Source organism: Equus caballus, chromosome 8 (genome assembly GCF_041296265.1).
Source record: "Equus caballus isolate H_3958 breed thoroughbred chromosome 8, TB-T2T, whole genome shotgun sequence".
Taxonomy (NCBI): Eukaryota; Metazoa; Chordata; class Mammalia; order Perissodactyla; family Equidae; genus Equus; species Equus caballus.
Window position 1 is genome coordinate 17,894,273 of NC_091691.1, and position 431,753 is coordinate 18,326,025.

At 47.8% G+C, this 431,753-nt stretch overlaps 1 protein-coding gene across 5 annotated transcripts; it reads left to right on the forward strand.

The window, feature by feature from the left end:
- Positions 1-18,793: 18,793 nt before the first annotated feature.
- KSR2 (kinase suppressor of ras 2) lies at positions 18,794-406,070 on the forward strand. Of its 5 annotated transcripts, none has more exons than XM_070275419.1 (20): positions 18,794-19,953; positions 94,348-94,488; positions 98,495-98,645; positions 168,509-169,022; positions 245,815-245,999; positions 307,534-307,603; positions 310,560-310,643; positions 325,876-325,943; positions 329,162-329,280; positions 339,884-340,052; positions 347,595-347,636; positions 348,286-348,358; positions 351,407-351,455; positions 353,206-353,573; positions 390,984-391,080; positions 392,107-392,240; positions 397,895-398,026; positions 401,999-402,128; positions 403,103-403,236; positions 405,379-406,070. In XM_070275419.1, exons 1-20 carry the CDS (start codon positions 19,774-19,776, stop codon positions 405,383-405,385), a joined length of 2,847 nt encoding a protein of 948 aa, XP_070131520.1. In that variant the 5' UTR covers positions 18,794-19,773; the 3' UTR covers positions 405,386-406,070. The 5 variants fall into 5 exon arrangements, with proteins under 5 accessions (XP_070131520.1, XP_070131518.1, XP_070131519.1 ...); XM_070275417.1 differs by having other exon boundaries at positions 325,876-325,942; positions 329,155-329,280; XM_070275421.1 differs by lacking the exon at positions 18,794-19,953 and adding an exon at positions 81,786-81,886.
- Positions 406,071-431,753: the final 25,683 nt, after the last annotated feature.

Sequence of the window (431,753 nt, forward strand, 5' to 3'; positions counted from 1 at the left end):
GACTCTTCCACTCACCAGCTGTTTGACCAAAGGCAAATGGCTTAACCTCTTTGGGCCTCAAGTTCCTCACCTGCAAAATATTGATTACGAAAATAGTAGCTACCTCAGAGGATTGTTGAGAGAAGTGAGATATTCATATCGAGCACTTAGCACAGTGCCTGGGACAGAGTAAGCTCTCAATACACAGGAGATATTGTTGCAAACAAATACAGGGGTCAAATTCAGTGTATCTGGTTGGTGCTATTCTTACCAGCTACTCTACAGCATCTTTTTGGTGGGGAGAATAATGGCCCCCCAAAGAAGTCCATATCCTGATCCTTGGGATCTGTGAATGTGTTACCTTACATGGCACAAGGGACTTCGCAGATGTGGTTAAATTAAGGATCTTGAGATACGATGCTGGTTTATCCACTGGGCCCAGTGTAATCGCAAAGGTCCTTGTAAGTGAAAGAGGGAGGCAGGGAAGAGTCAGAGAAAGATGTGACAGTGGAAGCAGAGGTCGGAATGATGTGATTACTGGCTGGGCATCACGAGTGAAGAATTGTGGGCAGCCTGCAGAAGGTGGACAAGGCAAAGAAGTGAACTCTCCCCTGGAGCCAACACCTAGGCTTCAGTCCAGCGGGACAATTTTGGACTTCCGACCTCCAGAGTTGTAAGATAATAAATGTGTGTTGTTTTAAGCTACTGTGTGTGTGCTAATTTGTTACAGCAACCATAGGAGACTCATACAGTCATGATGGACATGGAGACGGGCTGCCCAGACTCTAGTCAAGGAAGGACCTGCCGTCCAGCTGCTGGGAGCATGATCAGGAGACAGTGCTGTCAGCTCCTTCAGGGCGGGCCTCAGCTGCAAAGAGCTGCCTCACTCAAGGTCATGTCCTTCATGGGGCAGCTCATATCTAGTGACCGAGGCAGGCGGGATGGGGGATGGGATGGGATGGGGTGGGTTGGATATACACGGCTTGCTACTTTGGCCCGACTCAGACACCTCCAGCAGGCGAGCATTGGTGCAGAGCTTCCTGTCGGGTTGGCAGAGGCTTTGCTGGGCTTGCGTCAGAGTTGGACTTTTTCCTTTGCCCAATTCTGCTTTGTTTAGGCAAAACCCAGTTCTCCCTCTGTGTTTCTCCTTTATTGTCACACTCACAACACTTCTGACACCAGATGTGGGACGGTTTTTCCCCACACCAAGTAATTCTGTGACACCAGCTGGGTGCCCTACAATTTAACTCAACTCTGACACTATCTATCTGGTAGATCCCACATCAGATCCCACAGGTTAAGGGCTTAGCCCCACCAGACCGTCCCCACCCCCACTGCAGATGCCAATCATAAGTTCAGGTTGTCACCTGTACTTCTGACTGATGGGCTATAAATCAGAGGTTCCCAGGACCCTCTCTTCGGGTTCAATTAATTTGCTGGAGTGACTCACAGAACTCAGGAAAACACTTACTTACATTTACCACTTTATTGAAGGATATGATAAAGGATGCAGATGAAGAGACACACAGGGAGAGGTCTGGGAGGATCCTGAGTGCAGGAGCTTCTGTCCCTGTGGAGTTGAGGTGTGCTACCCTCCCAGTATGTGGATTATGTTCACCCACCTGGAAGCTATCCGAATGCCATACGACTGGGATTTTTCTGGAGGCTTTCTCATGTAAGCATGATCAATCATTAACTCCATTTCTAGCCCCTCTACCCTCTCTAGAGAATGGGGGGTGGGGCTGAAAATTCCAAACTTCTAATCACGCCTTGATCTTTCTGGTGACCAGCCCCCATTCTGGAACCATCCAGGAGCCCATCCAGAGTCACCTCACTAGAACAAAAGATGTTCCTAGTGCTCTTATCACTTAGGAATTTACAAGAGTTTCAGGAGCCCTGTGTCCAAAGCCAGGGAGAGAGAACAATATATATATTTTCTATTGTCTCACGTGCTTCTTCCCTCTTCCTTTCACAGGTCTTGAATCCTAACTCTTGTACTGCAAACTCTATCTCAGCATGCTTCCTCTGGAAAAACCCACCTCCAGCAGAAATCCATCTGAGAGGGAAGGACAGTGCTTCTGCGATTGTAGACAGCTATTTAAGTGTCCAAGTTTTTAAAGACTTTTAAATTTCTTTAAAAATAGAGAATACTAGTATTGCATCCCTAATCCTTTCACCAGTACCTTTCATCAGTCTTCTATCCTTTTCTTTAAAATAAAGTAAAATAGAAATAAAAGAAAGAATCTAATTGACGTGTGGGGATCACATATCCTGCCCATTTTTTAAAGCTTTTTCTGCAAATAGGAAAGCTGAGTCTAACTGCATCGGTAACTATATGTGAGCAGGAAGCAATTCACCTTGTTTAGGGATCAGCCAAGTTGAGCTAAGGAATAGAAAGCTCATAGGAGAGTATAAAGGTTGTCTTCTCAGACAAAGAGAAAAGAGGACACAAAAATGCATCCTTTGGAGAGCTCGCCATCTCTCTATTTGCGTGGATATTTGGTTACATGATTCAAGACATTTGAGTTTTGTTTAATAAATCCTTGTGGAATCTCTAATTAAAAATAGCACATTGGATCAACAACTACAGTAAAGTTGCGGGGTACAAAGTCAACTTACAAAAAGCAGTGGTATTTCTATACGCCAATAACAAATCAACAGAATGAGAACTCAAAAATACAATCCCATTTACAATATCAACAAAAAGAATAAAATATCTAGGAATAAATTTGTGAGGAAGTGAAAGACCCATACAGTGAAAACTATAAGACATTACTGAAAGAAATTGATAATGACATAAAGAAATGGAAAGACCTTCCATGCACATGGATTGGAAGAATAAACATAGTTAAGATGTCCATACTACCTAAAGCAATCTATAGATTCAATGCAATCCCAATCAGAATCCCAATGACATTCTTCATGGAAATAGAATGAAGACTCTTAAAATTCATATGGAGCAACAAAAGACCCCGAATAGCCAAAGCAATCCTGAGAAAGAAGAACAAAGCTGGTGGCATTGCAATCTCTGACTTCAAAATAGATTACAAAGCTATAGTAATCAAAACAGCATGGTACTGGTACAAAAACAGGCACACAGATCAATGGAACAGAACTGAAAGCCCAGAAATAAAATGACACATCTACAGACAGCTAATCTTCGACAAAGGAGCCAAGAACATACAATGGAGAAAGGAAAGTCTCTTCAATAAATGGTGCTGGGAAAACTGGTCAGCCACATGCAAAAGAATGAAAGTAGACCATTATCTTTCACCAAACGCAAAAATTAACTCAAAATGGATTAAAGACTTGAAGGTAAGACCTGAAACCATAAAACTTCTTGAGGAAAATATAGACAGTACACTCTTTGACATCAGACTTAAAAGGATCTTTTTGAATACCATGTCTACTCGGATAAGGGAAACAAAAGAAAAAATAAACAAGTGGGACTTCATCAGGCTAAACAGCTTCTGGAAGGCAAAGGAAGCCAGGATCAAAATGAAAAAACAACCCACCAACTGGGAGAAAATATTTGCAAATCATATATCTAACAAAGGGTTAATCTCCATAATATATAAAGAACTCACACAACTGAACTACAAAAAAACAAACAACCCAATCAAAAAGTGGGCAGAGGATATGAACGGACATTTTTCCAAAGAAGATATACAGATGGCCAACAGGCACATGAAAAGATGCTCAACATCACTAATCATCAGGGAAATGCAAATCAAAACTACACTTACATATCACCTTATGCCTATTAGAATGGCTACAATCACCAAGACAAAAAATAATAAATGTTGGAGAGGTTGTGGAAAAAAGGGAACCCTCATACACTGCTGGTGGGAATGCAAACCGGTGCAGCCACTATGGAAGACAGTATGGGGATTTCTCAAAAAATTAAAAATAGAAATACCACATGATCCAGCTATCCCACTACTAGGTATTTATCTAAAAAACTTGGAATCAACAATACAAAGAGACTTATGGACCCGTATGTTCACTGCAGCATTATTCACAATAGCCAAGATGTGGAAGCAACCCAAGTGCCCATCGACTGATGAACAAATAAAGAAGATGTGGTACGTATATACGATAGAATATTATGCAGCCATAAAAAAGGACAAAATTGTCCCATTCGCAACCACATGGATGGACCTTGAGGGTATTATGTTAAGTGAAATAAGACAGAGAAATACAAACACTGTATGATTTCACTCATATGTGGAATATAAACAATCTTATGGACAAAGAGAACAATTTAGTGGTTACCAGGGGGAAGGGGGGTGGGGGTGGGTACAAGGGTTGAAGGAGCACATTTATATGGTGTCTGGCAAATAATAATGTACAACTGAAATTTCACAATGTTATAAACTATTGTGACCACAATGAAAAAAAAATAGCACATTGGGAGACGCATTTATTTCCTCTTCCTCCCCAAATCTGGCTAAAAGCCAATAAAGGGATGAAAAAGTGTTAACTCGCAGCAGCAAAGAGGACAGGAGGAGAGCCAACAGTGGATGAGAGACTCCCACAAATACTGGGAGATGAAAGGCTTTTGGAGGGATTGCCCATGAAACATGGCAGACTAAATATCCTACATTTGTCTTTTCTTCTTCCAGAAACCCCACTAAAACAATATTAAGCAATAAAAAAGTTATGTGTTAGACACAGATGTGCCACACCCAAGGGGAGCACAGTCACCAGCTTTCCAACCTAGAAATCTATACCCAGCCAGAATACCACTGAAGTGTACGGTTAGAACAAAGACATCTTCAGGCAAGTAGAGATTTCAAAAAGAATTACCTCTCATTTATCTTCTTTTAGTATGCTTTTGGAAATGTGCTCCAATGAAATGAAAGAGTAAAGTAAGAAAGAGAAAGATTCAAAATGAGTGAGGCAAAGGGAATTTTGAGAACACCAGTAAAGAGATGATTCAAAATGACAGCTGGCCAGCAGCCCTACAGAGCAACTTGTCCCCAGACGGGAGCAAGAAAACAGAGACTCTGGGAGGAAGTCTCCAGGAAAAACATGAAGCTGATTCTTTGAATCTAGAGAAAATATTGATGAGCCCGCAGCAGAGATGTTGGAGCACTTGGAAAATTCTTAGAAAGAATACCTAGAAAACCAGAGAAATAAAAAGCAAGTCGGGGGCCGGCCCTGCAGCTGAGTAGTCAAGTTCGTGCACTCCGCTTTGGGAGCCCGGGGTTCGCTGGTTCGGATCCTGGGCGCAGACCTACACACCACTCATCAAGCCATGCTGTGGCAGCATCCCACACAGAGGAACTAGAAGGACTTACAACTAGGATATACAACTACGTACTGGGGATTTAGGGAGAAAAAAAAAAAGAGAGAGGAAGATTGGCAACATATGTTAGCTCAGGGCCAATCTTCCTCACCAAAAAGCATACCTTTGAAAAAAACACAAGTCAATTATTAACTCTAGGGAAAGCAAAGAGCTGTACAAGAAAGGAGGCAGAGCCATAGCACAGCTACTTGGTTTGGTAGTAAACAATATTTATAAGGTCATAATATAAATGAAATATAAACATTTCCCACTCCCAAATTGTGGTGTAATGATCTTGAAGATAGGAGGAGGGTAACTAAGGAGTGGTGTTAGTGTGGGAGAAATGAGCCAACAGACATTCTAAAATGGACCCATCAAGAAATTGCAGTGTAAGTGTCTTGTTTAGAAGGATGGTGACAAGCAGGAGGGGAAAAGGTAGAAGGTTTGAGGGTGGCTGCCCCCGGGGAATCGGACATGAAAGGTAAAATGGGGACGGGTAAGATAGAGTGGTCTTTTAAACCATGTGCTTTTCAACTATATTATTTTGAATAAATCATTTAATACTTTGAAGATATTAATTTATACTATAGTATATTTGACTATAGTAATAAGTAAGTAAATGATATTTTGAAATTTAAAAAATTAAACTTGCTTTAGTGTACTTTTAGGAAGCATTAGAATCTTCTCATGGAATTGAAGACAGTGTTCTCAGCACAGCCGTCAAGCACATAGACGTTGTAGTCTGATAGCCTGCTTTTTAGCCACAACTCTGCCATGTGCTCTGTGGCCTTGGACAAATCACTTAACTTCTCTGAACCTTGGTTTTTCTTGCCTATAGAATGGGACTATCAATATAATACCTATGTCACAGGAATGATCTGAGAATTGAATGAGACAAAAATAACAACAATGACAACTAGGGTACTGAGCTAAGCACTTTATACATATTATTTTATTGAATTTTCATAATCTATAAATTTTGTGAAGAGCATACTTATCACAATGTCTAATTGTCTATTTATCAACTGTTTAATAAATGTTAGCAGTTTTCCTTTAGCGTTTTTATGAGAATGAAGATGAATAGGAGAAACAGAGTGGAAAAAAGACAAACTCAGTAATGTTCTGCTTAGACCAGATTGGTGATATTCTCCGTTCTTCTATTACACGTAGTCTGGAAAATGAAATAAGAAGAAAAAGGTCCCCAGGGCACCAAACTTCTGTTCAAAAGAGAAATTTTTTGGCTTACCACTGCATTCTTTTTTTTCAGTTGTGGTAAAATATACTTAACATAAAGTTTCTCATTTTAACCATTTATAAGTGTATAGCTCAGTGGCATCAAGCACATTCACATTGTTGTGCAACCATCACCACCATCATCTCCAGAACTTTTCATCTTCCCAAACTGAAACTCTGTATCCATTAAACAATATCTCCTCATTGCCTCCTATCCCAGCCCCTGGCAGCCACAATTCTACTTTCTGCCTCTATGAATTTGATCATGCCAGTTATTGCATATAAGTGGTGTTTGTCCTCTTATGTTCGACTAAGTGAAATAAACTTAGCATAGTGTTTCAAGGCTCATCCATGTTGTAGCATGTGTCAGTACTTCATTCCTTTTCGTGGCTGCATAATATTCCATCATATGTATATGATACATTTTGTTTATGTATTCATCCATCGATAGACACTCTGGTTGTTTCCACCTCTTGGCTATTATGAACAATGCTGCTAAGAACATTCATGGACAGATATCTGTTAGAGTCCTTGCTTTCAATTCTTTTGGGTATACACCCCAAAGTGGAATTGCTGAATCATATGGTAATTCTGTTTAATTCTTTGAAGAACCACCATACTGTTTTTCACAGCGGCTGTACCATTTCACATTCCCACTAGCAATGCACAGGAGTTCCATCTTCTCCACATCCTCACCGACGCTTGTGGTTTAGCACATACAATCTTGTGCCTGTGTGGAGGAGATTCTGTTACATAGATTTTTAGAAAGGAGATTGCTGGGTCAAAGGGTATATGCCCTGCAGAAGGGTTGTACCAATTTTTAGTCCCACCATTAGTGTATGAAAGTGCTTATTGCCATATTCTCACCAACTTTAGATAATATTGCACTTTTTAATATTTGCTATGCTCATGGACAAAAAATATCTCATTGTGTAAATCTGTATTTTTTTATTACTATTGGGATATATTTTTGCTTTTATATTATATATATTGATTGATTATATATTTTATACTATATTGGTATATTCATTGGCTACCTAAGTAATTTTGCTATGGTTTAACCAGTTCTCTATTGGTGGGTATTTGGCTTCATTATCAGCCCACTGTGGACATGAAATGGCCAAATCAGAGGGGAAATAAGGGAAGCTGTTAGAAATGCACCCAATGACAATAAAATGACGCAGAGACATTCAAAATGATAACCCTGAGTCATCGAGCAGTTACACTGGATTTAGGAAGTAGCATAGTGTTTTACAAAGCGTTCTATCAAAAATGGTTAAAAACATGAAGTTTTAGTAATTTTTAAAAGCTACCATTTATTGAACATCAACCATGCGTCATCCTCTGCGTTAGGGCTTTTCACACACCATTTTATTTCATCTTGGCTTGAACAAGTATCATCTCATTTCACGTTGCAGAAAGGAACGATTCTGGAGGTGTGTCCAAGGTCACGAAGCATGGGCAGTGAGTGGGTGGCTGGATCTAATCCGGATCTGTCTGACACCCTCACCATCTGAGGCAAGTGCTGGAGACAGAAGTATGGACCACATGAACCAGGCTGACTAGTGTCTTTTCTCGTTTTTATTTTGTTCTTAATTTTTGCAAATCCAGAGTCAGTAAGCTTTCAGATGAAGACTTTGCTGCACTTTTGTGTACTTTGACTCACTGGGAAATGACTTTAGGTGGTACCTAGACCCAACCTTAAATGGCACTGAGTCACCCAGTGAGGAAGTCAGTCCCCTTTCAATTACTGCATCAAGGGAAAGTCTCCGTGTGGGGCTGGCAAGTCTGTCACTCCTCTCTAACACTTGCTCATTCTTCTTTTTCAACAAAGATCTTGCTGCAGATTCAGGGCCTCAGCAGGTAACAGTGTCCAGGTAGAATTTAACAAAACTATTTTTAAAAACTGTATTTACTTTTACAGTTATCCTCTAATTATGGCAAGATATCTATTTTCATTTGCACTAATGAAATAAATTTCCCTTTGAAAATAAATGTACTTTTGTAAAAATAGTAAGTCATTTTACAGAAAATGACAAGCGTACGCTGTGACAGATTATAAAATAATTGGACAAAATTGTGAATAAAGGTAATACTTGAATGAAGGTTTGAGGACACAACTGGATTTGTAAGAGCAGTATCTCAGCTCCACAGGCATCGCTATTTAACTCCATTCATATTTTCTAACTTTACCCAAGTAAAGTTAGGTGCTTGGTAAAAATGCAGATTCCCAGGACTTTTACCCCAGAGAGCCTCAGGAGGTCTGGGGTGGGACCCAAGATTTTGCAAAGCTACCCAGGTGGTTCTGATGCAACCGGTCGGCATATGGCACTCGCCGAAATTCTGAACTGGATCTTCCCATTTTAACCCAACATAGATTTTTTTAAATAGATTACTAAGAACGCTACACGTATGTAAATCCGTCACGCCACAGAAGCGTTTCTGCTTCTGTGTTACGACAGTGGGCTTTGCTTCCAAGGCCAGCAGCATTTGCATTTCATTTTCAGGTCGTGTTCTAAGAACTTTACACGTGTTGAGTCATTTAATCCTCAGGATGACCCTGGGAGGCAGATGCGATTATGACCCTGATTTTACAGGTGAGGAAAGCTGGGCACAGAGAGGTGAAGTCACTCGTCTAAGGTTGCACGGCCAGAAGGTGGCAGAGCCGGGATTTGAACCTGGCCATCTGGCTCAGAGCCAACACTCTTCCCTGCAGTGGTCCACCACCTCTCCTGGACTTCAACTCTGACGATGAAAGAGCATCACGCCCTCCACTTCTACATCTTCTTGTCATCCTATCAGGAAACCAGACTCTTTAGTTATCGTCGGAAATTAACTGATATCTGAACTGAATGAAAGAATGAATCAATGACTAGGTAAACATCCCAGGGTTGAGGACTACTGACCTAGCTTGCTTGAAACCCTGGACCAGGTCTGTCTTTAAAAACTGAAGGCCAACGTTTGTACTTCTCATGATGAAAATGCAAAGTGTTCTCAGTTTACCAAGAAAACTAAACTGGTACTGATTTATCTGATTCTGGGCACAAAAGCGCAAGACAGGGGAAAACCTGTGATCTGTCCTGCTCAGCATTTCTAATTTCCCCCCCGTTTCTTCAAAGAAAAGGAAACTCCAAAAATCGCAGAAGGGACTTGTAAAGGACCTTTTGTTCCATTTTTCAGACTCAAGTACAAAACAAGGCTGAAGACACGCAGGGTCTGTCTCTTTCAGACGGCAATCAAATTTTGGATGACGCGATGCTTATCCAGGATCATCCGGACAATTTCGTTCACTCACCACACGCATTCCTTTTTTCTTTTTCTTTTCTTTTTCTCCCCCAAGTCACAGATGGGTGCTGGAAGCCGAGCCAACACGGTGCCACAAGGCGAGATGCAGACAGCTGTGACGGGGTGTGAAGAGGAGGCGCATTCTGCTTTTACTGACCAGACAGATGGCCCACATGTGAGCTGGAGGGCAGGTGCGGGCTTCCTCTCCAGCCAGGCACTGCTGACTGCCGGAAAGGTCTGTACCAGGGCAGGTAGCGTGCCTCGAATATGTCCAGACGACCGAGCAGGTTTTGTTTTTCCTGCCAGCACACGCTTTTTTGTACCGCTGAAGAGGTCTGGTAGAAGAGAGCCCACAAGCAGGAGCACATGGAAGATGCATGTCAGGCCAGGATGTCAGTGCCTGCGTCACGTTGCTCTTTAGAAAGGCATGAGCACTCTGAACACACATTCACACGACAAACCATTAAGACTCCAGCTGGTTAAACAGCCCGCGTGCTTTATCACATCTCTTCCTTAGACTCGAGCGCACTACAGGCTAGAGCCTTCACACCGATTAAACAGAAGTGTTGTTAACTTTCAGATTTTATGAGGTGCTGTAGATGCTGTTTTTGATAATGAAGCAATGGACTCCCCTTCAAAAAAAAAAAGATTATTTATACGTTTCTTGTATCGTCAAGAGGACTGGTGGGCAGCTGGAGATAGTGTGTGTCTGTAGGGGTGGATACCGAGAACAACAAAAGATATTTCAATAAAAACGATAAAGATTATCAACTTGTGTGTAGTTTGATCTGTGACATCTGAAGGCAAAAAAGAGCAACTCTCTAAAAGGAAGCTGTAAAGCAGGAGTTCTCATCTCTGACTGCATATTAGAATCAGCTGGGGAGCTTTTAAAAGTCCCAGTGCCCTGGTCACACCCCAGACCAAATAAACCAGAATTTCTGGGGGTAGGACCCAGGCATCGACATTTTAAAAAGTTTCCCAGGTGATTCCCACGTGCAGCTCAGGTCATGAATCACTGACTTAAGGGGAAATTTCCTTATCTTTTTGACAGTCATATAACATTTTGGGGGAAACGATAATCCACTGACATCTCATTGACAAAGAAATGAAGACGGAAGTCACCATAGAGTTGGCCTGATTTCCATACTTTATTATTATCTGCCTGTCTTCTAATTGCTTTGTGCAAGGATTGGAAATCCTACACTTTAGTGCCTAAGAGGACCGGGCAGGTACAGCACACCAGGGAAAGATCCCAGGTGAGGGCTGGGGGACGGCCATAGCCCCAAAATAGAGCAGCCACTCCACACTCCTGCTGACCTTTCCAGGGGCAAATGCGGCTCCAGTGGGACCAGGGTTTTCCAAATAAATTGGTCATCAGAATTTTTTAATGTGAAATATCCCATTTTAGAAAAGTAAGTCACAAATTCAAATTCTTTTAAAACTCCATGCAGCCAAAGGAAACTCACTTGCAGGTCAAATGTGGCCCCGTCGGCTGTGTTTCAGTTCACCCAGTTGAACACCTTTTGGAAAGCACCATTCTTCTTCTTTTTTATTGTGGTAAAATACACTTAACATAAAATTTACCATTTTAACCATTTTAAAGGGTACCATGCAGTGGCATTAAGTACATTTATGGTGTTGTGCAACCATCACCTCTTTCTAGTTCTAGAACTTTCCATCACCTCAGACAGAAGGCTTACACCTGTCAAGCAGTCACTCCCCATTCTCCCCTCCCCCAGCCCCTGGCAGCCACCAATCGGCTTTCTCTCTCTATGGAGTTGCCTATCCTGGACATTTCTTTTCGAGGGAATCATGAAGTATGCGGCCTTTCATGTCTGGCTTCTTTCCCTTAGCGTCAGGTTTTCAAGTTCGTCCATGTTGTAGCACGCATCAGCGCCTCATTCCTTTTTATGGCTGAATAGAATCCCAGTGGATGGATAGGCCACATTTTGTTCATCCACTCAGTAGATAATGGTTAGTCGGGTTGTCTCCTCCTTTTGGCTGTTGTGAATAGTGCCGCCACGAACATTTGTGTGCAAGTTTTGTTTCTACACAGGGACCATTCTTACATGACAGTGTATGCCCCTGTAACACTTATCCCAACTCTAAGCACACCACAGGTGCTCATGAGTTGAGGCCTTAACTCTACGGTGACCAAATTGTCCTAGTCTGCCTTGTACTGTCCTGGTTTTAGCACTGAAGGCCCCACATCCCAGGAAACCCCTGGGACCCAGGTAACCCCAGATGGTTGGTCACCCTACAGAGGCGGCTTAAGTTAACCTGCAGAGGACAGACTGACAGTACCACACACCCTTCACCAGCAGGAGCCTTCCCAAGGCAAGGCCTAACGGTTTTAGTATTTCGATCGTGACTTTAAAAATCATTGTGACAAGTATACATTCCTTGCAGTTGTCTGTAATCACCAATGATTTCAGGTCTCTGTGGTTTGGCACAATCTGGTTCTTCTGTGTGTGCGTGAGGATTCCCAATATTTCTGAAGTCTCAGCTTCAGAATCACCACCTCAACAGAGCCTTCCCAGAGCGCTCGCCACCCCCGTCCCTTGCACAGAGCTGACGGACTCCTCTCCTTTATTCCCAGAGCATATCATCATTACAGAATTTGTTTGCGTGAGCCTCCCCCATTAGACCATGACTCCCTCAAGGATGGTGGAAGATTGCTGATGCTCTTGTCTGCCCAACATCCACCCACTCTTCTTCTGATAGCAGCATTCCCCTTTTCCTTTCGGGGACCAGCCCTCCCCTAATCTCATACCACATGGTTTGGGTAGAGTCAATGCCACTTCCCAGGCTCCAGGGTGGCCCCACAACCCAGGCCTGGCCCATCCACATGTTCCAGCCTCCTGGCCGACGTGACGGGCTCAGGAGAAGCTGGCCTAAACCAAGTTAGCATACAGTCAATCCTGCAACTTATGTTAGAACAAGCTGGAACTAAGTTGGAACTAGTTAGAACATAGTTGGAACTAAGAAGAAAGGGACTCTATTTCTGATGGGCTTGCTAAGTTCTCTATGGCCATCTTTGCCACATCCTAGGGAAAAGCCACCTAAAAACAAAGTCAACACAGCAGAAAGCAGAGCTGAGAAAAAAGGATGGTGCCAAGCAAACAATGGAATATTATGCAGCCATGAAAAGTGATGAAGTACTGATGCACACTAAAACATGAATGAACCTTGAAAACATTATGCTACGTGAAATAAGCCAGACACAAAAGGACAAATATTGTACGACTCCACTTATATGGAATATCCAGAATAGGTAAATCTATAGAGACAGAAAGCAGATTAGTGGTGGCCAGAGGTGAGGAGAAGGGAGGAATGTGGAGTGACTGCTAAACGCGTACAGGGTTTTCTTTTGAGATGATGAAAACGTTATGGAAGTAGATAGTAGTAATGGTTGCACAACATTGTGAATGTACTAAATGGCACTAGCGGTAAATTTTGTTACATATATTTTGCCACAATAAAAACAAAAGAACTGGGAACTTCATCAGGGCTGCCGCAAATGAATGCCAGGAAGGTTTTTTCCTTCATAAGGTGCCCAGACTCGGGGGCAAGTCTGAAATCCAGACTACACTCTGTCCCCCAGTTGTGCCCCCTGGCATCTTTGCAGAGCAGATGGCTTTTTCTGATTCATGCAAAGACACCATTTGGGATAATGCAGAACTTCATAGACAAGATGGCGGAAGACGTAAGCAAGTTTGGTGGATGGCATGACTTTATTGCAATTTGCAATGTCACTCCTTTGCTGCGCATCTCTAAGTACTTGGAGAGTGCCACAGTATGCATCCTCTCCCATCCTGAGGGTGCTATATCTGAAAATTCACAGTGCATCACTGAGTGCTTAATTTGTAAAGCCAGCATAAATCACTGGACTAAATTGTCCATTACCGTGAGCTCAAATTATCTCGCCATCAAGAGAACGATCTGGTTGTTTTGCTCGCACTGGAAAATTAGGAGACAAAGAGGCAAGAGGCCAAAAGGAGAACTCTAGAAAAAGTCAGTTTTCAGATGTTGGGAAAACTTCACAAGGTTAAAGATAAGAACATTCTGCCTGCACTCATCAAAGGTATTTTTAAAAAGCCATTTATGTTTTGGGGATCAATGAGTTAGAACAGCACAGTAATAATCCTCTAGCAGCGATGGAAGATTTGGTTGTATCTGGGGGCTAGCATTCTGAGATTTTTTCCGCCTCAAAGAATCAGTAGAAACAGGAAAAAAGAAAGAAATGCCCTGGGGAGGGCATTATGTTGAGCCCTTCAAGGGGAAGTCAATGTTAGTTTTGTTCAGTTTCAGAGGCATCAGCCACCCCTCTACCTCCTAGTCTGCCATTTCCCAACTTGGGTCCCTATTCACAATGCAACTTAGAAAATATTGGGGCCAGCTCATCACTAATATAACAGGATGTAGAATGAGACCTTTCCTGTTGACCCAGAACTTCAGCTAAAGCTTCAAAGGGGAGGGCTTTGGGTAACAATACTTCCTCCTTTTTTAAGAGGTGGCCAGACTGGTCCTTTGACCATCAATAACCATCAACCTCCAGCCCATATAAGACAAGGTCAAGATTTTATCTGACAGGTCTTTGTAGGGAGGTTTCCCTCTCCCTTTACAACCCCCAAGCCAAGAGAGGAGAGTTCAAAGAAGAATCGTTTTTGAGACTGGGAGCACCAAGGTGGGGTGGCTGGCACCTCCATGGTGGCTGAAGGCTGCCTGGGGCTGCCCGTGATGGCAGAGAGGAGAGAAGGCAGCAGGGCAAAGGTGCAGCATGTGTCCCGTGGGCCAGGGAGTATGTACTTAGGCTTGAGTCATCCTGAAAAGCCTCAGCCAAGAGGGCAGCCTGCCAGGCAAGGGGAGAAGAGAATATGGGGTGCATCCTGGGGTCTGAATGGAAAAGGGGTGTGCAAGGGGTCACCCAGGGTGTGCATTGAGTCCCCATGGGGGTCTCCAAAGATCCTCCAGTGCAACTCATGTAAAAGAGCCAGCATATGAGATAGAGCCAGGAGATAGAGGGGACATTTGACACCCAAGAGAGTACTATACCTTTACTCACCTGTTCTCAGCTGAGGGTCCCTTTTCCACTCATCCCTCTGCTCCAGGTGAGCTGGAGAGGAGGCAGGAAAGGACATACCTACCCTTGTCTCCAGTGCAGATTCCTGAGCCATCCGTGGGTCCAACCGGTGGGGGTGGGGAAGAAGGTATTAAACCTGATATGAGAATGAAGTTTTGATTGAACTGGACCGGACTTCTAACACCTGAATATGACAGTGCTCTTAGAGTTGAACTAAAAGCTATGGAGTCAATGAGATATTGCCAAGTTCAACTCATTCAGTAGCCCAGTGACAATAATTTATTTCTACTATTGATAAAGCCACGTGAGACATGCGTCATTCAGAGGCAGTATGGGAGGAAATACAACAACAATAACAACAACACAATTCTCATCAGTTAGCTCCAGTTCTCCACACTTGAAATTGGTGAGCTTCTTCCTGGTTTGAGGTGCAAACCACCTTAAGCCATACCAGGGGCAGCAAACACAAACGCGTCTGGGGGCCAGGCAGGACAGCTAAATAGTGAATCAAGGGGGCAGGTGCGGGGCGGGGGGAGGTGGTGAAGTGGAGAGCCCGGGTCCCATCTGAAAAGGACAGTTGCCTCATATCCAGCCAATTGTTGCCCAAGGTGGCCAGATCTTCCCGTTTTCCCAGAAAGGCCAGAAATCTTCATTTTTTTGTAGTATCTCCTGATTTTGGAATTATTGGCAAGATATTAGTCAGGGTTCTTTGTTGCAAACGACACAACCTATTCCTGGTGGTTTAAGCAGAAGTGCTTTAACAGGGCGGGACTATGGATGGAATCAAATTCATATGTTGAAGTCCTAACCCCCCATGTAGCCTTACAGTTTTTAGGAGGTAATTAAGGTTGGTTAAAGTCAAAGGGTGAGGCCCTTATCAAATAGGGCTGTGGTCTTACAAGAAGCCACGTGAGCCACATGTGAGGACATGGCAAGAAGGCGCCATCTGCAATCCTGGAAGAGAGCTCTCACCAGAACTTGAACATGCTGGCACCCTGACCTCAGACTTCCAGCCTCCAGAACTGTGAGAAATAAACTTCTGTTGTAAAGCCACCCATCTATGCTATTTTGTTATGGCAGCCTGAGCAGACTAAGGCAGATGGTTAGAAAGCCTATAGAATCTCCAGGAGGACAAAAGAGTTGGGCCCAGACTATGCGGCCAAGAATGATGTCGAAACCACTCCATGCGGCCACCCCTAAGAATACCATGCCATGCCTCTCAGGATGGACACCAAGCTTACACAGGGGCGGGACACCTGGAAGCAGGTGCATTGGCTGCTATGCTCACTATCAGATAGATTCCTCTGCTTTGTGGCCTACTTCCCAGTAGAAATCTCATGTGATGTGTCTAATGGTAGAGCTTAGATCTCATGACACCTGGTTGCAAGGAAGGTTCTGGATAGGTGCTTGGGTTTCTCTTATGGAGAGGTGGGACTTATAATGCGGGATATTTTCCAAAAGTAGGAAAGATATTCAAAGGAGACTGGGTGGATGCAAAGCATAACAAATGTCCACTACAGCAATCAACTGAAAAAAAGCAGAGGGGTCAAACAGATACATTTGGGTGCTGCTTACAGCCCTGTCAGCGGATGATTTCTGACCTATGGGCTACTTTCATTGTTTAAACTTCCACTTCCTCAGAAAAGAACTAGAAAAGTCAGATCAAATCATCATCATCATCATCTGCTTAATGACATTCAGAGAGCTGCTGAAGCAACCAGGACTGAAGGGGACACGATTCTGGAGAGAGAGGAACTCTGTTGAAGTGAGCTGACATTCTACAGCTACTTTTTCCCTGGGGACATTTGCAAATCTGGGCACATGGAGTCTAGATTTTTCCCAGGTGAAGGGGCTGCTGCTGGGGGACAGAGAAACCAGCAGAACTTTTGGCAGTCTCAGGGCTGGAGAGACAAAACTGGGGACTTGAGAGGCTGAGATTCCAGAGAGAAGGGAGGGGCAGAAAAGTGAGCTTGATAGATGGCAACTTTCCCTTAAGACATTTAGCAAATTCTGAAATAGTGCAGGCTGATAGGCTAAGAAGCTAAGCAGGAAGCCCCGGAAAAACAAAGGAGAGTTTTCAGCAGTCTTGCCATGATATGCAGACAAAGATTAGAGCTCAGGACAAGAGGGGAGGGGCCTCGGTGAACACCCAAAGTTCTCATCCTTTGAAAGTTTTGAAGTTGGCATCCCTGAAAGGCCAAGCCTTAGAAATGGGTGTCAGTTAGATGGTGTCTCATCAGAACTGTAACCCAGCCTCCACTCAACTCAGCCTCTGATTGAAGCCAGATTATCAGTCCCCATGCCATCTGTCTTGCAGAGAAAGGGTGAGCTCTCTCCACGGTTGGATCATCAGCTGGAGTCTCTCTATTTTTTTCATACACAATGTCTAGCATTCAACAAAAATTACAAGACCTGCCAAGAGACAGGACCACACCACTGAAAACAGAGAGAAAAACAGTTGATAGAAACAGACTCTGCAGGTGACCGAGGTATTGGAATTAGACAAGGCCTTTAAAACCACCATGATTAATATGTTCAAGAAAAACAAAGAAAAGATGGAGAAAATAAATGAAAAGAGAACTTCACCAGAGAATTGGAATCCATAAACTTCCTAGTCCAAAAGATGGAGAGCATAGAGAACTCTCTTGAGCTCCTCATGACAGAGAGATTTTGAAAATGCTGATTCGGCTCTGTCTGAGCTACAAAATCCCATAGCCCACAGTCTAAAAAAAGTTTGCCTTCACTGGCTGTCATTCTACCTCTCAAGTGGCTTCCTTTTAAGGGGCATATATTGTACCATATGTTCTGAGTCTACTCTGCCCCATAAGCCCAGTTCCCCGGTATGGGGCTCTGTTCACCAGGAGAAAGAGATGTCTCTTGCTAAAGACCCTAAATACATCCTTTGGGCAATGTGTGTTGGGAGTACTATTAGTTAAGCTGGTCAGGGAGATGAAGGCTCTCTGAGACGACATTTGAACTGACAGTGAGTGACAGGAGAGAGAGAATTAAAGAGAAACGGAGTCCAAGCAGAGGGGACACAGAATGCAAAGAACTCTGAGGCAAGGATATCTTTGGTGTTTTAATCAGGAGTTGGCAAACTTTTCTGTAATAGGCCAGACAGTAAATATTTTAGGCATCACAAGTCATACAGTATCTGTTGCAACTATTCAATTCTGCTGTTATAATGCAAAAGTAACCACAGACAATAAACAAACGGGTGGCACTGTTCCAATAAAACTTAATTTATGGACACTGAAATGTGAATTTCTTCTAATTTTCACATGTCAGAAAATATTCTTTTGATTTTTTTTTCCAATCATTTAAAAATGTAAAAACCATTTTGGGGCCATAGTTTGCTAACATAAGGTCGGTTAGGTAGGCTGGGATCGATCTTTCAGGACATGTAGGGCACAATAACAATCAGATTAAGGCAAAGCCCCTTTTCCCCTCCAAATGGTCAGCCACCGTCAGGGTAACTGCAGGCCAGGGTACCAATTCCGCCAGGCCCAGCTTCCTATAGCTCATGGAAGATCATCAGGTTTGTTTTATTTTCCCCCAGTAACAAGAAAGGACAAACGAGCGAAAAGCCAGGCACGCACACACATTTATCGAGCCAGAAAGCCAGAGAGGACGTGCCCAGGTTCACGCTGACGTTTCTCCCGCACGCACCGAGGGTTTTAAAGTTGGGCGCACACCTGCTCCCAGCCAGAGCGCACCTGCTGAGCCGTACTCCGGCCTCTTCTCGCGAGAGCGCCGCTGTAGTAGTGGCCCCCACCCCCTCCCCGCCACCGAGTCCCTCTCCCCGCCCCCTCGCCGGCCTCCGCGCTCTGGCACCCTCCCTGCCACCTCCACCGCCCCCGGGAGCAGCCTCGGCCCGCCGCGCGCGCGCTTCCCCCACGCCCCCGCCCGCCGGCCGCTCGCTCGCACGCACGCCCGGTAGTAATTTCACTTTGCCACGCGAGCTCCGCATCCCCTCGAAATCCCGCCCCCGGCTCCCCCTGTCCCCGCTGGGAGCCGTCCCCTGCCCCGGCCAGGTGCGCGAGCCTGCGCGCGCCTCCTCCGGCGGGTCCCTGGCGCGCCTGGGCCGGGGCCGGCTGGGGCGGATGCGCGCACGGCGCCTCTCCACCAACCCGCTCCCCTGCAGGTCCCTCGCTCGCTCGCCATCCCTCGCCGGCACTCCCTCGCTCCCCCCACCCCCCTTTGATTGACAGGCAAGATGTCGGTGTGGAGCGAGGCAGGAGCGAATGCAGCAGCCGTCACCCCCGGAGCCCGGCGGCGGCAGCAGCAGCAGCAGCAGCAGCAGCGCGAGGAGGAGACAGCAGCCAGCCGCAGTCGCCGCCGCAGCCGCGGGAGCAATGCAGACAGCATCTTGAGAACGCGCTAAAGCACCCCAAACGGTGGACAATGCCTTGTCACTGCAACTGGGAGGGGGGCAAACCAGATTTTTTTTGACATAAAAGCAAGCCAGCCAAAAATATATAATTTTGTCCTTCACGGAGCCGGTGTGTAAAGAGTGAGCGCTATTTTCCTTCTCCCCCTCCTCCCCCTCCTCCTCCTCCTTTTCCTCCTCCTCCTCCCCTCCCTAAGTGTACAGACAGCATCACATCACCTGGTTTGCTTCTGAGAAACAGCATCTCTCCTTTTCAGGGATCAGAGACTCAGAGAGAGAAGACATTCTAATGGAGTCGGCTTGATACCCCAAAATAAAATAATAAATTTTGGTTCTTGTCCCCTCCTCCCACCCCCACCCCCTCAACCCTGTGTGAGATGTTGGGTTTCTTCTTCATGAGACATTGTTGAGAAGTCGCAGTGGTTGGAGAGGCGGAGGGGGTAGACTACCTCCCCCCCCCCCCTTTTTTCTCTCTGGGAGGAGGAGGAGGGAAGGGGGCTTGCAGAGCAAGCGATGGATGAGGAAAACATGACGAAAAGCGAGGAGCAGCAGCCTCTGAGTTTGCAAAAAGCCTTACAGCAGTGCGAGTTGGTCCAAAACATGATAGACCTGAGCATCTCCAACCTGGAAGGGCTTAGGACCAAATGTGCTACCTCCAACGACCTCACACAAAAAGAAATCCGGACCCTGGAGGTAGGTGTTGCCTAGGGGGGAAAGCAATCCTTGCTTCCCTCCCCTTTCTCCCCACCGTCCCCTTTCCTTTGATTCTGTTTGGGGTGGGGGGAGTGGAGGGCAGCAAGGGGGGTGCGATGTGGTTTTCTGTGGATTCTTGCAAAGCCTGCACTGGGTGGCCCTTTACTGTACTGCTGTCGTCTTCGCTTGGCTGGGTGATGGTAGTAGTAGTCATTGGTATTCTTTATTATTATTCTTGCGGCTGTTAGTATCATTGGCTTCCTCTCTGAGGAGTGAGTTCTCTCTGTTTTCCGCTTGTGGATTTGTTTATATGCCAAGGGGGCTTGTGTGCCGGCTAAGACATTAAGACGCTGCAGAGAGCCCACGTGACCTTGCGCATTCTGCAGGTGGTCAAAGGTGCTTTTTGCTCGCAGAATGGGGCTGCCTATAAATACAGACCTTTTCTTCTCTCGGCCTCCTTCCCAGCGCCCCTTTTGCTCCTTGGATTTTGTTTTTTTTCCGGTGATGTACATGTCAGGAGGCAAGATGCATGGAAAAGAATTCCCCATTGAGCTACCCACTTCCAATCAAATCATTTTGATGCAGGGAGCTGTTGCAGGCCTAAAACGTGTAAAAAGATGAAAAAAAATAATAATTCCGGGAACAGCACACACAAGTGGTGCGGGAAAATACTCTTGAGTCTCGGTGGGACCATCAGGAAAGGGGTCCGGAGGAGGAGTTATCTTTGGGTTGTTGTAACATTCTCTCCAACAGAACTTAAGGGGGAGTTTGAAGCCGTTTTGCAGGGCTGGGATGGATGCAAAGTTACTCAGGAAGGAGGTGGCAGAAGTTATTTCTTCGAAAGGCCATTTGGTCAAAGGAGGAAGGTTTCAAGAGCCATAGAAAATGCCTGATGCCTGTGTCCATGTAATCAGTGGGCATGCACCTTGCTTGAAACGTCTGAAGGGTTCAGCTCACTTCCCTCCCTCAAACTGGCCCAGCTGTACACATGGCTTGATTAAATTTGGGGACTCCCATTTGCTGGCATTTGCTGAGGGTGTTGGCAGTGGGGCTGGGAGCAAAGAACAGGGGTTCTCCCTGTGGTGGAGTGGGCATGTGCAGTGCTGGGAGCTTCCCTCTGTTTCTAAGGCCTGAACTCTTCAATCTCTACTGAATCTTTTAGCCTCTGTTCTAGCCTGGATGAGCACCTCTCTCTGATTCACTTTCAAGTCTTTCTTTTTCCTCCGTGGTTTTAAATTTAGCCAGATGTCAGCCTGCAGGAAGGTCATCAGTTTGAAAGTGGAGTTGTGTGTGTGTTGAATATGCTGTTTGCTACCCTCCGGTGCATGTCTGTGTGCACCTGTCATCTGGGAAAATGATCCTCAGAAATGAAATAAGATGAATGTCAAGGGGTGTAAGAGGAGTGGAAATTCTGTTAGGAGGCACAGGTACTTTCTTTTTCAGAGCTTGGGGAGAGCAGTCTAGTCTAGGATTCTGCTGCTGGGAGAAAAAGTGTGGGATGCCCTGGCCCAGCCTTCTGTCTGTCTGAGCAGTGACCAAGATAATATTCTGTTCAGAACTGCATACAGTAAATAAATGAATAACCCCAGAGGGCGACCTGAGGTCTCTTCTGGTCCTCTGAGTCAGGAGTCCCAAATGCTAGTTTGTGTATTGCTGTGCAAGTTTCTCAAGTTTTCTTTTCCTCTTCAGCGTGCTCCATCCTCTGATAACTCCCTGGACAATGGTGATTGTCGCAGTGGGCCCTGGATTCTGTGGCTTCTTTTCTGCGTAGTGGTTTTCTTTTTAAACTGCTGATGGATGGAGTCATTGGTTTAGTGGGAGGTTGAAGTTATTGAGAATGCATCTGTTTGTTGGTTTCCTAGTCCCAGTATGCCACAGACCATGCCAACCATTTTGTCCGTATTGCCCAGGGAAGGGTCTCCAGCAATCATGCAAGTTTAGGCTTCCCAGGTCTGTAGGGCTAGAGTGGGACCGCTGAGGGAGGGGCTGGTGAGTTGGGGTCCAGTCAAGTCCTGCCAAACCTCACGTGGGCTTTGGATCCACAGGGGTTTTTTTTATCCCTAAGTTGTCAAATTTTGTATATCAAAACCACCTGGGGGAGCTTATTAAAAATGTACGTTCTCGGCCTCTAACCCCCAAGGTTCTAATTCAGTTGGGATTGGATGAGGCCCCGGGAATCTGCATTTAATAAATAGTCAAGGTTTCTGATGCGTATTTTCGTACTGATATTTTGAGAAATACTAATCTATTAGGAGATGGATGTCATGTTTCAGCTGTTGGTGATGACTCCTTGCTGACCAACACTAAAGAAACAGACCATCCCTGAACACCTTGATAATAAGCCAAATTTAGTATCGTGCATATACCCCTGTAGGAACAAGAATGTACAACATGGCCTTATCTTCAAGAAGCGTACTTCCTGGTTAGGGAGACAAGGCTACTGATAAATATATATATGTATATATATATATATATATATATATATGAAATAATGAGAAAGTCCAAACAGTGAATAATATGGGAGACAGCGTGTGGCTCCATTAGGAATGTGTTCAGCTGCATGAAATGGTCAGTCCTACCACAGTGGTTAAGCAAATAATGGTTTCTTTTTCTCATGTGGCAAGAAGGCTGGAGGTATTTAGCTGCTTGGGTTGGCTCAGTAAGTTAATAATATCAGGGCTGATGTCTTTGCAAATTCTCATGGCCTCTTCCTTATGGTTGCAAGATGGCTCCTGGAGCTGTCGACCTTACGGCCAGGTCAAGGCAGGCAGGAGGAGGACTGGGTGAGTGTGAAGGAATCAAGGGTTCCTATCTTTGTTTGGCTTCTCCTCCTCCTCCCTGCCCCACAGAAGATGTTTAGTTGTGTCTTCCTGGCCAGAACTGGGTCAAATGGCTCGTCCAAGCTGCAAGGCTGGGAGGTGGGGAAGGGGGAACACCGGCATGATTGGTTTAGATGGGTCGAGATCCATTGCCTGGGTTGACCTGTTGCCACTCTGTATAAAATCGGGGTTCTTCTGGCATGGAGGCAGGCATGCAGGGGTATGGGTGGACAGCCGCATGTTGGCCACAGGATGTTATCGGGAGATATTTTGGTGGAGAACAGAGATCATGAGGTTTGGAGATGCACCGATGTAGTTTTGAATTTGAGCTTTTCTACTTACTTTTTTTTGTTGTTGGTGAGGAATATTAGCCCTGAGCTAACGTCTGCTGCCAATCCTCCTCTTTTTTGGCTGAGGAAGACTGGCCCTGAGCTAATGTCCGTGCCCATCTTCCTCTATTTTATATGTGGGATGCCTGCCACAGCATGGCTTGATGAACGGTGTTTAGGTCCCGGCCCGGGATCTGAACCGTTCAATCCCGGGCCGCCAAAGCAGAGTGCACGAACTTAGCTACCATGTCACTGGGCCGGCCCCTCTACTTCCTTTATCTTGGGCTAGTGACTTAAATTTTCTGACCCACAGTTTAGCTTTTGGCAAAATGACAATGATAGAATAATATTATCTACTTCAGAGTGGTCGTGAAGATTAAAAGAGATGATGTTTTCAAGGGTCTAGTGTTATTTCTGGCACAGTGCCTGCAGGCGCTAAATAAATGATAGCTATGATGATGATGGTGATTAGCATTACCTGGTATGGAATAGCTGCCACGGAAGGGAACAGCTCAGATCAGAGCGAGAGAAGAAAGAGCTTGAACGGCATTTCCAAAGTATGTTCTGTGGAACCCTAGGTCTGTGGGATGTTAGCATTTCTCATTCTTTCAACAAATGCTGAAATTCAGGCACTGTACTAGATGCTGGTGGTCAATAAGTATTCCGTGGACAAAATGAATTCTATGGTTAATACATTTGGGAAAGGTTGAGTTAAGCAAAGGGAAACACATATTTACTGCAGGACTTCTCAGAGCCTTTAATATGCCATCTATGTGCATGGTGCCTCTAAGGGAGGGTAGAGGCTGCAATAATTCCTTTTTCCAAGGCTCTCTCTCGGGATTGATGTTCCACAGAATACACCCGGGGAAACATTTGGCAAAGCAGTTAGGGAAGCTTTCTTGGTTGGGGAACTGGGGACCCTGAGTGGAGTGAAGGGTGGGGAGGGTTTCGGTTGCAGCGGTTGGGGAGAGCTTGCTGGGCAGAAACAACAAGCCAGATGAAGGCATTTTCATGCTGTGTCACGGACTCCTGGGGTCTGCCTAAGGACAGGGGAGTCAGACCAACAAAGTTTCATCCCTTTGATGGAGGAGATAGAAATCTTCAAAGATTTTGGAGTGACTACAATAAAAAAGATGTTTAAAGGTTGGTCTGATGACAGCCTGCAGCAGAGGCCAGCAAACTTTTTCTGTAAAGCGACAGATAGCAAATCCTTGAGGCTTTGTGGGCCATACGGTTTCCATGGCAACCACTCACCTTGGCTGTTGTAGCACGCAGCGGCTACGGCCAATAGGTAAAGGAACATTTGCCAATAAGACTTCATTTATGGGCCTGAAATTCAAATTTGATAGAATTTTCACGTGTCGCGAAATATTATTTTCCTTTTGATTTTTTTTTTTTTTTTGACATTTAAAAATGTAAAACCTACTCTTAGGTTTTGGGCCTTACAAAAACAGGTGGTGGGGCAGAGTTGGCCCACGGGCTGTAGCTTGCTGACCCCTCATCTATAGGGTGGATGATCCACTTCTGCTGATCTTGCCCGGGTCGCTTATGTGGTGTGGTCATCTGGTGGCTCAACTGGGGCTGGATGGTCCAAGATGGCCTGGCTCACACGGCTGGTGGCATGCTGGTGGTTGGTTGGGGCACCTCTGTTCTCCTCCACGTGTCCTCTCCAGCAGGACAGCCCAGATTTCTTACATGGTGGCAGCAGCAGGGGTCCAGGAAGATAAGCCCCAGTGCACAGCCTCTCTTAAGCCTCTGCTTCCATAACCTTTGCTAATGTCCCATTGGCTAAAGCAAGTTACGTGGATAAGCCCAGAGTCAATGTGGAAGTTACTATCTAAAGGTATGAATTCCTGGGGGTGTGGTTCACTGGGGGCCGATGAACAATCTGATGTACCCAGTGTACCACAGCTATGAAAAAACCCCAAAATAAAACCAAAGAGCCTGGAAAGGAGAGAGAGGAGTATGGGTGATCAGCAAAAGCCCCCTTGAGGAGGTTTAACCGACTCGAGGAGGCTAGCCATGAAATATCTGGGGAATGCCATCAGACAGAGGAAACAGCAAATGCAAATTTCTTGGGTGAGAATGTGCTCGAATGTTATCAGAGCAGCAAGGAGACCACTGTGGTTGGAGTGGAGTGAGAGGGAAAAGGATGAGGGGCCCAGGGGGAGACAGAAAATAGACTGCAGGGGGTAAAGTTGGGAGCAGGCAGACAAGTTGGGGGGGTTCGTGTGGAAGTCAAAGCTGGGAAGAGTGTGCTTTGGACTAGTATGATGGTTGGGGGCATGGGGCAAGTGGCTGGATTCAAAAGGTAAGTGGATGGGAAGTGCTCATGAATCGGATGTAGGGAATAAAGGAAAATAAGGAATTAAGGATTGTTTCTAGGTGTTTGGCCTAAGAACTGAGTGAATGGTGGTGCCATTATTTGTTCTTTTTTTTTTTGAGGAAGATTAGCCCTGAGCTAACATCTGCTGCCAATCCTCCTCTTTTCGCTAAGGAAGACTGGCCCTGAGCTAACATCTGTGCCCATATTCCTCTGCTTTACATGTGGGACGCCTACCACAGTATGGCTTTTGCCAAGTGGTGCCATGTCCGCACTGGGATCCAAACCGGTGAACCCTGGGCCGCCGAAGCGGAAGGTGCCATAATTTGAAATGTAAGACTGAGAGCGGTATAGGTTGGACTCGACAGTCAAGTCCTGTTTGGACATGTTACATTTGTCAAGCAGACAGTTGGGGATGTGGGCCAGGAGCTCAGAGGAAGGAAATTCACTTAATATGTCAGGGACATCTTTTCATATTATTAAATATTATTTTTAATGGCTGCATAGTATTACATAGATGTACCATAATTTATTTAAAATTCTATTGTCAGATGTGTATGTTTATAATTCCATTATTATAAATAATACTGTAGTAGACATCCTCGTGGCTTGTAGTAATCCTTGTCTTCATTTCCTAGAGGTGGAATCGCTGTCTCCAGGGATATGCAAAGTTTCAGGACTTTTGAAAGGTTTTGCCAAATTGCCCTTCACTAGCAGTGGGAGAAGGGGCCCATTTTCCCATAACCTCAGTATGGGTTTATGTTTTATTTTATGTTTTGGTCGCCTGTGTTTGGACGACCGAGAGCTCAGGGTTAAGGAGGCAGTGGTCTCAGGTTGGAATCTCCTCTTTCCTGTTTCTAGTTGGAAGGATCTGGAACCTGCAGTCACAAGAGGAGCACTTGGTTTTCCACACACGTGGCCAGCCTGTGAAGACCTAGCCTCTTCCTTCTGACTTGCTCTCGTAATGTTATGGGTGGGAGATGGTCTCGCAATTTTGAGTCGATGGCAACAGTTATTTCTGGAGGGTTCACTACCCCCTCTAGGTTTTTGGAGTGGGTTCTACCTGGGAGCTTATGATCTCCCTTTCTCCAATGGGCAGAAAACTGGGGAGTTTTCCTCCTCTTCCAGAGAATGGGTCCTTTACTGGGCTCCTACCCACTGGGCCCCAACTGTTGGGACCTGACCTTCCTCCTCACCCCCAGTGTGCTTCCTGGAGCTGGGGAATGGGAAGGTGTTCCGAAGCTGAGGAAGACGAGGGCACATGGCAGCCGGGAGGGAGGACGGAGACGCCGAGGGATGGGAAGCGAAGAGGGACAGAAATGGGAGGAGAAAGTCCAAGCGTAGAATGATTTTCTTCAGCAGCGTTTCTGGGACCCTTGGAACAACTCTCCCGTGGGTAGTGACCACAACAGTGGTCGTTCCTGTTTTACAAGTGAGTTTACTGAGGTTTAGAGTCACTGATTTGACCCAAACTGCAAATCAAGGCAGCCACAGATCCGGGAAGAGCTTTATTGCTCTTCCGTGGATTCCCCAAAGGTGGCATGGCCTGGAAGAGAAGAAAGGAAGATGAGAGCAGAGAGAGAGCAAAGGGGAAGCGCAGACGATAATGGTGGATGAGAGGTCTCAGCGGCGGGATTAATGAGAGTCCTAAGGATGGCATCCTCTGTCACTCAGATGCTTTCACTGGTGACTGTTAGAGATGACAACTATTGAAGCGAAATACAGAACTGGGGGAGGCAAAGTAGGGCGTCCACGGAGACAAGGAGGATGAGACAAACAGAGGGAAACATTTAGACCTGAGAGGTCCAGTATGGTAGCTACTTGCCACATTGACTATTGACCAGATGAAATGTGGCGGGTTCTAATTGAAATGTGCTGTTAGTGTGAAATACGCACCAGACGCCGAACTCTTAGTATGAAGAAGAGAATGTAAGCTACCTCATTAGTAGTGTTTTTTACTGACAACATGTTGAAATGATGCTATTTTAGCTATATTGGGTTAAATGAAATATGTTAAAATTAATTTCACCTGAATCCTATTCCTTTTCCCCTGCAGCTACTAGAAAATTTTAAATTACGTAAGTGGCTCACTGTATATTTCAATTGGACAGTACTGCTTTTGAGCATTGAGGTGATGTCTCTGTTTTGCCTTAATAGAAATCTTGTTCTTGATAAAGACTGAAAATATGGGCCCCCTGGAGTTATGTGGCAGTCATTGATTATGGCTGCGTGGATGCGGTCCAAGGACCGATGCCTTCAGTTTCCCTGGACCAGTAGAACAGTGAGATGAAGACTCAGGAATAATAACTTAATTGAGCCCCTGGAAATTTGGGTGAGTGCTCAGAGCAGGATAGCCAAGTGGTTAGGAGGGCATGGGCTCCAAAGTCAGTCTGCTTGGGTTGCAGTCTGAGTCAATCCTGAGTTCAGGGTTTACTAGCTAAGTACCCTTGGGCAAATAAGCTCTCCTTTCTGAGCCTCAGTTTCCTTGCTTAGGAAATTGGGATAATTTTACAGAGGATTGTTATGCTAATTAAATGGAATAATGCCTTAAAGAACTGAGCAGAGTGCCCAGCACATGGCAAATGCTTAATAATTGTTAACTTTGGTGGTTTTGATCATACTCCCTATGGATTGGCAGGGGGAGGATGGGGTATTTCAGACGTCCGGGAAGGTGCCAACCTTGAGGGTATCATTCATTGATTCGGTGAATGTTAACTGGGTCCCCAGTGTGTGAGAGGCAGGGACTCATGTAGCAAGGCATGAGAAGAAGAAACCCATAGAAGCCTTCTATGGGATAATGGCACACCTGCTGGGCTGCAGGTGACATAAGTGAACAAGATTCTGATACCAGGTCTGGATCTTTGAATTCGCCCACAGATGACTCACTTCCCATCAGCGCCTGGCAGGCTTTAGTCTTTAAACCATGTGCGCATCACAACTCTGAGCTGGATAACAAAGTACCAGTTATGGGCTTGGGCCTTACAGCTCCTGCCCTTGTCTTAAGCTTATGTGGTGAAGAGAAAAGTCAAGCTGTGATATCCAAGTGCTTGAAAAGCATATCCTCTCAAGGTGGGAGGGCCCTTAAGAGGTTCTTTAGGCCCACCTCTTGCCCACTGTCCAGCTTTGGCCTGGTGATTTGTGGTGAGCACTACCTCACAAGGCAGCTTTTCAAAAAATTCATTTTTTGATTGTGGTGAAATATACATAACATAAAATTTACCATTTTAACCATTTTAAATGTACAATTCAGTGGCATTAAGTACATTTACAATGTTGTGCAACCATTACCTCTCTCTACCTGCAGGACTTTTTTGTCATCCCAGATGGAAATTCTGTACCCTTAAACCATAACTACCCCTGCCCCCAGCCGAATGGTATCCTGTATTCTATTTTCTGTCTGTATGAAATTGGCTGTTCTAGGTGTCTCATATAAGTTGAGACATATGCTATGTACCTTGTGTGACTGTCTTTTTTCATTTAGCGTAATGTTTCTAAGGTCTAGCCATGGTGTAGCATGTATCACTTCTTCATCCCTTTTTATGGCTGAATACTATTCCATTGTATGTATACACCACATTTTGTTTATCCGGGTGTCTGTTGATGGACACTTGAGTTATTTTCACCTTTTGGCTATTGTGAATAACGCTACTGTGAACACTGATGTACAAGTATCTGTTTGAATCCCTGCTTTGAATTCTTTTGGGTATATATCTAGGAGTGGAATTATTGGGTCATATGGTAATTCTATGTTTAATTTTTTGAGGAACCACCATACTGTTTTCCACAGGGGCTGGAAATTTTACATTTTCGCCAGCAATGCACTGGGCTTCCAATTTCTCTACATCCTTGCCAACAGCTCCTGTTTTCTGGGGTTTTTAAAATTATAGTCATCCTGGTTGGTATGAAGTGGTATCTCATTGTGGTTTTGATTTGCATATCCGTAATGACTAATGATGTGTGAGGCATGTTTTCATGTGCTTATTGGCCATTTGTATATCTTCTTTGAAGAAATGTCTATTCAGGTCCTTTCACAAGGCATCCTTTTGATTTGGGGTTTTATAATGGTTAGAATTCTCCTCCTCCTGTTGAGTTGGATCTGCCCTCTGATGACATGTATCCTTTGGTTCTGCTTACTGGAGAAGAGAGAATGAGGCCAGTCCTTCCTTTAGCTGAGAAAATAGTTTCAAGAAGAGTTTGCATCTAGATCTGGAATCCACCAGGTAGAGACAAGAGATGGCCATGCCCCCAGACTCCTGACAAGTATCTGACCCAAGTTTTGCAGGCACCATCTTCCTGCTCTGTCCTCTGTGAATTCTATTCCTATGGAATTCCAGAATTTGGGGTCATTGACAATGGTGAATTTCCCTTTGCCTGTGCACCTCTCCTACCCAGAGTATCATGCCAATCAGAAATAGTCATGAATGTTTCTCTGTGTGCCCATCCACAAAGGCATGGGATGATTCTTGGGCAGGGTTGGGTGGCCTAGACTGGAGTAATGAGTCAAATGGATATAAAAAAGAACCCATCAAGTGGGGCATCCAGTGGCTTTGTTTTTATTATTAGGAGCAGAGCAAGTGTAGATGCCACTTTTTGTGTTTTTATCCTTATCTGACTTGGAGAAAGTGTTTTGTGAGAAACCCAAAAAGCAGTATTATCCTTTTATTATGTTGCTATATTATTCTTTTAATATGTTGCTGGATTTGATGCATTAGTATTTTGTTGAGTATTTTCGTGTCTATGTTCATAAGGGATATTGTCTGTGGTTTCCTTTTTTGTACTGTCTTCATTTAGTTTCAGTATCAGAGTTATACTGGCCTCATAAAGTGAGTTGGGAACTGTTTCCTTCACTTCTATTTTCTGGAAGAGATTGTGTAAAACTGTTGTTATTTTATGTTTAAATGCTTTAAATTCTGGTAGAATTCACCAGTGAAACTATCTGGACCTAGAGATTTTTTGGGGGGAAGGTTTTTAACTACAAATTCAGTTTTTAAATTTATTCTTGGGTGAATTTTGATAGTTTGTGGCTTTGAAGGAATTGGTCCATTTTGTCTCAATTGTTGAATATACATACATAGAGATGCCGTAGTATTCCCTTTTTATCCTTTTAGTGTCTGTGGGATCCGTAGTGATGTCCCTCTTTCAAAGATTCCTGATGTTGGTAATGTGTGTTTTTTCTCTTTTATTCTTTGTCAGTCCGGCTAGAGGTTTATCCATTTTTACAAAGAAATAGGTTTTGGCTTCATTTATTTTCTCTTTTGTTTTTCTGTTTTCAGTTTTATTGATTTTTGTTCTTATTTCCTTTCTTCTCCTTGCTCAGGGTTTATTTTGCTTGTCTTTTTCTATTTTCTTGCGGTGGATGCTTAGATTGTTGACTTGAGACCATTCTCCTTTTCTAAGTATTTATTGCCGTAAATTTCCCTTGAAGGGCTACTTTAACTGCATCCCACAAATTTTGATATGTTATATTTTCATTTCTCTTTAGTTCACAGTATTTTCTAATTTCTTTTGAGGATTCCTCTTTACATGAGGATTCATGTATTCTTTAGAGGTGTGTTGTTTAATTTCCAAGTGTTGTGGATGTTTTCTGATATCTTTCTGTTACTGATTTCTACTTTAATTCAGTTATGGTCAATGAATGCATTTTGTATTCAGTTCTCTTAAAATGTTTAAGGTTTATTTTATGACCCAGGCTGTGTTCTGTCTTGGTGAATGTAACATGTGGACTTGGAAAGAATGTGTACCCTGGTGCTGATATTCAGTGTGATGTACATGTCAGTGAGATCCACTTGGTTGATGGTATTGTTTTAGATGCTCTATATCCTTGCTGATTTTCCCTCAAGTTGTTTTATTGATTATACAAAGAAGAGTGTTAATATCTCCTACTATAATTGTGGATTTGGCCATTTCCATCCGTTTTTGCTTTATTTATTTTGAGCTGTTTTGTTAAATATATACATATTTGGGATGGCTATTTTCTTGGTGACTTGACCCTTTATCATGATGTAAAGTTACTGTTTATCTCTGGTAATTTTCCTTGCCCTGAAAACTCTTTTCTCTGATATTACTGTGGCTGCCTCAGCTTTACACTTTTTAGATTTTTAAAAGTTGAGATAAAATTCACCATCTAAACTATTTTAAAGTATACAATTGAATGATTTTTGGTATGTGCTCAATGTTGTGCAACCATTGCCTGTATCTAATTCCAGAACATTTCCGTCACCACATGTACAAACAAAACCTTGTACCTGTTAGCAGTTAATCCCGATTTCCCTGCCCTCCATCCCCTGGCAACCATTAATCTATTTTCTGTTGTTATGGGTTTTCCTATTCTGGATATTTCATGTAAATGAAATCATACAATATGTGGTCTTTTGTGTCTGGTGCTTTTTACTTAGCATGATGTCTTCAAGGTTCACCCATGTTGTACGTGTATCAGTATTTCATTGCCCTTTATGAGGGAATAAAATTCCATTGTATGGATATATCCGTTGTGTTTATCCATCTATCATTGGACATTTGGGTTGTTTCTACCTTGTGGCTATTGTGAAAAATGCTGCTATGAACATTCGTTTGGCTAGGAGGATGGGGGCACTTTGGAAGAAAACTGTTTTTTCTCTGCCAAAAACTAAAGAAACGTCCTCAGGTCCAGCTGGTATGCAGCTGGGAACTCTAGAGTCAGAAGTTCCGTCCGTACCTTTTGTGGTTGTACGTGATGGTCTGTGTGACAATTTTCTGGAGCTCCTGCCAGGGCTTGGTTGGCTCTTCAGGTTGTATATGCCGGGTTATGAATTGTTTACACTGACTTCAGAAGTGGAAGCCACTAAATAAAATAGTCATTTTAAAGACGTTTGTAAACATTAAAGCAACACATTCACTACAGAAAAAATAGAATTTGTGTTTAATCAAAAAGAAGGGTGAACACACTTATAATCCCAGCACCCACAGATCATCATTGCTAACACCTTGTCATAGAGCCTTACCGGCTTTTCCTTGTGCAAACGTGTATTTTTGTGACTTTTAAGAATAACCATCTTTTGTATATTTCGTAGTCTCCTCTTTTTCTCTTAAAAATTGACTTAAGACATGATGTCTTTCCCTGCCAAACCTATTTTTTTATAGCATTTCAAATGACTGGTAACATTCCGGCATAAAGATATAGCCTAAGTGAGTTGACCAACCCCTTTTGGTGAGTTAGATTATTTCTGGTATTTTGCTCTCATAAACACAGTGTTAATGACTACTTTTAAAACGAAATCTTTGTAAAGCATTCTTATTAGTTTCCTTAGGAAATATACCTAGGAGTAGAATTACCGCATGCCCGTAAGGCTTTTTCTCATCTGTGGCCCAGTGGTCCTTTAGAAAGAGTAAGCTCATTTATAACCCTCTCAGAGTTTACGAGAGTAGAGTTTGTGGCTTTCTGTCTTCGGAAATGATGACTGTGAGAGGTAAATGTTTCCAATAAATCTGTGGTTTAATAAAAAATATGTAAAGTCACTGTACTACATCTGTGAATCAAAGAGTGATGAGCTGAGAAATTGGGGCAGTCTTGGTTTTAAAAGATGCACACTTTCAGTTGAAATAAATACAGAGTTTGAATCATGTCAATGACAAGGAAGCCTAATTTAAGATGAAATTTTTCTGAAATGACGTTAGAAAGGGATGTGAGTTTTACAGATGAGGCCGTCTGATTTCCAGGGATCACACAGTCAGTTGTTTTCTGGGTCCAGGCAGGAAACCCACAGAAGAAAAGAGGGCCTGGGATAGAATAGTTGGGAGGTCACGTAAGGGCCACCGTGAACTGGCGAGCCTATGTTCCGTCTACAGATGTCAGTGTTGCCAATGGATGAGCTTTGAGCCGAATTTTATCAGGTATTCCCATTTTCCAACAGGACCCAGAAATCGAAACTATAAATAAAAAGCAGACATTGACTCTATTATCTGATCTATGTATATGTTCAGACAATATTGAGTGAGGAAAAGGAAGGTATGCATAATCAATGCTACTGAAATAATTTGTGAACGCATTTTTTTTTTAATTTTTAAAAAAATTTTATTGCGGTCATAATAGTTTATAACATTGTGAAATTTAAGTTGTACATTATTGTTTGTCAGTCACCATATAAATGTGCGCCTTCACCCCTTGTGCCCACCCCCCACTCCCCTTCCCCTCTGGTAACCACTACACTGTTCTCTTTGTCCGTGTGTTAGTTTATCTTCCACATATGAGTGAAATCGTACGGTGTTTGAACACAAACTATTCTGAAATAATTTCTGAAGTGGTTTGATGAAATGGTTTGATGAATGCTGCTTCAGATTTTTTTTTCAGTCCTACCCATACATGGATTGAAAACATTAAGCTTACATTGTTTAGCCTGGAGAAGATGGGGTAACCAATTATTGTTGATTTTATGTTGTTTGCATATTGGGTGGCTAGTCTTAGACTCCGATGAGGGCAAAGTAGGAGATGTGACTGGGACCAGACAGTGACATACACACAGACACACACACACATTTCAAACCTGTACTACAGTAGGGAGAATGGCGTAATGGACCCCTATGTACCCATCACACAAATTCAACAATGATCAAATTATGGCCAGTCACTCTCCACCCGTCTCAACCTTCCCTAGATTATTTTAAACCAATTCCTAAAGCATCATAGCATTTCATTCTCAAATATTTCAGTATATATTTCTCTTTTTTTGAGATATCGTTGACATGTAACATGATATTAGTTTCAGATATACAACATAATGATCCAGTATTTGTCTATATTGTGAAATGATCACAACAGTAAGTTTAGTTAAATCCATCACCATACGTAGTTACAAAAATTTTTTTCTTGTGATGAGAACTTTTAAGATTTACTCTCTTAGCAGTTTCAATATGTATTTCTGATAAATAGTGAGTACTCTGTCTTAAGCATAATGAGATTACTATTATTACACTAACAATCCCTTAGATATTTCCCTAAACAACAAATCAAAACATTTATACGCAAACAAGAGCTTTACTTCTCAAAGTACAAACTTTACTTCCCAAAAGTTCCCCAAAGAGAACTTTATTTCCCGAAGCCACAGTGGAAGGCATCTGCCTTGCCCTAGCCCTGCTGGCATTACTTAAAACATTCTTGAAAACTGTCTACAGAGTCACTTTACAAGAAAAGAAGTCTCAATTTTTTCTTGACCTTAAATGGTAGCCTTCAAGATGGCCGCTTGACTGATCCCTGATGACTTTTGTCCATTTAAAATGTATAAATAGTCAGGTCCACTCTCAAAGAACAAGCCGTGTTGCCACTGAAGATGATCATGACGGTGTTCTGTGCACAGCGTCTGAAAGGAAACTCAAAGAGAAGCGTCATGGCTTTGGTGTTAGGATAAGTCTTTAGCTATTCCCAATGTCTACTCTGAAACGGGACCCGGTTGGTTAGCTTCAACATTCATCCACTCATCCACTCATCCACTCAACCACTCAACTACTCACTCACTCAACCACTCATCCACTCATCCACTCAACTACTCACTCACTCAACCACTCATCCACTCATCCACTCAACTACTCATTCACTCAACCACTCATCCACTCATTCCACTTTGTGTTAAATGCATTAGACGTATAAAGGTGTCTGGAACAAAGTCTTGCCCATATGGGGCTTAGGATGTTCAAATATATGGAGTGTGTCAGGCACTGTGCTAGGTACCAGGACACAGAATATGTCTGCTCGTGGATGTAGTGATGTGATGTTAAAGCTAGGACTTGAAGAATGATGAAGTTAACGAGAGATGAGGAAAGGCTGTTCCAGGCAGAAGGATGGGATGTGCAAAAGCCTAGAGGTAGGAAACAGCATGGAGGACGTCCAGCGTGGCTGGAGTATAGTGTTTCGGCCTCATTTGAAGGCAAGGAGATGGAGCAGGAATTTTTCCTTTTTTTAACTGGGTTCCTTTGCATCTTTTTCCTGTCTCATCTCCTCATTATAGAAAAATGAGGCAGTCCCATTTGCCAAATTGAATAAAACTCTCTAATCTATGATCTCCACTTCTCAAATACAATTTGAAAGCATAACATGGATTTATTGGTCCCCTAAGGTGGAGGCAGGTTCTTTAACACCACAACAAACACAAACCGTCGTAATAATAGATGGGCAAGACCTTGAGAAGGGTAGGGTGGGGGGAGGGGAAATAAAGCCAGGAGAAAAGAGGTGGCGAAATGGAAATACATTTTAAGTCCTGTGCTTTGTGGTTTATTATTAACAACAGTACAGAAAATGTCTGTAAGAGTTATGAAAAATTCATTAGGAGCATGCTACAGGTCTGCGAAGCTGGTCATTGTTTGATCAGATTAACGATAATGAGAGCAGTCTTAAATTAACTCAGATTAAGAGGAGGACTCCCGCCACCCCCCATTATTCAGTCATACATACATAATCACATTTCTTCACAGCCAGTCGCCCTGAGTTGTCTGCTAGGATGGGAATGAGGGTCTTTGCAAAGGCAGAGCCAGGACAGCAGAGGGTGGGCTGAGCCCAGATGCCACCTGGAAATGGGGTCCCATGGAGGAAGAGTCCCTGGACACTCTTCTGGGCTCTAGCTTTTTTCTAGTCTCCCTGACACTGCCCTTCTGTTTTTCAGACTGGTTTCCTTCTTTCTGGGTCTGCTTCATCCCAGCTCATGATTTCCCAGCGTTGAGCCATGCCATGTCCTAGGGGCTGGGGATACATCTGTGAGTGAAACAGGCAAAGAGCCCTGATGTTGTGCAGCTGATGTTCTAGTCAGGGAGACAGACAATAAACAAACAAACAGAGAGAGTAAGGAAATTGAAAGTATGATAGAAGGTGGTAAATATTATGGAAAAAAATGAGCAGATTTCATGGAAAATGTGGCATTTGAACAAAGACTTAAAGGAAGTGAGGGGGAGTGGTCCATGAGGTTATCTGGGGCACGGGGAAAAGCACTTAAAATGAGGCAACAGCTTGTGCAAAGGCCCTGAGGTCTTGGAGGAACAGCCAGGAATCTTGTGTGACTGGCGTGGAGGGTTGAGTATCAGGTCAGAACAGCAAAGTGGGATCAGATCAGTAGGGTCTTTTAGACCAGTATAAAGATTTTCACTACATGAAATGAAATGCATTGGAGGGTTGTGAGCAGAGGAGTTCATGATCTGACTTGAGTTTTAACAGCATCTTTTTAGCCAATGGTTGAGAATAGACTGTGGAGCATGAACAGAAGCAGATAAATGAGTTAGAAGACTATTGCAAGGGAGAGACGACGGTGAGCCATGGTTGGATTTTGGATATATTTAGAAATTACAGCAAACAGGATTTCCAGATATTTTTGACCTTGCCTGTTGATCGATGTAAAGAAAACAGTGGTGTTTGCCGATTGTATTAATCCGAGCTCTTTTACTGCAGGTTGACAGAAACATACCTCAAATTGCTTATGCAAAAAGGGGGAATTCTTTGGCTTACATAACTGAGAAGCTTATGGGTAGCACTAGCGTCAGCATGGCTGGATCCAGGTACTTAAAGCCTGGAGACAAGGACCTCTCTCTCCATCTCTCAGCTCCACTTTCTCTGTGTGTTGCTTTCATTCAGGCAGTCTTTCATTCTGGCAGGATGGCCAGTGGAAGCGCCATGCTTACATTCTGTCATCTTGGCTACTGTGAGGGAGGAGCATGGTTATTTCCCCATGGCTCCAATGAATGTCTGGGGTGGCCTGTTCACTGGTCAGGCTTGGTTCATTTCCCTACTCCTAGGGTCGGGAAGGCACAGCATTCTCAGGTCAATTCTGCAGCCAGGGAGGGAGGTCAGCTCTTCCCAAGCCCCATGGACTGAGCAGTGAGGTTCTCCAAATGAAAGCTGGGATGTTGTAACCGAAGGATGATAAGCTTTGCTGCAAGAAACAGTAGATTCTGTTGTCCCAACGTTGTCCCAATTCTTAATCCAGAAATCCAGCAAATGCAGAAAATTCTAAGTAGGGTATAAGGATCAAAAGGGCAGAGAGAGTGTTACTGGGAATGTCTGGATGTTTGGAGTTGGGTGTTTCAGAGCACTTTTAACTCAGCGTTCCCAGAGTCAGCTGGATTTACATAATGGCCTCCTTACTCCACTCGTCTATCTGGGACCAAGAAACCTTTGCTTCCAGTGTCTTCTCATGTCTGGCCTCCCTTTCAAGATGGGCCGTGTGTCTTTGTTGGGACAGTGAGTGGATGGAGAAATGGAACACAGTGCCCCAGTCCCAGCTCTGCCACCTTCTCACCACTGTCTAACTTGGGCAAGTTACGTAACTTGACTGAGCTGTAGAGGATCCTGGGAGGATCAAAGGAAAGAAGGTTATTAAAAGCACTTGGGACACTGTGGACCTACAAGACAGGGTCTGGCTGTATTGCTCCCAGGTAGGGAACACTTTATGATATTTGCCGAGGATAGAGTCGCCAGATGAAATAGAGGATGCTCAGTTAAACTTGAATTTTGGATAAACAACAAATAATTTTCCAGTATACGTATGCCCAAGTATTGCATGAGACGTACTTATGCTGAAAAATTATTCATTGTTTATCTAAAATTGAAATTTAACTGAATAACCTTTTATTTGCTAAATCAGGCAGTGCTAGGACACCATAACAAGGGAAATGCATTATTGTCACTGATCACTCATGCCTAACCCCCGATGGCCACTTCATGCTAGGACCAGGAACATTCTCCAAATTGTAGACATCACTAGTTTTCAGATTGGACACGAATGAACTTTTTGTTCTTATTTTTGACTATGAGTTTATGGCTAAGTTTGAATTCTTAAATTTGACTGTATACATATGGCAGCCCTATAATACCAGATTTTAAAATTCTCGTTTTAAGATAGGTTTAAGTTTTGGGTAACAGTGTTGCCTCTTCCAGGCGTGAGCCGTAACCCTGGTCTTAATCTTCTCTGGGTCTCAGTTTCCCCATCTGTAATAATAGGAAAATGACAGTATTAAACCTCATACTGTTTTTAGGAGGATTAGATAATATGTGCGAAGTGCTTAGCTCGGTGTCTGGCACACGACAAGCTCTCGATAAACGGGAGCTGCTGCAGCTATGGTAAACCTATAGAAATTAATCTGGCGGGTCTAAAATAATCTGTGTTTGGTTTTCCAAATTAACTTCTCGGCTCTATTTGGGAATTTTCTGGTTGAATTGTTCCTGTGATTTGGGCTTGGTGCCTAGCAGATCAAACCCTTGGAGCAGAATGACAGGGTGCAATCTTGAGCTTGACACGTATGGGCAGCTTCCAGCTCCCGAATGGGGAGAGGGAGGAAGGATGGGAAGGGGAACTTCTCACAGTGATCTGAACCGTTGTTCCTAGGTTTGGCAACCGTGATTTTGGCAGTCTTGACTCTAGATTTTGCCCCAAATCCAAGCAGGCATGCCCTGTCTAGCAAGAGGCATGGACACAGGCGCACGACTTGAATCTAAGCCATGGAGATGTGCTCCTTTTGGAGTCATTCTCTGCAGCCGTGGTCCTTATTTCTATGATTTCTACTATTTCCATCTATTCCTCACCTGCGGGCCCTGAGCAAATGCCAGGGGTAGGTACGAATGGACCCCTGGGTCATCAGAAATGCATGAGGGCTGCCCAGGAGCAGGGTGAGGGCACGGCTAGCCCGAGGTTTCCCGTATGTGTTATGCTTGCTTCTCTTTGCTTGAGATCATTTAAAATGGAAATATTTTTCCAGCTTGGTGTTTTTATCCATATGCTGCTTTGAGAGAAGTGTTTTTAGATGACTGTGGGAGACACTCACAGCCGCTGAAGTCTCTGCGCTGTAAGATTCTCGTAGCTTCTGTAAAAAGAGTGTGCTAGGGGCTTCTGAAACTTCAGAGGCAGATCGAAATGTGCTTCTTTCTTCTTGAAATGAGCATTTTTACCAGTGAAAGACAAAGTTATTTGAAAGTCTACATTACAAATTCAGTGTTAACCTTGTAACCGTAGCTAGCATTTACCTGGTGCTTGTTGTATCCTAGGGGCTCACCTGAGCTTCACGTACATGGCTACCCACAGTGTGGTCTGTGGATGGGTGGCATCGGCGCCACCTGGGAGCTGGTTAGAAATGCAGAGTCTCAGGCCCTGGCCCAGACTCACTAGATTGTGTTTTAATACAATCGGGTGATTTGTGTGCACATTAAAATTTGATAATCACCACTTTAATCCTCAGAACAACCCCAGTATTATTAATTCCGTTAAAAATTTTTATTGTGATAAAATATACATGATATTTATCATTTTAACCATTTATAAGCATACAATTCAGTGATATTAAGTACAGTGACAATCTGCTGTAGCCATCATCACTAGCTATATCCAAAACGTTTTCATCATCCCCAACAAAAACTGTACCCAGTTAACAATAATTCTCCTTTTCTCCCTCCCCCAGCTCCTGGTAACCACCATTCTACTTTCTGTCTCTATGAATGTTCCCATTATAGGGACCTGGTTTAATTGGAATCGCAGTATTTGTCCTTTTGCGTATGGCTTATTTGACTTAGCATAATGTTTTCAAGGGTCATCCATGTTGTAATGTGTGTCAGCACTTCATTCTTTTTTTATGGGTGAATAATATTCCACTGTATATATCCATTTTGTTTTATCCATTCATCTGTTGACGAACACTTGGGTTGGTTCCACCTTTTGGCTATTGTGAATAACGCTGCCATGAACATTGGTATGCAAGCGTCTGTTCAGTTCCTTGCTTTCAGTGCTTTTGGATGTATTCCTAGGAGTATTAACCCCATTTAGACATGTAGAAAATTGAGATGCAGAGGCGTGAAGGTGCTTATCTGAAGTCACACAGCTGCTTGGTGGTGGTGCTGGGTTTCTGGATTTATTTCGTCCCTTCCATTGACGCCAGCAGCCACAGGCATCCTTAAAGAGAAAGGCGAGTGTTTTCCTTCCTTTCTAGGGGCTGACAATATGGGCTAGTGGGAAATCTTGGTCTTTGGAGTCTGCCAGATCCCTGATCTCTATGAATCTGGAGTTTGCCAGATTCACATCCCTGCATTTGTCTTTGCTCAGTGTGGTGTCATGGACACACTACCCATCCAGCCTTAGGCTCCATTTTTCATCCATAAAATTGAGATAACAATGCCTACCCCAGGGGAATTGCTGTGAAGGTTAAATGAGAAAAAATAATTCAAGTGCCAGGTTTGTAAATATTCAACAAGTATTGTATACCATTAAAAATAAGGTTCCTTAAAAAATTAAACATAAAATTCCCATATGATGCAGCAATTCCTCTTCTGGGTATATACCCAAAAGAATTGAAAGCAGGGACTCAGATATTTGTACATGAACGTTCATAGCAGCATTGATCATAATAGCCAAGAGGTGGAAACTACCCAAGTGTCTATCAACAGATGAATGGCTAAACCAAATGTGGTCTATCCGTACAGTGGAATATTATTCAGCCATGAAAAGGGATGAAGTGCTGATACACGCTACAACATGGATGACCCTTGAAAACATTATGCTAAGCGAAATAAATCAGACATCAAGGGACAAGTACTGTATTACTCCACTTGAAGGAGATAGCTGGTATGGTCAAATTCATAAAGGCAGAAATAGACTTGTGGCTGCCAGGGGCCGAGGGAGGGAGCAATGGGGAGTTAGTGTTTAATGGGTACCGAATTTCAGTTTGGGAAGATGAAAAGATTCTGGAAATGGACGGTGGTGATGGTTGTACAACAATATGGATGTGCTAAACTGTACACTTAAAAATGATTAAAATGGCATATTTTACGTTATGTATATTTTACTACAATATAAAAAATAAGGAGGAAAAGGAAGGAAGAAATGACTTTTTCTGGTGCTAATTTTATCCTGGAATACATTATTACCTTGCTTTATACCAGCATTTGGTTGGTGCCTGGGAAAGGTGTGGTACTTTAAAAAAAAATAATGTACTGATGATAAAATCATTACCCATAAAGGATCAGTGTTGTTATTGGGTGCTGGCAGTGTGCCAGAGACCGAGTGAAGCACTTTCTGTGTGTCATCCTATTTTCATCCACACAACGACCCTGGGAGGTAGGTACCATCACATTTGACACATGACAAGACTGAGATATCAAATAACTTTCCCAAGGACACACAGCCAGTTATTGGTGGAGGCCAGATTAAGGGCCTCAGGATGTGCTGTCCTCCAGGCCATGCTGTGTCCCTCCCAGGATGTCCCAAAGGCAGCCCACCAAGGGCACTTTTAGATCTTAATTATGCCTCCACGTTGCAGGCAGAGGGTGGGTGGTGAAGGTCATTGGGCCACCTCTGCCAGGAGCAGAGCCGCCTGTGGCTTTTACTGCCTGTGGCTGCTGAGTGATTTTTCTCCCCTGGATGGGGACAAACATATGACAAGGAGAATGGATGTTCGGGGAAACTTCCTCAGGGCCGGAAAGAGCTCTTGGAAACAGTACCAGTAGAGTCCTTCCCAGGAGAGACCAACCGGTTTCCTCCGTCTAAAGCAGCCCTGATATATGCAAATCGAACTTGTAATTCACCTCCAAAGCTGCCGCTTCCAGATTCCTAATTGAGAGATGCTAATTAGGAATTATGGAGCCTTTGTCATCCTTGGGGGTGCTTTGCACATCATGTTCGGGCTCATAGCATCCTTGTCAACAAGTTATCAAGACTCCTGTTTTTGTAGCAGAAAATAAGATGGGCTGGTGAAGCTTCGCATGGTTGCTTAAGAAGGAAATCAAGGCTGGGATGGGGAGAGAGCTGGTTTTTCTTCTTTTCCCTGTTGTTTGATTCCAGATCTACATGAAAAAGATCCGTAGGCAGGCATAACTTTGTTTCTGAAAAGGCCACCCTGGGCAGTGTCCTATGGGAGGTAAGCACACACTTTTGGAATCAGTCCTGAGTTCAAATCCTGGCTTTGCTGTTTATTGACTGTGCGTCGTTGAGCAACTCTGTGTCTCGGTTTTTCCATCTGTAAAATACAGATAATAATAGGACCTACTTCCCAGGGGTAGGATTTAATGAGGCAATTCATGTAAATGCTTGGCCTTATATTAGGCGTGCAGGCTGTAATAATATCAATAAGCCACTGCTGTCATTACTATATAATTACTACCATGTAAAATACCACCATGTGTTAAAAACGATCAGCATAAACTATCTTCCCCTTTAAGAAGTGAGATCCGTAGGAGACTATTTTAACGTCTTCTTTTTTTTTCTTCTCCTTCTTCTTCTCCCCAAAGCCCCCCTGTACACAGCTGTATATTCTGGTTGCAGGTCCTTCGAGTTGTGCTATTAAAGTCGTTTTTAATGGAAAATTTTAACATAATAGAAAAAATAGTGTAATGAGCTTCCATGTACGTATCACCCGGATTGCACAATAATCAACGTTTCCTCAGTCTCGTTTCTTTTGTCTCCATCCTTCTGTGTGTGTGTATTTTAAAGCAAATCCCAAAGATGTAGACATTCACCTGTAAACATTCAGTGTGCATCCCAGCCAGGTAAGGCCTTCTAAAATAAGAGAGCCACAAAGCTGTTACCCTAGTTTACAAAATAGAAAACCGAGTTTCTTAATGTAATTTCATACACAGTCCATGGTCAGATCTCTCTGGATGTTTTTTAAATGTCTTTTTGCAGCTGATTTGTTTGAATCAGGATCCATACAAGGATCTCACGCTGCATGTGGTTTATATGTCTCTCAAGTTCTTAATCTTCATCGTTCTTGCTCCCTTTTTTCGTGTGACTTATTTGTTGACAAAACTGAATCATTTGTCCTGTAGAGTTTTCACGCTTCCTTAGGGTATGGTTTAACTTGTTCCTCTGTTCCCATATTTCCTGTCAAAGTATAGCTCAATCTAGAGATGTTTGATTAGTTTTAGGTTTATTTATTTGTTTATCTTTTGCGAGAATAATTCATAGGTGAGCCTGTGTATTTTGTTATAATTGCACCAGAGACCACACAATATCTGGACATCATGCTTTCAGTGATGCTAAGATTGACTGAACAGGACCAGGTGTTGTCAACCTGATCCACCCGTTAGAATGTGTCCCGACAGTCTTTCACCTCATGACTGGCAGCCTCCGATGACCATATCTAGATCCTTTATTCCGTTAGTGTTGCAATATGATGCTTTCCTGATTCATTCCTTCTGCATTTTAAGCTAGAATTCTTTTATAAATAACTTTTGCTTATCGTCTTTATGGTTTCCCTGAAATCTAGTTTATATGGAAAGGCAGGATAAATATTGGTTCTTTCCCTTTTTGTTGTTAGTGCCATCGAGTTGATTCTGACTTCTCGCAACCCTGCGGACAGCATAGGAGAACCCTGCCTGGTCTTTTTGCGCCATCCTCTCCCCTTCCAGTGCTGTATCAGACAATGCTCTGCTGCTATTCACAGGGTTTGCATGGCCAATTTTTTTGGAAGTGCACAGTGGCCGGGTCCTTCTTCCTAGTCTGTCTTAGTCTGGAAGCTCCTCTGAAACCTGTCCACCATGGGTGACCCTGCTGGTATTTGAAAAACCAGTGGCATAGCTTTCAGCATCACAGCAACACGCAGCCACCACAGTGTGACAACTGGCAGATGGGTGGTGTGGTTTCCTGACCAGGAAACGAACGTGGGTGGCAGCAGTGAGAGCGCAGAATCTTAACCACTAGACCACCAGGGCTGGCTCTTCCCCTTTACTCACCAGTTTCTCAAATAGAGAGTTGGTACCCTAGCAACATCCATAGATGGCTAGTGATTTTTAAGAATATTATTATGAACTCATGGGTTTAAAAAGATTTCCTTGATGTGCTTCGGTCCATTGCAGCCATTACTCTTTTTGGAGCTCAATGTCTCATCTTTGGTCAATGGAAGCCCCTTTAAGTTGCCTCCCACCTTCTTCAGACTTGGTCTTGGTTGTCTTGAACGGCTTCCATGCCTTCTGCCACAACAAGTTGTTCCAGGATTATTTTGGTCCCTACTCGTGGGATCAGCCATTTCTCAAAGGAGCCCTGATTCCTTTTAGAGAAAATGGTATTTAGAAACCACAGTTGGGCACTAGGGGTATGCATTGCTACTGGGTTAGCATTTCAGTGGACAGAATTTAGGAAAAAACATTTAGGATATGTCCTGCTCTATATATCCCCATGTTTTAAAGTCACATAAAATTTTCCTGTGTAGTTATGTCACCAACTTGATATACAGTTAAGTTCATTTGTTTCAATTAAAATTTTTTTCTCTTAGTTTTAACCTCCATTTAAAAGCAAATATATATGTATATACACATGTATGTACGTATATGACAAATATACATTAATAAATAAATATCACCCCCTTTCTTACACAAAAGGTAGACTATTATATACACCATATACCCTAAAATCTAAAGTAAAGCACCCCTCTTTAGTTCTGTTTCAGCTAAGTTGTTTGCTTTCTTGCGTTTATAGATTTTAATTTGTTGATTCTCGTTATTCACGGTAGTTATGTTCCACGAAGTCATCACTGAATTAATGAGTACGGAATCGTTGTCATGGGAGACACAGGCTTAGGTTCCTGTGAGCCTCTGGCTACGTTTTTGTTAACTGATCGACACATAACCTTGTTTTATATGTGTTTCTGTTTAAAGGTACCTTATTTGATATGTGTTAACATTGAACTCACGGCCAGCACTACTGTAACTCCTTCCTGAATGAAACTTAATCTAACACATGTGTTTTCTCCATAAGGCGCATCCCAGCCTTCTTGCGTTTGGAAACACTAAGCAGTGCTTCAGCAATATGCTTGGGGGCCATTTTAAACAGTGAAATCATCAAAAAAGAAAAAAAAAGCGCAAAAGTGTGGCTCTAAATAGACCACGAAAAGGACGCTTGTTTATAGAATGAGAGCTGAAACAAGAAGCTGGAGTGTCACTTTGTTCGACCTCAGCTGGCGGCGTCCAGGGGGCAACTCAAATTTTTCACTGCCCTGCATATGTTCCCAAGCAACTGTGAAAAGCATGAGTATCGATTTTGGAGTTACAAATGCATTCTAGTGAGTAGGAAAATCTGCAATAGGAAATCCGCAAATGATGAGGGTGGATTATATTTTGTTTGCCTATCTTTATTTTCTTTCTCCTTCATTCTCCACTAAGTTGTAAGCCCCACGAAGGGAAAGACCGTGCATATATGTGTCCTTTCCATGGTGGAAATTTAATAATGATGCATCCCTTCATCCATATGAATCCCCAAGTGAAAATGGATATTTTCTACTTTTGATCTTATAGCTCTAAATATTTGTGTGTAATTTGTTTTAGATGTGTTTCCATTCTTCTAAAGTAGTCGTTCTTTGTCAATAAGGCACTGGTCTGGCACTTCAGTCACCAAATCTATCAACTCTGCTGGTTTTGGGTCTTCAGAAATTACTTATGTGAAGTCAAGCTCATGTGAAATTTCCCAAGTGCTGGATTTGGGACTGTTGTCCACCCGACCATATGATCAACTCGGATTTTCTTTAAATAGGGAGCTCTGTTAATATGTGCAACCTGGGCTTTCATTTACCCCAGATTGATTGACATGTCTTCTTTCAGCCACACAGACTCTGACCCAGAGGCTCATTACATTGTCCTGATAGCTGATCTTAAGCCACGGACTAGAGCCTGTTAGGGAGAATTTCTCACAGAATTTCTCTGAGAAGAAGTTAGAGCATTTGCATGAGATTGGCTGATGAGGTTTTGTAGGATGTTGCTAATTTGAGCCTTGCTGGGTTTGCCCTGTCTTCAGATAGGTGGGAACGTTTCTGGGTGTGATTAGCAGCCTAAATATACCGCATCGCATCGTCATGCCTGCAGAGGAGCTGGGCTTCCAGAGAGCTTGAGAAGGAGCCCTGGCTGCTGTCTGGGGACCGCTGCGCTAGAGTCTTCATCACACTTTGTTTACATTGGGTGCATCAAATTCTAGGCAAATAAAAGTATACAGCCTCCATAAATAGCAGTCACACAAACACACATTTACTAAATTCTTTAGAGATTTGCATTTATATATGTAAGAAGAGCATCTGCTATTTCCCAATTACTTCTTTTTATTTTGAAAGGTTCAAACCACTTGACTAGCTATGCATCCTCTTGTGGATGCCATGATAACATTATTGGGGATGGAAAAGGAGGAGGATTAAGTGAGCCCAATGCAATGACTTAGTTGCTGATAATGATGACTGTCATTTAATGAGCATTTATTATGTGCTAGACCTGGTGCTAAGAGCTTTGTATTGATTAAGAGCTTTATATTGATTGGATTTTGTCCCCTTACAGCAGTTGTGAGGGGATGGTATCAACATCTGCATTTTACAGATAAGGACACTGAGGCTCAGAGAGGTGAAACGACCTACTCAGAGTCACACAGCCTGTTAGTGGCAGAGTCTAGGTTGGCCTGACTCCAAAGCCAGTGTGTTAACCACCTCGGTTAGAAGTGTCTCTGAAAGCCTCTTTATGATCAGGTCTCACTGTGGGGCGTCAAAGACAGCTGTATTCGACCTGGTGAATATTTACTGAACATTTATCATATGCCAGACACCACAGTTGGCATTTGTGGAATTAAGAAAACAGCAGCAGCCAGCACTTATATAGTATTTAATGTGCCCAGCACTGTTCTGAGGATTTTACATATATTGGCTCATGTAATCATATAATAACCATTTGAGGGATGTCTTATTATTACCCTCATGTTACAGATGAGGAAACTGAGGCCCAGAGAGGTTAAATAAGAAGTCAGAGTCACCTAGTGAGTCCACAGCAGCCAGGATTCACACCCAGGCACCAGGGTCCCTGAGTTGGACCCCTACACTGTTACCGCCTCTCCAAGATAAAGCAAACACTGGTAAGGGCCAAGGAACCGCTCCTCAGGTGCTGTAATGTGGAGGGAGGAGGGTTGCCATGTTTCCACCTACAGCGAGTCCACAGTTTCATGAGTTTGCCCCCAGGAGTTTGCCCTCCGTCTGCTGCAAACCCATTTTGAAGCCAAGTGCGCCCCGAATTCAGAAACTCTGCTTCTGCGTGTTCCCATACTGCCTCCCTCCGCCTTGTCCTGTGGTGCGGGGACCCTGCTGTCTCTACCCTGAGGACCGACAAGTTGGGAGACTGCAGTGTAGAATGTGATCTTAGGAAAGACTTTCACCTTCCTGAGTCGCCGTTTCTCTATTTAATAATCAGAAATCATCACTCTACCTCCTGCATGGGGCTCTCGTGAGGACTCAAGTGAATGCATGAGAAGTGGCTGGTTTAGTGCCTGGGCTATACCAAGTGCCCAATAAATGGCATCAGTGTATTCCTATATTTATCTGTTTTATTTTAGTCTTGGCAGTGGTCTTACTCCTCCTTTATTCCAGCTCAACGCCACCATCATAGGACCCACTTTATTTTTCTTTCATTTAAGTCATTAAAGAATTATTGATATAATGCATACTTGATTCTCCTGGTTAAAACTCAGAATATTTCAGATAGCATTAAAATGCCCTTGAGTACCCCTCCAATTCTGGGGCCTGTTCCCTGCTCCCCAGAGCTAACTATTGGTATCAGTTTGCTGTGTATCCTTCTGGACTGTTTTCTGTGTATTTGCATATACAGATGTGTGTTTGTAGGAAATATGTTTCATTGCTTTATTTGTATATATATGTTTTATAGCTTTACGATACACATCATTTTGTAGTTTTCTTTTTTCACTTAGTAATATGTTCTGTTATTAGTTCCTTCTTTTTCAAGTCTTCTCTGTTCTTGCTGATTCCGTCTAGTTCTTCCCTCATTTATTGAGAGTGGAGTATTAAAGTCTCCAACTCTTATTATTCAATTGTTTATTTCTCCCTTCACTTCTGTGAGTTTTTATTTCATGTATTTTGGGGCTTTGTTGTTAGGTGCATGTTGTTTACAGTTGTTAGTCTCCTCTTTTAAAATGTAGCATTATAGTCAATAGAATGTGTAGCAGTGAGCATGGGCTCGGATGTGCTGCAGTAACAAGCAACCCTCAATCTTCAGTAGCTTAACACAGCAGACGTCGTCTTTCCTTCATGCTACATGTGCCGTGCAGGTCTAGAGTCTCTCATGGGCCTAAGCTGATGGGGACTTCAACTTCACAATCACTAAGGCAGGAAAGGGTATGTGGAGACCACTACACTGGCTTGAGAAGGCTTCCATCTGAATGTGACACGTGTCACTTTTGCTCATGTTTCATTGGCCAGGGCAGGTCCCATGGCCATGCCTTGCTGTAAGGGATATGGGGAAGAGTAATCTTTTATGAGAAATGAACCAGGAATTAGTTCCATAGTTTAGCCATTTTCTTATTAAAGGTCGTTCAGAATATTTCTGATTCTTCTGTTCTTACAAACAATACTGCAACAAATATCCTTGTACATACCCACTTGAGGATTTACGTTCTGCCACGTTGTGTTTAAAGCTGATGATACTGCCGCTCATTCCTTGGAATGCTCCTCTTACCTATTATTCTGTTCAAGGCAGTTGACAGCTACAAAGAGATGCAAAGTCCTGCAAAGCAGTCCTGTGCTCAGGACCAAGGTAGGAATTTGGACTATGTCTTCATCGTTGGGTCTGAGCAGGCTGGGGCCCTGTGACTTTGCCAACAAACTACAGTTAAGCCACAGGAGTTGTTCAAAGCAGGGGAAAGATCATGCCTGGTTCGAAGGACCAGAAAAGTTTTCTAAGAGACAGTATTTGAAGTGGGTGTTGAAAGGATGTTAGGAGATGACAGGGGAGAAGGAACAGGGTGAGTGAGCAGGTGACAGGGCAAGGAAGTGCAGGGTTTGTAGCTAGAGTGTATGGAAGTTGGCTATCGAGATTGGGACCATATTGTCAAGAACTCTGAATGCTTAGTTTGTTGAGAGGTGGGAGCCAGTGAAAGTTCATGAGCAGGAGAGTTGCATGATGTGAGGTGTGTTTTAGGATGCTGCATGAGGCACCATGTAGGGCTTGGGTTTGCAAACTCAAATACTTAGAGGTGCCAAAGAGGCCATCACTATGAATGAGGCGGTGTCCCCCAAAATAAACATACAGCCTAATAACAGTAGCCTGCTTGCTTCATCAGGGCAGCTCAGGTCAATTGTCAGCCTCCTTTTTCAGTCAGCAAGCCGTCTCTAATGGAGTTGCCAGTGACTGGGTGTAAGATAATGAGTGAGGAGGTGGCGGGGAGATGGGGCCAACTGGAAAGTGGGGACAGTCACTACATTCCAGCTGAGGTTTCCTTGCAGGAATGTGGGCTTAGAATGTCTGCTTCTTTATGAGGAGAAGGCAAACATTCAGATTTTATGGGATTTCTCCTAATTTTCAAAGGTTGGCAACTAATGCACAATTGAAAGGACACTTTTGTGGGATGGATCTGGTTCATGAGTTGCCTGTTTTCATCCTCTGGTGCTGAGGAGAGAATGGAGCACAGAGCGACCATATACAGTAAGGATTCAGAGTATTGATTATATTCTAATATATCCACAGATATATCTTTCCATGGGTACTGGTACTGAGTCAGTTGTGGTTTCTCAAACTCAGAGAATATTCTTTTTATAAAGGAAAAAGTCTTTTAGATATGTTATGTAGACAATGATTTTATTTTGTTGTTACTTAAATCTCCACCAACACAAGACTAGTTCTTAACCAGGGGTGATTTTGCTTCCTCCCAGAGGTCATTTGGCAATGTCTGCAGACATTTTTGGCTGTCATGACTTTGGCAAGGATGGTGTGCTATTAGCATCTGGTGCAGAAGCCAGGATACTGATCAACTTCCTATAATCAACTTCCTATAGGACAGCCCCCACAACAAAGAATTGCCTGGCCCAAAATATCAGTAATGCCCAAATGGAGAACCACTGCACAGACCTAGGGATAAATGTCTTATGCTTATAGACGTTCAACAATTATGAAGACAAAACAAATTTGCAAAAATTAAATACAAACTATTTTGCAAACCCAGTGCATTCCAATGGATAACAGCAGTGGGGCAAATAATATGTTACCGAGAGTCAATTGCTCACTGAAACTTACAGGGGCTCCGGGTGCTCTTATGTAGCTTGTTTCGTCTGTGTGCAGCCTCAGGTGTGTGCCTGTGGTGGCCTAGTTCTCCTGTAGCATGAGGAGGGAAGGGTGGTGGGAGTGGCTTCATTTGGCCTTCACTAGGGCAGACCCGTTATCTTGTGTATTAAATTCACCTCAGTTCTCCTCTCATTAACCTGTGATAATTAAAGCAGAACAACGTGGCGCCAAAAAGTTCATAAATTTCAGGCACTGAAATTACCAGGCAGGACTGGGGTATGTGGTGGGCATCCAGAGGACCCAGCAGGTGGATATACCGTGTGCCATTTAAAAAAATTACCTTCGAAGTGAAAAGTCAAAATTTAAAAATTCCTGTATGGAACTTACAGACATTCGTCTGAGGACCCTTGAGGTTTCATGTATCCTAGGTGGAGGAGCACTAATGTGGATGATATCAGAGTGCGTTGGATTGGGAAGAAAAGCGAGAAATGGAAGTGGAATTGTTAGTTAATCTTTCATTTGGGAAAATGATAAATTGGCCATTTCTTCAAAGTGTGCTTAATGGTAGAGAAGGTTTTGTTAATTCTGGGTGTGGGGGAGATGGTGGGAGGGTGTGCCTGGTGTGCAGGTGAGAAATCTTGACTCTTCCTCAAGTCTTGGAGAAGGCTTCACGGAGGGATATATGAATCAGGTTTTGAAAAAAGGAGGAAAACTTTAGGATATATCTAGAGCCAAAACTTCTAAATTTGTCAGCATCCATAGCAGACACGCAGATAAGACAGTTTTCTTGGATTTCCCAGGGTCGGTTTAGTCTTTGGTCAGCCTGATGGCAGAGGCCACATCAGTGTTGCTCGTTACTATTTCCCCACTGCCTGGTATGTATGAGTATGTAGTTAAATTCCAGTCAAATAAGTGAATGCGTGGTCATCTTGGCAGAAAGTTCTCCACCCCGGGGTCTTCGTAAATGCACTGGGGCTTGTCAGATCTTGAATCTTGATTTTTGGATAGGAAAAAAGTCACTCCAGACACGGACTGTTGCTGGTACAATAATGGCTTTGGGTGACATTGTGTCCCAGCTGACATTTGGTGTCACTGACCTTCACTATACAGCTGGAATCCTGGGAACTCAAATGCGTCCTTTATTGGCCTCCTCTCTCTGAGATGCTATGCCAACCCCATCCACAGTTTCAGGTCCATAAATTCACACTGTATTTAGCTTATGCACATGAAAATGTATCACTCCCACTTTCGTCAAAGTATTGTCGAGCGCTTACTGTCGCCAGGCACCAAGACTGATGCAGGGAGGCAAAGGGCAAGAAATCAAGATCTTCTAATCTCTTTGTAATCTTACAAATCTGATTTGTAAGAAATCAGAGATCGATGCCCAATAAATGTTAGTTGAATCTGAATTCAACCCTCTGAGCTTCTGTTTTTTCATCTATACGACGGGCTTCATAATTTCTACTTTGTGTAGTTATGGTGAGAATCAAATCCCAAAGTGAATGTAGGTTAAAAACTGCAAAGTAGTAAATTTTTTGGAGTTTATTGTTTAGCAACTGCTAATTTTTCTACATAGTTCCAGGAACCCCAGAATCCTTCACTATTCTCTTAGCTCCACTTTTATCCAGTGCCGTGCAGATCAGCTTAGGAGGAAGTGCCAAGAAGAGGAGCCTGAGCAGCTGAGTGCAAGCGTCACTGATCGTGACATGCAGTCAGTGAGCGTTTCCCGAATGTTCGTGCTCCGCTGAAGTACTTGGCATGGGTTACTTCTTTGAGCCTCCTAATTACAGTCTATACCCAGCATATTCTTCTTCCCAGTTTTCAGATGGCAAATCCGATGCACTGAGAGTGAAGTAACATATATCCAGGGTCCCGCAGCCAGTGAGTGGCGGGACCCCCTTACAACCCTTTTGGAGCCACTTGCCCCATTTAGAGTGAAGAGAGGGGCAGAGAGGAAAAGCCACGGGAAGAGGGTGGTGTGGAGGGGCCGGATTCGAGAAGCCAGGATGGAGAACTCGGGGGAAGGCAGGTGTATGAGTTTCTGGGGCTGCTGAAACAAAATGCCACAAACCGAATGGCTTAATACAATAGGAATTCATTCTCTCACAGTTCTGGAGGCCAGAAACCCAAAGTTTACGTGTCAAAAGGGTCATGCTCCTTCCACAGCTGTAGGGGAGGGTCCTTTCTTGCCCCTTCATAGCTTCTGGTGGCTCCAGGTGTGCCTTGGCTTGTGGCAGCATCACTCCGATCTCTGCCTCCATCTTCACATGGCCGTCTCTCTGTGCCTCTCTCTGTGTCCTATTTCTGTCTCTTATAGGGACACTCTCATTGGATTTAGGGCCCACCCCAATTTAGCATGATCTTCTCTAACTCTTACCTTAATTACACCTGCCAAGACCCTATTTCCAAATAAGGTCACTTTCTGAGGTTCAAGGGGGACATAAGTTTTGGGGAGACGCTGTTCAACTCATTGCAGTAGAATGGACAGGTTTAAAGGGGAGAGGCGGGAGGGCAGACAGGCCAGCTGACCTTAACTGCTCCATGGCACTTGGCGTGGTGACTGCTGGTGGGGGACTTGTAAAGCTCACCCAACCCACTGACACACGAGCGGCTCACACTCGAAAGAAACCAGGTCCCTTTGTCCTGGTCTAGAAACTCACTGTATAAATCCCAGGATGTTTCTCCTTCTGGGCCACCCGGGGACCGGGCACTCTGCTTCTGAAGCCCACTCAGGGAGGGGAGAAGATATGCCGTTTGTTTCCTCCGTCTCCATTCCTGACTCCCCTGCCCTGGGTCGGGGCCTCTCACCTCGGAGCCTGTGGGAGACTGGCGTCAAAAGGTTAATTTGGAACAAACTGTTTCCAGAACTGCTGGAAACAGTGTCTGCCCTGAGGGGACTGGCAGCCGATGATTTTTTTTTAACTAGGTAAGCCTCCCTAGCTGGCATTTCACTATCTTCACTGGTCCCATTTGCTGTCCTCCTGAGATACACCCTCCGAGGAGCTGCGATCAGAGAAAGCTCGACCCTCTGAAGTTTAAGCTCAAAATCACTCTTCTTTAATCTGCGTGTTTCCATCTACTTTGTGTTTTTAAATCTGGCCCCTTATTGAACGTCTGAACAGTACACAGAAGTGTTAACAAGTACAAAACGGTTCCATAATGCCACCACCCAAAAGCATTTGCTGGAAGATTTTGTCTTTTTTTTCCTTTTATATATCGAAGTCATCTGCATATAGCACTTTGTATCCTGCTTTTCTTGCTTAACCTTATATTATTAGCATTTCTCTGTCACTTCAAAACTCTCAGACAACTTTAAACCCCAGGCAACTTTCAAAAATTCAGTTTTCCTTACAGGCATACATTATAACAGAATTCTCCTATCCTGGCAAGGTTTTGTTAATAAGTTTCCTGGGTTCCAAGTGGTCTTAAGGTCGCAGGTGTATTTTTTGTGTTTTTTAGGAGAATGTAACATACTAGCATTTGAATATTATTAACCTTTACTTTTGTATTAATAGGGAAGTCAAGATATCACATTAAGCAGAGTTAGGGTTCCAAATAGCTGAATACCAGTGAAGTAGCTTTTCCCACTTGACTTGGCTGCTTAATTTGGTCTTCGGAGACCTTCATTTTCATATTTAGTACATAATGGCATTGGACGGAGGAGATAACCTTTCATGCGTAGAAAGATGCATAGAAGCTCTTCAGGCGTGACTGATGCATGGAGGTGGAGAAACACGTGGTCTCTTAAAGGCAAAGTAGTGAATACTCAGACCACTTGCTCTAGCGGGTTCTACGTGCGAGAGCCTCTGGTAGTGAATTTCAGACGTGATCAGTCTGGGAGGCACTGAGGGCTCTGGGCTTTGTGAATGACATCCTTCCCTTTGCGAGTGACCAAGCAGCATGGATGAGCACACACATGCTCTTTCCTTAGGACCGCTGTACGGTACGCTTCATGCTAGACTCGTGTCTGCCTTCTAAACTGACATTCAAACAAAGAGTTCCCCAAAGCAACACGCTCCGGAACCGCTTTTCAAGAATCCCACGGTGCTGTGTACCACTGTGCACCATAGTAAGAGGATACAGGTGAGGGTCTGGCCCTGCCTGTGCCATTTCAAGCATTTCTCTAGTTGTCTCTAAGGATCTTCTGAAATCTTGAAGGTTTTTTTTGAAAAAAGTAAGTTTAAGGGTTTGGCCCAGTGGCGCAGCAGTTAAGTTCACATGCTCCGCTTTGGCAGCCTGGAGTGTACTGGTTAGCATACCAGATGTGGACCTACGCACCGCTTACTAAACCATGCTGTGGCAGGTATGCCACATATAAAGTAGAGGAAGAGGGACACAGATGTTAGCTCAGGGCCAATCTTCCTCAGCAAAAAAAGAAAAAACAGTAAGATTGGCAGCAGATGTTAGCTCGGAGCTAATCTTCCTCAAAAACAAAAAAGTAAGTATAAATTGTGATAACATATAAAAAATAATGTCATGGTTGGGGGCATGCCCCCTGAGGACAGGGGCATTCCTCAGCTCTGCTTTCCTGAGCCTTACACAGGAACAGGTGCAGAGCAAGTTGCCTTAGCCAACATGGACTCTTCTGTGTCAGGCTCTTTGCTGAGCACTTGTCGTGCAGGATCTAATTCGAACTCACGACCGTCCTACGAGGCATGTATTCCTGTTACAAATGAGGAAATAGAGGCTCTCTCTTGGTTAGAAGGAGGCGATGAGCAAGCACTGGGGGATTGTTAAAGATATGATAGCACTAAACTGAGGCTTTCTCGGTATAATCTTGATGTAATTGAAAAAGAATTGGAAAAAGTGAATAATGTTCACACGCTGTGACTCAGGGTTGTTTGATGCTGTGTACACGCTCCAGCTAAACTACTCCCTGATATTAACAGGCATACACATACCACACTCTGTAAATGGTATCTCAGAGAATTGTGCTGAGGGGAAAGTCAGTTGAAAGACACAGGAGCCGGCGTGGGCGCAGTGGAAGGAGAACTGGGAACGGACAGAGGCATTGTCTCCCACCTTACCACCATCCTTTTGGTGAACAATGTCAGGCAACTTAGACCTGGTAGTGACGGAACTAGCTTCAGAGTGAATTTGTTTTATAGGAGACAATAATAGGTAGTGAAGCGCCATCCAAATTTTGTTCAGGCTGTGGAGCCCCTTTGTCCAAGTGACATCTTACTGAAGACTCCAATATAAATAATAGGTAAAAGTAAAGCTACTAGATTGAAACAGTTGGGGTTATTGGAATCCTGCCTCCTAGACTCCAGCACAGAACCCTGAGGGTTCCGTGGAACCCAGTTTGGAAACCACTGGTCTAAGGCCATGCCTATCGGTCATGAGAGTCAGAACCAAGTTTAAGTCTTCGCGTTGGGACTAACTTGCTTCTTGGCTTTGCACTTTCTTGCCACCTCACTATGTTTTACTTTCCTTACCTACAAAATTGGGTTGGAGAAATGGTCCTCTTGAGCTCACTTTTGGTTTCAGTTTCTGTAGAGTGACAGGCTGCAGTGAATTAAAGACTGGAATTGAATGGGACATTTCGTCACCCAACTACCTCATTGCCTTAACAGTTCAAAAGACTATCCTGCAACTTGCTTTGGAAACTCAAGTGTGACTTATTCAAAGTACATAACTTTTCTCTGTATTGTGTTAGAATGTTTCTTTTTGTTTATTTGCAGTAGTATATGTCTTCATATGCTGTGCACCCCCATTCTTCTAAGAGTCACAGCACACGAGAGTCTCTTTGACCTCAGAGATGCTCTATTAACACGGAAGTCTATTTGACCTTTGACTTCTGTGGATTCTCTATCCAGATCCCACAGACTGACTATTGTCTTTATGTGTTTGTGTCTTAGAGATGCTTAAAGAGCTGAACTGTAGACATCCTCCAGGTAGTAGAAAGAGCCGCTTTCATGACTTGTGTTTCTGTTTACTGTTCCACTCCTAAGGCTGGTTGCTTAGGAATATTTTGCCCTGATGAAGTCTCTTAAAGGTGAAGGTGGGTGTGCATTTCCACATTTATTCAGATTTCAGAAGCCTTGTTTTTCTCACAGAGCAGTCTCACTCAGTAAACATGCCAGCGGATTCCAAAATGTAATTCAGGAGAAAACCAAACTCAATAAATAATTAGTCTTGCAAAAAAGCATAAACAAAGCCAAAGTTTATGGGTTTTCTGGTTATTTTTCCTAATGTTTCTTTGCAAATGTATGTAAATGGATATATGACAAGTTCATTTAAATATAGTCTATACTTTGCTTTTGCATATATGAATCATTTTCATTTCAACATGAAATATACATGGAAGATATTGATGCCACACCGTAAATTGATTGCTGTCAACCACTCTGTCTTACAAATACCTACCCCAAATGTGTTTTTTTTTCCTAATTACATTCTTCTTTCTTGGGAACTGATTATCACTTTACTTTTACCCAACCTGAATCTTCCGGGATCTCCCAGCTCTTGCTAGAAGCTTCCACTTGATTCTTTTCTCTCTAGAAGACAAGTAGCGTGATTATATTGAATACCTTTTCAGTAAGTGGGCAGCTCCGAAAGATGGGCCGTGAAAGGATTATTATGAAGCCAGTATTATATAGCTTTATAGAGAGAAAAAAAGGAAAAATTAAAAGAAAATTAAAGATGTGGCTACACTTCCACCTCCGGCTATTTCTGGAAAGCTAACACATTAATTTCTCTTCATTTGCATTTCATGACTAACCAGTGTGAGGTTAACTTACTTTAACCTCGTACTCTTACAGGTAGTTGGTTTGCCTGCAGATTTTTCCATTCACTTTTTCTGATATTCTCTCTCTCTCTCTCTGTTCTGTGCTCTCTTAATCTCTAAACAGGTCAGGGCAGGAGAGCAGTTTCCACTGGGGCTGACGTCAATCCAGCCCTCAGATTAGTTAGCACAGGGTGTCGGGAGAGGGGTGCAGCTGTTGTGTCTTCGCCTGGAGACCAGATCGCACCTGAGATACCTGCCGAGTGGCATCTTGAGCTCCCAGACCTGGTGTGTCCAGGTTCACAGGATAGAGGACTCGTTGCTCTGAGTCTGATAAATTCTGGCTGAAAGAACGTGCGCCTGCTGAGTCAGTGTGGCTGGACCCCATCCCCAGCAAAGACAGTTTATCACGATGCCAATCTCCTGGATGCGGTCGGCAGAAAGAACCAGGCGTGAATCTCGGAATTGTCACTTACTCACTGTGTTAATTTGAGCGAGTAATTGAATCTCTCTGAGTCGTAGTTTCCCCATCTGTCCAAAGAGGCAAATAGAAGTACTTACCTCATAGAATTGTTGAAAGGCAGTGGTTCCCAAAGTGGCGTCCCTGACCAGCAGCATGAATTAGCATGATCCGGGCACCTGTTAGGAAGACAGAGTTTCACATCCCACTCCAGACCTACCGAATCAGCCACTCTGTGAATGGGGCCTGGGATCTGAGTGTTAATAAGCCCCCAGGGGATTTGATACGTGCTGAACTTGGAGAACCACTTCTGTAAGGGGTTGTTGCGAGCATCATGGACACATGAAAAGCTTCCACCTTCCTGAACAGAAGCTGTGTGAAAGCAAGTGATGTTTTTTTTATTGTGGTCATAATAGTTTATAACATTGTGAAATTTCAGTTGTGCATTAATGTTTGTCAGATACTGTGTAAGTGCCCCCCTTCAGCCCTTGTGCCCACCCTCCACGCTCCTTCCCCCGGTAACCACTAAACTGTTCTCTTTGTCCGTAAGTTTGTTTATAGTCCGAATATGAGTGAAATTATATGGTGTTTGTCTTTGTCTGGCTTGTTTCACTTAAAATAATGCACTCACGGTCCATCCATGTGGTTGCCAATGGGACAGTTTGTCTTTTTTGATGGCTGAGTAGTATTCCACTGTGTACATATACCACATCTTTATCCATTCATCAGTCGATGGGCACTTAGGTTGCTTCCACATCTTGGCCATTGTGAACAATGCTGCAATGAACATAGGGGTGTGTAAGTCTCTTTGAATTGTTGATTTCAAGCTCTTTGGATAGATACCCAGTAGTGGGATAGCTGGGTCATAAGGTAGTTCTATTCTTAATTTTTTGAGAAATCTCCATACTGTTTTCCGTAGTGGCTGCACCAGTTTGCATTCCCACCAGCAGTATGAGGGTTCCCTTTTCTCCACACCCTCTCTAACATTTGTTTTTTTGTCTTGGAGATTATAGCCATTCTAATGGATGTAAGATGATATCTATGTGTAGTTTCGATTTGCATTTCCCTGACGATTAGTGATGTTGAGCATCTTTTCATGTGCCTCCTGGCCATCTGTTTATCTTCTTTGGAAAAATGTCTGTTCATATCCTCTGCCCACTTTTTGATTGAGTTGTTTGCTATTGTGTAGTTCATTTGTGTAAGTTCTTTATATATTATGGAGATTAACCCCTTATTGGACATATGATTTGCAAATATTTTCTCCCATTTGGTGGATTGTTTTTTCTTTTCTTTTCTTTTTTTTTGAGAAAGATTAGCCCTGAGCTAACTGCTGCCAATCCTCCTCTTTTTGCTGAGGAAGACTGGCCCTGAGCTAACATCCATGCCCATCTTCCTCTACTTTATATGTGGGATCCCTACCACAGCATGGCGTGCCAAGCGGTGCCATGTCCGCACCTGGGATCCGGACCAGCGAACCCCCGGCTGCTGAAGCGGGACGTGCGCACTTAACCACTGTGCCACTGGGCCGGCCCCTGTTTTTACATTTTGATCTTGGTTTCCTTTGCCTTCTGGAAGCTCTTTAGTCTGATGAAGTCCCACTTGTTTGTTTTTTGTTTCCCTTGTCTGAGTGGATATGGTATTTGAAAGGATCCTTTTAAGTCTGATGTCAAAGAATGTACTGCCTATATTTTCTTCCGGAAGTGTTATGGTTTCAGGTCTTACCTTCAAGTCCTTGGTCCATTTTGGGTCTGTTTTTGTGTATGGAGACAAATAACGGTCTACTTTCATTTTTTCACGTGCGGCTGTCCAGTTTTCCCAGCACCACTTATTGAAGAGGCTTTCCTTTCTCCACTGTGTGTTCTGAAAGCAAGCGATTTTTAAATGTGCATCCTCCTTGTGTCCCCAGCACCTGGGATAGTGCCAGGCACATAGTAGGTACTCAATAAATATTTGTGGAACGAACAAATGAATATTAACTCTTATCACAATCACCCTATAATTTTTATTACTAATTATTACATACTGTCTTGCTACTTGTGAAGTCATGGAATCAGATCAGGAAAAGGGGAACGTGGTGTCATCTACTCCAGATGTCTTCAGAAAGACAAGGATATATGATTCCTAGTTTGTGGTTATTTGACTTATTATTTTCCTCTTGTTACGGTTCAGTGTCTTATCCACAGATGGAAGGCAGAGCCGTGATTCCAACCCTTGTCACCCGCCTCTCAGTGCTATGCTTTTTCTGCTGGAGGTGCTGTCCCCATTGGGAAGAGAATACGCTCACCGCGGGTCTTAGTTCCGCGTGACTTTTCATTGCGTCTATTCCATAGCTGTGGTGTGGGGCCTCCACACAACACCAGCTTTTTCTCTTTGCTCCTCTGAACACCTGGCTCCCTTCGTTGCTTCCTTCAGTTCTAGACATCCGAGCATCCCAGACTGTGGTGTGCTGACCACTGACGGTACACCTGCGATTTCGGGCTGGGGTGTGGCATGTGGGCCAAACATTTTGCATTTTAATAGTTACATGCTTAATTTTATTTGTATTAGAAAATACATAACTAGCATATCAAAATTATGGGTTCCCGGATATTACTGTGTAGGACAGTGCTAACGTGAGTAGTGGTGGTAGGTCTGCATTTACTTGACTATAGATTTTAAAGAAGTAACAATTGCTGATTTTAAAGAAATAGCAGTGGCTGTGGCAAAGGTCAGAAAGGTGGCAGGGAGGTGACAAATTTGGCAAACACTGACCCGGGGACTAACAGCATCGTCTTTGGGACTAAACACAACTGGGTTTGAGTTCAAGATCTGCCACTTAACAGCTCTGTGAGCCTGGCTGAAAGGTTAAACATCCTTAAGCAACTGTTTGCTCATCTGTAAAATGGGAATCCTAATATTTCCTCCCCCACAGGGTGGTGGCGAGGATTAAGAGAGGAAATGTATATAAAACCCTGAGCAGAGTGCTGGCTGGTGTAGATGCTCCAGGTGTGGAAGCCCAACATGTCTAGTAGCGGAGGGGGTTATAATGCACTGGAACCTGGTTTCTTAGACACAGTCTGCATTTAAACAAAACGTTGATGTGGAAACCGTTAAGATGAATGGCAGAGACTGGACTTCTGAATTCTTTTGTGATTCCAGTCTCCTCCTAGTTGGTTGCGAACTGACAGTTCTGTGTGCTGGACACCCCTGATAACAGCATCTGTAGTATTTCAGTCTCATTGGGTGGGTTTAGATACTGAATGTGCCAGAATCACCTCCTGAAACTGGAGGGGTTCCCCGGTGAGGCTGCCGTCCTGTGACTCTAACCCCCAGGGCTCGATTAAGGGCCCTGATGGTCACAGCTCTCCTTTCTTTGTGTAGCATCAGGGACACTGTCAGATTCCTTGTAAGTGATTTTGCCTGACACGTGTCTCCTGCTCCTTCAGGGGCTACGTGTGAACCATTTTGACAAAGCATTTCAAAGTTGTTTTTTTTTCTTTTTTCTTTTTGGTGAGGAAGATTGTCCCTGAGCTAACATCTGTGCCAATCCTTCTCTATTTTGTATGTGAGATGCTGCCACAGCATGGCTTGATGAATGGTATATAGGTCTGTACCCGGGATCCGAAGCTGCGAACCCTGGGTCGCTGAAGCAGAGCACACAAACTTAACCACTAGCCACCTGGCTGGCTCCAAAGTTGTTTTTTTTTTAGTGTACACATTTCATGGGGGCCGGCCCTGTGGCCGAGTGGTTAAGTTTGTGTGCTCTGCTTCAGCAGCCCAGGGTTTTGCTGGTTCGGATCCTGGGCGTGGACATGGTACCACTCGTTGGGCCATGCTGAGGCGACGTCCCACATAACACAGCTAGGACCCACAACTAAAATATACAACTATGTACTGGGGGGATTTGAGGGAAAAAGCAGGAAAAAAAAGAGGAAGATTGGCAACAGTTATTAACTCAGGTGCCAATCTTAAAAAAAAATAATAATGTTGCCTCATCAAATAGAAAAAAGTAAGCAAAATGTAACCTTTGGGTCTTGTCCTGGTCATCACTAGCAATAGGGATTACATTCCTTCTCCGGCACTGATGTCGTAGGGGTATTTGATCTGTTTGCTCCTGTGTAGGGTTTGACAGATAAAATACAGGATGCACAATTAAATGTGAATGTTGGGTAAACACAGAATAATTTTTTAGTATAAATATGTCTCATGCAATATTTGGGGCATACTTATACTAAAAAACTATTCATTTATTTGAAATCCAAATTTAACTGGCTGTCCTCTATTTTTGTTTGCTAAATGTAGTAACTCTGCAGCCCTCCACTGTTTGCCACTGTACTCTTGGATACAAATCCACACTTTTCTACTCCTTAGCTATCCAACCCAGGGTCAGCTGTTGGCCAGGCCTCATTTATGACCCTGGATACTCATAAAGTGTAAGTCAGAGCCTTATTTTTAGACGTGCTTTATTTATAAATTGTAATTTTTCTTACCATGATTCTACCAAAACTGGTGAAAAGAAAATCAAAGGGGAATGTCTTTATAAGTATGTATTAACTATGGAAACCAAATTCTTGCCCATATTAACAGGCCTCACGTTTGTCTGGGGCTTGCTCTGTGCTAGGCTCTGTTCTGTGTGTTTTAAACGTATCAGTTGGTTGAATCCTCACAAAAACCCTATGAAGTAGAGATGATGGTGATCTTCCATTTTTCAGCTCAGAGAGGTTAAGGAATTTGCCCAAGGTCACACAGCTCATAGGCGGTACAGTCAGGATTTGAATCTGAGTAATCTGATTCCAGGGACTGTCATTGAGCTCTCTGCATTGGTGGTATATATTTGTGATGAATTCATAAATGAAATGTTTGGAACCTTTGGAGGAATTTTCCCATGGGGTCCGGCTTAGCAGAAACATCTTAAAATAGGAGACTGTTGACATTTGTACTGAAGATTCCCTGTTCCTTTCCTGGTAATTCACCTTTAGCGAGCACTGACATACTTTGTTGCATCCAGAATTTTCAAAGTTGCAAACTGAGTTCAAAGTTATATCCATCATGTTCAGCCGTTCAGTGCTTATGAAGGTGGAAGTTGTCGACTGCCAAATGCTGGCTGGCAGAAAGGTGGTTTTGACAGTTTCTCCTAATACCCAGCACAGCCATATTGGGGCAAGAGGGAAAAGGAAACGTGTGTGCCCCCAGATGCCCTTATCAAAACATCTTCCCATATTCTGAGCCAAGTGGGCAAGTTAGTAAAAACTCTACAATCAGAAAACATGACTATATGTCAAGGTCTGTGTTGTCTAGTCTGCCTGCATGCCACTGTCAACCCTCATAAACCTGCCTGGCGGGGGCATGATGACCTCATGGGTCTGGGACCATGAGCTGATGGGAAGTGACAATTCCTATTGCACAGCAATGCAGGGTCTTATTTATTTATTTATTTATTTTTGAGGAAGATTAGCCCTGAGCTAACATCTGCCGCCAATCCTTCTCTTTTTTTTGCTGAGGAAGACTGGCCTTGAGCTAACATCCATGCCCATCTTTCTCTACTTGATACGTGGGACGCCTACCACAGCATGGCTTGTCAGGCAGTGCCATGTCCACACCTGGGATCCGAACCGGCGAACCCTGGGCCGCCAAAGTGGAACGTGCGCACTTAACCACTGCACCACTGGGCCGGCTCCCACAGGGTCTGAAAATGAATGATCAACCACAGCCTGTCTTTTTTAAAAAGTTGAATATTTTGTTCATCATGAATTTTTTTGTGTTGATTTTGAAAAGTATATTGCATTAAAATATTGTACATTTTATTTATATTTTTGTATATATTTATTATATGGTATATTTAGTGTCTACTTTATTATTTATTTATTATATTCCTGAATATTTTGGCACCTTGCAAACTTTGCACCCAAGGTGTGTGCCTCGCTCGCCCCACCCTAGCCCTGGTCCCTCCACTTCAGAGCCACCCCCACCCCCACCCGCCCCTCCCTGCCCAAGGCTGTTTCATTCTTGAGCATTTGTCACAATGGTAGTCTCTTCACCAATGTCAAACTGACTTTTTTGGAAGAGCCCTTGGTGTTTATGAATTTATTATGCCAACAGGTTCTCTGCTGGGAAAGATGAACCATCTTTTGGCCTTCATGATTTGATGTCTTGCCATGCTGTTCTAAACTTTTCAAAGAGAAAAGATGCCTTTGCCAAAATCACTGTTGGTTCGGAGGCGTGTGAATTTTCTGTGTCAGCTGAGGCATCCATGCAATCCAGAGCTTGTCCACCTTACGTGCTGGCCCATGGCATCTGCTTGTCACAGCTAATAGTATGGTTGAATGCCACTGACCTTGTCAATGTTGGGTACGTTTTTAAATATGGGTTTTTGGTTGTACTGATATTCTTATGCTAGGAAAGATAATAAAAAGCGGTGGATTACAAGTTGTAAATTGGGTTTGCCTGTCTGTAATATCTCCAAAACCCAATTATAATAACCAACTCGTTATGCCTACTGTGAAGATGAAACAGAGAGAGTCCCTAGCACTGTGCCTGGCACATGCTGGATTTTCAATAAATGGTAGTCGTTATTTTGAATTTCGTGTCTATTTCCTGTTTTTCTCTCCTTTTCCTTGATGAATCTATGAAATGTCCTTTGAGTGCCCACTGTGTGCTCGAGACTGACTGTAGCACCTTCGGCTGCTGTCCAAGACTCTCTTTCATGTAGAGTCTGTTTTTGATGGGAATGTCTTTCTAGTATTATGTTTCTTGGCTGTGTTCGTAAAAATATACACCTGAATTTGTATATTGAGTAAGCGTCAATAGCCTCTGTATTGGATATTGAGTAAGAGTCAATAAACCCCTGAGTAAGTAGTTAAGGGCCTCTGTGTTGGTTTTATATTGCTGCATCCAAATGACCACCAACTTAGCGTCTTAAAACAATATGCATTTATTATCTCACAGTTTCCATGGGCCATCAGTCCAGGCATGGCTTAGCTGGGTCCTGTGCTCAGAGTCTTGCAGGGCGCTCAGAGAGTAGGGTGTTGGCTGGGCTCCGTTCTCATCTGAAGTCTTGACTGGAGAAGAATCTGCTTCTAAGCTCGTTCATGTTGTTGGCAGAATTATTGCCTTGCGGGTTTATGACAGAGGGCGCCAGCTTCTTGCTGACTGTTGCCTGGAGGCCACTCTCCTGTCCTCAAAGTTGCCCATATTTCCCTGATCGTATGACCATCCCTGTAGGCAATTCACAGCATGGCTGTTTGCTTCTTCAAGAGAAGTCTTTCTTTTCAGTCTGCTAAGAGGGAATTTCATATAATGAGTCCTCATTATGGGAATGACACCCCATCACCTTTGCCATTTTCTCTTGGTTAGAAGCAAGTCACGTGTTCTGTCCACACTCAAGGGCAAGAGTTGTACAAGGTGCAAGTGGATCATGGGGCCATCTTAGAACCTCTGCCTCCTTGGAGAAAACACTTGAAAGTCACTGCATGGGCTTTGTGAAGACTGTTTCACTTCTCACGGGACTTTATCTACAGTTTATTTTATGATTGTGTCCCAAAAGGGGGGAAGTTGCTGGAAGTGTGGCCTTGGGATAAGTAGAGATTTTTATGTTTTTATCACATGCTAATTGTCCGTGATAGACCAATCAAACATATAACTACTGAGATAATTATGCTTATAAGATGTTGGGATCCATAGTATCAAGCTCCTATGAAAGGGAGGGACTTTTAACAACCGTTTACATGGAAGAGCTAGAGGTCATCTGATCCTGCTTCCTGGCTCCAAGCGGGGCATTTACTTTAGATAGTCCTTACCCCCCCCCCCCCCAAAGGAAAACAATCCAGGAGACGAAAGAGCCCCATGAACACCTCCTACTGTTTTCTTAAAGAAAGAGAAACAAGAAAGCTTCCCTCACCTCTTCTCCAGCTGAAGGACTTCTCAAGTGTGGTCGCTGTGCTTGCCTTTGGCCCTGTACTGAGACAGTTGTTGTGGGGGGGAGGAGTTTGACCGTCAGAGTGTGTGTTCACAATCCTATTGCCCTTTTGAAGTGTGATTCAGTCTCCTCACCCTCGAGAAGGGGAACGAGTTTGCAGGAGGTTGATGTGGAGAAAGCAGGAGTCCTGAGGAAGCCACCTGGGAGAGGTGTTAAGTTGCTGAGTAGAGTGTAATATATAACTGTTTGCACGCCTGAGCACACACACAAACACACACACACACACACGCACACACACACGGTGTGCACAATAAACTGCCAACCCTTTTGTGTGGGTGGCTATACTCCCAAGCCAAATGAAACTTCTGTGGGGGTGTTTTCATAGGAGACTTCAAAATCAAACAATATTCCCAACAATTTGGGGACTGGAGCCCATGATATTTATAGGGCATCTGCTTGGTGTTTTCTGCTGCGTTAATGACTCGGCATCACCAGGTTTCTTTGCACTGCAAAAAGCTAGCACCCAAGTCACCTAGCTCACATTTGAAAAAAAAAAAATAGGAAAATTACCAACCCAGTGCTTATTTTTGTACCAAAGGGGATTTCCACGGGGGGAGAATTTTCCTCCCCTCTGAAGGCTGTTGCTACCTCAAAGACGTGTCTGTTGAGCCAGGTAATGGGGACAGCTCGAAGAGAGAAAGAAGCCAGAAGGCGGCCCCTTGCAAGGGAATCAGAGGAGACGCCAGCTCAGCTTTGATTGTATTTTTGGACCCTGCAAAGCTGATGTGGTTTCCTAGTCAACCTTTCATGCCTCCTGATAATGGAGGCTGCTGGGCAGACTGGAGTGCCTTTTTTTTCTCTCAAAAGAAGCTGAGATCTCAGACTTGCTAGGTCAGAGAAAGCAACCTTCTCACCTTTCTGCACAGCATGCCGAGCGCCAAAGCTATTCTTAGTTCACGTGTATTTCCTTGGCACCCTTTTCTTTTCCCCTCCAGATCATTTCTGCGGTGCGTAATATGGCTTCAAACTGGCGTCTGCCACAGCTTGGGAGATGGATGCTAATGAAGCAGTAATTCCTGATAACAAAAGTGTGGGTGCTGCCTGCCCCCCAAGCTGAGCGCCAGTCTCCCTGTTGACTTGAACAAAGAGGAACAGGGCAGAGGGGAAGAAGCCGCTCCCCTCCAACGCCTCCTGGCCAGCGGAGGAAGTGTCACAGCTCGGCTTGGCACAGTGCCTGCCCTGTCAAGCTCTCTCCATCTGAACTCTAGCGGAACCTTGACCCTGCTGGGACGGGGGTGGCTCCCAGCATACCCATTTTATAAAGATGAAGACTGTGTTCCTTGGCTACATGTTAGAATCATGTGGGGAGAACTTTTTTTTAATTAGAGATATAATTCACATACCATAAATCTCCCCTTTTAAAGTATACAGTTCAATGGTTTTTAGTCTATTTCAAGGTTGTGCAACCATCAGCATATCCAATTCCAGAACTTTTTCATCACCCCCGAAGAAACCTCATGCCCCTTAGCTGTCACTCCCCTATCTGCCTCCCCACAGCCCCTGGAAACCACTAATCTACTTTCTGTCTCTCTATGTTTGCCTGTTCTGGGCATTTCATGTAAGTGGACTCATACAGTATGTGGCCTTTTATGTTTGGCTTATTTCACTCAGAATAATATTATCAAGGTTCCTCCATGTTGTAGCATAGATCAGTACTTTATTCCTTTTTATGGCTGAATAATATTCCTTTGTATGGATGGACCACATTTTGTTTATCCATTCCTCAGTTGATGGACACTTCGGTTGTTTCCACTTTTTGGCTATTGTGAATAGTGCTGCTGTGTATATTCATGTACGAATTTTTGTATGAACATATCTTTTCAATTTGCTTGATATATACCTACTAGTGGAATTTCTGGATTATGTGGTAACTCTTTATCTGGCTTTGGAGGAACTGTCCCTGTTTCCCACGGTGGCTGCACCATTTTACATTCCCACCAGCGAGGTCTGAGGGTTCCAATTTCACCGCATCCTCACCAGCGCTTGTTAGTGTCTGTCTTTTTGAGTATAGACATTCTAGTGGGTGTGAGGTGGTCCAGAGACCTTTTTAAAAATACAAGATGCCCACACCACCCCTGCCTCTCTCCATTCTGATTAATTGGTTTGGGGATGGCGTGTAGGCATTGGTTTTATTATTATCGTACTTTTAATTCCCCTGACTGAGTCTGATGTACAACCAGGCTTGAGAACCACTGCGCTAGGAGAAGCTTCTTGTGCCTATCAGTAGATATTTAATAGGCCTCTCCCAGAGCTGGGAGTAGGGTGAGGCGAGAAAGGTGCCCCCCTTGGGTACAAAGTTTAAGGAGCAGGGGGCAAAGAAAGTCAGTAATCAAGATATATAATATTTTAATGCAATATTTATAAGTCAAAGTTTATGCAAAAAATTAATGATACACAAAATGTCAACATTTTATATAAAGACAGTCTACGACCCAGCATTTGCATGACTTCCCTCACCCTAATCCCAACACCATTCGATTTTGTCTTTATTTAAAGTTGTGAAATTTTGTTCTTCCTGGATTTTGGGGGGTATTAATTTTGATTTTTTAAAAAATATTCCATTAAAATATAGTTCATCTTGGTTACTGAGTTTTTGATGCCTCCGTAGATTTTGCGCCAGGGGTGAATGCCTTGCTCTCTTCACCCTTCTACCAGCCCTGCCTCGACCTGCCTCCAGATAGCGTGAAGATTAAGCACCTACTAGGTTTTGGGTGCTTTTAGGTGTGGTGTGTGAACTCATTTTATCACACTTTGTTCTCACAACAGACCATTTGAAGTAGGTGAAGAATCAGTTTACAGATGAAGATGCGAAATTCAGAGAGATAATGTGAGTGACCCAAATCACACAGCTAGTAAGTGGTGAGTCTGGATTTGGACCCAGATCTTTGTGCGCAGAGATGATGCTTTTTGCACAGCGCTGAGCTGCTGCCTCCTAGATTATAAGACACGTTCAAGTTCAAAAACCTCAACCAACCCTGCAAAGTTCAAAGGGTGGAAAGGGTTGGTCCCTCCTACAGATGAGAAAACTGAGCCTCCGACACTAATTCATTGGAGACTTTGTCACTTTTCTTGAAAAGGCTTTTTTAGTTTACATGGACTCTCATTCCACTTTCCCCTTAAATTTCATTGGCAATTCGTTCTCTTGGCTCAGCAAATGATTGAGTCCAGCTACGTGCCCTGTCTTTTGTTGACTATGGGACAGGGGACAAGACAGCCAAAGTCCTGCATCTGGACTGGTAGTACTATTTATAAAAATTCACTTGACAAGCAACTTCTCATGAAATTGATTTTTGTGTGTGTGTAGAGCAAGGGTCCACAAACTTTTCTATAAAGAGCCAGATAGTAAGTATTTTAATCTGTGCAGGGCACACGGACTCTGTTGCAACTACTCAACTCTGCAGTTGTAGCACAAGAGCAGCCGCGGACGATATGTGAACTAATGAGTGTGTCTGTGTTCCAATAAAACTTTATTTACAATAATAAGTTGAGGGCCGGATTTGGCCTTTGGGCAGTAGTTTGCTGTCTCTGGGTGTATAGGAAGGTGTATCTTTTACCAGAAGCCAGTATGGGAAAAACATTCTTGGAAAAGTCTGAAATTTGCCTAGAAGGACAGAATCTTGAAAAGCTGGAAAGAAAATGAGAAGAGTTCTAAAAGGAAGGAATGGACGCAGTGGAAATACGTGCTGTGAGAGTCCTCAGTCTGGGAGGCACGAGAGGGAAAGAGAGAGACCCCCCCCCCCCAGGAAAATAAAGAGATATGCCAATTTTTTTTTTTTGGATTTAGCTTTTAATTTATTCTTAAATTTTAAATAGAAAAATGAGAATGTAAGTTAGAACAGATATGTTTACAAGGACATATTGGCTGCTTTTTTCCCTTTGACTCTCATCTGTCTTTGTTTATTATTATTATTTTAAAATTGTGGTGAGTACATTTAACATGAGATCTGCCCTCTTAACAGATTTGAAGTGTGCAGCACAGTATTGTTAGAAATCTATAGGCACAATATCGTACGGTGGATCTCTAGAACTTTCTCGTCTTGCGTAGCTGAAATTTTATACTTGTTGGTTAGCAACTACCCATTTCCCCCTCCCCCAACCCATTAAAAAAAATCATTTTATATATAATGAGACATTTCTAATGAAGGACGTGAGCTCTCGTGATTGGAACTAGAGGGCTAAGAACTTAGGAACCTCAGTTTATTCTTTTCCTCCCCCTGCACACTTCTCCTGTGGCCTTGGAACGATTTGATTTTTCTAAAGTGAGGGACAAAGTGCTTAACCACGTAGCAAGGTGACCCAGTGGTAATTCCTCATCAACAAGGGACTCCAGGAGCCCTCTGAGGTAGGAGATGCGATGTTGCAATATTCCACTTAGAGACCTCCTTTTCCCATCTGCTGGAACCCAAGTCTCCTGGCTCCCGGTCCAACGTTATTTCCATTACACCATTCAAGTGTGATGCAAAGTTTGGCAGAGAAATGTCCCAGGATGGATCCAAGTGGAAAGAAAAAAACCTATGGTTTATGGATATATAAACAACTTCAAATGCAATAAAATGGATCTGAATGAAGCATGAGAAAGAGGTCCCCACATAAAGTAAATTGGGCATGAAACCATGGATAAAATGCTTCTTTTATAAAAAGTTTCTAGAACATGCAAAAGGCTTTCACACAGAGAGGCATAGTGATCTTATTTAAAAATAGTAGATTTATAGGCAGTGTTTCCAGGAGAAAATGATTGTGGAATTCTGAGGTTGGGCCCCTTGGTCTGAAACTTCTAAGTTCCATAGATAGAGGATAATCATGGTTGGAGAAAACGCACCAGAAGTAACATCCATGGGCTCCTAGGACACTTGGCTGCGCACTACATCCTTGGGGCACCCATAGAGGCTGGAGATTGGATGGATCTGGGTTTGAATTCTGGTTCTCTCCCTTAATAGGTTGAGTGACTTTGGGCAATGCTTGTCCCCCTTCTGAACCTTGTGTCTCCCATCCATAAGATAGAACAGTGCTGATGTGTTCAGACTGTTGTGGAGATGACGCAGGACAGTGCTTCCCACAGTATAGTCCCTGGACCAGCGGCATTAACACCACCTGGGAAGTTGTCAGAAAAGCAAAGTTGGTCCCCTCTGCAGACCTACGGAACCTCACCTCTGGGGGTGGGCTCAGACATCTATGTCTTAACAAGCCCCCAGGGAATTCTGACGCACGCTCAAGTTTGAGAACCATTAGCCTAGTCAGCGCTACTGATGTTGGGGGCTGGGTAATCCTTTGTGGCCGGGGCCGTCCTGTGCACTGTAGGATGCGGAGCAGCATCCATGGCTCCTATCCACCAGATGCCAGTTGCAACCCCTCTCTCCAAGTTGTGATAACCAAAAATGTGTCCAGATATTGCCAAAGGTGGACCAAAATCGCCCCTCATTGAGAACCCCTCGTTTAGGATAAAGCAAGTTCCTGGCCTGTGGTAGAGTCAAAGAATTAACTTTCTTCTGCAGTTTAGCCATTTGAATTGCAATAGGGAAAAAGAAAAAAGAAAAAGAGGCAAGATGGAAGCCTTTTTGACTTTACCAGTGTGCTGACATTGTGGCACGATGTCTCATTATTTAAAAATAGTCACACCCTTTAAACTTTCTAACAAAATTTTCCTTTGGGTTGAAGCTAAACATGGAAAATCTCAGCCCTGGGGACCTGTGTTAATTCTCCCCCGAGAGCTAAGTAGCTGCACGTGGGGATTTTGGTGGAAAGTTTTAGGTCGCCATGAGTGCAGAGCTTGTGGCCCAGATGCGCGGGCACATGGTCCCTCCACGTCACCTTGGGTTCCTCTCCCATGAGAGCCACACAGCTGGCCCCCTCTGCACCGCTGCCTCACCCTGCTAATCATAACCAGAAGAGATCTGTTTTCCTTTGCTGGGGAACCGTCTCTCCTGCCTGGATTTCCCTTCTACACACGACCTGAATTTGAAGAGGCACCTGAGGCTGGGAAAGGGGGCATCGTCCCCGTGTGATGCCATGGAGTTGGTGACCCGGGTTCTCATCCAACTCTGCCACTAACTTGCATAAGACATGCTGGGCAAGTCACTCAAGGCCTGATTAGGCTTCGACTTCCACATCTGTAAAATGGACCCTTAAGACCTGGGGCTCCTGTGGGAAGATACTTTTATTTTTTGTTATGGGAAAATATTATGTTATATATAATAGCGTTAAATTTACCATTTTAACCATTTTAAGTGTACACTTCAGTGGCATTAAGTACGTTCACATTGTTGTGCAACCCTTACTGTGATCCATCTCTAGAACTTTTCATCATCCCAGACAGAAACTCTGGACCCCATCAAACGGGAACTCCCTGTCAGCTCAGGCTGCCATAACAAAAATACCACAGACCAAGGGCTTAAGCAACAGAAATTTATTTTCTCACATTTCTGGAGACTGGAAGTCCAAGATCAGGGTGCTAGCATGGCCAGGTCCTGGGGTGAGCTCTTTCTGGCTTGCAGACAGCTGCCTTCTTACTGTGTCCTCACACGGCAGAGAGAGAGCGCTCTGGTCTCTGTGCCTCTTCCTGTACGAGTGCTCCTCCCATCACGGGGGCCCCACTCTCATGATGTCGTCTAAAGCTGGTCACCTCCCCGAGGCCACACCTCCAAATACCATCACAGTGGGGTTTAGGGCTTCAACTTAGCGATTTTGGGGAGACACAAATATTTAGTCCATAATGCTCCCTCCTCCCCTCCTCCTGCCGCCTCTACTCTGCTTTCTGCTCTGTGAGTTTCACTACTCTAGGTCCCTCATATAAGTGGAATCATACAATATTTGTCCTTTTGGAAAACATACGTTGATATGGTGGAAGCTTTTATTTAGCACTGACCCTCTTTGAGTTTTCCCAGAAGCCTTGTCCAGGGCTGAATCTGACTTCCGGTGGAAAGTTTGGAAGTGCCCTGGGGAAAAACCAAAAGTCAAACATCTAAATGAAAACTGAAAAATACTGATGGTTTTGCGGTTCTCCACAATAGGGGTTCAGGCCAGAAGTTATTTGGGGCTGGAAAAGAGGCTGCACTTGTTGGAAGTATTGTCCCAAGCACTCAGCCCTTCTTGAGGCAAGCACTGGGTGTGGCGGGCACTCTTGCTTGCCTATCCAAAGCCATCCACTTCCCTCCTTGCTTGCAGAATCTGACTCTGATCTTGTCCATGCTCATCTGAGTGGTACTCCTTTTGATGGATCCCTCATGATTGGTCTAAGCCAGTGACATCCTCCTTGCTGTGATTGGCAGATTCCAGCCATGTGACCACCTATCTTGGCCAATGGGATGTGGGAGAGGTCTAATGGAGGAGGGCTCCTGGAAAACGTTTGTCTCACTCATAGAAAGAGATGCTTGGAAAAAATGCTGTGCCCTTTGTTGATGCCTACGTGGAGCAGCTGCAGCCATTTTGTGCCCACTAAGAGAGAAATAATTATATATGGGTCCTTGATATTGTCGATGAGCCACTGAGTGAACCAGCCCAGGGAGCCACTGCAGTCTGGATTTCTTGCTCTGTAACTGCAAGATTCCTCTGTTGAGGCCAGTTAATAGGGTTTTTAGTTCCCTGAAACAGTGCATCCCACTGATAGGCTGGATTCTCAGGAATCGGTCAGGGGCTCTCTTACTCCATGCGGGTCCATCGAGGCCTGTGTACACTGGGCCTCCATGTAAATGTCACTGGGCGTCTCTTCCCCTGGCCTTGTTCTTAGAATCTTCATAAAAAAGAAGACAAGATATTTTTTCTCTTTCCCAGGGTATGACCCTATTTTTTTAATAACTCAGGTAATAGATACTTATGGCATAAAATATACATAGCAAGAACAAAAAAGGATATACATAACAATTACATATATACATCTATGTGTGGATACTATATATTATATATAATATATGCATATTATATGTACATTATAGATATATTATATATTATATGTATATGCACATATACATATATGATTATATACCTATTATATGTAGACTTCCAGCATTCATTTCCTTGCTCCACCTTTCCTGGCTGTGTGATCTTAGGCAAACTGCCTAACCTCTCTGTGTATCAGTTTCCTAATCTGTAAAATGTGATTAATAATAATACCTGCTTCATAGGGTTGTTGTGCAGATGGAATGATGTATGTGTGTAAAGAGTTTAGCATGACGCCCAGGATGTAGTATGCTGTCCATAAATAGGGGCAGTTGTGACTCCTATGACCTTCGTTGGAAAGATCTGGATTCTAGGTCCAGCTGTGCCACCTCTTAGCTGTGTAACCCTGGAAGTACCATTTTGCCTCTCTGAGCCTGGGTTTCACCATCTGCATCCAGCAGGGCTGTCGTGATTGTGCCCATCACAGTGGAAACCAAGGCCCAGGGAGGTGAAGTAATGTGGCCAAGGACCCCCAGCTAGGATCTGTCCTCCCTTCTCCCGGAAAGGGCATCCTTTGGCAGTACCTGGGCCTGTTGTATGTCGGGCAGGAAGACAGAAAGGCATCGGTTAGTTTTTCTACATGACAGATGCTATGGCTGCCTCTACCCGCATTTGTTGCTGATGAAGCTTAAGTAAAGAGAAGGACTAGAGTTGATGGTGGAGGAGATGGAGACAGAGAAGGTTGGCGATTCTCGTGCCTCATTCCCCAAATTGGGTTTTCCAGCGGTCTATTCAATGCGGTCTTTTTTTTTTTTTTTTTTCGGTGAGGAAGATTTGCCCTGAGCTAACATCCATTGGCAGTCTTCCTCATTTTTTACTTGAGGAAGATTGTCCCTGAGCTAACATCTGTGCCAGTCTTCCTCTATTTTATGTGGGATGCCACCACAGTGTGGCTTGATGAGTGGTTCTAGGTCCATGCCCAGGATCTGAACCTGCAAACCCTGGGCCACTGTAGCGGAGCATGTGAACTTAACCTCTACGCTGCTGAGCCGGCCCCTCATTGTCTTTTAGGATGAGAGTCAATCCTGGCCTTCCTGTGTTTTCATTATATAGTGCTGGGCAGGTACCATGATGAAATGCTTTTATGATGGATGGATGGATGATTGGATGGATGGTTGTGTGGACAGATGAATGGACAGATGGATGGATGGATGGATGGAAGAATGGTTAGTTTCTGGATCTCTGCAGTCCTAGGATCCCAGGGTTGAAAGGAACCCCAGGATTCACGCAGTTGACCCCCTCCCCATCCATACGTGACTCCCCTCTGCTCAGGTGGAAGCCAGTGTGGGTGTGTTTGTGTGTGCAGTTGAATAGTGATTTGGAACACAGGACATTACAAGTGTGAAAACCTGGCTTGGATGCCACCTCCTCCAGGGCATTTTCTCAGATCGTCCCTCCTAGAAGTCGCTTCTCTGCCCTTGGAGCACTTGGCTGTAGTGTCCACTGTCCCCTGCAGTGTGTTGAAGGGGCTGTGCACGTGTCCATTCACTATGCTCTGAGCTCCTTGAGAGCGGGGCCCTGTTGGGAGCTGTGAGGTGCTTTCCCCTCGAGGGGGTCTGGCCTGTGACAGCTGCCGTGGTGTCCCCTGTGGAGGCCTGTAGCTGCCTCCTGGATTTCAGGGAACTGCATGTTCTCTATAAATGTGCTCAGGATAGCCCAACATCCCCTTCGAGGGGCCTTGAATAGGACTGTGGTGCTGGGGGGGGGGCACCCTAAGCTCTTCAGTCTCCCGTTTCCTCTCTGTTCTCATGACCCTGAGTGATGCTCATTGCTGTAAGATGCCTGCTGGACCTGACTCCACAGCCTTGGTCTGGGCTCCATCTCTTCCCAACTCAGCTGGCCGCCGTGGCTTGTGGAGAACAGCGGTTGTGCAGCCAGACAGCCCTGGGGCAGCTCTGCCCCTGCCCAGCGAGCCTGGCACCAGGCAGGTCAGTTGACCCCGTTTGCCTCATTTGTCAAATGGGGACAGTGAGGCCAATCTCACAGGTTTGTAGCAAGGACTGCGAGAATGTCCCTAAAGAGCTCAAAGATGGGGACTACTGTTGCCATTTATTAGCTGTTGGGAGAAATGACACAGCAGGGGCTGTAGGGCAGCCGTGGCAGGCCAGTTACCTTTCCAAAGAGGGTCATGTGATCCAAAGACTCTCCCTCTCTCTCCCTTTCTCTCTGTCTGGAAAGAAGAGCATCACAGCCTCATCTCTGGTTAGCGGCAGATGGTCGGAGGGGCCAATCTGTTGTGTGTGTATCTCTTTGTCACCAAGCCCCCTGCAACCCCCAAAACAAACCAAAACAAACAAAGGAGCGCAGAGTTCGGGCTGGGAATCCGAGCCCAGGACCTACTAGGCCGCTGTGGGTTTTGTGCACGGAGAAGACCTTCCATTTGTTCCGTTTTGTACATCATTCATTCATTCGTGAATCCATTCTGTGGTTTTCATTACTTCCCCGGGAAGATCACTGTGTTCATTGTTGGGAGAAGGCAGAGATGGCAAAGACAACGCCCCCTGCGCTTAAGCTACTTAAAATCTGGTGGGAGAATTGAGACGGGAATATGAACGACCCTAAGAGAAGGGAATACATTTGAGCTGTTGAGCGTAAACATTGTGGTTTTGGCATTGACGGTGGTGGGTTATACTCCTGGGAGGGGAAGAAAGAAGGCTTCCAGGGAGAGTGAGCATTTGAGCTAGAACTTGAAGGATGAACAGGAGGTCAAAGGGTAGAGAGGTTGTTTCAGGAGCACAGAATGGCCTAGAACAGGAGCTCTCAAATTTGAACATGCGTCGTAATCACCTGGTGAAAAACACATGGCTGTGTCACCCTCAGAGTTTCAATCAGTGGTCTAGGGTGGGACCTGGGAATCTGCACGTCTAACAAGTTCCCAGGTGATGTTGATGGTCCTGGTCTGGGGACCCCACTTTGAGAATCTCTGGTGAAGGTGAAAGGGCAGAGGAAGAAAGTATAAGGAGTCACTCATTCATTCATCATCCAACAAATATTTATTAGGCACTGACTACATGTCAGGCAGTATGCTAGGTGCTAGAAATACAGAGGACAAAAGAGACTGGTGCCTGCCCTCATGGTGCTTACAGTCGAGTGGGAGAAAGAGGACGTGAAGCAAATAGACACCAGGGAAGTATGATTGAAAGCTGTGATAAGTGCTGTGAAGGAAAGAACATGATGTTAGGCTGACAATAACAGGAGAGGTCTCATATATCCTGTTTGGAATGGATGTGACATGGGAGTGGAGCTCTGCAGGATGAGAAGGAGCTGGCCAGATGTGTGAGGGGGTTGCTGGTGAAAGGGCCAGCGTGTGCAAAGGCCCTGGGGTTGGAGCGAGCTTGGCTTATTTGAGGAGTGGAAGAACCTTCTTGTGGATTTGGAGTAAAGGATCGTGGGGTTCTTGATGGGGAAGAAGTGGGCAGGGCCCTGCAGGCCAGGGTAAGGCATGTGGATGGTAATCAGCGTACACTGGGAATCCAGTGAATGCACATTTTGGGGAGAAGTGGAGAGAGTTTAGGCCGTAGGAAAGGAAGGTCTTGGATGACAGTCTCAGGACCTTGGGCCTTCATGCATGGCCACAGCAAGATGAGAGTGGAGACTGCCCTGAGCTCGGCTGGCCAGTACCACCCCACACCTCTGAAGGGACTGTCTCTCAGCAAACCCTCAACCCTCTGTAGTAATCCCTTTGTTCAACCCCTAAACATACGTGGAAAATAGTGAGGAGCAGGTATGGCTTTTTGCTGAGGGAAAGGAAAATGGGGAGAAGAAACACCGCTGGGGAAGGGTGATATGTGTGCGGTCCAAGATGGTAGCCACTGGTTGCACGTGGCTATTTAAAGCTATGTTAATCAATATTAAATAGAACAATGACTTCAGCTCCTCAGTCGCATGCAGTAGCTACGTTTCAAGTACTCCATAGGCAGACGTGACTAGTGGCTGCATCTTGGACAGCGCCATCATCACGGAAGTGCTTTGGACAGAGCTGCTTAAGGATTTGCTGAGTGAGGTTCTGTCAGCTTGTTCCGGGGAGAACCGGATGGGAAGCTTGTCTCCTGAACAACTCCCAGCCTGGGACTCTCTGCTCCATGCCTTCACTTAGCCGATCGATGGCAGCCATGGGTGCTGAAGTCTCCCTGCTCGGGGCTTTGCTTGCTTGCCTGCAACACCAGGAGGCTCAACCCTGAGCCCCACATGCCTGGCTAGACTTCTCTTCTGGACACTGACCCTGTTGCCGAGATCCCAGGTGCAGCACAAGGAGACACAAAAATGGTTTTCCTTGCCCAGCAAAGCCGATACTAGTGTGTAAACCTACAGAGGATGCTTTTGCCTGTCCTCCATCAGTGTCGCTTCTAAGAATAATCCTATAATTTTTGAACTTGGAGCCACTCTGGAGAGTATTTTTTCTAACCTCTCACTTAATGGATAGGAAAACGAGTCTGTGACAGGTCGTGTGGCTTGCCTGAGGTCCCATGGCTCCTTAATTGCAGGGCGGGGAGTTGAACGCCACGCTCCTGACTTTGATTTTAGTCTTTCTTCACCCCGACATTCAAGGAGCCTGGTGATCTTGTACCGTTCATCTTAGCTGGACCATTTTCTAACTTGAAAATTTCCAGCTGATTTTTGGGTCAGAATCCTTTAGCTTGTATGTGAAATTTACCGAATGGAAAACAAATCAGAATCCATTAAACCACTCCCTGATTTCCCATCCAAAGCTGCTCAGTATCCAGCGAGGGTCAGGGCAACAGTGATAGCAAGAATTTGGCAGAGGTCCATCATAAAATAAGTTGGAGAGGAGTTACCGGATGCGGTGATAGCTTCTGCGCTTGCTCCTGTGGGTCTTGATGGGCCCTCCCTGTTCTGGGGTAAATTTCACGGCCAGCATTCCTTGCGCTGTTCTCCACTTCTCCCACCCAGGTCTGCTCTGTACCTCTGGCTCATTTCCTTCAGAAGCCTGCCTTGTCCATTGGGACAATCCTGAAAATCTTGGAAAGAGTTATATTGTCTTATTTGGGGAAAAAAGGTTTCGGGGTGTTTGTTTCCTAAGAGGTCTGCTAAAGATTGGATATGCGATTTAGAGGAAACACCCATGAATGGTGGGCACGTTCTACATCTGTGCTGTTCAATGCAACAGCCACTGGCCACACGTGGCTATTGAGCACTTGAAATGTGGTTCGTGCAACTGAAGAACTGAATTTTCACTTTTATGTAATTATTTTTTGGTGTTAGATATTAATATTTAGTTTATTAAAGCAAAAGAAATCCATACCCTTATTCTCTTTATGCTTTTAGTTCAACTTACATGCAGTGTTATTCTATTCATGTAAGTCTAGCAGATTTTAGCAATCACATATGAAGGGATTTTGCATAATATTTCCTTCCATTGACAACCTTAGGGAATTGAACATCTTCAAGCAATTTAAACTGTATTTATAAGTCTGATATACAGGAATTTTTAAAAAGTACTCTAATTGTTGACAGATAAGCTTTGTCAACTACTTACATAACACATAGAAATACAAATATCAAATTGATAAATATACTGGGCTTGAAGCCACTTTCTAATGTTGTACGTAAATTGAATACAATTTCAGCTTAAAATGTACGTCTAAATCAGTTATTCAAATACACATTTTAAATTAGAGTTAAAAAGGTGAGGTCTTCCTCTAAGTGGCCAAATAATATAAAACATTAAGAGAATGTGAAATAATTACTCCAAATGCACAGACTTTAATTCCAATAGTAACATTATGGGTTTAATGATCTTCCGTATGTCTGTAATTCATCCTCGATTTTCCCAGAACTTAAAGATTCTAACCCATTCAGGAAACCAGTTATGTCACACAATTCTAAGCTTAAATTCTGATGCCATTTTTGGGGGGCTGAGTTCTCTGATTGTCTGGGGTCACGTAATGACCCGTAGGGATGCTGTCTGGATTCTTGTCTGCAGTGCCCGTAAGATGCCCTAACCGTTTGGTCACGATGTTGATTGTGTGTGTCATTTTGTTTCAGTTTAATGGCAGCCGCAGGTGCTGGCTGGGTGCTCTGCGAGGCAGGCAGCTTGAGATGGAACAGGCTTCCATGGCCCAAGTGGAGTGGTTGCCCAGAGGAGACCCACCTTCAGTGCATCCGTGTTTTGTGTTTTTTCTTAGATTCATCGGGTCTTATTTGATGCCTGGGATCTTCATTCCCTGTAGATCAGGCAGTGGATAATAAGGGAACCTATTGCTTAGGGCACACCCTTCACTAATGTTTCGGGCTGCTTCTTGGGTCTAGCTCTCCGTTCCCCCAGCTGCCCAGGGACCACAGGCATGGCGTCCCAGAACTTCTGCCCGTTCCTCCCCACCATCCCTCCTCTCGGGCAGTGACTGCCCACTAGCTTTTTTTTTTTTTTTTACCCCAACTCCATCTATCTTTGACACTTGCCAGAAGATCTCATGATTCAAAATGTAGGTACAAAGGGTGGGCCCCCATCCTACAAACTCATATTTGTCTGTACAGCTTGGTCTCTGGTGCATGATTAAGAGAGGGGCAGGGGGCTGGGCAATGGGAGGTCATTTAGACCGACTAGCTTTGCTCCCCCAAAACCAGCCGTGGACAAAAGTGTGCGTTATTATTTATTACTCTTCATGCGGGCCCCACCTTGTTCCAAAAAGGTCAGGAGTGGTTACAACTGTGACACAGCTAAGTGTGGCTGGGAGGACCCCGCCAGCGTATTTTTCCCCCTGCTTCTCCTCGTTTTCAGGATGATGGGTCCTACGCACATCACTGCCCTCTCCGGAATTTCAGCCCCAGGAGACTGATTCATTTAATCCGATCACTTAATTGGCAGCGCACTGGTAACAACTGAGAGAGACCTTGAAGGCGGGGGTTCTGGACTCTCTGCCTTTGTCAGAACTCTCTGGGGACCTTGTTTAAAAGAAATGAGAAGAGAAGCCCCCTGTCCCCAGGAGTATTTGACTCCGCATGCGTGGTTGGGGGAAACAGGGGCTTACCAGGCTACTCTTAACAAGCTCCCCTAGGGGCCTCTGCACGGGGAGTTCGACAGCTTTATTAGAGTGCGGTGTGGAAATAAGGCAGGCTTGGGGGCAGCCTCCGTCGCTGCGTGTTGTCCATGTGACCTTAGGCAAGTTACATTGTCACTCGGTGCCTCCATTTTCTCATCTCCACAACAGGAGTAATGGGGTTCTTAGCCCTTAGAGTGCATATGACAATCAAATAATATAAATGAAGCGCTGAGCACAGAGCCTGCTCAGCACAGCTTAGCTCTGATTATCATTATATTATTGCATAATAATGTTTTGATAAGAGCATCGTTATTAACATAACTAAAGCAGTAGGCACAGGGCTGGCATATAAAAAGTATCAACAAATGTCAGTTTTATTACCATAAATATATAATATATGCTATAAATATGCTATATATTTTTGAATTTCAAATTATATTATGTATTATATGTCTATGAATTCTTATCTATTTTATATCTACGAATATATCTATATATTATACAGTATATAGATACACCAGAAATATAGCATATGTATTGTTATAGCATAAATATTAAAATTATAATAATAATTATGTGAGGAAGTTACCAGTGGGCCTGGCATCTAGGAAGTGCTTAAATCTGTGAACTCTTTTTTTTCTCCCATGTTGTTTGTAATATTCATTAGCAGTTCTCAAAGAAAAGGAAAAGCCACCAGCAGCATCCAGGGGTTTAACCCGAAGCAGGGGGCAGTGGGCAGCTTCCGGCAGACGGAACCGGCCTGGTCCCAGCATCCCCGGGGCGCAGCCCCAGACTGGTGGGTCCGGTCTGCTTCGGCCTGAGGGATCCTGTTCTAACTGGGACCCGGGTGGGGAGAGGAGGAAGGGCGCGTCTCCCAGGCGGAGGATTTGCCTGCGGATGCAAATCGGCCGGTTACTTGAGACCTTAGCGAGTCAAATAATTCTCTCCCTGTCAGCTGGCCCCTCGAGCGGGGGATGTTATGACAATGGTCGCCCTGGCAACGCGGGAAGGCGTCGGGCCGCTGGCTGCGGCCGCTCCCCTCGCCCGCCGGCCCTGAGGACCCGAGAGAGAGCCGTGGCCGCGGAGCCGGGCCCCGGGGCTCAGCCTGCAGCGCCCAAGGGAGAGGAGTTGGGGTTTATGGGTAGAGGCCTGGCCTCCACCAGCAATGATGGTGGTTTATCGAACGACTAAGAAAAATGTCCTGAGCGCCGGCTGTATGTCAGGCACTGATCTGAACGCTCCAGGGAAAAGAGGCAAAAGCCCGTGCTCTTTTGAGCTGACATTCTGATGGGTGTGTGATGGGGGGGCGGGGAGGGGTGGCCGGGCGGGGGGGGGCGTAACCATGGAAACCAGTAAACAGGATAATTTGTGGGATAGCGATAAGAGCTCGCAGGAAAAAGCAGGTGGCATGATGGTGACATTGAAAGGTAATAGGGAAGGGGTGACACCTGAAGGATAGGAAAGTGCTGACAGCCCTGGGCAGTCGGAAGATGTGCCGAGAGGCTGGACCCTGTGGATTCAGGGCTTTGAGCTCCGCTGCTAGCCAGCGCCTGCGAAAGAGAAGGCAGCAATAATGGGGTGCTTGCTGACAGGCAGCCCTGAGGGGTACAGAGGGTTCCGGAGCCCGGCTAGAATCAGCCTAAAGTCATCCGTGTGATTTTAAGGGCAGTTTTGTCACATTCCTGAGCCCTCAGTGTCCTCGTGCATAAAATGGATGTGAGATGAGACCCTCCCCTTGGCGTTGCCATGAGGTTTATCTGAGAGACGATTAGTGAAAAGACCTCATACATAGAAGATCCTCAATCTGTACTGCACCCCCTTCCAGCTTTCACGAACTCTGCTTTAGTTTTTCAAAAAAAAAAATAGCACCTAAGAGTGATGGGTTTGGGCTCCAGCAAACCAGAGGCTTGCCCATGGGTCTCTGGGTTTATCCTGGTTTCGATTCTGAGTGAAAAGTTCCCCATGTCACATTAGAGATTTCAGACATGATTATTTATAGCTCTGTCACATGTCTTGACTTAAAACATTTTTTTTTGTTGTTTATGCTGCTAAATTTGCCATGGTGCTAATACCGAGTACAGTAATAAGTACTGAGGATGCTCAGATCCAGGAAGGTCTGAAAATTTTTCCATCTGCCGCGGAAGGTGCCAGGCTGCCCCCTGGTGTGGAGATGAAGAACTACATCTGTGGGTTCCTGCTGTCTCCGAGTCCTGTGACGCTTCAGAGCCCAGGCCCGGAGACCTTATTTTGCACCCCCGGGCAGGGCAGGGGCAGCTGGTGGACTCAGCTTGGGGGTGCTATTTCCGGGAGCCCTGTGCTGCGTCTTGGAGATGGTGCCTCTGGACTTTTTGCAGTTGAGCTCTGCATGCACTTGTATTGAGGGTGACCTAAAAATAAATGGGGACACCTGGCAGGGTGAGGCCCTACAAAAGGCGCTTTTCTAATTGTGCTTCTCAACCTTGACCTCTAGGTTTTTGGGACCCTCCGCTTCAGCAGAGAGCTATGGCGAAGAGGGCACGGGACGGGGAGTCAGATCCTGGGCTGGTGCTGCTTTAGTTGTGTGAGCTCGAGCCCTCCCCCGCCTCTGAGCCTCACTTTCCCCATCTGTAGACTGTTCCTAACAATCTGACACCCTCTTCAGCATCATCGAGATGCTCAAATAAAACCATAGCTTTGGAACCATCGAGGAAGGGAATTTATTTAGTGATGTGGGGGGATCCAGCTCGGTCCCTGACATTCTCTGAGGGCGGAGGTCAGGGCCTCCCACACCTTCTGTGGTGAAGGATCAGCGTTTTCTTTCCTGGTGCTTTGTAGCCAATGCTTTTGTAATATATGATAAGAATGATTTACTAGAAGAATGAAAGGGATAAAAAAAACCCCAATAAAATACAAGCCTCACTGGGAAAATATTAAACAGACATAAAATCTCTCTGTCAAATAGCTATCAAAGTGTCTCACTGCTCTCAATTTCTGTCCTTACCCGAAGGGGGCTGCCCGTCAGGGCCTCAGGACCCATGTCTTCAGGCCGCGCCTGGAGGAGCCCTGCCTTACGGCAGTGAGGGGGTGTACTTGATTTTGTATCCCTAGCTCTTTGTATTTAGAAAGCACCTAAAAAACAAAAATCAAACCAACAAAAATCCTTTAAATGAGTGAATGAGAGGCCTTGCTTCTCTTAGAACAAATATAGAGCGCCCGCCGTTATCATCCTGCGATCACGGCACAATGCTTTGTTCAAGGCTGTGCTGTGCCCTTGTGTCCTTTGGCTCCTGTCCTTTGGCCTCATGATTTGTGTTTGCGTGTCAGTCTTGTCTGTCCCACTGGGCGTCCCTTCAGGCCTGGACTGGCCCAACTGCTCTTGGATTTCCCGGTGCCTCAGTCAAGGTCTTGTCCCTGGACTGCTCGCTAAATGCCTGCCGTGCAAATGAGCCCGGGCATTTACTCGCCCTTGAGGGGTGCTGCTTGCCGAGGGCGCTGCTCCCCGGGCTCCCGGAACGGGTTTCTGCCCTGGTTTTATTGCCCAAGGACCCGGATGCTGAAGCTTGTCTGAGAAGCAGACTGCTTTCCTTACGTCATTCAGACAGGAGATGGGTCTTTCTATGCTGGCATGACCCTCAGACTCATTGGGGTGCTTGTGTTTTCACAGATTCCTGGGCCTTCCCCAGATTTACTGAATCAGAATTTCTAGAGGAGTGGCCTGGAAGGCTGGTTTTTAACAAACACCTTCAGATGATTTTTATGGTCAGGAAATTGGGGAAAGAGGGAAGCAGCCTGTAAAATTATCTAGAACCTTGGGAGAGCTGCTTAAGCTCTGTGGCCTTCAGCTTCCTCATCTGTAAAATGGGGGTATTCCTGGGGTCATTGAGAAGCTTACGTGAGAAACTTGTATGATGTGCTTAGCAGAATCCCTGGCATGTGTGTGTTATTTACATCCTATGGATATTTAAAACTTATTTAATGCAATGGCTGACATTGTGTACGTCCCGTGTGTATTTATTGTTGGCAGGTGTCTGATTTTCATGAGATTTGTAACTAATTATCACATAGGTAATTCAAGCTTATAGAAAGATTATAAGATATACACACACAGAAATGAACAAATAAATTTCACCTCTAATGACCCAGAGATGTAGCTGTTAACATTTTGGAGCATTTCCTTCTAGTCTGTGTGTACATATATATATATAAAATATATATTAAATGTATATATATCTTATGTTATGTATATATAACAATATATACATAAGATACATATATATCTAATGTATACTATTATATATTAACATGTACAAAATATTAAATATATATTTTATTATGCATATAGACATTTATAAAAATCATAATATATTATATATTATATAATATACACACACATTCATTTTATATTCAGAAAATAGGATTATACTCTGCCTGTTCTTTTGGTTATGTTATTTCACTTGACAGTAGATCATGACATTCTTTGTGTGTCAATATGTAAGAGTTTGTTAAACTTCGGTTCAAATTCTGATTCATCCGCTTAGTTGCTCTGTGACCTTGGGTAAGTTGTTTAACCTTTCTGGGCCTCAATTTTCTCGTTTGTAGAGTGGGGCAGTAATTGGATGTCCATCGCAATGCCGCTGTGAGGATTAAATAGATAATTCATAAAAGTGCTTATCACAGCATTGGGTTCAGAGAAGGCCCCTGTTAGCTGACAGCCTGGATTATTCTACGCCACCAGCCTTGGGTAACTGGTGGGGAGAGCTGCTGATCCCAGGGGCCCCACCTGGGAAGCGCTGCTCAGTCTCCGCCCAGTCCAGCTTCACACTCTGGTTGGTTTTCGGGGGTTTTCCCTGCTCAGACTAGCCATGCTTTTGTCCCCAGTGGTGACTCTTCTTTCCCTTGGCCTCAAGGGGAAGACCTGGGCCTGTGACTGCCCGCCTGTCTTCCCACTCTGCCTGCTTCCTAAGCCCATCTCTGTCCCCCGTGTTCCTCATTCATCATAGTGAGGCGGCCCCTGGCCTCTTACTCCTGGGCGGGTGCAGGTCCTGTCTCTGGGTGACCCTGGAAGCACCTCCCCAGCGTCCGTGCGTTCCTTCTACAAACAGGACAGGGTGCTTATGTGGGCGGAGGGCTCAGCCTGTCTTCTGCGTGGACATTGTCTCGTGTGATGCCGCAGCAGACCTGCGAGGGAAGGAGGTATATGCCCATTGTATAGATGAGAAAGTGGAGGCTCAGGGAGCTGAAGTGACTTGCCCAAGCCTCAGAACTGGAATTCAGAAACTCACTCGTCCCCTGCTTCCTGGAAGGCTTCCCGAGAGGAGTGAGACTCCCTCTGCCCTTGAGGGGCCCAAGCCCGACTTTTGGATTTCCCGTTCAGTGGGAAGGACCGCGAACACCTCATAGTGCAGCGTCCTGGTAGAGACAGAGAGCTTTGGGGTCGGACCCTGGCTCCCCGACTTAAACAGTCTGTGGATCTGAGCGAGTGGTTCCACCTCTGGGCGCCTGTTTTCTCGTTCACACAATGGGCTCAGAACAGCAGCCTCACAGCTAGTGTTGTTGCGTGGATTCAAAATGAACAAGCACGTTCAAAACACTCCCCCCGGCACCAGGCACACTGCAGGTGTTTGGTCAATGGTGGCTGCTGGCGCGGCAGTTATTCCTGAAAAGGCTTAATCGTAGCTGACAAAAATGCCCCCAGCAGACATCCCAGAACTGCTCGCATCGTGGACTTTTGACTGTGGTATCAAAGGAATTTGTCATGCAGAAGATGAGAAAGAATGAGGTGCATCTGTATGAACGAGCAGGAAAGATCCTCAAGACTTACCACTGAGTGAAAGTGTGAGCTGCAAAAAAAATGCATACTGCGTGATACAATTTACGTGAAAAAAACAACCCTACACGTAAAACCACGCTGCGGAGTTTCTGCACGCGTGTGCATATGTGTGAAAGGGCACAGGAAAAGGTCTGGATAGATGGACACCAGCCATTCTGAGCAGTTACCTGCATCACCTCCAGGAGAGGCGGGCCAGCGTTAGTGGGAATGGTCAAAGGGGGCTTTGGCCTTATCTGAAATGTTCTAACTTTTTCACAAAGGAAATATATGCATGTGTCTATTAAATAAAGTAAATTAAAATAAAGTTATCCTTTCTGCAATGTTGGGGCTTTGGAATCAACTTGGGTTTGAATCTTAGCTCTCCACTTACTGGTTGTATGATTGCGAACAAATAAGTTCTCTGTGCCTGATTTCTTCCTCTGTAAGATGTAGATCTTAATGGCATCTAGCTCTTGGGAATGTGAAGATATGTTGACATGATGCGTGTAAGACCTTCAGCATGGGCTGGGCACTTGGAAATGCTCAATAATGGTGCTTTCATTTTTATTATTAAATTTATTTCATTTACTCTTCCAAATATGGACAGGGCTCCTTAACCTTTAAGACAGCCAGTGTCTTCAACACTGGGTAACACAATTATTAGCCAATTAGAATGCAAGGAAAACTGTGATAAATCTTGTAATAGAGTCTGTACGAACAAAATGCCCAGGAAGAATTAATAAAGACTTCCCGGAGAAGGTGACATTTGAGATGAACTTTGGAGAAATCAGATTTCCGTGAGTTGACTGGGTGGCGTATCAATTATCTCTGAATCCCTATAATGCTGTGTAACAGGCAACTACAAAACCTTGGTTGCATACAACATAAACATTTATTGGCCATGCATCTGGGGTCAGCTGCACATTAGTGGCTGTCTTGCTCTTGGCTGAGTTCACTCAGAGCCAACAGCCAGACAGCAATTGGCTGTTGGCCCAGCTAGGATGGCTTTGGCTGGGATGTCTGGGAAAGCTTGACTTTGCCCTATGTAGTCTCTCATCCTTCAGCTGACTAGCTGACTAGCCTGGGCACATTCTCATGGAGATGGCAGAGATTCAAGAGAGGGAGTAGAAACACACCAGGCCTCTTTCTATTGGCTGAGGCAAGTCACATGGCCAACCTGATGGAAGCGGTGCAGGCGCAGACTCTGCCTCTTCAGTGAATTAACTGCAAAGTTACAATGCAAAGGGTGTGGAGGCAGGAGGGGTGCAGGATTCAGGTCATCTTTACAATCCACCACAGGTGGGTGTGGAGAGGAATTGCCTGGAAGTGAAAGAGGCAAGAAAGGAGAACTGGAATATAATTGAGCCCTGAATAATAGGCTAAGGAATTTGAACGTTATTCTATAGGACAGCATTTCCCAAACTCATCAGTTTGATACCCTCATCCTACTTTTTGCCCTATCTGTGTGTTTTCTTTAAACCAACTCAAATTAAAAAAAAACACACAAAAAAAACCATGTATTTAAAAATAAAACTGTACAACTGTTATAATGGAAAACTGGTATCACTCTTCATAAATGGAAGGCAATCAGGAAAAGAAATACAATGAAACAAAAGTATCCTTCAGTTGTGCTAAATATTGTTACCTGCCTCAGGCTGTGAGTCTGTGTTAAAGACACAGTGTCATTGAAGAGAGACTGTCTCTTTGATCTAAAGTCAGGTGGCTGGAGGGAGATCTGGACAGGGAAGCACGCTCTCGCTGTGTGACCCAGTGTTACTTAATGCCACGCCTGGGTACCACCTCGAGTTATCACGCGCTTGGGAAATGCTGCTATTCAAGATTGGGTGTCTGAGCAGGGTAGTGACGTAGTTCCATCTCTCCTGCCAGCCAGCATTTGGGCTTAGTCTAGTTTTTCAATCTTCTGTGACACTGAAGGCTTCTTTAAAGGTGTGACATGATGTCAATGGCTTCCAATTGACACTTGATTCCTTTCTTTCTTTCTTTGAGAAGTTGATACAGCATTGTTATTATTTATATGAAGAGACCAGATCCTTATTTCTTTTGCCATATTTGAAATCCAACACAGCCATATATAGGTATAGAATAATAAACAGTAAAAGCTTATTTATTCAGAAGAAAAGTCTGAGGAAGAGCACTTAGCCAAAAGCCCAGATTTATAGATGTTCATGAAGGGAGCACGTATTACTTTCAAGCAATTTCTGTAAGGTCAATGGATTCAAATCCTAGTAATTTCAAAGTCAGGATTTACATAAGGAATTAGGAAGACAATTTTTTATTCAAACTTTTAATTTTAGTCCTTTTAGTTCATTTAGTATGTTTAGTACTTTCTCTTACAGGATAACTTTTTTAAACTTTGGAGAAATGATACATTTTACCTTTAAAGAATATTATTTATTTTCAAACTGATTAGTTTTGATTTATTAGAAATACTTTTTTAGGCTTGCCCCATTGCCAAGTGGTTAGAGTTCTGTGCAGTCTGCTTTGGTGCCCAGGGTTCGCAGGTTCAGATGCCATGTGAGGACCTACTCCACTGACCAGCCACACTGTGGAGGCATCCCACATACAAAAAAATAGAGGAGGATTGGCACAGATGTTAGCTCAAGGCAAATCTTCCTCAGCAAAAAAAAAAAAAAAAAGAAAAGAAAAACTTTTTCTAAGGCTGATAGTCACTATATTTGGGACATACCCCCCATGCTAGTTGTGGAAGATGCTTGTGAATTCATGTAGTACAAAATCAGCACTATTGCGATGGTGTTCTGTGTGATTCTTCCATGCCACTTTGCATGAATAATTTCTTTTAAGCCTCACCACAATCCTAGGAAGTGGGACAATTTAATCCTCATTTTCCAGGTGAGAAAACTGAGGTTTAGAACAGTTTTGAAACTTGCTTGAGGCGGTTAAGCTACTGAGTAGTGCCTGGGGATGGGAGCCCAGGTTAGGCTGATTCTGGTGCCCAAGCTTCCGGCCTCTCCCTGAGGCTGCCTCTTATTCCAACACATGGACATGGAAAAAAAAGACAAGTAAACTAAAAAGTTCTCTTTCTCTGGTTTTATGCTGCGCTTTTCTCTTTCTTCAACTACTAGAGTCCTTAATTTAAATCAGTGCAAAGGAAGCAGGCTTTCTAGCCATACTTACTGCTGGTGCCAAGTGACATTGTCCCAGGGCTGAGAGACCGCCTGTGCTTTTGATCACTCTGGTTTCTTTTCCTCGTGGCGAGGAAAGTTGTAATCCTGAGCAGATCTCTTTGTCCCGAAACTTCCTAGGATAGATTCAGAGCGCTAACTGTTGGGTGCAGGTTTCATATCGAAATCTTCGTCTGAAATTCAGGACTGATTTTGGTTCTCTGTACCAAAAATATCAGAAAGAAGGTAAAACTTTGATTAATCATATTACTTATTGAATTCCCAGAGCCTAACACAGTGCCTGGCACACTGGCATATAGTTGGCGCTTAGTAAATATTGTTTGAGTCAATGAGTGAACCAAAGCTTAGATATATGCAAAGTGTGGACAGGATACCTAAACTCAGTCTTAAAATAAAAAAAATTCTTAGTGTTGAGAAAGCAAAGCAATATGAACTTATTATAAATAAGTTTATAAATTATATATATAAATTATATTTTATTTATGTAATAAATACAAATTATATATAAATATATGTAAATAAAAATATATACAAATAAAATATATAAATTACTATAAAAATTGAAAAAATAGTTGTGCAGGAAAAAGTGAATGCCCCTCTTTTCCCCATATCTGTTTTTACTATTATAGGTCGTTGTATTCTGCCAGGTATTTTTCTGTGTTCATAATCATATCATTAACACATATATAGTTTTAAAAATATAAATGCAATTATACAGTGTCTTTGCAGATTGCTTTATCACTGAAGATGAAAATCTTTTCTTAAATCAATATGTATTAATCTACTTTATTTATTTATTTTACTTTTTTTTTTGAGGAAGATTAGCCCTGAGCTAACTACTGCCAACCCTCCTCTTTTTGCCAAGGAGGACTGGCCCTGAGCTAACAACCGTGCCCATCTTCCTCTACTTTATACGTGGGACACCTGCCACAGCATGGCTTGCCAAGTGGTGCCATGTCTGCACCCGGGATCCAAACTGGCGAACCCCAGGCTGCCAAGAATCGGAACGTGTGAACTTAACTGCTGTGCCACTGGGCTGGCCCCTAATCTACTTTATTTTTGAAAGTTTATATAGTATTCAATTCTATGGATGTGCTGTAACTCATTCATATTTATCTTTTCTGTTAATGACCCTTTAAAAAAATTGTTTTCGTGTTTTTAAAATCGCAAACTGCTGCGATAGCCAGCCAGCCTCTCGCCCCATGTGCACATGTGCGTATTTCTGTAGGGTGGATTCCTAGACATCAGTTTCCTCGGTCACAGTGCATGGGTACTGAAATGCTGATACCACCAAATCAAGTTGCCCTCCCGTGGAATTCTCAAGGGTTTCTCACATTCTCACTGACACTGATAGCATCAGTGTTAAAATGTTGCCAAACGTATCCAAACATTTTTCCATTAATAAGCAGGTAATACATATACGTTGTATTTTCTAATATTACTATAAAGAAGCAAACGGGAAAAAAAATAGGTCACCCATAATCTTAGTCTCAGAGATAAATACTGCTAACACTGTGCTATGTACCCTCCCAGGGCTTTTTCGATGCATCTATACACATGTAGTTTTATAAATTTTCAATGCATTGCTTATACATTATAAATATTATGCATATTTTATACATCATTTCTATATGAATACATTGTAATTTATTTACATCATCCCCTATTGTTGAAGAGTTGGCTTATTTCCAATCCTTCATGGCTATTATCAACTTGGAGCAAAGCTTCATGAATATTCTTAATTATTTCTTTAGAATAAAACCCTACAGCAGCATTGTTTGTTAGAAATATAATGAGAGCAACAGATGTGAGAATGAGAGAATATATATAATGAGAGAAACAAATGTGTAATTTTAAATTTTCTAGTATCCACATTAACAAGAAACAGATGAAATTAACTTTAAGAATATATTTTATTTAACCCAGTTCATCCAAAATATTATCATGTAAACATGTAATCAGTGTAAAAATATTAATGAGACGTTTTACATTATTCTTTTCCTCTCAAGTCTTTGAAATTCAGTGTGTATTTTATACTTATAGCACATCTCAATTCAGATGCTAAAATTTTCAAGGTTAAGGTAAAATGTAGTTCTATCAAAACAATAAAATTATGTTTAACAGCAAAATACGTGGCTTCCGTTTTTGCATTTAAATTAAATAAAATTTAAAATTCCATTCCTTAGTTACACTAGCCACACCATGATCCGTTAGCCACACATGGCTGGTCGACTACCATTTTGGACATTTGACACACAGATTAAATCGATTTCGCTTCTCAGTTTGTGCAATGAAAGCAGATTTGGGGGGAGTGCCTGCATACAAGACTTGAGAATCCTCTGGAAAATGTCAAGATCTGAAAAAACAGTTTAAATCAGGATTGGAAATCTCAAGAATGAGGTGACAGAACTCAGGAAAGGATTGGAAATAAAAGGAAAATTTTATTCATTAAGATACGTAGATGAAAAGTAAGAAAACTTTTTGCAAATCAGACATATGAACATCTTCACAAGGCAGGCAGCAGAGCTAGGGTGAGAGGGCAGCCCCGCGGGGGTCAGGGCCCACAGGGGACATCCAAGCAGGGCAGTGGCCCAATTGAGGATGGGTCTGGACAGGGCAGGGGCCCAGTGGAGTTGGGATATTAGCGAAATTCAGCAGGTTAAGCAAATAATAAATAAACATATTAAGGAGTATTTTTCTCAGTGTCCGAGAAGAGTGATGCAAATGTGGGAAGGGAAAAAACTAGAATAAATCCTGTGGTGTTGGTTTGGGATTATTGGTTATCAACACATATAGATAAAAAAATAAATATAGGTGTAAACTTATGTATCTACATATATGCATTGCACATACGTACATATATTACCTAGGCTGCCCGCTGAGGGAACTGGAAACCAGGACACCTCAAGATCAGTAAGCACACCAACCATCCAAATCTTGGCTTCTAAATACCATCTTCCCCTCAGAGGAACCAGTGCTCTTTGGTGAAATGACTGATTCCAGAACAGGGGCAGGAAAAGAGCAAGATGAGCCTGGAAAATTTTGTTGTGCATGAAAGTAAAGAAGTGCTTGAAGAATGATGGGGAGGTGTCGAAGTATGTTTATTTCTTCTGAGTGGTTTTCTGTACCTGTGTATAGAAAATAGTTGAAACAAGTCCAAAAATAACACAAAAGACAGACGTGTGAGTTCTGTAGATGTCTTAGTTGAAAGCCCTACTCTGAAGTCTTAATAGGGCAGACTCTATTCCTTCAGAAATACATGGGAGAAAAAACATGTATTTTTTGGCATTTTTCTATTCTAAATTCTAAATTGAGATTCCAAATGAAAAGTGTTCCAGGTACATTCGCTTAACCAGTGATTTTTGTGCTTCTGTTGCAACGACACATAGGCTTACCAAGAAAGGCAACTTTCATCTTATTAGTAAGGTGAGAAAATTAGTGTGAACTTAAAAACTTAGTTCTCTGATTTCTTCCCCTGGGCTTCAGTCTCAGGGTGCTCTCTCCATGTCAGCAGGGATGGCCCTGACAGCTTCCGGCTTCTATGACGCCTCCCAGACACTCTAGTGGGAAGGGACGGCTGTTCCTGAGAGCTTGCGAAGAGTTGTGGGGAGGGCTCTGGTGGCCCAGCCTGGCTCACGTGTCATCCTGATCCAGATGCTGTGGCCAGGCTTAATTCCCAGGCCGCCTGCAGCCCAGGCAGGGTAGGCTCAGTGAAACAGCCATGCCTGAACCATGTGCACTGAGAGCCAAAGAAGGAGGTTTCCCCAAAAGAGAGTTGAAATACCCTTTTCAGCGAAAGGGGGAATGGAGACGGGCTGGACAGAACCAATAGATGCCCACTGCCATCATACCCTGCTCCAAATTCTGTGATCCTAAAATTCCAGGACCGTCTTCTTGATAAATGTTGGCTGACTGTGCTTTGAAATACCGGAGGCATTTATGTACCTAAGGATTTTATTTTTCTTTCATTTAGTTATCTTTATTAAGTATATTTTAAATTACAAAGATGATAATATGCTTTAGGTAACGATTGAAGCCAAGCAAAAATATATTAAGGAACATCGAACCTTTTTCTCACTCTGTCTGTGCCTCTCCCCATCCCAGTTATCAGCCTGGGGTGTGTCTTCCATACTCTTTCTCTGTTCCCGCACACATGTAGGGCCTGTCTTTTGTTAATGTTGCTAGTTTTTACATAACTAGCAATAAAACACTTTCCTTTCTCGCATCCTGGCATCCGTCCAGAAGCACGGGGCCAGGCCCATCTCATTTTAAAAGTCTTTGTTAATTTGTGACTACCTGCATGTGACTCAAGATTCAAATGGTACAAAAGTGTTTAAATAAAATGTTTCTCCCACCTCTGTTCCCCACCCGCCCTCCTCCCTTCCCTAGAGGATTGGGAATCCTTCCAGACAGTGTCTGCATTTATGAAGATATATACATGTCAACAGTTCCCACGTGAATGGGAGAGTATTTGTGTTTGTTTATCAACGTGTCTTGGAGACTGTTCCATATCAGACAAAGCACGCATCCTCATTTTATTTTATAGCTGCGTAGGGTTCCCTTGTGTGCGTGTGCCTCTTTTATGAGGCTCCTGCTGATGGACCCTCAGGATGTTTGCCATCTTTTGTCACTGCCAAGAGAACTGTAAGGAAGATGCTTTTACGCAGTCATTTTGCACAGGATGGAGTGTCTGTAGCATGAGTTCCTAGCAGTGGAATTGTAGGGTCCAGGGATATGTGCTGTGGAAATGGAGGAGGATGCAGCCCCAAGGCCCCCACTCAAGGGCCGACGTGTGTCTCCCTCATTGCACTTGAGCCAGTCTTTAAAATACAGAGTTGGGTGGGGTGGGGGCACGGAGTGGGCAGTAGGGAGATTCTTGCCTCTCCTTGTGGCGATGCCTCTGAGATGTGTCCTCTGTCCTCATCTGTCTCCACAGAGCAAGCTGGTGAAGTACTTCAGCCGGCAGCTGTCCTGCAAAAAGAAGGTGGCCCTGCAGGAGCGCAACGCCGAGCTGGATGGCTTCCCCCAGCTCCGCCACTGGTTCCGGATCGTCGACGTGCGCAAGGAAGTCCTGGAGGTGACCGGAGGCGCCCCGTGCCCCCTGCCCCTAACTGGCCAGCAGACAGCCCCTGCGGCAGTGGGTTTTTGGCTGTGCCTGGCACATAGTAGGCCTTCAATAAATATGTATGGGATGAAGGCACGGAGGATCTCTGAGGCTGTTGAATGGGGTCATTAAGAGTGTGGTTCTAGAGTTGGGATCTCTTTCAACTCTGCCACTCATGAATTCAGTCCCTTTGGCCAAATCGCTTAACCTCTTGGACCAGTGCTGTCCAGCAGAACTTTCTGCTACGATGAAAATATTTTATATTTGTGCTGTCCAATGCAGTTGCCACCAGTCACATGTAGCTGTTGAGCTACATGTGGTTAATGTGTGTGACTGTGGAACTGAATTTTTAATTGTCTTGAGGGTTAATTAGTGTGGCCAGCGGCCACCATATTGGACACCAGTCTTAGGGCATTAGTTTTCTTGTCTGTGAAATGGGATAATGATTGTCTCCTCTTCGTCAGTAGCTGGCATGATAAAATGAGGTGATCTATATAAAATGTTCAGTTCATAGTCTGGCACCTAATAGCACTCAGTAAATGTTGGCTTATTATATTGTTATTATTGCTGTTGAAAACTTCGGAAGTAACAGGTTTTCTAAGGGCAAAACAAAACCAGAACACATGCTGTCTTGTGTCCACCATCGAGGCGTGGCCCACATCCATAAGGTCTCAGGGACAGTGAGATGTCCTTTCCCCCTCAGATCCCAGGTCCCCAGTGTTCCCAGTGACCGGATCAGCCCTTCCTAATGAAACCAGCTCTCAGTTATTCAATCTTCGGTGCCAGCCATTGTACTGAGGGCTCTACACCCAGGACCCCAACTGTTGAGGCCGTTCAAACCCTCACAACGACCTTTTGAGGTGGGAAGGACTCTCATCACCAGTGTACAGAGCTAGAGACTGAGGCTTAGAGATGGAGCGACCTGTTCTGTTAGTGCGTGTGCGGGGCTAGCGGGAGAAACCCACTCCAATGGACTCTGGAGGGCGAGGTGGGAAGCACTGTGCTTTCCCCTCCTTTTCCTGGTGCCGGGGCCTCCCCGAGCCAGGCAGAAGAGGGGTGCCCCCTCTTGCTTGCGGGGCCAAGCGACATTTCTCCAAGTGCTCCCTGCTCCCTGCTTGAAGAGGCCCCCAAGATCCTCTTCCACCTTTTGTCTTTTTCAGACCTTGTCCCAGGATGTGATCTCACCTGAACCCACCATCTAACAATCTGAGCCAGACCCCTCCTCTCCTCCATCCCCCACCCCCCATGCCTCGCACGTGCGCACCAGAAGGGGTGTGATTCCGTGTTTTCTATTTCATTCCCAGGAGGGCGGTTTCGTGTGAATATCCTTAAAATGAAGGGTCTCGTATAAGTGCAGACAGTACATTCTATTCATGTGGCCCAGTCTGCTTTTCAGATGCTTTTGGGACCTTTATTTATCAAGCGGGGCGAATAAGACAGAGACAGCTCTTCTTGACCAGGCATTGAAAGCGGGTGGCCCTCAAGCTGTGTCTGATGCACAGACACTTTTTGTTTGGCTGATACGATGTTCGAAAATTTTTTTGAGCCAATATTTAAAGCTTGAAAGGCTTTGCATAAAAACTGAGATCTCTGGCTTCTCTTGTAAAATCGAAATTGCTGACCACACTGAAGTGAATTCTGCAGCCCCTTAGGGTCCCGGGGGCTCCAAGTTCACAGCTTTGCTCATTTACGTTTACCTGGCCTGCAGGTGTCCGAGCTCCGGTTCTTACCTTGGTCTGTGAGAACCTTGAGTCCAAGACCACCAACCAAGGGGTGTGGATGGAGCTGGGGTTCCACTCTCTGTCTGTAGCTCACACATGCAGCCACCAGAGGTCCCCTTTTGTTGGAGGAACCAGCAGTATGGAGAAAGCTCCAAAGTCGACCTGGGTTCAAACTTACTTGCTGTGTGACCTTGGGCAATTAGTCTAACCTCTCTGAATTTTATTGTCCTAGTTAGAGACTAGTGAGGATGATAAAAGTACTACTTTATGTGGTCTTTGTGACTTTAAAAGAAAATCCATGAAAAATGCTTCAAACAGTGCTCCATCCGTTTCAATTATTATTATTATTTTAATTAAAAAATCTTTTTTGCTGAGGAAGATTAGCCCTGTGGTAACATCTGTGCCAATCTTCCTCCAGTGTATATGTGGGTCACTGTCACAGCATTGATGAGTGGCATAGGTCCGCACCTGGGATGGGAACCTGCGAACCTGGGTCACTTTGAACTTAACCACTATGCCTCAGGGCCAGCCCCTACCTATTATTATTTTATTGAACAGAAGTGCATCTGCTTTTTCGGCCCGGGTCTGTTAAGGCTGTTTCCATTTTTGATGTCATTATTACTTTTGCGAGTTTTTTTGGTGAACCCTAAACTTCCATGTAAATTGAGTATTTTGGGGGGTAAATTATAGGATTAAAATGCACCAGTGAATCCTGCAGCAAAGAGGAGAACTCTTTTATGTCGTGAGTCCTCCCCTCTAAATGCGATGCATTTTGCACCTTCAGATCTGGGTCTGTCACCTTTCTTAAAGGGGGCTTACCTGCAGCGTGTCCCTGTTTGAGAAAGCCTCGAAGTGACTCAGGTACTGTCCTCTCTCTGCCCGCTGCCCAGTGAGTTGGAAGGGCATTGACCGGGCTCCGCTTTTTCTGGGCATCTTTGGATAGAATTTTGTGCTGATGCAGCGGAGGGGTGTCTGATCTTGTTGTAATACACAGGGATGGCCACAAGAGGGCAGAAGTATTCCACAATGTTGCCTTACAACCTCCATCCATAAAACTTTTATTTCAATAATAATATACGTAAAAACGATAGATGCCATTAAGTGCTATAAAATGAAGGCTCTCTTGGGGCTGGCCCCGTGGTCGAGTGGTTGAGTTTGCCCGCTCCGCTGCAGGCGGCCCAGTGTTTCGTTGGTTCGAATCCTGGGCGCGGACGTGGCACTGCTCATCAGACCACGCTGAGGCGGCATCCCACATGCCACAACTAGAAGGACCCACAACGAAGAATATACAACTATGTACTGGGGGGCTTTGGGGATAAAAAGGAAAAAATAAAATCTTTAAAAATAAAAATGAAGGCTCTCTTTTTATAGGCACATAAGTATAGAAGTCTGACAAATTTCAGGGTGTATCCATATTACGGTGTCTAGGGCCATGTGATTTTGGGGAGGGGAGGGTGGTTCCTGGTGGCAGTGAGGGGACATTTGTAGCCAAGGAGCCTACCTGTTCTGTTCCCAGCCCATCTCTCCAGAGGCACCCCCCCCCCGCCCCCCCACCACGCTATATTCCAGCCTTCCCACTTTGTCTGGGGATGCAAAGCCGTGCCCCACGGGGCTCAGACACAAATCCAGTTTCATTTCCAGCACTGAGCCACCGTCAGGGCTCCAGCCCCTTTCCCCGTAGAGTTCCTGAACCCCAGTGTGAATCCTAGGATGTGTGGCTGGAGGAGAGAGAAGCAGAGAGTGGGGGCAGCCATCGGGAGTCTTGGGCTGTCCAGTCTGCTCTGCTCTGCGTTCACCTTGGATTTACGAAAAGTCACTGCAGTCCAAGCTGAGCGGGAGACTCTGAGGGCCATCCAAAGACGAGGACAATGGAGCCCTTCCCATGCCGAGTTCAGAAGCTGCGTGGGGAGACAGATAATTAACATTCACCATTTATGGAGCATTGCCTATGTCTGAGCAGACGTGCTAACTTACCAAGTATGTGCGCTTAAGATTCCCATTTTACAGGTGAGTAAAGTGAGGCTCAGAGAGGTTAAGTGATTTGCTCTAGGTCACTAGCTAATGAGTGGCAAAGCTGAGATTCAAACCCAGGCTGGTCTGACCCCAGAGGCAGAGACCCAACCTGTAGCCAAGAGGCCATCCGCACAGGGCCGGGTGTCCCGCTGGGTACCACTAGGGGGCGGCGTGGAGGCTCACGGTGTTCCTCCCCTCCCGGTGCTCACGGTTTATTTACCATCCTCCTCTCTTCCTCCCGCTAGGAAATCACCCCTGGCCAGCTGAGTCTGGAGGACCTGTTGGAGATGACGGATGAGCAGGTGTGTGAGACCGTGGAGAAATACGGAGCCAACCGGGAGGAGTGTGCCCGCCTCAACGCCTCCCTCTCCTGCCTGCGGAAGGTCCACATGTCAGGTGAGCGGGCAGGGGGCTGGAGACTGGTCCCCAACCCGTCTGCCGCCTTCTTCCAGATTCCTGTGCCCGCAGCTGCAGGCCAGGACGAGACGGAGTCGCCTTTGGCTGGTAAATGCCGCTCATGAGCAGAGGGAGGAGGAGCCTGGAATCTGGATGTTGGAAGAAGTGGTCAGGGCAGCTCCTGAGAACTGGTGCCCGAGGGAGACCTTCTGAGGTTGTAGGGCGTTTGGTTCTGGATAATCAGGGTCCCGATACAGAAATACTGGGTGTGCGTAGGAGACCAGTGGCTTTTTACCGCAGATGTTCTGAAGTGCCTTTGTATTTTGGGTCAACATCTAACTTCTTATTTTTTACATAAACAATATATAGCCACTGTAAAATAAATCAGAAAATAGATTAGCAAAAATAAAATAATACCCTAAGCCCCATCCTCTAGGAGCCTGCTGTTGTCATTTTGGTATAACTTTTGGTATAATTCTTCTGGACAAATACGTATGTGTATACTTTCTTTAAAGAATAGAATTAGGATTATCCATACATATTATTTGGAGACTTTATTTTTTTTCCATCTCACAAAATAACCTCTGTGACTTGTTTTATCAGTTTGGGGTTCAAATATATTGTCATCTTTCTTTGCCCTTTCCCCTGAATTACTCAAACTCTCGTTTGCCTTTGTGAGCAGGACATCAAATATCATCTTCCTGAGTCTTCCTGCTTCTCTCTAGTCTCGTGATTTTTCCACAAATCCTGGGGCCTTCTCGGTCCTAAGGGATCAGTTCGGCAAACACCAACCAAAGAAAGGTGTTGGTCCACCTGCTCGGTTGTTTCAGTTCTCACCACAAGGTGTCACTGTTGGACGTCAGTCTGGCACAGTGTGCGGGAGGCTTGTCCGTACACGCCCTCGCTGGATTCACCGTGCAACACTCACCAAGTATTGATTGAGTGACTACGTGTCTGCTGTGCTGGGGTCCAGCAGCAAACAAAACAGAACTTATGTGAAACAGGCCATTGGCCCACGTTGCATGCCTCTCTCTTTATATTCTTTCTTGGCAGCAGACCCTAATCAAAGCTACAGTCCACGTCAAATGGGACTTTGAGTTGGGTCCTGTCCTGTCATTGGAGGATGCTTAGTAGCATCTCTGGCCTCCACCTACCAGTAGCCACCAATAACATCCCCCCCAAACGTGACAAACAGAAGTGTCTCTGGATATTTCCAAATGTTCCCTGTGGGGGCGGAATCACCTCTGATTGACTAGTTATAAAGGTCATGACATTCCTTACTCTAGTACAATGCTGTTGACTCACCTAACATTTGCGTGGCTAAGAGGGGCCTGTCCGTCACTCAGGACAGACAAAACCTCTTCAGGGAGATTCCTCTCTCTGCCCACAGTGAGAAGCCGCTGGCAGCTTCCCTCCTTTAAAAAATTGCACCGAGTCACAATGTTAAATCATAAACATCTTCCTTTGTCAATAAACGTGTTTTCCTCCTCATTTTGAATGCCTGAATACTGCAGCCATTTGTTCAACCAGTCTCCAATTTTTCAAAATTTAGGTTGTATCCATATTTTCCTGTTATAAGCAGTGAACAGCTTTGGGCATCTTGGGGAACATCCATGGTTATTCCGTTAGTGGGAATTCATAGATGTGCGGTTCCTGCAGCAAAGAGTTTACGTATTTTAAGACTTCAGTGAATGCTGCCATATCGCTTTCCAGAAAGTTCATATGGATTTATGCCTCTCCCCCTCCCCCACCTCTTGCAATGATGAGAGGGAGCAGTGGAGGTCTGGCTCTTCACTCCTTTTCTGGGTTCACAGCTTCCCATCAGAGTTGTGTTACTGAGTTTGGCGAAGTCCTTAAAAGTGGAGCTGGCCTCCCATTCCGCCTGAGAGAGGCGTTTATGTCACCCCTCCGTGGGCCGAGCAGTCATCCTTGGTGACATCCTGGGCTGGGTGAGACCTTGAGAGGGCCTCTCATCTGGAGTTTTTCAAACTGTTTTGATCAAGACTCACAGAGATACAATTTATCTTGCACCCCCCACACCTATTGCACACACACAGCTGCAATGAGTTTCATGAAACAATGCTCTTTCTTACCAGGCGTGATATTTTACATTCTTCTCTATCTTATTCTCAATAATTTACCAAGCGCCGCTGATCTCCACCTGGGCTCACCTCCAACTCTTTCCAGGCGGCTGTGATTCTGTCCACAGTGTCCTGCCTCCGATGCCAACCTTAGAGCCACCGGGTCCTTGAGAGCAGTGGCCGCGTGCTGCGCTTTGCCCGATTCCTCCAGCTCTTAGCGCCGAGGCCAGCGTGGAGAGAAGCTCAGCTCGGTGCAGGATTGTCCCCTCGGCACTGAGGTTTCTTAGTCTCATACTTCACTTCTGCTCTTCCCGTGGGTAGCTGTGCCACCTCTCCCATTTGAATTTTCGTTTTAACCTTTTATGGAGAGTGATTTATTTTTTATGGATGCCTCTTTCAACCAAGGAAAAATTCCCTACAATTCAAACAGCAGATATTTCTTTGGGCAGTTAGAATTGCAATTCAGAGGACACACATGCAGATAGAAACCCAAAACGTGTTCCGATTACAGGAGGGGGTCATAGGGTTTCTATGAGAAAAAGGAAGGATGAGGTGGTTGTATGAAAGAAGGGTTCTTTGGTGCTGGATGAGGTACGGCTGGCTTGTACTTCATGGATTGGCTTGAGATTCAGTCATCAGGCAAAAGGCTAGACTGTCCTTCATTGATTGGTTAGCGATTTGGTCATTAGCAAAGTCTAATTTCATCAGTCCTTCCACATAGGATATTCTTGTGCTTACTGATTTCTTGGGATGTTGGTGGTTTGGTCCAGCTTGGAAGATAAAGAAGATTTGCAAGATAATTCCTCTGAAATGGCTGCTCTGGCTCTATTTTAGTATGGCTCCACTCAGGTCATCTTTCACACCCCGCTCCCGCACCAGACCCTACACTGCAAGAGGGCAGGGGCGGCCCCTGGTTCTGCTCACCGTTCCGTTCCCAGCTCAGCATTGGCACATGGGAGTGACTCAAGAAATGTTTCTGAATCAGTCACCTCCCCCCAGCGTGGAGCCCGTGAAACTCACCAGGGGCTGAACATACATAGTCTCTCTCAGCGAATGCAAAGTGACTCAGGGTTTGGTTTCTATTTGGAACCTCATTGTTCACATCTCCCCCTCAAGCCCTAAATAGCAGATAAATCTACTAGTTACTTAGGGTTTCCTGGGCCAGGCGTGGATTTCACATCTTAGTATTCACCCCGCTGCCTGGCGTTCCCTTCCCCCTTTGTCCGCCTGGTGCATCCCAGCTCACCGCAGGCTCAGCTCCTGCCTCGAGGGCCCTGCATTTTGTTGAATGAATGAATGAATGAATGTATGCCTCTCTCACCAACTGGTAATGCCTTATAGTGATTGGCAGTTTCCCTGTCTCGCTCCCTCAATGGACTGTGACCTCTGGGAGGGCAGGCTCAGCATGCTGCCATGCGCTCCTCCCCCAGGTTATTGTTGAAGAAAGTGCTGGAGAGCGCGGGACGTGCTTGTGTCTGATCTCCACCAGGGGGAAGCAGTGAGCCATCCTTGGAGGATCCTTCTTGTTTTAAATTCTCTTCTTCCCTCCAAAATTATCATTGGTTCCTTGAAGCTTCTAAGTGTCTTGGGAGCTGGAATGGTTCCATCACTGCCTGCCGTTTGTCTTAACCAGAAATGTTATCCCAAAGTAGGGATCAAACTAGCCTTTCCCACTAGACTTTTGCTTCTTGAGGGTCATACGATATTTATTCACCTTGGTATCCCCAGCTCTCAGCTAGGAAGCTGGAGGCTCCCCCAGTGATGAAATCAGATATTTTAAATTCTAGTGTGTAGTGGGGAGGCAACGTGTGTTTGTTAAATGACTGAAGGAATATAAGTTGTGTTGAGAAATTCATGGAAACCAAGCATATGGAGTAAGGAAGCTTAATGCCTGGCCAAGAATCTGTGTAATCTCTGCCTCTCTGTCTCGCCCTCCGTCCCTCCCTCCATCTCTCTCTCTCTCTTTCTTAGAGGATAGGGGCAGCTTTATTTTCAAGTTGTGACTCTAATTAGTTCTCTCCTTGGATTTTGGGGATATCTCTATTTCCCAGTGCCCAAGGAACCCCAAAGAAAGGAAAGCTTAACCCTTTCTTCTCTTCTCACAGCTTGTTAGATCCGCCTTAGCCTGAAACCAAGGAACACTCAGTCATCCCTCAACAAGCCCAAGGGACCCCAAAGCCAGGATTTGGGCTGTGAAACCAAAAAACATTTGTTCACTCATTCAACAGAATTTATTGGATGTCTATTATATGTCAGGCACTGTTCTAGTCTCTGAAAATGCTTAGATGTCTGTCCTCGTAGAGTTTACATTCTAGTAGGAGACAGACGATAAATTATAATCAGAATCAGCATGTACATTTTATAGTGTGTTAGAATAAATGGGGTGGAAAAAAAAGTGGAGCAGGCTAAGGGGGGTCAGTTGTCATGTTAAACAGAGTGGTCAGGGCAAGCCTCCATCCTTTTCAGTTCTCCTGCCTTCTCCTTCTCAGTCCTTAATTGTTTGCTGAGAGTATGGAATCTGGAGTCAGACCAACTCAGGTTCAAGTTCTGGGTCTGCCACGTATTAGCTGTGCGATTTTGAGTAAGGTATCTCCTGATGCTGAGCTTAGTTTCCTAAGCAGTAGGGTGGAGATGATGATCATTTCCACCCTGTTGGTCTTTGGGAGGATTGCATGAGATGATGCAGGCCAAGCACACAACCTGGCCTGGATTGGGTACATGATAACTCTGTGTTACTATTATTGTCAGCAGCAGCAGCAGTACCATCCTTGCCTCCATCCTACAACCATCACCACCATTCCTACTCCAGTTTCTACCGTCACTACCACCATCATCACCATCATCACTACAATCACCATCACCGCTACCATCCCCATCGTCTCCATCACCACCATCACCACCACCACCATCATCATCACCACCACCGTTACCACCATCACCATCACCACTATCACCATCACCATCACCGCCATCATCATCATCACCACCACCATTACGACCATCACCATCACCACTATCACCATCACCATCACTGCCATCATCATCACGACCAGAACCATAATCACCATCACCACTATCACCATCCATACCAACATCACCACTGTCACCATCACCACCATCATCATCATGACCAGCACCATCATCACCATCACCACTATCACCATCATTACCAACATCACCACCATCACCATCACTACCACCACCATCATCATCACCACCACCATTACCATCACCACCACCACCATCATCATCATCACCACCACCATTACCATCATCACCACCACCGTTACCATCATCACCATCACCACCATCATCATCACGACCAGCACCATCATCACCATCACCACTATCACCATCATTACCAACATCACCACCGTCACCATCACGACCAGCACCATCATCACCATCACCACTATCACCATCATTACCAACATCACCACCATCACCATCACCACCAGCATCATCACCACTGTCACCATCAGCATCCCCTCATCACTACCATCACCACTATTGCCAGTGTCCTTGAGTCTTTCTCTGCCCCCAACTCACTTTCCTCTACCTCTTTCCATCCTCCTCTCTTTTTTTCTCCAAAGGACCCCTGACCTTCAGTTTTCTAATTCGGCTCTCTAATTCTTTGTTTCTCTTGATTTCCCTTCCCTCTGAGCTTCTGTCTCCCTCAACACTGCTGCTTCTTTAGAACCTATTTCCCCACTCTTTCTGGCTTGATTGTTCTCTAGAGGTGGCCCACTTTGCCCTGGCCAAAAAAATTAAAGCAGAAGCCCAAGCAATTTTTCCATGGCACACAGCCCCACCGTCCCACTGTGGTCACTACAGAGCTGAGGTCCTAGGGTGAAATGGATTTGGCTGCTGGAAGATCATGATCTTGCCATTCCTCCTACCTGAGACTGGAGACCTCTGCCTGAGACTGGAGACCTCAGGTTTGGAGACAACAGGTGCCCTTCCTGAACTTTCCTCTCCTTGGTCACAGCTGCCTTATCAGAGGAGAGCCTGGGGGCGCATGGCTCAGAAATCGGGGTGCTGTTGCTGTGGCTTTCTCTTTTCTCACGTTTCCTCTTTCCTTCTGCTCTTCTTCTTGGTCTTTTGCTTGTTTTCAGCCTAATGATGTGTGGTCACTGTCCCAAGGAAAAACCCAGGTTCCAGATAGTGGAAGACCTTGTTTCCTCCTTCCTTTCCTTCCCTTCTCTCCTCCCATATATATATATCATCGCTCACTACATCTCTGGCACTGTGCTGGGTTCCAGGGCTTTGGGGTGGAGCTGAGACCTAAAGCTGGAGGAGGAGTTCTCCGAATGCCTGGGAGGTGGTGGGAGCACTCAGTGACTCGGGAGGAGGGAGCACGCAGAGGTGCCTTGCAGCAGGAGGGAGCGTGGAGCATTTCAGGCACGGAGAGACCAGTGTGGCTGGCCTGCTGCGAAGGCTGGGGAGAGCTGTGGGAGCTGGGGTCAGACGGGTGGGCAGGGCCAGCCCCCGTGCCCGACCGTGGCCGGGAGGAGCCTGCAATGGATAAACACTTGCCCAGTGTTCAAATACCTGCGCTGGCTGCGGATTAGGCAGGGGGCTTACAGCGAGATGCCTGGAAGTGCAAGACTAGGCTCAGGGGGCCATCCAGTCGGAGAGAGGAGGCCGGGGTGCCGCTGGCAGACAGCTGCCCCTGCACCCCGCAGCCTCCGGGGGGCTTGCTCTGCTGGGCCCCCTCCAGCGCCTCCTCCTGAGTGTCCAGGGGAAACTGGCAGCCAAGAGACAAACAGGATGCAAAGTGGCCCTGAAATAGGACAGCCTCACATGCTCTCTGCTTCTTCCCAGTTGAGGCATGGAATGGAGCCCACCAGAACCCCGCCTTCCCCTGTAGCCTTCCTTTGACTAGAACAAAGAGGAGAGCGGGCTTGATTGCCCTATTGTTCCAGTTGCTTCTAACTTTGGGAGGGCCTGTGGCAGAGGAAGAGCCGCCCCTCCCAGAGCCCACAGTGTCTGGCGTGTACGTTCTCCAGCCTTCCTGTCCTGTGGGTCAGGAATCCCTTGCACAGATGTGGCACTGTGTTAGGACTCTCGGTTGCAAGTGACAGAAACCTAACACAACCACACTTGTGCACAAATGGCTCATTCATTCGCTCTGTGGATACTGACCGAACTTCCTCTGTTGTGGTCAATGTGGGGGACTAGGGACATAGTGGTGGGTTCCTGTCCTCATGGATCTTGTGTTGTAGACCTGTACTGACCAATAGGGCGGCCACTAGACTCCTGTGGCAAGTCAAACTTATATTCATAAAATGAAATAAAATGAAAAATGCACTTCTTCAGTTGCACTAGCCACATTTCCAGTGATCCGTGGCCATGTGCGTCTGGTGGCTGCCCTGTTGGGACGACACAGTTTTAGGACATTTCCATCATCACAGAAGGTTCCGTGGGACAGCGCCGCTCTAAAATATATTGAGAGGAACAATAAATGGAAAAAATATCAAATGGCGATCAGTTTTATGCAGAGAATTAGAATAGAGTGACGTGATGGTGACGAGGTGGCCAGCTCTGATGGACGGTCACAGTGGGTGTGTCAGTCAGGGTTCTCCCAGAGAAGCAGAATCAGGAGGGTAGATACAGTAAGAGATATATTATGAGAAATTGGCTCATGCAGTTGCGGAGGCTGGCTGGGCAGGTCTGGAGTCCGGGGGGCAGCCACCAGGAGGGGCGGGAGCTCTTGGGCGGAACTTCTCCTCCTCAGGGATGTCCCAGTTCTGCTCTGAAGGCCTTTCCAGGGACTGACTCAGGCCCACTCAGATGCTGGGGGACCATCTCCCTACTTAAAGACAACTCCTGATAGACGTAATTACATCTACAAACATCTTCACAGCAGCACCTGCATTAGGGTTTGGTTGAATAACTGGGGACTGTGGCTTAGCCAAGTTGACACATCAAAGCCATTGCCACAGCGGGCCTCTCTGGGGAGGTGACACATAGGTAGGACTTAAATGACAAGAAGCTACCAGACACGAGGAGAATGGGGGAAGAACATTTTGAGCAGAAAAAGTGGGTCCTGCAAATCTCTAAAGCACTTTGAAGAAGCAGAAAGAAGGCCCATGGGGCAGACCCAGGGGGTGTGTACTGGTGACCCGTCGCCATGTAACAGTCCACTCCAAAACTTAGCGGCTTGAAACGACACCTACTTGGCTGTCTCTCGTGATTCCCTGGGTTGGCTGGGCTCAGCTGGGTACTTTGGTTCCGTGTGTTTTGGCTTGACTGGGTAGGAACTTTCAAGATGGCGCAGCCCAAGGATGGCTGTTGGCGCTGGTTCTTGGGTGGGAGTTGAGGCTGGGCTGTGTCCTGGGGTGCCCACATGTTGCCTTTCCATGTGTCTTGGGCTTCTTACAGTGGGAGTGAGCATTCCAAGAGGGAGCAAAGGGAAGCTGCCAGTTGTCGGAGAAGCTGTTCTGGAACATGTATAATATTGCTTCTGCTGGTAACTGTTATCAGCAAAGGGTCAATTGGGGATTGGTACCACTGTGAGTGTAAGGGAGAAAAGAATTTATTATAGTAGGAGCTGGGGGAGTGGAAGTTCAGAGGGGAAACTGAGGCTTCAGAGAAAGATCCCTAACCTGCCCCGATATGGGTAAGCAGCCTGGGTTGCTGGGGACATCCGGAAGCCAGCATGTCCCGCTGTTGCAGGGGAACCATGAGGTGGCCCTGGCGTAGATGCCTGCGGAAGGTTATTGGTCCTTTGGAGTCATTGCTTCTGTGACTTTGCAGGGAGGGGTCTGGCGGTGGACCTGAGGTCACTGTCAGGCACCAGGGCCCACTGTCAGGAAGGAGAGTTGGCCATGGAGCGGGGAGGAAGGAAGAGAAACTAGACCCGTACCTCTGCACCTGTCTCGCCTTGCCCCAACCCATGTCGCCCTTCAAAGAGTGATGGCTGCCGCTTCACTTTTGTCTCCCAAATTTTGTACAAGTTCACTTTGGCCAGCTCTAACCTGGAACCGCAGGGAGAAAGGCATTCTGGAAACGTGGGTGCCACCATAGCCAAGCTGACGATGGGCTGGTGCCGCACAGGCAGCAGGTAGAACACGGGGGCGGAGACGCAGGCAGGGACCAGGGTGAGGAGCCTCGGAGCCAGGCCAGGAAGCTGGGGTGTCCTGGAAGCAGAACAGGAAGCTGTTGGAGGACTTTTAAGAAGGGAATCATCTTGATTCGATTTCACTGAACCCCTAAGGCAAGGATGGATGGATCTGGTTTCAGAAACAGTTCCATCCTTCCATCTCTCTCCCCTAGTTCTGCCTCCCTTGGGACTGGCCTCAACTTCCTTTGTCTATTGAACTCTGCCTTACTTTCCTCATCTGTAAAATGGGGACGTGGATAGTATCTTCCTCATGGAATCGTTGCAAGAAAAGAGATGAGTTCATATAAACAAACAGCCCGATGTCTGGCAAATTGAGTGCTTAACACACGTTTGCTAAGATTATCTTTATTATTTTTTTTAAGTCAGCTTCTCCTCTATCTGCTCCCTCCCCAGCTGAATCTGAAACAAGATATTCTTCCCACAAAGCCTCTGGCTGCTGGGGGGCGGGGGAGGGCCTTCTTCCCCAGCCTTGTCTCACAGCCACAGGAGCAGAGCCGCTCTTGAGACAGCTGGCCGCCACTTCCTCTTTCTTGCAGGTGCCCTGCCGCTTCCTGCAGTCAGCAGCGGCTTTTGTAGAAGGCCCCCCCATGAGAACTAAGAGAACCGGCTCCCGGCCGCTGTCACCTCTGACCTGCGCCGTGGTCACTCCCTCCCTTTATTCCTGGCACCCAGCAGGTGCTGAGCAGAACTGGGCACAGAACTGACGCTCAACTTGCACAGTTTGCATGGGCTGAACTGTTTGAAGATCGTGGGTCCCGTGTGCACTGTGCCAGCTGAGTTGAGTCAGACCCAAAGGGACCGTTACATCCTAGGATCAGATCCCAGCTCCTTCCCCCAGGCTCCTGATCGGGTCCCTGTCTGTCTCCTGATGTCTTCACTAGTTCATCACGTCTAGCTACACTGACCTTCTTGCTTTCCTTTGAAAGGCCTGCCTCAGGACCTTTGCACAGGTCATTCTTTCTGCCTGGAATGCACTGCCCCAGTCTTCCCCTGGGTGGTTCCTGGTCATTTTGGTCTTGGCTCAAATGCCACCTTCTTAGAGAGCCCCACTCTATCTCAGTCACTCACTCATTACTGTTTTCTTTGTGGTCCCTGTCACGTCTAAAATGATGTTGTTTACTTGTTTCTCTACCACTTCTCACCACAACAGTGGTTCTCAGACCTGACGGTGGGTCAGAATCCCCCGTGGGGCTCCACCCCCAGACTTCCTGTTTCACCTGGTCCGGGGCAGCACCCAGGGATCTGCATTTTTAACAAGTTCCCAGGTGATGCTGATGCTGCTGGTTTGGGGGCTGCACTTGAGAACCACTGCGCCAGAATTGTCCCAGAGCCTGGCTCAGAATTGGAGGGTAAAAAGCAGTCACTGAATGACCGAATGACCGACGGCTGTCCGCAATCATAGTGACAGCAGATGCTGATTGAGCTCTTCCTGGGCCCATCGCCGTGCTGGATAATTGACAAGCAGCGCTGGCTTATTTAATCCTTTCACAGCCTCATGAGGTCCATATGATTATTATTTCTATTTTCTGGCAAGGAAACTGGCTCAGAGAGGTAGGCTCCTTGCTCTGGGTCACACAGCAACCGAGTATCAGAGGCAGGATTTGAACCCAGGTCAGTGTGAGTCCTGTAAAGCCAAGGCTCTGTCGATCAGAGAGGGGTGGGGACGGCTTTTCCCTGCGCTCTGGGTGGCCCCTGTCTTCCCATTTGCTCAACTTGACTGGGCAGCCCATTGGGGGTTCGCTTAAACTAGAGCTGGGAGAGAAAGGAATTCTCTAAAGGCTGTGCGTAAAAGCCACGTGACGACAACACTGTGCCTTCTCGGAGCACCTCCCGTTTGAGGAAGCCGCTGCCAGCGGATGACCTCACTGGATCCTCCCAATCGTGCGAGGGGTGGGCAGGCCGGGGTGGGCAGGCCGGGGTGAGCGCCCATTTCACAGGCGGGAACACTGAGGCCAGGGCAAGGCCACGTTGACTTGCCCCGAGTCCCCCAGAGCTGGGGTTGGAACCGCAGCGTCCTGTTCCCACTCCTGGGGGCAGAGCCCTCTGTACCGTGGGGGTGGGGGGAGGTGGGGTGGCCACGTTTCGCCCCCGGGTTGAATCCAGAGCTGGAGAGCAGGCCCCGCCCTAAGGGGGTGTGGCTGGGAAAGGTCAGAGGTCCCTGGAGCCGCTTCCCTGGCGGGGTGGAGTCTGTGCCTTTCTCAGTCTCTGCGGGAGGGGAGGCGTCCTCGGGACCCTGAACCTGTCTGCAGATTCGGGGCCGTGTGCACAAGGCGGGCGGGAGGCCGGGAGGATGAGCACAGTGTCGTGATGGTGTTAATATTCGGACCCAAACTGGTTTTCCCTCCCGCTCGAATGTCCCCATGCTGTGACAGCACTGCTGGAAACCGGGAGACGTTCTGGTTCATCACAGTCCTGCTTTTCACTCCGGTGTCCTTTTGAGTTAATTATTTTCCTGATTTCCCACTTAGAGTCCGGAATGAGAAGTTCCCAGGCCCTGATTTGGGGAAGGGGGAACAAATAGACAGTGTTTTGACCGAATTTGCTTGTTACTTAGCTTTTTAAACATAGACATATAGAAAAAAAGCCTAGAAGGAAATACACTGGGATATTTCACATAGTTTGTGGGTTAGGGTGAGTATTAGTTCTCTTTTGCTTGTCTGCATTTTCCATCTTCTGGGCCAGAACCAAGTAGTTGTGTGACTTACATGAAAAGAATTTGAAGGAAAACTCCTCCTCGAACCCAGTCTATTTACGTTGTTCGGTACCCATTGTAATGTGTTCCTCCTGGCTGCTGGTGCCTGGTGGGGCTGGATGCTCAGACCTGCCATCGTTGGTGATATCCTCATTGATTAAACCCTCTTTGTAGCTGTTCAAAAGGGAATACCTCCTGGGCTGCATCTTCCGGAAGTAAACCTTCCCATGACTTAGATAGACAACTCCTGATGATGCCTCAAAAGGCAATTTAAATGCTACCCCTCCCAGGAAGCCTTCCTGGATTGCCCCCACTCCAATCTTGTGTTATTCATCTGGCAGTTATCTTGTAGTTGTTTCAATGTATAAATCTCTCGTATCAGATCATAAATTCCTAGATAGCAGGAGCCGTGGCTTAGTAACAACAAAAATAATAACAATAAATTATTAAAAGCCTACTGTCCTAAGCTGGTTTTAAGTATAATTTAGCTCAATCTTCAGAGCTTCCCCAGGAGGTAGGGACTGTTGGAGTCCCCAGTTTTCAGATAAGAGAACAGAACTGCAGGCAGGTGAACTTGGTGATTCAAGGTCACGTGGCCAGTAAATTGCAGGGCGCCCGGACTCCAGTTTGGGCTGAGCACGCGCTCTGGACGCAGTGCTTCTTTCGTTTCCTATGAAGCATGTAGCACAGTCCGCTGCAAAAGTCCCGCTGGCTGAATTAACGAATAAATGAACTGTCGTAATGTGATCCTGGGAATGATGCCCTTGGAGGGGAAGGTTGAAGCATTTTTAGATTTGCCGCAGGCGAGAGAAGCGAGAGGAAGACAGTTGCTGTCTGTAGACCGGTGCTGGGCTTGCGCGGCGGAGAAGACAAGCGGATAAGGAGAGAGAATTCTCCCTAAAACGGGGGGCGGCAGCCCCCAGCCCACCCGCCAGATTCGGCCCTCTGCCTCCTTTTGTCAATAAAGTTTTATTGGGACACCACCACGCCCCTTTCTTCATCTCGTCTACGGCTGTTTTCACAGAACAGCAGAACTGAGTGAAGCGACAGATCGTACGGCCCAGAAAGCCTCAAATATTTACTGTCTGGCTTTTTACAGAAAAAGTTTGCTAATTAACCCTTGTTGTAAAAGGCCAAGCAAGAAATAGAGTGTTAGCTAAAACAAACGCACACGTGCTCTAAACCAGGAGACATCTGTCTGATATAGCAAAGAACCTTCTTTGGGAGGAGGGACTTAAGTCCATGATGAGGTTGAGTGACGCTGTCGGTGGAGAACTCTGTGGTGAGGATGAATTACTGTTTGCACAGGGATACAGCATTTGCATGGAGCTGCCATTTATCCAGCGCTTACTATACAGAGTGCTCAGGGGAAGGAAGAAAGGGCAGGAAGGATGGATGTGCCCAGAGAGGTTAAGTAACTTGCCCAGGGTCACACAGCAAGTACATTGTTTAGCCTGCACTCAATCCTGCGCCATTGTCACCCAAACATCTGCTTTCATTATGTAGTGTCCTTCATGCCAACTTTTCTTGTCTGGTTCCCAGCAGACTGTGAGTTCTTTGGGGGTGGGGAACGCATCTCCTCATGTCTGGAGAGTGCCCTCGGAGAGTCACTCTCATTTCGGGGTCTGTGGTTCTCTTTGGGCGAACGTGTCCCACCATCCCAGTGGGGTTCTGGATGTGGGGGTGCCTCTTGCTCCAGGTGTCCCTACTGACCTCACCCCTCACTTGGAAAAGGACACTCAGCATGGCCTCTCCCCCAGTCGCAAAAGACCCACGGCAGTCCTGCCCTGGGCAACAGAGCTCCGTTTAGCTCCATCATCTGAACCTTTTCTTTCTTCAGCACTTTTGTTTTTCCCTGCTCCGCCTGGCACTTTGTGCAGGAGAAGTAAGGCAGGCCAGCTTTGTACTCGGATCCCGGGACGTCCTTGGCGACTGGGGCTGACGTTCTTCAAGCTCTGCCTTCTACAGACCTTCTGCCTTCCTCGTCAGGGAGCGCGGAGGGACGAGGAGCAGGGCCGTATTTTCGCTTTAACCCTGGGCTCCTTGCTCCAAAGAGTTAGGGTCACATAGCTGCTTGGCTGCAAACCCTTGGATGCTTTTTCCTCCCGGTATTTGTTGCCTTGGACACCATCCCACTGGCGCCCCTTCTTGATGCTTCTTGATGGCCGCCAGGAGGCGCTGCTTGATAATCTTCTTTTAGCTGAGAAGCCAAAAAATTTGCTTAAGGACCACGGAAAAAGATCTGCGTGAACGTGCCGACTGGAAGGAACCTCAGCTTAAGCATCTGAACTTTCAGATGAGGAAAAACTGAGTCGCAAAGAGGAGAAAGGCTTGACGCAGCTCTGGCAGGGAGCAAGTGTGGGCCCGATGCTGTGTTCTGGACCGAGCATTCCTGGCGGGCTGAAAACTGGGGGCGGGGGGACCTTTAGTCTCTCTTCCTGGCTGGCCTCCAGCAAGCTGCACAGCCTCGGAGCAGGACCACGCTTCCTGCCCGCCTCCAGTCTGCTCAGACCGCTCTCGCGGCCGCTAACCCTCCTGTGGCGCTCTCGCCTCGGTCCCCCTGCCACACTGCAAGACCAATTAAGAGAGGAAAATGAGCTGTGAAGAGGAAACCTTGAAACGCAGGCTCCAAACAATAACTAATGGAGATGCTTCGAAGGGACTACGGCTTCATTCCCTTGGGAGACCTCTGGAAAGAGCTTGGGGCTAGATTTGGGGTTCTGCCAGCCGTGCAGGAGCCCCCCTGGCAGCTGTCAGTAGAATGGCCGAGAAGAGAAGCAGTAGGGCTCGCCTCCACTGAAACATGTCTTAGCCTTTGTCACATGCCCGTCATTGGAGCATGTAGATAAAAAAAGACACGGGCCTCAGTGGGCAAGGGCCTGAGCTCCTGGATTCTTCCTCTGGCTGGCCTGGTCAGTTTGTGGCGTAGTCAGGAGAGCGTGTGGGTTCTGAGCCTGGCATGTGAGTCCTGGTGGCACCACTGGGCCATGGTGAACCTAGGCCAACCCCTTCCCCATCAGAGCCCCAGGCTTTGAAACAGGCATAAAAATACCTAACCATAGTGAGATAAACCCCTCCCTCTGGGGCTGCCTCCCCCGTTGGAGCAGGCCCTTCCTTTGGGTCCACTGGCTGGAGTGAGTTGGATAGCTCATGACCCAAATGATGGGCTGAGCCAAAGCTTTCTCTCTCTGTCCCCTGCTGCCCCCAGCCTGCTTCCAGAAGGCAGATTCCCTGGGAGCAGGATGGTCACGGGGCCCCAGAGCTGGTGAAGCCCGCTCCGTGATGGCTATGGGCAGCTGAGGGTTTTGCCAGGACTTTGGTCAAGTCTCTGGAGTGGACAGAGCTAATGGCCCATGCGTGGGGGACAGGGCAACCCTTTGAGTATTTTGGAGCAGAAAAAAGGTAACAACCAATCACAGTCTTCCTTTGACATCTTTGAGAAGTTGGAAAAGTTCCCATAGTCTTTTCTAGATCCAGACTATATTTCTAGACTGTATTTATTTCCCCAAAGTGAGCAAGCTTCGAGACTACAGGGCTTTTAGGCAGGGAGTCTGTACGTTTCCATGTGGTGCTTCCTCGCTGCAGGCTGTGTGAGGGCTGTGAGCCACGGGAGCCGTGCTGAAGATCAACTATCACTGTCTCTTAACGCCATCGGCGTCAGGTCACCAGATCTCAGGCCCTGGGTAGAGGGTTTTTTGGGGGTCTCCAATGACAGCATGTAAAGGGCTAGCTCAGGATTTCTCAGCATTGTTGACATTTGGGGTTGGATAATTCTTTGTGGTGGGGGCTGTGCCGTGCATTGTCGGGTGTTTAGCAGCATCCCTGGCCTCCTCCCACTGGGTACCAGTAGCATCCATCCCCTGCTCCCAGTCGTGAAATCAGAAATGCCTCCAGACATCATCAAATGTGCCTGGTTGAGAACCACTGCCTTGACTTAGCCGAAGCCCTGTGGGCTCCCTTAGCTGATGATGCCCTGGCTCGGAGGATGACAACTTAAGTAATTCTGAGGCCAGACGAAAGCCAGGAGATTTTGTGAAGACCGAGGTTCTGTAAAAGCACAGAAAACCGTAATTGAGTTGGACTTCGGCTTATCAAGCCCTGAGCGTGGTTCTCCCAGGGGTCTTTAGTCAAATTTACAGGAACCAGATGAAAGCTGGGAGGCTTGATGAGCCATCTTCCCTCCAAGCACACACGCACACACACACACGCTCATGCTCACACGCTCACACATGCTCACACGCTCACACATACTCACACTCACATGCATCCTCTCTCCCTCTATCCCCAGGGACCTTGTTAAAACTTCCACCGGTTTGGCAGGTGAAAAGTTCCACATCACCCTTTTCCAGGAGGAAGCGCTTCATGAAAGGGGGCATCATTGGGAGCGCTCACGGCTGGAGGCTGCGTGCTCGGGTCCCACCCTGCCCTGACTTCTCTGGCTGTGAGAGCCTGGACGAGCCACATGGCCTGGCTGAGCCTGGTGTCCTGGTCTGTCCAATGCCTGGGGACAGGAAGGCTGGTCAATAAGCCCTTCCCCAGTGATTCTGTGTCTCGGCTTTGACCTTCCCGCTGGCCCGTGAGCTGACAGCAGTCACCACGTCCCACCCTCATGGACGGCTCTGTGGTTCACATCGCAGCTCCCAGTTGTTATCGTTAATATTGCATTGATCCCACATCAACTCGGTGACACCTTTTTTGGACTCTTTGAATGTAAGAAGTTAGTTCCCATCTTTGCACTTGATGCTTCTTGTGCCTGCACCGCTCTTTCCGTGGGCTGCCTCCTTGTCATTATTCGCCTCGGCTCGGAAGCCTCACTATACAGTGTTAGTATGATTGTCTTCCCATCCTTGCTCCTCACAGACCGGAAGTCGGGAGCTGGGAGAGCCAGAGGGGGGACCAAATGCAGCCCAGCCGTTCAGGGGACGCTTTCTCCAGGGACGAGCAGCTACGCTGGGTTCCGAGGATGACTGGCTGCGTTTGGGCTTCTTGCTGCCTTCCTGGGTTGATTATTTTGTTTTATTGTTCACCAAATGCCAAGTCTCAAAGCTGCTCAGGATGGGGGTTTTTTCTTTCAAATTATCATAGGTCAAAAGTTCTTTTTTTTTTTTTTTGCAATATCTTTTTGGATCATTTTGTGTTGTAAAAGCTGCCTGCAGACTCTTAATGCTGAAGTCAGTAACATCCATGTTCTGGGAAAAGTATGCCTTTTTCTTTTTTGGGGGAAGGAAGGATGTAAGACGTGGAGAAAATGCCTGAGCCTTAGCCAATTGCATCCTCTTTCCTTTGAGCTTTGTCCCAAGGCCCAGGAGGTGAAAGAGGGACTTCAGTGAAATCCTCTTAACCCCTGCCCACCAGCTTATTCAACAAGGCCCTCAGCCTCCTGGGAGACGTCATTTCTATGACAAGACACTGGGATTTTGGCATCAGGGGAATTACGGCCTCAGGGGAGAGCCAAAAATGGTTGGGATGGAGGAATTTGGAGATTCTTTATGAATAGCTTGGTGTCCAGTGGATTTTTCCAAATATTCATGGTGCCAGTGAATGTGTAAACAGAGGATCTAAGCACCACGTGCTTCGTGCGTGTCTCTCTCTGCACAGATGTTTGTTGTTCCCCACTGTGTACCAGGCACTGCTCCACGTTTACCACGTGCTGGACGCCTTGTGTGCAAGGACTTTCCATGATGGTCCCCTTTTATCTTTATAACAACTTTGTAAGATCGAGGCTGCCCTGTGCCTTGTCAAAAGGGAGGAGGTGGGGTTCAGAGAGGTGGATGAATTTGGCCAAGGCTGCACAGCTTAGGCAAGTCACGAAGCCAGCATTGCACTTGGGAGTTTGGGTGTACCCGCTGCTTTATACCACACCTGGGGCCCTGAAGGAGAGCAAGGGGGGAGTCGCATTTATGGAGAACCAGGGGTTTTATAGACGTCACTCGGCCAGGGTCACCTGGGCCCCGTCGGTTCTGCTGAGAGCTCGTGGGCTTTGTGAGCTTTGACACGAGTTTTGAAGACCCCGAACCCACTGGGTGGCAGTGATGTGTTGGCCTGTGCCCGGGTCACGCTGGTGGGCGGTTTGATGCAGTAGGAGTAGATTGGACCAGAGCCACTGGCCTGGAGGAAGTGTAGGTGAGAGGGATGGACAGGTGAGGGGACATCTGGAGGGGTGGGGACAAGGCCAAGAGTCTAAAGGGGTGACCTGCTCTGTGATTTCAGGCAGCCGTTGGCCTGACTCTTTGGATCTCTTCAATAGGAACAGAATGATAGTACCTGTGTCTTCCTTAAGAGGCAGACTCGAGGATCCATATGCAAACTCGCAGCTCGGCACTGGTATACAGTCAGTGCTCAATAAATGGCAGGTGCTGCTTTCACTCTATTATAACTGGTCGTCCAGCTTAAACAGGTTTCTAGGGGGCGAGTGAGAGTGGCTGCTGCCTGGGGAAGTTTCTTTAAATGAGACATCAGGTGGGAGTCGATGTGATGAGCGGCGGGTCACGATTATCTGCTCGATGGCGACATTTTCCTTTGCTGGTGGGCTTAGTTCATTTTCAACCAGTTCTGAGGTCTGAAGGGCATTGCCCCTCAGTGCCAGCCTCCAGAGGGGACCCCAGGTGCGTGCTGAGAGTTGAGGGCGGGCTCCACTGGGCAGGAGAGAAAGAGGGAGGCAGCGGTGGAAACTTTCCCGCCAAATGGCCGTCACCCCGCTAAGCGCTGGCTTTGCTGTCACACGCTGCTGGTCCCAAATTCTGAGCTCCTGCCACTTACCTGCTGTGCCCTTGGCAAGTCGGTTTACTTCTCTGGGCTTCAGTGGCCCCATCTACACAGTGGGGAAGAGGCTGGGCATTTAGGATGAGGCCATGGAGGGGAGAAGCCTAAAGGGGCAGGCTGGGGACACGGGTCAGGGGGCTAGCTGGGGTGCCAGATCAAGGGGAGCAAGGACCAAGTTCAGCATCGATACCACTGGCTGTCTGCTCTGCATTTTGTGCCTGCATTGCCGTTTTCATGGCCTCTTGGACCACAAAATGTCCCTGGACTCTATAGCCACTGGCTGCTTCGCTCTGTGACCGACCAGCCTCCTCAGGACCTGGCTGTGGACTCAGTCGCCCACGGCAGGCAAACAGCTCAGAGCAGAGAGGCTGGGGTGGACCCCACACCCGCCGTGAATCCCTCTGCCCCACCTCCCGGGTCACCCAGGGAAGGCACATCACTCGAGCCTCAGTTTCTCTCTTTAAAGAAGAGAATCGAATTCTTGTTCTCTTTCCCGACCAGGGCCTTGGTGAGGATTGAAGTCCAGAAAGTGCTTTTTAGACTGTCAAGTACCTAGAGTTGGGGAGGGGAGAGCATCACTTTTACTGATGACAGCTGGGTCTGAATCGCCAGCTCTCTCTGGGGTCCTTAGCAAAGAAGGGGCGGGCTCTCTCTGTTGAAATAAATTCCCCGAGCTCCGGTTGCTTCCCCAAACGTGTGCAGGCAGACACGATGCAAACGTTATAGAAAAACACTCAACTGTCTCAGGGGCTTGCCCTTGAAAAGAGAACCAGGTGAGCCGTCTACAGAGGCTGTGACAGTCGAGAAGCAACAGTATTTTAGTGTGCGGTTCACTCGTGTATTCAGCTCTGATCAGCATTGATTGAATACCTACTGTTTTCCTGGTACTGTGTGAGCAGTACCGACTTTGTGGCCTTGGGTGTGTCATTTCCTGTCTCTGAGCCATCGTCCCCTGGTCTGAAAATCCTGATAATAATTGTCCCTACTTCTTGGGTTGTTGTGAGGATTAAATGAGATAAGATCTGCAAACCCATTGCCTGGCATGGAGTTAGCATGGGTGCTTCATAACTGGCACCTTGCTATTATTATTATTGGGCAATAATTACTGTTACTGTTAGGTTTCCTCATCTCTCTGATCTCATACAAGGCTTCTGGCAGCCCTGCAAGGATTATTTTTCTCTTTCAATGCCGCTTCGTTTTCCCATGCTGTCTTATGTATGAATTAAGTGCCTGGCGTTCGTGGCCCCAATTTATAGATGAAGAAAGAGGTATGGCTGCCCAAGAAACACAGTCCAGATCTCAGAGAGGCAGAGGAGAGGGCTCCTGGGCTGTCCCCCTCTGCTTCTGGCGAGATGGGCTGGGTTGATGTCTGCCAGTGTGATGCTCGCACAGAACTTCTCATCCGAGGCGAGAAATGGCTGAATGCTGGCAGAGAGACAGCATCAGCCAAAAAGTAGGACGGAAGCGAAGAGCTAAGAAATAACCCAAAGTTTCTTTTCAAAGGCATTTATTGGGAAGGGGAAAGAGAAATCAAAATGAAACAAGTTCTGCCTGAACGAACATGATTTAATGCGGCCAGCGCGTATTGATAATAATATCAAGGAGTTTCTTGCTCCGGGGGAAGTATTCAGATTTTTCATGCTCTGCCGGTTCCCTGGGAGCCAGGGGCATGGGAGGAAGTTGGATTTTGGGACATGTCACATCTCTTTTCTTTTACAGTCAAGAAATCTGTTTATTTAATTAAATTTCCTTTGAGTTTGGTTTTCCCCTTGAGCTAATTTTCTCTTCTGTTTTCTTTCTTTCCCGAGACGTCGGTCAGGGCAGAATTTATCAATAGAAATGCCAGTATTAGTAATAGTAACGATACTGATGCTCATAAAACCCAAAGAGCACCACAGCCTCTGCTAGCTTAAGTTTGTGACTAAAGCCACGTCGGTCTGTTTAGAGGAATCTGTCATTAACTTGTAGCTCACTTATTCTTCCCACGTCTGCCTCGGGGGGTTGAAGCTTGAGGGCTGGGAGAGTGTTCTGAGAAAATCCTTTTAATCATCCAGAAACTATCCAGCTTTCTTAGGAGATGGCACATCCTTTTTTCCTTCCTTCCTCCTTTCTTCTCTTTCCCTCCCTCCCTCCACCCCTCCCACCTTCCTTCCTCCCTCTCTCTCTCCCACCCTCCTTCCTTTTCTCCCTTCCTCCTTTCCTTCCTTCCTTCCTTCTCTTCTCTATTCCAGCCTGGCCAGCTGTCTTTAGGGGAAAACAGAAGATAGCTTGCTGAGAATGAGCCTATCTCCTCGACGCCACTTTGAGATGTATTAAATGGTCTAATCCAGGGTCGGCAAACTGGCCCGCAGGCCAAATCTGGCCAGCTGCCTGCTTTTTAAAATAAAATTTTATTGGAACCTAGCTACACCTATTCATTTATGTTCTGTCTGTGGCTGCTTTTGTATCACGATGGCAGAGTTGAGGAGTTGCAATAGAGGCCCTGTGGCTCGCAAGTTGAAATATTTACTGTCTTGTCCTTTACAGGAAAGTGTTTGCCAACCTCTTTTATAGTCCTTGACCGTGGTCCTCTCTTGCTCTCTGTCTGTTTTCTGCTGTGTATGCTTCTGAACTAGTAGACTCATTCGCTTATTCATTCATCAAACATTTAGGGAACACTATCTTGGTGCCAAGCCCCACGTTAGGTACAAGGAATGTTTCTTCAGGGAGTTATTGCAATGCAGTAAGGTAAAAACAGAGGGCTGTGGCAGTTGCAGTGGTGACATGAAGGAGGAAACAGGCAGTGTTTTGGGGGCTGAGTGCAAGAGCAAACCAGGGAAGCCTTCCCAGAGGAGGAGACATTTGAGGTGGGTATAAAAATGGAGTTACCAAAAGGCTGAGGGACCGTGACCTGCCAGGCGTGGGAATAGCCTGGAGGGAGGCACGTCATTGTGATAAAGTGTGCCCAGCTCAGGGAGGTGGAAGTCAACCTGGAGGAGGGTTTGGGAATGAGGGAAGGAGAGCAGGTTAGCGAGATAGGTGAGGGGCCTCGTGGGGAGCACTCTGAGGACAGGAATGGTGCCTTCTGTGTCTTCATTCCATTGTGTAGCTCCAAGCCACAAGCCCTTGCTGTGCTTAGGGGCAGTGTGTGGTTGACTGGGTTCATCAGACTTGGGGGGGGGCGGTACCCCAAGGCCACCCCGTCTGCTTTGGAGCTGGCTGATCTGGTTCAAGGCTGGCTTTGCATTTTTATACCCATCTCAAATGTCTGAAACGTCTCCCAGACCCTTCAGAACTACTTCCTCCTCTTGGGATCTACTCCCCTCGTTCAGAGGCCACTGGGAATGTTAGCACCAGAACTCTCCAAGGGCTGTTCCTGGTTCCACAGGGCTACGCATGGCAGTTGGGAGACTGGCCGTGGGGAGACGGACCTGCAGCCTGGTGCGTTCCACGGAGTCTCTGGGCCAGTCCCAGAGGGACAGCCATGTGGTCTGGAGTCTGGGTGTCCTTTGAGGGCCTGAGGTCAGGGCTGAGAGGTCTAGAATTGGCGAGATTGGGACCAGTTGGCCTTGGACGCCGGCCGCCCTTGTAACTCAGGAGAGCTTGGCCACAGGGCAGGTCCAGGGTTGGTACATTTGCTTTGATGGAGAGGTTCAGACTCTGTGCTTCCTCATCTGTGAGATGGGGCTAACTAGAGTGCTTACTTCTTAGGATTCTCGGAGAGTTTAATGAGTTGCAATCTGCAAAGCAATTGCCTGGTGCACAGTAAGCCCTCAGTACAGTGGGGGGGAAATGAAATTACCATCCAGGGCAGCGTTTGCTAAAGGATGTTGAGGGGTTTTGCTTAAAAACATCAGTTTTCTTTCCTGTAGGCCTTCTAAGTGTAGTAGTAACTTGCTGTGTGCTGTGATTTTACTCATAACATCAGGATGCCACCCGAACTTGGCTGTGGCTCCCTGCTTTCACTGAAAGTGCGATTCTCATATATTGAGACTTTCCAGGAGGTTGGAAAGATGGAAAGAGATACTGGCTTGGGTGGGGGTCAATAAGACGGAACTGTGGAAGGGTCCTGCTTAAGCATCATGTGGGAGCTAAGAGCATAGACCTGGAAGCAGTCAGCTGAGGTCAGAGAAGCAGCTCTGCCACCTACCAGCTCTGTGACCTTGTGCAAGTTCCTTAACCTCTCTGGGTCTCTCTCTCCTCCTCTACAAAATGAGGAGAGTACTACTACTACCTCCTAGGGTCGTTCTGAGAATTTAATGAGTTATAAGGCAGTGATGTGTACAAGTGCTTTCTAAGTATTAAATAAAAGAATCATCAGCAACAACAATCATAGTAACAGTCAACATTGATCAACTACTTACTCTGTGCCAGACCCTTTACGTGGATTGTCTCATTTATTCCTCACAGTGACCTTACTTGGTAATTATTATTATTATCCCTATTTAACAGATGAGAAAACCGAGACTTATAGTGAAGCCCCTGCCAAGGGTACCCAAGTGAGTGTTAAAGCCGGTTGACGGACTCCAGTGCCTGGGATGGTAGTTACTGACCCCTCCCTGTGTGGGTGAGGTTGTTCTGGAGGCAGGACGTGTCCAGCAGGTGGAGGTCAGCTCAGAGATGCGTATGGAGAGGGGTGCCCAGGCGCTGCCGAGGGGCCTGACCGCACCTGGTTTAGCCTTTCCAAGGATCCCTCGAGTCCAGTCTTCAGTCTCTTGGGGGTGGTGAGGTTTTCCCTTTTTCCCTTTCAAAAAGGCAGACTTGTTCTCTTTCTCCCTCCTCTCTCTAGCCTGGGTAACGGCTTTTTGAAGTCAGAAGTAGAGTTCAGGGCTCCTGAGAACAAATCCAGAAGAAATAGAACTTCTTTCCACAAGTGTTTAAAGAAAAAGTGTAGGAAAATGGGAGGCCTAATATTTTAATCATTTCTGTGTGTGTTTGTGTATTTTTAAAAAGATCTTGCCAGATGCTAATACCTGTCTCTGCTAATGTCAGAGAGTGCTTCTCAGAGGTCACCCTTCAGACTTCATGTGTCTCTCGCTTGTCATCTTCTGAATATTTTGAGAGTGGGGGGCTTGACCCCCTCCCTAAGAAGCAGTGTATTTTAAAAGGACTTTTTTGTTGTTTGTTTGCCTATTAAAGTGTTTTTTGTCTCCTTGTCTTTTGAAATCTCCTTTTTTTTCTTCTTCCCAGTGCCCAGCAGCCTGACCCTGCCTTGCTTATCTCAGACAATAAAACAGAAACAAGCTAACGTCACCCCCAGGGACAGGATGTTGCCGTGGCTCTGGCCGAGGCTGCAGAGCAGAATCGCCACAGCCTTTGCAAAGAGAGATTTGAAATCCTTGAGCATCTGGGAGGCTTGTGCATCTCCTCTGCGACCACTCTGGGCTCCGTCACCTGCTGGCTGAGCAGCAGCCGAGTGAGACTAAGTCAAGGGGGCAGTTGTCCTGAGTGTGGGTCAGAAGGGAATGAGGTATACTCATTCATTCATTCATCCATCCATCCATTCTTCCTCCCTCCCTCATGCCATCTTCCCTTTCTATCCTTCTCCCCTTTGCTCTAAACATCCATCCATCCATCCATCCATCCACCCACCCCTCCATCCACCCTTCTGTCTATCCACCCACCCATCTCTCCATCCATCCACCCATCTTCCATCAACCCACTCATCTCTGTCTATCCGCCTATCCATTCACCCACCCATCTATCTACCCATCCGTCTATTTTATAGGCACCAAGTCCCTTCCATGCACCAGGCACTCTGCTGAGTGCTGGAGACTTAAAAATGATGAACAAGGCCCTTGCCCTTGTGGACTAAGCCATCTAATGAGGGAGACAGGCAGTAAACCATTAAATAAAGCAATGAGATGCTTTGAGAATCTGATAAACACTTTGAAGGAAGTAGTGACAGAGCCAAGTTAGCTAGAGTAGTCAGAAAAGTTCTCTGAGGAAGTAACATTTGAACTGGAATCTGAAGAATGTGAAGGGGAGAGGAAGTGGCAGAAAGACTTCTCTAGACAAAGGGAATGGTTGTATGAAGGGAGAAGTAGTTCCTGCTTGAGGAACTAACCAGAGTTCTCTGTGGCTGGGCCACTACATCCATGCCCCTATCTGTGTACCCATCCATCCATGTGTGCCTCCATGCACCCATGCATCCATCTATGCACCCATCTATTCATCCATGTGCACGTCCATGCACCTGTGTATACATCCATGTATCTTTCCGTCTATCCATCTGTGTACCCATCTATCATCCACGTGCACATCCCGTGCAGACATCCATGCACCTATGCATCCATCCATGTACATATCCATTTATCAATACACGTATCCATCCATGCACCAATCCACCCATCCATGCACCTCTGCACGCATTTATGCACCCATCCATCCATCCATCCATCCATGCACCCATACACTCATCCATGCCCCCATCCATCCTCGCACACATCCACACTCTCATGCACCCATCCATGTACCCATCCTTCCATCTATGCATCCAACAGACATTCATTGACAGCCTATTATTTGTCAGACACATCTCTCATCTCTTACTTGATCTCTTCGCAGTGCGTACAACCACTGACCACTTTTTCCTTTGGAGGTGTTTTCTTCTCTGGGCTCTAGGAAAGCACACTCTCCTAGTCTTACTCCTCCCTTTCTGGCCCCTACAAGTCTGAAACTGAATTTACTCATCTTCCCCCAAAATGGCTCTTCCACTAGATTTTTTTCTTCTTAGTAAACGGCAGTACGATCTCTCCAGTTGTTTAAGTTGGAAATCTGGCAGTTGTTCTGATTCCAGCCTTATCCTCACTCTTTGCATGCTGTATGTCCGCAGGTCATGTTAATTCTGTCTCCAAAATGTATGTCAGTTCTGCCCACTTCTCACCACTACAACCCTAGTCTTTGGCGTGGATGATGGCAGCAGCCTCCCGTCTGGTTTCCCTGCTTTCATACTTGCTCTGCTCCACTGCCTTCTCCGCTTGGAGCTAGATTAGTCTCTTAAAATTCCAAGTCAAATCATGTGACTCCCCTGCTTAAAACCCTCCATCCACGAGGCATGGTCCCCCACTGCCTACCTCAGTGTCCTCATCTCCTTCTATTTTCTCTCTTATGCAACAGCATCCAGTCACAATGACCTTTTCTCCAGTTCCTTGTATGCTTTTCTCACCTCAGGACCTTTGCATATGCTGTACCCTCTCTCTGGAGCAATTTCTCCCTTCTTTTTCCCTAGCTGACTCCTATTAAACTTTCACATTCTGGCTTAAAACGTCTTCCTCTGGAGAGTCTTCCTGTCCCCCTAACTCAAAATAGCACCCCTCATTTTTCTCTTGGGATACCCTATTCTTTTTCTTTGTAGTACATGTCCCAGTTTTTAATTACGTATTTATTTTTATGCTTATTTGTTTAACATCTGGTCCAAGGCCCGTCTCTGTTTTGTTCTCCACTGTGTTTCTATCCCCTCTTCCAGAGCCTGGCTCTCAGTTAATATTTATTAAAATAAAATGAAAATGTTCCCCGGGAGCTTATACTGTACAGGGATATTGTCTGTCCACATAAAAAATATACTAGGTAGGAAGTTCTATAAAAATAGTTCAGACGGTAACAGTGTGTAGCATGGATTAATTACTCTGTGCTAGGCTTTGTGCTAAGTGCCTCATATCTATTATCTCATTTAATCCTCCCGACAGCACTATGAGGTAGGTGCTATTACTGTCCCTGTTTTACAGAGGCAGAGGCTGAGGCACAGAGCGGTTAAGTGACTGGTCCGAGGTCTCACCCACAGTTAGTGGCAGAGCTGGGGTTTGGACCCACGTCTGCGTGATTCTCAAGGTCTCGCCCCTTAGTCTCCGCTCTGTAGGACTTGAACACGTAACAGAAGCTCAATATGATGAGCTCGGTATGATGCTGGCTCTTCCGGTGGTCTTGGCTGAGAGCGTGAAAGTTCTTTCTCTTAAGGCTGGGAGGTAGACCAGATGAACCGCGCCTGAACCTCCAGCACGGCAATCTTTGAAAGGCCCCGAACCACAGGCTGCACCCAGGGCTTTCTTCACGCTTCCCCTGCTGCCCAGTTTTGTCGCAAATTTGAGGTCATTCTGCGGCCAGTGAAATCTGGGCTGGGGGCGAGGGCGGGGATGGCGCTGCTTTGCGTTCGGTGTGGGGTGGTCCTGGGCAGGAAGGTGACCTTGCCGTCTGCCCGAAGTGGTTCTGCTTCCTCCTATGCCTACTTCCCCTGGGATCTGGAGCAGGAGCCTGGTTTTCAAATTGCAAGATAACGATCTGGTTTAGTGATTTATCTGATTAGGCTTAAATGTATTTATTACATGCTTAAACATATTCCAGTGAGCTCTGAAAACGAACCGCAGGACTGTCCTGGGCTGAATTTCCGGGACCCACTGGAGCAAGTTCAAGAAAATCATAATCTACTTAGAAGAAAACAGAAGCAGGCCTAATGCAATCGCCGTCTGCCTGGGGCAGCGCGTTCCCCACCTCCTGCCCAAGCCTCAGGGGCCCAGCCCTGTCTGGAGGCTGGAGGGGGTCGCAGGGGGCAGGGGTCGGTCTTCAAGGGGCCAAGGGCACCTCGACTTGAATGCTTCTAATTCTCCTTCCCCGCAGAACTGGTGTGGGGAGAAGACTTGACATACGTTTTATTTATTGTTTGAAAGTAATATTTGTTTCTGTTCTTACACTAAAATCACTTTTATTTGTAAAAATTCTGGAAAATAAAGCAAAGCACACAGAAAAGAAAACCCAGATCACCCATAATTTTGCCCACATTCACGTTTTATGGTAGGTCCTTTGAATATTTAAAAATGCTTTCAAAACTACCCAAGTAACACAGGATCACATTTTCATTATAATTCCCAGGCTTTTTTCCTAAAACAGAAACAATATCAAATTATATAGATTGTCTTATATCATTTTGCTTCACTCAGTTGTTTTTCTTTTTTGTCCATGTCGTTAATTAGCTTTTGAAAACATCACTTCTATTAGCTACATCCTATTTCTTCCTGTGGATATGGTGAATTTGTGTAACTATTGGTTTTTGGTTATGTTGTTGTTTCTGGTTTTGCTGTTATTAACACTGCTGCCCTGAACATCCTCGTACCATCTGGTTTTCATATCATTTACTCTCATGCCACCTCTCTTAAAGATGGTATACATATATATATATATATATATATATATATATGTATTTTGGGGATGAGGAAGACTGGCCCTGAGCTAACATCTGTGGCCATCTTCCTCTGTTTTATATGTGGGACACCTGCCACAGCATGGCTTGATGAGTGATGTGTAGGTCTGCGCCCGGGATCCGAACCCACAAACCCCAGGCTGCTGAAGCAGAGCACGCAAACTTAACCACTATGCCACTGGGCTGGCCCCAAAGATGGTGTGTTTTTTAAGAGCTTTGTTGAGATATAATCAACATATAAGACACTGCATAGATGAAAGTATCCAATTTGATGAGTTTTGACATATATATACACACGTGGGAAACCGTCATCATGAATCAAGATAATGAACATGTCTGTCACCCCCAAACTGTCCTTGAGTGCCTCTTGTTCTCGTTGCACTTTAAGATGACCTCATGTGATTTAGGATGCTCTCAGAAACTCGATCCTCTTGTGGTGCCTAGGACACACCCTGGGGTGACACACCCTGGGACAACGCAACTCCTGCCCGGTGTAGCACCTACCCACCGTGAATGCCTTCAGTGACAGGGAGCTCACTCTCCCAAAAGTCAGCCCTTGTCCACAGTGGCTTGTTCTGCGTGCTCCACCCCTGAGCCATCTCAGACTGGCGTCCTAGCCCAGCTCCCGCTCTCTGGTTTTCCTTCCGCCAGTCTTCCCGGGCCGCGTTCCTCCTGCCTCCTTCCTGACGGTGCGTCTTTCCCTGTTCATTCATTCCCCGGGCCTGGTGCTGGATAGTTTGACCGCAGTGGTGAGTAGGACACACCCAGGCCCACTTCACAGAGCTCGTGGTTTGGTGGAGAAGGTAGACTTCAACCCCTCGTTATGGACCTAATGATTTAAGCCTGGGGTGAGCGATGCTCTGAAGAAGAGAGGCATCAGGAGCTGGGAGAGCTTAGAATGGGGAGCTGACCTCGGAGAGGGGAAGCCATGGTCATGGAAAACCTCCCTGGAAAGGGATGTTTAATGTGGCTTTCGCTTATTGGAAGAGAGCATCTTATGCTTCTTTTCCATTTTCTCTTCTCTGGACTAAACATTTTCGGTTCCTCTGGCCGTTTCTCACTGGGCAGTACTCTCAGACCCTCAAACCCTCGCCTTCTCTTTGCTGTCCTCGCGCCCTGTGACTCGGGAGCACTGAGACCCCCATCTTGGAGGACACGATTTGCCAAATCATGCACCGCTGGCTGCCTTAATTTTTCCTCCTCCAGTCACAGGAAATTTCCAGCGGGATCAAAGGCTGGCTTAGAAGCGACAATAACCACAACAAAACACCACCACCCAGGAACGTTTATCAAATGCGTCTCACGGGGCAGGCCCTGTGCTAAGGCCTTCCGTGCACTCACTCCCTTAAATCTCCCAGAGACAGCATGAGCTCATGACTCATTGCCAACCTGGACAGCACGGGCGATGTGAGGGCTCTGTTGTGAGTGGTTTATGCATCTTAGCCCGCTCAATTCTCACAGCAGCCTTAGGAGGTGGGGATTGTTATTATTTCCACATTATGGTTGAGGGCGTTGAGGCAGAGAGAGGTTAAGCAACTTGCCCCAGGCCACACAGCCAGGATCAAACCCTCAGAGTCAGTGGTTGGAGACTCCAGGCACTATACTGCCTCTGCTATGGTTCCTGTTTTCCAGGTGATGAAATTAAGCTTCAGTGGGGTAGGGAATCTTCCCAAGGCCAAACGGTGACCTTGAGATTTCGCCCCAGCATGTGACTCCAGAGGTCGCCGGTAACGCCCGTTCTGTCCTTGGAGGAATGTCTTGAGGGAAGGAGGTTGGGAGGGTGAGGTCCCAGCTTCTGTAGGGAGAAGGTGTCTTTCTTTATCCATTGTCACAGCACCGTGGGGTCTACGCCGGGTCTTGTAAGTAGTATCAGTGTGGCACACAAACGTGGAGGATTGGGAGAGGGCCCTTAACAAGAACTGTCCCTTAGATCCGGAAGGACGCCCTCTTTCTGTAAAGGGCGATGAGCCGACTGTGGGAAGGTAGCCCGTTAGGGGCCGAAATAATGTGTATGCATGATCTGGAATAAGTGTCGTGCCAACCTCTTCCCCTTTTTCTCTATTTATTGAGTCATTAATTAGAGCGATGTGATTTCCTGTGCTGCTTCGATTTGGGAATGTGGGGAGGGCCACTGAGAGAGCGAGAACTCAGATCATTATCTCTGATGCCGCACTCAGAGCCTAATGAAGTTTTGCTAGAATGGTTTAGAAATTCAGATGCGAACAGACAGCAGGTCTTAAGGGACTTCTCTTTGTCAGCAAACTTTCTTTTCCAGAGGAAGAGACTTACACACAGAGGCTCTGAAAGTCCTTAGATGTCTTATCAAAACTTTCACAGATAAGAGTGCAACTTGGTTGGAAGCTGAGTTCTGGGATTCCTGGCAGCAATTGGCAAAAGGGCATTCTCCCCGTGGCCCAGCCACCGCAGACGAAAACGTCTGCGTCTGGCCCATCGTCTTTTTGGTGGCTTCTTTTGTGCCACGTTGTGTAGTGGTTCAGAGGCTACGGAATCCGCCGGAACAGCTCTGGGTGGGAATTTCTGCTCTGCCACTATGAGGTGATAAGGCAAACTCACCTTACTTCTCTGAGCCTAATGCCTTCTCTGCAAAATGGGTGGTTAACCCTGTGTCACAGGGCACTTGTGTGGATTAATTAGAATAGTGCATCTTGAGCCCTCAGCTCAGTGCCCGCCCCCTCGTGAACCCTCACTGAAGGCAGCTGTTCCATTGGGCCAGATTCTGCGCTGGGCCTTGAGGGCACAAGGATGACTGCGATCGGGACCTTACTTTTAAGGAACACACAAGTTGCCAGAGGAGATAGATGTGTAAGCTAATACATAGAAGGAAGAGTTACACCGGCCACGGTGCAGGACTCACCCCCTCAAACATCAGGACCTTCTGGAGATTCATGGTGACTAAGAAAGACAAAGCCAGTTCGCAGACACTTGAAAAACGTTACCGTTCCAGTTATTACTGCTGCGTAGAGAAACCCCCCAAATTGAGTGGTGTTACACCGCACCCACTTATTATACTCATGAATTCTGAGGGTCGGGAACTGGGATGGGGCACAGTGGGGATGGCTGGCCTCTGCCCCATGATGCCTGCGGGCTGGAATCATCTGTAAGTTGGCCCCCACGCACATGGCTGGAGGTGATGCTAGCTGTTGCCTGGGTTCAGCTAGGGGTCTAGCTGCTCCTGCTTCCTCACAGCATGCCACAAATGCAGCTTTAAATTTTCTAGCAGCCACGTTAAAAAAGAAAAAAGAAACAGGTAACATTAATTTTTTCAGCTTTATTGACATATAATTGCCATATAACGTCGTGTAAGTTTAAGGTGTATGATGTGAGGATGTGGTACATGTATATATTGTGAAACGATTACCACCGTAAGGTCAGTTAACACATCCTTCACCTCGCGTTATTACCATTTTGTTGTTGTTGTTATGGCAAGAACATTACAGCTCTACACTCTTAGCAACTTTCAGGTATCGTTACTGTATCGTTAACTGTAGTCACCATGCTGTACATTAGATCCCCAGAATTTATTCATCCTATAACTGAAAGTTTGTGCTATTTGACCAACATCTCCCCGTTTCCCGCTTCCCCCAGCCCCTGGCAACCACTATTCTACTTCTGTCTCTGTGAGTTCGGTGTTTTTAGATTCTGCCTGTAAGTGAGATCGTACAGTATTTGTCTTTCTCTGTCTTGCATATTTCACTTAGCATAATGTCCTCAACGTCCGTTCATGTTGTTGCAAGTAGCAGGATTTCCTTCTTTTTCACGGCTGAATAATATACATCACATTTTCTTTATCCATCATCCATTGATGAACACTGAGGTTGTCTTGGCTGTTGTGAATAATGCTGCAGTGAACATGGGCGTGCAGACACCTCTTTGAGACGGTGATTTCATCTCCTTTGGATATATACCCAGAAGTGGCATGGCTGGATCATACGGTAGTTCTATTTTTAATTTTTTGAGGAACCTCCATACTGTTTTCCATAGTGGCTGCACTAATTTACATGCCCACCGGCAGTGCACCAGAGCTCCTTTTTCTCCACGGTCTTGCCATCATTTGTTATCTTCTGTCTTTTTTTGAGAATATCCATTCTAACAGGTGTGAGGTGGTATCTCATTGTGATTTTCATTTGCATTTCCCTGATGGTTAGTGATGTTGAGCCCCTTTTCATGTGCTTGTTGCTCCGTTGTGTATCTTCTTTGGAAAATCATCTATTCAAGTCCTCTGCCCATTTTTCAATCAGATTGTTTATTTTTTTGCTATTGAGTTTTATGAGTTTTGTCTATTTTGGATATTAACTCCTTATCTGATAGACAGTTTGCAAATATTTTCTCCCATTCTGTAGGTTGCTTTGCATTTTGTTGGTGGTTTCTTTTGCTGTGTAGAAGCTTTTTAGTTTGACATAGTCCCACTTATTGATTTTTATTTTTTGTTGTATGTGCTTTTGCTGTCATAACCAAAAAGTCATTGCTAAGAGTGATGTCAAAGGAGCTTTTCCCCCTGTGTTTTATTCTAGGAGTTTATGGCTTCAGGTCTTACATTTAAACCTTTAATCCTTTTTTTTTTTTTTTTGAGGAAGATCAGCCCTGAGCTAACATTTGCTGCCAATCCTCGTCTTTTTGCTGAGGAAGACTGGCCCCGAGCTAACATCTGTGCCCATCTTCCTCTGCTTTATATGTGGGACGCCTGCCACAGCATGGCTTGCCAAGTGGTGCCATGTCCGCACCCAGGATCTGAACTGGCAAACCCTGGGCCACTGAAGTGGAACATGCACACTTAACCACTGAGCCACTGGGCTGGCCCCCTTTAATCCATTTTGAGTTAATTTTTTGTGAGTGCTGTAAGGTAGGGGTCCAATTTCCTTCTTTTGCCTGTGAACATCCAGTTTCCCCAGTACCATTTATTGAAGAGACTATCCTTCACCAATTGAGTATTCTTGGCTCTCTTGTCAAACATTAGTTGATCATATATGCCTTTATTTATTTCTGGGCTCTCGATTCTGTTTCGTGGGTCTATGTGTCATTTTTATGCCAGTTTCATACTGTTTGATTACTATACTAGTTTGAAATCAGGAAGCATGATGCCTCCAGCTTTGTTCTTTCTCAAGTTTGCTTTGGCTGGGGTCTTTTGTGGCTCCCTATGAATTTGAGGATTGTTTTTTCTATTTCTGTGAATTTTGATAGGGATCACATTGAATCTATAGGCAGGTACCATTAATTTTGATGTGTTTTATTTAACCCAGTATGTCCAAGATATAATTATTGCAATATGTCATCAAGATTAAAAATTATTGGGACATTTTACATTCTTTTGTTTTGTGCTGGGTCTTCAAAACCTGGTGTATATGTTACACTTATAGCCCAATTCAACGGAACTAGCCACCTTTCAAGTGTCCAGCAGCCCGCTGTGGCTGGTGGCTCCCCCATTGGACAGGGCACCTCTAGAACTCGCAGAGGTGGGTAATTTATGAAAATGAACAAGAAACTTCTCCCACTGGGGGCTTTAACCTGTTCCGAGCAGAACCTGCCTGCCCCTGGAGCTCAGGGGTCCGACCCCTAGCAGGCACTTCTACTTGGCATTCTCAGCTGGCCAGAGAGTAACCATGTGCTTTCCCGAGTTCCAGGCAGGGCTCTGAAACTTCTCAGTGCTGCCCTGGAGATGCTTTGGGTCCCGCAAAGTCTCCAGAATGTCTCCCTTTCTGAGTAGGCAAATCTGAAAGACTTCAACCAAATTTAGGACCTGCCCTTCCTGGAGCCATCAAACCTTGGCCATAGGGAGCTCCCCCACCAGTCACTAGCACTACCTTTCACTGACCTCCTGACCGGGCACTGGGTACCGTGTTAGCCCCATCACATATGTTATCTCGCGGATTCCTCACAACCGCCCTGTGATATGGATACTTCTGATATCCCCATTATATGGAGGGGAAACTGAGGCAGAGGCAGGCTAAAGTAACTTGCTAAGATCTGTCTTAGTGTGGAAGAGTAGTTTTCAAGCTTCAGATGTATCACAATCCCTGGGAGGCCTTGTGGAAACACAGATTGCTGGCTTTCACTCAGAATGTCTGACTCCGTAGGTCTATGGTGGGGCCTGGGAATCTGCATTTTAACAAGTTCCCAGGGGATGCCGATGCTCCTGGTCCAGGGGCCACAGTTTGAGAAAGACCGTGCTAAAGTTACCTCTTCCCCCAAGTTGCTTCCCTTGCAGAATGGTTGAAGGAACTAAAGATATTCATCCTGAAGCAGAAGTGGGGAGGGACATAGCTACACCCAGTTGTCACATGTGAGAAGGCTGTCATGGGGCGGGGCGGGGGGGTGCTATGCTGTGTGGGCGCAGAGGGCAGAGCAGGGCCAGGAGGGCGGAAGTCAGCCTGACTGGAGTTGGGCTCCATAGAAAGGACTTTCTATCTGCCAGGCCTGCCCTCCCTGTAAGGGACTTCTGAACTGCCGTTGCTGAGACAGTTGGAGCTGGGACCCGACACTGGTCAGAGAACAGGAGAAAAATCCCTTCTTCATCCGAGGATTCTATGAAGACTCGTCAATTTATGAAGTCTGATACTCTTTTAAAAACATTGTAGAGGCTGGTGCTGTGACATAATGGTTAAGGTTAGCGTGCTCTGCTTTGGTGGCCCAGGGTTCGCAGGTTCAGATCCCGGGCATGGACTTACTCCACTCATCAGCCACGCTGTGGCAACATCCCACTTACAAAATAGAGGGAGATTGACACAGATCTTAGCTCATGGCAAATCTTCCTCACCAAAAAAAACCCCCAAAACACCAAAAAAAAAAACATTGCAGGGGCAGCCCCGTGGCCGAGTGGTTAAGTTCGTGCGCTCCACCTTGGTGGCCCAGGATTTCGTTGGTTTGGCTTCTGGGCACGGACATGGCACTGCTCATCAGGCCATGCTGAGGTGGCATCCCACACAGCACAACCAGAAGAACCTACTACTAGAATATACAGCTATGTACCTGGGCCTTTGGGGAGAAGGAAAAAAAAAAAAAGAAGAAGATTGGTAACAGATGTTAGCTCAGAGCAAATCTTCCTCACCAAAAAAAAAGAAAACAATGGCAGCACATTTTAATTTTGATTTAATGTTATTTTGTTTCACGTCATTCTCATTTATTCACATATTTTTAGCTTTGTTTTTATAAGCTCATTAACTTCACTCAGTTTTCTCATTTCTATTTTCCCTTTTCTAAAAGCCATCAAAAATAATTCCTCTAAAACAAAACAAAACAAACAGAGTACAAAGACTTGCTGAGGTTCTGGGATGGTTAAACGGTTTAACCATCTCCGTATTACAGTGGCCGTCTTTCATTTCTTGGGCTTGTTAGCTGGGAACGTAAAGTGAGGGCTAACACGTGACGGTTTAATTGCCAGTCAGCACCTTGAAAATTGAGACGGGATTCATTTAATATTAAACCGGCGTTTGACAGCCACAGTACGGAGTTGAGACTAAGGGAGTCATAGCTGGTGAATTATGTGGACTCTGTTATTTGACCGACTGCAGTGAGGCCAAAAAACAGATCAGCTTGTTAGCTTCCGCTGGCCGGCAGCTCAGTGGTCGTCAGTGCTCGAGGGGCGTGGCCTCGGCAAAGTCTCATTCTGGACCCTACTTCCTTCCAGCTGGGACCTGCTGTGGACAGAGTGACAGTGGCTGAAACTCATCAATGCCCCATGGCTTGCAGAATTGGTCTTTACCCTTTTTTCTCCTTCACTTGAAGTACCTTGTGCTTCCTGCATCACTGAGTTAGGTGGGGTCAAACCGTGCTGTCCTTCTCGTGAGTTCCAGCCCTCCCATCCCAGTCCGTGTCCATCGCTGGCATCCTTTTCACCTCTCATTCATTCAGCAAATATTTATTGAGCCCCTGCCAGGTACTGGGGGCTGGGCTAGGTGTGAGGGATAAAGGAGGGACCAAGAGGGGCAGGGCCCCTGCTCGTGTGGGACTTACATTTGATCAGGGGAGAGAGTCGGCAGACGGGGAAACTGATGAATAACGTAATTCCGGGGAGCGGTAAGTTTTACGAATAGCAGCCAATCAGCAGGGCGAGGGAATGCAGAGTGGCGGTGATGACGGGAGGGGATCATTTTAGGTTGGGTGGCTTGAGAAGTGCTTTCTGAGAGGGTGACAGTGTCTCAGCTGGGGTGATTCTGCCACTCCCTCCCCAGAGGGCATTTGGCGATCTCTGGGGGCGTTTTTGGTTGTCACAGCTGGGGGAAGGGAGAGCTCCTGGCATCTGGTGGGTATAGGCCTGGGGTGCTGCTCAATGCCCTGTAATGCACAAGACGTCCCCCGCTTTGCCCAGATGTCAACAGTGTTGTCGTTGAGAGACCCTGGTGTAGACGTATAAATAACACGAAGAAGGAAGACAGACAGAGTGAATGACAAGTATAACCCCTGAGGGGATGTGTTTGTTAAGGTAACGCTGGTTATTGTAGAGAGCAAAGCTCCCGCTCTCAGCAGTTAAATACAGTAGAAGTTTATTTCTAAGTCGCATAAAGTCCAAAATGGAGGCTCCTGTTTGGAGGTGGGTGGCGGCGCTGCTCCAGATGGTCGTTCAGGAGCCCAGGACCCAGGCTCCCCCATCTTCCAACTGCAGCTACCGGGTTGCCCTGGATGTTGACACCCAAGGGTAGATTGGGGGTGGGGTGGGAATATGGCACTGGAGGTTTTTAGGGACCAGGCCTAGGAGCGGTCTGCCTTGCTTCCACCCACGTTCCCCTGACCAGAACTCTAACCACGAGGCAGGCTGGGAAGTGTGAAGATGAGAGCCTGGGAGGAAAGAGAGATGCTTGGCCGGCCAGAGTGGGAACGAGCTGGGATTGTTGGAGGCCCAGCAAGGAGCCCACCAGGCCTGGAGTGGGTGGGAGAGAGGAGAGTGCAGGAGGTGAGGTTGGAGAGCTGGGCGGGGGCCTCAGTTCAAGATGCGATTAGACAGACAGGCTCCGTTTTTTAGAAATACTGGCCAGTGAGACCCAGCAGCGAGTGGGCCTCAGCTGTGTACCCGGCCCTGGGCTGAGCCTATTTCAGTGACAGGCTCATCGCTCCTCACGCCAGCTCTCTGAGGCGGTCACTAGTGTTGTGCCCATTTCAGAGGTGAGAAAACTGAGGTCTGGAGAGTTCCATCATTTGCCCATGGTCACAGAGCTAAGCAAAGTTGGACCTGGGACTTAAGCCCAGGCTCTGAGAGGCAACGGTGGAGACTCTAGGCGAGTGGTTCTCACACTTGAGTGTGCATCAGAATCTTCCAGAAAGCTTGCTAACACAGATTGCTGGGCCCTTCCTCTGCGGTTCTGCTTTGAGAGTCTGAGGGGCCCCAGGAGAGGGTTGTCACCTAGACTCATCGTACTCCCCGAGAGGGGCTTCGGGGGTGCGGTCTTTGGGCTTCACACAGCGGGGTCAGGAACGGGGCAGAAGCGGACTCCTTTCCTTTCTGGAAGGGGTTTACAAAGTGGCTGAGAAAGCAAGACATAAAACAGGGAACGTTAATGACCTGAGAGTTTATGAAAGTTCAGCATCATTATTTTTGGAGCTGCTGTGGGCAGGGCACAATCAATTACCTCCTGAATGGTGCAGACCATAAATGTTATAGGTGGTCCAAGAGGGAGACCTCACTCCTGATTGGAGTGGCCTGGGAAGGTTTTTTTTGGGTTTTTTTTTTTTTTTGGTGAGGAAGATTGGCCCTGAGCTAACCTCTGTTGCCAATCTTCCTCTTTTTTTTTTCTCTCCCCAAAGCCTCAGTACATAGTTGTATATTATAGTTGTAAGTCCTTCTAGTTCTTCTTTGTGGGATGCCACCACAGTATGGCTTGATAAGCCATGTGTAGGTCCATGCCCAGGATCCGAACCAGCGAACCATGGGCCACTGAAGCAGAGCGTGCAAACTTAACCACTACAGCGCTGGAGTGGCCCGTGGGAAGGTTTGAATGAAGAGATCTTTGAGGCAGGCACTGGGAGAGTAGAGTTCAGGTGCTATTATTCTTGTTTATTTATTTACTGGTTTATTATCTATTTCCACCTACTAGAGTGGAAGCTCTTTAGATGCAGGGGTCATAGCTCTGTTTTCCATATTCTCAGTCCCTTAAATTGTGCCTGGCAACATAGTAGGTTCTCAATAAACATTTGTTGAACAGCGAATTCAAAATATGTAAGGGACTTATAAGATGCATTTCTAAGTGAGGGTCCCCACACACTCAGAGAAATGTTTCCTTGATCAGATGCATTAAAGAAAATGAGTCTAGTTTTCTTTCTTGCAGGACTTGTCAGAGCCTTTAATTTGAGAACTTGGAGAATCTCTAAAAGGGGGAGCTGATATTCGGTGATACCCACAGGTATCAGAGTGTCGGGTCTCTTGTTCCCACAGCACCTGTTAACGCATCGTGGGGCAGTCTTGTTTGGTGGAGTCCAGTTTGGGGAATGTTCTAAAGGGATTGTGGTTTTCTTGTGCATCTTCTCTTCCTCTCTCCCTTTCTTATCCCCACACTTAGGACCCGTGTGGTTTTCAGGTGGCGGGGGGCATCCTGGGGGTCAGGTGGAACTTGGAGGTGGGTTCCTAAAATACAGTGCAGCCGTGCACTGGGTTTCCTGAGAGGCCCAGGAATCTCTGCCTCGTTTTCTCCTTGCTTTGTTTCTGGAGGGCGTAGGGAGAGTGACGCAGTCTCCTTCCTCAGCTGTCCTCCCTGTCGGGTTTCCTCAGGGTCCCGCGGCTTCCCTGAGGCCCTGCAGATTTCCCCACAGAAAGGAAGCGTCAGTCACAGCTGCTCCTGCAGAGCCTGAGTGGGGCTGAGCGGGACGGTTTCGTGGGACGTGCCCTCTGTACCCGCGTCCCTCTGAAATGGCTCCTGACAGGAGGCAGAGGACAGTCCCCTCTGGGCAGCGAGAGGCCTCTTCTCGAGACCCCGCTGATGTCTTTAAGCCTCCGCGGGGATTAAATTGAGTTTCGATTCACACAACACTGGAGTCTGAATGTACTTTAAAAAGAATGAAGTCCTGATAGACGCTACAGCATGGATGGACCTCGAAAACATTAGGCTCAGTGAAAGAAGCCAGACGCAAAAGGCCACATAGTGTACGAGCCCATTACTGTGAAGTTTCTAGAAGAGGTGAACCCACAGGGGCCGGAAGCTGATGGTGGTTGCCAGCGGCTGGGCGGGGCGGAATAGGGAGTGACTGCTTACCAGGTACCGGTCTCCGTCTGGGCTGGTAGTCTGGGCTGGTAGAAATGCTTTGGACGTAGGTGGAGGTGCTGGTTGCACAACACTGAGGATGTAAATACCACTGAAGTGCACTCATTAAAATGGTTGATTTTATGTTATGTGAATTTCACCTCGATTTTTTAAAATTTTAAGTCCTTCGTTGGACTCTGTCACTTAGAGAGAGGCACGGAGCCCTAGAGGAGTTTTGGGGTCTGGTCTAGACTGGAACAGCGTGTCACCCCAGCCTGCAGTTAGAATCACCCAGGGAGCTTTGAAATCGCTGGCTCCCTACCTGTCCTCCCCCAGAGCTGACTTAATTGGCCTGAGGTGGGGTCCAGGCAGCACCGAGTGGGGACGAGACAGGTGTCAGGTGCACAGCAAAGCCAGGGCACGAGCAGGTACCGCCTGAATCCCATGCTCCCGACCCGTGTGCCTTCTTTATACCCACGTCCCTCCTGAGTCTTAACTGTCACGAAGTGCCAGACACGGTGTGGCTCACTCTCTAATGTGCACAGGAATCATCGAGGGCTCCATGAGACAGTGGCAGTTCCGGTCCAGCAGGTCTGCGATGGGGCATGAGAATCTGCATTTCTAACCAGCTCCCGGGTGATGCCAATATTGTTGGGCCAGGGACCCCTCTTAGCCAGGGTCTAAAATGCAAATCAATCCACATGGTTAAATTCAGGTTCAGAGCTTTTTGGGAGTTTTTTTGGTGAGGAAGATTGGCCCTGAGCTAATATCTGTTGCCAATCTTCCTCTTTTTGCATGAGGAAGATTGTTGCTGAGCTAACATCCGGGCCTGTCTTCCTCTATTTTGTATGAGGGATGCTGCCACAGCATGCATGATGAGCGGTGTGTAGGGCCACACCTGGGATCCGAACCCACAAACCCCAGACCTCCAAAGTGGAATGCACGAACTTAACCACTACACCACTGGGCTGGCCCCCGGAGATTTTTTTTTTTTAAGCATAGCTTATCCAAGGCAGTTACTGAGTATCGAGCTCTGTTGTATGTCCTCTGGTCGTTTTAACTCATTTGATTCTGACATCAGTTCTAGGAAGCAAGTACTTCAATTGTTCCTGTTTTATAGATGAGGAAACTGAGGCTCAGAGGCAGGGAGTAACTTGCCCGCACTTGGACAACTAGCGAGTGGCAGAGCTGGGAGCCTGTACTCTCAACCTCTGCCCTTGGCTCCCTGGAGAGAAGTGACAGGGGAGGGCCAGATCTGTGTGTCTTGGCCCAAGATGGTTCAAAGATGGCCCCGGGAGTGTCCAGAGTCAGCACAGCCATGATAGTCCATGAAAAGGTGTGCGTGCCCCTTAGGATTCAGCAAGTAGGTCCCCCGATGATGAACTCTGTGGTTGACTTCAGAAGGGCTTCCTGTTCAGAGGGAGCAAATGCCAAATGTGTGTGGGCGAGGTGACCAGCTCATCCTGGTTTGCCTGGAACTTTCTTGGTTTTAGCATTGAAAGTCTCGTGTCCCTGGAAACCCCTGCAGTCCTTGGCAAGCTGGGATGAGTGGTCCCCCGCTTAGAGTTCGGGAGCTCCCTCACGGCTTCCAGGACGCTGCGTTGGCCGTGGCCAGTGGGGCGAGATGTCTGAGGATGCCCCGCCTCTGACGGGTCCCACCTGCGTCGTGTCTTGGTGAATAACGCTGACCTTTCTCAACGGTGTGCCTTTGGACGTCCCTGCAGTTGTTCTGTGATGGGGAGGAGAGCGGCTTACATTTCAGAAGAGCTCGTTGATAGATGCAATGGTGATTTAAATTCTCATTAAGAACCTAGAAACGTTGAAAGACTGAACATATTATTAACTATGCTGAAGGCTCTCATGACTCACTGCAGGAAGCACAATGCGTGTTATCCTGAAGGCTGGTTCCTTGATGGGGTGGTCGGGAAGATTTGTCTTTCTCAAGGAGATAGAGATGGTAAAAGCGGCAAGATAATAACAGTGATAATAAAACCACAATGGCAATAATAATGATAAGGTGATTTTGGCGACCATTTACCGAGCACGGGATCCAGGGCCTCAAATGGTCCGTAAACGTGCTGGCAGGTGGGACAGACCAAGCGGTCAGCAAACTTTTTCTTAAAGAGCCGGACAGTAAATACTTTAGCCTTTTGAAAGCCATATGGTCTCTGTCGCAGCTACTCAACTCCGCCATTGTAGGGTGAAATGAGCCATCAACAATCTGGAAAGCAACGAACATGGCTGTGTTCCAGTAACATCAAATGCACAAAAATAGGTAGCTGGCCCTCGGGCTGCAGTTTGCCGACTCCTGGTGTAGTGGACAAAGAGCTGTCATTGGGAGTCAGATTTAGGTTCCAGACCCAGCTCTGCCGCTTTCTAGCAGTGTGACCTTGGACGCGAGTAACCCTGACCTCTCTGAGCCCCAGTGTGCTCGTCTGTAAAGTGGGACAACGATGGGCCCAATCGCACAGGTTTGTAGTGAGGATTCAAGGCATGTCCAGGAGCCTGCTTCGTCGCTAGCGCTCAGGAAAGGTTTACGCTTTTGTGGAAGCTCCCCCGTGTGGGGCAGCAGTCAATAGGAGGCATCGTGGTCTCTCTTTCAGATACCGGGGCAGACGGGCGATGCCTGTTGACCACACTCTTCTCCATGGCCTGCAGACCTGCCCTCGGCTGGCTGGGCGCTCCCAGCCCCGCGGGGGAGCGGCCTGTTCCTTCCCCAGGTGTTCCTTGATGAAGGAGAGGCTGCCGTCCTCTCTCTTTGTTTTCATGCCCAATAAATCACTCTGACAAGGGCTCCTTGTTACTTAACTCCTTGCATTGTTTCTGCAGGGGCTGGTGGGAAAGGGGAGGGAGGGAGGCACCGTTTTGCCCAGAATTGCTTCGGGAATGGAAATATTTTTTTTGCAAATTAATATTCATCAAACAGATCAGGTAAACATCCAGTAATGACAACGCATGGGCAATTTATCAATTCCAGCTTCCGAATGCAATTACCAGTCAAATGGTACTGAGGCACCACGATGAAGCCTGCCTGAGGAATCCCATTACTCCCAGATCGGGGGGCGTGAAGAGCCATTTTTCACTCTTATATGAAGAATGATACCCTCTTGTCAGAGTGGAGGCTAGAAGTCAAGATGGGACTGCCAAACTTGGACACGGGCTTTGGCAAACCTTCTTTCCAAAGCGGCAACAGTTCTCCTGGGGTGTCTCTGGTCAAGAGTTGGGGCCGGAAAAAGAAGGGGATGCATCTCGACTGACACCCACCCCCGTTCTGTCCCAGGTGCTAAGAGATCATTTCACTCCTGCTGTCGTCCCCACACAAACGCAGGACATCAGTGTTGTTGTTATCATTATTATTATTTCCGTATTACAGATGGGAGAACTGAGGCTCAGAGAGGAGAAGCGACTTGCTTGCTGTGGTAGGCAGAACGAGGGACCCCAGAGGTGTTCGTGCCCCAATTCCCGGACCTGTGAATAAGCTACCCCACATGGCAGCAGGGACTTCACAGACGTGATTGAATTAAGGATCTTGAGACGGGGAGATTATCCTGGGCTGTCCAGCGGGCCCACTGTCATCACAAGGGTCCTTGTAAGAGAAGGAGGAGCAGGGCTGGCCCGGTGGCGCAGTGGTTAAGTTCGTGCACTCTGTTTCTATGGCCCGGGGTTCACCAGTTCAGATCCCGGGTGCGGACATGGCACTGCTCATCAAGCCACGCTGTGGCAAGCGTCCCACATAGAAAGTAGGGGAAGATAGGCATGGATGTTAGCTCAGGGCCAGGCTTCCTCAGCAAAAAGAGGAAGATTGGCAGCAGATGTTAGCTCAGAGCTAATCTTCCTCAAAAAAAAAATAAAATAAAATAAAGAGAAAGAGGAGGGCAAGAGGGTCAGACTCAGAGAGAGAGATTTGAAGATCTTCACTGCCGCCTTTGAGGGTGGAGGAAGGATCCAGGAGCCAAGGACTGTGGGTGGCCTTGAGAAGCCGGAAAAGGGAAGGCAACGGATTTTCCCCTAGGGCCTCCACTTGGTGACACCTTGATTGTGGCCCTGTAAGCCCCACTGGGGACTTCTGATGTCCGGAACTCTAAGATGATAAATGCAGGTTGCATGAGCCACTGAGTTTGTGTAATTTGTTACAGCAGTGATTGCAAACTCACACGCCTGCCTGAGGTGATGTGGCTAGCGAGTGGCTCTGCTCAACATCCCTTTTGCGAGCATATCCCACCCCGTCCTGTGACCTGCTTGGTCACCTTTTTTCGGGGACAAGTTTTCATGGTGAGAAACTTGGATCATGTCAAATTCTTTAGCCCGGGGCCACTCAGAAATCCTGGGCCAGCTGCCTGATGGCTTTTACTCGGGCCACAGGTCCCACCTGCTACCCAGACCCTTCCCACCCGCTTCTGCATCCCGTTGGAATCTGCTTTTCTCCAACTGAGTGGTCAGCCAGCCTCGGCTCCCCAGCTCCCCAGGGGACAAGCACCCAGGCCTCTGTGCCTCTTGGGGGCTTTCTGCTTTGGTATCAGCAAGAGCAGAGGAGGAGGTACCAATAGTGCTCCATTCTCAGAGCCTCCCGCCCCCCAGGGCCTGACACATGGTGAGAGCCCAGTAAGTGCCACCATAGAGCTTCTGCCCTCCCTTTTTATTCCTGACTCTGCCCTGAGGTGGGCTGTAGGCCCCCAAAGCAGTCTAATCAGAAGTTGTGCCTGGGGACATGTGAGTGCCTGAGGCTCTTCAGAAAGGCTGATGCTCAGATGTAGAAGATAGGCTCAGAGATGTCAAGTGACTTACCCAAGGTCACACAGCTTGGAAGTGGCTGCGCTGAGCTGCTAACACTGATCTTCTTGATTCCGGATACCAATCCTCTGACTTTTGCTTTTAGGAAGGATAAGGCCAATGACTGCCCATCATCTATGATTTTTAAAAATATTTGTTTCTTGTGGTAGAATATTTATAGTGTAAAATTACCATTTTAGCCATTTTTAAGTGTACAATTCAGTGGCATTTAATGACATTCACAATGTGGTGTGACCATCACCATTATCTATTTCCAAAAATTTTTCATCACCCCAAACAGAAACTCTGTCCCCATTAAGCAGTCTCTCCCCATCCCCTTCTGTCCCACCCCTTGGCTAATCTAATCCACTTTCTGCCTCTATGAATTCGCCTATTCTGGATATTTCATATCAGTGGGGTCAGACAACATTTGTCCTTTGTGTCTGGCTTCTTTCTCCGAGCATCATGTTTTCGAGCTTCATCTACGTTGTAGCGTGTGTCAGAGCTTCAGTTCTTTTTGCGGCTGAACACTATTCTGTTGTGTGGATATCCCACCATTTGTCTATCCATCCCTCCATTGATGGATGTGTGGTTGTTTCCACCTTGTGGCTGTTGTGAATAGTGCTGCAGTGCACGTTTGTATACAAGGAGTTGTCTGAACACCTGTGTTTAATTTTTGGAAAATATACCTAGGAGTGAGGTTGCTGGGCCATGTGGTAACTCTGTGTTTAACTTTTTTTTTTTTTTTGATTGAGGAAGATTCGCCCTGAGCTCACATCTGTGCCAGTCTTCCTCTATTTTGTATGTGGGTCGCTGCCACAGCATAGCCCCCAGTGAGTAGTGTGTAGGTCCGTGCTGGGGACCCGAACCCATGAACCCAGGCTGCCAAAGTGGAGTGCACTGAACTAAACCACTATGCCACCTGGCCGGCTGCTGTGTTCAACTTTTCGAGGAGCCATACTCCAGTCCTCGTGTGACGATTTCACTCCCTGTTACATGGCTGCCTCGGTTCTGTTGTTCGTTGTGTTCCCAGCCTCTGGTTCTGACCTTGACACACACTAGGCTCTTAGCGAGTACTTGTGAAGTGAGGGAGCGGTGGACACAGTGACTTTAGGCTCATCTCCCTGAGCAGCCTGACAGCCGGGCGCTTCGGAAGCTGAGCAGCGGGTCTGACTCGGGACGCCGTGGGCTCCGTCGGCAGATAGGCTGGATCAGAGATCTGCAGGGGGATCAAGTTGAGTCACAGTGTGTCTCGTCTTCCCTAAGCTGCTTTAAGGGGAAGTGGAGGGAGCTCCCATCTCCTGAGCCCTTACTGTGCTCCTGGCACGTGATGAGACACTCTCTCTGTTTATCCTCACACCTGCTCTGGGAACTAGGTATCATCAGCCCCATTTTACAGCTGCGGAGACCGAGGCTTGGGGCAATTAAGGGCACAGGCCTGGGAAGTGGCAGGGCTGGGGTTTGAACCCAGGCCCGTTTGACTCTGAAGGCCATGCTCTTTGCCCAACACGTCGGTGTTCTTCTGGGAATAGAGCTTCCCCAGCACACCCAGGAAAGTAACGCAGGTCTAGAGATTTACAAGGCACTTATATCCCTTCACATTTCATCAGAAGTGATGGACGCGATGATGATGGCGTTGAGGGGGAGGATGGTCCCTACTGTTTGCCGGGCACGGTGCTGAACGGTTTCCTTACATTATCTTGTGTAGTCCTCACCCGCCGTCTTACAGGGCGGATATTGTTCTCCCCAGTTTACAGACAAATAAACTGAGGCTCACACAATCCCTTGCTCACAAATGCCTAACTAGGACGAGACACAGCTTGTGCTCAAATGCAGCTTCCGACCCCGGCCTCCACTCATCCTAACACCCCTTCTCCTGCCAGCAAGCTGGTGTGACCTCGTTCCTGCTGCATCTTGGAGGTAAACATTGTTCTGGGTGAGAGTGGCGTCTGTGAAGATTCTGGATTCCTCTCTGAGAGTCTCCGTGTGCTGAGAAATCCAAACCTTGTTGTGCCTCCAGGGTTCCAGCCTCATCCAGCTGGCATGCTGAGCTCCATGTGAAAAGGTGGCATCGTTTTCCAGAATAAGTATCACGGGTGACATCGCTGGAAAGATGACACCTCTGACAAGTTGGGCCTCATCTATTTTCTAAAAAGCCTGGAGGTTTTTAAAACCTGGTGCCTAGTCCCTGGAGCGTACAGGGGAAAAGCAGACGGGCCCAGCAGTCAGGAGTGAATTTCCCCTCCCCAGCTTCCCTGGCTCTTTCAAAGGCAAGGGACGCATATCCAGCGGCTGAAGACCGATGAGTCGTGTTCCTTTGCCATGCAAATCAGGATGATATGTCTGGGGGCCATTTCTCTGCTAATGGAAAAAAGCTCGACACCCGCTTAGAAAAGGGGATGCTCTCCTGGCAAATGAAGGCCAGGGAGGTTGGCAAAGCTGGAAGTCAGTGACTTTGCTGTAGCTTGGGGAAGCTATTAGCCGGCGGTGTTCTCTGATCCTGTGGTTAGGAAGCCTCATTCTGTCCCCGTCCGGGCTGTCTCCTGACAAGAGCCCTGTAACAAAATGTCACCACCATCAACTCATCGTGAGAGTGATGCAGGAGGAGAGGACTTCCCCTCTTGGTTAAACTTGGTGTGTTTTCCTATCCCATTTAAAGTGACTGTTGTGCGTGTGTGCGCGCACGTGTGTGTGTGTGTTGATGTGAGTGTGTGCGTGCCTGACGCAACCCAACATTTGCCGTGGTGCCTTCACTTCCAAGACACTCGGTTATTTTTAGGGATGACGCACTCGACATCAAAATAACTGGTTATTTTTACGATTGGGAGCATCAATCACATTATGACATATCCCAGCTCTGGAGAAATAGCGGCCAACCAGCAGTCAAGACGTGGAAAAGGAGGAGAGTGAGTCAGACATGGGGACAAAGCCGGAGGACCAGGGGTCAGGGGCCCAGGAGAGGCTGCTGATCTGATCCAAGGGGCCGAGATTCCTAATAATAGCTCCCTTGGTTGGGGGCTTGCTCCGTGCCCGGTGTGGCGCTCTCCATGGTGGGTCCCGTTTACCCCGTGCAAGGATGCTCCGAGACTGGGGCTTCCATTGTCTCTGCTTTGCGGGTTAGGGCACGGGGCACAGCAGATAAGCAAGCTCCCAGGGTGCTGCAAGGAGCAGGACCAGCTCCATCCGGAGCATCTTATTCTCTTTGTGTCTTGTTGAGAGAATGTTGGGTCTTTCCCTTCTTATAAGCCCCACGTCTTTATAAAATGGCCATTTACTGTGGACACCGAGCTGTGCAAGTTATCTTTTGGAGGTGGAGAGAAGTGTCGAGAGAGGGATGGAAAAGACGTTTCCGGTTCTTAAATAGAGAACAGTTTAGTTAGGGAGACAAATGTTGGTGTCGGGCAGCAGAGTGGGAGGGACTGCAATGGGGCTTTGATCTTGGTTGCCTCCTTTCTCCAGCCTCTTCCACATCTCGTCATCACACGTCCTGTGCAAATGTCCTTTGAGTGATAGATGTCACTCGTCCCCCACGACACGGCTAGTCTGGCCGCCCTGGTCCCTCTGCTGGATTTTCTTGTCCGTCTCCACAGTGATCTTCCTGCTGTCAGGCCTGCCTTCCTGCCTGCTTCCACCAACAGCCAGAATGATCTTTCTAGAAAGTACCTCTGACCATGTCATTTGGCTGAAAATCATTCAGCTTTGTTCCCACAGACTGTGTGTTCTGGTCACATTGAGCTTTGGGGGGATTTGGGACCATTCACTCACTCACTCATTCAGTAAATATTTGAGGGCTTATTATGTGCCAAGCTCCGTTCTAGGGGAGAGAACAGTAAACAAGATAAAGTTGCTGCATTTATAGAGTTTACCTACCAGTTGGGAGAGACAGACAGTAAATGAATAAACCAGAAAATCTCAGAGGGTGACTCAGTGCTGTGAAGAAAATACAACTTCGATATAATAAGTAGTGACTGGGAGGAGAAGGGAGACCCCTTTGGGAAGGTGACGTGTAAGCTAATGACTTGTGTGACAAGGAGCCAGCTCTTGAAGGGTCTGAGGGAAGAACTTTCCAAATCAGGCATAGCAAGTGCAAAGGTCCTGAGGTGAGTTGGTGTGTTTGAAGGAAAGAAGGTAGGCCAGTGTGGCAGGAGATGAGGAGGGTACAAAGAGAGAGGAGGACGAGGAGGGAGAGATGTGGGCTGTGCCCTGATTAGGGAGAGGCTTGTAGGTACCACGAAGGAATTTGGATTCTAAGAGTCCTAGGGAGTCATTGAGGTTTACGTAAGGGAGCGAGAGTCTGTTATATGATTGTACAAGATTAGTTGTCATTGGAGAATGGGTCGGAGGAGCTGAGTGAGGGCAAGGAGACCAGCTGGGAGGCTACCGCAGTTGTCCAGATGAGATGCTGGCACGTTGGACCGGGCCGTGGCAGTGGTGGTGTTGGAGAATAGGCGGATTTGGGATGTGCACAGAGGCAGCATGGCTTGGCCTTGCTGTGAAGTGGGAGGGAAAGAGATGCATTAAGGGTGACCCCTAGGTTTTGGCCCCAAGCAGCTGAGTGAACAGCAGTGCCGTGTGTGAGCTGGGAAGTCGTGGGGAGTGGCAGAGGTCTGGGGGGACAGTGGAAGATCCACCCACGGCTCTGCTTGAGGAATGTGCCTTCCTCCAGCCAACTCAGCCTCCTGCTAAGATTCAAGACGCTCAGCTCCTCCCAGAAATCCTGTCTGAGCCGCCAGACGCACCCTGTGTCAGCATGTGGACGAGGCGCTGCATACTTTATGACAGTTGTCTGTCTATGGGACTTGGCTCTGACCTCAGCAGGGGTGGACACCTTGTCTGACTTGTTCTCTGCTGTGTCTCCAGCCTGATGCTTAGTAGCTCTTTGCAGAACTGAATGGAATGGATTACAGGAGGAATCAGTGGAGGGGGGGCTTCCCTCAAGAATATGTTCCCATATGGACCCTGTGTTCGTTGCTGCATGGTTCACAGTAGCCAAGACCTGGAAATGACCTACGTGCCCATCAGTGGATGAGTGGATAAAGGAGATGTGGTGTCTATATACAATGGAATACTACTCAGCCATGAAAAAGATGAAATCTTGCCGTTTGTGACAACACGGATGGAGCTTGAGGGTATTAAGCTAAGTGAAATAAGTCAGATGGAGAAAGACAAATACCACATGATTTCACTCATCTGTGGAAGATAAAACAACAACAACAAACAAACACATAGATACAGAGAATAGATTTGTGGTTACCAGCAGGGGAAGGGGTAAAGGGGAGCATGTGTGCAGTGATGGATGGAAACTAGACTTTGGGTGGTGAACACAGTGTAGGCTAAACAGAAGTTGACATATAGTGATGTACGCCTGAAATTTATATAATGTTATAAACCAATGTGACCTCAAAAAAAATATACTCCCAATCTAAAGATAGGCATTGGAGGATAGGAAAGAGGATGGCATGCCAGTTGGCAAGAAGAAAGTCACATAGTAGAAAGAGTTCGGATCATGGGCTCCAATGATCTGGGTCCAAATTCCAACTCTGCCTCTTTCTGCTGTGTGACCTTGGCCAACCCACTTTACCTCTCTGAGCCTCAGTTTCACCCTCAGTAAAAAGGGAATCATGGTAGTTGCCTGGCCAGGTTGCTGAAGGGGATAAATGAGACAGCGTGGGTGGAAGCACATATGTGGTTGAATTAGAACCTGAAAGATCTGAGTGGGGCTGGCGGTTATCAGCCCCTCTGGTAATGCCACCTGGGTTTTCTCTGGTCGCCATGACTGGCGGGGGACAGCTTTGCAGGCTGTATCTACATCATCAAGGGTCAGATTCCTCTTCTGCCTTACCTCCGGATCTCCCGTTTATGGCGTGAGAAGAAAAGGTCAGAATTGTAAGGGCGTGGAGACTGGCTCGCAGTGAGAGGAGGAAGTTTCCCCTCTTGAGGTTGGCTGAAACACTGAGCGGTCTTAATCTCACAGGCTGGACCAGCAGCATCACCAGCAACTGGGAACTTGTTGGAGACGCCAAATCTCGGACTTCACCCCAGAGCCGAAGCATCGGAACCTTGGGGGTGGGCCCCCCAGTCAGCGTTTAACAACCCTCTGGGGAATCAGATGTGTGCTCTCATTTGAGATCCGCTCACCTAGAGCTTCCAGCCTCCGACACTCCTTTCTTTTTAAAGGAGAGAGAATCAGAACATTCAAGTTGAGGTGTGAGTTATCTCCTAGCCCAGGTTATTTGAAATGTGTTCTGTAGAACATTCATTGCACCCACGTGTGCTGGAAGTTAGGCGTTTTGGATTCCGTGATCAAATGAGTTTGAGAAACGCTGAGTTTCATAGAGCTCAAGTCCTACTCTTCAGGACTTATCAGAGCCTTTAATATGCTAATGTGCTTTGTGACTCTCCAATAGAGGGGTATAACATGTAGTCTTCCTCAAATTTACCTTCAAGATTCATATTCCATGGCACACAGTTTGGGAAACATAGATTTAGTCCCATCTCCCATCCAATGAACAATCCTGTCTGTAAATTTCTGGTTATTCAGCCTTTCCTCCAAACCTTCTAGATCCAGGGAATTGTCAACTTTATGAGGTCACCCACTTCTTTTTTTGGAGGGGCTTGTAGTGACTATTAGCATTTGCCTCATGCTAAGCCAATTCTGCTTTCCTTTAATTTCCTCCTATTGGTTTTAGCTCTGAGACCTGAAACCGTCTTAGGACGAGTCCAATTCCTCTTCCACGTGACAGCACCAGAAAGACACCTGTCCGTCTGCCATCTCTCCCTGAGACTCCTCCATTGCGGTTCCCGTCCCAGAGCCGTGGTCTGACTTTAGCAGTTGGTGAAATATTGGGAAGTTGCGTCTTTAAAATGGCTGCTTCCCCATGTGCAGGTGATTACAAAGAACAGACACTTATCAGTGAGCTGACAGGTGTTTCAGGAATCTTCTGTTGCAGTTTATCCCCATTCCATCTGTCTGAGACGGAGGAGTCTAGCCCATCAATAAAGATCTGGGGATCACAGTCTTTCTCACTAGTCTGCTTTGGGGAAGGCCGACAGTTCTGCTCACCCGAAAGCTTCTTTTTATGCCTAATCACGTGGTTTACTTACCTTCCGTTCCTAAATTTCGTCTGCACTTCACTTTGACTAACCCACCAATCGACTGATTGGTTCCCTTACTTTCTCTCATTTGTCCATTTATTCATCCATTCCAACATCTTTGAGTGACCGCTCTGTGCCAGGCATCTCCTGAGAGCTACAGAGCCTGGGCTGAACAGGACCAGTTTGATCTGCAGAGACCTTACAATCCATAGAGAGAAGAGCAACGATAAAATGAAAAACCGCTGAAATACACTTTTTAAACTTGTGCTAAGTGGGAAGGCAGTGATGGAGAGTAACAAGCGGCAGGGACCAACCCAGATAAGCTGGTCAAGGAAGCATGCTTGATGTTTGAGCCGAAAGCTGATGTACATAATTAGAAACCACGCGTTTTGGTTTCTTAATTCCATTTGATTGTTTATATCCTTATAATCAGCCTTAGATTATAAGGACCCAGAGGGCGGGGACTAGGTTTTCATATTGTGCTTTGTATAAAGACGCAGGCATGGTGGTGGATGCTGAGGATGACCTGGAAGTCTCATATATGGTTGGAACAATTCTCTCCCCGTGGAAAAGCAATCCCCAAGCCGTAACCTTTCCTAAACGTCAGAGCAAGTAGAACGTTATCGTTTGTTAGGAGTCTGCTTTGGTCTGGGTTTTCTCTGTCCTTCTTTGCTTGTGGTTGTCTTGTGTATCCTTACATCAGTCAACATGGCGGTAGTTTTATGATACTTCCTGGACATTTGGAATATTTGTTATGAGATTCAACATCTCTTTTGGAGAAGGCTGATTTTTGTTTGTTCTGTTTTGCTTTTCTGAAGCAATCAGTCTGGTTAGGTTCAGGCTGTGAGCTCTGTCTTGCCTTCTGTGGCTGGCAGTTTAACACCGGATCGTTTCTCAAAGGTCTGGCTATGCTCCTTTGGGTCTGCCTGAGCGTGTGCGGTGTTACACACGACTTAGGGAGCCCCTTCTCCAAGGTATCTTCCACATTGTCTGGCTCCCAGGAGCTCCATTCTCCTTCTTCCGGCCAGAAAGATGGAGTTGTCTCAGAGTTTTAGCCTCCTGTCCGGTCGCACACTTCTGAGTGACTGCTCCTGTCCTTGGGCTGGAGCGATGAGAGAAGAGAGAGAGAAGAAAAACCCATGGATTCTCCCTCATGTTATTCACATAACACCGGCTCTTATTCCTGGTTTCTTTATCCAAAGGGATGGGTTTTCTCTTGGAGTCATAGATCCTGTGTTGTTTTTGTGTCATGTGAGTGACATATTGTGGCTGGGATGACCTGGGTGCAGAGCTGGGAGAGGAAAAAGAGAAAAGAAATGAAGATTTCCCCCACGTTTTCCAGCTCTCGGGACCCCCTTTCCTGGTCCTCTGGCCAGAAAGTGGGCTACTCTGGAATGTTGGCTCCCACACCCAGGGCCCCCAGGGCCCCCAGGGCCCCGCTCCTAGATTCTTCCAACCTTCAGGGCGAAGCTTGGAGATGAAGGAAACCACCACTGCCGCCTTGATCACTCTTCACGTTTTTATTTCCCTCCTCCCATTCGCCTGCCGTTCTGTGCTTGTTTGAGCCCTCGGGTAGTTGCTTTTTGCATTTTTCCCTGAGTTTTTGGCTGTAATCGTTGGGAAAGATAGCCTCCTAAGGCGGGCTTTCTCCGTCATGGACAGACCCAGAACTGGGATGGGTATTTTGTGCATGTTAACTTACTAGACACTCAAAACAAGCCCACGAGGTAGGTGGGACCATCCCCATTTACAGATGAGGAAACAGGCTCAGAGAGGCGAAGTCAGGGTCTAAACCCCACCCCCATCCTGACTGTCATCATCGTGCTGCCTGGTGTCTTGCCTAAAGCAACTATGTGGTGTTGAAGCTGCTTCCTGGCACTTTATGTCCCCCCTCCACTAGGGGGCCTTGGGGTCAGGGGCCACATCGTCCTCGTCCTTCATCTATAAAGTGGGGACAACATTAGTATCTACCTTGTAGCACCATTGTAAGGACTGGATTAGGTGATGTAAGTATTTAGAATAATGCCTGGTGCAGACTAAACTCTTAATGGAGGGTAACTGTGATCGTTGTCACTGTCCTTGTGTATTACTCTCCTTGTGTATTGCACACGGAACAGCCCAGCGTCTGGCGTATAGTAGGGTCAGTAAATATTTATTGAGTTCAGTCATTGGTGAATCCATTTTATCCATCGTGTTTCTTTCAAAAATGCATTAGCATTTCCCCCCATTATTCCTTTCACTCCTCAACTGCTGGCACTGCCTGTAGGATACCCGGAGGGAAACTGGCTGTCCTGTTCCCGTTCTCACCTACACCCTTTCTCAGTTTTCTTCCTTTTCTTGCTGAGTTGAACTTCTCCCACTTCTTCCTTATCAGCCACAAGTAAAACTTAGAGCTGCCCCCCCCTCCCCCCCCCCCCCCGCCCCCAGTCTCACCTGTTCCTTGCGAATAATAGTTTCCACCTCACGGTGTTGCTGCGAGAATTGAAATGAGATAGTACGGGCAGCATACCAGCACAGCTCCTGGTGCGTGGTGGGTCCTTTAAAAATGTTAGTTTCCTTATTAACCTTTGGTCCTAGGCCAGCCAGAAGTTCCTCCTGCAGTGTGAGAGGAGTTATTGCAGGTCTAAGACAGGAGTTATGGTCCGTTTACAGTTGGCAAGAAGCTAACCAAGGCTTCTAGCACCTCGCAAGCGCTCACTCCATAGTGAGTGCTCAGTAAATATTTGTGGGACGAATAAGCCACTGAACAACTCAAGCTCTTGCCTTATCCATCAGCATCAGACTGCCCTACGGGGTAGTAACTAGGGAGGGGGTGATGTTAATGGTGAGCATCTCCGTTGATAATATCTGGACACACTTAGTTTCATCTCTGTCTATGATTTTTATCAGTTTAAAAGGTTTAATTATTGTTTAGACCTGGGGCGGTACATTTAGTTTTGCATTTGTTCTTTATCTCTGGGCTTAGCAGCTTCTCCTTTCGGAAATATCCCGTGGAAGCACCATCAATGTGGTGTCTGGGCTCCTGTGGCAGGCTGGGTGCCCTGAGAGCTTAGCTGCGAGAGGGATGGCCCCAGTTGTGTTGGCCTCCTTCAGATCAAGCCAGCAGAGGTTTCTTGGTGCCAGTGTTGTGCCAGGGGCTGAGATGGAAAATGCCGGGACTTGGCCTCTGTCCTCCAGGAGTTCATATGCAGACATGGACAGCTCACGTCCCCAACTCAAATGCAGTGGCCTTGGTTCCTAAGGGAGCGGTCACCAGTGCCATGAGCTCCCAGATGGCACCATCCTCTGGTTGAATCCTCAGCTTCCCATTGTGGCCTGCAGGTCCCTGCCTGCCTTTCCCTGTCTCGGGTCCCCCCTCCCCTGCATCGTCTGTGCTCTGGCCCCAGTGGTCCCTTGCATTTCCTCCAGTGGGTCCCATCCTTGGACTTGCTGGTTCTGGTTGGGGCATGTGTGCCCCTTTCTTTTCCTAATTAACCATGGCTCACCCTCCAGATCCCAGCTCGAAGGTTACTCCTCAAAGAGCCTCTCCCCAGCCCTCAGCTCCCTCTGTTCTGTTGTAACTAGATAATTAAAGCGTGGTTCCATGTTTAATGCCGGCCTCCTCTTTTAGATCCGTGCTGGAGGTTATACGTCTGAGGGGAAGATAAAGCGAGCCATGTATGTAATTTAGAATCTTCTAGATGTCACATTAAAAAACATAAGAAGAAACAGGTGACAATTTTTTAATTGTGGTGACATGTACATAGCATTTACCATTTTAAGTGTACATTTCTGTGGCATTAAGTACATTTACGGTGTTGTGTAATCAGCGCCACTGTCCCTCCCAGGACTGTTTTCATCTTCCCAAACGGCAACTCTAACCATTCACCAACCGCAGCCCCTGGGGATCTCTATTCTGCTTTCTGGCTCTATGAAGTTGATAGTCTAGATCCCTCATTTGGGGGAAACATAATGATATTTGTCCTTTGTGACTGGCTTCTATTACTTGGTTATAATGTTTTCAAGGTCCATCCATGTTGTAGCACGTATGAGAATTTCATTCCTTTTTATGGCTAAAGAATATTCTACTGTACGGATAGACCACATTTGTTTATCCATTCATCCATTGATGGACACTTGGGTTGTTTCCACCTTTGGGTCATCGTGGATAATGCTGCTGTGAACACTGCTTTACGAGCATCTGTTTGAGCCCCTGATTTCAATTCTTTTCGGTATATGCCTAGGAGTGGAATTTCTGGATCACATGGTAATTCTGGGTTTAACCTTTTGAGGAATGACTTTAAATTTTACAATGTATTTTATTTAACCCAATATTTAAAAAAAAATTACCCTTTCAACATGTAGTCTATATAAAAATTATTAATGAGCTATCTTCATTTTTTTTCATGCTAAGTCTTCATCATCTGCTATGTAGGGCGTAAATTCTGTGTGGCTAGAGAAGCCATCCATCTTGGGGATTCCAGTGCCCTGTGCTTAGTAGGTGTCTAATCAAAAGATGCATGTACATAGCTGCCTGGGGAAGGGAACAGAATTACAGTTAACAATAATAGTAACAACTTTGGCCGACAGATTGCAACATCCTTTGTTTTCATGAATTCTCGAAACAATCCTGTGATAAGTGAATACTGTTATAATTCTCTTTTTGGATGTGCAAACTGCAGTTCAGATAGGTTAGGCAATTTACCCCAGGTCACACAGCTATTGAGTGGTAGAGCCAAGATTCAGACCCAGCTGGGTTCTGCCGTCCTGTGGCAAGGAGTTATCTCAGGAGGCACTAAATCCAGATGTCTTGGGAAAGCCCCCATGGAGATGTCTGCCTTGGAAGGAGGATAAAAAAAGTTAACCCAGCACCTTTTTCCTGGAAGCATCCTCGTTTCCCTCTGCCTCTGCATCAAGACTATGTGGGTAACCTGAACAAATTTACCTCCTGCCACACCAGGCTCCAAAGCCTTCGCAAGTGTTGTCCCCGTAGAGAGAAACTGGGGGAGAAATCAGGGCCGACGCCGGCCCCACCGAATCCACATGATGAGGGAAAAGACGGAAGGCTTGAGAAAACCCGCTCCCAAGTCAGTTGTCTGGAGATGAAAATAGGGTGCCTCGCAGCACATAAGGTCATCTAATGCTGCTTTCAGCCTTCCCGAATTTGCCAACGCAAGAGGTTATAAAACTAATATAACGCCTGTCACTCAAAAGGAGGCAGAGTGATGGAGCAGCAGAGGGTTCTGGAATTAGAAGAGGCTCGGAGGTCATCCATCTCTGATGTGGCTGCTCCCAGTGCGGACTCTCTCCTGCCGCATCCCTGGGAGCCGGTCTGAGCCGGATGGCCTCCCCAGCTTCGCACCTCCTCCCTCAGAGGCCCAGGGGGCAGCCCATCCTTCTACAGGCAGAGGCCCCGCTGTTTCTCAGAGGATGTAGAATCAGAGGGAGGCGGGATCAAGATAGAACCCCTCCTAGCCCCTTTCTCTGGTCACCAGGCCTTTGTTTCTCGAGACTTTCTCCATCCAGGGCAGCCCTGGGCATGAATGGAATTTTGGCAATGCAAGGCATTTCCCACCTCATTTCTTGCCTGAATTCAGGATGCGTGGTACAAATAATGTGATCAGTCCTGGCAGTTAGAACCTATGAGTGCTCAAGAATTGATTAATTCGACAAATATGTATTGAAGCAACACATAGTTTTTGTATCACGACAAAAATATCTATATTTATTAAAAATTTTTTCCAGCTTTATTGAGCTATAATTGACAAATAAGATTGTTTAAATTTAAGATGTACAATGTAATTTTTTTTTGAGGAAGATTAGCCCTGAGCTAACATCTGCCACCAATCCTCCTGTTTTTGCTGAGGAAGATGGGCCTTGAGTTAACATCCGTGCCCATCATCCTCTACTTTGTCCAAGCGGTGTGTAGGTCTGAGCTCGGAATCTGAACCGGTGAACCCCAGGCTGCCAAAGCAGAACGTGTACAATTAACCACTGAGTCACCAGGCCGGCCCCTCTGATGATTTGACATACACATATGTTGTGAAAAAAAATCTATATTTATTTGTTGCCAGGCACTGTGCTAGCTGCTGGGCGATATAGCGAGAAACTGAGCCCAGGCCTCTGCTTTAGAGCTCGTTTTCCCTGGGAGTTGGGGGTGGGGGGGAGGCAGAGGCAGATGATAAACAAATCAACTGATAAATGCAGTTGATACTCATCAGTTACGGATTCCATATTTGCGAACTCGCCTATTTGCTAGTATTCATCTGTAACCCCCAAACCAATACTTGCATGTTCAGGGTAGTGAAAACTGAGTTGCCTGATACACCTGTTTTCATTTGAGGTCAAACAAGGCCATGCTCTGCCTTCTGGTTTCTGCTGTCATGCTGTAAACAAGTGTCCTTTTTGCAGTCTTAAATTTAGTGCCATGTTTTCATATTTTTTGTGCTCTTTGTTGGTGATTTCACTGTTTAAAATGACCCCTGAGCATAGTGCTGAAGTGCTCACCAGTGCTTCCGAGCACAGAAGGCTGTGATGTGTCTTATGGAGGGAGTATGGGTATGAGATAAGCTTCGTTCAGGCATGAGGGACAGTGCTGTTGGCTGTGAGTTCAATGTTAATGAATTAACAATATACATATTAGGTAAAGTGTCTTTAAACGGAAACACACAGAAAACAAGATCATGTATGGATCAGTTGATGAAAATGTGCCCAGAGGCTCATAGGAACCTGACCATATGTTTCCACTAGGAGCAATAGTTCAGTATTCACTAATTCAGTCTTTGCAGAGACTTTATAGAACATAATGCGAATAATGAGAATTGATTATATAAGAAAATAATTCCACTGAGTGCTAAGGGCCACAAGGAGCATAAAACATGAGGAGAAGGAAAGAGAAGGTAGTAGGGTGGAGGTTGTGACTAGAGATGGGTGATGAGCACCCAGTGCTGTGGGAAGGGAGGGGGAGGGCTGCGTCCATGGCCTCGTGGGACCCAGGAATCCTGGCGTCCAGCGCACGGTGCCGTCCCCTCTGCCCTCCGTCCATATGAGGCTGTTCAGAGCTGCAGTGTGATGTGCTGTCACCGGGGTTCGGAACCGTGGTTCTGAGGAGACCATGGTTCCAGTGTTGGACCCAGTTACCACCAGCAACGTGGACGTGCTTGGGGTCCGTGTTGATGACAGTATCCTAAGTTTTGCCTCCATCCTTGAGCCCCCAGATCTGGACTCGTGTGAGCTTGGGCTTCAGTCGTTGCTTCCAGGGCTTGCTGCTCACTGCTCTATCAAACCTCAAGATGCCCTGGGAGATGTTTTATTGCCGTATTCCTTATGTAGACTCTAACCATGCTGTTAACTAGGTAGGGCTTTTTTTGGTTTAAAATGTCCAGCATAGTGGCAATTGCTCTCTTCCTTCCAGAGACTGGAAGCAGCTCAGTGACAATTATAATTGCACTTGACAATTAAAACACTAACCATTATAAAAGAATATTTACACAGTGGGGGAGAAAGCCCATGGGGTTTGGAGTTGGATGGACCTGGAGATTTCTAGATGGGTGGATCTGGGGAAAGTCCCTACTCATCTCTGAGGCTCAGTTTCTCCGTCTGAAAAATGGGGCTGATCATACGTACTCCCCTGGGTGGCTGTGAGGATTAATCCAGATGTGCCATTTGTCCCACAGCAGCCAAGAGAACATGCTCTGTGGTCAGACCACCAGGGTTTGGCTCTTGGCCTTGAGCAAGTGTTTCAGCTTTTCCAAAGCCTTACTTTCCTCACCAACCTCCTGGGGATGTCGTGAGAATTAAATGAAATAAGGCGTGAGGATGAGAGCGGGTGGTGCAGAATCTGGGCCCACAGTAAGCCCTCAACTAATGTTAGCTTTGGCCATTGTTAAAGTGCTTTCTGAGTCACTCATTAGGATGGCAAAATAATGAAACAGAAAAGTAACAAGAGTTGACAAGGATTTGTAGAAATCAGAGCCCTTGTATGTTGCTGGCAACATAAAATGGTGCAGCTGCTGTGGAGGATAGTTGGCGGTTTCTCGGAAGGTTAAACACAGAGTTGCCATATGACCCTCCTAGGTATACACCCCGAAGAACTGAAAGCAGTGTTCAAACCAATACTTGTTTTCATAATATCCAAAGGCAGAGAGAACCTAAATGTCCATCAAGCTGATGAATGGATAAACAATATGTAGTCTCTCCATACAGTGGAGTATCATTCAGCCGTAAAAAGGAATGAGATTCTGATTCATGCTACAACATGGGTGAACCTTAAAACATTACGCAAAGTGAAAGCAGCCAGTCACACAAGACAGCATATTATATGATTCCACGTATAAGAAATATCCAGAATAGGTAAATCCATACAGACAGAAAACAGACCAGTGGTTGCTGGAGGCTGGGAGAAGTGGGGAATGGGGAGTGACCGCTTAATGGTATGGGATTTTCTTTTGGGGTGATGAAAATTTCTTGGAATCAATAGAGACAACATTGTGAATGTACTAAATGTCACTGAATTCTACCCTTTAGAATGGTTCATGTGAATTTCACCTCAGTTTAAAAAAAAGAAAAGCTCCCCTAAAGTTGGTGACTGAAGGTTAATCTCGTCAGATCTCCCCCAGGGGGTGACAAAATCTCAGATGACCTGTAAAGCAGGACCTGGGAAGCTTACGGGGTCAGAGCCGAGCCCCCTGTCCCATCCCGTCTCCCGATGACCTGCACAGACTGAGGTCAGTACATTTGTTCGCTTCTACTTGGGGACGTCCTGGGGCCGGGACAATGCCCAGTGGGACCCACTGTCTGGCTGGATGCCAGGCTCATTAATGAGGTCTTAGATTAAGATTCTTGCCAATGTCGAATTGCTTTGGCAACTGTGTGTTTTCTATTTGTCCTTATTTGCTTCTTTTCGCAAGTGCTACAATCTAGGAACTCGAAAATTCTTCCTGGCTTTCAGGTTTCACTCTTTCAGGGATCGTGGCTAAAATGAGTGTCATGTTTGACTTTTGGAGGATCAGAAGTGCTGAGCCAAAAGGTCTGTGTAAAATGGTTCAGGCTTTCAAGGGCTTTCTGGATGGGTCTCTCATTTCCCGAGGGCGTTGAGAGGATCCTGGCAAAGGCTCGATGGTGAGCAGTACAGACCTGGGTTGGAAACCCCACTCAGGCACTTACTAGCTTTGTGACCTTGGGCAACTCAATCTCTCGGATAATCCTTCATTTCTTCTGCAGCAAAATGGACTCAATAGCAGAATTTTCTTCAGAGGGTCATGTGAGGATGTTGTGAAGTGATGCATATAAAATATTTAGAAGGCTATCTAGCACATAGTAACTGCTCAATAAATAGTAAATGTTCTTAGTGTTAACAGTAATTGTTTTTGTTACTATTTTACTTTTTGCTTTACCACTGACTCCAGTCAAATATTTTCAACCAGCATCTGAAAGTTATGAGGATTAAAGTAAAACCTAATTTTTGTTCCACCAATGACTTCAGTCTGATAGATTCAACCAGTGCCTAAAAGTTCTGTTTCCTTCCGCAAAGTTATGAAGATGAAACTAACAAGTGCTTTGAAAGAGTCAGAGAAGTTACAAGCAGGGGTGATTCTGGAATAGGAGACTCTGCCGGTTGTGCCCCTGAGGGGCTGAAGCATGTCTGTGTTCTGATGCTGGCTCGGAAATTCAGACAAATTCTAAGCCACACATTTGCCTGTTTATACAGTTTTAATGGGAAGGGACAAAGAAGTGAGACACTTGCCTAGACTTTCTGAAATCGTTTTCGCCTTTGAGAATGGCTTTTATTTCTCTTCGTCCCTTATCAGAGAATGTCACAAGAAAAAGCCCTACACCTTGAAATGTCTTTAATCAATCCTCAGACCTTTCATTTCTTAAAACCTATTCCCTTCTCCCCACCCATTTCAAGACTTGAAATAAAATGATTTTCCAGAAACGGATGACAAGATAGCAAGGGCTATGATTAATAACCCCCAGAGCACCTTGGTACCACGCCTTCCCTATTTAAAATGAAAAATTACCTTTTTCCCTCAGACTTTATTAAAAAGAGGATCAAAAGAGAGAGGGAAGAGTTGCCGTAAGACAGCCCGTCAGTGAAACACTTCTGAAGCTTCGGCAGAGAGAAGTCCAATCCCCGTCAACTGAGCAGTTGGCAGTTTGGATAATGAAATGAGACTTTTTGCTTCTTCATCCCCACACTTCTGATTGTGAAACATAGGGGTGGAGAGGAAGAGCATTGGATGGAGGAGGGAATTGGGGAGGGGGCAAAGCTTTCCTTCCTCTCTTTTCATCTCTCAGACTTTGAAACAACTTTAAAACAGGGGTTCTTGGGGCAGCTCAGTGCTTCCTGAACCCCGTGGAGGGCCGTGTGTGTGTGCGTGTGTGTGTGTGGAGGAGCCGTAGGCTATGGGGGCAGTGGGTTACAGCTCACCTGCGGGATGCTGTGTGATAAAGGCAGAAGAGTGAGGGTGTAGATTACTACCAACTGTGGAATGTTGGCCCAGTCCTGTCACTCATCCAGGACTCCTTTATGAAATGAATCAGTAACGCCCACCTTACTGGGCAGGTGAGATAGTGCTGGCTGCCTCGCTGGGTCTGGCAGGTACCCTCCAAGTGCTGACTGTGTCATAACTCCCCTGTCTGTCTTCAGCAAATGTCCTTGACTCCTGGCTAAGGGCTCTGTTACTCTCCAAGGGCTGCTGTGACAAAGCCACCACAAACTCGGTGGTTACAACAGCGGAAATGTATTTCCTCACAGTTCTGGGGGCTTGAAGTCTAAAATCAAGATGCGGGCAGGGCCATGTTTAGTCAGAGTCGAGAAGGCTTGAGGGGAGAGTCTCTTCCAGGCCTCTCTCTTGCTTCTGCAGGTGGCTGGCGATGCTCAGTGTTCCTTGGCTTGTGGCTGCATCACTCTAACGTCTGCCTCCATCTTCGCATGGCATTCTCCTCTGCGTGTGCTCTCCTCTTCTTATAAGGACACCAGCCATTGGATTTAGGGCCCACTCTAATCCAGTATGACCTCGTCTTAACTTGATTACATCTGCAAAGACCCTATTTATAAATAAGGTCACATTCACAGACACTGGGGGTGAGGACTTCGGCACATCTTTTTAGGGGACACAATTCAACCGCAATAGGACTCAGTGGCTTTTGATGCGATGGGTTTGCTTTCTGTAGGGGGATAGCACCTGGCAAGGTCAAGGTCAGGGATGTAGGCCCTGAACGCAAGCCAATTGCTTATTTTATTTAATCCTCACGGCACCACCTAACAGGAGGTTTTACTCCCATTTTACGTTAACATCGATGCGACACTGACTGTGTGCCAGAGATGACGCTAAACGCTTTACTTGCACGGCTTTATTTCATCCTCAGCACAATCCTAGGGGAAGCTCCGATGTTTCCCCCCTTTTACAGGTGGAGAAACTGAGTCACAGTGAGGAAAGGTAGGGACAAGTTAATTTCTAAGCATCACGGTTCAAAGTTCGGGTGTTCGGTGCGTCATAAAACCCCTACTTCCTTGCTTGATGTTTGCTCAGAATGAATTCTTGTCCTTTCAATTCAGAAAGAGGGTCTTCAAATGTGGAGGAGTCCCTCGTCGTTCCGAGGGAGCCGGGAGTGGGTATGTGCGTGTTACCCTCCCTCCTGACCTGAACTTGAAGGCCATGATGTCTGCTCTGGAGAGTCAGGGGTTAGAAGGGAGAGGAGACAGAAGGTCACCGTGATTAAAGCAGGTCATGCCTTTGTGAAAAAACAAACCTAAGATGAGCCTGATGCTCTCGGATAGATTCCGGAAGTTTTAATCTCCGACCAACAAGCTGGCTAGAAAAATAACTTCTTCCGAAGAGGAGTCCCAGGATTCCGGGGGAGAGGGAGGAGCAGCTGACATCCTCCTGCATCCCGGGCATCTCTGCCAGGATGTCCTGCAGGAACCTCAGGCTCAGCCTGTGTGGCCCAGCTCCCCACCTCCTCTACGCTGAGTTTCCCACCAGCCACCGTATGACCCCAGCAGGAAACCAGGACGTCAACCTTGGTTTAGCATCATGCTTTAGGGTGCAGACTCAAACCCCCGCTGTCCTTCTTTCCTGCTGCGTGGCCTTGAGCAAGTCACTTAACCTTTCTGTGCCTCAGTTTCCTCGTCTATAAAATAGAGTAATTTTTGTGTACTTCGTAGGATTGTTGTGTGGCTCTATAATTTGATACAAGTAAATTACTTGGCGCAATGGTGTCAGGTACATAGTAAGTTCTCAATAAACATTACCTATTTTTTCCTCCTGCCTTATATCTAGTCGATCCATTTCTGTCCATCTCTGCTACCACAACCCTGGATTGTGCTCCAACCCTCAGCCTGGGCTCCTGCTGCTGCCCTTGACCTGTCCCATCCTTTCTCCACGCTGTGTGTATCCTCAGATACATCTTTCTACAATGCCTGTCTGATTGTGTTGCTCCCCTACACACAGTGGGTCCTGTTGAGCAGCAAGAACAGATGTCCACACAGCCTATGTGCCAGGGTCTCTGGGACAACTTTAATCACAAGGGGACAGGAAGGGGAGCAGGTGGGCCTACTCTGGGCTGGCACCCTGGGGTCCAGTAGGACTTGGTGGCAAATGGACCCCACCCATGGTGCTATGTGGTTTTTAAGCCACATGATCAGGGATGCACCAGTCCCTCCACTGGTGTGATCAGGGGCTGGGATAGAACAGCGATATGATGGGCAGAACTTTGGTCTCCAGCCCCAAACCACTTCCCAATATTTGTCCATTGGGAGAGCCAGCCCCTGCCTTGGCATGGGGTCCAAGCCTTGTGGATATAGCGGTGTGGCCAGGCAGGAACTTGACTTCCATCCCATTGTCATCTGTGGTTGGGGGAGAGCCAGCCCCTGCCTTGGCATGACCACGGGGCTGGGGTCCAAGCCTTGAGTCTACAGGTGCGTGATGGGGCGGACCAGAGCTTCTACCTCACCTGTTATGGGGTCTGATGGCCGTGAGTCCTCGGCTGCCGTGGGTTTCCAGGAACTCTGCAGGAGGCCAGTCGCGGGGGATCCGTCATGTTGACCCCTGCCTCTCAGCATCCCCTTCGTCTTCAGACAGCAAATTACTGGATGGTCCTCCTTTCCCTTCTTTCCAGCCTTGGCTCGAATTTCTTCCTCCCTCAGAATAGCTCCAGCCACACTGAGCTACTTGCTGTTCTCCAAAGTCCCGGGAAGCTCCTTCATCCTCCAGGTTTGGGCTTCGGCGTCGCCTCCTCCAGGACGCCTCTCCCCACGCCTCCACGGAAAGCCGGTTCCCCTCCTCTGCTCTCACACACCTGCTCCTTCTCTGACATCGGATTCCCTGTTCTGTATCATGAGTACTTATTTGTTTATTTAATGGAGGTGAAACTCACAGAAGATACAGTTAACTATTTTAAAGTGAACATTTCCATGGCGTTCAGTGCATTCACTATGTTGTGCAAACACGCCTCTATCAACTTCCAAGACCTTTTTATCACCCCAAAAGGAAATCCTGTACCCATTAAGCAGTTGCTCCCATCCCCTCCTCCCCCTGGCCCCTGGCAACCACTAGTCTGCTTTCTGTTTCTATAGATTTCCTTATTCCAGGCACTTCATATAAATGGAATCATACACTATGTGACTTTTTGTGCCTGGATTTGTTGACATAGCATCATGTTTTTGAGGTTCATCCAAATTGTAGCATGTGTCAGCACTTCATCCCTTTTTATGGCTGAATAATATTCCATCGCGTGGACATACTGCATTTTGTTTCTCCATTTCTCAATCAAGGGATGTTTGGGTTGTTTCCGCCTTTTGGCTGTTGTGACTAGTGCTGCTACAAGCGTTCACGCACAAATTTAAGTGCCTGCTCTCATTTCCTTTGCGTCTCTGCCTGGGAGTGGAATTGCACTAAGTGCTTATTTCATTGTCAGTCTTCCCTCCAGACTGAGCACCTTGAGAGCAGGAGAAAGACAGACACCCAACCCCAGGGGCTGGCACAGCGAATGTCTGGGGAGCAAATTGGATGAGGCTCAGGCATCTAGAATTGATATCTTCGTCGTCCTCGATCACCTCCCCATTGTCTGCATCATTGTGGTGGCCCAGGCTCTGTGCTGACGGCTTGACTCAGTTGGTCTCATTAACTTGCTCCTTGCTTCACTCTGATATTTGCTCAGGTGACCACTGTCACCTCCTCATCCTTTTCTGACTGAAGTAGCCCCCAAGCACTCTTTTTTGGTACACATGCCCAGCTTTCTTTTCCTCCATGGCACTTATTATCACTGATACATCATAGATAAGAGACTATAGATGAAATTTCACCCGTAATATATTATATGTCATTTATGTGTTCTTCTGTTTTTCTTTCGTTTCCCCACTGAGAACATGAGCCCTCCAAGGACAGGGACCTTGGTCTCTTTTATTCATCGCTGTATCCCAGTGCCTAGAACAGTGCCTGGTGCATGAGAAGCGTTCAGATATTTGTGAAATACTTGGATGAGTGATTGAATGCATTCAGCCCTCATGGCACCCTCCAAGGAAGCCACGATCATTCTCATTTTACAAACTCCAACACTGAGGCTCAGAGAGGTCACGTAACTTGCCCAAGGTCACAGAGCTGGTCAGTGGTGGAACTGGAGTTCTAAGCCAGATCTCTCTGAGTCTCAATACCAGATTCTTTCCATTTCACTCAGGGAGGGCAAGAGCCATAGTGATAATGCCCAGAAGGCTTCTCTGTGGTCTTGGAGTGCAGTGTCTGATTAAGACGACTTAAAGAATAGATTTATGTTCTTAAGCATGTTTTACTTTGACAATGAGTTTGTATTCCCTCAGCAAATACATCAGTCCAGAGCTTGCTGGAGACGGAGAAGCTGATCTGGGCTTGACTCTCTGTCTGGCGCCGGCTCTCAGAGCTATTCAGCCTCTCTGGACATCAGCTTCCTAGAGGTACACAGAGTGATGATGGCATCTGCTGCGTGAACAGCTCTCAGCATAAGTCTACACTCTTTAAATGGAAGGTGGCGCCATATTACCATTCTGTTGAGAATTACAATAAGGGTAGCTAACATTTATGGAGCGCCCACTGTGTGCCAGGTACTGTGTTCAGCACATCACTGTGTTATTGCATTTGATCCTCATAATATTCCTCTGAGGTAGGTCCTATTATTGCCGCATTTCACAGGTGATAAAGCTAAGACTCAGAGAGGTTAGATGAGTGCCCAAGGTCACACAGCCAGTAAGCGGGGGAGCCAGAATAGAGCCAAGTCATCTGATTCCAGAGTTGGCTCTCTTAGTCACTGGGTTAATGTGTATGTGTAAGTATTTGAGAATAGACACCATAGGATGGTGACTTTGATAGAATGTTCTGGCAAAGTCTGGGAAAATGGAGACTCGTCAGAGATGAGCCCTTGCTCCGGCTTCTATTCCCATTTGGCTGACTATCATGGTCCAGGGTCTTCAGTGAATGCAGGTCCCAGCTCTCCATCACATTTGCCTCTGTGCCCTGGTGTTTAGGTGGCCGAGGTTCTAGGTTTGAATTCCAGCTGCCAGTTCCCATCTCTGTTGTGACCTTGGGCACGTTTTCATCTCTGCACATCCATTTCCTTCTCTGCAAAGTGGAGATCAAATGGCCCTTTGCACACAGAGTTACAAAGATTAAGAAAAATGTGAAAGAGTCCCAGTCTAACAAACGAAGAAAGCAGATGACAAGCCATTAAATAAGATCTTACGGCATTTCTTAAAGAAAAAATGCAGAGCAAACCATCTGGCAGCCCCACAGCCAAACGCTAATAGGGATGATGGCTACGCTATAGAACGACATTGCCTTTCCTTATCTGAATTTTCTAATTTTTCTATAATGGATATGTAATAACAAAATGAGTTGTTTTAATTAAAAATAGGGCACTGAGTCAGTGTTCATGAAAGCACTTTGTCAGCTGTCCAATGCTCTATAAATTAGCTCTCGTTATGGTCGTTATGGTAATTATTATTGTTATTGCTAGTCGGCCATGAGTTGGAATTTATTTCTGCCCCAAATCTCCTTCCTTGGCCCATGACAGGAGGGCCAACTCGGTCGCCTTCTGCCGGGTTCTGCTTTTTCATCCATTGACACCCTGCTGACTTCTCTCCATCTTTGCTGCCACCACCCAAGTGGGAGCCAGCATTGTCTCTTGTCTGGAGCCCTGCTCTCCTTGTCCCAGGGGCAGCCCCAGTGATGTTTGAGAAATGAACTTTAGATCAAAGCCCTCCAGGGCCAGCCCTGTGCTGACTGGTTAAGTTCACACGCTCCACTTTAGGTGCCTGGGTTTCACCGGTTTGGATCCTGGGTGCAGACCTACCACCGCTCATCAAGCCGTGCTTTGGAGACATCGCACACAGAAGAGCTAGAAGGACTTACATCTGGGATATACGACTACGTACAGGGGCATTGGGGGAAAAAACCCTTCAACGGCTTCACTATGAACTTGGTAGGAAACCTACACTGAACCTTGGACCGTGGGCCTGGAGGTCTGTCCCTCACCTGTCCTTTCAGCTTCTTCTTGAGCCACTCACCCCATTGGCACCATATACTGCCTTTGAGAAGGCACCCAGAAAAGGGACCTCGGACAGTGACTGCCCTAATTTAGCTGGTTTTGAAACCTGTACGTGCAGTGTGACTTGACCCTTACACTTTTACGTCTGTTAGCACGGAAGAAAGGCTGCACGCTGCGGCTTGGGAGTCTATTCGTGAAGACCAAATTCCAACCAGCATGTGAGTGAGAAACGGTAATGCACCGTTGGACTTTTTATTTTTATTTTTTGACTCAGCTTTGATCAGGGCTGAAAACCTCAACCTGCATTCATGACAGTGGGGATTTTGTCAATGTCTCCATTTTTTTCTAATAAACTGATGTGTGACTTCAAAAAAAAGCCCCTTCCTACCTCTGTGCGTGGTTCTTGAGTCCCCCTCCACTCTCCCCACACCTGCCACACTCTTTCTTTGGCTCTTGGCATGGCGAGCCCCTCCTTGTCCTCAGATGCCAGCTTGAATGTCACTTTCTTAGAGGGCTGACCGCTCTACCTAAGGAAGCCCCCTCCAACTCTTTCATTTGTAATTTTTTCAGTTCAGAGTTTTATTGGGCTCATTTCAGCCTCACATGCAGTTGTGAGAAGTAATACAGAGAGAGCCTGTCCTAGCCTGGGCCACTGGAACAAATCCCACAGGCTGGGCGGCTTAAACGACAGGCATTGATTTCTTACAGTTCTGGAGACTGGAAGTCCAAGATCAAGGTGCCAGCAGATTCGGTTCTTGTTGAGGGCCCTCCTCCTGGCTTGTAGACAGCCCCTTCGGGGCCTCACATGGCCGTCCCTTGGAGCTCTCGTGTCTCTTTATCTGCCTAGAAGGGCACTAGTCCCATTATGGGGGCCCCACACTCATGACCTCACCTCAACCTAATCACTTCCAGATGCCTCCTAATACCGTCAGCTGGGGTTAGGATTTCAACATAGGAATTTTGGGGAGACACAAACATTCAGCCCATAATGATCCCCTGTACAGTTTGCTCAGTTTCTCCCAATGGTAACTTTTTTTTTTTTTTTTTGGATGGGGAAAATTGGCCGTGAGTGAACATCTGTTGCCAATCTTCCTCTTTCTGCCTGAGCTAACATCTGTACCGATCTTCCTTTGTTTTGTATGTGGGTTGCCGCCACAGCATGGCTGACAAATGGTGTAGGTCCACACCTGGGACCTGAGCCTGGGTCACTGAAGCGGAGTGTGCTGAACTTAACCACTAGGCCACTGGGGCTGGCCCACAATTATAACTTTTTGCAGAAGTATGTGTTTTTCCAAATTTTTTTTTTTTGCAGAAAATAAGTTTTTTACAAAAAAGTAAGTTTTTGCAAAACTTATGTGTGTGTGTGTTTAGTTCTGTGCAGTTTTATCACCTGAGTGGGTTCACATGTCCACCCCCACAGTGAAGGCACTGGACGGTTCCAGCACTGTAAACATCTCTTGTGTTGTCCTTTTATAGCCACTCCCAACTCCCTCCTGCATCTGTCCTCCGTCCCTGACCCCTGGCAACCACCCAGCCATCCTCCTTTTCTAATATGTTGTCATTTCAAAAATGGTACGTAAATGGAGTCATACCTTAGCCTCTTGGGATTGGTTTTTTTGCTCAGCATAATTCTCTGCAGCGTCACCTGGTTGTTGCGCGCATCGGAGGTTGGTTCCTTTGGTGCCTGAGTAGCGTTCTGTGGTTGCACGTACCGCTGTTTATGCTCACCGTGGCCAGTACTCTTCTCTGTGCATTTCCCTCCCAGCACTGACAGCCCCCTGAAATCCTTTCATGAGTGAGATTTCTCATCTTTCCTGTCTCTCCTTCGGCAGAGCATAAGTCCAGGGGACCTGGGCCTGGCCTGTGTGTGGTCTCTTGCACGTTTTCCAAGCACAGAGCCCGGCACATTCAGAAAGTGCTTGTTGAATGAAGGCATGACCGAACACACAGTGATGGTCTATCCGGAAGAAATGTGCAGTGGCTGAATAAGCAGTCAGGGAATGACGGGGGGTGAGCTTGGCCTCCACAGAATTCATGTATCTCATATGGGGTTAGGTATTAAAATACTGTGTAAGGGAAAGTTTATCCTTGAGAATCCTGTCAATCACCTTGAAATTGCTGGAACTAGGAACCTTGGGAGCTCAAAAGGCAAGAATTAACTTTGCTTTTGGGGACATTTGGGTTGTGGGCTCCCTGATCCTGGGACAATGTTGAATGGGGGTTATGGTGAGAGGGTCAACAAAGGGATTTCATTCTCTTTTTGAAGTGGCCAAGTGGGTGTGGTTGGATTTATGTAAATGTGTATATGCTGTAACCTGCATACAGTGTAGTGTGTATATGGTGTAATGCGCATACGCCGTAACGTGCATGGTGTGGCATGTGTACAGTGTAATGCGCATATGTCATAATGTATGTATAGTGTAACTTGCCTGGCATTCTCATGGCTTATCCGTTGTCTCTCTGCTTCTTTGTTCCAACTCAGGAGGCAACCTCTCCAAACAAGACTGGACCATCCAGTGGCCCACCACAGAGACGGGGAAGGAGAACAATCCCGTGTGCCCCCCGGAGCCGACCCCGTGGATCCGCACCCACCTCTCCCAGAGCCCCAGGGTCCAGTCCAAGTGTGTCCAGCACTACTGTCACGCCAGCCCCACCCCCGGGGCCCCGGTGTACACGCACGTGGACAGGCTCACTGTGGACGCCTACCCGGGCCTGTGCCCACCACCGCCACTGGAGTCGGGCCACCGTTCCCTGCCCCCGTCGCCCAGGCAAAGGCATGCGGTCCGCACCCCACCGCGCACCCCCAATATCGTCACCACCGTGACCCCGCCAGGCACGCCGCCCATGAGGAGGAAGAACAAGCTGAAGCCTCCGGGGACCCCACCGCCCTCTTCCCGAAAGCTCATCCACTTGATCCCGGGTTTCACGGCCCTGCATCGGAGCAAGTCCCACGAGTTCCAGCTGGGTCACCGCATAGACGAGGCCCACACGCCCAAGTGAGTGTGGTTGGTGGGTGCCCTGGGGCAGCTGAGCCCAGGGCTGCCAGGGGCTGCCTTGATGCCCCGGGAGCCTCCAAGTCAGGGAGCCCTGAATCCACTTGTGTTTCCCGCCTCCAGTTGAATGGAAGGTGGTTTTTCCCTGAGGGCCTGTGAGAAAATGAATAGAATGGAATTTTCCAGAAATGATCCTTTTTTATAGTAACACTCTAAAGTAGGGGTCTGCAAACTCTAGCCTAGGGACAAATCTGAATTTATTGCAACACAGCCACGTTCCTTCCTGTATGTATTGTCTGTGGCTGTTTTCCTGCTGTGATGGCCGGGTTGAGTACGGCCCGCAAAACCAAAAATATTTACCCTCTGACCCTTTAAGGGAAAAATTTGCTAGCCCTACAGAGTCAAGCCTACTGCTGTCCCTAGAAATAGGCTGTGAGCTACATATGCAACCTTACGTTTTCTAGCAGCCACATTAAAAGAGTGAAAAGAAACAAGTGATGTTAATTTTCATAATATGTATCATTTAACCCAATATATCAAAATGTTATCATTTCAACCTAGAAGTAATGTAAAGTGTTATTATGGAAATATTTTGCATTCTAAGCGTTCCAAATGCAGTGTACATTTTATACCTACTGCTCATCTCAGTTTGGACTGGCCACGTTCCAAGAGTGGAATGGCTCCATGTGGCCGAGTGGCTATTGTACTGGAGAACGCCACTCTGGACCCACCCTGTGCATGGGACCTGCTCAGTGCTTGGAACGAAGAGGCGTGTCCAGGTCTGCTTGGGGTGGGAGGTGGCTCAGGGAGTGGAGAAATGGACTATCAGAGCAAAGGATGCCATAGAGAAGTTTAGGGGGACGGGGCACAGCCACCCAGGGGAGAAAATCATGAAGGTGGGTGCAGTGTGTGCCTGGCTCTGGTTGGAGGGATCTCACTGCCAGCAGAGGGTGACATAGTGTCTGTGGCCCCAGGTTGGCTATTGAGAGAGGTGGGGTAGCTCTCTGCAGGGCCCCTCAGAGGCTGACTGTGGCCTGGGTTCCTTGCATCCTTTTGAGGTTCTCAGTGTATTAAAAATGGAAGAAAGGCTAAACAGGGTCACAGAAGTGGGTAGCATGTTTTAAATTTTACATTTAACAAAATTGTGTTTAGGCATAGAAGATAAAATGACTATGTATGATCTGATTAGGAGATCCAGTAAAGAGTCTAAATTTGGGGCCCATGTGTGGGAGATGCTTGGACCCCTGTTCTGCAAGCCCTGCAGCTATGATGTGGGGAGCAGAGGGGAGAGTTCCGTTGCATGTTCAGTGTGTGAGGGCCCATCTGAGGGCTGAGGCCGGTCAGAGATCCCTCAGGGCGTCCTGGAGTGAGCCAAAGGCAGGCAGGGTGGCCCAGGCTTCTGTAGGAAACATGAAGTGCAGAGGCCCTGGCAGAACCTGGCCTTCACTGTGGCTTCTTGTGACCTTGCAAAGGCCTCAATAAAGGATGTCCAGAGCCCTGCCCCGAGCTGTGCCTGTTCGCCTTTGACTCGGGCATTTATCCAGGGCTGGCTCAGAGCCAGAGAGCCTGGGGGACTCCTGAGACCTCAAGGTAAGGACGTAGGGGAGGTCCACAGAAAGGCTAGGAACACGAGCTGCTGAGGTGGAAGGTGGGAGAGGCGTCTGGGGTCTGCTGGCTATGGTTTCCCCGTCCTGTGTGTCTCCCTCCTGCCTCCCTGTGCTGACCACACAGTGAGCTGGAACTTGACCAGAAGGCAGAGCCTGGGTCTAGGGACACGTAACCTTTAAACCTACAAGGTGGGGGCAAAGTGAGAGAGGCTGCCCTTGGTTTGTTTTTTCCAGCTTTGTTGAGATGTAATTGACATATAACAGTGTGTAAGTTTAAGGTGTAAATTGTGATGATTTAATACACATAGGTATTGCAAAATGATTACAATAAGGTTGGTTAACATATCCATCACCTCACATAATTACCTTTTTTTTTTTTTGTGGTGAGAGCATTTAAGATTTACTCTCTTAGCAACTTGCAAGTACACAATTCAGTATTGTTGCAGTCACTGTGTTGTACATTAGAGCTCCGAACTTACTCATCTTGTAACTGGAACTTTGTACCCCTTGACCAACGTCTCCCCATTTCCCCCACGCCCCCCCATCCCTGGCAGCCACCATTCTATTCTCTGTTTCTATGGGTTTGAGGTTTTTAGATTCCACATATAAGTGAGCCCATGTAGTACTTATTTTTCTTTGTCTGACGTTTCTCTTAGTATAATGCTCTCAAGGTCCATCCATGCTCTTGCAAATGGCAGGATTTCTTTATTTTTTGTGGCTGAATAATATTCCATTGTATGTATATGCCACATTTTCTTTATCCATTCATCCATTGATGGATATTTAGGTTGCTTCCATGTCTTGACTGTTGTGAATGATGCTACAATGAACATGGGGATGCACACACCTCTTCAACATGGCGATTTCATCTCCTTTGGATACACCCAGAAGAGGAATTGCTGGATCGTGTGGTAGTTCTATTTTTAATTTTTTGAGGAAACTCCGTACTGTTTTCTATAGTGGATTTTCCAGTTACATTCCCACCAACAGTATACAGGTGTTCCATTTTCTCCATATCCTTGCCAACAATTATCTCCTGTCTTTTTGATAATAGCCATTCTAATAGGTATGAGGTGATATTTCACTGTGGTTTTGATTTGCATTTCCCTCATGATTAGAGATATTGAGCATCTTCATATACCTGTTGGCCATTTTCATATCTTCCTTGGAAAAACATCTATTCAATCCCTCTGCCCGTTTTAAAATCAGATTGTTTACTTTTTTGCTATTGAATTATATGAGTTCCTTATATATTTTGAATATGAATTCCTTATCAGGTATATGGTTTGCAAATCTTTTCTCTCATTCTGTAGGTTGTTTTTCATCTTATTGCTTCTTTCTTTTGCTGCGCAGAAGCTTTCTAGTCTGATGTGGTTCCACTTGTTGATTTTGCTTTTATTGCTGGTGCTTTTGCTGTCATAACCAAAAAATTATTGCCAAGACTGATGTCAAAGAACTTTTCCCCTGTGTTTTCTTCTAGGAGTTTTACAGTTTCAGGTCTTACTTTTTTTTGGTAAGATTAGCCCTGAGCTAACTGCTGCCAATTCTCCTCTTTTTTTCTGAGGAAGACTGGCCCTGAGCTAACATCTGTGCCCATCTTCCTCTACTTTATATGTCTACCACAGCATGGCTTGCCAAGCAGTGCCATGTCCGCTCCTGGGATCCTAACCGGAACCCTGGGCCACCAAAGCAGAACGTGCGCACTTAACCCCTGCGCCACCGGGCCAGCCCCTCAGGTCTTACATTTAAGTCTTTAATTCATTTTGAGTTAATTTTTGTGAGTGCTGTAAGATAGGGGTCCAATTTCCTTCTTTTGCATGTGAATATCTAATTTTCCCAAAACCATTTATTGAAGAGACTGTCCTTTCTCCAATGAGTATTCTTGGCTCCCTTGCCAAATATTAGTTGACTGTATACGTGTGGGTTTATTTCTGGGCTCTCAATTCTGTTCCGTTGGTCTATGTGTCTGTTTTTTTTTTTTTTTTTTTTTTTTTACCAGTACCACACTTTAAATGTGAGTCTTTCCCCAAACCCCTGAGGTATTTATTTTGTCTGGATAGGGCTGACTCATCCACTTCCTCAGTCTTCTTAATTGATTCAACCACCTCCATTTTTTTTTTTTGGAAATTGTACACCAGGATCTGGGCCAAATTCAGCTTTGCCTGTTGGGGTTCTTCTGTCCAGTTGAGCAAGCTCAACTCTTCCTCAAGGAAGGTACTTTCCTGGCTCTCCTTAGGGGATGCTGGCAAGATTCATGGCAAGGAAGCAGTGGAGGACAGCCGCCAAGTGGTCACTTCTGTGATGTGGACGATGCAGTGTGACCGCTTGGCCTGGGACCATGCCAGCAGGTCCACAAGGACATTAGAGCATCTGACCTTTGTGTGTTAGAAAAAATCCAAGACAGAGACGATGGTACCCTGGGCTGTGTGGGCAGGGGGAAGAGGGGCAGAGGTGAATTCTAACCAGGGACATTAAGGAAGAGTTTATAGAGAGACATTCGCTGAATTGAGTTCCAGTAACAACAGCCAGCATTTACCTTGGTCTGAGCTCGTCCTGGTTCTGCCAGGAAATAGGCTTGCGACCTTGAATTTAACCTCTCCGAGTCTTAGCTTTCTCATCTGTACAGCAAAGGGGCTGGAGTACATTCATGTTTTTTAATCTGTGGTCATGACCCATTAGTGGACAGCGGTGTCATTTCCATGGACTGTGACCAGCATCAAAAAAGTGCAATAGTCTAGCCTAGACTGGGTTATATTGGAATACGTCGCATGTGGCGAGGCTGGGTATTAGTATTGTTTTGTGAACTTGTGTCAGATGTTTATACTTGTTTTTCTTACTCTGGGGGCTCTTCGCACTCTGGACAGCTTTGATTCCAGAATGAACCCCGTCAGGGAGTAGATGCGGAGGTTTGGGAAGCCAGCCCTTTATCCTGTGGAATGTAGCCAAAGGCACTTCCGGAATTACTCGGCTCATTGGGGTTTCACTTGTCTGTTTCATGTCTGGTTTCTTCTCTCCTTGTCCCCTGTCATCCTGCTCGGCATGGTTCTTTGTGGCCAATTTGTCAGTCTTAAGTCTACCTTTATTTCTTCTTAATGGGATGAAACAGAGGTTCAGAAGTCACAGGTCTTTCTGAACAGATCTGAATCTTTCAAAAGCGTTGGTTCCTGTGAGTTTTCAAGCACCCGCACCCTGGTGGGCCTTGGGTTGAAGGGAGGTTTCTCCTTGGTCTTCTCTGACATACCCACGGTGGTGTTGATCAGACCGTCTGTTTGGGTTTCAGTTCTGTTCCCAAGAGTATCTCATGGGCGTGACAAGAAAACAAGAAAATATTAGCTATAGCGCGCCTCATCTCTATCGGGAGCCTGGCGGTCTAGGTGGGTTGGAATATATCAGAGCAGCTGTGAATGGCCGTAGTCAAAACCATTTCTCCTGCTTTGCATTCATTCTCAAAGTCCTTTTTCCATTCTTCTTTCCTTTTTTTCATTTGAGTTTAAGTGTGTGGTTTTACTCCTATGGCATTACTAAAACACACACATACACATCCATATACATACACACACAGGAAAAAAAGGCTATTCTTTTTTCCCTAGTAAAAGTAATACTTGATTATTGTGGGACTTGAGACAATGCAGGAAATATGATGAAGAAAGTGGAAAGTATGTCCTGGCCCTTTGTTATATAAATATGTATATGTATACACATACACATAGAATATGAATTTTCAGCGGGGACACAATCACCCTCAAGGGGCAAAAATTGGGTCTCAGGGGAGGGAGGTCCTCCAGGGACCCACATACATAAACAGATATACAGCCTATCTGTGGTATTAAAATTTCACTGGGGTTTGGGGGTGATGATTAGAAAAAAATATCTAAAAAGGTTCCTAAAAGTATCCTAATGAAAAAAAGGTTCCTAAAAGTATCCTAATGAAAAAAAGGTTGAGAAACACTGACATAGATCTATGGATGTAATCCTACAGACGCAGTTAGGCGTAGACGTCGGGGGTTATCAAGAGTCTCTCCATTCTTGTCAGTCTGTCTTCTTCCCCTGGCTTTGTGGCCACACTTATAGGGGTAAGTCGGCACTGATTCCTTATAATCAGCTATGTGGAAAATTAGGGGGAGTGATCTCAGGGATTCTGATCCTCTTGAGCTTCAGTCCAGGGGTCCCACGTCCACGGTGCTGGAAAAAAAGAAAAACCTAACAACTCTTATGTGCAATGAGTTATATGTCTTTAGATTCCCCCGTTTGTCTGCCCGTGATACAAGTGACTTGCTCTCTCTTGTCAGAGCTTCTGAAAGGGTAAAAGTCATCCAGGGTCAAAGCCCCCTTCTACTGCCATAGAGAGCAGCTATAACTGCTCTCAGTACTTGGGTAGCAATCCTTGCATACATATACGGTGTTTGTATGTGCAGATATAGTATATCCACTTCCATTTTTTCGTAATTGGAACCATCCTGCATACCTTTACTAATGTCACTTGCCTTTGTTAGTTCTGCAAAAATATGACTATTCCTCTTATGACCTTCTCATCCTTTGTCCCTTTTAGAAATTCTTCTGCTTTCCCCAAAGCTCATCTAGAAGCTTCCTTTGTGTAAGTCAATGTGTTCAGACCTCTATTTTGTGTATGTGTGAACACATTTCACCTCTGCCCTTCTGGGGCTGTGCGTAAAAACCCCCAACTGGCCTGTGAGAAGGAGAACCAGGCTGGATGGGACCCACGCTCATTCTCTTCGTCCCAACTAATTCGGATGTCTCTGTCTGAAATCTGTATTGTTTCAGCTTGTATGAGAACAGGCTTTGTACAACAGATTCATTATGTAAATAGGGTTTCAAGAGGAATCTTTTTATTTTAAAAAACTACATGTGAGCATTCAAAACTCACTGATGCCCACCTACGGATCATTCTGGTAATTATTACAATGAACTCTAATGTATTTATAGGGGCAAGAGTGATTAGTTTGTATATAGTATAGTATATTCATTAAAATAAGGTTTCTGCTGTGCTTATGCAGGGGGTCCTTTTAGGTCTAACTAAGCATCCAGACATGAGATTAATGTAGGTACACGTGGCATCAGATTGCCCTAGGAGGATGGAGGGCAGCATCAGCATCTCTTCTGAGGGTCCTCGGGGGTTCCTCTCCCTTGCCCCCACCTCCAAGTGACAGTTCAGGTGCAAGGTGATGAGATCCGCATTAAGCAGGTGTGGGAGCCATCCTGGCTTCAGGGGCAGTAGCTGTTGTAACATCTCTATCAGTGTAGCTCCCAGCGTCCCTGCAGGGAACGTGACCAGTTAAAACGGTCAGGCTGTGGATTCCTCGTCGGATATTTCAAAGTCATCCTGAGAACTCCCAGCCCATATGCAATGTACCCCCAGAGGCAGTTCCACCACGAGCAGTGTGCGCCCACCAACGCAATCGACATTTCCCTTTAGTGGTGTTGGGAGGATCAGAGCTGGAAAGTCACCCCAAGGTCAAACTCCCATTTGCAGAAGATGAAAATGTTGTCTTTACCGTTTACCCACAGCTTCTCTTTAAAAATCTTACAATGTGGACCTGTTGCCAATTCACACTGAGTTTCTTATTTTGAATTAATGAGGTCTTTAACAAGGTCTTTTATAATTTATAGAATAATATTCAATAAATATATTATGTGTAATAGAATATATAATTATTTCTAGTAAAACGCATGCTTATCAGTTTTTTAAGTATTGTCCTTGTTTTGCATAAGAAAGTTCTAGTCACAGCTCCGTCTTCCCATTCAGCATCGAATGGGGGCAAGTCTGGGGCTGGAATAGGCTCTTACCCGCACCGAGACGTCGCTCTTTTCCCCAAGCTGCTGAATCTTGCAGTCCTGTGAGGAGTCCAGTGAGCCTCAGTTAAAATAAGTTTGGCTTTCTCAGTATCAAAGGGCCCATCTCTTTGTGTTTGCCCCAGAGGCTTATAAAAGCACCGCTGATGAATCGTCCGTTGCCATATTCCTGCTGACATAGCAGCTCTGAAGGTTCCACGATGAAAAATTAGCTCAACCATGTGCTTCTTTTATTATGGCTTCTTGTAGTGAGGTGTGCTGTGAGCTGGGTAACAGGATATTTTGTTTGACGTGCCTTGTTATTTACAAGGAATAACTCAAGATATCATTCCGGTGAGATTTGTTCCAATTATACGTACAGTCGTTTTGCTTACCCAGTGCCTGTCTGTCTTTTGTTCCCTCTTTTTAAAGAGTTGGAAGTTTCCTGGAAGACGTTTTAGAAGGAGCCAGGGTGAGGCCCATCTTAACTGCTAACTAGCCTTGTGACCGGAAGCAAATCGAGTAGAAATAGTTGCTTCCAAGAGAGGAGTCTGTGTCTGCCCACTTCCCAGGGCTGGTGAGGTCCTGCCCTACCCCTGGGCCCACGCTGGATTCACCTGCAGCTTCAGTGGGCAGATCCTGCGCACGCCGAGGTCCTACCTTCAGCACCGAGGTGATTTGTGGCCAGCAGAGTCTGTTCAATCTGAGTGCGGAGAAGGCTGGAAATGCCAGGGAGTTTATGCCCTCGGGAGCAAGCTTCGACAAGGGAGGGACAAGAGTTGGTGCCTAAATAGGCCCTCAGTGGGGCCATTCTGACATGGGTTCCATACACTCTCTTGCAGGGTCCTCAGAGGGGCCAAGCCCTACTTGACCACGGTGGGACAGACGCCCTGTAACACATCCTATATGGCTTTCCTTCCTTCCCTTCCTCACCTCTCTCTGCTTTATCATCACCTCCCAAGTATACTACTTATACTCCCAGACCTCTCTCAGAGCCTGATTTTGGGCAAACCCAAACTAAGACATGAATAAAGGTAATCATTAATGTAATTGCATTAAGCTCTATACACAGCTGTGTGGACAAATTTTCATTAAGTTAAAAACTTTGTTGATTTGAGTGATTATTATAATAATATGAATGATAGCTGTCACTTATTGTATTCTATTGCTTATTGTATGCTGGCATGTTACATGGTTTATTTTATTTAACCCTCAAACATTCCGTTTTACAGGCAAGGAAATTGGCTTTACAAGAGAACATGCCTTGTCCAAACTCATTCAGACTAGTTAAGTGCCGGAGTTGGGGTTCCTTCTCACCCAAAGTCTGGTGGCATTAGGGGATGGGGTGGCTAAGGGCGTGGACCCTGGAGCCAGGCAGCCTGGGTTTGCATCCTGATTTCACCACATCCTGGCTGTGTGACCCCAGGCAAGTTGATTACCCTCTCTGAGCCTTGGTTTTCTCAGCTATGTAATGGAGCTGATATGGTACCTAGTTCATAGCGTGTTGTTGGGAGTGTTAATATGTGTCACATGCTTAGAACAATGCCTGACACTTACTAGAGGCTACATAAGTCCTACTAATTGTTACTATTTAAAAAGTATCCTTCCTAGTGGCTATTCAGAATCCATGATAATAACCTTGGTTCTTAGTAGGCTTCCTGCAGGGGAGTAATCAGTTAATAACACTGTGGGGCTTAGAAGAAGGGGTCTGCTACAACCTCCACTGCTTTTAAGGAGCTTCGGTTCTAGTTTGAGAAGACAAGGCGTACTTGTATTGATAATGTTAGTTATTATTATTAATACTAATAATGCATCAACTATGCACATAGATTGCAAATAGAGAAAAAACTTACAAATTTGTTCCCCTAACCGCAGGCTCAGAGTGCTTCCACACAGGGTGGCTGTGAGTGGCCACCGAGCCATGAATTGCTTTTCCCTGTTCCTTCCCTTGGTGTAAGTCGAGTTAGAAAATCTCTCTGCTGGATCTCGGACCCTCCAAAAGCCAAGCACTAGGCTGGAACCGTGGAGAAGCTCATCTCAGGGTTTAGCTGTGCCCTCGCTTTCCTTTCCTTCCATGGGGTGGGGTATATCATGTGGCTGATAGTGTCCTATAAGTCAGCCAGCCCAGAGTCTGTAACCCACTTACAGTTGTGATGGGTCCTGGTACCCAGAACACATGGATACATGGGAAAATATCAGTGTCGGTTCAAGGAGGTAGGGAACTGACAAATATCGAATACATATGGGGGGCCTGACACTCCACATATGTTGGGGTTTGATTTTCACAGTGAACGGGAGAGGTCATTATTATTATCCCCATTTTACAGTTGAGAAAACTGAGATTCAGAGAGGTTGACCAGTGTCAAGCGGCTTTGGATGCAGCAGAGGCAGGATGGGAACCTAGCCTGGCAGCAGAGCTCTTTCCACTGTGCCATCCATGCTGGATGCAGCTGGTGCCAAGTAGATGGCACAGAGACCAAACACTATAGGAATCAGGTTCAAGAGGCAGCACATGGGGCTTGCTTGCTGGCTTGGGACAGTCAGAACCCTACAGATGGGGATGTGGGATTAAAGCGAGGGAGCAGAAAGTTCAAGCGATGCTCTTGGCACTTCCCAGGTCAGCATCCTGGTTTGTATCTAGAGGCCGTGTTGAAAGTAGCCAGGCAGCGGAGAATCTTCTGCTCGTCCCTCTCTCTCCTCCAGAATCGAAAGGACTCTACCGTGCATCTGAGATCCTTGCCACTTTAGAGCCCATTTGCCCATCAGTGACAGGAAAGCAGTATATCCTAAAGATTAAGGGCACAGGCAATAGAGCCGAATAGATTTGGGTTCGAATCCCAGCCATGTCAGCCGCTGGCCAAGATTCCCTGGAAAAATGGCTTAACTTGTCTGAGCAATAGTAATAGTTTCCTCCTCTGCAAAATGGAGACAGTTATAGTAATTATAGTATAGAGTTGTTGCTGAAGGTTTAATGCAATGAGTGTGCACTGTTTGTGTGTGCATGGAATGTTTAATGCAATGAGGGTGCACTATTGTGGGTGTATGCGTGGAATATTTAATGCAATGAGTGTGCACTATTGTGTGTGCATACATGGAATATATCCACACACATCCTTGTGTATATATACCAGCAGCATAGTTCATGTTCTGGGAGACCTGGCGTCGGGAAAGGAGCCCTTTGCTGCCTCTCTCCATTTGTCAGCTGGTTATTCTCATCTGTGGTCTTCCCTTTCCCCCTCTGGGAGCACGTCAAGCTGGCAGTGGAATGGGGATCCTAGCACAGATCCTGCCATTGCCATTTACAGAGATGGAGGGTGATCAGAATCCTAGTTAACGGGGATCAGGTGCATTTGCTTCCTCACCCGAGGTTCAGGGTACTGGGGACATCTGCCGGGGGCCTGAGCAATGTGCTTTATTGTTAGGCTTATTCGTGTGTTTAATTTTTCTGGACACATGGTGATTGGCTCGTTGCATTCGATGGGAGGGGCAGGCCCTTGACTTGGTGAAGCTGGAGGTTCAGACGCTCCTGGCAGGGCGTGGTCTAACTAGGCGATCAGTCCCTTTCAATCGCTCCCACAGGTCACTAAATAAGTGTTTTGGCCCCAGGAAAGTGCTCACCAGATGCAGCACACTTTGTAGACGTGAAGTAGGGATGTTTATCATCCACACCCGATCAAAGCTTTCGGCTGAGTTATTCCAGGATATCTGGGTTCCTTCATGACGTAACTGATTTTGCACACAGGGTGGCTTTTGTTAAGAGGAAAGGAGCTCTTAATGATGAGTCTTCTTTTTCTATTCCTGTCTAGTTTTTAAAGATTCATAGGGTTGGTTGAGCCTTCAAATGCTTGGGAGAGGAAAGTCTGAAATCTCCATCTCTTTAAAAAAATGTTTTTGAAATTATTTCAGGCTTGCAGAGAAGTTGCAAGAATAGTACAAAGAATTCCTTCCTAATTCCCTTCACCCAGATTCCCAGACACTAATATTTTGTTACACTTGCTGTCCCCTTTTATCTGCTGGTTCATCCATCCAGCCGTCCACCCATCCGTCCATATTTTTTCTGAACTGTTTGAGAATAAGTTGTGGACAAAATGCTCTCTTACTCCACAGTGTGTGTTTCCTAAAATCAAGAGCCTTTTCTTAAATAATCACAGTAAAGTTCTCAAAAGCAGAAAATTAACACTGATAAAATGCTGTTATCTAATCTCAGATTTGTTCAGATTTCAGTTGCCCTAATAATGCAAAAGAAGAATCCAGATCAGGCAATGAATCCAGTTATCACGACCCCTTAGTCTCCTAAATATGGAAGAGTCCCTGGGACATGCTTTATTTTGTAGACTGTCTCTCAGTTTGGGTTTCCGTATGATTCACTTCAGGTTACATGGTTTTAGCAGGCATGGCACAGAAGTGATGCGATGTTCTTCTCAGGGCATCAGAGCGGGAAACGCCTGTTGGTTTGACCTATTCCCGGTGATGCTAATTATGATCATTTGGTGAAGGTGGTGTCTGTTAGATTTCCCCACTGTAAAGTTACTATTTTACCCATTAAAGTAAATAAGTATTTTGTGGGAGATACTTTGAAACTGTGTAAATATTTTATTACTCCTCAAAATTTCACCACTGGTTTCACCATCCATCGATGATTCTTGCCTGAATCAATTATTATTATGATGTTTTCCAAATGGTCATTTTCTAATTCCATCGTTTCTCCCACGTTTACCGGTCAGCTTTCTACTGAAAGGAAGAGCTTTCCCTTCTGGCTGTTCATTTGTATCAGTGTGGTCTCATGGATTCTTATTTTATTCCGTAAGTTATCATCTTTTACTATCATTATTTATTTTGGTGCTCAAGTTGTCTCAGATTTGGCCAGTGGAAGCCCCTGCAGGCTGGTTCCTGCATCCTTTAGACAAGTTCTCATCTTTGTTTGAGCATTGCCTTATTATCTGGCACAAGAAGATATGGAATCTCTATCTGAAGGCAGATGGATTTTCTTTCATGTGGAAGATACTGTTTGTAAAGAGCTTAGCACTGTGCCTGGTGCAAAGTAAGTGTTAGCTCTTATTATTAATATCATCAACTGTTATTATGATATACTAGCTACTGACAGATGCTCGGACCTCCTGATCTTTTTCTGGGCAGGCACGCTCTCCCAGACACAGCAGCCTGTCACAAAAGCATGCCCAGGCTCTTATCTCACTGTGATACGGTCCTCAGGGGTTATCCCCTTAGGGGTGTAATTTTTTGACAAACCAAAAAGTAGATGGAAAAATACAACGACTAATAGAATGGACACTGAGGTTCCCAACTTCTCAGAACGAACGCGTATTAACATTTTGTGCTATTTGCTTTGCCACTTTTTTCCAGCAATAACAACGCAACAAAATTTCACGTAAAGTTGAAGATCCTTTTAGAAACAACCCCATTCCTGCTACGTCTTCCCAGAGGCAGCCACAATCTCATTTCTGCGTGTGTCCTTCCCGTGTGTGTGGGGATTGTTGTGTATACCTTAAACTTCTTATGTAAATGGAATATAAATATGTATATATCATTGTTACTTGCTTTTCTTTACTCCACGTTTTTGAGATCTACCCATGTTGATATATACATAGCTTCTAGTCATTTACTGTCAACTGCCGTATAATATTCCAGTGTATAATATACCATAGTTTACCGAGTCCCCTGTTGATTGACGTCTAGGTTGCTTCCAGTCTTTCCTATTGCAACCAGAGTTGCAGTAAAAATTCTTGTGCTTGTTTCCACTCAGAGGTGCAAGGTTTTCTCTAAGATGCGTCCCTCGAACTGGAATTGCTGGGCCAACGTTTTTCATTTAAATTGTATTTTAATGGGGAGGGAGGCTCTCTTTAAGATTGCAGTCCTTTCAAGGGTCAAGGGAAGGCTTGGGCACTGAGACTCATGATGGGAGACACATTTGGGTCCCAGGGGCTCTTTCTGGAGTCCATCAGGTCAAATTTCTTGTAAGGCTGGTGCTGCCACCTGTTTGCCTTTTGCCCCTGATCATCAGGTGAAGTTTAAGAGCCGGAGGGGGACAGAGATGAGGCAGCACTGGCCTCTCCTCATGACTTCCTCTTCATCCCAGATGGATGACAAGACTGGGGACTCTCCTAAGGGAGTTGCCCAAGAGGGCCCCAGACACGGCGGCTGAAGTCAAGCTTCCTGAGAGAGTGTTTGCACTGAGCTGGTATTCTTGTCTTTCTCATCCTTCTTTACCATTGTCATTATTATCAGTTGGCTGGAGTGTGTCAGGTTCTATTAAAAATAGTCATTTCCAAAATACATCAGTCTAACCATGTGCTTCGGCTTCTTCCTGGGACCATTCCCTGATTCTGCGCCCTGGGCAGGGTTAGGGGCTTAGGTTGGCTCCCAGTGTGGGAGCGTGGTGGCTCCCCGTGGCTCCTCACCTGGTCTCCCACTGCCCTTTACAGCTGTTTCCCATCTGTCTTCTTCCCTAGACTGTCTTTGCTACCACTCTTAGCTCCATGAGGACCCTGCCGGTCTTTCTCATCATTGGGTTCTTGGTGAGAACTCAGCAGACACTTTGTATGCATTTGTCGAATGAATGGATGTTGATAATAGTAACAGCATCAATGATTTATTGAGTGCCAACGATGTCTCAGGCATTTTCTTATTTAATCCCCACAGCACCTCTTATGAAGTGGGTACTGTCATCATCCCCATATTACAGATGAGGAAACTGAGGCTCAGAGAGCCAAGACAAATTGCTCAGGGCCACAGCTAGTAAGTGGGAGCCAGAGTTTAAATGCAGCCCTGACTCCAAGTCCCTTTCCCTTAGCTTCTGTACCTGACTGCCTCCCAGAAAGTGTGGACTTCTGCCTGAGATGGATGTGGGTTCGAATCCCCATTGGTCGGAGCCCTGTAGAAGGCACAGGTTTCCACCTTGCATCTGTGTGTTTGTGAAGCCATAGTTTAGGACAAGGATTTGGATGCTCTGGGACTCAAACCACTGTGCCAGACTGTAGGAGGCACCCAGGGCAACTTGAAACACTTAAAATTATGTTAATCTTTCAGTATTATTGGAAAAAAAAGTGTGGCTGACGCATCAGATCCAGGATTCGTTAGATGTCATTTGTTGCTTAAGATGAGGCTAAAGAAAGTCGATTTAAAGAAGCAGTAAGTAAATAAGGTCATCCTTCCATACGGCAGAACTTGAGAAAGTGGTTCAGAGAATGACTAGAGTGTGGAAAGTAAAGTCATAGTCTCACCACAAAAGATGGGATTGAATTTTCCAGAGTGGATGAAACACACTCAGGAGCTGAAGGAGGTAGACAGTTGTAGATGGAAGATTTGAGATGGCAGCCTGGGGAGGTGGGCAGTTTCTTCTGTGGTTCTCCGATTGGTTAATTGCCATGCTTCCCTCTGAGCTGCCGAGTCTGGTTCTCGGTGGGGAGAAGATTTCCCTGCTCTGGAATAAGTTCGTTGGAATGTCTCCTCTGGAAATGTATCTGTACTTATTAATTTTAAAAGTTCTTGGGATGCGACGAGGATGGGATGGAATTTGTTCCAATGGAACGTGAAGTCGGCAAATATTTCCTGGATCCCTACGGTGGACCAGGCACTGGGATAAGTATGGGTGGACCTGAGTGTGGAAGCAGATTCCCCCAGTCAGTGTCCCAAGTGCTGGAGTAGAGAAAGATGTAGAGTTGATAGATTTGATCACTTTACATTTTTGAACAGACAACGGAGGGTTTATTTTTCTCGAGAAGAAGGGAACAGTTCCAAGGAAAGCTGCAGTGAATAAATGACATTGGGTGACGTTTTAACAGGACTTTGTGGGATCTGTTTGGGTTGGCTGGGCACAAAGGATGGGGAGAAGTTTCAGCACCCGTTTTGACCTGATTCAACTATGGTCAAATGACCAAAGGTAGGGTTGGCATATCTGGTGTGTATAAGGCTGGCCATTCCCCCTCCAGTTCCAGAGGCAGGCATTTTTCACGGACGCTGGAAATGGTGTCCTTCCACTTCAGAATCCTTCTCAACACAACACTCTGGGAAAGTCACTATCAGTCAGTCAAAAATGGAATGTTCGATTAATCTGATTTCCATCTCTTCCCAAAGCCCTTCATTCTATTGGTTAGAACAAATGGTTCTTCTCTTGATGAGGATGTGACTTAGAAGATGAAATAAAGATGGGCAAGACAAAGCTGGAGGAAGGGTCTCATTCTTAAGCTGTTAAACATATTTCATAGTTACTAATATGTACAGGACACTCTGTGGTTTTATGGTGCTGTGATTGCTTTATAGTTGCGCTTTCCCCGAATCATCCAGAAACATCATCCTACAGACCCTTTGTTTATGCAAACCAAGGGCTGCTTAACCACAGGTGGAATGATGCGTTTTGCATGGCACTGGTAATTTGAATGCATAATTATAGTTATTGTTAATAAGATGATAAAAGGAAGAGCATTAGAATTAGACTCAGGATTAAGTTGCCTAGGAATAAAAGCCCGTCTCGTGTACAGGACACGGCAGGGTTTCCTGAGGGATTTCATTTGTGGAGTAGAATTTATGGTTCCTTTTTATCTTGCTTTGCGGTAATCCTGTTGAGTTTTTGCTTCTCCTCCTCCCATCTTTTCGCTCCGCCACGGGCAGGCGCCAGCCTTCTGGGAGGGAATGTCACTTGGTTGCCAAATTAAATGCCCCAGATCTATTCACTCTAGAGAGGGGTGCTGTTTCTGGAAAGACAAAGAGAAGACACTGCTCTCTCTTGATATTTGACCTACTTGATAGAATTTGAAATGAACCTTTTAGTGTGATAAATGGGGAGACGCCAAAATCTCTTCCAGGGCCAACTTTTCCACTGCGCTTGGCTCTTGGATGGCAACTTGAGTCACCGAGGGCAGCTGCCCAGCACTTTGATTTAAGATAATGGGGGCCAGGATGGGGGCGTGCTGTCAGCGTGGGATGGAGGAGTCCCACTGAGACAGGCGGTAAGTGGGGCCTTTGAAAGCCAAAGCGGGGGTTAGGAACAAGGCTGCGGACAGCTGAGACCCCAGAACTGCATCCAGAAACTGAAGGCCATGATGGAGAATCTGTTCAAAGCCAAATGTGAGGCCTCAGCATGCCAGATGTAAGGTAGCCGTGAAATAGTCATGACTGTCCTTGAATAGGGCACTTCTGTGTTCCTCACTGGGGCAGTGGATGGGCTAATGCCTGGGCCTTCCCTCTTCCCTCCATTCATCCCAGAGAAATAAGGCTGCTGTGCAGTCTCCTGACCAAGTCATCAACAGCCTGAGTTCGTTGTACTGTATTCAGTGGTATCATTGGGCTCTCCAGCACTGCATCAAGACACTCATTTGTTCTTTCTTTCATTCTGCAAACTTATTTTTTGGTGCTTATGATGTGCAGGTGCTTATGAAGCAGAGCTGCTGAAAACCAGCCTTCCTTTCAAGGAGCGCAGGGTTTAGAGGAGGCGGACTGGAAACCTCAATTGTAACTTAGTGGAGAAAGTTCTGGAGTAGAGAAAGTAAGACTAGAGCTGAGGGAGCCCAGATGAGGATCACCTAAAACGTTCAAGGGAGCCAAGGACAGCTTCCTGGAGGAACCATCATCTAAGACAGGGGTCAGAAAAGTTTTCCTGTAAAGGGTCAGGTAGTAAATATATCAGGCTCTGCAGCCCTGTGGTCTCTGTTGCATCCACTCAACTCTGCAGTTATAAGCAAAAGCAGCCATTGATGGTATGCAAATGAATGGGCACAGCTGTGTTCCAATAAAACTTTATTTATGAAAACAAGTGGTGGGCCGGATTTGGCCTTTGGGCTGTAGTTTGCCAATCCCTGACCTAAGATATGACCTGAAGGTTGAGAGGGAGTTGGCCAGGTGAAGAGAGAGGGAGAAGCGTCCAGGTAGGAGAATAGCAAGTGGAAAGGCCTAGAAGCAAGGGTTAGTTGGGGAATTGACAATAGCTGTGGGGCTAGACTTAGCATATGTGTGTGGGATGGTGCAGGGTGAGAAGGGAGGATTAAGGAGGAGCTGTTGGGCACTTTGAGTTAATCCCGAAGGCAGTCAGTAGGGAGCTTCTAGAAGGGCGCTCAATGTGGAGGGGCATGACTAGTCATGCATCATTTTAGCCCAGGCACGTTTTGGCTTCGAGGCCTCAGTCCAGTTGCTCCGAGCCCTTGTCTTCCTGTTTTCCATTAATTAATTCTTTCAGGTATGCAGCTTGCCTTCCAGGACGCAGGAAAGTGTGGCTCTGGTGACATGGCCGAGCAGAAGCCAATGGGAGGCTCTGCCATCTGCTCCTGGCGGCTGATGGCAGAGAAAGGGGCCCCTGACCCCCCTTCTAGTGCTGCTTACTTCCCCGCGTGCGTCACCTCCGATGGCCTCCTGGCCTGCAGCTCCCGAGGGGCCCTGTTGGGACTCTGTAATTTAAAATGAATGTGGCCAGGGGCTGTCTGGTCACTAGCAAATGAGCTCTCCACTCTTCCTCCTGCTCCCCTCAGGCTGGAGGTATTTATTAACTTGAATTAATAGAGGAAGAATAAAAATATTAACAACTCTCTAGGCCTCCAGCTGGGGCCCCCTTCCACCGTGGCTGGGCTCCCAGAAGCTACCAGGAGAGCAGGCGAGGTTAATTTTCTAGAGTGATGCTTAATGAATTTCAGGAAGCAGTCGCCGAGTCCTTCCTCAGCCCTGCTCGCGTTTTGGGATCATAATCCGTACACCAGAGAGATGGCCCTTCTGTGTCTGCTGGCTGAATCCGGCATGGGGTTAGCGGTTTCTCCTCGCTGACCTGGGTTTTAACCACTGAGTTGGGCGGGATGCGTCTCGGGGGGCGATGGAGCTGTGTCAGGATGTCCTCTGATGGATATCTGAGACACGTTCTTTGCCTGGGGGAGGTATAGATTCCTTTTCTTACATCCTCTGCTTTGTAGAAAGGCTGTGTGTGAGCACCTGAGAATTTTCCAGACTTCAGAGAGCTTTTTGGACAGCAGCTCTGCCCCGTGGGGAATTTAGGTGGGCTTTATCCTTGTTCTAACAAATAAATTTAGCGAGGCTCAGGGTCACACCCATGGCTATGGTTTCCCTCACATGGAACTGACTGTCCCCCCCTTTCTGCCTCTGCCTGCATACTTCTATTATGGCACTGTGGTGGAATTAATAAGAATAATAGAGATAGCTAACATTTATTGCATCCACCATGTTATGGGCACTGGGCTAAGTGCTTGACATGTAATAGCAGCTTATACCACCCCATGACGTAGGGATTACCATCGTCTCTCCGTTGTAGTACAGAAAATGAGGTATAGAGAGATTATATAACTCGCCGAGGATCACATCTTCTTGCTCAGGGGTTGGCAAACTACTGCCTGGGGCCAAATCCGGCCCACCGCCTGTTTTTATAAATAAAGTTTTATTGGAACACGGTCACACCCATTCGTCGACATATTGCCTATGGCTGCTTTCACGCTGCTGTGGCAGAGTTGAGAAATTGTGACAGAGGCTGTATGGTCTGCAGAGCTTAAAGTATTTGCTATGTGAAAATGCTTTCAGACTCCCATCCTTAGCTGACAAGTGGCAAATGTGATAGAAATCTGGCCCAGAGGCTGGACTTGTGATCATGCATATGCTAGGCTACCTCTGTAGTTGCTGTGTCCATGCCTGTCACTTATTTATTCAAGTGTTTTCCAGACTCCACTGTTTTCCAGACTCCTGGACCACGAGTTGTTTGAATAAGACCGCGTCTGATCTCTTTGACGTCTCTGCTTAGCACAGCCCTGGGTACATGGTTAAAGGCTCAGTCGATGTTTGTTGGAGGAATGAATGAGTGGGTAGATGGATGGATGGATGGATGGGTGGGTGGATGGATGGGTGGATGGGTGGACGAATGATTTTCCCAGCCCCCCAGCATTCAAAATCACCCCTCCTGACTCCCAGTCTAGTGCTCTCCCCATTACAGAGGGAACGTGGGGGGAGCTGCCCAAGGAGCACCTTGTCCGTTTATGCTTCTTTAAGGCAGGAATGGAGGTGAGGGATGTCCTTGCTGAAGACGCCTGTCCTAGTCCTGCCGGGCAGAGTAATGCAGAAGCACCTGGCTGGTGCCAGAGGAAGCGTTCTTTCCTGTTCTTTTTGACGAATCTCTCAGAGTTGTCCTTGCCTAGAATTCAGATTCAGAATGGTACTCACACACTATTGCGTTCAAGCCGTGTTTACCAATGTCTCCCCACGTGCATGGCAAGCACAGTCCTAAGTGTGAATTCGTGGGGCCCCTCTTCAGAGTTGCTGCCGTATGTCTGCAGACGGGGGTGCTCTCATGCTAAGTCAGCAGGGAATTCCAGGGGGAGGCGAGGCGGCCTCACCCACTTAGGGGCTGCTTAGGAGGCCAGATTCACCTGTGTGCATGGAAGTGTTTTGTCAAAGGCCAGCCTACAGCAGGGAACTTTTTTGAAAGCAAAGACTATAATTCGTGTGGAGTTTCCAGCCTAATGTCAAGGGTGCCGCTCACTGCATTTCATAAAAAGAAACCAGCATTTATTGAGCACTAGTTCGTTATATGGATGCATCTCGTACAGCCACTTGGCATTTCCCAATTTGTCAAACGAGGAAAGGATGGCATCAAGAGTCCAGGGAAGAAGCAGGCTCGCACTTGAACCCTGGACTATCTGGTGCCAAAGGTAAAGATTTTGGCCTCTCTGCCTGTTTGCACTGACCCCTGGCGTGGCTTGGCTGTGGCTGGGGGCAGCATAGAAGACTTCGGCCTCAGGCTTCTGCTCGTACCTGAGCCCTTCTGTGTCTGCAGCTCGCTCAGGCCCAGTCCCCAGCATCACATGAGAAGAGTGGGTGCCGCCTGGGTGGGGAGGGCTGCGTGGCCACTGTTCATGCTTGGAGCGTTTCACCGCACCGAGGGCCCTCACAGGCTGCTCACTAGGCACCGTGTTCCGAGTTTTTCTCAGTTATCCATTTAGGTTTTCAAGGATATTCGTGAAGTGTGCAGAGGCTGGGGGCTCTCTGGGAGCCAGAGGGGCCTCTCAGAAGTTAATGTTCCATTCCAGGTTATAATGAACAACAGCTGGGATGTCTGCTTGGCCCAATTTGCTGTGAGGCACTCTGCGAACTTGGCCTCCAGTGAAGAATTTGTGGGTTTACTTAACCATGGCGAGCACAGGTGTAACAAAGTGACAGAACTTGCTGGAGGTGGGGACAAAGTTGCTGGAATGTTCGCAGTTAATCTTTTTCTCATATGACCCCCTTGCCGTCTTCTCCTTTTTCCTTATCTGCCCCTTATCATTGTGAAAGGTCACATGCTTCCCAATTTTCCTTTATCTTCCTTTAGGCTCTTGATCTGCAGTTTTTAAAACTGAGTATTAATTTATATACAATGAGAAACCCAGATTTTAAGTTAAACGAGTTTCGATAAATGTATATCTCCAGGTACTTGCCACCCCAATCAAGATAGAGAACATGTCTCATCCATTCTGGAAAGTTCTCTCATGCCTCCTTTCCAATCGTCTCCCCCACCTTGAAAGCAGCCGCTGTTCTGATTTTTATCACATAGCTTGGATCTCTGAGAGAACAGCGTGTGATGTGAATCATGCATTATATACTCTTTCCTATCTGGCTTCTTTCAGTATGATTTTTTTGAGATTAATCCATGTTGTGTATATCAGTAGTTAGTTCTTTTGTATCACTTTATTACTATATAGCACTAATGCTTCATTGTGTGAATGTACCACAGTTTTATTTATTCCATTCTCACTGTATTCGTTTCCTCGGGCTGGTGTAACAAAGTACCACAAACTTCTTGGCTTAAAACAACAGAAATTTATTACCTCACAGTTCTGGAGGCTGGAAGTTCAAAATCAAGGTGTCGACCAGGCTTTGCTTCCTCTCAAGGATGGGGAGAAGAATCTTTCTTGCCTCTTCCAGCTTCTGGGGGCTCCCAGCAATCCTTGGTGTTGTTTGGCTTGTGGCCACATCGTTGCAGTCTCTGCTTCTGTCTACACGTGGCCTCCTTCCCTCTGTACGTTCTCTCTTCTTCTTATAAGAAGACCAGTTGCTAGATTTTGAGCCCATTCTAATCCAGTGTGACCTCATCTTAACTTGATTACATCTGCAAGGACCCTATTTCCAAATCAGGTCACATTCACAGGTCCTGGGGGTTAAGACTTCAACATATCCTTCTGAGGACACAGTTTAGCCCAGGACACTCACCTTGATGGACATTTGGAGTGTTTCCAGTTTGGGACTATTGAATATAAATCTGCTATGAACATTCTGTACAAGTTTTTTTTCGTTTGGTTGCTGTGTTTTCATCTCTCTTGAGTGAACACCTATGAGTAGAATTCCTAGGTCATAGTGTATGTATTTGTTTAACTTTATAAGAAACTGTCAAACGGTTTTCCAGAGGAGTTGTACATTTTACAGCCCACCAGCAATGCGTGGGAAATCTGTGGCTCTACGTCAGTGCTTCTCAGCATGGGGCAATTTTGTCCCCCAGAGGGCATTTGGCAATGTCTAGAGGCATTTTTGATTGTCATAAATTGGGGGAGAGGGTGACGCTAGCATCTATCACCGAAGCAGAGACCAAGGATGCTGATAAATATCCTACAACAGCCCACCCTTACTGCCCAGGAAAGAATTATCCAGCCTCTAATATCAATAGTGCCCAGGTTGTGAAACCCTGCTCTGGGTCCTTGCTACCACTTGAGATTGTCAGGCTTCTAATTTTATTCATTCTAATATGCATGAAGGGGTATCTCATTGTGTTTTAATTTGCATTAATTAATCAATTAATTTGCATTTCCCTGACTAAAGATGATGAACGTCTTTTTGTGGCTTTACCGGCCATTTTTTCTCTATGTGAATTATCTGTTCAAGTCTTTTGCTTATTTTTAAATTGGGTTGTTCATCTTTTTATCATTGTGTTGTAGGTCCTCTGTCAGAGTATAGATCGTGGATATTTTCTTTCAATCTGTAGCTCCACTCATCACTTTCTTACGGTTGTCTTTCAAAGAGTGAAAGTTTTCAATTTTAATGGAGTCCAATTTGTGACGTTTTTTCTTTTATGCTTGGTGCTTTTTATATCCCATCTGAGAAATCTTTGCAAACCCCAAAGATGCCAAGATGTTCTCTCCTGTTTTCTTCTGGAAGCTTTATAAGTTTAGCTTTTCTGATAGGTTTACGATCCACCTCACATTAATTTCTGCATACGGTGTGAGGTAAGGGTCAAGGCTCATTATTTTTCATACAAATACCCACCTGTTCCAGCATTGTTTCTTGAAAGACCATCCATTCCCCATTGAATTATCTGGCATCTTTGTTGACTATAAATTGGCTATGTGTATGTGGGTTTATTTCAGGATCCTCTGTTCTGTTCCATCCGGATGCTGGTACCACACTGCCTTAATTACCGTAGTCTCCCTTGCCTCTTGTCTTCTCAAATCCATCTCTTTTGTTTTTTCCTCTCTCAGCTCACCCTCTTTCACTGGGCAGTTGGGAGAGAAAAACTAAGCTATTTTTCCTTCCTCTTCTTCCATGCCTCTTTGCAGTCCATCTCTCTTGCCATCCTCTGTATGAGTGAAAATTGGTGGAACCAGGAGTAAAAAGCATTAGGTGTTTGCACCCAACATCCCTGTTCTTGTTAACCAGTTTTCTTGTTTTTCACTCAACGCCTTAGTTCTGTTGCCCCAAGAGCATCCTATCTAAACAGATTGGCCAAGCCTTCTTCCTCCCCTTGTCTTTGAGTCTGCTGACTGCTTGAAATCCCTCCACTGCCACCCCCAAGTCTTCCTGCAATCAATAGAGAAAGGTCATGTTTCTTCTTTCCTAATGAGTGACTCATCCAACCAGGGCTGAACACTCACAAACAGCCATCCCTACAAGGGATCCAAACTGGTCCTTGTCTCTGTTGATTCTCTCATTTATTCTTGGCATGTTCTTGTGCATCTGGGCTGATGCTGCTGATTATGTCCTGGCATTGCAGACCCCCTGCCTGTTTGACATGGATCATGGAGCACCAGCGGCCCCAGAACTGCATGGGGGTGGGGTGGGGAAGAAAGGTGGATAAGACTTTTTTTTATTAAGGTTATGATAGATTACAACATTGTGAAATTTCAGTTGTATGTTATTATTCATTAGTCACTTTATAGGTGCTCCCCTTCAGCCTTTGTGCCCACCCCCCTACCCCTCTACCCGCTGGTAAACACTAGTTTTCTTTGTCTGTGTGTTTGTTTATCTTCCATATAGGATTGGAATCATACAGTGTTTATCTTTCTCTATCTGGCTTATTTCACTTGACATAACACCCTCAAGGTCCATCCATGTTATTGTGAATGGCACAATTTGTCATTTTTTATGGCTGAGTAGTATTCCATTGTGTGTATATTACTATATCTCCTTTATCCAGTCATCAGTCCATGGGCACTTAGGTTGCTTCCACGTCTTGGCCATTGTGAACAATGCTGCAGTGAACATAGGGGTGCATAAGTCTCTTTGAATTGTTGATTTCAAGTTCTTTGGATAGATACGCAGTAGTGGGATAGCTGGGTCTTATGGTATTTCTATTTTTAGTTTTTTGAGAAGTCTCCATGCTGTTTTCCATAGTGGCTGAGCCAGTTTGCATCCCCACCAGCAGTGTATGAGGGTTTCCTCTTCTCCACATCCTCTCCAACATTTGTTAATTTTTGGACAAGACTATTTTTTGCCCATGATCCACAGAGACAATGCCTGTTGTGTAGCTGCCAGCAGCAAAGCCACCTGAAGCCTCATGACTCTTCAGGACTAAATGCAAAGGTCATATTGCCCATTGTATCACTGTTTATGAAAAGTTTAGTTTTCATATTTGCAAATGGTAGGTCAGAACTTGTACGGATTCCTTGGTACCCAAGGGACTTGGCTGCTTTTTTCCTGGTATAGTTGAAAGGATATAAATTAAATCCTCTCCCCCAAATATATTAGGTTTTAAAGAGTGAATTGAAGTAAATAGTAAGAGCAGGATTTAAAGACAGTATAAAATACTTATATAATAAAAATTTAGGATGTTCATGGTATCCTTAATTGACTTCCTTACTTAAAATGTATACTGGTACTTCCATGTCAGAAATACACAATACACACCATTTTGCACAACTTAAAAAAAAACCATCTTAGCTTAAAAAAAAAAAAGCTTTTTATCGTGAAATGATTTAAGACTCCCAAAAAGTTGTAATACAGAAGTTCCTGTGTTCCCTTCGCCCAGCTTACCCCGATGCCAGCATCTTACAAAACCACAGTTCATTGTCAAAACCAGGAAGTTGACATTGGTACAATACTGTTGACTCAGGTCCAGATTTAATTTGGATTTGACCAATTTTTATATGCATTATTACTTTTAAAAGATAATTACCTTATTGTCCAAAAGATGACCCAACAACATTAAAGAAAATTTTGGAGTGAAAAAGACCTGGGTTCAAATTCCAGCTTTGTCGTTTACCTGTTGGATGCTGGGGGGGTCTACTTAAACTCTCTGAGCCTCAGTTTCTTCCTCCGTAAAATGGGATGATAAGAGCTGCCTTAAAGGGTTATTGTGAGGCTTCAATTAAACAACTTATGTAAGCAGATAATACTTGGAAACTGGTCTAATAAGTTTGTTGAAAAGTTTAAACTCCTTGAAGTATAAACACAGAAGAAGCGGTTCATTTTTCCTCTAACTGAGATATTTGGACTGTCTCCTTTGCCGTCCTTAATGACAATTTGGGCAGTTTCATTCACTTTTCTTTGGCAGAACTTAAGCCAGACTAGGCTTCCCTGGTGATGCTCTGGTTCCATCTGATGCTCTGTTGTAAGTGGTTTCCGTGTAAATGGTGAGCATGGTTTTCTCTGGCCTGTCTTCAGGTTCATCCTGACAGCCTCCTCTGTCACTGAGAACTGCCATCCTCAGACGGTCCATTGGCCGCATCAATGGCAGCACCCTTGGCCCCTTCCCTGGTGGCCACCTGGATGTAGATAGATGCCGCCCATCCACTAACCTCCATGCTCCTCCCCCTGGAGCCATGGGAATGCTGGGGTCCGTTCTCATACTCTCTGACGGGGCAGAGATCTGGGATGGAGTGGGAAGTATCCCCATTTCCTCCCTAGGCTTACCACCTCAGTGTCCCCTCAGCCGGTTCAGCTATCTAGCAATCTCCCCACCAGGGAAATATCTAGACCTGTACTGTCCAGTATAGTAAGTCACTAGCCACGGGTGGCAATTATTTAAATTGAAATCAATTGAAACTAAATACAATTAAACTTTTGGTTCCTCAGTTGCACTAGCCATATTTCAAGTGCTTGATAACCCTTTGTGGCTGGTGGCCGCCATATTGGACGGCGCAGATGAAGAACATTTCCATTATCACAGAAAGTTCTTTCGGACATTGCTGCTGTAGACAATACATCCCCCATCTTAAAGGTGCCCATGTTAATCCTCCCAGTAACTGTCCCACCTGTCTCTGCTTGGATGGTGGCACCAGAGTCCGGCTGGATCTATATTTCAGTAGGCATCTACCTAGGAAAAGAGCTGCCAAGCTTCCCTTTCTTGCAGGCACCCTTGGGGAACAGGAATGCACTCTCTTTGTGAATCCTATACCTTCACAAGGTCAAACACCACAACCCAACCCATCCTCCCTCTTGTTTTGTAGACTAGGGAGGAGGTGACAGTGATAGGTGGGGCATGGGGCTGATTGCTCCCTCTTTCTTACCCTTGTGGGAAAGAGTCTGGTCCCAACTTTCATGCATCGGCAGCTCTCTTTAGAAAGTGGAGTTATTTACGTCCTTTATTTTTAGCTTTGGGCCTTAACCATAGCTCTGGGATAATAGAAGAAATCCCACTTGATACCCTATTATATTGTTATTATTATTAATAGTATCATTCTGACCATAGAACCTTCTAGACTTGTCTACAAATATAGAAGTATACCACCTTCCATTTCTTGTCTGCATTTATATATAGCTATTCCTTTATTGTAAGCATTTCCCCCAACTTCTACTTTGACCAGCTCCATTTTTAGATCGGCACAAGATATTGCATTGTGTTGTTGACTGTGGTTCCCTCGTAATTCCTCTTTTCACTGGAGATTTCCATTATTTCCAGAGCTTTGATGGTACAGATAGTGCTGCAGTGTGCATCTGGTGTATATAACTCCTTGCTTTTGATGATTTCTTTTCTTTGGAGAAATTTTCCCAGAAATGAGAAGTGGGATTGAATTTCTGAACCTCTTAACTCTCTGCAGAGCTTAAATTAGCCCCCTCCGCCCCCGCCATACACACAATGATTGTGGGTCTGATGGCTGAATGGGACCTCCAGAGGTTATCTAGTCCACACCTGGACGTGTCACCTCGATTACATGCACACATCTTTTCCCTCCAATTCCATCTCATGCCATGCTCCATTCCCTCCTGCCTCAGGGCCTTTGCCCATGCTCTTCACTCTGTCTGCATGCCTTTTCTCTGTGTTCCTTTCCTCCTTCAATTAATTCCTATTTATTCCTTAGATCTCAGCTCTAGGCTGAAACAGCATTTTTTTCTAGAAATCTTTCCTCACTCTACCACCTTTAAATATGTCTGACTCCCTCATCAAGAATGATGCCCCATTCTTTTCCATCATTGCACTCATTGTGACGTGTGATTAGATACTTATTTGTGTAATAAAAGGACTGATGTTTGAGTCCTTTGTTAGGACAAATGGTGGAGCTCACCCCTGCATGCCCAGTGAGCACCTGGCACATCGGCACTTCGAGTTTGTTGAATGAATAAATGCAGCTGACGCAAAGCGAGGAGGCTGCCAGTCACGATGCTGGGGCCTCTCTCAGTCTTGCGTCTCCCTCATCTCACTTTGAATAACTCCTTTTTGAGGATGGAAACAAATCAGGGATTAAAACAAAATCTGGAGTCTACGAATGGGCTGCAGGGTCTGTGAACACCCTGACATTGTGTATAGAAGTGTGGGGTAGACAGGTGCCTTTGGAGGGGAGGGCTGTGGGGGTGCGTAACTTCCATCAGCTCTTCAACACGGGTAATGAACCTTCAAAATGATAAGAACTATTGGCCTGCATGATAGCTACATTCTTTGGGACACTCAGTGACTAGCTCTCCTTCCCTCACTCTCTGACTCTGAATCAGTTGAGAAATATGACTGAAGAACAATGCAGATGGGGATCAAAATAGAACCTTTACTACCCAAAGAAATTGGAGAATGTGACTTTCATCTGTGGCCTTATTAGTACTTGCCCTGCAAATTGATCAGACCCGCCCAATTCCTGGCAGCGCCCCGTCAGGGCAGCCGCCCTCGGCAGGGGCGAGCCCTGAGCTTGCAGGACTGTGGGCCTGGAGGGGAGATCGGATTCCGTACTTTCTGCAGGCGATTTGCTCCTGGACTGAAGAAGAATGAGGAAGGAGAGGGGCCCAAGTGCCCAGTTCCTCTCCCAGACTTTAAGTGACTGAGTCACCCTCTCTCTGTGGAAGGAGAGATTGAGGGTGGAGGGGCCCCGAGTGGGATGCTGGTGGAGCTCCTTTCATGTGGAAAGAGACGTTAAGAGTGGGAGAAACACCTGCCCCCCTACTCTCACCCCCACTCCCCCCGACAACAGTGGCCTCAGAAAACCCTTACAGTTCTGGCCTTCTCTGCCCCTGCCTGTTCATAGAATCCTTTGAGTCCAAAGTTAGAAGGGACCTCAGAAGCATCATCTTCTTTCACCTCCTTGCTTGTGGGGTTTTTATCTAGACAATTCACTGTGCAATTAATCCATGTGCATTTTGCAGAGCTTGCAAACTCCAAAACTTAATAGGGCCAGGCAGGAGGAGACTCATACAGACAAAGAGGGACTGGTGTAAGATGATGAATGGCAACTGACATTCTGCTTCAGAGTCGAGGAGTCACAATAGGGAATGGTGGAGAGTGGGGCAAATTGGAGAGCCCACACCTCATCTACAGAGGGCAGCCCCTCCTCGTCTCCAACTGATTGTTGCCATGTGGAAAGCAGGCCCTGAATTGTTTCAACTCACCAAGAGAAGCCAGAAGTGTGGATTTTTTAATGTGAGATTTCTCTAATTAAAACAATATTGCCAATGAATCCAAATTTAAGGCTCATGTGAGCCTGATAAAATTTGTCTGCTGTCCAGATGTTACTCTACAGGCCACCACTTCGCGTGCTAAATTTAAAGCCATACAAGCCTGTTTAGTAAATGTTTTCCTTGAAGCTCACCAAAATAGAAAGCCCACTAGGACCATTGCAGGGTGGTTGGTGGGGAGGTTGCAAGTCCTCTCTTTTAGGGAGATGGAGACACTGTGTCATCACCTTGGACCTTGTCAGTGTCTCCAGGTTCAAGTTAGATATGGCAGAGGGGCCATAGTGGAGACAAGCACACAGCTGAAAGGCCACGTTGTGTCAGGGCTGCTGTTGCATATGTGTTTAAGCCCCACACAGGAGAGGCTAAGGATAGTCTCAGGGGTTTGGGTGATTGCTCTGTTATAACCACCTCCAGGCCTTTGACAGTTGTCACCTCATTAATCTTCATGGCAGGGAGCCTGGCTTGGAGGGCAAAGCTGGACTTCTGAAGTTCATAAACTTCAGTTCTGGCTGGGCACGTGTGACCTTCAGTTTCCCCAACCGCCCAAGAGCCAACCGCTCACCAGCTTCATGGGCTGGCCGACAAGGTGACCCGGGGACCAGGATTTTAGGGTAAAGGTGGAGGTTTCCTAGGTGGCATTCCAACAGGAGGTTTATCTCGGGTAACAAGAATAAAACCCTGAAGGCCACATTAATTTAAAGCCTCATTAATCCCGTTCTGAATTATTCCGACTGGAGTGACTTGTCTGAGGTTTAGTTTTGCTGAGCAGTGTTTTTCCTTCCGTGGACGGTGAACAATCGGGTTTCAGTAAAATGGTCCCAGTGAAAGTGCCCTTCTCGTGTGTTCTCAGTGTGTTCTCAGCGACTTTAGAAGAGGCTGTTTGTGTTTAATTCATAATCTAGTTATAAAAGATTCTCAGCAGCACCTCCAGACAACACTCTGTTAACCCAGATGGAATTGCTACATTAATTGAAAGTCAGAAAAGTAAGGTTCTTTTAAGATGCACCATACTTGATCTCTTTTTGCATTAAACAAGAGTCTTTTGATTGCAAGCAATTAAATTTCAAGTTAAACTGGCTTCTCCTGCAAAATGTGTTTGTTGGCTTTTGTGACCACAAAGCTCAGAGGATGTCTGGCTTCCGGTATAGTTGGATCTAGGTGCCTAAACAGTGTTGAAGGGACTCTGTCTGCTTTGATCCTTTTTAGTGATAGCTTTGCTTTCTTGTGGTGACTTGTTTCCCCCTACCCTATGTCTCAAATAGTTGCAGGCTTACAACCCCAGTGAGAAGAGCAATTCTTCTTTCTTGAAAGTTCCCACTAAAGTCCTTGGATTGGGTCTCGTTTCCATCCCTTGAAACCATCACTGTGTCCAGGGGGATGGAGTAAGCTGATTGGGACAGGTACCCACACACTTGTCTGCTCACACAGACCATATGGGTGGAGACCAGAGAAAGAGTGGGTCCTCAAAAGGGAAGTGGCTGTGCGTTTGTGGGTACCAGAGGAAATGGATGCTAGGCAGACTAAACCAACAGATGTCATCTACATCCTTAAATTCACTAAAACCTCAACCCCAGGTCAGCCTGAATTATACAGGGCTCTCTCAAAGGTACAGTTATAATACAAGAAGAGGTTGTCTGAATAATCAAGTTTTCCTTGGTGCTCTCATTTCTTGAAGGATCATCCATAGTGGGGTAGGAAATGGATCACACCCTGACTTTGGTGAACTCGAGGAATCTGACAGTGGGCTTGTCTTGCCAAACTCTTCAGTTTCTGAAATTCTGTCCCACAGGGAAGGGGCTGTGTCACCTGGGAGGAAGAACCAGCCTTGACTCCAGAAGTCAGACCATGAGGATCAGAAGTTGGGGAAGATGGAGGAAGTTAGCTCATATCCAGGAGCCAGTGAGGGAGGAAAGAAAACTCTTGGGGATTTAGAAACAGAGTCAGAAAATCTCGTTACAGAAGAGTTTGCATTTGTATAGATTTTTTTCCCCAGGCACTCTTATAGCCATTATCTCATTTGAGCTATACCACAACCCTTGTGGTTGGCAGGTCAGAAATTCTTATATTCATTTGTTGCATAAAGAAACCAAGATCTATTGAGGTTAATTGACTGGACCAACATCAGTGAGCTAATTAGTGAGAAGTCTGGGAATAGAATTGGGGAGGTTCTAGACAAGTGCTACTCAAGAGACATATAATGCAAACCACATATGTAGTTTAAAAAACTTGAGTAGCCACATTGTAAAAAGAAACAGATGAAATTGATTCAAATAATTTATTTCATTTCACCCAGTAAATCCAAAACATCCTTTCAACATATAATCAATATAAAAACTTGAGGTATTTTGCATTATTTTTTTTCTATATGAAATATCCAGAATCTCGTGTGTATCGTATACTTCCAGCTCATCTCAATTCAGACTAGTCACTTTGCAGGTGCTCACTAGCCACATGTGGCCAATGGCCGCCATATTGGATGGCACAGTCTAGGCTGTGCTTGGTGTAATGGGTGGAGGTCATACTTTGGAATCAACTTTCCTGGGTTTAAATCCATTAATTCAGTTCAATAGCTATTTATTGGGCATCTGTTATGTGCTAGATACTGAGATTGTAATGGCAAATAAGAAAGACTTGATCCATACCATCATGGAATTCATATGCAGTGGGGGAGGCTGACACAAAACAAATTTACAATGAAATAAATAAAATCATTTCAAAGTGTCCCAAGTGCTATGAAAGAAATGCACTGGGTGCTGAGATTGAGAAAGGTAGGGTGGTCAGGAAGGCCTCTCTGTACAGCTGAAGCTGAGATCAGAAGGATCACAGGAGTGGCCATGCAAAAAGTTGGGGTGGGGGATAGAGGAGGGTGTTGCAGGGGAAGAGAACAAAGGCCCTGAACAATGTACAAAGGCCCTGAGGCAGGAAAGCACTTGCATGTTCCAGAAACTTATTGAAGACAAGTGTGGTTGGAGCTGTCTGGAGAAGGACTTGGAGGACACTCAATTGTCTTGATATTCAAAGTGCCTGACATATGGTAGATTGTCAATGAATATTTGTTGCATGGATGGATGGATGGATGGATGGATGGATGGTTGGATGGATGGTTGGATGGATAGATGGATGGATGGATGGATGGATAAATGGATGTGTGGATGGATGGTTGGATGGATAGAGGGATGGATGGATAAATGGTTGGATGGATAGATGGATGGATCGATGGATCGATGGTTGGATAGATGGATGGATGGATGGATGGATGGATGGATGGATGGATGGTTGGATGGATAGATGGATGGATGGATGGATGGATAAATGGATGTGTGGATGGATGGTTGGATGGATAGATGGATGGATCGATGGATCGATGGTTGGATAGATGGATGGATGGATGGGTGGGGAGATGGATTGGATGGATGGTTGGATGTATAGAGGGATGGATGGATAAATGGTTGGATGGATAGATGGATGGATCGATGGATGGATAGAGGGATGGATGGATGAATGGTTGGATAGATAGAGGGATGGATGGGTGGATGATGAATGGATGGATGGATGGATGGGTGGATGATGGATGGATGGAGGGATGGATAGATAGAGGGATGGATGGATGAATGGTTGGATGGATAGAGGGATGGATGGTTGGATAGATAGATGGATGGATAAATGGATGGCTAAATGAATGGAAGGATGGATGAACAGAAGGGTGCATCCCTTTTGTGTTGTCTGTGGCTGCTTTGGGGTGAAATGGAAGAGTTGAATAGTTGCAACAGAGATTTTATAGTCTACAAAGCCTAAAATATTTACTCTCTGTCCCTTTACAGAAAAAGTTTGATGACCTCTGATCTATAAAATGGCGACAACCTTAATATTAACTTTTTCAAACAATTGTTGTGGGCATTAATGAGAGGATCATGTCCCTTGCCTACCCCAGTGACTAGCCTTAGTATACACTCAACAGAGGTGAATGTTCTCCCCTTATTTCCTCAAATCCTCCTCTGAGCTCCATGTCCAGTGCTCCTGCGGACCTCCCATATTCCCAGGTGGCTCAAATGAGGGATTGAGTTCTCTCTTTGGATTCCTCAGTCCTTCCTGAATGTTGCATTTTACCTGCCTGGGGGATGCATGGGATGGAGTGGTCTGTAGCTCATGGACCTTCCTGCAGTGATGCGCTCACTCTGGCACGTGGGCTGACTTAGGGGTTTCGTTAACGTTAATTATGACCGCGATCATTTCAAGGGAGCACAGATTCTTATTGCTGTCAGTGGAGAGAAACTTAGACCATGTCCCTTAATGAGAAAGTTGTGCCTCTCTTGCCACTGTGAAATTGTGAGCGTGAGTATGAATTTAGACGAGAATTTATGTATCCAGGGGCAACGCCAAGAGGCAAGAATTCCCTAAATACCTGCTCATTGGCAGGTGAGTTTTGTCTCTGGCATTGGGCGAAAATATAAGAGGACTGGGTGCAATTTCTAGGTTCCCAAGGGGAAAGCCAGAAGCCGGGATATGTGAGGGATCATTGCGAATGCTCTCCATGTAGTGTAGTTCCTCAGCCTTGACACTGTTGACACTTGGGGCTAGATGATTCTTTGTCGTCAGGGGCTTTCCTGTACATTGGAGGATGTTTAACAGCTTCCCTGGCCTTTACCCACCAGATGCCAGCAGCACCCTCCTCCCCAAGTTGTGAAAATGGAAGATGTATGCTGACATTGCTTAGTGTCTCCTAGAGGGTAAAAATCATCCCTGGTTGAGAAGCACTTGTACAGAAGATGTCCATATCTGTGTGAGTCAGGAGGCAGCTGCTATAGGAGACGGGGGTGTACCCTGCTAGCTGCATGAACTTGGGCAAGTCACTTAACCTCTTGGAGCGTAATTCCTCCTTCGAAGGGTGTTGTAGAGATGAAACGGGATGGTGTCAATGCAGTGCCAGGCACAGGGCAGATTCTCTGAGCGTTGCTTTCTTTCTCTCCCTGCTGCCCCCTCCCCTCCTCCTCCTCCTCGTCCTTCCTTCTCCCCAGACTCTGAGAATCTTTCCCCGTCTTGGCCGATCCCAGGGAGCAGGTGGGCGCCGGCTGCCCTGCAGGTTTTCCCCTCCTCTTCTCTTGCTTTTCTTCATGAGCGTCAGCATCGGAGGGCACTCATCAGGGTGAAGAGAAAGTTGCATTTGATTACTTAAAGTTCCCTTCAAAGAGTCGCGCGGTTTTCTAATTTGCAGCTGCATGAAAGAGTTCCACCTGCCGCTCCAAAAAGAATAATAGATCAGTGAGATTCGAACCTTAAATCCGCTCATCCTCCTGGAAGGGCGACAGGCGTTTGAATGAATATTTAACGAGCCCGGCTTTGATAATGAAGAACTTCTGCTTCCCCGATCCTGCCCCCAAATCAGGAAAGAAAATTCCTCTTCTTCATCCCGACCTCTTAGATGAATGCGGAAGGGATCAAGGGAAATATTGGGGAATCATTTGCCCTCCCTGGCCCCCAAGCATCACAAGTAATGCTGTGCCGAACCCACTTAATTCCGACTTAGAAGCAGTGGGCTGCTGGCATCCAGGGAGCACGAGGAGCTGAAATTGAGTCAGCCTCCGGGAGTAATTTGTGTTTCTGCCTCGTCCCCTGGGGAGCAACCCCCGCTCAGCTCTCGCTCTAGAAGCCCTTTCGCTGGTACCCGCTCATCAGGGCTTACAGTAGCTAGGAAGCAAGAGAGGGAAAGGATATGATTGTGGAGGCTGGGGGGGGGGGCTTTTCTTTTCTTCTCTTTCCTTGTCCTGACCTGTTCTGTCCCCTCCCTTCCTCTTAGTGTCCCTTCCCGCCCCTCACCATCCCCTGTTTTTTTTTTTTTTCTATCTTAATTCCCAAACTCCCCCAGTGCATTGTTGTATATCTTAGTTGCAGGTCCTTCTAGTTGTGGGATGTGGGACGCCGCCTCAACGTGGCCTGACGAGCGGTGCCATGTCCGCGCCCAGGATCTGAACCCTGGGCTGCCGCAGTGGAGCGCGTGAACTTAACCACTCAGCCACGGAGCCGGCCCCACCATCCCCTGTTTAAACTGATGAAGGTAATCTGTGCTGGTGTAACAAATACAAATTATACACAAGTCTGTAGAGTAAAACGATGAGGGCCCGTTCCCTCCTGCCCAATTTCAGTCCCCAGGTAATTGCTCTTAAGCCTTTGCTCTGTGTCCTTTGGGAGGATAAGAGCTAACGTGCCAGAAGCTGTATTCAGAGTTCTCCAGAGAAACAGAGGCAGCAGGGGGTGTGTGTGTATATCTATATCTAATCTATATCAGCTATATCTATATCATTTACATCAATATCATCTATATCTACATCATCTATATAATCTCTGTGATCTCTATCATCTATATCAATATCACTATATCTGTCACCTGTATCTATATCATTTATATTTATATTAACATCATCTATATCTATATTGTCTATATATCTATATCATCCATATCTATATCAATATCACTGTATCTATCTCTTTTATGTTTATATTATCATCTATATCTATATTGTCTATATGTCAATATCACACCTGTCTATATCACCTATATCAGCATCATCCATACCCCTATCTACATCCATCTAGATTTTAAGGAAGGACTCACTGAGTTGCACCCCCAAGGCCGAGGCGGTCCGGGCCTGTCTCCTGAGAGCAGCTGGAGAGCACCTTGTTGTGGGTGAGTCCTTGCTGCTGAGACAGTGAGGAGGGCTCGTGCACCTTGGGCCTCCACCTCACCTGCCACTTCTTGCTGAAGAGGATGAGAGTCGAGAGGCCAGGTCCCTGCTACATGGGGACAAGACAGGCTTGAGCCCCCCGGCAGTCCCTTTCTGGGCCTGGGAGGGTGGACACAGGCGATTCCAACCTGGGGCTTGGGTGCCTCCCCCTGGCTGGCCTGATGCGCAGCAGCCAGCGTGGAGATGGGTCCTGGCCCTGAGCTCGGCTTGGCCTCCTCCAGGAGGAAGGTTGTGGGAGGAGCAGAGAAAGGGTGTGGGTCATTTGCGTCTCCCTGATCCCCGTACCACTGGGCCAACTCCTCATGGCACACCCCACCCACAAAGGGGTCCTCAGACCTTCTGGTTGGTGTATTACAGGAGGCAGCATAGGGCGTCTCTGCGAGAGCTGAAGGGATGACAAATAGATCGAACCAGGAGAATTTCAGGTCTCCGCACAGAAAGGATAACAACACAATTATCATCAGCAAGGCCTGTTAATCCCACCTCTAAAATCTATCTTGACTGCATCCACCCACTGTTGGTGTGACTATTCCCACCACTCTGTCTAGGCCACCAGCATCCCATTGGCTGACTGGGACTGTCTCACAACCACACCTGCCTTCCTCCAAGCCGTTCTCCAGAGAGCTCTAGTCACACTGATCCTCAGTGAATTCCTGGAGCATGCAAGTACTTCCTGCCTCAGGGCCTTTGCACATGCCGTCTCTTTCCCTGAAACCCCTTCCCCATCTCCACCCACACTCTTTGCATGGCGGACTCCTAATCCTTCTGATCTGAGTTTCAACTGCTCAGAGACGCCTTCCTGACCACTGTCATCCTCCATCTCAGCACCCTCTGTGTTTCTTTCACAGCCCTTGGCAGACTTTGAAATGCCTTTATTTGTTTGATTGTAAGCTTGGCAGCCAACTCATGTCCTTGCCTTCTTAGCCCTTAGAGTCTAGAGGCAGTAACAGTCTTTAAACAGATAATTGCACAAAGTTATACCAGTTATAAAATTGTGATAAGGGATAGGAAAGAAAATAAAGGGCACAATAAGGGGTGAGGCCAGGAGGATGTGACTTAGACTGGACAGTTGGAGAAAGTGTCTCCGATTAAGTGACGTTTAAGACAAGTTCTAAAGGATACAGACATTAGCCAAGTGGAGAAAGGAGTGAAGACTATTCTACAGAGAGGGAAGAGCATGTGCAAAAGTCCTGAGGCGGGAACAATTTTAGTGTGTTCATGGAAAGAAGGTTGGCATGAATGAAGCATGGTGCATGAGGAGGAGGTGTGACATGGAGCTGGGGAGGTAGACTGGGTCAGAGCTTGCATTCATTGTAAATCACCAGCATAATGATCCTTACCAGCTCTTCAGCCCTCCCACGGGTTAGTCCATGAGCTGAAAGCTTTGTATGGCTGCTTTAAATCTCACAACCATGAGTATGATAACTCTCAGGGTCTAGAGGAAGAAACTGAGTCCCCCAAAGGTTAAGTGACGTACTCAAAGCCCCAGCCCCACCCCCGCAGCCTGCAGGGCAGACTCAGATTGGAGCCCCTGATTCCAAAGCTTTTAAATTCTACTGAGCACTTTCTTCTGTCTACACTGCATCCCTGTATCACGTTCCTCTGCCCCAGCATCCATGGCCTCCTGGGGTACGGGGAGGCATGAGCACCCTGGGCTCCCCCATAATCCACCCCAGGACCCAGCTTGCTGTCCAGCCCTAATATGTACATTTCCTCGTAATGCACTTGAATGCTCCATTATTTCCATTCCCCCAAATGCTGGGAAACTTTCCCATTTCCTTGTTAAATAAAAGATGAGAGGCGGATAATGAAATCCAGATGCCCTCGAGGCCTTCGATGTCACCTGCCAATTTTTCTGTTGGCCATTTTTTTTTGCTTTAAACAAAACAGAAGCGATGGTTGGATGGTTCGGAGCAAGAGGCTGTATTCAAATGGCGTCATTACTTGTCGGGCCTCGCTGTGTTTAATTCACTCGTGTCTCTCCTTAGATTTGGGGCTTGGATTCAATATTCCAGCCGCCTTGCCGGTGATTTTTCAAATACCTCTCGAATGCCAAAGGTCCTATCCAGATCCGCCCCCGGGAGAGCTGAAAACAAACCCATTCTGGGACCTTCTTTCTGAGGATAGAAACTGGGTGTGGATCAAGGTGCTTTATAAGCAAGTGCGTTTAGTAGCTGCCTCTCTCATAGCCAGTGCTTCCCAGTCTGGGTGATTTTGCTCCCCAGGGGACATTGGGCAATGCCAGGAGTCAGTGTTGGTTGTCACAGTTTGGGGGTGGTGGTGTGTCCTGGCATCTAAGGGGTAGGGACCAGAGATGCTGCTCAATATGCTACAATGCACAGGACGGCCCCTCGCAACAAAGAATGGTCTGGCTCCAAATGTCAATAGCGCTGAGGCTGAGAAACCCTGAGTTAGACTGTGATTCCCACGGGAAGCTGTCCTGTCCGCCACCATGTCCCCAGCCTCGTGCCTGGCCCTCAGTAGGGACTCAGTAAAGGTTGGCTGAGTGGATGATCTCATTTGGCTGCTCTCAGCTGGGAGTTTGGGGACGGCCCATCTGCCTCTCCCATCCTTCCACGTTCCCCCCAGCAGTCCCCAACTGGTGTAGTTCCTCTACTGTTCCTCTGTTCCTGCCCTTCCTTGCCTTCTTCCCCTGGCTAACTCCTGTTTACTCTTTAACACTCAGCTGAGGCGTCACCTCCTCCAGGAAGCCTTCCTTGACTCGCCCAGGCTGTGCTGGTGTCCCACCTCTGAGCCCCATCACACTCTGCTCACGGAATCACAATGCTCATCACTCCGTGAAGTCCATCAAGTTCTGGGTGGGCGGGGCCCCTTCCCTCCCAAGGGTCCCGTCTGTATGGTAACCTACCACCTCCTTCCCCCACCCCCTTTCCTCCCGACCACCATCCCCTAAAGTTGCTCTCTCTGGGGAAAAATCACTTAGAGAGTAAGAACTGATATTTCTGGGTTTGCAAGCTATATTAGTTTCCCACAAATGACCACAAAACACATGGCTTACATAACAGGAATGTATTCTCTCACAGTTCGGGAGGCCAGGGGTCTGCAGTGAAGGTGTCTGCAGGGCTGGCTCCTTCTGGAGGCTCTGAGGTGAAGCCCTTCCCATTCCTAGCTTCCAGTAGTTTCTGGTAATCCTGGACGTTCCTTGGCTTATAAGCACATCACTCAAATCTTTGCCTCTGTCTTCACGTGACCTTCGCCTCTATGCGTCTCCTTGTCTCTCAAATCTCCCCCTCCTCTCTCTTGTAAAGACATCAGCCATGGACTGTAGGGCCCATCCTAAATCCAAGATGATCTCGAAATCCTTAACGTAATTACATCTGCAGAAATATGATTTCCAGAGGTCACAGTGACAGGTGCTGGGCGTGAGGACCTGGACGTATCTTTTTGGGGGCCACAGTTCAACCCACTATGGATCCTTGAAGTCAATCTGACTTGCTCCCAACTAGCCTGGTGACCTTAGACAGGATACTTGACCCCTTAGAGTCTCAGGGAAAATGTTCTCCCCACTGGGCCACTGATGTAGATAAAACATAAGGAGTCTGTCGGGTGTGCACGTCGGCTTCCTTGAGAAGCAGCCTCTGAGGAGAAGGGGGCGCAGGGTACTTATTAGCGAGCGCTCTTGGCCTCGACGCCTGGGGAAGAGAAGGGTGGAAGCAGGATGGGTGTGGGGGACAGGATGAAGGTCCCCCAAAGATGTCCGCATCCCGGAACCTGTGGACATGTTCCTTTACATGATACAAGGCGCTTTGCAGCTGTGATTAAGTTAAGGCTCTTATGATGGGGAGACTATAAGGACACGGGTCCTGATGAGAGGGAGGCGGGGGGATCAGAATCAGAGAAGTGACAGGAGAAGAGGAAGCTGGAATTCCGGACTTTGAAGATAGAGGAAGAGGCCATAAGACAAGGAACGCAGGCTGCCTCTCGAAGCTGGGAAAGGCGGGGGACGGCTTTTCCCTGGAGCCTCAGAGGAAACGCGGCTCTGCTGAGCCCCCTCGGTTTAGCCCGGTGAGACCTGCTGTAGACTCCCGCCCTCCAGCCCGTGCGGCCATGAACTCGTGTGGTTTTAAGCTGCTAGGTCGTGGTGCTTTGTTACGGCGGCCGCAGGAGACCTGTGCAGCCGGGAAGAGGGAGAAGCTGGCCTGGGATGCAGTCCCAGTGGAGGCCGTAGCCGGCCCGGCAGGGACGGGGCTGGTGGAGTGACCTGCAGAGTGTTCCGCAGAAGGAAGCTGACCTTGGGCAAAGCAGTTTTCTTTAGTCTCCATCAATTCCTGGGGAGGCTGACAGTGGACAGCTGTCCACTGGCAACGCTCAGCAGCGGGGGACATGGGTCCTCCAGTTCTCGCGGGAGATCTGAGTGGCACATCACAGCATCTACTACCCTGGGTGTCAGCCACTGTGGTTAATAAGTGGGAGCCATGGTGGTTAGAATCACGGGCTTTGCGGCCAGGGTGGGCTGGGTTCAAGCTCCAGCACGATGACTCCTGAGCTGAAACAAGTCCCTTCACCTCCATAGAGCGGGGGAACCCCGGCCCCACCTCCCCGTTCTCCAGAGGACCCCATGACATCCCGTGAGGGAGCCTGGCACTGGGGTCAGTGGGAGAATGAGCTTAGAATTCTGGGCTCAGTCATCAGTTATCACTGTCTGCTTTAATTTAGTTGAAGCCATGGATAACCGTTTCCTAAAGTATGTTTTGCCAAACTGCAGTACCACGAAAGCTCTCAAAAATGGTTTGCAGCCAAGTTAGCTTTGAAAATTCTGGGTACTGTCTCCTTGTATCGAGATTCAGTGCACAAGTATGTGAATTCAAGGCCCTGACAAGGCCTGCAGTAAAGAGGCCCACTTCACTTTATTTACACTTCGAAGTTCTCAAACTAGTTTGCCTTCGGGACCCCTTTTTGATATCATACCATCAGCGTCTATTGGGACGTCTGTTGAGGAGCATCCTGTAGGGAATACGGCCAGAGATCATTGGTCCAGAGGGACTGAGCACGAGAGAGCTTAGGAATATTTGTAGGTTGCGGGCAGCCCGCTCCAGATGGCTGGTCCTTGATGCCGGTTTTAGAGTCAGAATACCAATTGGGATGGATGGGTGACTGACTCTCTGCTGTCCACCTTGCCATGTGTTTCTCTGTTTCTCTAGGCTGTGGTGTGTGCCAGGCTCACCATCTTCAGTGCTCTCTGTGCACTAACCTCATTTATTTCCTGCCCTCTGAAGCAATAGTACTCTTATTATTCACACCCCTCTATTTATATATGACAAAACCAAGGCTCAGAGAGGCCAAAGCACTAGCCCAGGGTCACACAGCTAGAAAGTATTACAGCTCATCTGTGAACCCTGGCTGCTCAAGGCTACAACTAACCCCCCTATTTATTGTATTCTGTTTTTGTAATGGCTTTATTTATATATAATTCTCATACGATTTACCCATTTAAAGTGTACAATTCAATGGTTTTAAGTATTGTCACAGAGTTGTGCAACCATCATCACTGTCTAATTTTAGGACATTTTTATCACCCTAAAAAGGAACTCTGTGCTCATTAGCAATCACTCCTCATTTCTCCCTGTAGCCCCCCGCCCCCCGCCCCTGACAACCGCCGATGTACTTTCAGTGTCTGTAGATTTGCCTATTCTGGTCATTTCGTATAAACAGAAGCCCACACCATGTGGCCTTTTGTGTCTGGCTTCTTTCCCTGAGCATCATGTGTTCAAGGATCACCCATGTTGTAGCGTGTGTCAGTGCTTCATGCCTTTTCATGGCTGAATAATATTCCGTTGTACGGATGGACCACATTTTGTTTATCCATTCATCAGCTGATGGACATTTGGGTGGTTTTTGCTTTTTGGGTCTTAGGAATAATGCTGCTATGAACATTTGCTTACAAGTCTTTGTGTAGACATATGTGTTCATATCTATTTTAAGCCCCCGATTTATTATAATATATATTTCATATTCATAGCCATTATCTTGATCAGGCCGCTTTTTTTGAAACATAATCATATTTGTTTATTTAATTTACGTACCATAAAATTCACCCATTTTAAGTACAGTCCAATGCATTTTAGTAAATTTACAGAATTGTGCACCCTTCACCACACCCTAGTTTTAAAACATGTCTATCACCCCCCCAAAAAATTTACAGTTATGCCTCTTTGTAGTTAATTCCCGTTTCTCCCTCAGCTCCAGGCAACCGCTGATCTGCTTTCTGTCCCTCTACGTAAATGGCTGGGCCACTTTTAAGTCTGGTTTCCAAGCTGAACGGCTGATACTGAGAGAGAAGAGGTTACACTGTCTGAATGTCTGTCCATTATAGGAATGTGGACGGGGCCAGGTGGCTTGGGCAAGTGAACTCATCTCTTTGGGCCTCAGTTTCCTTATCTGTGAAATGGGGTTGGTCACTGTAGATGGTTTACAGGATTGGCCGTTGTACCCAGTCAGTGCATTTGAAACACTCAGCTCAATCCCCCTCGCCCATCGGCGCTCTCAATCTGAGATGCTGTCATCGCCGCCTCACTTTCTCCTCACAGCTCTGTGAGACGGGGTCATCAGCCCCATTTTACAGATGAGTACGCTGAGGCTCAGCGCAGTGGGCGTGGGTGCTGGGAATGAAGGCCAGATGGGTGGATTCCAGAGCCTAGGCCCTCCACTCCATCAGCTGTCCAGACTTCCCAGCAAGAATTCCCAAAAAGAGGAGGGCAACCCCGGCCCCGGCCGTGCTTGGCGGTTGAGTGCTTTGTTACGGCTCAGTCTATCAGGAACCTATTAGGGCGGAGAGCGCTTAGCTGCAAATGTGGCTTCTGGGTAAAAATGGTAATGAAGCAGATAGAGGCTGTCAGCAGCAGCAAAAGGCTCGTGCAGCTGTTTGCCGTCAAGCCAAGGCCGAGCATGAGGCTGGGGCTGGAGGACCTGATGTTATCAGCACAGCAACTAGGTTAGGGACCTCTGCTTGGTGTCCCGTGGGTCCCATCAGAGCACCTGCCACTGTGCATAGAGGAGCCAGGAAAGGATGTCCCTGATACCAGACACCTAATAGTTCCTGGACACATAAGTGGGGCTGTTGCATACCTGGGAGAGCGTTGGAGTGGATGGACAAAGCTGGCATTTTCAGTGCAGGCTGAGAAAAGGCACATGCGTCTCCCCATCTGGGAACGTCCTTTGCCTGACCAGTCCCTGCTTCCCGGTCTGGTCTTAGCTTCCTCAGGTAAACCTCCCAGGCTCCCTTCACCAGGCTACGTGCCTCTGACCAGCTCTCAGAGGCCCCAGGACTTCTCTGGCACTTTCCGTAGTTGTAATTAAGCATCCTTTATGGAACAAGCTCGAAGCCCCTTGGAGGTGGCACATGGCTGGTCTGGTTCACAGTCATAACCCCAGCATCTAGCCCGGGGCCTGGCACAGAGGAGGCTCTCAAGGAACATTTATGGGACAAGTGACTGAAGAAAAGACAGCCACATGAGCCGTTATGATCTTGCCCCACTCTTGAAACTTAGTAGCTTCTAATTAAAATCATCCCAGCTTGGGGCTGGCCTGGTGGTGTAGTGGTTAAGTTTGTACCTTCTGCTTTGGCGGCCCGGGGTTCAGCAGTTCAGATCCCGGGCTCAGACCTACGCACCGCTTATCAAGCCATGCTGTGGCTGGCACCCACATATAAAGTAGAGCAAGATGGGCACGGATGTTAGCCCAGGGCCAGTTTTCCTCAGCAAAAAGAGGAGGATTGGTGGCAGATGTTAGCTGAGGGCTAATCTTCTTCAGGAAAAAGAAAATCATCCCAGTTCAAGATCTTTTGTCATTGTGTCTTGAGTGTGGTGTAATGCAGAGGTCAGCACTTTTTCTGTCAAGGGCCAGATAGTCACTATTTCAGGCTTTGTGGGCTGTACAGTTTCTGTTGCAGTTAACTCTGCACTTACCGTGTGAAGGTGTCGTAGATGATGTGTCAGTGAGTGGACCTGGCTGTGCTCCAATAGAACTTTATTTACAGGAACAGGTGGCAGGCTCTATTTGTCCAGAGGGCCACAGTTTGCCAACGTCTGGTGTAGACAAAAAATTGAAGGTGTGGCCCAGAAGAGGAAGGTGATTCAGATCATGTCTGTGGGTGTGGGAAGGGGTTGCTGGGTGTGCGTGTGTGTGTGTGTCGGGGGTGTGTGTTCAACATAGCAGACCCTATGCAGTGACTCACTGTAGAGGCCGGAAGTGAAATGGACCCGTTAGGGGGCCTCTGGTTGGAGATAAAGAATTCTTGCCCCAAGAGAGTAATGGTTGAGAAAGCATGTATTGCAGTCAAAGCTCTAATGGACGCAAGGGGCAGAAATCCGTCCATCTCAAGAAAATTCAGTTATGCAAAAAAAAAAAAAAAAAAAAAAAAAAAAAAAGAGGTTTGTTGGAATGATAAGGGGCCCCAGGAATCTGAGGGCAGGAGTGGCCCCCAGGAACTAAGTAGGGCCTGGAACCCAAATGGAAGCAGAGTTGGGAACACAGGTGGCTGCGGCCTCTCTGCCCCTCTGTGTAACCCCCGTCCCTGTGCAGGTTGGCCTCCCTGACTCTGCGCACACGGCAGGAAATGGGCACCTCAGAAGGGCAGCCTCACCCCCAAGTTCACAGGTCCTCATAATGCAGCATCTGCAGCATCTGCAGCATCTGCAGCTCACCAGCCAGATGCCCTGGTCCCGACTCCCAAATCCCAGGAGAGAGAATCTGATTGGCCCATCTCGGATCAGGAGCCCAGCCTCATCCAATCGCCTGTTGCCAAGGGGTGGGGGCCGGGTCCATGTATTCAGTCATGGCTGCGCTGGTGGGAGTCTCCCCAGAGGCAGAAGGTGGGCTGTGTGGGTGTCTTGAAAGATGTCTGCCAAAAGGAGGTGCTAGGGTCTTCTTCTGTTATTTTCAGGATGAGGAAAAACCTGAGCTGTGAGTGGGTTGAACAGTGTCCCCCAAAATCATGTCCACCCGGAACCTCAGAATGTGACGTCATTTGGAAAAGGTCTTTGCAGATGGAATCAAGTTAAGATGGGGTCATGGTGGATTGGGGTGGGCCCTAAATCCAGTGACTGGTGTCCTGATAAGAAGAGGAGAGGGACATTCAGAGACACAGAGACGCGTGGAGGAGAAGACCACGTGAAGACTGAGACAGAAACTGGAGGGAGCCATTACAAGCCAAGAAAGGCCAAGGATTGCTGGGAGCCCTCAGAAGCTGGAAGGGGCCATGAAGGAGGCTCCCCTGGAGCCTTTGGACAGAGTGTGGCCCTGCCGACACCTTAATTTTAGACTTCCAGCCTCCAGAAATGTGAGAAGATAGATTTCTGTTGTTTTAAGACACCCAGCTTTGTGGTGGTTGGTTTCAGTGGCCCGAGGAAATGAATACATGCGGTCAGACTATCTGCCCTCCTCAGGAACATTAATAGCTAACATGGGAAGTGTGCTTAGAGGCTCCGAGGGTTTTCCGTGCATTCTCTCATGTGGTCCTTACAGCGGCCCCGGGAGATGGACGCCATTATCATTCCCATCCTGTGGATGTAGAGTGGACCTGGGATCTGGACCCCGGGTGTCTGACTAGGGAGCCCATGCTCCTTGACATTCTTGCCTCTTGGTCTTCCAGGGACCCGATTCGGTGGTCTTCAGGAATTCCTTCCCTCCCCAGCCATCTGGGTTGCAAGTGCTGGCTGCGTCGCTTGGTTATTGAATAAAGAGATGAAGGAGTGAGCTCCGAGATCCATGGCTGTTGGTTCGTTTGACTTTCCCGGCATCGGTTCCCCCTTCCACGCTGGAGACGTGCTTTTCCACTTGCCCACTTGGCTGGAGACGGCGGTGGGTGGGATCCCGTCCTGGTGGCTGCACTATTTGGAAAGCCGAGTTTCCCTGACTGACAACCATTGATGCGAAAGATCTTTTGGGGCCACCTGCAGCTCAGGAGCCATTCACCGCAGAGGCATGAATATGAATTCCTCCATCCGTGAATCTGAGATGTTCTCCTCGAATTCATATAATCCTGACGATTACAGGTCTTCTGTTGGAACCCCATAGGAAGCAGTGCAGATCAAATAATGTCCCGAAATGAGGCTCAGCTTTTACCCAGAAATTACCCAAAGGCCTTCTGTTTATGTTAATGTATCTGGGTTGTAGGAATGTGCTGTTTTGCGCTTTTTCTCCACAGTTTCTTTGCAAAGTGAAGGACTAGCTGATTTCACCCTGTTTTATTTACACCGCATGGAATGGGGGTAATTTTGGCGCTCACTGTCTAGCCTCCCTGTGCGGTTGGAGCACACAGCGTTCAGATTGGGGGGACATCCACCCCAGCAGGGCAGGTCTGCAAGAGACTGATATTTATGGGGTCTGTTTGCGTTAATTTCCTCCGGCCTCTAATCCTGCTCTCTGGGAAGATTGCTAGGGAGCTGTGTGTTTCTGATAACTTCAGCCTAGCTTAGGACACACGAGTGGTTTTCCAGCGAGGGGTGGAATTGCCTTTTAAGAACTTCAAGGTGCAATTTCTTTGCTGTTTTTGTTGTGACCAGCGGATCAGTGTCAGGAACCGTAGGCAGGTTTTCTCCTCTTCAGCTTGTAGATCTCATGACAGCGAACGGCCTTGGTGGCATTCACCAGTGGACCCCTGCACCATGGCCGGGACGTGGCACCTGAGGGCCATGGGGAGCAATACATAAGGAGGTGCTCACTCTTGGGGTCGAGCCAGTCCCTGAGAATTAGCGCTGCTTTCAGTTCTGTGCCCTCACTTACCTCCCCTCGTCCCGGCCCCACCCAGCGCATTGTGGGTGCTCCGTATTTGTTGACCAGACAGATGAAATCCTGTTCTGCAGGTGAGGATGCGGGAATAAAAGAGTTTGAGTAACTTGCCCAAGATTTGGCACGTGGCAGATCCTGAGTTTGTGGTTTGAACCCGGGCCTAACTTCAGAGCCGTCTCCCTCTCTCCTCCTGACCCTGGCCCGATCCTGGCTTTCTTCTATTTCCCTTCACTTCTGGGTGGGCTTTTCCTAAGCAGTTGATGGGTTTGAGTTCGGAGAGAATGAGAAGGAAAAGTCGATTGCTGGAAGACTTCCTTCCTCACTCTCTCTCCCCTCGAGGCCTCTGGGGAGCTGGAAGGCTTCTTCTCCATCAATTGTCCAGCTGTGATGAGAGAAAAATGGCCCTGAGCGTGTGACAGTGTAGCCGTGGAAGATCTCATTTGGAGCTAAACATCCCATTAGCCAGAGAGGAGCTTTGAAAAGGGCCGCGGTGTGCCGGCCACCAGCTCCGGCAGATCCACTGCATTTCTATCTTTTTTGCAAGCGGTCGGAGCTTTGACTGGGTCTCTGGGAGTGTTCCAGTTCAGTGGGGACGTGGATACAAATGATCCTTAATGAGGAAATTAGTTCTGCCAACACTGGCGAGTCAGGAAGACAAGGGGTCCTGTTGACACCGTCTACTGGCTCTGGACGTTGTTTCTGAAAACTTTGATGTGGTTTTTGGAAAACAAGTCCGACTAAATTGGCTGCTCTCCCCGGAGACCTTTCGGTTTGTTTGTTTTTCCCTTTTTCGTTTGATGGGTCTATTTGATGCCTGGCTAGAGGACTTGTTTTTGAGATTCTGTAGATGGCTCTTCCCATGAAGACTCAATCAAATATTTGGGGACCTATTATATGTCAGGCACTGTATGCATAGCTCTGGGGGTAGGAGTGAAGAAGACAGACATGATCCTCGCTCCCATGCAACGGTTCTGATGAGGGAGATGGTTGAATCCCGCACCTTTGCAAAGGCAACTGACAGGGGCTTCCTAGGAGAGGTGCTTGGCATTGGGAGGGTCTGTAACAGGAATGATATCACGAAATGCTTCCTGAGAGGAGTTGTGATTGAATTGCTATCTGAAGGTGTAGGAGAAGTTAACTGGGGGCAGACAGAGGCAACAGCATATGCAAAGGCCCTGGGGTGGGCAGGAAAGCGTGTTGCATTTGAGTGACTGAAGAAGGGCAGTGTGGCAGAGGAGAGAGCAAGTGAGTGTGAGGGGCCAATCACTTGGGGACTTTAGAGGCTGTATTAGTTTCCTGGGGCTGCCATAACAAATTCCCTCAGATTGTGTGGCTGAAAAAGAGTGGAAATTTATTTTCTCATACTTCTGGAGGCCAGAAGTCTGAGCAAGGTGCTGGCAGGGCTATGCCCCCTCCAAAGGGTCAAGGGGAGAATCCTTCCTTGCCTCTCCCAGCTTCTGGTGGCTTCTGGTGTCCTTGGCTTGTGGCAGCACCGCTCCAGTCTCTGCCTCCATCTTCACGTGGCCTTCCTGTCTGTGTCTTCTCTTCTGTGTCAAATCTCCCTCTGCCTTTCTCTTATAAGGACATTTGTCATTGGATTTAGGGCCCAGCTGGATAATCCAGGATTGTTTCATCTCAAGATCCCTAACTTAATTACATCTTTAAGGACCTTTTTTCCAAACTGGCATCATTCACAAGTTCCAGTAGATATATTCTTGGTGGGGGGTACCATTCAACCTGCTACAGAGGTGATGGCAAAGAATTTGATATTGATTTTATGAGCCTCGGGAAGCCATCAAAGGGTTTTAAGCAAAGCTGTGGCATGACAAGATTTAAGCTTTGAAAAAGTTTTCTCTTCTGTGGTGCAGAGAGAGGATTGGTGAGCACTGAGGTGCAGCCAAGAGGTTTTTTCTCAGCCACCCGGTGAGAGATGAGGTGTGTTGTCCTGGAGTGATGGTGGGAGTGCTGTCGAGAAGTGGATGGAAATAAACTAGAAGTTCCTTTTTATCATCTCAAATCATTTGTTGAGTGTCACTCTGCGTGATGGCACCGATGTTGAGTTGTACGAGAACCTGTTAAGAGGACGTTTCAGCAGTTCCATGGTGCCGTCCTGCCTCATCCGAGAGATGCCGACCTTTGCTCCTGCTTTGACAATTCCCTCATTATGTGGCCTTCTCGTGAATAAATGTTTTCTTCGGTGCAGTTAGTCGCATCCTCACCTAGTTAAGTACGCTCAGTGGCAGGGAGCCAATTAAAGCAGGGCCGGGCTTTCTCTGTCTCCATAGATCTCTGTGGCATCAGTGCAGCATCATTATTTTCAGTGACATCATTTTTTTTTTTATAACAACCAGGCCAGTCCTGTGCAGGGAAAATAAATAAGAAAGGCAATTTGGTGCTTACTGTTGGTTACATTTCATTAAGGTCTCACTCTGCTGCGATGCTGAGGGCCGATCATGGCTGGGGAGGCGAAGTGGTAGGTAGACAATGACAGTCACTGTCACACGGAATGCTTAGGAGGGGAGCGGAGGGAGCGAGGCACATGGTCCAGCCCATGGGCTCTGGGATCTGACGTCCTGCCCTCAACCCCTGCCTCCACCAGCCTGTAGCTGTATGGCCTTGGGTCGGTCACTAAGCCGCTGTGTACCCCAAATGTAAAATGGGAGAATCATAGCACCAACTTACTGGGCTGTTGGGGGAATTAAATGAGATAATGTACCAACAATACTGATAATTATCCCTGACATTTTACATAAAAGCTGTGACGATCCCTTCACAGGCATATGTTGAATGCCCAGCACATGCCATGCTCTGTCTTAGGAGCTGGGCTGCAGGCAGAACAGAACATCCGAAGGCCCTGTCCTCATGGAGCTTGGTGCGGGAGATAGACAAAAGGTGCATAAACCAATAAATAAGCACAATGTCGGGCGATGGTAACTGCCCTAAAGAAAATGAGAACCAAAGTAAAGGGGTAGAGAGTGTTGGGGCAGAGTTGCCATTTTAGATGAGGCGGTTGGGATGGCTTCTCTGATGAGGGCACCTTTGAACACAGAACTGAATGCAATGATGAAACAAGCTGCATGGATTTTAGTAGAAAGAGTATTTCAGGCTAGGGGAATAGTATGTGCAAAGGCCCTGAGGCAGCCAGTAAGACTGTGATGACCCCAGTCAGGAGACTAGCAAGAGATCAATAAACAAGAAGTAATATAAAGTCAGGCAGTACTAGGAGAAAACAAGGAGAAAAATAGGTGGGTGAGGGGACAGAGGATGACATGGGAGACCACTGGAGGCTTTAGGGGGCGGTCAGGGGAGGTCTCTCTGGGGATCTCGATATCAGGACTGTGTACGTTCTAGATGGCTCATGTCAGGGAGCTGCTCTGCAGCGTCCTTTTTGTTCTTCCGTGTTGAGGGTGATTGTGATCTCAGATGGGCGGGTGTTGGGGGCTGCTCTTAGCTGCAGGCTGATGCCCCAGACGTCCCACCAGAGCTCTGAATCCAGGAGCACGTGCGCACCGGCTGCAGAGCCTTGGACAAAGCTGGGAAGAGGTGACAGAGAGAGTGATTAAAGCAAATTCTCTGGGAGGACGCAGGAAGCCGTTAACCGTGGGGACCCCTCGGGACCTTGACGGAGAATCGGAGGCAGGGCGTGTTCGGGTGCTGGGGCTGCAGACGGCTGCCCAGAGGGCCGCCCGCGTGACGGAAAGGGATCGCCTCACGGCTCTGGAGGCTGGAAGTCCAGCGTGAAAGGCTTGGCAGCGGTGGTTCCCTCTGAGAGCTGGAGGAGAAAACTGTTCCAGGCCTCTCCTCCAGCTTCCGGTGGTTGTAGGCCATCTTTGGCACTCCTGGGCCTGCAGAGGCACCACCCCCGTCTCTGCCTGCATCTCCGCGTGGCCTTCTCCTCTCGTCTCCTCACGGCGTCTTCCCTCCGTGTGCGTCTGTGTCCACGTTTCCCCATTTTATAAGGATGCCAGTCATATTGGCTTAGGGGCCCACCCGAGTCCAGGATGACTTCATCTCCATTTATCTAACTACATCTGCAGTGTCCCTATTTCCAAATAAAGTCGCATTCTGAGGTCCTGGGGGTTAGGAATTCAACGCATAACAGGGGGACTTAACATTTTTAACATAAGACTTTAACATAAGGGTAACATATATACAGAAAAACGCATGCTGGGAAGTGTAAATGCCCTTGAATTTTCATCAGACAAAGGCACCTGTGTAACCAGTGCCCAGATCAAGAATCAGAACAGGACCAGCTCCCCAGGAGCCCTCCAGAGGGGGTTTTTATTTTTTCATTATGTACCTGTGCATGCTGTTTTAACATTTTCAAACTGTGTGGACTAACTTTTACAATAAACCCAACTTGAACTTAAAAATAAAGGTCTCGGTTGGGGCTGGCCTGGTGGCACAGTGGTTAGTGTGCGTGTTCCCCTTCAGCAGCCTGGGGTCGCTGGTTCGGATCCCGGGTGCGGACCGACACATTGCTTGTCAAGCCATGCCGTGGCAGGCGTCCCACATATAAAGTAGAGGAAGATGGGCACGGATGTTAGCTCAGAGCCAGTCTTCCTCAGCAAAAAGAGGAGGATTGGCAGCAGATGTTAGCTCAGGACTAATCTTCCTCAAAATAAAAAAATAATGAAAATAAAGGGTGGGCTCGAGGCTGTGGGCATCTGTGGAGAAGGAGCTGCTGCTGCTCCCTCTCCCTCCATCACGGGCAGGGAGGCTGCTTGGTTCGCTCTCTCTGCTGGGTGCTTTTCAGTGGAGCTTCCCAACTGGTGTGCTGCAAAATGGTTAAAGGGGCATTGATGGGAGCATTGGCCAGCTCAGCCCCGGGCGCCTGGGGCAGCTGGAACTCATCTGTTGACCCCAGTGCACAAGTCATATCCCTTTCTGTGAGTGCCACGAGGTGAAGAAGGTTGAGGAGCCCAGCTTGGTAGGTGCCATCTCAGGAAACCCTCCCAGCAGCCCAGGGAGGCGGGCGCTCCTGCTGGCCCCGTGTTACAGGTGTGCAGGCTGAGGCTCTGCCAGGTGACTTCCCAGGCCGAGTTTCTTAGGGGTTTTCTTGACATCATCTGGACCTGGCAAGGGGAGGTCACGGGTGTCTTTGCATGTGTGGAATCACCCTTTAGCTGACGCACTTGCTAGTCGTGGGGAGGACTGTGTGGAGAGGGGTCCTCCTGGGGATGGCACTGTCCCACCCAGCCCGGTCCCTTTCTGAGAGAGATTAAGCAGTCTTGCTGAAATAGCACGGCTGGTGGGCGGCAGAGCTGGGTTCTGAGTCCCGTTCCTCCTCCTGAGCCCACACCCCGGTGACTTTGTGACACTACCTCCAACAACACTAGGCTGCAGGTCATCCCTTCCTACAGAAGAGAAATCTTAGGTGCGGAGGAGCAAATTCCAGGTCTCTCTGACTCCAAATCCGTGTTTTTCTCAGCGTCCACTGCCAAACTGAGCGGGAAGGACAGCTCGGTTTATTCGATGAGTGTTGCTGTCCTCGCTTCTGAAAGTTTGTCCAAGTTGTGTTTCTGAGAAATAGACTCTCACCTGGGGTTCGCCGTCCACTGATTTTCTTATGATCCAGATAATGTGATGACCATGGGTGGAGTGGGACCCCAAAGAAACCCGGGCTGGGGCCCGCAGCCTCCCCAGGGTGGCAGGAGGCAGGTGGCAGGTGGCGCTACGCTGTACTTCAGCGGTCCTGGGTTTTATGGCTCCTCTGCTAATGGTCATAAACTTGGCATTTGCTGTTGGTGCTTGGGGAGCCCTGAACCTCTAATTGGATCTGAGCAGGTGGAGAGCACACAGCTCGAGAAGACGCGTAACAGCCGTGAAGAAGGTGGAAGGGACCAGACTTGGCCCACTTCTCTCCTTGTGTTGGCTGTCAACGTGCACTCCCACAGGCTCAGCTTCTTTGCCCAGGGAGTGGCAGCCTGGCCCTGCAGCGAGCCTTGGCGGCCTCCCTTTAGTCTTTTTAAAGAAAAGCAATTACGTCTCCAAGCCTCTGTCTTTCTCTCTGTTTCCCCACAGGACCCCCTCCCTGCTCCCCCTCCCCATTATCTGAGGGTGGGTCAGCCACTCGCTGACATTTTTTTCTTCTATTGTGATAAAATGTATGGAACATCAACTTTGTCGTTTTGACCATTTTTAGGTGGACAATTCGGCGGCATTAAGTACATTAACATTATTCTGCAGCTGTCACTACCGTCCATCTCCAGAACTTTTTCCATCTTCCCAAATTGAAGCTCTGTCCCCATTAAACGCTAAATCCCCACTCTCCCCTCCCCCAGCCCCTGGAAGCTCCCCTTCTATTTTCCGTCTCTATTAATTTGACTATTTGGAGTACCTCCTATAAGTGGAGTCATGCAGTATTTGTCCTTTTGTGTCTGGCTTATTTCACTTAACATAATATCTTCAGGGTTCATCCGTGTTGTAGCATGTGTCTGATTTTCCTTCCTTTTTAAGGTTGAATGTTCCGTTTTATGGATGGAGCTCATTTTGTTTATCCATTCATCTCTTGACGGACACTTGAGTCCTTCTTCTTTGGCTATTGTGAATAATGCTGCTATGAACGTGGGTGTACAGAGATCTGTTTGAGACCTTCCTTTCAATTCTTTTGGGTCCCACCCAATTCCACCCAGAAGTGGAATTGCTGGGTCATTGGATTTTGTGTTTAACTTTTTTAATGAACTGCCATACCGTTTTCTGCAGCAGCTGTACCATTTTACGTTCTCACCAGCAGTGCACTGGGATTCCAATTTCTGCATATCCTCAATGCGTTTTTAGGTCCCTTGGCTAACCCTTTCATTCCTGCCCTCAGACAGAGTTCAAGGGTCAAGTCATGACCCTTCAGCTGGTGTGTAGACCAAGGAATATGGCAGTGGAGGAACGTAATTTATTCGAGAGGCAAGAGCAGAGTGGTTTAGCCCAAAGGCATGGGAGTCAGCGAGGGTCTTCTTGAATCCTGAGTTTACTGCTTATGGGGCAGATGACTTGAACAAATGACTCTCCTGTCAAAGCCTCAGGTGTCACCTGTCAGTGGGGATGATAGTTGGACCTGCTTCCTAGAGTGGGGAGGGTTCCAGGAGATTGTACATATAAAGCATCCAGCATAGTGTCTGACAGGACACAGACACTCTGGGAGCATCACTATTGTGGATGGAAGGTATTGATCCACCAGGATTTATCAACCACCTACTTACGCCAGGCCCAGGAATTCACAGAGACACCGACTGTTTATCATGATTATTGCTTCTCAAGACCCAGACCTTGAGATGCAGGGGTCCTGAGAAGCAGAAACTCATCTTCAGTGACCTGTGCAGAGATAGGGGAGGAGGAGGGAATCTAGTTTTTGAAAAACGAGCTTCTTCTTCCAGTTCAAGAATGTTCTAGAAAGTCAGCCCCACCCTATGGGCATCCCTAGAGCATGGACTGGGAGTCATTCCTTGCCTATAGGTGGTTCATTTTGTCAGTTTACTCCATAGCATCTCCTACATTCTTCTTCAAGTGAGCAAGGCCAACAGGCCCTGGGCATTTATCACACTGTGTGTCCCCTTTGTCATTATTCATCTGCTCTGTTTAACTTCTTGTGAAAGTCAGTCTTGGCTCCTCAATTAGATTATCAGCAGCTTGAGGGTAGGCTCCGTGTCATCGCTCCGTGTCTCTCTACATATATTCTGCCCTAGTGTTCTGTAACTATTTGTTCAGAGAGGGAATATAAGACTGGATACTGCCTCAGTTTCCTTATCTGTAAAACGGGGACAACAGGAATAGTCCCCACCTCAAGGGGTGGTTGGGAGAATTAAATGAGTTGAGGACACATTGAGTTCTTAGGAGAGGGGCTGGCAAACAGGAAGCCTTTCCGGAATGTTATTTTACAGAGAGTTCAGTCTGTTTGCGATATAATATGGCGCTCCGGGGACTGGGGATGGTTACTGTGATAGCTAGGGAAGCATGACACGTTTATCAGGCATTCATTAAGTGTCTGGCTCTTGCTGAGCTCTTTACATGCATCATCTCACTTAAACCTCAAGACAGCCCTGGAGGGAGGCGCCGTCTCCATCCTGTTGAAGAGATGAGGGAGTGGAGGCCTCGGCCACTTGGAGAGACTGGCTGGAGCTCACAGCAGTCAGTGGCAGAGCCGGCATCTGGCTGCTCCTGCATCTGGAGGCAGGTTCATCTCCCCCTTTCCTTTCTCAGCCTTCTTCACCTTCATCTCCCACTGTTTCGTATCCCACTGCACTACGTATCTCATTTGCTCAACAGACACTTTCCCGTGAAGCCAAACAAAAAGTCAGTGGGTGGCGTGAAGTGACTTCCTGCCTGCCCGAGGCCAGGACGAGTGGTTGTCTTCAGGGCTTCATGACACGGCCAGTCTCCTTGGCAACGTGAAGCCAAAAGAGCCCCTGAGTGCAGGCCAAGAGAGAGTCAGTGATGTCCCTGTTCCCTGAGTTATTTGGGACGGAATGCAATTTGGCAGAAGCCAAGCAACCCTCATGCTTGTTTGCCTGTGGTCCTCTCCCAGGGGAAGGCCTTTGAAGGTGGGGTCACTGGCAAGCCCACTATGCCCCTTGGCTTAATCAGAGTCAGCAGGACTGTCTCTGCAAATGGCCGCCCTCACCAGCCCTCATGGAGCGCCCCCAGGCCCTTCCTGTTCGCTAGAGCTGTAGGATTTGAAGGCTATCAGGAGCAGCTCTTCTCCCCTAGGAGCTTCTGTTCTCCCCAGGGAGGCGGTCCCATAGGGTAGATAAGGGCAGGAGCATAGGAGCTATGTCAACCCAGGCTCAAGTCCCTCTTTTCCAATTTCTGAACTGTGTGACTTTGAGTAGGTGAAATAACCTACTGAGCCACTTTCCTCCTCTGTTCTGAAACAGGGTTGAGGGCTGGGTTTCCCAGGAAGCAGGCTCTGAGACGGAGTTTAGCATGGTGGATGTTTATTATGGGGCGCCATGGGGATCCACCCCCGTGGAAGAGAGGGGACGATGCAGGATCTGGCAGAGGGGAAGTCAAGTTGTGATGGAGGCCCAGCGACAGCCTCACCCCGGGGACCCCATGGGAGCTCTGGAGCTGAAGTGGCCAAAGATGGCCTGCATTGAGCCCACCTGATCTGGCCTTTATATGCCTGACTTGACGGGTCTTTGGCTGAGGCCTGTCCCTGGGAGGTGTGACCCTGCGTGAGGCAATGCCTGAAGGGCAGCTGGAGGGGAAGCTGAGTAGCGCATCATGGCATCTACCACATGGCGGGACAGCAGTCTTGGCTTCATGGCTTTGTTCTGAAGACTCAAGTGAAAAAGGCACATGAGACAGCACGGTGCTCTGTGCGTTGTCCCGGCTCTAGGAGTGTAGGTTACTCTTATTGTTGACTCTGGAGCCAGTTGGAATCCCTCCTCTTCTGTAAGACCTTCCTTGACCTCTAGAGTCAGAACGAACACCTCCCACCCCGGTCCTCCACCCACTGCTGGAGCGGAGTTAGACGTTTAGGTCTTTCCTGCTGAATTTGGAGGGTTTTGGAGGCAGACCTGCAGCTTACTGTTAAATTCCCGGCACCTGGGCGGTAGGCCCTCAGCCAGGACTTGAGTGAGGACATCGCCAAGAGCCTTTCATGCAACCACGTTCTTTGACAGGAAGGAACCTGAGGCCCAGAGAGACTGATGGACGTGAGCCATCCCATAGCCAGTTGGTGGCACAGACCCCCAGGTCCTCCAGGTCCCCTGACGCCCATGCTCCCTCCTTTGTAGTCACCCTGCCTCCCCGTTTCTTTGGACTCCACACTTTTTTTTTTTAGTATTTTAGTTTTTTACTGAAGTTAAGTCACTTTTGCAACAATGAGATTCAGATAACATAAAGTTAACCGCTTTAAAGGGAACAATTCAGTGGCATTTGGTACATTCACAACGTTGGGCAACCACCACCTCTGGCTAGTTCTGAATCATTTTTATTACCCCCCCAAAAGGAAACCTCGTCCCCATCGAGCAGTCGATCCCTCTCCCGCCCTTTTCTCAGCCTCTGGCAACCACAAATCTGCATCGTCTCTGTGGATTCACCTATACTGAATATTTCATATAAGTGGAATCATGTAATATGTGAACCTTTGTGCCTGGCTTTCACTTAGCATAATGTTTCCCAGGTTCATCCATGTTGTAAATCTCCATTCCTTTTTCTGGTTGAATAATATTCCATTGTATGGACATGCCACAATTTGTTTATCCCTCCCTTAATGGACATTTGGGTTGTTTCTACCTTTTAACTTTTGTGAATATGTGGCTGTGAACATGCATGAGGAGCTGTCTTCTGTTCTTTTAGATGTATATCTAGGATGGAATTGCTGGATCGTGTTGTAATTCTGTTTCACCCTTTGAGGAACCACCAAACTTTTCTGCAGCAGCGGAAGCATTTTACATTCCCACCAGCAGTGTGCAAGGGTTCCTATTTCTCCACATCCTCACCCACACTTGCTATTTTCCTTTTTTTTTTATTGTAGTCACCCTAGTGGGTGTGAAGTGTTATCTCCTTGTGGTTTTGCTTTGCATTTGGCTAATGACTAATGATGTTGAACATCTTTTCACATTTTTGTTGGAATAGAGTAGAAATGTCTATTCAAGTCTTTTGTCCATTTTTCCAATTGGGTTGTTTGTCTTTTTGTTCCATGCTCTCTTCTGATCTACATTTGTAATCTCTCCTTTTCTTGAGCCCCCACCAGCTTGATTTTGGCGGTGACAGCCTTCAGAGGTGGAGGAGCACAGACTTGTAGCCAGCCCAGTCTGTGGGCCCTTGGGCAAGCAGCCCCCGTTCTCTGTGCCTCAGTTTCCTCGTCTGTACAATAGGGACATGCTCCTCTACCTCCTATATGGGCTCTGCAGATTGGAGGTAATGTAGGGGAAGTGTTTATCCGAATGCCCAGCATGGGGAGGCCCCCAAGAGATGGTACTGCTTCTTATTAATTTGAGTTTTACTCCTGCTCCTCGATTTAATTTGCAGCTCATGGCTTGGCCTATGGCATATACTACCTTTTTTGGATGCTTTCCTGTCCACAGGAGATCTCGGATGGATGCTGTCGACAGTGATGGAGACAGGCACACAGCCTGGGGATTCTGTACCCAGGCAAACAAGGGGCAGGAGGGGGCCTTTGGGAACATCTTGATGTGATGGCTCTGTTTGCCCTCATTGTGGCCTTTGGTGAACAGACGTCTGTCTCTGTCAACCTGGCAAACCTCTCCCATACATAATTCATCTTGATGCTGAAGTTACACTGAAGGCAGCAGAACCGGAAGGGCCGGTGGGTTTGCATATTCAGGAGGAAGAGAGGAGCCTCTTCTCCAGCTTCCCAGGTGCATGTGGCACAAGGTGAGCGCCAACAACTCAGTGTCCACTGCTGCAGTCTGTCTTTGCAGCAGGAAGACTCCATCCAGGTTGTGTCCTTTCCCAAAGACTTAAAGATTCTGTTCGACACTGCTCCCCAGTCTGCCAATTGAGATGCCAACTGGTTCCAGACACCGTGGGACAAAGTGTCCAAAAGTGCAACAATTTTCTTTCTCCTTTAAAATCCACTTGCACAGCTTCCCATGTCTCCTCCCATCCACTCAAAAATACAGCCCTGATTCTTTTCAAAGTCACCTTTGCAGCACTGTCAACCCACGTTGGTGGCCCCCAAGCCCTGTCCCTATTTTCGAGAGAAGATTTGCAGAGTGTCCTTCGAATCAGAATCTGTTTGCCTGTGGTTGGAAAACACTGCCTGGCATTTAGAGATGTGGTTTCCTTGGAGATGGAAACATCTGCCTACAGATCTGGGAACCTGCAGGACCACACACCAGCTTTTGTGCCTGGGGGAACTGGAAACCAGATCTCTAGATGCAGGAGCAGAAGCCATCAGCCCTGTTTCGCTTTTCTAAGCAGCAAAGTGCCCCGTTGTGAGACCCCTTTGATGTGAGAATGTGAGAATGAGAACTGAATTCTTTTTTTTTAAGATCACTGCCATTTAATTAACCTGTATGCTGGCAGCAGTTAGTTCAAGATATTGAAATGAGTAACACGCAGCCAAATTCTCTTTATATGTGCTCCTGTCAAGGGATTAGCATAATAGTTGAGTTGTTAGTTTTCTAAGTTGATAGAGTAAAGCTTGATTTTATTCATTCTTTCAACAACTACTTCTTGAGCTTCTACTGTGTGCCAGAGTGTATTCTAGAACCTTGGGAATACAGCGGTGAACACAAGCGCCATGACCTGCCCTCATGGAGTCGATATTCTAGACCAGGGGTCAAAAACTATGGCCCATGGGCCAAATCTGGCCCAGTAACTGTTTTTATAAATAAAGTTTTATTGGAACACAGCCATTCACCCACCCTCCCTGCCTCCTTCCTTGCAAATTACACACACATTACACTCATGGTAGGCATTTTAGTGTACAAGATTCACACACATAATCAAATGTGAAAGTTTCTCCAACCCCCTTACTCCCACCGTCTTTCTCAGTGGAAACCCTTCCAGTTCTTTTTCTGTGACCGTGACCTACATCATATGAATATATAATAAATATATTCAAACATTATGTAAATATATTTATACATATTTATATTTACACATATTTATATTTGTATAAATGAAATCATACTATATGTATTGCTTGGCAGTTAATTTTCTTCACAAATCAATGTGTCTTGGAGTTTTACACATCTGCTCTTGGAGGGCAGGGCTTGGCAAACCATGGCCCCTGGGCCAAATCTGGCCCACTCCTTGTTTTTCTAAATAAAGTTTTATTGACACACAGACACACCCGTGTGTTTATGTGTTACTTAGCATGGCCTTTGTGCTTCAGTGGCAGAGTTGAGTAGTTGTGATGGAGACAGCATGGCCTGCAATATCTGTAGTATTGACTATCTGATCCTTTATAGAAAAAGTTTACCAACTTCAGCTATAAAGCCACCTCATTCTTTTTGATGACTGCATAGCATTCTAAAATAGGATAGCTGCATCGTGTTTTACTAAATCACTCCCTTATTAAGATGTCTCCTGCTTTGCTCTCTCTATGTGCTCCAATAGGCATTTACTAAAAGCCTTCAGTGCTTGGTGCAGCGATGGACTTCATGGCTAATGCAGTTGTGTCCCTCTGGCTGTCCTGGAGAGCGTCCTTTGGTAGTTCATTTCCTCTTTTCTTCTGGCATGTTCTGGCCTAAACTCTCAGGCCTTGAAGTCTGGTTCTTGGAGAGCCTGAAAAGTTGCTAGCAATGTGTATTTTGTTCCAGAGCATCAGCCTGTGCCAAACCTACCAGTAATGGCACAGGCAGATGTCATCGATACAGAATTACCAGGGAGAACAGTGGTTCTCAGGAGTGCGGAGGCGTTTTTGGAAAGCTTGTTAAAATGTAGATGTCTAGGCACCCCCCCCCCAAAGGATTTGAGAAACTCTTGATTTGAGGGTACTTAGTCTGACATAGTGAAAAATTGAGCTGTGGACTCTTTTAAAAGGAAATTCAGCTTCAGTGGTCTCAAGGATGCGTTAGGGGTCTTTTGTTGCAAATGACAGAAGCCAACCCCAGCTGGCTTCAGCAGAGAATGAACCTACATGGAAGATTCCAGGATAACCCTCAAGATTGACAGGAAAGCTTGGAAAGGAGCCGGACCCAGGGTGTCTTGGGGGCTCCAGGTAGCAGGAAAGACCTAACAGGCATTTTGGGAAGCCACCAGTAGATACACTGAGCTTCAAAGCTGTTTCCATCACGTGGAAAACAAGCTTCAAGATTCATATTCCCCAGAGAGATTCCCAGTGGTCTGACTTGGCACCTGGAGACCTGGGGAGGGCAGCGTCCGTCCCCCGGTTGACACCCCCAATGCAAGTGCGCACAGAGGACAGAGAATCCCCCCAAAGGGTTGGGGATGGGGTGAATGCTGGTTGGTCACCAACAAACGTCCCCTCCAAAGCAGTGGTACAGGTCATTGGCTAAGATATTTAAATATGTGAGTCCTGCCGAGCTGGAAGAAATGCGTGGATGAGCATGTTAAGTTACGATTCCCAAGGGACCCAGCCTCTATATTATTTGGTCCCAAATGAACAAATTTTGTATCATAACAAGTCACTGCTGGATGCAAATGTTGAAAGCAGGTCAAAGGTCTTGGTTTGAAACAAAACAAAACACTGATTTCAGGCAACAATTCTTCAAACGCAAGTGGAAAAAGATTTCAGATTTCTTCCTGGAGCCACTGCAGGACCGTCATGACTGACTTATTGGCAATTCCACACCGTTGGGATCACACCAGCCAAGGTTTCACTGCACTGTCTGCTCAGCTCGCGCTGACTCATTCGCCCCTACAGAAGCAAGGGGCAGTGGGGGTCTGGAGAGGTTATCCCATTGTATAAATAAGAAGACTCGAAGGCCCGCAGATTCTGACCTGCCCAAGGTCTCGCCGTAAGTCTGGAGGAAGCGGGCAGCATCACAGAATCATCAAGAGGGGGTGGGTGACCTTTTATGGATGGTCTGCTGTAATTCCTGACTTTACAAGTGACGAAGCTGGGAGCATGTGGGGTTAAGTGGCTGGCCCGGGTGCCCAGCCGGGTCCAGCCTTGTCTGAGCCCTTGCCAAGCCCTCAGTAGCTGGTAGATGCCGGTGTCCTTCTCGCAGGCTGTGACAGACACATTTCAGTGTGGATCTCATAGAACTACCAGATTGGAATAGGTGCCTCCTTAGGTGTGTCTGTGTGGAATCGTTTGCAGTTCATTTTTCTCAGGGTAAAGGAGGCTTCTGTGCAGTATCCCATAGCGGGCAAAATGCTCAGTTTTCTCTAAGCTTGCAGAGAGAAGGCCCTTTGCTGGCTCGCCACCTGGCAGACAACTGTCAATTCTGCATTGGCTTAGGCCGCCGACCCTGAGTGCTTTCATTTGGGCATGTCGGGGTGTTAAGAACCCAAATGACAGCTCGCTTCCATGCCAACGTGTTCCAAGCAAATCCAGGTCCTGGGGAGGCTGCAATATATTTTAGGACAAAGAGTATTGGGGTCAGACAGAACCAAGTTCAAATCCTGACTCTGACCCTTGTGTGCTGTGTGACCTTAGGTAAATCGCTTAGCCTCTCTGACCCTCTGTTTCTTCATCTGGAGATGGTGATCCGTATCCTAAAGAATAAAATGTGCTGTGTGACCTTAGGTAAATCGCTTAGCCTCTCTGACCCTCCGTTTCTTCATCTGGAGATGGTGATCCGTATCCTAAAGAATAAAATGAACAAACGCCTATAAAATGCTCAGCATGGGGCACATAGTAAGGGCTCAGTGGAGGGCAGTTGTCACACTTAGAGCCCAGATACCTGGAGCAGAAAGGGACAGACAGCTCACTCAGCAAATCCCTGCTTTGGACAGGAAGGGGAAACCAGCCTCAAAGCCCAGGGTAACTTGCTAAGTAAAGACAGAGCTGGGTCAGGAACTCAGCCTCCTGCTTCCCCACCCAGTGACTTTATCAACTCAGCACAGGGCCTACCTCGGGTTATCTTGCTCAGGCCAAACCACCCCTTGCAGTGTGGGTGTCATGGGCTGGGGGTAGCAATGCTGTTGAGTTTCTCTTACCCATCTCAGGTTTCTGATTTTAGGGGATGTTTGTCAGTCAAATGACTCCCTGCCCAGGGGAAGGCCAAGAGAAGGGGGAAGAAGCCAGCACCCACAGTTTCTTTGGGGGCCATCACTTATCGGGCTGGTGGAAGCCCGCCCACGTCCCGCCAGCCCCAGGGAGACAGCGAGAAGAGACCTCTGCATCAATTTATCTTGGAAATTGTCTTTTCTTCAGGCAAGGGGAGGGCGAAGGAAAGCTGAAAGAAAGCATCCAGCCACATGCCCTGTGAAATCTCTGCCCAAAATCAGTCATTCTTTTTAATAATCAGGGCTGTCATGAGCCCTGGATCAGTCGGAAATGATGGCCTGTGTAGATATTTGGTCTGTAACTGATTTATGGGTTGGGGAACAAAAAAATAAGATTAGTTGCTAATCACAGGGATGCAGGAAAATCAGCAGGCCTGGATGCCGGCGCAGAGCAGGCCCGGAAGGCAGAATCGAGGTTGGCTGTCTGGGGGAGCTCAGGTGATGGTGGCGGAGCTGGGCCGGGCAGCGCAGGGATGTTCACCTGGAGAGGCGGCCTCGGGCTTCCGGATTATTCCGTGGGGGCAGAGGCAGCATTGTCCGTGTCCAGGTCAAGAACTGGCTGAGATCAGCCTTCTGGCTAGATGTCCAGTTTGCAAGTCTAAGATGGGCTCTCCCCGGCTGACCCTGAAATTGACAACCTAGACAGCTCCGGGTCGGTCCAGGCACCTCTGTAAAATGGGAAGATACTCCATCAGCTCTTACAGTGGAATTAACAGAGCGATTAAGAACAGGCGTTGAAGTCAGTTAAACGTGTGATCACACCCTGGGCCTCTGTTGAGTTGTGACCTGGGTACGTTACTGTTGAGAATCTCAGTTACTTTAGCTGCAAAATAGGGGTCATAGCTGTTCCCACCCCAGATGAGGTAACGTGTCCTGAGTGCAGCGCCTGCTCCCTGGAGTCTCGGCCAGACAGATCCCACTGCTGACGTCGGCCGTCCTGTGGGCACTGGAGTTCACCCCGCAGGTGGGCTAGCACGAGCACCTGCCTTCCCGCAGGTTAACCCCACACACACCCCTCTGTGCAGCAAACGCCTCCTTTTAGAAATAAATATATAGAGTCGGGTGCCAGCCTGGCCCGTCCCCATAGCGTCGAGGCGAAGTGGGTGCACGGAGGGCTGTCGCCTCCCTAACTCACTTCCGTGAGGCCCCGCGAGCGTTCCTGTGATGGGGCAGAGGAAGTGCTTGGACTGTCATGCATTGGGTTCATTAACTGAGCTCTCGCTATACGCCACGGCCTGTGCTGGGTGTTGGGGATCCACAAAGAGCAAGCCACACACGACTCCTCTTCTGGCATTTCCAAACCGATAGGAGAGGCCGTGATCATCAAATAACCAGAAAAACAAATGCGTACCCTAAAACTGTGGCCAGAGCTTGAAGAAACGTGAAGGTGCTATGACAAGACGCAACCTACCCCGGGGAGAGTGAGGACGAGGAAAGGAAGGACACCAATGAGGTCCAGGCGCAGGGGTGGCAGCTCTTGGGGTGAGCCAGGCCACGGGAAGTGGGATCCAGGGGTTACTTCCGGTAGCTTGTTTCCATTTTCCTAGTTTTAGTAAGTCCAGACTCTACTAGGACAGGGGGTGGCAGGTTTCAGCCCAGGGGCCAAACTCAGCCCACTGCCTACTTTCGTAGACCGTTTTACTGGGATGCAGTCACGCCCCTCCTTTGTCTGCTGTCTGTGGCTGATTTTGAGCAGCTGCAACAGAAAGTGTATGGCTTGCGAAGCCGCAGATACTCACTGCCTGGTCTGTTGCAGAACATTTTGCTGACCTCTCGCTAGAACCTCTTTCCTTTCCCCTCCTGTTCCTTTGTCCTCTCTTGTACTCGCCCTGGATCTGAAGCCGTGCTTAGTGGAGGATGGAGGAATGTGGATAGAAGCAACAATGTGCTCTTTCCTCAAGTCAAGTCTTGTAGGTTTGTTTAATATTGAGAGCTGACCTGTTACTGAGCAAACTTTAACCTTAAAAAAACCAATACTGTATATCTATTCTTGACACATTTTACATGTTGTTCAAGTACACTCTTATATTACATACATTTATATATATGTTAGTAGATATAAATATATACAAATGTACAAATATATAAAATTCATACATATAAACATATATGTTTAATCTCTAGGAATCTGTAAACAACACATTTTTATATCTGTCAAGTAAATCTAAGATACCAGTAACAACTGACTGATCGAAGTCATTTGGGAAATAAAATCCATCTCAAATTTGATCTTCAATTTCAAACTTCTTGAAAAAATGAAACATCATTGAAATATTAAATAACGATTGACCACATTTTCCATGTCTGTATCTCTGTTTTCCAGAGTTTTTTTCATTTTAATAAAATAAAGAGAAAAAAATTGAACCAAAAAATACTGTATGCCATTTTTAAATTGTTTTATTAGTATAAAAGAGTACTCCTGTTACTAAGTTCAAATGGCTTGGAAAAGTCTAAAAGTAACAAAGTGCCTGCTACCGAAATCCACAGCCCCCTCCCCAGCCTGCTGGCTGCCTCTTGTGTACCCTTCTAGAAAATGTTTATACAGATGTGAGTGTGTCTAAGACTGGGTGTCCACGTGACTCACCAGCGCAGGAGACATCTCATGTCTCTTCCACTTACCCCCATCGCACTGGGTTGGCCAGCAAGTCCTAATGCTGTGTCCCAGATGCCTCCCTTTCCTCCCGCTCTGTTGCCCAGACCTTGGTCCAAGCTGCCATCATCTTTTGTTTGGGAGACTCCAACAGCCTCCTCTCTGGATCCCCTAATTCCGCTCTTGCCCCCACCACAGTCAACTCTCTACATATCAGGCAGAGTGATCTTTGAAGAACAGAATCAGATTTCATCATCTTCCTTCTTAAAACCCTCCAGCAGGTTCCTATTGCTCTCACAATGAAATCCCGCTCTACACAGTGGCCAAGAAGGGTCCATAGAGATCCTCGCTCACTATGAGCTGACCTTCCCTGGCCTCGGACTCCCCAACATTGACCCTGCTGCACTGCCTGATCCCCTCTCCCTCCAGATCTTTGCAAGTCTTTCTTCTTTTTTTTCTTTCTTTCTTATTTTTGGTGAGGAAGATTGGCCCTGAGCTAACATCTGTTTCCCATCTTTCTCTTTTTGCTTGAGGAAGATTGTCGCTGAGCTAACCTCTGTGCTGGTCGTCTTCTATTTTGTATGTGGGACACCTGCCACAGCATGGCTTGATGAGCAGTGTATAAACCACACCCAGGATCTGAACCTGTGAATCCTAGGCCGCTGAAGCAGAACCTATGAACTTAACCACTCTGTCACTGGGCCAGCCCCTGCATTAGTATATATCTTTTAAAGACACAAATGAGGTCATCCTGTATACATTGTTTTTGTCTCTTCCTTCTTTCTCTTAGTAATAAATATTGGTGTTCTCATTGCCCCGATTCTTTTAAACACCTACGCAGAGCCAATAAATGGAATTACCGTAATTTAGTTGACCAGCCCCTTCTGATGCATGTTTTGGCTATTTCCAGTCTTTTGCTAAGCAAAGTGAATTTTACTGTTGGGAGAGGGAGGATGACAATCAGACTTGGAGAGAGAGAGGGGTTGGAGCAGATGATCTAACGGCAGAACCGTGCCTCACCTCATCCTGCAAGGCTGGGAGCCAGGAGATTTTTAGAGCAGCCGTGTCCAAAAGGATTTTCAGCGATGGTGGAAATGTTTTATATCTGCTACGTCCAATATGGTAGCCGCTAGCCACATGTGACTTGTGAGCCTTTAAATTGTGGCAATTGAGAGTGATGAACAGAATTTTAAATTTTATCTTAATTTCAAATGTAGTAGCCACCTGTGGCCATGTACAGAACGGCATAGATTTATGCAATGGGCTTTTGTACTCATTGCTCAAGGATCTTGCCAATGCCTGGCTCTGGATGATTCCTGAGGCTGGGCTATGGGCAGAGAAGGAACAGGAAGGCAGAGTGTTCATTATTTAGAGGCAAAAGGTCAAGAGAGAAGCTGTCACTTGAGGGAAAATAAATGGCAAGCCGACTCTAGTTCTTTTCAGGGTTTTTTCCTGATTAACATCGGTGGACAGAGAGTCTAGGACAGGGATTGGCACTTTTTTGATAAAGGGCAAGAGAGTAAATATTCTCACCTTTGTGGGCCATACAGTCTGTGTCGCGGCTAACTCTGCTGCTGTCAAGCTGCAGAAGGTCGTGGACGATGCGTAAATGAATGGGCGTGGCTGTGTTCCAAACTGTGTCCTCGTAAAACTTTATTTACAAGAACAGGCTGAGGGCTGCGTTTGGCCCAGGGTTGCCCATCGTTTGTCACCCCTGGACCAGAAGAATCTGGCTGGAGCTTCTCAGTTCAAACCAGCAGGCAGCCTCCCAGAGAACCAAAGGAGAAGACCGCCCCAGCCATCACCAGGGTTTCTTGAATTTTGCACACCCAGATGGGGTCCAAGGCAGCATGGGTGACCTACTTTCAGTGAAAGACAGTTTCTGTTGGGTCACACCTGAATTCGAGATTCCTGCTGTGCCTTGGTGAGACACTCACAGCCGTGTAGCAGGTGTTGAGTGGACTCCTGCTTTGTGGCCAGGTCTGTGCTGGTGCAGAAATGATACACAAGGTGAGGCTGCTGACAAGGGAGGCTATGCCGCATATTCCCCTTTCCTGCCCTGTGGCGCCTAACACAGTGCATTGCACTTAGAACATGCTTGGTTGGCTTGTGCTGAATTTGCACCCAAGGGCCACGTCATCTCTCTGAGCTTCAGTTTCCTTATCTGTAAAATGGGTATAACCATAGTACCTTCACTATGGGGTTGCTGTGAGGATTGCATGAGTCAGTGTGTGGGAAGGGCTGGCATCTGGACTATAGAATCTGCTCGCTGCATGGTACTGATGCACGTGCAATGCTGCTGATGGCAGCCTAGAGCTGGGTGGTTCTGGAGGGCTCTCAGGAGCTCAAGCTTGAGCTGAACCTTTTAGGGTATGTGGAGAGAGGATGAGGTCGGGTCCCGGGAGAGTGAGGGCATGGAAAAGGTGAGGTAGAGCAGTTCAAGGTGAGAGGAGACAGGGAAAACAGAGCTGAGGTCACGTGCCTTCATGAAGTAGGAAACTTACTGGAAACAGTACAGATGCTTACAAGAAGGTGATGCCTCCCATCGATGCCACACCTGACCCCTTACAGATCCCCTTGCAGCCCTTGTCTCATGTGATCATTTCCATACCTCAGTGACATCCCTCTTTAAAAGCAAGGGGACAGGCTCGGCATGGGGAAGTGACTAGCCCAAGGGGAGCTGGACCTTAACCTAGGACTGTTTGACTCGCAGTCCCTGCTGAACACGTCAGCGTATTGTCCACTCTCCTCATCCATGGAAAACCAGCCTGCACACTGCAGAGGTCCCTTGGGGTTACCTGGATCACTGTCCAAGAGCCGTGTTATCCCCAAAGCAGATCGCACAACCTGGGGACCATATTGCTCCCAAGCCAGAGCCTGTGCCCCTGGAGCTGGCCTAAGGGGAGAGGCAGAGAGCATCTCTCCTCTGGCGCCTTAGCAGTTCTGTTTTATACTCAGGGAAACTCTGCTTTGGTGCTTGTAGGAATCCATTCCCCAGTCCAGATCTCTGTGTGCTCAGTGTCTTGGGTCATGGGGAGAAGGAAGCCATGTAGGTCTCGCTCAGAGAGCCGTGGACTCTCACTTTAGTCCTTGAGGACGTCTGGGTCCAGGATCCAGAGCTTGGGGGGAAATCCACTCTCAGATGCTGGACGGTGATGGTGTCACATGTAGTCCTGGGGTCTGGGTTCTGGATTTGGACAAATTGGGCTTGAATTTGGATGCTCTCTGGACTCAGTTTCTCCATCTGTAAGATGGAAGTCCTGTGAGGCTTGGTGATAATATTCATTTCCACATTCATCCAAAGTCTAATTTTGGGGGACATTGTTTGTGTCAGGCATTTTTCTAGGCCCTGGAGACAAAATTAGTGAATAAGACGGAGATGTGGGGCTGGCCCTGTGACTGAGTGGTTAAAATTCCGTGCACGCCACTTTCGCGGCCTGGGTTCATGTGTTTGGATCCCAGGTGTGGACCTACTCCACTCATCAGCTGTGCTGTGGAGGTGTCCCACATACAAAATAGAGGAGGATGGGCACAGATGGTAGCTCAGGGCAAATCTTCCTCATCAAAAAAAGGACGGAGATGGACCTCATCTTCTAGTTGGAGGAAAGAGCGAGCGAGCAAATGAGCAAATTAATACACCACTAAAATAATCATTTCATAAAGTGACCAATCCTGTGTGTGACCCCCCTATGAGAGGCCATGGGGACTTTTCTTGTTTTAGTGATAAGATTATTCTGAATGATGCCAAGCAATCCGTTAGGATTTAGGCACTGATGGTGAGAAGCTGGAGGGGATCCCAGGAAGGACACCGTGGAGGGGAGATGGGAGCTTTGAGCAAGCATTTCTTGCCAAGCCTTTGCTCTGGGTGCCTTTGAAAACCCTGTTGTCACTTCTCTTCGTCCAGGGAGGTTTTGTGCCTCCCCAGCCTGTGGTTTTGTGCCTCCCCAGCCTCACCAGCCCAGACACCGGCAGTCTCCTTCACGGGTCTGTGTGGTCCTCAGACCTTTTCACGTGCTTCTCCCGAGGCAAGAGGTCCAGGGTGAAGGGGAATTCTTTGATCCTCTCTATGGATACTTGTCCATCTTCTTTTTGTTTTGAGTCCTGACCTACTTCCACATGGGGAGGACTTTGTGCACAAGGAAGCTCAGTCTGTGTCTAGAGGAAAAACATTTCTTGGCAAGGGACCAATGCAAGAAGAGTATTTCCAGGTACCTGCTAGGTGCCAGACTCTCTCTTAGGCACTTGGAGTATGTTATTTCATTGGATCTTCATATTCCCTGTGAGACAGAGGCATTATTATGCATTTTTACAGGTTAGGCTATTGAGGCTCAGAGAGGTTATGTGACGTGATGATGGTCACACAGCTAGTAAGAGGAAGAGCTATAGTTCCTGTACTACTTTTATATTTTTTCTAATTGTAGTAAAATACACATAACATAAAAATTACCATTTTAACCATTTTTAAATGTACACTTCAGTGGCATTAAGTACATTTATAATCTTGTGCAACTATCACCACCATCCAGTTCTAGAACTTTTTCATCACCCCCAATGAAAACCTCAGACCCATTCAGCTGTCACTTCCCATCCCTCTCCTGCCCCCAAGCCTGGGAAACCAGTAATCTGCTTTCTGACTCTGTGGATTTGCCTATTCTGGATATTTCATATAATTGGAATCATAATATGTGGCCTTTTGTGTGTGTGCTTTTTTTTCACTTAGCTAACCTTTTTGAGTTCATCCACATTGTAGCATGAATCAGTACTTTATAATACTGAATAATATTCCATTGTATGGATATACCACAATTTGTTTATCCATTCATTCATCGATGGACATTTGGTTGTTTTCACCTTTCGGCTATTATGAGTAGTGCTGCTGTAAATATCATGTACAGTTTTTGTTTGAGCATCAGTTTTCAGATCTTTGGGGTATTTATCCAGGAGTGGAATTGCTGGGTCCTATATCCATTCCGTGTTTAACTTGTTGAGGAACCATCAAACTGTTTTCTGCGGTGGCTGCGCCATTTTGCATTCCCACCGGCAATGTACAAGGGTTCCAGATGCTCCACATCCCCTCAACACTTGTTATTTCCTGATTTCTTGATTATGGCCATCCTAGTGGGTGGAAGGTGGTATCTCATGGTGGTTTTGATTTGCATTTCCCTCATGACTACTGATGGTCAACATCTTTTCATGTGCTTGTGGGCCATTTGTATATCTTGTTTGGAGAAATGTCAATTCAAGTCCTTGCCCACTTTTTAATTGGGCTGTTGTCTTTTTTTTATTATTGTTTTAAAAAAGTTTTCATAAGGCATAACTTTCATTCAGTAGTAAAGTGTGCAATTTTTGTGTACAGTTTGATGAATTTTTATATGTCAATATACTCAGGTGACCACCACCCAATCAAGACAGAGGACATGTCTAACACCCAGAAAGATTCTTGGGTGCCCTTATGGTCAATGACCTGGCCCCCAAAAATCATTCTTGCCTCTCTCATCATAGATTAGTTTTGCCTGTTCTTAAACTTCCTATAAATGGAATCACACAATATCTGGTCTTTTGTGGCTGGCTTCCTTTGCCCAACACTATGTCTTTGAGATTCAGCCATGCTGTAGTACAACAGTAATCTCCTCTTTCTCGTTGCAATGGAGTAGTCAATCATACCAGTATACTAGGATTCATTTATCCATTCTATTATTGGTGGACATTGACAGTGTTCCAGTGTTTGGCCATGTGAATGACATTGCCGTGAACGTTCTTCATGGGGCATTACGTGGACATGGGCACTCCTTTTGGCGGAGTACATACCCAGTGGGGAAATTGTTGAGTGAGAAGGTACCTTGAGCTTTAGTAAATACTGCCAAATAGTTTTTTAAATGGTTGTACATTTTGTACAACCTCACTAGAATTTGATGAGAATTCTGGTTGCTCTATATCCTTGTCAACATTTGGTACTGTCAACTCTGTTTTAGCCATTCTGGTGGGACCTATACTAGAATTTACTTAACGTTTTTGCACCTAACATCTCTTCCTCCTCCTCCTTTTTTCTTCCTCATCTCCTTTTCTCTCTTTTCCCCTTTTTTCTCCTTCTTCTTCCTCCTTCTCCTTTTCTTCTTAGTATATTTTCCATAAAGCTGTATACCAGGAAATGATTGCTATGAAATTGTGGATTTGATATAAAGGTTTAGTTTTTAAATTTTAATTATTAAAATACACAAACGTCGTCCACGTCTCATGTAACAGCACTGCAGGCTCCTCCACACCTGGGGAAAGGCAGCTCACACTGCAGGGTGTACATATGCTGTTGGACTGTCATCCGTGCCCGTTTTTGCCCGGGCTCCGGTTGATGATGCCACACTTGGGGTGCACTTGAGCCAGAAATAAAGTTTGCAGACTATGGCCAAGGAGCAGAGCAGATTCTCATTAAACATCCTCTCGGTGTTGGACTTAACAAGCCCTTGCTTTCCAAACCTCCTCTTCCCTGGGCTCTGAGCAGCTGCGCTGAGCGAGGGTCCATACTCCCTGCCCCTTCCCACCGAAGAACTGGTGCTATTCTTTGGTTTTGAAAAGGGTCTTTCCTGGAGGCCTCCTCTTGGGTCATCAGATCAGGCCAACTGCGAAGGATGTAAAAGGCCCTGTTGGAGAGGCAGGAACAGTGCTCACAGCCCCATGGAAGCCCAGTGGCCACGTTTTCCTGTCTTGGGAAATGGTAACTGGATTGGCGCTTGGCAGCACAGGGTGGTGTGCTCTCAGGAATCCGTGCTCGCACCTGTCCTCCAACCACGCTGGTGAGGATCTTGTCTGTTCCCAGCCCTGTCATTTCCTCCCATTTGGCCAGGCCAGATGCTCCAGACACGGTTAATGAGACGCTGAGGGAATTGGCCCGGTCACGGCTTTTGAGTTCAAGGGGACACAACCCCACACTTGAGGACGCTGAGGGTGAAGAGGCCATGGGAGCCTGCAGCTTTGCTTAACTCAAAGCCCAGCAGTCTTGAGGAAGAGGAAATGGTGCAAAGACATTAGTTTGGGACTTCCCTTGGCAACCTGTTTTTTTTCCTTGTTACTGATTTATTTTTTAATTTTTGTTTGTTTATTTTTTATCAGTGATCTTTGTGAGGAAGGCTCTAAGAGGCAGGCTGGCAAATGGGTGTTGATCAAGAGCCTTCTGCCAGATGGAGGCGGAGGGTGGCCGGGGGCTGGAAAAAGAAATAAGGTGTGTCTCTGCCCTCAGGAGTGCATAGTTGAGAATTAAGTGGGAAGATGCTGCTAACCCAGCCCTCCTGACTTGCAGATTGAAATTGAGCCACATTCCTTTAGAATTCCCCTGTTTTGGAGGATGCCAAGATGTCCTGGCTTGAGCTGGGACGTGCGGGCTTGGTAGGAGTCTGTAGCCTGGCCTCTCATCTTGGCTTTGCCACTGTGGGGTGCCTGCTTTGTGTTAAGAGCTGGGGATGCAGGCCCTTCCTGCATGTGTGGCAGGCACAGGCCACGGAGGAAGCAGACACTCATTCAGTAACCACATAAGTAAGTGCAGAATTCTAATTAGGATGCATTCTCTGAAGAAAAAGCAGATGGTGCTGGAAGTACGTGTAACCTGGAGTTCTGACTAGTTCTGAGGGTTGAGGACTGCGTCTCTAAGGAATTGATACCCAAAAGATGAGTAAGTCTCCACTAACAGGCAAAATGGGGAATAGTGTTCCAGGTAGAGGGAACAGCATGTGCAAAGGTCCTGAAGTAGATGAGAACTTGGTGTGGTCAAAGACCAGAAGGATGACCAGAGTGGCTAGAGTCAGAGGGTGACAAGGTAACGATGGTACGAAGAGAATTTGGAGAGGGGGAGCTGAGGGTCCTATGAAGCTTTTGTAAGCCATGTGAAGGGAGAACAATAGGAAACCTTTGGAAGTTTTTAAGCTGGGGGGTGATATGATACAATGTATTCTTTTCAAAACCTCACTGGCTACTGGGTGAGAATACACTGTAAAGAATCGAAAGCGGGATGAGATTATTCATCCATAAAAAGGAATAAACAGGTCCATGATAAGATGTTCAACATCACTAGTCGTTAGGGAAATGCAGATCAAAACCACGATGAGATACCACGTCATGCCTCTTAGAATGGCCATCCTCAAAAAGACAAGAGATAGCAGATGCTGGCCGGGACTTGGAGAAAAGGGAACCCCCTGCACTGTCGGTGGGATTGCAAACTAGTACAGCCACCGTGGAAAACAGCATGGAGGATCCCCCCAAATTAAAAATAGAACCCCACATGATCCAGCAATTCCACTTCTGGATGTATAGCCAAAGGAAGTGAAAACACTAACTTGAAAAGATAGCTACACCTGCATGTTCACAGCACCGTTATTTACAGTAGCCAAGATGCAACAATGACCTGTGTCCATTGACCAATGAATGGATAAAGCAGTTGTGAGATATATATACACATATATATTCACTATATATGTATACACTATATATACACATATGTATACACTATATATATACATATATATACACTATATATATATAGAGAGAGAGAGAGATATACACTCTACACACATGCACACACACACACAGGAATATCATTCAGCCATAAAAAATGAGGAAATCCTTATGGGGCTGGCCCCGTGGCTGAGTGGTTAAGTTCAGCACACTCCACTTTGGTGGCCCAGGTTCAGTTCCTGGGCACAGACCTACACCACTCATCAGTGGCCATGCTGTGGCAGCAACCCACATACAAAATAGAGGAAGACTGGCACAGCTCAGGGCAAATCTTCCTCAGAAGAAAAGAAAAAAGAGGAAATCCTGCCTTTTGTGACAGCATGGATGGACCCTGAGGGCATGATGCTAAGTGAAATAAGTCAGACAGAGAAAGACAAATACTGTATGGTATCACTTATATGTGGAATTAAAAAAAATCATAAAACCAAACTCATAGAAAACAAGATCAGATTTGTGGTTACCAGAGGCGGGGGTGTGGGGAGAGCCGGAATTGGAGCAAGGTGGTCAAAAGGTACAAGCTTCCAGTTATAATATAAATAAGTACAGGGATGAACATACAACATGATGGCTACAGCTAACCCTGCTATATGATAAATATGAAAGTTAAGAGAGTAAATCCTAAGTGTACTCACCACAAGGGAAAAATTGTTTTTTCTTTTTCTTGTATCTATATGAGATGATGAATGCTAACTAAGCTTATTGTGGTAATCATTTCACAGCATGTGTGAGTCAAACCATTGTGCTGTTTACCTGAAACTTATACAGTAACGTATGTCAATTATATCTCAATAAACTGGAGGAAAAGAAGGAATGTAGTTTCGATCCGTGCTACAACATGGATGAACCTCAAAAACATTATGCTCAGTGAAAGAAGCCACACGCAGAAGTTCACATGTTGTGCGATTCCATTTAGATGGAGAACCCAGAATAGGCAACTCCATGGAGACGGAAAACAGGTGGATGGTTGCCGGGGACTCGAGGGCGGGCGAATGGAGAGTAACGGCTTCATGGGTACAGGGTTTCTTTTTGGGGTGATGAAAATATTTTGGAACTGGATACAAGTGGTATTTGCACAATATTGTGAATGTACTTAATGCCACTGAATTGTTCACTTTAGAGTGCTTAGTTTTATACTATGTAAATTTCACCTCAATATAAAAATAAAGCAAAAAAAAAAAAAGTGGGGTTGGGAGTCCAATGAAGAGGCAGCAGTAGCAGCAGCTGAGGTGAGGCAAGAAGGTGGCTTGGACCAGAACTGGGGGGCTGGAGATGGAGAGTAATGAGTAATGAGCCGATCTGAAGAAGTACGGAGTCTCGGCATCCTTTTAGTTTGGATATTCCATGCAAATTAGGCATCAGGAAGGTGGGAAGAACTTTCCTAGATTCCAAAGCTGCAATAGTCCTTTGCTGTACCTGGTAAGACAAGGGCATCTTCTTCCTAAGCACAGATTGTGGCCCCAGAGCTGGGTTGGGTTGCAGCCTCCCCTCAGCCCTGCTCTGGGGCTGCTGTCAGCACAGCCCACCGTGTCAGGGAGCCCTGACTTGCCTGCCCATCCAGAAAGCAGCATGGTCCACCCGGGGCTGATACAGCCCCAGAGGATGGAGCTGCCCTTGCCAATGTTTCGTGCCACCTAATTTTACTACTTTCCCCAGAATTGTCCCCATTTCCAAGGAAGACATTTATGTAATAGATATCTAATATCCTGCAAAGATCATGCAGAGGATGTTCTTTTTAATTGCATCTGAAGGATATACTACAAAATATCCACTAAATCTTAGTACACAGTCATAGTCATCAGACAGTCACTTGTGTCTGTTTTCCCCTCTGAGCGTGCCTGGGTAGTGAGAGCAGATGGTAAAGGCAAATCCTTGATGGGTAGGAAGCGATATACGATTTCCTTCCGCCTACTCTGATCAAATAGCCATTCATCCTTCCACTTTCTCTTCCTCCTATCGCCCTCTTTCTCCCTTCCATCTATCCATCTTTCCATCCTACCATCCTCTCTTCCTTCATTACATCTTTATATCTCTCCATCCATCCATCCATCATCCTTCCATCCTTTGACCTTTTCACCCTTCCTTCCTGCCTTCCATCCATCCATCCATCCATCCTTCCTTCCTTCCGTCCATCATCCCATCCTCCTCCATTCCTTTTATCTATTATTTTATCTTCCCATTCTCTCTATCACTTTATCCATTTGTCCTCCCACTCTTTCATCCTCCCATCCTCCTTTCTTTCTATACATGCTTCCATCCCTCATCTTCCCATCCTCTCTGTCCTTCATTCATTTCATCCTTCCACTTTTTCACCCTTTCTTCCATCCGTCCATCCATCCATCTTTTAATCTATCCATCTGTCTAACGTTTATTTATATATACGCCTTCTCTGCTCCATCTGTGGCCAAGAGTTGGTAAAGCAAAATGACTCTCTGCAGTCCTTGAGCTACTGTTAAACTTGTGCTGGGTTAGACTTGGTTCTCCTTGTACAAGGGATCTGGCCGCGTCGCTTGGTGGCCCAGTGTCTCAAGGCTCCCATCCATGTTTTAAAGATGATAATGGTATTTACTGCCAGAGGGTTTGAATGCATCCTCTTCATCCGCCAAAGGTAGTAGTGAGATTAGAGAGTTGCTGGATGTTTCAGATGAAAAACACAGGTTGGCTTCAATTTTTGGCTTCTTCAAGGGTCTTTCCATGCTATATAGCCACCCACTTAACCTGGTCATAGACCCCTCGTTCTGTGCGAGGCTCTGTGCCAAGCAGGTGATCTCATAGAATTGGCACCATATCCTTCTTAGGTGGGTGCTGTTATTTTCCCCATTGTCCAGGTGATGAAACTGAGGCACAAAGAGGCAAGATCGCTTTCCTGAGGTCACAGTCAGGCCCCAGGCCCTGTCTCCCTGACCCCAAAGCCTGCGAGTTTAACTCCTAAATTGCACTGCCTCAGTGTAGATGCCTCTTTGAATCTCCACCATTGGAAATGTGTGTGGAATGAAATGCCTCTCCCTCCTTGCTCCCCTCTCTGCTCCAACCACAGGCAGGGAGAGCCAGCCATTGTGTGTGCCATAGCAGGGAGCACCCTCCCCGGCCTCGCCACTGGCCCCTGGGAGACAGCAAGCAGGGCTGTCAGCCCAGGCACACTTGGACTCCAGAAAGCCGATGAGAAGCAGGCCTCCTGGAGAGCGTGCCTTTTAGGCTGCTCCTGTGGGAGGCCTCCAGTCTTAAATTAACGCACCTTTCTGGGCGCTTCATCCAGAACTGTGAAAACTTGCAAGGAGGGTTCGCTTTGACCACCAGAGGGCACCTAACCCCCAGCCAGCCCTCACTGGGGCTTTGGAGGGAGGTGGGGAGGAGAGCGCTGAGGTTAGTTTTCCACGCAATGTTAAACCAAACTCTTTTAAACTGATCCCGTAAGCATCTTGGGAAGGGGAGAAATGTTTCAAAACCAGCTCCAGAGGTTCATTGTATTCAGCTGGTGCCGAGCTAGGGGCTGAGAGCTCTAAGAACGAAAACCACAAGTTCCTGTCTTCAAGGAGCCCACGGTCAAGTGTGGAAGATAGAGCATTAGCGTGCACTGTGATAAATGCCAGTCTTAATCCAGATTGGTCACTTAAGAAGCCTTTAACGAGCACCTACTGTGTGCCAGGCTTTGTACTAGTTGCCAAGGACAGAGAAACAATATGGGGTCACTGCCCTCAAAGACCCACAATCCTCTTGGGAGACAAAAACTAAAAGAACAAATTTGGAAAAATAGAAAGTGCAGCCACGGAGAGATATACAGAATATTTTAGGAGAACTGAGAGGGAGCATCCAACCCAGGCTAGGAGGGAAGAGGGAATATCAGGGAAGGCTTCCTGGAGGAGAAGACACCAGAGCCCAGTCATAAACTCACATGGGGATTAAAACACAGATGGGGATTAAGCCGGCAAAGAAGGGGAAGGTATTCCAGTCGGTGGGGACAGCATAAACGAAGGGTTGGAGGAGAGAGATGGGGCAGAGGATGTGGCTGGAGCTCAGTGAGAGGGGAATGGAGAGGGGGGCAGGGCCAGATCAAGGTGGGGAAGGGCCATGGGCCGCCATGTGAAGGAGCTTGGGTGTCCCTGCTCTCATTTTGTGTGTCTATGGATACATTTCCTCTTTTTCTGTCTCCCTTTCAGAGCCAAGAAGAAAAGCAAACCCTTGAACCTCAAGATCCACAGCAGCGTGGGCAGCTGCGAGAACATCCCTTCGCAGCAGCGCTCCCCACTCCTGTCCGAGCGCTCCCTCCGCTCCTTCTTTGTGGGCCACGCGCCTTTCCTGCCCTCCACCCCTCCGGTCCACACCGAGGCCAACTTCTCCTCAAGTAAGTCAGCCCGCCCCCACCTGGGCTGCTGCACCTGCCGGCGCCTCCCCAGGTGCACACTCTGTTTTCTTTCTCTTGTGAAAATGCTCGTGAAACGCTCACTGGACGCCTTGTGCCAGCGCCTCCCACCTGTGCCTCTCCCGCCCCTTTGGATGGTTTCCGAGAAAGGGGGGTGCAATTGGCGCTTCGGAGGTTGACGGGCAGCTGTCATTGGTCCCGCATTCCTACTGTGTTTGCCTGCAGGTGTACGGAGGGAAGAGGGAAGCAGGCATGCACACGCCGCCGCATGCAAGGAAACAGCCTTTTCTCTCCCTGGCTTCTCAGCTGCCCAGTCACAGGACTTTTCTTGGTCGCTGTGGATAAGGCATCTGTGATTAAATTCTGTAATTTTTTTCCCCCGCTCAGGTCAACACACGTAACCTTTGCATCTCAAAGATGTATGTGGGTTCAAGCTGGGCTGAGCGTGGCCTGGGGTGGTTTACATTCTGCTCCCACGAATTTCTGCCAGAGACAAAGTGGTTATTACTCAGAGTGGAAATAGAACTTTCCAGTGATCAGGGCCTGAGGTCTCAGAAGGCGTTTAATCTTCTCTGCCCAGAGGGCGGTTTTGCTGAAAAGACTGGTCAGAGGGGAGCCCCTGAACAAAACCAGTCCTCCAGCCAAGACAAGAACATTTATGGCCTCGAAAGGAGGAGAGGTTGCTGGAATGTGGGGGACTTAATCCCTGGCCCTTCATACAGCCGCAGCGTGGCCACGTCCTGTCGCGGCTCTGGGACGTGATATGTAATGTTCCCTGAGCACCGGTACATGCTGGTCACCCACACGCGTGGTCTCATTTAGTTCTTGCAACAGTCTGATTATTCCCATTGGATAGATGAGGAACTGAGGCTCAGGGACATTAAAGAGCTTGGCCAGGTCACACAGCTGTCGAGTTGTTGAGCCGGAATTTGAATCTGGTTCTTTCTAGCTCCAGAGTATACAAGCTTAACCATTGCTTATGATTTGCTAACCAAGATCCCTGAAATATCCAGCAGGATGCCTTTCTCTAAATGAGAAATGAGGGTTTTTGAACTGTTCTTGTGGAGTCCATGGACCCTTTAGAATTTCGTGAAATCTATTAATTGCCTCCCTGGAAAATTGCACATATAACATTCAACCCGTGTGTCCAGTTTCAAGACTGTTGGGTTCAGAAGCTCTGCCTTAGCCCAACTGGACGGCTGGCCTGGGGCAGCACGGTGCATTCAGTTGACAGTCCCCAAATGTGTATCAGGCGTCCGCTGCAGGAGTCAGCTGAGGATCTGGAACCAGGAGAGACCCATGTGGACGTCAGTTAGGAGTTCCAGAGCCTAGCTCTCGTTCCCCCGGGGTGCAGGCGCTGAAGCGAGCAAACTAAAATAGCACTCATGACACACGTCAACACCAGAAGCCCAGCGTATTAATTTGTCCAGAGAAATTGCTGTCAGAGAGAGCAAGAATGCTCCATGACATGGACTGCGTGGCAGTCAGGGGGTGGCTGGGTGAGCCCAGACCAGGGAAAGCGGTGGTGACATATCACATGGGTGATGGCAGCAGCATGTCATGGCCCTGGAGGGAGAAGCTTGGGTTCCAGGCCCAGCTCTGTTTCTTTGGAGCAGTGTGGCTGACCTTGAGCAAGTTGAGTCTCTCTGAGCCTCAGTTTCCTCATCTGTAAAATGGGCTAACAATAGATTCACCTCATAGGTGGTTGCAAGGATTAGCTAAGCTCATAGATGTCGAAGTCGTCTGCACAGTGCCTGGCACACAGGAAGCGCTTAATAAATGGTAGCTGTCATTATGGTGTTTATTAGCCCCTTTTCCCTAGTTGCATTCACATCCTCTGGCTTCTTGGTTAATTTGAGGGCTGTGGCTAAATGCCTTCCAGTTCACCGCCACTTCCCCATGGCCCTGACGGAGCTGGAATTTACCTTGGCAGGATGCTGGGCAGCTGCCTCCAACTGCCATCTGTCTTTGGGCATCTCCATCCTCTGAGCGAATGTCGGCATGGCCACCCGTGGGGCTTGGACCACAGCTCTGCACTGTAGTTCTGGCCAGAGCAGAAACATCTCTAGCCTGCATGAAAACCACGGACTTGCACACATAGCCGCCTGTTCCCCTGCCGAAGAGTTTTGTGAGGATTCCCCATGGCTCCCAGCTTTTCGTCCCTGCCCTGGTCTCCATCTGAGACGGGAGGCTTCCTTCTCTACTTGTCTGCAGGCAGGAGCAAAGTCCTTAATTAAAATCAGCTCCTGGCAATAAGAAAAGCACAACTGCCTCTCTGGACAGTCCTGGTCTTTGTGTGCAAAGAGATCACCCTTTGATCTCCCAGGGAGGAAAAAGTTAGCGTTTGAGTCTCAATGGGAGAATGAGCGTGTAACCCAGATATTAGCTGGGACCCCATGGACCAGTCCCATTTCCATTGATCCTAACAAATAGCAGAGACAGGGGCAGCCTGGTGAGACAGGCTTCAGATTAGGACATGAGAAGCTCTCTGCCAGAGTCTCAGTGTTGCCACCAACTGCTGTGTGACCTTTGTCCCTGACTTGTCCCACTTAAGACACCACAATGTTTGAGGCTGGCATTATTATTCCCATTTTACGTGTAAGGAAACTGAGGCTCGGAACGGTGAGTGATCTTGCCCATGTTGTAGGTTTTGTATCCAGATCCAGTCCTGCCTACACTTTGTCTCTTCGGTGAAGCGAGTTCCTTTCTTTACCTGGGTCTCAGTTTCCCCAACTGTACAACAAAAGACTTCATGGGGGTCCATTCCAGAGCTTAGAGACTCTGAGATTCCAAGCCTCACCCAGTGAGCTTTTCCTGGGCACGTCTTTTGCCTCGCTGCGGATGCTGGTTTGGGAGACTCCGGCAGGGCTGTTGGGAGAACACAGCTGCCGGATGCTGGTTCCCCCTTGTTTGTAATAATCGCGTCCTCTCACCACTGTGAGTTTCAGGAGAGAACTTCCTGCCTCTGGGACCCGGTGCCAGCCCTCCTCACCCTGACCCTGCTGAGGGAGCCCCTGAGGCTGCGTCCCTGCCGGGCTGAGTCTGTCTGCCCGTTTGTCACTGTCAGCTCTGGCCCGGGCTGCACTGTGAAGGCTGGTGATACATATCTTGTTAGCCCTGACACTAATGCCTGGAGACAGCATTAGGCGCATCTAGCTGTATAATGGCCGAGCCCTGGACCCTCAGGGTGCCTAGACACCTCGGATGGGCTGTGAGAAGGACTTCGCCCCCTTGGGACTTACCCCACTTCCCTGGTCTGGGGGTGACGAGCCGGGGAGAGCAGGGGGTGCTAGGAGCCCCAGTTTACGAAGGAACCTGTCTCTAAGGTTAGCCATTCACAAAGCACAAGATATCAGACTCTGCTGCTCAGCGTGGAAGATGCTGACTCAGGATGCTTCCCAGAGAGGGAGCGAGCAGTGGACTTAGCTCTCCATCCTTCCTGCATTTATTCCGTGTTCCGTTCAAGCATGCCATGTTGCTCCCGAGACGTCTGATTGGATGCCTTCCACCCATGGACCATTTTTGGTCCAACAAGCTGTGTGCTTGTGGCTTGTTGTAGGGTATCTCTGATCTCAGTTCAGAATGAAAAAACACCGTTTAGATGGAAGGAGTAGTTGTGCATCCTCATTCCTTACTGGCTGGTGGAAGTGATTTTGGGTTTATAGCAAATGTGTGGTTGCTGACATGTCATTGGGCAAGTCACCAAACCCCCTGCGCCTGTTTCTACTCAGCAAGGATGTAGAAGGGACAAAATGAGGAATGCGTGTAAATTTCCTAGCACAGAGGCTGGTGCTTAGAGCGCTGAGTCCTAATGAAGGGTATCTTTGGGAGCTATTGCTGTACTTTATGTGGTGGAATAGCTTGTAACAATGATGAAAATGATGACAATAATAGCAATTGGCATTTATTGTGCGTTGACATTGTTCCAGGCCTCGTCCATTCAGGCAAAGCAATTTACTTCTATTATTTCATTTAAGTTTCACAATCCTCTGTAAGGTAGGTACTATGATTATCCGCATCTTACAGATGAAGAGACTGGGGCTGAGAGATTAAGTAACTGAGCCAAGGTCCCAGGTCAGGAGGGAAGTGGCGTTCGTACTCATCCTGAATCACCATTTCGCAGTGCTGCGGAATGAAATCGCAACACGGTCTTCCCTGAAACCTGCTCGCTCATCGAGTTGGGACTTAAACTTGTTCAAGTTTCCTCTCCGCGCCCTCACCCAGCTGGGGTTGTGTGGGACAGCCTCGCTGCAAGGATGCCTCTTGTTCACCAGCGAGCTGTGCTCGCTCATGAGCAGAATGCACACTGGCTAAGCGATTGTTACACCGCCGGACTCTGGCGTTGATATTCAGGGCATCCATTGTCCCAGGTGGTAGCCATCTCCCTGGGGGCCAGGCAGCTGCAGAAAGCCGCCAAAAGAATGAGTCGCAGACAGCTTCTGCAACTCATTCATTCTGGACGTCTTTGGCAGAAGATGAGGAATGACACGGTGCTTTTGCCACCTGCAGTTTTCTGGGTGTTTCTTTATTAGCTGCCTCTGAGGGTCAAGCCCCTCAGGGTAGCAGCTCCCAAAGGGAACAAGGACCCATGATTCCCAGACTTCTTCATCTTGGTCCTAATGGCACCAGCTGGAGTTTTGTATGAAGCCCTGGTCTTCTGAGATACTGTCCTTCACGAGGCACCTTGAAAGATGGCACTCCCTCACCTTGACCCCTCACCATGCCCTCTCCTCATCTCTTCTCCAAGCATCTCCCGTTCTTTGTCCTGGAGACAAGGTGACAGATAGTTGACCCTCCGTTGAGGGCCTGGCTCCCTGTGCCTTGAGGCTGAGTCAGAAGCCTGATTTGTTGAGGGAGGCAGCACGTAGCAGTAAAGACTGATGAAGCCAAACTGCATACTCCCAAGAAACCAGCCACTGGAAGTTATAAAGAGCCTCAGGATGGGGGTGATTATATAATGGGGTTTAATGAGGCTTGAGGCCAAGGTTCGTTACCCCCTTGGAAGAGGGGAAGAGGAGCGCGTGTCTTGACAGAAGTTTGCTGCCTGAACCACGTTCTCATCTCAGGATCGAGAGGGATTTGGGGAAGTTTGGGTCTGCCCTGACTCAGTGGTGGCAATTCCAAGGGGAAAACATACATCCTGTGGGAGTGACCCAAAGACCTTTTCTCCCCAAGAATGAGCAGGTGGAAGTCTGCTCCCATCCTCCAGCAGACACAGGAAGCACCTGCGTTGCCTGGCGTCTTTGCCATGTTTGAGAAACCCAGGTCCCACCAGGTCCCTAACATGTACTGACCATCTGCTACTTGCCAGGCAGGTGCTGGTCTAGGTGCGTTGTAGACATGAAAATATACATACCTGGAAACAAGTGAAATGATACAGAAAGGTCCCTTAGGAAAAACACTGGTCCCTTGCACCGTCCCCCTCCCAATCCTACTATTTAACGACTCTTTCTGTATCTGGTTCTTTTGGCGGTCACTTCCACAGTTTAAACTAGGCTGTCCCAGGGCTCCTCAAAGTGTGTCCTGGACCAGCATCGTTGGCATCACCTGAAAGCTTGTTAGAAATGCAAATCCTTGCTCTCTGGGCTCCAGACCTACTGAATCGGAAGCTCTGGGGAGGGTCCAGCCATCTGAGTTTTTAGCGGCCTTCCAGGGGGTTCTGCATGCTAATATTTGAGGATCACTCAGTTATGTGACATTTTTTTTAGCATTTTATTTTGAAATAATTTCAAACTTACAGAAAGGTTGCACAAACAATACAAAGGACGCCTGTACCCCCTTTACTTGGATTTGCCAGATTCATATTTGCTTCCATTTGCCTCCTCTCACCAATGCCCCACGCCCACCCCATTGTTTCTCTCTGTCTCTCATTTTTGTGAACCATTTGGGACTGGGTTGCATACTCTCTTACATTGTCACAGGTACCAGATTCAGTAAACTTGACGCTGAATCAGGACTTTCACTTAACCATATTCCAGTTTGAGCCATTGTCCCAATAGTATCCTTTAGAGCAATTTTTTTTTTCTGGTGCAAGGTCCAATCCAGGGTCACATCTTGCATCGAGCTGTTGTGACAAGCTTGAACCGTTCCTCAGCCTTTGTTGTCTGTGACTTGCACAAGTTGGAAGAGTCGGCCCAGCTCCTCTACAGAATGTCCCTTCGTTTGGATGTGTCTGTGTTTCCTTGTGGTTAGACTCAGGCTATACAGTTTTGGCAGGACCTCTACATAAGTGGTGTTGTGTCCTTTTTACTGCATCCTCTCTTTGTGGGACCAGGGCTGCCAGATCTTTCGATTTTTCAAAAGAAGTCAGAGATGGTAACTTTTATGAGAACTCTCTCAATTTTATTTTATTTTGTTCAATTTTTTTTTTATCCAAAGAGCTGTGATTTATTTCAGGGATTGCAAATATGTGGTAAGGCATTAAATATGCCAGCTCCCACTTTTAAAATGTTATCATCCAGTGAAAAATCTTTAAGTACTGCATGAGCCAATATTAAATAACCTCACAGGTTTGTTGGTCATGTTTAGTCCTGGGGTTCCCTTTTTTTTTTTTTTTTTTTTTGGTGAGGAAGATTGGCCCTGAGCTAATATCTGTTGCCAATCTTCCTCTTTTTGCTTGAGGAAGATTGTCACTGAACTAGCATCTGTGCCAGTCTTCCTTTATTTTGTATGTGGGATGCTGCCACAGCATGGCCTTGATGAGCAGTGTGTAGGTCTCTGTCCGGGATCTGAACTGCAAACCCTGGGCCACTGAATCGGAGTGTGTGAACTTAACAACTACACCACCAGGCCAGCCCCTTGGGCTTCCCAATTTTTAACCTCTGTTCTAGAATCATAGAGATCAGAACTGGTAGTGGCCTCAGAAATTACTGAATCCAACCCTTCACTTTACAGACGGGATTTTTTTTAAGTTGCAAATTCTTTTTGGTTTCTGCTTTATTATTGCCCAATATCCACAGCAGAAGTTGAGGGCAGAGAGTAGAAGGGGCTTACTTGCCCAGGGTTATAGAGCTGGCATTTGAACCTGGGTCTCCTGATGCCCAACCAACGGCTCGCCCCTTTACGCCAGGATGGTTGCAGAGCTGTGATCTCTGCTGCTAGTGCAAGTGCTAGTGCTCCGGAGGAAGAGGACAGCGCCTTTGTTTAAACGACAACACATTTTGTGCGTCTGGAGGGCTGGTGATGTGTGTGCATGTGTGAGGTGTGTGCAGGTGGCTGTGTAAGTTCTATGCGAGGCCACTGTCGGGTTCTTATCAATTCTCTCGTCTCTGGTCTGCCTGCACATTTTGCAATTCTTGCCTTAGCACAAACAGTTTGGGCTCAGCATGCATTAGACAACCTTAGACCTTTTGTTATGATTGCTCCCATCAGGAGCTGTGGCAGCCAAAATTGGTTGGGATTGGGAGCCGGGGGGGGGTCATTTTTGTCTGTGGGAGGGAGTCCTGAATCTCGGTCAGGTACACCCTGTTGGCGTGGGCAATCCTGTTCTCTGTCATCAGGACCTGTCTGATCGTGCCTTTGTCCCAGTAACCCCCCGGGTGAGGAATTCTTGGACTTCAACTGATTTCATAGCAATAGGAAAAGAAGTAACATGTAAGGCTGCTATAGGACTATACATTGTACACCAGCCATTCACATTCCTGCATCCCCATGCCGCACATGAGAAGAAGTCCACGGCTGGAGGTCACGCAGCACATCAGAGCCGAGACTAGAAACCATGGTGCCTTCCACCTCTGAGTCACAGTCATTCTCTGCATGTAACTCGGCCTGACCTCATTTCCATGAGACAGTAGAATGGGGTACGGTGGGTTGTTTTAATCAAGTTTGCTCCCCTCCCCAATAAAACTGATTCCTCTCTAGTGACCCCATCTTGCACATCTACCCAGTTGGGCAAGTCTATATTTTATCTAGGTATGGTCTTTGGCCCTCCCTCTCCTTGATGCCCCATCTCTGAGTCTCATTGAATTAACCTTCTTAATCAGAGATCCACAAACGTTTTCTGTAAGGGACCAGATAGTAAATATTTTCAGTTTTGCAAGCCTTATGATCTCCGTCACAACTGCTCAGCTGTCCCGTTGTAGCACAAAGCAGCCATAGACAACACCAAAATGAATGGGTGTGGCTGTGTTCCAATAAAACTTTATTTACAAAAACAGGCAGAGGGCCAGATTTGCCTCCTGGGGTGTAGACAGCAACCTCCGTTCTTCCACCTTTTTCCATTTCCTCCTCCACCACCACCACCCTGGTCCAAACTAAGCAGTAGTCTCCAGATGGATCTTTCCATGTCCACTTTGGCCCCAAATCCAATTCATCGAAGTGATCTTCCCAAAATGAGAAGCTGGTCCCCAAACCCAAGTTAGGATTCTATCACGATCTCCATTGTTCCTGTGTGACAGCCCAGATCCTTAACGTGGCCCACGAGGCCCTGGGTGAGCTGGCTCCTGCCCCCTTCTAGTCTCTGCTCGCTCGTCTGCCACACTGACCTTTTTAAAAGAATTCCTTAAGTGAACTGTGTTCTCTCCTGCCTCACACCCTTAGGCTGCTGGACACCTGTCCTTGTTGTCCCTTCATCTGGGAAAGCGTTCCCTGACTCCCCACGCTAGGTCAGTTACACCTTCTCTCATCTCCTGTACTTTTCTTCAGAAGCACTTGTCACAATTTGCAGCCATCTATTTATTTATTTATTTGTTTAATGCCTTGTTTCCCCAGTATCAGTTCCATGAGGCAGAGACCACCTCACTCTTGCTTATTACTATATCTGCAGAGGTTTGCATGGAGATGGCACACACAAATATTTTTGGATGGACGATAACATTTTTGAGCATTGTCTTTGTGGCCAGCACTGTGAACCTTCAGCTACTCAGGATCCAGAGGGCAAAGGAGAAAGGATTCTGCTAGTTACCCTCCAGAGCTGCAGAGCTGGCTACTTTTGGCATCACCGAGGCAGGAACTGAAGTTGGTGGACTTCAACACAGTCTTTGGGATTTTTAGGGATGGTTCTCCTGCCTTAACTGACCAGAGAAGCAGGCACCCAAGCAAAACTGCCAAAGACCATTTGGTTGATTGGAAAATAAGCAGGTCTTTATCACTGCAAGATGTTGGTAGGACTGACATATAGCTTGGGACTTGTGGTCACAAGTGACAGATAACCAAACTTGAGCTTTGTTTAGTATGAAGGTCATTTACTGGCACATGTAACTGAAAAGTCCAGGGGTTGTGTAGGCTTCAGGTGTGGCTGAATCTAGGGGCTCCATTCATATCATGACTCAGTCTCTCTGTATCTGTCAGCTCTACTCTTCTCCACGATGCCTTCACTTTTAGGCTCCATGTAGTGACAAGATGGCCTTAGAAGTCCCAGCCCCTTTCCTGTTCTGGTCCTGAGTAGAGGAGTAAGATTGTTTAGGTCTAAGATTCACTCTGATTCAACCAGTGTGGCCGTGTGCTCATCTCTAAACCAATTAGTGGGGTCAGGCAAATGGGATGGAAACTTATTAGCTTAATCCTGGGCTATGATCTTTACCTTTGGGCTTAGAAATTGAGGGTTTTGTCTAAGAAGGGAGAATAAATGCTGACAACCAGCGTCCGCTAGAGTAAAAATGAATAATGGGGGCCCCCTGTCCTCAGGGGCTTTGAGGAGCATCCCCCTGGCCAAATTAGTCCATGATCCAAATTAGTGGGGCCATGTCTCCACCATTGTACAGAAAACCCTCTCAGTTCCCCATGTGTCCCCCTTGGGTGTGTTTCTCGGTGACCCCTGGCAAGGGGTTGTCTGTCCTTCTGACAATCCTTAGGAATCTCTAAGAAGCACACAGCCTACCAGGGATGGTGCCAGATAGAGACCCAGTCCTACTCCCAAGGCAAGGCCGTAGCATCCTGGCATTAGCCAGGCATGGAGTTGAGCGTTAGACAAAACTGGGTTTGAATCTTACCTCTGCCATTTATTACCCAACATCTCTGAGCCTCAGTTTCCCCATGTTTAAAGTAGACATGATATGTCTTTCTCGTGGAGTGGTTATTAGGATGAAATGAAAGGATGCTGTGCATGGTGCATAGGAAACATCACCTAAGAGTTGTGGCCGTCAATACTATTATATGGTGTTGGGGTTTCGGTTGACTTTTTTTTTGGATATCACCCCACCCCTGCTATGCCTGATGAGCGATCAGTATTCGCTGAATTCCTGGCATGTAAAGTGTGTACTGTCGTAGTCCTTGCCTGCTGTTCTTACAAACTACCATAGACTGGGTGGTTTATAAACAACAGACATTTATTCCTCACTGTTCTGGAGGCTGGGAAGGCCAAGGCCAAGGCGCCAGCATGGTGGCATTCTAGTGAGAGCCCTCTTCCGGGTTCATGACTGGCACCTTCTTGCCCTGTCCTCACCTGCTGGCAGGGGAGCAGCAGGCTCCGTGGGGCCTCTTTTACGCAGCCCCCTTCATAAGGGTCCACCCTCATGACCTAAGCACCTCCCAAATGCACTGTCTCCTAACACCATCATATCGGGCATTAGGATTTCAACATGTGAATTTTGGAAGGACACAAACATGCAGACCGTTGCACGGAGTATCATGGAGGCATCAAAGGAGTGTCTGTTACCGTGCCTGCCTCAGAGAACTTGAGTCTAGTCGGTTACAAGCCACATGGGACACAGGCAAAAACTCTGGCCGGGAATTAGGGGCTCTGGGTTCCCCTCCCAGGGCTGCTCCCCCTGGCCATGTGGCCCTTATTAGATGGCTCAACATTTCAGAGCCCTGTTTTCTTCCTCTGGCCCATGGGCATGTTGATGATATCCATCCACCTCACAGGACTGCTGATCGTTGGAGGGCTGTGACCACTGTTTGAAAACTGGAAAATTGTCTGGACGGACAAAATGTCATTATCCCTGCCCAGGAAAACAGCACCGCAGGCGGGCAGGGCAGACATTCCTAACTCTGTTTAATCTGATCGGCAGGGTGTGCATTCTGATTGGCTGGGTGTGCATTCTGATTAGCTGGGTGTGTATTCTGATTGGTTGGGTGTGTGTTCTAATTGGTTGGTCTGTCTTCTGACTGGCTGACTATATTTCCTGATGGGCTGGGCATGTGTTCTGATTGGCCAGTGCTCATCCTATAATGATTGTTAAATATTTTCACCTAACCACAAGCACCTACTCACTAAGTGTAAGAAAACCTCAAGCCTCAGTTTCCTGATATGTAAAGTGGGTATAACATTACCTTCCTCAGAGGGTTGTTGTGAAGACTGAGATCCTATAGGAGATAAAATATATGGATTAAGGTCAGTCTCCTGCACCAGGGTGTGTGCTCCCTAAAGGTGATGTCTTGTTTGTCTTGTTCATGGTTGTATCCTCAGGGCCTGTCACACTGTAGACCCTGAACATGTATGTTTTGAATGAATAGATAAAGCCCCTGTGCCTCATACTAGGGGCCTGGTGGTTACCCAGTAAATCTGGATTGAGGACCTTGGGGTCATCAGGAGTGAAGGATCCACTTGGTGTTGGACAATAGGGAAGGGTGAAGACTATGGAAAAATGGAGCACACCCACCCCTTCTAAAGAAGGCAGCCACCACTCAGTTCCAGCCGATTGTTTCTCTATGGGAAAGGGACAAAGTGTCACCAGATTACCCACATTTTCCAAGAGAAGCCAGACACTTAGATTTTTGTGGGCAATCCCATAATTTTTAAAATGTTGGCAACAGATTAAAATGGTTTAAAAAAGCCATCATAGGTTAAGCAACATTTAGATGGGAGCCACCAGCTGTAACCATACCTGCCATAAATAGCATGTCCTTTGTTAATTCTTGTAACAAGAACTTTTCTCTTCAAAGAGGAGGGGTCAGCCCTTCTTCTCATCCTCAGGACTGTGCTCCCAGACTCCCCTCCTGACCTCCACTGTCATGCACATGCTACAAAGGCTGTCCTCTTGGCCACATATATGCTCCTAGAGTGTAGCTTTGATAACTCTGATTTTCACCCCGGGGCATTTTACCTGTTTGTAACTCCTTTTGAACAGGGAGAGTCCTCCTTCTCCAGATGACAGGCTGCTTCCTAGGCCTCAGGTGGACTTGTCACCGTCCCTCACCAGGGGTGGCCCCAGGCCTGTGCTGGTTACTGGTAGACACCCTTGCTCTGCTGCCCCGGCTCCATCTGTGTCTGGGCAGGATCTGAGAACCTGCTTTTGGTCTCAGGCCACATTCTTCGTGGCTGGGATTAAGAGTTTCCGGTGTCTCCCTGGCCCCACGCTGCTCTGTTCGAGGCCCCTGTTGGAGCAGTCCTCCCCCTGAGGAAAGTCAGGGCGTGCCAGGCAGTCTGGGTGGGCACTTAGTGCCTGCATCCGTCTCCCCTTCCTTCTCGCTTCTCTGTTCACTCTCCCTTGCTCTCCTCTTCTGTCATATCTGCCTTAATGTCTGTCTGTCCCTCTGGATCACCAGCCTCTTTTTCTGTTGGTTTCCTCCTGGAACACTGTCACCCTCCTTTTTTCTCCCTCTGTGTCACCTTCACGCCCTTGCTCCCTCTTCCTCCCTCCCTTTCCCTATCTCTCTCTCTCTCTCTCTCTCTCTCTCTCTCTCTCTCTCTCTCGGTCTCAGCTTCTCTGCCCTCTCTTCCTTGTCTGCCTCTCATCCCTGTCTCTCTCTTTGCCTTTCACTGTCCCTTTCTCTCTCTCCTCTCCCTCCTGTCTCCAGTTGTACATCTTCCTAGACTCCTGACTCTGCCAGCCACTTGGTGCTGCATTCCTTGATAGAGATAATCTGGAGATGGTGGGTGGGGGGCTAGAGGGAGGGAGGACTAACCTCCCTGAGAAACCAAAGCATCTGTCTCTTGGGACAAAGGCCTGGGATTTGGTGCTAAGTGCTGCGGAGAGGGAGGGAGGGAGGGAGCAGAGGGCAGAGGTGGCCTGTCTGGGGCAGGGGCTGGCATGCCACTTCCAGATGAACCTCGTTGCTGATCCCATCCTGACAGGGCTGTGGTCCTGTGGTCCTAGGTCCTTAGGTGCTAATCGGCATGCGCCAGCCTGCATCCAGCCGGGGTCGTTATTTTCTGTTTCCCCATGCCTCCAGGCAGCCTTCGGCTTCATTGTTCTTAGAAACCCCAGGAGCCACCGTGAGTGGCACCAGCACCTCAGGGCTGGGGCTCATGCCCCCTGCAGAGGCTCACTCTGGGAGGCCGCTAACCCTGTGAGTCACCCAAATGGGGACATGTCAGGACCCTCTGGGGTCAGGAGGCAGCTTGATGCTATGGAAAGCACAGGGGCTGTGGAAAGCACAAGGGCTGTGCCTCAGCCTGGCCCCAAGCAGCAGGGCCACCTCAGGCCACCACCTCCCCTCTCTGTTTTCCCATCTGTAAATTGGGGTTAATGGTGATGTAAGTGTCCGTGACCTTGCCGATCCTCAGTGAGCGTCAAATGAGCCAGAGAGCCACGTGAGCTGTCACAGGCTATACCACCCTGTGTGAGAGTTGAGGCCAGGGTTCTTTTTTCTCTAAAGAGCCAGAGAGCAAATATTTTCAGCTTTGCAGGTCAGCAGTCTCTCTCACAACTACTCAACTCTTCTGTAGTAGCACGAACACAGCCTCACGTACCCGAGTGGACAGGGCTGTGTTCTAATAAAGCTTTATTTACAAAACAGGCAGTGGGCCGGATTTGGTTCGGACTTCAGAGCTACACAAGACCCGGTTTCAGAGCCCAGCTTTGCCTTCTCCCGGCTGTGAGGCAGTGGGTCAGTGACGTCTCTGAGCCTTAGTTTCTCATCTGCAAAGCTAGGGGAAGAGCTGGGTCTCCCTCATAGGTGGTTGCAAGATTAAATGAGAGAATGCATGTAAACTTCTAGCGTGGTGTCACACACGTGGTGTGTAGGTGATAAGTATCAGCAATTCTTATATAATGTTACTAATATGTGTCCATGTTATATAGGACACATATATAATGTATATGTTGTATATATTACACACACACACACACACATGTTCCAGGAGATGCACTTGTTTTCTGTGCTGGATTTGGAATTGTAGGAGGAGCCAGAGCCGCTTGGATTTCCATGAGGCCTCTCCGCCCGCCTTATTTAATGAGGCCACTTCACAGTTGGCCCTCATGAGAAGCCAAAGCTTTTATCCAAGGGCCTGGTTCCTTATCAGGGGCCACCACGCCCAGGGCTCCTCCTGTCCACACTGAGGTGACTGCTCCACCACAACCCCTTCCTAACAGTCTGGGATCCTGTTTCCAGGGACAGTGGGTGGGGATGCAGACTCTGAAATCTGAGTTTGCCCAAGGGACAATATGGCCTCTGCACATGTGTAAACTTAATTCTGACAGCAGGTGTCTGACACAGGGGATCCAGGGGTCCAGAGAGAGGAGGCTGGTCTTACTTACTCAGTTTCTCTCCCTTTTGGAAATCCCACACAACCTGGACAGAGGAGTGGGGGTTATTGGCAAAAGAGGGGTACCTGGCTCAGAGACCTCCAGGGCTGCATTTGTCAGGGCTTTTCCTGAAGCAAGTAACAAAGACCCACCACATACTGGGTTCAGCTAATAAAAGAAAATTGCAGGATCATGTACTGAACAAAACTAGATATAAACAAGAGCTTCAGGGATGGCTGGATCCAGGAGCTCAGCACCATCAGGACATGTTCCTTTTCTCTCCCATCTCACAGTCCTGCTTTCTTCCTTGTGGGTTTCATTCTCAGTTAGGCTCCCCCTTCATGGTGAGCCATGGCTGCTTCTGGTTTCCATCCTTACAGATCTAAGTACATCAGAAAAAAGAGTCGCAGAATTAGCTCCAATTGGTCTGATGGGGGCACACGTATGTCCCATCCTGAACTGAGCACTCTAGTCAGCTAGGTGGAATACATTGTGAGGCCCAAGTCATTGGCCCACTCCTGAAGATGTGGCATGGAGTCCGCCCCACTGAACCACTTAGTTTGCGAACAAGGGGAATGGATCTCTAGGGAACACCAGCAGATGTAACTCCCAGAACAGGGGTGCTGGGGGCCAAGAGCAACAACTGCCCCCTTCAAAAATCTGGTCTGTGAGTGGGGCACTGTGATTCATGCCCTCACTTGTTTCTCTCCTCATTGAGTAGCCGGGGGGGGGGGGGGGGGGGGGAATGTGAATGATTATGGATTCAGACGAGGAACATGAACCTCATTGCTGAGTATTCCCCTCTGCTTGCTTGGGAGTCCCACCCTCAGAGGGTGTCAGGAAGCTCTTTTTTCCCCTTCACCATCAGCTTTCGGCTGCTGCAGAACCGGAAGGAACCGCTTCGAGCCTGGTGGTTCCCAGCCTTGGTTATACATTCAAATCACCTGGGGAGTTTTTAAAAAATTCTGATTCCCAGGCTGTGCCCCAGTCGAACGATGTCGGAGTCCCTGAAGGCTGGGGCCCAGGTACTTTTTAAAGCTCCCTAGGTGATTGCCATGTGCGGCCAAGGTCAAGAATCACTTATCCAGCTGGAGTAGCCTGGCTGTTCAGCTGTCCTAGACGGGGAAAGCTACACTCTTTGAGGATTTTCTGAGCACCTGCGACTGCAGTGTCAGTGCTGTGAGCTTTCTCTGCTCATCTCATGCTCTAGAAATAAACAGAAGACAGGGTTTGGACTGCAGAGTGATCTCATGTGATTTAAAGGTGCTGGGGCCCCGCTGGGGCCATAATTCACCCGCGCCGTTCCTGCTTACTAACACACTGATTACTGTCAGATTATCTGGTCCCCTTGCTGCATCTTCAGCAGAGTTGACGCTGAGGCATCTGCTCAGGCCTCTGAATGCACATTTGCAGAGGTGGAGGAAGTGGATGGGCAGGCAGGTGTGAAATACAGACAGAACTGCGATTTCTGGGGTGCTTGACAGACGGATCAGGCTACGGGGACAGGCCAACGAGGTCCAGAGAGCCTAAAACATCTGCCACTCCTCGGGACATTCATCCACTCAGTGGATGCTTGGAGGTGCCCACAAAGTCACCGTGTGGCAGTGTCAGAATAAAATTGTCGACCCCATTCCTAACACTCCGAGCAAGAGGGATGGGCCAGCTGCATCAGAATCTCTTTCCATCGCCTTCTCTGAGGCTGGACCCAGAATTTAACAAGCTCCCGTGGAATATGACACAGAGGCCAGCCCCCAGCCAGGGTTGGGACCTAGTGATGTTTTCTACCAGCTGCCAGCCAATGAGAAAAGAAGGGCAAGAAAGCTACGATGTTTCCATGAAGAATGCTGCTGAACGTAAGGAACGGCCTTTCAGTCTGAGATAATATCCTTCCACCCTTTTGGTGTTAAATGTCCTTTTTAAAATAAAACGATGGTGATCATTTTTTATGTTGTGTCCTTACTTGGAAATAAACATTGCCAACTCTAGGCAGTCCCTATTTATTAAATTTACTGGTCCATAAAATTCAATTCAGGAAACCTTTCTCTAGGTTGGAGTTTTAAAGGTTGATTATGAATATTACTTAGCAACAAAACCCTTCTTCAAAAAGAATCTCGTATGAACCCTCAGGATGTGATTCAGCAGATACGAGTGGAGTGGTTCTGGGTTACGTGCAGCAAAGGGGCTGGTGCCCCATCCCCTGGGCCTCCCCTTCCTCCTGTCCCCCAACAGCAGTGGTCCCTAAGACACTTTGAAACTCAATTTGGAAACTGCTATTCTGGAAATTTCTTTAAATGTTATGAATGGGAAACCTGAGGCCCTAGGAGGGAGAGTATTTTCCAGAACTCCTGATTCCTAATTGGGTTCAGTTCTCCCAAGGCTGACATGTTGTTGATAATTAAAAAGACCCACAGCAACCCTAGCATGGGTTTAGCACCTGGCGGGTGTCAGGGGGTGGGGTCTTCACTGGAGCAATCCTAGGAGGAGGTGGGGTCTGACTTTCTCAGTTTGAAAACAAAGAGAATGTGGTCCAGCGGAGTGATGTGGCTTTCTCAGGGTCACTGAGAGGGAGGAAGGACTTGGGGTCCACACTTGTTTTCCCTGGAGGTCCAGAGCACTCTTCTGCTTTCCTGCCTTCCTTATGTTACAGGGCTGGCTCTGGAGTCTCAGAGGGGGCTTTGGAAATATCCAGGAACTGTGCCTTTTCCAACAGTATAACTTTGCAGTTGATCTCTTCAAGAGTCATTCTTCCATCTGTCCATCCAACCAAAAATATTTTTGAGTGCCTACTCCCTGTGTGGGTACCAGGGATACGGGGATGAACAGACATTCAGGATCTCCATCTTCATGGAGCATCCAGACTGCGGAGGTAGGGGTGGACAGACAGAACAGAGCCAGTTACGGCAGTGATACGAGCTGGATGTCCAGGATGCTATGAAAATGAAAACAGGGGAGCAATGACAGTGGGGGGGAACAGGGACACCTAATCTAGTGGGGGGACCAGGGGAGGCTTCCATGGGCAAGGGCCGTTTACATCAAGACTTGAAGGCTAAGTAGGGTTAGCCAGATGATGAATGGGATGGATGTGTGTTTAAGGCAGAAGGAACAACCTGTGCTAAAGGAGCTGGACAGGTTTCAGGAACCCAGGAGTCTGTGGATGGAGCAGGAGAGAGGGGAAGAGGTGAGAGGAGAGGAGAGCAGGAGCCAGATCCAGGTTTTAGTTTACTATCTGGGGTTTAATCTCAGTGCTGGGGGAAACTTTCAAGCCTCGGGCTCAGGCGGTGAGTCACCTGCATTGTTTCCACACTTCCCTTCAATGGCAACTTCTGCTACCTGATGGGTGTGTCTGTTACGGGTTGAAAAGAGTGTCCCCAAAAGGTATGTTGAAGCCCTAAGCCCCAGCACCTCAGAATATGACCTTATTTGGAAATGGGGCTGTTGCAAATATAATTATTCAAGTTAAGATGAGGTGCTCTTGGAGTAGCATGGGCCCTTATTCCCATATGACTGGTGTCCTTATAAGAAGAGAGAGACTGGACACGGAGACAGACACACACAGAGAGAACATCATGTGACCGTGGGGGCAGAGGCTGGAGGGATGCAGCTGCGAGTCAAGGGGCGCGAAGGATGGATGGTCACTGCCAGAAGCTGGAAGAGGAAAGAAGGAGCCCGGCCCTGCCGACACCTTGATTTTGGCCTCCTAGCCTCTAAAACTGTGAGAGAATACATTGCTGCTGTTTTAAGCGACCCAGTTTATAGTACTGTGTCACGGCAGCCTAGGAAAGTAACAAGTGTCTGTGTGGGGTCCAGTTTCAGCCCTGATCCTTCATATGTATGCGATGCGTATCAGTGTGCGAGTGCGGCGCGGGTGAGCCAGGCTCCCAGTGACTGTAGAATCAGGCTGGGAGTAAACTGGGTACTTTTTGGGAAAATGACAGGAGCGCTTCTCAGCTGTGAAATTGCTCATCCATCAATGCATTCGAGTGATCACCTCACAGATGGCCTCCTGGTGACCATAAAGAGTTCAGTGCTGCTTCCCAAAATGCCCCTCTGGCTCCCTGGACGCCCGTTTGCCACAGAAGAGGATGGGGATGTGCGGCCCATGGGGGCTCGTGGTGGAAGAGGGGGCGGGAGCCAATTAGACACAGCTGCTGTCGCCCATCCTCAGGCGCACGGTCTATACTGCCTGCAGCCCGGTGGGGACAGGCTCTTCAGATTAAGCCATTTTCCCAGCCAAAAGAGCTTCATCGGAGTCCCCTATGCTTACTGGTGTCACCCCACTTTCTGATTTGATAGTAAAGTAGGTAAGGCACTTCTTAATTCAGAAAGGCCCCCTCTCAGTTGGCGTACGATGGAACGAGTGTTGAATGGATTTGAAACCCCTAGTATGAGCCAAGTGCTGCCATCCCTCATTGTGTGATGCTGGCTGGGTTAGTCAACCTCTCCAAGACTCAGTTTCCCCATCTGGAAAGTGAGGATTCTTCTGCTTCCCCCACGGCAGTAGGATAAAGATTAAATTCTGGAATGGATTGCAAAGAGCTTCTAAACTGAAGGGTGCAGTTCCGTTGGGGGAAGGCTGATTGAGGAGGTTCCTAGGCCAGGCGGCCAGAGGCCTGAGGGAAGCCTCCCACCCCTCTGCTTGGGGTTTGTGGTAGGAAACATCCCTTGATCTTAGTGGTAATAACCAGTAAGCCACATCACAAGCCATAACAATAAATGGCTGCTGCGGTGGAGAGCTCCCAGCTCCATGTTATTTTGGATGTTCTTCTCACTGGTTTTTCCTTTCTGTAAAATATTTTTTAAAAATATATCGCAAAATAAAAATAGTGTATTTGCATATGTATACATATATGTATATGTTTATACTCTATATATACTTTAAAGAAGAATAATAAAATTTAATGCAATGTTTTAAAAAATCAAGTGAGCAAACTATGGCTTGGGGGTCAGCTGCCTGTTTTTGTTAATAAAGTTTTATTCGAACCAGGGCCGGGATTAGGGAGTAGCAATCAAAGCAAGGCCATGTACCTGCAGGGTCGAATCCTGTCCTTATGTAAGAGTTTGGTGTTTTGTTCCTCATGGATTTTTTGCATTCGTTTAAACAATGTGCAGTAAAATATTTTTCCCTTGCTAACTCAGTGTTTTGGCCTCCCCGTTAAATCTTAGAGGTGGTGCCTGACTTGCCTCCCCTTAGTCCCGGCCCTGATGAAAAGACTCAGAAACCAAACTTGAACTTGAGAAACAGAACATCACAAGCTCCTGAAATCTCTTTAGGTGCATCTTCTGATTGCATTTTGCTTCCTTTCTCCGCAGAGATGGTTCTGTCCTCAATTTGTTTTTTTAATTGACCATTCTGGTTTTGAGATTCATTCAGGTCTATGTGAATAATTGTAGTTCATTCGTTTTTATGCTGTCACATACAGTATTTCACCAACTCTAAGATGCACATGTCCCCCCACAGTTTAGCATCTCTGAAACTGGGCCGTGATTTGCAATCTATGGCACCTCATAGTCGCTGTCTGCCTGCAGGGTCAGGCGGTAATTGTCATTGCTTACCATCCAGTGCACACAAGACACGGCTCTTCATAATGTTGCTTCTGAGACCTTGTATGTTATTGATCTCACGTGAGTTGAGTTTAATTGAAGTTTAAAAGGTCTTGAAAAATATTACGCTATGACTTGGCCTTGAAACAAAAAACCGTCTATGCATATTGTCTATGCAGAAAGGCATGGGAACCGAGCAGCCTGATATATGATAGAATATGTCTGAATAAATCTAAAAGATTTAAAAATAACACAATTTAAAAACTTAAGGGTAAGAAAGCACTGTGTCATAGATTAATTGGCAGCCTCTTTCTTTCCTAGTGGTTCATAAATTAATAACCTTACACTCAATGGTGTCTTAAAAGTCAATGAAATCTAGTAATATTCCATTATATGAATAGACAGCTGCTGATGAACATTTGGATTCTTTTCCAGTTTTTTACTTTGAAACATTTTTGGACATTCTCCAGGTGCACTTGAACATCCAGGATAGTTTCCCCAACTTCTCTGGTGGACCAGGCACTGGGCCATTTGTTAAAAAATCCCGATTGCTGGGTCCCATCCTGAAGCAGCCTCTCTGGGGAGAAACCTGGGCTTTAGTGCTCAATGCAAGTGCCCTTCTTAATTTTTGTCAAGAAAGTATTGGAAAGACTGATCTCGGAAATATTCCTGGGAGTACATCTTCTGGGTCTGAGAGTCTGTGTGTCTTCAACCTGATGAGATGAGAGTTTCTCCACTTCCACACTGTTGACACTTGGGGATCAATAATTCTTTGTTGTGCAGACTGTCCTGTGCATCGTTGGGTGTTTAGCAGCATCCCTGGGCTCTACCTCCGAGCTGCTAGTAGCAACCCCACCCCAAACACATTTAAGAAACCAAAATGTGTCCAGATGTTGCCAGATGTCCTCTGGGGGGGATCTGCTGGATTAGATGGTGTATAATTGGTTGCCAAAATGGTTGTTATCAATTGCTCTGTTCCCCAGCAAGGCATAGGTGTTCTCATTGCTCCATATTCTTGCCAACTTCCATATGGCCAGACTGGTTAACTATTTTGCCCATCTGGTGAGAATAAAATGGTGTCTCACCTTGGCTTCAGTTTGTGTTTCCCTGACGGCTGAGGAGGTTGAGGATGTCTCGCGTATTGGCCTCTCGTGTTTCATCCTCTGTGAAATGTCCATGTCTTCTGCCCATTTTTTTCGATTGAGTTGTCTCTCTTTTTCTTATTAAGTTTTAGAAGCTAAGAAAATATTCCTGGTTCTAGTTCTTTGTTATATGTGTAGCAAATGTTCTGATTTGTGGCATGCCTTCCTGCTTTCTTTATGATCTCTTTTGATGAATGGAAGTTTTTAACATAAATGTAGTCAAATGTATCATTTCTTTCTTTTATGGCTCTAGTCTTTAAAAAATATTAACAACTTCTTTCTGCCCTGAGGTTGTAAACATATTGTCCTATATATTCTTCTAAAACTTGTGAAGTTTTGCCTTTTCACGTTTAAGTCCCTAATCCACATGGAATTGAGTTTGGTGTATGGCATAAGGAAGGGTCCAGTTGTTTTTCCCCAAATGGATAACCAGTTACCCAGCACCATTGGTCAAATAGCCTTTCTTTCCCCGCACTGATTTACCATGTCACCTTGCCCTGGATCAGGTGTCTAAATTCACTCAGGGCTGTTCCTGTGCTGTTTACTCTGTTCCACTGCTTGTCACTCGTTTCTCTTCTTCACTTTTCCTTTATCATATGTATCTGGATAGCTTTTAAAGTTTTTCTTTTCTTTTAAAGAGAGTTCTCTCTTCAGTGTAGTGTGGTATCCCTGAACATAAAAAGGACATCAGTGAAAAAACTAGTGAAATCCAAGGAAAGCCTGATGTTTCCTTCATAGTAACGTTCCAGCGCTGGATTCTCGGTTTTGTCAGAGGTACTGTGTTTATGTAAGATGTTAACATGAGGGGAAGCTGCATGAAAGGTATATGGAAACTCTCTGTACTATCTTTGCAGCTTTTCTGTACCTCGAAAAGTATTCCAAAATAAAAAGTTGATTAAAAAAGATTTCTCTCATTTCTTAAAAAGAATTTTTTTGCCTTTTCTGTTACTAACTCCTTCTCTTAATCCTTAAACTCATCACTTACTTTTACATTTTTAATTTATCATCTCTTGGGTTTAATCCATTTATCTTAATCTTCGATCTCTTTTGCCCTCCGTTTTTTAAATTTTTGCTTCACTGAACGGCAATCTTTTTTTTTTTTTAATCTCCTTTCTTTTATCTCACCGTTTAAGGTAAAAACTCTTAATGTCTTCTATTTATTGGAATTCTAACTCTTTTTTAACTTTTCGGTTATTCATCTCTTTTAGTTTGCTCTCGGCTTTAATCTCTTCATAATCATCTGCCATCCCTTCATGAATTAAAATATATAATGCTTCCCTCCTAGGCTTCTTTCTGAATACATTCTCTTATGTTTGGTCATATTTAGACCAGCAGAGAAGCTTGGCCGTGGCGAGACAGGAAGGAGCAAGCCCCAATCATGAATGGGGGAGACAGGAGGCTTGCCTGCTTCCACCCCCGAGTTTTAGCAGCAGATTCTGGCATCTCCAGAGAGCTTCCACCCTGGGAGACCGGCCGTGGCTTAACCCTCTGCAGACTGCAATTCTCTGTGTGCATATGGCGTGTTTGACTTGCTGGAACAGCATCCTTAACACCTTGAGCGGGTCTTCTGTGTGGTGTTACCTCCTTGAAAATCCATGTCTGGAGCCACTGCCTTTGGGCTTCCCTCACCTTTGTCAGATGGAGCTGGGCTGGCTGCTCTCACATCCCCCACCTTGAGGATGGCCAGAGGGTGTGCTCTGAGCCCCACTCAAGTTTTCTAGGAAGATGGATATGCTTTATCTCAACACTCACGTTCTCCTTGCCTAGGAAAATACCGTCTACTTGGAAGTAACCATGGTGGATTCCAGGTTTCTCAGGGCTGGCGGATCATTTCTGGGCTCTGAGTGCTGGGCGTGGCTGGTCTGATGGGACGCGGCCCTGAGTTCCTGCCTTCTGGCGGTCAGTCCCAGTGGCAATGGAAGTATGACTTGAAATGGAAATTCTTCCTCCCTGGAGTATTTGAACAGTAGCTGGGAGACGGATGACTCCTTTAAGATTCTGTCTGGGGCCATCTCACTGCGGCCCCTTTCTGCTTGGAGTGAAATTTCTCCTCGTTTTGATGGTGGCTGGCAACTGTCTGCCCTCAAAGTTGGCCGCTGAAAGTTTGGTGGCTGAGGAATACCTGGCAGACTCAGGGGCTTTCCAACTCTACAGGGAATCTGAGCCATGTGAGGGCCTTTTAAAGCTCCGTCTTGCACATCCTGACTTTCTCCTTCCATCAGAATAAATAAATGTCTCATGAAAGTTTTAATGATCTGTTTTTTAACTTCAGAATTTTGTTTAACAAATGATAATAACCGCTCCCATTTTGTGTAGTGATTTTTGGCTTCAAGGTACTTTTTTGTGTGTTATCTCATTTGATAAATAATGATAATTATCTCCATCCTACCCGCAAGTAACTCGATTCATCTTGTTTGTGAGTACATAGAAAACTCGGAGGTTTCATTTGGATCCCTGGTGTTAATTTACACTTAGTATGCTTCGAAAAGGGACCAACCAAGATTATCTAGATTTATTATCATAATATTTAGCATATTGGAATATAGATGAAGAAAAGTAATTAGGCATGAAAAATGTAGATAAAAGTCAAGGTTTTTTCTGATGGAGAATAAAAGACCTAGATTAATAATAATCACAAAGAAGAATCATGAAGTCGTTGTTTTGATCATAAAATGAGTCTAAAATAGTTTTCAAACCTAGAATAGTTACAGAAGGTCAGGCCATCCTCTAGGCTTGTCGTTTTAAAATGGCATCTCCGTGGCAGCTCCGGACTCAGCCATTCATTCATTCATTCATTCATTCAACAAACATTTGTTCAGAATCTTCTTCTACTGTCAACCTCTTGTTGGCCTAGGAAGTGTTTTCACTTGTCATGGAGCCCATTGCCTGGGCTGCCAGTCCCCAGGTCTCTGGTGAATCGATACCAACAGGAAACAGACCGTTGTCCTTTATCTGCAGGGTGCCTGCTTTTTGCAGAAGACTAGTCCTGGCCTCCGCTGTCTCCAGCTGTCAGTGACACCCACGCGTACCGCCCATCAGTATCACTCTCTTTCACCCATTCAATGCCCACAACTCCCAGAAAATCTTAAGTCCCTAACTCCTGCCAATTTTCACTTCCTAGTTAGTTCTCAAATTGCTTCTCCATCTGCATTTCCATTGTTGGGTCAAGGCCGTCGCTACCACAGGCACAGCCTCCTAACTCCTCCTCTCCATTTGCCTTCCAGTTCGGTCCCCATTCTGTAGCCAGCGGGATGTGTGCAAAACGCAAATCTGATCAGTTACTCCCTGCTTATAACCCTCTATGACTCCCCATTGCTCTTAGACCAAAGACAGAAGTACTCCATGTGGTCACCAGGCTCTATGTGCTGTGGGCTTCATTTTGCACCAGACCTTCCCCAACTCCAACCCACAACTCCTCCCCCAGACACACACACGCACACACACACACACACATACTCTCTCCGTCCCTCTCTCCTTTTCTCTCCCTTACCTCTACTCTCCTGCTTCCAACTACACTGGTTTCTTTCAGTCCCTCATACCACCATATTCTCTCCTGCCCCAGGACTTATGCACATGCTGTTCTCTCAGCCTAGAACACACTTGAGGACCCACAGTATGTGTCACCCCTCAGCCTGCAATATGGTGGGTTGGTTTTTCCATAAGGGGATGCTGAGAGACATTACTCATGGAGGTACATCAGGCGTGTGTAGCACCACTTCCTTAGGACTTTGGGGTTTTCCTTCCTTCTTCGTCCGTGTGCTTGGAGGAACCCAAAACTACTTGAGAGGGATCTCCTTGGCCTGACCACGTGCACTCCCATGACCCCCTTCTGTGTGGGTCCAGTGGGTTGGACAGTAAAGCAAATGGTAGCATATTCAGTGATGCCACGGATGGACACTTGGTAGGGGACTCACTGATGTTTCTTATTTTGCCAAAGGTTGACTGAAGGGTGTAGAGTTTATGGAGGATGTGCACAGTTCTTCTTCTTCTTTTTTCTTTTTGGTGAGGAAGATTGGCCCTGAGCTAACATCTATAACCAGTCTTCCTCTTGCAGTTCTTCTTGGTAAGCCTCTGCGATGATGCCACAGCTGCATCATTTTGACTTCCCATAGAACTACTTTCACTGATTTATATTTTGGTTTGTATATTTCCTCATCGTGAATTGAGGGACCTTTTAGGATGGTCCCAAGAGGCTGTTGTTGAAGATGTTAATTGCTGCAGTAACTAGCATCCTGTTGAGGACCTAGAGGGGTAATTTATTTCTGATGTCAGCAACAGGCAGAATTGTGATTCTCAGATACTCTTGTTTTGTTTTTTGTATTATGGAACCAGTGACTGGGTCAGGTGACTGGTTGCGTTTTCCTCTTTGCTCTGGCCACCAGGAAGCTCAAAACCAAATCTTTGGCCAGCTTCTGGCAATTGTCAGCATAGATGTTGTCTGTTCTCCTTGGCTTCACATTTGTTTCCTATTCTTATTTTCTCCTTGCCTAGCTTTTTTCATTAGCTCACTCAAAAACTTTTTTGCCAGTGTAACATATGAATGTAAATAGCCTTAAATCTTTTTTTGGAATAGAGGAAGGTGTAAATAAATAAAAGTGCAAATGTTAGGTATTGTTGTATAATTCAACTACTATTCACCTCTAGGGGGTCCATGGAGTATCCAGCCAGGCACTGGGCTACAGGATCAAATGTGCATTTTGAAATTTAAAGCAAAGGAAAATGAAGTTCAAAGAGGTTAGGGAGCTTATGCAGAGTCACAGACCAGCGCTTGACAGCTCTGTTTCCTAAAACCTGTGCTTTGACTACTCCCTTAAACTTCCTCTGTTGGAGTGCCTGCTCAATGATGCATTGTAATTACTTGGCTCCTTGTCTTTCTCCCAGACCTGGCTGTGTATTCCAGGAGGCAGTGTTCATTGCTTGTCTCATGTTCCTGGCTTCCGCACCATGTGTAGGGGATAGAAAAGGTTCAATAAATATTTGTTGAGTGGCTATCAGCTTAGGGTGTATTTAGGGAACGGTTTCCTCTTATTCCTAAAAGTGGAGTAAAGAACATTTCTAAACAATTTGAGATTCTGAAAATTCTGTTTAATTAAAGTTTTTTGGTATATCACGGACCTGCAAGTTTTCTGCAGATGCGAGAGAACTTTTCTAACCAGCATGAGTTAGACGTGGTGTTCCCTTTTTTAAGGCAGTGGAAGGTATTAACATGTGTCTATTCCTGTTTGACCTGGTCTGCCAGGGATGGGGGAAAAAGAATATTGGTAACTAAATTGCACAACTCTCAAATTGCATAAATAGGCTCATTGAGAAGAGATGCCGGTTGACCAAAGTAACTTTTGTTTTCTAACCAAAGAGGTTCTCTGTGAGAGAATCTTTCTTTTGCTTTGCAGGTGTTTTGGGTGCAGTCGGCGAAGCTGACTGTAATCTCAACAGTGTTGACTCTGAGCTCTTGCATTCCACGTGTAAAAGAAGATGCAGGAAATGACGGTCTAATCCTGAGCAAATCACGTCCCAAATCCTGGATTCTCAGAGAATTGGGTACCTTTTCCATCCTCTCCCTCACCTTTTTTTAAAATCAGAAGTGCAGAGAGGTAGGGTGACGTGCCTGAGGTGGCGCTGGGAGTCACTGGTGGGAATGGTCTCAGACTCTCCCGTTAAGAGGGGCTTGAGTTTGGCAGCTGGTGCAGTCTTGCTTGTGAGGCCAACACAGTTATGTAATTTTCATGTGCTGAATGAGATCATCCCTATCTCCTTAAATGGCTAGAGTAGAATGTGCAAACGCATCCTCGAGACGTCCATGGAATCTCTGTGGTCCCTTCATCCATCTCCTTTTGCAAATTTGTCTTGTGGAAGTTAAAACATGGAGGTATAGGTGATGGTAGCAGAGGATGACCAGTGGGAGAAGGTCTGTGTTATGATTGTGATTTTTATATTTGGCTTTGGAATTAAAAAATTTTATTTTGAAATAACTTTAGACTCACAAGAATATGCAAAAATAGTAGAGGTCCCCTGTGCCCTTTACCCAGCCTCTCCCAAGGACATTATCATACATAACCATAGTGTATTACCCAAACCAGGAAATGCCGTTGCTAGGATACTATTAACTAAACTACAAGAGAAGGTCTCTGTTATTTACATGCACATATATGTGGATGCAGTAACTGAATTCTTGCTTGGCACCAACCCCTTTACATGCTGATAGAATTTAAATCTTCCTAAGAACGCTTTGAGGTAGATACCATCATTATCCCCATTTCACAGATGAGGAGACTGAGGCACAGAGAGGTTAAATATCCCGGCTAAGTACGTGCAGCTAGTAAGTGATGGGGTTGTGTTACAAACCCAGCATCTGACTCCAGAGCCTACGCTGTTAACATCTTTTCTATGCTGCCTTCCAATTCAGTAATAAAATTCCCTGGAAATAGGGGTTTAGACAATGTGTCTTCCTAATCTTATCACAGTGATGTACAGATGGTAGGGACTTGCTACGTATTTAGGTTTTGTTTTGAATACATAGCTAGGGACTATGGGGTATTGACTAGACTGGATCTTTTTCTCCCCTTGCTTTCCCAGAACTTGCTGATAATTCTAAGTCATAAGAACTAGGAATGAAACAGCCTGAAAAAAAAGAAGAATGGGGGACACCCACACATTGGCTATTGGTCATCGTCCACAGAGAGGTGGCTTGACCTGACACCACCATGCTAAGCCATGCAGGCAGAGAATGGGCCCACCTTTCTGGCCTTCGCTGCCCATCATGGAGCTAGGGGCAAACCTAACTTATGTCCATCAGGGCACAGATATCTGCTTACCAGGAGCATAAGCTGCAGTGGTCGTTAATCCACAGACTATTTGTGCTGGGTGTACGTCCATAATTTCTTCACTTTTCCTTCCTTTGTTTTCCTTTGGTCAGTCATGACACAAATGTGTGGTCCCTTGGTAAATATCAATTAATGACAGGCAATACGAGGTCACTCAAAATGTACCTTTTGATACCATTTGGGGATACCAATGGGGACAGTGAATAAGGGTGGAGGCAGGAACTAAACAAGACAAACTGACTTTAGTTCAACAAATAATCACTGTGCACGCATGATGGGCTAGACACTTTGCTCACCTCTAGGAGCTAGGGACTGTTAGGACTAGCTCTGGCTCCCAGGCAGCTTGCATTTGACGGTGACGGTTTTGTAGAGGGAAAGAGCTCTCAGACATAGGTTTGAATCCCACTGCCTTTGTCATTAACCAGCTAATAAGCTTTGGGTAAGTCTCTTAACCTCTGTGACCCTCAGTTTTCTCATCTGTAAAGTGAAAATAACAATGCATTCATTAAAGATCAGCTGTGATAAATGAAACAAGACAGACATAAAAGACCACGTATCATACAATTTCATTGGTATGAAATGTCCAGAAAAGGCAAATACACAGAGACAGAGAATAGATCAGTGGTTGTCTGGGGCTGGGGACAGGAACAGGGAGTGACTACAAAGGGACACAAGATGCCTTAAGGGGTGATGGAAATGTTCTAAAGTTGGACAATGATGATGACAAAACTCTGTACATTTACTGAAAGTCACTGAACTGTACACTTAAAATGAGTGAATTTTAAAATATGTAAATTATACCTCAACAAAGCTGATTTTTTTAAAAAAAAATCGATTGTGAAGCTCAAGTGAGATGATAAATTGGCATCACTTAAGACAAATGCTGCACACGTGCATTATCATTAGAATTTTCAAAATTGGGAGTTGACTGTTCTGTGCGACTGACTACACACAGGAGTTGTTGCTAGGGGAGCAGTTGTACCAGCTTGGCAGCCTGGCAGCGTAGCAGACAGCGTTGTGGTAATTTTCAATGAAAATTAAAAGTTGTAAGTTTCTTGAAGGTAAGGGCTGGCCTTGGATCTGTGTCTCCCCAGGGTCCTGCAGAAATTCCTGCTTCCATCAATGGGAAGCTGTTGGACCCACCCTCCTGCTGACAATAACTAGAAATGCTAGACAAGATATTTTTAAAGATCTGTTTAAAGGCATCAGCAAGCTACGCAGGGAGTGAGGATTCCAGAAAGAAAGGAGGCGGAGAGATGTGAGCCCAAAGTTCGATACTGCTTTTCTGCTCAAGGTCTTGGCTAATTCCAAAATGGCAGCTGACAGATCAAGAATCTGAGAAGAACTTCCTGCACCTCATGGAGCTGAAGAACAAAAATTGGAGCTCAAGACAAAAAGAAGGGGACCCTGGTGAATACCAACGTGTCCAGAAGGGACTTGAGGGGCTACACTCTAAGACTAAGGGTAAACTAGAATTAGACTACTGCTTGTAAAAATGAAGCTGAACTTCAAATCTGCTCAGTATCTTATTGGATTAATGTGATTTGCTCTTTTCTTAACTGCCTGCCAAAAGCAAAATTTCAGTCCTCTCTGGAGAAAAATAACATCATCCAGAAACTAGAATCATCTCAATTTTCACACACAATTTTAGGGATTCGATAAGAAAATTACCAGGCATATTAGGAGGCAAAACCATATGACTTAAAACCAGAAGAAAAAGAGAGACCCAGAGGAGATCCAGATATTTCAGTTATCAAATGTGGACTTTATCTTTTATTTTATCTTGATTTCATTTCTTAATTCATGTGTTTTTGAGATTTGCCAGAATTAGAAGCTGATTCCCCCACTGATCTAGGTCTAATTTAGGTTTTTTAAAACCACCACTATTGAAGTATAATAATGCACCCATTTAAATTTACTGTTGATGGGTTTGGACAAGTGTATACCCCTGTGTAACTGCCAGCACAATGAAAATACAGGACATTTTCATCACCCCAAAAAGTTCTTTCATATGCCTTTGAAGTTAGTCCCTCCATTCCCTCAGTCCCGTCAACCACATATCTTTCCTCTGTCACTATAGATTATTTTGCATTTTCTAGAATTTCAAATAAATGGATTCATACAGTATGTACTTTTTGTGTTTGGTTTCTTTACCTCAGCATTATGTTTTTGAAATTCATCTATGTTGTTGCAGTTACCAGTGATTTGTTATTTTTTATTGCTTGCATTTCTTTGTAAGACAAGGCCTTTAAGTAACTATGATTAAGATACATAAGAAATTTGATGACAAGATGGAGAATTTCAGCAGAGATCTGGAAACTATAAAGAAATCAAGTGAAGATTCTAGAACTGAAAACTATAATAACTGAAATTAATAATTCGATATGTGCTAACAGCAAATTGGACACATTGGTAGAGAGGATTTGTGACCTGGAAGATAGGGCAGAAGAAAATATCCAGACTGAAGCACAAAGGGAAAATAAAGATAGAAAATACTGGAAAGAACGTGTGTGAGACATATGGGGCATGTTGAAATGGTCTGATACATTTGTAATCTGGATTCCAGAGGGAGAGGGGATAAATAAAGGGACAAAATTTGAAGAGATGATGATAGAGAATTTTCTTAAAATGACAGAAGACATCAAGCTACAGCTTCCAGAAGTGCCTTGAACCCCAAACAGAATGAATACAAAGAAGACCACACTCAAGCACATCTTAGCAAAACTGCTAAGCCCAGTGGGCTACATAACCGATTCCTGCTTCCTGGAAGGCTCTTGACCATTGCTGATGCATGCATGCGTGAATTAATGAATAAATGAATGAATGAACGAGTGAATTAAAGAATGAAGGAAAGGAAGGAGAGAAGGGAAAAAGGAAGGAAGATGAGTCATGGAGCCCGGTTTTCTTTCCCCAGTTTGCCATGTGTTTCCGATTGTTTCCTGGGAAGCAGCATCTGAGATGGAAATCAGCATGTAGGAAGTATTAGGGAGCACTCTTGGGGTCAACAGCAGTGGAGGAGTAAAGGATGCAAAATTGGACAGAAGGAGAAGTTGGGCTGTGATACAGTCTCAATAAAGACCTCATTGAACCTCACAGGGCAGTCAGGAGCTGGGCTGGCAATGCAGAGTTGTTCTGAATTGGGACAGAGGGCCCAGGTCTTTATATGACTTCACTGACCAGTCTTTAGTAATGGACAGTCCTCAGGGAGGGGATGTGACTTTGGGCAAGGCTGCTTTCTTTAGCCAACGGTGGTTGCTGAGAGGAGGAGGTATCTGGGTGGTGCATCACAGTATTCTTAGTTCTCTGATACTTCCCTTCCATTCCTTTTCTCCATAGAAAAGAACAGGCATGGGAAGCCAGCATCCCAAGTTCTAGAGCCTTCTAGAGTTACCCAGCTCTTTAACATGCATATGAAATAACTTAAGCCCTCATATTCTGTGAATGAAGAAAATACATTTCCCTTATGGGGCGTGGGGACTGGAGGCTTATTTGCTTATCCTGATTTTTGCTGACACTCTTCTTCTCTTTTTTCAAAATTCACTCATTTACTGATTTGTCATTATTAAAATATTTACTAAAAAATGTTTGAGGCACTGTACTAGGCACTGAAGTTCCTTCTCCTTAAAATCTGTGTGTGTTATCTGTTACTGCAAGACAAGTTATCTCAAAACTTAGTGATTTAAAACAACATACATTTATTATCTCACAGTTCTGTAAGGAATTTTGGAGCAGCTTAGCTGGGCAGTTTGGGATAAAGATCTCTCGTGAGAGTGCAGTCAACGTGTTGTTGGGGCTGCAGTCTCATCTGAAGGCTTGACTGAGGCATTCTTAGTCCATTCAGGCTGCCATAACAGAATACCACAGACCAGATAGCTTATAAACAACAGATGTTTATTTCTTACAGCTCTGGAGGCTGAAGTCTGGGATCATGGTTCCAGCATGATCAGATGAGGGCTGCCTCCTTGGTTCATAACCAGCACCTTCTTGCTGTGTCCTCACATGGTGGAAGGGGCTAGGGACCTCTCTGGAGCCTCTTTCATAAGGCCCTAATCCCATTCATGAGGGTTCCACTCTCATACTTAAGCACCTTCCAAGGTCCCCACCTACTAATACCATCACCTTCGGAGGTTAGGATCTCAACATATGAAATTGGGGAGGATGCATTCAGACCATAGCAGAGGCTGAAGGATCCACTTCCAAGATGGTGCCCTTCCATGGCTGGCAAATTGGTACTGGCTTTTGGCAGGAGGGCTCAGTTCCTCTACACTTGGATCTTTCTATAGGGCTCTTTGAGTGTCCTCATGACATGACAGCTCTAGTTTCACAGGGACTAGTCACCACCTCTCCACATTGCGTTGGTCTCTCCAGTCTGCTTGTCCCAAGGTAGGCCATAAGCTGATGTTTTGCTGACCAGTGAAGACTTGAGGATGGGCAGGTCATGGAGGACGGGGAGTAGCAAAGAACAACAAAGCATTTAACATTGGTTAGCAGATATCACTGAGTCACTGGGCAGGATTTAACCCTTGTGTGTGAGCTGCTCCAACGTCTTTCAAGCACAAGTGCTTCCAGACCAAAATGGAATATGATGCCTGTGTGGGTGTGTGTAACTGCTGTTACTCCAAGATTCTTCCTCCCATAGCAGGTAGACTGGAGTAGGGAACACCCTAGAAGCCAAGGGTACCCTGGGTATCCGCAGTGTGCATGTTGGGGTGGGAGGAGAAGAGAACGAAATAGATTTTCTTTTAAGATAAATTTTATCTTAACTGCCACCACTATTATCAAACTCAAGTCAAATCTTAGCACATCCAAAAAAATGTCAGGACAGGAAACAGAGAGCAAGTCTTTCCACACTCACATATTAATAGAGAGATAACACTCAGAGAATATCAAAGCAAATTTCAGAGGCGGTGGTGACATTTCCAGAATAAACATTAGTTAAACACTTATGAACGACCGTCAAAATTATTTCACGGGTGTAAATTAAAAATCGGCTCTCTAATGTCGATTCATTTTCCTCTCCCTGAGTCTCCACCATTGAACACACAAAGATATGACGGAAAGATATTAAGAGACCTTTCTCCACGCGGAGATGTCAACAGCTTTCCCTTTTATCTTCTAAGTTCCATTTCCAACAGGATCAGTCATTTACTCCTAATGGTGATATTACGTTCACATTTTATCAGATGATGAACTAGAATTCTGAGCAGCCCACCCAGGGAGATGCGTTCCAGTGAGTTTCAGAGCGTTTTTTGTCTAGCCTGAACAAGTCCAGTCAATTCTCAATTATCCATTGGTGAACTTTCTTCTGTGTATCTTACCCTTAGAGCAAGTTTTCTCCAGATTTTTACAACTTATTTATTTGAATTGCAAAAAGTAGTATGTGCTTATTGCAACAAATTTACACAATCAACAAGTAGGTCACATAAAAAGGTCAAATCCCACCGCCAGAATGTGTCCACTTAAACCAGTCTGAGTGTATCCTTCCTGAATTTTTTTTCTATGTGTATTGTAGTGTTCCATTTTAAAAATTTATTAAATATGTGTTATTCTACACCTTGTGAATTTTCACTTAATACATTAAGGACGTCTTTTCATGTCAATACCTATGTTTATGGCATTAATAACGTAATATTTCATACTTTGGATACATAATTTATTTGTATCCAAATTTGGAGCATAATTTATTTACTCGCTCCCATATTTTATCGAGCTTTTCACTGTGTCGCTGCCACTGTGTCTTGTATGTAGATCTCTGAGCATAATGCTCGTTGTTTCAATCGGCCTCAGAATATGGAGTGTGAGGCCAGGATTAAGCTCTAATGCTTCCTTTGGGAGGTGCAATCCCAGGGCCTTGAGAGTGAGGAATAAGGGAACTAAGGCAGAAAAAAAGGAGACGCAATGCCCCCCTGGCCACCGATTCACTGTGAGCCACAAAGAGACACAGCATCCTTCAGCAGGTGCATCTGCTCTTCCACATGGGATGTCCTAGGGCAGGCTGTGCAGAGACACCGTGCCTCAAGAACAGGCCACTGAAGACAGGAAGGGAGAGAAAATGCATCTGTCCAACCGCTTCTCATCGCCTGCCTTCCAGTGGTCATGATTCACCCCGCAGGGCATGCACCCTCCTGCGCCTCTAGGTTGTGTCATCAGCCCCTTTGGCAGCTGCTCAGGGAGGCTGGATCCCATGCCTCGTGGGTTGGTTTTTCATCTGAGTCCAGTGTGGAAGGCTCCAGAGACTTTGGATGTCTTCTTGACCAGCCTCAGCTGGCTAAACCACACAGACCATGTGGAATCAGTCTGCAGGGTGGCAGCTGAGGCAGCATAAGCAACTGAGGGTCCAGGAGGCAGTGAGGCTGGGAGAATCTGGGGAGGCCAATGAGATGCAGCTGATAAACTGGTATTTCTATAAGATATATTAATAGAAGTAGAATTGTGAGGTCAAAGGGTATGTGCATATATTCCTACAAATTGCTTTCTAATAAGGTCTCCCTCATTTACAGTCCCTCTTAGAGAGCACGAGAGAGTCATTTCCTGTCCTGTCACCAACCCTGGGTACTGTCAGTCTTCATCAAGGTTTTACAACTTGATGGGTGAAAAGCAGTTTTCTTTTAACCTGCAATTATTTAATTATTAGTGAGGTTACGCATTTCTGTAATGAATTCTTTTGTGAATTTCCCATTCATATGTCTTAGAAAAAGTTAAATTTTCTGGTTTTTAGCAAGCTTCTGGATGCTTTTTCCAGGGAGTACAAAGGCATTTAAGTATTGTCCTGAGTGACCGTAGAGGAGGGAAACTTTCTTCCAAAAAGAATTGCATCATTTTTTCTAAAGTCAAACACAAATGTGATTTTTTTTCACTTTTTTAAATTGTAGTGAAATATACATAAGACTTACTATGTTAACCTTTTTTGTTGTTGTTTTTGGTGAGGAAGATTCGCTCGGAGCTGACATCTGTGCCCCTCTTCCTCTATTTTGTATGTGGGATGCCGCCACAGCATGGCTGACAAGTGGTGTAGATCCACGCCCGGGATCCGAACCTGCGAACCCAGGCTGCTGAAGCGGAGCACACCAGACTTAACCACTACGCCATGGGGCTAGCTCCACCATTTTAATCGTTTTTAAGTGACAGTTCTATGGCGTTAAATAAATTTACATTGTTGTACAACCATCACCACCAACCATCTCCAGAACTTTTTCATCTTCCCAAACTGAAACTCTGTACCCATTAAACACTGACTTCCCTTCTCTCCCTCCCCTATTCCCTGGCGGCCACTGTTCTATTTTCTGTCTCTAAGAATTTGACTACTTTTAGTACTTCCTATAAGCGGAATCATACAATATTTGTCCTTCTGTGTCTGGCTCATTTCACTTAGCACTATGTCTTCAAGCTTCATCCATGTTGTAGCGTGTGCCTGAATTTCCTTCCTTTTTAAGGTTGAATACATGTGATTTTGAATTATCACAGGGGAGGATTATCTGTGGCTCTGCAGTAGACCGTGGGTTCCTCCTGTTGTTATTAGAAGAGGCTCCAAGTTGCAACTTGAGCTCTGTGTTCAGCCATTGTTTCTGCTCAGCATGCGTTCTTGACCAAGTCATTCCACGGGCCCCCGGGCTCGCAAGTGTCCCCTCGCCCTGCCTACACCCTTCCCCATGAACATGAGCTGTATTGGTGCCCACCTCTGCCATGAGCCATCCACTCGTCCCCCTGTTAGCTGACAGCAGGTAGTCTGCCATGAATACACGTGTGTGTGTGTGTGTGTGTGTGTCTTTTCAAGTACTGACAAATTTCTATCAAGCTCAGGTGCACAGCTCAATTTGACTGGTTTGGAACCTTTACAAAGACCATATGCTAACCCTGGTCTTACCACACCCTGTGTGACTTTCTAAGCTTTCTTTTATAAATCAGAACCAGGTTAGAGTGGCCCACGCTTTCTTTTGAGACCCCGTCCCCTCCCCCACCCAAGGATTCCTGGCTCCTCCAGGCTCAGAGCTCTGAGCCCACATGTGATGCTGAGGGCGAGTGCAGGGGAGAGAGGAAGGATGAGTGCAAATTCCTTTAAAAATTAAAATCCACTTGCTAACTTAAGTTTTACACATTACTAATAACAGTCTATTGCAGAAATAATCTTACTTCTCAGAGGGAGTTCTTATTTATATTGTAATATGTATGGTGTCTCCAGTGTTTCTCTCTCTCTCTCTCCATCTCTCCATATATATATAATTTGCAATATGTGTGCGTGTATTTTCTAATTGGGATCAATTTAAATGGCTGTCTAGTGGCTCATCATAATATGTCCTGTGTTTTATTTACCCATTCCTTTATTGTTTGATATTTGGGTGGTTTTCTAATTTGGGGGCATTCTAAATAATTCTTCCATTTCAAAACAACCTACATAGCTACAGAGCTTTGTGTGCACCCATGATTATTTCCTTAGGTGGCATTTTTTAGAAGAAGAATTTCTGTATCGTGGAGTCTGCATATTTATAAAGCTATTGAATTATAGTGCCAAATTACCCTGTGAAAATTGTACTGATTTATACTCCCAAAAAGCTAAAAATCTTCTTCCCCAGGAGGCTGGATAATATAGTAGAAAGAACATTCAGAAAAAATATAAAAATAAGAAAACCATTCGAGCAGTCCCCGCTCTGCCACTATGCAGCTGGGTATGTCTGGGCATGTCGAGCCCCCCTCCCCAAGACTGTTTCTTCGTTTGGGAAACAAGGGGGTTGTGTAGCTCAGGAGGCGGCAAACTTTTCCATGAAAGGCCAGATAGTAAATATTTGGGGTTTTGTGGGCCATATGGCTACAGTTTTCAGCTGGGGCTGATTTTCCACTCCCAGTGTCTGGAGACACCTTTGTTGTCACAGCTGGTGAGGGAGTGCCATGGGCCTCTAGTGGGTAGAGACCAGGGATCTGCTCAACATCCTACAACGCACAAAACAGCCCTCCCCACAAAGCTTTATCCAGCCCCAAATGTCACTGGCGCCACAGTTGAGAAACGCTGCCATGGCTGTCTGTCACAACGACACAACTCCGTCACTGTAGTACCAAAGCAGCCATAGGCAATACAGGAATGCATAGGTGCAACTGTGTTCTAATAAAACTTTATTGATGAACACTGAAATTTGCATTTCGTGTAATTTCCACGTCACAAAATATTCTTTTAAAAAGTTTTCTCAATCATTTAGAAATATAAAGACCATTCGTAGATGGAGGCCAAACAAAAACAGATGGTGGGCTGATCTGGCCTTCCAGCCCATTTGGCGACCTCTGAGTTAGCTGAGCTCTACGGCCTGGAGATTCTATCAAGTGGAGGCGACAGACATTGCTTATTGAGCGTGTGTTATACGCCAGCCACTGTGCGTGGATTGTCCTCTCGTTTACTCTCACATCAACCCTGTGGAAGGTTCTGATCCCCACCTGAAAGATGAGGAACTTGAGGCCAAGAGAGATGAAGTCACTTGTCTGAGATCTCTTAGTTACAAAATGGCGGAGCTAGGATTTGAACCCAGGTGTGGCCCCTTCTGGAACCAGTGCATGGCATCAACAGGTCCCCTGGCTCCACAGTTACCTACCTCATCCCCAAGCCTAGATGTGTCTGTCTGAGGTTGGGACGAAGGAGTGATAAAGAGAGGGATAAATGGGGGCGTGTGGGTGTGTTCCCACAGAGGTTCATAGTGTCCAGGTGGCCCAAGGTACTTTTGCCTTCCTGGGTCCCTTCCTCCATTAAAAAGAAAAATTAAAAATTGTATTTTGTGACTACGTTGGCATGAAGACAACTATAATCCATGCTGGAGTCATTATTATATACTCATTATTTGTACCTTCATTTTTTTTCTTTCTAATTTGAAAAGAAATGAAAATGAAAACATTTTCATGGGCCCCTAGAAGAATCGGGCACCCCCAGCACTGTCCTTCCTGTGCTCAGCGGAGTAGCTACTCTGATGCTGTGTCCCCAGAGTTCCAGGATCAAGTCACAGCTGCCAGGCTCTGCATTCTTGAGCAAGTTTCTTTACTCTCTGAGCTGTGATCTCCTTGTTTTAAAGGTAATAATGATACCTTATAAGTCTGAATCAGGAGACGATGATAAAATGATCCGAGGTTTCCTTCATTTGCTTGCTCCTTCCTTCCTTCGGTGGATATTTTTTTCTTTAATTCAGCAGCTACTGGATGCCCGACTCCTCTCCAGGAACTGTGTGAGATACAGACATGTCTTTGAGGAGCTCCTGGTCTATGTGAGCTTATAACAAAATGCTGGCAAGCCTTAGATGTCATTAGGCGCTTGATCAGCAATTTGTCATTTCACAGCCCCAGGAGGTAGGCACTATTTTCAGCTCCGCTGTACAGATGAAGAAACTGAGGCTCAGGGAGGTTAGAGAACACTCGTCTTGCAGAGTTGAGCTGGCCCGTGGGCTGAGCGTCCGAGCTGAGGAGCCGTCACTCACGCTCCACTGGCCTTGGGCACAGCCCAGTCTCCTATGTGGCGGCCGCTGTGCCCAGACTCTGCCCCACCCTCTCCAGAAGGGCGCCAGTGGTGTCAGAAACCCTGTGCCCTCCTGTCACACCTGTCTGTCGGCCTCAGATCCACAGAACCCCGGGTTAATCTGCTGTCAGACGAATGCCTGACACCGTCACCCCTGCCCATCAAGCCCGCTCGTTGTTCTTCCAAAGATTCCTCTCCAAGGAAGTCTGTTGGTACAGGGGGTGGTGGAGCATGTGCCCTGGCAGCTCTGAGCTTTGCCCAATTCCCCTTTGGAGATCCCCGCCCTGGGGGAGAGAACGGGGGCTGGGGAAGGCAAGCAGAGCCCCAAGTTCCCAGCTCCCTGTGCCAGGAGGGGACACAAGCTCCTGGAGGGGGGTGCACACCTGGCCCTTTGCAGCCTTCCAAGGCTGCCCACCCTGAGCTTGGTGCTGGCTTTGCTGCCCACCAGCTGTGCATCTCCCTGAGCTCAGTTTCCTTATCTGCATAAGGGGCATACGTATGCCTTTCCCGCAGTCGTTGGGAAACTGAATGAGGTCAGGCATACTGAGCTCTCAGTACAGTGAATGCATCTCGCTTGTTATCATTAATTCATATTAGAGAGATTTCCTCTGTGTGCCAGCTAGCCTAACCCTGCCTTAGCTTAATGCAACTGGATCTTCAGTAGCGACCACTCTGAGCCACACGGGTCCTGGGGGGGCATGGGGGAGACTGAGATGATGTCCTTTGTTCTTGATGAGATCACTGTCCCTGAGCCCAGGGAGCCAGCACAGATTAGCCTGCAAGCGCTGCCCAAGGATGGTCCTGGTTGCACAGGGTCCTGTCACCTACAGAATGGCCTACAGATTCCAGGGTGGTCAGAAGTCTGGGCAGGCAAGCAGGGAATCCGAGTGGGCAGAGAGCAGCTTTCCAGGCCCCTCCCTCTCAAGGTGGGACTCTGTCTTCCCCTGTCCCCCACTCCTGTGTTTATTCATGTGAACCTGTCTTTACAGCATCTGTCGTCATCTTCGTTGTTTTCTAGTCATCTAGGAACGTGTCTGGAAGGGACTGTTTGCTTCTTAAGGAGAGAGACCTTATCTTCTCCCTGTTTCCATATTCCCAGAGCCAAGCCCAGTGTGTGAGCCAGAGGAAGCAGTCAGCAAGTGCTTATTGGCAGAAGGAGGGAGGGAGGGCCGTTTGAAAATCGGCAGGAATCACCAAGAAGCCTGTCTTAGTTCGTTCGGGCTGCTGTAACAAGAATACTGGGTGGCTTCCGCAATGGAAATTTATTTCTCGCAATTCTGGAGGCTGGAAGTTCAAGATTAAGATGCCAGCACATCCAGTGTCTGGGGAGGACCCGCTTCCTGGTTTGCGGATGGCCACCTTGTGTTGTATGCTCACGGTGGAGGGCAGAGAGAGAGAAAGCAAGCTCTCTGGGGTCCTTGAATAAGGGTGCAAATCCCATTCATGAGGGCCGTACTCTTATGACCTAGTCACCTCCCAAAGGCCCCGCCTCCTTGTACCATCACACTGTGGGTGGGATTTCACCACATTAATTTGATGGGGACACAAACATTCCGTTTGTGTTTTCTCGGATACCAAGGCCTGGATGCTTTATTTAAATTTTTTTTGCTGTTCACCTTTCGTCTGCTCGGCTCTCCTGTGCGCTAGTCTCTGTCCTAAATGCTTTGCATGGATTGTCTCATCACAGCATCTACGACCAGCACCCGGGGGCATAGACGTTAGTGATTTACATCAAGGAAACAGAGGAACAGAGAGAAGTAATTTGCCCAAAGTGCGCGACGAGGAAGTGACTGAGCCGAGATCTGAGGTCTTGATGTCACTCTCGTTAATGGGTAGAGTTGGGGGAACTTATCCCGTCCCTCCTTTCCTTAGAGGGAGCCTCTGTGACCCTTCCTCTTCCTATGGAGGTGACCGTCACAGCTGGAGAGGGGAGCCAGGAGCCGGGGATGGAGGACTGAAGCCAGGACGGGGTGACCGGGAAGCTGTCTAGAAGCTTCAGCGGGGGGAATGCAGGCTAACCCTGGGCTCTTGGCCTCTTGGGGTCTCCTCTACTGCCCCTCAGTGGACCAGCCAGAAGCAAGGAGAGGTAATCCTGAGCATCTGTTGTGTGTTTGGTAAATACTAGTTAGGTAGGATAATAGGCACTATGGGGGAAAAAAAGAGGATTCCAAGGTCAAACAAGAAACATGTAAGACGAGCCCTTCTGCCTTTTGCGGATGACTCATCTTCACTTGGCCTCATTCTTTCTTTCTTTGGTTTCTTTTGCTTATTTCTCGAATCTATCTGAGGGATAACATAAGCCCACTGGAGCTGAGTCTGTGGACCCTCCTTCCAAGTGACGGGGTAAGAAGCTTGAGGTCCTTGTCAGCAATGCTGGAGGAAATTTCATGGACGTTAGAGCCTTGCTGGCTTGCAGAGAGGGCCCTTAAAACCCAGGTCAATGTGTTTGTCACAGTAGCACTCACCTAAACCCAGGTGCACATATCTGTTCATCAACGGACTCCTAGGAGAACTTCAGAACACACGATTCCTCGAAGAGGCCAAAATCCACTGAGATCCCAGTGCATCCACTCCATCCCTTCTTTGGAAGAAGCCAGTGGTATCAGAAGAAAGCGCAAGGGAGCAGAAGTCTTGAATATTGACTGCAAATATGTTTTGCTTGGCCCATGCAAATTAATTGATGTTTTCCCCTGAATTAGTTGCCGACATTTACAAATTGGGGAATTTGATATAAACATCCGAATTTCTGGTTCCTTTTGGAAAAATCAGAAAATCCGGTAGCACTGGACCCCCATTCCTGCTTGGCCACAAAGGACTGGAACTGAGTAGTGGTCACCCCCTTTAGATGGGTACATGGTCTCCAACTTACCACAGACCCCACCACTCCTTTTGTCTCTCCAATAACGAGGCAGAATGCCAGCCTCCACTTAGCACTACATGCTCACAGTTGTTTATAAATATATATATTGTATTAATGTTCACGAAAAATTTCCTGAAGCCATGTCTCTATAAAAATCAGGGAAACTATAGATAGACTCAGAGGGCTCCGTCTTTTTTCTAACTTGTCTGTTTCATTTTCTAACTTGTCTGTTTCATTTTTCTGACTAGTAGGCATTGACTCAAATCCTTGCTGTAGATCAAGGATTGGCAAACTAGGGCTTGCCGGTCAAATCTGGCCCACTGAAAGCAAAAGGGTACAGCCACCGTGGCAAACAGTTTGGCAGTTCCTGAAAAACTTAAACATAGAATTACCATACAACCCAGTAATTCTCCTCCTAATATATACTCCCCAAAGAATTGAAAACAGGTTTTCAAACAGATACTTGTACACAAATGTTCACAGCAGCACTATTCACGATAGTCAAAAGGTGGAAACCACCCAAATGTCCATCCATGGATGAATGGATAAACAAAGTTGGGTGTAGCCACACAGTGGAATATTATTCAGCCATAAAAAGGAATGAAGCACTGATGGATGCTAGAACATAGTTGAACCTCAAAAACATGATGCCAAGTGAAAGAAGCCAGACACAAAAGGCCACGTAGTGTGTGATTCCATTTATATGAAATGGCCAGGATAGGTAAATCCATAGAAGACAGAAAACAGATTAGCAATTGCCAGGCGAGGGGGGAGGAGAAAACAGGAAGTGGCTGATTAATAATTCTCCTTGGGGGTTACGAATATGGTTTGGAACTAGACAGAGGTGATGTCTACCCAACACCACAAATGTGCTAAATGCCACTGAATCATACACTTTAAAATGGATAATTTTATATTATGTGAATTTCACCTCAATTAAAGAAAATCCGGCCCACTGCTTGTTTTTGTACGGCCCACTGGCAAAGAATGTGTTTTTATGTTTTTAAATAACTGAAACAAATCAAAAGAATAATAATATTTAATGATGCGTGAGCATTGTATAAAATTAATTTTAGTGTCCATAAATACGGGTTTATTGCAGCCACACCCATTCATTTACGCATAGCCTATGCTCCTTTTGAGTTGCAGCGGCAGAGTTGCGTAGTTGTGAGAGAGACTGTACGGCGTACAAAGTCTAAAATATTAACTATCTGGTACTTTACTGAAAGAGTTTGCTGACCCCTGCTCTAGATCCTTCTCCACCAGGTGATGGAAGTCAGGTGGCAGATAGTCTCTCAATTCTTGAGAGATTGGAGCGGTTCATGGGCTCGTACCTGGAGGCGGAAGGATGGACGGACAGGGTTCCCTTAAACTAGGTTTGTTAGTTTCCTAGGGCCACTGTAACAAAGTACCACAAACCGAGTGGCTTAAGCAACACCCATTTATTCTCTCCTAGGTCTGGAGCTGGAAGTCTGAAATCAAGGCATTGGCAGGGCTGTGCTCTCTCTGAAGGCTCATGGGGAGGACCCTTCCTTGCCTCTTCCTAGCTTTCGGTGGCTGCCAGCAATCCTTGGCGGTCCTTGGCTCACAGATGCGTCACTCCAATCTCTGCCTCTGTTGTTGCATGGCGTTCTCCCACTCGTGGTGTCCCATCTTCCTCCCTCTGTGTGTCTCTGTGTCCATTTTCCCCTCTTTTTATAGGTCATTGGATTAGAGTCCACGCTAACCCAGGATGCTCTCATCTTAAGTTGATTACCGGCAAAGACCCTATTTCCAAAGAAAGTCACATTGTGAGGTTCTGGGTAGACATGAAGTTTGGGGGACACTATTCAACCCAGTCCATTAGGCACCCCCAAGATCTTTGATTCTGAGAGTGAGCACAGACTCTTCATGCCTGATTGGAAGCACTCTGACGCTGAGTGGAAGTAAGTGGAGAGGGGCATTAATTAAATATTAAATTAAATACTAATTCAGCACCTTCTAAGTGCTGGGCACGTTCTAAGCACTTGGTTAATCCTCTGAGGAACCAGTGAGGCACGAAGGGATTAGGCAAGAATTTGCCCAAAGTTTTACCACTGACAAGTAGCAGAGCCAGGATGCCCAGCCAGGCAGCAAGACCCTGGAATCTCATTGAATCCGACAGCCACCTTGCAGGGTTGCTGTTTAAATTCTCATATTGCAGGTAAATAAGTAAACAGTCTCAGAGAGGGTGAAAGACTCGGCCAGGGCGAAGCGGAGACGTGAACTCAGGTAGCAGGACCTTGCTCTTTCAAGAACACAGGGGGACCCCTTCTCTGCAACCCCCATTCCTTAACATCGCCATTTCTTCCTTCCACGCTTGGAGAATGTCTTTTGCCTGCCCTCACTCAAGGGTGAAATCCAGGGATGAAAGAAGCTAGCAGATGCAAAATGAGTCACCTGGAGGCTTTGAGTGGGCTCCAAAAACCCTGAGCTGGCTGGAAGCATTCACCCATGAAAACCCCTTTCAGCCTTTTGAGAATCAAGGTCCTATTGACAAATGCAAAGATGTTGACATGTGCTGGGAGGCTGTGCTGCCTGCTCCAAGGTAAAAGGCATAGATCAGGCCAGTGAATGTGCTTCCTGGGAGTTCATCAATCTTGCCTTTGTTTTGTGCATAAGCGCGAATGATCACAGTGAACCAATCCATCATTAGGTTGTGTTCCTTTCTACCAGAACAGGAGCACCAGGTAGAAGAAACGGAGGGTGTCTTCCAGGGGCGCATTCAGGGCCAGACTCCTCGGAGAATGGGGGCAGGTGTTGGAGCAAAGAGGTCTGAAAACTCATCTGATTGCATCCACACCCATCCGTCAGGCCCGGATTCGGCCCCTCTTCTTTTCCCCACCGACTGTCAATCACGTGGCTTTTGAAAAATATGAGAAGATTACACCTTTGGCGTTGGTCGGCTGAGCCTGAGGATCAGGAACCTGGGCTGCTTTGTGAATCTGTTTTCCTCTCTGATCTTTGCAATCAGACTGTCTTTGAGCCTTGGCCCTGAGTGCCTTTGCTGGCTCAGACACATTCCTCAAGGATTCGCCAGCGTTGGCCATTCTGTCCTTAGGGAATGGGCTGAGTCACTGCACCTGCCAACCGTGTCTTCTCTGAGAACTTGGAGAAAGTTTGAGAAGACAGGGAGCCATTTGGCTGGGAGAACCTGTGGCTGCTTGACTGATGTCACGATGCCTGTAGGGGTGACAGGTTTAGGCAGTCTGTCCCGACCCCCACACTCACCATTCTACCCACACCCTTGATAAATAATTGGGACCGTGGTCAAGAGCCCCAATATGTTCGGGGGTCACGTTCAGTGGTCCCCTTCTTCTTGTGCATTCTTGGTATCTTTGATCCAGAGCAGTGGTTCTCAACTAGGGATGATGTTGCCCCCCTCCCTGGGGACACTTGGCAGTGTTGGGAGACATTTTTGTTTGTCACAGTTGGGGGAGCAGGATGCTGCTGGCGTCTAGTAGGTGGAGGCCAGGGATGCTGCCCAACATCCTATAATACACAGGACAGCCTCCACCACGAAGAATGATCCAGCCCACATGTCAATCATGCCGAGGTCAAGAAACCCTGATCCAGGGCAGTCGTTCTGAAAGTTCAGTCCCCAAACTTACAGCAGCATTGGGCATCACCCGGAACTTGCTAGAAATGCAGGTTTCTTGCTTTCCCCCCTAGACTCAGTGACTCAGCAGCTCTGAGGTCCACGGAAATCAGCATTTAAGCCTTCCAGGTGACTGTGGTACGTGAAGTTTGAGAGCCACTGACCTAGCACACTCAGCGTTATAAAATGCCAAGAGAAGCAGTTGGGTGCCCAGGTCTCATTACAGGGCAGAGATGCTGGCCTGAAGTCAGAGTCCACGTTCTCTACCACTGTCACCCCTCGGTCCCATTTGAAGCTGGGTCAGACTACAAACAGCCAACACCCCACGTCAGTGCCTGGTGTCAGTCCGAGAGCCCAGATAATTTTCAAGGTAAATTAAAACACTGCTCACTGACTCTTCGAGGTGAGAGCATGTCTTGGGTTTCACTGGATGGTGCCTGTTCTTGCGGGCTTGGTAGATTACCTTGCTGGATTCCAGGAAGGGTGGGGGGTTTTGATTTTTATGGAATGTCGAATCTTAGTCACAGATATTATCAGGCCAGTCCCATTGATTCAGGCGGCTAGGTGGATAAACAGATTTTTTTTTCCTGTGGGAAATTCCTGATAAAGGAAGAAGCAAGAAATTCCCCCCTCCTCTACTCACCAACTGTCTTGGGCAAATTCCGGAACTTCTCTGATCTGCAACTTTGTCTTCTGTGAAATGGGATGGAGTCCTGATCTTTCCAGTTGCCGCGAGGATCCTGTACATAAAATGCCAGGCATGGAGTAGAAGCTTAATAAGTGCCAATTTGTACCCCTTCTTTGGAAGAGTCCAGGGCACATGGCTGTATTAGTTTCCTGTTGCTGCTGTAACAAATTATCATACATGTAGTGGCTGAAAACCACACAAACTTATTCTTTTATATTTCTGCGGGCAGAAGTCCAAAGTGAGTCTTATGGGGCTAAAATCGAGGTGTCGGCAGGGCCAGTTCCTTCCACAGGCCCCAGGGGAGATCTGTTTCCTTTTCTTTTCCAGCTTCTCGTGGTGCTCCTCATTCCTTGGCTCGTGGCCACATCAGCTTTTCTCCCTTAGCTCCCATTGAGGTCACATCTCCTTCTTCCTGTGACTTTCTTACTCCCTTTTATCAGGATTTTGTGATTATGGGTGTAGGGCCCCTGGATAGTCCAAGACAGTCTCCCCATCTCAAGATCCTTAATTTATTCCCATCTGCACAGTCCCTTTGGCCGTATAAGGTCACATTCAGAGGTTCCAGGCATTAGGAGTGGCTATCCTGGGGGACCACTGTTCAGCCTATCCCCATATTTTAGCCCATTCGAGCTGCTATAACAAAAATACTACAGATTGCGTGGCTTAAACAGAAAACCTTTATTTCTTACAGTTCTGGAGGCTGGGAAGTCCAAGATCAAAGCGCCAGCAGAGGTGGTGTCTGGTGAGAGCCCACTTTGTAAATCACAGAGGGCCATCTTCTCGCTGTGTCCTCCATGGTGGCAGGGGCTGGGGACCCCTCTGCGATAGGGACCCCAATCTCATTCACGAGAGCTCCACCCTCATGACCTAATCACCTCCCAAAGGCCCACCTCCTGATGCCATCACATTGGGGATTAGGATTTCAACATGTGAATTTGTGGGGACACAAACATTCAGTCCATAAGACACGAGGACTGAAGTCATTGGCAACTCTATAAATAAACTCCTTTGTAGGAGACCCCATAGCGAAAAGGCCCTGCCCCTAGGTTTGGTCACAGGGTGGTGTCTGGGTCCTGTTCCTCAGCGCTGCTCCTAAGTTCACGGCAGGCGGGGAGCAGCATAAACCACCCTGTGGTTCTCGGAGTGCCTGGACCAGCAGCATCACATTACCTGGGAATGTGTTAAAATGCAGATTCTCAGGAGCCGGCCTGGTGGCGCAGCGGTTAAGTGCGCACGTTCCACTTCTCGGCGGTCCGGGGTTCGCTGGTTCGGATCCCGGGTGCAGACATGGCACCGCTTGGCACGCCATGCTGTGGTAGGCGTCCCAGATATAAAGTAGAGGAAGATGGGCACGATGTTAGCTCAGGGCCAGTCTTCCTCAGCAAAAAAGAGGAGGACTGGTGGTAGTTAGCTCAGGGCTAATCTTCCTCAAAAATGCAGATTCTCAGGACCTGCTCCAGATTTAACTGATCAGAGTCCCTGTAGCAGACCCGAGCAATCTGTAGTGTAAGGAGCTTGCTCACCTACTGCAACGTTGACCCTTTCAAAATAATTCAGTGGTTTTCAGTACGTTCACAGAGTTGTACAACCATCACCACTAATTCCAGAATATTTTCACCACCCCAAAAAGAAACCCTGTACCCATTAGCTGCCACTCCCTATTGCCCCTCCCTCAAGCCCCTAGCAACCATTAATCTACTTTCTTTCTCTATGGATTTACTTATTCTGGACATTTCATATAAATAGAATCATACACCATGTGGTCTTTTGGGTCTGGCTTCTTTTACTTAGCCTGATGTTTTCAAGGTTCATCCACGTTGTAGTGTATCAGTACTTCATTCCTTTTTTTTGGCTGACTAATATTCCACTGTTTGGGTATACCATATTTCGATTATCCATTCATCAATTGATGGGCATTTGGATTGTTTCCACTTTTTGGCTCTTATAAAGGATGCTGCCATGAATGTTCAAGTTTGAGAACTCCTGCTGTAGAGAATTTATCAGAATCCAGAAACCTGGGTCTTGCTTTGCCAGTTCAGAATACAGATTCTTTTGGAGTCCGATTCACATTAACCAGACTTTTGAGACTGATGTACGCATCCAGAATGTCTGTTTATTAATGTACGATGAGAACTTACTGTCACAGGGACTGCAATTCTCCAGCGCCAAGGGATTAGCCCGTTTTCTCTCTGCAGTGTGCGCTTCCTGACAGCCACATTTTCTTCGGGAGGTTTCCTGGTGAACATGGAATAGGGAGAAGGGGAGTTTGCTGCGTGGAATGTTTCAAGGCCTCAGGCTGGGACAACCTGCTCTCTCTGGGCAGGGTAACTGAGAGTACAGGCAAACTGTCCAGTGTGCATCATGGATCCTGCCTCTACCGCTTGCTAGCTGTGTGACCTAGAGCAAGGTGTTCAACCTCTCTGAACTACACTTCCCTTGTCTGTGATTTTGAGATAATAATAATGAAGATGTTATAGGACTGTTGTGAGAATAAATGAGATCATACTTGTAAAGTGTTTAGTACTAGTCCCTAGTACGTGGCCCATAAATGGTGGCGCCACCACCCTTATGATGACTAACCGTCTCACAGTTGGGGTGGGGTTGCATGAGGGACTGGAGACACCAGAAGTCTGCTGTAATGTCTGTCCCTGTGACCTTGTATAAGGTCAATATTCTTCTGTTTGTAAGTGAAACAACTCAGACCGCTTTAAATGTTTAAAAGTGAAGACTTCATAGTAACTGGAGAAGCTGCAGGGCTCAAATGATGTATCAGCCTTTGGCTTCTCTGCATCTCTCTGCTCTGCTTTTCAAGGGTCTTGGCTTCCTTCTCAGGCAGGCCCTTCCCGCAGGTGGCCCCTGAGTGCTCAGCTGGGCAGCCCACCAGCTTAGCTACTCCTGGGGATAGAGGAGATCTTAAAAAAAAAAAAAAATCCCAGGTCATTTTTTTGTGGGTTCTGATTGGCCCATCTTGGGTCACATGACTACCCCGAACCAATCTCAGTGGTCAAGGGGTTGGAACACTTTTGGACTCACTTGTCTGGGTCAAACCACTGCCCAGGACTGGAAGGGGGCTCAGCCTGCCCCGGACTCTAGGACTGAGATGCCAGAGGGGAGTTTCCCAAGGGAAAACCTGGCGGCTGTTACTAGAAGAAGAAGAAATGGGCTCCAGTGCCAAAGAGCCCTGTCCCTCGGATGGGCTGAGAGGGTCAAGCCAACACCCACCCCTACAACTCTCTTTGCTTCTCCTTCATGGTTGATGGAGGCCCTCCTTCCATCTGTCCAGTATTTAATCCCATCGTTATCAGGCTCTGGATCCAGGTCCCTTCCTGCCTCTTTGGGCAGGGAATCTTAGCTATAAAACTGTTGCCACTTAGAGCTGGATAATTCTTGTGATGGGACCTGTCCTGTGCATTGCAGGATATTCAACAGCATCCCTGGCCCCCACCCACTAGATACCAGTAGCACGCCTTCCCCAGTTGTGACCCCCCAAAAATGTCTCCAGATACTGCCAGATGTCCCCTGGGGGGCCACCGTCACCCACTTTTGAGAACCCCTAAATTAACAGAACCAAAATGAACGGTTTAGGTTAATGTGTTTCTCTATTCTCTGATCCACTAGGGGTTGAGCTAGTTTCACTCTTGGAAGCTTCCTTCCTTATCTCCAAGTTCTTGGAGGTCAGAATTCTCTGTATGCCCAATACTGACAACACTTCTCACTGATAAACCATGGCCCTGTTGCAGCAGAGGCCCCCTGTCTCAGTGGCCATACCCTCAGGGCTACCACATCAGGACAGGACCTGTCACGTCTCCATCACCTTGGCCACACTTAGTGATGCTTTGGAATCTGGATACCTCGCCTTGACCTTGGAATCTTATCCATCACAAGGCTGTCTCCACCATGTCTGCCACCCACAGACAGTGTGACACCTCTTTGGGTGGCACTTTGAGCATCAAGGAACTGAGAGAGGGAGGGAGTCTGTTGCCTAACGTTCAGACCCAAGGATGTGAGCTGTCCTGGGTTTCTTAAAGTCAGACCGGGGTCTTTCACAGTAAGCTCGCTTGGTCTGTCCCCGCTGAGCCCACTCAGGCAGTAAATTCCATGGAACGACTGTGTGGGGAACTTCTCAGCAGCGCTTTGCTCTATGCACAATTAACTTCCATCGAACATTAGCTACAGGGTGGCTGCATAATTACAAAACACCACATTTCCACTGGGGGAGAGTTTCAGATCAGACAACTTCGAATGGCTCTGATTTAAGATCCATAAACTCAGTTCAAGGCAATAAATATGTAAGTAACTGATGATGTAGTGTGCGAGGAACTTAAGATCCATCCATCACAACGGGGCAAGCAAGGGCTATGGCCACGCTCTGAGAACAGGATGATAGGACAGGAATAAATGGCCAGCGGGACCTAGACAGTTCTGGCCTCCCCATAACTCGCCGCTGCTTCTCCATAGAGTCGTGGCCTCATTCCCCAAAGCATCCAGGTTTGTCTTCTCGGGCCAGGGGGAAGGGCCGCCTAGGAAGCCTGGAAATCTGCACTTGGGTTGCTCAAGGGGAAAGCTGCCTTTATTGCACACCTACTACATGCCTGGCACTTGCATCATATGCCAGTGCCCAGTTCTTAGGGAAACTCTGCAAGATGGGTTTTATCACTCCCATTTTTCAGAGGAGGAGATCCAAAGAGTGGAAGACACAAGAACTCACGAGGGCAGAAGCAGGATAGCGACTCAGGTCTGCAGCTGTCAATTAATTGCATCTTGTCCCTCTATCTCTTAGGCACAAAACAGGGTTTGGGCCCCTGGGCTGCCCGGATTGCAGACATGCAGGCCACAAATGCGTCTTTCGCCCATTTCTGGGTCCAGATGTCAACCCCAACTTGCAGATGCCAGCCTGTGGTCTGCATGCCCCCCACCTCCACTCGCCCCACGCCTGTCACTGATACTGCTGTTTCTGTTGGTTTATTTCAACGTGAGACTATTTACAATTGAAATTGATGGAGCACAGGGCTGGCTGTTTTTCTCCCTTCACAGGGACATTTGCAGTGATGGCAGCGTGGGGCCTCTGTCTGTCAACTCTTGTTTTGTCCTCATTTAAGCCTGAGCCAGGCGCAGTAAGCCAGCCTCTTCCAATTAGCATTTTCCTTCGGGTCAAGGAGACAGGTCCTGTGTCTGTGTGGTCTGAGATGGCTCTGCCTGGCTGGCTGGGTCTCCAGGCTTCTCCAGGTCTCCAGGCTGCCTCTCCTCATGCTCCAGGCTTCTCTCTCAGGAAGGGTGCACAAGAAGACCCCCTCGCTAGCTCTGCTGGTGGTCTCTCCTCCTTTCTAAATATCAAAAGAGAGACCAAAGGGCTTGGCAGTCAGGGAGACGTAGGATCAAATCCCAGAAGGATGCATAAAACAGACATAGCTGTGATGAAGAATCCATGAGCTAATGCAGATAAAACACTTAGGCCGGCTGTCCCCAAACTTGTCTGCCTATTTGTATCACCTGGAGACCTTGTAAAACTTTCAAAGCCAGGCGACAACCCAGCACAATTAAATCAAGGGTCAGCAAACTTTTTATTAAAGAGCCAGATAGTAAATATTTTAGGCTTTGTGGGCCATATGGTCTCTGTCGTGTCTGCTCAACTCTGCCCTTACAGTGCCAAAGCAGCTGTCGACAATGGGCGTGGCTGTGTGCCAATAAAACTTTATTTATAAAAAACAGCCGTGGGCCAGATTTGGTCCATTGACCTAGTTTGCTGACCCCTGAATTAAATCACAATGCTGGGGAGGGGCACAGGCCTCCGATGATTCCAGTAAGCTGACAATTTGGGGAACTACTGACTTGGCACTGCCTGGCTTGGGTTACCTATTATCATTAGGGCTGCCCTGCAGCTCAGAGAAGGTAAGTGATCACTCTGCTTGTCTGTTTTAAGCTCTCAGAGCCTCAGTTTGTTCATCTGTAAAATGGGATCGATACTAGACCTCGTTGAGAGGTGGCTGACAGGACTGAATGTGGAAATTGACGTGAATTGCATGTCTGCCCTCAAGTGGGGCTCCGTCCATGGCATCCATTCCAGGCAAGAGTCAGGAGGAGTTGAGGCTGTCCCAGCCCCAGTGGCTGGAGGAACTGTGGGGCCCTGGACAGACAGGCAAGTGGGGGAGAGGTCTGGGAGAGAAGGTGGTGGGCTCCATTTTGGGGCAGGTGCACTTCCTTTGCTCAGCCATCCCAGCTGAGGTCCCGGCCGCGGGTCAGAGCCTGAGTGGTGGGGCTGGAGGTGTGTGTGGGTGGGTGATCAGGGCAGAGTGGGGCTCCTGGCTTCCTGGGACCCCTGACTGGCCGGGGCCCTGCAGGGTTTGGAGAAGTGAAGCCTCCATTGTGAGGTTTGGGCTGCTGGGTTATTTTTGCTGGAGTTAGTAAGAAAAACCCTTCACCTCTCAGCTCTAAGCCAAACTCTGCACAAGACACTGAACACATAGAAGTGAGTTACTGGCTGCTCCTAGGCTAGGAGCTCACGATCAAGGGTGGTGATGGGGAGAACAGATACGCAAGCAGAGGCTCTCTGTATAACGAAGTGAGTGGCCTGAGAGGTAAGCACAGGATGCTACGGGAGGGGCACAGCAGGAGCATCCGGCCCTGTGAATTCAGGGAGGGCTTCCTGGAGGAGCTATGCCTGAGCTGGATCTTGGAGGAAGAGTTGGCCTGAGTCAGGCTAAGAGAAGTAAGGAAGGGCATGCAGAAGAATGTTCTAGACAGAGAGAATAGCATCTCTGAAGGTGGGAGGTGCAAAACAGCAATCTCTGGTGTGACTGTGACTCGGGGAGGGCTGGGCAGGGGCTGGGGACAGCTGTGGGGCCATCAGTGACTTTAAGCCCAGGACTAGCCCTTGGTGCTGTCTTGGTGCTTTCTCAGGCATGGGGGGCATTTCTTCCTCTGGCCTGGGGTCTGCATGTTCTTCCTCCTCTCCTGACCTCTCTTGGTCACTTATGTAGATACGAAGCTATAATGGAGGTCCTTGAGACCATGATTTTGGATACCCCATGCCCACGCCCAGGATGATGTTTAAGTGATCCACGCCCCCAGCTCCAGAAGCACCACCCCTATTTCCTTATTGATGATTTCTTTCCTGAGCACTTCCCAAACAGACCAAGCTGGATCCATTATCCTGATCAGATTCTTCTGGGTTTCTAGATTTTATTCCCTTTTTTATATTTGAAGGTTATTTTATTACAGGAAATGATTTTGACACTTCAGGATGAGCCCCTCCTCTTTCCAGACCAGAGCAGTAAAATTATAACAAGGGGAATTCGAGGGGAAGCTTTTGGGTGGGGATACAGAGAGAGGAAAGAAAGATAGGTTTCCTAATAGGTCTCGTTTTTAGAATTGATAATTATGCCACGCCCCCTCCAATCCGTGGGGTGGTGTCTGGTGGAATTAGAGACCCACCGCCTCACTTTTCTTGTCTTGCCCCCCCCGATGGGCCCCGCTGCCCCCACACCCCCCGCACGCACACCTCACCTACTGTTAACATCTTGGACTCTCCATTTACCATCCTCAAAAGGAAGATGATTACTCGCGTGGTACCTGGGTCTCCCATTGTTTGGTTACGAGGTTAAAAATCCCCAATACACTTTAATAAATTCAGCAGTGAGCACATTATAAAATGTAATTAAATGCCTCAGCCATCTTCTCCTTCTTTACTGGCAGTGAAATTTAATTGAGGCCATCTGAGGGGGCTGAAATAAATCACAGGTGATGATTCCAGGATTCGCGTTTCTCCCTGGGAGAGGGTGTGATGTTATCACTGTCCACGCTTTTGATTTATAGAGAATTCAGGGGAATTCCAGCTTGGCACTTACCTGCCAGGACTCAGACACCAGGTGGTGACGGTCTTTTAAAGAGGGGAGAAGGATTCTGGAGAGATTAGAATAACTACATTCTAGTTTTCCCACTAGATCCTGAAGGTGCGTCCAGTGTGGCTTCACCATTTTTAAAAATTTTTAACCGGGCATGGGGAGGAGAACCATGATTGCAACTCTCTGTGATGTCTTCCCCTCACATCCTCTGCACTTCCTGCCTCTTGCCCCACATATCAGCCCTCTGTCTATTCTGCTGCTATTTGCTCAGTGCCCTCACTGCTCACCCGTCTTACCAGGGTAGGCTTCTACCTGGAGACACTCCCAGGAGGGCACTCTCTCTGTCTAGCCCCCTTGGCCATGACCAGCACCACCACTGCTCCAGTTGGAACTTACACATCCTCAAGGTCTTCTCTCTGCTTTGATAAAGTGACAACTGGATAATTGTATTAATTAGCCCAGACAGAAGGAGTGAGAGGAGAGAGTTAATTTTCTTTTCCCTCTGCCTTCATGAGCTGACATGGATTTCAGCAGTGGCATGTAATCAGAGTCATTGCCTCCTCATGGATTATTTTACCAAGAGACAGTGAGGGCTAGAAAGGACACAGGTTTGAGGTGAGACTAGTATGGGTTAGAATTCTGGCTGGGCTGCTTACAGTTCTAACTGTGCCTCGCTTCTCTCTTCTTCAAGTGGGCATTGAAGCAATACGCCCCACAGGGTGCTAGGATTAAGTGAGCAGAGGGGGTGACACCAAGTGGTCATGCACATTTTGGCTTGGAGAATGCAGGCCACTTGTCCAAGGATTCCCGCCATGTAAGTGGCAAAGTGGGTCTTCAACCCAAGTCTTCTGGCTCCAAAGAAAAACATCTTCCACATTGTATATGTATGTCAAATCATCCCGTTGTATGCTTTAGATCTTACATTTGTCCATCATACCTCAATAAAGCTGGGGAAAGAAAAGAAAAAAAAGAAATCTCTCTGCTAATCAGCCAAGGAAATGAGTTACAGAGCTCTAAATCAGGAGTTGGCACATTTTTTCTATAAAGGGCTAGGTAATAATTGTTTTTGGTTTGTGGGCCATATTGTTGCTGTCACAGTTACTCATCTCTGCTGGTGCCATGCGGAAGCAGTCACGGACGATACGTAAATGAGTGAGTGTGACTGTGTGCCAATCAAACTTTATTTATGATAGCAGGTGATGGGCTGGCTTTGGCCCGAGGGTCATCGTTTGCCAGCCTCCTCTCTAAATCATAGTCCATGGAGAGCTCTGTCGTGTTGTAACGTGTGTTAAGTCAGAGTGATGATGACAATGACAAAAACAATAATAACAATAATATGTTGGATGCTCAGCTGAGCCCTGTTCCAATTATATTACCCCACTTAATCCTCCTAGCCATCATATGAGGGTGCTATTTTGACCCCCTTTTTACAGGAAACAAAAGGAGACTCAGAGAGGTGAAAGTAGCCAAGGTCTGATAGCTAGTAGGTGGCAGAGCTGATGTCTGAATACAGGTCTGCTCCCTTCACAATCCCACACTCTGCTGGGCAAGTCAATGACCTGGAGGCCCTTTCTGTTCAGAGGTATGCTGCTCTGTCTCCAAAGAAAGTCCACACTAGGCTAGTTTAAACCCCCGTACATGTGAATTGGTCTGATCCTGATGCCTCCATTCCTGCAATATTCATATTTATAGGCACACAGCTTCCCCTTAGCCCTCTGTTTTGCATCAGTGCCACAGGGATCCCTCAGCATCTCCTCTGAATGGTCTCTTCCATCACTAGTGAGCCGCACTATCCTTGCTCACCCCTGGCATCTCTTTTCATTGTCAGTCCCCTCTGCCTTGTTTCTTCCCCGGTGACATGGCAGCCAGGCCACCCTCATCAACACCCTCACCAGTGCCAAGTGGCTCCCCGGACGCCTCCATAGCTATCACAGCCCCCAGCTGATGAAATCTGGATCTTGGGAAGTGGGACGTAGCTGTCTCATGGAAGAAAGGATGTCAAATACATGAAGAAACTCAATTTGGCCTTGAAGCATCACGGAGCTGTAACCTTTCGAGACAGCATATAATTAAAATACTTTTAGATCTGATATATTGGGATTGGATATTAAAGCAAATAAAGTTATTCTCTGCTATATGAGAAATATGAGCAGCTTTCGTCAAGGATTGGTTGGCACCTTGGATAAATCAGTAGGATTTTAGCTGGCAACTGGCCTGTGACCCCAAAAGAAAAGTTTAATGGTCTAAGTTTTATTAGTTTCAGGTATCTTTGAGCCCAAAGAATCTGCTACTTGATTTGAATGAGGCACCATTGTTATCACTCAGTCTGTCGTGTCCCTGGGCTGGAAGCTTAAGGGCAGCTTGGAACTCCCATTTCATTTGTGGTGTTTCTGAGGGTGAGTTCTCCACCTAAAATGGAGTTATGGAGGGTAAATGAAATAATACGTCTAAAGCAGTTAATCTGGCTCCTGCCATGCAGTAGGTCCTCAATAGTTAGCTGTTACTATTAATAGCATTATGTGCTGGGAGGTCTTTGTCTCTCTGGAAACGTTTCAAGACGGGCTGGCTCCTCTTCTAGCCGAGAGGGATTAGAGACTCAGACCCTGGTGGGGTGGGGAGTTGGAGGATGGGGGAGGGTCAGGGGGCTGGGGGGGGTGGTTTCCTCTGGTTTTTGGTACAGGCTGCCGGGCTATTCTCCCTTCGGCCGCCAGAGGGAGCTCTTAAAAGTGGAAGGCCCCGCACCGCCTCCTGCCTCTGTTCTAACGTCCTTGGCGGGTCCCCTGGCCTTAAAACAAACCCCAAAGGCGGTACTGTTTCATTTCCCTGGTGGAATGTATCACTGTCGGAAATTGTCTTGGGATTTTATTTGTTTACTCATTTACTTTCTGACTCCCTCTTCTCGACTCTAAACTCAGAAAACTCTGTTCTGTTCACCATACCTCCAGTTCCTAAAACCGTACCTGGCACAGGATAGGTGCTGTATCCGTGTCCCATGGCTGCTGTAACACATTACCACAAACCCAGGGCCTTAAAACAACACGCATTCATTATCTGACAGTTCTGGAGCTCAGAAGTCCGAAATCAAGGTGTCTGCAGGGCTGGTTCCTTCTGAGGCTCCAGGGAGAATCCATTCTCTCGACTTTTCCAGATTCCGGAGGCTGCTGCATTCCTTGGCTGTTGGCCCTTTTCCATCCCCAGAGCCAGCCATCGTCACATCTCTAACTCTGACCCTCCTGCCTCCCTCTTTCTCTTATAAGGACCCTTATGACTATAATGGGCCCACCTGGATAATGCCGGGTACCCTCCCCATCTCAAGACCCTTAATCCCATTTGCAAAATCTCCTTTTGCCTGTTAGGTAACATCCAGGTTCCAGGAATTAGGACGTGGATATCTTTGTGGGGGAAGGGGGCATTCTGCTCAACAAAATATTGACTGAATAACTGCGTGAGCGATAGAAGGAATGAACAGCGTACTCTTACACCACCTTCCAGGCCTCTGCAGCCCTTCTCCAAGCTTCAGAGGGTCGATGCTCATTGTTTTCTTTGTTTCCGAGACAGAGGAAGGAGGCGTGGACAGTATCGGAGGGCTGAACTCCATGGATCTGGAGGACAGTCTGGATTAGAAGAATCCAGGTTGTTCCTGTCTGTGGTTCAAATCCCAACTCAGTCACTTATTAGCTACAGACAATTGCTTATAGCTTCTAAGCTTCAGTGTTCCCATCTGTGAAATGGGGATGAAATTGGCTGCCGTTGACTGAGCCCCCACTCAATATTCAGCCTCTGAATTAAAAACCCCATTCCTGGCCTATCATTGCAGTGTGACCTTGGGCAAATGGCGTGACTTCTTGATTTCCTTGGTGGTGGAATGGGTCTAATTCTAACAGCTGCCACATGACATGCATCCATCCATCGTAGTGAACGGATTAAATGAGGTCCTATCTGTAAAGGGCTCATTTGGCAGTAGCGCTTGGTACCCAGTAACACTCAACAAAAAGCGGATCTATTATTATTTTTCTTATTTCTTATTTTCTTCTTCTTCTTACATCTTTTCCTCCTATTCTTTTTCCTCCTCTTCCTTCACTCTATCACTGGTTTTTCCCTGGTGTCACTGTGTTAAATATTTTTTTTTTTTTAAAGATTTTATTTTTTCCTTTTTCTCCCCAACGCACCCCGGTACACAGTTGTGTATTCTTCGTTGTGGGTTCCTCCAGTTGTGGCATGTGGGACACTGCCTCAGCGTGGTTTGATGAGCAGTGCCATGTCCGCGCCCAGGATTCGAACCAATGAAACACTGGGCCGCCTGCAGCGGAGCGCGCGAACTTAACCACTCAGCCACGGGGCCAGCCCCACTGTGTTAAATATTTTTAAGTGTTTTTCTCATGCCTGACTCCTCTGTTAGCCCGAGTCCCATCTCCCAGGTCGGAGCCGCAGTTTTTCATTTTAGAGCTCTATGTAGTGGGATGCTTTATTCCTGTCGAGGCTTCTGTTTGTCTATCTGGCTATCAAGGTGGTTTCAAGGACCCAGGTGGCTGCTCTCTCCCCATTGTTGATGGAGGCACTTCCGAGAGGGCATCGACAGCCAGACCTATAGAACACAGGAACCATCTTTCTCTCTAACACTTTCCCTTTCCACGTACTGCAAATGAAAATATCCAAGAAGCGAAGTCTATTATTCTACTCCTGGGACCCAAGGCACCGGGGAGGCCCACAACTCTGCCTCCGTGCCTGCGTCACTCCTTATCAGAAAATTAGAGTAGAAAAGAAGCTTTTGTTCAGCCATGGAGACATCTTAATAGGCGCTTTGATTGTTAAACAGAAGTTTCTGTATCAGTTTAATTGCTGTAAATGCTGTTTGCCTTCTCTGTTATGATAAAGCTTGGATTTTCATAGATTTTCCCCCTTCCCTTTAAACCGTTTTCCTTTGCTTGAAGACTTGCACTGGCAAATTTAATGAAATCCGAACGAAGAAAGGAAAAAGATCTGGAAGTTCAAATCTTCACACCCACGTACACAGCCGTGTGGAGGTTATTATTGCTCGAGACTAATGATGCTGCAGCCGCTTAATGTAATTGACAGAACTCACCCCTTCAACCAGATATTGGGAAATGAATCCCAACTACTAAACTTAATTACTTCTAGTTTTTTTGAGAAGGTGCTGTAATTGAGAATAACAGAATAACTAGGATATGAATCTAACAGTGAGAGGTGCTTATAATGAAAGATTTGTTCTCTGCTGACTTGAGCTTCAGAAGTACCATCTTGGGTTTTTTTGGTGAGGGATAGGGGTGGAGAGGTGGCTAGAGAAATGAGAAACATTCAGACCAGGGTTCTCAACCTCGGCACTGTAGATATTTGGGGCTGGGGTATAGATGTTTCTTTGATGTGGGGGTCTGTCCTGTGATTGTAGGATGTTGAGCAGCATGCCTGGCCTCAACCCATTAGATGCCAGTAGTATTCCCCACCACCCCCAGCGTGACAACCAAAAATATCTCCGGGCATTGCCAAATGTCCCCTGGGGGGGCAAAAAGCCCCTGGTGCAGGGGCTTTTGGAGAACTTGCAAACAATTGCAGAGTTACTCCTTAAAGTTCTGCTAGTGCTTGGCTGTGTGACCTTTAGCAAGTCACTGGACCTCTCTGAGCTCCTGGATCTTCCTTGGCAGTGTGGGAATAATGAGAATAATGGCTGCATAGAGGCATAGCTTCCAGGTAGAAACTGCACAGAATAACACCTAACACATATTGAGTGATTGATAAACTAAGTGTTTCTATTATAGTACTCTTGGATTCAGCAAATGTATATTAAGTACTTACTTTGCCCAGGCACTATGCTATAAGGCAAGGATGCAGAGATAAAGATGTGGTCCCTGTCCTTGCAGGAATGGCAAATATGTGCAGACTCATTGGTACTTCCTTATTCTTCATCCATGGCAGACATTGTTAATCAATCTTGGCACTCTTTCCATCGAGCCTCAGAATCCTTCTCAACACACCTTTCTAGACAGCCACTACTAATGTCCCATGAGATGAAGCCTTTTGGCACTCCTGGTTTTGTAGATTCCCCAGGAGGAGGCTGTGTGTCTGAGCTAACCCTTCCTCTCCAGCACAGCCGGCCCCCCTCCTGCCACCCTCGGCACTGGAGAAAATGTTTTAAGGAGTTAGCAGGTAACATCCTTCCTCCCAAATCTGACTTCAGTCCCCAAAGGAGATAGGAATGGAAAGAATGTACACTCTCTCTCTCTCCAAATTGTTATTCTTTCTTGTCTTTTTTGGTTTCCCTCAGAAACTGAAACAAGTAAGAAAATGAGCTTGGATGTGATGACAGTTCATTTTTAGTTAAACTAGAGGAAATTCCACTGGCTATGACTCTGATTTATCTATCATGCTGTCTCCCTCTTGGGTTCTCTCTGCCACACGGGGCTTGGAAAATCATTAGCTCCCCCAGAAAGGGGCCCAGTTCTACAAGGGCAGAATTGGGGTTTCTGGAAGCAGCTTTCAGATGGCTGCCGATGGTGTCATTAGAGAGAAGAGAGGAGCGAATGGGTTGGGGGTTAAATGCTCCCTGATCGGTTCAGACATGCCCAGCTCCCCGGTGAGCTCGCCACTCCATAACAATTGCTGTGAAAAATGAGACGTGCATTTGAGCTCCGAACACAGCGAGCTGGCTCCATCCATCTGGCCTGAGAAATGCGAGCTGGCGTGTGGGTCAGCCACTTGCTTCTTCTCTCCCTAGCTGGTGGAGACTTCACAGGCAGCACTGGTTCATTTCCGCGTTGTTTCACACCTCTCTGGAGCCTTCAAGGCCTATGAGGAGGGGGTGCGGGCTGCTGGACAGTAGAGTGGAGCTGGGGGCTGGTGCTCAAGGTCTGCAGAAGTCCTGGGGCTCAGTCACGGGTGGAGTAAGAGTGCAGGGGGCTGGGATGTAGCCTAAGGCATGAAAGAAAAGACCAGATGGGGACAGGCACCTAGTGTGAGGTCTGTGTGATTTATTATTCCCTCCTCATTCCCATTCATCCCTCAGTCCATCCATGCATTCATCTATCCAGCCAGCCCTCCCTCCATCCATCCACCAATCCATCCACCTACCTAGCCATCTGCCCATCTACCCACTCATCTGCCCATCCACCGACCCATCCAACCATTCATCCAGTCACCTATCCAAACATCCATCCACCAATCCATCCACCTACCTAGCCATCTGTCTATCTACCCACTCATCTGTCCATCCACTGACCCATCCAACCATTCATCCAGCCACCTATCCAAACATCCATCCATCCATCCATCCATCCAAGCATCTATCCATCCATCTATCCATCCATCCATCCATCCATGTACCCACCCACCCATCCCTCCACCTACCAATTCATCTACTCATCCATCTATCCATCCATCCATCCAACCACTCATCCATCCATTCATCAATCCACCCACTTATTCTAGTGTGAGTTCAGGTGTTTGGATGTATTTTAAATAGTTACCTACAATACACAGAAAGTGATAACGGTTTTCCATATAGAGTTTGCTTTTAAAATAAATGTATGTAAACAAAAAAAAATGAGTCAACTTAACGTATTAAGTAAACAATTTTAGGGTTTGTACAGGAGCATGACAAAATTTAGGAAGCGGTATTTGACTGGCGTTTGGAATCTACAGCATTGGAACTTTGCATGCAAGGGCGCATGCTCTAGAGCCCCTCAAGCCTGGAGTCACAGCTGCTGTGCAGTCTACACGGTTTATGCCCTTGAGCAAACGACATCCTCTCTCCAAGCCTCAGTTTCCTCATCCGTAAGGGTCAGATGCTAACAACCCCTGTCCTCAGGGTTGTTTTGAGGATTTAAGGAGCTAAGGTGTGTGAGTCACTTAGCGCGTGCCTGGCCCACACTCTGCACTCTGCAAATGGAAGTGATGCTCGATGTTATTCTTTCCACAGCTGACTGCTTTCAAGGCACGCCCCGGCTGCCCTGCCCCGGGGACCTTGCGTGGGTTAAGATAACACAAGTTAAACCAGTGTTCTTCTTGGCTTTGCTTTAGCAAGTGAAGGCAAGCAGTGTCCTTCCTGAAGCCAGGGAACCTCCCTCCTCCTCCCAGGGCTTGGCCGGAGCCCCCCCCCCCCCCGCCCTCCCCAGCCTCCGACCCTCCGTGTAACAGGCTCTTCTCCTCTCTTCTCTCCCTGCAGACACACTGTCTGTGCCGCGCTGGTCCCCGCAGATCCCTCGCAGAGACCTCGGCAACTCCATCAAGCACAGGTAGGCTGGATTCCTGTGTGTATTGGGGCCCATCTGCCAGCACGGTGAGGGCTGGGGGCTCTGGCCCCTGGGGTGGGGAAGGCCTGGGCAGAGTGTTTCACTCCAGCTCCTATGTCACCATTCTCTCTCCTCTGCTAGGGTGAACCTCAATTTGGCAGGGGACTGACATCTCGGCTTCTTATTATCCTGGCCCTTATAAAATTAGCACATAGTGGTTGAAAGCCAGGCCTTTGGAGTCAGATTGACCTGTGTTGCGATCCCAGGTAGTAAAGCTTTGCAACCTTGAAAGAGTTGCTTAACCTCTCTGAGACTCAATTTTCTCATCAAACAATTCTGCCTACTCATAGAGTGGTGGTGAGGATTAAATGAGATAATGTATTAAGGTATTAAGCAGAGGGCCTAGCAAATAATAACCATGCAACAAACAGCGCCATTGTTCAGAGAAATGCTTTACGTCCTAATTTGGGGTCCCTCCACCCAGAAAACACAAGATTGCAGGCTGAACTCAGAGGTGCTCACTCTGCTGAGATGGAGGGCAGCCCAGGGCTCCAGCCCGGTTGGGTGCACGGGACAGCCTCTCCAGGGGCACACCTGCCCTTTTCAGGAGGGAGATTTGTGTCTACTAGTCACCCCTTATAAGAAGTTCTTTAACTTTCCACAGGTTGCCTCATTATCCTCACAAACTCAGTGGGGTAAGTTGCGCAAGTGTGGTCATGCCCATTTGACAGATAGGGAAACCGAGGCCCTGGCCGATTAAGTGATGGGTCTACAAGCTAGTGAACCTCAGCACTTTGGACACCACTGCTGAGAGTGTTCTCTGCACCGAGGCCTCTGTGAACCAGCTGAGGGACTTGCTCACTCATTCATGGATCCTTCCCGCTGGTGCTGGTGGAGAATTTCTGTGCAGGGCTGCAGCACGGAGCCCGGCGGAAGGCCTGCGCCCTTGGGGAGCTCGCGGTCTAGTGGAGGGTTAGACGGTTAACAGACCATGACAGTACGGAGGGAGCAGGGCTATTAGGGAGTGACACCAGGGGCAGACACATGACCGTAGCTGGGGGCGAGGTGGCAATGAGCACAGGCTCCCAGAATGGCATCTCGTCAACAGTTTTTGAAAGAAATATGTTGACAGAATAGTCCTTAAGACTCAAATGAGAAAACAGTGGAGGAAGCAGTGAGAAATACGCGAGAGATACGTCAATGGTCAGGCGGTGAGATGCAGGGACAAAGGCATCAAAAAGAAGGGCCTTTTTTTGGTTTGCTTTCGCACTGTCCCCTGGCTCAGCTCCACCCCTGGATTGGCCACACTCCTGGATCAGCCACACCCCCCGCCTTGGCTCCACCCTCATTGGCCACACCCTTGGATTGGCCACACCCCCAGCTCTGCTCCCCTGGGTTGGCCCCGCCCCTGGCTCCGCCCCACCCTCAGGCTCTCGCACGTGGTGTTAGACTGGGTGGTACCTCAGATTTAAACGCTGATGCCCAGAGGAGGGAAGCGACCTGCTGGTCTTGGGCATCTGGAACGTCTTCTTAGAGGTGCTTGGCCTTGGGATGTCCTGTAACGCTTCAGTCTCACCCTGTGTTTCTCCCCGGGCTCGATGCCGGGAGGGAGAGACCGGAACTCATCCCACCGCTGGTGAAGAAATGAAATTAAAATCCCATCCTGTCCGCTGTCCTCACAGTCACCTCAGCCGGAGTTTGGGAAGAGGGAGAGCTGGGGATGGGAAGGGGCTAGAAAGGAGAGAGCGCGTCCACCTACCACTCCTGCTGCCTCCATTCCTGCATTGCTGGCTGGCCGGTGGATCACAAGCCAACTCGCCATCCCCCAGAGATGCCAAATCCTGCAAAACAGACCCCACCAAACTCACTGGCCTGGAGGAAGGGGCAGAAAGGGGCTCAACCACCCCCCCCACCCCCATCCAAAACTGGAGAGGGATTTTCTTGGTCGCAAGAGTCTCTGTTAAGAATATTGCTATTTGCTCAGATGTGAGCAGGCTTTGCGCTACGGCTCATTCCGTTTAGAGAGTGACTGACCCAAATCAGGCAAGATGGCACAGCAGAGGGACGCAGGCTTGCCCTCAAAATTCTCAGGCACCAAGTTACATAATCACTTCCAATTTTCGTTTTGACACCGAGGCAATGGAGATTAGATACAACTCCTGCTGAAGGTGACAGAAATTGAAAATGAAAATTACCTCCGACCTGGCAACCTTCAGTCCTTTCCCTGGGCCCAGCCCTGCCGCTCCCCACCCGGTATCTCCTGGGGAGGAAAGCACCCCAGCAGTAGTGGGGGGCCCGGGAAGTTAATGTAATGCACTCTGTTCCCACTGGTTCCCCGCTGTATATCAGAGGCCTCCAGATGGCCTATGTTTGCAGCGAGCGTGGTGGTTGGGGAGGGAGGTGAGCTGATGGTCTGGAAAGGGTTGCACTTCAGAGGATTCTGCAACTAAAGTTGGGGGTGTCAGCTTCCCAGGTGACATGGTGGGGAAGGGCTCAGCCAGATTCCCTGGGGGCCCCACCTTGTTTTTTGGTTCTCTGAGGACAGTTCCAGCCCCATCCGTTGGTCTGTCCCAGAACTGAACTTGGCACACAGTAGCCCCCAGGCAATATTCGTTGACTGAATGAATGACTGTCATGAATGTTCAGGTAATAATATAGTCACAACTCAGTTCTGTGAGCGCTTACTATGTGCCAGGTGCTGTGGGGAGCCATTGACATGCGTGACCTCATTTAATCCACCCAACAGCCTATGAAGTGAGTACAGTTGTTATCCCCACTTTACAGATGAGGAGACTGAGGCTCCCATGGTTTACGCAACTTGATGAAGCCAAATATCTCAGAAGCAGCAGGACCGGAATCCAGGGCCCATCCAGTGCTTCAACCCTTCAAGTGGTTCATCCTTCTAGAGATAGGCCAGTCACCATTGCCTTGCCCTTGAACATTTTCTGTCTCTTTTCAGGTTTTCCACCAAGTACTGGATGTCTCAGACCTGCACAGTCTGCGGGAAAGGGATGCTTTTCGGCCTCAAGTGTAAAAACTGCAAGTAAGTGGCTGTGCCCGAAAGTGACTTTGGGATGTCAGCGAGAGCCACCCTGGGCCCTGAAATAGCTTCTGGGGGTCTGGTTTCTTGACTCTCAGAGAGTTGCTTGCTCTGCTTTTCAGAAACGTGTCCTAAGTGAGCCTCCACGTTTGGGTACGGGGTCAAGGAGAGCAATCCCGAATAAGAATCGGAGCTGATAGATGGTGCTAGAAATGCATGCTGCTGTCTGTGGAGGCACAGCGGTACCTTGCATTTTCAGAGCAACTACGATCAGGGCTTGGTTCTTGAGTCGACCAAATAGTAAATATTTTAGGCTTTGTGGGCCATGGGGTCTCCGCCGTGTAGTTCAAAAAGCAGCCATAGACAATAATACATAAACAAATGGACATGACAAATTTACTTGTTCCTATAAAATCTTAGTTACAAAGGCAGGCTGTGGCAGCTTTGGCCCTAAGTTAGAGATTGCAAAGCCCTCTTCTCCTTTCTTCTTTCTCCTCACGGTACCTCTCTGAGAGCGAGGAAAGGTGTTATGATTCTCCCCATTTTACAAATGTGAAAGCTGAGTCTCAGCAAGGAGAAGTCACTTGCCTGAGGTCACACAGCTAGGAAGTGTCGCTCAGGACTTGAACCCTGACCTCCTAACTCCTGTCCTTTCTGTGGCATCATGTTGGTCTCAAGTTCTGTGGAGAAGGCCGGACCGCACAAGTCCCCCCATGTCCCCCCACTTCCACACACCCCTTCCAGGTGACGGCTGGCAAAAGGTAGAGAGGCAGGAGAAAACTGTGAGACCCCACATGGACTCGGGAGTCAGACTAAGATGGGTTCACATCCTGGCTCTGCGACTCTCTAGCTGTGTGACCTTGGGCCAGTCACCTCACACTTCTGTTCCTGGTATTTTTATCTGCCTGAGAGGAATATTCATCACAGCTACCTGATGTGGGGGTGAGCACGCAGTAAGGGACACAGCCGGGTGCCAGGCTCAGAGTTCTGTCTTCCCTCAAAGGTTGCAAATGCCTTTCTGTCTGACCTCCCTTTCTCCTTCCGCGAACGTGTGTTAAATACCCCCACTGTCCAATTACCATAAAATAGTCCATGACGTTCGCCCGTATGGAAGCGTTACAAATGAATGGGTACCCGTTTGCCTTATAGAAATACCTCTTTTACTTTAACAGCTTGTAGAAACCCTTTCTTTCCCCTCTAGCCTTGCTCTTCCTTGTCCAGCCCAGGCTGGGAACCCTCATCTGGGCTGCTCACGCCTCCCCACCTCCCTGGCCCGTGGTGGAGGTAGGAGAGCAGCAGGGGGGCGGGCTCGCTCTCCCAGCCACGATGTCTCACCTGTGTAACGCAGGTACGCCTGAGCTCCCTTCCCTCCTGGAGATGTGGAGGATTAGCTGGTCCCAGCTCCTAAAGGGTCTAAACTCCATGGCACAAGGGGAGGCAGGGCAGTGACGACTAAGCCTCAGCGTGGAGGCCTCCATCCCTCACCTTGGTCTTCCATAGACCCGAGCTCTCAGGTGAGCCCCCAGGATGGCGGCCCCTGGTCTTTCAGACTCAGAGAGGCCCAAGGCCAGGCCCTCGAGTCCGCTCCGGGGCACCTCTGGGTGGGTAGTCCCACCGTGTTCTGAGGTGGGGCGAGGGAGGGAGCCGGCAGCTTTCACATCCTCTTACCTGCAGAGCCGAGGCTTTGAAGTCAGGTAATTAGGTGACAGGGACGCAGCCAGGAGTCAGCGAGGCTGAACGCTTCCTGAGCTGTTTTAATTTTCAGCGCTGGAGGCAGAACTCTGAGGCGGCCGTGGCTGCTGCTCTCTGTTCTAGAAGTAACGAGCAAAGGCTCAGACCTTGCCAAGGGTAGGGGGAGGAGGCAGGGGAGGGAGGGGGACTTGGAGGAGGGCAGTGGCTGCAAGGAACACAGAAGCAGCCAGAACTGAGTCTGAGGCCCAGCTCCATGGCTGAACACCCTGTGTGAGCTTCAGCAAGAGACGTGTCATCTCGGGGCTCAGTTTCCTTTTCTGCAAAGTGGGCAGATACTAGCGCCCACTCGTGGGCTGTTGGAAGAGTCAGTGAAATCTCCTTGCCCTGGGTTAACACAGGATGTTTTAGCAAAGGACATCCCACCTCACTCCACCTTGTGCAAAAACGGCCCCTGGGTGTGTAAGAGGCAGAATTCAAACCCAGCCGTGGTTGAATGGCACCGCTGATCTCGCCAATTTGCTCAGCCCTTAGAAAAACTTGCAACATGGTGAAAGCAGATAGAGTCTGTGGCTGCTCCAAACTTCCGGCGCGCTTCGGGAATTTGGACCTTGTATAACGACAGTGGAGTTAGAGCTCTCTTCAGTACATAATCATGAGCATGAATTACTCACATCACCAGCTGAAGTTTGAACTCACTCTTCTATGAACAAAATCCTGCAGTTTTTGCATTAATTATAGTGAGGCTAGACGGTCGTTTACATGTGTTTTCAAAGATGGGCAAAATTTTGATGCACTTCAAGGAGATCAGGGGAAGACGCGTATAGAGAAGTGAATTTCAGGGACTCTGAAGCGCCTGCATAAAGGGCCGAGACTGGTGAAATTTCAGAGGTGGCACAAGAATGGGGAGGCAGCTTCTTTTGAAAAAATGCACCATTTGTGCATTTACTCAAGTAATGTTTATTGAGTACCTACTATGTACCAGGCACTGTTCTAGGCACAGGGGAAATGACAGTGAATGAAACACAAAATCCTTACCCATGTGGAACTTACATGCTGGTGGCGGGTTGGGGGGCACGACCACAGACAGTAAACAAAGAAAATTAGTAAAATGATCGTCTGTTCAAATGATGCTTAAGTGCTAAGGAGAAGAGCAATGTAGAGATGGGAGACAAGAAGGACCAGGGCAGGGGTGGCAATTTTAATTAAAGGCCTCAGGGAAGATCTCCTACCTGAGTGGGAACTTTGGAAAAATAGTAGTGTGTGACACAGGTCATTTCCTGTACTCCTGAAGCACCCCAGAGGCATGGACTAGAATCTGCCCTGAAGGCAACAATTTTTTTTTTTTTTTTAACCTGGAGCAGTCCTGGTTCTGCTGCTCCCAGAAAGTCCCTGGGTGACAAGGGTTGGATTAGACCCGTGCTGTTCCATGTGTGGCCCCTGGACCAGCAGCATCAGCATCACCTGGAGCTGGTTAGAAACGCAGAGTCTCAGACCACTAACAACTTCCCAGGCAGTGCTGATGCTGCGGGTCCTGGGACCACATTTTGAGAACCTCTGCTTTACATAAAATAGTCGTTTGACAAAACCAGGCTTTATTTTCCAGCCTGACATTTCAGCATGTGAGATTTTTTTTTTTTTTTAAAGGATGGTCGATCTTTGCTGATTATTTTTCGGGCTCTTCTGCTGTTACGTCCCTTGGCCTCATTCTGTGGACTTGAATGTTGTTTGTCATCGTCTCTCCGGTAAATATTTGTGTGATGAGTCAACAAGTTAAGGCGTGATTAGGAACCTGGGCTGTAGGTCAGACACACAGACCTATATTTGAATCCTGACTCTGCCACTAACTATGTGACCGCTTCTGAGCCCCAATTTCTTCCTCTGTAGAAAGGGGAAAATAATATCTGCCTCACTAGATTGTTTAAAAAAAACAGCTCCATGAGAAAAATAAGGCAAAATGCTCAGCCATACCTGGCCCATTATGGGAGCTTAATAAATGAAAACTAGTACTGTTACTAGCCTTATGAATTAATTTTGGGGTGCTCCTCCATCCGGGAAACCAGGATGCTTCTGCATGTCTTACCTCTTTCCCTCCTCCTTTGGTTTAATATACTTCCTCCGGAATGATCATCAGCTGTCTTGTTGGCCTTCTGAATAGAGAGATTAATGAACTAATAGGAAATTATGCTCCGAAAGCAATTTGCATTTGTCCAAATTGAGGCGTTTTCATCTAATAGGTTCCTGAGCGCGGAATGGAGTTTAGTTCTAAGTGGTCGGATGTCAGCACAATCCGCGTATTGTCTGATGACTGTGGATTCAGCTGGCCGAAGTTTGTTTCTGCAGGAAGATGCGGATGGATATCCTAGGCCTCGATCATGTGTCGTCTGAGGTCTTCCTCCTTCTCAGGGTCCTTCCGCAGGTTTCGGCAGACCTGACGGCTGGTTCCTTGGAAACCTGTCCTCTCGTGTCTGCGCTTCTTGCAGGAAAATGCACAAGAGTGATTTGGGTGGCTGTGCTCTAGAAAATGAGTCTGAACCAAGATGCTTTTTTTTTTTTTCTCTCTCTGCACGGGCTGGAGTGTGGGAGGGAGAGGGGCATCTTCTGAAACCACCAGCAGAGAAGTAGCATTTTCACTGCCTGTCTCTTACGCGTGTTTTAGCCACTCCATGCTCCTCTTACAGACCGGCCTTTGGGCTAGGTCAGCAGCTGCGGCTGCGCGTCTGCCATATGAGGGATTCTGTGCCCCCATTCAGGGTACGAGGGTGAAAAAAGGCACGGGTGCTGCTCTCTCCGTTTGCGCACAGTCACCGCCAGCTCTCAAGGCGTCCCCTGGAACACAGTGGGAGCTTAGAATGACAGCTTCTGAGCTGCTCCCAAGACTTCCTGGCCCAGACTCTGGAGACAGGGACTAGAAATCTGCATTTTTAATAAGCCTCCCAGATCACTCATATTTGCACTGAAGTTTGAGTGAGGAACTGGATCTAGGGGTGGTTAACGAGGTAGATAACTACTACCACAGGGGCGGTGCCTGGGGCTACACCTGTACGGGGAGGCATCTTGTGCATCGGGGGAGGCTGTCTCAAAGGACTTGGGGGTCTTGCGGGAAGCGTAGGAGTCAGCCAGGTGAAGCAGGGGTGGGATGTCTGGGCAGAGGAAACAGCCTGGACAAAGGCTTAGATCAGGACTTAAAAGAGCCTGAGCATGTTTTGCAATTGTTTGTACCAGATAGGGCCTGGGAGAGAGGACTCTGCTTTGCAGCTGCTCTGCTGGAACCCGGCCGGCTGCTGTGACTCACGCTGCTGCGTCCTGAGGCTCCAGGCCTGGGTGGGGGGCCGCTCACCACCCAGCCAGCCCCTCTCCAGGGAAAGCAGTCTCGGACACTGGAGCTCTCCTTGTGCCGGGGTGGCTCCTGTGCCAAGACAAGGCCTGGAGTTCTGATGTTCCCTGAGTCGCCTGCTCTTAGGGCCTGAGATGGGAAAGATGTGGATATCAGAATACCTTGCAGATGCTTAAGACTCCTTTTTCTCTAGGACCAAGGAATACTCGCTGTGCTGCTTTAAAGGTGGGATGATCAAATTAGCGGCCGCGAGGCACAGCTTTGTCTCCAGACGTGTGCCTTGATGTCCTGCTCACGCTCCCAGTGGCCTCATTTAGCAGCTGCCACAGGTGCTGCTGCTAACGGCTCGTCCCGGAGACCCTATCTGCAGGCTTCCTTTGGGTGATTGCAGCTGCCTCCCCGCAAGGTGCCTTGGAGCGAGCGTCCCCATCCCCTAGGTGGCTCTGTGCCAGGAGCTCCCTGGTGCAGGCCTGCAAAGGCCCAGCCTGCTTGCTTCAAGGCAGACAGCCTTTATGGTGCACGTCACACGCCAGAGCCCCCGTGGGATCAGGCTGAGACCAGAGTCCCCTGAAACCACATCCTCGCTTGGTTTCTCCCCCGTTTCCTATCCCGCTCCCCCCTCCAGTGAATAACTGTCTTCTGGAGAACTCCCTCCGTAAATCACTTGTGAGAATACCCATCTCAGGATCTGCTTCTAGAGAACCCAACCGAGGACAGTAAAGCAACAGCAGGCTCCAGATTCTGGAGCCAGAGAGAGCGGGGTTCCGGTCCTGGCTCTGCCACTTCCGAGCTGTGTGACTCTGGGAAGATTTCTAAACCTCTCTGATGTCGAATGAGGCTAATACATTCATTCAATGTGATAAGACGTGTGTGCCCCAGTCACATTCATGACTTGGGGATTCCTTCAAATCAGGAATCTTGAAATAAGTTGTTCAGCATGTACTTAGCTGCAGACACTGATTTTCTATTAATACAAAGAATGAAAAGAAACATAGTCACCCAACACCTCCCTGGGTTGAAGCAAGGTCAAAGTTCTGGAAAATTTAGCACATTTCCTACTTTTCTTTAGTTCTTTTCTTAAACTTTTTAGACTTCTTGGGAGACATGTTAAAAGATGTGTATCAGGATGTCACAGCCTGGCACTGTGGACATTTGGGGCCGAATCATTCTTTGTGGTGGGGGCTGTCCTGTGCTTTGTAGGATTTTTAGCAGCATTGCTGGCCTCCACCCACTAGACGCCAGTAGCCATCTGTCCACTCCACCCTCAGCTGTGACAACCAAAAATGTCTTCAGACATTGCCAGATGTTTCCTGGGGGGACAAAATTGCCCCTGGTGGACAATCCTGGTTTACATCATAAACCTCGTTCCTGAGCAGTGGGACCGTGGTATGACTTCTTCAGTTTTAGAGTCCCGTTACTGAAATATTCAATAGAGCCGTCAAATGTCTTGGTTTGCCTGGGACTTTCCTGGGTTTAGCACTGAGAGTCCCATGTCCCAGGTGACCCAGGTTGGTCAGGGCAGGTCTATACTAGCTAGAAACACTTCACGTGTTCCAGTGAAGGTCACTGCCCACTTCTGTAGGAATGAGACCCATCCTCGTTTCCCCAGAAAGATAAAAAATAATGTTTGCAAACCTGAGCTAACCAGCACAAGATTTCCAGTTTACTCCAGTGGTGTTTTAAGGCCCTTTATACAAGTCCCCTGTCCTCTTGCCTGCTGTAGCCTGGCTCGATGCGCTTGTGTTTAATTCGTCTCGTGAAAGCCATCCCTTTACTGATTTCCATTTAAATGAGCCATGCCCTCCTTGATCCAGTTTTGCTCTATTCCTGGATCTTTTCACTCAGATTTCCTGCACTGTTTGCTCACCTTCTTGCCCTGCACGTCCTCCTCCCCTATGTTCTTGCATCAAAATACAGTGCTTCATCTGAAAACTCCCTGGGTTTGCAAGGCTCCAGCCACAGGTGATGAGGAGAGAAAAGCGTGAAATAAGCCACGGTTGGTTGGAGCCACCGGGCGCACTCATTTCCCAGCCCTTGAAAAGCTGGGGAAGTGATGAGCACTAATGTCGCAGCTGCTGCGAAGTTCCTGGAAGCTTCAGGAACTCGTACCACAGGCAGGATATTGGCAGGGTATGATTATGAGCATGCATTTCGGAGATCACCAGCTTGAAGCCTGAACTTACTTTCCCATTAATAGAAACACTTCAGTTTTTGCAATAATCATAATGGGAATTAATGGTCCTTTATATACATTTTTACCTATTATAAGCAAAAATTGGGGTCTAATTACAGTTGTACATGAGGGATGATTATGATTCTACTGGAGGCTGAGGTGGGGGTTGGACGTGGTGATGATGAGGATGATGATGATGGTGATATCGTGTATTGAGGGCTGACTAGTGCCAGACGTTTTGCTAAACTCCTTCCATGCATGAACTCATTTAATCCTTGCCACACCCGTGGAAGGTCGGGTCTACTGTTATCCCCATGTTACAGATGAGGAAACAGAGGCCTTCAGGAGCCAAGAACTGGCCCAAAGTCTCATGGTGGGTGGATCTGCTCCTCAAACCCACCAATCCTTTTGATTCAAGATCCCAGACTCTTGACCACCATAGGTGGGCAAAGGGCCGGGCGCACAGTAGGCCAGCAACGAATGCTAGGTCCTCCTGTGCTTCTCCTTGACTGAAACAAGCAGAACAGAAGGTGAGAATCTGGTCTCACCCTGACCCTGGACCAGAACGATTAGTCTTTTCCTGACCCCTCTTCCGCCTGCTCCCCCTCACGTCATCCCTTTCTTGAATTGAAAGGTGATAAATGAGTCTTTGTGTTCTGATGAACACCTCCAGGTCCCGGGAGCCAACAGGACTCTGTGGTCACCCTCTTGTCTCTCAGGGACATAGGGGCAGGGGCATCTCCAACAGGTAATAAATTTCCGGCTTCCCTACGGAACCCTCGTATGGAGAGAACAGTGCCAGTTTTCCAGGGTATTTTTCATCACGTTGCTGGAGCCTGTGGTCTGAGTTCTATGTTAATACTCCCCACCACCCTTGCTCATTCCTGTTGCTGGGTTTTTCTTTCTGACCCAATTGTAGGTCCAAGAGCTCAACCCCACTGAGTGGTCAGCAGTGAGGGGAGGGCCGTTTGATGTCGTCACGGAGAGTGTATGCAGTCGTTTCTAGAAGCATTGGCTCAATTGGAAGACCACAGGGGAACGAAAAATGAGACAGAACTGCTCAGTTGGGGTATTCAAGGAAACAAGCCCCACTGTAAGAGGAGTAACGTTCTAGTTTAGTGATTCAGCAAGAAGCCTTGAGGAGCACTCAGTGAGGTGGCCTGGGAGAAGGACAGCAGAGACGGGGACTAGGACCCCTGAGAGCAAGGGAGATTTGCTGCCCTTTCCTTCTAAGTGTCTACTGCCCGAGGGGGTCTTTCCAAAATGCTTGTCTAGCCTTCACCTCCCCGTTTCAAATCCTCCTTGCTCTCAGGATAAAATCCGGTCTCATGATGAGACCCTACACTGCCCCTTGCTTACCCCCCCTTTCTCCACTCTCACCACTTCCCTCCTCACACTGAGAGCTTCACGGAGCCGTCGACCCCTGCAGCAGCCCGTGTGCCCACTCCCTGTCCCATCTTTGCACCTGTCGCCTCGGCCTGGATCTCTCTTGCGCACCTCTGCTAGCACCCATTTCTCTTTCAGGCTCAGCTCAGTCACACTTCCTCCAGGACGCCGTCCCTGACTCCCCTCAGATCCACCGTGCCCCACCCTGTCATTTCACATAACACACTGCGTCGCGTTTGTCTACCTACTGCCTGTCTCTCTGACCAGACTTTAAACGCCAAGGGCAGGGCTGTGTCTGAGTTGTTCGCTGTTTCTAGCTCTGGGGCCAGCACAGTGCTGGGCTGCACAGCAAGAGCTCAGTAGGTGTGCGTTGGTGGAATAGATCTCAGAAAGGGCCCCTGGAGGGACAATGGTTCTTGCCAACCCTGGGCCCCGAGAACCTGGTTCCAGTCCAGATGGCGTCCTTTCTCCCAGGCACTTTGGCGGCGGTGGGACGAGTGGAAAGATGTTCGTGCTTGAAATGCTAAGAGGTGGTTTACATACCTAGGCAGTAAACTCCTTACTAGATGGTTGTCAGAAAGATGATTAAAGAGTGAGTTCTTGCCCTATTCTATTGCACACCCCCAGTGCCTCGCACAGACCCTGGCAATAATTTTTTTTTTTTTTGAGGAAGATTAGCCCTGAGCTAACATCTGCTGCCAATCCTCCTCTTTTTGCTGAGGAAGACTGGCCCTGAGCTAACATCCATGCCCATCTTCCTCTACTTTATATGTGGGACGCCTACCACAGCATGGCGTGCCAAACTGTGCCATGTCTGCATCTGGGATCCGAACTGATGAACCCTGGGCCGCCGAAGTGGAACATGCACACTTAACCGCTGTGCCACCGGGCCGGCCCCGGCAATAAAGCTTTTTGTGTGCATGAATGAATGAATGATTCTGACTCTGCCCTTTCTTATCTAGATGGTTGGCTGCTCACTGAGCCTCCATCTTCTTGACTTTGAAATGGGCGTAACGGATCCGCCTCCCCGGCGTTGGTATTCAGAGTAAACGGGTTCTGCCAGAGTGCCTGGCCCAGAGCTGGCGCTTGTTTACAGTTCCTGAGTTGGGTGTTAGGGGCCTGGTTATTCCAACGTCCCGTTGGTCCTCTGGAAGGAAAGGGCGTGGCCTGCTCAGATGGACTGCCAGGTGAGCTGGAGTGGAACAAGAGACAGTAGGGGAAGTCAGAGATTTGGGCTGCTCCGAGAGAACTTTCCATAAATTGGTTGGATCCCCCAATGGACCATTTGAAACAGATGTGACCCTCCCACCAGCAGGAATCTCGCTCATCCCTCCTCCAGGAAGGTCCCAGCCCCACGACAGCCTCTGGGCTCGTGTCTGCTCCACAGGGCTGCTGCGGGGGGGTGGGGGGGTGGGGGGGTGGGGGGGGGTGGGCGTGACAAACCCATTAAGGAAACAGCAGAGCTGCTCATAAAAGGGGCCGTTTGTACCCTGCAGTTCCTGGGCAAGATCCGTGGAAGTCCAGTCTGCGTCTGGTCCAATCCCTGTGCCCCACCCCCACATTGGGAATGCAGAGAGGGACATGTTTGCATTTCACAAACTGCGAGGGATACAATTGATAAGAAGGAGAAATCCTTTTTCAAAAAAAAGTTGGTAGAGACTTTTAATTCCCTACAGCAGGAGCCTTTGACAGGTTTCTCTTCTGCCGGTCATTCCTTCTGTCCCCTCTCTTTCCTCCTCTCTCCCTCCCTCTTTCCAATATTCACTCAGCATGTGTTACGCACCAGCCACGAGGCCAAGCACTGAAAGGGGGGTAGGACTGGGAGCTTCAAAGATGAGGAAGACCCAGATCCTGCCCTCGAGATAAATTCACAAATTTCATTTTCAGACGCAGAGGATGTCTCATTTAGCCAGCAGCTCCTTTGGGGAATAAGATGTTCCACGCAAGCAACTTTTCTGGAGAACTGAAGCTTATCCTATTAGCCTTGGAAGTTAAAAGAAAATTAACCCTTTTCAGTGAAAGTTTTACATCACTCCTTTGCAAGTTTCCAGGCTGCACGAGGCTCGCTCGGCATTCCCTGTGCACACTCGAGTGTATTTTCATCCTGCCTGCAGAAACACTGACCTAAATCACGGTGCTCCTCCGGCCCACATCTGGTGCGGAGGTTTGTCTGGGGCTGTCATCTGTGTCCCCCTGCCCCCCCGCCCCTTCCCTTCCTCCTTGTGGAACGGAGCCCCTGCAGAACCAAACTCATTAAGGACTGTGGGCTCAAGAGATGCACAGGGAGAAGGAGCAGAGGGCTCGGTTTTGGTGCGAGGCCACGTTGGTGTTGCAAACCTCCTGTGATAATCATGGTGTCTCACTTGGGCTTCCCTTTCTCTACAGACCTCAAGATTTGAGGGCAAGTGGTTTATTTGAGAGGTGACCCCAGGCTGCACCAGCCGGGAGTGCGGGAAGGAGACAGGGAAGGAAGGCAGCCAGCACGGGGTGCCTCGAAGAGCAGGCTACGGCCGTGGGCAACTTGGGTCCAGTCCCACCTCCGCACACCTCTGGGTTGTCCACCCAAGGGAGGGGAGGCTGGGGTCCTAATCAACCAGCTCCCACCCATGCTCCGGGCTCCAGGCATTCCAGCCAGCCCACATTTCCAGCCAGAGAAAGTCCTCCAGCAGAGGGTCTTGGAGTAAAAAGTTGCTGCCCAAACCATCAGTAGTAATGATAATTACCATCATAAAAACAGTAGTGCCCGCTGCTTCAAGTATTTGTCCTAGGCCCCTTACCTGCGTAGAATCGTTAGTCCTCACTGCAACCCTGTGAGGCAGATGCTGTGATTGTCCCCACTTTACAGATGAGGAAACTGAGGCTCAGAGTGGATCAGCGACTTGCCCAGGTGGTCACAGCCAGGAAGTGGTGGTGTCAAGCTTTGAACCCAGATTTGTTCTGTATGTTACCTTGACCCCATTCCCGTTTTTGGGGGGTGAGGGAAACACTGTGCTCTGGAGAATTTAGCCCCTGGACATCTCTCATATGGGAAATGGAATGTCCTTCGTGTCCAGTGGTTTTCCTGCTGTGGCGTGCACTTGCTAACATTCATGTCCCCAGCACTCACCCACTCAGCACCTGGAGGTGCCCCTGCTTCGTGGTGCTGCCCATGATGGCATCCGGCTTCTTCACAGCCCATGCCAACCTTCCAGCTGGGCTCATTCAAGAAGACTCATAGGTGGGGGTGGCAGAAAGGAGCAGTTTCTGGAAGCTTCCAGCATGGAGTTGACCTATTTCAAACAGGAATAAGTGCAGAAACTTCTTGGTTCCACTCTTGTTTGGCATCAGCAGATTCCCCAACTCAGGGCTCCCCAAACATCCATCTGACCGTGTCATAGTTGTCAAAAACCTCTGGTGCCGTCCCACCGGAATCCTTGCCGGGGCCGCAGGGGCCCCTGCCCGCCTCCCCCGCCTCGTGTCTTCATTGCTCTTGTTCTCTTCACTTTAGCCTCATTGACCTTTAACCTCTGACCCCTGAGCCCACCAAGCTTGTTCTTGCCCCCAAAGCTTTGCACTGCTGGAAGCCCTTCCTATCCCGCTCCCATCGCTCTCCATCCCATTTCCCTGTATTACTTTTTTCGTGATCTTACCACACCTGCAATTACCCAATATTTGTTTACATATGTGTGACCCCTTCATCTGCCCCGTCCGAGGGGTGTCCCCAGGACCTGGGGCGTAGCAGGCCTGGGGAAGTGCTTATAGAATAAAAGACTAGTTTCACATTCAGCACATGCATCAGGGTCTGGATGCAACACTTGGTCATCTCCTTGGCGCTGGGATCTTCCCTGTAGCTCAGAGAGTCTGGGGCCTTAGAGAAGAATAAGACAAAGCCAGTTTGCAGAATGTGGAACTTTTATTATCCCTGTGACGTCAGGCAACTGTAGAGGGAAGAGCCAGGTGACATCTTAGACTTGTCTCACAGAAGGACATTTTGACTCCGCTGGTTCTGTACCCGGGGAACCTTCCTTTATTCACCCCCAACGCCAAGATGGAAAGCAGGAAGAATGGAGGTTTTGGAGGCATCCAGCATAGTGGTTAGAGCTGGACTCAAGACCGCTGTCTCTCGCTGGCTGTTTGACCTTGGGCAAGTCATCTAAAATTGCTGAGCCTCAGTTTCTCATTCTGTAAAATGGGGATAACAGTAGTTCCTACTTTTGTGGGTTGTCACGAGGATTAACTAAATTGTATAAAGGACTGAGTGCATTGTCTGGTACATCATAAACACCACAAAAGCATTAGCTCTTGGTTTTTTTCAGAGTCGTACAGTCTTTATGACCTTCATGACTAGTGGTACCTCCTAATGGTGTTCAACCATCTTAAACTTTCGGATGCCAAGAGCTGCCACCTCTCTTTGAAGATTCCAAATTGTCGAAGCCAACTTTTCGCAATCTCTCTCAGTGCGCTCCCCAGCCTGTCATGATTTTGTCCTATGTATGTAGCAGCTCTGCATGTATTTATTTACTATTTATGGCCTTTTTAACTTAAATACATTTATTTGAAGATGAAAGTGTATCATTATCATGAATAGAAAATCAGCATCACTTGCCATTCATATAAGGCAACCAGAAAAAAATAGAAATCCAATGGAAAAATAAATTTATTAAATTCTCTGCGGATACTGTTGCCTGTCTAAATCGGGAACTGGGCTTAGCACGTGGCAGACAGACTATAAAGACCTGTGAGCACAAGAAACTCTGTCCGTGGTGCAACCAGAGTGAAGGAGACTTGGAGATGGACGAACACTCTCTCGATGTGGTTTGGCATTTTTTGTGCTGCCTATGCCCCTCCTCGCTTCCCCTATGCCCTCCCAGCGGCCCCAGGTCTAACTTTTCCATATCAGAGAGGAATTCAGGGCCCTATTAGGGCCATAAAAGACTGAACACAAGAAAAATTGGGGAAATGTGCATAGACATTCCAAAAACATCAAGTAGGCCTGTGATTCTCACCCCTGAGCACCATCAGACTCACCTGGAGGGCTTGTTGCAACAGATTACTGCGTCTCAGCTCGAGTCTCTAATTATCCCGATCTGGGTTGGGGCCCCAGAAGCGGCATTTCTGAAAGGTTCCTGGATGGTGCTGATGCTGCTGGTCTGGGGACTCCACTTTGAGAACCACGGAGCTAGACCAGTTGGGGGAGTGAGTGCGGAGTCTTTGTCTGGGCATTCAAACCATTCTGTTAAAGAGAACTTGCAAATCCCTGGAGGGGAAGAGGGTGGAAGGCAAATCTAAAGTTCCCATCTGTCTGGATGGAGTCTTTTAATAGTAAACCCCCAAGCAGCCCGAGGGCAGCCTTCCGGCAAAGATGTTGGCTGTTGGAAGTTAGGCTGCTGATGTAAGGGAATCCAAGGGGATATGAGTGGAGCACTGATAGCATCACACAGTGTGTATCCGTCCTATAGACATAAAACTAAAAGAAAAGGACAAAGCCAGGTCATAGTAACTTGGGATTTTTATGACCCTTTTGAAGTCTGGCAATAGTGTAGGGAAGCGCAAGGTGACATCTTAGACTTGTCTCAAAGGAAGACATTTTGATGCTAAACTCTTTTTTTTTTTAAAGATTGGCACCTGAGCTAACAACTTTTGCCAATCTTTTTTTTTTTTTTTCTGCTTTATCTCCCCAAACCCCCGTACATAGTTGTATATCTTAGTTGCAGGTCCTTCCAGTTGTGGGATGTGGGACGCCGCCTCAGTGTGGCCTGACAAGCGGTGCCATGTCCGCGCCCAGGATCTGGACCCTGGGCCAACGCAGCGGAGCGCACGAACTTAACCACTCGGCCACGGAGCCAGCCCCTGATGCTAAACTCTTAAACTTCATGCCTCTAAAGCTTAACACCTGTTATTAATCTCATCCTAATTGGAAGCCTTGTTTGGCTGTCTCCTGTAGCCTTGAGCCTTTAAGAAAAATGAGCCCACCTTTGGCACCACTGATCCAGGTTTTCTGCCAGGACAAGTCACTTAATCTCAGTTTTTCCATTTGTAAAATGGGAATGATAGTAAAACTCATTTCATAGGGTTGTTATAAAGATCCAATGACGTGGTCTATGTAAAATGTTTAGTACAATGGCTGGCAAATGAGTCTTCAAGTAAATGGTAGATGATTATTAGGATTGTATGATGATGATGCTAAATACAGATTGATAGGGGAAAATAGCTTTCAAAGCATGAAGCCCAAGTGGGCCCTGTTGGTGTGATAGTTGCTACCCACTCTTGAACCAACCAGGGCTGACCTGTGAGAGTGGGATGGCAGCAAACTCTCTCTAGAGTTAATTTCCTGGGTGCCAAGGATATGCCTTTGCTGTAAGTGCCCCACCTCATCTCACATCTTGGCATCCATAGTACTCAGAGCTTTCTGAACCATTGGGGCATTCTGATCCATCCATCCGTCATCCATCCACTCATGTATCCATTCATCCTCTCATCCATCCATCCATCCACCTACCCATTCATCCATTCATCCGTCCATCCACCCACCCACCCACCCATCCAGCTATTCGTCCACCTACCCATCCACGTATCCATCCAACTCCCGTCCATCAATCTATCCATCCATCCATCCATCCATCCATCCACCCATCCACCCATCCATCCTTCTCTCTCTTTCTTTGTCTCAGGTTAAAGTGCCACAACAAATGCACCAAAGAAGCCCCACCCTGTCACCTCCTGATCATCCATAGAGGAGGTAAGTATTTAACACTTGCTGCCCTGGGGTAGAGGTGGGGTGGGGATTCCTGCCAGCCATCTGAGATAGCTGTCCCACCCCGGCAGATTCTGGATGCCCCCTTGATTTCCTGATACTTGCCTATCTCATTTCTTTCCTTCTGATGCCTTCTTCCTGACATCTGTCTCCTTAATCCATCCCCCACGCCTGTGCTCCCTATTCCTTTCCCCTTTACTGGTCTCTCTGATCCTTTAGCCCCCAGATTCATCTCTCCCTCCTTAAGTCTTTCTCTCTCATTCTTGTCCTCTCTCCTAATTTCCATGCTTCTCTCTTTCCCCCAATCCCCTTCCCTTTCCTTTTCCTTTAAGACGAGTGCTGGCTGAGTGTTTTTCCATTATATGCTCTTCAGGCTCTGTCAAGTGGCCCTGCGGAAGTGGGCAGGGGCGGGGGTTCGGGGCGTCTGGCTTGGGCCAGTTGGTTTCAGCCCTCTGTGTTCTATCCCCTGGGGCCCTGGGAGTGTCTGGGCCAAGCTACCCAGGCAGGGAGGTAGCAGCTACCCTTGGGAGAGCCCCTACCAGTCTTCTATGCAAAAGCAAGATCAGTTGAGTAGGAAGGCAAGACTAGAAGAAAAGGCTTTTCCTTGCCTGCCAAGGACTCAATAGCAGGCACTTCCTTGGGAGGCCTTACAGTCTGGCTTTCAAAATAGTTCCGTTGATTCTTTTCCTATGGGGTAGTTATTCCCAGACTCCATTATCTACATTCCAATTCATTTGCTGGGGGACTCTCCAGGCCCATGCTGTTCAATCCTACTAGCCACATCTGACTATTTAAATTTAGATTCACTAAAATGAAATAAAAACAAAAATTTAATTACTCTGTGATACCAGCCACATTTCAAGGGCTCAGTAGACACACGTGGCTACCATATTGGATAGTGCAGGTGCAGAACACTTTCATCGTCATGGAAAGTTCTACTGGACATTGCTGGTCCAGACTCTTGCTATCCAAGTGTGGTCCATGGACCAGCAACATTGGAATCAGCTGGGCACCTGTTAGACATGCACAACTTCTGGCTCCTCTCCAGACCTACTGGATCAGAATCTGCATTTTTAACAGCATCTGCAGGCGATTCTTCTGTACTTTAAAGTTGAGAAGCATTGCTCTAGAGTAGAAGTTGTGAACTAAATGCCTCCTAGGGCCAAGCAAGGACCTCAATGAGAGAAGCTGGCCAGAAGGGGACGTGCAAAGTGGAGGGAAAGTCCGGGCACCATGTAGAGAGAGCCACTCCCCAACAACGTGGACCCAAGCTGCAGCATTTCTCCTGTTTCAAAGAAAAGCCCGAATAGTTTTATGTGCCATATACTTACTTTAAAATGTTAGCAACTTATTAAAATTTTTAAAATTCTTGCTGGCCACCTCCCCACCTCCCCCAACCTATAGTTCAGATGGAGGCTTAGAGCCCTGTTCGGGATACACAACTTGCTAGTCTGAGACTGAATTCCTCCTCATCTTCCTACTCCACCCCTCCCAGCCCTCCTGCCTTGGTCAGTGTAGGCTCAGGGGAGCTTGCCCTGTGTTCACATGAACCCAAGGGAAGCTTAAAGAAGGGAAGCTTAAAGAAGGAGGCAATTGCTGCCAAAAGTGTTGGGATGTGTTCCGAAGCCAACGGGCCATGGTTTTCCATGATCTTTGCATTCCTTACCTCCACGCGGCGAGGAAATTGTGAGGGAAAAGTCTTCAGCTCTTTTCTCTGGCCCCTTCCCACCCCACATCCTTAATTAAGAACCATCTGTTCCTTGAACAACTGTATACACTCAGTGAGACTATTTTAAACCTGAATTCTCACCACTCTTGAGGCCTGTCTTGGGTCAGCTTCGTTGGAAAAATTGCCTCCCACTGAATTCCTCTTGTAGGGGGTTCCCCTGGAGCCCACATCCCATGGGGAGAGCAGAGCTAGTCTGCTGGAAGGCGACCCGCTCTCAGAGGCTGCCATCTGCAGACGGACTCCCTCCCACCCACCTTCACAGCCGTGCCCTCTTTGCTCAAAGGCAGCAGGTGCCTGTACTTTCAAAGCAAACGGAACTTTCCAGAAGTCCGCCAGCTTCTTGCTTTCCCTCCCTCCCCCTGTAGGTAGGAAGTTGAAAATATAGTTGGTTTCCATGGTGATGGCAGCTCAGGCTAAGCAGAGAAATTTAATCCCTGGGTCAGTCCAAAGCTTTGACTTTTCCACCAACACCCCCATCCCACCCCTGCAATAAAAAACAGCTAACAAGTAACACTACCAGGCATCAGATTGGAATCTGAGCTTCTCACTGTTGTCCCTCCCTGAGGTCCCTGTAAGTAGAAATAGCAGAGGTAACAGGAGAGGGGCTTGGATGTGGTTTGGATCAGGGAGCATTTATTTAGTGTCAACTGTGTGCCCAGCTTTTTGTGTGGCTGTTAGGATGATGCTGTGGAGGAGGCTGGAAGAGCTAAGCCTTCCTTTCAGGGGTCTGGGTGGCCTTGTTTAGGACAAATGTGTTTCGACACGCAACAGGCTACTCAGGACTGAGAAATCCCACATGTAACGAAAGATGATCCCAACAGGAAAGTCAGATGTGGGCAGGCAGGGGTGGCTGTCCACTGATTGATGACAGACCCTGGAAAATCAGGAACCTTTTGTGTTTCAAAGGAGGGTCAATTCTGAAATGAACGCCACCGTGAAACAGTTATGGTATCGGGAAAAAAACCCTGATGGCTTCAGTTTTATTATTATAATTGTTAATTGTCAAAAGTCATATATTGAGGGGCTGGCCTGGTGGTACAGTGGTTAAGGGCGCACGTTACACTTCTGTGGCCCGGGGTTCGCCAGTTTGGATCCCGGGTGCGGACATGGCACCGCTTGGCACACCATGCTCTGGTAGGCGTCCCACATATAAAGTAGAGGAAGATGGGCATGGATGTTAGCTCAGGGCCAGTCTTCCTCAGCAAAAAGAGGAGGATTGGCAGCAATTAGCTCAGGGCTAATCTTCCTCAAAAAAAAAAAATAAAGTAATATATTGAGAACACAAACATTTTAGAAACCATCAAGAACATCTAATCCCACTACGGTGACATAATGACTATCATTTTTAGTGAATTCTCTTCTAGTCCCCCTGGGGGTGGGCCTTCCAGGCAGGATATGAGCTAGACTCTGCTGGCGTAACATACAAAGTGATACTTAAACTCCCAAATCGCTGTTTTTACCCCTACGGATCCAGCAAGGTTAGTCCGGACAGAGTCCGTCCCATGTGACATCAACAACCCTCTGCGGAAGCCGCCCCGCTATTCGGACTTGCACATCAGTCAGACGCTCCCCAAAACCAACAAAATCAACAAGGTGAGGCTGGGACCCCCTGGGTCGGGGCATGTGGGGGCTGCTGCTGCCGGGGACGGGGCAGGAGGGAGGAAGGGGCTCGAGCAGGACTTCGTGGATTCATCTGGGAGCATTGCCCTCACCTCCCAGCCCGCCTGGGCTCTCCCTGTTCTGTGTGGCTTGTGTCTAGTAAAGCTTGCGGGGAATCCAGCCATCATTGGAGAGCAAATGTGCCAGAAGTCTGTCTAATGTAGAGAGAGGGCCGGTGGAATGAGAATGAATGAGTGTGTCAAGGAGGGCGTGGTAGGGATAACGGGAGAGCCATGGGGGGGTTCCTTAGTGGCCCAGATCCCACCACCTTTCCTTTGTGAGATGTTTCACCCTTTGCAGGATAAGCTTTGCAGATGGTTCTAGGCTTTCTGACACGTCCGTTGCATCAAACTACCAGAGGACCAGAGTGTATTTCTGAGCTCCTGCTAGAGGCTGGGTACATGGATGCGTGTGGGGCCCTGGGCTCTGAGCCACAGCCAGTGTGCTTGGCTTCAGCTGGTCCTCAGACAGTGGTCAGCAATGGGCCTCTCTGTGCATCCTTTTTTTACAACACGGCATGGAAATTTCCAGCAGGATTTTCACATCCTTTGTGTGCTCTGTTGGTCAGACTGCCCCAAAGCTGTCCCAGGGACACTTTGCAGCCTCACCGTAGGAGGCAAAGGTTGACATGCCAACAGGTGATTTCTCAAGCCCCACAATGCTTCGATGCATTGTGTTGAAGGTGGATAAAGTGCAGATCAACCCAAGCATGTGGGAAGTCACCAACCTGTGTTCAGGACCCAGGTGAGCATCCTGATGGCCATGTGACCTCCCACGGGCAAGGCACAGACTCACTTCTTTGAGCAAGGCTGGAGGGCATTGCCCCCTCCCCAATTCATTCTCCACACAGCAGCCAGAGGGATTCTCAACGAATGTAATTTAAATCGCGTCCCCCTCTGCTTAAATACCATCCAGTGCCTTTCTATTGCCTTTAGAAGACAAACCCCTTGCTGCAGCCCGCATAATTTGGTCCCTCCCTCCCTCCCTGACCTCTCTTCACATGCCTCCCGACGAAAGCCCATATGTTCTTTCTCTCTCATGCTTCCCCCACCGTTTTTACTACTACATCTCAGTCATTCACCATCTGGCTCCTTGTGGCAGCAGCTCGGCAGTTGAGAGCTTGGCCTCTCAAGTCAGGCAAACCTGGCAGCCAGCCTTGGCTTCCTTCCTTTCCTAGTGTGAGAGTCTGGGCAAGTGACTTAATCTCTCTGAGCCTCGATTTTCCTGTATGTGAAATGGGTGTGTTCCAGTTAGCCACTGCTGCACAAACCAGCCGCTCAAACTTCGTGGTGCCCAACCATCACCCTTGAATTATCTCCTGGCGTCTGTGGGTCAGGAATTAGGAAGGGGTACAGTGGGGATGGGTTGTGTCTGCTCCGTGATATCCAGGGATTCAACTGGGAAAACTCACACAGCTGGGGGTGGAATCTTCTAGAACAAGGAATAGCAAACTATGGCTTAAGGCCAAATTCAGTCCACCACCTGTTTTTATGAATAAAATTATATTGGAACAAGCCACGTGCATGTTGTCTGCGGCTGCTTTCATGCTACAGCAGCATAGTTGAGTAGTTATAACAGCGACCACTTGGCTCACAAAGCCTAAAATATTTACTGTCTAGCCATTTCAAGAAAAGTTTGCCAACTCCTGATCTGGTGGCTCCTTCACTCACAGGTCTGGTGCCTGGGCTGGGACGCGTCAAAGGCTGGGCGAGCAGACTCAGTGGGAATGTCGACATGTGGACTTGCCCTGTGGCTTGGGCTTCCTCACAATATGGCTGCTTCAGTGTAGCTGGGCTTCGTACATGGCAGCTCAGGGCTTGAAGAGCAACTGTCTTAGCAAACAAAGTGGAAGCTGCGTGTTTTATAACATTAGGTTGCAAACGCCCATCCATTGTCTTGGCTTGTCGCTAGCCAAGCATTGGCAGTGTCAGTCTCCTATACTCTACTGATGGAAGCAGTCATGAGCCTACTCGGATTCAAGAGGAGGAGGTGTGGACCCCACCTATCAATGTGAAGAGTGTGAGGAATTTGTGGCCATGTTTTAAAATATCCATGGTGGGTAATAAGAGCACCACCTCAGAGCTGTGGTGATGAAATAACCAACACGAAAGCACTTAAGGTAGTTCCTGGCACATGGTAAGTGTCCAGGAAACTCTAGCTGCTATTATCAGCTTAAATCTTGGGTTTCCAATCAAAATGTCAGGCTGGGTCCAGTTTTCCTTTGTTATTTGCAAAAGATATAGGTGTCTAGGAGAGGGGATCCCCGCCTCTGGGGGGGACTTGGGGAGCTTGAAGGGTGAGGCTCCTGGGAAGTAACCGTGCATACCTATAATCCATCCCTCCCTTTGTGACGTCCTGAGGGGCGAGTTGCTCAGAGCCATCTCGAGATCTTTACAGGCACAACGAGCCTCTTGGTGTCAGATGGGACAGGAACACGGGTCAGATCGATCAGTGACTGTGACATTGTTCTGCTTGTCTAGCAGCAGGAGAATTTGATAAGAGAAATAAATTAACCTCTGTTTAGAAAGTGGCTGTGACATGAAGGTGGACAGGATCTAACACAGAGCTGGGTTATTTTTTCCCCTTTCTCTTCTCACTGGCTTCACACAGATTCTTTTTGTCAGGCAATGATGTGGTTAGTGCAATAGATTTCAGAGCCAATTTGGTCTGAAGATTTCCTTTTCATTGCTCTCTGTCTCCTCTCCTCTCTAGCTCAGTCAGTGCAGGTTCACAGAAGCCCAGCTTTTCCACCCAGCAGAACGGTTAGGGTGTGCCTTTTGGAGTCAGAGGCCTGGGCTTGACACTCAGTTCCTTCACTTGCCATGTGACCAGAGCAAGATCTCTCTGCCTTGCTTTCCCCTCTGTAAAATGGGCAGTCTAATAGTAGATGCTATTGGGCTTGTGGAGAGGATTAGATACAGTGATACAGGTAAAGGATTTAGTGTATCATTGGTACTCAGGGCATCAAATAGCTTGATGAAGAAGGCAGAGAATGAGGAGGAGGACGAGGAACAAAAGGAGGAGTAGGAGGAAGAAAGAGGATGGAGGAGGAGGTAGAGGAGGGGAAAGAGGAAGAGAGAGGAAGAGAAAGAGGAATAGGAGGAAGAAAGAGGAAAGGGAAGAAAGAAGAAGAAGAAAGAGGAGCTGGAGGAGGAGGGGGAGGTGGAAGAGATGGAGGAGGAGGGGGAGGTGGAGGAGGAGGGGGAGGTGGAGGAGGATGAAGCAGCAGCAGGGGCAGCAGCATCTGCCAGCTCCTCAGGGGACCAGTCTGCAAGCCCTGTGCTTCCACATCAAGGCATCAAAAGTCCCATTGGCAATGGTCTCCGAGGCTGGAGGTCTGCCTGCTGCAGTGAAGCTGTTTGAAGTGGCTGCGTGCTGGCTTGCTCTTTCCAGTTGGTTGCAAGGAACAGAGACCCATTAGGCTAGCTCAGCAAAAGGAGTTATCTGTTGAAAGGATGGCCGTGGGGCAATAAGAGAAAGGGAAATCACAGTTTAGGAGCTGGGCCTCAGGAAACTAGACATGGAGGACAGTCTTACTCTCAGGCCAGCTCCTTGGACCCACAGCGAGACGGTGGATCATTGTTCTGGTCCTCCATCAGGCCTGTGACTCAGCCATTCTTTCTGGGTCTGCGCTGTTACCGTTGACTGGATCGTCATCCTCGACTCTCATCTGTTCTCCACATCGCAGCGTCTGCCGCCGTGAAGTTCCTACTCCTCATAACCTCTCCGTCATTTGTTTTCTGGCCCGTTGTGGTTTCCCTGTTCCCTTTGAGCTTCATCTCCTCTCTGCCTTCCCTCCTGATGCTTCGCTGTTCTTCCTCTTGGCCCAGCTCATCTTTTCGTTCCATATCGTAGGTCACTGACCAGCTGCCATTATGCCCTGACCTATGGTCCTGTGTTGGGAATGGGCTATGGAGGTCACCAGACAAGTATGGCTGTTTACGACTGTCTCTTCACCAAAGTCTATGGGGTTGGAGGGTGGGGACAGTTTCCTTAGGAAAAGTCCATGGGAGAGGCAGTTACTGTCACCACCACATCCAAATCCATGCACCAGTGGGGGAAGGGGCACCCTGGGAGAAGGGGGCCCTGGGGGGTGAACATACTTCTGTTTGTTTCCTGGAGTTGGACGTGAGTTTCTTGTTCCTTGGCACAACCTTGTGTTTCTGCTTCTGGCCTGGGAGTTGGGACCTGGGCCACTCACTCTCTGTATGGCTCCAGCAAGTCAGTCCCCCTCTCTGAGTCTCAGCGTCCCCGAGAATGAAGGAGTGGACTGGATGGTCTCCGAAGGATGCTCCCACATCTGAGCTGCACTCAGAAAGAGGGATTATGCCTTTGGCCCTTCCCTGCATATTCTGGTTGAGTTTGAGTTTCCCTCTGATGGAACGCAACCTCCAGCTGCCGGTCCCATTGGGACTCAGATCTGGGTCTGATCTGAAGAAGGAGTTCCCCCTCCTACTGTAGCAACTCTGCCGGGAAACCGGGCACCACATACAGCTCTCTCTTGATGGTTCCGTTTATTCACATGAGCCCTGACCTACAGAGATGAGAAAGACCTAATTCCTGCCCTCAAGGAGGTAAAGAGATCCCTTCCTCCACAGCGACAATTCCTCCTTCCCTCCCACCCTGCATCTCTCCTTCCTCCTCTCCTTCTTTGCCATTTATTCATTCATTCACATAACATTTATCAGCCGCCTCTTATGTTTTCGTTTCTGTGCTAAGTTCTGCAGATTCCAAGATGAATAAGACACAGTCTAGTAGGAGGAGATAGACTTTCTTCCTCCCTCCCTCTCTCCTTATCTCCATTCCTCCAACCCTCCCTTCCTTCATTTCTTTCTTGCTTTTTCCCTTCACCTAGCACACATTTATTGGGGGACCACACTGTGCCTGGCACATTGCTGAGAATAGAGAGCTCTTAGCCTGGAGGACGAGACAGACAAGTAAGCAGAGAAGTGACAATGGAGAAGCAGCAACTGAAGCCGAGGCAGGGTGCAAGGCCAGCACCAGGAGTGAACGATGCACTTTACCCGGTGGCATAGGAGGTCAGGGGAACCTCTCAGAGGAGAGATCTGAGCTGGGTTTAGAAGAAAGAACAGGCATCTTCTAGGCAGGCTAGGACAGGGCTGGACAGATTTCCAAGCAGAAATAACAGCATGTCCCAAGCCTTAAAGATATGACGTGGCCTGGTTTGTGTTGGGAACTGCGGGCCATTTGATGTTACTAAGGCAGACGTTGTAGGGGTGGGGGTGGGGTGAGAGAGGAGTGGCTGATGTAAGCCCAGGTCTAGCCTGAATGTGGACTTCATGGACCAATGTTTTCTTTTAAACATGCACCATCATTTAAGCACGGTCCATGTGCCAGTTCCTTCCCGTGGGACAATAGTTTTTAGCACAAGCCTTTATAGTTTAACTGAGATAATGACCATCTTTTTACAGAGCGTCTAAGGAAACTTCTTGAAACTTGCCAGTCTGTGAGTAGAAGTTCAAAGAGGAGAGTCTTGGGGGGCTGGCCCCGTGGCCGAGTGGTTAAGTTCGCGCCTCCGCTGCAGGCGGCCCAGTGTTTCGTTAGTTCGAATCCTGGACGCGGACATGGCACTGCTCATCAGACCACGCTGAGGCAGCGTCCCACATACCACAACTAGAAGAACCCACAATGAAGAATACACAACTATGTACCGGGGGGCTTTGGGGAGAAAAAGGAAAAAATAAAATCTTAAAAAAAAAAAAAACAAAACAAAGAGGAGAGTCTTGGTAGGGTGGATACATTCCTGACTTTCATTTCCCTTATCCCTCAAATGATGTAATCAGTCCCTAACTTCTACTTTAAAAACCTCATCTGGCCTATTGGGCTGAGTGAGACTTCTCTTCATGTCACAGCCCAACCACATAAATCTCAGCCCCACGTGTCACTGACGTTCCTTACACTAACGTGTCCTCTGCCATGGAAATGTAATTACCATTAGATAAATCAGGGTAAAGTGAGAAGACTGGCTTCTCGATGCCTTTCTACTAAAATCGGGTCAAATTACCTCCAAGGTGGTCTTGGCTGGCGGGTGGCTGGAATGAACTGGATCGTGACCTTGGCTGGAATAATAGGGCTATGTCCAAATGCTCAGGTCTCCCCTGCCTTTCACTGGACTCAACCTTATTTCTCCTGCACTGGGTCAGAGATCGTATTGGTGGGACCCATTATTCCAGGAAAAATGTCATAGCCTGAGAATGCCAATTGTCCAAGGAGTGGGTGTACTTTTCTCTCTCTAACAATTACAATGAAGTCTCCCCATTTCTCAGAGTCCCAGTTTCTCCCTCTGGAGAGAACACCCATCTTGCAGGTTTGCCATCAGGATTAAATAAACTAACAAATTAAAGACTTCCGCTTCCAGGAAGATGGAGTGGGTTACTGTTCTCTATTCCTCTCGCCTAAGTACAGCTAAAAACCCCGGACATTATATATGAAACAAACCGAGGAAGACTGAAAGATGGCAAGAAGAAGGCAGACTAGCTGGGGATCTCAGGACCCGAGGAATGGTGATGAGTTCCCTGAGATTCTTTTGGCCTCGTATATCCCAGATGTGAAGCTGATGAACCTGGCAACCTGGAAGTGCCAAGGGGTGAAGACAAAAAGAACCCCAACAAAAGCCTGCTCTCTCTAGACAAAGACCAGGAAAGGGACAGCTTGGCAAGAAAACTTTTACACGATAACCACGCTACCACAGCCAAAGTCCACAGAAAAATCTGTTGCCCTACCTCTACCCTCACCAACAAAGGCCAAGCGGAGAGTCTCGACTTCCACCCTCACCAAACTGTCACCTGGCACCCCAATCCCCCTGCCAGTGTGGTCTCAGAAAGTCTGAGTGGGGAGAAGGGACTTTCCTCCCCATTGGTGGTAATGAGACCCCTTCACCCAGCAATAATGCACCTGAGGAGGTAGAGTCGGTGATGGCCTCCTGCAGTCATCCGTCATTAGCGAGGCCACCCCCCATTCCTTGCTGTCAATGGAATTACATGGAGAGTAGGAATGAGGAACTTTACTTTTCCCAAAAAGAGTGGTATCCATGGAGACCGATGGGGGAGATGGGATTCCCACCCCCACCTGGTAATAATAAGGTACCCCTCCTGCCTTCAGTTGCCAGGAACGGCACAGTGGGGAACCTAGACTTCCACCCCTACCTGCCATAACAAGGCAGGTCCCCCTGCTTCGCTGCTAGAGCAGTGTCACAGGAGGCCAGCTAAAGCAGGAGGTTTAAATAAGATTCAGATTCTCACAACATAATGCCCAAGTGTCCAGGCTTCAGTTAAAAATCACTCATCATGCCAAGAGCCAAGAAGATCTCAAACTGAATGAAAAAAGACAACCAATAGGTGCCAGCAATGAGACAAGTGAGATTTTAGAATTATCTGACAAAGAGTTTTAAAGCTGTCATCATAAAAATACTTCAGCAGGCAATTATGAGCATTCTTGAAACAAATGAAAAGATAGGAAATCCCTGCAAAGACATAGAAAGTTTCAGCAAATAAACAGAAGATACAAAGAAGAATCATGTTGCAATTTTAGAACGTATCATTAGAAAATACAGTAATTGAAATTTAAAACTCACTGGGGAAACTCAATGACAGAATGGAGGGGCAGAGGAAAGAACGTGTGAACTTGAAGACAGAACAGGAGAAACTACACAGTCTGGATAACAGAAAGAAAATGGACTGAAAAAAATGAATAAAGCCTCAGGGACCCTTGAGACTATAATAACAGAGGTAGCATTGGTGTCATCAGAGTCCTAGAAGGAGAGGAGAAAGAGGGCAGGGCTGAAAAAGTTCTCAGAGAAATAATGGTCAGAAACTTCCCAAAGTGGGCAAAAGACATAAGCTTCTGTTTCTATTTTTCTGATTAGGAAACTAATACACATACCATATTCATGGATCGGAAGACTCATAGTTAAGATTAGCAGTTCTCCTCAAAATTGATATACAGGTTTAACACAGTTCCTATTGAAATCCCAGCAAGATTTTTTTTTGTAGATAAAGACAAGATTATTCTAAAAGTTATATGAAAAGGCAAAGGAGTTAAAATAGCTAAAAAACAATTTTAAAAAAGAATAAAGTAGGAGTAACCAGTCTACCCGATTTCAAGACTTTATATAGTTATAGTAATCAAGACTGAAGAGGATATACAGATGGCGAGGAAGTACAGGAAAAGATGCTCAGTATCCTGAGCCATTAGGAAAATGCAAATTAAAACTACAGTGAGAATCACTACACTCCTATCAGAATGGCTAAAATAAAAAATAGTTTCAACACCAAACACTGGTGAGGATGCGGAGAAAATCCATCCCTCATACATCGCTGGTGTAAAATGGTACAGTCACTCTAAAGAGCAGTTTTGGCTTTTTCTTTAAAAACTAAACATGCCATTATCGTATTATCCAGAAATTGCACTCCTTGGCATTCATTCTAGAGAAATAAAAATGTATGTCCACACAAAACCTATGCATGATTGTTTATAGCAGCTTTGTCCACAGTGGCCACAGAGGGGAAACCACCTAGCTGTCCTTCAGGGGTGAATGGTTAAACAAACTGTGGTACGTCCATATCATGGAAGGCTATGCAGCAATAAAAAGGAAAAAAGTATTGATGCATGCAACAATTTGGATGACTCTGCAGAGAATTATTCTAAGTAAAAAAAAAAAAAAATCTGAGAAGGTTATATACTGTATGATTCCATTTAAATAACATTCGTGAAATGACAAAATCGTGGCAATGGAGAATAGGTTAGTGGTGCCAGGGGTTAAAGCTGAGAGGGAGGGGTGGTGAGGAGAGACAGGGTCTCTATTATTTCTTACAACTGCACATGATCTGCAGTTATCTCAAATGAAAGGTTTAATTGTAAAATAAATACTGTCATCAACATGATAGCTATCATTTGTTGATGACAAAGTGCCTCAGCCTGATGCTAGGCAGGTAGATATACACATAAGCTTATTTAAACTTCATAACAGACCCACAAGGTGGGCCCATGTGAAGGGTAAGGAGAGACTGAAATTCACAGAGACGCGGAGGCAGGATGACCGAGTGGAAGTGGAGTGGACTCAGGAAGGGTGACATGCACCGCACGGGCCGAGCACCCATTGGGCATCCAGAGGGAGGCGTCCATTTCTCCTCCCAGCTTGCCCTCCTATGCTCGTTGGTGCTTGCTATGCCGAATCTAGGATTTGGCAGGTAACCACACTTGTTGACAAATAACCAGGCCACACAAGGCCATCCTCAGGCACCTGGAGCCAATCCAAGTGATGGACCTCTGAGTGACACAGGGACCAAGTGACCACTGTCCTGTGAGTGAACAGATTAAGATGTCCCTGAGAACTCTTAGCTCTGCTGGCTTTGAGAGGCAGGAATCCCTTTTCTACGATGTTGAGATTTCCTAGTATTATTCCCGTTTTACCATGGGCAACGTTGAGGAGTGGAGAGGTTAAGAGTTTTGTCCAGGATGCGTGGGGAAGAGGCGGCTGTGGGATTTGAATCCGAGTTTGCCTGACTCGGGATTCTGCTTGTAGTAGTTTCCTGGGGCTTCTGTAACAAAGTACCACAAACTGAGTAGCTAAAACAACAGGCATTTCTTTTCTCACCATTCTGGAAGCTGGAAATCTGAAATCAAGGCGTCGGCTGGGTTGGTCCCTTCTGGAGGCTCCGAGGGAGCATCCATTCCATGCCTCTCTCCTTACCTCTGGTGCTCCAGCAATCCTTGGCTTGTGGACACATCAGACCATTCTGTTCCTCCATCCTCACACAAGCTTCCCCTCTGTGTGTGTCTCTCCTTTTCTGTTTCTTATCAGGTCACTTGACACTGGATTTAGGGCCGACCCTGATCCAGGATGATCTCATCTCCAGATCCTTACCTTAAGTACATCCACAAAGATGTTTTTCCTAATAAGGTCACATTCTGAGGTTCCGGTGGACATGTCTTTTGGGAGACAGTATTCAACCACTTCACTGCCCCGACCTTGTCCCCCTCAGGGCCATTCTGAGGGTGCGCACATGGATTCTGTCTTCATCTTTGCTTTAGAGCAGGTCCAGGGGCAAAGAGAGGCAGGGCTGGTTCCAACAGAGATGCGAGGGAAGATGCTGGGGGCCCGCTCTCATGCTCTCTCTCGAGCTGTCAGGCTGTTGATTCTTTAATAAACACCCAGGAGGAGAGGTGTTAGGATGGAAAGAGCACTCTGGGCACCTCGGCGTGGGACTTTCCCAATCAAAGAGGCGCAGAGAGCATGGCTGACACCTATGTGGCTTTCATTACGTGGTGACCTTTCACTCTGGGGTCCAGACAGTGGACGGGAATTTGACTCCAGAAACTGTTCCTTCCATAGCTGGATGCAACCCACGGGGGATGACAAAGCAGGTGGCACTTTGGACGCATCTGGTGGTGGAGGAAAGGGCGAGAGGAGCTGAGCATGCTGGGGTGGGGGGCTCTCTTCCTGCTCAGCTCACTCTCACTGCTGTGTCTCTGCTTCCCGCCTGTCCCCTCACCCTGCCCTGTTTCCTTTCTGCAGGACCACATCCCTGTCCCTTACCAGCCAGATTCTAGCAGCAACCCCTCGTCCACGACATCCTCCACGCCCTCCTCACCAGCACCCCCTCTCCCACCCAGCGCCACGCCGCCTTCGCCCTTACACCCGTCCCCACAGTGCACAAGGCAGCAGAAGAACTTCAGCCTGCCAGGTACCTCCGTGCTTGGGGAGACGCAGTGGGTACGGCGTTGGAGGGGTGGATGTTAGGGAGGGGGTCGGTGGCTTTGTGGCAGAGCCCTGTCCGGGCCAGTGTGTGCCTAAAGGCAGTGGGTCGGAGGCATGTGATGGAGTCATACCACGTGCAGGGCAGTTGCCATGGCTACCTTATTTGATCTTCAGCCACGAGGTAAGTGTTAGCTCCATTTTACAGATGAGGAAACTGAGGCTCAGAGAGAGAAAGGGACTCTTAGAGACACTGCCTTTGGGTAAGCAGCACCCGGTGTCCCCACCTCAGTCTAGGTCCCGGGAGGAGCCATCTGCTCTGGAGCTGGCAGTTGTCTCATGGGCTAAATTGGTTGAAATTGGCAGCAGAATCCTGTGCCGAGGATCTCGGGGACCACACGCCTGAGCAGGGCTGCATTCTGAGCCTCCCTCCAGACATCAGGATAGGGCTCCGAATGGGCAGGCTCGAGTCCTGGATTCAATATCCAGCTCTGGCATGTTCTGCCGGGTGACCTCTGACTTCAATTTTCTCACCTCTGAAAGGATATAGGCGGATGAGAGGACCCCAGAAGGTTCTTCAAGCTCGCCAAGTCTAGGGCACTCAGCTGCTGACCTGAGAGTCTGTGCTGGGCTGTGAGAGGGTGGAGAAGTCACTCACAAAGCTTTTTGGCTTCTTGGCCTCCTTTGTTATTAGACTTAAGAGATCTTTCCTCTGTTCTCCGGTGGGCCAGACCTCAGAGTCTTCCCACTCCTTCTGGGATCTGGCCCAGCCCACTTCCTGTTCCAGGGCTGCAAGCATGTTTCCTGCTTAGCCATGTTGGCAGCACCACAAGAAGGAGCTGGTGGAATGAGGCCTGGCTTGGCCTGTTGGAACCACAGTCTAGATCTGTGGTGTCCAATATGGTACCCACTAGCCACACGTGGCTATTGAGAACTTGAAACGTGGCTAGTGGCTGCCATATTGGACAGCACGAGTATGGAACATTTCCCACCGTGCAGCAAGTTCCACTCAACAGTGCTGGTCTGGGGGCCGAATTTCTCCTGAGCTAGCCAACTTCGTGCAGGGGGACAAAATCCCAGGTCCTCGGGCACAGGTCATACCCCTGAGCCTAATCAGCCATGAGTGACTGTCTGGGAGATGAATAGAGGTCCAGTCCTACACCAGGGCAACATCTAGATCCAACCAGCCGTTTAAGGACAAGCTGATCATGTCACCTGCCCACAGGTTTTGATCTGGGCTGTGTCCGTAGTGATAGGGCGCATCTTAAAGTCTACATCATCGGGATTTTTTGTTAAGTTCAAGACTGAGGCAGCCTTGTATCAGCCTGGTGTGAGGGCCACTCACCTGGCAGCCACCAAGGACCATAATGTGAGTCACCAGCTAGAATCATCTCAGTAAGAGTCAATTAGGCAGGTTGCCTGGCATTCCGCAGACTGAGGGCTCCACGGCCACCTCCAGCGTGGTCCGTTTCCTCTTCTCTGGAAGGGGGTGAATGGAAAAAGGACCCTTGGTGCCCCATGACCTTCCAAAGTTGGGGGAAGTGGGCCTGGGCGCTTTCCTAACACTGCCCTGCCCCTCTGAGACTCTCACGTCAGGGCTTCCGTTTCCCAGAGAGTGTTTGTTGTTTGTTTGTGGGTTAGGGGCTGGGAAGAAACCCGCTTAAGAGGGAACCATGCGACAAAGCACCACAGCTCTGCGTCCCTAAAAGGCTCTGCGGGCATCTTTAGACAAGAGCCCCGACTCACCTGGGGAGGTCAGTGTGTCCCTTAGGCTCCTTTGTTCCTTCAGTCAGAGTCCCCAGGAGTGGTCCTCACCATCTCGCTGGGCTAGTCTGCCAGCGGATCTGAGCCTACTCCATGGTATGTCATGACACCGTCCTGGCCCTCTTTTTGGGAGAGGGCTAAGGGGTCCTTTGGGGGACGGCGCTTTAGAACAGCAAGAAGAGTGTGAGCTCTGGAGCCAGGTGCTTGGGTTCCAGTCCCTGCTCCACTACCTAATACCTGCCTGATGTTGAGCTAATAACTTACCTCTCTGCCTCCGCTCCCTCCTCCGTAAAATGGGTATTGTAATAGTACCTACTTTGTAGAATCATTGAAGGACCAAACATCATCATACATGTCCAGAGCTTGGCAGCGTGCCTTTCTCATTGCAGATCTGCAGAAATGCAAGCTGTTTTCATTATTATTACATAAATCCAAGAATAGCAATTTACCTTGGCTCCCATTTTGGCCTTTCTCATCATCACTGCTAATTAATACGGGCTTGACTAGGATTGTGGAAATAAAAATGAAATCCCCGCGTGTGCTGGTGTTGGCCTGTGAATTGCATTGAACCTTTGGGGAAGGTAATTTGGCATTGTCTGCTAAAGTTTAAAATGTACACTCCTTGGACCAGCAACATCACTTCTAAGAATTTATATATCGAAGTGCTTGCACCAGGGACCTGTGTGTGAGGATTTCATGGCAACAGTGAAGAATTTGGGCTCAACCTCGATGGCCATCACGAGGGCAATGGTTCAATACACTGTAATATATCTGTGTAACCAAATCCTCAGCCGCCCTGAAAAAGAATGGAGCAGCTCTCTCTAAATATTCCGACATGGAAAGGTATCTATAATATCTTTTAAGTGGAAAATAAGTGATTTGCAAAGCAATTGGTATAACATCCTATTTGTTGTAAAATAATTATATATATTTGTATATTATGTTTATATGTGTGTGTATATATATTTGTATATGCACAAAAAAGTCTGCAAGAACTTCATGGCTGCTGTTTCTAAGAAGAGGAATTTTATTTTATGCACTTCTAGAATGTGTATAATAACGAGGAGCATGCACCTGTTTTATAATTGAATAATAATAAAATGCAATGTTGAAATGGAAAAAAAAAAAAATAGGGCCTTCCAGAAGGGCAGCCAGCTCTCCCCTCTGTCTTAGGCAGTATTAGCAAAATTCCCCCAGGGTGACAAGTACCTGTCCTGTTCACGCAAGGCCCTAGTCACCTGTCACGCTCTTGACTGCGAGCCTCTGTTGATGGGGAATGGAGCCTCTGGCTATGGTTCCCTGCCAGATGTTGAGTTTTCTGAAGACTATTCAAGCTAAGCCTAGGCATAACAATGTCTCTGGCATTGATTGAACTAGAACATTCTTGTGCAAAAGGGGCTGTGGAGTTAACAGGCATCTGGCTCGCTTGTTAACCTCCGGACATGTGAAGGGAGAGTTTTTAGTTAGCAAACCAAGTGTAGCCGTCCCAGGCTCAGCGTGTTTGTGACTGTGCTCTTCCAGTCGGGTTCACCTCCTTGTTCTCCTCCATTCCCTTCTGAATCCTGGTGCGTGTCGCACATGGCGAGTGCAGGATGGAGTCAAGGGTGCTGCCTGGACCAGCTGAACTGGGTTTGGATCCCAGCTTTGCCCCTTTCTACCTCTGTGGCCTTGCGTTCAGCACTGACTCTGTTTAGGTCTCAGTTTCTCACCTGTAAAATGGGGCGAACAATGCAGGTTTATGGGACATTTGCTGTGGCGAGATCCATGACGGGGCATTTTAAGGGATTGTCGGGTAGGTTTCTGAGACTGGAGTGTTCAAATACCTTCTTTCTTTGGAGCCACCTAGTGCCATCTTGAAACACACATACTCACGCGTGCACTCACATGTGCACACACGCACACACATACACACACTGCAGGAAATGGCAAATTCTAATGGCTCAAAGGGAGGAAAAAGGAGGCAGGCTCTGCCTTTGGTGGCGATTGTGGGATTCTGAGCTCTCACTTGGGCTGGGCCATTGGGCTCATGGGAGTGTTTGCTCCCTTTCAGAACCTCCCACCTGCCATCACTCTGCCCCAGTTTATGCTCTACAGAGCTCCTCATTCATTGCCATGGTCTTGTTCCTTTATTCACTTGTTTAGCATCCATCTCCTCCATCAGAATGTCTGCTTCATTCACCACCCTACACCCACAACCCAACGCATTGCCTCCTGCTGAAGGCACTAATTAAATGTTTGTTGACTGAATGAATGAGGGAACGAATGACTTGAAATTCATGCACTGCCCAGGGCTGCAGTTTTTTCTCTTTTGAACTGTCTTCTGGCCCTCTGGCTGCTTTCTTCCATTCATTTCCTGAACAGATATTTATTGAGCCAGGAACTCTGTGAGGCTCTAGGTATGGAGTGCTGCACAACCAGACGTACTCCTGTGTGATTTTGCTGTTGCTGCTGCTGCTTGTAAGCCACATGCTTAGTGGCTTAAAGCAGCACAAATTTATTATTGTATACTTATGGAAGTCACAAGTCCAAAATCCATTTCCCAGGGCTAAAAGTCAAGATGGCAGCAGGGCTGATTTTCCTGGAGGTTCTAGAGAAAAATCCATATCCTTGCCTTTTCCCAGCTTCTAGTGGCTGCCCACACTCCTTGGCTTGTGGCCCTGCGTCGCTCCAACCTCTGCTTCCATTATCGCATCTCCTTCTCTGACTCTCTCTGACCCTGACCCTCTTGCCACCCTCTTATAAGGACCCTTGTGATTATATTTAGGGCCCACCCAGAGAATCCAGGATAATCTCCCCATCTCAAGATCCTTAACTCAGTCACTCCTGCAGGGTCCCCTTTGCCATGCCAGGTAATGTATTCACAGTGTCCAGAAATTAGGACGTGGACACCTTGGGGTGGGGGCATTCTTCTGCCTGCCACAGTCTGTTTTCTCATACAGTTTATGGCTTATTGGGAGAGACAAGTGTTAACCAAGCAAACATACTCATGAAAATAGAATTCTAAATTGTGATAAGTGCTAGGAAGGGAGAGAAGATGCTGTGTGCCAGTTCAAGAGGAGAACAAGTTTAGGCTGAAGGGTCAGAGGCAGCTGAGTTCCAGAGATGGAGGAGAGCTGTCCAGGCAGAGAGGGGAGCACGTGCAAAGGCCCTGCCACAGGAAAGAGCTGGAAAAATGTCCCAGGGGCCCGAGTCTCATAAATGAGGGAACGTGGCCCCAAGTGAGACTCAGAGCTGCAGGGGTGAGGCCTGGCGGGCCTCGTAGGGAACGGCAGGAATTTTGACTTTATGTAAGACACGTGGGATGCAGTGGAAAGGCTTAGGCAGAGGATGACTTGATCCTGTTCCTTCCCTCTAGGAGACCACTCAGGCTGCTCTTAGGAACCTTAGGGAAGGAGTGGGGGCTCCGGGGCGAAGTGCTTTCAAAGTGGCCCGCTGGTCTCTCTGACCTCCGGTCACCTGAAGCCTCCCAGATCCCGGGTCCTCTTCCATGCCATAAAACAGGACCACTTGGCTCTCCGGAGCAGGCCGCTCGGGTTCGTCGGCTGCCCCTTCTCGCTGGGGTCCTTTGTCAGCAAGAAGAACAGGGCTCACTCATGCCTTCCGCCTCTTCTGGCCTCCCTCTCCCTTCAGTCATCAGGAACCAGCTGTCCCCCGGCATGCAGAGGGGTCGAGGAGGGGGTTGGCTCTGTGCGTGGAGGCGCTTGTTGGGTGTCCCATTGCCTGACACCTGTCCCTTCTCAGAGCATGCTTGCTGTCCATTGCCCAGCCCCTCCTCTTTAAAAGAACCTAACTGCCAGCTAACCTTTTCTGCAGACACTGAATCCCCCGTCCCAGTTGGGGCGAAGAGATCAGCTAAGCCTCTTGAGAAGCTTGGGTAGTTTTTCTTTTTTAATTTTAGCCCCTTGTTGACTAACAAGACGTCTGCACGCAATGAAAAAACCCAGGTTGCGTAACAGAAGAAAGGTCCTTGAAATCAGGGGGTTGCTTTTCTTTTAAAGCTTTGCTCCGTGACCTTCAATGAGTGGCTTCCCATCCTGGGCACCTCATGTTCTAGCATCAAAAATGCATCCCTTTGGATTCCAACTGTCTAGGGTACTTGGGGATTGTAGCACTAAAAGACAGTTGATTAATTGAACAAACATGAGTTGCGTAGCTGCTGGTGCAAGGTACCAGCCCAGGTCCTCGGGGTCCCGAGATACCAGGACTCGCTCTGTATCCTGGGAGAGTTTATAAATCAATTGCATCCTCAGGGACAGCTAATGACTTCACTGTTGAACCTACCCAATTGTCTCTTAATTATAAATCATTCTTGTCTGTTAGTTGAGAGAACTTAGAAAGATAGTGGCTGGTTTGTTGCACCTAATACTTATTCTGTGCCTACCATACGCTTTTATCTCATGCAATGATGAGCTCAGTCCTACGCGGGAGCGACTATTCTTATCCCCATTTTACACATGTGGAAACTGAGCCTTGGAGGGAGTTACTCAAGCTTTTACAAGCAGCCAAAAGAAGAGGTAGAATTCGTCTCTACAGGATCAGCTTCTAGACCCCAGCTCAGAACCCACCGTGCTAATTCTTGCCGAGCCAACTCCCAGTTGTAGCTTGTCCTTGAATATAATAAGATAGTTTCTGGAAATATATTCACCAGCGCACACTCATATCTGACTCCATCCCTGCTCACTTCCTTTCCTTGGGGCTGGAAAGCTCCATGTGACCTGTCCCCTCCCCTGACACCCCTGCTACCCTCCTACTCCAGGCCTTCCATCTCACTGGCGTAAGTGGTAACATTAGAAATCTTGAAGATGTTTGGAACAACTGGCCCCTGGTAAGAGGACTGGAAGTAAAATGAAATAGGGGCACCAGCAGTGAAGTTGAGGAAATTACTTTTGTATCATTTTTTCCCTAAATTTAGAAATTAATTCATGCTTGTGGAGGCAGAATAATGGTCCCCCAAAGATGACCAGATTCTAATCCCGGGATCTATGAATGTTACTTTATATGGTAAAAAGGAACTTTGCAACTGTTACTAAGGGAAGGATCTTGAGGCGGAAAGATTACATTCAGAGTCCGCCCAGAGACTCCAGGGTAATCACCAGGATCCTTATAAGAGGGAGGCAGGAAGGTCGAAGACAGGAGAAGGCGATTTCAGGATGGAAGCAGAGGGTGACGTGGTGGGGCTAGGGGCCAAGAAATGCAGGCAGGCTCCAGAAAGAACCAGCCCTGCCGACACCTCGATTTTAGCCCCTTAGGACTCATTTCAGACTGCTGACCTCCAGACTATAAGAGAATAAATTTGGGTTGTTTTCAGTCACCAAGTTGGTGGTCATTTGTTAGAACAGCAACAAGAAAACTAATGCAATGCTCAATGTAGAGAATTTGGAAAACACAGGAAACTCATAAAGGGTTTTTTTTTTTAAAGCCACTGTAATCACTCTGCCTACAGGCGAAAAAATAATATTTTAGATGATGACTTTGCGGACTTTTTCTGTGTGTGTGCTCTCATGCGTTTAACAAGACTGCGATTGTGCTCAGGATGACGCTCCGAGCTGGGGTGCCCTGTTTTCAGGGAGCATCGAATGGGAGGGTTGGCTTGGATTTTAGAGCTCTGGTTTCTTTACACATGGTCTCAGTCCTTTGGAATTCAGGGTGTCTGCAGAAGTCTGGAAACCCTTGAGGCTGGGCGCCTGGTGGCTGTGGGAGGCCAATTTGGTACCCGAAGGGACAGCTCTGGGGTGGCGCTCACTCTGGTGCTTGCTTCCTTCCTCAGCATCCCACTACTACAAATACAAGCAGCAATTCGTCTTCCCAGGTGAGTCTCGTGTGAGCCCAGCCCCTTCTGAGCACGCCCGCTGAGGAGCGGGAGTTGCTGGAATGGATGGAGGCGCCCGTTGTTGGGGGGCAAGCTCAAAGAGAGAGGGGGAAGGAATCACCAGACCCCAGGATACTGGCTGGACATGGGAGTGGAGAAGGAAGGGGTGGGAGTCCCAGGGGCACAGTGGCACTAACGAGGCCCCAAGGCACAGGAGAAAGACCTGAGAGGGTTACCTACTATGGACAGATGGGCAAGGTGGGGAGGAGTCCAGGGCCATGTGGCAAGGGAGAGCTGGTCAGAGGGCTTGAGTTGAGCACTGGGAGACGTGAAACCAAGTGGCTTCAGCATCCAAAGGGAAGTCAGGAGTGAGGAAGATTCAGAGATGGCCAGTGGATGCCTCAGGCCAGAGGCTCAGGGGTTCTAGCAGCCCCCTAGGCAACAATGGGGAATTTTGTTCAGGATGTCCTCTAGAACACTGGTGCATCTAAGTAAATGGTCTAGGAAGGGAGAGAAAGGATTGGCCAGCCCCAGGGGCCCATGATCTGGGGAGAAGTTACTGGCTGCCAGCGTCTCCCAGGAAGCAGACTTTTGGGGGTGGTTGTGGACTCCACAGTGGGTTTCTGACTGTCTAATCTCTGGCTCTCAGATGTGGTGCCGGTGCCAGAGACGCCGACCCGGGCACCCCAGGTCATCCTGCATCCGGTGACCTCGAATCCAATGTAAGTGAGACAGAGATCTCTTTCCCCTGCCCTGGGCTCCGGTCTCCTCAGGATCCCTGTCTTCTTTCGTCCTCTTCCTGGAACTGATAGGGTGGGAGGCAGGGGGAGAAGTACAGGGGGACAGAGAGACATAGGGAAGGGCTCAGGCAGAGAGAGGGAGCGTGACAGCCCAGGCGAGAGAGACAATGCTGGCCCGCATGAGTCAGCTCTGCCTTGTGTCCCTGACCCTGCCTGTCAAGTGTGATTTCCAGAGACCAGACCATTTCCTTAGGACCGCCAGATTCTCCTATGATGAGAAAGACAACCTACCCCAGGCAACAGCTAGGGCTCAATGAAAGGGCAATTCTTCTGCGTCATGGTCCCCGGTTTAAAAAGTGTAATTTAGGTTTGTACCAGGGATCAACAAATTACAGCCTATGGGACAAATCCAACTTGCCGCATGTTTTTATAAATAAAGTTTTATTGGAACACAGCCATGCCCATTTGTTTACAATGCACTGTCTACGGCGGCTTTTGAACTACAGCAGGAGAGCTGAGTAGTTGCAACAGACCGTATGGCCTGCAAAGTCTAAAATATTTACTCTCTGGCCGTTTGCAGAACAACTTTGCTGGCCTCTGGTTTATACTGTTATAAAAATAATATAAGATAGTTTTGGAAAATTTGGACTAATTCTGTAAAAAAAAAAAAGACAGGAAAAATAATCGCTTATAATCCTACTGCTCTTAGAAATTTGATGTGTGTTCTTTCTATTCATGTTTTACATACTTGTGGTGCATGATACCTGCAATTTCCGTCCTTTTTTATCCCTTAATGCTGTTACATCGCATTTTTCATATTACTCCAGACTCTTCCTACGCATTGTTTTTAATGGCTGTAAAATACCATATTGACGTAGAATAATTTCCTTGATCATTTCCTCTTGCTGGATCTTACAACTTCCCATATTTCACGGTTATAAGCAGTGCTGCAGCGAACATCTTTGTGTGGCGTCTTTAGCATCTTTAAGATACAGACCTCTTTCCAGGTGGTCTATTGCTTGTGCGGCAGAAGTGAAATCACCTTCCTTAACTTTTCCTTGGTTGTGACCAAAGTCTGGGACACCCTAGGGACCTAATTGCAATTTGGCTGGTTTCCCAACTCACATTTTCGCCTCCTTGGTTTTTCTTCTGGCTCCCCTCGCTGCTCCGTCCTTTCTGGTGGTGTTATGGACTTTGTTAAAGACCCAAATGATGTATCTCCGAAATCAAAGGAGCAGCAATTTGCCGGGGGATATTGTGCTCACATCTAGCTCCGGATCATTTCTCTGCTGCACGTAAACTAATTCCACAATTTGTGCAAGACGAACTCCAGGTTATTAACGGACAGCCAGGGGGTGCCAGGGACAAGCAGAGTCAATAACTGCCCACGATCTGCTTAAATGTGCCTGGAGTGATGGGAACTAACTTAAGTGCAGAAGAGAAGTCATGGAATGGCCCGGCTGCAGTAACCACGCCTCATGCCAGCAGAGGAGGGCTGCCTGTTTTCTTGGGTGTGAGGAGGGGCTCCAGCTGCGTTGTTCCCCCCAAATCTCCCCCAGGGCGGCAAGCTCCCAGCATATCAGTTGTCACAGTGCCGTTCCATCCCGCCTTCCCAGGCTGTGCTATAAATAATTGGTTCATACAATGGCTGAATGTTCATACATCATACAGATGCCACTTTGTGAGGACCCTTCTTTCGGTTCTCACAGCCTTTCAGACTCTCTCTCACCAGGAGCCCCTCCATCAAGTGGATTGACTCTGTCTGCAGGGTCAACAGCTTCCTGGGGTCTGAGGGTGAGGATAGGGGAGGCCCCCAAAATGAGGGGGCAGGTAGAGGGAATCTGCTAAGCTTCCACTGGGGACGTAGGAAGGGCACATGGTATCCGTGTGATTCCTTCCTGCTCCCAGTTCCAGCTCTTCTGTGCCTTCGGCAGCCCAGCTACTATAAACACATACACATCCTCTACTCTAAAAACACACCCCAAAACACTGCAAACACACACTGTGCCCCAAATCCCCATCACATACCATGCGCTCAGACACTCCCCTCACACCCTAATACATACTCAGTTATACCATCAACATACAGCCTGCCTCGTGTGTACATGCAACTCACGTGCACACAGAACAGAGCACAGAGCATATCCCATAATACCCACCCAGTACTCTATATATACTTAGTACTCACACAAACACATTGTGCCCCCCAGCGCCCACTCCCAGTATGTTCATATATCTAGAACGCACCTGCAGCTCACGAGCTTCTGCATGCATCCCACACACACACGCACGCACACACGTGTCTTCCAGCCTTGTGTCCTCCTCCTCACTCTCCTTCCACACACCCCGATCCAACAAGATGGGCGCAATCGGTCCATCTCAAACACTGAACTTTCAAATACATCCAGCAATCCTCTCCCTTGAGAATTTCCATTTATTCAGTCCGTACCTAACTTTCGGCCCTTGTCACTTTTAGCCTTTCTGCACAACATCTATGCACTTGCTTTAGTCCCTTCAGTAGTAATGTAATATTCCTCAAAGTCAGGAGCCAGGCCAGTTTCAACTCTCCATCCCTCTAAGGGCCTGGCGCTGTTCCTGGCACATAATTCTACTTGAAGGAATGAATGAGCAAACAAATGGATGCTAAGATCCTTCTAGAAGTTTCCGAATCTCAGCGTACTTTAGAGATCTGATTAATTCTTTCCTGGTGAGGACCTAGAGCTCTGAGGATTCTTCCACTTGTGGCATTTAGGCCAATTTACAAGGAAGCTGCTAGATTAGTGGAAACCAAAGCAATAAAGAAAAATGAGCCCTGAGCAGCCCAGAAAATCTATTTAAAACAACGTCCTTGCACACTGCTTCTTTCTGGCAAGGCTATGGATTATTTCAGATGCAAGCATTGAAGGGAAATTCAAGAGAAGGGCTTGATGGTTAGGATTTCTCATTTTGGAACTTTTCATACATGGGTAAACTTGATACATGGACCTACCTTTTCACCTGAGGGTCACATTTATTTTTCTTTCTTTAAAGCTTGGAAGGAAATCCATTACTTCAAATTGAAGTGGAGCCAACCTCGGAGGTGAGAACTAGAGAGCAATGAAGCAGCTTTTTCCGGGGGCTGCCCAGAGCTTGGCACAGCCCACTGAGGTCAGGAGCCAGGGTGTCCGGAGGCTGGGGGCCCATGGTGGGGGGCAGGTGGCTCTGCTTGATGGATGTTCTAACTCCAGGACGACGAGCAAGCGGTGGCCCCTCCGGGCACTGAGCCTAATGGGCCGTTCTGGTGTGCATCACGGAAAAGCACGTTGTGTGGAAGTTGGCAAGTGATTTGCATTCTGAGTTGAAAAACCAGCTCAAGGCTGGGTGAATACCAAGGGGATGTGCCCCACTGCCTTCACAAGAATACGTGGGAGGCGGGGCGGGCCTCAGGGACCCTGGGCTTGGCGGGGTATCGAGAATGTTCTGGGGCTCTTCCCAACTGCCAGAGCCACTGGAGGAGAAAACGATGCGTCCTGGGGGAGAACCATGGAGTCTCAACCCCTGGGCTCTGCCGGTATGTCCCCAACTGAAAGGAATAGAGTCAGAGTTTCCAGAGAAAATTATGTCCTTTTCTGGAACTGTTGTGGCAGTTGAAAACTGAGCCTGAGAGAAGCAGATGTTTCCTGTGTCCCTTCTCCTGAGTGTGCCAGTGGAGACAGCCTGCTCAGGTTTGGGGCCAGGAGCACCTGCACCCAGCCAAGGGGCCACCTCCTCAGGCTGTCTCATCAGGCCTCAAGCCCTTGGGGATCCCCATGGGCTCAGGCACCTGCTGTTCCCACACTCCAGCAAAAGAGCCAAGGGACAGGGCACCATAGTGGGAATGTGGGTCCGTAGACCTTGAGTGTTTAGCTATTGGCATGGTCACGCCTAAGTGTACCGGAGTCATATGGGCATGCAGGACAAAATGCAGGCTCCTGGCCCTGGCCTGCTGGTGTTCTGATTCAGTCCATCTGGGTGGGGCCCCGGATCTACTGAAGTTTCTACCGCATTTTCTCGGGCATCCCAGTGCATGTTTCATACCTGTGGTCAGATCTGTGCAAAGAACTTAACAGGCCTTCATCTCACTGAAAACCTCACACCACCCCCAGGAGCAGATTTGATGAGCCCCACTCTGTGATGAGGAGAGGAAGGCTCAGAGATGGCAAGTGACCTGCCCAAGGTCACACAGAGGCCAGATTCCAGCTCATTTGGTCTGCCCGTAAACCCATTCTGTCAGCCTCTCACTCTCCTGTCTCTGCCCTCCCGGCTGCACAGGAACCTGGGCCTCTGGCCTGTGCAGAGTCGTTCTGACCTCTCCCAGTTTCTGACTCATCAATTCCAAATTCCCTGGGGGAAGCAGAGACACACCAAATTGACGGTTGTCACCTGTTACATGCAGACACATGATGTACCTGTATTTTAGCCTGGCTTTGTGACCTGGAGCTTCCCAGGGTGACCAACCCTCTCTGTTTGCCGGGACTGAGGGGTTTCCAAGGTGTGGGACTTCTGGTGCCAAAACCAGGGAAGTCCCAGGAAACTGGAATGGGTGGTCCCCCTTGCATTTCTCCTCTCTGAGCCTCAGTTTCCCCCTTAGCACAAGAGAGTCAGATTACCACCATCTCCCTTTCAGCTCCTTCACTGTAAACAATTCTAGACCCAAGCTACCTGGGAAAATAGAGAGAGATGTGCGCACCAGCCCAAAACGCACATAGACATGTGTCCAGACCTGCACATGCACAAAGGGACCCAGCACGACTTCGTGGGACGGTGGGGCGGGGGCAACAGCTCTGACCTCTCTCCCCCTCCGGCCACAGAATGAAGAGGGCCACGACGAGGCCGAGGAGTCGGAGGATGACTTCGAGGAGATGAACCTGTCCCTCCTCTCGGCCCGGAGCTTCCCGCGCAAGGCCAGCCAGACGAGCATCTTCCTTCAGGAGTGGGACATCCCTTTTGAGCAGCTGGAGATCGGCGAGCTCATCGGGAAAGGCCGCTTCGGGCAGGTGTACCACGGCCGCTGGCACGGCGAGGTGGCCATCCGGCTGATCGACATCGAGAGGGATAACGAGGAACAGCTAAAGGCCTTCAAGCGGGAGGTGATGGCCTACAGGCAGACGCGGCATGAGAACGTGGTGCTCTTCATGGGCGCCTGCATGAGCCCGCCCCACCTGGCCATCATCACCAGGTCAGTCCCACCTGGGCTCCGCACCGGTGCATTCATTCCCGAAGCTCTGCTTCCCGCGGGGTTGAGAAACGGGGGTTCTGGGTAGTTCAACATTCTGGTGGATAGAACACCTGTAGCTCTACCATTCACAGCTTATCTGGGTTTTAAGATTTGAGATTCCAGAAAATACTTTTAATGCTAAAACTCTCTGGCAGGGCAGTGCCATGGAGAGAGCATGCACGGGGAGTCAGACAAGTAGGTTCTAGATGCCCCTGTTCTCCAAGTATTGGTGAAACAACATCTCCGAGACCCACCCTCTCCGCATGTAAATTGAGTGAATTAGGCTAAATCAGGGGTCGTTAGACTTTTTTTGCAAAGGGCCCAATAGTAAATATTTTCAGGCCATACAGTTGCATTAGCAACTACTCAACTCTGCCGCTGTGGTGCGGACGCAGGCCCAGACAAGATGTAAATGGATGTACGTGACTGTGTTCCAATAAAACTTTATTTACAAAACCAGGCAAAGGGCCGGATTTGGCCCTTGCACTCTAGTTTGCCGACCCCTGGACTAAGATCCTGATGAGTGTTACACTAACTTTCCTTAAAGTAGGAGAGCACATTTGTGGGCTTCACCATTGTGGTTTTAAATATCTAGGATCTGCGGTCCATAGCTGCCCAGAAGGAGCAGTTAATAGAGAACTGACGTTAAGATAATGTCAGATGCTTGCAACTTTGTTGGACTTGCTCTCTCTAACTTTACCCAGTGATGTGAGGCGTTGAAAAAAAAAATAGCTTTGTTTTCAGCTGAACAGTTGTGAAACAATTCTTTGTGTGTTTTTAAACTCTGGAAGTTACTGCCCTGTTGTGCTGAGACTGGCCACAGCCGCGGGGTTCTCGGTATGGCCTGTGCTGCCAGAGGTCAAGTAGGAGCTCTCTGCTTCCTAAACTTCACTCGTCAATAAGATCCCAAATGTGTAAAGCTTGCGTCTTGGCAGGTACCGTAGCAGGACCTGGGGGCTCAGGGAAGAACTGATGTGTCTTAATGTCTTCCCTGTGATGCAAAGCCCCCTTGAGTCCATTTAGAAGACCTTGGTGATCGGCAGAAGCTGTGTTATTGTCTGTCACCATTGATGATGCCGATGGTGAGTTGACTGGAGCCCACATGTCAGGAAGAGCCTGGAAAGGATGGGAGATCTCGGCGTGGCCCTTCAACTCTCCTTAAACCAGGGTGAACACGGTGGTTCTCAACTCTGCACAGGGCAGGGGCGGCTCTCCAGTAATCAGCCCACGTCACACTCAGGGGCTGAGGTGCTCTGATTAGGTGAGTGTTTCAATAAGCTTTTGCTGAGTGACAGAACTTCGTGGTTTCTCTCTGTTCTGGGGACAGTGTTTCTGTGCTGAGCCAGGCTCAGTTGCTGGGCTCTTGGCTATGTCTGTGGTCACCTGGCAGGTCGGATTGAGGGCTGGTCAGTCTTGGATGCCCTCAGTCCCGTGTCTGCGGGTTGGCAGGCTGTCAGCTCAGGTGCCTTGGTTCTCCTCCCCGCGGCCTCTCACCCCCCAACAGGCTAGCTCAGACTCATTCCCATGGTGGTCTCAGGGCTCCAAGTACAGCAAGAGGTCAAGCCCTGATGGACAAGTGCCTTTCACTCCTCTGGTTGTGTTTCATTGGCTAAGTCCATTGGCCAAAGCAAGTCATGTGGACAACCTCCATTCAAGGCAAGGAGAAAGACGTTACCTCTGGATGGGCAGATTCGCAGGGTGACACTGCAAGGGCATGGATGCAGGGAGAGGGACAGTCTGTGGCCATTTTTACAACCTACCATCGCAAAACCATTAACACCTTTCTTATCCAGTGAGTATCATCTTCATCAGCCGTCAAGCAATAGCCCTTCCCCTGGGGTGCAGAAGTCTGGTTAGAAGGTGGTTTTTTCCCCACCCCTGGCCTTCTACCCACTCTCCCACCAGTCTGTTACCCCAGATTTCTCTCTGGTCAGCTCCTCACCTTTTGACCTGCTAACATCTCTTTTTCACATCCCCCAATTAGAAATCTGAAATCCACGATCTCCTTTCCTTTGCCTGGCCCTTCTAAGGACCTCCTGCCTCCTGCCCTCTGACTTTTCCAGTATTATCATGGAGCCCAGGTCCCCAAGCCCCCCTCCTCCCTTTCCCAAAGGCTGGCTCATTGGAAGTGGACGGATTGAGTTAGCAGCCATCCTTGAAACACGAGTGGTCATTATGAAAATGTGTCACTCCTCCTGCAAGCCAGCTGCATTTTCGGCCCCTTTTCTATTATGTACGAAACTCAGCGTCCCCCTCCCCAAGCACTATAACTGCCTGGAGATTTCACAAATAGCACAGCCTTTTCCTGGCACCGTGATAAAGACTCTGCAGCTTTGGGACATGTAATTGGTCTCTGAAGTGTTTTAGTATTTTGTGTGAAGAAGCCAGATGAGCCCCAAAGAAGTGGCATTTATTCCATACTATTGTGTCATTATATATTTATCCTAGGGAGGGGCTCTGTGCCTCCCTCTCTCCCATTCAGCACTGTCCACTTGTTGGCCATCCACGTCTCTTATCTGAACGTTCAGTTTGAAACCAAATATTTGAGTAATTTGATTAATCACGTGCATTCGCACAATTGGCTGGCAGAGGTCGATGGTTGGCTGATAATCAACCAACTGGAACAATTTTTGGACCTTGGATTTATCTTACAGAGAACATAAGACCAGATAATTACCTGGCATATTCCAGATAAATTCACAATGGCGTGTTCTAGCCAATTACTTAGTAATTATTGTTGAAGTTAACAAGTATTTCTAAGATTAGCTTCCTTGTAAAGTAGTGTGTATGGCTCTTGGAGAATGAGTAATAACCAACTAGTTACCCAATTGCTATATCCACAAATGCAATTAGCAGCAGAATTGCTAAATTGTTTCACAACTGGGTCATTATGGGATTATTGCAAAGCTATCGACAGCCTGCACCATTGCTCATTTTAAAAACTCCAAATGGAATTTGAAAGCCAGTAAAGATAGAGTTGAATGAAAGCGTCTCTCATCCTTCTGTCTTGCTGTGGAGTTTCCTAGGCCTCAGTTCCCCCATCTGTAAAATGGGCAGGTAGAAGTGGATATTTGAGGCAGGGTCCTTCCAACTCTAACGAAATTCTTTGGTTCTCTGAGAACGGGCGTGTTTGAGAAGCAGCCTGCCACGGCTCTGGACCAGTGCGGTCCAACCGGACCTCCTGCTTCCGAGCCACCAAAGAGAGGAAGGTCAGTAACATGTGGATTCCTGGGTCTACCTGTGTTAGGGTCCTTAGACTGTCATAACAATCAGCACAAACTTGGTGGCTTAAAATGTCCCAGATCTAGTCTCTTACAGTTCTGCAGGTCAGAAGTCTGGAGCAGGCTCACTGGGCTAAAACCAAGTCAGAGCTGTGTTCTTTCTAGAAGCTCCAGAGGAGAACCCCTTTCCTTGCCTCTTCCAGCTTCTAGAGCTGCATTCCTTGGCTGGTGGCCCTTCCCACATCTTCAAAGCCAACAGTTTAGCATCTTGCTTCATTGCCGCAACTCCCTCTTATAAGGATACTTGTGATGGCCTTTAGGACCCACCCAGAAAATCCGCGGTCATCTCGCATTTCGAGATGCTTAACTCAATCACATCTGCAAAGTCCCTTTTGCCATCTTCGGTAACGTTCACAGTTTCCAGGGATTGGGACCTGGCTATCCTTGGGGGCCATTTTTCAGTCTACCCACATCACCCTCGACCTAGTGAGTCAAGTCTGTTCGTAGGTGAAACCTTTTAACCAAGCTCCCCAGCCCATTCTAATCCAACCGATATTTGGGAACCATGCCCTAGAGAATATCGCCAGGGAGACCTGTTATGTGCTCAGCATTGATGCCAGATCTGTCCAGCTGGTATGAAAGGAAATGGAAACAGGGAAGTTTCCTGTGGAAAATAGGACAGAATTACAAAATATGAGGATCTCAGTGGGTGGTAATTTGTTATTTATCTGGTGATGGGCATACGGGCCAGCCTACCTTAGCCTGGTGCCAGGGAGACAAAGACAAAGCAGAGCTGAAATGGATGTCTCTGAATGGGCTTCGTTAGGGAGCAATGACACCACCGAACCTATCCCTTCCATGTTACAGAGGCGGAAACTGGGACCAGGAGAGGAAAGTGGGGCCATTACAAGAGCACAGGTCTCTATCGATACACTTCATCCTCCAACAGCTTGAAAACCCCATCTTCCCCAGTGCTTGCCATTCATCCATCCATCCATTCATTCATTCATTCAACAGATGTTTAGTAAACACTTATGAAGTCCCAGGCACGTTGCTGGATGCTAGGGGACGATGGTGAGCCAGACAGACATGGACCTTGTTCTCAGAGTGCTGTCATTCTAGTCCGGGGTGGGTGGGGGGAGCGCGTGGGCAGAGTAGTACTAAAGTAGTAATTAGATCATTTGCGTAGGTCCCTCCCTGTGCGTTGACGCAAACAGAACAGAGAGATGTGCTTAAGAGGGACTTGGGTGTTGGGGTCATTTTAGGTAGGGGGAGCCAGGCAGCCTCTCTGAAGAAATGATACTTGGGCAGGGACCTGAATGCCAGGAGCCAGCTGTGCACATGTGGGGGCAGGGCACACCCAGGAGATGCAAAGGCCCAGGGGTAGGAATGAGCAGGGAGTGTTTGTGGATGTGAAAGAAAACTGTGGTGGCAGAACCACAGGCAGGGCAAAAGGGTAGAAGATGAGGGTAGAGAAGCTGGCAGGAGCTTTCCAGGGGAGGGGAAAGGCTCTCAGTCCTGGTTGTGTTGGGGGGGACTTTTAAAACAATCCAACGCCTGGCTCTTCCCCTACCGTAGTCCCTCACTGGGGCCGGATGATTCATTTACAGGGGCTGTCCTGTGCACTGTAGGATGTTTAGCAGCATCCCTGCCCTTACCCACTATGTTCTAATACTAGTTGTCCTAGTTGGGACAACCAGAAGTGTCTTCAGATATTGCCAGATGTCCCCAGGGGGCAGAGTTGCCCCAGTTGAGAACCCCTGTCCTAGAGTCTCTAACTGTCTGGCTGGGGCTCGGACCTGGTACCAAACCTGGCAGGTGGCTCCACCAGGCAGCCAGGAGGCCCTCTGAGCCCCTCAAGCCTGGTGAGAGGTCTGGGTTTTCGCTGAGGGCAGCAGGCAGCCGCTGGAGGGTTGTGGGAGGGGGTAGGACCTGGTGTCTTTGAGGGCAAAACTTGGGGAACCTCCAAAATAAAGGCTGGGGACCCAAGGGGAGGATTTTGATGGCTGCAGAGGCAACAGCGGTTCAAGGAAATGTCAGTGTGTCTGCCCTAATTTCCCATCGGGATCAAAGAGCTGATGACTTCGGTGGAATGAGCATCGTTGCTCCCGTCCCATCCCCTGCCCTTGGCCAGACCGGAAAGGCTGTGTTATGAAGACCACCCATCGTGGTTGCTGTTTTGACAGGAGAGGAGGGTCTACACCAGCCGACACCCTTGTCGCCTCCGAGGCAGAGTCTAGGGAGGGAGAGGCCGCCCCATTCTTCCCACAAGGTTTATCCCAGTGTCCCAGTGCCCTCGTTAGCTTCTGCTCCAGCCCTCCCTCGGGAGAGGAAGGCACAGAGAGCTCAGGGCCAAGCAGAGACCGGGGTTCCATCAGGTGGTTCCTCTTTTAAAGCTGAAACAGGCAAAGCTGAGCCTCATTGCTGAACCCATTTCCCTGGTCGAGGGAAAACATTTATCTCATGCTGATAAATGCCAAGCCCCAAAATGAGCCAAACAAAGCAACCGATTCCACCAACCTTCAGCAAGGGCTTTGCTTCGGGCCAGGCCGGGTGATGTTCTCCCATTTATCGCTGTGCCCATTTTACAGATGGGAACACTGAGGTCAGGGAGGCAAAGGGGGCCCTTCCCCACGTCATAGAACAAGTAACTGGCAGAACCTGGAATGGAGCAAATGGACATCTGAATGTCAGTCTAGCCTGTTCCTTCTTTGCCACGGAGGCCTCGGCCAGGTCAAGGGGAATGGGCTCGACTCGTGAGCAGTAGCATGTCACGGAGTTCGTCACCTTTGACGGCATCAGAATCATCTGGGGGACCTGGTCACAATACAAGGCCCGGGCCCCATCTGTCTCTTTTATTACGTCCCAGAGGATTCGCTGCTCCACAGTTTGAGAACCGCCAGCTTACTAAACTGAACTTTATTTTTTGTGGCTTTGAGTCTGTGTTGATGTGCTTCTGCAATGCCCTGTAGATTCCTGGGGGCCCAGGACACGCACACAGCTCCTCCATCTACCCCTAAGCCACACACCAACTCTCTTCCCTCTCGTTCTCTCTCCCACCCTCCTTCTCCCACAAAAACACACACCTTCTCTTTCCGTGCAAAAGACTCATTTCATTAATATTAGCAGCTCACCAAGTTTGCCTAGAAGTTTCCCAGAAGCCCTCACCCCAAACCCCCAAATGTTTTTCTAGAAGCCCCTGATTATTTAAATCTCTGCTTCATGGTGCCGACCCCTGACTAGCTTCACCTGGGAACTTGCTAGAATGCAAATTCTTCCGCCTTCCCCCATCAGAGGCGCTGGGGGGTGGCCCAGGTTCTATGTTTTAGGAAGTCCTGCAGGAGATTCTGATGACACGCAAGCTCAGGCCCCGGCTTTAAAGAAAGCTCTTCCTACTTGCTACTCTGAGCGAGCAGACTTTCCCACCGCCAGGAGCTTCCTGCACACCTCGGAAACCTCTAGGCAGAGCAACTCTGCCTAGAAGCAGGGGGAGGTGAGCAGCTGAGTTCAAAATGAGCGAGGGCCTGGACTGTCCCATTGTGAGAGCCAGCGGGGGCCCCAGAGCCGCCTCGTAGCTTCGGTGCTGACCGAGCTCACTCACGTGGCCTCCACAGGTGTTTCTCGGCCGGGCTGAGTGCCAGGCTGCATGCTGTTTGTTCAAACACAGTTCCTATGGTTTCTTCAAGGACTTGACATTCCCGTCGAACAGACAGACAGTAGCAAGTTAAACAGACAATTAAGTAAGATAATCCAAGGTTTGTGTTAAGTGCTGTGAAGGCCACACACAGGGGGACAGGTCAGAGTGACCAGAGGGCAGCTCTGAGGAGCAGCCCAGAAGAGGTGTCTAAGGGGAGGTGACATTTGAGCTGAGACCTAATGAGGAGGAGGAGACAGTCCTGCAAAGAGGCAGAGAAAGAACAGCACAGGCAGGGACTCAGCAGGTGCAAAGGCCCTGAGGTGGGAATGAAATGGGTGGGTTTGAGGACCAGAAGGAAGTGGATGAGTGACAGCAGGGTGGCAGGAAACAGGCTGCAGGGCTCAAAAGTGCAGACAATGGCATGGAGTTTATCCTAGTGCAGTGGGAAGCCAGTGAAGAATGTTAAACAGGAGCTGCTCACACCACTCTGGAAGTTTCCTGTTGGCCTCACGGCTGCCTCTTTTGCTCAGCTGGCTGGTTCTTGTGTCAAGACTCATTTGGTTGGTGGCCAGCCCGGTGGTGCAGCAGTTAAGTTTGCACATTCCTCTTCCGCGGCCTGGGGTTCACCAGTTCAGATCCCGGGTGTGGACCTATGCACTGCTTATCAAGCCATGCTGTGGCAGCATCCCACGTATAAAGTAGAGGAAGATGGGCACAGATGTTAGCTCAGGGCCAGTCTTCCTCAGTGAAAAGAGGAGGATTGGCAGCAGATGTTAGCTCAGAGTTAATCGTCCTCAAAAAAAACCTCATTTGGTTGAGCACAGTGATGGCATCCACCAAGGCCAGCCCTGAAGGACACAGCAGAGGAATCGGGGCTCTCGGGTGTCCTGGCTGTTGGTCTGACATTTCCACCTGTGTGGGGCTCCCAGGAAAGATGTTGAATGGTTCCTCTGCCTTTGGGACCACAGTGAACTTCATCAAGATGCTTTCCCAGGGGTGAGAGTAGGAGGGAGTGGGACCTGAGGGGCGTTCCATAAATGTCTGGTTGTGATAGAGGGGCTTTACGCCCCGGGAAAGAGAAGGAGGGAAGGGCAGGATTTGCTCACTGCTCTCAGGAAGATTTTTTTTTTACTTCTCATTTGGCGTGTGTCCTCAGTCCCTTCGCTGGGCCCCTGGAGTCCAAATGCAATTTCGCAGGCATGCAAGGTCAACAGTATTGCTCGCCTGCACGCGACATCCCGCCCTCACCCACCTCCTGGGGATGAGGTGGTCCTGGAATCTCCTGGGACCTCATTTGCACAGCATTTTAAACCTGGTAAATATCAGGAGCTACTTAGTAGATTCTTTCTTTCCAACTCCGAATCGGTTCCTGTTTTTCGTGCTTTCAAATATAATAGCACCGAGCTACCATCTTTGACAGACAAATGGAGGACCCTGCCTTCTGCTAGGATGGTAACTCGATGCCACAATGAGATCTCGACGTGCTTTTTCTGTAACTCTGTACTCCGGGGCTTTCTGATTTTTCTTTTTCCTTCGGGCCAGTTTGATTGTCCTAAATATAACATATAAGACTTGGGGGGCCTGAGCACATGAAGATTCCATCCCCCAACATCCAGTGGAATCGGCTTCCTTTTATGTGCAAAAAGCTGAATTGCTTTCCCTTTATAAAGCACAGCTGAAAAGGTTTTTGTCTGTGGCTGCCTTTAATTGTGCTGGAATGTGAAGAACCCCGGGACTTTTGTGAACGAAGCGCTATAAATGTACTGCATCGTTATCATCATTATTATTAGCATCATCCCATGTACATTGCATAGGCCTTTTGGTAAACAATTGTATGACCAGCAGAGCACTTGCATGGATGAAGACTTTACCACTGGCCACCCCTTTTCTGGAATCTCAAAGATTCTACATTAGCACGTGTGACACCCGTCATCCCTTGAAACATAACTTTTGTGTCTTATTACACAAGTGGTAACTCATTTGTTATAGAAAATGCAGATCAGCAAAAAGAAGAAAATGCAATTCACCCATAAGGTCTCCAGCCAGAGAGAATCACCTTAACGTTTTGGTGAACATCCTTCCAGGCGGTTTTCTCAGGATGTATGCAAACTCACAGTTTGTGTTGGTCAGGGTAACAGTAGCTGCTGTAACAAATAAGCCTTAAAATATTAAGTGGCTTAACACTGTAGAAGTCCGTGTCTTGCTCACATGATAGTCCAAGATGGGTGTTTCTGGATGGTAGATGGCTTTCCTTCATGGGTGGAGGGATCCAAGACCAATCCCTTCTTTTGGATCCATCCCTAGGGCTCAGAGTCTTCTGCTTCTAGCTGGGGAAAGAGGGACAAGTATGGAGGGTCATGTGGGAGGTTTAGAAGTGGTGCACATTATTCCACTCATGTGTCATGGGCTGCACAGTGCCCTGACCACACCTGACCGCAAGGGAGGCTGAGAAATAGCAACTGTATTCCCAGGAGGAAAATCATGTGGGTTTTGTGAAAAGCCAGCAGCTCTGTGCTGCTCACACATTTGTGGATAGCTCTCCTTCTCCCACTGAAGATAGACTCACCCAGCAATCCTGTTTTGTGGCTTGTATTTTCATTAAACAATGTATGAATGAACACTCCCTTTTTTGGATTTGGGTCTATTGCAAATTTCTCTGCTCCTGTTTGCCTCAGTTTCCTCCTCTATACAATGGGATAACATCGATCTCCCTTGCAAGATCATGATAAGAATTAGAGATCGGATATGGAAAGGCTAGAGCATAATGTCTTCTGTGGCTGGCGGTGCTTGATGCCTTGTATCTCGCAGTTGCTATAGTAATAATGATGATATTCTAACAACAACAATAATGGCAATAATGATAATGATAGCAGCTATTAGAAGGAGTATATTTCCTCCCAGGTGCCAAAGCATCCTTGGCACTACAAACAGCAGGTGTTTTGTGTTTATTAGAGTATCAAATGATACGAGGGGACGGCTGTGGTTTGGCTACTTGGATCTGTGTCCCAGCTCTGCTCCTGGCTTGCACCTTGGCCAAGTGACTTAACCTCTCTCCCCTTTGAGCCTTCCAGGAGGAGATGTTGAGTCGGGAGCTGGATATACTAGTCTCAAGCTCAGATGAAATGTTGGCTGGAAATAACCGTGTGTGAGTCATCTGTGTATAAGCAGTGATTGAAGCTGTGGGCTTCAATGGAAGCTGAGGGCATCCAGGGAAGAGAGGGAGGTCACCCGAGGACAGAGCCTGGAGCACCCCTAGCATCGAGTGGCCTGGTGGGAAGGGTCACCCTGCACAGGGGACTGAGAAGAAGCAGGCAGGCAGTAGAGGCAACCAGAAGCCCGTGGAGTCCTGAGGCCAATCCAGAGTGGCCCCCAGCACACGACTCCCGCGACTTGAGTCCTTCCCATGATGTCACTGAGTTTTATCTTCGTTAGGGCATTTCTCACTGTCAGATAATTCTTCTGTTCCTCAATTTGTTTGCTTGCTTGTTGTCTCTCTGCCCTCTGTCCCTTCCCCCACCTTAGAATAGAAGCCCCAGGAAAGTGGGACCTTGGCTATTTGACTCATCTCTGTCTCCACAGCCCCTAAAAGATCAGGTCCTCCTTAAATACTTGTTGAATGAGTGAATAACAGTCTCCAGAAATACTCACCTGCATTAGCACATCCTGCTCCTCCAGGCAAGTGTAGCAGCGAACAATGAATGGTACTGTTTGCTTAGAATCACTGAGAATCGAGTGGGACAGAAGGAAAATATAGTACAAACTGGGGTGGGGGGGGCGGGGGGGGGTGGTTAGAGCATGTGGGAGAATTGACGGTGATGGAAAGAAAAAAGAAGCCAATTATGTGATGTAAGTCATAATAATACGATAAAGAGGCTGAGTGGTTTGGGGGCATTTGCCCCAAACACGCATCATGTGTAAGGTGCCAGCTGTGGTGCTGGAAATGAAGGAGGAGGCACGGTCTCTGCCCCTGCGGGGCTCACAGACGGGTAACTAGATGATTCTCAAATGGTGTCATAATCTCTGCAATAGGATCGGAAAAGCTTACAGGGACCCAGAGCCCCCTCTTTATCCAATCAAGGAATTGGCCAGATGGACAAGAAGGTATGGCATTTCTAATAGAGTGAATACCATGTGCAAAGGGCTGGAGGTGGGAGGGAGCAAGACTGGAGAGCGAGGAGCAGCCAAGAGTCAGGAGCTGGAATATAGGATCCGTATGGGGATAACAAGGGATAAGAAGCTGGAGATGAGCTTAAAGGACCTTGTGAGCCAAGCTAAGGAATTTGAACTTTCTCCTAAAGACACGGGGGAGCCACCCAGTGATTTAATCAGAGGAGAGATAACGGTCTGATTTGCATTTTAGAAAGACCACTTTGGGGCAATCCCTTTTCTTAGGAGAACTCGCAGCAGGATTGTTGGTGTGTTTCCTTCCTGGAGGAATGGTGTGGACAGTTAGGGTTGATCCTAATCAGACATCAGTGGGAACAAATGCACGTTTGAATGCCCTGGGTTCTGAAACGCATTTGGTATGCTGCCCTAGGGGAAAAGGAGCAGCGAGCTGGTAGTCCTTTGGAAACAAAGGCATTTTCAACAGCTTTCACTATTTACCCAAGTTAAAAATAGCCAGCTGCTCTCCCATGTTTTGAAGACAAATGTGGGCAACATCAGGTCCTTAACGTGTGTTCCAGAAACCAGAGGCACAGTGTCCTCAGCCTCGCTGGCAGGCGGTGGTTACAGGAAGATTCAGGAGCACAGGAAGCACCTCGTGATGGGAGGCGAGATTGTAATTAAAAGCTGGTTCCCTGCAGTCTGATCAACCTGCATGCAAATACTGGCTTTTCTGTCCTTTGAATCATTAGGTACCATTCAATTCCCAGTTATAGACAAGGAAATGGAGAGATGAAGCAATGTGCCTAAGGTCATCAAGCTAGGAAGAGGCAGAATTTGAACCCAAGACTGTCCCATTTAGACGCAAGTCCATATCAAACCCTCCTCTTGTCATCTTTCCCTTCCCAGCCGTACCTAAGTCCCTCCTTCTTTTTAATGCTCCACTGACCTCTTAGAATGCTCCATGGCTGGATCCTCTCCCCTGGGGAAGGCCAAGGCTGACCCACCTCCAAGTCAGACTCATTGTCCAACCACCAAGCTCTCCTGGCTTGGGACTTGTTGAGTTGGCCGCAGGTGCCAGCTGAAACCCTGGCGTCCATCCCTTTCCCTCCCTCTCCTTGTGGCCGACTCCAGGATGGGGGGAGTTGGGCGGGAGTGGCAAGTGTCAGATCGGGGTGTTTTCACTGCTCTGGGGACTTGCTGGCCTGGGGTCTAGTTTGATGTATTCCCAACTCGGCTTCAGTTGCTTGGGCAGTGCCCAACTTCAGCTTTGTCCCTGCCTGATCATGTTTAAGATAATTAAGCCCATAAATCAAATAATAAATAGATATTGACTCTTTGTCATGGAGGATATCAGAATTGATTGACCACTGGGAAAACTGCTCTCCTCAATCAATGGGGAGCCGGGGGATAAATAGATCTTGATAATGACTGGCAAGAGGAAAATCAATAGCTATATTAATGTATGCATTGGGAGCATATATCTTCGAACGTGAAATAAGAGTTTGTTTTGGCAGAAAAGGGGAACGAGAGAGGTAGGAAGGACAGACAGAGAGAGACTAACCATATCCCAAGACCCAAGCACCGTATCTGGCACAGTGTAGATGCTCGCTGATTTTTGGTGGATTTCAGAAATCCAAGGAGAGATTTGCTTTAAAGAGAAACTGTATTTCGTGTTTACTTTTTCCATTCTCTGGATGTCCGAGGGCCCAGAACCCCCTCTGCCCATGGGCTACATTGTTCTGGAAATGTCCTTCCAATGTCACTGGAAGGAAAGAGAAAGAAAGGATCGGATATGATGGAGAAGTGGGGAGGGGCGGAGGGGGAGACCTCGTTGCTTAGGTGCCTGCAAAGCTCTCTGAGAAGGAGACTGCAGAACCACGTCAGGTTCAGGGAGCAAAATCAAGAGAGTTGAGTTGGCGTGTTGAGTGCGAGGTGCCCATGCGCCTTCCAAGGGGTGATGTTAAAGAGGCATGTAAATATATCATTGTTCAGAGATGAGTTCTATACTAGAGAGAGAAGATGGGGAGCCACGGCCCGGGGAAAGGGCCTGGGGCAGTGTTTCTCGAACTTGACGGTGCATCAGAATCCCCTTGAAGGCTTGTGCAAACACAGACTGTTGGGCTCCACCCCCAGAGTTTCAGATTCAGTCCTCGTGGATGGGGGTCTGAGAAGTCGTGTTTGTAACGGGTGCCCAGCTGATGCTGATGTGGGAACCTCACTTTGAGAACCAGTGGCCCTGGGAGAAAAGACCAAAGTGAGAAGACAGAGCATTCCTGTAAGGAAGGCTGAAAATAGGGGCCAGAGAACTGGAGGAAAACCAGGAGAATGTGTTGTCCCTGCAGCCCGGGGCAGACAGTGCTTCCCCAGGGGGAGCGGTCAGCAGTTTCAGAAGCTGGTGTTGAAAGAACAGGCAAGATGCAAGAAAAAGTGTCCCTCGGAACTCTTGCAGCCTTAACAGTTCATTGGCCTGTGGTTTTATACCTATTTGCAGACTTCCCTATTCACCTGCCTGGTGACATTTGACCCCACCCCAGTGACAACCCCCCTTGTGATCCTAGGTTAGGGCGAGGGTTCAGGTGGGAATGCAGCGCTGCACCCTCTGAACCACAAGTATGGTGGGACAGTTTCAGAGATGCTCGTGACAGTCATCAGAGGGGTCTGAGGCACAGCTGGAAGATCCATTCGCAGGAAGTGTTCGCAGCAGGAAAGAGCTGAAATTCATCACAATGGCTGTGTGGAGTCGCCGAGGCTGGAAATGAATCGACTCCCAGGAGACGGTTTCTCTGGGCACGGCACAGTGTGTATTGTTTTCAAACCTAATCGTTGATGTTCAGCCACCACTCTCCTTTAAAAATAAGGAGAGGAAGTTGGTTGCTTGGTTGAATCATTTTTAATATGAAAGAGGGCTTTGTTGTGAAACGGCTCTCTGAATATTGATTAAGGGGGACGTATTTGGTGAATATGTACTACGTGCTGTGTTCTGTGCTAAAGACTTTGCAGATATTGCGTCATTTAATTGTTGTCCCCGTTTTACAGATAAGGAAGCTGGGACTTAGGGAAATGAGGTGGCTTGTGCAAAGACACACAGCTGGTCTGAGCCGGGGCTGGGGTGTAACTTTGCGCCCCTGACCTCAGAGTTTAAGCCTTACCTCCACTGGACTGGACTGTGTCACCCTAAAGACGGAATGAACTCTTCATTTGAATGTTCTTTTTGGCCATTCTCCAAGGCCACCCAGATGAGTTTCATAGATCATTGTCTTGGTCTGGCTACTTCTGTTATCCTTGGGTACAGAGAAAATTTATGAGACTTTCCCCCTGTGTAGAAATTTTAAACTGAAAAAAAAAAAAAAATCTGACCTGTCAGAGTCGAGCTGCTGTGTGTCCTTCAGTGTCTGGCCTTGTGGGTCATCAGGAAATATGAGCTGATGGTCAGCAGAATAGCCTGTGGGGAAATGTTTGGTTTACCAGTTGTCTGGATCTGACTAATTGAATTTTGGTGCAGATTTGCCAACACTAGTTTTTTTTTTTTGTATTGCTCGTCATTTAGCCTTTCTGAGCCTCAGTTTCTGCATCTGCGCAATGGAGATGATGATTGTCCCTACCTTGTGGGATTGTTGTGAGGGTTGCATTCATGCATGTAAGGCACTGAGAACAGAGCCTGGGCAGATCGGGTGCCGGAAGGCATCAGTATTCATTGTTGTTGCCGCCACAGAACCTTGGTGTTCTCATCTGTAAAATGGGAATGACAGGGTATATTTCCATGGGTGGCTAGAACAAGCCAATGGAATGACAAAGCTGAAAACTCTTCAGGAAGTGACCAAGGCTAGAGAAATGTGGGATAATTTAAAATCCTATCAGAATAATAATAGCAGATAGTTTATGAAGCCTTGACTGCATGTCTGGTGTTGTTCTAAGCCTTTGACTTTTCCCAGGTGCCAGCTGAGGTTGGCACTTTTGTGCTGGCGGAGCTGGGTTTTGAATTCACGGCTGGTGTTGTCACAGCAGGTATCTGTAAGCGCTTTATTGGTGAAGAGAACTGTCCCGTGAATTGGCGGGTGGCAGTGACTCAAGTTTCATGTTGGGACTGCAACTGAGGGGACCCGCAATCAGTCCCCTGTTCTTGGGGGACCACTGAAGCCCTTCAGCGGCCTCTGGGGCTGTGACCGTCCCCGTGCTGTGACTGACTGACTGCCAAGGAGCAGGGCTCCCTCTCCCCAGCCCTCCTGTCATCTTCTCGCTTTGACAGAAACACAGTCTTGGGGCTGAGAAGTTGCTCTCGCCTTTAATCAAAAGGTCTGTCTCCGAGTCCTCTTCAAAAGAGGATTCCGTTTCTTCTAGGTGTTAAAAGACCCAGAGGAGCGCCAAGCAGGGACAGATCGAGTTATCTTCAAAGGCAAGGAAGGGGTCCCAACCGTCTTCAGAATTTCCCCAAGGAGGCCAGTCCCTCCCAGGAAGCTATTGGCACAGCCCTTTGGGACTCGGAGGCGCAGATCAAGGACTCTCGGTGGACTTGTCTGGAAGTGTCTGTAGACCAGTGGGCTCTGTCGTTGCTTCTCAGTCACCCGGGTGTGATCTCTCTCCGAGCGTCAAGGGCTGCCTTTGACAGTTTCTCAAAACCGAACGTGCTGCGCTGCAGCCACGGATGGTTCTTCTTTCTTGTGAATAAGCCGCGGGTTCTCAGGCTCAGCCGGCCTGCAGCCCTTCCTTCTGCAGGAGCGCTGCCCTCTCTGGCCTCGCTGCTCTCTTTCTCCCTCTCCTGCTTTCCGCTTTGGTGCTGGCACATCCCTGGGGCTTATCTCACCACCCCGCTACAGAGTTAGAGATGAAAAACTGGTGCTGTCCATGGCCTCTGGAGGGACGGGCCTTCCATCAGGTGCTGAAAACGTCCAGGAACGGGCGTGTAAGGAGGAAGGAGCCAAGAGTTCAAGAAGTTCCGCTGCCGCTGTGACCTTAGACAAGCCTTTTACCTTTCTAGCTCGCAGTTTCCGTGTTTGTGAAAGGATTATAACATTACCTACTTCATCCTTCACTGGGTCATTTACCTCCTTGTCTGGGCCTGGTTGGCCTAAGCTGAACCCTTAGGAGTGAATGACCACTCATCCATCCATCTTCTCAACCATCCAACCATCCATCTTCTCATCCATCCAACCATCCATTGTCTCATCAATTCATCCATCCACCTTATAATCCCACCTGCCTCACAGACCCGTCTATCCACCCACCCATCCATCCACCTCCAACCCCCCCACATTCGCCCACCTCACTTCCACCCACCTCTCCCTCCCTCCACCTATCCAACATTCACCCACCCACCTATTCATCCCTCCATCCATCCACCCACCCGTCTGTCCTTCCCATTCATCCATCCATCCATCCATCCAACATTTACCTACTCAACTACCCATCCCTCCATTCATCAGTTCACCCTCCCACCCTTCCACCTATCCATTCATGCACCCATCCTCCACTCCTTTAACGAACTAGCCATCTAGCCATTCAGCAAATAGTTATTGAGAGCCTGCTCTCAATCGGGCACAGCCAGGTGCTAGGAATGAACATTTGGGACTTTTCTTCTGGGACATGGTGGAGTCAGACAGTGTGTCATAATTAAAGCCAAATCCTTGAGGCAACGCAAGATGGCAGGGTAGGGTGGGGAGGCTGTGGTCAGAGTACTAGTATCACTGGGTTAGAACCAGCAACACATAAGTCTACAGACGCATCCATAGATGGGAATTTCAGCAGACGGCACATCTGTGGGAATGAACGGTGGGTCACATACTCAGATCTGAAAAGAAAACAGACCACCCAAATGAAGAACCAGGAGCAAGGCTAAAAGAATCAGATTCGTCTTTGCCTCTGTGTTTTCTCCCCTTGGTTCTAATTTTTGTGGAACTCCATGCTGGTGAGCATGGAAGCTGGTAATGAATGGAGGGGGAGAGGGTGGGCGGAGGGTGGTCTTGGGCAGTGAGGGTGGCAGGAGGAGACACCAATTTAATAGGCAGTAAGGTAGCTTAGCACATTTTCCAAGGGTTGAATGTAGGGTAGGGGCTGCAGACCAGAAGTCAGGGCTGTTTCGCTGCCTCCTTTACACCCCATTAACTCCCAACTCATAATAATTTATCAGCGGCAGGCTGGAGTTTACTTATTCATTATTTATAGAGAAAGTGTTTGCTAAGCAAATCAGTGGTTCAAACAAGATTGTAAGGGGGGAGGTTTAACCCACTCAAGAAAGCCAACCAAGCAAGAGACTCGCACATTTGTTGTCTGCAGGCAGATGGAGCTGCTGGTGACAGACAGACACCCACCGGCCTTAATGGTCCTGCCTTGCAACTCGCAAAACCGCCACTTCATCTTCAAACGGTCTCTGAGGAACACGTCTCGTGCTCTCTCCTGCCCCATGCAGTCCACCCTGGTCAGTTGGCTCTATGTTGCCACTTCGTAATTGCAGTAAAAACCTTTGGTCATCCCTACTAAGGATATCTTTTGGGGTCAAGTGTCAAAACCAGGTCCCTTGAACTCCTTCCCTTGTGCAATGAATGGCCATGGTTTTCTTTAAGCGTCTCAGACATCTCTGGTCCTTTCACTTAAGGAAGTCCTCTTGGATTTGGAGTTGGGACAGCTGGTTTCCCGTCTTGGTGCTGGATACCCTCAGGCAAGTCTTTTGGGCTCTGCGATCCTCAGCTTCCTCGTCTGTGGAATGGGCACACGGCTCCCTCTCGCACAGAGCTGTTTAAAGTGGTCGATTAGACCAGGAAGGAGAAAGTGTTTATGTAAACAGAAAAATTCAATACAGACGTGAGGAGGCAGATACTTTTTCAGATGGGTTTCAATGAAAGTGAGAGATTTTTTTTTTTCCTTCATTGAATCAAAATGAGTGGTTTCAGCTTTTCCAGTAGTTCTGAACCTTGGCTCAACATTAGGATTACTGGGGGAGCTTTTTAATCCTGAGCGATGCCTGGGCCCCACCTTCCACCCCCAAAAGATCCTGATGCAGTTGAGCTGGGGTGGGGCCTGTGTGTCACTTTGTTTCAGCTCTCCAGGTAATTCTGTCCTGGAGCCAGGAGTCCCAGAATGGGCTACGTCAGGCTTCTCTTTCCTTCTCTCAGTATCAGAAGAGCATCGTGACAGGACCCTGGAATCTTACAGACCCTGGTGTGGCACTGCCTCTCTCACTTCCTGACTGCCGTGTTGATGCCTGGAACCAAATTAGAGCAGTGCACGTGAGGAGTGCCAGGGAAACGTGGCTGTAGTTTTAGCCATGGTATTATTCTTGGAAGCCTGCCCAGATTCGAAGCTTCTCTCCACCACATGTCTGTGTGTCCTTGGGCAAGTTACTTACCCACTCTGGGCCCCCATTTCCCTCCTCTGTACAATGAGGATAACACAGTACCCACCTCACGGTGCTGTCATTGAGAATTAAGTGATGTAAAATATGCAGATGCTTAGAAAAAGCACAGGGCACATCTAAATATTAGCTGTTGTTATTGCTAACATTATCATTAATACGTTCTTAATCACTTGTTTATTTTGAGTTTTCTCCCTCGACTAAAGTGTAAGCTCCTGAGGGGAGAAGTTTTATTTACCTCTATTACCTGGAACTGTACCTGGCACTGTAGTCGGTGCTCAGGAAATTCTTGACTGACTGAGTGAGTGAATAAATGAGTGAATATTAGCTTGCAGGTGGCACACGTCTCTTAGAACACAGTGGAGTTTGGCTGCCCCACCACAGCGCGTGTCTCTGTCAGCTTTGAGGAGACTTGTAAACCCAGCCCTGGCCAAGACTTTGCCTGCCTTATCTGTCTGTCTGTCTGAAGACAGACTTTCCTTACCCATCCTTCAGAAGAAGTGCTGCTTCTCCGAGCCCCCCTGCATCACCCAGACGGGAAGCCTGGCAGTCATTCTTCCCTGGATTTGGGCACTGCCCTGGCCGTCATTTTCGTGTCGCTCAGGTGATCACCTCTGTGAAAGCTGTACTCTTGGCACGTCTGCATGGGCCCCAGAAGTCACTTACCCAAGAGAACAACTGCCTCGTTGTCCCCAGCAGCAATTTCGGGCTCCCTTCCCGCTGAGCTTGAGGGCGGAGGGTTGCGTTAAGAGGCCGGCGTGGGGGAAGGCAGGGACCGGGTCTGTGGGGCGGGGGGCTCCATCGTTCTGCCAGGGAGACTCCTGCACGGCTTTTGTCAGGGTGGGGGCATGGCGGGTAATGTGATTCCTTTCTCCAGTCGCAGAGTTCCTTCCTCTGCTGTGTGGAGAGCAGATTGGAGGGAGGGAAGCCAGGAGTGAGAAGACCACCGAGAGGCCGTGGGGGTTCATCCTACAGGGGGCCGCTTAGAACTTCCTGACGGCAGTGGAGGTCTGCCTAGAGCCCCCGGTGCCCCGATGATCTCCATGATACCGAGGCCGTGTCTAAACGGGCCCCTGGCTGGTGCTTTCCCCTTTTTCTTCTCTCCCCCTCTGCTGGAAGCCCCTGTCTCCAGCTGCCCTGTCCCCAGGCAGCAGGCTCTGCTCCCTCCTCTGCAGCCATCCTGGTATTTGTGGCCTGAGTTGGACATGTGTGCTTACACATCTGCCTCCTCCATTGGACTGAAGTTCCAGGAGGTCGCAGACTGTCTCATTGAACTGTGTGCCCCCCCACCAGAGCCTAGCACTGAGCCTGGGACACAGGAGACAGTCACCCTGTCTGTTGTATGAATTCCTGCCTTCCGTGGTTACTTAGGGGGAGAAAGAAAGTGAACATGTGTATTCCTGTTATCCTTAAGATGAATAGCCGCATTTTCCTTAGCCCTCTCGGGGAGCCAGGCGCAACAGTAAGCACCTTAGGTCTGTTAGCTAACTTAATTTTCAACACCGTGATGTAGGTTCATTAAACCCAGCTTATGGATGAAAAAACTGAGGCTCAGAAAGGTAAAGCAATGTGTGGCGTTGGAGCCGGCATTCACACCTGGGCGTTTCCTGGATTCTCAGGAGGATGGTATTATCACCTTTATTTTGCAGATAGCGAAACTGAGGCACAGAGAGATTAGATAATGTCCCTGGCTTTCTCAACTAGGAAGTGCCTGAGCCTGTGTTTTCCTCTGAAGCCCGTGAGCTCTCTCCCAGCCTCTCCCCAGCTTCCACTCTTGCAGGAGAAAATTCAAGGTCCGCTTCTCCGCTTTTCTCCTGGAAAGGCCCCCCGGCCCGGGCTCTCTTCTCCCCTCCCCTGTGTATGGTCTTTGAAGCTGTACTGGGGCGCGCAGTCAGGCTTGTGGACAACACAGGGCTGTTCTCACACCAAGAGGATGGGGTTTCTGAATCTCTGAAGCAGACAGATCCTCATGCACACACCAAAGAGGGCTAGAAATCGCAACCTGAAATGAACAACTCAGAAAAAACATATCTATCAATGTTTGCTAAGTGGGAAAAGAGGCCATATTGGCTAGGGAGAGAAATGTCATTTTCAGGCTGCCAAAAAGACTGTCAACATATGCTATGGAGAACCAATAAAATCCATAGTCTAATTCTTCTGGGCTGTCGAGTTGAGATAATTTATGAAACTGCATCTGAGAGCCTTGACATTTAGTTCCTAATTTTGATAGAGATGATGTTTTGTTGGCCCAATATAGTGGCTCGTGTATCAACTTTGAGGGCTCCTTCCCAGTCACAGATGCTCAAAACCTGTGTCCGCTGTCAAAATTTTCAAAAGTGGCTTTGTTGATAATTCACGTATCCGTTCAATTGCTAGTCCATTCGTTCATCCACCCATCCAACACGGACAGGAGACTCAGCAATCATTGTACCAGGTCGGGAGGGTCGAAAGAGGTGTGTGCAGGGTACGAAGAGAACTCATGGAGAAATGAGATGGCTATTTCCTGAACTATGAGACATTTTGGAAGAAATGGAGAATGGAGGACGGATGTTCTTGATGGAGGGGACAGTATAGACAAAAGAAAGTGGGAGAAAGAAGATGCCACATTTGGAGAAGAACCAGTAGTTCACTTGGGTTGGAACAAATGGTGCCAACAGGGGGGTGTACAGTGGGCACCGAAGTGTGAGGCCTCTTGACCCTCAGGGATGAGTAATTATAGTAATGCATGGATAGTTTTTGAGTCTTACTGTGTGCCAGGCACTGTGCTGAGCATGTTATTCATTTTTGCTTTACATTGTTGAATGCGCACAGCACCCTGAGAAGTGAATATGATAATTTGTCACCACTTTATAGAGAAGGCTGTATCTTTGTCCATTTTGGGGCAGCTATAACAAAATACCATAGGCTGAGTTGCTTATAAACAGCAGACGTTGATTTTTCACTGTTCTGGAGGCTGAGACGTCCAAGATCAAAGTGCTGGCAGATTCAGTGTCTGGGGAGAGCCCACTTTTTGGTTCATAGACAGCTGTCTTATCACTGTCCCCTCACATGGGGGAAGAGGCAAGGGAGCTCTCTGGGGTGCCTTTTATAAGGGCACTAATCCCATTCATGAGGGCTCCACTCTCATGTCCTAAGCACCTCCCAAAGGCCCACCTCCTAATACCATCCCACGGGGATTGGGTTTCAACGTAGGAATTTGAGGGGGCACAAATGTTCTTTATATAGCAGGCTCCAAGAATGTTTGTACTTGCCCAGGGTTCCCTGGGTGTAAGCAACAGAAGCACAACTCAGCTTGAGCAGGAGGCTGGAGTGTTCTGATGAAAAACACAAAGACCTGGAAGCGGAAGGACTAGGTTCTGGTCTTGCGGTGGTAGGGGCGGCATCTACCACATGCTGGTCCTGGGGTTTGGGTTAAACCTTGAACTTCCATTTCCTCCATGTACAAGGGAGCCGACTATCCCCACCCGCCCACAGTGTGGCTGAAATAATGTGGTGGAGAGGACAGCGTAAGGACAGACACGAGGTCAGCATTCTGGTCCTGAGCTGTGTAGCATGAATGGGCTGGCTGGTCCTAACTTTTCTTATATCCATCCCAGCCCCAGGCCTGGGCACGCCCTCCCACAGACGTCCCCAGAGCATCCCCAAGCACATGGAACTTGGATGTCGAGGTGGCTGGGCCTTTGCTTGTTAAGATCCCTGCATCTTTGCCCTCGAAGCTTTGTAGGTAGAAGCTAGAGTGCCTATGGGATCTAAGGAGGCCTGGGAGGGCAAGATTACCCCGGGTGAACATTGGGAAGGAACGCTCTTGGTGCCCTGGAGTTAAGAGCTTAGGGGAAAACAAGAACCCCAAATGAACTTAGGGGAAGATTTTTGCCCATCTCTGAGAAATTGGCACAAACTTACATTTTGTTCCTGCACCTTCTAAATTGGGTTTTGGAGAATGACAGGACTTTCAGTTGAAACAGATTACCAAGGTGAGCCTTCGTGACTAATGGAAATACTCGTAATAGGATTACATGGAGTTTTCATCTTTCCCACGAAGATGCACGATTGTCACATGACAACCTTTCGGGACACAGGACCTGTGTTTTTAATCTCTCTGGACATTTATTTTCTGTTTTTAAATGATTGAGAGGTGAGGTCACATCCCTGGGGTGACTTGCTTTCTATCTGTGAGAAGCAGGAGAAAGCTATTAACAAAAACATGAAATTGAATCTCACCGAGCAGATTCCCTTTCAGCTCTGGTCCTTGTCAACCACTGTGCTGCCCAGTTGTGTACAAATGGAGGTGTCTTTGGGCATTGGGGAGAGAGCCACACTCCTTCAGCAAAGGAAAATGCAACTCCCATCCCAGAAACTTTGGTTTCCCTGGTGACGTTTACTGTAGAGATTTGACCCCAGACAGAGTATCTTATTTTCATATATTTTGCTATTGTCCCTTTCTCTCTCCATTCTCTTCTTATGACCTCACTTAGTTTGTACTTTGAGGTCTACCAATTAACCAGTAGCCTATATTTATTGAGTGCTTTCTTTGTTCCAGGCACTAATCTCTTTATATGTTCTAGCAGTCAGGGTAGGATAGGCTTCTGCTGCAGAGACAAAGAACCCACGAATCTCTGTGGCTTACTCAGAGTTTATTCCTCATAGAAAGTTGGCTGTGGGTTGGACAATCCTCCAGGGCAGCTGTCTTCCATGCAGCTGCTCAGGGATCCAGGATAGTCCAGTCTTGTGGCTCTACCGGATTATCACGGGGCCTCCATGGTCACAGTGGCACAAGAGAGACAGACTGGAGATTCTGCAGTGGCCTTTTCAGTACCCCAGCCAGGAAGTGGCAGGAGTCACTCTCATTGGCCAGAACCAGTCATGTGGGGCTGCATCGCTGCAGAGAGACTGGGAAGTGTGGTCTCCCGTGGGCCTGGGAGGGAGTAATAGGGAGCAGAATTTGGTGACCCCATCGTGTTGTCTCTTCCGCACTAGAGTTTTCTAACTGGATCCTCCCAGATCTGTGAGGTAGAGTCTGGCTTGCCCACTTGCATTTATTTTAAGCAACTTGCCCAAAGGCTCATAGCTAAAGGGTATCAGGACTGGATCTGAAACCCAGTTCTGTCCAACCCCAAATTCTGAGCTCTTAACCAGGCGCTCGTGTCTCCCGTAATTTCTCTCTCCTCTCCACTCTTTTTCTCTTTCTACTTGGGAAAGGAGCCAATCCTCCCAGCACACCCTCTGTCTCTAGATTTTTCTTCTTTCCTCTTGGGGTGATAAAATGGTAGTTCATTTCCCTCCTAATGTGCACCCCAGTAATTCTCTCCATCCAGTTTGCCTGAAATCTCCTAGGTGTGCTAGCTTTATCTACAAAGTTTCTGTCTACTGTGCAAAGGACACACCGTTCTTTTCTGTCCGGCTGGCAGAGGCATGGGTGTAGAACCTGGGGCCGTTCCTTCCCTGGCTGACAAGGCTGTGAAATCAGGGGCTTTCCTGTTTCCCAGCCCAGCTCCTCAGCAAATGCAACAGCAAGAGCTGAGTGGGGATTTTTGTGAACTTCCAGTTTTTTTTAAACAACTTTGATGTATGTATACACCATAAAGTCCAATAAATTTAAAATGTACATACAGGTCACTGGTTTTTAGTATACTTATAAAATTGTGCAATTTTCACTAAATCTAATTTTAGAACATTTTATCACCTTGAAACGAAACATTGCATCCGTTAACAGTCACTCCCCACCCCCAGCCTCATCTACACTCAGCCCCTGGCAACCTGAACTTCCAGTTTTCAGACAGAGTCACTGTTTTTATTGGAGCATTTCAAAGGACAGGGTAAATGCAGACACAGGTTGCTTTCTGAGGGGTGCAGTTAGCGTGACTGTCCCCATTGCTGTCCTCGACTCCGGTCACAGAAAACATACCCAGAGACAGACAGACGCATATTTACATGTAAAGACACCTGCACACGCGTGGATGCACATACACATATGCATGCACACGTGTACCACACCCATACACACATACATGTACACAAATTCACTGACACGTATATCAAACACAATGTTCATGTGCACATAAACACAGGCACACAGAGGGAGGCATAGAAACAAGAATGCAGGCATACATATCCGTATGCATGTGTCATGCCTGTGGCTTTTGATCCAGCTGTAGTGACCCTTTGTGTGGTGGCAGCAGGTCAGGTAACTTATCCCCCGGTGGTCCCGTCCAAGCCAGTAGTCCGGAAGGAAGGCATTCTAAAGCAATTTGGGATTTGCCTCACTTGGATGAACATTGGTCCAGCTAATTTCATGCCCAGGAGCCACGTGGGAAGGCTCCGGTAGGGTGGAGGGATTCTGGAGGAGATTGTGGAGCAGAAGAGGCAGGAGACTCAGCAACATGTAGGTTGTATAACGTGGATTCGACATGTTCTCCCATGTTTGAGTCATGGCGTGTCTGGCTCAGGCATGTCCTTCGCTGGCGCCTCCCTCCTGTCTGAGTGGCAGCAGGCAGCTCAGCCCGTCTCCACTGTTATGTAACACAGGCTTGCAGATAAGCTCCCAGCCTGCATTTGTGCTGGCCCCAGTTCTCTTTCCTTTTCCCTCATCAGCTCAACTCAATCCCAAACAGAGCTCTGTCCCTGTGAACTTGCCAGCACTTTCTTGTGTACTGTCTGCCGTGCCCGCCAGACTTGATATCTCCACTCCTAGCTGGGAGCGTTGGCTCAATGGATGGATGGATAGATGGATGGTTGGATGGGATGGATGAATGGATGGATGGACGGATGGATGGGATGGATGGATGGATGGATGGGATGGATGGATGGGTGAGCGAGTAAATGAATGGAAAATCCAATTGGCCTTGACTACACCTAGTTCCCAATGCAGAGGAGAATGGTTCAAATTTGTCAGACTCCTCCTACTTCTAGCAGCCCAATTTCTGTTGACCCACTCCAGTTTCTTAGAACAGAGGCCACAGTCATTTTCTATAAAGAGCCAGACAGTAAGTATTTTCAGCTTTGCCATATAGTCTCTTTGCCATTTTCTCTGTCACAACTATTCTGCCACTGGAGCATGAAAGCATCCATGGACATCATGCAAACAAAGGGTGTGGCTGGGTTCCAATAAAACATTACTTATGGACACAGAAACTTGAATTTCATGTAATTTCACATGTCACAAAATATTACTCTTTTACATTTTTTGACCATTTAAAGGTATAAAAACCATTCTTAGCTCATGGGCTATACAAAAACATGCAATGGGCTGGATTTGGCTCGTGGGCCATAGTTTGCAATCCCCATCTTAGAAGCCTGACCTGTGTGTCTACACTCTTCCAAATTCCCTGCCCACCCCTGCTCTAGAGCAGCATGGACGATGGGCTAACTGGGTGTGTGCTGGGTACCCCAGTGCCAGAGGCCTTCTCAGAAAAGGGGGAGGCAGCGGAAAAGCCAGGGGCTTTGGGCAAACTGAACCCAGGTCCTGCCAAGAAGCATCCTGGGCAAGTCCTCATTCCCTCAAGCCTTTACTTCTTCATTCAAAAAATGGGAGGGTGAAAAGTTCCCCCGCAGGGCTCAGGTGAGGGCAAAATGAGCATGAAGCTCTTCTCAGGAGCTTGTCCCTCAGCCCCTGTTCGTTCCACTTCCCTGAGAGGCCATGGAGCTTGGTGGTTGAGAACAAGATGCAGGTGTCAAATAGACTGAGGGTCGCATGCCAGTTCTGCTTCATATATCCTAGCTGCATGACCTTAGCAAATGACCTCGCCCCTGAGTCTCAGTTTCCCCATCTGTGAAATAGGAATTACACCTCCCTAACAGGGATGAGGTTAGCAGTACAACTAAATGAGATCATTCAGGTAAAACCCTTAGCAGAGCGCTCATGGAAAGGTTCGATGAATCATATTTATTATTAGGGGGCACGTGGCTCTGTGGCTGCAAACACAGATTTAGGATTTAGCCTCCGAGAGGCCTGGGTTTGAGCCAGGCTGTGCTACTCAGAGCACAATGACCTTGGGAAATTCCATCTTCCTCTGCATTTTGGTTCCCCCATCTCTTCCATGAAGGGGGTGGACCTAGTGATCACTAACACTAGTCAACAACCTGAATTCTATATTTCTATACAGCTCTTACACCATGACCAGGTAGGCCACACTCAGGTATATTCCCAGCATGCCCTGGGGAGGCAGGACTCTCCTCTCCCCCTTCCCTTCCCCTCCCCCTCTCTCCATCTCCCTTCACCAAGGATCAGCCCTGACTAATAGGTCTCGAGGCAGCTCAGCCCCCCACGCCGTCTGTCTCCCCTTCTCAGGCACTCTTCCCAGCATCCTCAGCTTCCCCTCTTCACCCTCTTGGGCCCTGAGCCCTGTGGGATAAAGGACGTAGCCATTTTGTGGGCTTACGCGCACCACTCATCTGTCTGCCCTTTCTTCTCTTACCAGCTACACAGTCATTTTTTAAAAAAACAAGCAGTAAACTCTCTCTCATTAGGGATTGAATTTTTCTAGGGAGAGAGTATTCTTGGGGCTTCAAAGTAAGGACCAGTCACTTGCTATGTGGTCAGAACATGCTAACCCCTGCACAGAAGACAGAAGGAGCAAAAAATGCTTCCCACCCTCAGAGTCACAGCCAAGAGCCTTCAAGCAAGGCCGGGCTCCGTGGAGGACGAATTCCGTCCTGACTTTACTTTCTTGTTTCGGTTTGTCGCCAGTGCAATATCTTCCAAACTGTCTATAGAATAAACATGTGTGTCTGGTTTCATTTCAGTCTGACTCAGAGGTGCTTTTCTCCTTTCTTTCTTCTTTTTTTCTCATTTCACAAAAATAACCCATGTTTATTGGAGAAAAATTAGAAAAGAGAGATAAGCAGCAAGAAAAAAAAAAAAACTGGTAAAGCTCCTAATTCCACTCCCTGGAAATAGGCCTGTTAACACCCTGGAGTTGATCCTCTCTGTGGATTTTTAATGCATATAAATTAGGTGGTATGCGTATACATTTTTGAAATGGTAATTCAGTTTACTGTTCAGCTGAAAAAGAATGTGGTTCTCTTCAAGGAGCAGAAAGAACTGATGTGTCGTGATATCCAGCTCTAGGGGACAGGGCCGGTGGTCTGTGTTGTCTTCTGATGCCGCATGGTGCCTGGTGCGAGGAAGACGCTGGAAGCTTCAAGACTAACCTGATCGGCTTTGGCTCATGGTCTACTTCATGTGCTAAGCCAGGAGGGAAAGACCTGTCTTGGCACCAACACAGCTCTCCCAGCTACAGTGGACAATGGGAGGAAGGAAGTCATTCACTCCTCCATTCATCCATTCACTTATCCCAGGAGCATTTCCCGAGCCCAGCCTCCCCTGGCCCAGCCAGCTGCGCTGCCCACTGGGCCGTAGGGATGCCTCCAGAAGCCCTGCAGTCCCTCTCAGACAGTCTAGCCATCTTCAGCCTGCTCTCCTTGTCCCTGGGTGGCAGCTGGGAATTCGCAAATGGACAATGAGGCCAAATATGGACTGGCCCTGAATTTGGAGGGTGAAAGGAAAGGCCCAGACTTGGAAGGTGGCGGGTCTCAGCTGAGTTCGGTGGACAAACAAGGGTTTCCAGAGGTCAGGCCGTCTGAGTTGGGCTCGGCCAGTTCCTGCTTTGTTAAATCATCTTTTCCCATCTTATGAAATCCTGGAAAGATGTGACGATTCGAGACCTGGACTCAAATCCTGACCCTGTCACCTACTGACTGTGCGACCCCGTGTGGTTACTTACCCTTCCTGCGCGTGAATTTCCTCCTTTGTAAAACAGCGCCTCCCGTCTTAGGAAGGCTGGCGCAAGAAGTGCTCAGGTCAGTGCCTTGTGGCGAGGGCTCCGTAAACAGGGACCTTTGTCTTACCTCGTTTCATCTCCAGTGTCCTCTGGACATAGGGATCACACACGTCCTCACACCTATAACCAACATCCCCTGCCCCACTGCACCCCCTCACGGTTCACAAAGCACTGTGAGATCCAAAGATTTCGGGTAACTTGCCCAAGATCACACAGCTAGGAAGGGGCAGAGGTTTATCTCAGGTGGTTCTGACTCTGAAGTGTGTGCTCATATCCAGCCTGGCTTATTGCCTCAGTTTCCCCATCTATACCCAGACCCACTTTAGAGAGTTAGTAGAAGCTTTAAATGAGATGATGCCTGGAAACTTTTGGCCTCTGTCCTGGTCCCCCAGTACATCTTTGGGAGATGGTCGTCATCCTAAACAGGACGATGCCTGCCCTTCTTGGAGAGATTAGACAAGGAGCGTTTGGTTAGAAGTTCCTGGGAAATCAGCCTGGAGTCCTTACCCTGAGACAACACGATGTGCTGGGAAGGAGGTCCCTGGGGGCCCTTCCTGAGACGCCGACTGGGGCTCCATTTTAATGGAGGCACCCCCCCATCCTCCTGTGCTCGACCTGACCCCACGTTTGTTTCCCCGTTGTCTTCATTGTAACCTACAGTTCTTCTGTCTGCTATTGTCTGTCTCCCCCACGAGACTGTCAGCTCCATCACATCAAGGAAATGGCCCTTTTGTCTTGTCCCTACACATACCTGGCTATAGTACCCTTAATACAAAACTGGCAGGTGTGGGGATTAAATGAGTCAGGATTTCGCAGAAGGTAGGACAGGTACCAACGGCCCCAAATAGCATCGAATCCCAAAGTGAGATAATGATTTTCCTCTTCAATTCTCTTTCCATCCTCCTGGTGACTTTAAGGAGAAAGTCTCCATTTGGTGCTAGTATTTAACTAGGGCGCAAGCTCAGACCATTTGGCAGGCCACAATGCCAAGCTAGGATTTAATTTTTAAAGTGTTTGTTTTCATTGTCTTTTTACATTTGTCTGGGGCTAGAGATTCTGCTTTCCACCTGGTAATGATAGAAGGTAGTGATAAAAGTTTCTTTTTAAAATACGCTTGTTTTTCAAAGGCGGTGCATCTAAAGAAAACTGTTAGCAAATGATAAATAATGAGTTAGCTGATCTGGCAAAAACTCTTAAGGGAGTTCTGGAATGACTACAATGTGAGGGGTACTGAATGAGCCACGCAGTCTGACCCTCAGGAGGTGCTGAGAGAATATGCTGCAGAGTTAGGAAGGAACATGCCCCGGGATGTCTTTGGACAAGGTCAAGAAGGGCAGGTCTTGAATGGGGGCTGGACCACACAGTGCGATGAGAGGCCGAGGACCCGCCGGGCTGCCCTTTCCTGGAAGTTCTCCCTGCAGCAAGCTGGAGGCCCACGCCTCCCCAGCTGGCTGCCTGTGCTCTTGCAACCCTTCCTTCTAAAGCCCAGACGAGGGAGGGCAGAAAGTCTCCAGATGCCCAGGAGCATGGGGCACCGTCAGGGGCAGGAGCACCCCCTGATGGGCAGAACCCCCGTCTTAGTCCTTGAAGGGCCCAGAGCAGCCAAACCGTGGCCTCTGGACTTCAGCAAAATCGGATCCAGCTCTGGGGAGAAGAATCTCATAGTGAGACCAAGTCTAAGCTTCCTTTTCGCTGGCCCCTCCTCCGAGCTTTGCTGCAATTTAAAAGAATGGAGGAGGGCAGTGGGGTGAGCGTTTTAGCAAGAAGAAGCTCGACTCCTCTTTGCATATTCCGATGGCTGGCGGGCCACCGTCATCTTTCTTGTCTGCTGGGACACGAGCCTTCCCCAGCCAGCCCCTTCCTTAATGGAACTCTGTAATTCTTCATTTCCTGGATGCACGTCGGGTTAAGCAGGTGGCAAACAGCTGGCATTTCTTACTTGCTCTCTGGCATTTCCCATTTTCATAAGGAAGCTAACCTGGCATTTTTTATTATCAAGCCCCAGAGTCCCTCGGCTTAATGTCTTCGTTGTTAGACTCAGAGATGACTTAGAAGTTGGAGATTGCCCGCGGCTGGAATTTGGTGGAGTGTGCAACTTGTCGCTTGGAATGTGATTGATTTGCTCGAGGGAGGGGGCCAGAGCGGAGGGCAATTAAGTAAGTTTTGAGTTCTGAGAGGTGGGGAATGCTTAGCAGCAAGGGGTTGTAAATCCCTTCTGACAGAACCAGACCAGGTTTGTTTAAAATAACAGCTGCCTTTGAAACCAGTTGCCTTGGGGGCTCAAATCAGGCAGAGCTGAGGACCACGTCCACCCAGATGTTTCTTTTATTTGGAGGATCAACACCTGAGGGGGGCAGGCACTGGGAGATGCTCTCTAGACCCTGCCATATGGCCTTGGCAGTGTTACTCAAGTATGCCACACTTGGTCCTACCTCAGGGCCTTTGCACTGGCTGGTCTCGCACCCTGAAACTCTCTTCCCCCAGATTATCACATGGCTGGCTTCTTTCTTCATTCAGCTCTTGGCATGAAGGTCACATCCCCAGAGGGGCTTTCCCTGACCATCTTAGCCAGAGAAGCCACCACTCAGCACTCTCTATCCAGCCAATCTGTTTATTCTCTTCATGGCACCTGCGCCTCGATGAACTTCTTGTCTATTCGCCTGCTTACTTGTTGCCTTCTCCTCTAGCCATCAGCCCTGCGAGACTCAGGACTGCCTCCGTCTCCTACCCCATCCCCTATGCCCAGAGCTCCACCAGGCCTTCAGTGGCACGCACCAAAGGGCTTGCAAACTGAACCGATGATTGCTGGGCCTCAGGACAATGAGATTGGCCTTGAGCAGTGGTTCTCAAAGGGAGATCCCCAGACCACCAGCGTTACCTGGGAACTTGTTAGAAACGCAAATTTTCGGGACCCAACCTGGAACCCCAGAGTCAGCATCTCTCGGGGTGGGACCAGCCATCCCTGATTTAACGAGCCCGCCAGGCGAGTCTGCCGCTCGCTCAAGTTTGCCGGCGCTGGCCTGGTGCTTAAACACCTGTGCGGTCTGGGCAGGTGATGCAAACGCAGGAAGTCAGCCAGGTGCGTTACAGTGCAGCAAGGACTGTGGCAGAGGAGGACGGACATGCCCTGTCTAGGGACATTCAGACTTAAGACTGAGCATGCCTGCAAGGCCACCACCCCCTCTACCCAAAATGGACCATCTGTTATCCTCAGCTAGAGCCCCTTAGAGCCAAAAAAAGCCCACGAGCAAACAAGCCAAGAAAGATGAAGACACAGACTCTCGAGAAGTGTTTCTGTGTTTTTTGCTGCAATAACAATAACTGGAAGAGGAGGGCTGGCCGTGTGAGGCAGCCCGTGGCATTGCATCCATTCTTTTGTTCACACTTTTTGTGTGTTGGAAGTGCAGCAGCGTCCAGAAAGCCCTAGACCCCGCCCTCATGGAGCATACAGTCTGGAGAGAGAGACAGTCCCTCATCAGAGACTCCAGCTGATAAACGTACAATTACAAACAAGACAAGTGCTGCAAAGATATAGTCCACGGGGCTGCGGGGACCTGCAGGGGAGAAAGGACCTAGCTGGGCGGCCAGGGGAAGTTTTTGAGGATGAATGGGGAGAGTGTTATAGGCTGAGGAAGCAGCACATGCAAAGGCCCTGAGGTGGCTGGTGCAGCTGGAGCTCTGTGAGCAAATAGGAGAGTCCAACCAGAAGAGGGTGGAACAGTGTGCAGGGGCCAGCCTGTGCAGGCCATCTGCCCTGGAGGAGCTGGGGCTCTATCCAGAGAGCAGTGGGGAGCCATGGTAGCAGGGGAGTAACCTGGCCAGCTTTGCGTTTAAAGCAGCCACTCGGAGTGCCGGATGGAGAAAGAATTAGGGAAGCCAGAGAGGCCAGGAGGGGCATTTGTGGTCATCCAGGCAGGAGAGTATTATTATTAGGAATAATATTATTAGCCGTGATATGAGCCGCTGTTCAAGGAGTACATGTAGTGGCCAGATGCTAGGCCAGGCACTGTACTTGTGTGATCTCATTTCAACCCCCTGTACCCATGAGACAGTGCTGGCTTACCCACTGTACTAGTTTCCTAGAGCTGCCGTATAAACTACCACAAACTTAGTGGCTGAAAAAACAAAAATTTATCATGCAGTTCTGGAGCTCAGAAGTCCAGATGGCTCTCACAGGGCTAGAAGCAAGGTGTCAGCAGGGCTGCGTTCATTCTGGAGGCGCTAGGGGAGAGTCTGTTCCTTGCCTTTTCTGGCTTCTGGAAGCTGCCTGCATCCCTTGGCTCATGGCCCCTTGCTCCACCTTCGAAGCCGGCTGTGATTGGCTGAGTGCTTCACACACCCCATCACTCCGACGTCCTCTTCCGCACTCAGGTCTCCCTCTGCCTCTCTCTTTTGCCTCCCCCTCCACTTTTAAGGACCCTGTGATTGCACTGGGCCCACCCAGATAACCCAGGGTCATCCCCCCATCTCAGGAGCCATAATTTAATCACATCGGCAAAGTCTCTTTGGCCATGTAAGGTAAATATGCACCGTTTCTGAGTATTAGGATGTGGGCATCTAATGGGGACCATTATTTAGCCAACCCACCCGTGGCTACAGATGCAGACACTGTGCCCCCAGGAGGCCCAGTGAGTCCCCAAGGCCATGTGGGCTCCGAGGTGGCAGAGCTGGGCTGGGAGCCGGTCTGTCAGTCTTCAGAGGCGATCCCCCCAGCCACCCCTCCCCACAATACACCATTCCCACCGGCCTGGGCCACGCGGCTTGGCAGTGAGGGATCTGGAGGAGGGAAAGGAAGTGGCTGCCACAGGTGCCCAGACTTCGGTCCCAGCACTGTTTTGACAGAATGAACCAGTTTGGACAGATGCCCTCAGAGACAAACCTTCTAGATGGTTTTATCTCATTGTTTCTGACAAGCTCCTTTGGGCTGGATTACAACAAACTTCTTACACCTGCAGTGCCATCTGGGCCAAAAGGCTCGCTGTGTCCCCTGGGATGTGGGGGTCAAAGGCCAGCCTTATGTGAGCTGCCCGGGGCCCGGGCCGAGAGAGATGGTGGCCTGCAGATAAGATGGACATTCCCAGTCCTTGCTCCTCTTCTTGGAAAAAGCAGCTCTTTGTTGTGGAAAGAGATACCAAGAGGGATGTGTGCGTGTGTGTGTGTATGTGTGTGTACGCACGCGTGCGCACGTGCCTCCTGCCCCAGAAGCTAGAGAAATACTAAATATATCCTTGAGCCACTCAAACCCCTTCTCTTCACCTCCAGACCGCCTGCTTCCCAGGCCAGCCGACCTCGTTCATCTTCACTGCCATGGGAGATGTTAGGAGTGACATTACAGCTGCCATTTACTGAGGGCCTGTGACGTGCGGAGTCTCAGAGGAGGTTGTTAAGAAGCAAAAGATGGGGATTAGGAGCATATGCCCTGGAGTCAGGCTGCCTGGGTTCAAACCCCAGCTCCACTTGACCCCTCTGAGCCTCAGTTCCCTCATCTGTAAAATGGGGCTGATCCCAGACGTCATTAAATCTAAGACGCCATTAGTTGGAATATGCTCCCTTTATTTTATGAACTACAGAAACAGAAATGCAGTGCCTATGAAACCATGGTCTGTCAACGAATGCAAGATGTGTTCTGATCTCAGAGATGTTAAAATGTGCAGAAATGTGTGTCTTGGAGTTGATGAAATACAGCGAGAATACCCAGTTCATGGGGCTCTTTTGCGTCGGCTGGCGCCTGGAACATAGAAAGTCCTCAGTACGTTAGCTGGTATTGTGACCATTTTACAGATGAGGAAACTGAGGTCAAAGTCACTTCCTGAGGTCACCCAACAAATAGTAAATGGTAGAGCAGGGATTTGGGCTCCCTTGGCTGCGTGTCTCTTCCATGGCCCGAAAATCATGTCCAATAACTGGGCACCCTAACTGTGGGGGCAAGGATGAGAGAAGGATCAGAAACAGGCTGACATCACGGTCGTGTGTCTGTGAGCAGGTCCTTTGCCCCTCTGAGTCTCCATATCTTCACCATAGGATGGGGGTGATGATGTGGGCCCTGCGGGGTTGCTGGAAGATTCCTGGAGGTGACTTAGGGACCATGCATGTGCTCAGTAAACGCTCATGCTCTCCTCCCCTCCCTTCCCCCTTGCAAGTGGTTTTTAGGGCACCATTGTTAGCCACAGAAATTCCCACTCAGAGCGGTTGCCATGGACACTTGGACTGACTAGCCTGGACTCTCCGAGCCTCAGCCACCCTGGTCACCTGCCTAATGCCCACCCCTGCTTAGAGCTCATTCTTGCCCCGCACCTGCCGTCCAGCTCAGCCCCCCATCAACACCTGGTGGGCGCAGCCAGGCCCAGAGCCCCTAACTCCTCTGTCGACACTGCCTGTCGGGACTGCGTGAAGAGTTCAGAGAAGGATACCTGGGCTGTCAGAGTTGGTTTAGATTTTCTTTTAAATTTCAACACTGTATTAATTGTTCATCCTTTCCTTGCTGGTTTTTTTAAAGTCAACTTTTTTTTGGAAGGATAGCATACCTGCCAAAGTGTCCAGCTCCAGAACACAGCCGGATGAATTTCTACTAAATATACACCTATGTAACCAGCACCCAAATCAAAACACAGGTCATCACCTGCCCCCAGCTCCCTTCATGGCTCTTCCAGTCTCCCCACTCCTCAAGGGTCACCATTATGCTCACTTCTGCACATGGATCAGTTTTGTCTGCTTTCGCACTTTATCGAAATGGAATCATTCAGTGTGAGTCTTGTGTGTCTGGCGTCTTTTGCTCAACATTATGTTTATGAACATCATGTCCTCTGCAGTTAGCAATAGTTTATTATTCTAGAGGACAGTATGAATATAGTTTATATGGATATATCACATTTATCCATTTTTCTGTTGATGGACATTTGGGTTGGTTCTAGTTTGGGGCTATTATGAATGTGTTGCTATTAACATTCTAGAACATTCTAGTACATTCTAGTACATGTCTGTGGGTGACCATGGGTATGCATGCCTGCTGGGTACGTACTTAGGGGAAGAATTGCTGGTTGTGGGTTATTTGTGTATTTGTGTGTTTAGTAGATGTGCCAAGCTGTGGTCCTACCAATTTATAGCCCTGTCAGTGTTAGTTTGTCCATGGCTGCAGACGCCATAGGGTAGTGAGAGAAGCAAAGACTTCAGCAGCTGCTGCTGGAAAGGAGGATGTGAGCAGGGAAAGAAGACGACAGGGATGGACATTGGAAACCTGCGACCCATGTGCAGTTACCTTAAGCAGAAGTCTCTGGGAGTCTTGGAGCCTGTAGCGATCGTTTGCTCTGCCACCCGCAGTGGGCATGGTATTTTCTGGGCTCTGGCCTGTAATGAGTGTAGGTGGCTGTTCAAGAACGAAGGATCCAGAGGAGGGAATCCGCCCACGGTCTCTGCCATCCCGAATATTTAAATGTCAATATGGTTTAATTGGCTGTGCAGACCACCCCACCTCCACCGCTCCTCCAGCAGCCACAGCAAACACCCTGCCTGGGACAGCAAGGCGGGGACAGCCTTGAGTCATCGTGGCTGCCACCCGCCAACTTCCAGGGCGACCTTGGGCAGGTGAATCAGACTCCCTGTGAGTCAGCTACTCTGGGCCGCTCACCTTCAGCAGGTGAAGAAAAGGATCTTAGTCAAAGATCATGGGCAGTTATACATAGCATTTGGGGTGGTGGATGGATGGATAATAGAAGTGATCTGTGTATAAATTTATGATTTATATATATTTGCACAAGTTTGTGTGTATGTCTACCATTTGACTGATCATTGACTCTCTCTCAGCATAGCCAGCATTTCATGAGGACTCGCTATGTGTTAGCACAGAGAGATGTCTACACCTGCACACACCAGCTTTCATGTGATTCTCCTAATAACCCTAGAACACAGGAACTCTTGGCCTCATTTTACAGACAAAGAACCTGAGCCTCAGAGAGGTTAATTCACCTGCCCAGGGTCACACAGTCACTAACTGACAAACCAGGATTCTAACCCAGAGTCTGACTCTAGGCCTCTGTTCTCCTGACCACTGTGCACGCTTCCCACCAGGTGCCAGGCATGGTGCCGAACACTTTCTCTCATTCATTACTCATACTAACTCTACAAGGTGGATATCATTAGTTGCATCTGGTAGATGAGGAAACTGAGGCCCAGAGATGTTAAGGAACCCACCAAAAGACACATAAGAAGGAAGGAAGGTACAGAGCTGGGGTTTAAACTGAGATCCCTCTGCTACCAGAGTTCTGGTTTCAACTACAGGATCTTGGCTAACTCTAGCATCCAACAAGGGCTCAATAAATACTAAAGGAACGAATAAAAGGCCTGGAGTATTTTAGCAATAAAGTCAGATTAAACGAAAAATTCAATCCATTATTTTGACATCCATGGAAAATGAACTTTCCTAATATCATCCCTTCTTCTTGCAACCAACGTTGGATACTATGAGCCAGACACAGTGCTAGGGGCTAGGAACGGTGACTCTAGAATTCCTTCATTCATTCATTCATTCACTTGTTCCTTCGGTGACTTTACTGAGGGCGTGCTCTGTGTGTGCCAGAAACTGGGCTTACTTCAGAGGAGGAGGATGGATGAGCATGCAGGCTTCTAAATGAGGAGGTGTTACTGTCACTGCATAATGTCCGTTTTCCTCTTGTCATTCATCTTAAACCACTGGTCCTCGAAATGAGCTCAATGAGGCTGAAAAGAGTTGGAAATCCCTCTATCTAGACAGGTGTCTGGTTGGGGGAGTATTATTGGTGTTTACACGCCCCTGTCTAAAGGCTTGAATGCATCATTTGCTGATGGTACTTAGTACCCGTCAGCCACTGCTTTGCTGGTATTTCATCACTGTCCCCACACACCAGCAGCTCCTGGCGAGTGGGAGCAGCTGGGACGAGTGGCCAGCAGAGTGCTGTCTGAGTGGTATCTGAGGACCCCTGAAGTTGTCGGTTTATGCACAGCTTTCCATCTGTGCGACCTGGAGCAGAGGGAGTGTGGCGAACCTACTTCTGGACCAGGTTGGAGTCTGTGGGCATCCTTGGATGCTGGAGGGTGTTGAGGAAGGTCCGGAAGACCCTCAGAACACTTGCTCCCAGCCCCGCATCCCAGAACCAATTCTGAGGTCCAGCCGCAGGCTTATTATCTCATAGGCATAATAGTGGCGTGGCCACGTGTCCCCTCTGTTCTATGTCACTTCTAACAACTGTCGTTGTGGTCACCTTCTTCTTAACAACTGCCAAGAATTTATCTTGTCCTTTTGCTTTTTAGCCTCTGCAAGGGACGGACACTCTATTCTGTGGTGAGGGACGCCAAGATCGTCTTGGATGTCAACAAAACAAGGCAAATTGCCCAAGAAATCGTGAAGGTACGATGGGGTCTGGGGCCTCCTCCCTGAACCTCGGAACGACCCAGCCCCTCCTGAGACCCATGGTCTGGCTTCAGACCAACAGTCTGGGCTTGAAAAAAATCAGACTCTATCTGAAAAATACCAGGCTGTGTGTATGTAAGAATTTTGCAGAAATACAACCATCAGGGCTGATCTACCAATGTTTGGTTTCCATCTGGTGCCTCATCATCATAATTGGATGTTTACAGGGAGCGGGGGGAAGTTCTCACTGTTAGAATCCCGCACCCCTTGAATCCTTGAATCCCCATGCGTACAAGCCACCTCTCTCCGCAGCTTCTGGGGAAATGTCAAATTGTTGGGTGTTGTCTGGGATTAAAACAAACAAGAACATTCTGCGTTTTCTCGCGGGTACCTCATTAGTCAGTTGTGATCAGGCTTTTATTTCCCATTGGAAGTGTCAGGACTGAGCTACAAGAAGAAATAAAAATGTGACTGCTCATAAAAGCAAAACAAATATAGAGACATTCACCCTGGAGCCAGACCTCCAGGAGACTCCTGTCCATGTTCCTCATTGTGGGGTCGTGGTCCACCTCTTGAGGGACGCAGCGCGCTCTGCGGTGGGGTGGGTCAAGCTGATATAAGGAACGGTCTCCTGCGAGGAGTTATTTTTCAAAGAGGAAGAAGTAGGGAAAGATGGTCGATGGAATTCCTTTCTCTGGGGACCTCTTGTCAGGTCTGTCGCTTCCCTTTTCCCTCTAGAGACATCTTCCTTTGTTTCTTCTTCAGGAAGCAGGAGAGCAGGATGGAGATGGTTTGCAGTAGTCCGAAGGTGGTGGCAGAATTGTTTCTTGGGGACCCTCCCTGTTGCCACTTGCCAAGCCTTCTCCCATGCCGCCTGCAAGCCCTGGGGCACGTCCCCAGCTCTGCAGCTGTTCAGTGGGGTCTCAATGGAAAGGGACGGAGTGTGAACCGTAAACCCAAGCCAGGATGGCAGCTAGCACTTGGGTTTTCTCTGGCGACTCCCTGTGTCCTTGCTTCTTGTAGGGCATGGGCTACCTCCACGCCAAGGGAATTCTCCACAAGGACCTCAAGTCGAAGAATGTCTTCTACGACAACGGCAAAGTGGTGATCACGGACTTTGGGCTCTTCAGCATTTCCGGGGTGCTGCAGGCTGGCAGGTGAGAGGTGGTGGAAGGGCCTGGAGGGTTCATGATAGATGACCCTCAGGGGGTGAAAAGTCACTAAATGGCTTTAGTGACCTGGACTCGGTAGTTGGGTCGAAGGTCGCTTAGCTGAGCAGCTAGGCTGCTCTGCTGACAATGCGGCGCTGATGCCCAGGTCATTCTCTGATTCCAAAGGGGCTTGTCTTGCAAATGGCACCTTTGAGCGGACACAGAGCATCCCCAAATCCTGCAAAGCCCTTGCCCTTGAGTTTCACTGGAGGACTCTTCACTTAGTCCAAGTACGCACCTGGGAGTTGGGATTGCCCAAGATGGCCTTGCTCAGAATTTTCTTATGAATTCATTAATTTTAGTACAGCAAGAGTGATTAACAGAGCAAGTGATTTAAAGTCAGACCCACCCGGGGGCCCTGCTTGGCTCTGCCACTTATTAGCCATGACTTTAGTCAAGGCGTGGAACTCCTCTGAACTTTAGTTTCCTCGCCTGCGAGAAAAATGATGGGTACGATGATGCCCAAGGGTTGTAGTGTCCTCGTGAGGATAAAATAAAATCACATCCAGCCCAGCGCCTGGAGCACAGGAAACGCTGGGAATGGTAGCTGCTGCTGAGCTGTTGTAGTTAGTATTAATTTGCATATACCTCCCCAGTCTCACTCAGGAGAATCATTAACCATCATTAAGTAATTAACTCTCAGCCACCACTCACCCTAGAGCAAGCCGCCTTGAGTTGACCTCGTGAAAAACAGCTTGATCCCAAATAAACAAGCCATATTCAGAAAGTCTACCCTTTGCGATTTTTAATTTGGAATGTGTATGTCGTTCATGCACACGCGCGCGCACACACACACTCATGCAAACTTTAAACCTTGCGTGTTTTCTCTGATCACGCCCCTAATAATGAATGGTGCGCCTCTCCAGAAAGGCAGCCCCATGCTTTCTCTCATTTGACTTCAGTTTCAGCTGCTTTGGAGAACCACGGATCTCTTTAAGGTGCACCCCAGGGCCCCCGGAAAGTGAATTTTGTTCACGCTCTATGATACCTTGAATCTAAGCCAGACCATCCGAAATTTGGCACAACTTGACCTAGCTGTTTCTGTGAGATGCAGTGACAAACAGAAGCTGACGCATCTTTTTCAGATTTTACTCCATCCAAAAAAATTCAGTCTCCAAATCTACAGTACCAAAGATAAGAAAATAAGAAGGCAGTAAAGAAACAACTAGATCAATGAATAGATAGATGGAGAGGGTCCCTCAGGTCTGCACCCAAGAAGCAGGAGGGCTGGACCCTGCCAGTTCTTTCCTCCTGCTGCCTCCCAGCAGCACTGATGTTCGGGGAATCGCTCGCTCACCTGTTCCCGTCCTTCCGCTGCTGTAGGCTAAGGCCACAGGGAGCAGCAGTTGGTGACATCACTATGAACTCAACTATTTGTGTCCAGACAAAAAGAGGTCCAGCAGGTGTTTTCTTTAACTTGGTTCAAGTATCTTTTAAAAAAAAAAAAATCAGATTTCTCCCTTCTGGTGGCGTGTCCATACTTTCCATTTCTCCTTGTGGGGGATTCTTCCCCAAGTGGAGGAAAGGGGCGCAAAGCCTCTCACTTTCTTCCTTTTGATTCATGGTTTTCTGAAGCCACAGGGAGAAGAAGAGGAAAAGGAAATGGAATGACATGAGCATCTTTTCCTTCACTCACTCCCAGAGGCCCAGTGTGAATCAGGAAGGGAGTTCAAGTCAAGGGCACGGGGGTTTCCAGCCCCGTTGCCCGCACAGCACCCCTGCCCCGCCCCTGCTCCAGCCTGGTTGTCAACACAAACCCCACTAGTGTCGTGAGAGGCCAGGGAGCCCTCAGAGACAGCTTCCAGCAGAAATCCACCTTTCTCGGCTACCACAAAGCCATTAGTGGCTTCCTGTGCTTTGATGTAAGGGCCTTCGTTTAGAATTTTCCCCTTAATGATACTGTTTCTCCAAGAGTTAGTGTAGAATTGTGGTTAGGAGGCTAGTCTCTGGGGTTTTAAAGACTTGCAGTCAAACAGATCTAGCTCTGTCACTTATGGCCTCTGTGGCTCTGGACAGGTCACTTACGTGATTTGAGACTCTGTGTCCTCATCTGTAGAATAGAGATGATATCCATCTGATCGCAGGTTTGTGAGGATTAAGTGGGATGCACAACCTGGCGTACAGTAGGCGCTCAGCAGGAGTTACTTGCCTTCCTGCCCTCCCCTCAGTGAGAGCTTGGGGTGTTGATGGCACTGGGTGCCCATCGGGGGAGATCTGCCAGGCTGGGGCAGGGTGGGGGTTGCGCAGTGAGGTGAGCAGGTCCTGAACATCCTAACAGATGCCAGGGCTTCCCCCAGCCCGTCCGCGGCGTTGCGAGCAAACAGCTTTTCTGCCATCGTCAAGAAAAGGTGCCATTTGAGATGCCAGCTCTATCATGCCAGCCACCCGCAGGCTGTTATTAATCATAATAATAACCATGATGAGGATGATGTGGGTTAGTCACTGGTGGGCCCATCACCATGGGAATGGGACACCCCAGGGTGTCTGTGCCAGGTCTGACTCCTGCCCCCTCCCAGGCGTGTGCCCATGCCCGCCCCAGGCTGATGGTTGTCGAGTGGCCACCATTCCTCCTCCTGGTCCGGCCCTGCGATTCCAAACCCCCGCTGACCCAGCGAGTCAGGAAGAGGCAGCAGGGGAAGTTGAAGGAGATGGGAACTGAGAAGCTTGTCCTTTTGGCGAGAGCTTCCCACCCCATGCCGCCCCACCCCCCTGGCCTGGGCATGCAGGGAAATATCGGCTGGCCCAGGCCACGGCCCCACTTTCTTGGATGACATTCTTTCTTGGGGCTCTAGTCTCAACTCCATTTCTGAGTCCACAAGATAAAAAAATATCCACACGTAATAATTCTGTCCACTAATCGTGTGGCCCTGGCAGCTGACACAGCCCCACAACCTGCATTGTCTCCTTTTCATCTTTGTGCCGGCTGTGTGGCCATTTTGCAGATGGGAAAATGGAGACTCGGCTCTGCTCAAGGTCACATAGCTAGTAAGCCACAGGTGGGTCCTTAAACCCCTGCAGGTGGCCCCAAGTCTAGAAGCAAGAACTCTCTGGACCCTGCCAACTCAAGGGCTTGTTAATGGACTTGAGTCCTACTTTCTGGCAGAGGATGTGTTCTATCAGGTCTGCTGTACAGAGCCATGTTCCTAATGCTGACAGACTGAAATTGGGACATTTCCTTATTTTATGTATAAATTAGAACAGTGATTCTTGGTCGGGGCTCTCCTGCCCCCCGGGGACATTGGTGATGCCCGGAGACATTTTTGGTTGTCACAACAAGGGAAGAGGTGCGACTGGTATCTGGTGGGTGGTGGCCCAAGGATGCTGCTCAGCCCCCTACAGTGCATAGGATGGCCCCCACCACAAAGAATGATCCAGAGCAAAAGCCAGCACGCCAAACTCCTAGAGCCTGTCTCGTCAGGGTTCTCTGCTCCCTGCAGGTGTCATCCGCAAGGCGACTTCAGGGAGCACGTGAACAAACGTTGTTCATCTTCATTTGAATGTGTACTAAAACAGTGCTCGTTTCCATTTATAGTCGTGTTTAAAATATATATATATATATTAGTGAAAAAATCCATTTGTAGTAAATAACAGTCCAAGCAGCACGGTCCAATATGGTAGCCACCAGCCACATGTGGCTATACAATTGTAACTTGATTTAAAATTAAATAAAGTTAGAAGTTCGGTTCTTCTGTGGCACTAGCCGGATTTTGCATCCTCGGTAACCACAGTGGCTAGGGGCTGCCGTATTGGGCAGCACGGACAGAGGACATTTCCATCATCGTGGAAAGTTCTCTTGGATCACGCTGCTCTGGAAGGTGTTCAGATAGGGCAAGAATCATGATTATAGGACACGAGTGAGTGCGTGAAAGGAACAGAGCATCGCACATCATGATTATAGGACACAAGTGAGTGCGTGAAAGGAACAGAGCATCGCACCTCATGTAGCTCAGAAGCCCACCCTGGAGGAACAGCCCCAGCCAGCCAGCCCCAGGTCCCCAGCGGGTCTCCACGTGCTGGAGGCGCTGGTCCTTCACGATTTCGCTCTTGATGGTTCGAGATCTCCGTCTCCCTATCCCACTCCTTCCCACTTTCCCTGTGTTGACTGGCCCTTTCCTGGGAGTCTTGAACCCATGGAAGCCTCATAGGAGGTCTGCTCAGATTTCAGTCCCAAATGAAAAGCCGTGGACTTGCTGAAGACTTCCAGTGTGAAGAAGGGAGCCAGCATCCTTCCTCTTCCAGGAATGTATCCTAAGAAAGAATCATAGAGGCCGGTGAAGGGATATATTCACAGCACCTACCCACAGATGTTCATCACAGCATCATATATAGTGGTGAAGGGGGGACCGCCTAAGGCCCATCAACAAAGGGTTGGCTGTATACATTTTAATAGGCACATGGGATGGCACGATGTGTGGCAATTACACTGGCCTTCTTTAGGTTTCTAGAACACCGTAAACAGGGCTTGCCTTGAGCTTTTGTCCTAATTGTCCCTTCTGCCTAGAATACAGTCACGTGTCACTGTCTTCTTCTCCTTGTTCTCATGGCTGGATCCTTTATGTCACATAGATCTTAACTCACGTTTTACCTAAAGGAAGCCCCCTCTTCTCCTTGACACATTCCCGTATTTAAATTTTTTATACCACTTATCACTAGCTATATTTTTCCTATTTATTTAATTCATCTGTTGTCGCCTTCCCCAAGCAAGGTGCAGGCCCCAGGAGGGCAGGAGCCATGTAGGTCCTGTTCACTGCTGTGTTCCCCGTGCTGAGAACAGAGCCTAAGCGTAGTAGATGCGTCACAAATACAGTCAATCCTCATAATACGCGGATTCCATATTTGCTAATTCACCTACTCACTAAAATTTATCTATAACCCCCAAATCAATACTCATGGCACATTTGCAGTCACTCATGGGCATGTACAGGATGGTGAAAATTTGAGCCACTTGACATGGCATGTTCCCATCCAGGGTGGGACAAGAGGATGCTCTGCCTTCTTGTTTTAGCTCTCATACAGAGGTGACCGGAGCTGGAGACCTAAGGGGGAGGGCAGTGCAGCGCAGGAAGCTTGACTCTGCAGCCAGCTGGATGGGGTTTTACGGCTCTGCCACCTGGTAGTGGGGTCGCCTTGGGCAAGTCACTTAACACTTCTGAGCCTCATTTCTTTTGTGTAAAATAAAGAAAACAGAGTAGGCTAGAATAAGTTGTTTTTAGGATTATAAGCTATGCGAATGTGTGCACGTCTGTGTGTATACATATGTCCTCTAGGAGCAAATGATTCGGCATTTGCTAATTCAGAGTCTGCAGAGACTTTATGGAACCACAAATGACAAGAATCAGCTGTGTTCGTGGAGTGAAGATGGCGAAGTGGGGGCCTCAGAGGCCGAGGGTCCCGATGATGGTTTGATTGTTGAGTGTCTGTCCAGACCAGCCTTCCCGGCACCTCACACCGGCTCTTGGCCTTAAGTACGAGGTCAGCAGCACCTGCTGGGGGGATGTGAGAGAGCCAGCAGAGATGGTCCAGGGACTTGGGGTCAGTGCTGGGGGACCGATCCTCGCCAGGCTGTGACACGGCACTCACTCTGTCCTTTGCTTCTCCAGGCGGGAGGACAAGCTGCGCATCCAGAATGGCTGGCTGTGCCACCTCGCACCCGAGATCATCCGCCAGCTGTCTCCCGACACGGAGGAGGACAAGCTCCCGTTCTCCAAGCACTCGGACGTCTTTGCACTGGGGTAGGTGGCCCACCCTGTCCTTCCAGAGCCCCAGCCCAGGCCGAGGGGCAGTTATCATTTCTTTGGTGCTTTTGGAAGGGCCAGGGCACCTGTCTGTGGAGGCAAAGGTGGCTGGATTTCTCGGTGAGACTGGGGGGATCTGATGGGGTAAAGTAGAAACAGTGCCCCAGCAAAGCTTCCTGCCTGGTTCTAACTGGTTATGTGACTGTGGTAAGTTACCCGAATCATTCCCTCATTCATTCATGCAAGAGCCTTTCCCTCGATGCCTACTGTTAACAAATTATCCAAAAAACCTTAATGGCTTAAAATAACATTTATTATCTCAAGTTTCCAGGGCCAGGACTTTGGGAGTGGCCTAGCTGAGTGGTTCTGGGCTGGCTCAGGATCTCTCATGAGGTCGCGGTCAAGATGTCGGCCAGGGCTGCAGTCTCATCTGAAGGCTTGACGGGCTGGGGATCCACTCCCGAGGTGGCGCACTCACGGGGTTGTTGGTGGGAGGCCTCAGTTCCTCACCACACAGCCTTTCCAAAGGCTGCTTGAGTGACCTCACAACATGCCAGCTGGAAGCCCCATTGCCTTTGTGACCGAGTCCCAGAAATTATGTGTTGTCACTTGTACCATGTTCAGTTTGTTAGAAGCAAGTCGCTAAATCAAGAGGAAGGGAATTAAGGTCTGCTTTTTGCAGGAAGGGATATGAGAGAATTTGTGGACATATTTTAAAGCCACCAACGGTCCCTACTCTGTCTTGTCTGGTGGAAGACAGAGCACATTTTAGCAAAGTATGATAAATGCTATGCTGAGGATAAACATAAAACTGTGGGAATGAGAGAAGAACTAAATCCAGCTTGGGGGATCAGAGAGGGCTTCCTGGAGGAGGTGACTCTTGAGCCTTAGTTAAAGGTTGAGTATAAGTAGGTCAGAGGAGGGTAAGGTGAGGCGTCCAGATAGAAGGAACATATGAAAAGACACAAGGGCAGAAGAGAACAAATTACCAGAAATGGAGGAACGTGTGGGGTGTGGAGGGAGAAGGGGAGCTGAGGGGTGGAGAATCAGGAAAAAGTAAGGCTGGGGGCGGTGAGATGAGAGGCTAGAGAGGAACCAGGCATCCTGCAAGGACTTAAAGACTGAGTTAAGGAGTTTTCACTTCATCTTCACAGTACTAGGGAGCCATTGATGGTTATTAAACAGAGGAGCAACATAATTATATTGCTAGTTTTAGAACAATCTCTCTACTGTGTCAAGAATGGAAGAAGGACAAGCTTGAGGCTGGGGGACCAATCCAGGGGAGATGCTGGCTTTCTCCACTGAATCAGTGCCAGTGGGTATGAAAGCTGGAAGAGACATAAGAACCATTCGTGGGGTTGCAGCAATGGGGCTTGATGATGGATTGAATGTGAGCAGTGCCCAGATATCTACCTTGAACAACCAGGGGGGAGAGTGGTGTTATTCATAAAGGTAGCGACCCTGGAGGTGAGGCAGGGTTGGGGCATGCCAGGGAGGCAAAGAGAACAGATTTGGACACAGAATTGGCACTACTTTGGAGATGACCAATGGAACCAACCAGAAGGCAGCTGAATCTACACATCTAGAGTTTGGGAAAGGGGAGTTTAGGATTGTCAGCAAAGAGAGGGGAAGGAGAGAATGAGGCGTCTTTGAAAGTGGGGAGGGAGGAGAGACTCCAGGACGTAGCCCCAAGATGCAGAACAGCACGCTCTGAGAAGGTGAGCTGGGAAGGTGTCTGTGCGCCATCCCTCAAATGGCCGTGCTAATCCTCACCTTACCTCGTCCGCGGGGCGGTTGCAAGGGCTGCCAGAGAGGACGCTGGGGAAGCCGGTAAGGAAAGTTGCAGGCTGCAGATGTGGGCAAGTAGACAGCAGCCTGAGTGATGTAGACAGACCGTCTTGTGGAAAAGTACCCACACTGCGTCCTCTCTGTAAATCTCGGGGGGCGGGTGTTTGCTGGCACATCAGAATTCTCGACATCTGTCACTTGGACCCCTTTAGAGACTGTCACTTGCCCTAATTAGTTTGTGCCCAAACTTGATGTAGTTAGATATTGTTATCTGAAACCAATTGCAGTCGTTAAGTTGGTATCTTTTAGTATAAATTTAGCAAAAGAAAAAATGTAATTAACAAAATGTACCAAAGTAAGTAATTGGTTTCCCACTGGAGTTTTCATCTTTAGCAATTTTTTTTTTTTCTTAAAGCGAGTTTCTCTTGAAAGTTGGGTTTGAAAGGAAGTTTTAATGAGGCTTTTATTCCTGACACTGTTGAATTCTGAGGGACCTGGTACTCTGGTTTCCTGCCAATTAGGTGCATCTTGTTGCCTGGGAACACCATGCTCAGGCATGACTTAGAAAGAAAAGGGACTTTTAAAAGTGTGTTGAGCACCATGTTAAGCTTTTTAATGGTGCCGTCTCCTGGAATCGTCACAAGCACCCTTCAGAGCCGGTACCTTTGTAATTCCCAATTGACAGGTGAGGAAACTGAGGCTCCGAGCGGCTCCAGGACTTGCCTTATGGTAACTGGTGGTGGAGCAGCCGGTCAGACTTGGGACAGCCCGCCACCAGAATTGGAGCTTTAGATCTTGGGGCCTCAAGGGGCTGGAGAGTCGTTTCCCCAGGCAAAGTTCTACTTCCCTCAAGACCCATCGAGGCGTTCGAGGAGTGCGTGAGAAACACCTGTAAGGTCCCCGCCCAGGGCCAAGCTCCTGAGAGGCTCCCTCCCTCTCTCACGTGAGCGGTGCCTGCCGTCTCTCTGTGCCTCCTTCATGGGGCCCCCACCATCAGCTTCAGAGTTGCCGTCCCAAACTGTTCACTGCCCCGATTACGAAGGACCCTTCAACAGGATGGAGGGGGCGCTTCCAGTACAGCATAGTGGCCCGTGGTGCCGTTCTGTAGTCAGACGAACTGGATTCAGCTGTCGCTGCACCTCTTATTTGCTGTGTGACCCTGGGTGGGATCCATGACCTTCCCGAGCCTCAGTTTCCTCATCTGTAAAATGGGGATAATAACAGTGCCTCCTGTTTTCAAATGTAGGCTTTGTTATTATTCAGGTGTGATGAGGCCAACAGATTGGGAAGTCAATGCCCTTGAAAAGATGGTTTGTTACTCACAGTGCCCAAAAGGAGGAGGCATGTCATACCACGCAGGACTACACAGGGAATCACCAGGGTTGGGCAGCAAGCAGAGGGAGAAGGAGGAAAATGTGGGCAAGAGCCTTGGCTGTGGTTTCCTGAGGAAGGAATGGGTGAGGCAGGGTGAGCAGGCTTAGGGTAGGCTAGTATGACTAAGGTCAATGGGCTCCGGGGCTGGAGGCTGCCCTGAGCTGGACAGGGAATATTGGCCCTAAGGGTGAGAGCCTGATAGAGAGGTGGGGAGGGGCCTCTGGGCTGGCTGGTTTGCATATGAAAGGCACAGTCCGGGCGGGTCCTCTCCTATCTCTAGGCATTGGCTAGCCGGGGAGGGGCAGTCCCTCCAGACTCAGCAAGGCCCCAGGTGTCAAAGCATCGGAATAAAAAGCCACATGTAACACGCCTCCCCCATAATCATAATCAAGGCAAGGGGCTACAGTGGCATCTAGCATGGAGTAAAAGCTCAATGTGTTGTTTCTGATGATGATAATAGAGAACATCCTTGTAAATGAATTTTTGTCTGTATCCCTAATTATTCCCTTACGGTGGTTTCCTAGAATTACAAATGTAGGGTCAGAGATCCTAGCCACGTTATATTAAACTGTTCAGGTTCTACGCTTTGATTCATTTCAATTCAGGCACCTGAGAAGGTGTCCTGGGGAAAGCGTGACTTCCAAGATATCCAGAAGCTTTAAGTGCATCCCGGTGGCAGAACGCCAGCCCCAGGAGGGAAAAACTGGGGAGCGGGGTGGTCAGTCAGCAGGCTGGCCGGGTGGGTGTGTGTTGGTGAGGGATATGAGTGACGTATCACACCAACACCCCCTTAATGTCTGCCAACAGCACAATCTGGTACGAACTCCATGCCAGGGAGTGGCCTTTCAAGACCCAACCAGCAGAGGCAATAATCTGGCAAATGGGCACAGGCATGAAACCCAACCTCAGCCAGATCGGCATGGGGAAAGAGATCTCGGTAAGTCCCGGCAGAGTGCCAGGTCTGGGGACAAGGGGAGAGGCAGACACAGTTCTGAGCCTTCTTTCTCCTGTGCGTTCAGGTTACAAATGCTTTCCCAGAAGGTGACAAGGAAGCACACCCACAACCTTGTCAGATCCTGGTTTGGGGCTTAGCAAGCAAAACCTCGGAACTATGCCTGCAATTCAGGTTCCTGCCATCAGAGGTGCAGTAGCACTCGGCCAGGATTTTCCTAGCGATAGATGGCTGAGTCAAATAGAACCAGGGAATTCCTCTTTTTCTGTTATTTTTTAAAGATATTCATTAGAAGATTACCCATACTAATGATTCTGATTTTATTTGCATCTACATAAAAATTTTAAGGTCTTACTCAGAACAAGATATACAGAAATGGAGAAGCCTGAGTATAAATTAATAATCGTTCTCTAAAACACAGCAGGAAGAGTCCTCTCTTTTGATCAGAAGACAGATGAGTCAGGGAAGGGGTAATTATCTGTATGTTTTTAAGGATTACTTGCCTCTAGGTTTCCTCTCTCAGGTGAGGAGATTCTAAGAGTAGCTTTCCTCTCTTTGACTTTGAAGAGCCCTTATAGGGTTGGGATGTGGACAGAGATCTCAGGGTTTCCTTTCCTCCCTCCCTTTTTAGAAAAATGCCGAAAAACTCCTGGGGATCATTATTGATCTCAGTGTATCCCAGACCTTCTAGTTTAGGGCCTATCTAGTTTGCTATACAGGCTCAGAAATTGGGGTGAATACAAGGATGGATGGGTGGATCATAGATGAAAGATAAATGCATGAATTGAAATGGACACATGGATGGATGGGTGGATGGATGGATGGGTGGATGGATGGATGATGGAGGAATATGGAAGTGGGGTAAGTGGGTAACAAATGGACAGATCCAATGCGGTGTGCCAAGGAGTAATCAAGAAGTCACCATTTATGTTCATTCACCACATGTTGGTTTCTTTTAGGACATTCTTCTCTTCTGCTGGGCCTTTGAACAAGAAGAAAGACCTACCTTCACCAAGCTCATGGACATGCTGGAGAAACTGCCAAAGCGAAACCGCCGCCTATCTCACCCCGGACATTTCTGGAAGTCTGCAGAGTAGGTGTTCTTCCTTAGCATCCCTCTCCACTGCCCTGTCCTCTGCCCTTGTCACCTTTTTGCTCCCCTCTCCCCTGACTCCTCTGCCAGCCTTCTCCTTTCCATGCGCCCACCTCCCTCCCCCAGTCACCACCTTCCCCACCAGGTTTCTGTTCAGCGGGGTCTGCTCTGGGGTTTGGGTCCCAGACTCTGCCATCCGGGGCCTTGGTCCCTGTGGCTACCATGGCTACCTCTTTGCCTGTCTCTTCCTGATGAAGATCGATGCCTCAGTGACACTGAGCGTCATGTGGCAAGGCTGTGCCCTACCTACCATGCCACATGTGTCAGCTATTCTGTGTACCCCTCCACAAGGCCTAGCTTTCAGGAAATCTCCCCTCTGGGCCAGCAGTCTGTCCCCATCATGGAGTGAGAATACAGTGACAAAATAAATAAAGTCCCTGACCTCATAGGGCTTACGTTCTAGATAGGGGACAATAGCAGATAAACATGTTTTAAAAGGACCATCATTTCAGATCGTAATCATTGAAGAGACAATAAGACAGGCTGTGTGATGGTGATGGACGGAACGGGTCAGAGAAGGCCCCTTGAGAAGGCCCCTGCGTGAGAAATGAGAGTCCAGGTGGGAGTGAGCACGCAGAGGTGGGAGAATAGGAAGGAAGTGGGTGGACCTGGCGAGCAGGAGGGAGATGAGGTCCCAAGGGTGGCCAGAGGCCAGGTCAGCATGGTCTTACAGGCCAGGGGAGGGGCTGGAGTTTATTCAAAGGGTGACAGAACTTCTCAGAAGCTTTCTCATGACCAGAAGGCCCCCAAGAGGCCACGTGGTCCCACACCTGCTTCCCCAGGGCCCTCCACTCAGTGAACGTTGTGGGGACCTAGGCCACAGCCCCTAGTAGCCTCTCATTATGTTCTGTCTCTATGAATTTGCCTATGCTAGATATCCCATGTAAGTGGAAGCACACAATATTTGTCCTTTTCTGTCGTGCTTTCAAGGTTCATCCACATGTAGCACATATTAGAACATCACTTTCTTTGTATGGCCGAGTAATATTCCATCGTATGGATAGCCCCGGATTCTGTTTGTCCATTCATCTGTTGATGGACATCTGGTTGGTTTGCGCCTTTTGGCTGTTGTAAATAACGCTGCAGTGAGCATTAGTGTGGAAGTATCTGTTCGATTCCCTGCTTCCAATTCTTTGGGGTTGCGTTGTATGTCCATTGCACAGCACTGGTCTAGATCATCACCATGACGACCAGCATGATCTCCATCATCTGGGTACCACTTATTAAACATGTGTGACAGGTGCTGTGTCAAGCATTCCATCTGCATTATCTCACTGAATCCTCAGAGTCCCCCTAGGAGGTAGGTGCTATTACTGTCTCTGTTTTACTTATGAGAAAACCAAGGCACAGAGGGGTTAAGTGCCTTCCCAAAGGTCACACAGCTAATAAGGAACAGAGCAGTTATTGGAATTCAGGTTGTCCTAGACCCTAAATCCATGATCTTGACCCTGCTTTCCAGGCAGGGATTACCTGTGTACCTTCTGGGTCTCTTTCCAGAACCGTGCTGGAGGAGTAAGCACCAGTTTCTGCCCCTGATGCCCAGATCCTGGCATGACAGTCGTCAGCCAAGCCTCTGCTCATAGCAGGAGTCTGTGGTACAGATCCTGGTCTCACCCCCTCTTCCTTAGCGAGTGTCCTGAGCAGCTCTACATGGCATGCAGACTGGTGTTTCAGCACCACGTGGCCTCAACCCAGCCACACGCTGGTGACCATCCCCAGTCCAGAAGCTACATGCTCCGGGGGGACGAGTTCTAGGTTCAAATCCTCACCCTGCCGTTTCCTGGCTGTGCACCCTGGGCAATACACTTAACCTCTCTGAACCTCTGTTGTCTCATCTGTAAAACGGGTGCCTATCTTGCAGGCTATTCTCAGGCATCTATGAAATCAGGAATGTGTGGCACTTAGCACAGAGCCCTGCACATAGTAGGACCTCAGTAAATAGAAGTAACTCCTTTTCTTGTAGAGGACAGGAGCAGCTCATCTCAAACCACCTGGCCCTCTGAGAGGGTGCCACTTCACCAAAGATGGCATTGTCATATCCATGTGACCTCTTCCCATCTCTTCCTTCTTTCCCTGCTCCAGGCTGTGACCGTCGGACAAAGGGACCGCGCTCAGCTGCCTCAGCTCACGAGCCACTTCTTCTTCGCTGCTCTGCCCTCTGCCAGCTCAGGAGGCCAGAGGCTCACATCAGAGGGGACCGGCCCCGGCTGGCCTGGGAGCGCTGCACGACAGAGTTCGCAGCTTCCCTGCACCCCCCACGCGTGCCCCTTGGCTCAGGCAGGGCTGGGGACCCCCGACCCCTGAGCCAGGACTTAACGGGACCAGCCAGGGAGACGTGGAATTGATGCGTGAGGCCCGGGGGACAGCGTGGAGAAGAGAGCTGCAGGCTGGAAGCGGAGCCCCTGGGCCACGGAGACTGGGGCAGGAGGCCCCCGTGGGCAGGCTCACAGGACCGGTCTGTGTGTACATGTGTGTCTTCGTGCGTGCCGCCTTTTGCTCTCGATTCCCCTTGACAAGCAGGAGTCCGGCCGGCCCAGCTCTGGAGCGCTCCTCGGCTGGTCTGGTCTGTGTCGAGGGTTCCAGCTGCCCTGTCTGGGAAGATGGAATGGGGATGCAGAGCTGGGCACCAACATGGTGGAGGCTGCCGGGCCAAGATCTGGGGGGGACTCAGCTGTTCCTTTGTAAACATCTGTTCTCAGAGGCCCCAACCCACGCCTGTCACGGTTTGTGGCACCTTTGCACATAGCTCCGAAATGCAGCAAAATGGTCTTGCATGTCTTTTGAGTTCTGGGTCTCTCTGGGGTACGGCTCCTCACTTCCGCCTTCTGTTCTGTGATGGCATTGTCCCTTTTCGCCTCACTGCCTCACCCGCCCCCTGCCATTCGGAAAGCACAGTGGCTCCCTGGCCAAGATGACTTCTGGGGCTCCTCACAGCTCACCTTCATCCATGACACCCCTGTAGGCTGGACCCCGAGGACTGGGCTCTGGGGAGGAAGTTCTAGGATAGTCCTTTGCCCTCCCTCTGCTCTGGCACCTAGACCAGCTAAGACTGTCTGCCGCAGTGACGGATGCGGGTCCCTAGGATGTGTGTGTGTTGGGTTATTTGGCAGATGAACAGCGTCCTGTTTACAAAGGATCCCCCCACCCTTCCTCCTTAGGAAGTCCTGCTGGGGAGGTGAGGAGGGCAGCTCTTTGCGGGGATTCTGCATTCTCAGCTCCAGCCTGAGGCAGAGTCCCAGAGTGGCTTCCCCATTGGATGTCTGTCTGCGCATGCTCAGTGCCCTGCCCTCCATCCCTGCCCCTCGCTCCCCACCTGGGCAGCCGCTTTTCCCGACCACCCTGGGGTCAAGTGTTCCACACCAAGTTTGCCGGGAGCAGGTCAGGAGTGCAGTGTGTTGGGGGAGCCTCTGTCAGATATTCCTTACCTTATAAGTCTTACGTTCCCAAAACCCTGGACCCCATTCGCATGACCTGGCGCCAAAGGGAAACCTGTTCCCCAGCAGGGCAGTAGCTGGGCACTGGGCAGCAGGCACGACGCCCAGGGCGTCCCACAGCCCCTCTGTACTCCTTGCGCACTGCCCAGGCTTGGTTTTCTTCTGGTCACTACCTTATCCAGGCATCTCCCTCCCAGAGAGGGTAACTCAGACTTCAGAAACCCTGCCTAAGCTCAGACTCGACATCCGGCCAGACACGGGATCTTCCCCGCCTCGGGCGGCCCGCAGGCTGGTTCATGCACTGGGGGCCAAGCCCACTTCCAAACTGGGAAAAACGGTGAGACCAGTCATGCTTCCCGAGACACTGGCCAAGGGCAAACCCCTGTGCCTCACGAAGGGCCTTCCTGAATACCTTCCCAGCACTCTCCCCTGCTGGGGACCAGAGACTCCAGGCCCCCATGGGGGCTGTTCCTAAGTGGACGTTTCTCTTCTGGGGACATCTGTCACACTGTGGCTCTCAGCTCAACATCTGTGTGTCTTGGAGGCGTTTTACACACGTTTGCACAAGCCCCAGCTGCTCTGATGTTGCTGGGGAGCTCTTGTCAGTGGCTGCCTCCATGTCCGAACGAGTCACCCCATGGACCAACTCCAGGCGGGGCCTGGGTCTGCCTCAGTGCTGCTGCACGGCCTCCTGGGGACTTTCTTCTCTCTAATCCAACCAGGACTGCTAGGGTCCGCAGACTCCAGTCTTTGTCATGGATCTGAGGCTGGAGAAGGAGATAAGGAAGGCCAAAGCAGGCAGGGGCCACTCCCCTGAAATTGAAATGCCCCCAAGAACTTCAGCCTGCCCCTCTTCCCTCTCTTGTTCCTAGAATGAACTAACGTGGCCACCCAGAGCCTCTGGCAAGGCCCAGCGGGGTTCTTCCATTGGTTTCACAAACACCAGCTTGAGGTTAAGGACCGGGCCTGAGGGGTACAGGAAGAAAGCCCAGCCTTCTTGGCTCCTTTGGGGCTTCTCTGCTTGCGCACAGTGCTCCCTGGGCCCATCCCCGGGGCCCACGTCACCTACTCTTGACTTCTCTCTCTTCACCCACATCCTGACTTGGTTTCCGCTGCAGCCAGGCTGCACCAGCCTTCCAGCTGCTCCCTGCCGCCCTTCTGCGGCTCCACCACCCTGAATGTTTAGAGGGCAGCTTTAACTACAGAGATTTCAGTCCAGGGAGATCCAAACCACTGCTTTCCCTGCCCGCTACGATCTTTACTCCTGGTGAAGTATTAGGAGGAGGTTATATTGATGAATCTTTTGCAAGGAAAAAAGAAGGTGGTATGTGTGTTTTTATGTCACAAATGCCAGCCTCGCCTGTGACCCATCCCATACAATCCACACAGCACAGATCGTGTGTGTGCACCTGTCTGATCAAAGCTGCACGCAGGTGCCCAGCGCCCAATAGCGAGTTTTAGCAAACCCGTATATACACGGGCTTTCCAAATGGACCAGTCCACAGGGTGAAGACTCAGCAAGGAGCCCTGACCTCGTCTTCTTTGAAGGGCATGTGGATTTGCATACTGAATGCTGCCCAACTCTTTCAGGCCATAGGTCTTTCATAAAATGGGGATCCCCTTGCAAGGGAACCCCCTTGGCCTTATGTGGGGCCATCCCCACATGTCACCATCCCCAGAGCAAAGCTGTAGTTTCAAAGTCTCCACTTAATTCTGATTTTGTCCCAGTTTTCCTTTTGCTGGTCAAAGAGAAAAATCTTGTCTTGCTGTGGAGCCCCCGTCTCTCTCCATCTCTACCTTAGATTCTTGGTGACTGGAGGCCCTGGATTGATCTCTGGCGCCTGGACTCTTGTATCTGGGAAACCCAGCTCTGCCCCTTTCCCGCTTCCCACCCCATGTATGCACATCCCGTCCCCCACCCCCCCACACACAAAACTAGAGTCGCTCCCCTCCCATGATACTGGTCCCCACGTGTGGCTGAGCATCCAAGGAACACAAAGGAAGTGGGTTACACTTAGCCAAGGCCCCATCCTATGTTGAGGAATCTAGAGCTGGGCTTGGTAAATTATGTCTCGTGGGCCATATCCAACCCGCCAAATGGTTTTTAAATTCTTTAATTGGGGAAAAACCAGAAGATTTTATGATACATGAAATGCTAGGAAATTCAAATGTCACTGTCAACCAAGTTTACTGGCACAAAGTCACACCCACTCATTTACATACGGACCACGGTTTCTTCTGTGTTACAGCCACAGAGCTGACTACTTGCAGCAGAGACAGTGTGGCCCGTAAAGCGGAAAAGATTTACAGTCTTGCAGTTTCCAGAAACGTTTTGCCAACCTTGATCTAGGGGACCGTCTGACTGAAGAAGAAACCAACTTGTATGTGGCTCCCGGGGAGGAACGGGAGCCAGGGGTGGGGGTTGCAGGGGCAGACAACTTGTGCCAGTAAAGGGCAGAACTTTCTAACGGCTCACCCCTTGATGCAGTGGGCCGCCTCCAGGGGTAGAGAGTTCCCGGTCGTTGAGAGGCACGAGCAGACGTTGAGACCACTCGGTGTGCATGATATAAGGGAATTCAGGCCTTGGAGGGTGGAAGGACGAGCTGGACTTTAAGGCTGTCCTGGTCAGTGAAGGCGGCCATAACGACATTACCGCACTCTGCGGGGCTTCAACAACAGAGATTTATTTCTCTCAGTTCAGAGGCTGGAAGTCCAAGATTGAGGTGTCAGCAGGGCTGGTTTCTCCTGAGGCCTCTCCTTGGCTTCAGATAGTCGCTTTCTTGCTGTGAGCTCACGTGGCCTTTTCTCTGTGCACGCACATCCTGGTGTCTCTCTTTTCCTATAAGGACACCATCACAGATTAGGTCCCACCCTTATGACCTAGCTTAACCTTAATTACCTCTTTAAAGGCCCCATCTCCAAATACAATTGCACTAGAGGTAAGAGCTTCAATGCTGAATTTGGGAATTGGGGCGACACAGTTCAGTCCGTAACAAAGACCATTGACATTTCTAAGACTGTGATTGGATTCCTTCTCGGCGACACTCCCATCCCTGGCTTTCTGTCCCACGCTGGCTCTCAACTTTGCGTCCCCAGATTTGCCCACCCTCTCCTCATCCCCTGCCAGCCCTCACTTCACCCACCCATCCCCCGAGGACTGGTCTGGTTGTAAATGTCCCACCAACGGAGCCCCCTCCCCCTCTGCGTTAGCCAGCAGGGCGGCTGTAACAAAGTATCACACATTGGATGGTTTAAAACAACAGGACTTGATTCTCTCACAGGTCTGAAGGCTGGGAGTCTAAAATCAAGGTGTCGGCAGGGCCACACTGTCTCTGATTCCCTCTGTAAGGGGATCCTTCCTGGCCCCTCTGCTTAGCTTCTGGCTGTTTGCTGGCAATCGTTGGCCTTGCTTGGCCTGTAGCTGCGTGCGTCCAGGCTCTGCTCCAGCATCTCGTGCCCTTCTCCTTGGGTGTCTCTGTCTTTACATGGCCGTCTTCTCATATACAGACACCAGTCACACTGGAATAGGGGCCCACCCTACTCAAGTTTGACCTCATCTTAACTAAGTCCATCTGCCACGGCCCTGTCTCCAAATAAGGTCACCTTCTGAGGTCCTGGGGCTGAGGACTTCAATGTAGCTTTTTGGGGGAGAGGGGGACACATCCTCTAAGGAGCTTCCTCTCATGCCTTGACTTGTCACCTTGTTTCTCTGTGGCAGAGTCTCTGGGAGGCAGGCCCCCAGAACCCCTAGGCCACCAGGGTCAGGACATTGTTGTCACTTTGATCAGAGCTGCCCCTGACTGACACTGCCATCATGCCATCACTGGGCCCCAACAGTCCCAGACTTCCTCTCCTGGATGAGGGTGGGCGGCCTGTCTGTGGTGTGACAGTCACTGGACCGTTGAACGAATGTGCTTGAGCCCAGTCTAAATGGGTGGTGACACGACATTTGCTGTTGTTTATACTCTCACTCAGGGGCAGAGGAGGGCCCTCGGTGAGCTGTGCACTTGCTGGGCCTTCTCCAGCTTCGCCTGTAAAGGGAGGAAGGTGGACAGTCTCCCTGGCCCCAGCCTCACCCCTCCACTCCTGACCGGCCCTCACCTGCACACACCTGAAAGGGAGGGCAATGAGAGGCAGCGAATGGAGGTCTGGGCCCCAGAACATGGAATCCCGTGTCTCGAAGCTTCTCATGCTTCCTGACCCTCCCCACGTCAAGCCACAGTGGGCCCATTCTCCTCCAGTCACTGTTCCTGGCTATTAACCCAAGTCACTGACTCCTGTCTCGAGGCCCTACAATCCATGCTCATTCTGGCACCAGCTGGGGCAGAGGGTTGGGGGAATCCTCCGTTCCCCCGACCTCCTCATTTTATCTATTGCTAGCACCTAGCACAGTGCCTGGTACACAGTAGGTGCTCATTAAACGTTTACAGAATGCAGGGAGGGAGGGTTGCTGGGTAAGAGCGAGATGCTGGCACAGGGGGTCGGACACCCTTCCCTGTAGCCAGAGCAGCTCCATTGGCAGGCCGGGTGCTAGTGGGAGCCCCACAGCCGGGCTCTGTGCTGTGGATCCCATGTCATCCCAAATGAATTTGCCAGGTTCAATGGACACGACTCGTAAAGAGACCCATTGGGAGGTGTCCCAGGGCATCTAGGCCTGGGAGGCAGAATAACGACCCATCTCTGACAGCCGCTGTTCACTGAGGACTCATGATGTGCCAGGCTAGTGGAATCCCCATGATGGGATGGCCCTGGGAAGTAGGTACCGTTCATCCCATTTGACAGGTGAAGAAACCGTGGGAAATAGACATAACCCAGCCTGTTAAGTGACAACGCCCATATTTTAAATGTGAGTCTTTGGACTCTTCCATTCCTGGGAACCCACCACCACACTGAGGGGTGTTGCTGGGCTACACATGGGGATGTCACAGTCCTTCCTCTCACCTTATCTGCAGCTTGTAACCAGGAGAGGAAGGGAAGGAAGTCATTGAAGGGAGGGTACAGGAGAGGGTGGGGACTGCCTTGGGAGTTTGCTCGGAGGCTCCCACTTGTGCCCTCAGACTGACAGGCTGCCCGAGGCTGCCCGCGTTTCCAGGAAATGTGCGTGTGGGTTGGCAAAGCTGCTCCGGGGTTCCTCCAGCACCCCGTGTGCCAAGCAGCCTGCGCCATCAGCCTGGCCCTCTCTCTCTCTCTCTCTGGACCTTTACCTGTGGTCCTCCATCCTAAGAGGCTCAGCAGGGAGTGCTCCTCCCTCTCGGGCAGGAAGGGGCCTTTCCATCCTGTTTGCTGGGGTCATGCAGCCTCTTTCCCTAAGACCCAGAATATGAAGGATTTATCCCCGTTGGGTCGAGACGGCTGCTGTCCCTCTACTGAGGACTGAGCTCGAGGACACGGACTTTGCCAGAGCTTGCCTGATCTAGGTTAGACCCAGTTTACCAACCACATCCCACAGACCTTTCGTTCCACGGCAGGCTAGATGGGTGTTGCACTGTTGGAAGGGTTCTGGGAGAAATCTGCATTGGAAATGCTTAGGCAAAACAAATCAAACTTATTTCTTGGCTACAGGACTTATCAGAACTTTCAAGACACTACTGTGAGGTTCAGTGTCTAAGAGATGGCCTGCGGGCTGCTCTGCCCGAGCTCTCCCAAGCTGGTTTCTGAATCCCCAACAAGATCAACCCCTGTGAATTCGACTTGATATCTTGCATGGTAGTCTGAGAGCAAAGGCCGATGGACTGGCCGACAGGAAAGAGCGGTTGACCCCCCAACATTTACAGACAGCCTGCTGGGAGCTGGGAAAGGTAGATGGGCCCCATCTGGCTCTGACTCCCCTGTGAATGATGCACCTGGAAGCTGAACGGGATGCATGTGGGCAGAGACGAAGCTGGGGGTGGCCACTGGCCACCAGATGCTCCTACTTTTCATTCAATGCTGGTAGGAAAAGCTGAGACCCCCAACACTCGAACCTTTCTCTGCCTCTTCACATTCCCTACCCAGGCCTGTTGATGGCAGACCTCAGTTCCATGCCTGTGGACAATGGATCCATGCATAAGGAGGCCACAAAGGAAAACTCTGGCTAACTGTGTCTTCCAGTGCAGGGGTCAAGTTTGCTGTGTGTTGGTGACTTCCCCAACATACTCTGGCGTGGAGACCGATGTGGGAACAATAGAGAATGTCATGCCCTCAGAGGGATCAGCTAGGCTTCACCTGAACTTCTGTCTTCAACCAGGTCACTGAGATGAAGATCTAGAATGATCTAGAACTAGAAGGATGGTCTAGACCAAGGAGGGCAACTACGTGACATTTCTGCCATCACTGCATCGTCCTGTCCTGTTGGTAGACATTGCTAATCGATCACAGCACGCTTTCCTGCTGCCCACAGATGCAGCCTCAGGGCATCAGAGTTGCCCCTTGATGGGGACACGAGTGAGCAGCGCTGATCCCATGCCTCCCCTCCTTTCACAGAAGGAGGAACTCAGGCCCAGAGAGGGAAGGGGGACTCTCCCAAGTTAGGTCCCTTCTTAGGGTCAGGGGTGGGTTTAGAAACTTCCAGAAGCCCAGTCATTTGAAGTCTTGGCTGTGGCCAGGGGAAAGTCTACAAGGGTCCTGAAGAAGTTAGTTTCAGTCAGGGAGCTTGGGAAATGCAGAAAGGAAGATTCTGTCCTTAAGATCCTGCATATGATCCTATCTGGTAATCCGCCCGCTTGGAGAGAAATCATTTGTCTTCCAGGGAACGGCTTCCCCTCAAAGCCTGAATGCTGCCCCAGCCATGTAACAGCTGGCCTGGGGACCTTAGGGAAACAGGGCACACGTGCGCGCACGTTTGTGTGTTTGTGTGTGTGTGTGTTTGTGTGTGTGTGGTGGGGGGGTGGGGGGGGTACAGGGCGGGCCAGCCGGGAGGCCTGTTCCTTACTTGAGGTGGTTTGTAAAAGTTTCTGTGGTTCAATCTGGACATCTCTGAAGTTAAGGGATGTTGTATATAGAGAGGAGGGAAAGGAACCTGACTCCAGTTGCTTTTTGGTTTCTTCCCTGCATGGAAGGCTCAAAATCAAGTTTCCACCCCGATAAAATTCCCTGGGGTCCTAGTGGACCACCAGCTCTACTTCTAAACTCTTGAAATGCCTCTGATAACCGGCTTGGTGGCTGAGGGTACTTTCGATCTGCTGCCTCTTCACTTCCTTCCTCCCTCATCCTCACCACCACCACCTCCTGTCAGATAACATCTCCCCCAGACCCTCAGCTACGGAGAAAGTTACACAGTGGTAGGGATGAAAAATAGCTGCCATGCATTTGGCTTAAATTAGCTCCGAAGAACGGCTCCCCCTCCATTGAGCGGCAACAATTGTTCATGCCGTGCTATTTGTATCCTGCCTTCCGAGATTGGAAAATCTAATGATTAAAACCAAATCTTAGTGTTTCTTTTCCACACTTAAAAAAAAAAACCAACTTGGCTAGTTCTTCTAGTTTAAAAATACCTTGACCTCCAGCGCTAGAGTGAGAATTTTGGAAAAACCGATGCCAGGATAGAGGGAAGAAGCCAGACAGACAAGAGGCAGAGAAGGCTTTGCCGAGCGGCGAGCGAAAGGCTGGTCATGGCGGGAGAGGGGCCCTTGCGTCCCCCACAGACACTGATGTCCTGGTCAGTTTGGAACCCTATGGGCTTATTTCTTCATCAGCCATGTATTCGATGGGTTATTTATTGAGCATTTACTACATCTTAGACCCTCATATTCAGTGCTGAATGAAGCACAGTCTCCCCCATTCTGAAGCTTAGAGCCCAGGCAGGGAGACACAAGAAGCCTGCCAACAACGGTATCTAAATGACAACTCACGCAGGCCTGTGGAAGGAAAACCCAGGGGGGCGAGTCACATGAGATGAGGGGACTCCTGTGGAGGGAGCTGTTGGCAAAGGTCTTTCCGAGGAGGTGACATTTAAGTTGTGATCTAAAGGAAGAGAAGGAGGAAGGGTGGATCATTCTAGACAGGGGTCTCTCAGCCTCGGCACTGCTGATATTTGGGACCAGATGATTTGTTGTGAGGTGCTGTCCTGTGCGTTGTAGGATGTTGAACAGCATCCCTGGCCTCTGCCCACTCGATGCCAGTGGCACCCTCCCTTTCCTGCCAGCCCCGTGTTGTGACAACCAAGGATGTTTCCCGACATTGCCAAGTGTCCCCTGGGGGGGTAGAGTCACCCCTGATGAGAACTAGCTTTCTAGGCAGAGGAAGCAGAAACACAGAGGCCCCAAGGGGAGGACGTGTTTGGCGTGGCTGGGGACCAGCACGGAGGCCGGGGAGGACAAGGTGGACAGTGGATGGGCTGGGCTGGGGGCCAGGGGCTGGGGAGGAGGAGTGCCAGGCTGGGGAGGGTCTCTAAGGTCTTCTGAGGGCCGTGGGAGAGCACTGGGAGGTTTTAAGGAACACGGTGTCGCCACCTGATTTTCACTGGTTTGAGCCAAGGTGTGAGGTCTTGAGCGCGCCGTCTCCCAGCCACATCGCTAGCCTTCTGCCGGCTGCAGCCTTTCGTGAGACAAAAAGGAAATCGGACAGAGCAAAACGGGAAAACTCAAGGAGGGGGCTCCTTGAGAAATGAGGGCATGGCAATGGGTTCTAAAAGCAATAATTAGCCTCTTCAGTGGTTTGAAGGCTGCCGAGGCGAGGAGAATGTTGACTAACCCTTCACCATCTACGTAGACAAGACAAGGTCTGAAATCCCAGCTTGTGGGGCAGGAAGTGACCCACGGGTCCCCTGCCCAATGCCCAGCTCTCCCAGCCACATTCTCCCGCTTTCCTTCCGCAGTGGCCACTCCGTCCTCCCACGGTCCTTCTATGAAGCCAATCTTCTTCTTGAGCTGAAATGTTAAGACTTGCATCAGGGAATCCCAGTGCTGCTCTCAGGGGGCTCCTCAGGGAGGTCCCCTCTGTCTTCCCCAGGAAGGAGAGTCCCCAGACATCTGAGGGCCTCCCCGACCCTCTTTCCAATCCCCAGTTATTTGTGGAGAAGAGAGTTATACTGGCTGCCTCTGGTGGAGACGGAGCAGTAAAATGGGCGATATGGACAAGAGGTGGCAGTTCAATCCCGTCCCACGTGGCTGATTTGGGGATGAGGCTGGTGGTGGGTATGGACAAGCTCTGTAGGTCCTGCTGCTCCGCCCCTAGACTCCGATCCAGGGCTTCCAGCAGCCCCAGGATTAGAGAGCAGGGCATCAGGCTTTGCAAAGGGCTGGCGCTGGGGAAGCTGTCTGGGGACTTGGGGACACTCAGCCAAGCACCTTCTGAGAAGGATGCTGAGTTGATTGGGGCCCCGTCCCCTGGTCGGTCGACCTCTCCCCACCCCAGCCTTGCCCGGGATGGGGCAGTGGCAGCTTAAGTGTGTCCTGGACAATTAATGCCATGCATTGGTCCTCCAAAATTGTAGCCATTTTGCTCTGTTTATTTTTCTATCCGTGTTGCTAATAATAATAATAAAACGGGTACATATGAACTCATGTAAGTTCAAGTAACTGCTATGTAGCTACAGTGTAGACACCAGGCTACCCTGATGTACTTGTCCTGCCACGCCAAGGGCCCCACCCCGGCTCACTTGCCCTCCCAGCAGCCCCTGTGGAGCGCGGCGCAGCCCCCTGCAAATCCTGGGCAGCCGGCGGGGCAGTGCCTGGCTGGCTTGGCCTGGGGCATGGAGTGAGGGTGCCATCAGCCAGGCCCAAGCACAGCTGGGAGATGCACGAAGTCTGTTCTGGGCTCCTTCCTCCTCCTCTTTTTTTTTTTTTTTTTTTTTTTTGAGGAAGATTAGCCCTGAGCTAACATCTGCTGCCAATCCTCCTCTTTTTGCCGAGGAAGACTGGCCCTGAGTTAACATCCATGCCCATCTTCCTCTACTTTGTATGTGGGACGCCTACCACAGCATGGCTTGCCAAGCGGTGCCATGTCCGCACCCGGGATCCGAACCGTCGAACCCCGGGCCGGGAACTTAACCGCTGTGCCACCGGGCCGGGCCCTTCTTCCTCCTCTTTGTCAGCAGTCTTTCCTCCACTGAGGCCCCTGGGCCCCCTGCCCCAGGGAGTGCTGTAGATAGTCGCTCCTCTGCCCGCACACACACATCCCGACCTTGCTGTCAGGAATAAAGCCTCAGAAAGCCCCAGGCCTTGGAGCACCGAGGATGGGAGCCCCCAGGATGGAATTTCAGGCATAGTGTCACCCGAACTTCTCTGACCCCCTGCCAGCCAACATCCAAGTGGGAGCCTCTGTTTCCTACAGGCTCCCCGTATTGATTGCACATCCCGCCAGACATTGCCTCCACACCATGGTCCTCTGGTGCCACCATACCTCCTCCTTTTTGGCCCGTTGGTGGCCTTAAAAAGATTCCAGTTGAGTAGCTGAAGGATTCTAAGAAAGTCTTCTCCATATTTCGAAAGTTTGTGTCCCCAGCCACACTCACCACACCCTCAGCAGAGCCCCACGTCAAGCAACCCCATCCCTTCATCCCCGAGACTTCATTTCATGCCCTCATTCAGTAAGTGTTCAGTAAGTGCCTCCTGGGCTCCTGGGAAAATGGGGAAGAAAAGCAGCCCCCACCTTCAGGGAGTCTGAGTGCAGTGGAGGAGATAGAGAAGTTCTGATGGGGTCCTGAGGAGTTTCAGCCGCAACAAGGATGCTCAGGGAAGGCTTCTCAGAGGCGGGGACTTCTGGAACCTTGTCTTGAGGTTTGACTAGAATGAGAGCTGGAGGTAGGGAACTGTGTCCCAGGTAGAAGGAACAGCCCATGTGCAGGCTCAGAGGCAAGATCATGATTTATTGAAAGCCTGCTCCTGAGCACTTGCTCTGCCCTCCCCTGCTTTCCCCAAGGCTGGTGCTGAACTCTGGGAAATTCCATCCCCAAAAAGAAGGTGCCCTGGCTCAGACACGGAGACCTCGACTTCTCCTCCCACCATGCCCTGGTTCCTGCTATCGGCCTTGGTGTCCTGGGGACGAAGATGTCCCGGGAGGGTTTTGTGCTTGCTGGAGTCAGGCCAGTCTTAGGCTGCCTCGGACTCCCTCTGCATCTCCCTCGGGGTCCTGTGGCCCTCCCTCTCCATTGCTGCCTGCCTCCTCACAGTCTCTGATTCTTAGCACCCCTGCCTGCGGTTCTGCAGTCCATGGGCATCTCTGCTGTAGAGCGACTGGCCATCAGCCCTGGTCTCTAAAGCTTCTGCTTCACTGTCCCTCTACCCCTTCTTGAGACCTGTGTCTCTGATCGCTCTGAGGCCCCCAGATCTGTCTTGCCACACAGAAAGCGTCTCTTGGCTATCTCACCATGGCCTCCTTCCTGGAGAGTTTATGTCCCTCTGTGCGTAGGCCACTGGCGTGTTGAGGCCAAAGACGTACATGTGGAAATTTATTGATGGGAAGACATTACAGATGTAATGGGCAACATACTAGTTTGTTACAGAGTGACTGAAGAAGACCTAGGGATCATAGTGGGCCACAGGCCAAGTCTGCAGTACAGCCTAAAGGGGGAGAGAGAATGCATCAACCCACTTGGTGGGATGGTACGTCCCACTGTCCCTATAAATATATGTCAGGGCTTGAAGAATAGGAAACACAGTGTCTTTGCTGACCATAGGACTCCCAGGGTGTGTGTGTGGTTGCTGTAAATTAGCAGGACCTGTTTCCCTGCTTCATCTGGACTCAACATGCCTTTCTTGAGCCACTCCCTATTGTGGATAATGACCTCACCATCAATTTCTCAGTGCCAGCACTTCCCCCGAAGCATTCCTTGGAGTTTCCTAGCTTCGTGCAGCCTGCTAACACTTAGCAAATCACTAACCCTTCAGGTTATGGGGGAGTAAATGAAATAATCAATGCGAATAGCATCACACAACACTGGCACACAGTAGGTGCTCAGTAAATGTGGTTTCTCTTCTCAATAACCCAACTGAAATGTCCACAGGAATTCGCTAGGGGGACGTTCCTGAAACCATGGAGGGCTGGAATAGCGAGGCAGTGGGTGTTACCATTTTCTTGGATGCCGGTGCCCTGGTGGACATGGGGACAGACGCCCATGGCTCATAAGGCCAGCCCCCCAGCTGCTGTGGGGGTCAGCATCCACAGGGCAGAGGCTCAACCTTGGGGAGTTGGCAAGACCAGTTGCCCCCAAGGCCCCAAGATGGAGGCCAAGGGGATTCACTGGGGCCAGATGATTCTAGTCACACCAGGTGAATGGCCTTGCCCATGGCTGGACCAGGCTGAGAGCATCCCAAACTTGGGTGGTCAAGTCCCACCCCAAGCCTTTCATTTCTCTCTCCCTGAGCTTTGATCTTGCACTGGGGTCCATGCCACACACTTACCGCATGATTCATCCGGTTGATTATTCCCAAAGTTCTTGACCTTAGAAAATTCTCTCTCTATGTAAATTATGCTGTTACCTTTTCTATACACAAAGTATATATATCTATAAATATTATACATATATATTATATATATATATAAAGACGAATTCTTGTACAGACCAACATGGACCAATGGCCCACATTGTTTTCTCCTTGTTTGTGCTGACTGTTGCAGAATGAGTTCATGTAAGAAGCTGGTTTCACCTTTCCTTTTGGGGCCACTTCTTTCTTTTCCCTTTCTATCTTTGTCTGTCTCAGTCTCTGTCTCTCTCTCACTCATTGCCAACGTCTCATTGCTGGGAAAGAACAGTCGATTCAGATGCCGTCCGAGAAAGGAAGGCCAGATGGATGGAGAGTCCACTGTGTATATTTGTACAGAACCATTTATAAAGTTTTCTACACTTCTCAAAAACGATTTCTATCTTGGGCTGTTGGACAGGTTGTGAGCCTCTGAGCCAGCAAGCCTATTGTTCTTGTGTTTAGTGCAATGTTTAGTGAGAACCCGATGTCTGAATTATTTATGCCAATAAAGAATTTGAGAATTACTGCATCGCACTGCAGCCAAAACAGGTCTGAATTCTACTGTTGTCTGTTGTACAGAAGGAATCTTGAGATGTGACATTGGCCAGTGTATCAGTCAGCTATTGCCACAGTAATACCGTGTAACAAATTTCTCCCAAATTCCATGGCCTACAACAACCAGCATTTATTCTCATGCTCCTGGGGCTGGAGGTCTAGGTTGGCTTAACTAAGGCTCCTCCTTAGGCTTTGGGCCAAGTTCAAGTGTGCTCCACATGTCTCCTTGTTTCAGGGTCCAGGCTGAGGGAGACGCCCCCTGGGGCATGCTCTCCCTGTGGCAGATCACCAGAACTGAAGTGCCAACCAAACTGCACAAACGCATTCCAGGCATCTTCTCAAAGCACATCCACCACCATTCCCGGGGTCAAAGCAAGTCACACGACCCCGCCTTTCAACAGGAGGGGGCTGTCGACTCCACCCAGAGCAGCAGAGGGAGGGAAATGAAATTTGCTGAGCAGGAACATGAATTCTCATAGCCGGGCCAAGTGTCATAACATCCAGGCAGTCCCAGAGGAGCATTCTCCCTAGGGGTGAATACGGTGTGAATGCATACGTACACACACATGCACGCACACACGTATGCACACACAAATATGGCTCTCCATATGGAGCACATGTTCTGTACCCAGCCCAAAAAGTACTTAGCATTGTCTCATTAGTCCCCACAACCCCCCAATTCCAGTTGACAGATGAGGAAGCCAGGTGCAGAGGGATGAAGTAACTGGCCCAACGCAAGGTGAGACCCCAAAGCTCCTGCTCTCTTGGGTACACACACCTGCCGACAGGTTCCTACATACCTTGGATTGCTATGCCCACTTTGCAAGGTGCTTTTATGAAACGAGACCTCTTCTGATCTGGAAAACCAGTCCCTGAGGCAGGGACTAGTCAGCTCATTCAAAGCAGAAGGAACTGAGCGCTGGAGAAACAAGCTATAGGGTAACTCTGACATGAACTCCTCCCTGGAGACCGTACTCCAAGCATAGAAGAGCTGGCCTCATCTGCCCTAGTCAGTTCTTCCCAGCACACACGCCCGGAGCCAGAGGACATTGACAGACCTGGAATCCAATTCTAGCTCTACCACGTGCAGGCTGTGTGGCCTCGGGCAGGTCACTTATCTTCTCTGAGCCTCCATTTCCCGTTATTGTACTTCTAGTACCTACCTCCCAGTGTTGTGAGGTTTACATGAGTTCACATCACTTCTCCGAGCAGAGCTGGCCTCTAGTCAGCTCTCTGCAGATGTTAGTTGCTGGTGTTAATTACAAGTCTAGTTTATTACTAACACGGCTGTGGTGCAGGGCCGGCCTTAGCAACCAAAGAGCGAACTCTGCCCCGAGTTTCTGCCCCATCTCTGCTGAGAGTTGACCCAGGCCTGACGCACCCCCAGCATCTCTCTCAGAGAACAGCACCTGGCTTCCAACACTCTACCCTGTCGACCCACCTTCACCAGCGTGATTTCTTCCCACTCACCACAATCAAATGGGGTGGGTGGTAGGAATTGCCGCATTTTACAAATGGGGAAACTGAGGTTCCAAGAAGCGAAAGTCTCCTGAAGCTTCTGAGTTTCAGTCCTGGGCTACACAGCTGTGTGCCCTGGCTGAGCAGTGGCGTCAACTCCCAGAGCCTCGGTTTCCTTAACTGTAAAATGGGGATAACAACGGCTCTCGCTTCAGAGAGCTGTGGTCCAGTTTGAAAGCAGGTAAGACACTTAACACAATTCCTGGCATAAACAACCAATAACCATTAGGTACTTCAAGCCCAGATCTGACGTTTAACTCTAGGACGGTGCTGACGTGGGGAGGAGGTGAGAGACAAGACCAGAACGTTCCAGCCCCGTCTCTCCTCTTTCAAGCAGAAGAGAAGGGGATGGAGTTTTCCCTGGGGCCTGGAACTAATTGATTGCCCCGGTTCTGGCTTGTGGTCCTGGCTTGTGGTCCTCTCTGGCCTCGGGGCCACCATCAATCAGGCACGGCAGGTGTTGAGCTGAATGAGGGAGGCCTTGCAAGTCCTCAGAACTGCACAGCTCATTAACCTCCACACACAGGCTACAGGGAAGTGCCTGGGAGCCAGAAACAAGGCACAGAGGCAGCCACCCAGCTGCCCGGGTGGCGGGGACAAAGGCCTCTCAGACCCTTCCGGCCCCTGTGCTCCTCCTCACCTTTGCCCAAATTGAGACCCTCCAGAGGCCACCTTCCTCTGCCATCGCCCATCAGCCTGCTCCCAGACGCAGTGCTAAGCAGGTTACATGTGTCATCTCATTTCACCCAAACCATAGTCCTGTGAAAGCAAATACTCTATTGTCCCCATTATACAGATGAAGCAACTGAGGTTCAGAGAGGTTAAGTGACTTGCCCAAAGTTACACAGTGCTAAGTGTGGCGCCAGGATCCAAACTCAGACAGTTTGAATGTGGGGCCCGTGTTCTGAACTGCAATGCTGGACGCCCTCCAGGGAAGAAAGATTGCAATGAATTCAAGCGATTGCCATGAATCAACGGTTCTCAACCAGGGGCGATGTTGGCCCCCGGGGACATTTGGCTGTGTCCCACTGGAAGATGCTATTGGCATCTAATGGCTAGAGGCCACGGATGCTGCTCAACATCCCAAAATGCACAGGACAGACCCCCCCACCACAAAGAATTACCCAGCCCAAAATGTCAGCAGTGCCAGGTTAGGAAAGCCTGCTATAAATGTAGCCAGGCCCAGGGCAGGGAGGGGAGTGCTGGCTGGGCTTACAGGGGAGCTGTGTAGGAAAGCTTTTCTGGAAGGAGAAAGTAACTCATCCACATTCATTTTACAGATGTGGCAAAAGAAGTTATGCAAGTTGCTAAGGGACGGACTCAGACTCAAGCAATAATTCCTAAACACCTTCCCCGTGGCAGGCTCGGGGCCAGAGATGCCACCAATTCTCGCACTGAACAATCGTGCATTCATGCACCGCCTTGCTCAATCCCAGCCCCGGGAGGTGGGAATCACCGTCCTCATTTTGTAGCTGGGGGAGCTGAGGCTCAGAGAGGTGATGCATGCTCAGAGTCACACAGCCGGAAGGGGCACAGCTGAGGTGGGAGCCTGGTTCCCCCATCGTTGGCGCGGCCGCACTTTGAGAACAAGAAACTAAAGACGCTGACCTCACAGCGTCTGCTGCCTGCACGCGGTTCTGCGTAAGCCAGGAGCATCCTGTACGCAGAGTCAGGTAGGTAACTCCGGATGTGAGCTCGAGTTCTCGCGGTAAACGGCTTCCCAGCTCTGTGCCCTCGGGTAGTCACTCCGCCTCTCGGAGCCTCTGTTTGCTCGTCTGCAAAATGGAGATCGTAGGGGTACCTCTTTCATCAACTTGTGAACACTCAATGAAGTGACGTAAAATACTTAATGTGTTTGGCACAGAGTGAGCCCTCCATGTGTGTTTTAGTTCGGGGCATTCTGGGAAAGAGGGCTAGGACTTGGATGGGGGACACCTGTTGAGGGCCTCGAATGCCGGGATAAGGTTTGAGGGCTCCATCTGACAGGCGGTGGGAATCTGGGAGTCGCCAGTCGGGGGGTGGGACGTGGTCAGACACGTGGATTCCACACAGCCCTGAGGTGTGTTTCCCTCCCTCCTGAAATGAGCCCCAGGGTGAAGTGGCCCCCAGGGTCTTTCCTGCATCTCCCAAGAGGCTCCTGGAGGCCCAGGCAGGGCCTTGTTGGGGCTGAAGTGGGTGTGGCTGTGCAGGTGGCTGGAGCTCCGGCTGGGGGTGGGGTTGGGAAAAGGGGGGCCTCTGGCCTCTGGCTCAGACCCTCTTCTCAAGGCCTAAGGTCAGAGGTGGTCCTCAAGCCCCTGTCTTACCTGCCAGGAGCTGCCCTTCACGTGCTCACGTGGGCGCACACACACACACGCACACTCACCCACTGTGAGAACGGTCAAATTCCCACTGCTCCCCCCACAGGCCCGCATACCCTGAGCCCCACACACTCTCACTCACCCCCACGCCCTCACCCCTCTGCTCGACCTGGGGACCTGCAGCCTTACGTGACATTTGCATTTGTGTTTCTGAGACATGCCAAGGGTCTGTCACCGTCTGTCTGAGCGGTCCGGGATCATTGCTCCTGGGGGTGGGCTGCTGGTTCTGGGGCTGCGGGTGGGCAGGCTAGGATGCCCCTGGATCCAGCTCTACCCGATGGCATCAATGGGAGCCCTGCCGTGCCAAGGCTCTAAACCATCACAGCCTTTGACAATTGGGTCATTGTTTCACCTGCACCATTTATAACTCGGGAAGCTCTCCTGGGGGCTTACGCACACATGAAATGCCATCTCAGCCACTAACAAGCCAAACAAGGGAAAACACAGTCTCTGGTCCCTAAAACAGTGACTTCAGCCAGTAGGTGGAATTTTCCTGAAATATGTTCATAGCAGGCTAGGGAGTGTGGTCAAAAAGCAAAAGGGCACCAGGGGAGAAACTAACTTAAGTACATTCCTTCACTACGGGACTTCTCAGAGCCTTTAATATGCTCATGTACATACCTCATAAACTCTCCCAGAGGGAGCTAGAGTCTGTGGGTTTCCCAATTTATTTGGCCCAGAAGCCTCTGTTCCCTGTATCTTCGAGGATTCGTGTTCCATGGAACTTTTAGAAACACTGCTCTCAGCCACGGGACAAACTCAAAGGACGTTCTCGGACCCTTTACAGACTATGTAGCTTTGATGGTCCACATTTGCTGGAGTGTTAAATGAAAGGAAAAAAGAAAACCTTAAGGGTAGTGCTATATTGTCTCAGATTTTTATTTTGCCAAGTAAAGGTATCAAAAAACAAGGAGAACCCAAACAAGATCTCTCCAACTTACGATCACCATTGTTTTATGAAAAAAAGGCTAGCTATCGTCAAAAACTTAAGGCAGCCATAATTTGAGGGATAAAAATTAAAATACCCTCACATTTTTCTCATTTCTGCAAAGCCGGGCAGACACTTTGGCACAGACCAAAATACGCGTCCGTATGCAAGTGTCTGGGGGCCACCAGCTTAGCGTGACAGTCCCAGGCCTTTGAACCCAAGCTCTTCTGCTTGTTGACCTCGGCCTTGAGGAGTTGCCAGGATGCGCCCTGCCCCCCGCCATGTGCCTCTGCTCCCAGGAGCTCTCAGGAAGGCTGCCCTCCTCCGGCTGCTGGAGCTGCTGTTGCATCCCCCAGGGCAGCCCTTCGCCGTGACAGCCTGGTGCAGAAGTCCCAAACCCAGCACCCCTGGCCTTGTAGCCTCCAGGATGTACCTTACAGTCCAGCCCCCCGCAGGGTCAGGCTGAGGCGGGACCTTGCTGAAACGCTCCTTGCCTGGCTTCTGCCCACTACCTCTTCCCCTTCTCTCCTGGGAAGATTTCTTTCATAAATGGCTTGCACCTGGCCTCTCATCTCAGGGTCTGCTTCTGGGAGCACCCAAACCAAGATAGTCACCATACGCAATTCTCTGAGCCTCAATTTCCTCAGGCATCATACAGGGATGATAATCACATCCACCTTCTCAGCCGGAAGTAAAGACTTTGGGGAGATGATGGGTGTGAACCATTTAGCATGGAGCCCAGATCACAATTCAGGAAAGGCTGATGCTGGCCATTTTATTAGGTTGTTATTGGAACGTATGTGTCTTTGGGGTTTTAGCAGCTCTCTGCAGGCCCCAAACTCACGAGATCAGTTGGCTGGCTGTGGAGTCACGGCCCACCTGGGATTGCCTCTCCGCCCCCCCCCCCCCCCTCCCGACTCCACCCCCTGCCAGGATGTGCTCCCAGAACAGGGGCTGGGGCTCAAAGCTCTGGCCTCAAGTCCCCTCTCCCACCTGGCTCCCTCCCCTCTGACTTTTCATTCAGAAAGAATGCCACCTCCAGCAAAACCCCTAAGGATTTCAATTTATTTGTTTTCTCTTTTTTTTATTAACTTCTGATTCCACACCCGCAGCCTGACCGTGGGGTAGGCGTCAGCAGGTGGGGGCGGGGCAGCTACGAGCTGCTATATTCTAGTCCAGTGCCGTCCTGGTTCTCTGTTCTTTGTGACATTTTCCAACCCCAGGGAGATTTTTTTTAAAAAAAAGGAAAATCAGATCCCACTTAAGGAACAACGACTAGAAGTTCTCCAAGAAACAAGAAATTGGTAATATCGCCTTGACAACGAGGCAGATGTGAAACACAGCTGAGCAATGTCCTCTGGGCACCGAACTGGGGACACAGGCAGACTGACCGCCCTCACTTAGCGACACCCAGATTTGTGATTGCTTTATTACACATTAAATTGAGTCCTCTTAAGGCTGATTTCGTTTTTGCTTGCAACATGTTTGAAATGATGTTTGGCAGCGCTGGGCAAACGACAAGGCCCCCAGCCCCATCTGAACCGCCACCAATTTTTGTACAGCATGCAAAATAAGCATGATTCTTATTAAATGGTTGAAAAAGATCAGGAGAAAAATATTCTGTGACGTATGAAAATTATAAGGAATTCAAATTTCAGTGTCCATAAATGGCGTGTTATTGAAACCTAGCCACGCCCACGGTGTGGTCTGTGAAGCCAAAAATATTTACCACGTGGCCCTTTACAGAAATCGTTTGTGACGCCTGCATTAGGGAATTGTCAGCACTCTCCAGGGAAGGAGGGGGCAGGTCTGTTCGGGATGGGACAGTGAGAGGACATCAAGCCACAGTGGACTGGGTCTGGGAGCAAAGTTCTTTCCCAAACGTAAGGGTCCCCGTTCTGCTCTCCTCCGGCCCTCTCTCCCCCATGCACACGGGCGCATCCCAGCATCCCTGTCTGCTCCACAATGCCTGACTCTGCCTGACTCTACCCGCCCACCAGAGCTGATTGGTTCAGGGGCAGACACCTGACCTCGGTTGGGCCAATCAGATTTCCTTTCCTGGGAATGTAGAATTCTGACTTGCAGGGAGGGTCTGGGCAGGCATAGGTACTACATCTGTGGCCCCGGTGAGGTCTGGGATTTGTGCTACTGACATCCCCAGAGCAGACTTGGTTTCTGCATTTCCTCGGGTTCCTTCAGTTCTCCAGATGCCCCATAGTCTAAGCCATTCCCCCCGCCCCCTTCCTCTTCTTTTCCCCTAAAGCTCAGTTAGAATGGTTTTTGTCACCTGCACACCAAACCAACCTGGATGACCTGGTCTCTAGCCCAGCTCTCTGCTCATCATTCATGTGATGCCAAGTCAGGTCTTAGCATTATTTCTTCTCAAAAAGAGGCATGGCGAAGCATCGAGAGCCAAGCAAATGAAGACAATGACCCTCTAAGTAAATTAGAAAGATCTGAGCAGAGCAAAAGATAACTGGTTTTTGTCTTGTATTGTTTTGTTTTGGTGAGGAAGATTGGCCCTGAGCTAACATCTGTTGCCAATCTTCCTCCTTTTTTCTCTTCTTTTTTCTCCAAAGCCCCAGTACATAGTTATATATCTTAGTTGTAAATCCTTCTAGTTCTTCTATGTGGGATGGCGCCTCAGCATGGCTTGATGAGCGGTGTGTAGGTCCGCACTCAGGATCCGAACTGGCAAACCCTGGGCCACCGAAGCGGAGCACACAAACTTAACCACTATGCCACCGGGCTGGCCCTGAGGTTTTATTTTTAAATATAAAAACATTGTATAAGGCAATTTCAGAATCAATATCATTAACGGTGTCCTTAAACTAATATTCTGTTAGATAAGTTATTGAAACTATTGGTGACCCAGTTTTTTCATCATTACCAAATGGGCATGTGACATGACCTTGTAGGACTAATGTCAAGTTGATGCAAAATTACTGAGGAGCTATAGAAACATAAAGGGGGGTCACACAAGCGAACAATATCACACAGTGGAGAAGAAAGCAAGGGCTTCACAGTCAGTCAGACTTGCATTTGAATTCCACCTCTGTGGCTGTGTGACCTTGGGCAGGTTGCTTAACCTCTCTGAGCCTCAGTTTCACCCTTGGTCTAATGGAGACAATACTAAACTCTATGCCACAGGGTTATCGTGAGGAATAAATGATATACTACATGTAAACCGTTTAGCCCAGTGTCAGGCACACAAGAAGCCTTCAATAACTGATAGCTACTGTTCGCAGTTTTATGACAGGTCACCCAGAGAGAGGTCAATGCTACTTCTTGGTAGGAGGCACCCCTCCAACCCCATTTCTCACAGTATAAGCAATCCCGTGACCTCCCCCTCCCTGCCTCCCCTAAGTTTGTGGGCTGCCTGGTACTGGCCATCCTTCTCTTTCCTTCTCATCTTCCCATCAAAGGTTCACTTTCAAGATTCAAAGCTTTGGCTGGAATGAGCTCGCAGCCTCCCAGGACCTCGGAACGAGCGGGCTCTTCTGACCCTTGAAGCTTTTAGTCCCCTCCTTGTCCCAGTAAGTTTGATCAGGATGTGGCATTCAAAGGGCCTCGCCCTACTCCCCTCCAAGGCTTCTTTCCCGGCCTTGGGCGACCCCCGACACTCGCCATCTGCCCTCTGCTGACCGCCCAGGAGGGACCTCCAGCCTGGCACACCAGGCCCCAGGTGCTGACGGCTGCTCTCTGCGAGGCTTTATCCTCAGTCCCCCAGGAGCTCTTGGAAGCTGTGCTGTCTGATGCGGTAGCCGCTAGTCACATGTGCTTACTTACATTTAATTAATAAAATTAAATAAAATTTGGAAATCAGTTCCTCTGCCGTACCAGCCACATTTCCAGTGCTTGGTAGACACACGAGGCTAGGGGCCACCCCTGTGGGGTCCACGTGGCCATCATGGCAGAAAGGTCTCCTGAGCAGTGCTGGAACAGGTGAGGAAACTGAGGCAGGGTCGTGCAGCTGTGCAGTCAAGCCAGGACTGGTGCCCAGGCCTCTGAGTCCAAACCACCAGACCTGTCACTTCTGCAAGTGCCCAGCACTGGGCTGGGGTCCAAGGACAGAAAGACGGGTGAACTTAGAGGACAGAGACGAGTAACAAAAAATGACAGTATCCCATAGCAACCCACGGAGCTGTGGGCTCAGGGACACCTCACCCACTGAGCTGAGAATTCCTGACCTCTGGACTTCACTCCCCTTGATCAACAGAACTTTCCAGAACTGCATTGCCCAATACGGAAGCCACAGGCTACAGGCAGTTTTCGAGCCCTGGAAATGTGATGGGTCTGCCTTGAGACGTAAGTGAGAAATATACACTGGATTCCTAAGATGCTCAAAAAAACAGAAAGAGTGTAAAAAGATCTCATTCATCATTTTTTATAATAATTACATATGGGCATGATCATTTTCAGCTATTTTGGGTTAAATCAAATACGTTACTATAATTAATTTCACCTGTTTCTTTTGCTGTGGCTACTAGAAATTTACAACGAGGTCTGTGGCTCACAGTGTGTTTCTACTGGTCGGCCCTGCTCTAGATGGCCTACTGTGTGCTTGTCCCTGAGAGCTACAGAGGCCGCAGAGCAGAACCAGAAGAGAGTTCGGCTCCTGGCTGCCTGCAGCCGGCTGTGAGAGCCCAGACAAGGGACACGCTGCTCTGGGATCGGTCTCCGGAGCTGCCCACGCGCTCCGAGCGTCCAGCGGCCCTGTCTTCTGTACAGGGGTCCTGGGAAGCTGCGCACAGGAGAGCCAGGTGCCCGGATCTGGGGCCTTAAGCAAGAGACTAATCTTCTCTGCTTCCTCATCTGTAAAATGGAAATAATAATGATCCCTGCCTCCTGGAGTTGTTGTAGAGATTAAATTAATGAATGCAAACTGCTTGTCCCATAGTAGGTACTTAATATGGGACTGTGGTTTTCAACCAGGGGTGATGCTCCCCCAGGGCATTTGGCAATGCCTCGAAACGTTTGGGGGTGTCACAACTAGAGGGAGGAAGTCACTACTGGCATTTAATGGGTGGAGACCAGAGATGCTGCTAAACATCCTACGATGCACAGGACAGCCACCCCTACACCACAAAAAATTATCCCATAGTGTTGAGGTTAAGAAACCTTGATATATGGCAATGGCTGTTATTGCTATTAATATTAACCCCTGCTATAAGTACAGGTACCTGGTTGTAAGTGCAGTCACAAGATGGTAGGCTCTATGAAGGCAGGGATTTTCATGAGTCTTGACCACTGCTATATCCCCTGTACCTAGAACAGTGCCTGGCACACAGTAGGTCCACAGAAAATGTTCGTTGAATGAAGAATGAATGAGTAAAATGACAGGGCTACTTGTCAAAGTCTCAGGTGCTCAAAGTTAGGACATTGGCATTCATCATCCCAGTCTGTTCATTTATTAATATGAGAAACATTTGCTGACCACCCACCACATGACACGCTCTGTGCTTAGGCACTGGGCGTGGAACGGTGTAGACGCAACGGAGAGGTGGAGACTGGGGCCCGAGGGAGCTCACAGGAAATCTCCTGCCTGGGGTGGGAGATGGACTCAGAAAAAGCTCCCAGGAGAAGGTGGTGACCACAACTCGTCCTGGAGAAAGAGTAGAGATCAACCAGCTTTTGAGAACTCTCTCCCAGTTTCTGGAGTCCCCTTGACAGCACCCTGCTGGAAGCCTTGGAGTGACGGAGAGCTCATTCCCTTACAGGGCAGCCGACTCTGTGATTTCTCACAGTTTCTTTCAAGAATATTCTCTTTCCTCGTGACTCACCACCAGGGCCCAGGGTGCAGTCACCTGAGCTCAGAGCCCTTCCCTTGCCATCCTGAAGCTTCAGTCCGTGCCCTGGGCACCTGCCCCACGTCTGGCTCAGGGGGGTGGGGTGGCCCTGGGCTGACAGCCCGGCCAGCTGCCTGCTCCCTTCTCAGCTTGACAGTCCAGACTGGCTGAGTCACGGGCTCGGCTTCTCCCAACCCACATGGGGTCTGGGTCTGGGCCAGGGGGCTGAGCTGCCTGCCAGGGTGCCTATAAGTCAGACCAAAAGGAGCCCATGAGCCCCACTGAGGTTTAGACCTGAGAACGTTCTGGAATCCCACAGGCCACCTTGGAGGTCCCCGAGGGGCGCTCCCAGCAGACAGGCACAGGAACCTGTCCCCACTGCTCACTGCTGTGTGCCCCGTACCTGTAACAGAACCTGGCACACAGTGGGTGCTCCCGTGAGTTCTCTTGTTGAACAAAGGTACAAACGAAAACAGCCTCTTCTATTTTCTGAGGACATACTACACAGAATTACATATTTATTTGTGTGTGTTTTAATTTCCTGTCTGTCTCCACCACCAGGGCAGAGACTGACTCTGTTTTGTCCGCCATTATGTCCCCAGCAGGGTGACCCGCACACAGTAGGTGTTCAGTAAGTGTTGATGAGTAAAGAGGTGGGCACTGGGCGGATTCCCGTGTGTCCTCGCAGAGCGCAGGCAGCTCTTAGCACATTTCAGAGACGAGACATTGAGACCCGGAGAAGCGAAGTGACCTCTGAAGGTCGTGCAGCTGGCGAGGCGCAGAGCCAGGCTCTGACCCCGAGTCTGTGTTGCAGAGCCTCTGTGTGCTCTTCACTGCTGGGTCCTGCTGCCCCTGGCAGTGAGGGGAGAGGAGAGGCGTGGAGATCTCTAGGAAGGGCTCCTGGGGCAGAATAGGGACTGCCTCTGCACCCCCCAATCCTGCCCTGTGAGTCCCAGTTACAGAGCCCTTTCAACATGGTGTCCCATTTGGTGTTCACTGCAGCTGCAACAAAGCCCAGAGAGGGAGAGTAACTTGCTCAAGGTCACACAGCAAGTATTCTGATTCCGTATCCAGTGTTCTTCCCCTTAAACCTCAGCCATGGCTAAAACTTGGAGCCCTAATATAAGCAGAGACTCATGTGGGTCAGGAGAGAAGGCTTATGTTTCAGCAGTGGACTTTGCTTTTCCAAGCAGCCTGGCCCAACACGTCTGGGAGAAAATCCAAATTCCACACTTTGCTGCCTGACCTTGAGAACTGACTTCCTCTTCTGAGCCTTAATTTCTTTATCTGAAAAATGATGACCCACTTTGCAGCTGGTGGTTAAAAATCCCCGACTTGGTGTCTCTCCTGCTGTGTGACATAAGGGAAGAAGCTTAGCTTCTCTGAGCTCAGTTTCTTCATCTGCAGAATGGGGGTCATAAATACCCACCTCTCGGGGCAAGAAATGTTTAATGGGGGAGAGTGTGGCACTGCACAGGGCCTGGTACGTAGTA

Excerpts from the sequence above, each read along its gene's own strand:
- KSR2 (XM_070275417.1), top strand. The coding sequence starts at position 19,774 with ATGGATGAGGAAAACATGACGAAAAGCGAGGAGCAGCAGCCTCTGAGT. Across the intron at positions 98,646-168,508 it reads GCGGAAGGTCCACATGTCAG|GAGGCAACCTCTCCAAACAA; the intron begins GTGAGCGGGCAG and ends GTTCCAACTCAG. Across the intron at positions 402,129-403,102 it reads GCATGGGGAAAGAGATCTCG|GACATTCTTCTCTTCTGCTG; the intron begins GTAAGTCCCGGC and ends GGTTTCTTTTAG.